The following is a 576,716-nucleotide window of genomic DNA, read 5'->3' as shown; positions in this document are numbered from 1 at the left end:
AGCCAGGAAGAAAAGTATCACGGCAGCAGGGTCCAGAGATGCAAGGAGAGGCGAGGCAAGGCAGGAACAGCAGGGTAAGCAGACAGGGCAGAAAGGAACCAAGAGGCAGGCAGCAGGCTAGGAACCACCAGGCAAGGCAGGAATAACAGGAGAGCACAACCAGCAAACCCTCACTGCTGAGGCAAAGGTCTGTAGGGAAAGCCTGCTCTCATATAGCCCAATTCTCAGATTCCACAGGTGGCGCTCCTGAGGAGCTAGGCAGCAGCTGCAGGGAAAGGACCTAGCCCTGCAGTCTCTAGAGCAGTTCTCCCCAGAGGGAAGGGGGCCAATCCTGCATGCACTAAGGTTGCATGGTTCCGGCACGGCCCCAGTCCTGACACTCTTCTATACTCTAGACCACTGGTTCTTAACCTTGGGTTACTCAGGAGTTTTGGACTGCAACTCCCAGAAGCCTTCACCACCAATTGTGCTGGTTGGGGTTTCTGGGAGTTGCAGTTCAAAAACATCCGAGTAACAAAGGTTAAGAACCACTACTCTAGACCAGTGGTCTCCAACCTTGGGCTTCCAGAGGTTCTTGGACTACAACTCCCAGAAGCCTTCACCACCACCTCTACAGGCCAGGATTTCTGGGAGTTGAAGTCCAAGAACATCTGGAGGCTCACGGTTGGGGACCACTGCTCTAGACAATCCTTCCCCATACACCACTGGTTCTTAACCTTTGTTACTGAGATGCTTTTGGACTGCAATTCCCAGAAGCCTTCACCATCAGCTGTGCTGGCTGGGGTTTCTGGGAGTTGCAGTTCAAAAACACCTGAGTAACAAAGGTTAAGAACACTACCATGTGTAATGAGCCTTAAAGGTCCTTATGACTCCCTGATCTAGAGGGTGAATTGTTTGGGGGCAAGTAGACCATGTTGACACCTTTGGTGTTGAACTCAGAGTTCTGGGTGGCTAGGGGCATAGTATTAATGGAATATTTGTTTGTTTGTTTATTGAACTATTTATTTATTGAAAAAAATCTGTGTGTAACCAAACCATGCTATTCAGACCCTTGTAACTCAAGGGAGAAGTGTACATGGTATGGAAATAGCATGAAGTATGTCTCTGAGACGCATAATATGTCTAGATTGATTGATAGTGCTGTCAGGGATATGAGGAATGTCATTGTCTTTATGTCTTCTTTGTGGTGAAAATAAACAAGTAGTATTAGGATCATTGCTATAATTAAGTTATGACTGATACCTTAGAGGGGGACCCCCCCCCCCAGTGTTTGTTGTGTTGTCTACTAACAAGTCTCAAAGCAAAGTTATTTCCCTGCACTCAACCATGCTTGCATAATAAGCCAACATTCAAGGCATTTGAGACTCAGATAAAAAAAATCTTCTTACCCAGTTGTGCTGGCATAACAGAAATGGTGTACCATTTGGAGGCGAATTGCTGGATTGTGTGACTTCAGTGTGCAACTAATAATGCCTGCAGGGATTTCATAACTTGGCAGTTTGCACCTTTAGTGTAGTTGTGGAAGAGGATTTTGACCAGCGTGATCTATCAGAGTTGTATACTCAGTTATCTGACTAATTAGTTGAAATATTGTACATTTTAATTATGTTTCAGTGCAGTATAAGTTGTTGGTCTCCTGACATCTTAGCCAGAAGAGTACTTGGCTTTCCAGTTCCCTTACATTTGTAAACCTCTCCCTTGAAACACCAGTACATAGCCTTTAATATTCCTAAATGACCTCCTTTGCTTTTCAGCCTTCTGTATTATATCATCTCCTTTGTTTCTTCTGCGTACCTTTCTGTTCCCCATTCTACCTGTTTTTCTACTTCCGTTTTCAGAAGAGTTCCTGTCCTTAAAATATAGCTGAGTCTGTAAATTAAACAATAAGAGCCAAAAATTATAAGCAAACCCTGTGTTTTCTGTCACATTGCAGTAATGCTTCTTCATACTAAGCTCTTGTACAACAGTTATGCCTGTGCATTCTAAACATCTTTATGAATTTCAGTGCACATGCTTATTTATGATTGCACATAGCTTGAAAGCTGGCAGCACTATGGGCTTTTATTATCAAAGTGATACAGCATATTTATGCAGAATGACTGGAAATAATCCTTTTCCCTTCAGGGAATAAATCTCAACGGGAGGAGCTGGACTCCATTCTCTTTCTTTTTGAAGTAAGTTACCATATTTCATTATATATTCACCAGTACAGTTTCTTCGTGTTAATAATGATCAAGTAATATTTATGGCAAACATGTCTTTCCCCACAAACAGTAAAATGGAACTGATGTTTAAATATTTGTCACTATTCTAAATAGTGTCGAGTGAGCTTCTAATTCCCACATTCAGTTTGTATGTGATTGTAAGTGATTTAAACATACAGTATTTGGCTCTGCAGCAAGAACTCTAATGCTTCCAGTGTGAATTGGGATTAGAAGCCTCCCTCTAGATTTTGAGCCTGTGCTACCACAGAGTGGATCCTCCTCATCCCCTCTTCATTTGTTTTATTTTCCAAGGATATTTATTAATTGGCACAAAGAGTCCTACCTACACCTCACAGGCCACAAGTGGGTGATACCACTGTGTCTCTGCAGCCTGGTCCATCTCAACAGTGTGTTTATTTGTAAATATATCTGTGATTTTACTTCTGTAACTACTGTTGCTTCTAGCATGATGTTTTTGCTTGTTTTAAGTTGTTGTTAAATGTTGTCAGTACAAGTAAAACTACATTTTTTTGCTATCCAAGGACTCTAATGGCTGAATTTTTTTTTGAAATGCTTTATTTCTTGGTTGTATTTCTTTCAACTTTTGCATTGTTTTACAGAACAACCCTATAATGGAGCAAAGAAAGACTCATTGTTGCAGGATGTAGTGTGGAGGACACATACCTTCTTTTCCAGGGGCATGTTAATCATGTCCTCCTCCCATTACTGTCAGTGGGAAGGAATTACTGCTAATAATCTTAGAGCTGTAGAAATGGGAGGGAGGGATCCTATGGACCATTGAGTCCAGTTTCTGTCAAGGAGGGACAGCTGGGAATCAAACTGGTTCTGCAGCCAGATACCTAAACCACTGAGCTATCCAGCAGATGCTGTGATAACTGTGTTAACTCCAGGGGTGGTCTAATTAAGTTCCTGTTTGTGGAGAGATGATAAGGAAGCTTACGATCTTATGGGACATGCCCTATTTTGGGGCATCTACCGCTGTAGAACTTTCCTTGGGAGTATTGGGGGCATTTTATGATATAAGAACCATCCTTGCTGGCAGAGTAGCACTTGCTCTGTGTTGAGTAGTATTTCTACTAGCCTTTGGCTATCTTTAAACTTGCTCTATTGTGCTTTTTAAAACAACAACAACGGGTACTATACAAATTATTGGTGTTGTTTAATAAAGAATAGTAATTTCTTGAAGATAAGGCCTAATGATTTCAAAGTCAAGTTAATGGTGACTGCATTAGTTTTAGTGGTTTTTATTCCTTTCAACAAGCTTCAGGGTAGGGTAACTATTGGTATAGTTATGCCACATCTGTTTTTTTTAAATTTTACTCATCAGTTATATCTGGAAAAATATTATGTATAACTTGAAAACTTATTTTTACCATTATTAAAAAATAACAATAATGAAAAGTGTTATCCTCTAATTAGTACCAGAATTGGCCTTTGGGAAAGAGCTGTTATAAACCAGACTAAGAGCCTTCACAGAAAATAAAGGACAGATAAACAGTGTAAATGTCATCTAGATTAAATACTTTATTGGCAAACCATAGGAGATTAAGTTAATTGGTTGTTTGGTTGGCATATTTTATCCTATATCAGCAGGAACAAAAGCTTCATCCATATTGTGTTCTAATTAGTTAAAAGTTAATTAGCACTATTAATGCTTGGCACCTGGAGTCAGAATTTAACTACAAGTGATGTTTTGAAAAACACATTTAAAAATGGATTTACATAATTATATAGCTTTTGGAATGCTTGTTTCCTTTTTGGGTAACATCCAACACAAACAAAACCTCAAAATGTAGTTGTAGTAGCTTAAGTTTCAAATATGAAGAATTCATCCCAGGGCCATAACCTACACATATTCCTTATTCACGGTTGCTTCAAGGGAAGAAATTGTCATAAAAAATTCTAGATGGAACAGAGGAGAAGGAACACTGAATAGCAATACATTTTCCCAAGGAAGCAAAAGTAGATGGTCTCACAGTATCCATATTCTGTGAAAATTATTATAGAATCGACACTGTCACCCACTATACATACTGAAGTTGATAAATATAAAAAGCCTATTAGAATATCATTTGAACTAATCCCACTGCATCTATACATATTTAGAGAATGAGATTCCAAATTATAAACAACATTAGTATATGTTTGCACATTTTAGTTGCCCCCCCACACATGTTAGGTGGCACATTTGGTTGCCGTCCATTTAGGTTTACACCTGAATTCATTCGGAGAACCCTCTTTAAACATCTGGTTTCCTTATAAAACATATTCAAGGTAGTTATTCTTAATAGTGAATGTATTCCTGAAGGACAGTAACAGGGTTATTGCAATTCTCCTCATCAAAACATCAGAAGGTGTCTGTAAATTATCTACAAAACCAAAGCACTATAATCTGTTAGGAAGTGAACATGTTCAAATTTTGTGAGCAAAAAAGTGGGGGGATATTTGCTTATTTCAAACATATAAAACAGCCTATAAGTCAAAGTTTATGTTGCAGAATTATTCTTAGTCATGTAGTAATCTGAAGAAAAATGGGTTATGGATAAAAGAAGTGACAGGTCCCGTGATGTGTTTATTGCATGTAATGCCTAATTTATATTTCAAGTGTGCTAATGGATTACCATATAAATGTAGTAAAGCATTAAATGGAATATTCTGCACTATGCCATTTCTTAAGTCTAAATAAAATGCTAGTAGCTGTGTGGATTTCACTTTTCATCCAAGTACAGAATGGGGAGAAGTCATTTCCTTTTGTTAGATGAAAGTGGTTCAGGCCTATATTGCCTTATGTCAGCTTGAGATGTGGGAAATTAAATGGTAAATATTTAGTTCCATGTTGTTAACTGTGTTATTTTGGAGCCCTTCAATGCAACAGCAACAAGATGAGGTTTTGTACAACTTGCACACTTCAAACTTTTAACGTGACATTGAGTCAAGATTTTGTAAAATCTGCCCTTTGTCCAAGGATGCATCTGGATAGGAGAGGAAGAAAGTTCATCATCAGTTTAAGTAGAGAGTGTTACTTCTTTGCTACCTCTGGTCTGAAACTGACAGCTCAATATAGTCTCCATTGAGAGAGAGACACATAGCATGGTGTTTTGTTTCATCATGACTAAAGGTCATACTACCTTTAGTAGAAAGAAGCATTCAGTGCAATTTATTGTTTGACTTGGTTTTCCTTTTGCAGCTTTCTTCAACAGACACAAACAGACTTTCATGGTCCACTGTAGGACATATATATTTGCTTATTTTGTTCCCATACATGAGAATGAACACTCACCTCCTCTGTAAGTTCCATTGATTCAAATAAGTCTACTCTAACTGAGATTTTAGCACAGTAGTGGGCCTACTCTAAGTCATAGTAAGAGAAGGCCCGTTTGAATCAATTAAACTTCCAGAGAAGTTGACTCATTCAGTCCCCCTGGATTGAATGGGCTGGTGTGATTTACTGCACTAAGATTTGGTCAGTAAGAGTTTTGGTCAGTGATAATGTTTCTAATAGACTTTATACTTTTGGTGAAAATATCCTTTCCAGGCCAATAGAAAAACGTAGCAATGGAAGAAATAATTTATTTGCTAATGTTTACAAACCCAACAAAAAATAACCTCCTGTCCAAACAGATGAAATAAGCTATATATTAAGAAGCCACTTTGTTATCAGTACAATTTAAAAATGTGGATAAACTTGTTTTCTGCAGAAAATATTGCAACTGCTGCCAGAAAGAATTTTCTATCGATGGCATTTCCACAGCATTGGTAAGTGTATGTCTGCCTTTGACTTCAGCTTTTTAGAGAGCTGTTCCACCAGCAACGATAGGGAAGTTTGAAATCAGACTAATCATCTCTTCCCTAATCACCTCAGCAAGATAACTAGGTTTGAATTGGATAGAACAACTGTTAGATGGATACACAGTTGGCTACAGAATTTTACTGAGAAGCTGATGATTAATGGCTGGGAGAAGGTAACAAGTGGGGTACCCCTGGGCCTTGTGCTCTTCAACATTTTTATTAATCACCTAGATTAGGGGGTGCAGGGAGTGCTAATCACATTTGCAGCTGACACAAAATTGGATGGAATAGCTAATACCCTGGAAGACAAACAAAATTCAGAACAATCTGAATCAAAAGGAGCTGAAAACAAGAGTGAAATTCAACAGGGATAAGTGCAAAGTAGTGCACCCAGGAAAAAGAAACCAAACACACAGTTACAAGATGGGAGATACCTGGCTTAGCACTACTACAAGTGAGAAGGTTTTTGGAATCGTCACAGATCGCAAGCTGAATATGAGCCAGCAGTGTGATGTGGCTACAAAAAAGGCAAATGCTATTTTAGGTTGCATTAATACAAATATAGTCTCCAAATCTCATGAGGTACTAGTTGCCCTCTATTTGGCATTGGTTAGGCCCCATCTAGAGTACTGTGTCCAGTTCTGGACACTACACTTAAGAAGGTGGCTGACAAATTGGAACATGTTCAGAGGAGGGCAACAAGGATGATCAGGGGGCTGGAAACCAAGCCCTATGAGGAAAGACTGAAAAAACTGGGCATGTTTAGCCTCGAGAAAAGAAGACTAAGCGGAGATAAGATAGCACTTTTCTAATACAAGTGGTGCCTCGCTTAACGAGTGCCTCGTTTAGCGATGAATTCGCATAACGATGTGTTTTTTTAGAAAATAATATGCACCGTATAACGATGTTTCCTATGGGTGATTTTCGCTTAGCGAAGTTTGGGACCATGCTTCGCATAACGAATGCAATTTTAGGTCCCCTGCTTCACTTAACGATGTTTCTTTTTTCAATTTAAAAAGTGTCTTAGAAGGGTCAAAAACGGTTCTAAATGCTTGGATTCGTTAGAGGACCCCCTAAGTCATGTGCAAACCTGATTTGGCTTTGATCTGACTTTTCATTAATTTATGGTGAATTTTTTTTCGGCCCATAGGAACCAATGGACCTGTCAAAATCTGACAGCTCCATGCTTTCCTATGGGGGAGAAAACAATTCACCATAAATTAACGAAAGTTCAGATCAAAGCCAAATCAGGTTTGCACACGATTTAGGGGGTTCTCTAACGAACCCAAGCATTTAGAACAGTTGCTGAGTCTTCGTTAATTTTTTGTGAATTTTTTCTTCCCCCATAGGAAACAATGGAGCTGTCAGATTTTGACAGCTGTCAAAAGTTGGGGGGAAAAAATTCAGAAAAAATTAACGAAAAGTCAGATCAAAGCCAAATTAACTTTTGCATCCATTTTAGAGGGTGCAGAAGCTAATCCAAGCATTTAAAACCATTTTTGACCCTTTTATGACACACTTAAATTTGCAAAAATTGACTTCGCAAAGCCATTGAAATGTATTGAGTCGGCTTCAATACATTCCAATGGAGGAAACATTGTATCATTTAACGATGTTTCCTATGGGTTTTTTTGCTTAAGGACGGCAATCCGTGCCTATTGGAACGGATTAACCGGTTTCCAATGCATTCCTATGGAAAATGGTGTTTCACATAACGATGTTTCACATAACGTGTTTTTTTTTGAACCAATTAAAATCGTTATGCGAGGCACCACTGTATGTGAAAGGTAGTCAGTCATACAGAGGAGGTGCAGGATCTGTTTTCGATCAACCCAGAGTGCAGGACATGCAACAGTGCACTCAAGTTACAGGAAGCCAGATTTTGATTGAATATCAGGAAAAACTTCCTAATTGTTAGAGCAGTGCAGCAATAGAACCAATTACCTCAAGAGGGGTGAGTGCTCCAACATTGGAGGCATTCCAAGGTAATCTGCCGCTTGTCAGATAACCTTTGATATATATTCCTGCATTGAGCAGGGGGTTGGACTTGGTGGCCTTATAGGTTCCTTCCAACTTCATGATTCTATGATTCTATCCCAATCCTGTCCATCTGCAGCTGACATAGTGAAAGAGACAAAGTGAAGGCCAGTATTGTCTTAGCTTCACTTCTGTTCTGGAATATTACCTAATTGGAACTATTCTCTTTCCAGTGCAAATGCAGCTGGAATGGATTTCCCTCATGTCACAGGGATGTCTGGAGACTGAGAGGGGTGTATGAGCTATCTGCTTTTTGTTTCACCTGAAATCAAAACTCTTGGCACTGGAGAGAAAAGTGTCTCAAAGGTTTCACCAAGAGTGGAAAGTGGGCTTCTGAAACTGAGTCTCATCTTTGCAAAGGGAATTCTTTCTGCCCTCCTAAGGACCATAACATTGCAACCTTACTTTATTCTATTATCACATTGGCACTTGGAAATATTGGTTTGGGATGTATCAGCTGTACCACAAATACTTGTTGACAGATAAGTTCTTAAACTATTCATGAGTTTCCTAACATGTTTTTCATTATTGCAGGATCAATCCTGAAGAAACTTTTGCACACTGCGAACTGTCTTAAGGTATTTTATGTCTTCTGTCGAATGCATTGTTTCTTCAAAGACACTGGCTGTTTCTGTTTACTAGATGCTTCTAGCCAAAGAATTGGCTGGTTAGTTCAGGTCATCATGTGCAACTTAGTCTTACCATCCCCGCTCCTTGTTTGAGTTGCCAGAGTTGATGGTTCTAGGTGTCACAACAGAGTCTTGCGGTACCTTAAAGACTAAAAAGTTTCAAGTGGCATAAATCTTCATGGACTGAAACCCACATCATAGGATGCATCTGACTGGGTGTGTTCCAATTCATGAAAACATACACCAAATAAAACTTATTAATCTTAGGTGTGCCATTAGATTCCTCAATATGTTTGCTGAAGCAGTCTAGCAGATCTACCACTTTCTTGGGTTTCTAGTTATAAGGGTCTTATGTCTCCATGTTGGGCAGTCTCCATAACAGTCTCTGTTACAGGCCCTTCCTGTTTTTAATACTGTGGGAGAATTCAGGACTCCCTGATTAGCCCCTGTTTGCCTACGTTCTCTCTGCCTTTTATTCCCAAGCCTCAGTCTTCACTTATTTCTCCTTTGGATTCATGTCTTTCAAGTCCATTTCCCATCTTTCAACTTCTCTTTAGCCTATTAATGCCTGGGTCCCTGACTCCTGGAATCTCTTCCCAGTTCTATGGCGCCTGTTCTCTGAGTTTTTCTTTCTGGCAAAACAAAAACTTTGGATTCTGCCACAGGAGCAGAACTGCAAACTACTTCATTTCCTATACCATCTCATCATATATTAGTCCAGCAAATAGTGCCAAAGGTTTTAACACTACAAGCCTAATTTAGTATAGATATTTATTTCACTAATGTCCTTAGCTGCAGAAAATTCCTGTAATCTGATTGAATTCAAAATTGTAATTAAACTCCTCTTTTTTATGGCTACCTCTTATTAGATTAATGTGCTAATAGTTATACATGAAATCAATATGTTTCTGAAGTGTGGCACTAAATGATAATGTCTTTAAGCTGCTAAACCTATTGTAGATGGACAGGAGCAAGGTGGGCAATTTATCCTTCCAATATTTATTTGCACATTTGGGTTATGCAGTCCCAGGATTTGCATGAGATTACTTTTGTTCTTCCTTAACTTTTGCTCTTCCTTGTTCTGCATTGCTAAAAAAAATAGATGGAAACAGTACCTAGCACCTTAAATGTAATTGGAAGATCTGTGATTATCTAGCTATAAATATTTTCACACATTTCTTTAGTATTTTAATGAGAAAATATTCAGGTAATGCCAGGCTTTCACACCCTGACTTCTATAGAACTGGATTCCTTGTTCTGGCTAAGCTGTGTGTTGCTGAGTCTCTGTAGCACTCCTTTCTTGCTATAGCCAACAGTTTTCCCTCCTGTTAAGTTCTTTGCATATTTATGAGATCTCTGATTAGCCAATTCTTTCATCAGTTCCCCGTAAGCATGTAAGTAAGTAAGTAAATAAGGAAAGTTTTATTATGCAGTCATAGACCCAATTATAGTTCCCTGTATCCATTGCTCCTCTCCTTGTTCTTGTTTCTGCTCAGGTCACTCCATTTCCCATTCCCTCTGCTTGCTGAACAGAAGACTCATTTAGATGTTCCATTACCCTTATTTCCATGTCCTCAAGCTTTGTACCTCCTAGTTGCCTTCCAATGACACATGTGAAACTTCGACATTTTCTCAATTTTATTGGAGCTATGATCTTTAATTCGGAAAGGTTTTTCTTTATACTTAGAGCACTTCCATCCTGTGAGATTATGGGGACCCATTTCTGTCACTTCTTCTATTAGCTTTCTGTATGTGATATACTCACTTAGTACTAGCAAAAGTGGGTATAATTGTGACTATTGTTCTTCATCTTAATTTCACAATTTTGTTATAGTAATTAAAATTATTGGCATATACACCCTGAACAGAGAGAAATATTTGAAAGATGATGGCAATGATAGGATACATTATTCTCCATTCAGCTCCTCACCAAAAAAATCCTCCAAGTACCCCAGCATAAAAGGTAGATTATAACTAAGTGAGTAAACAAACAAACAAACAAACAAACAAACAAACAAACAAACATAAATACGTACCTACCTACCTACCTACCTACCTACCTACCTACCTACCTACCTACCTACCTACCTACCTACCTACCTACCTACATACATACATACATACATACATACATACATACATAGGAATGGAGGAATCTGCCTTATAGTGAGTCAGACTGTTTGTTAATCTACCCCAGTTTATTTACTTGGTCTGGTAAAGCCTCTCTAGTTCAGATGTCCATCTTCTGCTACTGCAGCCTTTTAACAAGAGATTTCAGCAATTGAAGCTGTGCTGTGTCATTGCAATAGAGTTATTAAGGCAAGTAATGGTGAGTTTTCTATGCCATGAAAAAGTAGGACAAAGCTCCCTCAGAGCAATATGACACCACCTTGCATGCCAAACCTTTTACATGCTTACTGCTTGAATCAGTCTTTAGAGCTGATATTTCAGCACAGTTTATTCCTGTGCTATGGTAAGTATTATTGCCTAGGTTTGTCTTGCCGTTATTTCTGGTGGTGTTGGAACAAATCTTATTGAGGAATTTCACATTCAGTTTTGTGGATTGAACGTAGTGAGTAGTGGAATGTATGCTTTGAGTGCAAAGGATCCTAGGTTTAATCCTGGCATCAACAAGTTTGGTCTGGAAAGGGCTTTCATCTGAAACCTAAGATTGTTACTGCCTGTCAGTGTATTATAAGCACTATACTGGATAAATATTTTGATTCAGTGTATGTCAACTTCTGAGCAGTAAACCAGGTACTGTAATCTCCTTACTGTTCAGTTTTATCTATTTATGATTACCTGACTGCTTCTTTGGCTACCTGGAAATTAGTTTAGATCTCCTCCACTTTAGGTTGTTTGCTACATTATCCAAAAGAACATGAATACCTGGGAGAGGTTTTGGGTAATACACGTTAAAAAACTGGCTGCTGATTTGAAGAGAAATAAAACTCCATAGTGCCTTAAAACCACATTATTATCTGCATCCTTTAAGTTGCTGACAGTTTTAAAAAGTACAGTGCTTTCTAACGTATTGTCATTCAATAAATTGTGGGGATGAACCTGTCTGTCTTTCACGTTTTAACGGGTATATAGTGGACTGAACATCACACATTCATCCTTCTTGTAGTCACGTGTGTGTTTTCTTTTATTCATCTCTGCTTTGTGAAATCAAGAGACTGATCCTTGAGCTTATTATAGATCTGTCATGTCCTTTAATGCTGACAGTCTGTCCTGTAAAGGAGCTTTTCAATTACTGTGCCATAGAAACTACAGTACTTTTACATGCTATGGGTGCTTTTACATGCTATAAAGTAATGTAGGCACAGGGAAATGTTCTTTATGCAATCTTGGAATGCTTATTTCCCTATTGCAGAACTGGCACATAGCCCAGGCCTAAGCAGGAACTGGGCACAAAGACAGTGCAGCAGTAAATCAAGGTTAGTGGGGGGGAAACAAACCTCACAGAGTCTGTACAGTAGCAGGAGAAGTATAGTGGTTTGTTATATAAGCACCAAGGATGACTTAAAATGAAGCTCTGTGTAGTTTATTATTTGGCTCAGCAATTACATATGTTTAGTTCTTCTTCATTTTAGTGGTGTTTATACAATAGGTCCACCTGATCTCCTTGGAAAAATCTGAGTTTGGGCAGGATAAGAAAAAGACTAGTGTGGTGGCTGTGGTGGAGCTACTGCAATGCACATCTTCTGCCTTCAGTCCCACACTAGGCTGTTGTGTAAATAGTATGTGTTGTATTCTAAGATGCTTCTATAAAACTGATTGCAGATTTCCCCTAATCTGTTACCTGGATTTGTGTCCTTCACATCTATTTAAAATATGATAATGAATATGATATTTAAATAGTCTCCTGATTACTCTTTATTTTAAATAAATTGATAGGTAGATACAGTAGATAATATGCATATATGAGGGCTTTGCTGGAAACCTGCTGTTCAGTAAAATCTGCTGCCAGAATTTGGAGTTTCATCTCCAAATGAATAAACTGATGACAAACTACTTTGAAGGAAAATGCCTTGTTTAAATTTCCATAGAGCTTATCCCTCTTAGTCTATTGCAGCAAAATTTCCCCAACAAATACAGTGGTGCCTCGCACAACGATTGCTTCATACAATGATGAATTCACACAGTGATGGGTTTTTTTGAGGAATTTCCCCCATCGTTTAACGATGTTCTCTATGGGGGAATTTCACTTAACGTCTTAAAATGTTTGAAACCTGTTTTAAATGCTTGGATTCCATAGTGCACCTTGTGAAACATGTGCAAACTTAATTTGGTTTTGTTCTGAGTCTTCATAAATTTTTGGTGATTTTTTAATTTTCCCCATTTAAATCAATTGAATGGACAGTTCAATGCATTTAAATAGGGAAAACAAAAAATCACCAAAAATTAAGGACGACTCAGAACAACACCAAATTAAGTTTGCATAGGGTTCAGGAGGTGGGCTAACGATTGCAAGCATTTAAAACATGTTCCAAACATTGTAAGACACTTAAAAATGAGCGAAAAGGGACATCGGAAAGGACTTCAAAAGCACTGAAACCGGCTTCAGTGCTTTTGAAGCTCTTCCGTTTTCGCTCATTTTTAAGGGTCTTACAATGTTTGGAACATGTTTTAAATGCTTGCAATCGTTAGCACACCTCCTGAACCCTATGCAAACTTAATTTGGTGTTGTTCTGAGTCGTCTTTAATTTTTGGTGAGTTTTTGAATTTTCTCTCATTGGAATGCGTTGGACCTCAAAGGTAGCCCCACGTACAGCGCATTACAGTGGTCTAATCTTGAGATTATGAGCGCATGTACCAAGGTAGTGAGTGCCCCTGTGTCGAGGTAAGGTCGCAGCCGGGCAATGCGCCAAAGGTGGAAAAAGGCGGTGTGGACTACTGACGCCACCTGTGTTTCCATGGAGAGTGTCGGGTCCAAATGTATGCCCAAGCTGTGGACCCCACTCTTCGCGGCCAGAGTCACCCCCCCAAACGTGAGAGAGTCACCCAAGCCACTAGCCACAGGGCCACCCACCCTCAGAACCTCCGTCTTTTCCGGGTTCAACCTCAGCCCATTCTCCTGCATCCATTGCAGTATGGCCCCCAGGCAGCACTGAAGGGACAGGATGGCATCACCCGCAGTTGGTGAAAAGGAGATGTAGAGCTGGGTGTCATCAGCATATTGATGAAACGATGCCCCCCATTCCCTGATGACCCCTCCCAGTGGCCTCATATAGATGTTAAACAACATTGGGGAGATGATCGACCCCTGTGGAACCCCACAGTTGAGACTCCACGGGGCCGAGACACTCTCCACAAGCTGCACTCTCTGGGGACGATCCCCCAAGAAGGAACGGAGCCAGGCAAGTGCCAAGCCACCGATTCCCAACTCGGAGAGCCTCCCCAGGAGGATACCATGGTCGACGGTATCAAAGGCCGCCGAGATGTCGAGTAAGGCCAACAGAGACATTTTACCCCTGTCAGCCTCCCTCAGCAGGTCATCATACAGGGTGACCAATGCTGTTTCTGTACCGTGGCGTGGCCAGAAGCCCGACTGAAATGGATCCAGGGCATCTGTTTCATCCAAGTGGGCCTGAAGCTGATCAGCCACCACTCTCTCAACCACTTTGCTCATGAAAGAAACATTGGCGACAGGCCTGTAATTGCCAATTGCGTCCGCTGCCATATTAAGTTTCTTTCTTATGGGTCTAATGAGTGTCTCCTTAAGGGCAGATGGAAATCTGCCCTCAAGGAAAGACCCATTTATTATTGCTGTGGCCCATTCTGTTGTTATCGGCCTGGCTGCTTTGATTAGCCAGGCCGGGCAAGGTTCAAGGGAGGAGGTGGTGGCCCGGCAGCGATCAAGCACCTTATCCACAGTGTTGGGCGTCACAGGCTGAAAAGAGTCGAAAGTTGGAGCGCTGGACATCTCTGCTCGACTCACTGTATTCAAAAAAGAGAGAGCTCCCGGCGGATGGCCTCCACTTTAGATTTTAAAAAGGCTGCAATTATGATCTGTCGGGTTCTTCCTCCACCTATGCTCTAGCCTTCTCCTATATCGCTTCATCGCTCGAAGCTCCTGGTCAAACCAGGGTGCAGGCCAAGCTCTGCACTGGAGAGGGCGTTTAGGCACGATCATGTCTATAGCCCTAGTGGCAGAGATGGACCAGCTGTCAACCACAGCCTCGACAGGAGTGCCAGCCAGGTCAGCCGTAACACCTCTCATGGCCTTCTGGAATCCAACAGGATCCAGTAGCCTTCGAGGGCGGACCATAGAAATAGGTCCCTGCTCCCTGCGAGGGGGGAGTGCCACTGAGAGGTTACACTTTATTAGGTGGTGATCTGACCATGACAAGGGGACCGACACAAGGTCGGTCACCATCAGATCACTCTCGCTCCAATTAGTGGAAAAGACCAGGTCCAACGTATGGCCACCCACATGGGTGGGGCCAATGACATGTTGGGACATGTTCAAGGAAGCCATGGTTTCCAAGAACTCAAGACCTGACCCAGTGGTCTCTGCCCCCGTGTGCACGTTGAAGTCACCCAAGACCAGAAGCCTCGGGGACACCAACACTGCCGCGGAGACAAAGTTGGCCAGCTCCGGTAGAGAAGTGGCTGGGTCGCGGGGAGCGCGGTAACCCAGCAAAATCCCAATACCATCCCTAGCCCCAATTGACACATAGAGTGCCTCTAGACCTGGCTTTATCACCGAGGAGCACCTAGTAACCTCTAAGATGGATTTGTAAACAGTGGCTACTCCCCCCACGCCTCCTCTTCAGAGAATCCAAGTTTAGCAACTTGTTGCAGTACACAAAGTTTCCACGACCTAAAATTCATCTCCCCATATGCTATCAAAAATTCTGACTGGGTGATGAACAAAAAAGTAAAATTGAAATAACCCTTCCACCTACTCTTATGGGAAAGAAATGTAGTCCCGTTAACCTATCCACCATATCGTTGACATATAAGTTAAAGAGCAATGGAGCCAGGATGCAACCTTGGTGGACAACCTGAGATGTTTTAACTATATTGGACAGTTGGCCGGAAACGCCAACTCTGACATTTAGAGAAGAGTTGGTATGCAGATTCTTAATTCTTGCTAGCAATCTAGGATCTGTTCCAAGGTTTATAAGTTTTTCCCATAGTCGTCCTCTTGGAATGGAATCAAAAGCAGCTTTGAGATTGATAAAGGCCACATGTAATTGTCCAGAGGATACTATAGTATATTTGTTAATTAGATGATTTAATAAAAAAAAAAGATCTGATCTGCTAGCAGAAAATTGGATTTTATCTTACATAGGTGTTTAGGATAAATATCCACAGTGATATGTGTCCTCTCTCAGGCAAACCAGTAGTATGACTGATATGATGCTAAATCCTACATCCAAAGCATGGTTTGAAAGATAGTTATTTCCTGCAGACTCCAATGCCACTGTAGAATGTTCTTCTCTACAATATCCTTTCTTTTCTTTTCTTTTTTTCCTGATTTCCGATAACTATTTCTGGATTGTCTTAGTCAAGTAAATTGTGGCTGGTGCTCATCATCAAACTATAATTTGAAGTGGGTTTTCAGATCCAGGCTTTATACATTAGCACTGACTGTAGTTTGCTTGATTCAGAGAATGGAAGCCCAAGGAAGGAGAGGAACAATGTGAGCTCTCAGCCTAATCAATATCATGTTTGGGAAAGTTGTCAATGCTAAGATGAAGTATTTTAACTGTAATCAATGTGATGGTAATGTATAATGGATTTCTTAAGAATATGTAAGGATTTGTTCATATCAGTAGTATTGTGTGATTTTCCATCACAAAATGGATGTTTTTGTATGTTGGAGTCATAACCACCATGTCTGGCTGGGACTCCAACAGCCTTTCATTTAAGGAAATCAAGATAATGTATTTCAACAAATCACTAGTCAGTACCTTGATTTCTTAATGTTGTTTACATGTTTTTATTTTCAATACTGCTTTCTAAAAAAATCTTATTTTCTTTTTAGATAAGATGTGAAGGAATCCGGTTATTTCTTCTCTGGTTGCAAGCTCTCCAGACAAATTGTGCAGAAGAACAGCTGTTAACTTTTGCTTGTCTCGTGCCTGGCTTTCCTGCAGTGATGTCCTCAAGAGGTCCATGTACACTGGATACCATCATTAACCCTCCTTCCAGTTTTCCAGATGGTAAGTTCTTTACGCTTCTAGTTTTTCTCTCCCAATATCTTGATGAAGACTGTTTTATACTATTCCAGGTGCTCTGTCACTTGGTTAAAGAAATCTTCATTATCGTCATCATCTTAGCACTGGAAAGGACCCTATAGAATAGATCATCAAGCTCAGTGCCTGCCAAATAGGCACAGTGGGGAATCAAACATCTACCTGCTGCTTGCAGTTTTCATAAATAACATATATCATCATTACTCCCTTTGATAGTGATTTTGAGTCTTGGCAGAAGTGGAGCAAAGGTGCGGCCATGAAAACAAATGCATGGGAAAGTTTCATCATGGCTTTGGGAACTCTTGAGACAAAAATACAAGAGGCCTGCTTACCCATTCCCCACTCCTTTGACAGGTACACACACCAGTGAGAACTGAACAAGTTTATGAGCTATATAAAAAGGGGATTTAAAATTGAACAGCCAATATTATAATACTGTTGTACAAAATGCTGGTAAGGCCGCACCTGGAGTATTGCGTACACGTCTGGTTGCCGCACCTCAAAAAAGTCATAGTGGAACTGGAAAAGGAGCAGAAAAGAGTGACTAAAATGATGACTTGCCTGGGGCACCTCCCTTATGAGGAAAGGCTACAGCATTTGGGGCTCTTTAGTCTAGGGAAAAGGCGCCTGAGGGGGGCCATGATCGAGACATCTAAATTATGCAGGAGATGGATAAAGTGTATAGAAGGAAGCTCTTTTCCCTCTCAAGCAGTACCAGAACCAGGGGACATCCACTCCAATTGAGTGTTGTGAGAGTGAGAATAGACAAAAGAAAATATTTTTTACCCAGCGTGTGATTAGTCTGTGGAACTCTTTGCCACAGGATGTGGTGATGGCATCTGGCCTAGATCCCTTTAAAAGGGGATTAGATGGATTCCTAGAGGAAAAAATCTACCACAGGTTACAAGCCATGATCGGGATGTACAATCTTAGGCTTAAAAGCAAGGTACCTCCAAATGCCAGATGGAGGGGAGGGATATCAGGAGACAAGGATCTAGTTGTCCTGTATGCTCCCAGAGGCATCTGGTGGGGCCACTATAAAATACAGGAAGGTGGACTAGATGGGCTCTTGGCCTGATGCAGCAGAGCTTTTGTTATGTTCTTATATTAGGTTGTTTATTAGAACATTTAAAAAAAGACAACTATCCTGTGGGGGAGTGGAGTTGAATGTCTTGGAGGAGTCCATGCCAGGCTGCCTGGAATCTGCCACATCCTCTCTTTCAGTGAGAACTGGTACAAGCCAGTTGTTTTCATACTGCTGTCTATGGGGACCAGTTCCCTTCATTTGTTTCTTTTTACCTGAAACTGTAGTAATTCACTGGGGTGGTCCTTCCTCCCACTTAAATAATGTATCTTTTCCCCAACTTTATATCTGTCAGATGGCTGCAGCAATCAATTATTTAAGCTTCTGTCCCGAGGCATAAACTGTTCCATACAGGTAGACATGCATACACAATATTTAGGAGGACAAAATGTGGTATTGTAGCAGTGATGGACATAGTATGGTTTTGAGGTGGCATTTGATTACAGGCAGACAAGACAAAGCAAAACTTATTCATAGACAGAAGAAAGTTTGAAAAAAGATTAACGGATGATGTAGGGAAGAGACACTTCAGTGGTGGTGACCTGCAAAATGTGTGCAGTGTTTGTCTTTGTGCCTCAGAACAAAGCCGCCTAGAGTGGTTGAAATGACTAGATAGGCGGGGTATAAATACAATAAATAAATAAATAAACAACACAGCATGCACATGCAATAAGTGCAAACTTATTGGGGAAAATTGAGAGAACTGGAACAGTGAGTGGCTCTGCTTAAGGGTATAAGAGATGAAAACTGCATAGACCAAACTCGGCAGCAATTGAAGGAAGGAGGAAACACTATGGAGAAGAGTCATAGTTAGGAGCAAAAGAAGGAACTGCAAAACCACTTTCAGATTCTTGAAGAGGAGCCTGGCAGACAGCATGCAGAGGAGGACATACAGGAAACCTCGCAGGAGGAAATGAGAGAGGCTGAAGTTGAGTCAGATACAGTCACCCTACAAAAAGAAGACTAGTTGTGCTAGGAGACTCCCTACTGCATGGGACTGAAACTGAAATATGCCAGGAAGACCCATGGGCCTGCCTAGTAAGTTATCTCCCTGGAGGATGGATTAGAGATAGATTAAGAATTTTGGGACCACAGGCTACATTTCCTTGCAATTAATGAGTTGTACCTCGCAAAGACTAGAAATAATGTATTTGGCCACAACGTGAAGGGCTTTGTCAGGAAGGCTTTAAACTGAATTGGAAGGGGAAGAGAGATGCAAACTCAGAGGTAAAGATAGATGGAAGCTTATGCAGAATAAGAGGAATGGACTGAGCAGCTCTAATAGGATCCAATAAATGCCAGATGTATGGGAAACAAGAACTGGAAGAAGAAACAAGAAATCTTAGTCCAGGAGTGTAAATGCAACTTGATAGCAGTAACTGAAACATGGTAGCATTGTCAGGAAAAACTGATCTTTAAAATAATAAAGCATAATAAAGCCTTCAAACAGGGCAATTCTCCAAAACTGGCAGTAATTTATTTAACACTATGATCATGGAATGGCACATTGCCCCTCAAATCCAGTCTGGGCATCCCAAATCACATGTTTTATTCCCTTATTAGAACATGTGTCAATCACAGAAATCATTTCATGAACACATTACAGTTTGGGACTTTCCAATCTTAAGTTGCAACACATCTTAGACTGTCCATTTTGTACCTTGGGTTAGCTTCTGCTTAAGTTCCTCTTTTTAACATTTGTTGTAGTGGTTAATTTCTGTTTGCAATAAGTAGCACATAAGTAGGTTTTGTCTGTTACAAATCCTCTTTCTTTTGTATTCTGTATTTTCTATGTACTGTAGTTAAAGGAAAAATAATAAAATTAAAATTGCAAGTGATACTGGTAAAGAGCTAAGTAGCTGGAGTTTAGTACCAACCATTGAATCAAGCTATGGATAAAACCTTTGAAAAACAAATTGCAAAAACGTGAGATACTGTACTGCAAGATTAGCTGTCCTTAATGTGATTCTAACCAATAGAGATGATTAGGTGGAAGAAAAGGAGTAAGGGGAACTCTGGGAGAAACTGACCATGTTTTACTTGAGTTATTTATTTCAGAGGAAACAAAATCAGAATATAACCACACATATATGCTGGATTTCAAGAGAGCCGATTTTAATAAACTCAGAACAATAAATAAGGTCACATGGCAGGAGATCCTAATGGGAAAAGGAGTCCAAGATGCATGGGAGTTTCTCATAAAGGAAATTCTAAAGGCACAACTATGAACATTTTTAAGAAGAAAAAAAGATGGAAGACAGCAAGAGGGATCAATGTAGTTTCACAATGATGTCAGAGAGGTCCTGAAAATAAAACAGGACACATATTGGAAGTGGAAGGAAGGCCAGGCCACAAAGGAAGAATACAGACAAGTAGCAAAGGATTACAGAGATGGCATCAGGAAGGCAAAAGCTGAGAATGAGCTGAGGTTAGCAAGAGATGCTAAAAGTAACAAAAAGTTATTCTTCAGGTATGTGTGTGCCAAAAGACAGAGAAAAGAGTGGTTCAGCTGCTCCATATGAATGGAAAAATGAAAATGCTTGACAAAGAAAAGTCAGAAGTGCTAAATTCCCACTTTAGCCCAGTCTTTTCTCAGAAAACAGTCTATGACCCTCTGGAGGGGATAGGGGATAGTTTGAGACTGATAAACAAATAATCAATGTTTGTCAATATAGTCAATAATCAATAAGATATAAGAATATCTTATTACTTTGAGTAAGTACAGATCTCCAGGGCACAATGAACTGCATCCAGGAGTATTGAAGGGACTGTTCTGAAGAATTCTCAGAGCACTGGGCTGAAAACAACAGAATGAAATTTAACAGGGCTAAGTGCACAAATATAAGATGTGGGATACTTATATCAGTAATACTATGAGTGAGAAGGGTCTTGGAATTGTTGTAGATCAAAAGTTGAGTATGAGCCATCAGTGTGCCGTGGCTGCTGTAGAAAGCAAATGCATTTCAGGATGCATTAACAGAAATATAGTCTCCAAATCCCGTGACTTACTGATTCCTGTCCATTCAGCATTGGTTAGGCCTCATCTACAGTACTGTGTTCAATTCTGGACACCAGAGTTTAAGACGGATGCTAACAAACTGGAACAAGTTCAGAGGAGGGCTACGAAGATGAGGAAAGACTGAAAGAACCGGGCATGTTTAGCATTGAGAAAAGAAGAATGAGGGGAGATATGGTAGCACTTTTCAAATATTTGAAAGATAGTCAGTTATACAGAGGAAACCAATAAGATTAAATTTAACAGAGATGTGCAAAGTCTTATACCTGAGGATGAGGTGGGAACTACCCAAATGCAGTTACAGTGGTGCCTCGACTTACGAACTTAATTGGTCATAAGTCGAAATGGTCATAAGTCGAAGCACCATTTCCCATTGAAATGCATTGAAATGCAATTAATCCGTTCTGGCAGAAGAAAAAAAAATACCCAAAAACAAAATCAGTGCAAGACTCGTTAGAAACGCGATTAATCCCTTCTGGTTGAAGGGGGGGGGGAAACAACAATCAAGCATGCTAGACCCATTGGAAATGCACAGAAAACAAAGGGACTGGGTCCAAAATGCACAAAGAACAAAGGGAGCAGTTTGGAAATGCACAGAAGACAAAGGGACCAGGTCCAAAATGAACAGAAAGTACCCAGAACAAATTTTAAAAAGCAGAAAACAGCACCTTACCTTACCAGGCAGCCTGAAGCCTCCCTGCAAACACACACACACGCTCACTCAGAAGCAGAAACTAGGCAGTCCCAACCCTCCTCCAATCGCACACTCTCTAACTGCTGGGGCGAAAGAGCTACAAAGAAGCAGCCTCGTCGCCACCTACAGTTAGAAATTTGAATTTCCTGCCTTTTTCCCCTGCCCTTTTCTTTTCATAAGTGGAAGCTCTGGTCACAAGTAAAAACAAAATTTTGTGGCTGGAACTGGTCGTAACTTGAAATGGTCGTATGTAGGAATGTTCATAAGTCGAGGCACCACTGTATAAGATGAGAAATGCTTGGCTCAGTAGTACTATGAATGAGAAGGATCTTGGAATTGTTGTAGATCATAAGCTGAATATGAGCTAACAGTATGATGTGAGTGGGGAAAAGGCAAATTTATTTTATACGACCCTGTTTTGCACTGCATTAACAGAAGTATAGTCTCCAGATCCATGAAGTACTGGTTCCCTCTACTTTGGCTCTGTTTACACCTCATATATAGTACTATGTCCTGTTCTGGACACCACACTTTAAGAAAGATTTTGACAAACTGGAACATGTTCACAAGAGGGCAACAGGGATGTTCAGGGGACTGGAAAGAAATTCCTATGAGGAGAGATTGAAAGAATTTGGCATGTTTAGCCTTGAGAAAAGAAAACTGAGGAGAGACATGGCAGCACTTTTCAAATACATAAAAGGTAAATACAGAGGAGGGGCGGGATCTGCTCTTGATTATCTGAGAATGCAGGACAAATAATAATGGGCTCAAGTTACAGGAAGCCAGAATTGTTTGAATGTCAGCAAAAACTTCTATTAGAGCAATATGACAATGTTGGAGTAATATGAAAATTACCTTGGGAAGTGGTAAGCACTCCAACACTGGAGACATTCAAGAGAAAATTAGATATGCATCTGTCAGATATACTTTGATTTTAATTACTACATGGAGCAGATGGTTGGACTTGTTGGTCTTATAGGTTCCCTCCATTATGCTGTGATTCTGTGATAAGGCTATCAGTCCTCATGAACATAGCTGGTGTGAAGCCATGCTGGAGGTTGCAATCAAAGAACATTGGGCGACACACACTTTGTCCATCCTGTATTAGAGGTTTAGTTGTGAATTCCAGGGAAATAGATCTATGCACAACTATCTCTGGCAGTGGCCTAGCTTCTCGTCTAGTTACCTAGAGTCCAGGTGTTTATGCTATAATGTTCACGTCTTTTGAAAGATTGCTTTCTTTCCTATTTTCTGGTTCTGTTCCAGCAAAGATATATGCTGAAGAAATTACACCACTTTTACCTCATGCTTCTGGTGAAAAGGTTGCTGAAGACCCAACATGCTACTTCCTTCAGATACTGTTAAAATATATGGTCATCCAGGTGAGTACACATGTTGTAAATGTACTTTAGTAGTATAATTTTATTTGTTTTTGCATCTACTTGATCTTGCATTTCTATTTGATTCAAAAAATGTGTGTAGTAATATGATACATTTTTCTTAACTCTGGTCAAGGCTGCAAGCTTGGAATGGAAGAATAAGGAAAACTGTGATACTGGATTTAAGTTTCTTTTTGCCTTGTTCAGAAAATATTATCTTCCTCATTTATTTCCCAGTTTTACAAAACTAACTAACGTCTACAAACCTGTGCTTGGTAAGTAGCCATTTTATTTTAGTTTTTTCGAAAATTTGCTAGATTTTTTTAAATATCATTTTCCCACTATCAAGATTTGAATGTACTTCTCTATAGAAGTGAGAATACATTTTCTTCTTGTTAAGCCAAAAGACTGAGAATGAGAAAAAAAGACTTCCATTGAACAGCCTTTGCTGGTTTCAATTTTATAGCTCCCAATCTGCATTTTGGAAATAATATCATACTGATACATCTAATAGTATTTCCATAAGCATTTTATGGTTTTTAAAAAAACTAAGCACATTTCCTGTCAAGATTTATTAATATTAGGTTGCATATGGTTGTTTGCAAACAATGGATGGTTCAGTGAACCTTATTGCGAGGTAAATTTGTTTTAGGACTAAAGCTTTTATATCTAATTACAACAATGGTACAGTAAAAGCTGAAATTCTAAAGCTAAATAGAAAAAAACACAGTGTTTCATCTTTTGTATAATAGAGTTGAAGAAATGTTACAAATTTTACAGACTTGTTTTATATATGAGAGCTAATGCAATTGTGAAACTTTTCTCTCAGTTTATATTACCTTTGTGAAAAACAGTAACCCACTTTCTAAAGTTTCTGCTGCCTTTCTGCACAAATTATCTGGGGAAAGAAATAATCATCTATATTCATATGGACTGAGCTGTCCACATTGTTTTCACTAAGCGGGAAAGTTGTGTCAGGAACTTTTGTTCATGAAGACAGGATTTTAAAAAATAAAATAAAACAAATTCCCTGTTTGGTGTTTTACAGATATCCCTGGTCTGCGACCCAAGCCAACCTATGTTAATGTATCTTGTAATAGTGAAAATATTTATAGCACAAAAATACCGTACATGACTGCTCGTGTAGCTTTTATTAAATGGCTTGTAAACTTTTTTCTGGAAAAAAAGTACTTCACGGCAACACAGAATTTTAAAAATGGAGGGGATGTTTTGCCCAGGATTATTCAAGTATGTTTTATATTTTACTTCTGTTAATATTCATCCTTCAAGTCACACTGTAAACTTTGTTTTAACATTAAAGCTACTTTTGTTAAAATATTGTGTATTATACTGTGAACTGTAATTATGTAAGGCATTAAGAAATTTAGATTGTTAAGTAATGAAATGACATCCTTGTGACAAGGAGACATTATTAAATTGTACATTTTAAAGATTAGTTTCTTCAAATTTAGCTTAAATCAGAAAGAAGAAGAAAATGTACTTGAACATAACAGATAATTGTGATGTTCAAAGACTTGCCTATGACCTCAAGTGTCTCCTAGAATTTCTTTTTCTTTTGGCCTGCTCTTCTGAAATACGCTCTCAGAATGAACCAGGAGAGTATTCCTAGACTTTTAAACTCCTGTTTCTGAGACAGTAACTGTGGCCAGATGATGTATTTCAGTGATGTTAGTTACAAGGAATGATAAATCTGACTACATTTTCTTGTGCATGGTATATTCCTACATTGTAATCTACCTTCTCTTTCTACCTCTGATGTTTATTTAAGACTGTGAGTGGTACAGTGCAAGATAAAAATCCTGAAGCAGAGAATAGTATTCCATCAGACCAGGACAAAAATCATGCAAACAACAGCACATTGACTGAGAGAAGGCTTAGTGATTCCAGTTCTTGCAACATTGAGGAACAACACCGGGCAGTATATGAAATGGTGCAGCAGATTCTCTTGTCTACACGAGGTTATGTAAATTTTGTCCATGAAGTATTTCGCCAGGTTAGTGTCTGTAAACATCAGTATATTTGCTGTACATATATAAGTCATATGTAGGTAGTATGTGTTGGCCTTGTATCTAGATACCTCATTTAAATCCTTGATATTCACAGATGTCCTATGTCTATACCATTTCCCCTGGGATCTTGGGAAAATGTAAAATAAGAATAAATAATGAAAGTATTTTTTAAAATTATATAGTTTGGAAAATGAAAGCAAAAGAGAGCAGACGCATAGCCCAAATAGCTGGATTCTGAGCTTCATTGATTTCAGTGGGATTTGCCTCTAAATCACCAGGCTGAGAATTATACTCCTGATCTTTCTATGTATGGCACAGTAGTTTTTAGAAGCACTTGACTTCAAGTGAGAGCAATCTAAACAGTTACATATATTTTATTTGTATAAGCCTAGAGAGGATAAATTTAGGAATAAATAGATATGTTCAGTATACGAAAAACTTCTAAGTGAAGTTTGAAGGATCATATAAAGGGTGCACAAATGTGGCAGATATGGTGACTGGATTACCCACTGTGAAGAAATTGAAACTTGGGTTATATGAAATATGAAATTCAGTTGCTAGACTCTTCTATGTTTCTGTGAGCCTGGGAAGCTGACCTCCCAGGCAGAGGACAAAGTGGAAATGGACAGTTCACACCTGCAACTCATCTCTCGCTACTGAACACTGGAAAGGACAGAGTGAGCAAGAGAGCAGGCACTTCCATGCTTACCTTTATTAGAGGTAAAGCTGCCCCAAAAGGACACTAACACCATATCTGTAACCGTGACTTGAAAGGAGCAGGTCTGAGGCATTCCCAGAGAGTTTTCTAGGTTTGGATGATGGAAATGGCACCCAGTCAGGAAGCTGCCTTTTATCTTGATGGAACATGAAAAGAATTTAAGATTATGGGCAACAGGTAGCTAATTGCTCATTCACAGGTATAAAAAAGGATTATGGCTAGTTAGTGGGCTGGAATGTCTCAGAGGAGAATGATACCTTGCTCCCCTGCTGTTCAAAGGAACTTTGCCTGACCTGAGAAGACCTTAGTCTGTTTGCTGTCCTATGAAGCTTTGTTGAGGGATACACTCTGTTTATGCCCTCAGAACTATGCTTTCTCTGCTAAGGTATGTGTATCAGATAGGGTAGATTAGCTTTATAATTTTCTGGTGTGTTTTCTGCCTGAATGCTTGAAAGTGTCTAAACATTGCTGCTGTATTTTGAAAGGCTGTTTCTTGTAACTATTTGGAACTTTTATCCCTTCTGTCCATTTGAGTTTTTCTTTCTTTTTAATAAACTTCAAAAATCATTTCAGGCAATTTTCTGGATTTTGACTGAGAGGGTTGATCGTACTGAGACCAGTGCATGGTCCCTGTTTTGACAGAAATAGTTCAGTAATCTTACATTTGACTTTGTAGAATGACTGAGGTTCATTTGGAGATGAATTTGGTAAAATAAACTGTGCATAATCAGGCTGTGAACCTTTTTCATCTTAGTTTATTATCCTGCAACAGCTTCCTGCAACCTGAAGCCCATCAAATGAGTTGAAGTGCAACCTCCAGCATCCAATGTTGGGTGTTGATGATAAGAACTGTAATGCAACTCATCTGGAAGACACCTATTTTGGAGATGCTATCCTATAAAACAAAATAGAAAAAGACAAAAAGCCCCCATCTTATTAATATAATTCCCTTTTCAACATGGCTTCTCTTTATCATGAAGTTAATTTGTTTTACGATGTTGATATTATACTGCAACTTCTTCATAATTTATTTGTGTGCTGGCTGGACAAATTTAAGTGGTGTTGGCTTCTTTTGCTTTGATACGGAATGTTCATATCAATGATTTCAATGGTATGTCAGTAATGTGTATTATTCCCATTTTAGGCTTTTTTGCTGCCTTCATCAGAGATATCTTCAATTGAAAAAGTAGTGAAAGTATATAGAAAGTGGATACTGCAAGACAGGCCTGTGTTCATGGAAGAACCAGATATGAAAGAAGCAATTCAAGATGATGATGGCACTGCAAATCTTTCTACAACAGAATCAGATGGCAAACATGTATGCCTTTAGTTATTACTAAATAGTTGGATAGTTCATAATGTGTAGTTAACTGTAGTTAATGAATATATATGTGATATACAGTATAAAGATTGCTCAAGTTAACAGTAACAGAACATCGCCAACTTAGATTCTTTGATTTTCTTAGCCCTTTGATCTGCTGCTACATCATGCACTCATTCCTTATCTGTTCATTTCCCTGCTTGAGACTCAGTCGTATGTTTTACATAATATCTGTTAGAAACAATGTTGTCCATCACTTTAGGACTTAGTGATTGCAAAAAATTATCAGGATATGCTAACTTACGTATTTAGTTAGTTACTGTTTTCATGTCTACACTATTCTTCTGCCTGAGTTTACACAGAACAGCAAAGAACATGATTAAAATAATAAACCATAAAACAGACAAAGCAGGATCTATGAAGAGGTGAAGGCAACTAGATGTATGCTGGATCCTTGCCTTTCCTGGCTTATAAAAACAGCCAGAGGGAGACTGACAGAGTGAGTTAAAGGAATGGTGAATGATTCTTTGCAGCAAGGTAAAGTACCGGAATGTCTCAAGGAGGCTGTAGTAAGACTTCTTTTTAAAAACCTCCTTGAACCCCACTGTATTAGATAGTTATTGGCCAGTCTCTCATATTCCATTTTTGGTCAAGGTCTTGGGGTGTGCTGTAGCATCTGAGCTCCAGAGGTTCCTGGGTGAATTGGATTATTGAGATCCATTTCAGTCTGGCTCCAGGCCTGTTTACAGAACAGAGGCAGCTTTGGTAACCTTGGTTGCTTTTTATATATATCAAAATTCCAAATTATTCTTTTTACTATTTTCTGCCTTCCAGGTTTAAGTTCTCGTTTCAATATACACTCTTCATACTCTGCCTGTTGATTCAGTCCATTTGTAGAATAAGTCCCATCTTTCTGTTGCCTTTTGTAAAGGACAATCCTTCATCACTTCTGATAAAATGTCCATTTCCGCTGTTTCCCGTATCTTCTCTATAAGATCTTCTTGTTTCGGTACCATCGGACTTTTCCAATTTTTGGCATAGAGAATTCTGGCTGCAGTAACTATGTATATAACTATATATTCCTTTGTCTTATCTATGTTATCAGGTATCATACTCAATAAAAACAGTTCTGGAGTTAATGGCACCTTACAAAGCAATATTTGTTGCAACACAGCATGTACTCTTTTCCAATACTGTTTTGCTACTCTACATGACCACCACATATGATAATAGCTTCCCACTTGTGCTTCACATTTCCAACACACATTTGATCCATCTGTATACATCTTCGACAGTTTTTCCGGAGTCATATGCCACCTATAAAACATCTTGTATATATTCTTCTTAAAATTAACCAATCTTGTCAGCTTTATATTATTTTGCCATATTTTCAACCATTGATCAATATCAATATTATGCCCTATGTTTTGTGCCTACTTAATCATACATTCTTTAACCATTTCATCTTGCATTTTATTTTCTAACAGATAGTTATACATTTTCTTAACAATTTTATCTTTTGAACCTAATAAAAGCTTATCAAACATCGTTTGTTCTGAATAGAAACCTTTTATTTTGTCTTTTGTGTATCTAGATTCCAGCTGTACTCTGGACCACCAGTCTATATAGATATTCTGTGTCTCTAGCTCTTCTTTAGACCTTAGTTCACCATCCTTTTTAAAATAAATCTTGGAATCTTAAAAGTTTTGCTTTTGTCATGAAATTAGGTTGTGTAAAGGCCTCTGTAGGTGACACCCATACAGGTGTTTTTTGATAAATTTGTTGCATAATCTTTCTCCACATTCCCAATAAAGCTCTTCTTATCATATGTAAATTAAAATGCTTTTGCTCTTTATCCTTTTTATACCATAGATAAGCGTGCCAGCCTAACTGTAAATCGTGTCCTTCCAAGTTAAGTAATCTATCATTTTCCAAAGTTATCCATTCTTTTATCCAATCTAAAATACAGGATCTATAATACAGAACCCAATCTGGGAGACCAAAACCAGCCCTCTGTTTAGCAGGTAACCTTGGTTGCTGACCATGCTGGGAATTGGACAGGGGGAGTGTGTCCCTGTTGGCTGCATCTTTCAGCGGCTTTTGAGGCACCTTTCTGGGATGGGTCTTGCAGGGACTGTTTTACAGTGGTTCCAATCCCTCCTTGATGACTGAACTCAGAAGGTGGTATTGAGAGAATCCTATTCAACACCCTGGACATTGATCTGTGGTGTCCCTCAGGGCAGTCTTGTCCCGCATGTTATTTAACATCCTCATGAAACTACTGGGAGATGTTATCTGACATTTTGGGGTTTAGTGCCATCTGTACACTGATGACACCCAACTCTATCTCTCCTTCCCATCTGATTCCAAGGAAGCTGTTCCATGCTTAGCCCACTGTCTGTTGTCAATGATGGAATGAATTAAACCTGATCTGGACAAGACAGGTGCTCATGGTTAATCACAAGGCAAATCAGTAGATAGGGATTCAGTCTGTACAGGATGGGATTACAATCTCCCAAAAAAGTCAAGTTCTCAGCTTGGGTGTGCTCCTGGACTCACACTGAGCTTGGATTCACAGGTTTCAGTGGAGGCCAGGAGTGCATTTGGACAGTTAAAGCTGGTGTGCCCCTTGCTCCCATTCTTTGAGATATCAGATTTGGGCACAGTAACATGTGCCTTAATTATATCACACTTGTACTACTGCAACACACTCTATGTGGGGCTGCCTTTAGAGAGTGTTCAGAAACCTCAGGTGGTTCTAACTGCTGCAGCCAGACTCTTGACTGGTGGTGATTATAAAGGGCATGTAACTCCCTATTACAACTTCACTGACTGCCAGTGTGTTTTCAGGCCCAATTCAAAGTGCTAGTTATTACCTATAAAGCCCAATACTGCTTGGATCCAGGCTGTTCAAAGGATTGTATCTACCCATATGAGCCTTCTCTGCCTTTAAGATCTTCTGCGGAGGCGCTTCTCTCAAGTTTCACAACCTTCCTAAGTTCGTTTGGTGAGGATACAAGAGAGGGCCTTCTCAGTGGCTGCTCCCAGGCTTTGGAATGCACTGCCCCACCCCTCTTGTCCTTCCATTGTCAGGCAGAGACCTTCCCCTTCAGGCAGGCTTATAAGCAGTAAGTTAAGAATGCTGGTTTTAAAATATTTTTAATTGTTTTTATACTTGATTGGTTTTTACTTAATCGGTTTTTAAAATGTGATATTTATTCCCTGTTTCCCCGGAAATGAAACCTAACCTGAAAATGAGCCCTAGTATGATTTTTCAGATGCTTGTAATATAAGCCCTACCCCCAAAATAAGCCCCAGTTAAGTGAAACCCCGCTGTCCACCATTGTGCAGCAGCCAGAAGATGACATGACTATGTTTGAATAAATGTAGATTGTTGTACCTTGAAAACAAAAGTAAAACATCCTCTTTAAATGATCCCTAATATGCTTTTTGGAGCAAAAATTAATATAAGACCCTGTCTTATTTTCAGAGAAACACGATATACAGTTCTAAATTATCTTGTTTTACCTTTTGTGAGATTGCCTTAGGTTCTCTATAGGGAGAAAGGTGACATATAAATAATTTAAATAAACAAACAAACATACACCAAACATAAGAGTCTTTTAAAATGTGGTGAAATAACGATAAAATTAGAAGCACCCAAAAGCCTGCTAAAAACAGTTCTGCCTTGCTTCTTCTGTGTCCCTGCAGAGACATCGTATTTTACAGGGACTTAATTCTAGAGCATAGAGCAACAACAGGAAAAATATTTCTGCCTAAAGTATCCAAGCTTTGACAGTGGGCCCCTGTAAAAGGGCAGTCCTAGACAACCTCAGTTGATACAGGGGCTCATATGGGTAGAGGTGGTCTAACAGGTGTACAAGCTATATAGGGCCTAAAAAGTAATGACCAACATCTTGAGTTGAACTCAGAATACCAACTTAATGTGACAGAGAATATGTTTGGCAAAAAGAAAAATGTAATGAAGATGGCTGAAGGTTTTTTTTTGGCTCCCAACATAATAACCAGATTTTAAACTCCTTTTATGGTAGACATTCCTCACAGTTTTGTTCCTGAGGTTTTGTTTTAGTTTTTTCCACAAAAGTGGATTGCTGCCCTTTAGCAAGATAGGTTCCAAACCATTTTACAAAAATTCAGAACACAGCACCTGAATTTACAGTTCAGTAAGTGAAACATCAGTCCAACATCCCTCCACACACTCCCAAGATGAAAAGACACAGAAAAAAAAATTGATTTGCCTATAGATTCTGAGTGCTGTATGAAATGGATTTCACTTAATAGTAATATGCTCAGCTTATAGCAACATTAAATAACATACATTATTCATAAGTTTAACATATATCATATGCTTTTTCTTTTTAATTAAATTAACTTTTATTTGATGAAGGTTTGAAATATTAATAAAATACTAATCCTCCCAGTTGTTGAGAGGGTCCTTCATAGCTTTTTAAAAGTGCTAATGAAATAATTTAGCCACATACTGTATATAGTCAAGTTTCTCTTGCAGTATTCTTGATCTAACAGAGTTCAGATCTTGAAAAGGACCCTTTAGAACAGAAGGGGATGCCATTTTGGACTTCAAGGGAGAAGGGGATTGGCCTGAAAATTTCTCATTTGCTTTCTTGTGACTGAACCAATGATTTGTTTGTCAGGACAGGGACAAAAGTGGCATACAACTCAATATTTGAAAAGTTCTGTGTGCTTACTAGACTTGATCATGTTCTCTAGTTCATTTACATTTGCTTAGGAACTAGGAATCCTTCCTCCGATCCACCGTCTGTTTATGTGCATGTGAGGAGTCATTTTAATGTTGTCCCCTTCCCTCACAAAAGAGTTTTCCCTATAGTTATGCTTCAAATGAAAATGCAGTTGTGTAGAGCCTGTTCATGATAACATGACATACTTCTACCGTAGTAACAGCAGGGATATATATATAAACCTAAAGGTGAAGAGTGTGTTCTACATCAGTGAAACAGATCACTTGTCAGCATAGTTATATGGCACTGAGCAGAGATGGAGGGAGAAGACTTTATGCTTGGTGCTTCTAACTTTGGTGGACAGAGCTGTACTTGGGGGCCTGAATGATTCTTGATTCATAAATTAGTCGGTTATCTTGCATCACTTAGCCTTTTCACTTGTGCTCAGAACAGCTTACACAAAGAGACATGGAATGTCTTCTTGTGTAAGTGATCAGAAAGAACCAGAATTTAAGTAGCCATTTATTGCTATTGGATTTAAATACCCACTGGCAAAGATTATTGAAGCTATTAATTTTCTGTTAACAATTGGGCAAATTTGTCTGGAGATTAGATTCTGTGTAATTATGTATGAAATAGACCATCAGATTATTGGTGAGCCAGAGTGCCCAAACATCACGGGAGCTCCTGAAACACGTCCTCCTGTTTCTGCTTCATACACTCCATGTAATAATTTTATAAATAGGTATGTTATTCTACCATATTAGCATATATTGACTAATATATATATTTAAAGCTTACAGCCGGCCATTCAGGACATAAAAGATCCTCAAGTTGGGGAAGAACATACTCCTTCTCCAGTGCTGTTAATAGAGGATGTATATTAGAAGATGAAAACAAGAATATCAAAGCAGGTCTGCAAGCTACGTTACAGGTAAAGTATATATAAAGCAAAAGAGGTGGAAATGGCTTTTGAAATTGTTCCATCTGAAGATAAGTACAGTACTTTGGACAAAATTTGATACTGAGTGTACAATTTACTTTACTTCCTTCAATAGCACTAAACACAAAACACAAGTACTGTCCTGTAGTGTAGAGGTCCCCAACCTTTTTGGCCCCACGGACCAGCTGGGGAAGGCAGGGCACCTACCTGCAGGCATGCGCATGCGTGAAGCATGGCGTAGTGTTTGTGTGCGTGCGCATGTGCTCATGCACATGCACAAAGGGCAGGGCAGCACTCATGCGGGCGCTTGTACGCAGGCACAAATGGGCTGTGCGGGGTGGGGGGAGGTCTCTCTCCACGGCCCGGTCCGGCTCAGATGCTGTGAGGAAGATGGAGAAAACAACGAGTAAATCCTGATTTTCAGGCACCAACATTTTACTTCAATAGGAAGACAGGAGTGACTTGAGAACTTTTTTCTAAGAATGCCAGTTGATATCAGTTTTGCATTGGGGGCAGCAGTTATTCAAGGATACTTTGTTTGTTACATTGGCATATACTGTACCTCTTCTGCATGCATTCCTTCATGTTCCTCTTATCCCTGTGATTTGCTTCTATATAGTAAACCAAAATTCAGCAGATTGTATTCTGTGCCTTCATAACTTTATCAGCCCTGGTTTTCTATCTTCTTTATCTGACAAAGTGCCACTTTCTATGTCTCCTGGTGTAGACGTTCTCTCCTAATGCAATGACTGCATCCTCCACCATAACAGGACAAGACTAAACCTAATGTCATGGTAGTCTTGCTGTCATGGAAATTCCACAGTTCCTGCTAAACTTTAGGAGGTGTTTGATTAACAAATCTTGCATGAGAAAGAGGAATTTGTTTCACTAAATTGTGAACTGAAGTGTTTGACTTACATTAATTATTCTCTGTGTTTATGTTAATTGCTCTTGTGTATGTGTGTTCTGTGCAGTCAAGTCAGAACCAATTTATAGAAACTCTAACAGGGCTCTAATAAGTGAGATATTTAAGGAGTAATTTTACCAGTTTCACTCCCCCAGTGCGCTTCCGTGGCGAAGTGGGGATTCAGACCCTGTTTGCAGGAGTCCTAGTTTGTCACTGTATCTACTGTACCACATTGGGAATCTAATCTCCCTTGTACTGTTATAGATTAGGACAATGTGTTCTATTTTATGTTTTCATTTTGCAATGATTTCAGCTATCCTTGTGTATCTGATTGGTAGATCCCTCTTTTCATGTGTCCTAGAGATGATTTTTTCAGATCTCTTCATGGTTTGTCTTCTAATTACCTCTCAACTAGGAGAAGTCCTTCTGATCAGGTAGAACTATTTGCCAGAGATGAGAAGGTCACAGAATCCCACAGCTATCATATCCACTATGAATCATAGTTCAGAAAAGTCCATAAGTTGTAATACAAAAAAAGCAATTTTTTTTGCAGCTTAACTCTTTGTCTTCTCTCAATCTTGAGTTTCTCTCACCTTGCAGTACTGATGACAATTTCTTTTCTTTAAAAAAAATCAAGACAAGATAATACACCAACCAAATATTTCCTTTCCATCTAAAATTGTCTTGATATTTTTCCTATTTCCATTTTCCTTCTACCTAGGATGACAGAGAGCAGGGGATGTAATACCCTGGATGTGTAAAAAGTGTGGGTGTTTCATTTACACAGTGCCCAACATTTCTGCAGTGGTAGTGTTGTGCAGCGTTTGAAAACAATGTATGTGTGTGTGTGTGTGTGTGTGTGTGTGTGTGTGTGTGTGTGTGTGTGTGTGTGTGTGTGTGTGTGTGTGTGTGTATGTATGTAAATCCCACAGCTATCTCACTATACTGCTAATTATTAAATTCTGCTTTGTACTGTTTCCTCGATCATTACTTCAGAGAATAGATTCACACAGACCATGTTATCCATTGGCTAGAATCTGGTGTTCATTAGTGATTTTAAAGATATATTGAGGGATGTCTTCGTTGTTTTCCCAGTCACATATCTAATTGTGCAATGAAGATTCACCCTGGCACCTCAGTTAGCTATGCCAAGTTAGGCAAACTTCATGTGAACACCAGTTGGATTTCAGCCTCTGTTACCTACCTATGTAAAATGCTGTACTGCCACTTATTTTCTCAAGGTTGGGAAACATTTTGTTGCAGATGATCACTCAAGATTAGAGGCATGCAGCCTGTCTTTCCTTGGCTTTGGAGACACTGGGCAAAATCCTGTTTGCATAGTTACATAGGCATAAACCAGATAGTAAAAAATCACTACCAAGAGGATTGGGATTGCCTGTGGTGATCTGGCAATGATTTTGGATTCTTAAAGGCATCCTCTCCATCTGAAGGTTCCCAAAGGCTCCCCAGGACAAAAATGAGTCCTAAGGAACCCTGGAACTGAAAAGAGGAGGACAGAAAGTTTTTTTGTTTGTTTAAATTAATGAATTTCAGCACATGTATCCAGGTTATGCTGGTATGACTGCATAGATAGGATTTTACCCACTTATTCTGAAAGCCCTTTCAGCAAGGTTGCAACAATATTGACTTCTCTTGGTATTCTTTCATTATGAAGTGAGATAATTAATCTATACATTAGAAAAGGGGTTACCTAAGGTTAACCTCCCTCCCCCTGGACACAGATATTTAGAATATATATTTGCTTTAACTCCCTTGTACTGTAGTACAGTGATTGAACTTCAGTATTGTAGCCAAAACTCTGCTCACAACCTGGCTATAATCCCAAATAGCAGGCTTGAGGTTGACTCAGCTTTCCATCCTTCTGAGGTTGGTAAATTGTCTGCCCAGCTCATGGGGTGTTGCGGTGGTAAAGTGTAGCCTTCATAATTAAATTGTAAACTGCCCAGAGAGTGCTTTAAGTGCTATAAACAGCACACTTTGTTTTTCTTCGTGTGTTTTTTCTGCTTTGATTGCATATGTTTGTGGTGATCTCCCTTTCCCCATCTGACTTTTGTGTCTTTTTACCACTACGAAGTAATGAGAGGCTGTGCAGCAGTTTCAAATTAGCTAGAATTGAAATAGTCTTTACTACTCACCTGTTTGAAATAATACCCTGAAATCTGAAAATTGTTGAATACAGTGGTGCCTTGCATTACAAGCTCTCCGTTTGACGACAAAATCGCATCACAACAAAAGCGATCGCAAAACGATGTTCCCTATGGGGGAATTTTGCTTTGCGATGATCGGTCCCCTGTTTCGCTAACCGATTATTGCAAAGCAATGATTTTCGGCCAGGTGATCGGCAGTTTCAAAATGGCTGCCGGGTGAAAAGCATGTCCGCCTGCTGTTTTCTGGCACGGATTCCTCGCTGCACGGACAGCGAAAATGGCCGCGCTATGGAGAATCTTCGCTGGACTGTGAGTTTTAAGCCCCTAGGAATGCATTAATTGGGTTTTAATGTGTTTCTATGGGCTTTTTAAAATCGCATGACGACGTTTTTGTTTGACAGCGATTTTTTCGGAACGAATTAACGTCATGCGAGGCACCACTGTAGTCTTAATGAAAGTGTTACCATGTTGCAAGAAACAGCAAAAAGGAAGAATGTACTTTTACAGTGGTGCCTCTATTTATGAACTTAATCCATCCCAGAAGATGTTGTTAAGTCGAAATGTTCGTAAGTCAAATCAGCATTACCTGTAGGAATGCATTGAAAACTGATTAATCCGTTCCGGCTGTTTTTTGTTTGTATGTAGAGGCGCAGTTTGTAAGTTGAAGCATTAGTTCCCATAGGAACTAATGCAGAACCAGTTAATCTGTCCTCAGCCACTAGGGGGAGAATAATTTTTTAAAAAAATCTAGGATGACTTAGGTTAAAAAAAAAAGCAGGAAAGGAGGGAGGGAGGGAACAATGGGGAACAATTTTCCACCAATACATTTTAAACCAAACACCTTTTAAACCAAACCAATCAACTTTTAAATCAAACAACTTTTAAACCAAACCAATCACCTGGGGAGCAGAGAGAGAGGGAGAGAGAGAAGACAAGGGGGGGAGAGTTGAATCTAAACTCCATTTTAGAGCAACTCAGCCATTACAGACCCTTGCACAAAGGGTCCGCAAGACCATCAGAGCACAGAAACATAACCCCCCCATCCACCTAGCCCAAAACCAAACTGCAAGGGAAGCATGCAGGAATCATTGCAAATGCACAGAAAACAAACGGCAGATCAGAAATGCACAGAGAACGAAGGGACAAGGTCAGAAATGCACAGAAATCAAAGGAAAAAGCAAGGGGAGCATGCAGGAACCATTGCAAAAACAAATGGAGCAGATCAGGAATGCAAAGAGAACAAAGTAAAAAGCATGCAAGACACATCGAAAATGGGAGAAACCCCCCAAAAAGCAAACAAATCCCCCAAGACCCATCGGAAATGGGGGAAAACCAAAAAATAAATTCCCCAGGACCCATCAGAAATGGGGAAAAAAACACTCCAAAAAGCAACCATATCCCCCATCGGAAATGGTGGGAACAAAAAAACAACAATCCCCCAAGACCCAGCACAGCACAGAAACATAACCCCCCCCAGCCAAAAATCACCCTGCAAATATACCCAGAACAGTTTTTAAAAAGTATAATGCAGCACCTTACCTTAGCAGGCAGCCTCCTTGGATCCCACACTCTCTAACTGCCAGGGCGAAAGAGCTACAAAGAAGCAGCCTCATCGTCACTTACAGTTAGAAATTTGAATTTCCTTCCCTTTCCCCCTGCCTTTTTGTGTTCGTAACTGGAAGCTCCATTCACAAGTAGAAGCAAAATTTTGCGACCAGAGCTGTTCGGAAGTTGAAATGTTTGGATAACATAAGTAGAGGCACCACTGTATTGTTGGGGCAAAATATTATGGGACCCTTCAGTACTTAGAATAACTTCCTAATTTTCTCTAAGAACAGAAATAGCTCATGTAAAGATTTATGCCTCTCTTACAATAATGCCTCCTGACAAACCGTAGTAGTAAGTGATCTCAATTGTAAACGAATACAAATATCCCCATCTCAGCTGCACCTAATGAGGGTCCGGCCCCCAGAACCAGCCTGTCCACTCATGCGTCTCAGTGCCACAAAGGTCCTGCTCTTCCTGCCAATTGTGGCAGTAGCTCCTCCATCTCCCTGATCATCTAGCCACTCCAGGCAGGGGGCGGGAGGATGAGTCTCCCCACACGGTTGCTGAGTGGCCAGCTGAGCAGGGAGACAGAGGAGCTACTGCTGCAATTGGTGGGAAGAGTGGGGCTTTTGCAGCACCAGGACATGGGAGTGGATGGACCAGTTCCGGGGGGGGCAGGCCCTCATTAAATGCAGCTGGTATGGGAGTATTCATATTCCTTTACAAATACAAATATCCCCATTTCTAATCCCAGTACTACCTGAACTGTGATGTCATGTTTTCAGGTTTGTGTAGATAAATGGATGGATAGACAGACAACTTTTCAAATGACATCCTGTTTATGAAAATAAAGTTTTGGGATACTAAGTAATCTTAAGAAAATATCATTTGATGTATTAGAAAATAACCTTGAATATAATGTACTGGTTACAGTTGTTCTCCCTCTTCCTTCAAAATTCTTCAGGTGTTCTTAACGAGTTCTGCTAATGTATTTCTATTGGAACCGTGTAATGAAATACCTGCACTCTTGAAGGAGCAAATTGATGCATGCAGAGCAGTTTTGAGTATATTTAGACGCATGATCATGGAACTTGCAATGGATAAAAAGACCTGGTATGTTTTTAACTTCTCAATTCACCTGGGCAGTTAATCTGAAAAGGAGTCTGAAACATTCTGTATGCAAATCTATATATGTTTAACTGGAAACACTATTGAACATAATTTGTACTTCTGATGAGAGATGTATAGGGTAGTATTGTTTCTGTTTTACGTACCAATATTTTAAAACTCTGTTTCAGTTTTATAGAACTATAGACATTTAGTATGATGCAGCCATTGCAGTATTATTGTTATACCCTTATTGGAAGTGTATTACATAAACATGATTTCAGCTAAAGCTATTAGTTAATTTGTATTATCTGGAGGCCACATCTGTGCAGGAGTTTCCTTTTTTTCCTGTGTGAAGGAAACGATGCATGACTCCCTCCAATTGCATAACTTATATTTCCTTCCCGAAAGGACAGTAGGAAATTCTTGTGTGCATCTATATAGGTCTACAGAAGGAAAATTCTAGATTACAAATAATTTATGAGTATGGATTTGGAATTTCAAAATTCTCCAGATTGAGACTGATTTTTAAAAACTTGGCATATTGCACAATGTTCTACTATTACTGATATGGGGTGGATAGTCTATACATTGCAGATTGTGAGGGTGTGTGCCAAATAAAAGTTGTCAGTGTTGAATCTGCCACAAGATAGAATATAGAAAATGTGTAAGCTTGGGACTTGATTTTTGAGATCAGAAACATAAAATGGATGCTGTTGTTGATGATTATTGTGGAAAAACATATGTTTCAAGGCAAGATGGCTTCTCTTTCACCTTTCCTGTGCCTGAACAAAATGTTATAAATGAACAAAATGTTGTGAATTGAAGTTAGGGAATATGCTGCAAATATTCGTACAGTGGAGTCTCGACTTATGTGTGGCTCCACCTACGAACTTTTCGACCTACGGACTTCTCCGGCCACAAAGTTTCACTTCGACTTGCAGTCGGAGAATCGACCTATGGACCAGAATGGGGAGGCGGGGAAAGTGCCAAATTCAAATTTGGCGCTTTCCCCGCCTCCCCCTTCCAGTCCGTAGGCTGCAGGTCGTGCTGGCTGTCAGCTTTGAGCTTTCTAAGCCCACTGGGGACAGGAGGCAAGAAACCAGTGGGTCCAGCTTTCTAAGCCCCGAAAGCCCAAAACAGACAGCAGGCACAGAGCGGTTTTCGGCTTTCCGGCCTCCAAAGCTACAAGCCAAAAGCCGCTCTGCGCCCGCTGGACGAACTGGCCTCTTGCCTCCTGTCCCCAATGCCCTCTGCCTTCTGGCCCTGCGGGGATGGGAGGCAGAGGACAGTGGGGACAGAAGGCAGAGGGCAGTGGGTGCAGCTTTGGAAGCCCTGGGTTTTTTTTCTTTGGCTGGAACAAATTAAATGATTTTCAATGCATTCCTATGGGAAATGGACCTTCAACCTACGGAATTTTCGACCTGCGGCCACAGTTCCAGTACGGATTAATTCCGTAAATCGAGGGTCCACTGTACAATTTCCAAAAAATGAGAAAATTATATAAATCTAATGCTACAGACTATGCTTATTTTAAAAAGATAAATCAGTTGTTTGAATATTAAAAAATCTCAAATTCCTCAGCAATTATATGTTGTTATATAAAATGCATTTTCTTATTACATGATAGGTTAAAGTAACAAATAGTTAAAAACAATGGCTGAAATCCTGTTACTTATCGTAATAAGCCATAACTTATGGAGGAGCTGACTCATCAGTACCCCACTCTAGTTGCAACTGACTACACTGAGCAACAGGATTTCAGTCAATATACAATTAAAGGTAAAATGTTATATGACTGTTACAACAGTGACAGAGAATCATAGATGAATTTCATATTTTTCCTTTTATTATTTCTAATAGCTGTTTTTGATAACATTGAGCCAAAATTATAGCCATGTTTTAGCTTTATTTTCACTTCTGTTTATGTCAGAAACAGACTCATTTGCTGCCCATGTTTAGGATTTTAAATTTAGCTTGAAAATTACCATTGTTGCATGTTCAGTTTGTGATTCCTCAAAGGATATTGGAACAGTCCCTTTTAGTATACAGTACTGGCTGACAGATGGCAGTATCAGAATTGTTGTTAGGTTCTAAGCCAATGTAGAGATGGATTGTGTTTTATTTATTTTGTGTATTTCTCATTTTTAAAACTGAATTATTATTATTACTTCATCATTTCTAAATAGTATAGTGGTTTTTCCCCCAATTTTTTTCCATAGGGAACAGCTGTTGCAAATACTCCTCAGGATTACAGAAGCAGTCATGAGCAAGTCTAAAGAGAAACAAACAAAGGATGTGTTTGCTCAAAGTTTAGCAGGATTACTATTCCGGGTATGTCTTAATGTTTTGGATGTCATATCAAATAGAAACCATGTATTAAAACTTGTATTTCTTAATGTTTTCCAAAATAGTGAACAAAACAAATAAATAAACAAACAAATGGACTGGCAATATAAGATTTATTTTTTTCTACATTTTGCTAAATGACCTGAACAGGGTCTCTTGGATTTATACAGGTTCATTGTTCAATATGGCAAAAAATAGTTATTGACCTTAGACAATTTATGGACAAAATCTAGGCCATAGGGAGGAACCAATTTGGAGTACTGGATCCCAGGGATCCCCACCCCTTTGCCCACATCTGGGCCAGAAGAGATCCCAAGGATCCCCACCCCTTTGCCCACATCTGGGCCAGAAGATATAAACGGTCCCTGATGTTACAACTCTCCCTAACAACATAGACTACTACAACTTTTGCATGGGTTTGGGAAAGTCTCATTGCCATATGCATTCCTCTATCGGGAAAACATATGGGGCGGGTGAAGTCAATTCAGAGACCCCAGTGCTGGCTGCAGGAATGCTCTAGTGTATAGCATGAAATTCTGGAAAGCTTTGCCCATGTTGCCGTTTTTTCCTCCCATTGAGGGAACACACAGAATGGACAGTGCTTCTGAGACTCTGCTCAGGCTACATCCAGCGCTGTAGTCTTAGTAGCTTCTTCTCCCCTGCACTTATGTCATTGGGTTAAGCAAAGTTCCTTGCTTTTACCTTGATTTTGAGAATTGAGGTAAAGGGTTCTCCCATTTGTTCCTGGCCTTCCCATTTGTGAGGGCAAATGGCACAGGGTGGTGATTGGAATTCTTAATTTCTAAGGATGAGAGGAAGAAGGGAAAACACCCTGCTCTGTTTCAGGTCAGGATAATTGTGTGGGGGTGGGAGGGAAGAATCCCCAGGATGTGGGAAGGGGATATTTCTGATCTCCTGGATCCTAGTCCATCACTCTGTCCACATGCCAGATTATCGTTACACCTCTAGAAGATACTGTGTCTTATTTATCTTTCCAATGATTTTAATGTTTTCTGCATACTTTACTTATAGTGCTCTTTCTTCTGTTTGGACGTATATATATGATACCTATCTTCCTGATAGCCCAGCTTTTGAATACATCTGTCATACCGAATCAGATTAGTTTTTAATAATTAGAAGCCAAAATCCCATTCCCTCAATAGAGTAGCAACTACTCAATCTGAAGTCTCTCATATCTGGAAGGAACTGTGTTCACTGAAGTGGCTTGTGAATTGGGGGTGGTATCATTTTACACTAGAAATGTAATATATACCGTATTTTTCGCTCCATAAGACGCACCTCCAAATAAGACGCACCTCATTTTTAGGAGAGGAAAACTGGAAAAAAAATATTCTGGCAAATTCATAAGGCAGTAGCAATAGATAGATGTTGTCACATCAATTACCTCAAACTTCTTGCAGTGTACAACACAGGGAGAGCTTTTGAACAATTTGTAGTTGGCAAAGTTATTCCAATAGCCACAGACAACAACACTACAATGCTTTATATCAACCACCAAGGATGAACAAAATCCATGTCTTTCTTGCTACTAACAGTACCGTTTTGGGACTGGTGTATTCTCAAGCATGTCATTTCACAAGTCATACATGTACCAGAAGTGGAGAATCATGAAGCAGACTTCTACAGCAGGATGACACACAATGAGTGGGAATTACAGTACCATCTCAAGTTTTAACACTTATAATGAATTGTTATTGCACTGAAAGAGATGAATAAACAGATTGTTGCTGGGTAGTCAATAAGAGCTATGATGAAGAAATCACCACAAGCACAGGTGTAAGCAAACAGCAAAGCATGCCTCACTTCCACTCCCTCCCTCCCGTCCTTCCTCCCTCCCTTCCTTACAGCAAAATTTTTTTCTCTCTCCATCATTCAGTTCTTTACTTTGCAGCATGCAGCATGTCCACAGAAAGTGTGCTTACTTTTATCAGCTTTTTGCAGCTGATCCTCCTGTTTCCTCCACTCTCTAATCATTTTTTCAGATGAGGAGGCCCAAAATGTCTCTGCACTGTTCACTGTTTCCATACTCCTTAGCGTATTTTACTACCTCTAGTTTAAAAGGAATGCTATATACTAGCCTTTTCTGTTTTGCACTGGTAGAATGAGTTCCCATACTCTGCAAGAAAAATGTGCCCCTTATTCATCACCACATATACTGCTTCCTTTTACAAATATAATCTCAAAGCAGCACAGAATCATAGAATAATGGAGTTGGAAGGGGCCTATAAGGCCATCAATTCCAACCCCTGGTTCAATGCAGGAATCCAAATCAGAGCAGATCTGACAGATGGTTGTCCAATTTTAGAGACTACAATAGGATAAAATACAGTAGTTGGGAATCACAATGAAAAGATAAAATCTACCAGCAATATTGTAGAACAACAATGATTAAGAAAAACCAATAAAAACGGGGGGAGCGACACCATGCAGCTTTTGTTAACACAAAAATACTACTAAAATTTCTATTTCCAGTTGTGTGTGTGTACATGTGAAATGCTATTTATGAAATGTTGGGTTCTTAAACCGATTTTCAAGATTTCAAAGCCTTACTTGAACATATTCAGATCTGTGATTCAGATCTGCCCTCTGCAATTCAAATTGCCTTGCTCCATAAAAACTGGACTCAGCTAATGTGGCAAGCTAATACACCAAATAAAACCTGTAGCCCTAGTGGTAATATATTAAGGGAAGGAGTGTTAGGTCCCTTTTTGGTTTCCCTTTTGAACTTTATTCTGCATGTGCTCAGTGCCTTTTTAATCATTCTGTGCTTCAAAATGAAATTTGGCTAACAATAAACATTAGCCTCCCCCCCCCGGTCCCTTAATGTTTTAAATATCTGCAAAATTACTTCTATTTAGGCCTAATTTATGATGAAGTGATGCAGCTTCCTGCAAAGCTCTGAACTACAGAGAGCTATTCTAGCAGGCTCTCAGTAGTAACTTTATCTTCCACTCACCATTCTCAGGCCTGCTTAAGTTACTGCCAATTTTAGAAGCTTTTGTTTCTGTCCTCTCTCCCTCTCCCTCTCTCTCTCTGCTTCTCAAAATGCCTGGCTAGTCACATGGTCTAACTTCTCTGCAGAAGGTGAAGGGAAAGAGACTCCTCCTTCCTGCTTTGCTTCTCCAATAGAGAAGCCTACTGGGTGATGCAAGCAGGCAGATATGCTAATATCTGTGCACTGGAGGATTGTGGGAGGAACATCTAGCCCCTGATGGGGGTCCTGTGGGGCACCCCAAAACACTGAGTAGCTCTCCTGGCCTCTTTCAGGACTGGGGCACTGTTCTGATCAGGAGGTACAGCCGGCGGTCACCATGCCTTTGGGGGATAGTGCACACAAAGGGCCAGGAGGCTTAGGGGCCATTCAAACTCAGACATGGCAGGGGAGATACCATTGTTGTAAAAGTGGTTTCCCCAGGGTAAGGCTCATCTATTGCACTTTGGATGAGCTGACCCCTGTGATTTCCCCAAATGTGGGAAAATCAACTGCCTAAGTGGGAGATTGTGTTTGTGGTTTCCCTTGGTCTTTCTAGAACCACTCTTTGGTCCTTTGCTATTTTCACTGCTTGCTGCCATAGGCCTGTTTGCCTTGCTGGTTTTCCAGGTGGGCTGCAGGAGGCAGATCCTAGAAAGCTAGCACTGCAGAATGGTGAGGTCCAAACAGAAAGCAGTCTCTGCTGCCAGTTCAGAGGCCTCCCAACATGGCAGTGGGAGGCTTTTGGGTGGTGGTGGCTGAACTCTGGGTTACTGCATTCACTCCATAAGACGCATGTACTTTCCCTCCCACCTTTTTGGAGAGAAAAAGTGTGTCTTATGGAGCGAAAAATACGGTATATGGGGCTAGTTTTTTTAGATAGCAGGTTGAATGAGGAAATAACCAGTACAATATACTGAACACAGACTTTACTTTGGCTTATGTGCGCAGTTTGATCCACAAATGGCATAAAAAAATTGTAATCCTTTATTTCAGGTTTTTCCCTGTTAATTTAGTGTCTTCTCAGTTATACTTTCAGAAATTAATCAATTTGAGTCCTCCTTAGAATAAAAAAAAGACTGTGATGTTGTTTTCTTGGAAAAATAATATCCTGGTAAAATTGCCATTTGATTAGTATTTAGTACCCTGTTTCCCTGAAAATAAGACCTAACCTGAAAATAAGCCCTTGTGTGATTTTTAGGATGCTCGTAATATAAGCCCTAGCCCAAAAATAAGCCCCAGTTAAGTGAAACCCTGCCCTCCACCATTGTGCAGCAACTAGAAGAAGATGACATGACGGCATTTGAATAAATGTAGATTGTTGTACATTAAAAAAATTAAAGCATCCCCTTAAAATGACCCCTAATGGTTTTTTTGGAGCAAAAATGAATATAAGACCCTCTCTTATTTTCGGGGAAACACAGTAATTCAGTTACTTTACAAATTGCAACTGGAGTCTTGGTTTTAGAAACTGAAGTTTAAAACTGGTTTAAAAAACTATTTAAAGAATATTTCAATTTTTTTAGAAATCCATGTTTCTAATCTGTTCTTTAAACAATGGCCATAATCTTGTGGGCGTGAAAGCAATAAATAAGTGCTATAAATTAATTGATGATGCCAAAGAAAATGGAAAAATTATAACTTGCCTTGTTTGAATAAATTGTGTTCTGAATGTTTTACTATTGCAGAATTGCAAAAAATTGTTATGTTTGAAAAGGGAGAGGCAGGTTATGGTCAGGGTATGGATAAATAGCTCCAATGCATACTTTAAATTTCATTTCAGACATATTTGACCATAAAAATAGGCAACATAAAATGCTTTTAGGCTATGGAATATGCTACTACTTTTTCACTGATCACTTTCATGTTTACTTAAAGAAATATAATGCAGAACATGGATTGTGCAAGGTGCAGAATGCCCTGCCTAATTTGGTGTTTATGTGTATGTCTGTCCTTTTGTACAGAAATCTGTGTATTTAAAATTCTAGGTAATAATTCTTCTTCTTCTTCCCATCTTCTTGTCTCCCCACCACAGACTCTCATTGTGGCTTGGATCCGAGCTAATCTGAGTGTTTATATCTCTCGAGAGCTCTGGGATGAATTGCTGCGTGTATTGTCATCTCTTACAGACTGGGAAGAACTGATAACTGAATGGGCTAACATCATGGATTCCCTAACATCTGTTTTAGCAAGAACCGTGTATGGTGTTGAAATGAACAATTTGCCACTAGACAAACTAAGTGAGCAAAAAGAGAAAATACAAAGAGCAAAAGGTGAATCTTGATTTAAATTAAAATCCTCAGGGTACTGTGTCTTAAACTGTAAGGCATTTTAGGCTGAATGTTCATCAAGGCAAAGATATCAAGTCTAATGTTCATCAAGGCAAAGATATTAAGTTTGGACGTAAACAGAACAGGAGGTCGAGCAGTGGGATAAAAATGCTAAAGATCATGGTGATTGATTAGTGCTACAGTCATGAAGTAAAGGAACATCAAACATTAAAGATCATATGTATGTAATACCTATCTTCCTGATAGCCCAGCTTTTGAATACATCTGTCATACCAAAATTTCTCAGTGGCATATTATCAACATAGAAATAATGGGTACATAAAGAGGTCCATAAAAGCAGAACTATTTTTCTTTCTCTGGTATTTACAAGATTAGAAAACCACACTCCATATTAGAACATTTTCAGATGCCTTGAAATTGATCAAATGTAGTTTGTTCTTAAACTCAATATATCTTTATTTCGAGTGTAGCTCACAAGATCTCTGTTTAAAAATATTGGTATATACTCTGTCTTTTTTCCAAAAAATGTAACTCAAGACAGCTGACAATAAAATGAAAAAAAGGCAGACAAATTATGTGAGTTAGTTAAATTCAATAAATGTATTTTTAAAAGAGCATTTGAAAAACAATAACTTAGAGATTACATTTCCTTTTTATCATAAGTTTATCAGCAAAGGTCCTTGCCAGCAAAAACCCAACACAGACTCCCTTGGTTGGGACTTCCTAGACTTCCTTGACTGGGAGCAATCTCTGGGAAACTCCTCTCTAGCATCTCCACCAAAGATGCTTCTATTGGTAGTAGGACTAAGAGAAGGTCATCACCTGTAGACATAAAAGCTTGGGTGGGTTTGTGTGGGATAATCAGGTAGTCCGGACTTGTGTTGCATAGAACAATGTACTCGGCAGTTATTAGCAACTGAGGACTAGCGGTTTGATTTTAATGTTAAATTCCATGTCAATGAAGATGTTTAGATTAAGTACGCATAAGGAATAAATGGTAAAATTGGTCCCTTACTATACATAAAATTATAATTTTGTGGTACTCGTTTCCAGTTTTTCTAGTTCTTTGTGATGATCCTGATACTTGAGATATGTTACCTGGATTACCTTGAGTTAAGATGGATTCCCTTTACATTGCTGAAGCAGAAAGTGAAGCTCCAGTTTATCTATACTCACTTATGCAAAAACAAACAGCATTTGAGATGAGATTCACTGCAATGCATGAGCAGTTTCTTTTCTTGTGAAATGATGCATGTGGTTGTTGTTTTTTGTTTAGTCGTTAAGTCGTATCTGACTCTTTGTGACCCCATGGACCAGAGCACACCAGGCCCTCCTGTCTTCCACTGCCCCCCAGAGTTTTGTCAAATTCATGTTGGTAGCTTTAATGACACTGTCCATGAGTTTTCTCATGAGATGGCCAAAGTATTGGAGCCTCACCTTCAGGATCTGTCCTTCCAGTGAGCACTCAGGGTTGATTTCCTTTAGAATGGATAGGTTTGTTCTCCTTGCAGTCCAGGGGACTCTCAAGAGTCTCCTCCAGCATCACAGTTCAAAAGCATCAATTCTTTGGTGGTCAGCCTTCTTTATGGTCCAGCTCTCACTTCCATACATCACTACTGGAAAAACCATAGCTTTGACTATGTGGACCTTTGTTGGCAAGATGCTGTCTCTGCTTTTTAAGATGCTGTCTAGGTTTGTCATGGCTTTCTTCCAGGCATCTTTTGCAGTGGAGCTCAAGAAAGTAAAATCTGTCACTGCCTCCATGTCTTCCCCTTCTATTTGCCAGGAGGTGATGGGACCAGTGGCCATGACCTTATTTTTTTTTTTTTATGTTGAGCTTCAGACCATTTTTTGTGCTCTCCTCTTTCACCCTTATTAAGAGGTTCTTTAATTCCTCCTCACTTTCTGCCATCAGAGTAGTATCATCTGCATATCTGAGGTTGTTGATATTTCTTCCGGCAATCTTAATTCTGGCCTGGGATTCCTCCAGTCCTGCCTTACGCATGATGTATTCTGCATATAAGTTAAATAAGTTGGGGGACAATATACAGTCTTGTCATACTCCTTTCCCAATCTTGAACCAATCAGTGTTTCCATATCCAGTTTTAACTTTTGCTTCCTGTCCCACATACAGATTTCTTAGGAGATAGATAAGGTGGTCAGGCACTCCCATTTCTTTAATGACTCGACATAGTTTGTTGTGGTCCACACTGTCAAAGGCTTTTGCGTAGTCAATGAAGCAGAAGTAAATTTTTCCTGGAACTCTTTGGCTTTCTCCATAATCCAGCCCATGTTAGCAATTTGGTGTCTAGTTCCTCTGCCCCTTTGAAATCCAGCTTGTACTTCTGGTACAATGATGCATACTATGTGCCATTTTAATTCAAATTCCTCTAAAAGTCTAACTTCAGTTTATCCATCTTTGCCCTACCTTTTCTCAATACCTGTAGTTCTTGTGTGACACTTTGTTCTCATGAAGAAGTCCTAGAGTCTTCAAAGTGCTGATTTGAAATTTTTTACCATGCAAAAATATAGGACACCTTTTTTCACTAATGTGATGCACTTTCCAGAAGGACATTTGGAGCCTCACTTATTTGTTTAGTGTGTGTTATTGGCTTATGAAATTCCCAGTCTGTACAGTTGTGAATGTTCCTGCTTCATATCAGGGATTTCACAGGCTTGTGATATATATTTTGCTTTTAACTCAAACTCAGAGCTGAGGCAAAAGACAAGCACTTAGAATTAAAGAATTCTGAGTCCAGGGATTTGTCACAACTGAATGAAACTCAAAATCCTGGCACACAAAAATGCATTCCTGATTGTTCCCATCCCTATCTCAGCATTCCTTATTTCAGCAATGTGACTATAATTTCTGCTTTCGTGGTTGGGAGCTAAACTGTTAGGAATCAGAAATTCTTGCCAGTGTTCTTCAGATCATGTATAAATTATCAGTAGATCCCGTCCCTGCCCTGCTTGACTTGACATATGTGTTTGATACAAGTTTGTAATGCATCTTCCCACTGACTGCTCATTACAGGAGCACACGGTTTGAAAGCAGATTGTAGAATACAGTGGTGCCTCGCTTGACAAGGATAATCCGTTCCAGCGAAATCGCTGTAGAACAAAATCCTCGTCAAGCGAAATAAAAAAGCCCATTGAAATGCATTGAAAATCGGTTCAACGCGTTCCGATGGCCTAAATACCTCAGTATACAGCGACGATCCTCCATAGGGCAGCCATTTTTGGGTGCCTGTAAAGCGAAAATCTGTCCTAAAGCACAGCGGGCAGCCATTTTACACAGCGGGTGGCCATTTTGAAACCCGACAATCAGCTGTTTTGATCATCATAATGCGAAGAATCGGTTCCAAAAGCAGGGAACCGATTGTCAGGAAGCAAAAAAAGCCCTTTGAAACATCGTTTTGCGATCGCAAAAACCTCATCCTCAAGCGGATTCATAGTTTAACGAGGTAATCGTTAAGCGAGGCACCACTGTACATGTATGTAGTTCTCCAGCATGTCTCCATAGCTGGTCTCCTGCATTTTGAGACCCAGTGCTTGTTTCATACTTACTTTTTGTAAAAGTGTGAATGGCCATAATGGAGGCCTTGTTTGCAGAAAATTAGCATGTGGAAAAACTGAAGTGGGTTGTTCTCTCTTACATCTTGTACTAAAAAGTTTCATATTGTTCCTTCTTCCACAATGGCTGGGACAAAAATACACGCCCAGCAAAGTCTCATTTGTTTTATTGAGGGTGTCCAGTGAAGACTTTTTGTCTATGCAGAAAGAAAACTAAATGGCAGTGTAAACAGGTAATATTAAACAGTCATGTGTAGCTCCTATTCATGACACTGACAGATTGGAGTTTCCTAATATATTGTACTCATTGTTTTAATCGCTGGCTTGAAATGTATATACTCCTTCAAGAGTTATTCATGATGGTGGCACTAAAATCCTATTCCTTTAATTAAATGATGACACCAGTTAAAAATGATGACCATGTTTCAACTTCTATAAGAAAAATAAAACTTAAAACAAAGGTATTGTGACACCTTAGAGGTGAGCAGATTCATTTATTTCAATATGACCTTTTGCAGATAACAATGCATTTATATCTGAGGGATTGCACTGTAATCCATGAATACACACACTGAAATGTATCTGTTCATCTTTAAAGTGCCATAATGCTTTTTTGCTTTTATTTTTATTTTATTTGAGATTAGTCAATTTAGTAATGATTGGATCCATTACTCCTTCTAAAAGTTCTTCTGTTGGTTTGTTTCAATTTTTAATATGCTGAAGCTAAATTTCTTATGTCGTTCCCTGTCTAAAAGGTGGCATTTTGGAACCTCCGAAAGGAGCTGCAGTTGGAAGATCATTTTCTTTAAGCTGGAAAAATCATCCTGAAGTTGTGGAACCGATGAGGTTTAGGAGTGCTACTACCTCCGGAGTACCAGGAGTTGAGAAAGCAAGGAATGTAGTACGTCAGAGAGCAACAGGTTAGGCCCAGGCAACTTGATATCTTAATTGTCAGTCAGAAAATTTAAATATAAATATTAAATGATGTTATATTTTATTGCATTTGTGCCATTTGTATATGGGTCTGTATTTGGGTGTCTATGGTAGATGGCTTTGTACCCTCTTTGTTATTAAGTGGTGATGTCTGTGAACCAACAGATGAGTGGCTGGTTTTATTTTGGACCGGTTCTTTCTGCTGACTAATGTGTAAAGCATGACTCTTTGTTTTTTCATTTGGTTTTCTCCTTATTAATTTCTAGGCCCTATCAGTCAGATAGTAATTCAGTCTTTGCTGACTTAAATGTGGTGCCTTTATTAGACTGCTAAAAAGTTAGACATAAGGTAAATTTTCAAAGTTCAAAAACTCTTTGTCAGGTAAAAATAATATAAAATATGGGATTAAGGGGAAAAAACAGATAAAAATTGGGACAGATGTGGTGTCACTGTCTCATGAAGCCAGACTACAAAAAGAAGTAGTAATAACTTTATTACAGTCAAAGACTAATAAGACCAGAACAATATAAAATAAATACATATAATTGTAGTTTCATAAAATTAGGCAGAATTATAAATTTTCCATTAAAAACATGATAAAACAACCCCTTCTTTCCATTTAATAACATTATATATCTTTAAAATAAGTAAAACCTCAGCCAGTGTTATATTAAAAACGTTATATTATTCATCTAAAATCGCAACCCAAGCATCTGGTCATGAATAACTATTGCTTCAGCGCAGAATTTGACCACTTGTCTTGTAATATAAGGAGTATTGTCAGAGAGTAGCAACTGAACATAATCCTCTTCTGATCTCCCGGGAGATTTACAGATAACAGGAAGTAAAAGCTCCATACGTAAATCCCGATAGCAAGTATAATAAAGGAGAACATGACCAACTGATTCGACTTTGTCACTATTACAAGGGCAGAGACAATCTGATGGAGGCCAACCTTGAAATCTTCCCTCCAGAAGCTTAGAAGGTAATACATTGAGCCTAGATAGTGTAAAAGCCCTTGTGGCTTTAGATGACATAATACTGGCTAAATAAGAGGAGGTGATAAAAGGATATTTCTTAAGAAAGTTAGATTTCCCTAGCTGGTCAACATGGTTCTGTAGTTCAATATTCCAGACCCTTAACTTCACTGCTTTGATGGCATCAATGAGACCCATTGCTATAAGTGTACTGGGAGAAAAGCCAATTTTCGATATCTCTTCAGTTATATGCTTCTTCCACTCCGACTGGAAAGTATCTAGTAGCATCAGTGGGGCCAAGCCTTCCAATGAAAAATTAAGTTTAAGCCAGTGTTTTACCATAAAGACTTTAGCCCGTGTTTTAACGGATATTAACCTGACCTCTAAGCGAAGAACCACATTGGAAATACAAGGTGGAACTCCAAGAATGGCTCTTGCAAATTTGGTCTGAACAATCTCCAGAGGTCGTAAGTTAGCGTAGGCGAACAGTTGAGAACCATAAAGCTCCATAAGACGCACAGATTCCCCCCCACACATTTTTTTTTGCGGAAGTGCATCTTATGGAGCAAAAAATACGCTATTTGTCATGGAAATGGAAGATAACAGGGAAAAAGCAAGTTCAATAATTAATGTTTCTAGCAAGTAATCTACTTAATGCAATGTTTTTTTTTTTTTTTAAATCTAGAATAATCAAGCTGTGCACATTCTAAAGGAAGTCTTTCCATGCTCTAAGGGCCTTTTGGTAACAGGTTTAATAAATTGTCTATTTAGGAATTAATATCCTCAGTGAACAATTCTTAATCTTATGGGTTACACTCTATTGAATTTCTGATGAAGTGTTCATTTGAGCAGACAAAAATTATATGTGCCTTCAGTTTTTGCAAACTCTTCAATTACTATTTTCTTTTTCTTTTTTATGCCTATCTACTAAGCAAGATATTCCATTACTATTTTGACTTCTGTTAATTTATTTTTCCTTGGAAGCTAAGCGAAGCCAGTCTATCAACAACTGTGCTCATCTCTGTGAGTCTTTGCCAGTCACTAAAAGTGTACCTGTTCTCCTTCACACTGTGACCTCTCTCTTACCTGGTATCTCTTATTCTTCTTACTCTCACACTTTTTCAGGTATGATATTTAAAACTGTCTTTCTGAATATTCTGTATTCATGTTATCCTGTGTCTTATTTTCAACATTCTGCACACAGATGTTTTTGTAATAATGTATTTTTGTGAAAATGGCAATGTATTAGATTCTTACTTGAGAGGAAAGGTCTATCATGTACAGTTGCAAATCCTCTGAAGCAGCCTCGAAATTCTCAAGGTTCCTTGAGACTCAAAGCACATGGTTGTCCGACTTTTGAATGGTAGGAACTACACCAGCTTTATTCATACATTTGTACATGATGACAGACTCCAGCCACTCTGTCTCTAAAAGTGGATGGGTTTCCTACAGAAAGTGAGATTGTGTATAGTTTAGTGTAACATGGTGTCCACAATTTTTGACAGTTTGTGCAGTCTGTAATATTTTTTAACTGTTTAGGTCCAATAAACATCTACATCTATCCTTACTGCTATGCCTATGTATCCATGCATCACTGGATACATATGCTATATGCCCAGTCTATTGAACTAATAATGATCTTTGTTATCTCTATTGAGAATTAGCTAGGTTAATAGCACATATTATCTGATTCATTAGCTAGTTGAATGAAAGGAACATGAAATACTGTAACCTGGATATCAAAGGTTTGAGAAGTGAGAGAAGATACCTTCATTTGCTTAATGCAAGAATAGCAAAGGAAGATAATAAGAACATGTGTATGTTTTCCACACTGTGGAGGAATATGTCCAAGGGAAACAAAGAACCCTCCAAAGAATGTGTATAAGGATTGCTATTTGCTGAAAAACTACTCTTAGCCTACTTTTCTGCAAAAAACAAAACAAAACAAAAAAACCCCAAAACTTTTCAGGATAGCTTTCTTCTTATTATTTTTCTTCTCTAAACTTGGACAGCATCATGACTACTCTAGCTTTGAATAAGGTGACTCCAAATGATGATGAGGAAAAAGCCCTTGTGTTTGAGGCTGGCAATTTAAATTGTGTGATGCACAAGCAAAACGGGTTGGAAAAGAGGAAATGGGGGTACAGTACCATGAAGATGGCAACTGGTTTAGTTTGTCCTCTGTGGATAGAAATGGACTCAAAGCTTTTCAGTGTTGTTTTAATGTTTGCCTTTTTCTTATTTGTGAGCCATCTTCAGTCCTACTGCCAGAAAAACGGTGGCATGAAAGTACAATAAATAAATAAATAAATAAATAAATAAAGGTTTGCTCAGCATTTCAAAATCCCAAGTCCTTTAGATAGATGTTTTTCTAAAATCCCAGCTACTTTACAGCTTTCTTTTCCATGAGAAATCATGGGAAATAATCTGTTTTCAGGATACGAACAGAATTATGTTCTTTTAGGCCTATGTGTCTCTTCAGACCCTCAGGTCAAATTGCACCTGTTATTTTACAGTAGAGACGTAATGGCAAAGGTTCATGTCTAAGTGAATGTGAATATTTTATTTTGTTTTCTCTTGTTATCGATAATGTCTGTAAAATGCATTAATGATATGACTGTCATATACCGTTATTATAGTTAGGCATGGCAAGTAATGTTATGTGTTTGAAACATTTTTATATCAATTTCTACAGAGGCTGAAGAATATCAGCAGTCAGAAAATGGAACAGGAACAGAATATCATGAACCAGAAAATTTAGCCACAATAGAATGTAAAGGTCAATTTTCAGACCAGGAGCAATTAACTCGAAGCTGTAGTACCTCAGATATTAGAGACCAATGCAGTTCTGATTTTCAAGGTAATTTAGAAATAATAGGAGTTGCCTTTTTTCGAAAATACAGCTTTCATGTTTTCATATGAAATTCTTTTCATATAATAGCACTTATTGGTACATCACACATTAAATACAGTGTTCTTATACAGATTGTTACTTTTTTAAAATGATGCTTCTTACCTACATGCCATCCTATCACTTCAATTGAAGTTCAGAATTCTTTTCACCAGAATGTGAAATATGTAAATAAGTACGAATAAAGCAGTCTTCATTAGGCATAAGTGGTGGTTTAAAGTTTGGGAGCAGGGAAGGAATGAGAGTCCAAAAATGAAGGTCAGATGTGTTGTCCATTGTTTTTAAAAATGGGCTGATAGCAAGGTGCAATGGAGTTTGCAGATTTGGTGTAAAAGTGTCAAAGTGTCTTTTTGCCTTCCCTCTGTAGACAAAATGCTTGGCTGGGACCCCTTTAGATCTTTTGTTGCCTAAAGCAAAGCACACAGACCTTTCATGTTGGCTCAGAGCATTAAAAATAAGGACCGCAGTATTTGTGTCAAAAAAACAGAGGAAATGTATATGCCCACACTAAGATGAAAGTTAATTAACACCAAACTAGAATTATGCCTAGAGATTGGAGGAGATGACATGTGGGCATCCTTCAGTCTCGGGAGACTATGGTAACGTGCTCTGAATAGAGGAGAAGAACTTCTCAATGAAGTGCAGCATCATGCAAAAACAGCTTCCTGTGACAGTCTGAAGAAGCTCATCCAATAGCAAACTGGAAAAAGCTGCCATATAATCTATGTATAGAAATAAAATTCTGGCTTGAGTAGTAAATTTATTGGATTACCAGGAAGTAGCAAATTATAAAGTCCAACATGGCTTGGATTCAAGCTATACCATGTCTTCCTTTATGAGCCTGGTCAGATCTTAGGTTCATCAGGGGAAGCCTTTCTCTTGGACCCACTACCTTCATACTTTGGTGGGGACATGGGAGACAGCCTTGAGCCCTGTCACCACACCCAGACTCTGGAATTCCCTCCCACAGGAGGCCAGGCTGACCCCATCTTTGCTGTCCTTCCACAAGCAGACAGAGACTCACTGCTCTTCATCAGACTAGCTTTCCCTTAATGATTGGCTGTCTGGGAGGGATATCTAAATGGAGTGTTGTGCCTTGCTTCTTTTGAATGTGTTTTCGGTGTTGATTTTGTTTACCGTTTTTATTTGTTTGATTCTCTTTAAATATTTGTATACTTATTTATTTATTTACTTACTGTTTTTAGCTTTTAAATATTGCCTTTTAATGATGTAAGCTGCCTTTGGTCTTTTTAATGAGAAAAATATTTTAAATAAAAAAATTAATAAATACTTTTTCAGTACTCTTCATCAGGCATAAATGGTATAGTCATTTTAGTCAAATGTGTTTTAAAAGTAGAAATTGTATCCTTTAAGTTAACAAATATTTATGGCATTTTAAAGCATTGCAGTAGCACGTCACGTATTAAAGCCAACAATTTTCCTAAACATTTATTTAATCTAAAAAAACCCATGATAATTGCTCTTGACTTTACAGTTTGAAATTTAAGTAACCATACTGTAGCTTTTCATTTTTGTTTAATTTATTCCTTCTAATAATTTTATTTTTGTGTATATGTAATCTTATTAATCCAGATGTAAAAGCAGTGATAACTTTATTTAGACCACTAAAAAACCAAACATTCAGTTCAAGCTTTTGTGAATATAATTCACATCTTCAGGCATAGGGTAAAAGAAAAAGTATGTATGGAAGTCCCAAATGGTCATGGCAGAGATCCTCCAGGAATGTTGCTTAGGTGAGCTGAGAACTGTTTAAACCACTTTGGGGGTGAGTGTTTTTAAAGGCCTCACTCCTGGTGCCATTTGGTTGGAATTTTCCACAACCTCACTGAATGAACCCCCTCCTCCCATCATTTGAGAGAAACGTGCCAGTAGATCTAGCTCACAAAATTATGTGATTATTATTTGTATATAATAAAAATAAAGGTCAAAAGATCATTAATTTGTTAATATCTTGAACTGAACATTTTTGTATTTTTTTAAAAAATCACTTTGCACTTCACAGTTAGAAACACAGAAAGCTCACAGAACTTAACTTCAGATTCCAGCGCTGTTCAAGAAACTGTGGAGAATATGGATGAGCAAAGTACAGTCCAAGAAGTAAGTTAGATTAATGAAGATTACAGTGCATATCATCATAACATTGCCATATTAGTATGTTCCTAACATTTTTTTGAATGGAAAAATAGTATTCATTGATAAAAAGACTGTGAACTAAGTTGACATGTAGGGAAACAAATATTTCTTTTTTAAAATATTTCATTGCAAATTCATGCATAGTTCACAGTTAAATAAAATTTACTATGGTTTTTGCAAAAAATATTGTTATATTAAGTGCTGTGAGACTTCTTACTTACTGTCTTAAATCCTGTTGCTTAAGTTGCAACTAGAATAGGCCCATTTGAATCTATGGAACTTGTGAAGAAGTTTACTCACCAAATGTTCCTGATTCTGTGGGCCTACTCTGCTTTGACTAAATACGCGAAGCAACAGGATCTCAGCCACTGAATACTGCTACTTGACCTAAAGCTGTTTCTTTTATTAGGCATTTCTCTTGGTTTGTTCTAGGTTCTTAGGAATGTACACTGCAGGCCTTGCCTATTGTGCTTGTAGGTTTAAGTTTAACAGTTTAACAGATAATTATGGATGAGCAGGATACAATTTTGTTCTTGAAAGTACACATGTAGATTGGAATCACAGATCTATAAATCTCTGCTCACTTACTAAAGAGCACGGCCTACCACCTACCTGATAAGCTATACTTGCAAGGTTCCTGGCATTTTTAAAAACCATGCCCCTAGCCCTTCTAAAAACCAAGATACAAAGCAAAAGGAACAGCCACTATTCTGTCAGCTGTCAAGGTATAAGGTCTACCCCTGGAAAAACAACAGAGAATGAAGCTTAATATAAAGACTTCTCAGTGGCCAAGTATTTCTTTCTTAGTAGAACTGGTACCTGGACTACCCGTAGCTACCACAAATTTTGTACCTTTCCTCTCTCACTATCTGATATTTTTTCAGTCACAAAATGTATTGTTTCAAAAGGAGAGTGTATGCAGTTAAAACTTCAAATAATGAAAACATGGTTTTGTGGAAAGTAATCTGAAAAGACTTTGATAATAATGTAAGAAGTAAAATAAATTTCCTGTGTAAGCCCATGGTCACCACATTTTCTCCTGCCAGATCTCCACAGACTATTCTGATACTTGTTACAGAGTGTGCATCACTGATTCTTCTTCGTGGCCTCTATGAATCGCACCCTGGGTAATCCGTGCCTGCATGGAGCCTCGTCGGAAGATTCTAGAGCTTCTCCGGTAGCAAAAAAACACATTAGTGTAGACTCCTCCCCCTCCGCACATGTACCTTGGTGCCAGGGCTCTCCTTTCAGTTTCTTTCGACCACCACATTGAGAGCCTCGTGTTTCTTGCTTCTGTGAGTTTAAAAGTGAAAGAGAGTTCAATCTTGATTCCTTTTATTTTTCTTTAAACTTTTTTTAAAAATATCTCTTTTTGTTACAGCCTAAGAGCTGAAGCACACACACCCATTCTTACCTTCGTTTATTTGTATTTTTCACAGCCCCCTTGGGCCCATTTAAACATTACTTGGTCTGTGACAATAAAAATCCCACTTTTGGATGGCCACGCTGAATGTTTGTTCTTCTTCATGGTTTCTGTGAACACACACTAATGGGTTCATCTGCACTTTTGCAGAGGTTTCCAGAACCTTCTATAGCTTAACATTCGTTCGCCAAGAATGTTAGTACTCGAGGTTCACCTGTCCTGGCTCAGTTCCTTTTTGTTGCCGCTGAGGTTTCTTCTCTCAGATGAGCTGCATTCGCCTTTTTGGCTTTTCTGTGTTTAAAAAGCAATTCTTGTGAGATATCTTCTTGTGAGAGACTTTGTTGTTATTCCTTCCTTCTACCACCCCCCTTTCACCCCCATTTCCCTTTTTTTGTTTTTGCTTAATTTATGGCCTCTGGACCGTTTAAACGGTGCACTTTGTGCCCCAATAAAATCCCATTCATCAACGGCCATGACTCCTGCGTGTTCTGCCTGGCGAAGCACACCAGCCAGCTTCCTGGCCCTTTTGTAAGAAATTAATAAAGCAGGATCTTAAATTAAGGCAGCAACGCCTGCGTTCTTATTTGTGGGAACGTTCTCTTCATTCCATACCAACTATGGAACCTGTGCCACCTTACCAGATTCAGGCGGCTTCCCTGGGAGCCTCTGTTGCTTCTTCGGCAAAATCGAAATCTAAGACTATTACCAAATCTAAGACTGGTGGCTTGACACCAAAGTCCACACCGATACCGAAGTCTCCTCCGGTACTGGAGCAACAGTCCAAGCCTTAAAAAAAATCTAAGAAATCGTCTTCTGACTCCCGATCCTCCAAACACCAAAAGGATAAAACAACCTCTTCTGTGAGCAGCAAACTATTTGCTTGGATTCTGTTTCTGTTGAGGATGATGATTATCTGCCTCCACCGTCATGCCAGCCACCTTCACTTCTGCTTTCTCAGTCCCCATTGTGGGCTAATACCTCGGCTGAGGTTACAGTACTTCCCTGTTATGACCACTCGAGCCCTTCGGGTTGCTCTGTATCCGTGTGTCAGGTGGATTCAGCATCCATCCTGGCTAATCCGCAACCTCCACGTAAGCGAGCTTGAAAGACACATCATACACCAGAGACTGGTCCTTTTGATATTGATGCTCCACATCGACAGATGTCAATGGGGTTTCTTGCATCCCATGATTCACTTACGTGATACTGTCACCCCAAGTGGGTTACTCTCTACGAACCACCCACCTATTGCAAGATGCCACCACAATGGTACCGACACCGCGATACCGATACTGGTGCCCTGATACAGAGGTCTACATGGAACCTAACCACCCTCAGTACTCCTATTACTATTCCAACTCAGACTCTGAATCTCCCATTCTGTACTGCTCACAGCACTACAATCAATCCTCCTCTGCAGATGACTCTTCCATACCACTCCTGATACTGAAGAATCAGAAGTCTTCCTGAAAGAGGAAATATATCTCCTCGCATTGTCCGCCTTAGACACCGATACCGAAACATGGCCGGCCATCGTCCAGGCTCTTGATATCGCACATCGAACCCACCATGCATTCACAGACTCGTGCCTCATCAGTTCAAGTCACCACTACCTATACCGGTCCTTCACCAACAACCCATGAGATTAGTCAGACTCATCAGTCTGAGTTAAAACACGTAAGTCTGCCACTTGCGATCTAGCTATGAAACAAGATTCAACCAAACCAGCCATGACACCGGGCAATGCAATGGATGACCTGCCCTCTCCATATCAACCTTCTTCGTCACCATCACCAGATTCCAACACTTCTGAGTTAATGGTATTTAATTCACTTCTGAATTAAAGGATAGTCGTGGACATGAACCCTCCTTCCCCATCGGAGGGCTTTGCATCATATTCTCAACTAGTTCTGCGGATTGCTAGAGCGATGGATCTGGACGTACAACAGCCAGTACAGTCTGAATCTGACAAAGTTTATGAGGACATTAATGAAGACCACCACCCCCTCCATGTGGGCTAAACCATCTTCCGTGCCACAAATCTCAAGGAGAGTTGAAAATTTATATAAGACTCATGGTGACAATAGAGCTTTTCTCTCCAAGCATCCACCCCCAAACTCGGTTATAGTCGATGCAACTCAAAACGAGCCAAAAAATCGGTCTAACGCCACGCCAAATAACAAAGAAGGCAGGAAACTGAACATTATTGGTCGTAGGGTATATTCTCTAGCGTCCTTTACATTGCATACTGCAAACTACCTCACAGCTATGAGAGCATACCACTGATTCTTATGGAACAAAGCGCCTCCCTCCCTTCATTGTTGAAATGATCTCACCATCAGGATTGTCAAGGGCTACAGACTGCCTATCAGCCAGCACCTAAAAGACCCAGAGCAGCCAATCAATACGCTTCAGCTCATGGTGCATTTGCAGCGACAGTAAGCCAATATTTCCCAGCCCACCAAAAGATTGGGATCAATCATCCCGCTTGGCATCACCGGTGTCCATCTATTCCACAGCCATCCAGTGTGTTCCATTGAAGCTTTTATCACCTCAACAGCAGCCTCCATTTCATCAACACTAGGATACTGGCTCCAATATCGATGATCCTCGATATCGACCATTGACCAAGCTTCCACTTCATCACCATCAAGATACAGGCTCAGATATAGACGATCCTCAATATCGACCTCTGTCCATGGACATTCCATCAACATTGCTGCCCATGAATAATCTTCAATACCAACCAATGCCCTTGACATCGACATCTCGACATTGACATCAGTACTTTGAGCAGCAACCCCTCAACATCGATATTGATCGTCAATTCCAGACACAATGTTGATCATTCTGAACCAGGCTCCAGACCGCAGACACCATCTATTTTGCTGACTTCTGAATCTGATCTGGCAGATGCTGATCCTCCATCTCCAGAGGAGGATTTTCAAACATATGTACAAATAATGGTGCATATAGCCAAGTCCCTGGATCTCCAGATACATAGACCCACAACTGAGCCAGCGGATCATCTCTACGATCTGATCCCCAAAGACGCAACTACTCCACTTGACATTTCCATGTTGCCGTCCCTACTTAGCACTGTTCAGTGTTCCTGGACAAAACCAGCTTCATCACACTCCATGTCGAAGCGCATCGACAACCTTTACTGAGTCCATGATCCGAGAGTGGTTTTTCTCCAAAAACAACCAGCCCCAAACTCGATCTTTGTTGAAGCTTCCCAATCTTGATCTCAACATCATCAAATACTCTTACTGCCCAGTAAGGACAGCAGAAGAATTGACTCAATGGGTAGATGGCTTTATTCTTCAGCTGCCTTTATCATGAGAGTGGCTAACTACCAAGGAGCCATGGGCACCTATCAGCATATCCTCTGGGACAGTATGTCCACCTTCATTGAGGCACTTCCCGAGGACAAAAAGGGTTTGGCTCAAATGTTCCAATAAGAAGAACTTTCAGTTACCAACAACAAATGCTTTCAGCCAGACATACTGTACTGTTGATTCCACAGCCAAATCCATGGCTGCCTCTGTTGCTGTTTAGCATTTTTCCTGGTTGAGAACAGCTGGCCTCACTGAAGATGCAAGAGCACGCATTGAAGACCTCCCTTTTGATGGGACAGTTTTTTTTAATGCAGAGACAGATGACATTTGGGAAAATGTCCAGAAAAAGAGATCAGGCGCTAGACGTTGGGGAGTCTACCCTTCATAACAGCAACGTCCCCAACATACTCAATGGTGGCACCCCTACAACTCCTAGCAGAAGTTCCATCACGAACCTCAGAGGCAAACCTCTTATACACCCTACTTCAAACAACAACCTTACTGGGCCAAACCACGTCAACAAACCACAACTAGGCGCAGTGATTGTAAAGCTAAGCATCATGTTTGACGTCCAACAGGCCAAGATCGTAATGCATCACATTTCTCCTCCTGCCTTCTGGAAACACTTAACTACTTGGGAAGCCATCAACACGGATGCTTGGGTCTTCTCTGTTGTCCGAAGTGGGCACTGCATTCAATTTCATCACCTCCCTCCACCAGTGCACACTGTCACACCTCCATTGCAAACCCTGCAGGACAAAATACAGACTCTGCTTCTCAAGGATGCCATAGAACCAGTATATCAAACTGACAGCAGTTTTTTCTCTCTCATTATTTCACTGTCCCCAAAAGGGACGGAGGCCTTCATCCCATCCTTGACCTCAGAAATCTAAATCACTACATTGTTATTACCAAATTTTGCATGGTGACCTTCCAGTCTTTTCTTCCCCTGCTTTGGAAAAACGACTGATTCACAGCCATAGATTTAACAGATGCTTACTTCCATATATCTATCCACCCCTCTCACAGGCCTTACCTCCGCTTTCAGCTCAGAACCCAAGCCTACCAATTCAAAAGACTCCCCTTCAGACTTGCAACAGCCCCCAGAGTATTCACCAAATGCATGGCACCTGTGGCAGCTTACCTCAGACTTCACAAGATCCACATATTTCCGTACATCTATGACTGGCTCCTTGTAGCTCATTCCCATCACAGGGCACAACAAGACATTCACATTACACTGTCTCTTCTTCACAATCTCAGCCTTACTGTAAATTTACAAAAGTCCAAGCTACAGCCCACAAAGGTTGTTCAATACATAGGGGCACTCATGGACTCTACTCATGCTCAAGTATTCCTTCCAACAGACAGGAATTGCTTCGCACCTTCACCCCTCATGCATTTATACCTGCACTAACAGTTTGATGTGTCCTAGGCATCCATGATGTCTGTTGTGCAACACCTATGTCTCAAAATGAGATCACTCTAGGCATGATTCCTTGCCCTCTTCAACCCACTAACAGACTCTCCTCACACCCTATTAAGGGTCACTCCAGAACTCGCCGCTCAACTTTCTTGGTGGCGCTCTACCCAAAACATTACAATGGGACAACCTTTTCAACAACCATGTCCTCAAATAAGTCACTACCGACACCAGTGTCACAGGCTGGGTGCTCACTGTAAATCCCTAAAGATTCATGCCCTATGGTAAGAAAGTGATGTGATGTGATGTTCGCTGATGTGAAGCAGAGCTGTTAGCAGTGATAAAGGTGTGCAAGGCCTTCAGAGACCATCTTGCAGGCAAGATGGTGCAAATTGCTACCGACAACACTGCAGCATTGTATTATATCCTCAAGCAAGGAGGCACCCACTCTCGAAGTCTTCTGTATCTCACAATCGACCTCAGGGAATGGTGTCTGTCACATCACATCTGCCTCACAGCGTTACACATAGCCAGCCAAGACAACAATCTGGCAGATCTCCTCAGTTGCAAGGATTCCCAAGCTCACGAATGGGAATTAGACCAGCCTGTTTTTCTCCTTCTCTGCAAACGCTGGGGCATGCCCACCATCGACCTCTTTGCCTCCCAGACAAATCAGAAGTGCAAATGTTGCTACTCCCATGCAGGAGTCGGCAAGCATTCATGCGGAGACGCATTTGTAGGCTGTTGGCCCAGGACCCTTACTTACCTGTTCCCACCATTTCTACTCCTTCACAAAGTAGAAGTCTGGCTCCAGCAAGACAAACCCAACACTATTTTGATAGCTCCATGTTGGCCATGACAGCCCTGGTTCCCAGTTCTACATAATCTGTCATCAGACATTCATTATGTAGAACCGGGAACATCTAAAAATCACCTGCTCATGCAAAACAAAACTCAAATTCTCCACCCAGACCTCCCTACTCTGCACCTGGCAGTGTGGAGGATTCTGCCTCCCTGATGAATGTCCTCCATCAGGCGAAGAAACCCTCAACGAGGAGAGCTTACCTCTACAAGTGGAAGAAATTCCAGTCCTTTACTGAAGCCTCTACATTACCTTCAGTTAATCCCTCTCTCTCCACTATCCATTTTCTGCTTTATCTTAAAGCCAAGGGCCTCTCCCTTTCTTCCTTGAGAGTTTACCTTTCTGCAATCATTTCCTATCAACCACCAACCTCTCCAGCATCTCATTTCTTCAGACACCCTACTCTGAAGCGTTCCCTGAAGGGTTTTATCACGCATGTATCCAGATGTGCACCCACCTTCACTTCAATGGTCTTTAACAATAGTCTTGCAGCAGCTCATCAAATCATCATTTGAGTCCTTAGCTTCGGTTGATATTAGACTACTTACTTTTAAAACAGCGTTCCTCATTGCTAACACATACGCTTGTCATGCCAGTGAACTTGCAGCCTTGCATTATGATTATCCTTATCTCCAGTTTTATCCAGATAAGGTCAAGTTGTTTGTAGATATTTCCTTTCTCCCCAAGGTTTATTCCTAGTTTCATATGTCCCAAACATTGGTTTTTCCCTTCCTTTTTTCTATCTCCATCTACTGCTCATGAAAGAATCCACCATACTCTGGATCTCAGACAGGCTCTAGCATTTTATTTAGCCCACACACAACCCTTCTGACATTCAGCTCGACTTTTTGTCAGCTATCAACTCCCTATGAAGGGTCTCCAGGTGACATCACATAGAATCTCCAAGTGGGTTGCTTCTACCATCCACTTTTCGTACCAGCTTGCTCAAAGGCCAGCTCCTCAGGTGATTCGCCCTCACTCCACTAGGGAAGTGGCCATTTCCACAGCATTTCTTCATGGCGTTGCTCTTCCAGATGTATGCACCTCTGCCACCTGGTCACAGCCATAGATTGGATGTTTGCCAAAAATCTGATGCAGCCTTGGGACGTGCTGTGCTAGCTTCTACCCTGGCGTAACACCCTCCTCTGGGTAAGACAACTTGTTAGTCACCCAGGGTGTGCCACAAAGAAGAATGACAGGTTACTCACCTGTAATTGTAGTTCTTCCAGTGGACCTCTCTGATTCACACATTCTGACCCAGCCTCCCCACTGTCATGCCATGCAGCTCTAACATGTGGCGGTTGACCTAACTGGCACCAAGGTACATATACAGAGGGGGAGGGGTTTACACTAATGTAGTTTTTACTACCACAGAGGTTCTAGAATCTTCTGACGAGGCTCCACGCAGGCGCAGATTACCCAGGGTGTGAACCACAGAGATCCACTTGAAGAATGACAATTACAGGTGAGTAACCTGTCATTCTTTCTAGAAAAGTGATTCCCAACCTTAGGTCCCCAGATGTTCTTGAACTAAAACCCTCAAAAGCCTTCAACACTAGTTGTGCTGATCAGGATTTCTGGGAGTTGTAGTCCAAGAATATCTGGGACACGGTGTTGGGGAATCCCTTCTTCTAGAGCATCTTTTTCCCCCCCCTAAAACATACACATCATGTTAAGTTATTAATCTTCTTATGAGGCTGATGATAGAAGATGCCAGTTGTTTTCTTAAAGCTACTGTAGTGTGGTTGTTGGCCTCTGGATTTTTCCCCTCTTAATTTTTTTCACTCCAAATAATATGTTGCTGATATTCACAGTGCATTGGTAGAATATAATGCTGTTCTGCGTTGCAGTTGTCTAATTCCCAGGATTTCCTGCTACGTTGTGTAGACATCTAAATGGGATCAAATGTGAACCTAATGCATAAATTCCAAATGTGTGTTAATTTTAAAAAGTGCACAGGTGTTTTGTAGTAGCATATGATGCACATAAATTTTTATCACGTATCACTATGTAGTTTTCCTCAGAGTGCTCATTGTTTGACCCATATTTATTAAAGTTTATGGACATAAGAAGTACTTTAAGTACATACATACTTCTAGTGGGATTCAGCTTTTTCCCTTGAACAACAGAGTCCAAATTTCAAATCATAACTCAGTTTCTGACTTCATCAAGGGCCATGGTTAACTTTGGTTTATGAATCAGAAATTCAAAAATTCTTTGTACCTTGGTTTATATTTATGTGACAAAACAACAGTGCTTCATTTTCTTGAATGTGTTCCTGCAGGCTAGCAAAAATTCAACTGAATTTGATCTCCAAGAAGATGGGCAGCAGTCACATGGAAGCCACAGAGAAAGAGAAATGAGTGGGTATCAGTAAAACCAATTTTTATTTGCTTGTTTTACTGGAAATATTTGTGATAGAAGACACTGATAACAATTGCATCTATAATAAGTGTCATTTTACCATTTTGATAAATAAATCTTACTTCACCATTTTGTTCCTTACTTTCTGACTATGTAGGTGAAAGCAGTGACACCTCAATTGGATACAATAATGAAGTGGACATTTCTTTGGCTCCCTGCCAAACAAGTGAAGAAAACCATGATTCAGACCTTCCGACTGAGATTTCTGTTGATCCAGATGGATGTCACTGGTTGCATTTGAATCCTTCAGATGCTACCAATTTAACAGGTACCTGTGTTCAAGAAAGTGTTTTTCTTTATATACAAGCCTGCTCTTGCTCAGGCACGATTATAGAAGAGCTGGGAATTAGTAAAGTGTCATAAAACGTTGGCCAAAATGTTTTGTGTAGATATACTAGCAGAATGGCGTTAGCATAGCTCCGAGCAGCAAATTGCAGTCTCCTAATAAGAAATATCAGCCTTCTGTCAATTGAGAGGTTGGCTAGCTTGTTCCACAATTATTCTCAGTCAACTGAATCAAAAGCTCCCCTTACATCTAAAAAGGCTACGTATAGTTTAGATTTGGCCTGCTTTACATATTTATTTAGATGTGTTAAGGTGAAGCAGTGGTCAAGGGTGGACTTCCCTTTCCTAAATCCCACTTGTTCTGGTCTAATTATTGCCCTCTGCTCTTCCCAATCTGCCAGTTTATTTAAAGGATATTTATCATAAAGTTCTCCTATGATAGATAAAAGACTGATTGGTCTACCCTGTTTCCCCAAAAATAAGACCTAACCTGAAAATAAGCCCTAGTATGATTTTTCAGGATGCTCATAATATAAGCCCTACCCCAAAAATAAGCCCCAGTTAAGTGAAACCCCACCCTCCACCATTGTGCAGCATTGTGCAGCAACCAGAAGATGACATAACTATAAAATAAAACATCCCCTTAAAATAAGCCTAATGCGTTTTTTGGAACAAAAATTAATATAAGACCCTGTCCTATTTTTGGGGAAACATGGTATAATTACTAGGGTTTAGGGGGTGACCTGATTTCTAGATTGGAACTACTATTGGTACAGGCTTCTGGCAATAGGCCCACCTTGTCTACCATGATAAGAAGGGCAGTCAGTGGTGCCGTCCACCAATCCATATTGAATTTTAATAGGGATATTTTAATAGGGATATTATATTAGATCCTGGTGATTTTCCCAGTTTTAACTAAGAAATTAGTTCCTTTATATCTGTAGGGGTCACCAGAGGCCACCCTGCGAAATTCCTTAGGCAGGACTTCACCCTTAACACTGGTGAAGTTGTATTTATTGTAAAACAAGCTTGAGAAATATCTGGACCAAATATTTGGTTCGATGTTAGCTAGATCTGAGAAACTGCTTTTAGCTTCATTATTCACTATGCCCCCAAATAGTTTGGATTTTCTAAGGGATATTGTGCTGAGTGCTTGCTTCCATTGGTTATAAATAAAAGCTTGTCTTTTTTCCTTACACAATATCTGTATCTGCTTCTTTGGTTCGTAGAATTCGTGTGGCATGCTAGCTCCTGTTCCTTATGTTGTCTAAAAATCCTCTTTAGGAGACCTTTTCAGTTCTCCTAGTTTTTTTGTTTCCCAGAAGGTGCTCTGTGTGACGTTACTTCTGAGGTTTGTCTGATAAATACAACTTGTTTTGTTCCTTTCTAAATAACTGGCTGCTATTTTCAATTATAATTAATCATTGTGGTGAGGCTGTAAACACTCCAAATGCATTCTTTGAATATGTGAAGCATCAGCTTGCCTCCCACTGCTTTTGATGCTCATAGCATCCTTTGTCCCAGTATCCCTTCCCATGTGGAAGACTCCACTCACGTGTGTTTATATGCATATAAATGTGAAGGTGGTGGAGAAGGGTGCTTCGGAATGTTCCCCTCACTTATGTGTTTATGTGACATCTTCTGTTTGGGTACAGTATCATTTCCCATCTGTTCATATTCAGTTTTGTCCTGAGTAGTTCTAGACAGGCATCACATTCTTCCTTATGAAATGAATGAAAACCCACATGTGACTGGGACTAATGGGAAGCTAGGGGATTCCTTCACTCTTATTGCCTGTAATATAATAATATTGATATCATAATTCTTTTAGATATATTACCCTATAGCACTAGAGGGTGCTGAATATCTTTTGATCAGCTGCTGTACTGAACAGATTCTGTGACGAATGTGGGAAATGCACACATATTGTTCATTAATAGAAATACATGCTAGTCAAAATTTTCAAGTTCGCCTCTGTTCATTTTAAAGGGATGTGATGGCGCTGCGGGTTAAACTGCAGAAGCCTCTGTGCTGCAAGGTCAAAAGACCAGCAGTCGTAAGATCAAATCCACGCAACAGAGTGGCTCCTGTCACTTGTCATTTCATTTTAGTGTCTTGTTTATAGCATTGATCAAACTTATCCCCCTTTTTCATTCTTCTAATAGCTTGATCTGTTCGCCCTGACACTGATGGCTGAACAGTGGGCATAGAGCAGCATTGTGAATCAACTGGTCTCTTTTGAGATCACTGGCTCCCTTCTTCATTATTTTCCTTCCTGTCTCTGGCCTCTAGAATGGCATAGGGGTGTCGTTATTGGAAAAGAACCATGTGAAATATAGTTTACCAGAACTCTGAAGTCGGTACCATTATCTGAAATAAACTAAATTTCCCATGGTACCTTGTACAGTGGTGCCCCGCATAGCGAGGTTAATCCATTCTGGATTAACAATCGCTATTTGGAAACATCGCTAAACAGAATAGAAAAACCGATTGGAACGCATTAAACTTCGTTTAATGTGTTCCAATGGGCCCCAAACTCACCGTTCAGTGATGTTCCTCCATAGCGCAGGCATTTTCGCGCCCTCGGTAAGTGAGGGCAGGGCGCGAAAACGCTGTGCGTGACCATTTTGGGTCTTCCGGTGGCCATTTTGGAACCGCCGATCAGCTGTTCCCCTAACATCGCAATGCGAAGATCGGTAAGCGAAACACTTACCGATCGTCGCAATGCGAATTTTGCCCATTGGAACCATCGGTATGCGATCGCATTAGCGATCCCAAAAAACGGATTGCTATGCGAATTCGTCATTAAACGGTGCGCTCGTTATGCGAGGCACCACTGTACTTGGAACAAGTAGCAATTCAAAGTATTCAATTCCTTGTGGTCCAACAATGCAAATTCCTGGCCCCCTCCCCCAAGTTTTGTTGTGAGCAGTTTTTTTTTTTGTTTGTTTGTTTGTTTTTGTTTTTTGATGCTGTGGAGATACTCTGTGTTGCCATAATAGAAGCAGACTCCTCTCACTCATGTCTGGCTCCTCTGAGGAAGGACCCCGTCAGTATAAAGCTTTTGGGCCTGGTGAATTCTGTGGCCTGGTGATTTTATTTTCTCTTATAGTATTCCCAGGGTATTGCTGCTTATTCATTGCCTCACTGTGATAAGTTATAGTAATGAAAATAGGCAACCAGGATATCTGCTGTGTTATTATGATACAGGAAATTGCTATACAGGAAAGTAGCTGGCAATTCTTTGTGTAGGGCCCATCTATCTCACATTTTGCTCCAGAGGATTCTTATAGCAAGGCATTGGGAAAGTAGCTGTTCTGAAAAACTGTGCTGGATGCTTCCCTGTTGTGGCATTTGCTGTGGTAGGGGAGCAGATACTGATAATAGGGTCTCCTAGTGACAAGATGGTTTGCATTTTCCTTGTTCCTTCTGATTTACTCTTCCTCATGGGGTGGCATTATTATTAAACAGAGAAGTTAATTTGACCACATATAAGTGTCTAGAAAGCAAACAATGTGGCCACAGAAAAGGAAACTGTCTTGGATTGTTCTGCTGTTCTGTTTTGTTATTTTCTTCAAGTGCTCTGTTTGTTTTGCTAGTAAGTATAGCAATAAACCTAAACAGTGCTTGTGTGTGTTACGGTAGGGAGTGAAGGACACTCATCCATCATAAATATTCTAAGTAGAGACTCATCAGGGAGAGAGAATACATTAAGCTTGTGACTGTGTATGATATATATGTCTTTTACCTTTTAATCTTCACCACACAATTGAATGGTTGCCTTTCATTTCTACTGGAAAAAGAAAAGTGCTGCACTTAAGGGTTATTGTTGCATGGGCAAATCCTGTCTTCTGTATCTGACATTAGCTGGCCTGCCATCGGTGATAGATACTGTATGTTGGAGGAGGATGGTTTTTGCTCACAGCTCTCACTAGGATATAATATATTACTGATTGTGCTCCTATAATATGCAATTCTTTCCTTTTCACAGCTTTGGGCATTTTGTAATTAAGACAAATAATTTTATCTTTTTCAGACAGCAGTGAATTCCTTGCTGATGACTGCAGTATAATTGCTGGTGGGAATCTTATAGGCTGGCATCCTGACTCTGCTTCTGTGTTATGGCGGAGAATATTGGGGATTCTTGGAGATGTGAACAACATTGAGTCTCCTAGAATACATGCCAAGGTCTTTCAGTATCTCTTTGAGCTGTGGTACAAATTAGCTAAGGTCAGCTCAAGTCTAATTCATCTAAGATTAAATGTGTTATTAACTGTATAGTCTATCTGAAATCACTTGAATAAGTCTTTTTAAAGGGCTAAATGTGACTTTCAGTCTCAGCTAGAGTAGAATCAATAGGACTCGCATAAATATTACTTTAACAAATACCATTCATTCAAAATGTCTATTCTTGTTGGCACTAAGAATTTGATTTAGCCTTCTGTGTCTTGGTTTCTTCAATTACTCATTTTAATTATAGTTCAGATTTTAAACGTAACCCAAAGCAACTCTTTTCGAACAACTTGTATCCTAAATAAACCTTCCAGCTATTCTCCAACACTAACATGTAACACTTCTAATGCACATTAACTCTTCAGTTAGGAGGGAGAGTAGAAAATTTATTCAAATGATTTGGTTTACAGTAACCAATGACCTACCAATGAAAAACTGAAATTAGAATTTCCACAGTGGACTGTAATGTGTATCCTGTGGTGGTAACCTAATGGAAGTTGTTCCATAGGAGAGGAAAAAGGAATAGTGTTTATTTATTTATTTATATTTATTTATATGCCACCTTTTCCCCCATAAGGGATCCAAGGTGGTTGACAACCAAAACTATAGAACAGTCTATAATATCATATTAAAAATAATTAAAAATGTATTAATATTTTAAAAAATCAAGATTAAACACAATCTAAAAACATTTGAATATCTGTATAATTAAAAACATTGAGATTAAAAGTCTGTCTGGAGAGGAAGAACTTTGCCTGATGGTGGAAGGTCAAAAGGGAAGGGGGCCAACCTGGCTTCTCTGGGTAGTGCATTCCAAAGCCTGGTAGCAATAACAAAGAAGGCTGCCCTGTTCTGTCCTTGTCAAATGAGCTAGGGAAGGTGGTAGAACTAGAGAAGAGAGTGTTACTTTGGCATCCTCTGAGGTGAAGAAAAAAATTGGGTAGAGAATGGCTGGTACAGACTACCTCATCTGCAGAGACTCTGTCATCTTTAAACAAGAGTCCTGTACAATTTGTATCTTGCTCAAGCAAAAGCCAAAGGTTGAGATCCAATGACTTATACTGGAAAGGTAAAAAAGAAAATACTATTTGTTTTAGTTTTGACCTGTCATATATATTTTGTTGGTTTTTGTTCAGATAAGAGAAAATCTTGCTATCAGTTTGGATAATCAATCCACTCCTGCTCCTCCTGTTTTAATTCCACCACTCAGAATATTTGCATCATGGTTGTTCAAGGTAAGTTTTTTAAAAAATGCTACTGTGGTTCACTAGAAGCATTTTAGCTGCCTTGGGCTGGATCGGTATAACTTATTTTGCTTTTCTTTACCTTCAGTCTTACATTTAAAAAACTACCCTACTAATTTTTAAACACAAGAGTCAGATTGTCATACTGTGTAAATACTGCATTTATTTTGACTGTACCAATTTATTATTTAGTCAGTATTTTAAGCCTATGGTTTTCAGCCTGTGGTCTTCCAAATGCTCCAGGTTTCAATTCCCAGAATCCTTGTCCATTGGATATTCTGTCTAGACCTTTGGGGATTACGGTCCAAAATATCTAAAGACTCAAAAGTTGAGAATATATATTCAGTTTTGTTCTGCGTGTATATACAAAACATTTTATTTTTTTCTTGATTTTTGAACTAGCTATAATAAGTTTAGTATGACAAATGTGTCAGTTACCTATAATCACTCTGATTAGCCTTAAAGAGTGCACAAAGATCTCTCTGATCACAGTGTGGTGGGGCATAGGATTAGACCACTTACTTTCTTGTGCCTGCATCATGGCATGACAGCTGAATCAATATCTATTGACAGTATCTATCGACAAATAATAATTTGGTTAATGGTTTGAAACCTATATGGTGGTGTGTTCTTCCACTGCAAAGTAACAGATCAGTTAAGCATGAGGGCACGGAAGACCAAAGAATATTTTAAAGAGCACTCAAGATTTTGTCTACCATTTAAAAAATAACTAGATACTCCTATTGCATTATCAGCACATCTTCCTAAGTGCCTTTCTTACTGTTGGTATTTTAGTTAAGAAGTACAGTGGAGTCTTGACCTACGGACTTAATCCGTATTGGAATGGTGTCCGTAGGTCGAAAAGTCCGTAGGTCGAAAATGCATTCCCCATAGGAATGCATTGAAAACCCATTAATCCATTCCAGCCCTTTCTCCCCCACCAGGCAGCTTCTCTGCTGCTGAAAGCACAATCGGGGCAGCCCTTTGGGAGAAGCCGGGTGGCAGGGAAGAAAGGCAGGAGCCAATCTGGTCTTTCTCCCCCACCGCGAGGCTTCTCCGCTGCTGAAACCACCATCAGGCGCAGTGCTTTGAGAGAAGCCTCGCGGTGGGGCAGAAAGACCAGATCAGCTCCTGCCTTTCTTCCTCGCCACCTGGCTTCTCCCAAAGGGATGGCCCGATGGTGGTTTCAGCAGCGGAGGAGCTGCCCGATGGGAGAGAAAGGCCAGATTGGCTCATGCCTTTCTCCCCCCCCACCCGGCTCCCTCCCTTTTCCAAACTGTTGGGGCGAAAAAGCTAAAGAATCAACCTCTTCGCCACCAACGGTTTGAATTTCCTGCCCTTTTCCCCTGCCCTTTTTGTCTGTACATCGAAGCTCCGGCCGCAAGTCGATCCAAAATTTTGTGGCTGGAGCTGTACGTAGGTCAAAAAGTCCGTAAGTCGGGCCATTCGTAGGTCAAGATTCCACTGTAACTATACAGTGAGGAAAATGCGAAATCACCTGCTGTGGACACAGCTGCAGTCAAGTTCCCTGAGGTACATTCGTGTTAAATGGCCACACAAAGAGAGAGGAGGAAATTGACAAGCAGCCTTGTTTGCAGCTTCTTAATGTTCTCTTGTAGCCCTCTTGATTTGCAGAAGACATGGTTGCAAGAGAATTACCTTAATACACTATAAACAAGAACCATGTGGCAGCTTCCTTCTCTTATTCTCTCTCTCTTTCTCTCTCTAGTGTCTAGATCAGCATTCTCAACTTTTTTTTTTTTTTTTTTTTGGCCATAGCCCTAAACACAATGTGAAGGAAATATAGATCAAGTTGCATAATGAACCTTGTAAGGTGGTGTGTGATGAGTTGTTTCCAGTTTGTGGCCCCTTCAAATATTTCAGGGCCACCGAGGGGCCATATGGCCCCCATTGACAACGTATTATTTGCAAATATCCAACCTTCCGCTGTTTTAACACTGCCCTCCCCAGCGGCTGTGCACCATCATGCTAGCCACCACCAACCCTGCATATACTTTTTTTGCATCAGTTCAAATGATCACAATACCTGAACTGATGCTTATGAATCCAATCTTTGAAAAAGTAGAAGTAGCAAAGAAGGAAACTACAAATGCTCCTGCCTAATTCACATTGGCTTTTAAATCATATGATCAGTGGGAAAAATGTGAATCAGATTGTCCTAATCCTGAAGCATTTCCTACATTATGTGTCAATATAGTTGCACTCTTAGTTACTTATCAAACCCAATATTGGGTTATGTCTAATTGTGCCACAGAGAGAAAGTTTTTTTAAAGAGGACTGTGTGAACTATTCAGAATTTGGTTTAATATGTGTTCTCAGGACATAAGCAGAGTTAGGAGATATCAGGTTGCAAAGGCACTATAACACTGAGAGAGTAAAATGCCAACTTAGTCTATTAACATATATACAGAGAGAATAGACATTCATCTGGCAGTATAACATGACATGGTACAATACATAGCATAGAAAAAAAGTGATCTGATTTACAGCAGATAAAATGTCCCCTTTACACATGACTTATATACATTCTTGGGACCAATCATAAAATACATTACTTCATTTTCTACTTACATAAAGTTACATCATGTACAACAGCTGTACAACAGTCCTTAACCTTAGTACCCACACCATTTTACTTTATATTTAATACATTTTGAGATCAAAATCTCAACATGAACAGGGAGCCCACAGTAAGTAGAGAAGGATTTGTCAACATTTCTCTCTTCTCCCTGCAGTCAGCATGTCCCCTCCAATGTTGTTGTAGGGCATCTGGGATGTCTGCAAATGAAAACAAAGTGAATTGTCCCTCTCTTTCATTTGCAACTGCCCAAGCTGAATCAATGAATTTCCATATTTTATTTTAGGTTGCCAAATATTTGTATAAAGCTAAAGCCTGTTGGGATTTTATGTTGGTCTAGGGCAAATGCTGTAATTTTAGGAGGTACATTGCCTCAAATTAAGAAATCACCATGTACTGTACATTATCTGTTATGGTTGAGTCGCCTGACTTAATACACAAGAGATATTTATGGTTATTGCTTCTCAACGAACAGCGAACAGGATTTTGGTCATAGTTGTGAAGAGCATTGTACCCAAAATACATTGGAGAAACTGTTTAGCGTATTAGTTTTATCATTGTTATAATATTTTTGTGCTCTTATGAGCTAAAACGTGAAAATTACAGGGTCCGTCCAAACTTAAGCGCTTTAAATTAAAATCACTGAAATTTACTCTTGTTTATTTGACCACTTGCTCAGAGTGGTTGCATAGACCAGATGGGTGGGATACAAATCAAATCAATCAATCAATCAATCAATCAATCAATCAATCAATCAATCAATTTTAATATCAGCTGGAGCATGTTCCTATCAGAGAGTGTTTGATGTTATATCGTGGATCTGTTTTATTTTTTGTTAAGAATGTGCATACCTCAGACTTGTGGTATCTGTTATTTTCACTGAGACCCAGAGATCCACAACCAGAGGCTGCAACAAAAGGAAATTGTTTTGAGAATCAGAACTGAGTAGAGCTCAGATACGACAAAAATTTATCCTGCTTACCTCTAGAATTCTTCCCTTCAACAGTATAATTTAGGATGGGAAAGGGGTTTGTTTTTCTTGCTACAGTTCTCAAAGAGTTGTGAGTCAGAAATACATAGTACATCTACTGGTAGATCCCAGTTTACCTTCTACTCACCCCTTATTTAAGACACTGTGTTTTGATTAATTCCCAACTTGAAACTGCAACTGATTCTGTAGATTCTTGTAGTAGTGACATAATTTCATACAGTTTTTTAAAATAAGATATGAATTTTGCTTTTTTCATATTGTCTGGTTTCTGTCATCAAAGGAAAGGATAAAAAAACACACTCTATGGCTCATCTGTCAGATCAGAAAATCTAATGTTTGAACACCTCCCAAAGAGTCCTTTAGAACTTTATGAACCTTTAATTAAAACCAGAAGCCTGTATTTGTCACAACTGGCATTTATCCCTAAATATGATAAATTTAGTATGCAATATGAACCAAACAAATATTTTGCACTTTGTACAATTTACTCTTCTGCATATCTTTCAAGGTTTTTTTTTGCCCTATGTAAGATACATGAATTTAATGTCCAGAAAAATCTGTAGTTTTTCTTCTTTTTATTTAACAAGAACATGCTACCAGATTTATGTGTGGAAATTTTTTCTCTGTCTGTTGAATATCTGAAAGCTGTAGTTACAAAAACCTAATATGATGTATTAGGAATATAACCATGAAAACTTAATGAAATATTTAAGTACTATATATAAACTTAATGTGTTTCAGAATGGAATAATAAGAATTTAACTAAACTAAATCCTTAGTTCTTAGCACTTTTATTTGGTGTTGTCAGAATTAGTCTTGTACTTATATAATCCCCTTTCCCCTTACTTATTCAACTTCTTGGTTTGATTAAAAAACAGTTCTCTTGTTCTAATGTAAAGAAATAAAGGTTTGATCAAAAAGGATGTAGCTTATGTAGAATATGTAAGGGGAGCAGGAAGCAAATGTAAATATAGGTAGCATAGGATATATACTACCTTGAGCTCACTGGAGGAAAAGTGAGATATAAAAACCTTTTTTTAAAAAAAATTATTGTTCCATTAATCTAGATATTGCAGCTGCATTTCCGCACTTCTGTTTAAAATAGTTTGATTACTGGCTCCAGGGTTGATCACAAGGTATTGAACAGTTATATTATAAGCAAGTCTCCCAAAACATAGTATTTTTCATGCAGCAAAGAGTAATCAAGGAGACAACTATCTGAATTATATTTTAAAAGGTGTGAACTTTACTTGTGCTTTACACTTAACCAGCATCCACTGGAAGCATTTGCGTATTGGCATGTAATGAATGAAGTGGGGGGATGGCAACTCTCAGTGGGAGGTTCCATTATTAAATCTGAATGCTACGAAGTTTCTCTTCAATCATGGAAGGAATCCTTCTGATCCATGGAGGTGTCCACTAATGGAACACTAAGGGGTTGATTTTCATTTCCTCTTCTTACCCCCAGTGGTCCCCCCCCCCCATACTACAGTACCTTCCACATTGTTCCACAGCGGCATCCAACCCCCGGGAATAGATATAGCTGTTCACAATGGAAGAGTATGTAAAAAGCTCCTCATTGCCTTGTGATAACAGAGACCTATATTAAATCAAAAGCCCTTCTATTGATGAATTTCTTTTTCAGGAATGTTAAACATATAAGCCTGTTCTCACTGCATCAAAAGTATGTACAATTATCCTTTATCATCTTGTTGAGGGTATCTTGACCAGGTGTTTTGAATCAACTTATTTTAGTATCAACTTGTCTTTGGATTATTTGATATCTAGAGATGATTTATTAAGAACATAAATTCTGTTCTTTTAGGCTACATCTTTGCCGGATGAATATAAGGAAGGGAAGCTCCATGCATACAAATTGATATGTGCTATGATGACTAGGCGTCAAGATTTTGTGCCAAATCCTGACTACCTCGTGCATTTTTATCTTGTCATGCACATTGGATTAACTAGCAAAGATCAGGTACAAATTAAATTTCTGATTTTGAAAAGTGTTTTGCATTAATTTAGCAGATGTTCTAAAGTTTTCCTTCTGAGTTTCCCTCTGTTGTAGGAAGGACACACTTTTTAAGGTTTACCCTTCTGCTCATAGAAGGACTGGTGATTTGGTGGAGGATCTTCCTATTGGAGGATTTTCACTGTGCACCCCTTTCCTCCATTCCCTGCATGGTATTCAATAGAGTCCCTCAACTCTGTAGAACAATTGGGGGGAGTTGCAAGTACCTAAAGGGAGAAGGTGAAACCCTTGCACTGTCTTTTACCAGGGGAATTGTTCAATCCAGTTGACAGTAGGGAATCCAGATTACAATCCTATGTTTCTCCAGTGATTGATGGATATTGACTTATCAGACTTTTTCATGAAAAATGTGTATGTTTATTCTACTACTGCCATTGTTTTATTTTATCTGAGCCACAAAAGTGAGTTGTAAATTATGGAGATATACTGCAAAAAGTTGCATTGCAAACTATGATATGTAAAAGCTGTGACTATAGAAATTCAAGGAACACTTTCAGAAACAATTGAGTTTTGAGAAGGGGTTTGATGGAGTAAGAAAATGTGGCATGTTGAGCAGAGGAAATAGGCCAGTTTGGTATGTATAAAGATGAGCATTAAGGAGAAATAAAATGAGTTCCAAGCAGAAACGTTGGCTAAGAAAAATGGGAGATTATAAAGTTAGAAAGGGGAAGCGGACAAATCCCAAAGGTTGATGAAGACAGACTAGTTCTATAGAAAGGTATGTTTCACCCAGTTTAAGTAGTTAATAAGATTTATTTTAATATCTTTATTAGTAGACAGGGTAAGTAACAACGTCATGTTAGCATTTTTCACTTTTGATCAATACTGCCATGTCTTTCAAAAATGTTTTTCTCTTTTATACCTCTTGGTGGCAGTCTTAGCTTCAGGTTTTCTAGTGAGGTGATATTTTGAGACATAATGTTTAGATTTCAATTTGAAAACTCAGGGAGCACATACAGATTTGAAATATTTGTGTTTATCCAAATATGCAATCGATGAATCTGGTGGGGAGATGCAGCGCTATACTAGACCTAGGTAACAGTGTAAGTTCTTCCTGCACCCCCTCTCCCAGGAAATTATAAAAATGTTTTAAACTGTTCCTCTGGAGGGAGACTGGTTGTAATTAAGGCAGACCTAAAAAGTGGGAGGCCAACTTCCCAATGTTTGTCACAGAGAAAAAGGGCATCTTCCACCAACAATATATTGTAAATGATGTTTTAGGATTGCATTAGATAAAATGAAAGTGTTTGTCCATAAGATACTGACCTGAATGATATGTGTTTACCCTCACCTTCCATTCTGAAGGGAAAACCAACTCTTAACAAAAGGAATATGGAGAGAATGGTGCTAAAGTAATGGACTGTAGAAACAATAACTGTAAACAGGCATGAAAAGATGAGAATTTTCTTGTAGATTAGGTACTTATTTAGATATTTTTATGAGTTCTAGAGCACTGCTTTTGTTCTCTTTATATTCAGAACATTCAGTACAGCTCCAAGGTAAACTCTTGGAAGCTACATGCTGTTGAGGAGGAAGAATGCATGTTTTGTGTAGGTGACTACATGCCAACATATTTACCTACAGACATAAAATGTGACATGAACTGTCCAAAGAACGAGTGTCTATCAGTTAGTTGTAAGGAAAACAACGAATGAAAATCAAAATTTACTTGAGTAGCTTTTAAATCAGGAATGGAAACTCCCTGATATGGAGATCAACATTATTATTGTTGTTATGAGCCATCAAATTGCCCTCAACTTACATGGTCCTATGAATGAACATTCTCCAAAATATCATGTCCTCAAAAGCCCTGTTCAGCTCTTGCAAACTCAAGCCTATGGTTTCTTTAGGGAGCTAATCCCTCTTGTGTTTGATCGTCCTCTCTTTCTGCTGCCTTCCATCTTTCCCAGCATTATTGTTTTTTCCAGAGAATCCTGTCTTCTCATGATGTGCATAAAGTAGAACAATCTCAGTTTCAACATTTTTGCCTCCAGAGATAGTTTTAGCCTTGATTTGATGTAGGACCTACTTATTTGTCTTTCTGGCAATCCAAAAAGCTCTCCTCCAGCACCACATTTCAAACAAATCATTTTTTTCCTTTTCCTCTTTCTTTACTGTCCAGGTTTCATATACTTTAACCTGCTAGATTGTTCATTGGATCTGGAGAAACTCATTATTAATTAGGTATAAATGGAAACTAAAAGGAAGAAAGTAGCATCAAAGACCACAACACAAAATCACCCAGTATAGGCCCATTTCAGAACTGAAGGGTTACTGAAGAAATAAAGAAAACAAGTTCTGGTGTACATGGTTTGTATTATTGTCTAGAGACAAAACCTGTGGGTTCACACTGAATGTCAAAGTTAAGAACTCTTATATTCCCTTCTGTCTTCTCTGGTTTTTGGAAGTGGGATTTGCAACCTAATGAAAACTAATTGAAAGTCCTTAATTTATTTTATATGGGTTATGCTTCTGCCCTGGGTGTAAGGAGAAAAGGCATATAAGGAACCAGAACTGCAGCAGTCTGTAATTATATTTAATTACTCTGAGTCAATTGAGACATGGAATATTAGTTCCAGGGTAGATTTTACATTAACCACGTCATAAGAAAGCACGACACGATTTCTTTGTTTTTATTTAATAGCAAATGCATGGGAAGAGGAGGAATCATCCAGATCATAGCTAGAGAGAGGAGGGTTACACCTCTTCTACTTGAACAGCATAAATCACTTTCCACAACCCAACACTTTGATAGATTCATGATTTTAAGAGTTTTTATTCCACCATTTAATCTTAAGTGGCTGAAAGCTTGCTTCTTATCCAGCTTGTCTTCTCAACACTGGTCTTTTTCTCTAGTTTGGAAAAAAATACTGTTTTGGACTAAATAGAATGTCCAGTGACCATGCTGGATTATGGACTGAGAGTTTCAGTCCATAAAAAGTAAATTGCCAGGTTTGCTCTCACGTCAGAAGATTTTTCTAGTAAGCTCTTTCACAAAGAAAGAGGCATAATTCCTTGCACAGTTGACTTTTCTTTGAAGGATGAAGACTAGAACAACCTACCTCAGTAGAAGGGCACCCGAACAGAGGAAGAAGAACATGAAGAACATGAAGAACCAGCTAGTAGCCCCCTTTCAGAGATGCAGGAACATGTCTTGAGGGAGACAGTCCCTCCGAAATATGAGATCGGCTTGACAGGTGAACACTGCCCCGCCCCAGAGAATGCCCAGTACGCAGGATGTTGGACCAGAAAACACAATGCAAGTGAAGTTAACCATTTCGCTTGACATCTTGACTATTCTTTGCATGTACCATGAAACTGTGACTGTTCTGTGTTCAGAACCAAAGGGGCCTGCTATACTCCTGCCAGGTAACACTTGCTACCTTGAAATATGACATTTCACCTATGCTGTAGAAGTTTTGTCTGCTCATTTCTAATAAGCAAACTGTTGCCCAGGAGCAGAAAAGACAGGTTCATTCCCGGTCAATTGGCAACCCAATGGATTAATAAAAGCCTTTCTGTAACTGTTTCTGAGACTCTTCTCCAAGTCACCAGTTCCCTTTCTGCACTCTCTCTCTCTCTCTCATGATTCCCTCACATAATGGATATGTTGCATCCACTTCACTCTAAATACTGCATGAACACACATATTTTCAGGCAATTCTGTTTTTTCTTTGTTTCTGGTGCAGTTTAAACATGACAGTTTCTCTTCAGCCAATGTTTGCATGCATGGTGTTTCCAATGCAATAAATCCAGGCCCATTTGGACCAGGTTACTTGTCTAACTAGAGTAGGTGCCTGCTGGCCCAGGTGAATATCCTGCAGATAACACTGCCTCCTTTGCCTACCATCCCAGGCACAAATATATCATGGGCCCTCAAGAGACATTTGATGCATCTCCTGACTGGTTTGCTGCTTTCCTGGCACACTGCGAATTTTATGTGCAGCTCCAGTCTGAAGACTTCCCTGACAACATGTTTAAAATGGTCCTTGTGACTAGTCTGCTTATGGGCCAAATGGGCTATGCCCTTCCTGCTTCAAGTCATCTTACTTTTTCTTGGGTGCCTTGGCTTGTGGTCCAACTATGGGCCATACATGAGAGTCCTAAGAAGGCAGAGATAGCCATCTGTCAGATACTGTACTCTTTTCGGCAGCCAGCCCAGGGCCTGAACAGCAATAAAGCAGCTTTTATGGATGAATTCCAAGAGAGACTGGCTGATGAAGGGCACAGTGAATTAGCTCCAGTACATTCCACTCTGTCTCTAGATTGATGTTTGGTTGAAGAGCGGCTGGCATAGCTACAGTGGAGAAGATTGAGAAAAAGTCTCAAGCCCCGTTGGGCCTCCTAGCACTCCTGGATCTGTCCTGCAACTTGCCACTACTGGTTTAACAGCCCATAAAGTTGAATAGCACCAGGCCTCAACTGACCACTAAAGAGAGATAGGGATGCAGGTGCAGTTTCGTGGATATGACCAAGCTCTGTTTAGCATACTGGACACTCTCCAGTGTGCGCCTATAGATACTCACAAAGGGAATATGAAAGTGATGGCCACTCTCCATTGTTTTTAACCTCTGCATTTTGCTGTTCATCGTTGTTGCTGTGTTGCGGCATGGCAGGCTATTATGCCAGTGGGTATCATCCAAGATTTGCTGAACTGACCATTAAAAAAGATGCACTAGGCCTAGATGGGCTCCTAGATCTGGAGTAGAGGAAGTTGGCTCAGTCTCAAGCTCTTCATGGTTCCGTCTACAATCACTTATTTGTGATTGCAACTTTGGGTGTGTTTTTTTACTTTCAGATTCTGAGACCTGCAGCAGTTTTATAGAAATTAATTCTGTGGCCTGGCAGTACCTCCCCACTCAGCCTGTGGTGCCCCCATGGTCAAAACAATTCATGGCAGATTTCTGAGTGTAGTTACCCAAAATACTGACTCTCTAACACAGCAGATCGAGATAAACTGAACAGCTCCACTCCTACCTATCAGTTGCACCCCTCATCCTGCTGGTCCTGAGAATGTTCTGCCTCATCATTCATGATTATCAATTCTGTCCTCTGTTGGTCAGTTCTTTAAGCTCTTGCCATGATCATTCTTGGCTGGAATGGGTAAATGTTACCACCAAGCCCAATTACCCAGTGTTGCCAAATCCACAATAAGTACAATGATAAATAACCGGGTACTCCTGCACTGGCCCTATGTTTGTGCTGTTTAGATGACACCAGAGGCTCCTGTCAACTTGATAGATTTACTCCCTCTCCTAATCTGCGGTATTAACAGAGAGAAGAACTAGCAGAGGGGAGTCATCTGCCTATCCACCTCGCCCACAGGAAGAACTGTGTGAAGTTGCCACACTGCAATAACAACAATTTGTTTGTTTGTTTGTTTGTTTATTTATTTATTTATTCATTCATTCATTCATTCATTCATTCATTTGATTTGATTTGATTTGATTTGATTTGATTTGATTTGATTTATACCCCGTCCATCTGGTCTATAAGTCCACTCTAGGCGGCTCCCAATATAACATAAAACAATAAAATAACACAAAATATTACATAAATCATATAATAACAAATACAGTATGAAGACAGAATAAGAAATAAATAAAGGAAAAATAAAAGAAAAATCAGATATTAGCTGGAGGGAAGGCCTGAATATACAGCCATGTTTTTAATTCAGTTTTCAAGGTGCCCAGTGTTGGGGCCGTGCGAATCTCCGGAGGGAGGTTGTTCCAGAGGTGAGGAGCCACCGGCGAGAAGGCCCGATTTCGTGTCTTTTCCTTCCGGGCCTCTCTCAGCGTCAGGCTACTCAGCCTCACCTCCTGACTTGCACGGGTGATCCGGGTAGAGCTTGGTGGGAGTAGGCATTCCGCCAAATATTGAGGTCCTGAACCATTTAGGGCCTTATAAGTAAGCATTAAAACTTTGAAGTCAATGCGGAAATGAATGGGCAGCCAGTGCAACATGGCCAGAGTAGGAGAAATGTGCTGGTATTTTCTCACTCCACTAAGGAGTCTGGCCGCTGCATTCTGCACCACCGGAAGTTTCCGCATCAGCCTCAAAGGCAGCCCCACGTAGAGCGTGTTACAGTGGTCTAATCTTGAGATTACAAGTGCTTGGTGACTCTCTCATGTTTGGGGGCCCAGTGTCAGCCCAACAAGACATTGAATGTGATCCTTGTTTCACCGTGTATCCCCTGTCTGTCATCTCCCAGCTCCTGGGTTGTCTTTGCAAAGCCAACATTTTCTGTAAGCTGGACCTGAAGAGAGGAACCTGCTCTAATAATCATCCATGTTAGAAAGAAAAGGAAGACTGAGTTCCTACGTGATATAGACACTACAACTCATGTCTTGTACAGGAAACTTGGGTATGTTTCCCTGAAGGCTGAAGAACTGCAGATTACAAAACTCTCTCCCTGCAATTTCATGGCTGCAGTAATCACTCAGACCCTCACCAAGAACCCCTGGAAACAACAAAGTCTAAGACTCCTTCTTCAAGCTCACCACTGAAAACTCAGCACCTCTGGAGGGTCAGCAGATTGCCCTAATTGATACATGTAGGGTTTCTCTACCATAACCACACACATACCCCATCCAAGGTTGATGGTAGTTCTGAGACTTAGTGTTCAGAATTTATTATGACAGCCAGCAGGACATTTTGACCCTTACAATCCCCTCCATTTGATTACCAGGGAGTTTGGATAACTGAGCACAAGCCAATGAGAAAGGTTCTGTTGCCATGCTGACAGCCAACCTAGTAAACAAGCTGTCTTGTTGAAACCCCTACCAGTCCTTGTTAGCCCATGGAGTCTTGTTTCATGAGACTACATTATGGACCTGCCCCTATAAGAGAACCAGACAAAAATCTTAGTGATCCTGGCCATATTTTCTTTGTTTCTTCTGGTGCATAAGATACCCGCAGCCAAGGTATAGCATGCCTATTTCTGAATCGTATTTCATCTTTTCTGAATCTTAAATTTCAGCCCTACAATTTGCCTGAAGGGATTATGTTAGATCAAGGGTCCCAAAAACTGCCTGCTTCTTGTAGAACCTACTTGAACTGATGGACTTAAAGCATCTGTCGTCTGTGTACCTCTTGAGAATTCGATAACCAGACAGAGCAGACAGATGCTACCGTATATCAGTATCACCTTATATACTTCTAACGTGACGGCTGAGTTTAATCATGCCACTAACAAAGTTTGCATATAACAACTCCTTCCATTTTTCCACCTTGGAGATTTGCACCTTGCTGTCCTGAGGCCCCACTGGTGATGGACTCCTGCACAAGCTGCAGGCAGTCCATGAGCTCCTATAGGAGCAGTCAGGCCAAACCAAGCAGGCCTGCAGACACTTTGCAGATGCCAAGTGGCAGCCTGGACCCACTTGAAGATAGGAAATGAGGTCTTCCTCTCTCTCTCTCTTTTTTTTTTTTTTGTCTTCCTCTCCACACTGCTCCTCCCCAGTTGTCCTTCCAGTCAGAGTTTGTTCTTTCCCCATCACTGCCCAGATCAACGCTACCTTGTACCACCTACAACTTCCTGCAATTCTGTCCTTCTACCTTGTCATCCACCACTCTTTCCAATAAACCTGGACTGTCTGCTCAAAGTTCCCCTACCATGCCATCTACCGTACTTGTCTGTGGGGAAGAGGAGTATGAGAGGGTTGAAATGGAGTGGCAACCAGGAGTTCTTTCATTATGGAAAAAATCTTAAGCCAGTGAAAGCTTCCAGTTCTGTTTTGCACAAAATGCAATTTTCAGACCAACTGTAAAGGTGCCCGCATCTGCAGTGACTGTACTGATCCAATGTGGAAGATCTTTGAGCATGGGTGACTGTGGCCGATTAGTCTCCTCCCAGGAGACTCTGCAGTCAGTGTATTAGCCTTAACTGGTGAAAGATACCTTGAAGCCACATAAGCCTCTAGTGACAAGACTGGATTGATGAGCAGCATTCCAAAATTGTGTCAACTTGATCCTGGAAGAAATGTTAATTGGAGCCAAAATAAGTTGAACAATATTTTTCAGAATGGATGAAGACTCAAACACTAATAGTACCGTAGTTTTCTGTCTATAAGATGCTGCTTTCGGTAGAACCATCCTAAAAATTAAGTAAGCTGAGATAGCTGGAGAGAGAACAAAACGGCACATACCTTGCCTCTAAGCAGTCTTGCTTCAGCCATGAGGCTTTGTTTCCTACAGTCAGGAGACTTAGCTACCTCCAATCATGAGCCTTATGGAACTGACATTGGCTGACCCTGAACAAACCAATTGGAATACACCTCGTTGGAGGTGGAGCCTGTAGGCTCAAGGTTCAACAGAGACAAAATGTCCGACATTTTGAGCTTGGAGGCTGAATCCTCAAGCTAACTTTTCTTAATTTTGGGGTTAGAAAATTGGGGGTGTCTTATAAACGGGGGCATGTTATAAACGGAAAAATACGGTATTTCATCTTTTCACTTTTATGGAATTTGGATAACAGTGAATTTTACCATATCATAGATTTCTTCTAGAGACAGGTATGAACTGACAGTTCAGTGGTTTGTGTCAGTTCATTTAGCAGCTAAACAGGTGTTCAGCACTTGGGGGGCCCACTTCCTTCATCGGGTCCCCACTTGGAGGCAGACGCTAGGCTTCCCTTCCCCACCTCCTGCAGGCACTGCCTCTGAGTGGGCACCCACCGGAAGAGGCAAGGCTTTGAGTCACCGAACATCTGTTCCCCACTAAACAGACTTTCATGCCCATCTCTAATAGTTATACAGTGGTGCCTCGCTTAGCGAATGCTCTGTTTAGCGACGAAATCGCTTTGCGATGAACTTTTTGCGATCACAAAACCGATCGCTTTGCGATGTTCCCTATTGGGGAATTTCGCTTTGCAGTGATCGGTTCCCTGCTTCGGGAACCGATCATCGCAAAGCGATGATTTTCGGCCAGCTGATTGACAGTTTCAAAATGGCTGCAGGGTAAACAAAATGGCCGCCCGCTGTTTTCTGGGACGGATTCCTCGCTTAAAAGGCACCGAAAATGGCCGCGCTATGGAGGATCTTCGCTGAACGGTGAGTTTTAAGCCCCTAGGAACACATTAATCAGGTTTTAATGCATTTCTATGGGCTTTTTAGTATCGCATAGCGACGTTTTCGTTCAACAGCGATTTTTGCGGAACGAATTAACGTCGCAATGCGAGGCACCACTGTATTATGGAGCTCTTCTTACATACTGTTTGCAAGTTTTAAACTTCATAATTGCACACAATGATGTCCTCTTGGTGGGAAATGGTCAGTGAGAGCTTTTATTGACAGTTCTCTCTATCACATAATGGCTAAAATCCTGTGGTTTAATGTAGTGTAGTGTAGCCCTAAACAGTTTAGGACCTCAATATCTGGCAGAGCGCCTTCTCCCACCCAGTTCTGCCAGAGTCACTCATTCCAGCCAGGCCGAGTGGCTGAGGGGCCTAACACTGAGGGAGGTCCAGAGGGAAAGGACAAGGAATAGGGCCTTCCTGGCAGTGGCCCCTCGCCTTTGGAACAACTTGCCATTTGAGATCTGCCTGGCTCCCTCTCTGGGTGTTTTCAAGAACAGACTTAAAACCTGGCTATTTGGGCAGGCTTTCCCTCCTGCCATGTCTTAGTTTCTTATACTTAGCCATCTTGGACCTGTAATATATGTTTTTGGTTTTAATGTTTTTAAATTAGTAAGACCAGAGTAGACCTTTGGTCTAGATGGGTGGGATGGAAATCCAATGAATGAATGAATGAATGAATGAATGAATGAATGAATGAATAAATAAATAAATAAATAAATAAATAAATAAATAAATAAATAAATAAATAAATAAATAAATAAATAAATAAATAAATAGTAAGCCAGAACTACAGTAGGGCAGTTTAATCAGTGGAGATTTGATGAGTCAACTTATCTGTAAATGTCATTGATTAGTAGACCTACTATAGTTGTGACTTACTATGCTAAACGACAGGATTTCAGCCATAATATTGCAGCTTCTTGATGTTCATAGAGGAATCAAAACTGATTTTCATTTGTTTTGTTACTTCTTGCAGAGGTGTTCATGTTTTTTCCCCTTGGCTTATTGTAACCAGCAAGTTCCACAGTGAAGAGAGCTATCTTATGAAACCATTGCATCATTTCATTTTTTAATGAGAAGCTATACCATATTCATGTTGTTGAAAAATTATCAGATTGAAGGCCATGTAGTTTTATGATTTTAACAGCAAATTCTGATGCCTTGACATTTACATTATATAAACAGTGCAGTTTTATGTATTTACATATTCTGCATTAATTAAATCACTTTGTCACTAGAAACTCATTCATTAGAGTGTTCATGAAGCTCAAAACTTGTTTTTAATACTCAGGGAAAGAATTATATGGCAGACAGGTTTGGAAGATATCAGTTCTACTGTACAACATCATCATTCAGGTGTCTTAAAATACATGTGACATGAAACAACAGACAGCTGATAGAGGAATGATACAAACGAGGCACATCATGATACAAAATTTGCAGTTCAGGTGATGTATACAAAATGTCAGAGCTAAGTAGAAAACTGGAAGGCAGAGATAATAGTGAATTTTACATTGTAATCCTCAGAACAATGGCACCAGCTTGCAGCTGTCAGACAAATAGCTGAACTTCCCATACAAGCCAGATTACTTATCCACAATAATATTCATTTGTATATTTAAAATATACTAATTTGGCTTCCTGGTTAAGTTGTATTTTAACAGATTACTTGTTAGCCATCTTAAATGTTGGTGTCGCTTGACTAATGTTTCTAGCAGTGAGAATTGTTGGTGTTCAAGAATACCAACAAAATATTTATACAGTATGACTTGATCTTGAGTTAAGAAATTAGAAAACAGTGCTGAAAACCTCACTACATTACCACAGCTGCCACTTAATTTAAATGCCTCCCTTTTTAAAAGGGAAAAGATGCTAAGCTCTTCACTGGCGGAAATTTTGCCCTGTTCTACATAATTAAAGGCAGGACTTAATCTGTGAAAATACTAGCTTGTTTCTGGCGAGGAACAACTCAGTCTTTCTAAAGACAGATGGTTGGCTATCTAGTTACATATACAAATGGGAACAGTTTGAACAAGAATAGGGGAGGGGCAATTTCTATAACTGACCTTTCTGTGAACTTGAAACAAGTAAGACAAGGTTTTTAAATTATCTTTTAATATAATTTTATTTTCCCAGCAATATTTTGAAAATATAGGCATTCACAGAGTTATTTTATTGCAGCATAATCTGGAGATCTTTCTGCCTATTTCCGACACTATACAGTGCATCATTTTGAACTGCAACAGTTTGTAAGAGTTCATTCTCCCCTTTTACATAACAGCATTGGCACTAAATTATACTTCTGCAATTATGTAAACAATGGAAATGCTTCCAGAACAAATCTCTTATTTTAAATTTTCATTCTAGGTAATTGTTGGAACCATAATCAACCAGCATTATTTTAGACAGTTGTAGATCAATTATGAAAGAGAGGGAGGGGGAGGGGGACTTGTATAAATTGTAAGCCATTTTCTATTGCCATTGCCATGTACTTTTCTTACTGCTTATGGTTCCAGTTTCTGTGTACCTAGCATTCAATTAAAATGATTGATTTACTAGGCTGCAAGCTGCTGAATGTCATTTACATTTATAGAATTGCACTTTGAAGGGAAGGAAACAACCTGGTATGTTTGAGCTACCTGATTTTTTGCAAATCACTGACATAAAACAGATGTCCTCATGCTACTGCTTTCCCAGGGGACAAAATCTCCTTGTAAATGGCTCATTCACCCTATTGTTCCATAATGCGTATATTTTTATCATTAGGTAATTGAAATTTTTGGCAGAAAAAAAACTTGCAGAAATATTTTGTCACCTTGGATCAATTCAAGTCACTCACAGTATGGAGAAGGGTCCAGAGAATGGCTTACAGATATACACCCATTTGACCCCTGCAAATGTTTAGAATAAACCTTATTTTATCTATCGATCGATTGATTGATTTGATTTGATTTGATTTGTATCCCACCCATCTGGTCTATACAACCACTCTCGGCAGCTTCCAATATAACAGGGGTCAGAGAACTTTTTTACCTTTTACCCCCCCCCCAAAAAAATTTATATATGCCAACATTACCTCCTTGATTTGAAAGGAAGGATCTCAGTCATGTGCGGCCAGTCGAGCGCTGCCGGCGAAGCCTCGCTGCCCACACCCAGGCCTCCTCCTCCACCTATTCGCCAATCCAAAAAAAAAAAAGTCCAATATATCCAGTTTGTTCGATATATATTCAGTATATCTGAAGAAAATTACTCAAACATATACCTTCCGCATATTTATCAAGCAATTCTCTCTACACCCCCTGTTATTCTCTACTGCCCTCCAGTAGCTTTTGTTAGAACAAGTTGAAAAAACTTTCCGCATTACCGAATGGCAAGTGATGGTAAATATCCACTGTATGTTTATCTCAGGAATGACCTTGATGTTCTCTGAGAAGTTCTTTGGACGTTTACCGATAACCAAAAACCAAAGAATGTCTGGGTGATAAGAGCTTTGCCAAAATGGTTCATATGCTTTTTATGTAAGAGGAGCATCATGTTTAGATAAACACATCAGTCTTTCTAAAAAAAAAAGTTTCAAAGAAGTTCCGAAAAGCTCTCATCAAGCAGAATAAAAGGAAGACTTATATATAAGACTTATATATAAGTAATATATATTATTACTTATATGTATAAACTTGGTACTCTGATATATATTGCAGTCTTCCGGAGTCTACAGCTCTTCAGAAGGGATTCATTTAGCCCCTGCCCCTTCACCACTACAGGGTAGAAAGAGGCTACTGGGTCCGTCGCGAGTCACTGTCGCGCTTGCGATCTGGACCCAGAAATTGCACTTCCCCTTGAAGGACCCTCCAGGACCCCCCATGTCTACTATGGATTCCCCCTCACCGCTCGGAGCCCTGAACGGGAGCGGTATCGCTGCGACGAAACCGGAACTGGAACCCGACAACAGTGAAATCTTGTGCATGTTTATTCAGAATTACAGTGGTGCCTCACTTGATCATGTTAATTTGTTCCAGCGAAATTGCTGTAGAGCGAGAACAGCGTCAAGCAAAATTAAAAAGCCCATTGAAATGCATTGAAATCCGTTCAATGCATTCCATTTTCGGGTGCCTGTTAAGCGAAAAATGCCTCCTAAAAACAGTGAGGAGCCATTTTGAGCTGCCTGCAGCCATTTTGAAAACCCGACAATCAGCTGTTTTGATCGTCGTAATGCGAAGAATCGGTTCCCGAAGCAGGGAATCGATCGTCACAAAGCGGGGGGAAAAACACATTAAAACATCGCAGTTGTGATCGCAAAAACATCGTCGTGAAGCGGATTCGTTGTTATACGGGGTAATCGTTAAGCAGGGCACGACTGTAACTAATCCTGTGTTCAATTGGAATTACACATTAAAGTGTGTGTAGGCATAAAACAGGAGAAGATCATAGTATATAGAAAATGGTCTGTGTCCCTTTAATGTCACTTCTATTTCTTATAAAATTAAACACCTTCATAAGGACCTTGTGCAGCTCCTATCAGCATTTAGAAGATCAACAGTCATGGTGGTAGGACCCTGGTATATACAGTAAAAAGATAATGATTAAGGGTATTGAAAGTGACATTTTCAGAAAGACTGATAAATTCAAGTAGATTGACTAAAGGAGTAATGTGATCTATTTAGGGAAATGTAGTTTTCTCTCTTTTTCCCCCCCTTTCTTATATGTATATTTAATCTTTGAGCATTTATTAACCAGTGGGTCATTCTTCTTTTGGAAGGATGTAAATTGCAAGCAGAAGAAAAGGCATAGTAAAGAGTTTTAGTTACTTATGCTTACATATACCCAGTGGTTGTGTAGAGCAGGGTCTATGATGTCATCTGCCACACTCTCCAGGCTTCCCTTTTACCTCTGAGCTTTATTGCAGTCCTCCCAGTAGCTGAGATAGAATAGGTTTTCCCTGCTAACCCTGTTGGAATGCAGAGTATTTGTGGGTGGTCTGGGTTTCAGTGGGCAGCGAAGAGTCATTAGCTTTATAAAATACCTGTTTGTTTGCTGATATAGCTTGGTCCAGGTGCTTGTGTTTTTAGACTGCCTTGGTGGGAGTGAGGCTGAATATGAGGACCTTCACTTCTAGATTTACACTACGCCACTGAGTATGTCTAACTAAATAGATATATCAATGCATTTTTATTTTGTTTTCTCTTTTTAGTATATTATGCAGAAGTTGCTGTTCATTTTTGCAATAAATGTTTTATTTAAAAAGGAAAAAAATGTCTAATGTACAGTACTTGAGATTATTAAAATGTATCTTTCATTTTGCATTTACCCTATGTGCTACTGAGAGGCATCTCCTGTTCAGACCATGGCTGACAATATGCATTTGATAAACAATACATATTATTGTCAATTATAATTTTTTGTTTATAGAAAGTGATATGTGTATCTTCATGCATGCTTCTCCTTGCATGAGGAATAATGGGGAGTCCAAAGTAAGCTTCCCACAATTCATAAAGTACTATGGCTACCTAAGACATAAATGATTTCATTTTGTATTCTCAAATACAATATTTTGTTTTCAGCAACCTGCTTCATCAGAAGTTTTTGCTGAACACAATTCATATCCTCAAGGTCAGAGTAGTAAAGAAAAGCAGAAATTCTGAAGAGTAGTTTTAAGCACTATTAGTTGAGCGGCTTAATATATATCCCATGTTTCAGGCAGCTAACATAACTTACCTGGAATAATACAATTGCACTAAATTAACATGGAACTATAAAAGTAAAGATAAAAATAATCTGATTGAAAATAGGATGGGACCTCTTTGTTGCTGGTAATTAACAATATTGAGTAGTCGTGGCTCATATTATTAGGAGGATTATCCTGCCTTCAGCTGTAGAGCTAAGAAAACACAATACACCATGAGGTCTCTCTCATAACTTTTATTTATTTCATTGGGACTTCCACAGGAGAATGTCCTAGTGAAGTGTGCTCTTTGTTCCTTTACCACCCAGCTAACAAAGGCATCTGAAATTAGAGAAAAGGTTAGAACGCTTGAACACAAGCACTGTTTATTTTAAAAATGAAGCTACAAGACTTTTGATGCTTTTAGATGTATAGCTTCAGTCAGTCCTTTTGGAGATTATTCCAGAACTCTATTTTTTAATTCAGAAAAAGAACTGAAACTGCAGTCTTGTTCATATGAGCACATGGCCTTTTAAACATGTAGAGCAAGGTTAATAGTACTTATTAATCTTTAAAAATGCTGCCCCTGCTACCTTTCATGCCAAGATTCATGCGTCTTTTTATTGTGGCATATGTCAACAGAGACATAACCCCATCTGCTGCTGTATAGCTTGTTCAGACACTAGGCGTGCAGCACAATGCTTACCTCCCAGCAATTACAGGTGTGTTGTGAGGAGCCCAATGCATTAATCAGCCCCTTAATTATGGAAAAGGTGGGTCTTTTGTTGTGCCTTTAGAGCAAGAGTTTACCAGCCACTTCATGAGCTCCAGCATCCATCTGCTCATTCTTTTAGAATGTTTGCATTGACTGATATTGCCTTTAAAATGTATCACGGGAAGTGATTAAAACCAGTTTGAACATTAACCTGAGTAGATTTCAAAGGTGAAAACGCTGTCTGCTGTGATGCTAAAATCTATTTACTTTTTAAACAGCATTTGCGTAAAATACCCTGTCATGTTGGTGTACAGTCGCATAAGATGAGTTTTGCTGCATTCATGCTTCAGCTATATGGGACAATAATCCTGCAAAGTCTTTTACTATTCCTTGAATATCAAAGCTCATATGTAGAAAACAATCAGGCATTTACCAAGCGGTACTGGAACAACAAATGTACAGTAGAAGAATGGGATCGCTGTTCTAGATTTTGATTTTACTATCAAAATTGATAATTATATGAGGCTTTGATTTTCCGTTTGATTTTTTAAATGGTTTGTTATACTTTTTTCCCCTTTTGTGTATTATATTGATATGGTTCTTTAACATGAACACTGATATTCTTATTTGATGAGGGGGACGGTGCTGCAAAATTCTATTACTATTTTTATCCAAATGTTATCTATCACCCATCAGGGTTTTTTCCCCTTATACTGTTCCAAATACGTAAATAGTTTATAGGATTATCTTTTTTCACTCAGCTGCTTCCTCTGATATGGACAGGTCTCTGCTTTTGTACAGTAAGAGACAGAATCAAATCAGAGCTGCTGGAGGCAAAATTGCTACCCTCTCGTTCACCCTTTGCAGTTCAGAACCTAGTCTTGAGTAGAGGTGTGTGTAGGATATTGATGTTGCTGTCAACTGTGAGCTTTCCAAGTTTACACGATGAATCATCTTTAACACAATTAATATATGTAAGGATTAAAAAAACTGACTTTTTCTTATTTTCAGGATGTTTTAAATATTATTATAAGGCATTGCCCCCCTTGCTTTTTCTTCTTGGGCTTACCTGGCTTCACATTGCTAATAGGAGACTTCATAACAGCTGCAGCAAGGGTTCTGAGTACAAACATGCCGGAGGTACGTATGGCAACGTTCATTGTCCACGGACCTGTGAGAGAGTGCACAAATGTTAGTCTGGTTCAGATTTCTGTACTCTAACAAGTGTTGGCTCATTAGTGCAATGTGAAACTGGGCTCCTGGGGCAGAAACCATGGCTACTGATGTGTGAAATTGTAGGATAAGGTGACATTCTTGTACTGCGAAGGTGTTTCATCAAGAAGACAAAATGTGAGAAATCATATGCTCTCTAATGCTACTGCACATTGGCACTCTAAAAGCAAAGCCAAGTTTCAGAATATTATTACATCTTTTGCAATACATGAATATTGCAAATACCACCCCCCTACACATGAAATACTTTTTGTGCTGTAAAAGCTTGGACTGATGGCAAACAATATTTTTTTAATGTTGCTTAATATACTGTACAGTGCAGTAATGGTCTGGGCATAAAATGCATATTTAGGTGATAACTAGACATTTGAACAAGAGTTATCTTATAACTTATTAGTGTCCCATATAACCGTAGACTCTTCTGTGGTGCTGATTTATAGCACTATCTATTTGTCACCATCACTCTTCCTTCTATTTCATAGCCTGAGGTAAGTGACACCTTTTGTCAATGTGTTAGAAAAATAATCAGATTTGTCATTGGGCAAGAATATATGGTGACTAGTCATTATTGTTAAATTGAAAAACCTTGGCTTCCAAAATTTACCAGATGTATGTTACTATGTTATTTTTTTCTGGAAATAATTTTTCTTTGTCCATTTGTCTTTTTAATGGTATAATACATTCTTTCACTGGTGTGTGTGTGCGTGCACCAGTGAAAGAATGTATTATACCATTGGCTTTCAAGGTTCCATTGTGCTGTACCATGCCACAGTACGTTGATTAGGCTTTGAGCATCACACTGCTTTTTGTCACTCTTGTTACAACAGATAAAAGGTCTGCCCTTCTTGGCAACTGATATACAGAGCCAAACTGCTCTTGATTCTGAAGTTGATATATAACCAACCTAACTAATAGCCACTACAATTTTAAATAATATTAGCACAAGAGGGATATTTGCGTTGTCTTGGTATAATATTTTCTGTTACCTGACAAAATTGCATATTTATTTGTATTTTTTTTCCTTATAGGCTCCCCGCTTAGAAGCACATACTATTCTTGGTTCTCTGGTTTGCTTTCCTAATCTCTACCAAGAAATCTCATTGCTGCAACCTGTTTCTGAAGCAGAAATCATCACAGGAACTGCTGATGTCAAAGTAAATGTTATATCCCCTAGGTGATCCGTATGTTAACTATTTGAATGCTTACATTTTTCTTTATCTGAATTTTAATAAATAAGAAAATTAGACTTATCATGAATTTGTTGCCTGGATTATGATGCTAGTGGAAAGAAGACTTCTTTTCCTTAGAGGGGAAAAACATAATGTCAAAGCAGCTGTTGAAAGGACAGTGAACCAGCATGAAAAGGATATGATTTTGTGAGGTACTTCAGAGAAGACCTGGGGGAGGAGGAGAGGAAGGCTCATATAAAGTCATAAATGTTTGCAAATGAAACTGGCATGGCCCTAAATTTAATACTATTGTGCCTGCTTTCCATAATTATCTTGCTGATTTTGCCATCATGTTCTCACCTTGCATCCCCCATGCCATTTCTACATCCATTGTACTGGGGGAGGAAAGCGTATGAATAATGGATATGTTAGAGCAAGTCTAAAGTTGACAAAGCTTGATCAGTTGAGCATGAAAACAAATTTCTAAAAAAGATTTAAAACATTGCTCAGGCATGCTGTTTCAGGAGAAGGAATTACATATGTGCAGGAAATGAATATAGACTGTATGGTGAGGAAATAAACCGCAGTGAATATGTGCTGTGCTCAGAGATCTCAGTACCCTACCTCACCACATGATGTTGTATCATTCATGAAGATTTTGCAGAGATGGATGGTATCTGTATGAGAGAAACCCTCTGAAAAGCTGTGAGCTGCATTGTGCACATTAGGTTTTTACCTTCCAAGCACATGTATACTTATACTGGGTACCAAAGAAAACTTTTTCCAGATTTTACATGCTGTAAATTTTGAGGATGGTAGGTTGAACTAATCAAAGGAATTTCTCCAGAAGGATTTGCTAGGAGCAAATTAACTTCAAGAGTAGGGGAACACTTAACGGTAGATAAATGTGTGCCTGATTATATTTGCTCTGAGTAAGATTTGAGTCTGTCTTAGTCATTTTTAAGGCAGCATCTTTCAGAACTGGTAATGAATGATGTTGATATCAAAAAGTGCTTAACGATCTTCTGCAGATCAGTTGGGATCCAACATGTCTACTCCATCTTCCATGCTGAATGTTCTTAATCTTAGTGGATTGTGCAGACTCCCCTACAATATATTTGTGCAAAGGAGAATGTTTATTATATATATATTTTTTGTTCTTCTAGTGTTACCTCATAAACATTCTTTTGAAGAATGCCATAAATGAACCAACTGAAGCTTCAAGGTAAAATCAATAAAACAGAAAACATAATGGAATAAAAACTAAAGAATGTATCTTTTCAGTAGAAGGACTATCCTGTCTGATGTTCTGGTGAATAAATATTACTCAACAACTGAAGCAGTCTTATGTCTGGGAACACAACACAGATCTCTTTGGTCAATGTAATGGAGCAGAAAGAGATTGTGTCTCCCGTTATGTGGGGCACTGTAATGAATATGGCAAGGTTATTGGGAAATAGGCTTGAAATTTAGACCTTGCATAAAAGTATGGATGGTTTAAGGCTAAGGGCAACATAACTCTTGTGCCTATTTATAGTTCATTTGAAGATTTCTACAGAACTGAAAACTAGAAGAGATAATATTACTAAATGAATATCTCTCTCTTTCTCTCTTTGGAAGGTGTTTATCTCTTTGCTGTCTTGGGCTTTGGATATGTGAAGAACTAGTCCAATATACAAACCATCCTCAAGTAAAGGAAGCTATAAATGTTTTAGGTGTGACATTAAAGGTACTAGTATGGCATGGGTCTGTGTGACTTGATTGAATGCAGCAGTATGGTTAAACTGCCAGAAAACGTTTCAAATTCTTAAAATATTAAATTAATTCAGGAAAAAGGAAAGGAAATTTTGCCAGAATGTAACTTTGGGGGGATTCTGAGCAGCATATTTTTCCATGACCAATTATTTTCCTCTTTGCTTCCCTCTAGTTCAAAATGCAATGGGACATGTGGTGCAGGAGAAAGTGTAGTTGCTACACTTCCTGCTGTACAGCATCACATTCATTTGCAGTATTAATGGCGACAAAGGAAGCAAGGATGTAGGAGAGTGATCCCACACTGATCTGAGTAGTGCAGAACCCTTTCTTTAAAAGTAAGAATTTAAAAGAACCACACACTCCATCACTCTCAGTCATTTGTATATTGATAATTGTGAGTTTTTTTAAGTGACACTATCCACATCCCAAAAACAGTAATGACAGCACAACCTGTTATATTTGGTGGAAACATGTAGAGTTAAGTAATAAGCTGCTTCCCACACTAGCAAAACAAAATAATGTACCAAATTACTGAAGCAGTGTCCTGGTGTTCAAGCTCTTCCTGAGCTTCCACAGTAACTGAGCTTAAAACAGAAAAAATAAAATAATTACTTGCTTTTATTCTCTTTCCTGGAAAATCCTTGGGGAAGAAATGAAAGGCACTTGCCAAAACCTCACTATTTCAAGATATGTTTATGTTAGCTGTTCAGCCATTAAGTCATTTTGATCCTGATGAGGACTGGTGTATACTTATTAAGCTTGCCTTCACAGTTTTAGGGGCACAGCTCTCCATTGCATGGAAATGTGCAGGACAGAGGTCTAGAATTGTCAGAAGACATCATAAAACATAGTACATTTCTTGAGTGATGCATTGGTAGGAGGGCATGACACAAATCAGTGACTGTGTTTTCTGCTAACAGTAGTTGTTGACTTATCTTATATCTGACACTGCTGTTTTATATCCCAGATGTGGTTAGTACTTCCTCTAGCACTTAACGAGAAAAGGAGATTTGGGGTGCTTGTACATTCATGTTCTCAGAGTCGACAAGAGGAGGAAGTTGTCCCACCTGTACTTTCTGAATTGCCCACCTCAATTCTGTGATCCAGGATTCTGTTTTAAGTGCATGTGAAAACTGAAGGCATACATCTGTGATGCTTCTAATAATGGAAGCAAGCAAAGGGAGTTTGCTTGGCCTGGAACATCACTTGTGTTAGATGTCGCACTCAGTGAAGGCATACATAAATGATTTTAACATGGGCATAAGATATGTGCATGAAACCACTTCCCCTAATGTCCACAGCACCTTGCATTTGGAGATTTATATAAAGAGATGCTAATTGGGGAAAAAATAGTGTTTACAGTGGCAAAAATGTTTACAGTTTTGTCATGTGTTCTGTGGTTTTACTTTTATTTATTTTTCTCTCCTTTACAGTTTTCCAACAAGCAGGTAGCACAGGAAGCATGTGATGTTTTTCAGCTGCTGACATCTTACTGGGAAAAACTACAAAAATATGAGTCTTCTCTACCCAGAAAAATTATTGAAGTATGTCCATCTTCTAAAATATTTATATACTTCGCTCACTCTCGAACAACTTCTCAAAACATTCAGTCTCCAATAACTTCTCAACCCAGAGTAGGAAAGATTTTCATATTTTCCCAATATCATAGATTCCAGTTCAATACTTGACCGTACCAAGCACAATATTTTATTTTTATTTGCAAAATATACTATATTCCTGTATTTTTCTCTGTATAGGAAAAGAAAACCATTCCAGTGGACTTTAGGGGTTGGTTGGATAAATTTTACCATAAAGAATTAATAATTCTCTGAGTTGGTAACAATGCTAATTTGCAATTCTGATATCATATCTGTAGAGAACTCTTTTAAAGGTTATAGAACTATATTAGAATCCGTATTACTATTTATAGTGAGTTTCAGTTTCTGATTTGGTTTCTTTTCTGATAAGAATTTTGAATCTAACATAATAATTTTTATATTGGACTTTCTTTTTGAGCGTGATAGTCAGGAGAATATTTCCCCCCTTAAATTGAAGTCATTTTGAAATTAAATCTTCTATTTTCAGATAATTGGTTGCACATAATGCTGAACTAGGATTTAAAGGAGTATATTAGTACTGTAAATAGTAAATTCATTCTGTATAAAATGGTAGAGGAGGGTCAAGCTTCGTGAAAGAAAACTACGAGCATATTTAATATGTTACTTTATCACTCTTTATATTGGTATTTAGGAAAAGGTTTTGCTATAGGGAATAAATAAATAAATCTCTGTTTAAAATGTTAGTTTATTTAAATTTACATGTCTCTGTCTTCCTTTGGAAAAAATTTGGAAGGCCCTCTGCACGGCATTTTTCTGGTATTAGTGATGATAGGAATTGAGACACATTATTTTGGGGAAAATGTTCGTTACAAAGTAATGATTGAAATTTCACTGAAATGTTTGACACATATTCTATCTTTTGATTGATTTGAAGAAGGCATTTCTTTAAACTCATTGTTCTGAAATTGGTTTTACACAGATCCTTGTTGCGACTATCGCATTTCTGTTGCCTAGTGCAGAACACTCCTCTGTAGAAAATGATAAAAAGGTATGTAATGACAGACTCTTACAGATCTGATCCTGTTATTTAGGGTACCCTGATCCAGTGAAATAAGCATGGAAATGTATGCTATATATTTCCCAGGCTAAAAATTTTCCTGGCCAAAATATGAGAATGTGCAGCCAGACAACTTGACTTCAGTCAACCTGACTTGAAGAATTAATTATTGTTCAATGGGCAATGGAGGGCAGGCAAAAGCAGAAAGATATCTCGCTTCTCCTACAGACCACAAATAGATGATGAGTGGTACTCTGGAACAATTTTAGTGATGGTGATAGATTTTGCTTTCCACTCCAGCTTCATGAACTAACTTATCTCAAAAAATGTGTATATAGGACCAATTTGTATGTGTTTTCCCTTGTTGGATTAATATTTTCAGATGTTTTAATTAGAACTAACACCAGCAACTTTCTGTTTTAGTTTATAGTTTCATTATTACTTTGTTTGATGGACTGGTGCATGACATTACCAGTGAAAATGTTGTTGGAGCCGGTAGTCTCTTCTAGTCTCGAAGATCAACATTCTTGTAAAGCTCCATTGCTTGATTACATCTATAGGGTAAGTAGGATCATCTCTAAGTAATTCTCTTCCTTGATTGTTTGTTTTGAATGGAAGCATGATCAAACAGCATTTTTAAAACTTTCTAACAATGCGAACTACAAATGTTAGCAACTAGTATTGTAGCTTGTTAGTACATGTTGAATAATTGAACTCCTGTCTATAAAAGTATATTTTTCCATTAATTTGAATGAGAAGCATCCCTGAAACATCCTGAACAATTTCTTTTATGTATTGAGTTGTATCCAAGGTTACACAAGCAGAAAAAGAACAAGAGATGGCATTATTCTGCTTGTACTTGCATAGGATCTAGTGAATCCACTGTAACAATAAGCAGAGAAGCAATACCTGATCTAAGAAACACATGGGTTATAGCTTATGGAAAGGTTTCTGCATCAGCTTGTTAAATTGCTGGCTTAAAGTGTTGGTATTGACATCTGTGCAAGGACAAAAATAGGATTTCTGCTGCAGTAGAAGCTCTATTGGAATGAAACAATCCCTCATAATTAGCTGTTTGCGTATTTCCTGAGACAAAAAAACTTTCCGAAAATTATTTTTAACAAATGTTTATTCAGAAGAAAGTATGATCCTGTTCATAAGTATAGTCAAGCTACTATCACAATTTATTTTGTATTCTTTATTAGTAAACACATGATTTTCTAGCATGCAGTTTTTTCAGTAATATACAAATAGGATTCCACACAGTTTTAAAGAAATGTTTTTGTGCAACTGTTAACAATATTATTTCATGGTTCTGTGTCCTATATTTTTTTATCTGTTGGTGCGGTTCCAATCTCCTCTTCATTGTATCCCTCACCCACCCCACCCCTGCATACCAAAACCTGTTCTATAGGGCTGGGAAAAACTCTCCAAAGAGAGTTTTAAAGTATCTCTTAATGCCACAGGGAAAGGAAAGTTCTGTGATGTGTGTCAGCATCCCATTGTATCTAGGCCAGTGTTAGAAACTTGTCATGTCTTTTTCTTTTCAACATAGCATGGCTCCTGCATGGTCCATTTCAATATCTACCAAAGTTTTTGTCTCTCCCAAGCCCAAGTCCAGTGACTGAGCTTGACTTCTTAGGTTGGAAAACACGCTTTTAAGCTGGAATTTGGGTACAGCTGCTATAAGCTGTGCCCTGACAGCTGTCAGGTGTTCCCCTGAATTGGTGCTGAACACTGTTGCTGCCAGTTATCATCCTTGGATCCCAACAGGTATTCCATATGTTACATGTGCCTGAAAAACATATATTTGTCACATTTGTTCTTTAAATTTTTGGTGCACTTTATATGTGAAATAGAACCGGTGTGCTGGATCAAGATAGTAATTATTTCTCTCAATATTCTACAGTGCCAGCCAATTGATAATATGAGAAACAGATTGGGGTAAAACTCCAGGTTGATTCACATTTATTTGTATGTTATGTAGTCAACAGAAACCGATACAAATCTCCATTCCCGGTCCTGGAGCATTTTCTGCCTTATTTGCCAGTGTTGTTGCCCTCTAAGTTAGCTTGTATTCACCCATGTATATGATGCAGAGAGACTACAACAAAGGACATACTGCTAACCTGTAACTGGTTCTCTGAGTGGTCATCTGAGTATTTATATAACTTGTTCTGCACCCCAGCTGTAGGGGTTTGTCTCAGTTTTGGTCCAGTGCGTCGGTTTTCAGAACAAAGGTATCAATAGCAGGATGCCCAGACACATGCAGTGGATGGGTGAGATTCTTGCCAAAACACTAAACTTAGTACTTTTCTAAATGGGACTATGCACAAGTGTGCCACTCATATATGTGAATACAGGTGACCACTCCATAAATATATGAAACAAACAAACAAAACACAGTTACAAATAAGCAGCATGCTTTTACTCTTTATTTCTAATGTTATAAAGAGTCTCGTAGTGCCTTCGTTCGTTCGTTTAGTCGTTTAGTCATGTCCGACTCTTCGTGACCCCATGGACCAGAGCACGCCAGGCCCTCCTATCTTCCACTGCCTCCCGGAGTTGTGTCAAATTCATTCTGGTAGCTAAGATGACATTGTCCAACCATCTCATCCTCTGTCGTCCCCTTCTCCTCTTGCCTTCACACTTTCCTAACATCAAGGTCTTTTCCAAGGAGTCTTCTCTTCTGATGAGATGGCCAAAGTATTGGAGCCTCACCTTCAGGATCTGTCCTTCCAGTGAGCACTCAGGGTTGATTTCCTTTAGAATGGATAGGTTTGTTCTCCTTGCAGTCCAGGGGACTCTCAAGAGCCTCCTCCAACACCACAATTCAAAAGCATCAATTCTTCGGTGGTCAGCTTTCTTTGTGGTCCAGCTCTCACTTCCATACATCACTACAGGAAAAACCATAGCTTTGACTATGCGGACTTTTGTTGGCAAGGTGATGTCTCTACTTTTTAGGATGCTGTCAAGGTTTGTCATCGCTTTCCTCCCAAGAAGCAGGCATCTTTTAATTTCGTGGCTGCTGTCTCCATCTGCAATGATCATGGAGCCCAAGAAAGTAAAATTTGTCACTGCCTCCATGTCTTCCCCTTCTGTTTCTCAGGAGGTGATGGGACCAGTGGCCATGATCTTAGTTTTTCTGATGTTGAGCTTCAGACCGTTTTTTGCACTCTCCTCTTTCACCCTCATTACAAGGTTCCTTAATTCCTCCTCACTTTCTGCCATCAGAGTGGTATCATCTGCATATCGGAGGTTGTTGATATTTCTTCCAGCAATCTTGATTCCGGCTTGGGATTCCTCCAGTCCAGCCTTTCGCATGATGTATTCTGCATATAAGTTGAATAAGCAGGGGGACAATATACAGCCTTGTCGTACTCCTTTCCCAATTTTGAACCAATCAGTTGTGCCTTAAATACTATTAAGTTTAATTTGATAAAACCCTTTATGTCCATTTCATCAAATGCTCATATAGATTTTTGTTTTTCTTCCAGGTCCTACACAGTTGTGTTCATGGCTCTAACACTTATACACAGCAAAGCCATTATCTTTTAAGCCTCGCAGACCTCTCTAGTGATATCTATGATCCATTTTTGCCACTAGGAAATGTCAGGAATTCTGAACCCATTCAGTTTCAGTCTTCTGCAGAGCTGAATAATTTGCTCACTGTTGCTGAAGGTAATTTTATGCTTTGTAAAGGAAGAACATGCTTTAACTGTAATCTGCTAAAAGCTTTTTGTTTGATTAAAAAGTACATGTCTTGCAAGATATTTATCAAGGTTCAGTGCATATGCTATGAGATCTACACTGTGTACGTGGACTACAGAAACAAATACAGCTCCTTTCCTGAAGACCAGGAATCATTTCAGAGATTGTTTATAAGCTGGCTTGTGTTTTCAGAAGGTGTGAAAGAAATTATTTTAATAAATAAATATACAGTACAGTGGTGCCTCGCATAGCGAGGTTAATTGGTTAAAAAAAAAAAACATCGCTATGGGAAAACTTCGCTAAGTGAAACGCGTTTTGCCATAGAGATGCATTCAAAACCGGATAATCCATTCTAATAGGAACGGATTATCCGGTTTTCTCCCCTACCATCGGGCACAGTGCTTTGGGAGAAGCTGGGGGGGAGACGGGATCGGCTCCTGCTTCTCCCCCACCACCCGGCTTCTCCCAAAGGGCTGTCCCAATGGTGCTTGCAGCAGCGGAGGAGGTGCCCGGTGGAGGAGAAGGCAGGAGCCGATCTAGCCTTTCTCCTCCACCGGGCACCTCCTCCACTGCTGCAAGCACAGTCGGGGCAGCCCTTTGGGAGCAGCCGGGCTGCTCCGAAGAAAGGCAGAAGCCGATCCGATCTCCCCCCCCCCCACCGGGCGGCTTCCCATAGGCAACATCGGTATGCAAATTCGTTGTTAAACGGGGCACTCGTTATACAAGGCACCACTGTATATCACAGAAGTGAGTACACCCCCTCTCATTTCATAAATATTTTAGTATATCTTTTCATGTGACAACACTGAAGAAATGACATTTGGCTACAGTGTAAAGCAGTGAGCATACAGCTTGTGTAACAGTGTAAATGTGCTGTCCCCTCAAAATAACGCAACACACAGCCATTAATGCCTAAACCGCTGGCAACAAAAGTGAGTACACCCCTAAGTGACAATGTCCAAATTGGGCCCAAGTAGCCATTTTCCCTCCCTAGTGTCATGAGACCTGTTAGTGTCACAAGTCTCAGGTGTGAAGGGGGAGCCAGTGTTATCACTCTCATTCTCTCAGACTGGTCACTGGAAGTTCCACATGGCACCTCATGTAATGAACTATCTGAGGATCTGAAAAAACAAATTGTTGCTCTACATAAAGATGGCCTAAGCTATAAGAAGATTGCCAGAACCCTGAAACTGAGCTGCAGCATGGTGGTCATATTTATGAAATGTGAGGGGGTGTACTCACTTCTAAGGATGTGGTGGTGCTGTGGGTTAAACCACAAATCCTCTGGGCTGCAAGGTTGAAAGATCAGCACTTTGAATCCATGTGGCAGAGTGAGCTCCCGTTGCTTGTCCCAGCTCCTGCCACCCTAGCAGTTCGAAAGCATGTAAAAATGCAAGTAGATAAATAGGTACCACCACGATGGGAAGGTAATGGCATTCCATGTCTAGCCGCGCTGGCCACGTGACCATGAAAACTGTCTATGGACAAACGTTGGCTCTATGGCTTGGAAACGGGGATGAGCACTGCCCCCTAGAGTCGGACACGACTGGACAATTTGTCAAGGGGAACCTTTACGTTTACATATTGACTTCTGTGACATACTGTATGTTTAAGCAGAAACATTAAACTGTCTGAATGTTTTTACTTTGCTTCACAGCTAGTGTTACTGATGGAAATAGCAGGACTCTTTCTCAGCCAAGAGATTTCTTAGATCCTATTCTTGTGATTTCACAATGCAAACAAAAAAATGTGAAAAAATCAGTAGTAATGTAGTAATGTTGACTCCTCATTCAGGATAGCGTTTGAAGTCAGGATAGAATGTGTGCCACTTGTCTTCCATTTTTCAGAGTCAGCTAGAAACTGAGGGTATGTCTTGGCCCTGAAAAGCTTAATACAGTGAAATCTGGTACATGTGTTAAACAGCATATTTTGTTGATTTTATTTTGTTAATTTTTTTATAACTCTCTTTCAGAAAGGAGGAGGAGGAGTTTGGAGTTAATCCCCTTGACTGCACGGATGATTATGGCACATCTGGTGAACAATCTGGGCCATTATCCCTTGAGTGGAGGACCTGCTGTACTCCATAGTCTTATTAGTGAAAATCATGACAATTCCTATGTGGAGTCTTCTGAACTGTCTTCTGAAGTCTTCAGAAGTCCAAACTTACAGCTGTTTGTATTTAATGATAGTACTCTGATATCTTATCTTCAGATTCCCTCAGAGAGGTGTGAAGATAATGAGCCAAGAGGAACATTATCTGAAGTAAGAGTAATTGTTAGAGATATCTCAGGGAAGTATTCGTGGGATGGCAGACTGATGCACGGGCCATTAGCTGGTTGTCTGCCAAACCGAAACAGAAGAAAATCCACTGCAGTTTTTGACAATCATAAACTGAACTCTGAGTCTCCAATTAATTTCATTCAAATCTGTGAAGGAGAAGACGCTCTTGATAAATTGCTTGAAAGGATTGGAAGTACTAGTCCTGAGTGCCTTTTACGTCCACAATTAAAATTAAACGAGCCATCACCATCACCATGTGTCATGAGCCATGACCAGGAGAATGATATTCTACAGGCAATTATGCAACAGAGCTGCATAGAAGAGGAGTATGTACGTAGGTGCAGTTTGAATCCTAGCATGAAAGCTGAGAGTCAGAAGGCACCGAGACCTGCTCAGCTCCAAGCACCATTTCATATATGTAGGCTTTTGCTAAATGACTTAGGGATGAATTCTTGGGATAAAAGGTAAGGACTAAAAATCTTCTGATTTTGGCATTAAAAATAGGTCCACATGTTCCTTAAAGAATCCGGCTGGAACTCTACACCTTCTTACTAACTCCAAAGGGAAAGGTGCCCTTGTTTTCACAGATTAGTATCATTTGCTAAGAATGCAGGATTACTTGGAACTCTGTGGTATAAGATTTCTTCTTCTTCTGCATTGTCTTTGTTGTCTTCTTCCTGCTTCTCTTCCTCATCTTCTGTTTCTTTAGATAATTTGTTATAAGCTTTTTCCTCCCTTGCTAGTGAGGTACACTGGACACAAGCCTCACTGTCAGGAGGGGGGTATTGTTGTGATCCAACAGAGACAATTTCATCTAACCATCTGTCTAAAGAGTCTCCTCTTACCACCACAGACCACAATAGTTCTTCTGGATTTGTTTTGACAAAGTGGGACAAGCCAAAATCGATTAATTCTGTTTTTTTCCAAGACACTTGATAAGTAAAGAAACATTATCTCCTACTTGCCAAAAGAAAGGACTGCTGAAAATACCCTACTGAGTGTTTTAGCTTAGGTCACACATACAGATGCTAAAAGAAGATATCCAGGGCCTCAAAAGGTTTCCAGGATACCTGTGTTCTCGCAACTAAATTTTGCTATATTCTAGAGTTGCTGTATTAACTGTTACTAAGCTGTATGTTCCCTTTTGGATGCACATACTGTATGTGAGGGGGTTTGAGTATGTCAGAGAAGCTGAAAAATAACGTCAGGAGGCTAGATTCTGTAACAGGTCTAGACTCCTAATGGGATCAACCAAGGTGGAATAATCAAAGCTGAGACAATAGCTTTGTATCCATCCTCTTCAAGAGTAACAATCACATCAGCAGAAGACAGTTGGTACTTGGAAAGGAATTCCTGAAGGGCGCTGATGCAAAATAACTCTTGGTATTGTATAAAAGAAGGAGTTTTGAATATTTGCTACCTTGAACTCTATGAAGTAACTGGATTAATGCCAAAAAAGACTGTCTGATGTTGACAGAGGCAAAAGGAAAGTCCAGTGCCCCACAACAGATGTAATGAAGACATGGAATTTGAGAAGTGTAAATCAATGTACATTTGAACCCATAAAGCAAGAAAGAGAACATTAAAACAATATATTATGTGGTGTGAGTGAACTGAAGTGAACTGGACAATTTCAGACAATTACTCTAGTCAGGCAAGTATTTTATTCTAAAAATGGCAAGATCAGAAGAAATTGTAAAGTTCTAATACTAATAAACCCCTTCACCTATTGCTGCCTTGTTGTGACGAATGGGCTTGAGTAATTCAGAGAAGCTATGGGCTATGCTGTGCAGGGACATCCAAGACGGACAGGTTATAGTGGAGAGTTCTGACTAAACGCGATCCACCTGGATCAGGCATTGGCAAGCCACTCCAGTATCTTTGCCAAGAAAGCTCCATGACCAGAAACAAAAGGCTAAAAGATATGACGCTGGAAGATGGGCCCCTCAGGTCGGAAGGCGTCCAACATGCTTCTGAGGAAGAGCGGAGGACAAGTACAAGTAGTTTCAGAGCCAATGAAGTGGTTGGGCCAAAGCCGAAAGGATGCTCAGCTGTGGGTGCGCCTGGAAGTGAAAGGAAAGTCCAATGCTGCAAAGAAAAATACTGCATAGGAACCTGGAATGTAAGATATATGAACCTTGGTAAGCTGGATGTGGTCAAACAGGAGATGGCAAGAATAAACATTGACATCCTGGGCATCAGTGAACTAAAATGGACAGGAATGGGCGAATTCAATTCAGATGATTATCATATCTACTATTGTGAGCAAGAATCCCGTAGAAGAATCCCGTAGCCTTCATAGTCAACAAAAGAGTGGGAAAAGCTGTACTGGGATACAATCTGAAAAATGATAAAATGATTTCAGTAAGAATCCAAGGCAGACCTTTCAACATCACAGTAATCCATGTTTATGCACCAACCACCAATACTGAAAAGGCTGAAATTGACCAATTCTATGAAGACTTACAACACCTAGAACTGACAGCAAAGAAAGATGTTCTTGTCATTATAGGGGACTGGAATGCTAAAGTAGGGAGTCAAGAGATAAAAGGAACAGCAGGTAAGTTTGGCCTTGGAGTTCAAAGCAGAGCAGGGCAAAGGCTAATAGAGTTTTGTCAAGAGAACAAGTTGGTCATCACAAACACACTTTTCCAACAACACAAGAGGTGACTCTACACATGGACATCACCAGATGGGCAAAACCAAAATCAGATTGATTATATTCTCTGCAGCCAAAGATGGAGAAGCTCTATACAGTCAGCTAAAACAAGACCTGGAGCTGATTGTGGCTCTGAACATCGGCTTCTTATAGCAAAATTCAAGCTTAAACTGAAGAAAGTAGGAAAAACCACTGGGCTAGTCAGGTATAATCTAAACCAAATGCCTTATGAATACACAATGGAAGTAAAGAACAGATTTAAGGATCTAGATTTGGTGGACAGAGTGCCAGAAGAATTATGGATGGAGGCTCGTAATATTGTACAGGAGGCAACAACAAACATCATCCCATAGAAAGGAAATGCAAGAAAACAAAGTGGCTGTCCAACAAGGCCTTACAAAATAGCAGAGAAGAGAAGGGAAACAAAATGCAAGGGAGATAGTTAAAGTTACAGAAAACTGAACGCAGACATCCAAAGACTAGCAAGGAGAGACAAGAGGGCCTTCTTAAATGAACAGTGCAAAGAAATAGAGGAAAATAATCAGGGTAAGGGTAAAACCAGAGATCTGTTCAAGAAAATTGGAGATATTAAAGGAACATTTTGTGCAAAGATGGACATGATAAAGGACAGAAATAGGAGGGACCTCACAGATGCATAAGGCATCAAAAAGAGGTTGCAAGACTACACAGAGGAATTCTACCAGAAAGATCTGGAGGTCCCAGACAACCCAGATAGTATGGTTGCTGACCTTCAGCCAGACATCCTGGAGAGTGAAGTCAAGTGGGCCTTAGAAAGCATGGCAAACAACAAGGCCAGTGGAGGTGATGGCATTCCAGTCGAACTATTTAAAATCTTAAAAGATGACGCTGTGAAGGTGCTACACTCAATATGCCAGCAAGTTTGGAAACTCAGCAGTGGCCAGAGGATTGGAAAAGATCAGTGTACATCCCAATCCCAAAGAAGGGCAGTGCCAAAGAATGCTCCAACTACCATACAATTGCACTCATTTCACATGCTAGCAAGGTTATGCTCAAAATCCTACAAGGTAGGCTTCAGCAGTATGTGGACCGAGGACTCCTAGAAGTATAAGCTGGATTTCAAAGGGGCACAGGAACTAGAGACGAAATCGCCAACATGCACTGGAAGCCAGAGAATTCCAGAAAAACATCTACTTCTGCTTCATTGACTACGCAAAAGCCTCTGACTGTGTGGACCACAGCAAACAATGGCAAGTCCTTAAAGAAATGGGAGAGCCTGACCACCTTATATATCACTTGAGAAACCTATGTGTGGGACAGGAAGCAATAGTTAGAACTGGATATCAAACAACTGATTGGTTCAAAATTGGGAAAGGAGTACGACAAGGCTGTATTTTGTCTCCCTGCTTATTTAACTTATATGCAGAATACATCATGCGAAAGGCTGGACTGGAGGAATTCCAAACCGGAGAGTGCAAAAAACGGTCTGAAGCTCAACATCAAAAAAACTAAGATCATAGTCACAGGTCCCATCACCTCCAGGCAAATAGAAGGGGAAGACATGGAGGCAGTGACAGATTTTACTTTCATGAGCTCCATGATCACTGCAGATGGTGACAGCAGCCACGAAATTGAAGGACGCCTGCTTCTAGGGAGGAAAGCGATGACAAACCTAGACAGCATCTTAAAAAGCAGAAACATCACCTTGCCGACAAAGGTCGCCATAGTCAAAGCTATGCTTTTTCCAGTAGCAATGTATGGAAGTGAGAGCTGGACCTTAAAGAAGGCTGACTGCCAAAGAATGATGCTTTTGAATTGTGGTGCTGGAGGGGACTCTTGAGAGTCCCCTGGACTGCAAAAAGAACAAACCTATCCCTTTGGAAGGAAGTCAACCCTGAGTGCTCACTGGAAGGACAGATCCTGAAGCTGAGGCTGCAATACGTTGGCCATTTCATGAGAAGAGAAGACAACCTGGAAAAGACCCTGATGTTGTGAAAGTGTGAAGGCAAGAGGAGAAGGGGACGACAGAGGATGAGATGGTTGGACAGTGTCATCAAAGCTACGAACATGAATCTGACCAAACTCCGGGAGGCAGTGGAAGACCAGAGGGCCATGGGGTCACGAAGAGTCGGACACAACTAAACAACTAAACAACAACAATATTAAGGCAGGATGCAGCACAGGTAGTTAGAGGCTATAATGCAAAGTCTGGCTGAATAATATCAGTTAGACTTCTTATAGAATCTGTCAACACAGTCATCATTAAATTCCATTCAGTTTCAACTCTGAATGCTGAAGAGATGAAATGGAAAGCTTTTATGCAGGTCTCAAGGAAGAAATAGGTCATGCACAGGAACAAGATGTGCTGATGTTCATAAGTGGTTAGAATGGAAAACAAGAAACAAAATATTTGTGTAGAATTTCATCTAGGAGTCAGAAATGAAAGAGAATTTTGTGATGCCCATGATCACTTTATTGCATATGATTCAGGCAGCCAAACAGAGAATTGCATACATGAACATGTAGTACTTAACGTGAATTATTAATATGAAAGATTAGAGTAAAAGTGGAGAATGCTAAAAGAATCTTAGTGCCAATAAATATTTTAAATAATGTTTTGATGAATGTAAGGAATAGATTTGCATTACTAAACTCAGTTGAATGTGAATCCGAATGATTGTGGAAAGAATGGAAAAAGTCAATTCCTTTATTCAGAAGAAAAAAATGCATAAAATAGCTAAGGAGAGATGAGAAGTAGAAGTGTAAGGTGACAATAGGGTCAAGGTCACAAATGCAAATTTTCAACGACATGTGTATGAAGAGAAGAGAATTGCTACAGTAATCAGCTCAAAAATCTAGAAGAGCAAAAAAGGAAAAGCAAGAGGTTTGTTCCCTAAGAAAAAAAGTGAAATTTAAACAAAAATAAGACATACTGAAAGATCAACAGAGGAACAAATTATCTGACCAGGCCAAAATAAAGAAAAGATGGAAACAATTGGAAATAATACTGTATACAGAACCATGTAGAAAAGATTCAAGGATGACAGATTCCTTTGATGAAGAATCCTGTGATAAGGAACTTGCAATTTTAGAAAGCAAAGTGAAAGTCACTGTCAAAGCATTTGGAAGGAATACAAATACAAGCAGGCGTAGTCAAGGTGCAGACACTGATCCGAATCTGAACAAAAGTATTTCAACGAATATGAAAAGCACAATAAAGGCCCACAGGCTTGAAACATTGAATATATATTCCAGTCCCCAAGAAAGGTGACAACCTTGAGTTTGAAAGAGCAGAGGTGGGATATTAACCACAGGACCCTTTGAAGGTTACTAAAGGCTCAGTCAGATAGATATTTGTCCCACTGTTTGGTGGACTGCAGTGGGCAGGTTGGTTCGCCTTTTCCCCCCAGCAATCAGGACCTGATCACTAGAGTGAACCAATCCACCCCCAGAGTACCCTTACCTGCACTTTTTGAGCCCCTTTCATGGGCTTCTAGTTTTTTAGGTGCTGGTAGGTGTACTCTAGTTTGGTCTGTTTCCAACACATGTGATCTCTGAGACCAGCCAAAAATTGAGCCTTGCCAAGACTCCTTCTGCTGTCAGTTTCTAGTATCATGAAGTGGCTTAATAAGTGAACTACTTCAGGATGTCAGCAAATGAAACACTTCTCCTGCTCCTCTGTGGAGGGACATAGTAAGTGAAATAATAATAATAATAATAATAATAATAATAATAATAATAATAATAATAATAATAATAATAATAATAATAATAATAATAATAATATTATCAATATTAATATCAATATCAATATCAATATCAATATCAATATCAATATTAATTAATTAATTAATTAATTAATTAATTAATTAATTAATTAATTAATTAATTCTCTCTGCTAAACCATAGCTGATGCTCTGAATCACATTAATTTTTTTAATTATTTGCCTTTGTGTAAAGTGCTGATTGAAACTGCAGATGCAGGCAGTATCCCTACTAGCATTAAACACAAGGCAAAGAATTTTTTAAAAAATTGAATCTAAGTGATCCAGCACATTAATGATGATCTAGCAGAGGCAAATAATAATAACAATAATTTCATGTCCCCTGCCCCTCCACAGAGGAGCAGGGGAAGTGTTCAATTTGTTGATGTCCTGAAGTGGCTTGTTTATTAAATCACTTCATGGTACTGGAAATTGACAGTACAGGGGTCCAGAATAAACAGGGTCACTTGAGGTCAGTATGCCATTTGGTTATGAGGATCATACTAAATGGTATATCACTCCTATCCTGATCTCTGGTAACCCTGTTTAAACTGCCCCAGCCCACTCCAAAAGGGGCAGTGTGGTTGCAGCTTTAGCCAAAGGGTCTCCATATGTTGGAAGTGTCTGGGTAATATGTAACAACAACAGTAACAAACGTTTTGGAGCTGAGAGCAGGCTCTCTTTGGCTATATCTGTCTGCTCTGATGATACTGGAAGATTATTCGGTTCTCTAACACTTGCTGCCATTTAGACAGTATAGGAATGTAACAATCTCAAAAAGGCATAGCCATGTTGCAGTAGACAAGTACAATGAATCTTGTGATGCTAACCCATTTATTATGGTACAAGTTAATATGATTTGTTCTGTCTTGGCCTTCAGATACCAGTTCATTCAAATTACCTTATACAGTATTCATACTTTATGATACACACATACATACACATATGCATGTGTGTTTTAGTTAGAATTCATTGGATTCAAATTAGGATACCAGTCTGACAAGTGAAAGTTTAGTAGTTTTATTGTTTTGCATATGAATAGTTGGGAAACAAAAACATAACCAAGTGTCTTTCATTCTATCTATACTGTAGCTCTAGTTACTGTTGAATCAGGCAAACATGAGCAAGAGTTTAAGAAACAATGTTTCACTTGACTGTTTATGCCAGGCATTTTTAAGAGATGGTCCTAGAGTGAAGAATAGGTTTGGAGAGTTGAATTAGTAATAGACAGGGGAAGCCAAGAATAGACAAAGGAAGGCAGAATATAAACATCTTTTTGTTTGCTCCTTTGATCTTTTAGAAATTATGAAATGTCAGTGTGTTTTTTTTTGTACTTTTTCTGGTGCTCTTGGATGATTACAGTTAAAAATAATGCTTAAGCACTGAGGATTTCCCCCGTAATTTATAATATCTTGATGTTTAGGAAAAGTTTTCATCTGTTGAAGAAAAATTCTAAATTGTTAAGAGAGCTGAAAAATCTGGACTCAAGGCAATGGTGAGTAAAACTTTGCAACTGTAGCAGAGTTAATGCCGATAAATAACATTTACAGAAGATGGTGCCATTTATTATTTATGCTGCTGAAAAATCAAAAACCAGAATCTTATCTGTGTTCTTCCAAAGTTTCCATAACTTATTCTAAATGACTAATTGCTGTTGGGATATTAGCAATCTTGCATGCACCAGCAATGGATACCAGTGGGAGGGGTATTTACAGCCTTACGTGATTATCCTTTAAATTGATTAGTAAAGTTCTCTTCTCACCTCTGGCATTTGAGGCAAGCCTTGTCCCCTTTTCATGTTTGTTTGTTTGCTTGCTTCTATTGTCTTTGTTGTTGTTGTTGTTGTTGTTGTTTCTTATTTCTCTGACCTCTAACCAAGCAACAACCATGTGGTTTTACTTCTTTTTTTTCTTTCAGATCATAACTGCAAATAGTTACTTACAGTTTTTCTACATTTTTCTTTGTTAAATATTTCTAGTGTATTTTTTATCATGCAAAGCGCTAGTTTGTGTGCCAAAGCAACTCAAAGAAGGGTGGGGAGGAACAGATGAGACTGAGCTGATATTTTCATGTTGGTTTTTCTACCTCATACTCTGCCAACTAAGAGAAATGACCAAAAATTCTCAATATTGCCAAGGTGCTAGGGCACACCTGAGTTGTGCAGTTAGGCTGATGATTAAGAATCCGACCAATCATGCCTCAGCAACTTATCAGTTAGCCACAGTCAGCTGTGACAAATGATGCAAACCATACAAAAACATCAATATAATTCTGGCCATTATGTGTTTAAAACTTAATTACACTGCTTTGTTCTGGGTGTCCAGGAAATCTTGATGGTTTTTTTCTAATTGATTTTCTAGCACAGACTAACACTGCTAACTCTCCAAAACCTTTAAAACTAAATGTACCTTTCATTAACATCCCAGACATCAGTCTCTCTAATATATCATTGCGAACGTACTGTAGTCTTAAAGATAAAAATAAAGAACAATGTTACATAATGAAATTGCACTTTACATTCTGCTGCTCTGTCGGTTTTCATTGACCAAGCTGTAAAAAGCAAAGCAAAGTGTGCTGCTTATATACCACCCCAATAGCACTTCAAGCGCTCTCTGGGTGGTTTATAAGTTAATTATGCAGGCTACACATTGCCCCCCCCCGAAGCAAGCTGGGTACTCATTTTACCAACCTCAGAAGGATAGAAGGCTGAGTCAACCCTGAGCCACCTACCTGGGATTGAACCAGAGTGGCCTTGGCTGCCAGATGGGCGGTATATAAATCAAATAAATAAACCCCTAGTCATGAGCACAGTTTCGGCTGCAATACAGTAGTTTAATCACTGCAGCACAAGGCTATTAGTTAATTTTGTGGCTCTGGTTAATCAGGTGTTGTATCTTTTTCAGCCAAATTTTCCTGTGATGTTTTGTCAGTCAAAGTTCATTTGTCATCTCATTTGTCATTGACTGACAACCATTGTTTCAGATTAAGTGTATTGTTTTAATAATGGCTTATGTCAGGTACTGATAGCCAGCCTTTTTGTCTTGACCTGTATTATAATGACTGGTGAATCTTTTCTTTGGTTTCCTGAAATATTTTGTTCTGCCATTATCATTGTTTTATTTTCTTATTTGCTTTCAACAATAATGTTTCAAACAAAAAAGAGGCATTTCAGTGAGACATGACATTTTATTATCATGGCACAACCTACCATAGATAGTCTTAGTACTGACCTTTTTTTAGTTTCATCTTCAAGCAATTTATTACGGAAAAGTAGTTTTTGATTAGCAGTTGATGGGTTTGCTTGGCTATTATTATGCCTAGATATTTAAAGACAGAGAAGCAGAAGATAGAGTTTATTGTTTGATAGAGTTTGTGTTGTTGTTTTAGAGTACAGTATTATTAAGGCACAGCAATTTGAATTCATGATAGTTATTGTGGAAAGCAGTATATTGTTTAGAATAATCCTATACCTTTTTACCTTGTGAACAATGTAATTGCCTCTGATAGAAAAAGCAAGGTATTCCTATTAATAGGAATTCTAGCACTGTTGCAAAAACTGTCAGTGATAATGGGCATCTTTGAGTTGTGCCTCTTTCTGTCTGAAATACAGGTGACACAATAACATTAGTCCTCATAATAATCTTCAATCTATTGTATATAGCAGGGAAATGATTTTTTTTTGCATATCCTTGTTTTCTTAATAGGCTGGATAGATAACGCCATTCGATTCTGTCAAAAACCTTACACGTATCTAATTATAATTAAACTGGGTTAATAGATTGTGTTTAGTGGCCATCTAATTTAATCTGCTAATTGTTGAGCCCGACGCCAGTTCCACCTCATCAAAAAGAATTTTCGAAGCCATCTTCAAAGTAGAGCTCAACTCCCACCTCCAGAGTTCCGACCCGTTCTGACATCTAAAAATAAGGATAAAGTCAAGACAAAAAACCCAAAGAAAATGACAAAATCCATTCAATTTTAATCATCTCAACCAGTGATTCCATCACTCATTCTAGAAGAATCATCTCGAGAGGCCCCTGTTTCAACTTCAGACAGGGATGATCCTACTCTGACACTGGCCCAGACTTTAGCTTCTATTGCTAGTCTGTTGCCCAGTACAGGCCTATCGCCAGCCGATGTGCAATCCAGCCTGGCCTCAGCCCATTCAAGCCCTTGTTCATCAAGGCAGGCAATACCTGTTCAGCCTTTGGAATCAGAGTCGTCCCATCATTGCTCCGGGAGGAAAGACAACATGTCTCTCTGATCCAATATGCTCCTTCACATAGAGACATATATTATTACCCCGAACTGCTTCAATACCACACCAGAAGTGACTTTAGAGACAGGCATCATCATTATGATCCTTATGCAGAAGCATTTGCCGAACAGGCTTATTATGATGAGCCCAGGAGAGTTTGATATGCCTCCCCATCATGGTATTCACCGTCCGTGTCACCGTCAGCACCACAACATCAACACCGATCAGTTTCCACTTACTCAGTATCGACCCGTCAATCTTCAATGCCGCCAAATCTGTACTCAAAAGGTCTCTCCAGTTACCAGAAGTTCAGGTTCCAGCAAAACATACAAAACAGTCAAAACACCATACCTCCTTCCATGTTGCTACAAATTACAGGGGCCCTCCTCCTCCACCCTCTGATATAGAACAACAATTGGTACTGCCTTATGCAACTCACCAATCACTACCACCGACATCGATCACGAGATCACACCGATACCTTCTCGATCATCCACATTGTCTCAAGATTCGGCATCTACCTTATCTAATGAATCGCCATCCAACCTTCACACCTGTCACGTTCCACGTTCCCAGGGGTTACAACAGCAGCGTCCGATAAACCAGTCCTATGTCAGGAATTCAGGGAATGCAGAGCCAATATCCAAATACCAAAGCCAACTCACACAGGGTCCAGGGTCAGAGTCCAAAGCCAAGATGCACAACATAGTCCAGGGTCAGAGTCCAAAGCCAAGGGTGCTGGGACCAAGGTTCAAGGTTGTCAGGAGCGTGGATGCAAGCCAGAGATTTGACTTGTTGCTTCCATGGATTTTCAGCTGTCTCAGAGCTGTTTATATAATTAAAAAAAACCCTTGAACTGCTGGAAGCCTTTTCATCCTGTCAGAACTCAGGGCTAATTGATTGGATGTTTCTGCGGGCAGCCTTCAAGCGATCCTCTGACCTTTTTGTCCTAAGTCTTCCCCAAAGCCTGGCCCTCAGCCTGTCTACTGGGGGAGGAGATTCTGGAGGCGATTCAGGTGTTTGTATTTCTGATTGCTCAGCATTCTCCTCAGCTACAGTTAACCCTTCGGGTTCCAGATCTTCGGCTGCACTCATGACAACACCCCTCCATTGGACGTCAGAGAAAATCATCCTCCCTCACCATCAGAGGATGTCACATCTTATTCTCAGCTGATCCTCCGAATGGCTAAATCCTTATAGTTCGACATGGAGGAGCCACCTCCTCATATGTTTTTGATGACTTGAATCAGGACCAAACACCACTACTTAGCCTCAGTTTTATTCCTGCTATGTTTGAACTGATTAAGGAATCATGGGATAAACCTCCTTCCTCACTCCAAATCTCACACCATGTTGAAAACCATTATAAAACTCGTGGAACAGATACAGGCTTTCTTTCGAAACACCCAATGCCAAACTCCATCATAGTTGAATCTACCCAGTCTAGAGCGCACAATAAATCATCTGTCATGCCTACCAACAGAGAAGGCTGTAAAATTGACATTCTTGGCAGAAGACTATGTTAACTCACCTCTTTCATCATGAAGGTAGCTAATTATCAGGCTGTCATGGGCGCTTACCATCGCTATGGGACAAAATCTTGCTCATTATCCAATCAGCTTCAGAGGCTACCAGAACAGAAGCACTCAATATACACATTGAGGATTCTACCTTGGCCAGACAATAAAGAATAGCTGCACATTACACAGCAGAGGCAGCATCTAAAGCAATGTCCACTTCGATTGCCCTCAGATATCATGCCTGGTTACGGTCTGCAAACATCTTAGATAATACCAAGACATGGATAGAAGACCTCCCTTTTTGATGCCACCGGCCTCTTCAACGCTAAAACCGATGAACTCGTGGAAAACCTCCATAAGATCCACAAGACAGCACATTCTTACACTCCTCAGCAACCTTACCATCATCAGTGACCTCAAACCCACAAACAACCATTCTACCAACAACAATTCCAACCATATCAACAGCCATAATGATCATTCCAACCTCAAGCTCAGGAGAGATCTTACACAACACCATCTACATCTGCATTCCTGTCCTTTCGGCCCCAGCGATCACAGAACCGAAGACAGTCCTTTCAATGTCAACAGAAAAAGGGTAGGCAATACCCACAGATCTTCTTCATCTCCATTCCAAACCAGACTCCATCCTTTCATCTCTGCCTGGAAAAAAATCACTAATGACAATTGGGTTCTCTCCATTATCCAAAATGGCTATTTCATTGAATTTTACCATACCCCACCCTTTGGAATCATTCAGACTACTCCATATTTATTAGCCCTCTATGAAGAAGTCTCCCTCCTTTTACAAAAGCAAGCCATATTCATAGTCCCTTCCTCTTCATTGCATGAAGGATTCTATTCCAGATACTTTACAGTTCCCAAAAAGGATGGAAGACTTCATCCCATTCTCAATCTCAGGAGCCTCAACAAGTTTATTCAATCCTGACGCTTTCGAATGCTAATTCTCGAAACTGTCATCCTCCACCTTTCACAGGGAGACTGGTTTGTCGTTATTGACCTGCAAGATGCTTACTTCCATGTTTCTATCCATCTACTCCATCACAAATTTCTCCAATTCAGATTCAGCAATGTATCGTACCAATTCTGCTCCCTTTCCTTCAGACTTTCCACAGCACCAAATGTATGGCACCAGTCGCAGCTTACCTACACCTCCAAGGCATCACCATTTTCCTATATATAGACGACTGGTTAATAGTTGCTTCTTCTTACCACAATGCAATCAGAGCTACAGACTTAACCCTCGACACTCTTCAAAGTGTGGGTCTCAAAGTGAACACTGCCAAGTCTCACTTGGAACCCTTGCAGACCTGCATCGGTACATACTTCGACTCTCTCTGAGCCAGAGCCTTCCCTACCGCAAGAGAGGATCACCAAATTAAAACAAGCTATCCAGCCATTCCAACCCTTAGCGTCGGTATCGGCGCACCAAACTCAGCATCTCCTTGGGTTCATGGCATCTACTACTGCCATTGTTCAACACACTCAACTCAAAATGAGATCACTGCAAGTGTGGTTCCTGTCACTATTTGACTCCATGACAGATCAACAGTCCAAACGTCTCACAGTAACACCAGAACTGGCCAGTCAACTTACCTGGTGGACATTCCTCCCTCATTTGATAGTAGGTAGACCCTTCCAACCTCTGCAGCTATCCATACAAGTCACTGCCAGGCCATTGGGATGGGGAGCCCACTGTCGACATCACAGAATACACAGTCTGTGGATGAAACAAAAACAAAACCATCTGGAACTTTTGGCAGTCATCAAAGCCTTTCATGCCTTCCTACCACTCATTGCAGGACAAGCAGTACAGATAGCTACAGACAACACCACAGTGCTGTACTATGTCAACAAATAAGGAGGTACCCACTTCCTACCACTTCTATATCTTGTGATAGAACTTTGGGAATGGTGCTACCTCCACCACATTTTCCCAGTGGCCATCCATGTCTCAATAGACAACAACTGTCTCGCAGATCACCTGAGTCATCTTACCACAGGGACACACAAGTGGGCACTGAACGATGAAGTCTTAGATCTCCTCTGCCACTGTTGGGGACATCCGGCCATCAATCTCTTTGCCTCAGAGACCAACACCAAATGCAACCGGTATTGTTCTCAAGCTGGCATCAACCCAGAATCACTCAGTGATGTGTTTATATGGACTAGACTGGAGAACTACTCTGTCTGTTCCCGCCAGTCCCTTTCATTCAAAGATCAGTCATTCGACTACGACAATCCCAAGTCAATGCGATCCTCATCGCTCCATGGTGGCCACATCAACCGTGATTCACCCATCTGAGATCGATGTCCACCAACGAATTCCATCTGCCATCGATCCCCAACCTTCTCACACAGAGCAACGGGATGATCCTTCACCCTGACATCCACCCTCTGAACCTGACAGCCTGGAGAATATTCCCGTCATTCGAAGTGTCCTAGATCAGGCTCGAAAGCCATCTACCCAAAAGCTATATCAAAATAAATGGAAATCCTTCATCAGTATTATTGTTCAGAGTAGTATTGTTGTTCAGAGTTTGGGGGGAAGGTTAACCAGTAGAATTCCTTTCTTTTTCCCTCTGTTTCTCCGTTTTATTGGGTAGCTGTCATGGAACTTCTCTTGCTAGCTGCCATTTTTGTTCAGAATATTCCAAGTGAAGAATTGTTTCTGAATATTCCAATTAAAAAATTACACTGCCACTTTTCCTTAGAATGCTCCAGGATCATGCTGTGTTTAGGGCATTGGACTTGGGGGTGGCAACCACAGATAGGATTTCCACCAGTGGTAGAGATAAGCTTTCCCTCACCTGAAAAACGATTCAAATGTTCTCCTTTGTTTCACAGCCCACAAATGAGACAGTGGAATGGGAGTATTTTGGCTTGACTCTGCATTCTTAAGATTAGGGTACATATACACTACCACCATCAAAAAATTATGTTTGTTTTCATTTTGTTTTTCAATTGCAGCCGTGAAACTCACAAAATAGCAGTATTTTACATTGCTGAAGGACAAGAAGATAAGTGTTCAATATTGTCCAATATAAAAGGAAGCCAAGCATATGAAGACTTTGTTGCTGGACTAGGCTGGGAGGTAAATATTAGATTTAATATTAATTTTGAATTACAGTGGTGCCTTGCATAGCGATCACTCCATTGAGCGATGAAATCGCTTAGCGACAGAGTTTTTGCGATTGCAAAAGCAATCGCTTTGCGATGGTCCCTATGGGGTTTTTTTGCTTTGCGATGATCGCGGGGAAGCAATCATGGCAGAGCGACCCTTTTTTAACAGCTAATTGGCGGTTTCAAAATGGCCGCTGGGAAAACAAAATGGCTGCCTGCTGTTTTTCCTCGCTTAAGAGGCAGCGAAAATGGTGGCGCTATGGAGGATTTTCACTTAAAGGTGAGGTTTTAAGCCCATGGGAATGCATTAATCGCGTTTTAATGCGTTTCTACGGGCTTTTTAATTTCGCTTAGTGATGTTTTCGCTTAGCAACGTTTTTTCTGGAACGGATTAACATCGCTAAGCGAGGCACCACTGTACATTTTTTGCCCCATGTCCAGAATCCTATTGTGCCACACCATATGCTCAATGGTCCATTGCATACAGTGGGGGTTTTTCTGTGTTTGCGCAAAGAAGTGTATAGTGCACAACAGTACCCAGTAAGAATATGAAAATTTGCAATTAATTACCACCCCAACAGGTGTTCAGTGGTTCAGCACCCGATCCCCTTCCAGCAGGCAGCCAATCAGAGGCAGCATCCTAGCTTCCATGCCCCACTTCTCCAAAAGCTCACATTAAAATACTTCAGTTAGACTCTAAGGTGCCACAACATTTGTGTCTTTATTTTTTCCCTTTTCTTTTGTTTTTGCCTGACATGTATTAATAAAATGCAATTAAAATTGGAACACTCTAAACTCTTTTTAAATGCTAGTATTTTTAAATCCTTTTTTAAAAACCTTACTTGGTTTTAACTGCTATTTTTTTTTAACCAGACATGCTAGGACAGGCTAACATGACTTCCTCTTTAATAATTCAGTGGCTGAAATTGTGTTGCTTAACGAAAAACAAATTTTGGTCCATTCTATCCTGGTAAATAAAGTACCCTGACCACCATTCTCATGGGTGCATATATGTGCTGGCTTGGTGGACATTTATTCACCAGGGAGAAACTGACTAAAAGTTACAATTTAGCTTACACTAAGCAGCAAGATTTTGGCCAATTAATTTAATTGTCTTTTAATGGCCAAATTTCTGTGCCATAAGCTTACACTTTGAAGGACAGTGGTTCCCAACCTTGGACCCCCAGATATTCTTGAACTAAAACTCCCAGAAGCCTTCAACACTAGCAGTGCTGGCCAGGATTTATGGAGGTTGTCCAAGAACATTTGGGAACCACTAGTGTAGGACAAAAGACATTACCCTCAATTACACAACCCAAAATCCAAGTAGTTCCTGCTACAACCCGTTATTGTGTACAAGTATGGTCAGTTTGCTCAGAATTCCAGATTGAGAATGATATATTTACTTTTACTTATTTCAGGTTGATCTTTCAACTCATTGTGGATTTATGGGTGGTCTTCAGCGTAATGGCAGCACAGGCCAAACAGCGCCTTACTATGCTACCTCTACTGTGGAAGTAATTTTCCATGTGTCCACCCGCATGCCCTCTGATTCAGATGATTCACTAACCAAAAAGGTACAAATATAACTAAAGTTTAACCAAATGATGAATATTGTCCTCTTGAAATATCAAACATCATTTTGCATCATTCTGTGCAAAACATGAGTCACACAAATTTTATTATGAGGCACACTCTCCCTTGGGTGTGCATGAATGCAAGAGACAAGCACTTCACCCACAGTTCACAAAAGACTGCCCACCTGAAGAGTTACACTTAGGCCAAGTTACAAAGCCTGAAATGTTGTCAGATAGAGAGGGAAATGAAAAAATAAAGTGAGGAGATAGAAAAGAATGGAGGGATTCGGAAAAGAAAGAACATACAGAGACGTTAAACAGTTAAGGAATACTCTTAACTGGATATGTTTAGAATGGGAAAAAATATTTAAATAATTCTCACTTCCATCACAGAGAACCATCTGTGGTAAATCCAGTATTTTAATGTAGTGGGACTGTGCAGCAGTGTGTCTCCCAGCACCAAAAGAGAGCAGTGAATGAGAATTCAGTTCTTATTTAATGAGAAATGTATGACAAGTAGTTTGGTGATGGGAATTCTAAAGAAAATATAATTCATTGTCCCCATACTCTTAAGGGCTATGACATGGGGAAGTGGCTTAAGACATAGTAATTTGTATTGAATACTGCAGGCCAGGCTGTGTTGTCAGTGTTGTCCACTGGGCTGAAATTCATGTGATGTAGCTTACAGCCAGAGATAGGAAATGTTGCTCTTTTGAATGATAGCTCCCCAAATACCGAAGCTAGTACAGCCCCTGGTTGTAACAACCCTGAAGTTGTTTCCCCTGCCCCTCCCTGAAGATGGGCCTGAGAGTGCACTACAAGTACTCTGTACTGTAATTCACTGATGTAACCCTGTTGCAGGTTGGAGAGCTATGTTAAGAGAATATTGCTTACAATAGTTCACTTTTAATGCTGCAGGCCAAGAGTGGCATTGAAAATGGTCCTAGCAAAAATATATTGCAACTGTATGAATTAATCATCTTTAAAAAGTCCTGTAACTAACTGCCCTCCTCAGTTCTTACAAACAAAATGCTTCATTTTGTGTCGGTGCATGTCATGTTTCATCTTCCTCTTTTTGTACTGTCTTTCATTTTTCCTACCATTACTGTCTTTTCTGATGTATCTTGACTTTTCCGTGATACCTGCAAAGTATGATAACCTCAGTTTGCTCACTTTTACTTCTGATGAGAAGTGGGGTTTGGTTTAATCAAGAACAAACAAATTTTTCTTTCTTGTGATATGTAATACCTGTAAAATTCTCCTCCCTCCCAACATTTTGATTGAAACAGTTTTTTTCCTATCAGCTTTTTTCATTGTCCAGCTTTCACAGCCATTCATGGGAATGGAGAATACCATAGTATTCTCAGCTTTGGTCTCTAGTGACTTCATTCATTCATTCATTCATTCATTCATTCTAAATAAATAAATAAATAAATAGATAGATAAATAAATAGATAAATAAATAGATAAATAAATAAATAAATAATCGTGACACATCCTTACACTTGAAGATCTTTTCTACTTCCTTCACAGCTTTCCTTCCAAGCCTCAATCTTCTGATTTCTTGACTGCAGTCTCTGTTTTGACTGTATTTAGGAGACATTTCTCAGTATTGAATCACAGCAGAAGATATTTCTATGCTAAATAAAATACTTAGGCTTATCGGGGAGTCCCTAGTATAGACGATGAAACTGAATGTCACATGGCTGCTTGGGTGAGATGGATCTTCACCATGCTCAATAGCTAAATTACACCAACTGATGTGGACCTGGAATGTGCAGGAAAAAATACAGTGTTCCCAACACAGTTGAAAATCAGCTGCAATTCTACTTGCAGCTTGCAATGGGAAAGAAACAGTTTTTACCTCTAGGTGCTACCTGTCTTGAAACAGCCAGTATCTCTAAACCTCCAGTTGTCTAGTCCAAAATTTTCTGTTTTTTCCTCTGTCCTGTGTTATTTCCAAGCAGCAGTGGGATGTGCCCTGAGGCATCACTAGGAAGGGAAAATCTCTCCCATCTGCTGCAGAAAAAGCAGCCCTAAGTTGGAATTGTTTCAAAAAGATAGAGGCTCTCATATGTACAAATAAACGAGTTACATCTTCATCTACTGGGGTCCTCCCCCCCCCAACACCTTACATTGTTTTTTGGTTTCTTTAAAAACTGTTTGCTCTTTCAAACCACTCTAATCCTATTTTGCGTAGACTACAGATTACTGCAGTCAAGCCCTACTCATAACGTTAGCTGCTGAAATATTACAAAGGAAGCATTCTGCATGTTGCACATTTAGCAGACATTTGTACTGAAAGCTGCAGTATCTTCTCAACATTTAAAAAGTAGACAAAGTCATGGTCCTGTCATCCAAGGACAATGGCCTAAGCATCCCCATTCCTATTGCAGCATTACATATAGTTGAAGGTTCTTCTTTCCATGCTTCCCCAAACTCATTTAGTTTTCTGTCCAGGTAGAATATTCTGTCCTGACCTCTGTACTCAACACATAACTAACCTCTTCCAAAGTAATGTTAAATTTCACAATGAATCATGCTGTACATGTTATAAAATAGCTGCAGCTCAAATTCACCCCAATAATACTTACTGCCTAGACAGAGAAGGGCAGAAGTTTTTATGTGGATTCCAATATTATCATTTTTACAAAGCAAATTTGAAACAGTGATTTAACCAGAGTTCAAAATAGCAGGGATGGTTTCTACTTAATAGGGGGTGTTGTGGTAGATGATTCTTTATGTGAGCAGTGTAAGCCAAAAGTGGCATATCCTCTAATGTAAAACAGTTCTGAATACTCACACTCAAATATATGTGAAATTAGAAGCCACCATAAAGGGTTTTTAATTTTCTTCTTTAGTTTTAGCTACGGATATGCAGTATATATTATTCAAAGCTATTCAGATGATACTTGTGACCCTTCAATTTTATTTCCCATAGTGGGTTTTTCATCCCTTTGGCAGCTTCTAAGTGTAATAGGCAGAATGCTGAACAACTTGCTTAGCTGACAAACTCAATAGCATGACAGAAGGTCATACCACCTGCTGGCCAGAAAAGCTGCCTGTAAATGTGACCATTCTATGGTAGGCTGCATATTTCATGACTCACAGAATAAGACAGATGTCATAGTAATACTTAATTATTAGAGATTCTATTTTTACTTTGGAAAATGTATGTAATTGCACATGACTTCTGATATAAGTAAACTTCTAGCGGGGAATGCCAATAAATTGGAGTAGAATAAAATACTGAGGAATATGTTTTCTTAGTTGTCATGAGCAATGTAGTACTGTTGCACAACTGGTTATTTGTAACTCACCTTTTTGTACTTTTTAAGGGAATTGTACGGTGCAAATTGCTGTAAATTAGTGTCATTACTGAAATAATGCTTAAAAAAGGAGTTTGGTAGTCAAGTGTTAGATTTTTTTTTTTTTTAGAGCTCAAAGACTTTATCAGTAGTATTTTGTTTTCTGTCCAACAATCTTATAACCACAATGGTAACGAATAGTGGTAGCAACATCTTAATAGTGCCCTCTCAAAAGTATATGTAGCTTTATTTTTAGAAAAGATACCAATTAGCTGCAAAGAATATCTGAATTCAGGAACCAGGTTTCAACCCCCTACTGAACTCTTGGTCTTTTACTTGAGAAATTCATTAGTTATAGCTAGATTAGATTTTTAGCAGCTAATCTAACTGCTGTAGGGTTTGCAAAGTGGAGACAGAGTTGTGCTATTGGATTTGTTCAATTCATTTGACTCCAGGACTATAATTGCACTTATGTCTTACAAGGCTTTTTATAGCCTAAGGCTGGCTGGCAGCAGAAAACAAATTGGCAGTGAATACAGTAAGAGTGAAAGGGAATGAAAGGCGCACATTATCAGTCTCCAGGCAGCACTGTTCTGGCAGGAAGTTTCTTGGTTAATTTACAAATAAAACTTCGATTTTAGGATGGGCGCTCTGTCAGGCAGACAATGAGGATGTCAGGACTGGCCATTACTCAGTAGAAGTAGCAGCCATTCCTACCCCAAGCAGAAGTTCTTCAATCACACAGACAAGTTCTTTCTGGAGCCAGCTGGCTCTGTAATGCAATTAGTAGGAAAAGGAGGTCAGACTATTAGGTGTGTGTACCATGACCAGTGTCAGCGTTGGTGTGTTGCCTGGCAGGCAAAGAACAAAATAGCTAAAGCAGAATGCCTTTAACAATGTGTTATCGAGGAGTATACGCATGACACACAATTTTACTCCGAATGTGCAATTTATTTTATGTTCATCAATAGACGTGTTTTCTGACATACTGATGGTATTAAGATAACTAAGCCAGGACATGATTGACAAAAAACATTCAAATTAGGTTCTGGATTGATCTTTGCCAATTAAACCTTAACTTCTATCCTAATCCTGATAGAACAAAAAAAATATTTCTAGGATAGCATCATGAAAAAGGTTAACCTCTTTACTACTCTTAACTGCAATGTAAAAGTGTATACCACCTTATAAACATCTTATAAAAATCCATGCTACAAATGTCCTGTAAAAATAGTAAGAAGACTTAAGTACTTATTTTCCATCAGTACTTTCTTAATAAGTACTCTTACAGCAGAGTTCTTGATTTATTATTTTGTTCTTAGAAATTATTTGTTCATAAATATTCTTAAACACCATTTTGAGGCTTTTTTCAGTAACATTATTGCCTTTGTTTTAAATGTTAGTGTTTCTGATAGATTTCTCAAGAGTAACAGGGTTTTGTGTTTTTTAAATAAAAGCTGTGTTAACAAGCATCAGAATATTTTTGTATTGTGCTTAGAGTTAATGGATCATCAAATATGTTGGTCAGAATCCTGCTGGTGATTTACACTTGCATAAGTGAAAGCGTGCACCAGGAACACAGCTAGCAGCTCACTAGTTAGTGGCAGCTTCTCCCACAGTGTCTACAATTTCACCAACACAAGTGGTTGGATTCTAGTCATTGGTTAGTAGTATTGCAAGCTTCAAGTCACCGCTAGATGTTTGAAAATGTCATTTAATATCTCCTGTAGACAGGAATGCTATGTTTTCTAAGACAGGGATGGAACTGCAAAGGTTCCTGTTGCAGCCTCCCAGCATCTCATACAATTTTCTTTTCGAAAAACTACCCTCCATGCCATCAGAGGTAACAGGCACTTTTGTACGTTTTGGATTGCCCTGGCCTCTTTTGGTGGAATAGGGCTTGTTTCAAAACTGGAAGTGACTGTAAGCCAATTCAGGTTTTAAAGACAAGTCCCACAGGTCTAAAGTAGGACAGAGCAAAACTGTAGTGAAATTGCTGCTCCCCAGTCTCTGTGGGGCACCGAAGCATAGAGCTGTAGACCTGAAAGGTACCCCAAGGGTTGTTGAGTCCAGCTCCCTGCCAAAATAGGAAATCTACAGCTAAGCATCTTTGACAGGTGGCATCTAACTTCTGTTTTAAAGTCTCCAGTGAAATAAAGTCTATCACCAGTCCATTACACTATCAAACATTTCTTATTGTTAACACATTTTTTCCAATGTTTAGGTGAAATCTTCTTTTTTTGCAATTTGAATCCATTACTTTGGGTCCTGTCTTCTAGTGCTGCAGAAAACAAGCTTTATCTTCCATGTCAACACCTTTCACATATTTGAAAATGGTTATCATACTGCCTTTCAGTTTTCTCCAGGCCAAACATACCCAGGTCCCTCAGTGATTCCTTGTAGGGATTGGTTTCCAGAACTGCTACCATTTTCATTGCCTTCCTTTAGACAGATTCCAGCATGAGAGCTTTTTTAAAAAAGAAAAGAAAAGAAATTCAGGAGTTTTTGAGGGGGCACGATTTGTGGGGCCAAAAGGGATAATGTGTGGCCCCTAAGACTTTTAAAAGTTGTCCATTCCTATTCTAAGGCAGTGTTTTATATTTCTAGCTGTCATCGCCTAATCCAGTTTTCAGCTGCATTAGTACAGAATTGCATTCTGGGTATCCATGCGCATACACTTGTCTGTTTTCGTTTCTTCTTCCTCTTTATTCCTTTGTTCATCTTCATTCTTTCTGTATCCAATAAATTACCTAGCAAAAATAGGACACTAATTTGGTTTGTCATTAATTATCTAAATTAAATAAAAGCAAATATGAAAGTTAGATTTTTCATATCAACATTTATTAACATTGTGTTTCACATACTAGTGCTTGAATATAATTAGTTCAGTCTAGAATTAATCTTGCTAAGAGCAGACCCACTGAAAAGGAATGAGATGCAGGCTGTGACTATACTGACAAATAATGTAGGAAATATTCTGGGATTGGGATGGTATGATTCACATTATTTTCCATTGAGCACATGACATAAAAGTCAGTGCCCCTATCTGTATTTTTTTCCTTCATCACTGGGACTTCTGCTCCTTTGGAATCAAATGCCTTCTCATCAATTCAAGCAGTGTGATTGCTTAATCCTGTCTGTAGCACTTGTATGTATTTAAAGGCATTCCAGCTGGTTCTAGCAACAGTGGAACAGGTGGGGCAGTGGGAAAACTGGCTGCCATTTGAATCCTTTCCTCTCACTCCTGGTACTTGAGTCTGCTTTCTTCTTCCCTTTCCTTCCCATTCCTGTTTTAAGGCATGTCACGTCAGGAATTCTGACACCTGAAGCCTACAGATCTCTATAGAAAAATCAGAACCCTGTGCAGCTGGTATTTATCCCAATTAAGATTGGAAGATATTTCCTTGTGGAGCAGTAGGACCCCTGTATCCATGGGTCCCCACCACCGTGAATGTTGAAAATTGAGGTTAAGTAATATACATAGCATGGTTAAAAAAAACAACAACAGAAAACATATTTTTTTTCATGATGTATTGCCAGACCTGGCCACTAGAGGGAGACAGAGATCATGCAGTGTATTGTTCAGCAACAAGAATACATAACATGGTCTCTGGCTTCCTCTAATTTTCCTTTCTGGTAAATACATCGTGAACATAAATATTTCTAGTTTTCTTTTTCTTTTAATATTTTTAATATTTTCAGACTGCAGATACAGTGGTGCCTCGCTTAACGACATTAATTCGTTCCAGCGAAATCGCTGTAGAGCGAAAACGTCATCAAACTAAATAAAAAAACCCATTGAAACGCATTGAAAACCGTTCAATGTGTTCCAATGGGCTGAATACCTGCTCATCCAGTGAAGATCCTCCATACAGCAGCCATTTTCGGTGCCTGTAAAGCGAGGAATCCATCCTAGAAAACAGCGGGGGGGCCATTTGCTTCAGCTGGCGGCCATTTTGAAACTCAAGCAGGGAACCGATCATCGCATAGTGAAAAAACCCCATTTAAAACATGGTTTTGCAATCACAAAAGCGATCACAAAAACATTAACATAAAGTGGATTCGTCATAGAGCGGGGTAATCATCCAGCGGGGCACAACTGTAAGTGGAACCACAAATACTGATCCCATGGATATGTTGGTATGGGGCCAACTCCAGAGGCTTGATATGGCGTATTGCCTCTCCTGAAGCTTGGAGTCAGCTTCAGATAATGAAGCCTCCAAGAGCACTCTGTTAGGGAAAACAAACCTTGGAGCCCAAGATAACAAATTACACAGAGTCTCTTATCTGGTAGCTTCAAATCCTCCCTTTAATAAGCAGAATAAAGATCCGGACAAATGAGAAAATGCACAGAGAGAGTCCTAATAATACTTATAGCATAATATATTAGACTTAGTCAGACATACGTACATACATGGCAACATATACATTGGCATAGATATTTCAGTGCAACATAACATTCACATTCAAGCAAAGTAATGACTACCAGACTCACAATTGAGAGGCAAAGTGCTGCTCTCATACAGTTGCTTAAATAGTGAGAGCAGCCTATCACTGCAGACATGGCAGCTGAACATGTTTAACAAGCATTACCTAAGGTTGTCCCATCTGTATGCTATCAATCATCCATTGGCTTGACGTTACAGGCATGACTTTGCATTTTCACTACAATATTAAATTTAACCTCTTGTTCACTTGAAGGAACAAATCCTGACAGGATATGGGGGTCCTACTGTATTTGGAGGCTAAATACTGAATTGCTTACCTCAGAACTTAGAACATATTACCATGAGGTGATCTGGTCTTTTACCAAGTCCCAGAAATATTTTGAGTGCAAGAAATTATTTCACTGCTTTTCTTAATAAGAAAATAGCTGACATATGTAAAGTTTTCTTGTTGAAATTACATTTGCTATCAGTGCTATAAATCAATTCGTTCAACATAACTCCCCACACTGTTTTTGTCCTTCTGATTAATAGTTTGCGATTTGCTATTACAGCTTCGTCACTTGGGAAATGATGAAATTCATGTTGTCTGGTCTGAACACACCAGAAATTATCGCAGAGGCATTATACCAACAGATTTTGGAGATGTTTTAATTATTATTTATCCAATGAAGAATCACATGTTTTTCATAGAGATCATGAAGAAACCAGAGGTATGTTTTTGGTGCTTTTGTTGCACAGTATTTAGTACTGGGATTCTGCTGGTGGACTGGAGGAATCTTGTGGAAATGAGAGGAAGACCATTCACACTCCTCCACTGCAGTCTCCAATCTGCTGTGGAGGACAAAGGGAGGGAACAGAAAGAAGGTTAGGGCATTAAGTCCAACATGGACACTACTTATAGTGTTGTAGTATAGAGACCAAAGGATTGTCAGTTGTTAAAAAGAACTGCTTCCCCCTGACACACTCTAAATCAAACGGAAACATCTGATGCCAAGTATCTTTGAGAAATAGCATGTATGTTTAGATTTTTAAAAAATGTATTTATTATGCAAATACATTGACTGCTGAATTTGGACAAAAATATGAGAGAGGGTAAGATAAATAAACAAAATTGTTTTGGGTTTTTTTAAAATTTTCATTAAAAAAACACCAAAAACAATTTTGTTTATTTATCTTACCCTCTCTCATATTTTTTAAAAAATCTAAACGTATATGCTATTTCTCAAAGATCTAGTCAAACGGCACAAATTATGTATCTGTTAAGCATTTTAATCTCATTAAATTCTTCTTGCAATAGATACAAAGTGAAAATATTTGCAGGAGAATTATCATTAGAATCCAGTTGAAGCAAGAATGATGCAGAGGAACTTACAAAACTATGCAGAAAAAAAATCAAATCACAGTGATAACATGTTAGAAAATATAAAGATACATTTGTAAAATATAAAAGTAGAAAATTTGTGGTTTCACTTTATATCGCTCATTGCAATTGGGTATTAACTTTCATGTGGTCTCATGAGTTTCATATTACATTACTTTTTAACAACATGGATTTCTTCTTACTGTTCTTAAATTTTATTTGATTGATTGGTTGGTTGGTTGATTGATTGTGAAGAACTGGGTTAAAAAAACAAGAGAGAGATGTTGATGTTATGCTCTTTTCTTTCTCCCCTCAAACAGTTCCAAATAGGAAACAGCCCTTTCTCTGTTCAAGCCCTCTTTCCCCTTTCCTTCCTTAAACCCTCAAGGGAGTGGCAGGAAGGCTATCCCCTTCTGAGTAATTTATTCCTGTTGTTGTTGCTCCTCCTAATGCAATGTATCGATAACCATTTTTAAAAAACAAAAAATGTAAACGGTACAGGTGCAGTGGCCACACACTAGCCATGGCACCCAAAACCCCAACCTGTTTACAAAGTAAATAAATTGACAGCAACTTTCACATGTGTCAAAATAATAAAGATTGAAGCAATGCAAGATTAGTCCATTTTAAAAGAACAGTTCCAGTGAGGTGGGAGAAAACCAATTGGCTGGCCAGATGACTCAATGTTACCCATGCATCTTATGAAAGGAAATGTATAAAATGATTTAAATAATAACAGAATCAATATAACTGGGGTTCTTTTGGCATGTGTCATCGAGCCCTTATTCAGTTGCTCAAAACTCTGCAGTTCTCACTTTTTTGTAGCCTAGTTCTACTTGCTGGTTCCAACTAAAATAGGCCTCTTCGATCCATGGGATTTTTCTTTGAGTTACCATTCATTTGCCAGAATTATTGCCACCAGTCCCACCACTGGGATTGAGACCACTGGTTGAGATTAGAACTCATTCAAAATAATAAGATATTCCTTGACTACTTGGTTTATCAAGCTCAAGCTGTAGTCTTGTCCCTTCCACTTGTACTTCACATTTGCCTGGAGTGTCATAGACTGTCATTTGGGGGAAAACTGAGCCAAAGTAAGAATTGAGTTGTATTCTTGAAGGCTTTCATGGCCAGGATCCAATGGTTGTTGTAGGTTTTTCAGGCTGTTTGGCCGTATTCTGGAGGTTTTTTCTTCCTAACGTTTCACCAGTCTCTGTGGTCAGCATCTTCAGAGGACAGGAGTTAGAACTCTGTGTTCTCCAGAGTTCCAGACAGAGTTCTGTCCTTTGAAGATGCTGACCGCAGAGACTGGTGAAACGTTAGGAAGAAAAAAACCTCCAGAACACGGCCAAACAGCCTGAAAAACTTACAACAACCATAAGAACTGAGTTCTTTTGTCTTTTCTTTGTTGTCTGTTTCTGTTTTCCCAACCTCATTAAGTAGCTGCTTTATTTCTTTTCTCTGCTTTTTGATATGCACTTGGAAAATGTGGGCATTGATCCTGCTACTTCTCTCATGGTGAAAAATCCTTTCTTGTTGCTTTTAGTAACTCTTGCTAACCTCAGCTCATTCTCAGCTTTTGCTTTCCTAACGCCATCCCTGCAATTATTTGCTACCTGTCTTTACTCCTCCATTGTGACTTAGACTTAATTCCTCTTGCTATATGTGCCCTTTTTTATTTGCAGGTGCTCTCTCTCAACATTTTTAAAACCCATTAAAGTTTGGGGCTACCTGTCTTTTCATCAGGATTGTCGTAATAGATCTTATTCAATATTCTCTTGCAATCTGAGATCCTTTTGAGGATGGCCCCTGGCTTTGGAAAGAAAGTCTCATCTAGCATTCAGTCTTAAGCTTTTCTGACACATTTTTTGTGACTTTTTTGTTCTCTTTAAACATACAACCATGTCACAGCTACATACTGTCAAGTCGTGATATTTTTTGTTCATTGATGTCTTTAAAATTTATTCTAGAGAGCTCTAGCACACTCCCTGATCTGTAACGCTAGGGCTGTCTTACAGAGAATTCCGTGAACTGCACCAGACTACAAATCAGAGAAGTCCATAAAGCAAAGCCATTCTGGTTAGAGTAAAATTAACCTACTATTGCAGTGTACCTACTTCATGCTTTCTAAAGCTTATTTGGCTAAGATAAGAATAGTACTTAACCGGGCAACCAGTTCTGCATGATTCTGTTCCATGCAAAGATGGGACATGTACATACATGCTGAATGGAGGATAGAGATGGGCACGAAGCACTTTCCGCTGTGTCGTCTATCTTCTCAGCATGGCACCACAGGTAGTGCACGTTAAATTCCCCCCCCCAGCCAGCTCCCCCACTGACCTGCAAGCATGCACTGCTCCTTCCCTCCCCATTGCATGATCTTCCATTCCAGCAGAAGCACGGACTTCACTTTTCCACCTCCTCCAGCAGCTGCCCACCAAAAGGCTGCATTGCAGGAATGTTGCCCTGCCTCCTCATCTGAGTGGGCAAATGCTAGAGGAGACAGAGAAAAGTCCATGCTCCTGCCAGAATGGAAGATCGTACGATGGGGAGGGAAAGAGCAGCATGCATCGGCAGGTCATTGTGGGAGCCAGCTGGGGGGGGGGAGTGAATGTCGCACCAACAACTTAGACAACATGGCACACTTCATGCCCATCTTTAGTGATGGATAATGTGTAAAGCATGATAGTTAAAAGCTATAGCCTCATTCATGGCTGTCATTCTGGGATAGATATATTCTCACTTTGTCTTCCCATGGCTTGACTCCTTATGCTATTGATTGCTCCTTATAGTTTGAAAGGTAATGTAGATCCAGCCTACTTTCCAATTATCCAGTTATAGTAGTTTTTGTACACTTGACACAGATTTTTACTATGTATCAAAGTAGCTCAATGGCGCTGTTCATAATGGAGAAAAGATACAGCTGCCTAGTATATTTTATGGTAGACAGGCATTTTTCACTCAGACTTCCTGGGCCAGACCTTACTGTTACCATGAGGTATTGGGATGACACAGAAAAAGCAAAGGCAGTACAGATTCAGGAGCAATTGTTGTATAGAGTAGAAGGGCAAATACATATGAAGTAGTAAGACTCAGAAAAGCACAACAATTAAGTGTAAATTCATTACATTTTTATGAATTGCAGTTTGTTGAACAATATTTGCAAAAATCAACTTCAAATTTTCAGTGTTTTCCCTACAGTGAACATTTTTCTATAAAGAAAAAATTGCATCTATACAATCACAGATCTGTTTATGGACAGCGAATCATTTTGATTGATTTATGAATATAGAAAACTTCTTAGTCTTAAAAGCACGCACAAAAATGTAATGATACAAACAATAAAATATACAATAAAAATGTACAGTACCAGAATCATTAATGCTGATACAACTAAAAGCAGGACAATAAAAAGGTAATCACCTAGGGCCAAAATGAAAGTAGAGATGGCGCCGAACAAGCTTTCTTGAGGAGGAAATTTGATAAGAGGATGTACACAACTGAAGTATTGTGTAAATGCTTAACTGTACCCTCAAATGCTAGGTAAGATTTTTTTTTTTTGTAAAGATGTTATTTTGCTTATTTCAGAGGTATATATACACAAGAGAGCTAATAGGCTTGTGTAATGGTATAATTACTCCTATAAAATATATGACGGAAGGAGGATAGCCATGTTATTTCTCCAATAATTTATTTCACTGATGCATTGTGTGCAGAAAGAAGTCATACTGTGGAAAGAAAAATATCACATGGAGAAATTAGTGTTAGTGTTCCATTTGAAATATAACTATTACAGTGTAATAAAATAAATCTGCACATTTCCAGGGCAAATGTGACTGACCTTTTGTTCACCAACTACTGACCCTAGAATGAATGAAAGAGGCTTGCAGAGAGAAATGACTATCTGGCTGTAGTCCCTGGTATTTAAATTGCATTCCCTAATCAAATGAAAAAGCTGGCACTTCTCTGTCAGGTTTCAGGATCCATGGTAACATTTGGCCTTTTATAGACATAATGTTAGCCTTTTTGTTTTCATCTAAGTAGAGACACCTGGAGCAATGTTAAGCAATGTTAACATTAACTGATTTAGTATTAATAGCTTCATTATATAAGAATCTCTGATCCGATAGCTGTTACTTTTGTCATATTGCTACAGCTTGTATTGTGTTCATTTTTTATCCTCCTGCTTGGCAACCAGGCAATGATTTGCAAACTTTTTTGTCTTGATTAATTAACCAATATAATTATTGGGGACTGTGACGCAGTCTTTTGCTCAACAAAGCCTCTGAGAGAAAACAATAGTAAGTCTGTTAGTATGAATGCATTCCACGCATCACAGATGCATTAAGATATTCTAAACAATGAGACGAAAAGCTGCCTGCAAAAGTGGACAAAGAATGCCATGCAGGCTCTACACGCTGTGCATACCGCCAGGGACACACTGAGAGTTCCCTGGGACACAGATGCCTCCTTAGATTGCAGCTAGTCATCAGAGATTAATTCTCAGCCATTTGGTACAATAATACATCATTCACTACCTTTTAAACTATATTGCTTACTATAGAAAATAAGACTTCTCAAAAGAATTATTTGAAATTGACTGTATTTTGACTGAGAACAGTGGCACTAAAATTTTTACTGAATAATTAAAATAGAGCAGCATGGAAAACATTAAGGTGTGAGAATTTTTGAAGATCTGTAGGACACTGTCCTTTTCCCTCTGTGCATCTTATCACACTAGAATCCGAGTGAGCCTGTGAATTTAATTTGACCACCTATTTTTTCAAAAAGCAATCCTGTTTTGAACGTCCTAATTAATTTTAAGATTTGGAACAGTCATGAAGCAAGAGTTATTTAGAGCAAGAATATGCAACTTTGTTGGTTCCAAGAGTAAATTTTCTGGCCCTGCCCCCATATCCTTTCAGAACTTCACAGAATGCTGAAAATATGAAAAATTGTGGTTTTTAAATGCGTTAAACAACAGCATACAATCCAAAAGGTGGGTCACCACACCTGGAGGTTTTCAGAATTGATTTGCCATTACTGCTGGGGAATACAGTGGGGTCTTGACTTAAGAACGGCTTGAGTTAAGAACATTTTGACTTAAGAACCGCTCTCATAGGAAAATATTGACTTGACTTAAGTACTTAGATTTGAGTTAAGAACTGAAAAAAACCCACGTGGGAGGCAGGGAAAGTGCAAAAAGTGAACTTTCAGTTAACTGTTGGCCAGTGAAAAGGGTGCCTGTCTGCTTCCTCACTCCTCCCAACGTTTAGAGAGTGGATTGGGAGACAGTCTTCAGACTGCCTGGTACTGTCCTGCCTGGACTGTATTTTCCCTGCCTTCCCTGAACCTTTCTTGACCTAAGAAAAAAAGAAACAAAATATCCCCCTCTAGTGGTTGAAGGCGGAATAGCAGCTTCCCATTAGTTTCTATGGACGGAAAAGGGCAGATACGGATTAAATGGTTTTCAATGCATTCCTATGGGAAATGCAGATTTGACCTGAGAACTTTTTGACTTGAGAACCGCCTTCCAACACGGATTAAGTTCTCAAGTCAAGACCCCACTGTACTGTGTTTTTCCACAGGAATAGGGGAATCTGATGGGGTCAGGGCCCACAAAAAAGAGCAGTGGAGTGAATGCAGCCTTAGCGCATTGTTTTCAACATCCTTGATCTAGAGGCAGAACTATTGTACAAGGTAAAATATATACTGGTAAAATATTTTTAGGTACCACATATATTGAAGTAAAAACCCCAAAACTCATGGCAAATAGTTTTAAAAGAATATCAAAGCAGTCCATCTTATTGTGCAATTATAGATACCCACTGTAAATAAACAGAAATTATTGATTTATTACTTTTGATCTTTTAATTTTATAAATGCTAAAAACCTTATAAATATTCATTAATGTCTGCCTTGATCTTTTCTATACAGTTGGTGAGCAGCAATGTAGCACAGAATCAATCTGTAGCTGCCTCAGTTTAGAGTTACTATGTAGGAGAGATTGCTTTTATTCTGCTGTCTCGGGACCATTTCGAGTCAGGATTCCAAACTTTCAGTTTTCAGATAAAGCAGAGATATGGAATAAAACTTAATGATGATATTCTGTCAGGCATTCAGGCAGAAACAAACTTGTCCTGCCTCCCATTGATATTGCTTGTGAGTGGGTGGGGGCAGACTTGAGGTCACCTTTTGCTGAAAAAAGGCATAGAAATGTATTATATGAAAATCAAACTGAAGGTGAGTCAGGAATTGCATTCTTATACAGACTAATAAGCAAAATGATTTCAGCATTGCTGTATTGACGACTCTGGCCAAAAAAAGGAAAGAAAAGAAGGCACATGCCAACTTTTGAGTGTGATTGTGAAAGGCATGGTGTGATTTCAAAATGTGAGGCACAAAACAACTAATAAGTAATGTGTATTTTATATAGTCTCATGATAAAGTTGATTATTAGAATATACTCAAAATATAAGTATTGTATTGTTTTATTGTCTGTTGTTAATTGCCCAGAGAGTGATAACATTAATGTGACAATACAGATGTAGAAATTATAAATAAGTAAGTACATACTGTAATTCTAATGCAGTTACATATATGGGATTTAGAACTTCCTACTTAGAACTCCCATTGAGTTCAGTGTGACTTAGTGACAGGTAAATTGATACAGAATTGCAGTCTAAGTTATTAGAAGATAGCCACATGTCCATTTCATTATATAGTAACAGATAAAGAAGACATATTCTTGAATTTACTGGATGAAATCCTATCAACGTTACACAAGAAGTAGCTGTAATAGTACAAAGATAAAATCACCATTCACAAAGCACTTCTGGTGGTGTAACTGTGTGGGCAAGATGGTGTATCGGTATTGTTCAAAAAGAGGATCAAAGACCCAAAGAGATGGCATGGTGGGTGCCTAACTGGCATTTTCACAAGAGGGAAGGATTAAAGTTGATATGAAGGGCAGCAGAATCACTCATAAACAGTTGGGTATTGTGTAGGAAATTTGCTATATAAAACACATTTGTATACAAATTCAAAATGTCATGTCACTAGCTTATGATGAGCCATAAGAGTAAAAAGAAGCTGCATGTAGGATATCAAACATTCAGACCTTTTATTTTCTTATTAAACTAATAACATTATGACCTGGTCAGAGAATGGGTTTGTAACACTTCTCTAATTCCTTCCACTGGAGAAGGTGAGTGGCTATCATCTTCCATTGCCCTCCTCCAATTTTGATTCCTTTTGAGGGAGGCTAGGTAATAAAGACCCTTTGGTTGTCTAGGGCTGGGTAGCCCCTCAGCTGTGGAAGGGAGGGCTAGCCATCCTTGTGGTGCCTGGCTTCAAAGGACCAACAAGCTGGACTCAGATGGGCTTGCTCAGTGTGTAAAGTGTTTGTGTGTTTCCTTTTACTATATGGTATCATGGTGCATCCCTGTAAACATATACAGAGTGGTCTCCACTGTTGTTGTTGTCATGTTATGTCAAGTTAGAACAGACTTATAGTAAGCCTAATAGGGCTTTCAATGTGAGATATTTAAGGAATGGTTTTATCAATTCCATTCTCCCCAGTGAGCTTCCATGGCTGAATGAGGATTTGAACCCTTATCTCTAGAGTCCTAGTCACAATTCTATCCATTACTCTAGACTGGGTATCCCCTTCTCTAAGCTAGGGGCCATTTTACTTCTGGAAATAAAAGTTGTCATTGCCCTAATAAGCTGGGCAGTGGCAGGCTTTCTGAGTTGTGGTGGTAGACATCACATGAGGAAGCTTTAAAAGCCCAACTGAGGTTTCAGAGTACGGTGGTGCCTCGCATAGCGAGGTTAATCCGTTCCGGATTAACCTTCGCTATAGCGAAACATCGCTGAACGGATCAAAAAAACCCATTGGAACGCATTAAACATCATTTAATGCGTTCCGAATGGGCCGAAAACTCACCGTTCAGCGATGCTTCCTATGGCCGGCAGCCATTTTTGCACCCTCGTTAAGCGAGGGGAGGGCGCGAAAACACTGCGCGCGGCCATTTCGGGGCTTCCGGTGGCCATTTTGTCCGCCTAACAGCTGATCGTCGGGGCTTCGTTTTGCGAAGATCGGTAAGCGAAACGCTTGCCGATCTTCACAAAGCGAGTTTCGCCCTATCTAAACGACGTTGAGCGATCGCATTAGCGATCCCAAAAAAGGGATCGCTATGCGATTTTGTCGTTGTACGGTGCGCTCGTTAAGCGAGGCACCACTGTATATGAAACAAGCTTTAAAGTAATTACTGTATTATTATTATTATTATTATTATTATTATTATTATTATTATTATTATTATTATTATTATTATTATTTTTATTTTTATTTTTATTTTTATTTTTATTTTTATTTTTATTTTTATTTTTATTTTTATTTTTATTTATTTATTTATTTATTTATTTATCTATTTATCTATTTATCTATTTATTTATCTATTAATTGATTGATTTGATTTGATTTGATTTGATCTGATTTATACCCCACCTATCTGGGCGACTCCTTAATAGGCCCAACCATGTATCCAGAGCCCATTAGGTTATTGTGGTACAGTCCTTTCACAGCAAAGCTTCTGTTTAAGCATGGATTCTCTCCATCTGTGAAACCACAGCCTGCTTTTTCTTGCAATAGAGATAAGGAGTATTGCTTTTTTATAAATGCCCCCCCATGCTTCTCAGGATTTAGAGGCATCCAGCTGGGGGAAGCTTCCTCCAAGTCAACTCCTCAGAGGGTCTTAGGGCACTCAGCTGATCTTGGGGCATGCTATGAGTACTCTGTCCTCTCCTCAGCTCATCCCAGATCTCAGTAGGAATCAAGTGAGGAGTTCCCTCTTCCTGCTTTACACACTTGTTATTGAAAAGTCTAGCTTCTCCCTCTCTTCCTCATGAATGGTAACATCAAGCATTACTCTCTGCAAGCACATTAATTACAAACCTCCCAAACTCATATCTGCCTCAAACTATTCCAAAGATAATATTATAGTTATGTTTTGTTTTTTTCCACAAACCCTGACTTTTGCTGCATCACAGAAAACTGTGCACTGAAACCTCAGATGTGTGTGAGATGAAAACACATGTGCACATGCACACATACTCCAACATACAAACTGCATCTGAAGAAGTGGACCGCGGTCCATGAAAGCTTATACCAAATAAACTTGGCTAGTCTTTAAGGTGCCAGAAAACTGTTTGTTGAAAAACCCATATAGTATATGTGAATTAAGAACATAATATGAAACATAAACAAAATTGTCTTTGGAGATGTGGCTTTCCTGGTGCTGTATGTTCTTGGTTCTGTTGTATAACATGAGGTCATGCATTTTAATAAACAATGCCTAGAATTTCTTGGACCAAGGTGCAGTAAACGAAAAAAGTTCAGGAAAGAGAAGAAAACCATATGAAAAACTTTAGAATGATAATGATTTAGACACAACACATCATCACAGCCATATCCAGTGCCAGATTGACCATGATTATGTCCAACTTCAAGTGGGAGAAGAGGGAAAAGAAGGCAAGATTGTGTTTCATTGTGTAGCACTAACTGTAGAAATTGCTAGAAGCTATACCCAAGAGTGGTACCGTGTTTCCCTGAAAATAAGACAGGGTGTTATATTAATTTTTGCTCCAAAAATGCATTAGGGCTTATTTTCAGGGGATGTTTTATTTTTTTCATGTACAACAATCTACATTTATTCAAATACAGTAATGTCATCATCTTCTGGTTGCTGTACAATGGTGGAGGGTGGGGTTTCACTTAACTGGGGCTTATTTTCGGGGTAGGGCTTATATTACAAGCAGCCTGAAAAATCATACTAGGGCTTATTTTCAGGTTAGGTCTGTGTGAAGAATTATTTCCAGTTTCTGCCCCCCTTCAAATGTGCCAGTGGCCCCCCAGGGGGCCGTATGGCCCCCATAGAGAATGGCTGCTTTAAAGCACAGTAATGACAGAACTTGTCTGGGTGGTTTATAACTAATTTTTCTTCTTGCACTAAGTAGAACTTCCAACAACTAATGAAAAGAGACAGAAAGACGGACTGTATTGTTTCTAATGCTACTAGGCATTATACTACATTTAGTCTCTTGTACTTGTAGAAATATGTATAAAACTACTGCAAAACCTAACCTGATTGTGCCTGTAAAATAAAACAAAATGTCAGTAGAACATATAATTGGTGTAGGTTTGATGGGGAGAATTAAATAATTTTGGCTGTTGGTTTTTAATGTACTAACTATGACAAATATGTTTAGAGAAGCACATAACTGATTCAAGTGATTGTGTCATTGTCAACTGAGAAGTTATTACTGACTTCAAATATACAGTATTTTGTTGCTGTTATATGCCTGCAAACTGCATCTGGCTTAAAGTGACCCTAATAGACTCTTCAAGGTATATGAGTGGTTTTATCCGTGCAGTCTCCAGTGAATTTCCATGGCCCAGCAGGCTTTTGAACACAGGTCTTCTGAGTCTCACTTCATTTTTCTATCCAGACTGGCTCTCAGATACAGTATTATTTGCTGACAATCTAAATGGTCTGCAGAGGTTACTCAATGAAGAGAAAATCAGGAAAAGGCCGTATGTTCATTGAAACAATACCGTGCAGGAACAGGTGATACCTTTATTCAATCGTTAAGAATAAATTTTAAAAGAACTAACAAGCTTTTGGTGATAAATTATCTTCTTCAAGGCTGTGCATCAAGGTTCTTGTGAGTATTTCCAAAATTATATGCTGTTATTAATGTCCCAAATTCACGTGACTGTTGTATAGTGCAGTTATTTCCAACTAAGAAGCTAACCTGGCCTCAACATCAGCCATGTGAATTTGGGACATTAATAACAGCACATAATTTTGGAACTATTCACAAAAACTTGATGCGCAGCCTTGAAGAAGATGATTTATCATTGAAAGCTTGCTTTTTTGTTTGTTCGATTAATTTATATTCTTAATGGTCAAATAAAGTTATCATCTGTTCCTGCATCAATAAAGTAAGTGAAATAAGTAATGAATGTAGTTAAAAAAATGAGTATTAAGAAAACCAGTTTGACAAGATCCAGTAAACACAAATGCAGTAAAAATTCCAGAATGGAAAAAAAAATTCAGCATTCTTGAATTTCTAAAACTGCTAGACATCATACCATGTTTAGTCAACTATGTTAATGGATGCATGTATAAAACCAAGTCATAACCACCTTGGAATTTTGTTGAATGGGTTTATAGTCATGCAACAGAAGTCAAAATAAATATGGCAAGAAAAGCTTCACTAAGGTGAAGAAGAGAATATTCAAGAAAACTTTAATTTGATTTTAAGAATGTGCATTGTTGTCATGTGCTGTTTATTCAGTGTTCTATGTAGTATGGAATTGTTGACTTCAGTGCAGGCTGCTGTAAGAAAGAAGCACTACGAAGGTGTTTAATGAAAAGATACTAATGTGAATGAGTAAAGGCCAAGAAATCACAAAATATACAGTGCAGAAAGCTGGAGTACTTTGGTTACTTAATATGACACATAAAGTAGGGTTTATTAGAAGTAGTTATTCATGCTAAAAGAAATGGGGAAAATGCAGGAAGGAGAAGAATATCTTGGTTTAAGAACCTTAAATGAAGCATTTTAGAGCTACTGCATGAAAATCAGATTAGTCATAATGAAATCCAATCTCTGGTAAGAAAATAATGTGAAAAAGAAACATTCATCTTCTTGTGAGGTTTGATTGCACATGTTTTGCATGGCAGAAGAGTACCTGGGGTCTGCAAAACAAAATGAAACATAACTGGAATGAATCTTTGGCATAGAGTGGGGAGATAAACAACTTTGGTTTGTGTGTGCTTGCTCTGTGCTCTGCTATGCTGAGTCATAGGTATATACTAATATAATAACCATAACAGAATAATTCCTTGTTTATTTGCTTGCTTGCTTACAGGTGCCATTATTTGGTCCTTTGTTTGATGGAGCAATTGTGACTGCAGAACTGCTTCCAAATCTTATCCGAGCCACATGCATCAATGCCAGCAGAGCTGTGAAGTCCCTTATAACTCTGTATCAGAGCTTGTATCCTTTTCTGATAGTACTCAGATTTATTTCTTGTTCAGGATTTTGGGGTGACTTTAAGGTAAGAGTTTAATAGACTATTTGGTTTTGTGAATTGTTCTTTGGATTGAAAAAAACTCTTTACAAGAAGGATCAGTTTTAGATTGATGTGTAAAGGTGATGTAAGAACACAATAAAACATTCAGCATCACAGGATTTTCCTCTAAATTCAAAAGGCAATTTGCATAGTGATATTTAAATATTAGGAAGAGAAAACATTCTCAAAATGTCAGTGCCGGCTTCATGTTACTGTACTTGTCAATTTAATTATTGCTGTTATATTGACTATAATAATTCAAGTTACACATTGGGTTTTTTCCGATTTATTGCTGATACCCAGTGGCACACTAGTGTCACTAATTTAACAGGATTATTTTCCCATTATTTTCTGCTGCAACACTCCCTGTTCTATTCTGGGGGGGTCCCAGCTAGAAATGGGTGTATTTGTATATGACTGCCCCTGCACAGGTGGACATAACGAGGGTCCAGCTCCCCGGGGCTGGACTGTCCACTCACCTGCCCACTGTTACTGTGGCTCTGCACTCCCTTCTAATTGCTTCAGAGCTCACGGTCGACTAGCCACTATTCAGCCTGGCAGGGAGGCTCGTCTTCCCTCCTTCTGCCAGGAGTGGCTAGTCGATCGCAAGCTCCTGTGTGCTTGAAAGGGAGTACAGAGCCATGGCAGCAGTGGACGGGTGAGTGGACAGTCCAGCTCCAGGGGGCTGGACCCTCATTATGTCCACCTGTGCAGGGGTATTCATATTCATATACGAATACCCCCCTCATCTCTAGAACCCTTTAGGGAAGTTTTAGAGGATGCATGGGGAGAGGCTGCATGGTGGAGTCATCTCATCCAAGTTTTGCTGAGGGAAGCCATTCTATCGGTGGAAGAAAACAGCTGAATCTTTGCTTATATGTTTGATATTCACCAATCCACCAATGTAAGGCAAATACACTCAAAACACCACTGGGTATACTGCTTTGCCTTCTGTTTCCTTGTGTATTATTGCGTTTTCAGACATGCTGATTCAGGAAAATTCCCTGTTGTCCGGTCATTACTCGACATTTGCAAGTTTACAAATGATCTAAAAGAGACAAGCAAAACTTGTCATCAGTTGTGCTGCTTACCAGCCATGTATTGTTGCCTGAAAGGTGTTTGATAACCCTCCTGGCTTTTTGAAGTCCTAGCTATTTATTATTTGTTGTTTGTTTTAAGCCATTTTACATCACTCTCTAGGCCAACCCCAGAAAAGCCTTACAAAAAAAATGCAATTTATTTGACATATGTTACTTGATTTGATTTACACTTTTTTACTATGTGTAAATTTATAATTTGCCATTCATGGTTTCTAGTAATTCCAAGTAGAATTATTTGGCATGGTTTCATCTGGTACATTTACCTAAACCCAAAAGGAAGTAGTCTTTCAGAACAGTGGGACATTTGAATGAGAAAGGGTTATGAACATTATAATAAAAGATCTTGCATGAGAGAGTAATAACTAGAAGCCAACACAGATTTGTCAAGAACAAATCCTGCCAAACTAATTTAATCTCGTTTTTTGATCAGGTAACCTCCCTGATAGACAATGCTATAGATGTAGTACAGTATATCTTGACTTTGACAAAGTGCCCTATGATGTCCTGATTAACAAGCTAACTAGGTGTGGGCTGGATAGATCAAGTGTCAGGTGGATACACAATTGGCTACAGAATCATACTCAGAGGGTGATGATTAATAGGTTCTTCTCTAACTGGGGGGAGGTAACAAGTGGGGTACCCCAAGGCTCAGTCCTGGATCTGGTGTTCTGCAACATTTTTATTAATGACTTGGATGAGAGAGTACAGGGAATGCTTGTCAAATGTGCAGATGATACAAAATAGCTAATACCTGAGAAGACGGAAACAAAATTCAAAATTACCTTGATAGGATGGAGCACTGGGCCGAAAACAACAGAATGAAATTTCAGCAGGGATAAGTGCAAAGTACTGCACCTTGGAAAAAAGAAACCAATTGCACAGTTACCAGATGGGGGACACCTAGCTCAGCAAAACTACAAGGGAGAAAGATCTTGGGATTGTTGTAGATCACAAGCTAAATGTGAGCCAACAGTGTGCTGTGGCTACAAAAAAGGCAAATGCTATTTTAAGTTGCATTAATAGAAGTATAGTTTCCAAATCCCACAAGGTGCTAGTCCGCCTCTATTCAGAACTGGCTAGGCCTCACGTTTAGTATTGTGTCCAGTTTTGGACACCACACTTCAAGAGGGATGCTAACAAATTGGAACAATTTCAGTGGAGAGCGACATCAGGGGGCTGGAAACCAAGCCTTATGAGGAAAGGCTGAAAGAATTGGGAATGTTTAGCCTTGAGAAAAGAAGACTGAGGGGTGCTATGATAGCACTTTTGAAATATTTGGAAGGCTGTCATACAGAGGAGGGGCAGGATCTGTTCTCAATCATCCCAGAATGCAGGACACGCAACAATGGGCTCAAGTTAAAGGAAGCCAGATTTCGGTTGAATATCAGGAAAATCTTCCTAACTGTTAGAACAGTACGAGAGTGGAACCAGTTACCTCGGGAGTTGGTGAGTGCTCCAACGCTGGAGGCATTCAAGAAAAACATAGATAATCACCTGGCAGATATGCTTTGACTGTATTCCTGCATTGAGCAGGGGGTTGGACTTGATGCCCTTGTAGGCCTTTTCCAACTTCACTTCTCTATGATTCTATGATTCTGTGACAGGGAGAGTAAAACAATGATCATAATGGAGAGTGGTAATCACAAAAATTCCTAACAAAACACTTACTTGATAGAAAGGTAAACTGGATAGGCAAAGCAGTCTCCCCTCATGACCTGCTAATAGAAATACTGGTGCTTAACTGTTTAGGTCTGAGAATAGAACTACAATTTGGAAAAGGTCTTAGAATCCACATTCCACTGAAGAGTGATGTTGAAAAGATGGTGTAGGACTTGATATGATTCTAATCATTTTGGACACATCACTTCCACCCTACAGTTGCTACCAATTTGCTCTTTGTCCCCTCAACCCAAACCAGCTTTATTTAATTCCTTTTTCTCCTAAAAATGCTCCCAGCTGGTTTTAACTTCCAAGCAGAGACCAGTCCCTACACTGTTTGCAAGGCTTTGAGAAAAATGGTTACGTATTGAGAAATGTCATAAAGGAGTAAAATGTTCACAATAATCTTTTCCCGTGGGATTTATTAAATGTACAGTCTATCTCCTTTCCTACTAAAATTATCAGATCTGTCTTTGTTATGGGAGATAAAAGTATAATTTGCCATTCATGGTTTCTAGTAATTCTAGGTAGAAACTGCTACGCATTTTGGAACCAGAATAGAAATCAGAATGGTTGAGGTACAACCACACCAACCTGTGTAGTATCGTGAGTATGTCTAATAGGTGATATAAAAGTGTACTGACCTTTATTTTGAAGTGCAGTTTCCCTGCTGGAGTAGATCAATAGCTGAGCTGTCTGTCACTTCTTGTTGCCTTCCGTTCTCACAGCAAGAACATTCTCCAGGCAGCAATCAATAGCTGTAATCTGTTCCAGCCTGTAATGACATGTGAGGCTTTTAGGGTGGCATTAACATTGGATTTTTCTGTGCATGTGTCGTAGATTTGCTAAGAAATACGACATTTCATGGAAGTATGAAAGACTTAGCAGATCTCAGAGAAAGACAGACAATTGTATGCTTTGTAAGCTTCCTGATATTTGTTTAGGTGTTATTGTATTTCAGATTTTGGAATTTTAAGTGCCTTATAGACATAAGGCTTCAAACATTTGGTTTGTATTTCACACCTCCATCTTTTCCAGATCTTCTTGACAGATTTTTTTAAGTCATAAGATTCAACACCTTCTTTATGTTTACAGATCTACATTTGGAAAATGGATAAAAATAATAAAATAATGACTTCTAGCCATTTATGAAACTAGTAAAGTTTCATTAAAAAGTTATAGCTACATCATTATGTAACTATAACTTTTTTATGAAACTTTACTAGTTCCACTCCCCCCAGTGAGTTTTCAAGGCCATGTGGGGATTTGAACTGTCATTACTCTTATCCACTATACCACACTGGGTACCTGAAATCTTAAGCACTCTTCCATTAATAAATATAAGTCTTATATTCCATACATCAGCTACATACAAGTAAAATCTATTTTATTGTTTTACTAAAGCTTGTTCTCAAAATCACTACAGGTTTTGTATCATTGAAGTATCATAGCTAGCCTAGGTGTTAGTCCCAAATTTGTTGAGTTGAGGGGAACATGTTCCCTTGGGGGCAATCTCAGTTGTACAACAGGAGCTCAGAGATCTCAACAGTCTGTAACATTCTGCCAGAGTTGAACAACATTCTGGCCACACTGTGTAACCAGTTTTGAGGGCAGACTAACATTAAGACAAACATTTATTCCAATGTTTTTTTAAGTGTTTGTTGAAAAATTAAAAGAATCTGCTAATATTTATTTTAGGCAATAACACAAAACATGTACAGAATGTTGTTTTGTGAAATCAAATTGCTGGTTCCAGATAATTAATTGGCACATAATTTATAATTTGGTGTATAAATTAGCCTTCTTTAACATTGTGATGTTGAGGAAATTGAAATATAAGATCCAGAATGGCTGCAAGAATCACTATACATCTCAATGAGAATGGAAAGATATTTGTCTGTTAAAAGCATTTACACCCCACTCTTCATCCAGAAAGTTTCCCAGAGTACCTTACAGATAATATGGTGTCTCCTCCTCAGGTTCACATTTTGTAACAGTGGTGGGCAGGCATATATATATATATATAAATAAACAGGAAGTATCTGACTAGGGTTATTTTATGTTTGGGGGTATGGGGGCCTTATGGCACTTCCCTAAGGCCATTGAGTGAAAACAGCTGTTCCTAGATACATCCAGGAGCATAAAATCATGATTTTTTTGGTTCCAAAATGGGGGGTGCTTTTTATGGGGGCTCTTGACAGCCATGAAAACACTCTAGGGGGCTGCATTAAGCTCCTTAGCTGCACTTTGCCTATGCCAATATGAAAGGGCATAGAAAAAAATTGAAATAAATCAATAGTGTAAGTTGAAACAAAACAACAGTTGTGCATTTCCTTGAAGTTTGATAGAATCTAAATCTGCACAAAGACAAAGTTGGAAGTGCATTATGTGTTCATTAACAATGGTTGCAAACAAATGAAAAGTACATTGCAAAAGAAAATATTTAATATTTTAGCCTACTTTTTAAGATTTCCTGATCTTCAGTTTCACTGCCGGCACTCCCTTTCTTCCATGATAAGCCATTTTGTCTTCATTTTATTGTGTTTATAAAGTTCAGGATATCTTTCTTGCTTAACTAATTGCGAAAAGGAATTCAAAATTCCACACACTGGGAAATAATTGCTTATAGCCAATAATTTAAAAACATACAAATTGCTGTACTGAGAAACTGTCCTGGATAAACTAGCATTGTCTTTCTTTTCATGACTTTTATCAAGCAATAAATGTTGGAGTGATTTTGTGTACGTGTGAGTTTTTAAGCATTTATATCTCACCAGGGGAAACAAGTATTATGTATATGATTATTCACATCTTTCTTGGTGGACATGAAAAGTAACTGCTGAATGTGGTATTTCTTGTATTGCACCAATGTGTAGGAACATGGAAGTTGCCTTATACTGAGTCGGACCATTGATCAAACTACTTTAAAAGTTTTATTTTTCATGCACTTTGTGGAATCAACTAAATAATGGTGCAACTAAGTATTTTTACATTCTATAATTAAAAGTTATATTGGAGGAGCTTTGTGGTTAGTGATTTATTTCTTCCTGTTATTGTCAGAGCAGTTTTTGCTTTGCTTTCTAAAATTGCAAGTCCTTCATCCTAAGATTTTTCTTGAAAGGAATCTGTCACCCTCACATCTCCTTTGTATTTTTTAGTACATTTTCCCATTCTCTCTTTATTTTATCCTAATCAGATACTTGCTAGGAAAAACTGAAGGTGGCAGGAAAAGAGGAAGACCAGAAATGAGATTAATTGGCTCCATAAAGAAAGCCACAGTCTTTTGTCTGCAAGAGCTGAGCAGGGCTGTTAATGATGGGACATTTTGGAGGTCACTTATTCATAGGGTCACATAAGTCGCAAATTGACCACACATAGCAACAAAAACAACAGCAATCAGATAATATATTCCACTGTTATCTTTCAGTATCCCTAATCTAAATATAAAGTTCCCTTTGATTTATTTCACTTTACGTAAGAGATCTCTCTTTTTTTCTTCTTCTTTTTTGCACTGATTCTTGTAATAGTTCTCTTTGCCCCATATGACGCTTGCTGAAAAATTTATTTAAAATTCTGACCATATTTCTCTCATCCTTTGCTTTTGCTTCTTATTTCTTCATTATTTTAAGAGCTTCTTCAATAATCCATCAAGATTTTTCTTTGGACTCCAGGAGTAGTCTTTTCACATTCTTCTCCCATATTTGTGTTTTCAATCCACAGTTCTTCTGCCTTGCATTTAGTTTCAGTTTAGTAATGCAAATTTGTTCTTGATATGGACTTTAAATTTATCAGAAATATTATTTAAATTATATGTTGGCAGTACCGCTATTTCAGTGTTTTTCAGCATTTCTGTAATTTTTGATATTAGGAGCTGAAAATTTGTACTACAGTCTGCTCTTGAAGTTGTGGCAGAGAAAATAGAGCTTCATTTTCTACTTTTGATTATGTAGTCTGTTTGATATCTTTGTTGACCATCTTGTGATGCCAAGGTGTATGATCACCTCTTCAGTCTCCTGAAGTATTTGCAATAAACAAATTGTTAGCTTCACATAATTCTTTGGTGCTGTCCTACTCCATTTCTGATTCCAGGCTAGATTCTCTAACAGTGGATGGTCTGGCTTTATTTCCAGTCACCTATGGTTATTAGCACATCCCGTTTTGGTGCATAAACAGTTTTTTTATGGACACTTCCATAGAAGCTTTCTATTTCTCCTGCTTCAGCATCCTTAGTTGGAGCATGGGCAAGTAGTAGACAAAAATGGCAATTTAAACAGGTGTTGCCCAGTTTCTCTTTCCACCCAAAGTGGGATTTAAAATGCTGTCTCACCCACTGTCCCCTGAGTGCTAGTCCCCAACTAGCTTCCTTTACCTTGCCTCATAACTCTTTCCTCCTCAGTTAACAGTAGTAGCATTGGCGGGAGCACCTGTCCAGCCAGCCAGATGAGGGGAGGCAAGGGAGGCAGGGGAGCGTGGAAGGCACATCAATGTCACGTTCCCAGGGGGTTTCAACAGGCAAAAGTCCTATATTCCAGTCCAATATCAGAAGTCCAGAAGATGCAAAACAGATACCAAAATGCCAAAGCCAAAATACAAACCGTAGTCAGCAGTCAGAGTCCAAAGCCAAGGGTCCAGAGAACAAGGTCCAAGGTATGCAGGAGCATGGATGCAAGCCAGAGTGTTGACTTGTTACTTCCACAAGCTTCCAAGCCTCTGTGTGCAGATTTTGTAGCAGCAGCAGTCATCTAAACACGTCATCTTGCTAAGACTCAGGGCTGGTTGACCTGATGTTCCTATGGGAAGCATTCATGCGATCCTCTGCCCTTCGTGTCATGAGTCTTTGCCGAAGGTTAGCCCTCACCCTGGCTACTGGGGGAGGAGAATCTGGTGATGATTCAGTTGTCTGTGATTCTAATTGCCCAGCATTTTCCTCAGCTGTAATTAACCCCTCAGATTCCAGATCTTCTTCAGCTAACTCATGACAGTCAACAAAGTACAGGTGGGGGGGCGAAGTCTAATGTGAGGCAAAGAGTGAGAGGACACAATGGGTAAGAGGCATGATAGTGGGGTATGAGGTGCAAGAGAGAGGGGCACAGTGACATGACATGAACAAAGAGGAAAAGGGTGGGAGGTGTGACAGTGGGTACAAGAACACAAAGTGAGGTAATAGATACAAGAAAGAAGTAGCAGAGTGAATCAGTGGCCACAAGGTAAGGAAGAACAGGACTGGCAACATAGTGATGCCAGGTGGTTCAGGGGATGGAGAGGTGCCATTGGCTGCTCCTTTTGCTCCACCACTGAGGTGGCCACCACACTCTGTTCAATAGATGGGCCAGCAATCTCCCTCTGTGTATGTGCTTCTGCACGTAGACACATGAGAAGAAGAAGTCATACATGAGTACACATGTATGTTCCACCCTCCTCATCCACCATCTAGCATTATGTGCAGCCCCTGGAAATGAAAAAATGTCCGGTCTTGATATCAGGCTTATGTATGATATAATTGCTGCTTTTTCTTACTCTTCCCACCACACACTTTTAATATTTTTCAGCATAATTCTAAAGTTAAATTTGCTTAAGATTGCTTGTTTATATTCTTAATCTTGATATCTAGTAAAAGATTTTTCTTAGGCAGAACAGCTCAAACTCCACAGGGGCGGGAAATGTCAAGGTGGAGGTATTGCCAGATTCATTGCCTTGCTAGATTAGGTTTATGCACGTAGAACAGAAATGTGTGAGAAAAATAAGTACCGTGTTTCCCCAAAAATAAGACAGGGTCTTATATTAATTTTTGCTTCAAAAATGCATTAGGGCTTATTTTCAGGTGTTTTTTTATGTACAACCATCTACATTTATTCGAATACATTCATGTCATCTTCCTCTGGTTGCTGCATAATGGTGGAGGGCAAGGTTTCACTTAACTGGGGCTTATTTTGGGGATAGGGCTTATATTAAGAGCCTCCTGAAATATCGTACTAGGGCTTATTTTCAGGTTAGGTCACAGGGTATGTGATTCAAGGCTTGTTTACTTTCACTCTCAATTTGGTTCCATGCTGGAGCATATTAAGAGAAGCTTTCAGATCCAGCCTCCCATTTCACCCCGAAAATTCCCTTTTCATTCTACCTCTCTTTGAGTACCAGTTATGCAGCACTTGAGATCTCTGCTTAAAACAGGAAGCCTATAAAGTATATTTCTCTTTCTGTGGCATTCCACATCAATGAATGGGGATCTTACCAGAGTAATATTTTTCAGCAATGATTTTAAAGTAAAAGCTTCAAATGTGGCCCTACTAAATAAAATGCATTCACATTTGTCTAAAAGCAGATGATGCAAATGACATTTTAAACCCTTCTTCAACAAATATGTCATTTCTAAAGCAGCTGTAACAATTCACCTGGTAGCCCTAGGCAACAAAAAATTCCATGCAGGCTCCATTCTTTCTTCACCAGCCTATTTAGTCTCTGTGCCAGCTGACGAGGAACAAAAGCCCATTCCTCTGCAATGGGCACAGAAATATAACAGACACGTGGAGGAGTGGATCTCTCCAGTAGTCCTGGTGATAGAAAGTGGGGGGTGGGGTGGGGGGATCACTCACCTGCTAAGAGGCTGGCAACCTCTATTAGTCTGTTTAGTGAGCCAAATAAAATTTGTTGCAAGTTAATAATTTTCATGGACCCATTTACAAGAGTGTGTTGAAGAATTAGCCTTTCTAATTTTGTCTTGCTAAAACATCAAATACGTACATAAATAGTAGTGTGGTCTTTTAGTTATTTATTTCTGTTTATATTTGTAGTTTAGCCATTCATTTTTGTTTGCTGTTGCATACAAACTGTCTGGCCTCGTTCAAATAATTCCAATTGTTTAGTATTGGAGTGAGTGAGAGGTGCATCTGCTTCAGCCTAAATCTCGGGTAATGATGGACTGGTTCAAGAATGTACCATCTTATTTGTTAGGAAAGTGAAAGAAACAAAAGATAAAAGTGTCTTAAATGTAGTCAGAGACACAAATCCTGAGATTTTTGATCAAGTGTTTACAACTTTCTTAGCATCTCAAATAATCTTTTATTCTGAATCACTTTTTATTGTTTAAAGAAATAAACTCCAAATACTGGGCTGCATGAATTAATAAAATAAAATGAATTTGATTTCCTTCCTTTGAAGCTTGCATTGTGGTTTAGCTCATACATTCTCATTAACATTCTAGCTCTGTATTGCCATTGCTTCGTCCTAGCTTACCAGCTGTTCCTGCTGCTAGTTACAATGTCTGGTGTGTTCAGATCACTGGGTTCCTGTACTCACCACAGAGAAGAGACAGTCTTTCCATTGGGGATAGCCACGTGTCTGCCTGTCAGCAATGGCACGGAATAAAGTAATAGGTCCTCGCATGGCATATGGTGTCTGGGTTCATACAAGATGCAAAACTATTCTGCCACTAATGCACAATGACTCATAGCATTGCTAATTTTTCTAACAAAAGCCCACTTCCACACCCACACTTTTAACCCCTCAGGCTAAACAGCTCTGCTTCAGTCGCAGGTCTTTTCATTTCCAAAAAGGTAACCTCTTGGCCAGACCATGACTTAAAATATGTGTGAAAGATATTGCTATAACATTGATTAAGCGAAATTAATTCCAGAAGATACTTTAAAAAATTCTAAATAACACTTTCATATGAGACATTTATATTTAACTAATATTGTTAATTTCTGGTTAGCAGATATAGGTCAAGTTTCTTAACAGCTTTGGAAAATCACTTCCTCACAAAGCAATGAAGTATCTATAATTATTGGGTAAAAATTAAATTTTGCTTAAGTGAAACTTTCAGCTTGGTATGTAGGCTTATACTGAATAGCTTTTCTTTAATGGACAGCTTTGGATGCAGTTATACAAAGAGTGTTCATCACTGCAGCTAGAATTGCATCTCAATCAGAGGGAGAAACCTACTTGCCCTTAAAGTAGGGCCAATTCAAATATAACAACAAACTTCACAACTATTAGATGACAAAATTCCAGGGATGCCAAATTTCTGGGAGCACCTGCTTCAGTTCTATAAATGTCTTGAGAATATAAGAGCCAGTACATGTATTTTCAGGTACGTACAGTCAGCTTAACAATTGAGTACGTGCCTTGCAATTCTGGACTTCCAAAGAAGAAGTAGGGAAATGATGAGCTTTATATATTGTGATACCCAGCGTGATATAGTGGATAAAGTGACAGACTAGGACCTAGGAGACCTGAGTTTGGTTCCCTGCCCAGCCATGGAAACTCACTGGGGAGTGAACTTGTAAAACTACTGGGGGAATATCTTACTTACCTTAAAAGCCCTGAGAAGGTCACCATAAGTTGGTTCTGCATTGACAGCATAGAATGCACACATACATTATACTGGTGAAGTAGGTTTTCATTGTATTCGCGAAGGCTTTCATGGCTGGGATCTAATGGTTGTTGTGGGTTTTTCTGGCTCTCTGGCCGTGTTCTGAAGGTTGACCTGACAACAACCATTAGGTTTTCATTCTTTAGTGTTATTTTTTTATAACTCAGTGTTGTTAAGATTCATGAAGTTAGGAATGATGAAACTCTAATTCACCTAAGGCGGTAATTGTGGTTGTAGACTTTGTTATTTTTGTGAATTTTGATAATAACTTTGCTGATACTGGCTCTTATGACAGTTTTTTTGATGTAGGATAAAAGACTGTTTTTTGGTCCTGTGCTGTCTCTGGACAACATAATCTGAAAATTAACTTTGTAAAATTGGTTTCAGCTTATAATTCTAAGATAAGTTTCAGATCTTCAGAGGACATTGGGAGTATCATTGTACATTCAGCTTTGTATAATAGAGCTGAACTGAAACAAATGAATAGAATAAAGTCTGAGGAAGGAGAGAACAAACACTGACATCAGACTAAGCAAGAGGGAAAGGAGTGTTTGCAATCTAGGACTGAAACCTAGTACTTTGGTCCATTTTGATATTTTGTGGAGCTATGTGGCTGACCTTCACAGAAATTCACAGTAAAATGTACATAAAGGTAAAGGTTCCTCTTGACATTTAGTCCAGTCATGTCCGACTCTAGGGTGTGGTGCTCATCCCCGTTTCCAAGCCATAGAGCCAGCATTTCTCCAAAGAGTTTCCGTGGCCATGTGGACAGCGCGACTAGACACGAAACGCTGTTACCTTCCCACCGAGGTGGTACCTATTTATCTACTTGCATTTTAACATGCTTTCGAACTGCTAGGCTGGTAGGAGCTGGGACAAGTGACGGGAGCTCACTCCATTGCATGGATTCAATCTTACGACTGTTGGTCTGACCTTGCAGCACAGAGGTTTCTGCGGTTTAACCTGCAATATACACATATTGTATGTGCATGTCCTTGTACACATACAATATATCAAATGCAGTAGCACAGAAAGTATGAACAACAGCCTATTATGACTTTTGTAAATTTTGTAGGGGATGTGTTAAGATTACTTAGCTTTACATAAACTGCAAGAAGTTATACAAATACTTCTAGCTTTTCCTCCAGAGATTGGAGTTGTTTTATTTCTAATTAGGTTTTGCCATGCCTGTTGTTCTTTGCATTTCCATGCTTGACATGTTGCCATGATTATTCAGCCCATCTTATAGGTATTTCTAATTGTGATTGATGTGTAATCATTCATTTTATTGAGCTCATTAAGGACAGCAAACCTCTGTACAACTTACAGTAATTAGAACCCAGATAGCCCTTCCATCTGTTCCACAAGCACTGTTTAATTAATGAACTCTTAATGTGTTCTGCGCCCTATAAAAGGCATGTATTATTTTTCCAATTGTTGAACAGAACCTGCATGCCAACATTTGATGCAATTAAAGGAATATTCCTATAGTGGTATTTTCTCTTGTCTCTTACTCCCCCTTCCACACCCAAAGTGAACTTGTTGAGTCTAGGAAGTTACATAGCTAGTACTCTTGTAGCATGTATTGTATTTTTCACATTTTTTATTTTTCACCAGTACCTTTGTTGAGTGAGCTGTTCTTATTGATAGGAGAGGCAGGATAATGACACCAATTACTAAAATGTGTATTCATTTATTCTTCTAGCATGTGATTACTATGGTAAGGTAGCTCAGATCCATACTGAGATTTGAGGGATTTTTTATGTTCACATTTTCATTTGATGGTGCTTTTGTATTAAGAGAAAAGAGGTGCTGATCACCACAGCCTATTCAGCGGTACAACTCAGGACTGCCTCCTTAGCAAAAGCAGGTGACCTCTCTCCATGTCCACCAATGCTTGCTTGCTTGTCTGTATGTGAATCCATGTGACAGAGGGAATATATGAAATCTTCTAGGATTAGGAAAAGAGTTGCTTTTACGGTTGGGTGTTGTCAATGATGAAGAATCTAGTGAAGATGCCACATGCCCATGAGTAAGAAGTTGGGAGTGGTCCACATGAGCACATGCATGTGCACTTACCCCTTCCTTTCCATGTCAGTTCCCTCCACTACCCCATCACCCCTAGTAATCTTGGCCATGGTTATGGTTGCACCAATCTTAACCAGATTAATATTAACCGGGCTTCCTGAGCTAGATGCAGGCTTTGAAAAGTAGACATTATGCCAGTAACATTTAATTTTTTTTCTGCATTTACAACTATTGTTATGGGGTGATGTCATGTGCGAATTTGGGTATGGTACCATCCATGGAAACCCAGTTCTTTTTTCCATTTTATATAATTCAAGTGACACTGTGGAGGTGCTAAACTAGTGTCTGATTAATAATGGAATGCATATAGGCTGGTAAACTCAAGCTTATTTCTGATAAGACTGAGGTGTGGTCAGTAGGTTGTTTCTGTGAAATGGGAGATTGTATTTGAGTTGTTTTATATCAGATTGTACTTTCAAACAACAGATCCAGTCCCTCAGTGGGAGTACGAACTTTGGAGGTCCAATTTGTGACATGAAGCATGTTTTACCTGCTGAGGGTAGTATGCCAGCTGTAGTCTCACTGGGCAGATGGAGCCTACTTGTATTTATTCACACTTGGACAGTACCCCACAGTATATGGGGTTGTCCTTGAAAGCAATTCAGGAATTTCAGAACAGATTACGAACTATAACTGGTCATATGAAACATCTCACCTATCTTAAAACAAAAGCATTGACACCTGGTCTGTTTCTGAGCCAATTTTATGGCTGGCTTTTTTTTTCTTTTTATGGTAGGCATAGGAATGGGGGACAAGAGGTAATGGCATAAACAGGAGGTGCAAATCATCCAAAACATTTTAAAATATTCTTATCTGTTACATTTCAAAGATACATAGGTTCCTGGTATAACTTAATTACAGTGGTGCCTCGCTTAATGGGCGCCCCGTTTAACGACGAATCCACATAGCGATGAAGATTTTGGGATCGCTTTTGCGATCGCATTGCGATGTTCCCTATAGGGAAAAATCGCTTTGCGATGATGGCTTCCCCCCCATCATCGCAAATGCTCCATTTTTGCACAGCTTGCGATGAGGGTGGGAAGCGATCATTCCAGAAAAGAGCCCCGGGAGCCAGCTTCCCCACTCCAGCCCCTCCCCCTCCTCGCCTTACAGCTGATTGGCGGTGCTCTTAGAGGCTTCCCCAGCTTGTAAATAGGCAGTGGAAATGCACTGGGGAAGCCTCTGAAAGCGGTGCTTTGCTGGGGTGGGGGGGTGGCAGGCACAGGCCCGCCACCCCCCGCACCCCCCACCGCAAAGCGCCACTTTCAGAGGTGCATTTTCACTGCTGAAAAAGCCCCAGGAGGCTTCCAAAAGTGGCACGAGGGGTGGCAGGGTGGCGGGCCTGCCCCTACCACACCCCAACCCACCCCCAACCACCCCCACCCCGGCAAAGCGCCACTTTCAGAGGCTTCCCCAGTGCATTTCCACTGCCTATTTACCTGCTGGGAAAGCCTCTAAGAGCAGCGCCCATCAGCTGTAAGGCAGGGAGGGGGAGGGGCTGGAGCGGGGAAGATGGCAAAATGGCCGCCTGCTGTTTTCTGCCCGGATTCCTCGCTTACCGAGGCAGCGAAAATGGCCGCCCCTATGGAGAATCTTCGCTGAACGGTGAGTTTTTGCCCCATAGGAACGCATTAAACAGGGTTTAATGCGTTCCCATGGGGTTTTTTGTTCCATTTAGCGATGTTTCCAGATAGCGACGTTAATCCTGGAACGGATTAACGTCGCTATGCGGGGCACCACTGTATACACATTCTACTGTATTTTTCCATGTACACGACCCCCCCAATGTATACAACGACCCTCTAATTTTGTCCCTTGCCAGAGGTGGAGGAACAGTCAATGGGCCGCCACGAGGGATTGCCTCCTCCAGAGCGACTGCTGGGGCTTACCTCCAGCTCACATTGCCGCCTTGTTCCCTGCCTAAAGGGAGCCCACGATCCAGTGGCAGAGGCAGGAGGAGGAGGAGATGGAGGCAAAGGAGCAGCCACGCTTGGCCACCTCTTGCTGCTGCCCATTGACTGTGGCCGCCGCCGCCAAATCACCTCCTCCAGTGCCACTCGTTGGCTCCCTTCGGGCAGGGGACAAGGTGGCGACGTGAGCTGGAGGTAAGCCCCAGCAGTTGCACTGGAGGAGGCAATCAGACGGTGATGGCCGCAGTCAATGGGCAGCCAGGAGAGGCAGCCGAGCATGACTGCTCTTTTGCCTCTGCCTCCGGCTCCTTCTGTGTATAAAAATTTTCCTCTAATGATTTTAGGAAAAAGTGTTGTTTTATACATGGAAAAATGCATTATTTCTAAATTGATCATAGGCTTTCAATCTTCAAAATATTAATTTGCTTTTTTCCCCCTGGGTCTATTGTTTTGTTTTATTATTATATGGCTGTAGACCCGAAAATACAAAGATAAAAACATTATACTGTATAAGATATACAGAATAAGTAAGTTGTTAGAACATATCAGCAGTATAAAACTGGAATCATGTGGTTGTCTTAATATAACATTTTGCGAATTCTTATACTGAGAATAAAAACTTAGCTACCGACTGTTATTAATTGGTTCTCTCTGGACAGCAGAAACTTCAGGTAGTCTGTGGGAGGTATATTAGTACATTTACACATTATTGGGTAGAGGTAACGGATATGTTCAGACCTATATAAGCTACATTCTAGAATGGTGTGTGCCAAGGACTCAACTGTTTGTTCCTCACAGGGGCATATCCTTTCTCCATAAGGAATGTTATTAAACCACCCTTTTAACAAGGCTGAGGGAAAGCAATTAAACCTAGCCCTTGAGAAGACAAAACAATACCTTGGTGCTGTGATTCGATATAGATAATTCGCTAACTTGGAAAGTTAAAATTTAAACCTTGCTTGTTATCAGCTTATTTGATTATCAATGCCTATATTCCTCCATTGTCTTCCAAAAATCAAATAACTCAAATGTGGAACTAATTGGAACTTTATATTACAAACTTAGAATCCATAGCCCGCAATGCATGTGTGATACTTATGGGAGACCTGAATGCAAGAACTGGATCGAACAATGACATCCTTTACTCTTCCAATGTCTGGAGTAGAGACTCTATAGAGAACCACACCCAGATCAAAAGATCTGAAGATCAATTATAGTGGGATATGCCTGGCACTGATGGTAGAACGTCTTACTCTTTATATTGTAAATGGCAATGAACTGTTTGATGTGTCCAGAATTTACTATTGTATCAGGGAGGGGTAGCAGTGCGGTAGACAGTTAGGTTACCTACCTGTAATTTTGGTTCTATTAGTGGTACTCTGTGAATTCACACAAATGGGTTATCCTGCACCTGCGCAGGAACGTCCAGAAGATTCTAGAGCTTAAGAAAAAAGAGTCAATTAGCTCCCCCCCGCGGGGTATATAAGCCCGCCTACTCCATCTTCCTTTCAGTTCCTCTTTTTCCGCCATTCCTATAGGACATAGGAAGAGCAGAGCTATCGACTGTTAAGTACCTAGCTAGCTAGCTATCTCTTTTCCTGTTTAATTATTCTTTTATTTTACTTTAACGGTTATTTGACAGAACCTGCTATTCAAGTGCTTATTTTTCTCTGTTCTGTCGTGTTCCCCCTCCCGATCAATGGATCCCCCTTTCTTTTCTTTTGTTTATGGCCCCTCGGGGCTTCAAGCAGTGTGTCATCTGTTCCCAAGAAATTCCCCTATCAGATGGACACGTTAAATGCTTGTTTTGTCTTGGAGAATTACATCAAGATCACTCTTGCACTGCTTGCAAGGGTTTTTCAAAGCAAGCAATTAAGTTGAGGCGCCAAAGACTTTGAGCTTTCCTTTACGAAAAGACTCTGTCTCCATACATGGAAAGCGCCTCCCTCACAACACTGTCCCCACCGTGTGCTGAGGCTTCTAAACAAGACTCTTCGGCTGATCAACCGCTGCTTACCATCTCTGGGCCGGATAAGGCTAAGGTTGCTTCCAAACCACCAAAAGCCAAACCGCCTTCTCGCCCTGCGAAAAAGAAGGCTACCGATAAGCCTAAGTCGGTGAAAAAAACGGCTAAGTTGCCTGTTGTACCTCCTCCCGTTCCTTCCATATTGCTCGAGGAGTCTTCAAGGGAAGCAATTGGACTCTGATGCAGAGGAGCACATTCCTTAAGCCCAGACGGCTCAGGACAATATGTGCATGTTGCCAAACTCAAGCCGATTTGAGGCTGAGCCAGACGCCAGTCGGGCCGTTGCCCATCCAAGCCCTCGATACTCAGAGCGGGCTGATACCGAGTCTCCATCTGAACAGGAGTTTGATCATGAAATTCCTAGGAAGCGTACCGCAAAGCGCAAAAATATCGCTCCGTACCAGCCTCGGGATGGAGGCAATGGGTACTGTCCGCAAGGACTACCACAGTTTGGCCACTCTTGTTATGCTCCGTTCCAACCGTATCCGTACCAAGGCTACGCCTATCAGTAGGAGCCTCAGGCACCAGTACCGTGGCACCATACCGTGGCTCCCTCTATCCTGTGTCAGCCACATACTCTACCACCATCTCGCAAGGGACAATTACCTCCGGTACCTACAGCACTTCCCAAGCGTGCTAAGTACAGTGACGGACACTCTTCGGTTCGAGCTACGACACTCTACTCCAGTCCTGATGCCCACGATACTGTACCCTTCTCCCAGTCCACCCAATCGGACGTGGATATGGTACCAGAAGACGCAGTACCGAGGCGTTCTCCTTCGATCGCCTTACAGTCGTCTAATCCATCTACGGTGTCCAGTGACTCTGACGCCCCTGATACTGCCTCCCAAGGCTCGTCATCAGCCCTCGTCAGAGGACTTCTCATCCTATGCAGAGCTTGTTTTGCGGATGGTGAAAACTCTGCAGCTCGATGCACAGATCCCTCCACAAGAACAGAACCTTGTCTTCCATGATATGGAGCAGGACAAAACCTCTTCTCCTAGTCTCAGTCTCATTCCTGCCCTGTTTGAGCTGGTAAAATCTTCTTGGGACAAACCTCCTACACTGGTACAGGTGCCACGCAAGCTTGAGCACCACTATAAGACTCATGGTTCGGACTCTGACTTTCTGGCCAAGCATCCTTCACCCAATTCCATTGTGGTTGAATCTACTCAGTCCAAATCCCGTACCAGATCATCAGTTACACCTGTTGATAAAGACAGGAAGAAATCAGACACCTTTGGGAAAAAGCTGCATTCGTTTGCCGCAATGTTGACTAAAATTGCTAACTACCAGGACGCCATGGGTGCCTATCAGAAACACTTGTGGGACAAGATAGTTCCAGTACTGCAATCACTGCCTGACCCCACAAAAGCAGAAGCCCTTAACATTTATGAAGAGGCTAACACTCTTACCAGGCAACAGCGATTTGCTGCAAAACACACAGCTGACATCGCTTCTAAATCCAGACTGACTGCCATTGTTGTTAGATGCCACTCCTGGCTCAGAACAGCTAACATCCTTGAAGACACCAGAACCGAGATCGAGGAACTTCCCTTCGATGCTGCGGGACTGTTCAATTCTAAAACTGATGAGACTATGGACAATTTCCATAAGATGTGAAAGACAGTTAAATCTTACGTACCATACCAGCTATATAGGTACCACAAGTCTGCCTACAAAAAGCCACAGTACCAATTGTCTACTCAGTACCAGCCCTCTTGGTACAGTAAGCAACAGCAGAACCGCACTTACCAAGTTCAGCAGCCTCCTACGCCGCTGTTCAAGCAACAACTCTTTTGTAGCCCTAAGCAGTCCTTTCGCAAGACTCAGCATAGGGGTAAGCAATTCTCCCGATGGGTTTTTCTCACACTATTTTGCAGTCCTCAAGAATGATGGGGGCATAAGGCCCGTCATGGATTTAAGAGACCTCAACTGGTACTTACTTCACAATAAATTCCGTATGCTCACCCTTGACTCCATTCTTCCCCTCTTGTCTTGGGGAAACTGGTTCGTCACCATCGATCTGCAGGACGCATATTTCCATATCTCCATCCACCCGTCTCATCAAAAATTCCTCCGGTTCAGGTTCCATCATGATACCAATTCACTGCCTTACTGTTCGGGCTCTCAATGACCCCCAGGACATTCACAAAATGCATGGCACCAGTCGCTGCATACCTACGAACCCAAAAGATTTGTTTTGCCATTGAAAACATTGTTATGCGATCGCTTTTGCGATCGCAAAAACCTCATCACTATGCGGATTCGTCGTTAAACGAATCACTCGTTATGCAGGGCACCACTGTACTTACCTTTTTGCTGCATCTCTTCAATATGGGACTTGCTCACTCCAAGCTTAAAGTCTACATTTCAGCGATTGTAGCACACCAACCTCCTCGTTCATACTCTGTGAAGCTTTTTTCCGACCCTACACTTAAAAGATTTTTGGAAGGTCTCCAAAACATACAACCACCCTCCCAAACCATTGCACCCCAATGGTCCTTTCCGCTGGTCTTAGAGGCCATTACTAAACCTCCATTTGAGCCAATGGCTACGTGCTCTGAAAAACTTCTTTCCTTGAAGACAGCATTTCTAGTAGCCATTACTTCAGCCAGACGAGCAAGCGAGATTGCTGCCCGAAGGTCGGACCCTCTGTACCTACAGATGCATGCAGATAAAGTTACCTTATACATGGACATTTCCTTCCTCCCAAGAGCGGTGTCAGAATTTCATGTCAATCAGCCCATTGTGCTCCCAACCTTTTTCCCGTCTTCAACTACACCATTGGAGCGCAGACTTCATTCTCTTGACGTTAGAAGGGCCCTTGCCTTCTACCTGCACCGCACAAAGTCCATCCGACGTTCTCCGCGTCTCTTCTTATGTTACCACAGACCACGCAAAGGTGCCCCTGCTTCTTCTCAATCAGTATCACGGTGGATTGTTCATCCCATTCACCTGGCTTACCAGCTAGCCAAGAAACCTCTTCCAGAGGGCCTAAAGGCACATTCCACCAGAGCGGTTTCCACCTCGACAGCCCTATTCAAAGGTGTCCAACTGCAGAACATTTGCAAAGCAGCCACCTGGGCTACCCCTCTGACGTTTGCCAGACACTACCGACTGGACGTCAGAGCCAAAAATGATGCGGCGTTTGGATACTGTCATCTATGACACTGGTTCTTAACCTTTGTTATTCAGATGTTTTTGGACTGCAACTCCCAGAAGCCTTCACCATCAGCTCTGCTGGCTGATGTTTCTGGGAGTTGCAGTTCAAAAACATCTGAGTAACAAAGGTTAAGAACCACTGATCTATGATAACGTGATGGCCCTCCTGCCGGTGAGTACAGCTTGCTATTCACCCATTTCTGTGCATTCACAGAGACCACTATGAAGAAAGTTAGGTTACTTACCTGTAACTTTGGTTCTTCTAGTGGTACTCTGTGAATTCACACATCCCTCCCTTCCCTCCCTCTATCCGTCATGGTACTGTTCTATGATACCATGCCTATCTAGTTTACGGTAATGGCGGATTGTTCGATCCAGTTCTTGCATTCAGGGCTCCCATAAGTATCACACATGTATTGCGGGCTATGGATTCTAAGTTTGTAATATAAAGTTCCAATTAGTTCCACATTTGAGTTGAGTTTTGGAAGACAATGGAGGAATATAGGCATTGATAATCAAATAAGCGCTTGACCTGATAACAAGTAAGGCAGCCATAGCAATTTTGTCACAAGGTGGCAGCCATTTAACCCTAACTTCCAAAGCAGTAGAGAACATTAGAGCTTTTGGGCAACCCTAGGAACTGCATAGCTGTTAAGCACCAGATAGCCATTCAAATTAATATTATCAATGCTCCAGGTTTCCTGTGCTGCAATCATATCATGTAATCTTAAATAATTGAGTATTCCTGGATCACTCTGTCTGGAGGCCCAACCGGCTATGTTCCATGAAATGATTTTTAATAAGCAGGTCCTTGGAGTTGGGGCTGTCTTTTGGGCCTCAATCTTAACATCTGGGTATACGACAACATTTCCATGCAAGCTGAGGCATCCAGCTAGGTTTCATGGTGCTGGTGTTTAAGCACTCTGGCTCGTTGCAACGACTATTTGGTCAGTACATAAAGTTCCAGGCGGGTCTACCCTCATAGCTGCTATAATCCCACCGAAAATGGTTTAGATCTTTGTGCCTAGCCTGATTAGAATCAGCAAGTTGCAGATCCGCCGTAAGATTTGCTCTGTAGTTAGCAGAATAATTTGTATTTCCATACATATATGTGGGTCTCTTATAGATTCCCCTTCTTTTCTTAGCTGTTGCATATCTGTCTCGTGTCAGCACTGGGATTTGTCTGCTGTTGTTTCCTCCCACTTCATTGCTGTCCACTTTGGTTGTAATCATCTCTGAATTTCCGTTGAGTGGAGAGTGTGTATCTGACAATAGCATCTTTGAGGTCTGTTTGGTAGCTTGTCTCTTCTTCCGTGCAGGTGCTTCTCCTTTCTCTGCTGGTGGCTTTTCGGCTTTCTCCCCTGTTTTCAGTGTGTGCCATTGATTTCCTTCTTTTGCAGTCACTTCTCTTGCTTTTCCTTTTCCTTGCTCCAGAGTTATTTGGTCATCTTTGTTCCTTAGGTCATTTTGCATTACATCTAGCATATGAAATAAAGGTTTAAAATCCATCCTTCTCCCTTTTTTGGTAAGATGTATGAAACCTTTCTTGCCTTTGTGGTTTTTGTTAACCTTGCAATTTGGTTGTCTTGTGGAATTAGTTGATCTTTTCTTTTTTGAGGCTTTGTCTTTCTTTTCAACTTTGGACTTCACCTGTTTAAGCAGGAAAACAGAAATTATTTAAATAAACAAGTATTTTATTTAAAATATTAATAACCTGCCTTTCCATCTTCTTAGACTTCCAAAGCAACTATATTAGAACAGATCCCCCAATGTAACTAACTAGCATTACTGAAATATGAAATTAGTCAGTTAAACATAATAGTCAATGATAAATAATGCTTCTTACAATCTTAATCACAATAAATCAGAATAGTTTCAAATCAGGTATGTCAGAAATACTTGCACAATGTAGCTGACACTACTCAAAAAATCGCAATACAGCTTGATTCCAAATGAATTAGAAATGTTTCAGTTCTGTCAATATAGAAACAGAATGAAAATGTAAATATATAATCAAAGAAAAGACAAGAAATTCTCATATATATGAGCTGCCATAGCTGATTAGCAATACATCAAATGTAGACATTAGAACCAACATGAAAACACAAGTACAGATGGCAGTTAAATAATTAACTGTTTTTTCTTTAGACACATTACCCTAGACTGTACATATATTGTTTCCAGTCCAGTTGCCAAATCCGTATTTGAATATGGGGCTAGCTGTTGATTTTAAAGTGCTTGGATTTCATCTTAGATGTCTGTGACCTCACTTTGAGATTTGGTTGGTTGGAAACTCTCTAAAACAATAACTGGTATATCTATAGTTTTCAGTATCTACAAGGCCTTGGCTTTCTGGTCTAGTGAGAGCTGATCTGTTAGCAGGGAAGAGGTTCATGTCTACATATTCATCCTGGTTAAACTACAATAAGTTAATAAATTAAGTAACAAATAGTTAAGGAGAACCTGTATCCAACACCTTTGGTAACAATAAATAACATTTACTCTTAGATACTATAAAACAGAGGAAAGGTTCCTGCTCACCCCCTTCTTTACATTTTTTTAAAATTAGGGCCACTGAATGTAAAACAACATTTAATATGTAACCAGCAACTATTTGGGGTTTTTTTTTCATTATTATTATGAAAGCTGAAATTTCTGACACTCTGCCTTCAGTTTAAATGATTGCCAATTTGTTTGAGTAGTTGAAAGCCTGCAGTACCATATCTCCGCATGGTGCTTATTTTATTGTTGGCAAAGATGTCCTTGTACTGTGCATTCTCATTTGTGTCGGAAATGGAATTCAGTTCAGTTCATGAATAGATTGTCAAAAAGATTAAAGTGTGTACCATGCCATTTTTTTTACAGAGGAGTGCCTTTGATGTGCTAATGTTCATTTTCACTCTTTTCATTCAGAAGTGCTGGTCATTGTTTTGCTCTGAAGATTGTCTGCTTCATGTATGCACATTCTACTAGCTTTATAGTTGAATCTTGCTTCAGCTTGGAGGGCTATAAATAAATGCACCTGGTTAATCTTAGAATATGGTGACATTAAATAATAGCCAGATCAAAAGATGCATACAAAAAACAAAAATCTGATGATGTTAAATATTGGGAAGACTTCTGAGATATTGAAATGTCAAATTTGAAAATATTATACACTACACTGTAGCCTAGATTATTCAAGTATTATATATTCGCACCTAGATTAAGAATGCTGAATGACCAACACTTTTTCATCTCTTTAGTCTTGAAGCAGGTCGTGAGAGCTAGGAACAAGCAAATGCCCTCAATGGCCTCTAATGAGAAGATTGGGGGGGGGGGAGTGGTAGGACATTGATCATGAATTTCCCAGCACTGCAAAGGGATTTATCCCAGCTCTACAACAGTCTTGTCAATGTAATCACCATTATTCACTGATATTATGACTTTTCCAGTTTTGGAAATCATCAGCCATCATAAAACAATGCTTTGAAAAGCACTGCTGATGACTTCTGGGTTTCTACCATCATTTGAAGCAGCTAAGTGATAGAATTTGATACCTTTGCACCAGATGGCATTTGCCATTTGATTTTATTTCTTCTTCCACCCCCCTCTGAAGATAATAGGACATTGCAAAGGTGCAAAGAGAGATGAAAATCTCTAGCCCATTCGAGATATGGGGGACATGAACCTTACAAGAGTAAGAGGTTCCAAGATTTTTTTTATGACCACACTTTACAACATTCCTTGGCCTCTTTTGAAGAGAGATAGGTTTGTAAACACTGGCCTCAAGAATGCTTACTTGCATATCAGCAGTTGGCAGTACAGGAGATACCTCCAGTTATTTCAGTTTTGCATACTACCCTTTCAACTGGCCACAGTATCATGAGTCTTATTCATTGGCATAGAATTTTGTTCTGCATAAAGTTGGAGACACGTTCACTCCAGGTTATTCAGGACTAGGCATGAGCCATTCATTCATTCATTCATTCATTCATTCATTCATTCATTCATTCATTCATTCATTCATTCATTCATTACTCTGTTTTGGAACTTCCACCTGCTAGACCCACATCTAATTTGGAGGAAGGTGAGGATGAAGGTTTAAAGGCCTGGGACAGACTGGACTGCAGCCTAGCTGCCTGTTTGAAAAGAAAGTTACCTTGGACTCTAGGATATCTTGGGACAGCATGCAGTATTATCTTGAGATAGCAAGCCAGGAACTGCTGCTTGTAGTGGCATAACACTTGCTGAGACTAATGGCAGCTGGGATTTCTCAGACCATAATTAAATGTCCTCAGCTACAGGCTGATCTCATCTTGTACTTTACATTCTTTTGAGCTTATCGAGTTAGACAGTTGTATTTTACCTTCTTCGTTGCTCTTAAAATGCTGTTGACAAGTAATAACAGATGCAGCCAACAAAGGTTGGAACACCCGCTACAGAGGCCTCCATATGTTCTGGACATCCTCTTTGATCCACCTGTACATCAGTGCTTGGCATTATTAGTGGTATTCAAAAGTATGGCATAAATTCTCACTCTCTTGGGATTTCAGAAAATTATGTGTTTATTGTGCTGACATGTATGTGTTACTTGTCAGCTTGATAACTGATGATGTTAATGAACACAACATTTGTAAGGTTTCACATAAATTACAACCAATAATTTTTTTTTCAGCAAGGTGTTACCAAATAAAGAATTTGCTATGAAAAATCTTACTGTTGATAGTAGTGTGGGGGAAAAAGAAAGAACAGAAAATCTCCCCTGTGTTCCTTGCCCAAAAAGCTAGTCATGTGAACAGCAGTGTCCTTAGTATATATTTTAAAAAATAACATTTGCTGTACTGATTTATTGTTCCCTTATAAGATAATGAAATCACGACCAATACAAGCCTGTAAGACTGAAGATGGTGTAAATATTTCTAAAAAATTTTTACCTATGTGTTGCAATTATTTGTACACCACTTCTTAACAAAAAGAAAGAAACAAGAATGGCATATGCAAATACAAAAAGTATCCTTTTGTGTGGTGTCCTTTTGTGTGGCAGTGAACACTGCCTCTTTAGAAGCTGAAAAAACCCTGATGGTGTGAACTTTCTAAAAGAGGTCAATTCCTGATAACCCTGACTATGACTCTGGACTCAAACACAGTGTTGAGTCCATAAACATAGCCAGTTTGCATAGAACATTAGGACGGACAATCTCAGAAGCCCTTGCCACTATTAAAGGGCATCTGTCATCTCCACATCCAGTTGTAAAATCAGGCTGCGTAATACCTTTCATCACCTGTCTTAGTTGGTGGTTATTATAAAATGGCCAGGTATTGTCACTAAATATTCCATAGTCATATACATTGTTTTCATTGGAAAAAAGATTAAACATAAAATAAAATACTAAAATTCAGATTTAAACATGAGATTGTTTTGTAGGCTGAGGGTCAAGTTGAAAGATTCAGCTTAAAATAACTATAAGTATACCATTGCCAGTGTATGTTCTCAGCAGAAATGTGCTCAAATATATTTTTAAAATTCCATTCTCCACACTTTCTATGTGAGAGAATAGGGTTGGTTCATTTTTGGTTCTGTTGTAGAAGAGTACTAGTTTAACTCCTTAAGAAGTACGAATCCACAAAGTAGTATGAATATAGGTCATTTAAAATCAGACCACACTCTTTTTTTCTTTAAAGACAAAATGGAGAGTTGTTTCTCAACTTATTTATTCCAAATGTACTGAGAAATATAGCCATTCCTTACCGTGTTTCCCAGAAAATAAGACAGGGTCTTATATTAATTTTTGCTCCAAAAAACTGATTAGGGATCATTTTAAGGGGGTGTTTTATTTTACAGCTGCACAGTGGTGGAGGGCAGGGTTTCATTTAACTAGGGCTTATTTTGGGGGGCTTATACAGTGGGACCTTGACTTACGAACATTTTGATTTACAAATGGCTCCGTTCACAAAAATCTGTATCGACTTGCGAATGGAACCTTGACCTACAAACGAAAAAAAGGCAGGGGAAAAGGGCGGGAAATTCAAATTTCCCCTGCCTTTTTTTCATTCCATTCAAACCAGTGGTGGTGAAGAAGCTGCTCTTTTGTCCCAACAGTTAGGAAAAGGGACCCCCCCCAGGTGGTCTCCGATGGTGGAGGGGAAGCTCCCAGGGCTTCCCGGCAGCCATCGGAGACCTTCTGGAGGTCCCCTGCCACCATGATCAGTGCCTTTGAAAGTCTCCGGAGGCCTCCTGGGGAGTCCGATCATGGTGGCAGGGGACCCCCAGGAGGTCTCTGATGGCAGCGGAGGAGCTCTGACAGGTTTCCCAGGGCTTCCCGGCCGCCGTTGGAGACCTCCTGGGGGTCTGATTGCAGTGGTGGGGGAGCCCCAGGAGTTCTCTGATGGTGGTGGGGAAGCCCTGGGAGACCTCCTGGGAGTCCAATCGCGGCAGCAGAAAAGGGCGGGAAATTTAAAATGGCTCCCCCACCACCATGATCAGACCTCCAGGGGGTCTCCAATGGTGGCAGGAAGCCTTGGGAAACCTCCTGGGGGTTCCCCGCCACCGTGTTCGGAGGCAGCGGTCACCCGGCGCCGGAAGGCTTGAGCTGGCCAGGCACTTGGCCACTCGCCCCCAGCCGCTCGCCCCGGCAGCGGAGCACTAGGACGCTTCAGCTGGCTGGACGCTTAGCCACTCACCCCTAGCCATGGTGGAGGCAGTGGAGCACTGGGTGAGTTTGGACTGGTAAGTCCTTTTTAAAAAACTGTTCTGGGTGGGTTTTGGAGGGTGGGTTTGGACTGGGGGGTTATGTTTCTTTGCTGTGTTGTTTTGTTTTTGGATTTGTGGGGGGTTTGGGTTTGTTTGTTTGGCAGTCCCAGCGTGGGACTTGCTCTGTTTATTTTGTTTTTCTTTTTTTTTTCTTTTTTTTTTTTTTGAAATGCTGGAACAGATTAATCCCATTCCCATGCATTTCAATGCGAAATACTTCGAGTTAACGAATGTTTCGACTTACAAATGCCGTTGCAATACAGATTAAATTTATAAGTCGAGGTACCACTGTATTACGAGCATCCTGAAAAATCACACTAGAGCTTATTTTCAGGTTAGGTCTTATTTTCGGGGAAACAGGGTATATATAATGAAATAAAACCTGGATGTGGTAGGAATATCCATTTGTAAAGCATTCTTTTCAAAGTTGAACTATATCAGTATATGATTTGTTGTGAGATTTGTTCAAGAGCTGTCAGGAATCCTTTATAGAAACACTGCTTGCTTTAAATATCTTTTTTGAAAACATGGTGTTGAATCAAATGCTTCAGAACATTAATAATAGGTTGTAAACAGTGAGCAAATGATACTTTGATCTGCATTTTTACTTTCTCCAATCAACCTATTTGCAAGAAATATTTTAATGTAATGTGTTAAACGTGAGCAAAGGTGTACATCAGTTAACAAACTGTTATGTTGCATAAAAGATTTTCACGAAGTCCTTGTTAACTTCACCGTGACTTGTGAGTGGAATTGAAGTACATCCACCTGGTAGGGAGGTTCGTAGCTGGCTGCCAAAGAAGACACAGAGTCCAAGAGGACCAGGTGTTCCGTTAGGTTTTCTGATTGTTATAGTGGAGTGAACAGCATGACTTCACAGTATGGCTACAAAGCAAGTCACTGAAATGTTGCCTCTTTTCTTTTTTAATGTAGAAGTAACCATGCATCATGTATATACAATTTCCGATCCCAACCCTCTACTTATTTACACAACATAGAAGAAAGTAACTGAAAAGGTTACTGACTGAATATTGACTCAAACAAGTGAGGCAAATATTACAGAGTAGCAATCGGCAACTTCTGTATTCCTGTGAGCTCTTTTAATTTCAGTGGCAGACATGATGTAAGCGTCTCATTTACCTTTCCCTTCCCCTTCCAGATGAAATCAATTGCTTTATTTGTGAAATCTTTCCGTTTCACTGATCTATCAGCATTTATGAAATGGCTTTAAAAATGAAGGTTGGCCTATGAGTTGTCATTGTTGGTGAAAGGAAAAATTCAAGGTCTCGGGGAAATTCCTTCAAGGTCCTAAACATACTCAGTCAAATTCTAAATTTAAAAAATACAAACATCATCTGTTAAAAACCAATAAAGAGGGGAATGCCAATAGGCTTGGGAGAACTTCAACAACTGCAAAAGAACAAAACAGCTTTATGGGAGCTTTATGGATGGGAGAGCTATGAGACAGATATTGATGGAAAAAAACACTGAGGCAGAATTTAATGGAGTAACTGAGATCCTAAATAGCAGTCTAATAGCTTTAAAGTTCTTTACTTATCAAGAGGGCAGGTAGACATTCTTTCATCAATACTGATAACCAAGCTTGATCTTAGCAGTGTTTTCTACAAAGCTGATATTAACTTCCCTATGCATAATAACTTCTGATGATTAATGGACTTCAAAGCAGGCCTAATAACAGATAAGCAGCTTGCTAAAATCTGATGATACCAAGTTGGTATTAATTTAAATTTTGGGTGCTTTTTCTGCCACATATTCTAATGTGTAGTAAAAGTTAGCAAACATATTAGGTACTAAATCTTTCCCAGAGTTAATAATTGGTAAGTTGGCTGCTACTAGGTAAATGGCATATAAGTAGCAAGTCAGCAAGGAATTCCCCCGAGCTAGGAGCTCTTAGCTACAATTATGTTTTAAGTAAGACATAAGACATAAGACATAAGAAATTTATTTGTCATTGCACTCACAAGTTGGTGCAACGAAATGTGCTCTTCCCCAAAGTAAAACTGGACAACACCACTACAAAAAAAAGTTAAAATATACACAACACTCACCATGCAAATATAGATACCCCGTTTCTCCCAGCAATTAAAATTCCACCAAAAAACTTATGACCCCGCATTTAAACTCAGTACTGCACTTGGGTAGAAGCTGTTCTTGAATCTACTTGTCCTTGCTTTCAATACCCTGAATCTCCTTCTCAATGGTAATAATTTAAAGAGCTGATGTCCCGGATGAGAGGAGTCTTTCAGTATGTTAGATATCTTCCTCTTACATCTGTTCTGATACAATTCTTCCAAAGAGAGGAGTGAACAGCCAATGATGTTTTGGGCCGTCTTAATCACCCAAAAACTCATCTCTGTAGTCTTTTTCATAGTTTGAGGAATTTCAGATTTCTGTTATTCTTTATATATTTCAAGAGATCAGACATTTGCAATCAGGTAGATTTGGGTGTATATTGCTAGAAATATCTTTGCATGTATATAAAGGCCTAGAAAATAGGCTCTTTGTTATTAAAACCTTGGCACAACTAAAAGAAAGTGGGGAAGGTATCTAAAGATATATAACAGTCTCCTGTTCAATTTACTAGACATGCGATGGATACCCTAGAAAACAGAGAAATGTTCTTGTGTGGTTGCCATTTTTTAAATGATAAATTGAACATGATACTAGTTAGATGTTTGTTCAAGCCTATATTTATGGTAACATTTTAAACATAACCTCATAATGATCCAATTACTATAGTATCTGTGAGGTTTGAGATTATTTCTTTAAAGAAGAAACTACAGGCATATCTCTACAACTTGATAAGTATTTTGTATGATGATGTATGGTTTTGTATTTTGTATGGTTTATTTAAAGGTGTTATATTGTACACAGTATAAGGCTCCAGAGGTTTAAAAACAACATAATTATCTTATTTTCCTCAAAGAAGTTTTTTTTCCGCTCAGAGAAAGATAACAGGTCTAAAGATGGGGAAGTGTTGTAATAATAACTGCATTGCTAATATGAATAAAAATCTAAGATGATGAGAAAATGTTTGTTTACCTCTCTAAGCAAATTGCCAGGAAACCCGTGATGAAACACTGTAGTAGCACGTGGATAAATAGGTTTTCACTCCATGGCAACAGAGCAAGCCAGTAACTAGAGCTGGAGCAACAGAAGTTATAGAATCCTACAAAGCTTGTCCCCAGTGCTGTCTAACATCTATAGCAGCGTTTCCCAACCCAAATGGGTTGCAGAGGGTTTTATGGGGAGTCACAGATCACTTTATATGAGTTTTAGCTCTTATTAACATATTTCTTTCTTGACCTTTCAGAGCTGGATATTAAAGTTAGTGTGTATATATATGTATGAGAAACTGGTCCGGGGGGTGGGGGGGGAGAAACCTCTAGTTTCTGAGAAGGGATTACTTTACCCTATTAAAAATGTTTTTTATGCAGGGGTTCAGAGGTAACTTGGCTATTTTAAAAGGAGGTCACAGCTTAAAAAAACATTAGGAGCCACTGACGTACAGGAATCTTTTGAGTTAGTATCAGGGGTTTAGAGTGAGGAATAACAACTATGACATCAATACACACTTCTAGTTCTTCGTTATACTGGAATCTTAGTTTAAAAAAATCAGAAAAGAGCTGTGTGGCTTCCAAAACTATGCAAATACTAGAGCAGGTGATACCTTTATTAGACCTCTAAAAAAATCAAACGAACCACAAACAGCTAGCTTTCAATGATAACTCATCTTCTTCAGACTGTGCACCAAGTTCTTGTGCATAGTTCCAAAAATATATTCTTTTATTAAAGTCCCAAAGTTTCATGGCCATTGTTGGGGCTAGGTTAGAAAGCAAGGTTTTCCTCGCCAAATAAGAAATTATTTGAGTTTCAAAAAGAAGGGGAAGGGGAAGGGGAAGACGAAGGGGATGCAGAGTTTTTGGAGGCCTTTTGTTTAAAGAGTTGGATGAAAAATTCCAAACTGCTGGCTGAGGAGTGTTTGAAACCATACCCTCCATACCAAAGACTTTTGCAGATTGCATCTGTTTCCATCTAAAGAAGCTAACCTGATCCCAACAATGGCCTTGAGACTTTGGGAATTTAATAAAAGCATATAATTTATGGAACTACTCACAAGAACATGGTGCAGAGTCTGATGAATTATCATTGAAAGCTAGCTAGGTGTTTGTTGTTTGTTTGAACTTTTTTTATCCAATAAAGGTATCATCTGCTCCACCATTAATACTGGAATCTGTGGTTTCATAAGTTACAACTATCTAAAGAAAGTTGTTATCAATGGAACTTAACAAAGGAGATGACTCCCCAAATTCCCACTGATTCAGTGGGCCAAGTCTAGTGTGACCTACTATGCTAAGCAACAGGATTTCAGCCAGAGATTAAACTCATTAGATGAGTTTGGGCCTGTCACTCCCTCTCAGCTTCACATACCTCAAAGGGCTATTGTGATGATATGGGGGGAAGAAGAACACTACATAGACCACCTGAAATTTGTTGAATGAAAACAAGTGTATAAATGTAGTAAATAAGTAACAAATAATCAGGAGTAGTGGCCATGCATGACCTAGACCAGTGGTGGCAAACCTTTTTGGGCTCGTGTGCCCAAACTGGAAAACAAAACAAAACAAACAGGGGGTGGCGGAACCAGAAGTGGCAGTGGCAGAACTGTAAGTGACAGTGGAAGGAGGAATCCCAGGCACGGAGGTGCCTCAAGATCCCGCCGCCAGCACCAGCTGATCCGGATCCTGCCCCGGCGCCTGTCCGGACACCAGCACTGCGGTTGCAGCCGCCTGCTCAGGTTTGGCTGCGTGGGAGAGTAGCAATCTGGCGACCTATGGCTTGCGTGCTGGCAGAAAGGGCTCTGCATGCCAGCTCTGCCGCACATGCCGTAGGTTCGCCATCGCTGACCTAGACTGTCACCTGAACACAATGATAGGCTGGATGAGGGCCAGGTGAATCCTAATCCCAGGTGTGGTAATTAGTCTATCTGTAGATAAGATTACACTCTCCCTTAAAAAGTGAGTGTACATTTGGGGTTGATCTTAAACTAATCATTGTCATTAGAGTCCCAAATAGCCTGTCTGGCGTAGAACACTTTCTAACAATGGCACGCTCAGGGATCAGGATCAGAGGTAGCTTTACCACTGTAACCCATGCCTTGGTATCCTAAGGAGTGGACTATTATTGTAATGTTCTTGTGTGAAGTTGCCTTTGAAGCTGTTTCAAAAGCTGCAGCCAGTGCACGAGGCTGTAGAATGGACGTAATGCATGTTATGGCACCTGCTCTGGAAGAGCTGCACAAGCTGCCAGCTTGAGACCAAGAAGTTCAATACTCCTTGAGTTCAATGAGATATTATTATCATGGAAAGCCCTAAGAAGTTAAGACCTGAAAGATTATTAGCAAAGGGGGAGCAGGTTACCAGAAAGATTGTCTCTTGTACATATCAGTTAATCGACTGGGATTTTCAGGAAGGCCCTTGATGCCTGCACTATATATTGCAGAATTTTATGTGGCAGCAATATGACAAGGTGCATTCCCTGTGGAAGCAGGTCTCCTCAGAACTCACTTCCCCTATCCAGTATATCAGACATCAGCCTTTCTGCTTTCTACCTTTGTTTTATCTTGGCTTTTGCCGACCGTTAACCGATTAAATTGTTGTATTTCTGTAGTCTTTTATAATGTACTGTAAATTGCTTACAGATTCTTAAATTATAAGTGGTATTTCAATATTTTTGAAAAATTACTGTTTTAACTAAATACGTATTAGAGTGCAGCAAGTTGGCTGTTCACAACAAAGGAAATAGAAAAGATATACAGTGCAATCTATACCTGTTCTATGTATAGAAATCTAACTGGATGTACTTTGTAATAATTTTGTTTGCCAATAATTAAGCTCATGACAAGAAGTTCAAGAAAAATTAATTTTGTACTGGGGAAAATGGGCCTTGTGATATACCTGTCTATTCATAAATAAACCTTGTGAGTTCAGCAAGAGTTGCTTCGAAAGGGGAGCTTTACTCTCAAAACAATATTACTTTTCAATTTTATGCAGCTTTAAGCACTTAAATCTTGTGCATTAGAAATGAAATATATTTTCTTTTTCCATATCTCTTAAGAAAGAATCCTAGCTAGCACTCCACGAATTTTAAATAAGTAATTGCTTTAAATGTAACTACATTGTTAATGTTTGAAATAAAATGTTTTGCCAATATTTTAGACAAGGTTAACAGACCAAATCTCAGGATTATTTTATTTTTATTTTTCAAGGAGTAACAATTGGTTGCCACATTCTGTTTAATTTTCAGACCATAATCAGTTACTTTGATTGTTTGTTTTAACAAATGATATAATTTCAGGGCATTACCACCAGCAGCTGTATGTGAGCTGAATTATCTTCAGTTTGTTTTCCTTCTGGACATATGCCATGAAGTCGCTTATGGCCTCTTTATAACAATGGCATCCTTTCAGCCTTGCTTGGGAATCAACACCTGCTTTACACACAGGAAAAGATTACAGGTGCCAAGCTCCCTTAGTGATTCATATCTGTGAAGTTACCATGACAGGGACGGACTCTTGCTACCTAATTGAAAACTTGCACGTATGAACACTGTATAAGTATAAGCTATCTTGGAAAAACTGTGGTCCCTTTCTACATTGTTCTTGTAAGCGGCATCACAGTACAATTAATAAATATATTAGACAATTTTCTTCCAGTAGCAGGCATGATAAGGAGCATGTGGGGCAGCTGGCATCAAGTCTTTCGTGGTGCATGTTGAGGGGCATAGAATACTGTGGGAGAAGCCTTTAATAGTCAGCAATTGCTGCCAGATCACTTCTGACAATCCCTATCCCTGTTGACTATTGAAAGTTCTCCCTCCATGGTTTCAAGGGTCCCAAAGGCTTCGTTGTGGTGTGAAAACAGGGGGATAAGAATTTTTCAGTTAGTTTAAATTAAGTATTTCCAGTGCCAATCCAGTTTACACTGCCATAACTTTATACGAAACGATGTTGCCCAATATTTGAAATAACTGCAATAGTAAATAAAAAATTAAGAGCCTCGTGGCGCAGTGGTTAAAACGCTGTACTGCAGCTAAAACTGTGCTCACGACCTGGGGTTCAAATCCCAGGTAGCCGGCTCAAGGTTGACTCAGCCTTCCATCCTTCCGAGGTCGGTAAAATGAGTACCCAGCTTGCTGGGGGGGCAATGTGTAGCCTTTATAATTAAAATTGTAAACCGCCCGGAGAGTGCTTGTAGCGCTATGGGGCGGTATATAAGTCCAATAAATAAATAAATAAATAAATAAATAAATTCCTCTTCATGCAGAAATATTGAGCAGGCATTAGTACAAAAGTATACTGGAACATCCAATTCCTTAATGTGTGTTCTAAAAAATAAATAAGGGAAGTCCATACAAATCCTTCAGTAGGGCATTCTGCCCAGTGGTTGGGTCCATAAAAAGAGCTTGTATCTTCTGTTTGCCAGCTTCACAGATCTCACCAGTGGGTACACAGGTAACATCTTACAGTGATCACATAGGATTGTTTTTTTTTTTAAAGAAATGAAGATTATAGTACACAAGTCAGACCCAGGATCCATGATTCTAAAATGGGACAAGAGTCTTCCCTGATATCAGTTTAGAGGTTTGTTCCTTCAGATGAGAATGTAATAGTATGCCATCTACACTCTAGACTCTGACAGGGATATCATAGGTGATTATATCAAAGGCCACTAAAGAGTTAAGGAGACCTGAAAATGTTGCACACTTCCAACCCAGTCCCTAGTGTAAGTCATTTACTAGTCTGCTCAACAGCAGGTATGGCAGTCAGATTGCCTATTCTCATTTTGTGCAATTTCACAATTAGACATGTTTTCAGATACATATGAATAAATACATATACTGTATACATTATGTAGATATGTAAGAAAGCCAGTGTGTCATAGTGGAGAAAGTGATGGACTAGAACTTAGGTAACATGGATTTCAAATCCCTATTTGGCCCTGGAAAGTCACGGGGGTGGGGTGGCAGTGTTATAACCAGCCCTTAAATATTTCACTCACCTTGAAAACCCTGTTACTGGTCTATAAGTCAGATGTGATTGATTATACATAACAAAATAAGGATATGTATAGAAATCTAACTGGATGTACTTTGTAATACTATTGTTTGCCAATAATTAAGCTCATGACAAGAAGTTCAAGAAAGATTAATTTTGTACAGGGGAAACTGGGCCTTGTGATAAATGGGAAAAAATATGTATTACAGATCAATTCAACTTTCTGATATGCTATGCAATATGAATGTCTCTTTTTATAATAAAACCTATGAAAGAGATCTCTTCAAATTATATTCTGAGCATTATAGTCAAAAAACAAAGGCTGCACACCTCTGGTTCAATCCATCAGGAATGGGAAATATAGATGCCTGTGCTCTGCCAGTCCTCCCTTCTCCCAGCTGGAGCTGAGGGAAATGATTTGATTTAGAGAAAGCATTGAACATTTTCAACCAGAGTGCCTCTAACCCAGTCTTCAAAGACGCTAGGTGATGCCAATCATTTAAAACAAAGCACTTTGATCCTTGCCTACCCCCTCCACTTTCTTGCAAAGAGAGAAATTTTGGGTTAGAAAAGGGGGGGGTCTTATACATGGGGTGTCTTATACACAGAAAAATACGGTAATTTACCTGGACACTCTGAACAAGATCTGAAATTTGACATTCTGGACAAGAAAAATTGCAGAACAAGAATTCAGAGAGAGACAGCTGAGATAAAATATATAGAGAAGTTTAAAACCCATTACAGTGGACTCAATATAAGCCATGTTTTCTTATATCTGATATTTATATTTGATATTTGTATAATATAAAATATAATGTTGTATCTGCTGTATTCCCAACTAAATTTCATTTCTAACCAATGCCACCTCAAAGGCCCCATGGGTGATTAGAGATATTCATTTCCATGTTGTTCCTGCTCGTTATTATAGCCTGGGATTAATTTAGCCACTAGTCCTTGTCATTGTTTACAGAATAATGCTTCCTGAGAGGGAAACTAAATATCAGCAGGGGTTTTAAAGGTCATTGCCAAGTCAACAGTTTGTGCCCAAATTCAGTCTCTAGTTTGAGACTACGTATAAATGTAAAATTTTTGCCATGTAGTCCAACTCCTATGTTTGAGGAAGTGGACTTGTCCATGAAAGTTCACATTAAAATATAGCAGTTGGTTTCTAAGATGCTACAACATTTTTGTCTTCTTTATTTTTTACTTTTCTTTTGTTTGTGCCTAATACGCCAGCATAAACTAATATGGCAACTTTTTAAAAAATTGATTAAGCATGTAACTCAAAAGCAAAAAAAAGAGACGTTAAACATTGGGAAATTCATACAGTGAAACACGTTTTGAGAACATGATTGGATAAAGCAAGGGGGATGAAAGGAGAGTGAAATGAGCAAGGAGAACGCGGATAAGAGAAGATTTATCAGTGTTTGGAACAATTCAGGATGTGTGTGGACAGACGGTATCACAACAACCCAGTGCAATCCAGTACGTTCAAATTCTACATGTTTGGACACAACAAATACCCTCTCTGTTGTGATTGCAAATACCAAGATGATCCATTAAATCTACAGTAAGAAATACTGGAATGACCCAGAACAGCCTCAGGGCAACCTGGGATAATACCAGGCTGTGGATGAGCCCTAACAGAAACAGGGAGATTAGTGTTGAGAATATTCAGTTGATCTTACTGTGCAGGCAAATAAAGTCAACTGTCGATGAGAAAGAATATTAGTTGGCTTAGGGCAATCTAAAAAAAACTAGTTTGTGAGAGTGAGCAGAATTAAATCCGTTTATACAGAGGATATTTTGTCTGAAAACTGAGGACCCTGGTGGGTTGGTGGAAGATGATTGGTGAGAATGGCTGCTAACCCTCGGTGTCATCCCTGGTTTCTATTTCAGCAACATTGTGTGAGAGTGAACCTAAAGTGTGGCTGTAGTAAATATTTCTTAGAAAAACGTCTAGGCATTAAGGCTAGTACGCTACAATTTTTTGTACATTTACCAGAGAGTAAGGTTCCCTGAATTCAGTGGGTCTGACTTCTGAATAGATATGTCTAGGATTATAATACCACAGCAGTTAAAGCCTAGCTGATAACAAATCTAATACTATTCAAAGCAGTAGAGTGTTTTTAGTGTTAAAAATGGGACAGAATTAGTTCATTATATAAATAGAACAAATATCTGTAAAACAATATCTGATCGTACTTATCCCATGAACTTGCAAAATTCCCCCAACATTTCCCAGTTAAAATGACACAGTTGTGGATGCTTCTGAAGCATAACTGAAAAGATTCACTTGGCATTTGATGTGTTCACACCTTGCCTATAAGAAGGTTATTTTTAAGGTTTGATTCTGCTCAAAAATAGACTGTATATTTTTATTTGTATTTTAGTCTTAATATATATTATAATATTTGAATATCTCTGTTAGTCAGTGACCATAATAAAGTAGCACGAAGCAGCAGCCTGCCCTTCTACCTAATGGGAGCACCTACAGCAGGAGTAGGGGATCCTGGCAAGTGATACCTCTTTCCTTCCTCACCCTCACCCCCATATACACAGCGATGGAGGAGAGTAGCAGCTAAGCTCAGTGGCAGTCCCAAGGAAGAAATGAGGATGAGCAATGGTACAGTCCCTGCCCAGGGCAGTAGCATAGAAAAGGAGCAACCCCTGCAGGAGATGCCAATTAAGACCGTTCACCCCTGGATATTGATGGATCCAAGTGATTTCCTGAATGCTGGAGCTCTAGTCAATCCCTAGATTGAGGAGATGACCCAAGTGGTAGACATGATTGCTCCTGAGTATGAGGCTGTATTGTGAAATTCACTACTACAAGAGGTAGTGATGGATGCCAATTTGGGCAGCTTTAAAAGAAGATTGGGCAAATTTGTGAATGGTGAAACTATCAGTGGCTTCTTATCATGGATATATATTTCCTCCAGTACCAGAGACTGTATGTCTCTGTGTTGAAGCAACCCAGGCTCTCAAGCTTTGGGTCAGAAGCAGGCCCCATCATCACAGCTATCATCACAGCACTTCCCAAGCTTATAGAGGAAGGCATCATACACACACCCCTTTCCCTGCACCACTGCTGATGAAGGGGAAGTGCATAGTATAGTATGGAAATCTGCTTGAGTTACAAGCTGCTGAGTTATTAAAAAGGCCTGGCTCTGAGGGGTCCTTTCAGAGCCATGGCAGATGGCAGTGATGTCCACAGAAATTGCATTATATCATCACACAGGATTTCCCTCCCATTTGCCTTGGTTCCGAGAGGCCCTCTTGAAGTCATGCATTTTAATAAATTTAACAGCCTCTGACTCAAGCTGGTCACTGCACTGCACCACCTGCCTCTTCCTTCACTGGCAACAGCATGCATGGAAGGGTGTAGAAATGCCGTAGCCTTCCATGGAGAACGTTGATATTGGAGAGTTGCCCTCAGTGGCAGCTCTCTGAAACAGAGGGAGTTCTCATGGGGCAATAGTGACAGTAAAAGAGAGAAGCTCATTTGCAATCCCCAGCACTCCACCATCTAAGGCAACAGCCTCCATGCAGGGAATGTCAGGACTGGCTCTGCTATGTATATCAGTCACTGGGGCTTGAAAATCAAGATGGTGCAATCATATCTTACTGATGGGCTTCTCATTAAGCAACTGATTGGCCAATTCACAAACAACACTAAATTAAATAGCTTTTGTTTTGGTCTAGTGTTCTAATATTCTCTATAATTTAAAATACATACAATTAAAAGAGTCATGCCCTTTCTTTTTCTTCAGAGTTCTTGAGTAGTTCTGAAGTGAAAACAAGTTGAGTCACCTCATATTAGTCCTTAGTCAATTTGCCTTATCGTTATAGAAAGGACCTCAGAAATTAGCTGTATTTCTAGTGCTTACTCCAGTGAGCAGAATGAAACACTGAAGAAAATATGTAGTAGTAGTAGTAGTAGTAGTAGTAATAAATTCTCTAGTGAGTGACTATACTGTATGTGGTTTCTTCAGTCTTCTATATCTGCTGTATTCAGAGTCAAATGTCTGTATTAACAGTTCTTTAACATTTAATCTTTTTCTAAACATGAATTGTATAATAATAATAATAATAATAATAATAATAATAATAATAATAATAATAATAATAATAATAATAATAATAATAATAATAATAGATTTGAACTCTTTGGCTTTGTTTTTGTGGCATCAAGGCCCAAGCCTCTGGCTTTTGCATGTATGCAAAAGATTGGATTAATACTGCTTTTTTAATTCAGAATTTCTCCTACTTTATGTTTTTAGACATTGCGAAATATATTTGGATACTCATCAGATGTGTATTTGTTGATTTCCAAACTTTGATGGGAAGGCATATTGCTCCTCATCATTATTGTTTGGAGAGTTTGTCTTCTGAAGTAAGATCATTATTATTCATTTAATTGAATGCAGTTTGAACTAATTTGCCAGACTTTCCTATCTGAGTAAAATGTACATGGTATATTTTCTCAATTTATTACATTCTCTGCATATACCTTGGATGCTTTGGGGCATAGCATAAAAAGAAATTCTTGTTTATCTGCCTCAATTGAATGGAGCTTACAAGCAGACTGCAGAGCAAAAGAGCCAGAGAGGAATCGAGAGTGGATAGGAAGCCCACAGAGGTCCACAGGCTCAGGTGGCTTTCAGCTGCAAGTTTAGCTTAGCTCTTCCAGTAATTTGTCACGCCTTGGTCTTCTCCTGCTGCGCCAGCACGTGCCAGCTTAGTGTCAGAAAGTCTGTGCACCAGACGGCCACTCAGGCCCAACATCCTGCTGTTTAGGACCAGCGGCTTGCTGTGTCAGTGTGGAATAGAGAACCCTGGCAACAGCCAAGTGCTATGCGGAATAAGCATGTTCATAATGAGATGTGAATGGCATCAGTCAGTCCCTTTAGAATAGATTCTAGCCGTGTGCCTCCTCTCCTAGGAAGTTTGGCAGGCTATTCATTAACAAGAGTCATCAGGAGTTCAGCCTATAACAGTAAAGCAGCCCCAGATAAACTCGGGCCAGTACGTGCACAATCCCCCCAAACAGGAATTTGGAGGGATTGTGTTGCAAAACAAAAAAAGAAAATTGTGTGAAATGCCATGTTCATATTATTATTTCACAGTGATTATAGAGAAAAAGTATATGAACAGATGTGCTCGTTTTGGGATTCTTCTACAATAAACATTTGACTTGGACATTTTAAACTGAAAAAGTCCTGATTTGCCATCATTGAGATAGCTTTTGAATTATTTATTATCACCCTATCAAACCTTAGATTCATTTGAATTTATTACTAAGATCTGACACTTTTTTGTTCATATACTGTTACATAAACTGAACTATTTTCGCACATTAGTATGAGGAAATCTGAAATCCTATTTTTAAATAATTTCAGGAAATATTGTCATAGTGGCTATTGGAGTGTTTAATTCATAAATTCATATGTGAGAAAATTTAATCTGTTGTAGATTTGTTCAGAATGTGATGCTCTTATTTGAAGTGCATGATTCACCCTCAAAGAAAACAGAAGCTGCACACAAAGAGAGAGATTTGCTCCCTCCCCTATGAAAAGCTATCGCAAGCAGGGGTCCTATTAAGACAGCTGGAAAGTTGCTTCGGCTTGTTACGCTTGTAAGTTTTATTGGTGACTGGTTTTTGATTATGCATTTGAATGGTGTGTGTTCCAGGTTGCTGGGTTTTAATTAAAAGGCGATAGTGTTGGTTTTAGATGCTTTTGTTGTCAGCATAATTAAGACTGGAATGTACATGTGTTCAAATTTTTTAAAAAAACAAGGATATGTCAAGAAGTAAGCATTTCTGATACATCAAGAGAATCTTCCAAAACTTGAACTTTGTGACTTCAGCATATTTAAAAATCCTGATCAGTATATACTGTAGCTTACTTTTAAATGAAACAAGTATTTTTCTCATTTCTTTCCCCCCCTCCATAGCCCATATTACTTCAAAAGGATTTATTTATATGGAAAAATCTGTGGCACTTCTCTTTAGTGTTTTGTGTATATTGGCTATAACTCTTTATCTCATGCTTAGCTTGAGGTATCTTAAATTTGGTTGGGAAACCAGCCTTTTTAGCTTAGTATTGCAGTTGGAGAATACCTTGTTCATGCTAAGTTCTACATTTAGCTATCAGAAATATATTAATTATTGTAATTTTTTTTAATCCTGCAGCTCTAAGAAAACACTGTGGCAACTGTGGCATGATTTTCTTCAAAAATTCTGTGGGTTAAATACGTGTGTATGATTGGGACTATGTAATACTATGAACTTCCTTAACCTGCTTCTTACAGTTATGAGGAAAGAGCTCTGTATCTTGAAGCAATAATCCAGAATCACAAAGAAGTGATGACGTTTGAGGATTTTGCTACTCAGGTCTTCTCTCCCTCTCCCAGTTATTCCCTTAGTGGATGTGGTGAGTCTCAGCATGTTATGTTTTTTATTATTATTATTATTATTATTATTATTATTATTATTATTATTATTATTATTATTATTATTATTATTATTATTATTATTATTATTATTATTATTATTATTATTATTATTATTATTATTATTATTATTATTATTATTTTAACCACTGAGAAGCACTTGAGCGGCAGATGTACACCTGTTTTCCACTGATAAATGGTTGCAAATTTAAGAAGAGCATTCTCCCTCTGAATTAGCTAATGAATATCAAAAGAAGTGATGACATTCATTTTAATTTGTTTTGCATCAGAGCTGTTCACTCAGTTCCTTTCTTCAGCTATCCTGTTAACCCCTGAATCTAGCAAGGTTAATGAACTTTCTCTCACTAATGTGTTCTGATTCATTCAGGAGTGTAGGCTTCTTGCTGAGATGAGAATATGTTGTGCAAAAGCTGTTCGTGACTCAGTGCATACTTATCGAGAAATGGTTCCTCACAGTTGAAGCCACTGCTTCTAATGCTAAATGGGGATTATGTTTCTGTAGTACTAGAAGCAAGGATTAACGGGGGGGGGGGGAGTAAAGACCATGTTTTGTCAAGGAACTATTATATCAGTATTTGTGTGTTCTATATGTTTCAAGAGTTTATCATTGTTTTAATTGTATTTATATAGGTGTTTTTGAAAATACCTTTTGTTTTAGGGTCCATTTTATGACTCATTACTTTTCTCACAAAAGGGACATGAGGCAATCCAGACGGAGTTCTTAATGCAAATTCCTTTATTCTCTGCTTAGACCCATTTTGTGAAACTGATTCTTCCTAATTATATTACGATTCTGTGGTAGATTGTTGAACTGATGGATTATCTCAAACCCTGGTAAATGTTTGAGTGCATCTGTTTTCTTTCTCTTATTCCGGTTGACTATCATTGTATCTGAACTAAGAAATATAGCAGAAATTAAATTTACTGAAATGAATCACTTTATAAATAAAATCAGATGTGCATCACTGTTTAACATTACTGATTTCAGTCCTTGAGCTTTCCAAGCTTTGTTACGAGATAAGAGGTATATGCATGTACTTGTATTGGTCGCCAGTAGCAGCAGGCAGAAGGCTTTGGAGATAAGCAAGCTGGCAGGAATATAGAGGAACCAGTGCTATTTACATAATCGCACCTCTGCTTCCTGGAGAGGCGTCAAGAGACGGGAATGGCCTCTATTGATCTTTGTTGAACTGGAATACTAAACAACATTAGAAAAGCTTATAAGTAAAGCTTTGATTGATGTTTTCTCTGTTAAAAATGTAGAGCAGCTGTGAATTGAATTCTTTACAGATACTGCCAAAACTCTGAGACAAAATGCTATGGTTTATTATAGAAAGTATAGATTTTGTCCTAGTTTGGATATTATCAGTTAATTTAACTGATGAACATAAAACAAAATAGTAACAGAAAGATCTCCAGGAATATTTAAATCCCCATACTAATCCTTTTACCAGACATGCGTTTTTATTTGTATTCCTCCAATATATATAGAAGTTGGACATTGTGAAATAATAAAAGTACTGTAGATTGCCTGGGCTCAGTGAATTGACAGCCAGCTTTGCGTTCTGCTAAAATGTACTTATATGCTTTGCAATAAATGAATAAATAAATATTTCCCCTTTTATTCTCAAGATCAGGTATAAAATCCTTGTGGACTGGCCTCAGCAGTCTAAACTGTTTAGAAAATAAATGGCATAGAATTACATACTGCCATTCAAATTTGGGCATATCTTTAAAGTGCTGAAAATATTTTCTCTCACTGTCTAAATTAAAAACATAATTAGATTTTTATATAATGAAAAAGCTTAATTTTATGAAAAGACATGCATGGAAATCTGCCTTATACTGAGTCAGACTTATTGGCCATTATCCTGTTGCTTAATGTAGCATATTGCACTAGAGTAGACCCATTAAATCAACAGGAATTTGGTTTGTTGACTCCAATGAGCCTACTTTAACTGCAACTGAATAGGCCCATTCAAATGAATAGAGTTTATGTAGGAGTTGATTCACCCAAACCCAACTGATTTAGTGGGCCTACTCTAATGCAATTCACTATGCAAAGCAACAGGATTTTGGCAATAGAGCCTCGACTTACAACCATAATCTGTTCCAGAAGATGGACATAAGTCAAAATGGTCGTAAGTCGAAGCACCATTTCCCATTGAAATGCATGGGAACATCATTAATCCGTTCCAGCATTTTAAAAATAAATAAATAAAACACCACAAGCTTACCGTACCAGTCCAAAGCCTCCTCTGATCGCACTCACTCCCGGCGGGGTCGGCCATGGCGGAGGGCAAGGCTGGAGCGAGCGGCTGGAGCATCCCAGCCAGGCTCAGCCTCCTGGCGCTGGGCTGCCGCCGCTGTCGTAGAGACCCGTCGGGAGGCAAGTCACCCCCGCGGGGCCAAGCACTGCGTGTGGCCCCACCAGGAAGGAGGAGACGGCGGCGTAGGAGGACCCTTCCTCTGGGAGCCGGAATTGGGGGACCCTCCACCCCTGTGCCGAGGCTGAGGACCAGGATCTCACCATTACCAGATGCGGTAATGCCCCCCTGCCTCCCCCTGCCCCTGCATCCCTTTCCCTAATCGTTGAGGTGAAAGAGCTACAAAGAAGCAGCATCTTTGCCACCAACGGTTTGAACTTCCTGCCCTTTTCCCCTGCCTTTCCTGGTCACAAGTCAAAGCTCCGGTCGCAAGTTGAAGCAAATGGTTGTAAGTAGGGACGTATGTAATTTGAGGCACCACTGTAGTGAGTCAGATAGCTGATCTGTCTAGTCCTGTACTGTCAGCTCTGACTGGCAGCAGCTTTCCTACTCCTACCTGGAGATCACCAGTGTTCCTTGATTTGTTGCCATTGAAGTACTAACTGAACTTGATCTTGTTTGGTTTCTAAAATCAGCAAAGTTCAGTGTGTTCTGGGTGGTATGGTGTATTGGAGCCCACCAGGGACTTAAATGTATGGTTCCACAGACATTCTGGTGCATGTCCAGTGCCAGAACTCAAGACAACTAATTGTATTTCCTGGAAGGGCAACCCAAGAGCCATTGAATACAACAGATCTCCTCTTCAAGTGTAGGAAGGGAGATCCAATGCAGAAAGGCCCAGAGGTGTGGCCACTCCATTACTTGTTAAGGCAAAAGGGGGAGCACCATGGAGCAGATTTAGGAGAGACTTTCTGTGTCCCAGCTCTATTTCCCCCTCATTCCTTGCCTGAAAATTGCCTAAAACGATCGAGATGCCAGTGGACATGAGCTACCTCCCCGGTTGTTTTTCTGCTGACGGGGAACTCTGGGGAGAAAAATAATAATAAAAACTGGCAAAATAAGAAGGAAAAAAGTTTGAAATTATAAAATACGTTTCCTACCCAACAACTTGAGCTGTGGCCAGCAAACGGAGTTTCAGAAGTAACGTTTTCCCCTGCTACACAATGGAACTTACTTCTGAGCAGATAGATCTAGGACTGCAGAACAGCCACATGAGCTATTAGCAGCGCAGCATTAAACAGATATAAAACTATATGAGAAGATCTAGCCCTATAGCTCTAGAGGTGCTGGGCTGCAGCTCTGTTTAAACCAAACAAACACAATCAGTGGCTGAAATCTAGTAATAATAAATCACAACAAGAGTAGGCCCATTGAATCAGTGGGGATTTTGTGAATCACCTCCTGTGTAAAGTATCATTAACTCAGTGGGATTACTTTAGTTGTGACTTAAAACTAGATCTCAGTTAGTGGTGATGGATGATGGGAGGGTGAGAAATTGCTCACCCCAATTTAGACAAATGAAAAGTTTGCACTACTTACATTGCACTAGAAAAACACAAAAAGGTTGGGCTCCATGCAAGCCTTTCTGAGGGAAACAATGGACAGTCTTGTGGCAAGTTAAAATCTATACATTTATTATGACATAAACTTCCACTGGCTACAGCCTGCCTCAGAAGCCTATGCCATAATAAATGGGTTACTATTGAAGGTAGCACAAGACTCTTCATTGCATTTACTGCAACCGCATAATATATTCTTGCAGGGCATGTCATCGCTGAAATGTTCCCTTCCCACTTCCCATCCCTTTCCCTTCAAAGAGAGCAGAGAATAGAGAAGGGGCATAGAAATCATAATGAGCACAGTATTCAAGCAGCATTAGAGGGTTCTTTAGCTACCCAGGTTTTAAGCTGCATAGAGCTTCTAGGTTCTTACAGACTAAGCCTTCCAAAATTTAAGTGTTCTTAGATTCCAGCTAAGAAGCCATTTTATATCAAAGGGCTGCCTTTAATTCTTGTGCTGAACATGACTCAGCTAGGTGTAACAATGAGCTTCAGTTGGCTAGTAAAACTGTCCCCATAATATACAGTACTGACCTAAATGCGTGTGTGTTTTTACCTTCATATTTTGTTAGGGTATGTGAGCCTTCATGTGTATGTATGTCCCACTTGATGCTAAACAACGTACTAGAGGCTGTCTGTCAGAAGCAGAGCTTGGAATGTTACATTTCAAAATAAACTTGTTATGGTTCTTATTATTTCTTGGCAGACAGATTGCTTTTGTTATTGCTCCGGTCATGGAACAAGTGAGTTGCAGTCTGCATTACTATCACGTGCATAGTCATTGTGAAGAGAAAAAGAAAACAGAGAAATACTCTCTGGTTCTTCTTTGTGGCCTCTGTGAATGCACACAAGTGGGTTGATCTGCACCTGCGCAGGACGTTTCGGAACTTTCGAGAGCCTAAAATAAAAAATTGAGAATGAGACCTCCCCCCTTGGAGTGCAAGCTCTGCCCTCCAATCATCCCCTCAGTTCCTTTTTTTCCGCTGCGTTGGAAAGACATATAGGAACACACTAGAGCGAATAGCGAGTATTTCGTTATTAATAATATCCATTTCTCATTATCTGAACTCTTAGATTATACTATATTATTATTATTTACATCCCCCTGTGATTAGCGCCTATTTTCTCCCCACAATACAACCTTTGTCAGCTTCCTGCATTTTTTCTTCCCTCCCCTTAGAAGACATGCATGGCATAGATCATCCAATATTCTAGATGACACAAAAACAAGAATTGAAGATTTACCATTTGATGCCACAGGACTGTTCAATTCAAAAACAGATGAACTCATGGAAAATATACACAAACTAAGAAAGACTGCAAAATCATATACACCACAACAACCCTATCAATATCAGAAAACTCCATATCGAAGACAACCATACTATCAAGCAGCATTACTATCCTTACCAACAACCTTTTCACCCATATCAACCACAACCTCAAGACAGACCATACCATTTGAGATCAGCATCAACATCCCCGACATTTTGAAACCAACAATCTCAATCCAGGAAACAACCTTTTCGGAAACAACAAAGAAAGGGTAAGCAATATCCATAACCCTCTATAGCCAGCTTTCCACAGAAGACTCCACAACTTTCTACCAATGTGGAAAGAAATCACCAATGATAAAAGGGTTCATAATTGAAAGAGGCTACATTATCAAATATTTCAAGACCCCACCACCCAGTATTATCAGGACTACCCCTGTTTCTTTTGCCTTACAAGAAGAAATTTCGTCACTCCTACAAAAACAAGCCATAATTTTCGCCCCCTCATCTTCCTCTAAGGACGGGTTTTACTCACAATAGTTTACTGTCCCAAAAAAGGATGGGGGACTTCGCCCCATCCTTGATCTCAGGAAACATAACAAGTATATTCGACCCTGGAAATGCCATATGATAACTCCCAATAACATTATTCCCCTTCTTTCACAGGGAGACTGGCTCGTGGTTATCGATCTACAGAACGCCTATTTTATCAATTCACCCACTTCATCAAAAATTCCTTCGATTTTGATTCGATGGCATATCATACCAGTTCTGTGCCCTCCCCTTTAGTCTATCCACAACACCAAGGACATTTACAAATTCCATGGCACCGATTGCAGCTTACCTCTGGCTCCAGGGAATAACTATTTTCCCCTACATCAAATACTGATTGATTGTAGTGCCTTCATACCAAGATGCAATACAGGCCACAGATATAACCCTTACTACCTTACACAGATTAGTAAATTACACCAAATCTCACCTCGAGATGATCAGTTACATCGGAGCCTGCCTAGATTCCCTAAGTCCAAGAGCATACTTACCTCCAGAACAGATCATCAAACTAAACCAAGCCATCAACTTAATTCAACCTATGATATCGGTATCTGCACATGAAGCCCAGCATTTGCTCGGGCTCATTGCATCTACCATGGTCATAGTACAACACACAAGGCTCAAGATGAGGTCGTTACAAGCATGGTTTCTTACATTATTCGATCCCTGACAAACAATCTAAAGAACTCACTGTGACACCAGAACTTGCAAATCAACTTACCTGGTGGACATTCCTTCCACAGTTGTCGATACAGGTCACAGCCAATACCACTCTTTCGGGATGGGGAGCCCACTGCCAAGAACTCGAAATACATGGCCTATGGACAAGGAGAGAAAGATGATTACATATAAATCATCTTGAACTACTAGCAATAATAAAAGCTTTTTGAGCATTCTTACCACACATCGAGGGACAAGCAGTACAACTAGCCACAGACAACACCACAGCGATGTACTACATAAACAAACAAGGAAACATACATTCCCTCTCGCCCCTATACCTTACCATAGAGCTCTGGGAATGGTGTTACCACCATCACATTTTTCTAGTGGCCATTCACATCTCTACAGAAGAAAATTATATAGCAAATCATTTAAGTCAGCTCCCTACTCGGACACACGAATAGACTTTAGACAATCAAATTTTTCAGGACATTTGCTATCGATGGGGACACACATCCATAGACCTGGATAGAACTGGAAAGCAGAACTGCTATACATGTTTCCCCCACTACCTCTGATTCAGAAAACAGTCATCCAGATCAGACATTGCCAAGCAGATGCTATAATCAGAGCTCCATAGTGGTCGTGGCAACCATGGTTCACCCACATGAGATTGATGGTGGCAGACATACTTCACCTACCATTGATACCGAACCTGTTATCTCAGAACAATGGGTCAGTCCTTCATCCCGACATTCGATCCCTGAATCTGACAGTGTGGAGAATAATCCCACCTTCAAAAACATCTTCGATCAGGCTTGAAAACCATCCACGTAAAAGCTCTACAAAAATAAATGGAAATCTTTCATAAAATTTACCGAATCAAATAATTTGATTGTAATATCAGTTTCCTTTAAAACAATACTCACCTTCATTCTCCATCTCTTTAATTTGGGACTATCATATTCAACCATAAAAGTTTATGTATCAGCCATTGTAGCTCACCAACCTTCTCATTCGAAATCAACAAAAACTTTTTTCACTGTGAATTCACACAAGCCCTCCCTTCCTCCCCTCTGTCCATCACGTTGCCTTTTAATACATACTGCTTTGATAGCGGTGGACTATGGAAGGAACTGAGGGGACGACTGGAGGGCGGTGCTTGCACTCCAAGGGGGGAGGTCTCATTCTCAAATGTTTTTTAAGCTCTAGAAAGTTCCAAAATGTCCTGCACAGGCACAGAACCCACTTGTGTGAATTTACAGAGGTCCACTAGAAGAACCATGGTTATACTGTAGGTAGGTAACCTCTCTTTCCCTTTAGTGGCCAGTTCTGATATTGTGCCTTGGACATTTTTATTTAAAAAGACAGAAAGCAGATCTAGAGACTTACACTGTGTGTAAGTGTGTAAAAATGAACCATATTTCTGCATTTCCAAGGCAATCATACAGAAGAGCAAAGAGCCCAATGGCATTAATGGGAGGGGACAGTACGACGACAGATGCCTCATGTTAAATCTGGCATTCATGCAACACAACTAAAAGCAGGAAAAGAGAACAGAAAAACCTAGCATGGAAAAGTGAATCTTTACTTTAGAAACTAACCTTCCTTACCTTTCCTGCTGTGAAGTCACTGATTAAATCACCATAGTTTCGTGGCTGCAGGACCACTAATTTCAGGTCCACTGAATGGGAAGGCTGGAGGTAGACTGAGTGGGCAGAAAAAGTATAAAGAACAGGTTTCCTACGTTGCCCTCTAAAGAAGAAATATCAAAGAGAAACATGTCTGTTGCCCTTTTATACTCCCTTACTCATGACTATCTTGGGAGCTGCTATGGGCTTCCTTTTCGTAGCTGGAAAAAAGAAGCTGTTACTCATTGCACCTAAAAATTGTAATTAGCTGTATTATTACATGTCCCCAAAGTAGCAAGTAACTTCATTTCTTGTAATTACTTCCAAGCTCTGGTGAGAAAATATGGGAACATCAGAAATACGTATGCAACCCATTGTAATGCCCATTGTAATTGGGAATGCGTATAGGTGTGCGAACGCTTCTTTATAATATATATTTTAATGCTTTTATATTGGTACTGTTTCCAAATTAATTATATATACAGTATATATGTATTATATCATTATCTTTATATTCCTCTTTTCCTCTTTTCTATTCATATATTGGTTTCTCTTGTGCTCTCTATCTTGCTCTCGCTCTCATGTATGTGGTGTGTGTTTTAAATGATTTTTTTTGTTTGCTACCTTTAAGCTATAATTTTATACACACATTTTGGGGAGTAAGCCCTGCTGAAAGCAAGATTGTACTGTTAATGATCTAAGCAAATCAGAATTGAAATAGGAATTACGGTTTATAAAAAACTGAAATTGAACTGGACCGGTTTCTTTGCAACTACGAAAATAACCAGTTGCCAAACTGGAACAAAAGCTGAAGAACCTCAGCTTTGCTTAAACTCTTTCAAAATGAAATGAAATATATATATATTTAAAAATCACAAAACAAAGAGAAAGAAAACTGTGAGAGCCGTATCTGTGTGTCTTTCAATGATTAAATATCCAGGTGCATCTCATTTGCATTAGTGTGTGCATCAGAGAGAGGGATGAGGATGCTCATAAGATCACCTGTTTAGTAGTTCCTGAACTGTACACCACAGCACCCCAGAGCACGACCAAACCCAATCAAGGGTGCTGTGGAATAGTATTGAGATGGCTGGACAGTATCACTGAAGCTACCAACTTGAACTTGACCAAACTCCTGGAGGCAGTGGAAGATAGGAGGGCCTGGCGTGCTCTGGTCCATGGGGTCACAAAGAGTCAGACATGACTTGACAACTAAACAACAACATAGTATTGAACATTATACATTGCATTGTCTCTGGCTTCCTCTAGTGACCTGTTCTGGTAAGTACAACCTGAAAATATGTATACAGTGGTGCCCCACTTCACAACGACCCCGTTAGACGACAAAATCGCCTTACGATTGGTTTTTTGGGATCACTATACCGATCACAAAACGATGATTCAATGGGTTTTTTTCGCTTTACGTTGAATCAGTCCCTGCGTCAGGAACCAATTTTTCACTTCGCGACGATCAAAAACAGCTGATCGTTGAGTTTTCAAAATGGCCTCCCGCTGTTTTCCGGACCTATTTCCAGAAGACAGCGATCGAAATTGGCTTCCCCTATGGAGGACCTTTGCTTTACGATGAGGTATTTTGCCCATTGGAACGCATTAACCGGTTTTTAATGCATTCCAATGGTTTTTTTTTTACTTTCGCTTGATGACAGTATTGTTTAACAGCAATTTTAACGGAACGTATTATCGTCGTCAAGTGGGGCACCACTGTAAATACATATTTCTGGGACGTTTTATTTAGTATTTTCACACAGTAAATAAGTGAATCAGTGAATACTTACCCATTAGATAAGGGGGGGCTACTGTACTATTCAGGTCAGGCTTCCCTCCTCCTTTCTTTCCCCCACCCAAAGTATCATACTGGGAAGCCATGGCCAGCGGCCAGTAAGTCAACAGAGCCACAAGTTGAAAACATTTGGGAACCACTGACCATGTTTATATATTTTCTCTCTCAAGAGTATCACTACCTCCCACTGTTTCTGTATCCAGCCATATTTCAAGATTCTTAAAAGACATGGTCTACCCACCACCATAAATATAGTTCCCACAGTTTCTTTCCAAGGTTGCTCACTCCAGCTGTTAATTAACCAAAATTACACTGCTTTCTCTGACTTGCTGGCTCTTAATAATTTTTGTATTTGCATAAAGCAACATTATTTGATTCCAGTTATGGCAACCTTCAGCAACATCCCCATTATAAATAACTGGAATCAAATAATGTTGCTTTATGCAAATACAAAAATTTTACTGCCAGTTTTTTTAAACGTTGATTATTCTTCTATATACTGTACCTTACTTATCACTTTATCTGTGAACCCAATTAAATAAGCTAATTTCTTAAGATAGAGGCAAATAGAATCTAGAATGTACAATCTAGCACTAGAAAAGGTCATAGAAATGCAGGTATGATTGTTATTCTCTTTTGCATCAATAACATCCTGTAGGTACTTCTGAGATTACAGAGAAAGCAAATAATAATCCACGTTCATAAATTGTGACCCTTTCAGCAGTAAATGACTTAATGCTTGGACATCTTTGCCCTACTTGTCAAGTATGAGATGTTAACTCCAGCTAAGCGAATGTATGTTTAATACAATCAGGCTAATAAAATTGATTATCTATTTGTAGTTAATTTCCATAACATAAACTCCTCAATTCTTCAGTCCAAAACTCTGACAGCAGTTCTTCATGAGCTGAAATGCATAGCCAAATATTTGGACTTCCATATCTTTTCCCCTTCAGTTTTTCCCATCTACCTGATGAAGAGTATTAAAGATCTTGAAAGCTTTTTGTGTATTTACAGGGTAGCCCAATAAAAGTATCATCCATCTCTGATTTCATGCTGAAAAATGTAGTATTCTAGAAAAGTAAATCAGCATGTAGCTTTCAAATAAGTTAATTCAGAGCTTCAAAATAGATATGGTTTGATGTACGGGCATCCCAAAATACATTACGAAGACACATCTTTTACATATTTGAGCTCCTGTTGCTCCCTCAAAGGGTTAATGAAACAGCCATAGTTGACTGCTGAGAGGACTGATCTAATCACAGCCATGTTCAAGTGCATCTGTTCACCATGAGGTCATTCATGTGCATGCAAATGATTTGGAAAATAAAGAGTAATGTTGGGGGGGAAATTAAGCTAATGCAAGTTTATTCCTAGTTGCAGAGGAAGCAAAACATGTCATGATTACAAATGCATGCTTTTATATCCTTCATATCACTAAACTTAAGAAGAAATCAGAATCCGCTTTTATTTCTCAGTAAGATAACTGCTTTTATATTACAGGATAGTCAAACTGTGTAGCTGTTTCTGTAAAACAATGAGTGCTATGTCAAATTCCTTAGCAAAGAGAATTTCTACTTTGAAACATGTTACCATAAATTATCTTCTACATTTGTTCTTGTTGTTTAGCCATTAAGTCATGTCCGACTCTTTGTGACCCCATGGACCAGAGCAGGCCAAGCACTTCTGTCTTCCACTGCCTCCTGGAGTTGGGTCAAATTCATGTTGGTAGCATTAATGACACTGTCCAACCATCTCGTCCTCTGTCATCCCCTTCTCCTCTTGCCTTCACACTTTCCCAACATCAGGTCTTTTCCAGAGAGTCTTCTCTTCTCATGAGATGGCCAAATTATTGGAGTCTCGGCTTCAGGATCTGTCCTTCCAGTGAGCACTCAGGGTTGATTTCATTTAGAATGGATAGGTTTGTTCTCCTTGCAGTCCAGGGGACTCTCAAGAGTCTCCTCCAGCACCACAATTCAAAAGCATCAATTCTTCGGTGGTCTGCCTTCTTTATAGTCCAGCTCTCCTTTCCATACATCGCTACTGGAAAAATCATAGCTTTGACTATGCGGACCTTTGTCGGCAAGGTGATGTTTCTGCTTTTTAAGATGCTGTCTAGGTTTGTCATCACTTTCTTCCCAAGAAGCAGGCGTCTTTTACTGTCACTATCTGCAGTGATCATGGAGCAATTATTTCACCTTTTTGGCTTATCAAAAAAGAATTTGCAAACCAAATCCTCTTAAGATGAATATGCCATGCCACCAGCACTGCTAAATAATTAGGACTGGAAAAAACATCAGATTTTAAATGTCAAGATTGAATTTGAAAATATGTCTTTGACCTGATAGGCAGCCAATGCAGTGCCCTACAATGATGGGAACAACATGGAAAATTTAAAACCCCTTGCACTGCACTATTATGTACCAGGGTAAGGGGACTGAGTGAAGAAAAAGGAAACTCACCAAAAGGCTGTTACAGTAATCCAAATGTGAAACCACCAAGGAGCTTTGTAATCTCATGAGTCAGGAAGTGACGGATCTGGTGGATATTTGCAAAATGGAAATTGCATGCTTTGGCTGTTGTATTCACAAATGAATGGAATGACAGCTGATATGTATGGCACTTTACAGTGTTGTGTGTGGAGCTGAATGAACCTACCAATCACGGTGGCATATATGGCTCTCGGGGGCGGGACATCAGGCAGGCTTTGTCAGGTTTCTCAGCGGAAAAACATGATTTAGCAGAGTATTTGGCGGTTCAGGCAGTCCAGGAGTAATTCACACGCAGTCCAGCAGTATTTCTTTCAGCAAAGTGTATTTACATCAATATATACAGCAGTCTGGCAGCATAGCAGGCAGATGTGATCTTCAAGCAGGTGAAGATATAACCAACTGTACAGCCATACATATATACATACACAGGACCAATCAGGTTACACATTACCTCATCACATTACCTCATCCCATTACTTCATCTCTGGGTTGCGTCAGCCCTGGGTTACATCATCTCTGCTGAGTCATCCTGACTCAGTTTCAGCACACCTGATAGTTATGGCCTCTTAATTAAACCACTCCATTCTGTTAAGGCCTGAAGTTTTCCTTGACCGGCTTGATGCAAGCAGAGATACATTTCTCAGTGAGTGAAAGTTACAGCAGCATTTCCATAGAGTGTTTTCTTCCATGCCTGGCTGGCTGCCTCATTTGTATTGGGCACGCACGGACATTCATCCCAGCGTGCTGCATTCACAACACTTCAAAAAACGTCTCTCTCTGATAAAATAAATTGAAGTGATGTGTACGTGGCAGGATAGAAGAAAAGTAAGGAACTCAATGCAGCCTCCCCAGTAACCCAGACCAATTATAGGGTCACACCGTTATTTGTGGGTCATTGTTTTTTATTTGCATTGCGCTATTTGCATTGCCTCACACAATGAACATTACATATATTTCTATATGATGTAAAAGTCGTCAAAACAAATGACATCAACAATAGTACGGTGTCATTTCCGCTTCTTTTTCCTGTAACAACAGCTCGGTGGATAACAGTCCATGAGCAGTTGCCTTTTTTGCACTCGCTGTCCCAGTAAGGTAAAGGTAAAGGTAAAGGTAAAGGTAAAGGTTCCCCTTGACAATTTTTGTCTAGTCGTGTTTGACTCTAGGGGGCGGTGCTCATCCCCTTTCCAAGCCATAGAGCCAGCGTTTTGTCCGAAGACAATCTTCCGTGGTCACATGGCCAGTGCAACTTAGACACAGAACACTGTTACCTTCCCACCGAGGTGGTCCCTATTTATCTACTTGCATTTGCATGCTTTCAAACCGCTAGGTTGGCGGGAGCTGGGACAAGCAACGGGAGCTCACTCCGTCGCGTGGATTCAATCTTACGACTGCTGGTCTTCTGACCCTGCAGCACAGGCTTCTGCGACCCCACAGCGCCACCATGTCCCACCGCTATCCCGGTACTTTCTACCATCTACAAATGCCGTGGTGTTCATGACATCATGAAAGACATGAACATCGAGTGTAAAAACAAAGGAGACTGCTACTGGGCTTTTATCCGCCAACCACCGTGCTGTGGTTACAAGAAAAAGAAGCAGAAATGGCATTCTCCATGCATCGAAACGTTTGCCGTGCGTCAGCTAAACGCTTGATTGAAACTTCAGTGCGGCAGTGACACCAAGTGGAATTATATCTATTACACAGCCCCAAACATGTATTTTTCAAAGCCTGCAATGAAGAAAAAGTTTGATGATGAGTATAGACAATTTCAGGAAAAGTGGGAAATGCAATAATTCTTTGTTGAACACAAGGGCACCCCGACATGTCTTATTTGCACAGAGAAAGTTGCGGTGCACAAGGAATACAATTTGAAACGTCATTACACAACTAGACATGTTGAGGCGTATGCAAAATACCAGGGAGATGAAAGAGCCAACCGGGTTGCCAGTCTTAAAACATGTCTACTGAGGCAACAAGATTTCTTCAAGAAAGCAACCAAAAAAATAATAATAATGCAGCAGTCGAAGCTAGCTATGTGGTTAGTGAGATGATTGCTAAAGCAGGAAAGCCATTCACAGAAGGTGAATTTGTCAAAAAGTGCATATACTCTGTCTGGAATAAAGAAATGTCAGTTTAGCAACATCAGCCTTTCTGCCAACACTGTGGCAGAGTGCATTTCTGACCTGTCAAGTGACATTTATGACCAACTCTGTGAGAAAGCCAAATGTTTCAGTGTATGCTCAGTCACTCTTGATGAGACCACAGACATCACCGACACTGCTCAGCTCGCAATGTATGTCCGTGGTGTTGATGACAATTTTGAAGTGATGGAGGAGTAATTCCAATGCATGGCCAGACCACCACTCAGGAGATATTTCACCAGCTGTGTGATGCCATTGAGAATGCTGGTTTGCCATGGAAGAGGTTTGTTGGAATAACAACCGATGGAGCGCCATCAATGACAGGGAGGAAAAATGGACTGGTGGCACTTGTTCAAAAAAAAAAAACTGGAAGAGAAGGGTGTGGAGGAAGCCATTGCTCTGCCCTGCATTATCCTTCAGCAGGCCCTTTGCAGCAAATGCCTGAAGTTTGACAATGTGATGTCTGTTGTTGTGAAATGCATCAACCAAATCAGATCCAGGGGCTTAAAGCACCAAAGGTTTCATGCTTTTTTAGAAGAAATTGAGTCAGACTATGGGGATGTGCTCTACTTCACCAAGGTACATTGACTCAGCAGGGGAAACATATAGAAGAGATTTTTTTAGTTGAGAGCAGAAATGAAAGCCTTCATAGAGAAGGATGGTGTGGCTGTTCCTGTGCTAAGTGATCCCAAATGGCTCATGGACTTAGCTTTTCTTGTTGATATCACACATGAGCTTAATGTACTGATCAAGAAGTTACAAGGCCAGGGGCAACTTATCGGTTCTGCCCATGACAACATGAGAGCATTCTCCCCAAAACTTGTGTTATGGAAAGCCCAGCTCTCTCAAACAAACCTTTGCCATTTCCCAGCATGCAAGGCACTTGTGGATGCAAGCACACCATTCAGTGGTGAGAAGTATGTTGATGTCATTTTGAAGCTACAGGAGGAGTTTGATCACAGATTTGCAGACTTCAAGACGCACAGAACCACATTTTAAATTTTTGTGGACCCCTTCTCCTTTGATGTGCAAGATGCCCCTCCTGTGCTTCAAATAGAGCTCATTGACCTGCAGCGCAACTCTGAACTCAAAGCAAAGTTCAGGGAGGTGAGTGGAAAAGCAGACAAGCTTGGGCAATTTTTGAGAGAATTGACCACCAGCTTCCCTGAGCTTTCCTGAATGTTCAAGGGGACCATGTGCCTTTTTGGGAGCACATACTTGTGCGAAAAGCTCTTCTCCACCTTGAACTTCAATAAGTCCAAGTACAGGTCCAGACTTACTGATGATCATCTTCAAGCCATTCTGAGGGTCTCAACTGCTTCCTCCCTCAAGCCAAATGTGGCTCGACTATGCAAGAGGAAGCGCTGCCTGGTTTCTAGCAGCAAGGAGTAGGCAAGAGAAGCCGTGTTCAGAAGAGCAGTTCATGTTCTTCAATGTTCCATTTATGGTCAGGACAATTCATGTTTAGAAAAAGATTAAATGTTAAAGAACTGTTAATACAGACATTTGACTCTGAATACAGCAGATATAGAAGACTGAAGAAACCACATATAGTCGCTCACTAGAGAATTTATTATTGTTGTTGTTGTTGTTATTACTGCTACTAATACTACTACAGTGGTGCCCCGCTAGACGCTTACCCCGCAAGACGACGAAATCGCTTGACGATGACATTTTGCGATTGCGATCGCAAAACGATGTTTCCTATGGGGGATTTTCGTTTAATGACAATTAGGTCCATGCTTCGCGAACCAATTGTTTGCAAGACGACGTTTTAAAACAGCTGATCGGCGGTTCGCAAAATGGCTCCCCGCTGTTTTCCGCACCAATTTTCACAAGACAGCAATCGCAAAATGGCCGCCCTATGGACGATCTTCGCGGGACGAACAGGGGTTTCCCCCATTGGAATGCATTAACCAGTTTTCAATGCATTCCAATGGGGTGTTTTTTTCGCATGACAACGATTTCGCTGTACAGCGATTTTAACGGAATGGATTATCATTGTCATGTGGGGCACCACTGTATTATTATTATTATTATTATTATTATTATTATTATTATTATTATTATTATTATTATTATTATTATTATTATTATTATTACTGATTGATTGATTGATTTTCTTATTAATTCTTAATTTATTTTTTATCTTATTTTGTATTAAAAAATAAAAATAAAGAGATTTGAGAAGATAGGCATTTTTTTAAACAAAGCTTTTCTTGTGGAAAACCTGATGCGGCCCAGCCTCACCCAGACTCTGTCTCCAGCGGCTCCCAGGTAAATTGAGTTTGAGACCCCTGCACAAGAACATTATCTCATAAGAGAACATTCAGGTAAATGTATGTCCTATATGTCCAATCTGTAGTTAGGTAATGGGATTCCTGTTTTTCTGAGACAAGCCCTGATACTTTGGTGCCTGAGGCAGAAAATCCCAATGAATATTTCCCTCCATCTCACCCTTCAATTTAAACATGTGCATTTCCTCTTCATTTCAATGAGACTAATTTAGAAAGAGCAAATCACAGATTGTGACTAATGGCACTCAGACTCCATCATGTGAGACAGGCAGCTCATTTACACCAGATAGAACCATCTCTGCCAGAAATTTCCAGAGGTAAAACATTTGTGCTTTAAGGCAGCTCCAACTAAATTGCTGCCATATACAGTGCACAAGTCATGGCATCCCATCAGCAGTTCTGCCTTTCCAGTGGCAGAGTTCCTGTTCATCTTCCCTATGCTGAGGCGGGGGAAAGGATACAATTTTTTTCAACAGGAAAGGGTGTCAACCTGCTGGTTGTGCCACTAGCCATTCTTTTTGTTAGGCTCCTTGAGGCCCAGTAGCCAAAACTCTGCTCATGACCCGGATTCAATCTCAGGTAGCTGGCTCAAGGTTCACTCAGCCTTCCATCCTTCTGAGGTCAGTAAATGGAGTACCCAGCTGGGGAGGGGGTGACTCAGGGGCACAATGTGTAGCCTGCATAATTAAAATTGTAAACCGCTCAGAGAGTGCTTTAATCATTATGGGGAGGTATATAAACAGCAAGCTTTGCTTCTTATTCGTTCGCTTTGCAAATCAAGTCTACAGTATTGTTATAACTACTTGATACTTCAAATCTGAATTTTTGAGTCATACAACAGAGGTAGCAATACAATCCTCTGCATATTAACAGCAACCAAATTCTTCAGCTTTATCTGAAACCTTTTGGTCACATCATTTGAATTAGCAGGAACTAGTAATTCCAAATCTGCCAGAAATGCATGAGGATATATCTTGGCTATTGGGCAAACCAGAGCATATCTAGCACCGATGCAGCAGATATTTTCATTTGATCAGATGAAAGAGAGAGTCATATTCTTGCCTCGACTGAATTGCTTTTTAAGGATTGTTTAAACCAGATACTGTCACCTCTCCATAGTAGTTTGTATCCATCTTCTGGGTAGATAAAGGTGAATGTGTGCAATTCACATTCATTTCTATGGCAACAGACTGATACAAATAGAATTATGACTTCTCTAAAGGACCAAGCAGCAGCTGCTCAGAAAAGGAAAATATCTTGGGGTCATTCCAGGCAATAAAAAGCCAGTTCTTTTCTTGGTCCTTTATTCATCCTGGAGGCACTGCAGCATCAGTATCACTATTCTTGTCTATATATCATGGGTAGGTAGGCTTTCAGAAATCACTATATTCTTTTTTGCTACTTTTTATTAAAAAATAATAGGAAGAGGTACGCACTCCACTGTTGGCAAGGAAAAGTATGTAGCTTTTGAAGATTTAAAATCAATATGAGAATTTAAAATGAAGGATTATCATACAAATGCTACAAGTTTTTATTGTTGTTATGAGCTGTCTAATTGCTTCCAACATATTATGACCCTATAAATTCTGGCCCGCAAAATGTTCTGTAATTAACAGCCCTGCTCAGGTGCTGCAGACTACAGGAAATTGCTTCCTTTTTTTTTTTTTTTTTTTTTTTGAGTCAACCCATCTCATATTTGGTTTTGTCTTTTCCTGCTGCTTTCCAGTTTTGTCAAAATTATTGTCTTCTTGTTTCTATAGACAGTTTAGACTTGATTTGATCTAGAACCTGCTTACAGTATTGGTTTTTCTGGTGATCCATGATATCCATATTCTGAGCCTCAACAAGGTCCATGATCAAGGAAAAACACCTGTGCTTGATGGCAATCATGCAACACTTAATGGACATGGAACCCACCTTAAGGGACCACTGGTTCTTTCTGGTCTAGTCTACATCTTTCTTAGTGTCAAAGAAAAGTAATGAACATGCAGGCTATGTTAGGCCTGAAGTTTCTGGAAGTGCTTTCAGGATAGAAATGCTCAGATTGTGTTTTCATTGCAAATCAGGAGTTCTTAGCATCATTATACCTCTGCCTAACCCACATGACCATCCCTCAAAAAATACCTAACCCTTGCCTGTGAAATCAAGCATTTGCATTCCAGCACACAATTTTCCATTGGCCTTTCCAATGTTCACAAGGGTCCGGGTGATCTCAGTGGCTCAATTTGACCTGCAGTGGATATTTATTTATCCATGTCTCTATGATTTTGTAGTAAAGTCAAGCTCTTAACACAAGGGACCTTGGAATGTGCACTAAACTATATGCTATTTTGATTAATTAGAGAAGTTCTGACTCCACCGAACAAAAACTCTGAGAGCACCTAGACATGAGAGACTCCTGCTATCTGGCCAGACAGGGGAGAAGAGTGGTAAAAGGAAAAAACTGAGTGACGTAAAGGAAGAAAACAGTGAAAATAAAAAGAGGAGAGAGGGAAAGAGAAGAAACATCAGGTTCAGGGGGGAGAAAGATGACCTGGGTAGATGGGGGGGGGGGAGAGAAAGATGATCTAAGTGGGTGAGGGGAGAGAAGCAACACTGGATTGGATGCTAATAGCTTCTAAACTTTACCATGTCGAATATTTCTGCTACTGATAACTGTTACTTCTGCTGTCACTCCTTTTACTACCACTACGACCATGTCTACTGCAGCATCTATGTAGTCTGATATTTCCTTCCTTTTTATGCAAAGGTAAACATAATTGCAATTGGCAGCAGCTTGGTCAGCATATTGATAGTCAAAGACACACTGTGCTGATCTTGGTTTATACTCCGTCTTCTGGCTCAAACAGGTCCTCAGGGTATTTTACTATCATGTAGCATAAAGCAAATTAAAATCAAAATCAGCCAAATGCAACTGTAGCCAAAGTGGGTTTCTTTATCTTTCTATATTGATTTTGTTGAAAGCAAAAATCTCATCACGGTGAATTCGAAGCAAAACAAACAATGGGAAACAAAAGCCTTGGAATGTGTCAAAAACAGAAGAAATATATGATGTTTTAGAACCCTGGTGGTCTGTTCTCCTCAAAGATGAAAATCCTGGCTGCAATCAGCTATAACTTGCCATTCCCCTAGTCAGCAGTTCACCAAACAAATTCTTAATACAGGAAAGCACAAAATTCGACAATAAATCAAAATGTCCACCATTGTGCAGGTTGCATATTCTGATATATAAAGTACTTTTTGTACCAGTATTTGCACCCAAACCTCTAGTTACAATTTGGTTTTAAAAATCCATCTGTATTTGTAAGATACAGGGCATTTAGGGAGTGTTTTACTTTTAGCTCTCTGGGAAAGACTGTAAAGCATCAGCAATTTATAGGCATCTAATTGTGGAGGGTTTCGTCTACATGAAATGATGTTCTATTTCTCATAGGACTGTTCAAATAATGCATGTGCTGTATGGAAAGAGAATTACTATTCTAATTTTCCTATCATGTTTTCTACTTCTTGTTTTTAACCACCAACATGTGGGGGGGGTGGAGTGAGATACGTTGTGAAAGCAATTTACCACCTACATCTCACTCAGTAATGGCGCTAATGTTCATTAGTTCAATTTCCAGATGATAGGCTCTGAAAGTATAGTTCATGTTAACTCGCACAACTTGTGTTTTTTGCCCATTAATAACTCTGTGTAAGTAATGTGTACAAGGCTGTCATTAGAGCAGCAGGTGCGCTATTCCCGTATTTACATAATTTTGTGTTCTTTCCCTTTAGATTAAAATATGTAAAGATCTCATTACAGTAATTGAGAAAGGTAAGAGGTTGCTCACATGGCGTCATGCTCAATTTACTAACCAGATTCCTTCTGTTGCTTGCATAAAGCTGACACAGCCCTCATTTAATCTGGTTTGGTCTCTTCCGTTTCCACTGGGTGCTGCACTAGAAGCAAATACCCCTTGCTACGTCCACCCCCACTAAGCGGTAGTGCTAAGAATCCCAGTTGTTGGCTGCCTTTGCCCTTGCATGTCTAAGCTTCATTGGAAAGCACCCACTCACCCCCACCTTGCTTCTGCTCTTGTTTGCTTCAGGCGGAATCTGACACCAACACCTGCCATGGGGGGAAATGTCTTTGTTGCTTTGCACTTTTGTTTGAATTGCTGCAGGGGAGCCAATGGGAGTTAAGTCCATTTACTTTTTTTTTGTTGCCTAAGCACCATGGAATAGGATCTTGAGATGGTGCCGATAAGGAGCGGCACGTGCTGTGCTGGCCCTTTGAGTTAGCTCGGCTTAATAAGGGGCTCTTTTTCTGGGAAGGGCAGATTGCTGAGCTTGGGCCTATGAATGGAACAGCTGGGGGAGGAAAAAAGAAACAAAGGAGGGAAAACACAGGCTGCCCTGAACCTGGCAATTGGGGGTGCAGTTTCAGCGCTGGAGAGCAGGCTGGCCACACGCCAGGTGTGACCTTTGCAGTCTGCTTGGTTCTGCTTGTTTGGGTAATTTCCAGTGCAATGCTGAAAAGGAAGGAAGCTGCTGGGCAGAGAAGTATTGCTGCCTGGATGGGCCCATTGGCGGCTAGGTTACTGCAGCGCCGAATTAACTCTTAGGGAGCCGACTCACCGATAAATGGGAATGGAAAGAGTTTCAAGAGTAACCGATCAGGCAGGCGGCTCATCAGGCTGATGGATGATTCTTTTCTGCACCCATGCGTCAGTTGTAAAGTGCCCCTGTCTCGTTAGTTGGGTTTCAGGGTTGCATTGTCTTTTAGCAACCTTTTACAGTTAACTGAGATCCCCAAGAACATTTTGGAATCAAGGGATGCGTAGTATGTTCATAAATAATACCATTTTCACTCCCACAAATTCTGATCTTACAACTTGGAATTATATCAGGCAAAATCCAAATAAACAAAGCAAAACAAAAACATGTGGCACGTTAAAGACTACCATATTTTGTGACATGTCCTGAAAGCTTGTTTTTTGTCTTTGTCTCTTTTTTTTTTCCTGATATGCTTGCAAAGACTAGCAGGGCTACCTCTTTTAAAACTTGGAATTAGTTTTACTAAAGTGAGCAGAACTTTTTTTATTAGTAATTGGTTTAGAGCTGAGGTGTATGTTTTATTTCTCTGAGATAATGAACTGTGTTATGGAACAGCTTCCTGCCAATATGTTCTTTTTAGGCATTTCACATAGATTTAGATGCAGCTGATGGGTCCTCTCTGCTTGCTTCTAGATGCAGTCATAGTATAACCTTTGTATTTACACTCTTTATTTAATGAAAAGGTGTGGATACATTTCATTGTGATGTGAGGAAAATACAAATAACTCACATTTGTGCCAGATGGCCTGCAAGTGAAATTATTATAATATGTATATAAAAGACTTGTGCAGTTATTTGATAATTCTGCATCTGTTTTTCCTAGGTGACATTAGTTGAATTGTTAGCTAGGCAGAATAAAGTTTTGACTGATGATACGTTGTAGGAATTATTACAAAGGTCCAGTTGTATCTTTCCTTTCATGCATGTCCTTGCCTGTGTGTTGTGCAGTTTTTTGTATGCACGGGAGTGCCTCTTGCTGAGTGTTTAAATGGTGGTTTCTTGAGCTTGCTTGTTTTTTTAAGAAAATGTTTTATTTGCAACAACCTGCAGAAATGTAAAACACTGTCTTCCATATTTTGACATAGGTGAAAAGATCTTGTCAGTTTTATTAAGTGTAAACCTGTTTCACACACAAAAATAGTATTTGCATATGCCTTCTATATTTTGCTTGTTCTTAATTTATGTTCCTACTGCTGGTTAACAAATGTAAATACTGCTTTAAAAATTTAATCCCCATTCTTTCAGTAAGTTTCTAAAGAAATGAATGGAACACTTTTAATGAGGTATTAAAGTTACCTAAGCTACTTCAAAGTCATTGCTTTAAACCTTGTTTCTCAGAAGCAAAATGTCATGTCATTCAAATCCAATCATGCAAAATTTCTACTGACTTGTAATTCTTCCCTGCATAGACACATGATGAATAAATTATTGTGTGAGGACATAACTGAAGTAATTGATACATATAAGATAGTCTATATCAGTGATGGCGAACCTATGGCTCGCATGCCACAGCTGGCACACAGAGCCCTCTCTGCGGGCACGTGAGCCATAAGTCGCTGGATCGCTATCCCTGGCAGCCAAACCTGAGAAGGCAGCTGCAGCTGTGGTGCTAGTGCCCCAACCGGAGGCACACCAGGATCTGGAGCAGCTGGCGGTGACTGGGCACGACTGGAGGCGGATCTGGAGTGGGGTCTGGAGGCACCTCTGTGCCCGGAATTCCCACTTCTGCTGCCACTTCTGCTTCCGCTGCCACCACTACCCACCACCCGCTGGGTTAGTTGTGTTTTCTTTGCAGTTTGGGCACTCGGGCTCAAAAAGGTTCGCCATCACTGGTCTATATCATATGTCAGGTACAAACATGCTAATTGGTACAAAATACACTAAGAAGGATTTTGTGAGATACATTTGATATACCACCAGACAAGCCGCTCACATGAACATTCAGATAAGATGCCCTAGTTGGTGCTTTTTTACACTGTTAACTGTAAAAGTAATTCTTTTTTGTGGCCTCTATGAATCAGACCTTGGGTAATTGCGCATGTGTGGAGCCTCATCAGAAATTCTAGAGCTTCTGTGATAGCAAAAAGATACATTAGTGCAGACCCCTCCCCCTTGGTATATGTACCTTGGCGCCAAGGCTCTCACTTTCTTTCAACCACCGCATTGAGAGCCTCGATCGTTCCTTCTGCGAGAAACTGAAAGTGTAAGAAAAGGAAAGTTATTCAATTCTTTTCATTCAATCCCTAATTTAAACAATTATTATATAATGATATATTTGCAGAACTAGAAGTAATACACTCTGGCTGTAAGGCCGAAGTGATTCCTTCCTCCCCATACTCCTTAGACCAGTCTTCAGTTGATGGCCTATTCTGGTCCTTTTAAACGCTGCGTGTCCTGCAACAATAAGATTACACTCTCTGACAGTCATGCCGAATGCCTTTTTTTTTTTTTTTTTTTTGCCTTGGTGAGACTCATCAAACTAGCTGACAGTCTTTCCTGACAGCCCACAACAATCTTCAGGTTCGTTGAGCGTGTCCTCATCAGTTGCCCTACCATACACTGAAGCTCAACCAGACACTGTGCCTTACTCTGCCCCTGTAGGCCTACCACCTTGGCCTCCGGCACCTCAGCAAAGACATCAAGCCTCTAAGAGTGTCCAGAAATGGAGTACGCTCAGCACCATCATCAGGATGCACCTTGCCCTGATCGGTGCCCAACGAAAAAGCCTGCTAAACATCATCGACCAGCCGTTCTTCCTGGTCTTGAAGTGCAGCTAGAACATGCTGCCCCTCCTATGGAGGCTTTGGGGTCAAAGTGATCCTATTGTCATCGCTCTGAGATACTCAGCACCACGTATCCACCAGCACCAAAAAGGTCCAAGCAAGCCGACCAATATTCCTTGGCTCCTAGCATGTTTTCAGCATGGGCAAGTTACTGCTTCCCGGCTCATCAAGAAGACTGAGCATTCATCCCGCTCTGCATTCCCAGCATCTGTCTATTCCACTATGATACAGTGTGGTCCATCTACGCCTTTTCTATCTCAACAGCAATCTCGATATCGACAACAAACTCTATTCCAACACAAACTCAACACTGATTCCTTTGATGTCAACAATCCTTGACATCTAACTGTGTCCATGGATGCACCCATGGTCTCCACAACAGCTGAAGACCCTCAATATCACCCCTTGTCCACGGGTGTACCTTCAATGTCGATACCAGTTGAAGACCCTCGATATCAACAGCTATCCACAGACGCACCTTTGACATTGGCATCTCAAAGTTGATACCGATACTTCAAGGATCAGCCTCTCGATGTCAATGTCGATGAACAATCAGTAGATTCATGGCACGAGCGCGAACAATCTGAACTTGGTTGTAGACCACAAACGCCATCAGTATTACTAACTTTTCCAGACTCAGATCTGGCAGATACAGATCCTCCATCTCCAGCTGAGGATTTTAAACGTACGCCCAGTTTATGGTCCGTATGGCTAAATTCCTCAACCTCCAAATTTATAGACCCACGACTGAACCAGTGGATTATCTCTATGACCGCATCTCTAAGAACACTACAACACTGGTCCATATTTCCATGCTACCATCCCTTCTCAGCATAGTACACCACTCCTGGACCATGCCAGCATCCTCTCACTTGGTGTTGAAATGCATTGGCAACCTCTTTCGGGTGCAGGACTCAGGTGCTGTTTTCTTACAAAAACAGCCAGCACCTAACTATATTTGTCGAAGCGTCACAATCTTGCTCTCAACACAGGCAAATCCTGATACCACCCAATAAGGATAGCAGGCATATGGAATCTATGGGTAGATGGCTGTATACTCCTCTGCTGCCTTTACCATGAGGATTATCAATTATCAAGAAGCTATGGGTGCCTTTCGACACTTTCTCTTTTTTCTTTTTTTCAAATTGTATGAGATAAACTACAACATAAACATAAAATACATAAACCAAAATACAAATCAATTGTGTTCCCCTCCACCCTAATTGGGACCTCATGCAGTAATCTTCTTCTTCCATTATCTTTATTCTTCTTCTCTGTTTATTGTCCTCTTCTCCAGAACTGGATTGATTCCTGATTTGGAACTTTCCCTTTTCCTCTTGTTAGCACAAATCCAAGAAATCTGCCCCATGTCTCTTAAAAATTATTATTTTTCATCTCTTCTTTCTTAAACATTAATTTACAAGCAATTTTCCATATTTCATTATACCATTCTTCCATTTGAAATTCCAGTTTTGATTCCAAATTCCTAGCTATTATTAATCTGGCTGCTGTTTGTAGTTTGTTTGTTTGTTTGTTTGTTTGTTTGTTTGTTTGTTTGTTTGTTTGTTTGTTTGTTTGTTTGTTTGTTTGTTTGTTTGTTTTTGGGAGGCATCCTTCAGTTTCGAGAGACTATGGTAATGTGCTCTGTATGGAGGACTGGAGCAGCATCTAGTGTGGCTGAGAAGGCCAATTCGAGAGTGACAATCCCTTCCACACTGAAGACACATACAGTCTGTTCCCTGTCCAGCACCCTGATTTTGCTGCTTTCGGGACTGCCTCTTCACCTCGGGCTGCTGGACATCATGGCCTCTCTTCAAATTGGGGGAAGCCATGATGCACCGCCTGCCTCCAGGCTGAACTCTCAGATGTCAAGGTTTCCCATCTGTTGAGGTCCATTCCTAAGGCCTTCAGATCCCGCTTGCAGATATCCTTGTATCGCAGCTGTGGTCTCCCTCTGGGGCAATTTCCCTGCAATAATTCCCCATACAGGAGATATTTTGGAATGCGACCATCAGCCATTCTCACGACATGCCCAAGCCAGTGTAGACGTCGCTGTTTCAGTAATGTATTCGTGCTAAAAATTCCAGCTCGTTCTAGGACTACTCTGTTTGGAACTTTGTCCTGCCAGGTGATACCAAAAATGCTTAGGAGACAACACATAGGGAACGTGTTTAGTTTCCTCTCCTGCCATGCACAAAGGGTCCAAGACTCACTGCAGTACAGTGAGTGTGTTCAGGACACAGGTTCTATAGACCTGGATCTTGGTATATGCCATCAGCTTCTTATTAAGCCATACTCTCTTTGTGAGTCTAGAGAACATGGTAGCTGCTTTGCCAGTGCGTTTATCCAGCTCAACATCTTGGAAGAGAGTGTCAGAGATCATTCAGCCAAGGTACACAAAGTCATGAATAACCTCCAATTCTTGCTCGGAGATGGTAATAGAGATAATAGACGGTAATAGATGGTGAGTCCATGCACTGATTTGTGTTTTCTTCAGGCTGATTGTTAGTCCAGAGTCTTGGCAGGCCTTGCTAAAACTATTCCTGTGTTGTTGGAAGTCTTCAGCAGAGTGGGCAACAATGGCTCCATCATCGGCGAAGAGGAAGTCCCGCATGCATTTCAGTTGGACTTTGGTCCTTGCTCTCAGCCTAGAGAGATTAAAGAGCTTTCTAGCTGATCTAGTCCAGAGGTAGACACCTTCTGTTGCAGTTCCAAAAACATGCTTCAGTATGATAGCAAAAAAGATCCCAAACAGGGTCGACGCAAGGACACAGCCCTGTTTCACTCCAGTTGTCAAATGGATCTGATGTTTAGCCTTCAAAAACTACAGTGCCCTTTATTTCCTCATGAAAGGACCTGATGATGTTAAGGAGTTGAGGTGGACATCCAATCTTGGGAAGTATTTTAAAAAGGCCATCCCTGCTAACCAAATCAAAGGCCTTTGTGAGATCTATGAAGGCTACAAAGAGTGGCTATCGTTGTTCCCTACATTTCTCCTGCAACTGTCTGAGGGAGAATACCATGTCAGTGGTAGATCTATTAGCTCAAAATCCACACTGTGATCCTCCCAAACACAGCTCACCTCCTGCCTCAGCTTCCTCTTCAAGAAAAGGGCCTAGAGCTTCTGCCAGCCCACATTTAAAGCCAAAACCCCGCCCTCTCAGACCATGAGGTCGGGGAGAAAAAAAGTCAGCCTAGATGGCTGCTGTTAATATATTGGTAATCAACTCTCTACTCATAATATCGTATTTCACATTCTCAAATGTTGATAATAAAGCTATCTCAGGATTAAATTCTATATCTTTTTCACATACATCATTTAATTATTTAAAGATTAGTTTCCAAAATCTTTGTACTTTTTCACATTCCTACCACATATGAAAGTATGTACCAATTTCCTTCTCATATTTCCAACAGACATTCAGATAACTAGCCTTAATTTTATGCAATTTTATTGGTGTCAAATACCATCTTAAACCCTATTTGGAAAAAATTTTATTTTATTCTCACCAACATAAATTGTAAAACCCTTATTCTTCATCGTGGTCTTCTGTGAATGCACACAAAGGGTTAATACCAGCGCCAGCGTTGGGCCTCTCGGAACATTCTCTAGCTGCAAGAGAAAAGTAACAATGTTTAGGACTACCCCTACTGCGCACGCCCAGCCTAACCGTCCCTCAGTTCCATTTTTCCGCCTAGCGGTTTGGAGCCTCTCGTCTTAGCTGCGTCTATTGCGATCTGATTTGATTCCTTGGTTTTGACCTCGCTTAGCTCACGGACTACCCTAGCGCTTCTCCCTTCAACTAGACGACTCGGTTTATTCTATTCTCCTGGCTTTACTCGGACTGATTACGGACTGCTCTGCCTTCTCCCTTAAACTAGTCGTTTCGGTTTTCTTACTGCCCTATGTCCCCTTCCGGGCCATTCAGCAGGTGTGTGGTGTGCGACCGCAAGATTCCCCACCAGGACGGCCACGATACTTGTCTGTATTGTTTGGGGGAATCGCACAACTCCAAAACTTGCCCACACTGCAAAGCTTTCACTAAAGCCGCTCTTAAGGCTCGCCAGCAGCGCCTTAAACTCCATCTGTGGGAGTCAACGTTGTCTTCCACAGCGCCCTCGGAGGGGGAAATGGCTTCCACTTCTCGAGCAGCTCCTGTTCAATCGGTCGTCTCCAAAGTTTCGAAAATGTCGAAAAAGTCCGCGTCGTCGAAATCGGCCGCCCCTGCTTCGAATCCCGAGCCCCCGGCTCCAAAAGCTAAACCGTCGAAGACATCTAAAGCCAAGGCAGCCGCCCAGCTTAAAATGACATCCATTCGACTTTCTCCGAGCTCGGGCTCGATACCATCACTGATTCTCAAGGAGTTGTCGAGACGCTTCGAGACCTCGTCCGAGGCACCCGCTCCTCCTCCGGTTCGACGCACTGAAACTGTGCCACCATCGGGAATGTCTTCCCCGACGCCGAGCCAGTTAGTCGGTGTCACTACTGGTCTCACTTCTGCCCCACATAGCCCATTTCCTGCGGGCCAGGGGTCGCCTCCCGTGTCGATCTCGTCCGTGCACTCGGACTCGAGATCCCCTCGAGACAAGGTGCCTCGTTCACCTGTGCGTTCGAGGTCGAAATCTCCTCGAGGCAAACGTTCCCGCACGGAGAAGCATCGCTCCCCGAGTCAGTCCCCTTCCTCCGGCCGCTCGAGGTCAAAGTCTCCTCGACGGAAACGGTCGAAGAAGAGGCATCGGGCTTCCACCCAGTCCGACTCTTCCCATCGTTCGGACTCGAAATCTTCTAAGCGCAAACGCTCTAGGAAGAAGCGCCGCTCCCATCGGCGTCGTAGCAAACATCGACGTCGATCCTCTTCTTCCTGTTCGGCGGACTCCGACCGCCCCAAGCGTCGTAAGCGCCATCGACGTCGACGTGAGCGTTCGAGGTCCCTTTCCTCGTCTTCGACATCCGCATCTCGAGACCGGTACCATAAGAAGATCCGGTACATATACCTGTCTTCTTCCTCGGAGTCGACCCGTCCTCGACGTCGATGCCGAGCTATTCGAGTTGGAGAAAAGCCTCCTTCGCTACCTGTTGCCCCTCCACCGCAACCGGTCCCTTCCACCTCAGCGCCAACTGCGGTCCCGACTCGACCTCCGACAGCGCCGGTCGACATCGAGAAACCCCCTCCAAAAAAGAAGAGGGATGTCTTCTCCTCCGATCCAGATGAGGTGTCCACGGAGCAGTCTTCTGACTCTGATCAGGAACAACCCCCACCCCTGCCACCGCATGATTTACCTCCGGGTGATGTGGTGCTTTTGGATACAGGTGATCCTCACGCCCCTTCTCCATCTGAGGATTTTTCTTCCTACTCTCAGATGATGTCCAGACTTGCCAAGACACTGAAACTGGACTTGAATCTCCCTTCGCCTCCGGGTGAGGACTTGTTCTTCGGGGACATCAAGAAGGACAGTACCGCTCCCCCTAGTATAGCCTTTGTGCCTGTAGTTATGGAGGCCATTAAGGAGTTCTGGGCCCAGCCTGCGACTACCCCTAATGTCCCTCGCCGCACAGAACACTTCTACAAGATTCATGGGGCTGACACTCACTTTTTACTCAAGCATCCGATTCCAAACTCACTCATTGTTGAAACAAGCTGTTCACGGCCATCGGCCAAGGCTCACGTTACCCCCATTGACAAGGAGGGTAAAAAACTGGAAATCATCGGCAGGAAAATCTACTCCCTTGTCACCTTGTTACTTCGAGTCATAAATTATCAGACTGTTCTAGGGGCTTATCACAAACAGTTATGGCTTAAGCTTTTGCCAGGACTGAAATTGATACCTGAAGACACCCGGCAAGCTTTCCTAAACTCATATGAGGAAGCTCAGACGGTATCCAAGTATGAACGTCTTTCCATCAGGCATGCAGCAGAGATCTCTGCCAGAGTTCTCCTGTCTGCCATCTCTATTCGGCGCCACGCTTGGCTCCGTTCTGCAGACATAATGGAGGACGTCAAGTCAAAGGTTGAGAGTCTCGCTTTTGACGCTACCGGGCTGTTCAACGAAAAGACTGACTCCCATTTAGAAGACCTTCACAAGGCCAAGAGGACTGCCAAGTCCTACTCTGTTCAAACTCAATCTAGACAGCAACGACCCCAATGGCGTAAATCTTATGGTCAATATCAGCCCTCTCAACAGTACCGTCCTTACAAGCACCTACCTCAGCAGCGCTCTGGCCAGTCCTCTTCTTCTGTCCAGGGCTATCAGGGATACCGGCCTCGCCCGTCTCATCGCCGCCAATCCTTTAAACCACCTGGCAGAAAACAGAAACAGTATCTTTGACTTTCGGCCCCCCATTTTTACCCATTCACCGCCTACCACCCGTCTTCAACCGTTTCTTCACAACTGGTCTACCATCACAAACGACACTTGGGCTCTAAAAATTATTCAGCACGGTTACCAGCTGGAGTTTATAAGATCTCCTCCGCTAGGTTTCATAAATCATTCTCCATTCGACTCCTCGCTCGAGGAAGAAATATCATCTCTCTTGCAAAAGAGGCCATCTATACAGTACCACCCCGCGACATACAACGCGGTTTTTACTCCCGCTATTTTGCTGTCTCAAAAAGAGGAGGAGGCATAAGGCCCATCCTCGATCTAAGACTTCTAAACACTTACCTGCGACCCAGACGGTTTCGGATGCTCTCCTTAGAGTCCATCATGCACCTGCTGAAGAAAAACAACTGGTTCGTCCTCATAGATCTAAAGGACGCATACTTTCACGTCACTATCCACCCCGACCACCGCAAGTTCCTTCGGTTCATCTTTCAGGACACAATCTACGAATTCCAGGCCCTGCCATTCGGCCTGTCCACAGCTCCCCGGACCTTCACCAAGGTCATGGCCCCAGTGGCAGCTTACCTTCGTCTCAGGGGCATCCACGTTTACCCTTACCTGGACGATTGGCTCGTAGTCTCCACCTCATGAAGACAATCCCTGAAAGACACAAAATTCATCCTGTATCTTCTCTCCAATCTCGGTCTCACTGTCAACAAACAGAAGTCTCAACTCATCCCCTCCAAAACAGTTCAATACATAGGGGTCTGTTTGGACGCTGTAAAGGGTCGAGTCTTTCTTCCCCCAGAGAGGATACACAAGATTCAACGAGCCATCAGGAAATTTCACCCTCGTGCTCGGGTGACAGCCCATCACGCCCAACACCTTCTCGGCCTGATGTCTTCTACAACACCGGCGCTCGCTCACGCTCGCCTCAAGCTCCGGTCGCTCCAATCATGGTTCCTCACCCTTTTCGACCCTATGATGGACAGCCAGAGGAAGCGCCTTCGTGTCACCCCGGAGCTAGCCAGACAGCTCCAGTGGTGGATGTACACACCCCACCTCACGGTTGGCCGGCCCTTTCGTCCACTCCGTCTCACCGTTCAAGTCACAACGGACGCCAGTCCATCCGGCTGGGGGGCGCACTGCGGCCATCACACCATTCATGCCCTCTGGACCTCACAGGAAACCATGCTCCACATCAATCACCTGGAGCTACTTGCAGTTATCAAGGCCTTCAGGTCCTTCCTTCCTCTGCTACAGGGCCGCGGAGTTCAGCTGGTGACGGACAACATTACCACAATGCACTATGTCAACAAGCAGGGAGGAACCCGCTCTCACTCACTCCTGTACCTTTCCATCCTCCTCTGGGAGTGGTGTTACCGTCATCATATCTACCCGGTAGCCATCCATGTAGCCACAGAGGACAACACAGTTGCGGACACTCTGAGCAGGCTTCAACATCAGACACACGAATGGGAACTGAACTTTCGGGTCTTCCACGACCTTTGCTACCAATGGGGGACCCCAGTGCTGGATGTGTTCGCATCCCCTCACAATGCGAAATGTCCCCGGTACGCGTCTCGAGCAGGTCTCGGCCTACATTCGCTCGGCGACGCATTCATGATTCCATGGAACCAGGGTCTCTTGTACATATTTCCACCGATTCCGTTGATACAGAGGGCCCTAATCAAACTCCAACGTTCAATGACTCCGGCCATTTTCATTGCACCCTTTTGGCCTCGCCAAGTGTGGTTCCCCACCCTAGTCAGCATGGCTGTGGACTCCATGACCCTTCCGTTGTGGCCGGACCTGCTGACCCAGGAAGCAGGCAAAGTCCTTCACCCCGACCTCGACACGCTCCATCTGACGGCGTGGAGGATCGTCCCGAAATCCAAGAGGTCTTGACTAACGCCGTCAAGCCCTCCACGTCTCGCCTGTATACCTACAAGTGGAAAAGCTTTTTGAAATTTACCCAGCAGAGGGATCTTGTCCCCTCCCCTGTATCTCTTTCCACGCTTCTACAGTATCTCCGTTACCTGTTTGATTTCCACCTGTCCATATCTACTATCAAGGTGTACCTGGCTGCGGTTGTCTTCTTCCAACCCAGGGCTTCTCCCTCTTCCCGGCTCTTCTCTCACCCTACCGTCAGGATGTTCTTGAGGGGTCTCTCTAACCTCCGACCTCCCGTTCGTCCACCACTCCCACAGTGGTCCCTTCACTTGGTTCTACATGCTCTTTCCAGGCCTCCATTTGAACCTATGGCTACCTGTGACCTCAAGATGCTTTCTTTAAAAACGCTGTTCCTGGTGGCTATCACTTCTGCTCGGCGAGCTAGTGAGTTGGCAGCTCTCCGTTATGACCAACCCTTCCTTCAATTCTTTAAGGACAAGGTTATGCTTTACCTGGACATCTCTTTTCTCCCTAAGGTGGTCTCCGACTTCCATGTAAATCAACCACTAATTCTACCAACCTTGTTTCCGTCTCCGACTACTGATGTTGAACGCATGCTCCACATGCTCGATGTTCGACGGTCCTTGGCTTTTTATGTCTCCAGGACCAAGGACTTTCGACTGGCCAACAGACTGTTTCTCTGTTACTTTGGCCCAAAGAAGGGCTGTCTGGCCTCGCCGTCCACGCTCTCTAGGTGGCTCATATCTACCATCGCCCTTGCCTACGAGCTCCACCACAGAGATCCTCCAGAAGGACTTAAAGCCCACTCCACCAGGGCTGTTGCCTCATCAACTGCCTTACTCCGTGGCATCGACCTGCCCGACATCTGCCGGTCCGCTACCTGGTCCAATGCCTCTACCTTCATAACCCACTACAGATTGGACATGAGGGCAAGAGAGGAAACCAGATTCGGGAGGGCAGTGTTAGCATCGGCTCTTCAGTGACAGCCCACCATCCGGTTAGTAAGCATGCTAATCACCCTTTGTGTGCATTCACAGAAGACCACGATGAAGAAAGAAAGGTTACTTACCTGTAACGATGGTTCTTCAAGTGGTCATTCTGTGAATTCACACAATCCCGCCCGGCCTCCCCTCTGTCTGTCTGTCACTGGCATCTCTATGACTCGAGTGCCTATGGCGGACAAATGGAACTGAGGGACGGTTAGGCTGGGCGTGCGCAGTAGGGGTAGTCCTAAACATTGTTACTTTTCTCTTGCAGCTAGAGAATGTTCCGAGAGGCCCAACGCTGGCGCTGGTATTAACCCTTTGTGTGAATTCACAGAATGACCACTTGAAGAACCATCGTTACAGGTAAGTAACCTTTCTTTTTCTTCATCCATTCTTCACCATTTATTCTTTTTCCTAAATCCTGTTCCCACACTAGCTTCAATCCTTCATTCTCAGTTTCTTCTTTTAGATCAGTTGTCAGGAAACAGGGATAAATTACCCCAAATGGGGTAAAAATGAAAATCCTGGGGGTAATGAGCAGAGTGCTAAACCCCCATCCCCTGCAGCCGAACCTCAAACTGTAAGTCACCTATCCCTGCTACCTTCCTTGGTTGCAGCACTTGTAAATCCGTTCTTTTAGAGATCGGCAATAAGGCGGCTTCATTGTTTACGACTGTAAAACAGCCCGGGGCAGTCAATCCAGCTTGTGAATGATTACTTCTGCCAGAGGTGACTGCAAGCAGGAGGAAGGAAAGCTCCAATTAAGGCGGGAAGGAAGGTGCGAGAGAGGGATGGGTGGCTTCATCAGCTTGTTTAAATGCATGTAGAAAATTGAGGGAGGGAGGGACGATGTGTATATGAGAGAGAGAGAGACTGACTCAAAACTGAAAAAAGGAACTGATGCAAGGAGAAGGGAAAGTGTCAATTAAGACTGGAAGGAAGGTGCAAGAGAGGGACGGGTTGCTTCATCAAGCTTGTTTAAATGTAATGAGAGGAAATGGACATACTGAACTGAAGCAACTCATTGTTGAAAATTGAGGGAGGGAGGGTTTGTGTGTGAGAGAGAGACAAACACAGAGAGACTTGACTCTTTCATAAAACTATGACAAAAGGAACCTTCCAAAGTTAATCTCCACTGCATTTAGCTCTGCAGTTTCTACTGAGAACAGCAGAAGTCTGAAGTGTGTAGCAATCATTTTCTCTATTTCTCATCCCCAAAGCAGGCAAGAGTATCATAGTTTCTTCCCAAAATCTGAATCCCAGTCTTTCTGCTCCTGGTCCTACTTTGACTGCAGCACCAAACAAAAGACTGTGGGTTTCTTTATTGAGTCAATCCATTTCATGTGCACTCTTCCTCTTTTCCTACTGCATTGCATTTTTTCCTACATTACTGCCTTTTCCAGTGAGCTTGTCTTCTTATGATGCCACTCTCTTTGTGAGTCTAGTATCCTTTGTTTGGTTATTTTAGCTTCTAGGAAAAGTCCACACTTCATTTGCTTTACTTATGTTCCTGACAAGTCATGATATTGCTAAAACTCATTTCCAATATTAAATTTCAAATAAGTTAAATGTGTGTACACAGTGGAAGTAAAGAACAGATTTAAGGAACTCGATTTGGTGGACGGAGTGCCGGAAGAACTATGGATGAAGGCTCGTAACATTGTGCAGGAGGCAGCAACAAAAAACATCCCAAAGAAAAGGAAATGCAAGAAAGCAAAGTGTCAAACGAGGCCTTACAAAGAGCGGAGAAGAGAAACAAAATGCAAGGGATATAGGGAAAGTTACAGAAAGTTGAATGCAGACTTCCAAAGGATAGCAAGGAGAGACAAGAGGGCCTTCTTAAATGAACAGTGCAAAGAAATAGAGGGAAATAATAGAAAGGGAAAAACCAGAGATCTGCTCAAGAAAATTGGAGATATTAAAGGAACATTTTGTGCAAAGATGAACATGATAAGGGACAGGGACCTCACAGAAGCAGAAGACATAAAGAAGAGGTGGCAAAAACACACAGGAGAATTATACCAGAAAGATTGGGATGTCCCGGACAACGCAGATAGTGTGGTTGCTGACCTTGAGCCAGACATCCTGGAGAGTGAAGTCAAGTGGGCCTTAGAAAGTATGGCTAACAACAAAGCCAATGGAAGTGATGGCATTCCAGTTGAACTATTTAAAATCTTAAAAGATGATGCTGTTAAGATGCTACACTCAATATGCTTGCAAGTTTGGAAAACTCAGCAGTGGCCAGAGGATTGGAAAAGATCAGTCTACATCCCAATCCCAAAGAAGGGCAGTGCCAAAGGATGCTCCAACTACCGTACAGTTGCACTCATTTCACACCGTAGCAAAAATCCTACAAGGTAGGCTTCAGCAGTATGTGGACCGAGAACTCCCAGAAGTATAAGCTGGATTTCGAAGGGGCAGAGGAACTAGAGACCAAATTGCTAACATGCACTGGATTATGGAGAAAGCCAGAGAGTTCCATGGATCGCGTTTGGTGAGAACTCTCCACTATGACCTGTCCGTCTTGGGTGTCCCTACATGGCATAGCCCATAGCTTCTCTGAATTACTCAAGACCTTTCACCATGACAAGGCAGCAATCCATGAAGGGGATTTGATGGCATAGGCTTCTTTAATGCAGAGACGGATGATATTCTTGAAAACGTCCAAAAGAAAAGGACAGCAGCCAGATGCTGGGGCGTTTATCCTACATACCAACAGTGTCCTCAGCGTACTCAATGGCGGTGCCCTTACAATTTATACCAGAAGTTCCAACAGAAACCCCAAAGACAGACATCCTTCATTCTTTATTACAAACAGCAACTCTATTGAGCCAAACCACAGCAACAGACAGCAACCAGGTACAATGTCCAAAAACGCAAGCAGCATGTTTGACATCCAGCCAGCCAAGACTCCAGTACCATCTCAAAACAACCTCCCTCCTGCCCTGTAGAAGCATTTACCTAAGTGGGAAGACATCACCACAGACTCTTGGGTCCTGTCCATCATAAAGAGCAGGTACCACATAGAATTCCACCAGCTTCTTCCTCCGTCCTACATTACCACGCCTCCATCCCAAACTCTGCACAAAGAAATTTAGGCATTATTACTCAAAGACACAATAGAACCAATACCGTCACACCAAGCAAGCAAGGTTTTTTTTCTCTCACTATTTCGTCATCCCCAAAAGAACGGCAGTCTCCGGACCATTCTCTACCTCAGGGAGCTCAATCAATACATCACTACCATCAAGTTACATTTGGTTACTCTCAAGTCTTTCCTCCCTCTGCTACGCAGAAAGGACTAGCTCACAGTGATCTCAGAGACGCATATTTCGATGTTTCCATCCACCCTTCTCACAGGCCTTACCTCCGCTTCCAACCAGGAGCTCATGCTTTCCAATTCAAAAGACTTCCGTTCGGGCTTGCAACAGCCTATTGTGTCTTTACCAAATGCATGGCACTTGTGGCAGCATATCTCAGACTTCAGAATATCCATATCTTTCCGTAGATCAACAACTGACTCCTTGTGACTTGCTCATGTCGCAAAGTGCAACGCGACACCTCCTTCACCCTGTCCTTCCTCAGGGATCTCTGCCTGGCAGTAAACCTGCAAAAATCCAAATTACAGCCCACAAGGCTAACTCACTACATAGGAACAGTTCTGGATTCAAGACACACTTTGGCTTACCTTCCAGCAGACAAGCGTACCAACTTACTGAACTTACTCAGTGCATTTACTCCCCACACACTTGTATCTGCACTGATAGTCCAACATGTCCTGGGCACTATGTAGTCTCCTGGGCACTATGAGTGATCTCAGTAGTCCAACACGTTCGCCTCAAAATGAGGTCACTTCAAGCATGGTTCCTGGCTTCATTCAACCCCATGACAGACCCACCACATACATTGTTGCGAGTCACTCCAGAGCTTACTTCCCAGCTGACTTGGTGGCACTCTGCCCAAAATCTGATGATGGGACGGTCTTTTCAACAGTCACGGCCACAAATCCAAGTTACCACAAATGCCAGCCTCACTGGCTGGGGTGCTCACTGCCAATCCTTACAGACTCATGCACAATGGTCACAAAGAGAAAAGTTGCTCCACATCAATGAGCTGGAGTAATAAAAGCTTGCAAAGCCTTCAAAAATCTCCTTGCTGGCAAAATGGTTCAGATAGCCAGAGACAATATGACTACGATGTACTGTATCCTAAAACAAGGAGGCACCCTTTCACCAAGCCTCCTCTATCTGGCTGTGGACCTCTGGGAGTGGTGCCTAGCCCACCACATATGCCTCACGGCAATACATACAGCAGGTCAGGACAATGACCTTGCGGACTTGCTCAGTTGCAAGGAGTCCCAAGCCCATGAGTGGGAATTTGACCAATCAGTCTTTGTCTCGCTGTGCAAGCATTGGGGCACACTCACAATAGACCTCTTTGCTTCCAGGAACAACCAGAAGTGCAAACATTGTCATTCTCACACAGGCGTAGGAAAAAAACTTCTGCGGAGATGCATTTGTAGGCTGTTGGCCCAAGTCACTCCCTTACCTGTTTCCACCATTCCCGCTCCTACACAAAGTGGTGGTCCGTCTTCAACAGGATGAGCCCAACGCTATCCTCATAGCCCCAGGGTGGCCATGGCAGCCATGGTTCCTGGTCCTTCATCACCTGTTGCCTGATATATATCACCTGCCCTGTCTGCCACACCTGCTAACATAAAACAACAATCAAATCCTCCACCCAGATCTCCCCACCCTTCATCTAGCAGCATGAAGGATTCTGCCTCCCTAATGAATGTCATTCAGCAGGCAAATAAGCCTTCAACAAGAAAGGCATATATGTATAAATGAAAAAGAATTTCAATCCTTTACTGCTACAGCCTCGATTCCATCCACCAATCCTTTTCTTGCTACAGACCTTTATTTTCTCTTACAGCTGAAAATCAAAGGTCTCTCTCTTTCATCTCTCAAGGTTTATCTTTCCGCAATTGTTACTCATCAGCCACCAGCTTCCTCTGCAGCTGGATTCTTCAGACATCCTACTCTAAAGCATTTTCTTAAAGGACTGTCGCATATATATCCAGACGTGCATCCACCAGCACCCCAGTGGTCGCTAACGCTGCTCCGGCAAAAACTTACAAAGGCTCTGTTTGAGCCCCTTGAGTCGATCAACCTACTTTCTAAACAGCATTCCTCATAGCTATTACTTCAGCACAGCGTGCTTGCAAACTGGCAGCCTTGAGGTCTGACTACCCTTATCTCCAGTTCTACCCAGATAAGGTCAGACTGTTTTGTAGCTATTTCCTTTCTACCCAAAGTTGTCTCCCAGTTCCACCTCTCCCAACCATTGGTTCTCCCATCCTTTTTTCCATCTCCATCTACTTCACAAGAAAAGATCCTACACACCTTGGATGTGTGAAGGTCTCTTGCCTTTTATATAGCCTGTACTCAACCTTTCAGGGGCTCAGTTCAACTCTTTGTCAGCTATCAGCTTCCTGCTAAAGGCCTCCAGGTTACCTCACAAAGGATATCCAAGTGGGTTACTCCCACCATTCAACTTGCTGGAGTTCCAGTGCCACAAAGTATCCACCCTCATTCTACCAGGGCTTTGGTGACTTCTACGACACTCCTTAGAAGTGTTTCCCTACAGGACATCTGCGCCTCTGCCACCTGGTCACAGCCATCCACGTTCATCAACCACTACAGATTGGACGCTTGGCAGAAATCTGATGCTGCTTTTTGGTGTGCTGTATTGTCATCTACCCTGGCGTGACACCCTCCTTCAGGTAAGACAGCTTGCTAGTCACCCAGTGTGTGATTCACAGAGGCCACAAAGGAGGACACGTTACCTACCTGTAATTGTAGTTCTTCGAGTGGACCTCTGTGATTCACATATCCCGACCTGGCCTCCCCTCTGTCATGCCCTGTTCCTTGTATGCGGTGGTTGACATAGCTGAAGGGAGAGCCTTGGCGCCAAGGTACATATACCAAGGGGGAGGGGTCTGCACTAATGTATCTTTTTGCTATCGCACAAGCTCTAGAATTTCCGATGAGGCTCCATGCATGCGCAGATTACCCGGAGTGTGAATCACAGAGGTCCACTCCAAGAACTACAATTACATGCAGGTAACCTGTTGGTCCTTGTTTTCTGGGAGTCAGATAGGGCTGGCATGTAACATTTCTCATTTGGCTACTGTAAGGCCTCCATCAGAAACTACAATATACAGTGGTGCCTCGCTTAACGATTGCCTCGTTTAGCGATGAATTCGCATAACGATGTGTTTTTTTAGAAAATAATATGCACCGTATAACGATGTTTCCTATGGGCGATTTTCGCTTAGCGAAGTTTGGGACCATGCTTCGCATAACGAATGCGATTTTAGGTCCCCTGCTTCACTTAACGATGTTTCTTTTTTCAATTAAAAAAGTGTCTTAGAAGGGTCAAAAACGGTTCTAAATGCTTGGATTCATTAGAGGACCCCCTAAGTCATGTGCAAACCTGATTTGGCTTTGATCTGACTTTTTGTTAATTTATGGTTAATTTTTTTTTTTAGGCCCATAGGAACCAATGGACCTGTCAAAATCTGACAGTTCCATGCTTTCCTATGGGGGAGAAAACAATTAACCATAAATTAACGAAAGTTCAGATCAAAGCCAAATCAGGTTTGCACACGACTTAGGGGGTCCTCTAACGAATCCAAGCATTTAGAACAGTTGCTGAGTCTTCATTAAATTGTTGTGAATTTTTTCTTCCCCCATAGGAAATAATGGAGCTGTCAGATTTTGACAGCTGTCAAAAGTTGGGGGGAAAAAATTCACCATTAATTAACGAAAAGTCAGATCAAAGCCAAATTAACTTTTGCATCCGTTTTAGAGGGTGCAGAAGCTAATCCAAGCATTTAAAACCATTTTGACCCTTTTATGACACACTTAAATTTGCAAAAATTGACTTCGCAAAGCCATTGAAATGTATTGAGTCAGCTTCAATACATTCCAATGGAGGAAACATTGTATCGTTTAACGATGTTTCCTATGGGTTTTTTCGCTTAAGGACGGCAATCCGTGCCTATTGGAATGGATTAACCGGTTTCCAATGCATTCCTATGGAAAATGGTGTTTCGCATAACAATGTTTCACATAACGTGTTTTTTTAACCAATTAAAATCGTTATGCGAGGCACCACTGTATAATGATCTAACGTAGAAATAAACTAATAGTCGATAGTGAAAATAAATGCATTTACAGTGGTGCCTCGTATAACGAGTGCACCATTGAACGATGAATCCGCATTGCGATGCGGATTTCCCCATCGCTAATGCGAGGGCATACTCGCATTACGACTGGGGAACAGCTGTTCAGCAGTTCCAAAAAGGGGTGCTGGTACACCCAAGATGGCCGCCGGGACTCTCAAAATGGCCGCCGGTACAACCAAGATGGCTGCCGGAACACAAAAAATGGCTGCCGGTACATCCAAGATGGCCGCCGGAACACAAAAAATGGGCGCCAGTACACCCAAAATGGCCGCCGGGACGCTCAAAATGGCCACCGGTACAACCAAGATGGCTGCCGGAACAAGGGAAAACATCGGAGAACAGTGAGTTTTGGGCCCATTTGGAACGCATTAAACTTTGTTTAATGAGTTTCAATAGGTTTTTTGGATCCGTTTTACGATGTTTTCCCATAGCGAAGGTTAATCCGGAACGGATTAACCTCGCTATGCGGGGCACCACTGTATAACTAAACATAGACTTAATCTATAATTCATGCTGTGTCCTGAAAGTTTGTATGAGAGCCTGAGGGCTCCTTTACAGGAAGAAAAGCCACTTTCTATAGCAGCAAACAGAAACAGAAAGTGGGGAGAGCTGGTTTAACACTTCCCTGATTGTTCTTTCCTTTTTCAGATTGCCTCTTCCTCAGCAGTACTCCAACTTCCTTCAGTTTTAATGAGTCTTTTCCCACCTTTAAAGCCTGGGGAAAATTTCCTGGGAAGGCAGCAATTGGAATAGGAAAATAACAGTTCTTCATTCCAGATAGCTCTTCTCCTTTGTCTACACAAGTCATCAAGCTACTATGTTAATAAAAAACCCTAACATTCTGGATACCTCACAAAAATGTATAGTGCAAACCTGGTGTTTCATAGCAGTCCCCAAGTGATGTAACTGGTATATCAAATCGGAGGTTCCTACTTAACACCTGAAAATTTTGCAGCCCCCCATTGGTAAATCTGATATTCCCAGTGGATAGGCAACTGTTCTAGGAGCAAGTTGTTCTTCAAGGATTTTTTTAAAGTAAGTGATGCATCGATAAATAAATGTCTAAGAGAAGCCACCTAGTGTCATAATAGTTGCTAGAAGCCACACGGGAAACACCGGAGAGGTAGCCCCAGCCAGTTAATTATGAAATAATGAGAATAGAGGGGAAAGGCTTCCATCTTGTTTGTTTGTTTGTTTGTTTGTTTGTTTGTTTGTTTGACTTTTATACCACCCATCTGGCTGCCAAGGCCACTCTGGATGGTTTACTCGTTAAACAAATATAACATCAAATAACAATTTAAAACAATAAACAGAATAATTATAAAATCAAAATTAAACACATATACACCAACAAATTTAACTGAAAATAATTAAAATGAAATGGAGGCAAGGCGGTGGGAATGGTCACATAAACCACTGCATTAGGATGTTATAAGGTCCAGAGAGGCCTGTCTAAAAAAACATGTTTTTAGCGATTGTTTAAAAGTTCCCACTGAAAGGGCCAGGCAGATTTTGGGCAGGAAGTTGTTCCAGAGTTGGGGAGTGACTGCCAAGATGGCTGTTTCTAGTCTTCTCTTTCCGGGCCTCTCTCAGGGTCAATATTCTCAACCTCCTGGCCTGGGAAGATTGTATAGGATGAGCAGATCTCTTTGGGAGGGCACCAGGTATTGAGTTCTCAAACCATTTAGGGCTTTGTATATTAGCACCCTCATCTTGAGGCTGGCACAGAAACGAACAGGTAACCTTTGTGATGCTCCTGTCCTACGGGCCATCCTCCATGTCCAGGTGCAACTGCTCTCTGTCCACTTTGTGCTCACTGGTTTTCTGCTGCTCCACCAGCTCCTTCATCAGCAGAACGGAGAGAATGGGGTAGGTGGTTGTAATGCCAAACATATTGATGACATGACACAGTAATAAACATTTTAAGAAATAATTTTTTAAAAAAATAAAAGGAAAAACGGCAGTACCCCTGCCACCTAAAATCCACAGTGGTACAAATTAAAATGACAGGAGCATTCACATCAACAAAACCACTTTGAATTAAATCAAGAAGCAAGGTATTTCAGAAAGCCCCAACTGGCCCCTTTTGCAGCCCATATAAATTGATTTACTGTAACTCTTCTGTCGTGTGAACGATAAAATTTAGATTGATTGAAATGATGCTTAAATGCAGTTCTTATTGCCAGTGTGACTGCAGCCTTACAAACAAGTAAAGTTTCTGTCAGTAGCTATTTTAGTGTTTGGCCAGTGTACAAGTGTGCATGTATATGTGATTAATGTAGTTATATGGAAATGTGTATCAATGCATGCATTTCTGATCAATTTCCAGAATATTTATTAAATTCAAGTGATGTTAAATCAGTTTTCTGTAAATAAGTGCACCTCATTCAAATCACATTAAAAGCCTCCTCAGAAGTGGTGGAAATTTACATGGATCTCTGACACAGCAGAGAACAACAGTGACATGCCTGAGTGTCAGACTTTGTCCCCAAACATCATCCGTAAGTTGCAGCAGGCCTGGATATGCTGGAATATGTCCATAAATGAGCAGGAAAAGTCATAAACAGAAATGGCCCAATGACTACTTCTGGTTCTGATATTTGTGTGCTATTTTTGCCTTAGGGAGGTCCGGTAACATTTTGTAATACATTGTCCACCAGAGGCAAGAAAAAATGCTACCTTTCATATGGAAAAAAAAGGGGGTGGGGGGGAGAAATTGCATGGAGATTTATGGAACATTCTATGGGGGTTGTGAGCTGCAGGTGGCCCATGGGATCACACACTGGCCACCCTTAGTTTAACTGGCTGTCTAGGTATGGCTAAGTAAGTTACACTGCTGACCCACTGACCCCGGATAATATGCAGAAGTATTTGAAGGCATGCAGGTTTCTACACATGTAGCCATAACGTGTTTTCATGCTCAGTCTTAATATTTTTCTTCTTCTTTGTACCAAGCTAAAGTTTAACAACTGAAATTTAAAGATTAAGTGAAATAGAAGAAGTAGCGGAATGCACTTTTTGAGCACCAAACACAATTGATGCTTATATCATGCATAATCCGTTTTTTGTGTGGGGGTATGTACTACTACAAAATCAAGAAGTAAATTGCAGATGACATGACCAGTGCTAGTTTGGGGGATGGCTAGGAATATACCTTGTTCACGCTCTGGTTTGATTTTGTGTATATCTAAAAAATGGGGTATTTCTCCTTAAGGTTTTACGCTCACCCACGGGTGCGCACACACGCACACACACGCGTGCGCACATGCACATGCACGTGCACACGCACACAGACACACACACACACACACACTGAGAAGAGGTGGAAGTCTCATGAAACAGGTTTCCCAGCTGTGTGAGATTATAATGTAAAATGTCATTATTTCAAATACATTTTTAACTTGATTATTTTTTCATAATTGTACTGTATTTAGCTAGCGTCACATGTGGACCCACACAAGATGTAAGAAAACCTACTGGAACTTTGGCATAGCTTTTGCACTGCAAAACAATTGCAAAATTTGGCATAGTTCTGGTGTGAAAAGGGCAGTGTTAGTTTTGAGGTCCTCAGTAGACCACTCGCTGAATATGCCATTTTCACCATGGGGGAGGGGCACCACGGAACAGCTTTAGAACTTTTGTCATGGGTTTGAAGTGAAAAGGACAATGATGGGTTTTAGGATGGCAATTAGAAACTGCTAATTTTTAACCTGGCAGTTCTACCCCTGAGGGTGCTATAATGCAGTTACAAAACATGGGCATTCGCTTTAGAGGTCTTCCCGAATTTCAGGGTTCATAGTTAACAGAACTTCTGTAATGTTATTATTACACATAGGTGTCCGGGGCTGAGGTTACTATCCTGCCAACATGGTGTTTCATAAGTGCCTTTGACTATTGACTTTCCACCTTTTTCTGTTATAACGGTTTTTAATCCTTGGTTTCAGTGGTGCCATTCAGAACCTTGTCCTCCTTTTGTTACTACTTACTGTATTTACTGCATGCTCTTCCCTTTAGCTGAAAGATGACAACTTGTTGCCATCTAGGATACGGGAAAGGCTTATTGTCACATATTGTTTGTTTGTTTGTTGAAGCTCACACCAGCTGTAACTGGAAGATAATACTTCTGGAACAGTTTGAGTATGCTCAGAACTTGCAGCAGAAATGAAAGTATTGACACCCCCTTCTAAATCATACTGGCACAAACATGCAGTGTAAACACATTGCTCCAGTATCAGAACCAGCAAGAGTCATACAGTATATGGTTGTTTCCTATGGCAGAGTTAGCTACCCAGGAGGGGGAATTTCAGCCAGCGTCTCACAATATGTAATCGGTACCTAGCAGTGCTTCCTGTGGAGTCTGGCAGTTAGGTTGATTCTGTTTATGTTTGTTTGTATTTCTTCCATACAATAAATTACTGGTGCTATAGCTGTTGTCTAGTTACATGACATCATTATGGCAGACTCACTTTCCAAAGATTTTTCTGTTATCCAAGCCCAAGTTGTCTCCTGCTAAATTGGCACAATAACAAGGCACATAGTATATGATGTCACACAAATATTTCATATGGGATGTCATGGATTATTATTCCATTAGGATTAAGATCTGTAAATGGATGAAGCATTCATTTTTAATTTTGATAAAACCATATTCAGCTGTTTATTTATAAAGGAATGAGGAGGTGCGAAGGAATACACAGTGAGAGCTTTTAGAGATGAAGAGTATGTATCAAAGTTTTATTCTGTTGATGGACTTTTTCCAGTTCCCATTTTATTCTTCCATGAATTTATATGCAGACAATTCATTCAGTAATAATAAATAATATGCCTGTGTGATAGAGTTCCAAGACATGGGGAACTTTGTTCAAAAGCTCCTTTACTAAGGGGTGGCTGATGAAATGGCCTTTACATTTGCAGAAGTCTCCAAGGATGCATCAAACCACAGTAGCAATAACTGTGCTTGATTGCAGCATGCCTTTTTCTGTTCCTTGGAGCATTGATTATAATTGTTCTGGATAATTAACTGTAGGTGTTAACATCCTCACACTTTTTCATATGTACACACATGTACTCTATACATCTGTGCTTCAGGTTTTGAGCTATGCAATTGTTTTTATCAGTATTGAAAGGAAACAAGACATTAGATGCAATCCTAAACTCACATTAAATCCTCCTACTGAAAACAAAAGGATTTACTTTTGAGTTAGTAGACATAGACAATGTACCGCAAGTTCCAAATACTGGCCACAAACTAGTACTTGGAGGATGTGTGTAACTGACTTTCTAAAAAAAAGTTACATTTAAGCAGTCATTGCCTTTTCTCTTTTCAGGGAATTAGTCTTATTTTGCATTAAGTTCTTTAATGAACCATGGAAAACAAATCCACAGAGGGATTCTTAGTTAAATTCTCTAAATAGGCACATGATATAATTGTCATTTCAAAACATTTGTAGTTCATAGTAGTGAGGACAACTGCAAGCCCACTAATATAAAGTAAAACAACCACTTGCCTCCAAGATGACAGGCTGCCACTGTCTCCCAACTTGAATATGTATACATGGTGAGTAAAAAGAAGTAGAAAGACTTTGGTTCGCATTCAGCTAAAATGACCTTGTGAACTAATCACGGGACATCCTGTGTATTTAATGTTGTAGTACAAATGAAAGCCCTGTTGTAGATATCTCCAGAGAGGACGGAAAGAACAGTACTTTCAGGACAGGTGCTGATGTTGGTGGTACTATACTTCCTTGTACATTTCCATGAATATCAGCTAGCCAGGGAATCTCTTTCAAGGACACATGCTAGGAATTGACATCATCTTACTCCTACAGTGAACACAAACACGCTTGTGCAGATATAAACAGCAACATGTTCATGGCTAACCCTTTCTCAGGTATTTCACCAGTGATGCTGCCTTTGCTGCATGAGTACGTATGGGTTGTTCTTGTAGGAATTGCATCATGCAGCAGCAGCAGCTACATTTTCCTCCTCCTGAATGTTCTGCATATTATGCTGACATAATACGCAATACTGTCTGATACACCACTTTTAGACTTGGTTTTTGTTGTAAAGGGGGCATCTATAGCCAAACAGTTACAATTGGTATATTTATTCCATGTGCCAATGTGTCATGCAGACAGGAAGTTGCTTGAGCCCCTACTTAGGCCTTTTAGAGGCTACTCCCTATACCTGTCAGCAGCCTGAAGCAGACAAGTTGTTTGAAGCTCCTTCTGCCTTTTCTTTTCAACTCCTTGAAAATGGGGGAAATCGAAACACAGAGATAAAGGAACATAATTAATAGTTTAGTCTGCACAAGGGCCCCAACACAACATCACAACCAAATTTAAGGCTTTCCTTTAAGCATGTGTGGATTCCCCACCTCCAAACCAGCTCATGCCTCAATCAAGGGCATCCAGATCAGGGCTGACTTCTGCAAATCCTTTGGGGGGCCATTCTGATCCTTGTCTGGGTCAGTGATGTTTGTGCATATCTGTATCTCAGCAGGGGCAGGGGGGACATTCCTGAAAATAGGAAAATGCAAATGCCTGTGACATAGTGTGATGTGGAAGTGGTGCAATGCCATCAAATTTGGGGCATAGTAGTCCTTAAATACTGGGTTTATTGTGCTGTATTACAACTATGTATATTCTCAGGGTCCAAGTACCTGCGAAGTAACATTTTTGTTTGGACTAGAAAAGGAAGAATGAATGTCTTTACTCTCTTGCTTCTTCCATTCCCATGATCCTGTGTAGATAGAGGCTCTAGCCTCTAAGGTCACTGACCTCCCCTTACCACCAAAGAGGCAGTGACTCCTTCACTGGTTTCCATGCCTAACTGGCATATGTCACTCCACTGCAAGGAAGGCTGCTTCTAAGACCAGTTCCCCCATCCCCCGGTATCTGAGCACTGTTGCCCACTGAATCCACATGCCCCTGGATTTAGTATAGGCAGAATCTTTCTCCTAGGAAGAAGGTCACACAATTCATTTGCCCCCAGGGGGAGGGCACTTGCTCTCTGGCTCCATTATATGCTTGTATCAAGAAGGTAAGGTTTAATGAGCTTGTGTAGTGCTGTTCTAGTTGCAGCAAGACTGTTGTGACAGAGAGAGGGCAACAGAGTAACTTGGTCAGGTAAAGTGAGAAAGGCAGTGGCCCTTGACTGGTAGCCAACCAGCCCAGAAGAGCAGCAGACAGTAGGCAGAATTGCTTGTGTAGCAGTCTATGAGTGGTAGAAAGCAGTTGCAATAAAAGGACATCCAGTAGATGACTTGGTGCATTGCAAAAGAGAAGAGACGGTAGCCTTCTGCTTGTAGCCCAAAAATCCAGAAGAGCAGCAGACAGGTTGGCTTATGTCTAAAGCAAATAAAGGAAGGTGCTGAAGAGGAAAGAGTGGTTTATTTGGTAGAACCAGAGGCAGTAGGATTTCACTTATATCCACCTAGGCCACAGAGAGCAGTGGGCAGCTGAGGCAGGGTACTGGCTTGTACTGTGCGTAGTGTAAAACAAGAGGGATGGAAAATACTTCCTAAAGTGTTGAGACATATAGTAGGATCCATATGTGTCAAGTGGAAGGCACCCTAACCTGTAACACAAAGACCCATGGATTGAAGTGGGCTGGGAGGTAGAGGAAAGTTGACTTCCAGCACCCTATAGCACAAAAGCCAGTGGTATTTGCAACAAAAAGAAGGAGAAGGAAAAACAGCTATCTAAATTGAAACCTGTGAATGCCAGGTGGAATGCAAAGAATCCTTTGAGGGGTTGTTCTGCACCAGGGGTAACCAAAAGTTCTTTGTTCCATCCCATGATTGCCCCCAAATCACACAAGAACTCTTTTGTTGGAGCACTTCGGCACATTTGTCTGAAGAGAGTGAATGTCCTTACTTGAAATGGTTTGTAGCCAAGAACCCTTATTTAATTTTTATCTAGTATAAGATTTCTAAACTACATTTTAAGCTGTAAGGAAATGCACAGTTCATCCATTTGTGCAATTTTGACACATGAACAGCCCTTTAGCAACAATAATAACATTAAATCATTTCTTAAAACCATGAATGGGATTGAAGCTACTGTACAAGCCCAGCCCCAAGCCTGACATGAAAGGCTACCAAGATTATAATACTTTCCCAGTAGGTCCCCAACTGTACTCAGAGGTGTTACACTCCAAGGAAAACTGTGTGTGATATTTCTGAATATGCTTTTTAGTTTAGTCCAGAAATCATAAATACTGTAGTATATTTCATAAATTTAAAGATATCCTCAGCACACATGTACTTATTACTTGGGGATGGGGCATGACTGTATTTCATTGACCAGCTTTGTACTGAGTTCATTTGATACACAGACACAACCATGATCAATGACAGTTTTCCATAAGCCTTCAAGAGCCTGCCAAAACCAGAAGCTAGAAGTGCCAGTATGGAAGCAGAGAAAAATATCCACCTGGTAGAAGGAATGGCTGTGAAGACTTGTCTTGTCTCCCATCCTGTATTCAGGGCAAGTCTTTTGCATCATCTTATAAAGAAAGAAGCTAGAAGCAAGAATGCAGGAAAAACCTATTGAGAAAAGCTTGTGGGTTTCTAGTCTTACGTGGCTTCTACCTGATTGCCCTGGAATTGTCCCAAGGATTTTGTGTGCAAAATTGCTATTAAGTAGTGATGATGTAGGTGCACATTTTCATTGTTCTTCAAACTTTTTTCATTCTAATAAGATCTTATTTATTTTTAGGCTGCCTCACTACAAGTCTGAGTGCTGACCTTGCCGCATCCGTGGGGGCAGAGTCAGTGGAGCAGACATCAGCAATTCTAACAAGTGGCACAAGAAACAAGTTCTCTGGGAAGCTGCGCCGATCAGCCAGTGCTCTCAGCAAATCTTCAAACTGAAGCACTTTCTAAGTTGAGGACAATTTAAGGAACATCATTTAAACTCTCTTCTCATGTTAAATCATTTACTATATCAGCAGAACTGGTCTTTTTTAGAGACTCCATAATGAAGTAATTTTTGCTATAAAATCATAGTTACTGAAGCTTAAGATCTTCAAATTGATCACCTGAATTATGCAACATACCTCCCACTTGATCATTTCTGCCACTGGAGTAATGTAAACAAGATGTATTTTTGCAAGGTTGTGTAACTGTGATAAGTTCCTTATTTTCTTATTGTACTGTAGCGATTATCACACATTAATGGACAAAGATGGAAAACAATAACTGAAAACCAACTAATTTCCTCACTGAATGTGACTTCTATAATTTAAATATAATTTAAAGTTTAGGATATGGAATCTTTTCTCAGTTTAGTTATTAAGCCCAAGAGAGGCACTTTTGAATCCCACTGATGCCAGCTCAATTATGCCTACACTACTTAAAATATGGGTGAATTGTGCTTTTTTATTATGCTTTTTTATCACCTCTCCAAATATTTTATTTCTGTTATTTATTTTCAAAATCATTCTGTGTGCATTTAACTAAGAAGGCTTTACTCTTCTGATGTGCTTATAGAAGAAAAGTCCTGTTAGATAAATCAAATGGCAAAGACTTATTGTAAACTGCTTAGTTAAATTTTTATTTCGTATACAAAGCATTATATTACTACCGTCTTTAAACCTTACTCTGTGTAACTTAAAAATGGCACATGCCAACTCAGAGTTCTTATTTCTTGATTTCCTTTGTGATAAAACTGGACCAAAATTACTTCATGATTGACTATATGATGTGGTTTGATTATGTTCAGAAGCACTTGCTATTTGATTAATATAGCATGTCTGTTCAGTTGACTATCTGGGGAGACAGAGATCAACATAATGAGTGACATAAAATCAATCCATAACACCTATGCACATAGCATAAATATAATGCTGGTTAACGGTCCTGGCATGTATTTTATATGTGCAGCAGGGTATAGAAGCCACGTTCACACTCACATCATTTCAGTGTGGTCTAGAACCAGTAGGCCTTGCCTAATCAGTTAAGATTTGTCTCTGGTTTTTTGCAATACATTAAAAGATGACACATGAGCCTGCTGAATGTATGAAATACTTATCAGTATGAATTACATGCCACAGTGGACCACCTGTCTTCATAAGCTGTGGAATAGCCTGACACTGTGAGAAGGAAACCAGTCACACTCATCCTTCCCACTCACTTGTGGCTCAGCCAATTAAGCTGAAAAGGTACATGCAGTTGTCCTCACCCACATTGCCCAGGTTTTCAAAGATTATTAAAATGGCTTAAAAGGCTCCCTTATCATTACAGTAACAAATTAAGATGCCCTTTGTTTTCAGGCATATTTATCTGAATATAGGTATTGTCTGTTCCTTAAAGGTTAGATGTTGCCATGTATGATTAGATGTGGATTGTTTAATTTTCACCAGCTGTTTTACTGGCCATTGATTTCATTTTGCTGCCCTTAGTTTGGTTTGGGGAAATGTTACTGTAGATTCTGCTTATAATTATTGTTGCTGATAGCCAATCTCTTTTTGTATGGGTGTAGAGGAAAAATCTAAAACATACTGTGATTTAAATGAGATAAGGCAACATGACACATTGCCCCAACTCTACTTTCTAGGTATGCATATAGCCATGTTTTCAACTGAATCTATTGTTGAAGAATTTGGAAACTATGTTATCTTACCTTTGGGGATATAGGGTTATGTTTCAAATGGGTCTGCTGCAATCATTGGAACTATGTTTATTGTGACGGACAAAATCCTATTACTTATGCCTGGTAGCATAAGTAAATTTCAGCAGTGAATTGCTGCTACTTACATCTATGCTTGCATTTATTGTAACACACCAGTCACATGACTGGGTGAATAACAAGAAGTACAAACTTCATCTTCTTCCATGGCAGCAATTTGCCATTAAAATTTATGCCATTGGACTTATGCCTTAAATAAGTAATAGGATTCTGGCAGATCAACCTAAATCCTGTTGATTTTAATGGGCCTCCTCCGAGTGTGACAGAAACTTGATCCAATCCATTAAGCACTAATCTAAATGTCTTGCACAACCAAAACGACTTGGTGATTAAGATGAATCAAGAGGAATGCATTTGAAAAAAAATACTCCCCAAATAAATACAATGGGTTGGAATGTAGACTAACTTATTTTTTCCAGGCTGTCAAAGCACATTAATGCTACTGTAAAACTAATGTCATTGTTACAGACTGTGTTTTGTGTGTGTGAAAATCTTGGTCATGTTAAACCAAGATTCCAAGCCAGTAGGACTCTGGTGCCTCTTACAGTGATTGCAGAGCTGTTCTTGATACTGAATGAATACAACCTCCAAAATTCATACAAGTAAGATGTAGCATTTGAGAGTCTCAGAGCTTGAATTGGACCAAGGCTCTGTTATGTAGGTGGCCAATCAACTACTTCTTGTTTATTAAGATCCTTGGGTCTTTGCAATTATGTTAAGAGTTTTGAGATATGTTATTTGCTTGGGGTATTGGTTTGCCTGGGAAGTGAAGATGAGCTTGCACACAGTCAGAGTAAACCTTTTCTTTCATGTCATGAGCTGAAATTAAATTGCTTGTGTCTGATGTGGAATTTGTTGATTTTTCTGTCAAATGCAGTCTTTAATAGCTTGAAGGAAATTGGCTGATTCTTCTTTGTGGCCTCTGTGAATGCACACAATTAGGTTGTTCTGCGCCTGTGCAAGACGTCTCAGAAGTTTCTAGAGCTTAAAGACATGTGATTAGTAGGACGTTCCCCTGTGGAGCGCATGCTCCGCCCTCCCAAAGTCCCCTCAGTTCCTTTTTGCTGCTGCTTCAGTTGGAACACTAGAGCGAGTACTGAGATCAATTAGCTAATTCAATCATTTCTTTTATATTTTCAACCATCTCTTTCATTGGACGTTCCCCTGTAAGTTATCTATTTCCTTTTTCTATCTCCCCCATTTGTTTTTTCTTCTCTACCTGCGTTTTTTCTTTCTCCCATCACCATTTTTCCCTTCCCTTTTCCCCTACTTTTATGGCCCCCCCAGGGCCCTTCAAGCAGTGCGTGAACAAGATCCCGCTTACCAACGGTCACGGCCGCTGCCTCTTCTGCTTAGGGGAACAACACCAAATGCACTCCTGCCCCAAGTGCAAAAAGCTTTCTAAGCCTGCTTTGAAACTACACCTGCAAAGACTTCACTCTTACCTTTGGGAAAGGTCCAATCCGGCCTCTATGGATCCAACAACTTCTCCAACTCTGCATTCCAAATGTCAAGAGCCCTCTTGCCCAATACCGAGCCCGGCGATTCCATCACCTCGACAAAAGGACCCTTCGAAGTCCACTTTGAAGTCGACCTCGACTTCCACGTGGAAAGCTCCAACCCGTCCAGGTGACTCGTCTAAGAAAAAGAATGACAAAACTAAACTGAAGAAAACTAAAAAGCCTACAAAATCAACCCAAATAGATCCACCTCAAATGGTGATCCCATCACCCATCCTCAAGGAGTCATCCAAAACACCCCGGCTCAATCTCGGATAGAGATAACCCAACTCTAACACCAGCTCAGGCTGCAGCCTCCATTTCTAGCCTCTCGCCAGCTACCAGCCTACCTCCGGCTGATGTTCACTCCAGCCTGGCCTCGGCCCATTCAAGCCCTGGATCATCAGGGTGGGCAGTACCTATTCAGGTTTCTGGCTCAAAGTCATGTCATCACTCTTCCCATAAACACCAAACAAAGAGACAACACCTTTCTCCAATTCAGTATGCCCCCTCACACAGGGAATTGTACTATTATCCCGAACCATCTCAGTATCCGACCAGAGATGACTATGAGGAACGGTATCATCCTAAGACCCTTACTATTGTGAAGACCTCACTGAACAGGCCTATTACAATGAACCAAGGAGAGTAAGATACGCTTCTTCACACCAATATTCATTCTCCATATCACCTTCACCACCCAACATTGACATCATTCAACTTCAGCTTACCCAACATCGACTCACCATATGTTGATCCCTACAAAATTGGCCCTTAAACATACTCTTCCAGTACCAGAATCTCAACCACAACCCAAGAGAGCCAAGTACTCTCGACATCATACCTGTCTCCACGTTACCACTACCTGCAGAGGGCCTCCCCCCCCCAACATTGAACATTGTCCAGTATCAATACCTCCGACACATCAACTACCTCCACCATCACTACCAGCGACATTGGCAACCAAACGAAACCATCCTCACAATCATCCCTTTCCTCTCAAGTTTCTACATCCGGTATGTCACATGTTGTTGTTTAGTCGTTAAGTCATTTCCGACTCTTCGTGACCCAATGTACCAGAGCATGCCAGGCCCTCCTGTTTTCCACTGCTTCCCGGAGTTGGGTCAAATTCATGTTGGTAACACTGTCCAACCATCTTGTCCTCTGTCGTCCCCTTCTCCTCTTGCCTTCACACTTTCCCAACATCAGGGTGTTTTCCAGGGACTCTTCTCATGAGATGGCCAAAGTATTGGAGCCTCAGCTTCAGGATCTGTCCTTCCAGTGAGCACTCTGGGTTGATTTCCTTCAAAATGGATAGGTTTGTTCTCCTTGCAGTCCAGGGGACTCTCAAGAGTCTCCTCCAGCACCACAATTCAAAAGCATCAATTCTTCGGCGGTCAGCCTTCTCTATGGTTCAGCTCTCACTTCCATACATCACTACTGGAAAAACCATAGCTTTGACTATGCGGACCTTTGTCGGCAAGGTGATGTCTCTGCTTTTTAAGATGCTGTCTAGGTTTGTCATGGCTTTCCTCCCAAGAAGCAGGCATCTTTTAATTTCGTGGCTGCTGTCACCATCTGCAGTGATCATGGAGCCCAAGAAAGTAAAATCTGTCACTGCCTCCATATCTTTCCCTTCTATTTGCCAACAGGTGATGGGAAGATGCCTACTCCACCTTCTGATGTTGGCGAGAACGACCCTCCATCCCATTAGAAGATTTTACATCTTATTCTCAACTGACTGTGTGAATGGCAAAATCTTTACAGCTCGACATCGAAGAACCACCACCTCAGAAAAAGGATCTGGTCTTTGATGACCTGAATCAAGATAAAACACCACCTCTTAGTTTGAGTTTTATTCCAGCTATGCTTGATTTGGTCAAGTAATCATGGGACAAACCTCACTCTTCACTTCAAATTTCATGACAAGTAGAAAATCATTATAAGACTCATGGTCCAGACACAGCTTTCCTCTCTAAACATCCCACATCAAACTCTATCATTGTAGAACCCTATCAATCAAGAGCACGCAACAAATCATCTGTGGCCCCTACCAACCAAGAAGGAAGGAAACTTGACATTCTCGCAACACGGCTCTATTCCCTTACATCATTTATTATGAGAGTTGCTAATTATCAAGCCGCTATGGGCACATATCTCTGCCAGCTATGGAATAGGATTCTACCAATCATTCAAGTGACTACAGACACTACCAAAATAGAAGCTCTGAATATCCATGCTGAGTCTTCAACCTTGGCTAAGCAGCAAAGAACCACTGCCTCTAAGGCTATGTCCACTTCTAGCCTTGAGGCATCATGCCTGGCTCAGATCTGCAGGCCTTTCAGACGATATTAGAATAAGGATAGAAGATCTTTCTTTTGATGGTGTTGGCCTTTTCAATGCCAAAATGGACAAGGTCATGAACAATCTCCATAAAATCTGCAAAGTAGCATGATCCACCCAGCAACCTTAAAGGTATCAGCATCCTCAATTCCGAAGACAACCCTTCTTTCAACAGCAGTTTCAATCATATCAGCAACCATATTGAGCATTCACACCACATTTATCTGACAGATCCTACCCAGCCCCATCGACATCTACCGTACCTTCCTTTCAACCTCAACAGCCACAACTATGTCAACAGCCTTTTCAACACAAAAGAAGGTTCTTCTTCCTGGGCTCTGTGAATGCACACAAATGGGTTTTACTGTGCCTGCACAGGACTCCTCAGAATATTCTAGAGCTTTAAAACACATGATTAGTAGGATGTTGCCCCGTGGCGCACATGCTCCGCCCACCCGTAATACCTCGGTTCCTTTTAGTTGCCGCTGGTAAGCAGTATCCATAGACCCCTTCTTTCTACATTTCAAACCAGACTCCATCCCTTCATCTCGGCTTGGCGCCGAATAACTAATGATCAGTAGGTTCTTTCTATTGTCCAAAATGGCTGTCATTGAATTTCAATGTACCCCACCCTCTGGCACCATTAGGATCACTCCATTCTCATTAGCTCTCTGCGAAGAAGTGTCCCTTCTTCTCCAAAAAGAAGCCATACTCATAGTCTCTTCCCCTACATTGCATGAGGGGTTTTACTCCAGGTATTTTACAGCCCCCAAAGAGGATGGAGGACTCCACCCTATTCTCAATCTCAGAAGCGTTAATAAATTCATTCAACCCAGACATTTTTGAATGCGGACCCTCGACACTATCATCCCTCTCCTTTCACAGGGAGACTGGTTTGTTGTCATCAACCTTCAAGACATCTCTATCTTGGAGGAATGGTATAGAGAATTATGGGCCATGGCAATTAACGATAAACTGACATGTGATATGAAAATAAGTAGAGGACAAATGAAAAATAACGATTTTAAGAAAATATGGAATGTATTTTTGGAACATGTATTTCGGAGAGGGAGGGGGTTTACACCAAGGGAAGAAACAATGAAATTTTGGAGGGAAAATTAATGGAATGAAGTGTAATGCTAGTCCTGAAGGTGATGGGTGCACATGGGTAATTGTATTTCATTGTATTGTATTGTTTTGTATTTTATATAGGTTTTTTTTGTGTAGTAGTAGGTTTATTTTGTATTAAAAAATAATAATAAAAAAAGAATCACAAGACATCTCCATCCATCCACTTCACCACAAATTTCTGTGATTCCCATTTGGCAACATTTCATACCTATTTTGCTCTCTCCCGTTTGGACTTTCCATGGCACCGAGAACCTTTACAAAATGTATGGCACCAGTCGCAGCCTACCTCTGACTATGAGGTATCACCATATTCCTGTACATAGACAACTGGTTAATAGTTGCTACTTCTTATCATGATGCAATCAGAGCTACCCAACTAACTCTTGATACTCTTCAAGATCTAGAACTCAAAGTAAACCTTGCCAAATCCCACCTTGAGCCTGCACAAACCGCCACCTACATTGGGGCGTATTTCAACTCCCTTCAAGCCAGAGCTTTTCTCCCCCAAGAGAGAATCATCAAATTAAAATGAGCCATCCGACCCTTTCGACTTCTAGCTTCCATATTGGCACATCAAGCCCAACACCTCCTTGGGTTCATGGCTTCTACCACAGCTGTTATCCAGCACGCAAGGCTCAAAATGAGGTCCCTGCAATCATGGCACCTATTACTATTCGATCCCATAACAGACCATCCTTCCAAACATCTCATAGTAACATCAGAACTAACCAGTCAACTCACCTGGTGGACATTCCTTCCCCATTTGATGTTAGGCAGACCCTTCCAACCTCTACAGCTCTCCATACAGGTTACCACCGATGCCAGCCTGTTGGGATGGGGAGCTCACTGTCGACATCACAAGATACGTGGTCTTTGGGCAAAACAAGAAGAATTATTACACATCAGCCATCTCGAACTCTTAGCAATTATCAGGGCTTTCCATGCCTTCTTACCTCTCATTGCAGGACGAGCAGTACAACTAGCTACAGACAATACCACAGCACTGTACTATATAAACAAGTAGAGAGGTACCCACTCCCTCTTACTCCTTTATTTGGCGGTCATACTTTGGGAATGGTGCTCCCTACACCACATCTTCCCCATAGCAGTCCATGTCACCACACACGACAACCTTCTCACAGACCACCTCAGTCGTCTTACCACAAGGACACACGAATGGACACTGAACAACAAAGTTTTCTATCTCCTCTGTCACCGATGGGGTGTTCCGTCCATCAATCTCTTTGCATCCGAGATCAACACCAAGTGCCGACAGTATTGCTCCTGAGCCGGTGTCGACACGAACTCACTCGGAGATGCCTTTATGATAGACTGGGTCAGAGGCCTACTTTACCTATTCCCTCCGATTCCACTCATACAACGAACCATCATTCAACTTCAACAATTCCACTTGAATGCCATCCTCCTCACCCCATGATGGCCACATCAAACGTGATTCACCCACCTGGGAGCGATATCAAACAATGTGTTCCATTTCCCGTCTATCCCCAACCTTCTGACCCAAGACAACGGGATGATTTACCACCCCAACATACTCTCTGAACCTGACAGCATGGAGAATATTCCCGCCATATGAAACGTACTAGACCAAGCTCGAAAGCCATCGACCCTAAAATTATACCAAAATAAATGGAAATCTTTCAAATTACTTTCTCTAAAGACATCTATTCTTGCAGCAATAACATCAGCCAAACGTGCCAGCCAACTTGTGGCCCTCAGATCAGATCCACCTTTCCTTCAGTTTCATCCAGATAAGGTTACCCTCTATTTTGATGTATCATTTTTACCCAAAATCATATCTGAATTTCACCTCAGTCAACCATTGATTTTACCAACTTTATTTCCATCTCCTTCTACACCACTCGAGCACATGCTCCATATGCTTGATATAAGACAGTCTTTGCCTTCTACATTGATAGAACTAAAAGTCTCCAAGGCTTTTCTTATGTTTTCAAGGCTCTCATAAGGGTGCCCGAGCTTCACCTCAAACTATATCTCGCTGGATTGTTGAAACTATCTCATTGGCCTATGAGCTCACAGGCAAGACACCTCCTGAACATTTAAGAGCCCATTCTACCAGAGCACTGTCAACCTCTACTGCTTTCCACCATGGAATAGAGCTTCCGCACATCTGCCGTGCAGCTACATGGTCTAATCCACCGACCTCTGTGAGGCACTATTGTCTTGATGTCCAAGCAAAGAATGATGCTGCTTTTGGCAGAGCAGTCTTGACATCTCTTCTACCGTGACATCCCACCATCTGGTAAGTGAGCTTGTCAGTCACCCAATTGTGTGCATTCACGGAGGCTACAAAGAAGAAAGAGAGGTTACCTACTTATAACCACGGTTCTTCTAGTGGTCCTCTGTGAATCCACACATCCTGCCCATCCTCCCCTCTGTCCATCATGTTGTCTTTATATAAGCCTCTGACAGCGGCAGACTCTCACAGGAACTGAGGGGACTTTGGGAGGGTGGAGCATGCACTCCATGGGGGAACATCCTACTAATCACATGTCTTTAAACTCTAGAAACTTCTGAGACATCCTGCGCAGGCACAGGACAATTGTGTGGATGCACAGAGGACCACTAGAAGAACTATGGTTACAGGTAGGTAACCTCTCTATTTAATGATAAATGAAATCTGACACACACCAGACACAAGAGCTCAGAAATCATTTATCTGAAAATAAATTATTTTCTTCTGTATAATAGAATATACTTATAAGAATTAAGGGACATGGTGGCGCTGCGGGTTAAACCACAGAAGCCTCTGTGCTGCAAGGTCAGATGACCAGCAGTCGTAAGATCAAATCCATGCAATGGAGTGAGCCCCCGTCGCTTCTCCCAGCTCCTGCCAACCTAGCAGTTCGAAAGCATGCAAATGTGAGTAGATAAATAGGTACCACCACGATGGGAAGGTAACAGTGTTCCATGTCTAATCATGCTGGCCATGTGACCACAGAAACTGTCTTCGGACAAATGCTGGCTCTATAGCTTGGAAACGGGGATGAGCACCGCGCCCTAGAGTCAGACAAAACTGGAGAAATTGTCAAGGGGAACCTTTACCTTATAAAAATTAAAAATTATTAAGGATGCATTAGCCTTAATTACAAGCCCAAGTCCTCAAGAGGAGTGTAATACCATCAACACAAGCTGGATCCCTATTCCTTGATTTGCCTTTGAACTAACCAGGGCCACCTCTGTTTTGAGTTATTAAAATTCAGTTTGTTTGCCTTCATCTAATCAGTTACCAACATCAAGCACTGATTTAGCACCAAAACAACCTTCTTAGATATAGTTGGAAAAGATAAGAGTTGGGTGTCTTTCATCAAAACCTCCCAGTGGTTTCATGTGTATGTTAAATGAGTAATTCAATGCACGGACACAAAAACATGTTCATGCATTATGAATATGCAAGCAGAGGTTAGAATAAGGTTACATTGCTAATACCTCTGTTAACTATAGCATCCATGTAAGAACAACCCAAAGTGATTTAACTGTTACATATGATGCAAGCTGGTCACAAAAATCTGTACTTTCTTCTCTTGCGCCAGAATATAATGGGTCTTTAGCCACTTTATCCAAAGGGAATAGACTAAAGAGGAAGGATATGTGAATGATATGTATATATGCAAGAAAATCCATCAATTGGAGCATGGGAAGCTAGTGAAAGGACTGAGTAGAAATTGATGCAGTGACAAAGACTAGTGACACACCTGGGGCAAGGCTTCTATAGACTTCCAAATCATATGGAAGGCTTAAATGGTGATTTCTTAGATCAGATTACCAAATAGGAGAAATAAAGTAGTAATGACAAACTTCAACTAACCTGATACCTGGAAATAGAACTCAGCCAAAAATGTAAAGTTTAACAAATATTTCATTCACTTTGTTGACAATTTAATCTTCCAGAATGTGGAAGAAGCAACAAATTGATGAGCTCTCCTGGAAATGTTTGTCACCAACATGGAGGAACCAGTCAAAAGATGGAATTAGTAAGAGCTTTCAGTAAAAGTTGTCACATCCGCTGGAGATTCATTCTACTGAGGAAAGGGAAAGCTTAATGAAGATGAACACTCTCTTGGCTTAGAAAGAAGATTTCAGTAGGCTTAAGAAGTATTATATGAGACATATATATAGGAGAAATACTGAAAGAGAAGGGAGTCCATGATAGATGGGAGTTTCTTAAAAGTGAGATGTTGAAAGCACGATCACCAACAATTTCCATGTGAAAGAACAATGGGAGACGTCTAAAGAAACCACTAAGGAGCCTTCTGATGAGCTGAAATTTTAAAAAGGGCATGTGTAAAGGCTTTTCCTTTGGTCTGCTCCTTGGCAGGTAGATGGAGGACCTTACTTGGTAGGAAAACTACCACCAGTATTGTTTCCCCATTTCCATGCAACAGACAGCAGAGGCGTACCTGTGGTGATACTGTTTCCCTCCTTGTATCTGGGAGACTGAATAATTTCAAGAACAAGAAAAGAAAAAGAACAAGTGCTGGAGTCTGGCCTTTCTCTTTGACTAACTAGGGGAAAGTGTCAGATGTGCATGAAGAGCAAACAAGGTAGTAAGCAGGCAGGATTATATGTAAGAAGCAATGAAGCATTGTTACACATTAAAAAGGGAAAAAAGATAACATCACAGTGAAAAAAAGTTGAATGCAAATGTCAAAGTTTATCACAAAGCTTCTTCCAACTTGTGGTCCCTGGCTTTCAACCATGTTGTTTTCCTCTGTCATCCAACTTCGTCCCTTTCTGCTTCATGGTCAAAGAAGAATGGGCAAGGACCCAGAAAAGTGAAAGTGAACAAATATTGTACCATTTCACTCAACGTGGTGGCCATTAGTTATTTTCTGCGTTTTCCTTTATTCAAAACCATCATAGAGCTGCTCATGGGGGGGGGGGAAGCAAATGTATATGTTTCCCAGATGTTGATACTAGTCTTGATTTGCATTTCCCAAATAAGACAGGCTTAGGCAGTTGACATAACCTAGCCACATAACACATTGGCCACAGTCCTCTTGCATGGTGTATACTGGTGTTAAGGGAAATTACATCAGCTGCAGCAATGCAACCCAGAACGCAAGTATGGACTCTTTAATTAGCAGCTGCTAATTAGGGACCCCGCTCCTGCCAACCTAGCAGTTTGAAAGCATGTAAAAATGTGAGTAGATAAATAGGTTCCACCTTGGTGAGAAGGTAACGGCATTCCGTGTCTAGTCGTGCTGGCCACGTGACCACGGAAACTCTTTGGACAAACACTGGCTCTATGGCTTGGAAACCGGGATGAGCACCGTGCCATAGAGTCGGACACAACTGTCAAGGGGAACCTTTGCCTTTCACTGCACATGCCACTGTTTCTCTTGCACTAATATAAGTTATGCTTTTATTTAGAAGGATGAAACAAGATAATAAGGTATACTCAGAGCTCCACATAGTACCTTTAGGTACTGTTATATTTGTATCAGCTTTAAACTGTCCCCAAACTCTTTTCACAGCTTCTTTCACCTTTATACCACAGACTAATTCATACATCCTTATCTCACTATTACAACAAACTCTCTCAAACATACCTCTTTGTCTGAACCTATATTTGAACTTACTCTGCTGTCTACTCTTCAACACCTCATGCCATTCAGAAGGCTGTGATTTGCTGAGCTGGAGAGGTGCAGAAATTGAAGTTCTCCATTACACACACACCCTTTTAAAATTCATTCCTGTGGTTGAGGCCTCAAATAGGTTTCAGCGTGGAGCAATAAGATTCTTTAAATTTATAACCAATGATCTATTATGACATCCATGTTTAGGACATTTACTCTTGTAATTGTCACATAGCAAGACTTTTACAAACATTTTGTGCATGACAACATACCGTACTTGCATGTTCTTCCCTACATTAAAGAACAACAGACACTAATAACTTTGTGCATTTATTCAGAGTGATTACTGATACCCACTACAATATGTTGAACCCGCTTGCTTCCTGGCCATACATTTATTAAATCACCCCTACATTTAATTCTTTCTCCATTACTTTTATGTCTGCATCCATCTGAAAAGGCATCAACTTGTGTCATGTAAGTGATCAATACAGAAACAAAAAGTGTTATCAGGTTTTTGTGTTCATGCTACTAATGATGCCCAGGGGCTTTCCAGTGGTATTACGACCCTAATTTTAACATTTCAAGGACGTGGTGGTGCTCCGGGTTAAACTTGGTTAGATCAGAAGACCAGCAGTTGTAAGATCGAATCCATGCAACGGAGTGAGCTTCTGTCGCTTGTCCCGCCAACCTAGCGGTTTGAAAGGATGTAAAAATGTGAGTAGATAAATAGGTACCACCTCGGTAGAAAGGTAACAGCGTTCTGTGTCTAGTCGCGCTGGCCACATGACCACAGAAACTGTCTTCGGACAAATGCTGGCTCTATGGCTTTGAAACAGGGATGAGCACCGCGCCCTCGAGTCAGACACAAGTGGACTAAATGTCAAGGGGAACCTTTACCTTTACTGGTGAGATGGGTTTGCCTTGGAATGTCTGAAAATACTTTCTTTTAGGAATTCAGCAAGATCTCAATTTGCTCAACTTGCTCACTAGTTAAGATTTCCATGAGTTTGTTGTTTTAGTATTATTGTCCTCATATTGCAAGCAGGATGATGAAGCTACAGTGACTTCTCTAGGGTCACCCGCTAAGTTAATGACAGAGGCAAGACTTAATCTTCAAACATGTGGTCCACAGTACTGTCACTTTCTGGGTGTGTCAAGAACTGCCCCAGTTCAGGCAGAGCTGAATTTGGAATTCCTTTAGTAGTGGACTATTGCCTTCTTAAGATATTTAATTACTAGATTAAGTTAGTGCAAATGAGCAATACCAGACTCCCTAAGGCATGTTTAGATGAACAAATGATTGCAACCTCTAAAAAAATCTTAGTTTTTAAATCTTTTAAAAACATTTACAAAATACAGTTTTAGTGTTGAAATGGTCAGCCCATTTGCTTGTAATATAAAAGTTGTTTTTAAACGAAGAATTTTAGATATTAGAGTTCAGTTAGGTTTAGCAGACTTGCTCTCAATGCTATGAAATGGCTGGCGAGATCCACGGTTCAGTTCCAGGAAGAAAAACATCTGTCTTTTAAAATGAAAAGGGTCCTCCATCTGGCCTTTACTCATCTCTGCTTTGAACAAATGGATACAACAATTCAACAGGGCCGATTTTGGATATCCCTATCGAAAATAGACTCTGACCATGTGGAAAAGACAACATTGAAGATCTTGTCTATTATTTGTTGCACTCTCAGCTATATGACAGCATTAGAGAACATCACCTTGCTCCTTTTCTTAAGAGTATGAGAACATGGGATAATGAGAGGAAACTGGACCTTTCATTCAGTGGATCTAACTTATACATGACACAGAGGGTCGCCCTTTTCACTGTTAAGACAACCTCCCTTAGGAAGAAAGAAGAAGAAAAGGAATGTATGTCAGAGACATAATTGGATGTCTATTTCAGAATGAGGGTTTGATTGATGTAATCGTATGTACCTAATTTAGTAACTTTGAAATCTGTCCATGGGCTGGGAGTCTCTGGGTTTTTTGTATATTGTGTACGGTGTATTTGAAATGGTCTGAAGACCTCTTCAATAAAAGTTACTCTATTCATACTGTCACTTAGTCTGATATAGGAGATTCATAAATAGGAACTCCTGTAGTTTTTTTTTAACTATTAATGCAAGCTTCTGGGGAGTATAACTGAGAACAAAATTGTGGAGTTGGGAAGTGGGAGATACGTAACTCTTTCCCCAAAATTATTTCTTCAACTCAAATTCTGCCCACCCTCCAACCAGGAAGCTACCTCATGGGGTAAAAACATAATACCTGTTCGTGTTGCCTTATAGGATAAAGAACAGCTGGTGGGGGTTAATGGAAAATATGCAAAACCATTTATCCCAGGAACATCAGGTCAAACCAGACTGAGGGAGATGAGACAGCTATCAACATTTTCAAGTTATAGAGGATCATATTTATTGGTGTCCTGAATCATGTCTAGTGTGAAACAGAACCACAATAGTATTTCCTCATATATTCACTATGCCTCTCACCTTATGTAAAATTATTATTTGCTGTTACATTTCTGTTTATACTATCAAATACAAAAGTGTTAAAACGAAGGCCATGTGAATTTATCCTGCAAGAGTGGAATGTAGCGGACAATTTTAATGCCACCTTGTATTAACATTGTGTATCACATAGTACAGTCTCCATTTTTCAGTGTTGTGATTGTGAAATAGCCCCCAAAATGGATCAGTGTTTGGGAAATGGGAATTTTTCCTGATTCTCATATTTTAGTGTCAGTCCATTGGTTACACCACCTGCATTCTCAATAGATGCAAGAACAGCTATTGTAGCTATTAAAGTTCTCTATATTTCTGGCACCAGCGAAGACTGAAAATTCCCTTCATATAGCAGACAGGATTATGGCATCACCATCAGGTTCCTCTAACTCTTGTTAATCATTGTTTAAGCTGGTTCTCATCCCCCACCCCCACCCCTCTGGTGGGATATATTCCCTATTGCCAGTCAAGTCCCCAAATCCTGTCTGTTGAACAAGTTGGAAGTCTTTTAGGTGAACAAAAGATGCTCTGTGTATTGTTACAGAAAGTATTAACAGCTAGATGGGAAATCCCATCCCCAATAGCTCTTAACTGCTGACAACGCAATGACTTCTGAAATTTATGAGATATTCTCAGGAGGTTTGGACACGTTTTAAAGGCATGGCTTCCTGTCATTTTTTAATGTAAATACTAGGGTTGTACAGTATATTTGGCCAAAATACAGTGGACCCTCTACTTACAGAATTAATCCATATTGGAACGGTGGCTGCAGGTCGAAACGTCTGTAGGTTGAGTCTCCATTGACCTACAATGCATTGAAAACTGATTAATCCCGTAACCAGCCGTTTTTGTTCCATTTTTGTTCCATTTTGGTTTTTTTCTGGTCTGTAGTTCGATTCTCCAGATGCAAGTTGAACCTAAATTTTGCGGCCAGAGAAGTCTGTAGCTCGAAAAGTCTGTAAGTCGAGCCGTCTGTAAGTCGAGGGTCCGCTGTAGTGACCAAATCTGGGCTATTTGTGTATTTTCTTGACAACCGGAGTGGACAAAAAAGCTAAGCAGGACTTCCCCACACTGATCTTTTTCATTAAATCCAGTATTTCATGGGTTAAAAATATTTTGAAAGATGTTATTTGATTATAAGAGAGAAGGAGGCAATGCTAAGTATCAATACTTTCTAAGAGAGCTGGTGCCAATGGAGAGCCCAGAACGTTTTCTACACATTCCAGTTGCTGAGAAACTGAAGAGAGTGAGGACACTGAGCATTGAACTCCCTTGATGCTCTTTTCAGTGGCATTTGGCTTGGCTGCAATGTAGAGTTGATTTGCATCACTCTGTCATATGCAGCCTAGGACTTGCATTGTTGAATGTTTTTCATCTTTTTAACTTTGTTTTCATAACAGAACACTTGGAGTGTGTGTGTGTGCAAAAGAGAGAGAGAGATTGTCAGTCTGCCTGTCTTTCTGCTTGTGCTCTTGTATGGATTTTGAGTGATTAGGTCAGAATGTCATTTTCGTGTGTTAGGATGTCCCTCCCCCCCCCCCCATTTATCTTGTGATGATGGTAGAGTCATCACCAAAGTTCATAACAGCAGTCTCCGGTTTCTTTTTTTTCTTGCATTCTCCAGGCCTGAAGTGAGCAAATAATTTTGCTAAATTTAATTTCATGTATGATTAAATTTAACTCGCCAAAGAGAACTTATCTACTTTGACATAAGGCCATGGGAAAGATGCTGAGTGATTGGCAGCTCTTTCTCAATGAGATAGAGGAAGAGAATTAAATCTACATCCCCTGAGATTAAACTCATACCTCAAGCTGATTCTTAAAGGTTAAACCCTCAATCTTGGCACATACTTTTAACAAGAGAGCCTGACCTCAGTGTTTAGCCAAGATTATTTTGGAAACTTTTCTGCTTTCCCCACCAGCTATTTAGTGCCAAACTCAATGAAGAGTTCTGCAGGATTCAAAACCTAGCCTGTATTTTAGAATGTAGTGGCCTAAGAGTGGTATAATCTACTTTATTTTGAATTTTGCAGGAGGACAACATGGCTTTTCTTCCCCTGCTATCACATTTGAAATAAATGATAGAGGCATCAGACCTATGTCAGAAGCTGCATTTCAAGATGCATTTTTATTAGCCCACATTCAGTGTTCAATATGAACACTAAAGACAATAAAAACAAAGACATCAAATTCTTTCTGTTATTTTGTGAAAACTGTTTGAACAAAACAACATGAACTTTGAGACAACAGAGTCATGCATAAATATGGTTCCATCTCTTAGTTTTTGTTCTGTCTTCAAGGCTTTTTACTGGAATTATTATACTTTTGTGGCTTGGCAGGTAAAATGCAAGCTGAAAGATTATACTGTCACAAAAGATGGTTTTATAGCTGGCTAATAGGACCTAGCCAGAGAGTAGCTCTTCTCCGTCCTGTAGAGAAGTGACCAATGAGTACTGGAGAGTATTGGCCCCAGTGGCTGTTCAATATCTTTATAAATGATTTTGGTGAAAAAGTAGAGGTGGTACTCATCAAATTTTATGATTATACCAAAGTCAGAAAGTGTAATAGTTCAAAAGCCAGAATCTGCATATACTTTAATAAATTGGTAATAATACCTTAATAAATTAAAAGTCTAAGCCAAAACAAACATAAAGAAATTGAACAGGAAAAAAAAATGTAAGATTCCAAATATAGGCCAGAAAAACCAAGTTTACAAACACGGTATGAGTCATGCCTGGCTTGGAAATAGTGCATGTTAAAAGGATCTGGAAGTCTTTGTAAACCACAAACTAAATATGACTCAGTAGTGTGATACGGCAGCTTTTTAAAAAGAAAAGAAAGCACTAATGCAGTACTAGGCTACATCAACAGAATTTCAGTATCCAAATCAAGAGAAATAATAGTGCCCCTCTATTCTGCTTTGGTTAGACTTTATCTGGAATGCTACATCCCATTCTGGATACATTTTAAGAAACTTATTAACAAGAAGGAACATGTCTGAAGGAGGCTTATAAAGAACAGTGGAGGGAGGTATGTGTATTTTTTCTGGAGGAGGAAAGAGAGGTGATACATATATGTCAACCAACTTCATTCAGATATTTGAAGGGCTGTCAGATGAAAGATGAAGCAGGTTTGTGTTTTGCACTCCAGAAAATGAGATCCAAACAAGTAGATTCAAATTAGATTCAAGGTGATTTTGACTGAATATTAGGAAGAACCTGACAGTAAAAATTTATTCAAGTGTGAAATGAACTACCTCTGAAAGTGATGGACTCTCCTTCATTTGAGGTTTTGTAACCAAGGTTGGATGGCCATCTGTCAGGGATGCTTTTACTTTCAATATCCTCATTGGTAGGGGGGTTAGACCTGATGACCCCTTAGGTTCCATTCAGCACACAGTTCAGTTTTTATGACACTCTCAAAAATATTTATTGATTGATTGATTTAAATTTGTATGCTGCTCCCATTAGTGTTGAGGCACTACTCTGGGTGGGTAACAAGACATGTAAAAGAAAACAAAAACAGAAACATTAAAAGCAGCAGCTACAATGCTAAAAAACAGATGGCACCGACTAATCATAGGAGCCCAGAGCAGATGGAGGAAAAGTGGGGAGGGGGGGAGAAGAGGACCAGGGTAAGTACCCAGCTGGGCTCAGTGTGGAAAGCCTCCCTGAAAAGGAACATCTTTAATTGCTTCCTACATGTCAGCAGGGAAGGGCTAGATGGAGATCATCCAGAAGCTGGTTCCATAAAGTTGAAGCCACTGCGAAAAAGGCCCTACCCCTTGTAGAGGATTTGTGGCTTTGTATGTGAGTGTCAGAACCTTGAGCCTGATCTGAGATGCCACAAGCAACCAGTGGAGGCAAACCAGAACCGGAGTGAGGTCACGTTTATTTGCACCCACCACAAGTCTGGCTACCTCATTCTGGACCCACTGAAGTCTTCAGATCAGGCTCAAGGAAAACCCCAATTACTAACTAAACATCAACATATGCTTCACAAACACATGGCAACCATTTCAGCACTAAGATAAAGATAAAGAGGTTAGATGGATAGTGCAGTTTTGCTTGTGAAATAATGATCATGCATCACTAGAAAATCAAAGCTTTCACTTGACATGGACTCTTGTGGCTTAAAAATAAATGAAATGAAATCATTTTCTTCCACAGATATATGTCCCAAAAGTTTCAGTCCATATCACCTTTGCTTGAATTATTTGATATTACAGTTCTTGTATGGCCTAAGCTAAAAAGTACTTTGAAATGTTGAAGATTTCAGATGTCTTTTCTGCATAATTCTAGCAGATGTCTTTTCTAGCATAATTCATCCAGAATAATTTTATTTATTCATTCAATATATTTTTATACCACCGCACTTTGTGTGAATCCACTATTTTGGGTGGTCATTCAAACCAAACAAACAACAAACAACAGGTAAAAACTGAAAAGCAAACCCACACAACCCTCCCTCTCCAAACAAAAAAGGGAAATAAATAATGAACCCCAAAAAACCTAAATAACTAAATAGGTAATGGTGACTCCCCTTGGTGATAAAATGAAGCCATAGGTCCCAAACTGCTACCTGATTTCATTTTGCTCGCTTGCTCTTAAATTCGATACAATTGGAATTTGGATGCAGAAAAATGAAGGGATTTATTTGGAATTGCACAATGTTGTTTGATTATTCTGTTTTGTTTTGGGAAAAAAATAAAACTTAAATAATAACATTGACAAACAGATTTAATCTGAACATATCAATTTTACCACTTCTGTTTAAGCAGGGCTGTGAACTGGGTTTCAAGTAGTACCTGCGTCTAAAAAAATCTAAATCTTTCAATCCACTCATACATAAACCAGAAGGATTAGAAAATTGCCTTGAATGTTTAATTTAATCGTGGTGTTCTGAATTAACTGTGAAGTATATGCCAGAAATGAAAACCAGTGAGCAGGTGTATAGACTAGCATCTACCATAGTAAATCAAGGTTTTAGCCAAAAGTATGGAAAAGCAGGAAATGACAAGAGTTATGTGTGGGAGGGAAAGGATAATAATTTCCCCATTATTGTTTTTATGAGTGCTTTGAAAGCTGTTACAAAGAATGGCTTTGAACAGGTTCACCCTTCTATGACTATCAGAGATGTAGACATTTTCGTCTGACGTAGCACATGAGCAACATTAAATGTGGAAAAGGAAAAGATTTTTTTTGGGGGGGTGGAATATTCTGGCTAGGGGACACATCAAGCCGATTCTATTTAAATTACATTGGCTACCAGTTGCTGCCTGGGTCCAATTCAAAGTGCTTGTTTTGACATATAAAGCCCTAAACGGCTTGGGCCCTGGATACCTGAAGGACCGCCTCCTTCCATATGAGCCTACCCGGCAGTTAAGATCTAGCCAGGGGGCCCTTTTGAAAGAGCTGTCCCTCAAGGAGGTAAGAGGGACGGCTTGTAGACAAAGGGCCTTTTCGGCAGCTGCCCCCAGACTATGGAACTCCATCCCAATTGAGATCCGTCTGGCGCTGATGCTGATGACATTTTGGCACCAGGTCAAAACATTCCTGTTCCAGAAGGCTTTTAATTGAAATAATATCAACTGTGGGTCCTGATGGCAACTTTTAGAGTATATATTTTAATTGTATTTTATTTTTTTAATTTTTTTTTACTGTAGTTAAATTGCTGTAAGCCACCCAGAGACCTTTGGGTAGTGTGGGCAGCATATAAGTTAAATAAATAAATAAATAAATAAATAAATAAATAAATAAATAAATAAATAAATAAATAAATAAATAAATAAATAAACGAACAAACGAACAAACGAACAAACGAACAAATGAACAAATGAATAAACAAACAAACAAACAAACAAACAAACAAACAAATAAATAAATAAATAAATAAATAAATTTCTGTGTGAGCTTTTGTATCCTAAGTGGATTGTGCTCTATGAGAGCTCATACTGAAATACATTGGTTAGTTTTCAAAGCGATGCAATATTTAACCTTTTCACTTTTTCCCTTTTCCCCTTCTAAGTTTGTCTTAGCATGACATGTCTTAGCATTGACAGTTCACAGCTTAATTTGTGATCTGACTCCATAGGAAAACACTGTGTTGGAGGTGACATGAAAATTGTCTCTGTGATACTGAAGAAAAGGGCATATCAGAAAAGGTCAACAGGTGCATTATTGGCAAGCTAGGAAATAACCCTAGGGAAAATTGTTCTAAAGTTAAGCTTTTTTTCTTGTACCTGATCCCAGTGTTTGATTGCAAGTAGGCTGTAAGATGTGCTGAGCAGGAAGCTGTCCAGGCTGGCAAAATAATAATACTCAGGTTTAAATGGCAAAGGACGATTGAAGAATATTCAGCTCCAGACGCAGCTTCCACTCATTTCAGATAAGCTAATTGTTCCTATTGTATTTGTTCCTAAGGTTTAGGAGAAGGAGCTACCCCTGAAAAAACGATGCCATTCCCTTCCCTCTTCATTTTACACCAGGGTTAGACCACACATACTTCCAGTTATAAGCAATATTTAAAAATTAATCAAAATATATGCTCAGTTGAAATATATCTGACAGAAGATCTTAAACTCTTGCTACGAATCATCCTCACTAAAATGGAACTCCTGGAGGCCTCATTGTGATTGTGTTCTCTTTTGAGTTGCTACTACCAAAATCACTGGTTCTTTTCCCTTACCTGTGGCTAGGAATGAAACAACATCACCTAAACTTTGACTAGAGGGAGGGCAGCCATCCCATCGACAGCAGCACTGGTCTCCGTAGCTGGCCTCTCCTGTCAGGACTAGCCTCCTTCACTTATCTGAGCTTATTCCAGCCCACCTTTTGAAGGAATGGAAACATGATGAGGCCATCACATGGAATTAATTACCTGTGTCTTTCCCTGTGGAACAAATGGCAACCTTGGGAGAGACTATGGAAGTAGGCTTCAGTCTCACCACCTCCACGGTCTGTTATTCATCTTAGGCCAGTCACCCAGAAGCTCTAGGGGAGTGGCCAACAGATTTTGTTGTTGTTGTTGTTGTTTAACAGCCCTCCCTCCAGCTACATGCTGTGTTTTCTTCTCACAGGCTTCCCTGTCTTTTTTCATTTGGTGTTTTGCCCTGCCTGTATGGTCTTATACAGGGAAGACCTACAAAGTGTAGAATAGCTGAAGCAGAAGATAATAGGTATGGGCTACCAAGCAGGGCAAGGGAGTGAAATGCTGGTGAAAAATGGGTGGCCTTGGTTCAAAGTGGACATGATGTTGGGTGTATTTTCTCACTGAAAAATTTTTTGAAACTTTTAATAATTTAAAAAAAAAACCAGCAGTTTTGAGGATCAATTTTAATGGGGAAAGGAGAATCATTTTAAACTTTTAAAAAATGGTGGAAGGGGTGTTTGTGTGTGGTCCTCACTATACCTCCCTTCGGGTGCATTGTGAGAAGGAGGAAGCCTCGCCTGAAGAAAGGGAAGGGGCTCCTCACAGAATGAGACAGACAGAAGTTCTCCCTCCTGAAGGCGTGAGGGGTTGTCCTTTCAGAGTGTGTGTGTGGGGGGGAGGGGGTTCCTCCGGGGAAACTCCAAGGTGGTGCTTTTATCTGCTTCGAAGCCTTTCATTTCCCAGCACCGTGGCTCCAAAATGTAAGCAAATCCCCCCTCCTCCTCCTCCTCCTCCTCTTCCTCCTCCTCGTGGCTCGCTTCCTACTGAGTGAGGCACACCTAGCCGCCCAAGGGGCAGCAGCCCTTGTAATGCCCGGCGAGGAAGGTAGTGCTCGACGTCCGGGCGCCGAGAGGGCTGCTTGGCGGCCCGTCTTTCCTGCGTGTGAGTTTTAAGCCTCTTTTGATAACCTCCACTGACGTTTGGAAGGAAACTTCTCCCTCGCCCCGGGGAAGCGACAAAAATGGAGGGAACCACCGCCAAGAGCGGCGGCGGCGGCGGCGGCGGCGGGGGGAGGGTAGGTGGGGGACGCTTTGAGGACTGCGCCTCCGGCTGAGTAGCCGCCCCCTCTGCGCTTCGGCCTCCCTATCATTCCTCGACGGGGGCAGCCCAGGGGCGCCCTCCTATAAGGCCAGGAAAGCTGCTACCAAGCAAGACTTCCTACCAGACTCCTTATCATCCGAGCAGCCACCCCAAGGCCTTTGCCCTGAAGGGCCTGGAGAGGACGGCGGCCTTCCTCGGAAAGGCCCCTGGAAAAGGCCAGAGTGGATTGGGAATGGGCGTCGCTTCCACGGGAGAAGGCCCGCAGCCGGGCTCCCGTTTCTCCTCTGCACTGATAAGCCCTAGGACAGGACAGTTTACGAATAAACAAGAGTTAGTGTTGGGCTGTAAGTGTATTCAAGCCCCCCTCCCCGTCCTTAATACGTTTTACTTTCGAGTAAACATGGTAGATTCCATACTCACCTAGCTTGGGGATGTTTTCGTCCCTTGGCCTAGGCAGGTTCTTTCCCACAACACTTGTGTGTGTGGGGGGGGGGGACGGGCGCGGTCCTATTCACTCCCCAGGAGCCCGCCAGATGTGTTTTAAGCGTTTCAGAGGACAGAGCGGGCTCAGTGGTAAGCCAACAGTAAGGTCAATGGAACTGAATCAATGGGCATACTCTATACTTGAGATCATAACCACCCTCGGAAAGGCCCCTGCAAAAAAAGTGGGCCCTAAACTCCGTGCAGGCCTAACAAAGCTCCGGAAAGACTTGTTCCCTCTGTTGGACTCTTGGTAAATTCGTGGCACGGTCCTCTCTCTCTCTCTCTCAGGAAGGAGAAAGCAAAAGGAAGAAGCCGCTGCCTAGGCGAACAGAAACTTGTAATATTAAAATAATAATAAAGTTGAAGGAAAGGTAGCCGAGACCTGGAGATGCTGAGCAGGAGTTAAAATGGCGATCCCCACACCCAAAGATCGCTCTCTAAGCCGCTTGCACAAAGTGTGCCGTGAGCTGAGCTTTAATTGCTAGGAGCTCTCCCTTGTCTGGAAGCGGCCCGGAGACCTCTCGGGGGAGAGACCGGCCCTCTGCTGCGGCGACGAGAGAGAGGAGAGAGAGAGGAAAAGGCCCTCGGCGCTTTCAGCTCCTGTTTTTTGTTTGCTAGTACTGAGCCCTGACGATGTCTCGGGCTAAGACCTTATGAGCCTGGAATCCCTTATTAAGCCCTCTGTGGCCTTTAGGTAAAAGATACGAACCTCTAAATGCCTCTAAAGAAGTAAGAATGACCGAAGCTGTTCGGGTCTACCGGAATTAAGATTATTAGAGTGTACCGACCTGTCCATTAAATTAACGCGCGCGCACGCACGATGCACGCACACACACATACACACACGCAAAATTAGGAAACTAGGAATTTAATAGCAGCTAAAGCTGTGATTAAACCAACCAGATTTAAATCAAAATTAATATGGGTTGAATCGCTGCAACTTGATGGCAAGGTAAAACATGAAAGAATGTGTATTTGAATTTGAAAATATTTTTATTTGAATAGCAAATAGTTATACAGTTAAAACAGTTCTATCGAAGCATTCTATAAATAGCTAACAGTTAAGAAAATAATGTGTTTAGAAAAGAGATTGCATCTAAAAGTAAGCTGAGTTGTCCGAGAGCTTCGAAGCAAGAATAAAAGGGTTGCAATTGAATGCTTATTTTAGGTATAAAAGTTAAACCCTTTTCCAACAGATCTCTTTAAAAAAAATAAGACTACTTGTGCGATCCTATGCCTGTCTACTCAGAAGTGAGTCCTCTTGAGTTCAGTGGGACTGACTCCCAGGTAAGTGTGCATAGGATTCAGCCTTAAAAAGCACAGTGAAATGGTAGGAGAAAGGCGTTGGAGGAGGTGCAGAGAAAGGCAACGCACATCGAAAATGATATAAACACCTTAATTGATAATAAATAACCAATAAATATAACAATTATGCATAAATCAACATATACACAGAGCATCAACGTATGGATCTACTGTACTTTGGAAAGGAACAAAAGCAAAACGATTGGCATGTCATAGCATTTAAGGCAGCTTCTACAACATTTTTTTTTTCTGGAGACCAACAACAATCAAGTCAAGGCATTTGTGGCTAAACTAACCAAAGTTATATCTTTAAGCGGTTGATTTTGTTCACATACAAAATAAAAGAAAACAGGTAAAAGGTAAAGCCAGATCCCAGCGATTCACAAGCCATAATAAAGCTAATCAAACGGGTGAAGGTTCAGTTCATAGCCTGTGAAATGTAAAGGCATCCATCATGATTCTCAAGATTGACTTTGGGGGGCTGAGAGAGAGAGAGAGAGAGAGAGAAGGGAGTCTTGTTTAAACCAACCCTAAGACCCTGGACCCCCGAGCAGCCCCCAGAGTGCAGTTGTGTGTGGGGGAGACTGCTCCAGAGCCAGCGCCGTCTTGGGGAGGAGAGGGGGGGCCTTATACACCATTGGGAGATGGGCCAGGGCGACAAGCTGCGTGCCTTATAGGCGACAGCTGCCGGCGCTGGAAAAGATGGTTGGTTGGGGAGTAGACCCCAGTAGTTAAGGAGGCGAGGCTGGTGGCGAAGTCCAGGGCTTCCCCTCCACCCCGAACATGGCGCGCGCGGGGTGGGGGTGGGGGTGCCGGCAGCGATGGTACTGGAGGCGAAGGCACAAGTGGGCTCCCTCTAGCAGGCTGGGCGCACAGGCACCTGGAGCAAGATGACTTGCCGGTTCTCCGACGGGTGGCACTTGTTGATGTGCCGGGTGAGGCCCGGCGAACTGTAGAAGGTGGCCGGGCAGTACTTGCAAGGAAAGGCCTGGGCGGCGTGAAGCAGGCGGAGGTGGCGCTCCTGGCCGCTCTTGCTAGAGAAGGTCTCGCCGCACACGGGGCAGGGGTGGCATTCCCCTGGCAAGGCCGGAGGGCTGTGGCTCGCCGCCGCCGCCTCCTCCGGGCAGGGCTCGGGATGCTGGCGCGCCTGGGCTAGCCCGTCCAGGGGGGACTCCTGGTGGATGGGCAGGTGCTTGCGCAGGGCGCTCTGGCGCCGGAAGCGCTTGGCGCAGCGCGGGCAGGGGAACTCCTCGCCTCCGGCCTCCGGCTCGGCTCCGCTGCTGCCGCCCCCGCTGCTGCCACTCCCGGGGCTCGGCGTGTCCCGCTCGCTGCCGCTGCCGCTGCCGCCCCCGACGCCCCCTCCCGCTCCCTTGGCAGGCTCTTCCGAGACGACTTTGGCCTTGGCGGCGGGGCCGCTGGGGGGCCGGGGTTTGTGCCAGCGGCGATGCGAAGCCAGGTTGGCCGGGCAGCTGAAGAGCTTGTCGCACTCCGGGCAGCGGTACTCGACGCGGACAATGCGCGAGCACTTGTGCTGAGCCAGCGCCAGCGGGTCCGGGTAGGGCTCCTTGCAGAGCTGGCAAATAAACTCGCCCAAAGGCTGGGCGCCTCCCGTCCGGGGACCTCCAGCCGAGCCCGCCTGCTGATGCTGCTGATGTTGCTGCGCCGCCGTCGTGGTCGTCGTCGTGGTCCCTGTAGTGGTCGAGGCAGGTTCTGGGGGTCCTTCTTTGATGCGCAGCCCCAGCACAGGCGACGTCGTCACCTCATCCTCGAAGTGGAGCTTGCGGGCCGCTTTGGCCTTTCTGCCTTGCGGCCGCTTGGAGACGCCCTGGCTTGACCCGTGGCTGCGCTGGGGGACCGGCGGCGGCTGAGGCGGCGGCGGCGGCACCGGGCCAGTCGCGATGGCGGCGGCGACTGCCCAGAGCTTGAGCTCCCCCCCGGGCCCCAAGAGCAGTGGCTCCGGCGCCGGAAAGGACTCCGCCGAGACCGGTGAGCCCAGGTGGAGGCTGCGCTCCTCGCTGACGGCCCGCGCAGGACTGTGCAGGGGCGCCGGAGAAGAAGAGGGAGCCTCTGGCGTTCCGAACTGAGGCACGGCCGGCACGGGCAGGGACACCCCCTCGGGGGGCTCCGAGGCAAAGCCCGACCTGGGTGGCTCAGGAGGAGGAGGAGGAGGCGGCGGGGGCACCACCAGCAGCACCGGATCGCCTCCCTGCGCCACCGCCGTTGGGTAGCAGCAGCGCGTCCTGTAAGAGATGGGCGTCGGTCGGCGGCTCCTCTTCACCAGGAAACCCCGAGGCATCCTCGGGCGGATCCGGGCAGTGCCAAGGCGCCTGCCTGCCTGCCTCAGCCTCGGAGCCGCGGCGACGGCTCCAAGACCAAGCGCTCTTCTTTCCTTCTGTCTCGTCTCCCGTCAGTTCGTCTTTCCCTGGTCAGTCTCGGCTAGCTTCGGCTTGGCCACGGAGAGACGAAACGGGAGCGCGATGGGGAGAGAGAGAGAGGGGCCTTGCTCTTGCTCTCGCCTCGCCTCCTCACTTCGCGCGCTCGCTCGCTCGCCCGCTCGCTCTGTGCGGCCGGCTCCCTGGGCGCCAGCGCGCCTCCGCCTCCTCGTGGTGTCGCCCCCCCCCAGACGCCCAGCCTCGCCGCCCGCTTTTTAAGGGGGGAGGACAGCATTGTTCGTGCCTCCTGCTCCTCCCGGAGCCAATCAGCGCTTCCCGCGGCTGCTCCCTGGGCTTTGAGGCGGGCGGGAAAGGGGGCAGGCGCGCGCCAGGCGGGTGGCTCGGCTCTACCTAGAGCGCGGCAGATGTACCTGAGGGCCTGGGCGCGTCCCTTTTCTTTATCTTCCCTCGCCCCCCTCCGCACCCCGCTCTTTTCTTTCCCCTTCTCCCTCCTCGCGCGCGCCCCCCCCTTCGCACTCCCGGTCCCTTCCAAAGGCACACGCCCGGCTCCGCCTCCTTTCACGGTCTGCTGCTTTTCTATGAGAAGGCGCACGTGCCTCGCCTTTGTGTCGCTCCTCCAGGGGGGCACAAGAGCTGCCAAATCGAAATATCCATCAGCATGACAATAAAAGACCGGGAGGAAGGGAAGAGAGAAACCCGAGTGCATTGGCGCGGGGGCGGCGGGGGGGGGGGCGAGAGCAGGGAGAGAGAATTACCCGCAGCTCCAGGGGGAAAATAGCAACAAAGGCGAAGAACGGGCCCGAAATATGTCAAGGAGAATGTTCAAAATGCAAAACAGGGCGAGGGGGAAAGCGGAGACAAGAGAGACTTCGAAAACTGAGGAGGGGCTGGGGAAGAGGGCGCGCCAGTTGTTGAAAAGCACTAACAGGGCGCGGGGGATCCTGAGCGAAGGCGCGCAAACAGGAGCCCCGAGGCGGGCGGGCGGGCAGTGGCGGAACAGAAGCAGCCCCCCCCCCGGCACGCGCGAGACGGAGCGCGGGGAGGGCGAGAGGCGGGGCCGCGCCCGGGAGCGCCTCCAACCCCTTGTTACGTTCGCAAAGGCAAGAGGCTTGCTCCGCGGTGCCGTGCCCTGTCCGAGGACTCTTTGTCCGCAGAAACCAGGTCATGGCCGCGGTGGGCCTTCCCGTAGATCTAGCCCCTTTCTCTGTTCTTCCTCTCTCCGAGTTAGAGGCGCAATCGTTCCCGCTCGGCCAGTCTGCTCCCAAGGAGCGGCGCACAGGGGGTTCCCTCTCGGCATTGCAATCTCTCTCTGGTCGGCGAAGGCCAAGATTGCGGGTAGCGGTGGCGGAGGGAGTTGGCGAAATGGCAAGGAGCAGGCCATTCCTCTGCCGGATCTAGGTCGGGCTCGAACGCGACGAGCCGCAAACAGCAAACTCCAGAGCAGCCATTGTCAGCCTTTTCTTTTTGGCCACGGCCCTTAGAGGAGCCCCTTTCAGGTTGCAGGGCCCCCATCCAGCAGGGAAAGCCTTGGGCTGTTGGGCAAACAAGGGGATAACGCGAACAGATGAATCGGTGCCCCCGTTCAAAAGCTCCAGGGGGCCCCAGGAGGCCATAAGGCCCCGGTGAAAATAGCTGCTCTAGAGACCTGTGGCTCTTTCAGACCTTGGCCAAGATATCCTTAGTCCACCTCGTCCGATACGTGTTTGTCTGACTGATTCACATAAGTCCCAAGCACTTGTTTGCCACATTCACAGCTTTACACGTTAGAAGCCCTAATTTTGAGCTCATTGTCCAGGGAGCCATCTGGCTTCAGCCCAAGACTGCGCTGTGGCAGCTCACATAAACATCTTTAAGAAAGGCCTATACCTGAAAATCATCCTCTACTTCTGTTTTTGTTTTTTTGTGCTAGAAATGCGTGTGGAGGGTCATTTCCCTTCATTGCCTTTCTGCTTTTGGCTGAGGTTACCCAGCGCTGAGGGAAAGCTCAAACGTTTTTGAGCATCCAGCACCGACTGCAGACGTCTCTCCGGATCGAAATTTACCGTGCAGCTGGTCTGTCAGCAACGAGTCCCCTCAGGACTTCCACCCTTCACGGGTCAGGATGTGCTTTCCATTCTGCGCAGTTGGGGATGGAGGATCCCCATCGCCCCATCAGGCAAGGATGCCTCCTGGGACAGCCCCACCGGTGCCATGATATCTTCTGGGCCGTCGGGCATTGCTTAAGTCTGCTTAACTACAATACTACTGTATATCGTTTGCTCGCCGCGCACCTGAACGTAAGCTGCATCAGTAACGCCGGAGTCGATTTATTCCAGTGCCCTTCGTCTCAACGGGAGTACGGTATTTCCTTTCTGGCACTTTATAGGCGTGATCCCGGAGGGAGGGAGGGAAGTTCTCCTGCACAAACTTCTTTGGAACGTCTTCAGCTTCACAGAGGAGCTTGCGCAGGAGATTCCCCTTCCTGTCTCCCAGTGGACAGAAGCTGAAGGTACCAGCTGGTTTAGACCCCCAGCTCATCGGCTTCAAGTGGGCGGATGGTGGATAGGCCATTCTGATACACAGGCTCTTTCAAGCCGGGGAAAATACCCGTGGCAGGTCCAGGGGGAGAAAGAGCCGGGCCTGACCGCGGGGAGTGGGGGGGGGGGCTCATGCATTTTAATCCAGTCCTCGCACGTTGCTGTTTGACATCTGATGCTAAATCAGGGGTCTCAATCAAGCAGCCCAAGTGCCGGGGAGCAGGGCGAGGGAGCCAGTGAAAAGGGTCTGTCTGCCCGCTGGAGTCGCCTGGGGTCTCCCATCCCCCCCCTTCTCTGTCACCTTTGTCAAGGAAATTAACCTCTTGTTATTGAAAACGAACCGCGGCCAATCTGGAGGAGAAAGAGGCACGTGCTGCGGCGGTGGGGGGGACCACCATACGCGAGGCGGGGTGAAGGGGCAGAGGGGCCCGTCCCCTTCCCGGCTAGACAAGGCAGCGGCTGCAGGGACTTTCTCGATAATATCCCTTCCTGCCTTAAAGCTCCGGCGAAAGTCACCGCTGAGCCTGCGGAGCTGCGGGGGAGGGGTGAGGTGGGGGACAGGCGACTCTGATCCGCAGTCCGCGAAGGCAACTCCACTGGAGGCCTTAAAGGACGGAAGAACCAACTTCCTCCGGCTTCCCCCAAACGCATTCCTGAAAAGCTGCCCCTCCGCTAACCTAGAAAAGGAAAGAGGAACGACACAGGACTCAGCCGCTGTCCTCGCTCTCCTCTCAGGCACCAAGTCCCTTAGAGCTGTTTTTCTGCCTGGTGCTGAAGTGAGCAAGAAACTCCCAAACGCCGCCAAGCCGAGGAGAAAGGGCGGCCTTCCGAGAGACTCAGGGGACGCAGCAACAACCCCTGGGCACCTTCCGGATGGAGGCTCTTTCTTTTTCTTACTCCTCCCCCAATGGGCAACCTCAGGAAAAGCAACAGAATAAAACAAAAATAAAATAAAATAAACCTGTAGTAGTAGAAGGAGATTCTTACCGCGAGAAACGGAATATTCTGCAGGGCATTCTTGCCAGGCTTGTGCAGAAAATACTGGCGCTGGATTTGTGCCTCTGCTTCTAAACTGACAAGAAGAAGTAGAGGGGAGGGGACGAGTAAGTGAAACTTTGAGCAAGAAATAAATGACGCGGAATCCAAACCTTCTGTTAAATCGCAATGCTGTCTTCAAGATTGGAAATAATAATTTCGAGGCGGATTCCTTGTAAAACGGCCAAAGGGAGGATATCACAATGTCCCCCTAAAAACTCGCACTTTCCCCCCCCTTTCCCTAAATTCAGCCTATGAATTCAAAGGCAACAGACGCTGGTGGCCTGGCCCTTCAATTCAAGATTATACTTGGATTTTCCACGCACTAGCTGTATCATATTTCTCCCCTTAGCTAGACCCAGTTATGATTTTATGTTCTTGTTCTTTTTCACGTTTTGGCTGAATTTCAAAGAAAACGAAAATTTTTTTAAAAAAAAAAAAAACCCTCGTGTGATCAAGATCAAGGATGGCAGATTTCAGATTAGCCCGCCTAAAATGGCTTTTTCCTAGAAGCCCACCAACAGGAGGCGAGTAGAAAAGGCGCGCGCGCGCACACACACAACACACTTGGGACTAAAGCCTGCTGAGCCCAGGAATTTGTCTGGAGAACTGAATGGAGCTCTTGGGTCTTTCCAGACACCCCCCCCCAAAAAATGCACAACTTGCTATGCCATACGCCTTTCGCTGCAGTAACGTTTTGTTGCTGTCGCCGTTAGCCTAGCGGGAACTGTCACGGCACTTAGTCACTTTTTAGATTCTGCCTCCACACCCCCGGCTTGGTCTTCTGAAGCCGGCCCAGAGCTACGGCCTCCAGCCCACTCGCGACCTAGACCGCACCAAAGGACGAACAGAGTTGGGACGTTCCTTTCCCTCTTTGTCTTTGCAACGTGCTCTGAATGAGGAAAAAAGAAAGAGGGAAAGGCAAAAGCCCCCCCCCGTCCCCCGCCCTTCTAACAACGCACCCACACTAGGAAGGAAGTTCTCCTTGAGAGGCAGCGGACTCAAAGAGCGCTTTGCCTTAACCAAAGGGAATCTATTGAAACGCTTTCAAAGGATCCGTTTCTTTTCATTGTCCTTGCAGATTCTCTGCGCAGCTCTCCGCAGCCCAGTGAAAGGAGAGGCGCGGGTGGGAGGGTGGCTGCTTTCAGCCACACGCTGCCCAGGTGCTTTGCGCCTTGAAAGGTACAAGGGAGGCTAAACTAATTTTCGCAACAAGAGCGCAGAGGAGAGGCGAAGAGAGAACCCTCAACAAGGACTCCCTCGCCGAGCAGGTGCAGACAGACGCGGCGGCGGCGGCGAAGGGGTGCAGCTCTAGCGAGGAACTGGGTGTGTGTATGTGTGTGTGTGGGGGGGGGTGTCCGGACTTCTTCGGCGTCTGCGGAAGGCCGAGTCCCTCTTTCGGAGGCCGCTGACCGGGAAGCGAACTGACCCAGAGGATGAGCCCCATATCTGCGCTTCTGAAGCGGCGGATTGTTGAATGGAGTAGGGCAGTGGGAAGAGGCGGGCCGAAGGCCAAGGAGACCAACGTTTCTGAGGCTCAGCTTAAGGCGAGGATAGCTTCTTCCTCCCTCCTTCCAACACAAAAGATCCCGGAAGACATAAGACAGAAAGATCTCCCCTTGTGAAAAGGCAAAGAAGAGAAGGTCTTTTGGGGCGAATCTTCCGAGATCTTTGGGGTTTCTATACTCCGGTCTCAAGTAAACAGCTCTGCTTCCACGCAACCTGCTGCAGCTTCATACCCTCCGGAGGTTTTGGATCACAACTCCAAGCACCCGGAGCCCCCAGGTGCCCCCGACCTATCTGGAGGGCGCCAGGCTAAAGGAAGGGCGGCCTAACGCGCGGTTGACAAACCGCAGAAGCCGCAGAAACTTTAGAGCTTCGATTCCAGAAGGAGAGCTTCGGCACGTTCATAATTCTCGCCATTGAAATGAATCGAACTTTTAACTGTGCAAACCCATGTGTATCTAATGGTTCCATGTGTATCTACTCCGAAGTAAGCACCAGTGAGTTCCCAAGTAAATGAGAATAGGACTGGATCCTGAAGCGCTTACAGTATGAGGACGGGTCCATCAAGTATCCGGTCGGTGTAAAGCAACAATCTGGCGGGGAAACACTCCGTGAAGAGCACAGGTCGCAGTCCCACTGAAGTTAATAGGGTCAACTTTGATTAAACGGGTTGTGGCCGCAATTAATTTGAGTCAAACTATTCGCTGGTTTCGTTGTTCGCTTTGTAGTTTCCTTTCGGAAAACGCAGACTAGATTCATCTGGGAAAGTCCCCGAACTTTATTGGCTCGTTTCGTGTGTGTTTTCTGTCCCCTCAAGTCGGAACCAACTTATAGCGATCTTGACGGGGCTGTCAAGATAACTGAGACCATTAAAGAGCGGTCTGACCAATTCCACTCCCCCAGTGAGCTTCTATGGCCAAGTCGGGATTCAAACCCTGTTCTCCAACAGTCCTAGTCCCTCGCTCTATCCGGCTACACCACACTGGGAACGTTCGACGCTACCGATCCCTAAAGCAGGAAGACACAGAGACACACAGAGAAAGGGTACCTTTGGGCATAAAGAATCATTGACGTGCCAGGAAGACGCCTTTTCTTTCATCCCTGACGTAACTCCTCCCCCCCCCACAGACTTTATGGGGCGGGGCATAGACAAGATTTTTCTCCCCTTCACAGTTAAGTCTAATTGGTCCTAATTGTGAGGGTCAAATCTCTCTTCTAGAAACACGGATCTGTTCGACTCCCTAGCCCCTACCCAAGAAGGGCTTTCACGTAAGAACGAAAGCGGTTCTTAAAGAGAGTCACGGCTGCAATCACAGCAGAGACCCTTTAAAAGGTTTTTCAGCGCGTATAAGATCACTGGGAAGTGGTGCCCTGGCCGTTTCACTTGGGCAGCCATCCGAGCAAGGATCGCGGGGCAATATTCTAGGCCAGGGCACAGCTAGGGGGAGGGCCAGTAGCGCTGCTCTTGCCTCCCATTGTTCTGGCCCAAAGGCGGGGGACGGGTGAGGAACAGCGCCGGCACCAAGGCAGAGGACTTCTATTTTTGAAAGGTGATAAAGTTATACTGTAACTAAGCAGTCCCGCGCCATGTCTCCCTAGAAGGAGCTCTCCAGGCCCGCCGAGGAATGGTTCCCTGGGAAGCCCAATAAGCAGATGGAAGGGCACGCGATTAAACCTTCAGACGGCTGCAGAATACTTTCAACCCCCCAAGAGGTTCTAAGCCTACTGCGCCGATCCCCCCCCCTTTTTTTACGTTCTTCGCAGTCTACCTCCTGGGTCTGCTCCCCACACAATTTCTCTAGTCCATGTTCCTGGCCGTGGCAGGTACCCATCAGCCGAGGAACATTCGCACCACAAAATGCTCTTCCTCCCCCTGACATTCACAAAAACGTGAAAGGCTCGAAGGCGATTGAATGAGGCAGCTGTCAAAGGGACGCTCCATTCCTTTTTCAGTATCCTGGCCCTTACTTCAAATCTTCAGCTAATGACGGAGGGGGGGGAGAGGGGGGGAGGGAATACAGGCTCAGATCAGAGCCTGTGAAGATGGTTTACCGTGGTTTCTGTCATTCAATTTTAACTCTTTTTGTTTATTACTCCCCATGAAGAATTTTCAGGACTTAACTTTTCACCACCACCCCGGGGGGGAAGGCGCTTGCTTAGTTAGATGTTTGCTCAGAGGGTAAGGCCCCTCCTGGCGTAAAAGGCAAGGCATCGTTCGTGCGGGGAAGGGCACACACGACAGAGACCGAGATGCCACTGGCGTTAACTGCTTGCCCGGATCCAGTTTTTGGGGAAAAGAGGTTCCTTTCCCCTCAGTTTGGAACCCATCTTAGCCGAGAATATAGTTTCGAAAGAGGACGAATGCCCTGTTCAGACACGCTTCTCCGCACGTAATGTTTGGAAACCTCAGAGGTCTGCACCGCCTCCACTCAAGAGCGGAGTTAAGAAGTGGACTCAACACTTGAGTTCAAGGCTGAAATCCGGAGCTCCCGGAAAGAAAAGCGGGATGCACATAAAACAACTGTTGTCTCTGCTGGGTTACCTACAAATTGGGCTCAGGGAGGGTTTCCTTATAACGCAAACCGGAGGCTGGGAGAGCCAAGGGTCAAAACGATCCGCGTCAGTCCGACGCTTGTTCCTTAGGTTTAAAAAGCCGTTCACGTCGGGAAGGGCCGCAGCGCGTGAACGGCCTCCCGCCGAGAGCAGCGCCTCGGGCTGGGCCAAGGAGGAGCCCACAGGGCCCCTGATCGCAGCCACCTGAAGAGTTAGCGCAGACGCTTGGTTTTAAAAGAGAGCGATCCCGCTTCACATTCTTAGACTACACTTAAGAAAACACAGGAATCCCGAAGGTGTGAAGCGACTTGTGCTCTGCATGTCTGGGGTGGGAAAAGAGCCTAGGCGCCCGGGGTGGACCCGCTGAAAACCCCACCAGCCGCGGCCTACGCGAAAGAGACTTGGTCGAGTTGGCGACCCGCTCCCCTCTCCTCCTTGATCCGGGAGGCCTTCCTCGTCTTCCTCCTCCACCCCTTATCCTCCTCCCTCCCGCTTCGACCCCCCCTTCCCCGCCAGGCGCGCTCCTTTCTGGGCTTTGGGACCGCCGCTCTTGTTGCCTGCGCGGCGGAAACAATGGGCGCCTTGCTCGGTGGTGGTTGACCCGGGCCGAGCAGGGCCTCGGGAGAGAGGCCTTTGTGCTCGCAGGAATTAGCGATTGTTGTGTCTGCCCGAGGGACACGCGAGAGACACGCGAACGCCCTCCGCCCCCGCCCCCGCCCCCGGGCGCCCGGCTTCTGCCTCTATTCACCTTCCAGGCTGCGCGGTCCCCCCCCCCGTTCCCGCCCGCACCCCGCTTTGTTCTACTGTATTAGCATAAAGCTGCCATGGATCTCCCGTTTAAATAATTACACACAAAAGAATGAGGGGGGGGCATGGAAGAGTGAAAACAAGAAAAAACAAAAGCCACGGAGCAGGAAAGGAGGACCAAGTACTCTTGCTCGTTGTTTTCAAGCTCTTTCTCTCCCTTCCCCGCTCCGCGTACTCGGTACACGGGCAGACCTGGGTCCCAGTGAAGAAGCGTGTCCGTGGGAAGGGCTTTGTTTTTTTTTTAATTTTGCATTTGTAGGCCTTTCTCTGGACGGCCGTTTGATGCTCGTGGACATTCATTTCTAGAACCAACTTGAAAAATAAAACTATCTTATAGAAGTTACCGGTTTCTCAGTCAAGCGGGGGGGGGGGGGGGGAAGGAGGTGTCTGAAGAGAAAATGTATCACCCCAGCGGCAGTGGAAGGTCAGGACTCGCCTTAACAGGACTGAGCCACACATTCCGACGCGACTTTCTGCACGGTCCGCCTTTTCCTCAAGGCCTCCGCTCTTGACTGCCCCATCCTTTTCACAAACGCAGGCTCGGGGGCGCCCATGGCCCAAGGAAAAGCCGACTCCCTAACTTAGTCAGTTAATCCCCGCACCCACGCACCCCCTTTGCCAGACCTTGGAGACGGACACGCCAGCCAACCTGAAGGGCGGCCCGGGCAGGCGTGGGCTGAGCAGGGCAGGGCCCCGCTGGAGGTGAGGCGTCACCTGCCGCCCCCGCCATCCCGCCCCGCCGCCTCCAGGCGCCCCTCTCCTCCGCGGGGGCCTTTGTCCTCGGCGCCCGGGCCGCGTGTGCGTGCGGCGTGTGGGGCGTCGTCGAGGGCGCGCGTGTTTCATTTGTCCAGCCCGAGTGTATTTGCTCAGCGATGTGTGCCTTCCCGGCCTGCCCTGCCGCTTAATGAGGGAGGCCGTCGCTTCGCCCCTATTAGCATACAGCTGCTTAGGCCGCCTCCGCCTCGCTCAACCGGCAAGGCACACTTTATCCCAACCTTATCATCTCTTCTCTCAACTAGAACAATCAACAGCTTCGCACTCATGAGCGGGCCCACTGGCGACTCTGCCCTACTCCTCCCCCCCCCCTTTTCTGGCACACGCGGACGTCTGAATATTGATACACATGACTTACATCCTCGCCTGTGCCTTCCTTATTAGCTGCACAGAGCAGGAGAAGAAGAAGAGGAGGAGGAGGAGGACGGTTAGTGAAGGGTCCAGACACCCCCGGCTATGGATTGAATCGTCTTGTTTAAAAAAAAAAACAACTTCCCTTGCCAGGGCCTGGTCTCAGGAGCAGACATTATCATCACCCTGGATCAGGGGAAGGTAGAACATTTTCTCTTCTGTTTTGCTGAGGTAACTGTCTCCTGGAAAACAGGTCGGGACCGTCGGAATTTGCTAGAGATTATACCTGGATTTTACTCTAGGCTGGCACAGGCTCTGCTGGATTCACCCTTGCTGGTTGTGCTAAGAACAGCAAGAACAGCAAGCTGCTCAGCAGCCAGAGAGGTGGCTCCTGTTCTGGCTCCTGTTCACAGCTAGGAACTATCATGCTTAGGTTGCACTCTCCTCCACAAGGACCGTGGCACTGCTTTTAAGCCAAGGTGGTGGAGGAAACTTGGGCTGTCTTTCCTGCCTGAGGCCCTCCTGCCCAGGTCACTGCACACAATACCCAAGGCCAGATAGCTTATGTCACCCACGAACAGGTGTCACTTTGAGAGGAAAAATTAAATAATAAATCCCAATGTGCTGCCCTTCGTTGATATTCCAGATCTACTGTCTGAGTTCACTTTTTGCAAGGAAATGTTATTAGGATTGCGGTGTAGAATAAATAGTCCAACCCAGCCAACCAACACACTCACTGACTCTGAGTCACTCTTGGGCTTGACCAGTCACATACAGCAGTTTCTATAGAGCCTTTGGTTCACAACCTTGCTGCAGCAGCAGAATAACTTAATCTATTACTAAAATGCAGAGATAAATGAGGATTCTTATGTAGCCAATATGGAACCATAGACTCCAGAGAGAAAGGTAGTGGGTGTGGGAACCCAACCCAAGTTTGCAGAGGTTTTTTAAAAAGGTTTTTTAGAGTAAGGAAAAAAAACACACAATGCAAGAATGTGGAGAGAAACCAAAACAGTGATGAAGCCTGAGTGTGCTCAGTGGTCATAGAATGCTGACAGTTGTTTAAACAAATGTAGAAAAATCCCCCACCCCACCCAGAAAGCTGAATGAAACAGTGCATCCTGCTGTGTAGCTTGCTGACTAGAACACTGAACAGAAGCAACTCCACACTGCAAAATTTTGCTACAGGTTCCACTGGTATATTCTAATAGCAAATTCAACTCTCCAAGCATCCTCTGAGTGCACAGAAAACCAGGCAGTAGAGTAGAATGGTGTGAGCTAGAAATCTGAACCATTTCTTGTAAGAAGTTTTGCCTATACCTCCTACTGGTGGCCAGTTGTTCCAGCCAGTTGTTCATCAGAGTACTCTACACGTTCTGCACTTTGATTAGCAGACTCCACAAAAGGTGAAAAGGGAAGAAGAGAGATTAAAACAGGCTGGATCTGAGTCAATGTCAAATGAACTTAAGCTTTCATTTCATGTGGGGATGAGGTGGGTTAAGATTCCATGGACAAAACATGTTTGGAGGGAAAGGTGAACAAGAGAGATTTCATGACATAGATGCAAATTACTTACAGGTCACCCTAAGTAAGAATTGATTTGATGGCATGCATGCACACACACCCCAGATACTGCTGACTTACAGTTTCCATCATTCCTATTACCCATGTGGGTTGGGGCTCACGAGATTTAGAGTCCAACATCTGGAGGGACACGATGGTGTTATGTCAACATATTTTGCAAGACTGCTCTGAATTATAATGGAGATAGCTGTTTATCATGCATACTGACCAACAGCATATAAACATACAGGGAAAATAAGCCACAGAAGTGGGTGCAGGGACAGAAAAAGGTTTTCCATCAGTATGGACATTTTCTACACATTTGATTTGTGACCCTGTATGCAATCCAATTTGTCTGAAGAATTTAAACTTGAGAAAAATATAGAAATCCTTGATGGAACTGTTTCCACGTAGATGTATTTAGATGTATTTAATGTATTTAGAACTGACCTTAATCCAACTGCATCAGATTAAACCTAGATATCTGTGTTAAGTGAACTATAGCTTGAACTGTATGTGTTCTAGAGACAGTGGCCACCATTGAGCAAGAATTAGGTGCAAATAAGCCCAATGATTTATGTGGTTTAAGCACACCCAATAATGTGATGGACTGTGATCACTGCCATTTATCTATTCCAGTCTGAAATGCTGGCAATATTTATAGCTTGGTTTGCTATTAACCCAGAACTTCACAGCACCTTTGCAGAAGACACAGAACACATTGAAACCATGTACCCTCCAGCTAATCCTGGAGTCAGACTGTAGTTATGTTACAGCACACACATTTAAATAAAAATGTGGGCACATAACCTCTTGTCTTTTTAAAAAAATAAAATAAAATAAAGATCTGTATTCAAAAAAGCTTTCTGTTTTACTCAAAGCCTTGCTGATCATAGCAATATAAAAAGGTTGGGCTTTTATATACTGTATCTTTCTTTTCAATTTTCACTTAGTCTTCTTGCATAATAAATGCACATGTAGGAGAACCAGTACAGTTTACTGAAAGCAATTCAAAAAGCATTAAGGCTACAACCTTATACCTGTGCCCCACAACCCTGCATCTTGGAGCAAGCCCTGTTAGAGTCAGCAAAATTTATTTCTAAGTAGACATGTACAGACTAGTCTTCCTTGGCAGAACAGAAGGGTAAAGAAAATGGGAGTGGGAGATGGGGAAATGCCTTTACTGCTACTCTTGGGCTTGTGGCTCCTACCCCATTTCCACCTCTGCCATCTTCTTTTAATGTAACCAATGTAATGTAGGAATCTTTACGATGTAAAACAGTTATTGAAAAGCTTTTAGTTTATGGTGGCACTTTTGTGCTCTTGGTAAATCTTGTGTCATTACTGTGTACATAACCATACCTCACTTGGAATGAATGGAAATTGCCACAATTTCATTCACCCACTTACTTTATTTGCTTTACTTTCCCGCCCTGAGTGATTTTATTTTCTTATTGGTTGAGCCCGTAGCAAACAGACCAAGCTGCAGTTGGTCAATGAGTTGCTGAGATGCCTCTGGAAAGGGAGTTAACCCCGCAGCTGCTGGGTCACTAGCCAGCACATTAGAGAATTGACCTCCCTCCCACTACAATGTACCTTCTGTCCAGGAAGACAGAAAGATACAAAGTTCGCATTTGGAATGAACAATTAAAAAGCTAAAATGCAATATGCAAATCTCACCAGCCATCTGTCAGGTTCTGCTTGGGAGGGAGTCTGCAGCACAGAGGAGCCCAGGCGGCCACATGGTTTAAAGACAGCAGAAGTAAGAAGCTGAAGCAGGGCAATGAAATGGAATTGCTTTAATAGTAACTTAGTCACCAGAATTGAAATAAAAGTCTCAGATCAGAACTTTGAAGGTGTCAGATCAAATAACTAAAGTTTACACCACCATTTTACAAGTGCATCTTTAGCAGTCACTTTTTAGAACACTTAGTGCTCAGTAAGAATTGTTCTCTGCATTTGTGTAGCTGCATGGCTTTCAAATCTGTCTTGCTGAATTACAAAGTCAGTATTATGCTCCACCTGCTGGGGTATTTAAATAAGACAGATTTCGTCATTCATTGGACTGCCATTTTTTAAAAAGGAACTAAATGACATACCACCAGCAATTAATAATTTAGACTCTGGTCTAGTTTTCAAGGAGGAAAAAAGATTCATATTTATTTAGTGAGCTCTACCTAAACTATTCCTGGCCAGGCAAACATTGGCAGGTGATAATTGTTATAGCTCAGATAATTGAGAATGCTTTTCTCCAGCAGGTCTTTGTAGACAGTTTGCTTGAAGGCCCTTTTGAGGTAGCTTTTTGGTCTCTCGTGTAAAGTAAGTTCTCCCTCCACTACTTGGCGAACAATTTCTTGCATTGGAGGAACATCTTCTTCCTGTCAGCAACAAACAACCGAAAAGAGAGAGAGAGAGAGAGAGAGAGAAGTGAGAAAAGGAAAGCACCCCATCATCTGCGACTTCAATAAAAATAAGTTGGCAATATTAAATGGGAACATGCTAGCATGCTGAGACAAACACAACTACTTCTCTGGAAATTTCAATAAAATTAATGCACAAAGGATTTTAGAGTAACCCTCATATAAATATATCTAGCCCATGCTGTAGGTAAAATGCTGCAGCAGAAAGAGGATTCCGGTCTAAGGCAAAAGTCAAACTGGGATTTATTGCTTTGTGTCTTTAGCCAGAGGCTATCTGTTAAGCCTCCCTTTCACCTTCTCTGATCCCCAAGGCCCTGACAGCTAACACAGCAAGGCAGCTGCTCACCACATTCCCTGGAAGGCAGGGAGGCTGATCCTCCAAATGCTGTACTAATACCTGCTCTCCTAATGTCAATGGGGTTTGCATTGGCAGAGCACATTTACTAGCAAAGTTTAAGGAAGTCCAGTACAAAGAGAAGCAGAAAAGGTATTGCACAGAGCCTTTAACAATAGTGGAAAGGGGAAACTTTTTCGGAAGAGTCATTTCTCAAACAAAACTTAGGCCAGATTACGAAGTAAATGTCTTTCCCTTTGTTTCCTCCTGCCATTTTCTTTGTTCTCTTCTCCAGTAAATTTTAATTGCTTGACCTATTTTTATATTAGTTTGTAAAATATCTTTAAATCAGTAGTGCTAAAGCCAACATTATTTTCCTTTTTCAGTGTTAACAACACCACAGCAACTCAGCTCTGTTTGGAGTTCTTTCTTCTGCAGGATCATATCTCAGGTTTCTTTTTTTTAAAATGTGTTTTCAGCCATGTATTTTACAAATGTTGTAAGACATCCAGGCAAGTGATTAACTATGGGGAGGGAAGGGTTTGATCCAAAGGGGCCCCTGTCACTGCTCAGTCACCTTATGTTGGGCAGCTGGCTGGTTCTGCCGTGTTTGCCACTAAAATCTTAAATCTGCTAGACTAAACTAGGACACAGTATTCTGTCTGGAGATGCCCGCTAAGCCCTCAGGTTCATGCTAGACTAGTGCACAGACTATGCACAGCAGAATGGGGTTGTTTCTCTGAAATTACTCACAGAGCAGAATATGACCCCAAGCAGCATCTTCGTATCAGGTCCTTTAGACCTGATTCAAAGAGATGTGGTACTTTTGCAAGAGGTTATCATATGAAACCATATGCTTTTACCACAGATGCTGATCAATTAACATGGGGATGGCAGGCTGGGAACAACAGGAGTGCTAAATGTCACATGAGATTTTACACTGATATCATGTTTTTACAAAACGGTACTCCAGTATAATGCTTATTCTCTTTAACTCAGAGGCTACAAGACTATTGCTGCCTAATTATTTTGATGCTATCTTAAAACAAGGATGGATAGTTATTTATGTGAGTATATAACTATGACAACCATACCGCATAGTTTTACAATGTTATGGCCATTGTAAAACTATGGGGATTTTACTCTGGAGTAGGTGAAATAGTGTTAAACTGCAGTAATAAATTGCAACTAATAAACAAGGTCCTGGGATTGCATGCTAGGTCACATGCCTAGTGGCATGATTAGTACACAACCAGGCATGCCACTGACACCTCATTACTTAGCTGCAATTTGCTTCACAATTTACGTGATTTCACTCAACTTGGAGGAAACTCCCAATAGGATTTTGGTTTATAAGACTGGAAATGAACAAAATAAGCTTACTGCATTTATAAACTGCAAGTAAACTTAAGGATTTAAATAGAGAGTAACATTAGTTGGAGATTCAGACATATTTAATAGAAGATAACGTGCTGAGCTATCACTAGCATTGAGCACAAAGGTTATGCAGGATTTAAAGAAAGGAATTAAAATAGGTAGTTTGGTCTTTTGGTAGCTAAAATACTGCAGCCTCTGATTTTGTGCCGCATGCCTCACAAGAAACTTTAGGAAATCAAAATTAAGAATAAGCTAGACGAAAGAATTAGGTAAGTGTGGAGGTAACTGAAAAGCCAGTTACAGAAGGCCTGATCTACATGCAGTGACTTCTCATGCATTATATATGCAAGAACTTTAGTCTGCCTTCACAAATTCTGTTAAGTGCAAAGGCTACTTGATTCCATTCATTAATGAGGCAGGGTAGCATTCATATTGCAAGTGTGAATAGTGGGGACATACCCATCCCACAAGTATCTTGCCATACTTCTCATACAGAAGCTTTTCTTTCTCCATCCATTAAGCCATCCATCTCCTCCATTAAGGCTCTTCTGAAAATTCAGTTTCTCGTTAACTTTTCTTTTCCCCATGGCCTTGGCACTTCTGCTTTGCTTGTTAACTCTCACTACTCCTTCATTAAGCCCTTGAGTGTCTCTTTCGTAGCCTGTACGGCTGGTGTGAAATAATTCCTTGATGATTTCAAGGAAGGACTTGCACATGTGAATTAGACTGAATAATCCAAATGTCCCAAAGAGATCTATCTCCCATCACCTTAGATAAACATTTTTCAATGAAAACAGCTTATATACATTTAATTAAATGTATAGTTCTAGTTGCGCCAAAGGAAGGGGCTGAAAATGATGATGAAAAGAACAACCAGAACCATCTAGAAGAAGGAGCAAATTCTCTGCAAGGAAAGATTACATCTGGGGCTCTTTAATTATGGCTGGCAGGGGAGGGCAATTAAGGGAAGGTTTATAAAATGTTGCATGATGTTGAGAAAGTAGAGAGAGAGAAGCAGTCGGTTCATCAAAGGAAGTTGAATGCCAGTAGATTCAGGGCAAATTAACAAACAAAAATGTAAAAAAAATTACGGAGATGACCACTAGCTTAGCACCAAGAGATAAATGAGTATAATTCTGTCTCTGTACCTAAAAAACAGCAATTATGTGGTAGGTAGGGGGCTGTAGCTTAGCAGGTGGATTAACTTAATGTAACAGCTAAGTCGGTGGCTTTGATGTCAGTGTGGCAGTGAATCTGCCTTCGGTTTTAGTCCAAGGCCGGAGGAGCTATCTAAGGTGCCAAACTCTCTACTGAAAATAGGACAGATGCCTTCTAACCAAAACCTGGAGCAGATTTACCAGCATTCCACTGACTCCAGAAGCCCCCATTAGCTCTAAGGAACCTCTGGAAGGCATGTAGCCACACTGGCTGAAGCATTCTGGAAATTGTAGTCCAAAAAGGTGACATTTTCAAACTCCCATGCTTCTTACTGCTGCTTCTGTCACTTTCTTTACACCCTCCCTCCATACTCCACAAATCATTTAAGGGGAGGAAATACTGCAAAGCCACACAAAGAGGGCTGGAAATATGAATCTCACTGACCTTTGGTCTCATAAAGAACCAGAATGTAGAAAAACATCTTTTCTTCTGATTTCTCTTTTATTTACTTTAGATATTTTTCCTGAGAAACCTCATGGGAAATGTGTCCTAGTTTCATGTCTTGTTACAAGCTTCCTGGAAGTATTATAGTGGCCAGGCCTTTAGTTTAATCCAGAAGGATTCCTTTTATATTCTTAGATAGTTACTTGAGTAAATGTAGGCAGAAATTTGAAGCATGTGTGGGAAACAAGTATCCCTCCAGATAGACTGCAACTTTAATCAGTCCTATCCAGAACAACCTCTACTTAGAGATGATGAGAGCTGCAGTCCTGTCACATCTGCAGGGCTACTCATGCCTCATAACTGTATTGTATATTAGTGATGGGTAGCACTTGGAAACATCAGCATTAACACGAAAGGCATAACTTCAGGAGGTGAATTGCTCTTTGTTATGGAATCACTGTATCTATCAGACTCTGAGTTTTGTGACTCCGTGTGCAACCTATAATGCACATGGTGATTTCTTAACTTGGGACAATTTACTTCCAAACCTCACATAAAAACATTTTGGCCATTAATTTTTGGACTATAGCTCCCAGAAGCTCCAGCCATGGGATTCTGCTAGTTGTAGCTCAGAAAGGTTGTATTTCCAAGTTCTATGTACAAAAATTAAAGCATGAGTACTGGAGGCAACAGCAGTCCAAAAAGCCGGTGTAAAATAAATATAATATCCGTCTCAGTGTTTACCATTAATGCTCTGGACCCTTAGAGCTGGACAAAGTACAAACAGAAAGAAGAAAAACTGGAAGATTAAAGCAAAAATCTACAATGACCAGTAACATTTGGCAGCCCCTTTTTTACCTGGGCAGACACTAGGATCTGGCGCAGTTCCTTCTGTAGATCGATAAAGCGATCATGATAGATGGCCAAGGCCCAAGGTTCCTTCAAGTAGCTGGTTAAAAAAGAGGAAACTTCGTTACCTAGTGAGCTTCTCATTAGCCACTAATAAAGTGTTTACCTGCTTTTTTGCTTTTATAAATTACAGTTCTGGACCCATCAGGATAGTTTGTTCATAAAATGCCTCCCATAACAACATGGTCAATCAATTCTTTTAATGGATGTTCCTGATGTACAGCCAGCTTCAGTAATTACATTTAAAGTGGCTTAATTCAGAGCTGTGGCAAGAGCCAGTGAAGAATCCTGATTTTATCAGAATTTAAAAGCCTGAAGACCTGTGAGGAACTGTGTCTCCATTATCTGTCCTCATTTGAGAAAAGCAGATGGCAGGATTAACTGAACTCCTGCATAAACAAATTACATTTGTGTAGACAATGACACAAGTGTTGTTCATCATTAAGGTTTCTGGATTAATAAAGGCCAGAAAAACAGGCCACAACAGTGTTGCAATATGTTCCTTGCACTAGTGCATTGAAGCTAAATTGAATTTGTCTTACAAGGAAATCCTCAGCGTTTATATTCTCTTACAATAAAGAACAGGATGTATGGAAACCTATGTTCTGTGTAAATAAATATTTATGCAAGTCACCCAGGCCTTTGAGGGCAGACCAGGAGAAAAAAAAATTAAATCCATTCTAAAAACAACATGTAATCAGATGTACTAAACATACATTCAGCAACCACTTAATATACAACTAGTTACTGTAAGGTAAAGGACAGCTGAGTTACTGATGAAGGTACTGCTACTAGTTTTCACAGCCCTTTTTATTTATGACTGGACAATGTTTCCCAGATAATCTTATGACAAATGAGTTGTCTGGATCATACACCAGAACTAAAAGCTGTAATTTTAAGACACCACTGAAACTTTGTGACATAAGAAAGGAGAATGCAAAAATTTAGATTTTGTTCAAGGGAAATGATTTAGAGGATTTGTAGACAATAAATGTGGCAAGTATGGTGGTTGGACATAGCGGGGATGGGGGAAGGCAGAGTTAGTCATGTGAATCAGCCTTATTAGATTCTCTTTGTTGTTCAATATTTTGTAATTTATGGGATGTATATGCCCTAGATATAATGGGGGAGGAGCAAGGCTTAGGCTTCCATGCTTATTTCCGCCCTTTTGTGTAAGCCATTCTGCAGACATTTACATAAGACTAACTTTAATTGCAGACTGATACTAGTTTGTACTCTGAGGACTAGGACCCACACAATACTATTTTTGCTAATTGTGCCACAGTTTCAGTTTGATGGACAATAGAAACTTCATACTCAGAAACACGGGATGGACAAAAATCACATCCTTTTCTGGTTATTTTACTGAGCTCAAATTAGATTCTCAGAAAGTCAGTGTACATTTTTTTTGCTGAATATGGTTATAGCTCCTTTGCAGCCCTTCTGTTTGTACATGGCATTGGGAGTAGAAAGGGCTAAACTGAAGCATGACATGTCCAGCTCCCCTTATGTGCCTGCAAATAATAAAGACATAACATCAGTATCCTGTAAGGATGGAACGTAAGGTCTCTGTGCTTACAGCTCTCCATGTTTGCCATGGTGACCTCTAGTATGCAATTATGAGGATTTACACTTGTGTAAGTTGTTAGTGGACTTCCCATTTCATGCACAGTGAATCATGTGCAGAATGGACCTTCCAGGCATCATTTACAAGAAACAAGATGCTGCACACAAAGTCATGCTATAACTTAAAATTAATGTCATTTCTTACGGTATAGCTCTGCAAAAGCAGCTCCATTTCTCTTTGGTAGCGTTCTGGCTATTGATCTGGTCATATTTCAACTTGACCATCATAGTGTTCTTCTGCTTGGCTTCTCTACTCCTTTATCAGATATCAGCTCTCTATGTCCAACCCTCTTCCAAACCATGGAACTACTTGTTAAAACATGATTTGGTATTTGGGAGCAATTTTGTGAACTCGTCTCTCTTGCCTTTCTTTACACTTCAGAATGTCATGATCCATTTCTCTTCTTTTTGGCGAAGATAACCATAGTGTGCTGTGACCTCACCATCTGACAAACTATGGTTATGAACAACCATTGATTGCTTCCTAACCACTGGCAGAATGTAACATTGATTTTCAGTTCTCAGTTGGAAACAAAGTAGGGTTAATGGTGGTTAGTTTGACTAATTCAGAGGCCATAGATTGGAACTCTTAAGGACAGTCTGAATCTGTAAGAGAGCTCCCAATTAACAAATTGTGTTCTAGCAAGCACTCTGTATGTGAAAAAAATGTGTCAAGCATGACCCTCAAACAATATCTTCAGAGCACTACAGAACTTGATAACATCCTTGGTAGTTTGAGTCTATGGTTGGTCATAGCCAACATTTACCCCTGAAAAGGTTAAATACCAGTGTGAATCAAATAATCAAGACAATCATATCAAAGTTAATCTGGGATCGAGCTATATATCATTTACTTGCTCCTGCCTGGTTCACCAGGAACTTAAAGCAGTAATTAATAAATCTGATAATTTTGGTTGGCTTGCCAAATATGCAGCTTTCAATCATGATCCATCTCTCTTCAAAGGATGAGAATAATGCTACTTCAAAAACAATACAGTGATGAACGAAGCTGTAGGTATATATGCTTAAAATACAGTGGTGCCTTGCTTAACGAGCGCACCGTACAACGATGAAATCGCATAGCGATCCCTTGTTTGGGATCACTAATGCAATCGCTCAACGTTGTTTAGATAGGGCGAAACTCGCTTTGCGAAGATCGGCAAGCGTTTCGCTTACCGATCTTCGCAAAACGAAGCCTCAACGATCAGCCGTTAGGCAGACAAAATGGCCACTGGAAGCCCCGAAATGGCCGCACGCAGCGTTTTCGTGCCCTCCCCTTGCTTAACGAGGGCGCGAAAATGGCTGCCGGCCATAGGAAGCATCGCTGAACGGTGAGTTTTCGGCCCATTTGGAACGCATTAAACGATGTTTAATGCATTCCAATGGGGTTTTTTTGATCCGTTCAGCGATGTTTCGCTATAGCGAAGGTTAATCCGGAACGGATTAACCTCGCTATGCGAGGCATCACTGTATATGAAGACTGAACTTAAGTTGTAGGCAAATACCTAAGTCAGACAAATATATTTTAATTGTATGTTTTTAGCTAAAGAAGTTACAAACAAGAACTTAAATCTCATCTCAATCCAAAAATACAAAAGCTTATAGCTTTAAAAAGTATATCTCTTTAAAAAGCTTAGTATAAGTGTAAGTATGTTGGGTTGGTTTTTTTAGCCTTTTAGCATATTTGAACACACACATGGAAAAATACTAAATTGTCTATATGCTCATCCAGCCATCTGCCAGTTACAATCTATGGAGGAAAAACCATGATTTCTATGTGTTACCTCTGCAGTTGTCATTATCTTTTTCCTCTCCCTAGCTTCTTGGTTCTATTGTGGATCAGCTGACTTACTTGACTGCTGGTTGGTACCGTATAATGGTTACATTTTACCAGCCCTTTCATAGCATGGTTGTTTATATTTCCTTATCTATTGTTTATATTTCCTTGCCAAACTTGAAGATTGCACTAGTAGAAGGCTAATACAAATCTCATAGACTTCACTTTTGTAGCCAGTAACAGGCTAATTATTTTGTTCTAAGCTAGCAAACTCAATGCAGAATCTCACTATGTCCACTTCTGTAGAGACTCTCATTTGTTTAACATTGCTCTTCACACGAGAAGCAAACCTCATACAGAATTAATGGGTCTCCTCTGCTATTCACGCAGATAACATGGGGTTAGATAGGATTTTGTTTTTAACTCTGCAATAACCTCTAATTTAGCATATTGCTGTTTAAACTGTTATTTCTCTCTCTCTTTTTCTATTCTCAAGGTTGCATCTCTGTCCTAAAGTAACCTCTGCCAGCAGTTCATTACTGTTCAAAGTTCAAACCTTCATAATATAATTACATTTCACATTTCCAGGGTTACAATTCTTCTACACTTGCTCAAGTAATGCTGTATACAAATTTTCAAACTGGGACAGTTTGCTCTGCCAACAGGTGAGTGTGGGGAAGTCTTGTTTGCAGATTGCCTCTGTTGTTCCATAGTCCAATTTGGGCATATTGAATTTGGCTATAAATAAAGGGTGTTCAAAGGCCATTAATTCTGACTAGTTTTTTTATGAAGTGTCAATTTCACATACATTCAATTGCTTCCTTTACAAATCAGTTCACGTGTGATCGTGTTGTATATTTTAAACATGCGTTGGGGCTCCCATTCTCCCTAGTTCTATTCATTTAGTTTGAACCAGCATGCATCAGTAAGCCTTCAAGAACTGAATGCTCTTCAGACCTTCAAGAATGCTGCCATGCCAGGGAAGAAGCAAGGGAGAAGTGATTTTTGTTGTAAATCAGAGTGATCTGTTGTTCTCTGGCTCCTTTTCTGGTATGGGGAGTAGAATAAGAAGACTGCTAAGGCCCGTCTCGAGGATTTGAGAGACTGAGTTTAGCCCACTGAAATAGGGATATTGTGTACTTCTAACCCAAAACAGGTGAAAGAGAGGGCCTGATTGATGTCAGCCCAAAGAATATTCCATAGCCATGGTACTACCATACAAAATCACCAGTGTCTTGTGCTTGTCTCATTAACATTTTGGAACATCACCTAGAGCAGGGACTCAGAGGCTGATCTTGACACCTAACAAGTACAAGCAAACCTCCACAGGAATAGGTGGTCTTTGTGGTAAGGGGGTTTCTGTCACAGAACATAGCTGGTTTTCACATCAAGACTTGAGTAGGATGGTGGAGTCATTTGTTAGTTTGCTAGAGGAAGCAAAATGGCTACTCTAAATTTATGCATAATGCTCCAGAAAGTGGAAGTGTTTCCCCATTCAGATAGACAGGGTGTATCTTTGTCATCTGACACTTCTACATGCATTAATGCTTCAGTTTACTGAAATGTGCATGCTTTATTCTGCATACTCAAGATGCCAAAGGGATTTGGGAAGCTCCTGTCTGAATAAGAATCCCATAGTTCACTTTATATTTGTTTCCACTGTTTTATGTGAATCTGTGTATCATATCACTTTGTGAAGATAGGTCTCACAAGATTCATATCACTTTGTGAAGATAGGTCTCACAAGATTCATATCACTTTGTGAAGATAGGTCTCACAAGATTCATATCACTTTGTGAAGATAGGTCGCACAAGATTCAAAATGTCATTGCTATTCCACGAGAAGTGTTATGCTTATAAACATTCATGGCGATGGACTTTTTTCCTTCCAACTTTCACTTTTCCAAACTTGTTGAGAGTGACTGTAGTTTACTAGCTAAGCATGCAAATTGTGAACTGGAAAGTCTATGGTTTATGCCTCATCTTAACTACCAACACAGTGGTCACTACTCTCTTTACATGTAATAACTGTCAGTCAGTCTCCCGGTTGCATTATATGTGGATCTAGCATGTCTTGCAGGAATATTTTGAAAATTACTGAGAATAATGCATGTAAAGTATTCTGAACATTCTGAAACTAAATGTTAGAGTTATTTCTTAATTTGTTTTTGGACATAGTTTGCATTTGACATTTGAAATGGGCAAAAATATGAATGATCTGACCTTAGTGACTGAGCATGTAATCAAAGCCAAGTTTGTGGCTACTAAATTCTGTTCTCTTTTATTCTATTCTGGTATGTTGTGTATGTGCAGATGTACCTCATCTAATATGCCTTTTAGGAATGCAATTTAATTAATAATTGTCAATAGGAGATAAACAAATGTTTAATCTTAAACATTTCCTACTTTATAAAAATAGCATTGTGATTATCCTAAGAAAACACTATTTTATACATTTAATTACATTTCTAAGATTAACAAAAATCACATTTAGTAAGTACACATACAGTAACATAGAGCCACAGAAAATACAATTAAAGGTGCATTAATAATCTGCCTTTTTGAAGTTTCTGGGGACTTGCCAATGAAGGACGGAAATGAAAAATGGAGGCTATCAGGCATTCAACAATTCCTTAGTTATCTGGAGAAAAAAAAAATTTTGTATATGCATTCATACCATTGTAAATGTTTCAGAGCCCAGTGACCTGACCAGACTTCCTTTGGAATGTTTACTATGGATCACTAGTCAATAGAAAGGACACAAACAGAAGGCGTTTGTGGCACATCTGAGCAGGGTGGTAAATTCCAAAGCCTCAGCCAAAAAATGGCACACAATGGAGACAGGGCTACACTCTTGCCCATTACATGGACAATGGCTCAGTAGACTAAAGGCAAAAATCATTCCAGGGCATGAGATGACTTGTATATTTTACTCATTTAAATATTCTAAAGCTGCTACGATAGCCCAACCTATTTTGGTTCTCCTCCTATTGGAGGCTGGGTATCATCGTGGCTATTCCGATTTTGAATGTAAAGCTCTAAAAATTGTCTTGTCATCTGGTATGTAGAGGAAGCAGGAGCAGTTAGCAACACACAGGAGAGGAGAATGCTATCACATCACTTCTACCCAATCCACTCCTTAGTGCGGCTGTGCAGTCTGCCAATAGGAAGTGTCTGGTTTCCTGCTATGAAGAAAGCAGGTTGTATGTGAAACTGTATATTTGTATTTCAAGTTGAAATCAGAGCTTGGGGAGGTTTCTTTTTTTAGCTACCTGAATCTCCTAGCCAGCAGGTGTATTCTGAAAGAATACCTTTCCAAAATCTATATTAAATATATATTTCTAACTGAAATGGATTCAAAAGGCCCAGGAATGTGACATGGGGGGTTACAATCTACAATACTAGAGCCATTTGGAAAGTTTTAATAGATTAGCCTGATTTTGATAACGAATTAATGTAACAGCATTGTCTGTGTGCTTCTGTTGACATGGTTGCTATTGCTCTTGAATCTGAAAGACCATTAAGAGTGCTAGTTTGCTCTCTGTGCTCATGTACACATGGGCATGCCCTGGGGTTAAAGGACAAGCCTTGTGCTTTTATAGCCCTCCACATAAAATGCTCAATTTATGTCTGAGGTAGTCTGTTGTCTGTATTATTATATAATATATATTTAATTTGTTGTACATTGCTCAGCAGTATATAAATTGAACGAATGAATGAATGAATGACTTTTGTTCAGACTACCATTTTTAGTTGGCTTTGATGAATAAACAGTGTATACCAATTTGGAGTAACCACACTTAAACAGCAATATCTCTATTGAGCCAATAAAACATTAAGGCAATTATGCCATCTTATTCTATACACCAGTTAGTAAGATTTTAATTCTCACTTCTCACTTATTTTTCTTTCTCAACTGGCAAGACAATCCTTCATTTTTCTCTATATGAATAGAGACTGGAAAGTTAAGTTTTTTTCTGCACTCATCTTGTGATTGATTAAAAAATTACCCTGCTTTCAACAACAAAATCTACTCAAACATTATTTTTCTTTCTTTTCTTTCTATCTATCTTTTCTTACTTGGCGGGCAGTAATAGCAGAGCACTAATAGCACAGCAGCAACAGCACACAAGGTAAGAGGACTTCTCAATTTTCCTGGCAGGTATCATAGGAGCATGCCAAAAGAGAGGCCTGGGCACTGTTTCTTTCTACACATTTCCTATTGGCAAACTGCTAAGCAGTTAGTCCATTAACAATGTTATGCAGAGACAGGCAGCAAAATCAAAAGGCATTTTTTCCAGAAGGACAGAGTTCCTTTCCTGTGGGACACCATGCTAGACCCTAAACAACAGTTCAGATTTTTGAATTAACTGAATAGTGCCACAAAAGTTTAGCTCAGCTCCACAAAGATCAAGTAATAGGGTCAAAGTCTTTCACTAAGAGACACCTTGGTGGGTACTGGATGGGAACAGAAGAGGCAGGAATGATTGGCAGAGGAGAGGATGCAAAGAAGTCGATCAGTGCAGAGCACAAGGTAGTTAAAGAAGGCTAGCAAAAACACATTTCAAGGCTGGCATATTCCCTCCCCGCAAGTTTTGACGACTCCCTGAGAGTACCCCCAAGGTTCAGAGCTGACATACTGCAATGAAAAGCACAGAAAATACTACCAGGTCATTCAGTGCTACAGTCCCACCAAGGCATTTGCTGATCTGCATTGGCACTGAACATGTCCTTCTTATGGCCCTCTACTTCCCACACCTCATCACTCCATTACTTCCTGCCCTAACATGTTGCATGGGGGCAAGCAGAGCTGTTGCCAGGAGATCTGATCAGTGACTTAAAAAAAAATTCAGCAGGACTTCCCCTTGCTTCCAGGCTGGGAATTTACTGCCTCCATTCTGAGCAAGGTGTTTGGTGCTGTAATGCCCTACCAATTTGTCCCTGCAGAAGGCAGACAGCAGTCTTCGGATCCTCTTCCACTTCAGTGTAGTCCTGGACAGTGCTCTGCCTTTACTCTGATGGTGAACCAGACTGCTTATCATTTTTCTTAGGCTGCACATTTCAGGATGCCTACTTCCTAATGCCTCCTGCCCATCTCCCATCTTGAGCCTCAAACACTGCCACTGTCACCTTGGAGTGAAGGCAAACCAATCTCTGTCCCTCTACCTATGGGATCCCATGTATGCTTGTGTTACTGCTATAGAGATCCAGTTATATTAACGTAATTGATTAAGTTGATTTAATGGTCTGATATAATGTAAATATTGAATTGAAGTACAGTAGTAATGAGTACATTGGAAATGCTATGGTTGAAATAATGAGATATAATGGGCTGGAAATTAACTGCTGTTCTTTGACTCAAACAAATATGAATGACTCAGGCAATAAAAATTAAAAATAATACTGCTTCTTGTGTGATAGGTGTGATTCATGTTCACAGTGTAAAATAAACATGCAATAGATGTATTAACACCTTAATGTATGTGCTTTGTGAATAAAATAAATATGCATCCTGGCAGAAGTCAGAGGAATATACAGTTCTACACACACACATACACACACAGAAAAAAATAAACAGAAATTGATAGATAATAATTTTAAATGAACTACACAGGTCCAGATACACTGAAGAAATGTTCATTAGGCGGGGACCTAGTGAGACAGAAGACAGAGGGTGACACTAACACTGTTCTTGGGCTCCTGAAGTGACTTGGTTTAAACCAAGCAGGGGTGTAGCTATGACAGGCTGCCTCATCTGTGTCTTCTGGACACACTTCAAAGATGTGTCCATGTAGAATGCATTCTGTGAAGCCAACCCAGTTGTAATTTATGTACTATTGAAGATCTTGTAGATGTACTGTAGTGTACACTATTTCTTTAAGGACCTTTCCTTCTGCTTTTCTGTTCTTGAGCATTACCCCTTCTAACATCAAAGAAGTATCAAAATAATATTATCACAACCAACTTCACAAAGAGAAAATAGGAGATAAACCACATGCATCCTTTCATGCTTGTTTCCCGCATCTCAAGGGCTTCTAAATTTAAAAAAATGCTACTGCTTACCTAGCCAGATAAGCTTTATAGAGGCATAAACCAGATTTTTAAGACCCTGTAGTTAATCTACATTTTTACATGAGGCAACACTAGAAGATATTTCTAACAGCTAATTTTAAGTACCTGGCATATATATTAGGAGGTGCAGCAAAATCAAATGCTTCTATAAAAACCAAAAAAAAAAAAAATGTTTATGTAGTACAATATTGGTTGGGATCCGGGCCGAGTTAGTTGGGTTTTAGTCCACTGAAATCAGTGGGATGTTAATGATTAATTTAAGTCTGATTCACTTCAGTGGGACTAAAAGATGACTGGCCCATAGCTTTTCTCTGTCTAAGATAAGGAACAAGATGGCTTCCCCCTTTCCATTCCATGTACAATAGCTGACTAGGCTGGCTGGAGAACCTTTCTTCCACACTGACAAAGTGTCCCCCACCACACCGGAAGGTAACACACAGTTCTCTGTCCCAACTTCTTGCTGTCATCTCCATGAGAGACAACTTTCTCTCTGTGAGTCACACCACAGTGGCCTTACTTTCTTAGCCTGGATCCATTCTAATTTTTTTCATACTCATTGATCATGACAGATGTTCAAATCTTAATAATTTAAAATAATATATTAATCTATTAATCTATTTTTAGCCCAAGGAAGGCACAGACCTGCTTTTTCACTTCAAATTCTAATCCCCAAATTTCTTAGTTGCCTAGTGCTCATTAGAAGTACAGTTATTCATTAAAAACCTTATAATGTGATATATAAAATAAATATCTAATACTGCTCAGTACTACTTAGGTATTTATATAGATCTAAGCATGGTTTTAAAAATATGATTCAAGGTTAACATTTAATTATAGCAGAAAAGGGAGGCTGTTAGGGCTTTCATTTATTCCTTCTCCTTTATTCTGGTTCTCTTCTTCAAAAATGCGCACTTATTTGCCTCTAATTAGAATGCAAAAACTACTGAGTAGCTTTAGGCACATTCAGCTCTTTTTTTTGTCAGTAAGGAAAATTGATGGCAACCTTCAGGAATCCTGAGGGTGAGCTGGAGTTTTAAGGTGGAACCTGTTTCAATACAAATATGCCTCTATAATCCCCTGTAAATTTCCACACAGCTACACACTGTGTTCTGATTTTGAGTAAACAATGACCTTGACGTTTTGAACATCTGCTTTACATCTAATCATCATATTCAGCATCCATCCAGGGTTTAATATAATCCCTGAATTACAATAAGGACCCTGTCTGCAGGCCCTTTTAATGCATATATTTGATCTGTACTTAGAAAATAAAATGACAGCTACTCTGTCCACCCGCTCCCTAGCACTGGGTAGTTCTGTAGTAACTACCCAATGTAGTAATTGTAACTAGTAATTGTAATGTTCTGTAACATTAAAATTATATCTTTGACAATTCAATGGCTATCAGTTACACTGGACTATCTAAAAAGTAGTGTAAAAGGGAAGCATCATGTTTTTGATGATCATCTGTTCTTCATAGTTAGAGCTGAGATACCCCAGGCATGAGCTGTCCATGGTTGGGGTATTACTGGCACAATATCTGAAGAATAACTTTTAAGCCTGGACAAGTGTGAAGAAAATTATGACAGAATGGTTAATGAATAAATGAATATGTTTTATACATCTGTCAAATGGATCTATATGTTCTACTGATTCTTTTTGTCTGACATAGGTTCCTTTCATTTGAATATATAAGTATATAGGACAAGAAGTGTTTGTTATGATTTTCTAACACCTTGAATGTATTTTCATTGGAAATATTGTATTTTGTGGGATTGGTGGATTAACTACACTCTTAACATTTGTATTAAAATGTACTAGATAGGCAAAGCAATCTTAGTCCTTTTAGATGGCCATCTCACTTGGGATAGAATGGGACAGAAGTGATTCTCTGTCAGGAGACATCTGCTGGCAGGACAACATAAGCATCCATGAGGCTCCCAGAAAGCTTTGCAAGCAGAGCGGTGTCAACCCTTGAGTGAGATGTTTTGGGAGTGGCCTGAATCTGCTTGCTCCAGTCAGGTCTATCAAATATACCAGTCTGGTGCTGACACACTGAACTTTCCCTCCTCCCCCTTGAAATCAACAGGAGAGGATTTTTAAAAGTCAGAGGACTCAAAGATTCCCCCATTCTGTATGCACCCACTTACTGTCTAGCAGCAGGGCTTTGGAACTGGTTGATAAGCTATCTCACCACATTACCTCTTCCACTTAGGACCGGCTGGTAATTCAATCTTTCTGTTCCCTCTCCCCTCTGCTTCCCTTTTAATTTAATAACATTTAATTTTTAAAGAAAGTGGTTGGGGGGGGAGTTAAGAAAATCCTTTAACAAGCTTTCTGGGCATTTCCAATTACATGTTTTTCACAGTTCAGTGCAATAATTATACACTGTTGGAATGCACCTGTAAATATCAAACAGTGTATTCTGTCTACCAAGGGTGTCCAACATAGCTTTTTTCTGCATGGAAGACAAGGCTGCATAAAGTTATGTTAGCATAATTCGTGCCTGTAACATGTGCCACTACAACAGAGTGCATCTATCTGTATACATTAAGATAATGAATAAATTAGGATTCTAGGGCAGGGGATAGCATCTTCTCATGCTCACTAGATACCTATGATGTCTGCCAGTAGTCAGTGGCTTTCTCATACAATAGAGGCCAGCAAATGGTTACTTATTGATTTATTATATTTTTACTGACAATGAAAAACGAAAAGAGCTTGCAGGATTTTCAGTCTGAAAGAATAAAAAAACTCGATCCTGGATTCACAAATACATGTTTGCATTCTCTTGAGTGGTGAGGTGCACTGTTGACAGTGCCAGCTGCAAGAGATCTCAAAAGAGAAACTACTGTTACTTAAAAAAGCTCCATCAGAATGCTACAAGCCAATGATCTGCCATACAAAAGACATGTAAGTAATGAGGTCTCCCTTATACCATCAAAGTAAAAAAATGTTGAGTAAGGTCCATCTTTGCATTCTAACTTTCGGAGTACAGTAAAGAAATGAAATTAGAATGTTTCAGAATGGACTATCAGGATTGCCAAACAAAGGCTACTTAAGGGATACTGAAATAACTGCAATGATTCAAGTCTCTGCTGTAGCTAATATAGGTTAATTAAACAGGGTTATAACAGGCTAGCCTATGTAAGAAGCACAAGACTGGTCACATTTTAAGAACTAGGCAAAAGTATATTTGTGGTCCAGTTGACACATATGGCACTACAGTGTTAAAGTCTTCAACCTGATGACTGCCAAACCACGAGAAAATTTATGGCTAGATGTGGCCTCTAATTTAAAAGATAATTTGCATGTCACAAAGAGGCAAATTAACTCTCAGGTGACAGCTGTTTGACTGAGTTCATTCCTGGCAATGAATATCGTGCTGAGGAAAAACTAATCCAGTTACAAAATGATTAAAATAGCATGCTTTTGCTTTAGAGTGAAGAACTTACAAAAAAAACTAGTAAATCACAAGAAGTGTGCACTGCAAATGTAACTGTACTACAGGCAAATTCACTTTGTTTATTTGAGTTACATAGATCCTTTGATTCATACACAATAAAGTTATTGCATCTATGTATTACATTACCTATTCTACCTCAAGCCTGTGGAAATGCATGTGACAAACCCAGACCTACTGGGATATGCCACACGTTAACTAAGCTGCTGTGACAAACCCAGACCTACTGGGATCTGCCACACGTTAACTAAGCTGCCACCAACCATTCCCTATAAGAAGTCACACAGACCAGGGATGGATTTTCAACAAATAAAAGAACAAGGTTTATTTAAATCACACACAGGGAAAATAAAATGATCAGGTGAATAAGATATAGTAACGTGGCTTAGTTTCACTCATACATACACACAGTTTGGTTCACACAGAACCCTTAACTTGAAGCACAGACCCTGAACCTATCAGTTCTGGCTAACCAACAGACACCTGAACCTATCAGGTTGGTACTCTGACACACAGTAGTACCCTGTCTGACACACAGACTCCCACACCAGCTTCTTCTTCCCAGCTGCTGCTTCGTCACATCCCAGCGTCTAAACTTCTCCACACACGCATCACATATATATACAGTACAGCCCCTCCTCCTGATGTCCCGCCTTCCACTCCCCATAGGATGGAACTTTCCCTCCAAACCCATGACAGACAGGTAACATCAGTGCTGTATGTAACACCTCCCCTCTTTATAAGTTGTTTTGTAGGGGGAAAGCTAAGGTGCTTTTTCCCAAAAAACAACCTGGATAAAACACACAACAACAGTTATACATACCATATCATACTTACTTATACTTACATTCTAAGTTAACCATAGCAATTAGGCATTTAAACATTTACCATATACATTACATCAATTTACCTTTATTCATACAAACCAAGTTCAAAAAACAGTTACATTTAACTTTTTGTCATCAATATATATATATAGTCCATGTTTCTTTCGCCGTCTTCATTCTTCAGGTCTTCTTGACAAGGCGTCAGCAACACAGTTCACTGACCCTCTAACCACCTTCACTTCAAAGTCATAGTCCTGTAGGTTTAAAGCCCACCTCATAAGTTTGCTATTGTGGGTTTTCATTGTCTTTAACCATTGCAGTGGTGAATGGTCAGTGCACAGAACAAAATGTCTTCCCCAGATGTAAGGCTTGGCCTTCTGGATCGCGTAGACTATTGCCAAACACTCCTTCTCCACGGTTGCCAAATGTCTCTCACCTTTTTGAAGTTTCCTACTCAGGTAGGACACTGAATGCTGGTCACCATTCTCATCCTCCTGGCACAGAACTGCTCCTACCCCGCTGTTAGACGCATCGGTGTAGATGATGAACTCCCGGTCGAAGTCTGGAGCCCGCAGCACTGGATAGTTGATGAGCGCCTGCTTCAACCTCTGGAACGCCTCCTCACAGTCGCTGGTCCACGGGATGCGGTCATCAGCCTTCTTCCTCGTCAGATCGGTCAGCGGAGCCGCAATCTCGCTAAACCTCGGGATGAACTTTCTGTAGTAGCCCACCAACCCAAGAAATGATTTGACTTTTTTCTTGGTGTTGGGTCTGGGCCAATCACGAACAGCTTCTATTTTGGCCTCCAGGGGTTTTATCACTCCTCCCCCTACCATGTGACCCAAATATTTTGTTTCTGGGATACCCAGCTGCAGCTTGTTCCCTCTGCAAGGCCTAGGCCAAAGCACTTCCTCCCCTGGGTTTAAGTGCCTCTCCCTGCCTTCCTGGTCATCCCAAGCTTTCTTTCTGACCTTTTGAGCTTGCAGGGTCCCTGCTGCTAGCTCTAGGTTTCTCTTTAGGTCATTCCTTAACGAGTCTATGTATGTCACAACGTCTTGTGGGTCATCCTGGGTGATCTGCTCCCAATTTTGTTTGATCAAATCAAGGGGCCCTTTCACCCTTCTCCCAAATAAAAGTTCAAATGGACTGAACCCGGTACTGGCTTGTGGCACTGATCGATAAGCAAACAAAAGGGATTGCAGCTTCTGGTCCCAATTGTTTGGATTCTCTGCCAAGTAAGCCCTAATCATGCGCATTAGAGTCCCATTGAACTTCTCAGTTAACCCATTACTTTCAGGATGATAGGCAGTGGTTTCCTTGTGCTTAATTCCACAGATTTGCCATAACCGTTTCATGAGCTTTGATGTGAACGATGCGCCCAAATCTGTGATTATTTCTGAGGCAAATCCCATCCTGGACATATACCCCACCAAGGCATCTGCCACTGTGTTAGTTTCAATGTTAGTCAAGGGTATGGCTTCAGGGTACCTCGTGGCATGGTCCACAATGGTGAGAATGAACCTGTTCCCCCTCTTTGTGGCCTTGGGCAAAGGTCCCACTATATCCACCCCTATGCATTTGAACGGAGTGTCAATCACAGGCAAAGGGCACAACTTTGCTTTGGTCCTGTCGCGGCTATTCCCCTGCCTTTGACACACATCACATTGTTTACAGAACTCCCTGATCTGCTTCCCTATGTCAGGCCAGTAAAAATTCTGTGTGATTCTCTGCTGTGTTTTGTTCACCCCTAAGTGTGCAGCAAACATGTCAGAGTGCCCCCTTTGTAAGATCATGGGGCGATACTTTTCAGGTACCACTAGCTGACTTCTGATCCCATCTCCCCCTTTTGAGATATTCCTCAGGGTCTCTCTATACAAAATCCCCTTTTTCTCTAGAAATCTCACTGGGGTTTCAGGTGTTAGCTGGGCGTCAGTCACCTGTTCAAAACACTTTTGGAGAGTGGCGTCTGCCTTTTGCTCTTGTCCAAACCTGCTGTCTGTGGTTAAGGTTTCCACCACAGCTTCTGAACTCCCCCCACCTGCTTCCGTCTCTGGCTCATCATTACCCCCCTGAACTGTCCCCGTGGTGGCTTGTGAGCGTGTAATCACTAGCACCCGTTTCACATGTTCAGCCAGGTCATTTCCCACGAGCACGGCTGCTGGCAGAGTCGATGAAATCGCTAGCCGCCAAACTCCCCTCCAGCCTTGAAAGTTGACAGGTACCTCCGCGACTGGCAGTGAGATTACCTGCCCCTCAATCCCTGCCACCTTCATGCTCTCATTTGGGATTACATACTCCCTAGGAATAATATCTGGATGGCACAGGGTCACCTGGGAACAAGTGTCCTGCAGCCCCCTATACTGATGGTCAAGTATTCCTACGTCCACCCCTGCTGTCTCAAACAACTGAGAATCTGTTCTCACCAGTAGGCAGCGCCTGACCTCTACAAGAGGACCATTTTCCTCAGCCTGATCAGCAGATGTAGCTGTTCCAGATTGAGTAGTCATGGCAACAGGCTCCCTCAGTGACAATGAGCCTTGCTCTTTCTGGACACAGAACACAGCTTTTGGCTTGTTTCCACTCGAATCCTGAGGCACAATTCCTTTTAGCTGCTTTAATTTCTCACACTCTGAGATTAGGTGGCCCTTTCCCTGACAGAAATAACATTTTCTGGTGTATTTTGAGTCTTTCTCATCTTGTTTTGGTTTTCCCTCCAAAATCTGAGGTCTTAGTTTCATGTCTGAGGGCTTCCCTTCACCATGGGCCCCTCCCCCTTGCTGGCTTTTCCCTGGTCCCTGAGAGTACTTGCTGTAGGTTTCTTTAGGTTTCCCCATCGCTTTCCCCTCACCCAAGGGCTTTCTTATTTGGGAAATAAAATCTGCAATCTCGGCGGCTTCTGCCACAGATTTTGGTTTCCTTTCCCTCACCTGGAATTTCAGTTCCCCATGCAGGACTGAATAGAACTGTTCCAGCGCTATCAAGTCTTTGAGCTGCTGAAAGGTCTCTGTCCCCTCCTGAGATAGCCACTTCTCTAGCAGCCTCACCAATTGAGCCCCCACTTGGGTAAAAGTCTGCTCTGGTTTCTTTGTGAGGGACCTGAATCTTTGCCTCAGCTGTTCCGCATTTATCCCATGTCTTGCAAACACCAGTTTTTTAAACTCTGCAAAATCTCTCATCAGTTCCTGTGGCATCTCTGAATAAACCTCAGCCAGGCTACCACTGATTAAAGATCGCATGATGGTCATCTTCTCAGTTTCCCTCACTGAGAAGTCCACAAACGCTCTTTCCACTAAGGAAAAGAACACCTCAGGACAATCTCCCTTGTGGTACACAGGGAATTTCTTCAGGTCAGCTTTAGACAACTGGCCTCCCTCAGAATCCCTATTGTTATTATTGTTCTGGTTCATCATTTCCAATTTTCTTAATTCAAACGCCATCCTTTCTTTTTCCAGAGCAATTATCTCTCTCTCTAACCTTTCCTCCTTTTCCATTCTCTCTCTCTCTAATCTTTCCTCCACTTCAAATTGCCTCATCCTCAGTTCATGCTGTTGGGCTAGGAGCAATTTTCTGAGTTCTGGGTTTTGTTCTCCCGTGCTGTCACCCTGCACTGAGCCAAATTCATCCTCAGAACCTTGGTCAACCTGGGGGTCTTTCACTTCACCCATTTCTGCCATCTGGCTTCGAGTCAAGGGCATAATCCCCCCCCCAGAACAGGCTGCTTTAAAAAGTCAAGCCTCAAAATAAAACGACCACTTTTTTTTTCTTTTGCCTCAGAACCAGCTTTCCCTATAGATTGCTGCTGTCCTTTCAGCACTAACTTGCAACAGTTGCGAGCTAGAGTCTACCCCCCTCTGCTGGGCCTCTCAGCAGACAGGCTAGATCACTGTTACTTTACAGTTTTGCCTCAGCGTTTTTCCCGCCAAAACCAGGTTACCTCAGAGCTCCCTAATCTAGCCCCCAATCTGAGGTTACACGTTCTTCTACTAGTGCACCCCCCCGTGAGGTACACCTAGAAGATTACCTACGTGCTCTCAGATTGTCCCTGACTAGACCCCCCTTGCTCTGGGCACACTTGCCAAGGCTTTGCTTTACCACTGGACAACTGGACCAGTCGTATCCCACACGCTGGACACCAATCAATGTGACAAACCCAGACCTACTGGGATCTGCCACACGTTAACTAAGCTGCCACCAACCATTCCCTATAAGAAGTCACACAGACCAGGGATGGATTTTCAACAAATAAAAGAACAAGGTTTATTTAAATCACACACAGGGAAAATAAAATGATCAGGTGAATAAGATATAGTAACGTGGCTTAGTTTCACTCATACATACACACAGTTTGGTTCACACAGAACACTTAACTTGAAGCACAGACCCTGAACCTATCAGTTCTGGCTAACCAACAGACACCTGAACCTATCAGGTTGGTACTCTGACACACAGTAGTACCCTGTCTGACACACAGACTCCCACACCAGCTTCTTCTTCCCAGCTGCTGCTTCGTCACATCCCAGCGTCTAAACTTCTCCACACACGCATCACATATATATACAGTACAGCCCCTCCTCCTGATGTCCCGCCTTCCACTCCCCATAGGATGGAACTTTCCCTCCAAACCCATGACAGACAGGTAACATCAGTGCTGTATGTAACAGCTGCCACCAACCATTCCCTATAAGAAGTCACACAGACCAGGGATGGATTTTCAACAAATAAAAGAATAAGGTTTATTTAAAACAACACACAGGGAAAAATAAAATGATCAGGTGAATAAGATATAGTAACGTGGCTTAGTCTCATTCATACATGCACACAGTTTGGTTCACACAGAACACTTAACTTGAAGCACAGACCCTGAACCTATCAGTTCTGGCTAACCAACAGACACCTGAACCTATCAGGTTGGTACTGACTGACACACAGTAGTACCCTGTCTGACACACAGACTCCCACACCAGCTTCTTCTTCCCAGCTGCTGCTTCTTCTCCTAACTTCTCCACACACGCTCCACATATATATACAGTACAGCCCCTCCTCCTGATGTCCCGCCTTCCACTCCCCATAGGATGGAACTTTCCCTCCAAACCCATGACAGACAGGTAACATCAGTGCTGTATGTAACACCTCCCCTCTTTATAAGTTGTTTTGTAGGGGGAAAGCTAAGGTGCTTTTCACCAAAAAACAACCTGGATAAAACACACAAAAACAGTTATACATACAATATCATACTTACTTATACTTACATTCTAAGTTAACCATATCAATTTAGGCATTTAAACATTTACCATATACATTACATCAAGTTACCTTTATTCATACAAACCAAGTTCAAAAAACAGGTACATTTAACCTTTGGTCACCAACATATATACATAGTCCATGTTTCTTTCGCCGTCTTCATTCTTCAGGTCTTCTTGACAAGGCGTCAGCAACACAGTTCACTGACCCTCTGACCACCTTCACTTCAAAGTCATAGTCTTGCAGGTTTAAAGCCCACCTCATAAGTTTACTATTGTGGGTTTTCATTGTCTTTAACCATTGCAGTGGTGAATGGTCAGTGCACAGAATAAAATGTCTTCCCCAGATGTAAGGCTTGGCCTTCTGGATCGCGTAGACTATGGCCAGGCACTCCTTTTCCACGGTTGCCAAATGTCTCTCACCTTTCTGGAGTTTCCTACTCAGGTAGGACACTGGATGCTGGTCACCATTCTCATCCTCCTGGCAAAGAACTGCTCCTACCCCGCTGTTAGACGCATCGGTGTAGATGATGAACTCCCGGTCGAAGTCTGGAGCACGCAGCACTGGATAGTTGATGAGCGCCTGCTTCAACCTCTGGAACGCCTCCTCACAGTCGCTGGTCCACGGGATGCGGTCATCAGTCTTCTTCCTCGTCAGATCGGTCAGCGGAGCCGCAATCTCGCTAAACCTCGGGATGAACTTTCTGTAGTAGCCCACCAACCCAAGAAATGATTTGACTTTTTTCTTGGTGTTGGGTCTGGGCCAATCACGAACAGCTTCTATTTTGGCCTCCAGGGGTTTTATCACTCCTCCCCCTACTATGTGACCCAAGTATTTTATTTCTGGGCTACCCAGCTGCAGTTTGTTCTCTTTGCAGGGCCTAGGCCAAAGCACTTCCTCCCCTGGGTCAAAGTGCCTCTCCCTGCCTTCCTGGTCATCCCTAGTTTTCTTTCTGACCTTTTGAGCTTGCAGGGTCTCTGCTGCTAGCTCTAGGTTTCTCTTTAGGTCATTCCTTAACGAGTCTATGTATGTCACAACGTCTTGTGGGTCATCCTGGGTGATCTGCTCCCAATTTTGTTTGATCAAATCAAGGGGCCCTTTCACCCTTCTCCCAAATAAAAGTTCAAATGGACTGAACCCGGTACTGGCTTGTGGCACTGATCGATAAGCAAACAAAAGGGATTGCAGCTTCTGGTCCCAATTGTTTGGATTCTCTGCCAAGTAAGCCCTAATCATGCGCATTAGAGTCCCATTGAACTTCTCAGTTAACCCATTACTTTCAGGGTGATAGGCAGTGGTTTCCTTGTGCTTAATTCCACAGATTTGCCATAACCGTTTCATGAGCTTCGATGTGAACGATGCTCCCAAATCTGTGATTATTTCTGAGGCAAATCCCATCCTGGACATATACCCCACCAAGGCATCTGCCACTGTGTTAGTTTCAATGTTAGTCAAGGGTATGGCTTCAGGGTACCTCGTGGCATGGTCCACAATGGTGAGAATGAACCTGTTCCCCCTCTTTGTGGCCTTGGGCAAAGGTCCCACAATATCCACCCCTATGCATTTGAACGGAGTGTCAATCACAGGCAAAGGGCACAACTTTGCTTTGGTCCTGTCGCGGCTATTCCCCTGCCTTTGACACACATCACATTGTTTACAGAACTCCCTGATCTGCTTCCCTATGTCAGGCCAGTAAAAATTCTGTGTGATTCTCTGCTGTGTTTTGTTCACCCCTAAGTGTGCAGCAAACATGTCAGAGTGCCCCCTTTGTAAGATCATGGGGCGATACTTTTCAGGTACCACTAGCTGACTTCTGATCCCATCTCCCCCTTTTGAGATATTCCTCAGGGTCTCTCTATACAAAATCCCCTTTTTCTCTAGAAATCTCACTGGGGTTTCAGGTGCTAGCTGGGCGTCAGTCACCTGTTCAAAACACTTTTGGAGAGTGGCGTCTGCCTTTTGCTCTTGGCCAAATCGGCTGTCTGTGGTTAAGGTTTCCACCACAGCTTCTGAACTCCCCTCTGCTTCCGTCTCCGGCTCATCATTACCCCCCTGAACTGTCCCCGTGGTGGCTTGTGAACGTGTAATCACTAGCACCCGTTTCACATGTTCAGCCAGGTAATTTCCCACGAGCACGGCTGCTGGCAGAGTCGATGAAATCGCTAGCCGCCAAACTCCCCTCCAGCCTTGAAAGTTCACAGGTACCTCCGCGACTGGCAGTGAGATCACCTGCCCCTCAATCCCTGCCACCTTCATGCTCTCATTTGGGATTATATATTCCCTAGGAATAATATCTGGATGGCACAGGGTCACCTGGGAACAAGTGTCCCGCAGCCCCCGATACTGACGGTCAAGTATTCCTACGTCCACCCCTGCTGTTTCAAACAACTGAGAATCTGTTCTCACGAGCAAGCATCGCTTGACCTCCACAAGAGGACCATTTTCCTCAGCCTGATCAGCAGATGTAGCTGTTCCAGATTGAGTAGTCATGGCAACAGGCTCCCTCAGTGACAATGAGCCTTGCTCTTTCTGGACACAGAACACAGCTTTTGGCTTGTTTCCACTCGAATCCTGAGGCACAATTCCTTTTAGCTGCTTTAATTTCTCACACTCTGAGATTAGATGGCCCTTTCCCTGACAGAAATAACATTTTCTGCTATATTTTGAGTCTCTCTCATCTTGTTTTGGTTTTCCCTCCAAAATCTGAGGTCTTGGTTTCATGTCTGAGGGCTTCCCTTCACCATGGGCCCCTCCCCCTTGCTGGCTTTTCCCTGGTCCCTGAGAGTACTTGCTGTAGGTTTCTTTAGGTTTATCTACAGATTTCCACTCAGCACCTAAGGGTTTTCTTATTTGATAAATAAAATCTGCAATCTCTGCCGCTTCGGCCACAGATCGAGGTTTCCTTTCCCTCACCTGGAATTTCAGTTCCCCATGCAGGACTGAATAGAACTGTTCCAGCGCTATCAAGTCTTTGAGCTGCTGAAAGGTCTCTGTCCCCTCCTGAGATAGCCATTTCTCTAGCAGCCTCACCAATTGGGCCCCCACTTGGGTAAAAGTCTGCTCTGGTTTCTTGGTGATTGACCTGAATCTTTGCCTCAGCTGTTCCGCATTTATCCCATGTCTTGCAAACACCAGTTTTTTAAACTCTGCAAAATCCTTCATCAGTTCCTCTGGCATCTCTGAATAAACTTCAGCAAGGCTGCCACTGATTAAAGATCGCATGATGGTCATCTTCTCAGTTTCCCTTACTGAGAAGTCCACAAACGCTCTTTCCACTAGGGAAAAGAACACTTCAGGACAATCTCCCTTGTGGTACACAGGGAATTTCTTCAGGTCAGCTTTAGACAATTGGCCTCCCTCAGAATCCCTATTGTTATTATTGTTTTGATTCATCAGTTCCAGTTTTCTTAACTCAAACGCCATTCTTTCTTTTTCCAGAGCAATTTTCTCTCTCTCCCTCTCCATTTCCATTCTCTGTCTCTCTAATCTTTCTTCTTTTTCCATTTCCCTCACCCTCAGTTCATGCTGTTGGGCTAGGAGTATTTTCCTGAGTTCTGGGTTCTGTTCTCCTGTGCTGTCACCTTGCACTGAGCCAAATTCATCCTCAGAACCTTGGTCTACCTGGGGGTCTTTCACTTCACCCATTTCTGCCATTTGGCTTCGAGTCAAGGGCATAATCCCCCCCCCCCAGAACAGGCTGCTTTCAAAAGTCAAGCCTCAAAATAAAACGACCACTTTTTTTTTTTTTGCCTCAGAACCAGCTTTCTCTATAGATTGCTGCTGTTCTTCAGCACTAACTTGCAACTGTAGCCAGCCGGAGTCCACCCCCCTCTGCTAGGCCTCTCAGCAGACAAGCTAGCTCACTTCTATTTCACAGTTTTGCCTCAGCTTTTTTCCCGCCAAAACCAGGTTGCCTCAGAGCTCCCTAATCTAGCCCCCAATCTGAGGTTACACGTTCTTCTACTAGTGCACCTCCCCGTGAGGCACACCTAGAAGATTACCTACGCGCTCTCAGATTGTCCCTGACTAGACCCCCCTTGCTCTGGGCACACTTGCCAAGGCTTTGCTGGACCACTGGACAACTGGACCAGTCGTATCCCACACGCTGGACACCAATCAATGTGACAAACCCAGACCTACTGGGATATGCCACACGTTAACTAAGCTGCCACCAACCATTCCCTATAAGAAGTCACACAGACCAGGGATGGATTTTCAACAAATAAAAGAATAAGGTTTATTTAAAACAACACACAGGGAAAAATAAAATGATCAGGTGAATAAGATATAGTAACGTGGCTTAGTCTCATTCATACATGCACAGAGTTTGGTTCACACAGAACACTTAACTTGAAGCACAGACCCTGAACCTATCAGTTCTGGCTAACCAACAGACACCTGAACCTATCAGGTTGGTACTGACTGACACACAGTAGTACCCTGTCTGACACACAGACTCCCACACCAGCTTCTTCTTCCCAGCTGCTGCTTCTTCTCCTAACTTCTCCACACACGCTCCACATATATATACAGTACAGCCCCTCCTCCTGATGTCCCGCCTTCCACTCCCCATAGGATGGAACTTTCCCTCCAAACCCATGACAGACAGGTAACATCAGTGCTGTATGTAACAATGCATACAATAAAAATTAACCTAATTGGCGAAATATAACAACTTATCCAAGAATAAGCCCTACTGAAATCTGAGACTTATTTCAGAGTATATGTATTTAGAATTGGACAGGAAAGAAATCAATATAGTTTCCTCCATATTTCTTAATTTAAAAAGCTATATAGTGAGATAAACCAAAATTCTATTTGTAAGAGAAGAGCAAAATAATGTGATTTCCCTGTAAAATAGACAGCAAAGGAAACTGGTTATTTTGAAAAGTTTATTTGCATTACTGACACTAACAGCAGTACTAGGCATATATAAGCATTTCTGAAGGCTTATGTATAGCTTTCTAAATTAAGAAATATAGAGGAAACTATATCAAATATTACGTGTCACCAAATGGATTCATACTCATGGCCATCCTATGAATTAATAACCCCCCAAAGGTCCTGTCATCAATTTATGTTGCCTATCTATAAAATCTATCAAGCACAATAGATCATTAATGTATCAACTACCACCATTGGATAAATAGGACTTTGGCATCATGTAACATAGTGTTGATAGTGTTTTATGTAAATATGAGTAGTTGCTAGTGGAGATGTTACTTCTACACTTACAGTTCCATACCTCTCATGAATGGTAAGCATATAGAATGCAATCAATGTGAAGATACTACAGTATATTGATGAGCAAACAGTTAAAATTAGAACAGATTAACTGCATGGTTTCATTGTATCTTGAGCTCTTGTATTTTGTAAGGCATCTGTACTATGTAAATCCAAGGTTTGACTCTGTCTACCCTAAATGGTGGCATATTCAGATTCCACTATAGAGCAACATTATTCTCAGGTTATACCTAGTGGTAACCCAAAACATTTTGCATGTCTGTGTGATGGTGCCTGTTTCCTGCTAGGCTCAACACAAACTAAAACTTGCGGCAATGTTCAAATACTAGTTCCTGGTTCCTTCTGTTTCATCTCTTCAAGTGCTACCACAAGCAAGTCATGTTACTTGGCTGAATGTAAAGTGAGCCTCTGATGACATGATTTAGTTAACTATGATTGTTTTTTCCCCAAAATACAGTTAAATGTTGAATAGGAAATTATTGGCACACCCTCTACCTAAAAAGTCTAGGCATTATTTTTGAAAATAACAAAAATCATTTAAAGGGAACACTCAATACAGTACTTATGTTGTCTTCAAGTATATAAGAGAAGTTTTCTTTCCAACCATACACAACAGAATACAAAACAAAGAACAGAATACAAATTATAAATAATGGGATACTATTTGACATTCTTGGATGCACATCTTAACATGGTGAAGGATGTCTCAGATTTCAGGCTGCACATGACTCTGATTGCACTCAGGTTGCACATGATCAAAGATTCAAGGAGGAACTCTTTAATTACTGGCAGCCTGCTACTTTTGGTGATGCCACTGCCTGTGAAACTATGCAAGAGGACACTGGTCAAGGAGTTCTGAGTTTCCAGAATAGAATTACATGCAATACTGCTGTCTCATGATATTTTGCACCCATCTTCTGTCTCTTCACTTTTAACTTTAATTTCATGTTTCCAAAGTGAGAGCTGAACCCACAGAGGTCTGGGAACTGGATAGGTTTTACATATATAGGATGAATATGGGAATCAGATTTCTTCAGATCAACCATTCTTTAAAGTTTCATTGTGACCCGTGTCTGGTTAAATTAATCATTCAAAAGAGACTATTCTCCATTTCATACCAATTCATTTAGCTGCATCTGAAGTAGATTGCTGTTCATTAGAAGCTAAAATTGTCCTGTTAAGACCCACTAACTCACTGATACTCTGATGTATTTTTAGCAGCAAATTGTGAAAACCTAAAAAGAAGACTGCCCCAATAAAATCATATTAGAAAATTTCATATAGAAAACATAACTCACCGTACCTATAGAGATTCGTGATCAGTCCCTCCCTCCAGCGAGAACAAAGATTGTTAAGAAGACGCTCATGCTGTCCAAATAAACAGATGTAATTGGAGGCAGGAACTGGCTCTTTTGAAAAGCAGGTAATGGTTTCTACCATACTGTACTGGTTGACATGTATTCTGAAGTAATTCCCTTTTACTGCATCTCCTGTTGTAACTGCCATCCCCTATAACAAATTAAAACAACTATCGTAACAGCCGACAGGAAAAAAAAGTGAGATAACATATCAACAGAAAAATTAGGTAGTACTAAGATGTTTTGTACCAACACTGATGGACATCTAGGAAGCAATTCATGCATCCGTTACACACAAAGACTAAAATGTAGAGGTCTTGTTATTAAATGCAAGACAAGTTCTAATAAAATGTTGAGTGTCTGTGCATTCACTCAGGAGGACATAAAAACAGGGAAATAGAGGGCCTTGAGTACAATTACCACTTCTTCCTTAGTAACTTGCAGTATACCACCAAAAACAACAAACAAACAAACAAAAACCCAGTGCCTGTTGCATTACCGCCTTTTATTACAGGTGTTAGTTTTGCAAAACCTTTTTAGAAAAAAGGAGGCAACCTGAACATTTTGATCTGATATTCAAAAGTTAGAAACAATGTTTATATACCCAAGTTAGGGCTACACTGCAAATGTAGGTGATATGTTATCTCATCTGCCTAATCGATGTGATGTTTGCTCTCTATATATGTATACAAAGGGAGGAAATATTTACTGATCTTTACAAATACGTAGGAAGGACTCCCTATAACTCAATGACTCTGTCCAAACCAGTTTGCCCTAGACCAGTGATGGTGAACCTATGGCATGCGTGTCACAGCTGGCACACGGCGCTCTTTCTGCCGGCATGCGAGTCACAAGTCACCAGATCACTACTCCCCCCTACCCCCGCAGCCAAATGTGAGCAGGTGGCTGCGGGGGGGGGGGGGAGGCAACCCATGCTTGTGCCCAGACAAGCGGCGGGTCAGAATCCAGAGCGGCTGGTGCTGGCAGCGGATCTGGAGTGGGGTCTCTAGGCACCTTCGTGCCCAGGATTCCCCCTTCCGACACCACTTCCGGTTCCGCTGCCACCACTTCCGGTTCCGCCACCGCGGCACACTGCCCTGTTTTTTTTTCCAGTTTGGGCACGTGAGCCCAAAAAGGTTCACCACCACTGCCCTGGATGATCCAATGGCTCAAAGGATAACTATAAAAATGCTGCATTTGATTCTCCCCATATTTTACAACCTGTACACAATTATTTGTTGTACACTTTTTAACTTACATCTTGTATATTTTAACCATATAATATGTTTTATGAACTGTCCGTACACTTTTTAAATTGCATTTTGTATATTTTAACCACATAATATGTTTTATGAACTGATTGTACATTTTTAAACTGCATTTTGTATATTTTAGCCACATAATATGCTTTATGAGCTTGTCACCTGACCATAATAAATTCATTATGTACGTATATGTTTACTGCCCAACAGAAAATTGTAGTACCTCCAACTCTAACATAAAATCAGAAAGTACAGCTTTCTGTCATACATAAGTTTTTAACACTTACATAATTAGGTTGTGTTTCTTGTACATCCAAGCGAGCAGGGATTCCAGGTTTAAAAATGTGCACATAATTGTATCTTCCAGGTAGAATACCACCTGTCAAAAGCCAAGAGGAGCACTGTGAAGATGCATTACCTGTAGCTAGAATACATGACAGCTAGCTAAAGAAATGATACCCTTCAAGCCTTTTGTTATTTTTAATGCAATTCCATGCTGACTGGAAGAACAAGACATAGCACCTGGCTGCTGCTAGATTTTATAGGTTCAAGCCACTGATTTTACTAAGCTGAAGCAGTTTTACTTGATTGAATTCATGAAGACCTGTGAGAGCAAGACAGAAAGCATGGAAATTACTCTGCTTTCTGTAAACACTCAAAGTAGGAAAGTCACGACAGAACGAGAAACAGCAATTAAGTATTTTCCAGTGAAAGTGCTCTTCATTTCTTGATGAGAAGGAGAGATTCCTTGGTTTCCTTTATGCATGACATTTCCCCACACAGCTGACCACTCTTGCTGGCGCAGTTGAGCCAAGGCTCTTGGGATCAAGTGCTGGAATGATGACACACCCCTGCTCACAACACCATCAGTTATCCCATATCCCCAGGCTTCCCACTTCCTCTAGGCTTAGCTGGGATCGTCAGAGAGGGTGGGAAGAAAATGGGTAAAGGTAAAAGTAAAGGTTCCCCTTGACAATTTTTGTCCAGTCGTGTTCGACTCTAGGGGGGGCGGTGCTCATCCCCATTTCCAAGCCATAGAGCCAGCGTTTTGTCCGAAGACAATCTTCCGTGGTCACATGGCTGGTGCGACTTAGACACAGAATGCTGTTACCTTCCCACCGAGGTGGTCCCTATTGATCTACTTGCATTTGCATGCTTTCGAACCGCTAGGCTGGCGGGAGCTGGGACAAGCGACGGGAGCTCACTCCTTTGTGTGGATTTGATCTTACGACTGCTGGTCTTCTGACCCTGCAGCACAGGCTTCTGCGGTCTAGCCCACCAAAATCAATTTATTGCTCTTAGCTATCCTTCTTGCAATGCAGAATGTTTTGGGAGAGCATGGTATCAAATAGGTAATTAAGAATCAGTGGTTTTACAGAAAATGTATGCCCAGAGAAAATGACAATCAGTAGAATTTGTTTGTTGATATGGAGTAATGAACATTTCCTACTGTTAACTTTTCTATGTGGCTGCAGTTGTTGGGATTATCATAGCTAATACCTGCGCTTCAAAGTTTACCATTATCACAGGAAAAAGAAATGGAATTTGTTAACCCTTCTACTTCATCAGGGGTGAAAATCACACAAGAATACATGTGTCCTTCTACATATGATATAGTTGCATGTATTGCTGAAATAGAAACACTTGAATCTTAAAAAAGAAGGGCAGGCATGATGGTTCATTGGTCAGCCCCCCTCCCAGCCACTCTGCCACACTATCCCCTTGCCTATCCTGGGGTAGGTGAGCCCAGGGAGGAGTCAGATGTGGTGAATGATATGAAAATTGTCTGTGACCATATCTCTCCCAAGCATAGTGTTTTACTTAGATTTGGCAGTACTTCCAGGGAGTTCAAAACAAATCCACAAGGCTTGGTACTTGGAACACGTACCAGCCTTGAAAGGTAGCTGCCACCACACCCACACAAACACCAAAATACCCAGTGGCTGATCAAGGCAAGATATGGTTCTAGTACCACAGACCCACTGAGCCAAAAATCCAGACAGTTGCTTGAAGGAGTGCTTGCATTTTATTAAAGGCGGGGAAGGGAGGACAAAAAGCAAATGTTACAAAAAGTTACAAAAATGTTTCCCAAAATACTGGAGAAAATACAAAGGCAGTCTTAAGACTATTCAAGAGAAACTCAAGAGGGGAGAAGGCAGTTTGTGTGAGTACCCAGATGACCACATGAAGAAGGACAGTGAGAACTGCAACCCATCATCTTTCTTTGAGGTCTCTGTGCATCACATAAATAGGAGACTGGTAAGATTTGTTACTGGAGTCAAGGGTATCACTGCAGGAAAAAGAAAGAGAACTTCTCATCCAAACAAAGCCTCTGCTTCTGCCCAGACATCTAGATGGTGTTGATGTATGAATATTGACAGCTGGGACCATGTGGCAATGATACAAATGTGTGGAAAGGAGACAGCTCTTAGGGCAGTGGCAGATGAGGAAATAGATTTGGTAGGGTGGTCTTTCACTCCAGCTGGGAAAAGCTACCGGCCATTTGATAAGCCAGTGCAATACAGTTCATGATCCTGTGGGCAAACCTTTGAGAAGATACTACCGTGTTTCTCCGAAAATAAAACATTTTTGCCCCCAAAACACATTAGGGCTTATTTTCAGGGGATGTTTTATTTTTTGCATGTACAACAATCTACATTTATTCAAATACAGTCATGTCATCTTCTTCTGTTTGCTGCACAATGGTGGAGGGCAGGGTTTCACTTAACTGGGGCTTATTTTGGGGGGTAGGGTTTATATTACGAGTATCCTGAAAAATCATACTAGGGCTTATTTTCAGCTTAGGTCTTATTTTCAGAGAAACAGGGTAGCTGTCCCTTCTTGCAATCATACAAAGAATCTTGGAACATACAAAGAGTCATGCAGAGGATTCTACTGACCTCCAAAGTATGTAGTACTCTTTCCAAAGGGGAACTGAGGTTCAGAAAGAAGACCAGCAGAACCAAATTTAGATTAATCAAGGAAACTTAAAATAAAAAGTCTATGCTTGGATTTAGAACCATCTTATCTGAACAAAAAGAGAGTAAATGAGGGTCCAGCTGAAAGGTACATAGTTCTGATCCTCTTTGAACTTGAGCTGGGTTCATGAACTAAGAAATCATGAGGGAAAGAGACAAGGAGGGAGCTGGAGAACAAATAGGTGGAATTAAATGCAGGAGGCTCTTATTTCTTAACAAAAGACTCAACAAATAGCAAATGTGGAATGGTATGCTGAAGTAGCTGCCAAAGAAACCTTAATAAATGAAAAATACAAGAATTTGTAATGAAGTGAGAAACTCCTGTACAATGGGAATACTGCAAGACTATGGAAGAACACCTTTTTCTGTGGTAAAGAGTTCAGATTCCTTTCTTCTACAGCTATATGAGGCAAGTGTGGAGGGATTACAAGCAGCATCTAATACAGTACCGAAGGAGGTATGGCCCCAGGGACCAATACTTCAATTATATAAGATATAGTAAATGAAGGTGTGGCTCTCTCATCTGGCCACTGGATTGTGAAATCAGATCTGGTTGGTCTGGTAACCTAAAGTGCAAATGTTGGGAGAGGTGTAGGAGAGTTGTGAACCCCAATTGTTGTGGTCACCAAGTTGCTGTTCTCTGAGACACAGAATGACCCTTGCTAACAGGGGAAAAGGGAAAAGATAATGTCCTTTCGTCCATAGGAGAAAAAGTGTCTCCCTCTGAGCCTCATCCAATGCCTGGTGTTCCAGTATGAGGGGCATTTCTTCTTTATTGTGAAGCAAAAAGCTCTATGCAGCTCCACTGACTGTTTATTGCATGAAAAATATCATGCATCACAGAAACCTATCTGTGCAGAACATTTTTGACAACTTTGAAGTGTTCTACTATGTTGCCGAATACACCATTGCCCCAGATGAAGAATGACGCAGAAAAATATCTACCACCTTGCTTGTTAATTTAATACATGCTGGTTGTGTTGGCTGTTACTACTTTGATCACTTTGTGATGTGGCGCACAATCTCAACAGCTTGAAGAGAGAAGTGCTTTAGAAAGGGAAAGTGTAGTGGGAGGAATGTGTGATGCTTTTCCTGCCTGTCTTCTTTTTCCACTGCAATTCCTCTCCACCTCTACAGGCCTATTTTCTCCATGCAAGATTGCATATTCACTGATACAAACACACAGCTGAATGTAAGGAAAACAGTAAGTGAAGGCAGGAGGAGAAAAAGTTAACCTCCTTTTAAACAAAATCAACTGCCAAAGTTTTACAAATTATAACACATTAGTTAGAATCCTAATGGTATTTCCAATTTGAGTAAACCCATTGGCCAGAATTCTATCAGTTATTTATGCTAGTATACATGTAATGGCATAAACTGTAGGCATCCTTCAGTCTCAAGAGATTATGGCAACGTGCTCTGAATAGAGGAACAGCATCTAGTGTGGCTCAGAAGGCCAATTCGAGAGTGACAATCCCTTCCACACTGAAGACAAATACAATCTGTCCCCTGTCCAGCTCCCTGATTTTTCTGGCTTTGAGACTGCAATTTTGCCTCGGCCTGCTGAACAAGGGTCTCTTTAAAATGGGAGAGGCCATGCTGTGCCGCCTGCCTCCAGGCTGAACGCTCAGATGTCAAGGTTTCCCATCTGTTGAGGTCCATTCCTAAGGCCTTCAGATCCCGCTTGCAGATATCCTTGTATCACAGCTGTGGGCTCCCTCTGGGGCACTTTCCCTGCACTAATTTTCCATACAGGAGATATTTTGGAGTCCGACAGTCAGCCATTCTCATGACATGCCCAAGCCAATGTAGACGTCACTGTTTCAGTAATGTATACATGCTAAAAATTCCAGCTTGTTCTAGGACTACACTGTTTGGAACTTTGTCCTGCCAGGTACTGCCAAAAATGCGCCAAAGACAACACATATGGAATGTGTTCACCTTCCTCTCCTGCCGTGCACAAAGGATCCAGGACTCACTGCAGTACATGAGTGTACTCAGGACACAGGCTCTATAGACCTGGATCTCGGTATATGCTGTCAGCTTCTTGTTAAGCCATACTCTCTTTGTGAGTGTAGATATCATGGTAGCTGGTTGGCCAATGCATTAATCCAGCATGACATCTAGAGACAGAGTGTCAGAGATTGTTGATCCAAAGTACACAAAGTAATGAACAACCTCCAATTCTTATGTAGAGATGGTAATAGAAGGAAGTGAGTCCAAGCCGTGGGCCATGACTTGTGTTTTCTTCAGGCTGCTTGTTAGTCCAAAATCCTGGCAGGGCTTCCTAAAACGATTCATAATTTCTTGAAGGTCTTCAGTTTATAGGGAAATATATTGAGAAAGATCAAAATGGTTTTATACAAGGTAGACAGATGTAAGATACAACGAGGAAGGGGTTTAACTTGATGTATTTAGCCAAAGAATCAAAATGTAAGGCAGGTGTAATATCCCTAGATATTTTCAAAGCTTTTGATTTGGTTGAATGGGATGCATTAAAAATATTGCTTAAATAGATAGGAATCGGTACCCAATTTAGACAAATAATCCATCAATTATATTCACAGAACTGTGCAAAAATAATAATAAATGATGGCATAACAGAATCAATATGCTTAGGCTGAGGAATGAAACAAGGGTCCCCTTATCTCCAACTTTATTTATATTGATAATAGAAGTGGTGGCACATGTTACCACAAATGATAGTTTAATTAAAGGTGTATATGCTAGAGAGGAGGATAAAATAAATCTTTTTGCGGATGACACACTATTAATAATTAAAAACCCAAAAGAAACATTGCAGATTATTAGAACACATTTGAATCATTTTGAAGAAATAATGGGTTTGAAAGTAAACTAGTTGAAATCGAAATGTATTTTATTAAACCATTCAGAAGTAGAAGAGAAAGAAATGAAAAAAGAATTTAAGAGAAGAATTGAAAGTATAATTAAATACTTAGGTATTTATATTACACGGAATACACGAGAAATTATTAAAGTAAATATGGATAAATTGAAGAAAGAAACTAATGAACAGATAATCAATACAAAAAAAGTAAAATTATCATGGTTTGGAAGAATAGCATTAACTAAAATGAAGATCATCTCTAAACTTAATTTTATATTTTTGATGTTTCCAATAAAATTTGGAGAAATATATCTGAAATATATCTTCTATTATCAAGACTGATAGAACTTGATAAATAGTTTTTGTAATGGAAATAAAAGAATAAGAATTAAAAAGAAACTATGGTATATTCCACAAAAAGAAGGAGGGCTTAGATTACCAAATGTTAAAACATATTACACTGCAAAACAGCTTAGACATATTCCAGATATTATTGTATATAACAGAAACTTAATTTGGAGGGAACTGGAAATGTTATAACATTTTAATAGACTGGAGAATATCCTCCTTAAAGAAAAAATAGCAGAAGAAATAAAGAGAATACTAATCCTTTTTGAAGAACATGTTAGAATTCTGGAAAGAATATAGACATATATTTAGTCCTCTTATCTCACCATTACAACAAGTAGTGGAGGCTCGGAACTTACCCCAAATCCTAAAAACTAAACTTAAAGAAGTATTAGTAGAGAAAGGGTTAAATACAATAAGGGCTTGGATTAAAAAAAAAGAAAGATAAAAATACTACAAAGGAAATTTTGGGAGAGGAATAGGGGCCAATCTTGGATAAATATCTTGGATAAATATACTCCAAATGGAAAGCTGGACAAGAGAGTGGACCAGAAAAGTAGGAGAAATTTAAGAACTGTCTAAATTTGAGGAGATTATAGAGGAAAGACAAGATCAAGAGGAAATATTTTCTTATCTGGTCCCAAGGGTGATGATGGCACAGGGGGGAAGTTTTTGTATTAGTGCAGGTATGTATACACATTTTATGTTAGTATTGTACTTATTGTTTTTCTTTAATTAAACATTTTTTGTTAACTAATAGCAATTCAATGCTTACATTTGCACCTTTTGCACTTGTGCTGGTATAACTAACCCATAGGATTCTGGCCACTGAATAGTAACTTGGCACTTATGTAAATCTCACCAGTTCAGTGAGTCTATTCTCTTAGAGCTATCAATAAGATTCTGGCCAGTATATTTAACATATAATTTGACCCTCTGTCTATAATGGTGGTGGTGGGGAAACAACCATATGGGCCATGGCCCCTATGTTTCTAGACCTTATTAGAGATATGTAAGTAACCATTGCATCTCTAGGAACATCTGGATGGTTTGTGTGCACAGCATAAAAATGCATTACATTGTTTTTTTTGTAGTCTCATTCCATTCAGGGCACCTTTTAATTAGATCAAGATTCCAAAATAGTAATTATGCACTGAAGAATAAAACAAGACCATCAAAAATGATCAAAATAAAAAATGTTGGCTTTAATATCTAATATCATCATCATCAATAGCAAGAGCATGGGCAACTGTGACTAGGCTATCAATATTGAGTGCAGCTAACTAAACATCCTTAATTGAGAAGAGACACTCTAAAGCACTGACTTCGCTTGAACCACTAGCAACCATGGAGAATCCAAGACTAAACACCCCTTATTGCACACTTGATTCATTCAGAGAAATGAAACCTAATACAGGACAAATCTCAGAAAGCAGAAAGACAGGAAGTATCATATAACAGTGTCAATAATTCCAAAAAAATTGCATTTATGGGGTACAGAGGTGTCCTAAAAATGAAAAACAATTTTTAAAAGGTGCTTTGGTGTTGCATCAAAAGTGAAAATACAATTAAAAAACTATAGTTCAGGAGATAGTTTACAAAATAACTACAGTTTGTTTTGGAACAAAGCTACTGATAAGATAATAAGGTAGAAGCAACTCATTAAGTTACATGCCAGTTTTAGCAAGAAAGAGTACACAATGACACATTGATATTATGTGAAAAAGAAAACAAGAGAAAAAAATGAAGTGTGCTTGAAAATGCTGCTTGTGTTGTGTTTTACTGGTAACGTTAATTAAAGGGATACCACATAATAGATGTAGAAACCTGTTTTAAACAAATGAGAGTAATAATATATTGTACAGTAGAAGTTTTTATAGAATATTATAAAAGGAGAAAAAAGATGAATGTTATTTTAACTATTTGTTTAATAGTAAGCAAATTGAGAAGAGAAAAAAGGTGTTTTATAAGTAAGTCTTTAGCCTCATAATTAATAATAATTAACTGTTATGAAAACTATGTGATTTGTTTGTTTGTTCCAGATATACCCTACTTTTTTCAGTGACCTCAAGGTGGCATACTGTACAAGGCCCTTCTCCTGACCATTTTATCTTCACAATAATCATGAGTTACAGTAAAAGATTCTATTTTCTATGTATATGGCTATGCTGATATTTCAACTAGAATTTGCAAATGACATCTATGAGATGTCTCTGAAAGAAAACTGAATAGCACAGTTAAAAATGACATTTTCTCTTGTACTAAACTCCAGGGATAGCTAAATCCAATTGTTAGGTACAAGTAGAATAGTCTCAACAAAGTTACAAGTACAGACGTCTCTATGAATCAATTGGACTTACCTTAAATGTTGACTTAAGAAGTCTCATTCATTCTGTTGGGATTAATTATTGGATTTTGCACCCGGTATTTCTAAAAATTAATATTTAATACCCATAAAATAGTTGATTTGTCTCACGTTATGATAATTCTACAGCAAGATCAACAATATCTAAAATAATGAAGAAGCAATATTTTTGGCCCACCTTGAACTTTGCATCCCTTGTATATTGGAATGAGCCTATCCACATCTTCTGTAGGTTCAAATACTGGCTCCAGAGTTGGATCAAAAAGATTGAGCATGGTTGCAGCAAGCTGGAATCCAACCTCCTTTGAGCTGAAATTACTGTGTGTCCATTCATTGGCATAATATATATTGGAGAATTTGGTTAAGGGACCTGCAGCTCTGATGGATATATCATTGGTATGGAAGTTGGCATCAATCACAAGTCTTCCATCAAAAACGAGACATGCATCATTAACTGCCTTGAAGGTATCATAATCCACACTTTTGTTGGTGAAGTTAAAAAATGCCTTTAAAAAAAGAGTAAGTCTTGAAATCCTATAAACAACATACCATTTGTTTGGTTCAACTGTCAGATTTACTCTATTTGCAAACGAAAATAGGAATCTTAGGGAAATCTAGCACAAACAGCAAAGGTTTATTTCAGTACCACAAAAAAGAATACCCTTCTGCTAACCCAGGGGCTCCCAAACTGGGGTCACCAAATGTTATTGGATGAAAACTCGCAGAAGCCTTTACCACTAGCTATACTGGCCAAGGTTTCTGTGAATTTTAATTTGGGGATCCAAGTTTGGGCACAACTGTGTTAGACAACTTTACCCCAATAGCTGTTTATAATTAAACCAGAGTACTATACCTTTTGTATGGTAACTAGTAATGAATGCATATTATGATATCAATTTTCTAGATTAATTTGGAAACACCTGGAAAAAGAGCTGTAGTACTGAAAGAGATTTTCTACAACATTGTTTTACTAATAAAACTATAATCAAAGGTTGTAAAACATCATGTTGTCTGTCTCCCCAGTTTGAAATGTTACTAAGCATGTCATGGTCTTTGTTCAATGGCAATAGCCAGGACTGACTTGGTCCACATGTACTCTAAAACCATTTCACTCCATCTCCCTCTTCCCACCCCAAATTGTGCTACCAATTGCATAATGCTTCCACTTTTGAAAGGCAGTATCATGGGCCAAATTAGATAATCCCTTATCAAAAGAAAGTTATGGCTGGTTAGCAAAAACCCACAAAACAGAGTATCAGTGACCAACTTTCTCTTCATGGAGCTACTGTGCTTTCTTTCTTTTTTCTATATTGACATTTATTCAGGTAGATGTTGTCTAGAACATTAGGAACCTGTGAATGAGACTATGTGATAGTAGTAAAGTTTATGATCCAGCCAAAGTTCAGGAACTGGAGTCAGCACTGACTCCAATATGGAAGGATTAAGAAATTTCTTGAACCTAATAAGCAATGGACAGAAACCTCTTGAGTAAACAAAGAGGTCATATACATAACTGGAGTGCTTTGTGTGATCTTCAGATGGAAGTTGCACCAGCCAGAGACCACCCTATTTAAACAAATAGGGTTTCCACACCAACAAGGGAGTAGTTGATTTCTCCTTGCACAAACAGTAAGAAAAACACACACATGAAATACAAGAAAAACAAAGACAATTCTGCCCAATGAGATTTATGTTGGTTTCACTATGACTTGATCTCTTCCACCTTTATTTAGGTCTGGAACTGAAACAATGAATGTAGAAAAAAAATATGCAGCCATTTTTAAACCATAGTAAACAGAACAATGAGTAGTACAGAACAATGAGTAATACCAGAAGTACAAGCTGGATTTCGAAGGGGCAGAGGAACTAGAGACCAAATTGCTAACATGGGCTGGATTATGGAGAAAGCCAGAGAGTACAAGAAAAACATCTACTTCTGCTTCATTGACTACGCAAAAGCCTGTGACTGTGTGGACCACAGCAAACTATGGCAAGTTCTTAGAGAAATGGGAGTGCCTGACCACCTTATCTATCTCCTGAGAAACCTATATGGATATGGAACAACTGATTGGTTCAAAATGGGGAAAGCAGTACAACAAGGCTGTATATTGTCTCCCTGCTTATTTAACTTATGTGCAGAATACATCATGTGAAAGGCCAGACTGGAGGAATCCCAAACTGGAATTAAGATTGCCAGAAGAAATATCAACAACCTCAGATATGCAGATGATACCACTCTGATGGCAGAAAGTGACGAGGAATTAAAGAACCTCTTAATGAGGGTGAAAGAGGAGAGTGCAAAAAATGGTCTGAAGCTCAACATCAAAAAAACAAAAAAACAAAACAAAAAACCCCTAAGATTATGGCCACTGGTCTCATCACCTCCTGGCAAATAGAAGGGGAAGACATGGAGGTAGCAACAGATTTTACTTTCTTGGGCTCCATGATCACTGCAGATGGTGACAGCAGCCACGAAATTAAAAGATTTCTGCTTCTTGGGAAGAAAGCAATGAGAAACCTAGACAGCATCTTATAAAGCAAAGACATCACCTTGCTGACAAAGGTCCATATAGTCAAAACTATGGTTTTTCCAGTAGCAATGTATGGAAGTGAGAGCTGGACCATAAAGAAGGCTGACCGCTGAAGAATTGATGCTTTTGAATTGTGGTGCTCGAGGAGACTCTTGAGAGTCCCCTAGACTGCAAAGAGAACAAGCATATCCATTTTGAAGGAAATCAACCCTGAGTGCTCTCTGGAAGGACAGATCCTGAAGGTGAGCCTCCAATACTTTGGCCACCTCATGAGAAGATTCCCTGGAAAAGACCCTGATGTTGGGAAAGTGTGAAGGCAAGAGGAGAAGGGGACGACAGAGGACGAGATGGTTGGACAGTGTCATTGAAGCAACCAACATGAATTTGACCCAACTCCGGGAGGCAGTGGAAGAAAGGAGGGCCTGGTGTGCTCTGGTCCATGGGGTCACGAAGTCTCGGACATGACTTAACGACTAAACAACAACAACAAAAACAGAACAATATAGAAATTAATGTTTCTGAGGATGCTGAGAGTAATGATCTAATTTTTTGTACATCTCTTTTTCCCTCCATGTCTCTCTTCCCCTCCCCTCTTTTTCTTGTAACTTGTCTGGCAAAACAACACTGTTATACCTCTGAGATCTGTGCAACAACAAAGTCCAGTGCCTCTTCTGCACCTTAGATGCCTTGATAAGCACTCTCCATTGACTTCACAACTCAAGAGTTTGGTTGACTCTCCTTTCATTTCCTATACTCCAATTAATATCCATTTTCTTCTCTATCTTCAATATCCTGAAGTATGTTGCTTAGTTCTGTGGTCTTGACTTTTCTTCCTCTAATTCTGTTTTTTGACACACTCCAATGCTGTTCACCACTTAAAGTGCTCAATCACAAACAATCTCCTCATTGCCCAATCTGAAAGGTTTCATTAATCTTCACCTCACTAGCTTTTTGAAACAGTTAATCACTCTCCTTCTTGACTGCTTACATACCCCAGTTCTCACTCTCAGGTAATTTTTGTTTACTTGCCAAAGTATCATTTCAGTCACCTAGTTTGGATTTATGAATCTGAGCCTAGGTCCTGAATGCTCTGTCTTCCTGCCACCCCTTCCCTACCAGTTTCCCATCACACAATGCTCAACCCACGAAGTCTTAAGCCCAATTTCCAGTTACATCCAAACCAGAAAAATGTGGTTCCTACAAACAGAACATGATATTAGAGCACAATGTTTAGACTTATTCCAATCATAATCGATTTCCTGGTTTAGATATATGAAGATGATCTGTGTTTAGAGTTTGTGGGATAATTCAAACACCCCAATAAGAAGGGGTAAAGGTGAAGCAATATGACAATATTCCATTTGGAAAAGGTCTGTATCCCTTTTTTTACAATGTGCTGTCTACAGGAACAATTACTTTCCCTTTACACGCTATTTCTCAGTGATCTCATCAAATCCCACACTTTTCAATACCATTCTCTTTTTCTCTCTCATTTTCTTTCTGAATGCCCAAAGCACCTTCTTCCATGCAATCCTGCATCTCTCCCTGCCAGTCTAATATTTCTGCCTATTTACTTATCCATTTTCTCAAGCTCAAAACATGTAGGATCAAAAATTTCATCTTTCCTCCCACATCCTCCTTTTTTTGTATGTCCTTTGTATCTGTTGACATCATTACCTTATTGAACAGGTATGAAGTATTTGATTTCCCCCATTTTTGCCTGTTCCTCTTCATTTTAACCCATTGCCAAGTCTTGCTGCTTTTCAGTTTTGAATACAGTGGTGCCTCGCTTGACGATGTTAATTCATTCCAGCGAAATCGCTGTAGAGCGAAAACATCGTCAAACGAAATAAAGAAGCCCATTGAAATGCATTAAAACCCGGTTAAGGCATTCCAATGGGCTGAAAACTCACCGTCCAGTGAAGATCCTCCATAGGGGCAGCCATTTTCCATGCCTGTACAGCAAGGAATCCGTCCCTAAGCACAGCAGGGGGGGCATTTTCTTCAGCCGGCAGCCATTTTGAAACCAATATCAGCTGTTTTTTATTGTCGTAAAGCAAAAATTGGTTCCCAAGCAGGAACAAATCATTGCTAAGTGAAATGCCCCCATTTAGACCATCGTTTTGCGATTGCAAAAACCTCATTGTGAAGCGATTTCCTCATTAAGCAAGGCAATCGTTAAGCGGGGCATGACTGTATTGCATTTTTTTAAAAATGCTTCTTGCATCCATCCCCTCACTAAAAATTTAGGTTCATGCCCTGATTGTTATTCACCTCAATTAGTGCGGTCTTCATTTCCCTAACTTTATGTTTTCTTTTCTTTGCCCTCACCCATTGTGAAATGACCCCAGCAGAGAGCAAAGTTTAATCACATTTACTGGAATCCTTTAAAAGTCTAAATAAAAAAACCAAATCTACAGAAAATTTTAAAATGTTGGTCTTCATTTCAGTAATAAAGAGATGAAGATGTACTTGCACAGATCCTGTTCATTTCCGTGTTCTGGTGTAGGAGAACATCCCTCTTACATAAAACATTGTGCCAGCATCCCTACCAAACATTGTATTTCTACAGCTCAAAACAGCAGCCTTTGTCTGCAAGATGCACAGATGTAACACAGCAAAGGTAAGTACTTACAGCACATTGCAATTTAAATGGCTTTGTGTTAGTAGTGAAAGATGCTACGGTGATAGGGTCTGGGTGCCCGCCATCATTCCACTGAGCCAGCAGACTATCATGGTATACAGTCACACCAGCCCTGGACAAAGCTTTCTGGACAGCCTTCTCTATTGCATTATTATTAAGGGAAGTAACATTGGAGCGTGATGGAGGATGAACAAGGTATATACGTGAGCCAGTGATTCCTAATGATAAGAGGGATTCTATCGTGGTATAAGTGTCAATTGTATTCCCATAGACAATAACATTCTCTGGGGAGAGAGAAAGAAAAAAGAAAAACAGAGGGGAAAATTAAGACATATAATAAGACCTTATTAGTGTAATTCAGATGATAATAATACTGAACTGATCTGTGACCCTCTTGTTGCTCTGATGCTATGAAGCAAACAATGTTACCTAGCAACAGTAACTAAGATAATTTAGTGAAGAATCTACAGAATACATCCTGTAAAGTAGCAAGCACTTAACACAGAAGTAGGACATTTATTATGTCCTGGATTTTGAAACCTTTTGGCTTGAGAACCTCTAGGCAGCGAGAACTCTTTTATTATGTCCCTTACCCAGCTGCCCCCTCCTTTTTATTTGATTTGAGCACTTTCAAATTTAAAAAAAATTACACCATGGCAGAGAGATCAGGGAAGAATAATGTGGGGGACAGGAAAAGGAGTATAGCCACCAAAGTGCATTTACAGAGTTTTGTTCTCATAATTCCACAGCCAGGAAAGAATGTGTGTCCTTTACATATCTGTCCCCTCCCCTCCGCCGGGGACAACACAATCCACAACAGATAGAGTTCAAAGCATAAGGAGTGTGAGAATCCCAAGAAAACTGACAACTCTGTCAAATTAACATACAAAGGGCTCATTACAGCTACAGTAAGTTTGAAGTATCAATTGACCAGTAACATGGACTGCACAGACAAAATTACTAGTATAGTTATTGGCAATCTCTGGGTGGCTGCAGCTATCAAGTACACACCCAGTAGCAAATCCAGGTTCGCTTCTGTACAATACATGAAATAGTCCTTAAGTTTACCTGGCTTTTAATCTGAACATTTATTTATTTATTTAAAAAACATACATCTGGCCTTTTTTGCAGGGAAAACTCAAGAGAATTAGCAATATATAGAGATAACACACACAAATATTAAGTATTCTATAATTAAATAGCCTAATTAGTACTGTAAAAATTCTTAACATTGATGCATGCCCCAAGAGGCCAGTAACCTGAGGGACAAAATTTCAGACCGTCATCACATCGTTCATTTGGCAAATCAGTTTTAGTAGATAAATCAGTTAGTATGAGTACAACATTTCTAAAGGAACAAAGCACATCTCTTGTTTTTAGGGGATGCAAGCCTGGCTGTACATAAGGTGTGAGGGATTCAAAGGGTTCAACCCCCATTGGTTTAACAGAACTTATTTTAAAAAATCACATAATTTAAAAAATCTTTGTTGAAATAAAAGAGACAACATACATTGCTTTTGTGTTTCCAGGATGAATCTGTTGCAGTCATTTGGCTGTCTCAAAACATTGGTTTGAACAACTACTCACTGATGTTGTTATAAGAGTTAAATGACTTCTTCATCACTATTTGCAAAGCCCACAGGCTCTGCTGTCCTGATAATGTGATGAACGGTCCTTCTATTCCCTCATCCACATCTTGCTGAGTGGTACCAGGTCCAGGACAGACCCACATGACACTCCACTTAATTCTCTCCGGGAAGATGAGGAACAACTGGTAAGTACTCTTTGGGTATAGCACCCATCAATTTACAAAACCACCTAATAGTTGCATCTCTTAACCTACATTATATCAGCTTAATTTTATCAGATGTGGAATTTTTTTTATCACATTTTACCAGTCTTCAAGAATAACATGAAGGAACTTGGCAGCACTTTACTGAAATCAAGATCTGCTATGTCTACATAATTCCCAATTGTCTGAGGAAGTGGACTTGTCCACAAAGGTTCACATAAAAATATAGCAGCTAGTCTTTAAGTGCCACAATGTTTTTCTCTTCCTGATTTTTTATTTTTCTTTTCTTTTACATGATATATCATTTTCCCCAATCTACCAAATTTGCAGCACTATTTAAACAACGTGTGAGATTAATTTGGCATGATTTGTTTTTCAGAAACCAGTACCAACTCTATTAATTATATGTTCTTTTCAAGTACCTAGAAAAGACTGACTGTTGAATAATCTGTTCTAGAACCTGTCATGTATGTAAGTCAGGCTGAGCACTCAGCAATTCCGAGCTCCTCTTTTTTCCTCTTGTTGACGCCAGGGACATTTGCCAATCTCTAGAGACCTCATCTGTTTTTTAAGAATTTCCAAATGTTAGTTTAGATCTTGAAGACTGTCAGACCTCCTTAGAAAATCAAACCCTGATTAAGTTCATTACTGGATGATTTATTATCTGGGGCACCGTCTCAACATGCATCTACCTCTGTGGAACAAGAGAAAATGAAATGTAAATGCAATTTCAAATAGAAGATTTTTTCCCCTTTTCCACTTGTATTTGAAAATAATTCAAAAAATTTGAAGCCAGTTCAGTGATTAGGCTTTCATATTGTGAACTCAATAAGAAGTCATTAAAGCAATTATTTCAGTTGTTATTTGCTTATGTATAAATCTCATGTAAAAATCTCAGTTCCACCCCAGATTGGGTCCCCAAAGCAGTTTGCAACAAAATAAACAATAAAATAATGAATAAAACAGGACAACAAATACAGCTGCAGTATACAAAAATGCCAACAGCAGCTATCATTACATGTCGACTATCTAAAAAAAGAGAACTTATATACAACCATCTTCATTTGCATCCTGAATGTATTCAACAAGGTGGATAACACAACCTTTCTAGCAGCCAAATTTTAAAGTCCGAGCACTGCAACAGGAAAGCTCTATTATAATTATTTATATATTTTTTAAAAAATATTTCATTCAGTTTCTTGTACAAGGGATACATAAGGGGAAAGGGAGTTCAAATAGGAGCAAACCTGTTTTACAGATCCTGCAAATTAATAACAATGGGAACTTCCCATTGTTTCTCAGTTTATTAATTATTCCTTCTATAGTAAATACTTCAAAGTCAATATTTGCTACACCAAAATTAGTCCACACTGAGGATTATAGGAGTCTTCTCATTTATGTCCATGTTTCTAAGGTTCAGAACCATATACCATTAGCTCATTTCCCCCCTTATTTAACAAAAATTCCAGTAGGTAATTATGTACCACTTCTAACCATCAGTGCCTTCTATCCGTAGCCTTTTTGAACTGTTGTACCTGCACATCCTTTGTTTTTGAAGGCAGATTTCAATGTATTTTTACTCAACAATATTTAATGAAAGTTTTAGATTAAGATAAATAGTGTTCTCTTTGTGACCTAAAGAAATCATATTTTCAATATTTCAACAAGAAGCACAAAACAAAAACAAAAGCAAAAAAAAGACATGGCACTATAAAGACTAACTGCTATATTTTAATGTATGTTTTTATGGAACATGGTCCACTTCTTCAGACATATGAGTAGAATAAAGAGACTAATATATGAGATAATTTTTTTCAATATATTATCAGCATTGTTATATATGCCATCTATGTTGTGATTACAGAATAAACTAGATCAACCCAATACATTCCAAATAATTCCCAGAAACGATATACCTACATGAAGATATTATTTGTGTGAAACATATTATTCTGAGAAGTTCATGGCAACCATAAGTCAAATCTATTATAGTGGATTTATCCTTTAATACTAGATGTTCACATCCTAATTCTGACAATACTAATTCATTTCCTACAATAGGAAATACAAAATTTTCATGACCTTCGTACGACCTGGATTCTTAGCCTTGCAATAATCACATTAAAAAGAAAGCACATTAGATGGAGTGACAGAAGCTCTGTTTCATGATTTGTGCACTGCAATTCCAATGCTTAACATTCCTGAAAGATTGCTTTTACTATGGCCTCAAACTGTTTGGGTAACAAAATGAATAAAAGTGATCTTCTTTGATGCTGAAGCAGTTTTGCTCCTTACATCCAACTACCATTAGGCTTTATTGAAAAAGAATGATAGCTCATAAAATATAATTAGAAAAACTATTTTAAAGTCTAGGAGGGAATGAAGTATAAAGGGTCCAGTGGTCTGATTCCAGAATTGTAAGCAACACACTTCACCATTGTGTTACTGTTGATAGTCAATGGTGTGAATTCTAACACCCAGGAGTTACTGGTATCAGGCAATTTGGTATCGCAAATATAAAAGTTTGTATCCAAAGTGCAATTTACATGAGTGAAAACTACTTCCACTTGTCAATGCTAGGGATTACTCCTTTCTAATGATTTCCTCCGTCTTGTTTCAGAGTTTCTCATCACATACACATTACATTGGAGGGCTCCCTGAGGCTCAGCAATGGCTTTCTGAGAAATCCAAAGGAATTCAGAGGGACAGGCTGGGAAAACCTTGAGGCAGGAGTTTTTTTTTAAATCATAACATGCTATCCATGTTTGTAGCAGATGTCCATTCGTGTAACGGGATGGATCTTCTTTCCCACTGTCTCCCTTGTAGTCTTTGGTACTGTTCAAAAGCCTGCTCTCCAGGAATTTGTAGCTTCCCAATGCACTTTTTGAGGGCACATGGCCAGCTATAGGAGGAGAAGATTGCCCTTGTCCGCACCCACCAAACCAACAGTGGGATCTCATTTCCCAGGTACAGAATTCTGGAAGCTGAGCTTGCTTTTTGAACTATCCTGTGTACATGGTTAATGAAGAAATCCCCTGTGGACTAAGCAGCAACACAATTGGATGTGGGAACAATCTTTCTAAAGCAGATATGTGCTATCTTGAGAAAACAAGAGATATCATTGAGATATCAGTCATGATATCAGTCATACATAGCACCCTTTGTTTTTTGTAAGTCTTTTGTCTACACTTTCCAAATAAGCTTTTAAACATTTTGCTGTGCTTCATGTCTTATTTTCTTTTCACTGTTCTTAAATTTGAAATTCTTGTTTATGGCTGTGGAACACATTTACCAATGGAAGTGAATCTAATTTGTTAATTAATGGATAAATAGAGACTCTGCTGCCATTTCATGCACTAAAATAATTATGGATAATTCTTATTTTCAGCCTTTATTTGAAGCAAAAAATATGATGGTCTTCAAAATTGACAATAAATTGCAAATTAATTCATAAAACAAATCATGGAAGATGAAACATTTTGCAAGGATTAATTAGGTTATAATTATGACTAGAAATGGAGATACATTGTGCCAAGAAATGCATCAACCTCTGCACCTCGTCCTAATATAGTGGTATTAAAATTCTTACCTGAAGAATTAATGATTTTTTCTTTTAACCACTTAATTGCCATTAAGGCATCTTCATCATCACAAATAACAAAAAGATTGGAAGGCACTATTCCTGTGTATTTTTGCTTATAGTCTTTTGGGACCTCTCTGTTAGTGAACAGCTTTTTGATATCTAAACCAGTAGGACATGGGATCTGTAGGAATAGACAGTACAAAGATAGGTATAATGTGGTAGCCTACAAATTCAATTAAATCAATTTTCTCACTGACATTACTATTTCTATTGAATAAATATTTTCCATATCTAGCAGCTCACATTATTTGTTAAAAAGCAGCAGGTAAAAACTAACAACGAAGATGGTAATGATGAAAGTAGGCCCTTCACAAAAGAAAGAGTAAGAGATATTAAAGACCTAAGTAAACGATAATGCTTACAAGATGGGTACCTGACAAATGAAGTTGAGGAGAAAGCTCTAAAGTTTGGCTGCCACTATAGATGCCATCACTGTGGCCAGCTACCTCAGCTCCAAAGGTAGAGACGTATAGAGAAAGGTGATCATGGAAGATCTTAATGTATGGTACGGATCACATTGGAACAAGGAGTAGGCAGTACTTAAAGACATTCCACTCTTAGATCATGTTTAATAGTCAAAAGAGTAATTTGAACTAAGACTGGGAAGGAAAATTGTTACCTGGTGCAATTTTTTTTTTTTTTTTTTACAATTCAGTATATTTTAGGCCCTAGTAGGTAGCAACAGGCAGCAACTGTATTTTCTACCAACTGAAGGTTAAGGACAAGGATAAATGCATCCCTTAGAGTAATGGTTTCCAATCTTTTTCACTTGAGTACCCCTTGGCACCCCATTTCCATAAGCTATACCCTTAAAATTAACAAAATGTTTATATTTAATATGGCTACAGTTGTTTCAAATGTTGTAACTGTAAATAAATATTCCAAGACTGGGATTAAAAAGCAATGAAATAATAAAATTAACAGACAGTACATATACATTTACATTCAACTGTGCCAGTTTTCAACTATTGATCCATATCTGAAAATATACAAATTGAAAAATTAATTTAAAACTGAAAAAAATTACAAAGAGAAGATACATAGAGAAGACTCAGAAGAACTCACTCATTGAACATTGCTCACAGGACCAACTAAGGTATCTGCTTATATATACACTAGAGATGGGGGTATTCATATTTGTATACGAATATCGCCGCACAACTGGAGTTAACAAGAGTCCAACCCCTGGGGCTTGACCGTCCACTCACATGTCCACTGGTGGTGGCAGCCCCACTCATCCTTCCAATCGCTCCCGAGTGCCGTTCTCTTCCTGGTCGGCTAGCCACTCCTGGCAGAGGGAGGGAGGGAGTGTCCCTGAAAGTCTGCCAAGGAAGAGAGGGGCCACAGCCGGACGTGTGAGTGGATGGTCCAGCCCCAGGAGCAGGACCCTTGTTAACTCTACCTGTGTGGGGATATTCGTATTCATATATATGAATACCGCCATCTCTAATATACACCAGCCCAGCATGGCAGCACTTGAATGTTTGCGAAATGGAAGAGAGTGAAAGTTGAGCCTGTGAGTGGTGCGCCGCTGATCATGTACACTGTAGTGGTGTGTTCAGAACACTTTCTTTAGGGAGAGCCTCTCCACAATTTGTCAAATAACAAAGGAAGGGAATAGGGCTTTTCTTGAGGTTTGAAGAGTGAAGAAAACCCACTCTGCTAATCATCATAACATCCAACTAATTTCATAACTTTTGATTTGCATCTTGTCTTACACTATTGATAGAGATGCCTTTTTCTGCCATTATTCAATTTTTCTGCATAACCCTAAATGTCCTGGTTTGTACCCTTGGGGGTGCATGCATCCCAGGTTGGAAACTGCTATATTAAAGCAGTGGTCCCTAACCTTTTTAACACCACGGACTAGTTGGGGAAGGTGGGGCACCCCTGTGCTTGCGAAGGAGTGCGGGTGCTCATGTGGGTGTGCGCACATTCGCGTGCATGTGCAAAGGGCACTCAGGGGCATGCACGAATGGGAGGAGCGCTTACGCACTTGTGCACAGGCGCAAAGGGGCTGTGCAGGGGGAGAGTGCGTGGGTGGGTGGGTTGGTAGGGTGGGAGATCTGTCTCTACGGCCTGGTCTAGCCCAGGCCAGGGACCGGCACCGGGCCACAGACCAGGGGTTGGGGACCCTTGTCTTAGAGGTTGTATAGTTCCATCCAAAGATTGAAAACCAAAGGGCTGATCAAAATTACCACTTACTAAGAGACCTTCCACCTTATCTGAATTAAGTTTTATCTGTTATTTATTTATTTATTTATTTATTGGATTTCTATCCCGCCCATCTAGATGAAAGGTCTACTCTGGGTGGTTTACAAATTTAAAAACAATAAAACAAAACATATATTATAGATCCAAGGTGGCGAAAGCATAAGAAATTAAGATACAGCAGGAGGAAAAGCCTGCCCAAATAGCCAGGTTTCAAGTTTGTTCCTGAAAAAACCCAGAGAGGGCGCCAGGCAGATCTCCACTGGCCAGTTGTTCCAAAGGCGAAGGGCCACTGCCGAGAAGGCCCTATTCCTCATTCCTTCCAGACCTCCCTCAGCATTGGGCCCTTCAGCCACCCAGCCTGGCTGGAACAAGTGACTCTGGCAGAATTGGGTGGGAGAAGGTGCTCTGCCAGATATTGAGGTCCTAAACCATTTAGGCTTTTGTATGTAATTGTAAGAACACAATGAAATATCCTCTAGTTGTGACTTACTACACTAAAGTAAGTCACAACTAGAGTAAGCCCATTTGAATCAATAGAACTTGCAGAGGAATTGACTCACTGAAAGCCCTGCTGAATCAATGGATCTACTGTAGTGTAACTTACTAAGTTAAGCAACAGGTTTTCAGCCAGTGAACTCAATACCTTTACAATGTTTGTTCTTAGGACTACAACCTCAGCATTTAATATTCATCTCCTTTTTAAGTAAAATTATTTATTAATTACATTTGGTGCATTAAAGGATAGCAAATGTTACGCTGTGGCAAAGAATTCACTCAAACTTACTTTTCCTTTGTGTTCTTTAATAGTCCAAAAGTTAAGTACACTAATGGTTTTACACTAGTCTTCGTTTATTCACTTTCCAGACTCACCTGGTATTGTTGACCAGTGCAGAGAATGAGATGGTCATACAGCACTTTTCTCCTCTTAGAAACTATGACATGCTTTGCAGATCTGTCTATGCCAGTCACTTTTCCAACGACAACATTGATCCATGAAGCAAGTGACATCAATGCATGTTCATCCTCATTAAAACAGTGGCTGTGGAGAAAGGGGCAAGTGCCATTTCAGAGTGAAAACAATATTCATTCATTCATTCATTCATTCATTCATTCATTCATTCATTCATTCATTCATTCATTCATTCATTCATTTATACCCCACCTTTCTCCTTGAAAAGAACACAAGGTGGCTTACATCATTAGAAGGCAATATTTAAATCTGAAAATAATGAATATACAAAGGTGGTTTACATTATTAAAAGGCAATATTAAAAACAATAACACAAGAATTAAAAAGGAAAAAAACAGATGCCACTCTGAGAAATGGAAAATACAAAACCCAGTCAAAGCAGTAATGCAAAAGAAAAATCGCATTCAGGTAGCCAATTGCTGAGGGAAGGCTTGCCTCAAGAGAAAGATAGCTTGGACCAAGGCCACTTAGGGCCTTATAGGTTAAAACCAGCACTTTGAATTGTGCTCGGAAACTCAGCAGCAGCCAGTGGAGCTGATGTAAAGGGTGTGTGTGTATATTTGGCTGCTGCATTTTGGACCTGCTGAAGTTTCCTGACACTTTCCATTGGCAGCCCCACATAGAGTGTGTTACAGCAGTCCAGTTGGGAAGTAACTAGGATGTGTATCATAGTGACCAGATCAGATCTCTCAAGAAACAGACACAGCTGGCACATCAGTTTTTGTTGTGCAAATGTGCTCCTGGCTGCCATTGAAACCTGGGCATCCAGGCTCAGAGATGAATCTGGGAGCATCCCTAAACTGCACACCTGTGTCTTCAGGGGGAGTGTAACCACATCCAGTACAGGCTGCATCCCTATTCCTTGACCTTCCTTCCAGCTGACCAGAAGCACCTCTGTTTTGTCTGCATTTAGTTTCAGTTTATCAACCCTCATCCAGTCCATTACTGATACCAAACACTAACTTAGAGCCAAAACAGCTTCCTTGGATTTCAGTGGAAAACTGAGGTAAAGTTGGGTGTTATTGGCATACTGGTGACACCAAAACTCCAAACTATCTCTCGCAGTAGTTTCATGTAGATGTTAAATAACATAGGAGACAAAACAGAGTCCTGACAGACCCCACAGGCTAGGGTGTCAAACAGCAATCTCCCAGCACAACCTTCTGAGTTCTCTCCTCCGGGAAGGATTGGAGCCACAGGAAAACAGTGCCTCCAAGTTCCATTTCAGAGAGACATGTCAGGAGGATACTATGATTGATAGTATCGAAAGACACTGAGAGGTCCAACAAAACCATCAGGGACATAGACCCCTATCCAGTTCCCAGCATAGGTCATCCACCACAGCAACCAAAGCAGTCTCTCAGTAGGTCTGGATCTAGATAATTTGTTTCATCCAGGAACCTCTGGATCTGAGAGACCGCAAGCTGCTCTAGCACCTTCCTGAAGAATGGAATATTGGATACTGGTTGGTAACTACCCAAAGAGGGCTTTTTAAACAATGGTCTTGCTATTGCCTCCTTTAAGCATGATGGGACCCTACCTTGTTGCAAGGAGGCATTCACCACTTCTACCCAATCAACCAGACTCTTTTTCACAGCTTTTATGAGCCAGGAAGGGCAAGGATCCAGCAAACATGTTGTAGCCCTCACCTCCTCAAGGGTCCTGATGACATCCCCAGGCTGCAGAAACTGAAACTCATCCATCAACACAGGGCAAACAGGGGCCATAGATACATTCATGGGACCTGAATCAACTATAGCATCCAAGTCAGAGTGGATCTGAGCAAATTTGCCTGAAAAGTGTTGTGCAAATTCTTCACAAAGATCTGCATTATATTCCTGGAGGCCAACATTTATTTTTATTTTATTTTTATTTTATTTATTTATTGTATTTATACCCCGCCTATCTAGTCATTTCAACCACTCTAGGCGGCTACATGTAACAGGCCCTTGGCTATTTGAAAAAGCTTCACTGGGTGATCCACCCTGCAATGGTGGCAGGAAAGAATGACACATTTAATCACAACCAACTCCTTGGTAAACCAGGTAGCCAGTTTGGCTCTACTTTGTGGGAGGAGACATTTGGGAGTAATCATGTCACTGGCTTTTGCCATTTCTCCATTTCAGAGATGAACCAGGTAATCAACAGAATCACCTACCAAGGTGACAAGAAACTCCCCAAGGCCAACCAGGAAACCAATTAGATCCATCAACCTTCTTGGGTGGATTGCCTTAATCTGACCCCCATCCCTGCAAAGGCTCTGCATTCCAGTGAGTTCAAATTGCATCAGATAATGGTCTGTCCATGACAATGGAACTACAGAAAACTCCTCCACACCCAGGCCACCAACATCTATGCCGGTACAGAAGACCAGGTCTAAAGTGTGGCCTGCAGCATGATTGGCGGTAGATACCATTTGAAACAGACCCATGGTCATCATGGAGGTCATGAAATCTTGTGACACCCCTGATAGAGCTGCCTTGGCATGGATGTTGAAAACCATGACAAGCCAAGGTGACTCAAACACCACCCTTGATATCAGCTCAATTAGATGAACTGGCAGAAGTTCCATAATGCAGTGGTCCCCACCTTTTTGGGGCCACGGACCAGCTGGGGAGAGCAAGCTCCATGCGCGGGGGGTGGGGCGGGGGTCACCCCTGCTGTGAGTGCTACATGCCTGCTGCGAGCGTGACACATCCCTGCACGAGTGTGACATGTCCCCCCACGGGTGCAACACCCACCCACTGCATGCACGACATGCCCCCACTGTGGGTGCGACACACCACCTGTGAGTGCAACATGCCACCCATGGACGAGACATGCACCCCACATGAGCATTACATGCCCATCACACGTGCCTGTGGGGGGTGGAGATCCATATCCGTGGCCCAGTTCCGGCAAGCCCATGGACTGACACCAGGCCACAGACCGGGGGTTGACAATCTCTGCCATAATGGACCAAATTCTTGCTATTTTACTGCAAGTAGTATACTGAAATCCTGGAAGACAGGAGGGCCTGGCGTGTACTGGTCCATGGGGTCCAGAGAGTCAGACACGACTAAACAACTAAACAACAACAATACTGAAATCCAGGTTAAAAGATTATTAAGTATTACATCTGAAAAGAAACAGTGTTCCTTAAAAGGAAAAAACATTTAGTTTAAAGCAAAAAGTTTAAAGCAGATTTATCCCCAACAGCAAGGAAATTCAGACCACAGATCAACTTCCACACCTTCTCGCAAATCATGGGCCCAGTGATGGACCCTTTTTGTAAATTAGTTTCCATCCCATGTAAACACAAACGACCCAACTAACCACACACTCTCTATATACTAGTACTAATGGTATGGAATAGCTGACCTGAAACACGAAGTACTGTATAGTGTCAACATATACAAACAGCAGATGAGCAACACAGTCATTGTCATCATGATATAATATTTATTAGTCTAGTTGCTTTTTAGGGAGAGAAGTACAGTGGTGCCTCGCTTAAAAATGTTAATTGGTTCCCAAAAAACCATGCTATGAGAAAACATCTCTAAGCAAAACACCATTTCCCATAGGTATGCATTGATAACCGGATAATCCGTTCCAATGGGAACGGATTACCGTCCTTAAGCGAAAATTGCCATAGGAAACATCGCTAAGAGAAACACGGTTCCCCCATTGGAATGCATTGAATAGGTTTCAATGCATTTCAATGGTTTTGACAGGTCCATTTTCGCTATTTTTAGTGTCTTAAAATGTTCAAAAACTGTTTTAAATGCTTGGGATTGTTAGTGCACCTTGTAAAACCTTTGCAAACTTAATTTGGCTTTGTTCTGAGTCTTCGTTAATTTTTGGTGAATTCCCTCCCCCCATTGGAATGCACTGAACTGTAGATTTGACAGCTTCTCAATGAATGTGAATGATTCATTTATCAAAGGGGAATAAATGAAATTTCTTATTTTGTTTATGTTCGTTCTTTCATGTATCTCTTTAGTGTCCTTTGATCCCCTGATAGTCAAACTACCTGAGAAATTTTTAATTCAATAGCATTGCAGGGGCTGTCAGGAGTCAGTCAGAATGTCTTGGGGGTGGGTGGGAATTTTAAATCTGTAAGAGAGCCTGGAACCTAGTGAGGAGGGCTCTTAGCTTGAGTTGGTTCTTGTGAGATTACTGAGAGCTGAGCTCCTGATGTCTTCCCTCTTGGATTGCTGTGTGCCTCCCTGTCTGCTTCCTATGCCTCCTTCTGAGATCCTTTCCTGTTCTTGTATTTTCTCTCTCTCTCTTTCTTTTGCCTGATGATGATCATGGTGACAACAATGATGATATGATGTGGTAATACATAAAGCAGTGCCTGCACAGGTCCTATGACAATTTTTCTTTCTTACATCCTGTTGCCTGCTTTTGTAGTAGATTGATCTTTTATTGTCTTACCTCTGCTTCCTTAGAGTAGTTTTTAATGGTTCCTTAGGTTTTTAGAATGCTAAAAAACATGGAGAAACACATATGGGAAAACCAAAGAGAACCTCCCTTTCATTTAAAACAAAAGAATGGGTACACAAAAAATACAAAATACCCCTCCCTGCAAGAACCCAGAATGAAAAATATATGAAAATCTTTGCTGTGTGTATGCCTATAGGCAATAAAGGTCACAAATTAAAACAAACTATGAAAGATCCTCATCTCATTGAGACACTCTGATTCAAAATCCTATTATAATTAAGACAATTAGGGCCAATCATATTTTTAGATCAAAAGCAAAGTGGTAAACAATATTTCTTCACTTAACTTAAAATAAGATAAAAAAACACTGCAGAGGTTGTGTCACTAATTTTTCAGCAGCAGATTGAGTTGTTGAATTTTTGTTAGCTTTTGGGGGGGGGGAGTTAGGGTACTAGGCCAAATGAAAAACTGGCCCTAGGTCCAACTGAAATCACTTATCCTTGCTTCAGGGTCTTGCTTTAGCATAGTTGCATGTGAGTTCAATACCTGAAAAGAACATCCTATCACTTCCTCTTTTGAAAAGTAAAGTGAATATTTTGCATGTATGGAGAGGTGTAGGTGGGTCAGGGGAGCACCAAAGTTGCCTACCCCTTCCACAGAGGAAACTAAGTGGAATAGTGAATATTTGTGACAGCCATTCCAGACCACCTCTGCAATCTTTAAGGAAGTGTCTACAAAGACAGTACTATTATTAAATAAAATTGTATTGTACAAAAATCTCTTTCTTCTTACACTGTTGCAGAGGATATAACTCAGTATATGAATGCATGTGTAGTATGATGGCCCCTGGTCAATTTTATCTGGAATTATATCAAATGTTCCTTCACAAAATGTCATCTTTGACCCACTGCCAAGGGCATTTAATAAAGAATAAAGACAGGTATTTTCTAGAAACTTGTCAAGTTTTATGCTGGCAGCAGATTGAAGATATCTCACTACTGGAAACATAAGAAACCTTTGTATTGATGCAACAATAAAATGTGAGAGAAAGAGAAAGAATTAATCATTTGGTTTGGTTTGGTTCAGTTTTGTTTAATCTAGAACAGAAAGCCCCCAAACTGGAAAAATTCTTCTTATAAATAATGGAAGTTCAGGAAGAATAGTTTTCAAACAATTGACACTGAAGTCAGATACAGACATTATAGATGCCCCTGACAGGCAAATTCCAAACAAATGAAGGCATCTAAGTATCACAGCATAAGATTCTCTCACTTTTAGGATGTAAACACGGGATCCCCTTTTGTCTGATTTCTCCAATACAGAGAAACTGCCACAGCAGTCTCTCTCCAAAGTTAGTACGTATGTTATCAGCTCTAATTATGATCCATCTCTAACATCTATTTCTGACCTAAACAGGCTTGCAGAAGAGGGGTGCTTGCACCTAACAACTTAAAGCAAAAAAGAGAACTGCTGTTACTTATGTCTTGCTTTATCATTTATTTGATTGCTTCTTTAACAGATATCTTCTGTCTGACAAAAAGTATTAAATGCAGCTGATTCCCTAAACAATGACAAAGAATGTTTAGGCACCTTTCAGCCCAGGCCTTAGATGCTGGTGCTGCATCATTGTTGACAGTGTTTCCAACTGCTGTTTTTTGATGGCTCTAGGTGGTCAAAGAGAAGAATAGGTGCTTCTCTGTAGGAGAGCTACCTAGTAATCTGACCTGTAATCTGACCTCCCAGATGTTTCGGATGAGAGTTCTCATAAACCCTTACTGCTGTTCATAATGGAACAGGGTTCTGGGATTCTGGAGGACCAGATGTTCCCTATCCCTGCTATTGATAATAACATTTAGTAAGAACATTTAGACTAGCAACAGATCTTAGCCTGTTGAAAACTGCTGTCTTCTAGCCATGACTTGGTAGGAAGTAACAGCAATATATCATATGTTTCAGAGATATAAAGAGGGACACTTCTGTGTTCCTGTAATACCCTTAGTCTCACAGCACCAGATGTGTTCCTGAAGAATATTCTTTGCCTACTGTGGACGAGACTCTTTTACTCAGCAATTTTGTGCCCTGCATTATCTTGAAAGCAGGGAGCATTACTTCTGTTGGCTGTAAATTACCGCCCACAAGTGATACTATAATATGTTATCAATAGCTCAGAATTAACCCCACCAGCTGCTGCTTGTGAAATGGCAAATTATCCACTCTTTATTTTATTTACTTATCAAAATATCTCTACCCCATCCGATCTAACACAGTTTCACTATTTTGAAAAAAACACACACAATAAAAATCTTAAAACAATTTAACAATTAAAGCAAAATCAAAACTGAAGAACAGAAGACCAACTGTTGATAGGGTAATAAAGAATAACTTGCATGGGTGGTAATATGTTCATTAAAATGCCCATGTACCTGAGGCAAGGAATATGTACCTGATCTTGCCTCAGAGTGCTCTGGACTCATAGTAAAAATGCAGTTGAAAGTAAAATATAAATAGTGATTTGGTTGGATGAAATACCAGAAAAATGGACTAATAGGAAGTAGAGACTATATGCACACATGCATAAGAGTCAAAATATGACAACTATTCCAATTACCCCCCCTTCACAGATTGCTGCCTTGTCATGGCGAAGGGGTATGCGTAATTCAGAGAAGCTATGGGCTATGCCATGCAGGGACACCCAAGATGGACAGGTCATAGTGGAGAGTTCTGACTAAACACGATCCGTCTGGAGCAGGAACTGGCAAGCCACTCCAGTAACTTTGCCAAGAAAACTCCATGGATAGAAACAAAAGGCTAAAAGATATGACACTGGAAGATGAGCCCCTCAGGTCAGAAGGCGTCCAACATGCTACTAAGGAAGAGTGGAGGACAAGTACAAGTAGCTCCAGAGCTAATGAAGTGGTTGGGCCAAAGCTGAAAGGATGCCCAGTTGCGGAATGCCTGGAAGTGAAGTGAAAGTCCAATGCTGCAAAGAAAAATACTGCATAGGAACCTGGAATGTAAGATCTATGAAAATGGTAAGCTGGATGTGATCAAACAGGAGATGACAAGAATAAACATTGACATCCTGGGCGTCAGCGAACTAAAATGGATGGTAATGGGTGAATTCAATTCAGACAATTATCATATCTACTATTGTGGGCAACATCCCATAGAAGGAATGGAGTAGCCTCATAGTCAACAAAAGAGTGGGAAAAGCTGTAATGGGATACAACCTCAAAAATGATAGAATGATTTCAATACAAATCCAAAGCAGACCTTTCAACATCACAGTCATCCAAGTTTATGCACCAACCACCAATGCTGATAAGACTGAAACTGACCAATTTTATGAAGGCTTACTACATCTCCTAGAACTAACACCAAAGAAAAATGTTCTTCTCATTATAGGGGACTGGAATGCTAAAGTAGGGAGTCAAGAAATAAAAAGAACAACAAGTAAATTTGGCCTTGGAGTTAAAAATGAAGCAGGGCAAAGGCTAATAGAGTTTTGTCAAGAGAACAAGCTGGTCATCACAAACACTCTTTTCCAACAACACAAGAGGCGACTCTACACATGGACATCACCAGATGGGCAAAACCAAAATCAGATTGATTACATTCTCTGCAGCCAAAGATGGAGAAGCTCTATACAGTCAGCAAAAACAAGACCTGGAGCTGATTGTGGCTCCGATCATCAGCTTCTTATACCAAAGTTCAAGCTTAAACTGAAGAAAGTAGGAATAACCACTGGGCTACTCAGGTATAATCTAAACCAAATCCCTTATGAATACACAGTGGAAGTGAAGAACAGATTTAAGGAACCAAATTTGGTGGACAGAGTGCCTGAAGAACTATGAATGGAGGCTCGTAACATTGTATAGGAGGCAGCAACAGAAACCATCCCAAAGAAAAGATATAGAAGAAAATTATATAAATGGAAAAACCGGTATATATTCAGGAAAATGGGAGATATTACAGGAACATTTTGTGCAAAGATGGACATAATAAAGGACAAAAATGGTAGGGACCTAACAGAAGCAGAAGACATCAAGAAGAGGTGGCAAGAATACACAGAGGAATTATACCAGAAAGATCTGGATGCCCTAGACAACCCAGTGTGGTTGCTGACCTTGAGCCAGACATCCTGGAGTGTGAAGTCAGGTTTGCCTTAGAAATCATGGCTAATAACAAGGCCAGTGGAGGTGATGGCATTCCAGTTGAACTATTTAAAATCTTAAAAGATGACACTGTTTAGGTGCTACACTCAATATGCTAGCAAGTTAGGAAAACACAGCAGCGGCCAGAGGACTGGAAAAGAGCAGTCTACATCTCAATCCCATAGAAGGGCAGTGCCAAAGAATGCTCCAACTACCATACAATTGCACTCATTTCACACGCTAGCAAGGTTATGATCAAAATCCTACAAGGCAGGCTTCAGCAGTATGTGGATTGAGAACTCCCAGAAGTACAAGCTGGATTCCAAAGGAGCAGAGGAACTAGAGACCAAATTGCTAACATGCGCTGGATTATGGAGAAAGCCAGAATGTTCCAGAAAAAAACATCTACTTCTGCTTCATTGACTATGCAAAAGTCTTTGACTGTATGGACCACAGAAACCTATGGCAAGTTCTTAAAGAAATGGGAGTGCCTGACCACCTTATCTATCTCCTGAGGAACCTATACGTGGGACAGGAAGCAACAGTTAGAATTGGATATGGAACACCTGATTGGTTCAAAATTGGGAAAGGAGTACAACAAGGCTGTATATTGTCTCCCTGCTTATTTAACTTATATGCAGAATACATCATGCGGAAGGCAGGAATGTAGGAATCACAAGCCAGAATTAAGATTGCCTGAAGAAATATCAACAATATCAGATATGCAAATGATACCACTCTGATGGCAGAAAGTGAGGAGGAATTAAAGAACCTCTTAATGAGGGTGAAAGAGGAGAGTGCAAAAAATGGTCTGAAGCTCAACATAGAAAAAAACTAAGATCATGGCCACTGGTCCCATTACCTCCTGGCAAACAGAAGGGTAAGATATGAAGGCAGTGACAGATTTTACTTTCTTGGGCTCCATGATCACTGCAGATGTTGACAGCAGTCACGAAATTAAAAGACACCTGCTTCTTTTAATTTCACGAAGAGTTGGACACGACATAACGACTAAACAACAACAACAATTCCAATTACCTATCAGGGATGTTGGCAAGTCTTTGGGCCTGAGTCCAAGTCTCTGGTACAAAGTCCCAAGTCCCAAACCCCAAGTCTGAGTCCCTATTAAAAATGAACTTTTTTCCAGAGAAAAATGGAAGGGTTGTGTTGATTCCAAGTCACAAGTCAAGTCTGAGTCATTGGGGGGGGGGAACCTGAGTCACGTTGTTGATGTGACTTAAATCTTACTTAACAGTGAGTCCCGCAGCTCATGTCCCCATCTTTGTCACCTGTTACACAGTGGCATCGCACATCCTGTACTTCAAGGGATCAGTTATATTCTAGTTTTTCTGACAGTACTGAAAATGCTTAAAAACAAACCTGTTTATTAAAAAACGTCTATGTAGATTGTTTGACACAGCTTTTCCTGGAAGTCCATGCGTTGAAATCAAGGTAAGGTTGTTGAATTTCAGGTGGGGACTAGAGGAGGAAAAATAAAAATATTTTAATATCTTAAGCAAAGTCAGAATACATTCTTGGGTGAATATGATGGCTTTCTCCTGCCTTCTTTTTCTTTTTTAGATTCTTCTTATTACCATTCCTCCAACTATATAGTAACAAATAAAGTAAGTTTGTTCTCTATAAAAAATATTTGTTTAGATGTGCCCAATATCTACACACAAACAAAATTCAATGGTTAAGGTATAGGATAAGCCACATGTACAAACACACTTCGATGCATTTCAACTTAGGCAATTAACAACATTGGGAGATTGACAAATATAATACTTCTCTATCTTGGGTACTGATGCAAATGGTGTGTTTTTAAGCTTCTCTCACCTATGCTTTTCCATTCCTGCACTCCATTCAGAGGTCATGGAATTGGATACAGAATCCCTTTATCAAAGGCTTAAAAAAACTAGAGACACAAATTCCTCTTCTTATACCCTTGCCATACCATCCTGAAATTTGATGATAAAGAGTCCCTTTCTGTAATTGTGTTCAAAACAGGTTTGTTTCTGTTGAAGTACCTCTATTTAAAGAGTGTCTCTCTCTCACCAATTCTCAGCAGGCAAAATGAAATACAATATACAAAATTGGTTAAGAATCTATCAGCTGATCCAGTTTATTTCATCTCCTACAATATTCAGGCTACTCAATTTTTGTGTCCCTTGGGACGTATTTTAACACTACCAGTATCGTGCTGAATACTGTACAAGGTTTCATGGATATATTCAGTTGTACTATATGTAATGTTTTCCCCATTCACTGCTTTGAAAATTGTTTGGGAATAAGATATAGAAAAAGAAATTAATGAAGCCAGTTGGCAGAGAAATTGGTTTACAATACCTTCTTCTGTGTCTGCAACTATCAGAGGGAATTAATTGAAACATACTCATAGGAGGTTTTATACATCCATTACATTGGTATATAATCTTTATAGGTGTGTATGTATTTCTGTATGTTTGTATGTTATTCATATGCTACCTTTCTCCTCAAAGGGGACCCATGGTGGTTCACAACAATTAAAACAATACAATAAACACAGATTTACAATGTTGCATAAAAACCATAATTAAATAATCAAGCCACAATTAAAAACAAAATGTAAAACATTTTTAAAACATGTAGTCTCTCTAAATTCAATAAACACACCACATTCCTGAGCTCCCCACGTATTGCTTAAAAGCCTGTTTGAAAAGGAAGGTCTTTGCTTGAAAATGGAAAGACAAGAGGGTGGGGGTCATCTTAACATCCCGGGGCAGCATTTGGTATTATGTGTAATTGAATATGTAATTTTTTTCTTTTTATGAGTCACAATTAAAGTCATTTCTGTTCAAAAAACTGTAAAAAGATGACTTCAGATAACAGTTTTCATACTGTACAGGATCAATTTCTCTCAAGATCAAGATCTCCCAAGTTGATATTGACCATAGATGTCAACTCTCTCTGAGAATTATGTGAGCCTATGCCATGCCAAATTGGAGTATTAGCCTGCTTTGAGGGGCACATGTCACATTCAGTAGTGATGAACCATTAAGTTTTCTCTCAAAGTAGGAAACAATGCAGAGCACTTCAGAAGACAATGGCCTGTGCAACAGATGATCCCATTGCTCTTCCTTCCTTCCTTCAGTTTCTTTGGTGCTTCAGAAGCATTGCATGTTCTTCTTCCCAAAGACATCTTAGTGTCTTTTGTTTGTAATGCTGAAGCAGTACTAAAATCAATGTCAAGATGTCTGATACCGAAGCTTCCAAAAAGTTTACTAAGGATGTATCTTGTGAAGATTGTTTGAGAGTAGAACCAGAGTTTAACATGGACATCATAGTATTTCCATATCACTATAAACAAACAGAGGCAGAAAATGTGTGCAGTGGCTTGTTTTGTCAAGTGAGGTCAATGGTCTGAGGAGATTTCTACAGACTTGATGTTTTAGCTTCAATTCTCTATTTCATAGACTGATTTCAGCAAAATTTCAAGAGATGGAACACTCCACCATTTTCTGAGGCAGAATACGACCATCTTGTGTCTGATTTACAGGGCCATTTCCCTTTCCCTTCCCCACCAAAGATGACAAACGCCTTGAAGTGGGCTACAGAGGCTTAAAAATGGGGGAGGGGTGGAGATGGGATTCACTCTAGTTTCACTTTTTTTCACAAGAAGAAAGAGTAATTTGATAAAGAGGAACTTGATAAATAATTTTTTCAAGAAGAAAAACATATTGAAATACTCCTTTTGGTACAGATTGCTCAGAGGATGAAAGAGAACTCAGGGAAAACTGTTTGGACTTACTGTATATGATCACGGTTGATGGGGAGACAGCGTTCCAATCAAAAATTATTAAGCTTTAGAAGGTTCGGAACAGACCTCTTAACAGGGAAAAGATCCGTATGTGTGAGTCACAGAAACCACAGAGAACTAATCATTCTATACAACTAGAGGGAATGCTGGCTTCTGCTCTATGAAAGAATGACATGTCAAGTAATTGTACTGATGGAGTTGCTTGAAATTTGGCCATGAGAAATAATCAATCTATCACCCCACTGGACATTTCTCTATTTCTTGAGGCACGTTAGCAGTTCTTTTCCAGGACATAGTAAAGGAAGAATTGCACCAATAATTTTGACTTGAAACTTTAACGTGTTTGATTGACAAATCCTGTATTTAGTTTCACAACCTTCAGAACATGGCCAAAGAGCCCGAAAAACCCACAACAACCATTAGATTCTGGCCATGAAAGCCTTCGTGAATACATATATTTAGTTTCTTTAAAAGCCATCTCTCTCTCTCTCTCTCTCTCTCTCTCTCTGAAAAACAACAACAAAAACAACCCCCCTGCATTTTTCTAAGTATTACGTAAAAGGAGGAAAAGTGCTAAAATGAGATACTGTATATCAGCTTTGGCTTTGAATGAATATAAAGAATGCTAAATGCCATATGCTATACAAGCATAGAGCACCTTTTGGATTGAAAAAAAGGCTTCAAGTTGAGAGCTTAGCCCAATCAAGCATTAAACAAGTGCACCTGCATTATCGAAGCAAATAATTCCAGCAGGGATTCATGTTGCTGTGGATACAAAAGGGAAAGAACAGCTCAAAGATACTTGTAAAGCAGGAGGGATTAGAGTATCTAGGGAAATAAGTAAAAGGTATTTAGTTTCATTGCCTGGTTTAAGAGAGCAGCTACAAAAGGAGCCTCAACATCCTTGGCTTTAAAATAAAAAGGGTTCATGTTGCCAATTTATCTGAGCCATGATAAAGTTAGCAAAAGGGAACTCTACAAAAAGTATTATTTCCTAGTTTTTTGGATTTCATTCTTGGCAAATCAGTGGTTGTTTTATTTATTCTTGTGCATGGAATTAAATAGAAAGATGAATCAGCTACAAAAATACAATAGCCACTTTTTCCTGAAGTAGAAAAACTTTTTTTGAGTAGAAGTCATTTTCAAAGAGGCAGCCATCTTAGTCTTTCTCAGCATTAACAAAAAACAAAAACAAAAAAAACCCAGATTATTTTAGTATGCACTTTCATAGATTACAATTAATTTCCTCAAACAGTATCTGAGATCACTTGGGAATCCTGGTAAGCTGCTAACATTGTATGCATGAAAGCAGCATGCAAATGTCAGAAAGACTCTTGATCTCAAAATTGAGGGTCCACCTTCTCCTGCCAAGCTGTGACAACGTCTAGTGGGAAATGGTCACCCCAACAAGCCACACACGATACATTTTTCTATATGTGCAATCCTCAGAGTGTGGACACAAATGAAAAAAGTATAGTCAATTAGGATCCAAGGATATTTGAGGCTTTCTTTCCCATATGGAAATCTTTGCACACCTCCCTCATTGACTTGTATACAAATAAAACTGAATGAAGCCAAAATTACTGGATTCATTTCCGATCTCCCTGTGGGCCCATAATGTATGTGTAATGCAACTTCTTATACTATAGGCTTCCCATTCACTTCAGTGACAAGGCAGCTCTCTGCATGCTAGGTTTTCCTCATAGTCCTACGAGGAACTGCCCCTCTACTGAAGTACAAAGGGATGCAGAATGGAGACTGTGTGATAAATAAAAAACAAACAATATACAAAAACATCAGAATGATTCACTATTAAATATTAAATTTTAAAGCTAATTCTTACCCATTTAAAACCTGACATTGCTCAGTATGTTACAATACCATAGTATTAGTCCCTGTAAAACAACTGCTATAAAGAATATACTTTGAGGCACTACTGTATCTTTCACCTCTGGTTATGTACCGTATTTTTCGCTCCATAAGACGCACCTTTCCATAAGATGCACCAATTTTTTAGGAGAAAACAGGAAAATATACAGTAATGTTTTATTTGCTCCATAAGACGCACAGACTTTCCACCCCCCTGTTTTGTGGGAAAAAAGTGTGTCTTATGGTGTGAAAAATACGGTATGTCTCACAGATACGTTCCTATTGTAACTATGATTTCATAACAACTCAAGATAGGACATGCCCTATTTTTCTCCATCTGAACATTGATCTTCTCCATTTCCTCTAACTGATGCAAGGAGACACTGTCTGAATGCTGTCGCTTCAGTAATATCCAGCACGTGATAAATGGCTACATTGTTTTGCCTTCATATTATTTCCCCTTGGCATAGTAAAAGAAACAATAGGAAAAGGGCACGTATTTCAGCCAATTCATGTGGCATAAGGAAGATAGGATAAAACAATAACAATTACTAAAACATTCATTACATGTTAGCCCTGTGATCAGCAAGCAAGCACTAACTATTTAATTAGTCAACTAATTAGTGGCAGGCAACATGGAAGGCTCCTGACATTCTCAGACAAATGTAAAGATAAAAGCCTAATTAAACTGCAAGCATTATGCTAGCCACTGCCAAACAAGGCAGCTGTTCAGGATATTGTGTAATACTGGGCTACCAGATAACAGGACTTGTAACTATTCTGTCACAAGTAGGGCTTTAGAAGGATGCATTTTCAAAGCCATTTCAGATGACTAAATAGGCCAAAAGGAATTAAGAAACTACTAACCTGAGAAAATCAGAGTTTAAAAGAAATATGTTGGCAAGAAAACTGCTGTTCATGAATAATGCAGGCACATTTAAATGGACATGTTTTTCTACCACCGACAGCTAAGTGACTGCATGGTATATTTGCCCTAACTTCTCTGAGAGATGAGAAGGCTGACCCCTTATTTACACTTGGTTTCTTCTGGAAAAAGGTTCACTGAAGGTTTATGACATTTCATAACATTTGAACTTATTTATAGATATAAAGCATAAGCAAAGGCACAACATTCCAAACACAAAGAAAAAACCCAAACCACTGCTTCAGATCTGATATTCCAACAGCCGTAATATTATTTAGTCTATCAAGCTCCGAGAACATAGTTCTCTCTTTCTAAAACTACACTTGAATATAGGAGACCTAGATTGTATTATCCTTATTGTGGGGTGGGACAGAAGCTCCTCTAAACAACTTTTCTGCCTCAAAGATTCCAGTGATCCTGTAACAAGCTGCAGTTTTTTAACAGTTGGCTCCCATGGAAATACAACAATGGACTATCACAGGCAGCTAACACTTGTTTGGTTTGTCTGAGAATGTTGTGCCATTTTGGATGCTATTTTTCAGGTCCCATCTTAACCTAATGCAAGATAGATGGGGTCCCTTGGTCGAGAGAAAAGTAGAATAAAAATAAGATGAATAATAAATAAATGTCTTGGAAGCATCCTTTTGGTTGTTAACACCCAAGATGTAGAACGGCCTCAACAAGCGAGGCATATCTGACCCCTCACCATCTGCTTTTTGGAGGGCTATGAAGGCTTATTTAAGTAAAGCTTTTCAGAATATTGGGCTAGACTGTATATTCTGATGCAATTTAAAAGTGTTGCACGTTTAACTTCTATTTAGATTTGTAAATTGGTTCCTCTGGTTTTAAGTTGTATTTTTGTCTTAACTTGTATTAAAGCGCACAACAACAAAAAAAACCCAACTAAATGCACAATACATACACAACCACCTGACTATACATAAATATACATAAGATCCTCAGTGCAAGTTGAGTTTCATGTAACAGGACAGAGAATATATAAATGGAGAGAGAGAATTAAATATGTGCAAGACAATGAAGGAAATATGAACTATATAATTATGGAAAAATCTTGACCTTCATGAATAATATTCTGCAGCTTAAATCACATATATAGATAGGATATGCAAAGTTTAGCATTTCTTTCCCTGACTTATTTCGAGGCACAGATCTCTTCTGATTTTATTCATAATTAGATGGCTTTAATATTGTTTGGTATTTTTAGCAGCTTTACACTGACCTTTAGCAACAATAGTTATGAAAATATAGACCCACGGAAAGCTTTTTTTGGCAATTGCTTTCATTTTTAAAAAATGATTTTTAAAAATATGGAACATTCAAGATCTTGAGATGTGAAAGGGAGAAAGTACTTTTTAAATTCCTGAAACTGCAAGTGTGACTTTTTCACCCTGATTTATTTATTAGTGTCCCTGGGGGTACTACAAGTACATAGAGAGCTCAAAGCAGGAACTGATCATGAAATACGTAGATCAAAGGAGAGAGAAATATGTGGCAAAATCATGACAATAGAAGATATTGCCATTGTTTAAATTGAAACACAGTGGACCTAGGATATAATAAATATTTTTAAAGGCTTAAATATATGACACAGAACAAATTGGCTGTTGGTTCTTCATGTATCTGTCCCTCTGAAACAGTACCAGCACTCCTGCTAAAAGTAATACATTGCCCACACTGCAGTTGCTTGCAGTACTTATTACTGGTCTGCTACCTACACAGCACATTGAGTTACCATGAACAATGTGATAGCTAGGTAGGGGTCTGGGTTCTATGTGCCTTTCCATTCATGAAAGAGACATATCTGTAACTTAGAAAGGCTGTGGGATAAAACAATGAATTTACACAGTAGTCAGTTTACCTTGTAGTGAAGAACTTACCAAAAAATCAGTGTCTCCAGGAAGGAGATTCCAACATTTGATGCACCAACTACTACTATTCTAGCGTTGATAGATACCTTTGGTTCCAGGGATAACTTCCGATTAAAGTGGTTCAATGCATATTTTAACTGTAAGAGGAATTAAAAGCAAAAAAGTCATGCCAAAACATTGAGAACTTTTCAACAGATTCCTGAAAGTGTTACAAATGTGGGCATACACACTGAAAGTAGTATCCACCACACACAACCTGTGCAGGGATAAACACCTTGATCTTTTTTATGGCAGGGATGCACTGTTTTAGACACTCCTGGCATTCTTTAGACTCTTACTTTATGGTTTACTTTTGTTAAACCATTCATACTGCCCCTTGTTACTTATCGCCTCTCTGCCACAGCCTGGCTGTAAACTCCCTATCATATCTGCTTAAAGGTCACATTCAAACCTTCCTTACAAGCTGCTTCAGCTCTGCAGAAAATGTTTTTTGTGGGATGCGCTTCAAGGGTTGATTAAGATATGTTCTCTCCACCAAAGATGCTGTGGGAAGAGGTGCACTTTCCTATACATTTTCCTCTTGGTAAGAAACAGGTATGTTTCTGTAATGGAAACCCCCATACCTAACAATAGCTAAGGGATGTGGAAAATGTGGTTAATTGCCAGAACTCAAGACATGCTGTTTGTATTGGTTTCATTTCTTCTTATGCTTCACTTCAGTATTTGCTAACTGGAAATCCCCCAATGTATTTCTAAGTAGTTGTTTCACTTTTTTGCTCAAGTAAAATCAACAAGTGTTTGTGGTTTACTTATGTATAAATGAAATAATATTATTTATGATTTCTTTATTTATATTTATTTAAAATATTTTTGCCCCACATTTTTCTTTAAAAAGGGCCAAAGGTGGTTTACCTAATTAAAATACAACATTTAAAGCTAACAACAGCAAGTCTACAAACACTAAAAAGGATCAAACAAATGCCACAATAAAAATGGTAAACAAAATCAACACCAAAAACACATTCAAAGCAACAAGGCACAACACTCCATTCAAAAACCTGTCTTAGACAACCAGTCATTAAGGAAAAACCTATCTGAAGAGAAAGGTCTAATTTTTAAAGTTTAATTCTTTAAAAATATTTCTATATATGCTATTTTATCTTTTAAATATTGTCTTTTAATGACAAAGTTATTTCTAAGAAGGAAGATGGAGTAAAATATTTTAAACAACCAACCAAACAGGCTCTCCAGTATATCTGTACCTGCTTGGATCCACAAGATGCAAACTCAAAATGCATCAAGTTTTTCTTAGATAATAACACCCACCAAACGAAGTGGAAAAAATGACAAAAGAACATTGGTACTCAGGAATAATCTACTAGAAGACAACCAAAAATGAGAAAAAGAGAACAACATTGCTGGTCTCCTATGGGTCTCAGATAAGACTGCAAACATATATCATTGACAAGCTACAACCTGCTCTGGGTAAGAAAATATGCTTTCCCCAAACTTCAGGTAACAAGTATGTTCTTACTTAGAGACAGCCCCGCCCCCTTGTGAGCTATTGACTGGTCACATAACATGAATAGAGACAGGAATAGGACCCTGCAACAAATCTAGATACCAGCTGTGCCCCTGCATTTCCTTTGGCAGCATTACCATAGGTTTCAACAGTGTTATCCACAACATCATTGTTCATTAGCTAATGTGTTCTGTGCCATCCTTTGCTAGCATTCCTCTGCATTGTATATGCAACAGATGGAACAGTCTCTGTGGACTGTAAGAGAATAAATGTATGCAAATCTGATAACAGAAATGGTAACAGTCAGCCAGTTATAGAATGCCTACAATTCACAGGACATTCTATTACTAATCTTATAATTTCTACTGTAGAAAATTATAAATGGAGATTTGAGAGTGAGACAGTCAAAGCGTGTTATACCCATGAGTACCAGGTGTATCTAAAAAAATTAAATAGAAACCACGTTTTTTTAGTTCATTATGACTGATTCCTATTGCTTTCTGTAGTATATTGCAACCAGAATAGTTGCAACTAGAGTAGCAACTAGAGTATAATCAACAGAACTAATGGAAGAGCTGACTCACCAAATCCCCACTGATTCAAGAGGTCTACTCTGGTTGAGATTTACTTCTCTAAGCAATAGGATTTCAGCCACTGTAAATTAATAAGAATAGGCTGATGTTCAAGTCATCGTCTCTGATCTACTGACCATTAATTGAAGAGAATCTGGGCCTGGATGAAGAATCTGACCCTATTGTATGGATAGCCAAACCAGAGTTATTAGCAGCCTGAACAAAACTGTGTGGAATAGGTAAAGAAGAGTGGCAAATCATGGACCCTGGAACCACTAAGTTATTAACATTGCACTGCATTATTCATGTGAAATTTGATTACCTTGGTCAGGAAGGGAAATGGTCAGCAGACATAAAAAGCTACTTCTCCCAAAGCAGAAACACTGACTAAGGGCTGTTGCACACACTAATGCTATATCCTTGGCATTTTGATTTAGGATATGTTGCAAATACTGTATGTCAGTTGCAGAATGACCCCATCAACAAACTAATAAGGCTGCATCTGACAGCTCCTATTTATGCTAGCCTTGTTTTTATTTGCATAAAGAATCTGGAAGAATATCCATGAACCTTGCCACATGAACCGCTATTGATAGAATGTCCTGCTGAACATATCAATTCACAATCAAGAACCTAATTGAAGTTGCTCTGGAGAATGCATACCACCTAGTTTATTTACATAGAACATGTTGTCTGTTGCTACCTGGACAACCATCTCTTGTACCAGTGGTTTAAATGCACAAAAGACAAATATCACTCCAAGTAGCTGTAACATTTTCTGCAAAGATTTGCTTATCTCAGAGATCAATAGGCATGAAAGATAAGATCTGGACCACTGATTCCCAGCCTGGGGTCTCCAGGTGTTCTTGGGACTACAACTCCCAGAAATCCTGGCCAGCACAGGTAATGGTGAAAGCTTCTGGGAGTTTTAGTCCAAGAACATCTGAGGACCCAAGGGTGGGAACTTCTGGTTTAGACAATGCCCCCCATCATGTTAGAGAAACATACATCATGACCATCATGGGGAATTTGGGAAGTGGCATGTGGTACATTTAATTAAAAAAAATCTGAAGGTAAGTTCACCACAGAAAGGTATGATGCATTTTGAGAGTGGCAGGATAAGTCACCTGTGCCATAAATTTAAAGTACTTTCAAATGTTATAGAAACCAAGGGTGGAGAGGTCAAAGGTAGAGCTTTGAAAACCAAGAGGCTGCCAAAGTTGCCAATGTCAATCCAAGTTATTTTAAAACATCTTTTATTTTGTAGGAATGTTTGTGGATTAAAGACAATGCTGTATTGAGCAACAGAAGAGCCCTCATCCTATCATTCAATTCAAGAAGACGCTTATGAACTGGATAAAATCTGTAGGTTGAAGGTGGCATTTTTGCTGATTGAACTCAAAACCCAAGTCCTTTAGCAGAGATAAAATGTAGTCCAGGTTATTCTGAAGACATATTCACATTCTTGTCACGAAGAGCCAGTCATCGATGTATGGAATAATGTTCACTTCCTTGCTAGGAAGTGAACATTATGTGACAACCAAGACCATTGTACATTTTGTAAATATCCTTAGAGTTATGACAAGTCTCACAAGTAGACCTTTGAATTGGAATAAACGATTTATCAGGCAGAGTGAAGAAAACATGGCAATATAAAAATAGATATCTTTCGGACACAAACCAATCCCTGTGCCTTAGAGGAAGAAGCATAGACATAAGAGTAACTAAAGCTGAACTTCTTCAGACATTTTTGTCTGCATGTCTTGGATATCTAGAATAGGGCAAAATAATTGTAACAATAAAATAGTGAGAGGGGAAATTGTGTCTCCCCCCCCAGGAAACTGGGTTGTGCTCTACAGCAGTGGTCCCCAACCTTTTCCAAACCGCAGACCGGTTGGGGGACAGGGTCCATGTGCTGGGAGGCACCACCCTGCTTGTGGGTGGGCATGGCACGCTCACAGGTGGACATGGTGTGCTTCAGCGCATGCATGGGTGAGCGGGGTGCTCTCGTGGGTGAGTGTGGCACACTCACATGCATTGGCGTGGCGTGCTCGTGAGTGGGGTGCACTTGTGTGCATGAGCGTGCTCGTGAGTGGGCATGGTGCATTCGCGTGCAAGTGCTGATGGGTGTGGCATGCTCGTGGGTGAGCAGAGCACGCTCACGTGCACGTGTGGGTGAGCAGGGAACCCCTGTGTGTGGATGGGTGTGCTGTGCATGCATGTGGGTATGCATGTGGGGGAGTGCATGCGGGGGACATTTGTCTCTGCAGCCCAGTCCTGCGAAGGCCATGGACCAGCAGAAGGCCGCAGGCTGGGGCTGGGGACCCCTGCTGTACAGCATACTTGTTAAACAGGATCAAGGTCTCTTTCTGAAGCATCTTTGAAGATCTGGTAGAATTAAAAACTTGCATTGGTGGGATGGAAAAAAATGTAGGATTTAGCCATGCCATATGATTTCAACACCCATCAGTCAGTAGTGATGTTGCAACAAATGTTATAATAGCATGCTTGACACCTAATCTGCAAATCATCATCAATGAAGGATGAAGTAGCTAGGCTGAAAATATCAGTGGTTTGGCAATGAAGTTAACATGGGAAATAAATCATCTCATAGAAAATGAACACTGACCAATTGTTCTGGATTGTTTTTTCTGTTGCGATTGAGTGGCAGTGAATGAGTCCTACAAAAGCCTGATGGAGACCAACACTTGGAGTACAATGAAGACAATGGACACTCATTTAGACTTGAATTTCTTGGGAGCTTGCTATTATGAAGCAGCTCTCTTCCTTTTCTTCGTCTTCTACAGTTGCCCATGTTTTAACTCAATATTCATCTTATCCATTCTCAGACTAAAGGAACCTCCATCACAAGCCATTTTGTGCAACCAGAGACTACTGCATCATCAAGAATGACAGCTCCAGCCATAATTTTGGCAGCACAAACAGCTAAATGCCTTATTGCATTATTCTGTAAATGCGCCAAATTACGGCCTTCTTTCAAAAGCTAATTTCCAATAGTCATCATGTAAATGGCAACTAAGGCATCCATATTTTTCCACACAGGAATCACTTATATTTCATCATAATCCTTTGTTAGTTGTTTATGTGACTGGCTGAAGCAGCGGGAGAGTAAAAACGACTACCTAGCATGTTGAGTCACACCACTCTTCAACAGATGCAGAATGTTACTTCTATTTACCCTTAGTTTTTGTGGCTTCTGCAATTACCAAGGTTTGTATTGGGTGTCAGAATAGAAAAACAACTCCATCTTCCTGCACCACTACTCTTTCTGTACAAGTTTCAGATACAACAAGAAGTTGGAACAATTGACAATGGTTTATTCCAGGATTGTTGCACAAAATGAGGTAACAGTAGATGCAATGGCATTGTAACATTTACTGCAGTATTGCTTACAAACCAATTAAACACTAGACCTTGTATAAACATAAGTGGAACCTTAACTTCTATTCCCGAGAACTGCTGTCATAAATTGATTGGCATATGACCGTAAATCTTCATAAAGAAAATTTGGCCCCAACAAATGGGTCAGACAACAATACCAGTGGGGTGGGTGAGGGACGTGAAAACATTTTAATCTAGGTTTCTCATCCATTGAATCACCTTATTTGCAATTGGTTCAGCAGAAGGTAGTAGAAGCATTTGGCACCAAAGAAAAAGAATGAGGAGTGTTTGATACCAAAAGTTGCCCTGATATTGAACTCAATGAGGAGACAGCAAAGATGCAAGCTCAGACTGAAGAGGAAGGAGTGCAGATAGTAATGAAGCTGTACTATCCGTTGACAGAGAGATAACTAATAAACTGCAAAAGCTGGAACAAAGTCTTGAAAAACTATAGATGGACTGTACTGTAAGCAAACATGCCATCACTACTGAAGCCAGAACCAAAGAGTAGTGTATAAACCAGCAAGCGCTGATATTAGAACAAGTTTGGCAAAAAGAACAAAAATACGGCAGACTGGTTCGAAGCCCATTCAGAGGAGCTGAAGCCAGCCATCAAGGATAAGAGGAGAGCTCTAGCAGCATACAAAGCCTGTCCTAGTGAGTACAACTTGAAGGCTCTTTGAGCTGCTCGTAGCCAAGTCCAACAGGAGGCCAGGAGATGTTCCAATGATTATTGGCTCCAGCTCTGCTCTCAGATACAGATAGCAGCAGACACAGGTAACACCAAGGGAATGTATGACGGTATCAAGCAGGCTTTAGGTCCTATACACACGAAATCTGCTCCCCTGAAGTCTGCTACAGGTGTGATCATCCAGGAACGAGCACAGCAGATGGAACTTGGGTGCAGCACTACTCTGAGCTATATTCCAGAGAGAATGTAGTAACTGAAGAAGCACTGAATAACATTGAGTATTTGCCTGTCTTGGAAGAGTTGGTCAGCAAACCAACTTCAGCAGAAATAAAAGCGGCCTTGGATTCCCTCACCCCCGGCACGGCACCTGGAAAGGATAACATCCCTGTTGAAGTGCTGAAGTGCTGTAAAGAGATAGTCACCACCGAACTGTATGAAGTCCTTCGTCTTTGCTGGAGGGAAGGTGGAGTACCACAGGACATGAAGGATGCAAACATTGTCACATTGTATTAGAAAGGAGACAGGGGCAACTGCAATAACCACCGTGGCATCTCTCTTCTCAGCGTTGTAAGGAAGCTGCTTGCCTGTGTTGTACTGAAGAGACTCCAGGTGCTTGCAGACAGAGTCTATCCAGAATCACAGTGTGGATTACGAGCTAATAGATCCACCACTGACATGGTATTCTCCCAACAGTTGCAGGAGAAATGTAGGGAACAACAACAGCCACTCTTTGTGGCCTTCATAGATCTCACAAAGGCCTTTGATCTGGTTAGAAGGGATGGCCTTTTTAAAATCCTTCCCAAGACTGGATATCTGCCTTGACTCCTTAACATCATCAGGTCCTTTCATGAGGGAATGAAGGGCACTGTAGTTTTTGATGGCTCAATATCAGATCCCTTTGACATCCGAAGTGGAGTGAAACAGGACTGTGTCCTCGCGCCGACTGTGTTTGCGATCTTTTTTGCTGTCATGCTGAAGCATGCCTTTGGAACTGCAACAGAAGGTGTCTATCTCCGGACTAAATCAGATGGAAAGCTCTTTAATCTCTCTAGACTGAGAGCAAAGACCAAAGTCCAACTGAAATGCATGCGGGACTTCTTCTTCGCCAATGATGCAGCTATTGTTGCCCACTCTGCTCAAGACCTCCAACAACTCATGAATCATTTTAGCAAGGCCTGCCAAGACTTTGGACTAACAATCAGCCTGAAGAAAACACAAGTCATGGGCCAGGTCGTGGACTCACCTCCCTCTATTACCATCTCCACGCAAGAATTGGAGGTTGTTCATGACTTTGTGTACCTTGGCTCAACGATCTCTGACACACTGTCTCTAGTTATCAAGCTGGATAAATGCATTGGCAAAGCAGCTACCATGTTTTGTAGACTCACAGAGAGATTATGGCTCAATAAAAAGCTGACGGCATATACCAAGATCCAGGTCTATATAGCCTGTGTCCTGAGCACACTCCTGTACTGCAGTGAGTCCTGGACCCTTTGTGCATGGCAGGAGAGGAAGCTGAACAAATTCCATATGCATTGGCTCCAACGCATTTTTGGTATCACCTGGCAGGACAAAGTTACAAATAGAGTAGTCCTAGATCGAGCTGGAATTTTCAGCATGTATACATTATTGAAACAGTGACGCCTATATTGGCTTGGGCATGTCGTGAGAGTGGTGGATGGTTGGATTCCAAAAGATCTCTTGTATGGAGAATTAGTGCAGGGAAACTGCCCCAGAGGGAGGCCACAGCTGCGATACAAGGACATCTGCAAGCAGGATCTGAAGGCCTTAGGAATAGACCTCGACAGATGGGAAACCTTGACATCTGACCATTCAGCCTGGAGGTATGTGGTGCATCATGCCCTTTCCCAATTTGAAGAGGCCCTTATCCAGCAGGCCGAGGCAAAGAGGCAGTCCTGGAAGGAGCAAAATCAGGGAGCTGGACAGGGGACAGATTGTATTTGTCTTCAGTGTGGAAGGGATTGTCACTCTCGAATTGGCCTTTTCAGCCACACTAGACACTGTTCCACGTCCTTGATACAGAGCACATTACCATAGTCTCTCGAGACTGAAGGGTGCCTAAGAAGAAGATATTAGAACAGCTAACATGGAGCAATCTTCTTGGGTAGATATCAAAAGCTGATTCTTGGAGCATGTTAGATGACGATGGCTGATTTTGAGTGTGATGCAGTGATCAAAATCAATTCTGGTGCCGGACTGAGTTTCCTGAACTCATTATGGGTGAAGAGTTGCCAGATCCACTGAGTCTTGGAACATCTGAGATTGAGGAAGCCCGATGCCCAGATGACATTAGACTTTTGTAGGGCAAGACGTCTGAATCCCTAGATGATGGTGGCTGAGGATCAGAGTCAAAGGAGGTTAAACTCCCTTCCCTGTATCTTCATGGAAGAAAATGGGTTTTTTTTTTTGGTTCCTGATCCTGCTTGCCTTGTATTCTGACCTTGCTGCTGACTCCTTGCCATGTGAGACCTTTTAGACCACCTGACTATGTGTTTGTACTTTATTCTGTTTGATTGTATGATTTTTGGCCTGGCCTGACTTGGACTATTCTGGATTTCCTGCACCTACTTTACCTTACACCCCAAATAAACTTCTGTTTACTGGAAAAGATGACATGTGATAAGGGACATATAATGCAGTAATCAAATCAAATCAACAAAACAACTTTGAAAAGTCTTTCTTGCTTTCTTTCTTATGAAGGAAATAAGAAATATAACAAGGAACAATTGAAAAACTGCATATAGAAAGGCTACTGTGTGAGAAAATATGCTAAAGAAGGAATGTTCTCAAAACATTACTGTTCATACAGCAAACAAAAAAGAAACTGAGGTAATTGGAGTAAGGTGTACTGTAGCATTTGTATTTCAGAGATGGGGGCAGGGCTCCTGCAAAAATCTGTTAAGTTGGGATGTTTCAGATGTGTCTTTGCATAGACGCAAGACAATACGGTACATGTGAGTAACAGAAATCACAAAGAAGCAACTGATTTTCTTTACAATATTGTATGTGGGCAAAAGTTATTTCCTTTGAGAAAACTGTGGACTCATAATTAGAAGCTTACCCAGAAGAACCAGACACTTCTGAAACAAAATTTCTTGTACATACTTTGAAGATAGATCCACACATAGCTGGTAAGAGATTACCTTCTATCCACCTAGTGAATTTTACAGGCCAGGACTGTAGGAGCATTTTCTCAGAATACTGTCAGCAATACTACAGTTACAGCCATGTTTCCTGAAGTCTTTGTAAATATACTGGTGATCTTCCAAGATGCATGCATATACATGTGTCATGCACATATTTTACATGCTTGCTGTGAGAAATGCCACAACATCTTATTGGCAACAGGAGTGCTATTGCACAGAGATGGTGAAGTTTTCGGAATAGAAAGTTGATTCTGCGAAGAAGAGTTATTTGCTGAATTATTTCACGGAATACTTTAAAACTGTATTACAGTATTATACCGAATCCAAATGGACCACATTCCTGAAGAAAGAAGTATGAACAAATTGCATTCACATTTTGGTGAATGAATGAATTAAACTTATTATGGTCAAAGACTGGTACCAGCAAATTGTAGGGTACACAAGAAAACATTCTGGTTAAGATACCTGCTTCATTGATTTTTTCCTAATATCCAGATGTATATTCTTCCTCTGATCATATTTTGCAGTGCAATCACGACATCCAGTGGCCAATGTCTGTTAAAATTATACTATTTGAGTGATTTTAAATGTTTATTGATCAATCAATCATAAAGAATACACTCACTCAGACAACAAAACAAAAAGTATCATTATGTAATCAAACAGTCCATACACTGAATCTCTTTGAGCATCTTTCGTTTAATGTGAATAAGACTATTTAAAAATTTAAGCAGAATTTACAACAAAAAGACTATTCCCATACTGACATATTTTCAGAAGGTCTACTTTGGATATACTAGGAAACTGTACCACAATCAGGTGCAATATTCTATCCCTTGTAAAAATTTCAGCATGGACATAATCTTTTGTCATGAGTTGTATCTTGGAAGCACCCTTCCATTAGCACAGCAGTAACCCTTACAAAGAAAAAAAATGCTTTCTTGTACTTACAGACTTGCATTTTATTTAAATAAGAAGCACATTTGTTGCTATAAGAACATTTAACCACAACGCTTTATGGGACCAGGATGTATTGGACAGAGCTAGCAAATTCTGCCTGTTGATCATCTGCTTTGTCAGCAATTCACTACTGAAATTTATAATGATAGACTTACACCAGTGAAATTCTTCCATTGGATTCTGGCCAATGAAATTTACTTCAATATAGACATGGACAGGATTCCAAGGCAGCCCCCCCAAAAAACTTTCTGAGGGATGCGAGAAAAAGAGAGAGAAATCTTTAAATTTGTGGCTTCAGTACAAGTGTTTCTTTGCATATGTGTGAATTTTAAGCTTAGAGTCAGAATTAAGGAGCCTCTGAACTTGAGGTGTGTGAGTGAACTTCATGCAATGAAATTGAATACAAATTCCTCTTCTTACATTATTCTGCAAAGCATCTGGAAATGGAAAGGAATATAGTTTTTCTTTCTTATTCTTCAGAAACCTGTTCTCCATTATATAGCAATAAAGCCATCCCAAACCTGAGTCATCCAGTGATGGCATCAGTGAATGGAAGGAAAATTTGGACCTGGGCTGGCCTACGTAATTTCTTCACAGCTGATTAATAACCTGGAGAGAAACTTCAGGTTGTGGATGCAAGCACCATGAAGTTAACAAATTTCCATATATCAGGAGGTCAGGAAAAGACAGAAGAAAAGGGCAACTCCCCCCTTTCTTATCTTCTCTAGGTGTACTCCATCTTCAGTAAAGCACCCGGGAGCACATTGTGGGAGACAGTTGTGGGGCTCAAAATGGGAAAGCTGATAAGAACAGATACTACACTTGATGTTAGCCAAAAGGCTGAGAAACAAGAATGTTTTATGATTGAGCCCAGAAATGGATATGAGTAGAGAATGTATTAGAGATTACTATATCACAATCATGAAGTCAAGAGCTTTTTAGTTATTACATGAAAGCAAATATCCCCGTCTATGTGTTTTTGTTTTGTTTTGCCGTTAATCCCTTTCCCCCCTTTCCTGTTGTTATATAGTTGTTTTGTGATGGTTAATAATAATAATAAAGATTTTTAAAAATGGGAAAGATAAAAATTGCCTCTTTCTCCTTTCCTTAAACCCTACAAAATGACCCCTGAAAGCTTCTTTTCTTAGGGTATCTCAAATGTACAACTGGAAATCCTAAAATGCACATTACAACATCATGTAATTTAATGGAAAATAATTACATAATCTACCAAATGCACCAATCACATCCTATATAAAAATGCACAAAGCATCAGATGAGCAGGATTTAATTCTGTTTATTCATCATAAAATGGATGCAATACTGACAGCTCTCATGCTCCAGAAAATTAATTTTCCAACGGTACAATAACAAGTCAGAAGGAGCTTAAAAATTATATAGCATGCACCATAATGCTGCTTTAGTTTCACAAAATAATCAGGACAAATGTCTACATATGTTCCCTCAAATAAATCAGACATCACAACTTGGTAGTCAATAATGAGTCTCAGATTGTTGATTTGCTCTCACTGTTGAATAAAACAGTAATCATTAACCAATATGAAACCGAGTAAGATTTATTATCCTTGATTACTGGTACTGTACCTTGTGCTGAGCTGAGCCATTCCTACTGTGGCCAGCTGTCACACTGCTTCCATTTGGTAGGGCAGAGTGCCTTTCTGTTACTTCTTTTACTCTTGCTGGCAACAGGGATGTGAAAGGCAAAGGGTTGCTTTCACACGTGGTCAGTCAATTTCATCAATTTATACAATTATCTTCTCTGCTCCTGAAAATGCTTGCAGATACTTAGGATATACATTTTTAGAAGAGGTAGCCATGTTAGTCTGTGCAAGCATATCAGCCAAAATCCAAAGAAACAAAACAAAACAAAAATACATGCCATCTTAAAGACTAACTAGTATATTCTAATGTGAACTCTAAGTCCACTTTGTCACACATATGGAATATTTATTTATTTACAATCTTTTTACCCCACCTTTCTCCTCAGAAAAATGACCCAAGGCCGCTCACATCATTGAAAGACAATGAAATACTGGATGAAATACAGTATTTCATTGTACAGTATTTCGTATGTTTTACGGTTACACAAGTAAAACATACGAAATATTCATTGGCTCTGTCTTTGGTATTTGGTTACATCTCACATGCAGTGATTTATGGCCTATGTTTGGTGTTAGGTTGTAAAAAATTCCTTCAGGAGTAAAAAAACAGATGACAGGTATGAACAAATGAAAGTGAGAAGAGGTAAGGGGTTGAAGACTGTTAAAAACTCAAGGCGGAAGAGGGAAGAGTATATATGAATCACGTGAGTTAATGTAGGGAATATTGACAATTTTTACCTTTAAGCCTTGTGATGAGAGATGAGCCAGGTAGTTATGAAGAAAATAACAGTAGCAGTAGATAACAGCATAGGTATTATATTTGGTAATGACTTAAGAAACCTAGGTTTATATTCAGTCCATTTATATGGGTATCCATCATGTGTACACATTTTATCTCAGCTGTCCCTCTGTATTCTTGATTTGTAATGATTCTGTTCTAAAACAGTGACTTTCAAGTCCTCTGAAGTGTCCTGGTAAGTTGAAATGGTTGGAGATCGATTTCTGTGTATTGTGGTTTCTGATGTCAGATTTGTGATCATTGATTCGTTTGCACAGATATTGTCCTGTTTATCCAATGCAAAGAAGCACTGATGGCAAATGATAGCATAGATCACATTAGCTGAGGAGCAAGTGAAGATGCCTTTGATATTGTGTGTGACACTGTTAGGTCCTGTAATGGTGTTGCCAGAGTAGATTTGTGGGCAGAGTTGGCATCTGGGTCTGTGGCAGAGTTTAATCCCCCTGTCTGTGTTGCTGTTTTGTGGACCACTGTGTGTTAGTATTTGCTTGAGGTTGGAGGGGTTGTCTGTAGGCAAGAATGGGTCTCCCACCAGGTGTACATTATTCCACAAATTCAGGGATATACTGAAAAATGTACCTCACAAGTTCACAAACCTTATATCTCCAGTACTCAACTTTGTCCTTTTTCTATTATGAACAGCAATTTTAAAAACATATATTTGCTTGGTTTTTTTTACTTGTATACTAAATCCATGTTTTCAACCTGCTGTAAAGCAAGTGCGAGAAAGGTACATACAAACACTTGTATCTGTCGTCATCTCTGTCAGAAGAGTAAGAATGAGATACAACTTCTGCACAGAGCTATGAAATGAAAGGGAGAAGCATAAAAACACAGCAACATGCTTCCACAGAACTTCCACAGGAGGGACATGCTTCCACAACAGAATTGTAGTTCAATGTAAGATGAGAAAAGGTGGAATTGTTAGTGAGCTGTGCTAATATTACACCCTTCAAGCAGAAGCAATTGGAAGTGACATCCCTGTGGAGAATTTTCCTTCTCCCTGACATAAGGTCTAGGAGTTCTCATAAGGCACATACTACTACTGGTAGCAATCAATGATTTTCGCTGTCACCCACCTCCAAGTTGGCCAGCATGATTTAAATAATAACAACTCTCATGAGAAACCGCATTGATGTCATATGTCAAAAAGTCCTAGGCCATATGGCATGGATTCTTTCTGTGGCATCCCCAATGGTGAGCATAACATACAGCCTGGCAAGGAAAGAGGCAAACAATGTTTCCAACTGAAGAAACATAGGGCAGAGAGAGGAGAGGACTGAATTACTCAAGGATTACTCAAGCCAGTTCTGAGTTTCATCTAATGCAATGTTCACTTACTCTAAGTAAATTCCCTCTGCAATTCTGCACACAGCTGGATATGCACTTACGTGGCCAAATCCAAGGCTGGTATGCATGTACTGCAATGAAAGTATGCATTTATTATTAAATTAAGGCTATAATTTTATTTGAAAAATTAGTGTACTATTTCAATTGGGGTAGGTAAATTCAGAGGGTCCAGTGACCACTTTTGCCCTCTCTGGACCTCAATAGGCTACCCCTCCATATGTTGGAAAAATTGTTATAATATGGCCACATGTGCTTCTAGAACTGGAGCAGAAGTGGCCAAGACTGCAGGACATGTTAATGGCTATGGGGTGAGAGAAAGCTATGCATGTTTTATGCCTGCAACAGCTTTTAAAAAAAAAAAAAACAAGAAATGATTGCCATTGACTATTTTTCTACTAAAATTAAAAGGCAGTTGAAAGAGCTGAGGGGCCCACATTAGGGATCTGGGGACCATATGGGAAATAGGCTAAATTTTACTTATTTATATTTAAATAATTTTTAAAATGTAAATAATTATTTCATTTTGTTCCTCTAAATCAGATGGGCAACTATATCCCTCCAAATATTTTTGAACTGCAACTCTTATAATCCATTGCCACTTGTTACAGTAGCTATGGCTGATAGTGAAAGCAGCTGTTTACCTCAATCTAAAAAGTAATACACAGATGAATTGATTACTTAAACAATAATAATACCAAATAATGGCATACCAATCAGCCATTTTAAAGGTATGTGTCAAGTATTGACTTTGTGCTGATAGAATAAGGTGCTTGAATAAAGTGAAACACAATTTCTGCTGATTCCCACTCTTCTGCTAGGAATGCTGCAAAAGCTGCTCCTTAGAGTTAGTGGGACTTTGAAACAGTGCAAGATATGACACAAAGGACTGCTGATGGTAGGGGAAGTTGATGAAAATAGGGTGCCCCATATTGAGTGAACAGGGGTGCATGCCATCAGCACAAAGTAATACCTGAATACAACCCATTGTATCAAACTTGAACACTGGTTATTCCAAGCTGAATCAACTGGACTCTAAAATATTATACACTGACACTTGCAATAAATTAATGAAGGATGAATGTATTTATTTATTTAAAATATTTTTATCCCACCTTTCTCCTTAAAAGGAATTCTTTAAAATGTCTTCTAGGTGACAGACCTTGTTAAATCTGTGCTCTTTTAGGCCAGCTGGCTTCAAAATGGCAGCAGGAGGTCAGTCTGCTGAAAACCAAGCTATGCTGTAGCTATGGAAACCATACAACTGAGTCACTTCACAGGTCTCTTTGGATTATCAAACTGAAGAGTGGCAGTGTATTACTATAGAACAGTGGTTCCCAACCTTGGGAAACTCAGGCTTTCTTGGACTGCACAGCTGATAGTGAAGGCTTCTGGAAACTGCAGTTCAAGAGTACCAAGGTGACCCAATATTGTGAACCACTGCTGTAGAATTATCTTCAACAAATACATTTGCTGCTAGCTATCTCTTTGCTGTACAGCTTTTCATCAGTTACTACTACAGTACCTACTTAATGTTGACCAATTATTTTCATATGCTTTTTTTCTCCCAGACACCCTAATTCCTCCAGGTTGTTCCAGTTTCCTCCACTTCCCTGAGATTTCTAGTGTTTTTGCTGGTTTTATTCATTTATATTCTTTTAAAAGAAATTTTATCCTATCTTTCTCTTCAGGAGACTCTTCCCATATTTTTTCCTTCTACCCTTTCTTTTTTCGGTCTGTTCATCTCTATACTTCCTTTTCCAGGCCAACTGTTCATCCTTTCCTTGAGTCTACTACATTCTCCACATATCCTTTGCATTTTGGTGCATCCCCGATTATTTACTTCCTCAGACTCCAGAGATCTACTACTGTGCTATTTTTAAGACTAAAACTAATGGCAGCTAAACTAATGGCAGCCAAGGAGCCATAGCCACCAGTGCAATATAATATAAATTTTAAGAGCAACAGGAACAGCAGCAGAAAAATCCTGTATTCATTGTATTCAGCAGAAATGTTTAACAATAGTTACAAACTGGGATGCAGCAAACATTTGAAGGATGTTTCTTGACTATGTGAACGCTCCTGATTGAATTACAATGAGCAAAATCAAGATAGGCATACAACCCACTTCAAGCACATCTGTTACCATATCCTGCTTGCACTTATTGTCTTCCTATCTCCAGTGCCTATTCCCTCGTACCGCCTCACGGCTGGAAGAATCTTCCAGAACATCACCTCTTTTTGTACCTCTTCCCAGGGATTTTCTGGAAGTAAAATTTGGCTGTAATTATTTCTTTCACTAGCTACCTCTCTTCAACACTCCAAAAGACTTAAAGATTTACCACTTTCCATCTCATCTTCTCAGCCCTTTCTAACTTTCAATGTGTTACTATCTCTTTCTTGAGAATGGGCTAAACTCCTCCTCTCTGAGCCACGTGCCCAGGGCTTGAGACATGGTTTTCTACTGAGAAATTTTTCTATAGGCTTTCCTATCAAATATTTTCCTAACTAAACACAGTAATCTTTGTTTAGGTTTAACTTTTTCTTCATTTATTGCTCCAGAAAACAGAACAATAATGTGAGAATTTGTTATTTCTTATATTGAGCCTTTGTTTCTGCTGTTTTCAAAATATTCTCCATTTTCATTGCCTTAAGTAATTTTTCTCTACTTTTACTGATATAATCATTTAGGCCAGTGGTTCTTAACCTTTATTACTCGGATGCTTTTGAACTGCAACTCCCAGAAACCCCAGTCAGGACAGCTGGTGGTGAAGGCTTCTGGGAGTTGCAGTCCAAAACTCCTGAGTAACCCAAGGTTAAGAACCAGTGATTTAGGCTTCTCCCCCCTCCCCCACTACCTGCTGTATTTGCAGTAATCAATGGCCTCCAATTTTTTGTGCTAAATATAATTTGTCCACAACACTTTTTGAATAAAGTGTGTGATGCATATTCTTTAATTTTTGTCTTTTTTGATCCAATTTTTCTAATTCATTTTGGGTCCAAACTATTATTCCAGCTGGGTATGTAATTATTGCCCATCTGTGGCTTTGATTGCATTTCCACCATTTAATTTGGTTTTAAGATTTTCTGCAGTCTTTTAATATATTTCTGTCAGTTCTTTTAACTTGTGTGCAGTATGTTATCTGTTTCTAGTATTCCAAGGTGGTGGTGGTGATGTGAGAGAGGGTGGGGGAAGGTTGTTGTTGCTTTTTCGGGCTTTTTGGCTGTGTTCTGAAGCTTGTTCTTCCTAACGTTTCACCAATCTCTGTGGCCGGCATCTTCAGAGGATAGCACTCTGTGCTCTGGTGTAGTTGGCTTGGGAGTGCAGTATTTACGGCTGTGAGATAGGCTTTTGTCTGGCTGTTAATATTCCAGGGAACAGACTTATGTTCTCCAAGTGCACCAGACAGGAATCTTCTATTCCCATATCCCCCTGAAAAGTCTCACCATGGCATGCCAGATCATTGCTGACCAAAGTGATAGGGACCTTAACTTAATGCAGAAAATGTCTAAAAGTATTAATTTTTCTGTACAACACCACCTATCTGAATTAGTGTCACATTCATTCCAGTATGAAATTCCCTTTAAAGATAATTTCACGTTATTAGGTTTTAAAAATTGGGGGGGGGGGAGGAATCCTTTTTGTACCAAAAGGTTAGTTTAAACAACTTCCCTTCAATGTTGCCAATATACTCAACCCACATCTAACACTTTGATGCACAAAGCTATTAGTATTTTGCTTTATAGTGTCAGGCATTTACACCTAATAAACATTCACGCTGGAAGAGCTTCTGTTCAGAAACTGACCCAGGAAAAGCTTTTCAGTTGAATCCCAGGAAATACTTGTTGGGATTTAATGTGTAGGCTGCCTGGCATGTCTCAAGCCAGCTCTACTTCCATTAGGTTATCTTATAGCTCCTCTAGGCCTCTGTAGCACAGCCATTCTACCATATGTTCAAGGAAGGACTGAAACACCAGCCTAGATAAAGAGATTTTGTTGACAGTACCTGCTCTGGAAATATATACACATGGCAACAACACAAACATTACAAATACAAAAGCATCAACCATAACTGACTTAAAACAACTTTTAATATTCAGTCTGGGGATGCTCCAGAGCACTTGGATTTTATACTGAAAATAATCATTGCAGCATTGCTGAACAGCAACAATGAGACACGAGGGACCATCTGAGACTTATTTGTGGCAACATTCTTGGGGTAATAAATAATAGTATTTGAGGAATAATATTGACCTTTCCTTTTCAAACAGCTCTGGCATTCAGCAGGATATCAACCAGTTCAATTTTGTGTTAAAGGTTTAACGGGGGGGGGGGGGGGGAAGCTCTGCAGGCCAGAATGAACATTCCAGTTTTCAGCTAAAAAACATTAACACCTGTATACCACTGACATCATGCTTTCACAGTGAAGATAGGTCACCTTACTTTTAATTTCACACATGCACGTAAGTGGTAAACATTCAGAGCATTCTTGTTAATGATGCCATCTGGTGCTTCCTCATAATTGGGTAACGCTCAGACTTCCAAACAAAATGTAATGGCAATAGCACACAAAACCCACTGACATTTACAGTGAGGAAATTTATGGTCGGCCATCAGCTCAGAACAAATGTGTCTGCGTGTTAGTATTATAAAATCATCAGCGACATGTGACAAGAGATGGTAGAATAAATAATGGGTTTTCATCCATGCATGTTCTACACAAATCATTAACAATTTATTAGCTGTGCACAATAGAATCTTGAGCAACAGCTGTTTCTTGGAAAATCTATCTCTACTTCTTTGTTAAATTAAAGCCATGGGCAGAATCCAATGTTGGACCTCTGCTAATAGAAAAACACAATCCTGCAAAAATAGAATTGGATGGTCTCTGTGCAGTGTAGCCTCCATACACTCCAAACACCTGCTCCAGAACTGGGACTTCCCCACGCCCACCCTGAGCAATGTTTTTGAAGCTCAGAGGGCTACCACAGGAAGGAGAAGGGAAGGAAATTCTGTTATACTACCAGCACCATGTTAGATTTAGGTCGTAAAATTAAACTATACTTATTTCTACATGATAGCATATAAAATTCTACATTATTTTTGGGAGTAAGACAAAATAGGGGATGTGGTGGCACTGTGCATTAAACTGCAGAAGCCTCTGTGCTGCAAGGTCAGAAGACCAGCAGTCGTAAGATCAAATCCTTGTGACAGAGGGAGCTCCCGTTACCTGTCCCAGCTCCTGCCAACCTAGCAGTTTGAAAGCATGTAAAAATGCAAGTAGATAAATAGGTACCACCTCGGTGGGAAGGTAACAGTGTTCCGTGTCCAGTCACGCTGGCCACGTGACCACGGAAACTGGCTTCGGACAAATGCTGGCTCTATGGCTTGGAAATGGGGATGAGCACCGTGCCCTAGAGTCGGACACAACTGGACTAAATGTCAAGGGGAACCTTTACTTTTACCTAAGACAAATTTAACTCATGGGGTGCATAGGATTTCTAAAAATTTGCAGATCTGTCTTTCTGGATGACAATTTTCATAATTCTCCAGGAAGCATTGTCCATGCTGCTTGGGGAATAATGGAAATCATAATCCAGAAACATCAATCTGCACAGCCTTAATGCTATACGGTTGAACTGAAAACTACCCTGGTTCAGCTTTCTTTTTACAAGTCTTGGAAATCACCTTCCTTTTCTGGTAATTTCTGACACTCTTTGCTAACCCATTTGTGGTATTTCATTGCTAGTATTTGTGCAATACCTCTTCATTTGCAGATTCATTTGCCTCCCAGCTGCTTAGAGTGATTGATCACCACTAATCTCTGTTAGTTTCAGAATGATCTACAACTGACACAATGATGTCACGGATGTCATAAACAAAATCACTTGATATCAGTACGGGAAAATTTAGCTGCAAGTATCTAGTGTAGTATAGTGGATATAGTTACGGACTAGAACAATATTCTGAGTTTGAGTCCCTGCTTGTCCATGGAAATTCATTGGCGGGGGCAGCACTGGAGAATATCTCATTTACCCTAAAATCCTGTAAGATGGACGTGATTTCATAGCAAATAATGAATATGGAAAAATAAAGCCAAAGACATTGAGGGAAAAGAAGGCGAGTGCTGGAAAACAGCACTCTGAAAAATAAAAATGGCTTTAAACAATATTGAAACAACACGATTAGTATTCTACCCTCTCACACTCAAGTAGTTTGGTTGCACTGAAGGTAGCAACTCTAAAATCAGGATTGACATTACAGAATATTTTCCTCAGCCCTTCATATAATTCCAACATTTAAGAAATAGGAAAATCCCATTAAGATGGTGCTGGACTCATCAACATGCTTAAAGGACAATCCCCCTACACTGTAACTTTATTCATATGAGAAATAATAAATTTGAAGAGGTTCATGTTTACATGTATGTATTACAAATAAGCAAGAATTCTGGGAAATCTGGCTTCTTGCCCACATACAGTGCCTATGCTAAAGCAGGAACTTTATCCTTTTCAGATTTCTTATTGCACAGTGAAAACAGAAAGTATAGGGTTAGACATGTTTATAAAAAAAATGTGGATGAAACCAGCGGTTCTGATGCCTGAATATGGCTATTTCTATATAGTTACAGGAGACATACACACCCTAACCCAGTCATACATTTGGGAGGGAAGAGTATCAAAACCAGGGTCATTTGAGAAATTTGATCTCCATGAAATTTGATATTAATCGGCTTAATCTACTCCTCTCACAGCAATACAGTGGGGTCTCTACTTAAGAACTTAATCCGTATTGGAAGGTGGTTCTCAAGTTGAAAAGTTCTTATGTTGAATCTGCATTTTCCATAGGAATGCATTGAAAACCATTTAATCCGTATCTGCTCTTTTCCGTCCATAGAAACTACAGTGGAACCTCTACTTAAGAACTTAATCCGTTTTGGAATGGTGTTCTTAAGTTGAAACGTTCTTAAGTTGAAGCAAAATTTCCCATAGGAATGGACTGAAAACCAATTAATCCGTTCTGGCTGTTTTTTGTTATGTAGAGGTACGTTCGTACATTGAAGCATTAGTTCCCATAGGAACTAATGCAAAGCTGGTTAATACGTACTCTACCACTAGGGGGAGAATTTTTTTTAACCTAAGATGACCTAAGGTTAAAAAAAGAGCAGGAAAGGTTTTTTTCCTGTTCTTATCTTGGATTTCTGTTCTCAAGTAGAAGCAAAATTTAGCAAATGGAGCTGTTCTTAAGTTGGATTGTTCTTAAGTAGGGACGTTCTTAAGTAGAGACCCCTCTGTACTTCCCAGTCTCAATACACTTTGGGATTAATTTACTTTTGGGTGTGTGTGTGGGGGAAACCCTTCATGTCTCCTCCTCCAAAAAACCCTTCCATGAAGAGTCCCTTCTCATGGACCCTGCCCTGTACCCCACCCCCTCACCAGTTCTACTTCCTCACGTTTTTGATCCTCTTGCCTTCCATGACTCAGGTTGGGCTTGGAGACATCTTCCTGACTAGGTCCCCTCCCCCTTCACTGCACTACTATCACCACACCAGAAGTGTGGGAGACTCAGGTGGAGTGTAAGATGCTACTGCTGCAACAGCAACAACTTTTCAAGCCTGCTGCCATCTTGGGCATCAGCATCCACATGTGCTCACCTCCTTCAAAAGTCTTTGAGCTGGGCTGACACTGAGGTCCAAAGGGCTGACATCAATCTTCCAAAGATGGATGAGGAAGAGCAGAGAGAAACAAATGGGAGTGGCTCTTTCAGAGAGGTAGGAGTGATGTGCATGTACAAAAGGAAAATCCACCCAAAGGGATACAGAAATAATTCAGAACTCTAGGTTGCTTGTAATTCTGGTTCAGATTAAAATTATCTATCTGCCGATCAGGAGGATTAAAATAAAACAGCAGTATTTAGTATAAAAAAATATAAAAATAATTGCAACCAAAAATAACTGTTGTGACCTCTCAGAAAATATTTTCTGACCCTCTTGAGAGTTCATGGCCACCAACTTGGGAAACAATGTCTTAAATGTGTGAATTGGAACCATGTTTTCCACCGGATCTTACCTTTCCCAAACATTCTAATGCAGTTCTTAGAGCCAAAAACATATGAAAATATGTCTGAAAATGTACATTTTGAGACAAAATGTGTTTTGGAACATATGTTTTTGGTTTTTAATTTTTTTAATGTAGGTTAAATAAACTAGCAGATGAATGTGAAGATGAGGTAGTACACACTGTGTCTATGAGGAAAGTGATTAGGGTCTGAAATAGAAGAAGACTCAGCACTACCCACTCTTCCGATTGCTTCCACCCATCTTCATACTGTTAATATGCTTCTTTGAAATGGCCATAAATAGCTTGCCTCCTGCTTGCTGCCCATTGTCCTGTTCCTGCCACCTTCTACCTAGTCTATCACTCCATACTTTTATCTCCTGGGAAGAGCTAAGCTGTAGGGCTGCTGCTGGTAGTTTGAATTCAGATTTACTGGGAGAAGGCGCCTGCACAGACCTACTCTCATACTGAGTAGACAAATAATGAAAACAGACAGGCAAATGGGCTCATATTGGCAGCCCCAAGCTCCATGTGGATACCAGCACTCTTGCTAATCCTGAGTCCTGTGTGGCTTGACTTGGCAAATTCAATCTGCATTAGCTCATGCCTGCAAGAGCCACTTTTATCACAGAGTGGCCACAAGTACACCATGGGCCAGCTTGTATGCGGATTAGTGGACTGCAACCAACATTCTGCTTGCCCTTGGACTAGAAAATGCAAACATGTCCTTCATGAAGCATTACTAAGCTGAGAAGCTTTCTTCAGCAATAATCACCATTGATTCTGCAGTCTTTTTGTAAGTGGTAAAAAACCCAACAACCCTGAAGTAATAAAATCTGACCATCTGAGTACAACCAAGAAATAATAACGCATGAATGACGGATGGTCAGACACAAGGAGTAATTTAACAGACATATTGTATTTTTAGTATGCATCATGAAAGTTATTTTTGTTAATCATATCACCTATTCTAGGCTTACATTCATAATTACATAATTACACTAAACAGATGGATTGCAGAATGCTCCCAGATGGTGAGAAAGTAAACAAGTTAATAATATATAAGTGTTTAAAATATAATTATAAAAACAATTACAGTTTCCTGCTCTCAGGGGAATTACTCACAGTGCATAAAAATAACTGAAAGAGGTACTGCTTAAACTACATTTTTCCCATACTGCATATTTCAGATATAAAAATAGGTGTCCACAACAGGATGGCTCCTGCTTGAAAAGCAGTTATCTCTATGAGGGACTATTGTTAAGACTACCTTTTTACTGAAGGGCTTACCGGCACGCCCACTTCAAAGGGGCTTTATTTATAAAAACTAAACTTCATTTTTTAATGTAAATAACATAACGTTTTTTTTCTTTCTGGTCTCATCAAAGGTTCTGTCTGACTGTGACAAGCCCATAATCCTGATAAAAGAAGGAACCACTAATAATTCATTAGTCAGTTGACTAGTATCCTAGAAACACCTCTTCAGTTTTACCAAATACCTATTGTTTTCATTTTTGAGACTGAACATCAGACATTTGGGATGCTTATCTGCAACTGTTCTACAGGTTCCCAAATATGGAAGGGAATTAAATAAAAAAGTAGTGAAGTCTGTAATTAAGCCAATTGCACAGATGGAGGAAACATGAACAAAAAGCTGGTGCAACGTGCAATAACGATCTAGTCAGGATTTGAAGGAGTTACAGTTATGAAAAGTATGTGCTTTTACATCCAATGGCATTTTTTAACATTTGTCAAAATCCATACTAAAAATTAATAGAATTAATATTGTAATTAATTAATAAAATTAATAGGGGAAAGATTTCCTATTAATTTTATTTGTATAATTACAAGATTCATACCTGTTCTCTGAAAATATGTATATACACTTTTGTGGATAAATGTTTTAAACATGCAGTATACTTTTTGGCTACAAAATATTCATAAAAGTAATTACAGTGATTTTGCAAATATACTCTATCTGGAACTTCCAAGTATATAAACCCAATTATTTGTGTCAAAGAGAAATTAATGCCATTTTACTAATGATACAGAAATATTGGAATAGGCATAGTATAACAATAATTTAAATCAGATTTATTGTCAAAAGACATTATTTCTTTCCCAAAAAAAAGAGAATTGTATGTCAAAAATAGCAACGCAATGAATGCAGCAAGCACAAGGCAAGAATCTTATGCCTGTGATATCCTGTATACCTCAGATAACACAGGAAAAGAGAACCAAGAAAGAGATGGAGCATATTATATTATTATAAAATAAGCAACTACAGGGGTGAATTTCCTATAAAATAGGCAATAGACTTAGTGAACAGACAAAAAGTCCCAAGAGAAAAGCAGGGAAATTTTAAAACGCAATCCATATGGTCAAGGCAAGCTCTCAACCCATTTAGTTGCTTGAGATATGTAAAGCCATGACTACAAAACAACTTTGATAGGGAAAATATTCAATTAAGTATAGAACAAATGCAGCATTCACTATGTATGTTTCACCAACCAATTGGAAAGTAGATATACATAGATTTAATTGTTAGCAATTGGATATATCTTGGCATGTTTGTTTCTCGTTATTAACATCACACAGAAATGCAGGCACGCACACACACACACATACACACACACACACACACAAACCTTGCTTATTTTTTAAAAACCCAGCAAATCTCATTGGCATTAGTAATATATTTGATATCTTAATAAATACACCAGATGAAGTATAAATAAGATTGCTGTAGTTGCTCCTGAGTGTATAATATATGGCTCCCTTCCCGTGAAAAGAGAATCAGAGTGCAGAAAATTTGCTCCTTTCCAAACACAGACGGCGCTATGAGAGCACAAAATGTTCCCTATACAATCATGTAAAGACCCTAATTTAGGAATCCAAATACTGTACAAAGCAACAGGTGGCACACTTATTATATGCATTCTGCATCACTAGCTTCAAAGCATACATATAAGTGACCTGATCTGTCTCACCCCACCTACTGTGATGGCAGGATTAAGAAATTAAATAAATTCAGGGAGGTCTACCAAGGGCTATTAAACTGTGACAGCTACAGGGAACCTTAAAGATAGTATGGTTCTAAATATTACTCACTGTTAATATTACTGTTAATAGTGAGGGAGTACTGTGGGCTTCATATAAGCAATTAGCTGTTCGCTGTGGGAAACAAGATGCTGGATTAGAGGACCCTGTGCTTTGAGTCAACCTTTGTTTGTTGACCACAATCCAGACTTTGCCCACCTTTTTTTCCTATAGTGGAAATGTGTTTATCAAAACAGCAGAAGGGAGGGGATTTCCATCACAAGCACAGAACTAGACACTTTGCTTTGCTGTAAATGATCAAATAGTTAAAATATTCATACAGCAAATCTGTTTCTTTTAAATTCAGATCTTATTATCTATTAAATTCTAAATAATTTAAAGGCTGCTGGTTGTAGTCCTCATTTTGAAATGAATCCTTAGAAAATGATACTGCTGAGCATGACATTGTAAGGGCATGAATATCAGGTTCAAGGTAATTAAGAAGCAGCTCACCAACATTAAGACAGTAATGTCATCCCATCTGCCAAATCCTACATTTAGCTGGAGCTATGCCTTTTGCTTGCTGCTGCTTCTGTTACCCACCTGATCCTCAGAGACCTCTTTTGATGGAGCATTTATGCCAAGTTTTTCCAGAGGATAGACAATCTGTCGTCTTGGTCGCACGGGAACCATGTAATGAAGGGCAGATGTCAGCGAATGGGCACAAGGATTCTGGAACTGAAGGACACGCTGTATTTTAGCACAGAGAATGTCAGAATAGAACAGCACAGATGTTCTTAGTAGTGGTTTGTAAATATAAGAATTCTTTATCCCCTTGATTAAATCTGAGAGAAATATCACCCCCCAAAATGAATAAACACTCTCAAAGCAGAGGAATGGATTGCAGCTAATTCCCAACACTAATGAAGATAATTATGAGAGTAATTATATTACTATCTCAGTGGGAATGACAGATAAACAAGTGGTTTGGTTTATAGGATTTTGCAGTACAAGTAGCTTCCCCAGGAGGATATTCTCCGCCACCACAATCATAAATCATCTTCATCTACCCTCATTAAGCAGAGTTGCATGATCACTGTTCATCTCTGGTAGTCTGGCAAAAGAAGTGTTAAACGTGTAGCTAGAAAATGCAGTTGGAATAAAATGAAACTTTTCCCCAAATGAAAACTGTTAATAAAAAGGTATAAACAAGGAGAAAAACATCCTCATCTTTTAATAAACACAAAATATAAAGAAAAATACCACAACAAATTTAATTATAATCCATATATAAATAGATGGAGAGCAATGAAAGATACATAAAAATAATGCAAGACAAAGGCTGAAATCTTATTGCCATTAAGATATGTGACAGATAGTGTCAGCAGCAGCAGCCATTTTTTAGGCAAACATTTCTGACTTCTCTTCTTGAGGTCCTGAGGCTCTCTGATACAATCACTTTCAACGTCAGGAAACTGTTGGGAACTGAGATGGGAGGGAGAAGTATTTATTTACTGAAAATTTTCACTGCCAATAATGTCAAATAGTTTGCAAGGGTCAACAGCACTGACAGCAATAAAGAAGCAAATAACATGCTCCATCACCTTTTTGCCTCTCTTTCCCTCTAAAATCTGCTAAAGTGATCCTGGAGTGGTAAATTAGGCAATTAAAGACTTCTCTCTCCTTCTCCATGCCCACCCACCAGCTTCCTGCTGATGAAAGCAATTATATCCGGAGTCTTGGGACCTTCGGGAAACAAGTTAGAAATGTGTACTTTCTGAGAAATCACCATTGCTGATAAACGTCGTCGTCAGCTTTACTTGGTAAAACTTATGCAGCAGGATTCCAGCCAAAAATATATTGAAATAGTGCCTATGTGGCGTTATAAATAAAAAAGAATCCCAACTTTTGTTGAAAGAGAAATAACATGACATAAAATGAACAAAATAGTTTTATTTTAAGCCTAGAAGGAAACTATTTCTAATAATTTTTGACATACTGTTCCCAATTTCGCCTGCATCACAATGAATATTGCCAGAGGATATTTACATTGATGAAATAAAAACATTCACTTGTAACAGGTTATTTTACAAGTCTATGAATATTATCATATAGTGTAGGATCTGAACGGCCATGTGCAATATTCTATTTATCATCTAGGGCTTTTCTGGATCTCAAAGCTCCTCTTAAGGACTGGAGAACTTAGAGCTTCAAGAAATGAAATATGGTTTAAATGTAAATTAGTTTGACTATAGTTTGTAATGCAGATTGAACCAAGAAACCATGGTTCATTAGTGCCCAAAAGAGAGGGAGTAAAGTAAGTGCCACGGAAATCCTAAATGTATTTTTTAATCTAAATGTATACAGATAGACACACTTTGTTGTAGTGATGCACACGATGTATGCAAACTATGCAAATCAGCACCCTAGAAAATATATGTGAATCCACTTGCTGCTAGTTTCAATGCAAGGCAACTGCAAACTATCAGTTTGTTTAAAACAACTGTCTTGTTTAAATTGAACATAATGAAGAGTAAATACAGTTCTAGGTCTGAAATGAGGCAGGTTGTGGTTAATGACTTGCAGAAACAAGAGTTTCAGAACTCTTCGTCCTGGCCTTATGGAAGGAGGAAAGGGAAGGGGGGCATATGAGGGTCTTTTATGGGCAGGCAGCCATTTGGGGTTATGCCTTGAGGCACCAGTGATTCCAGGTCACAGTTTTGACTGCTCTGTTTTGGCATTATTTTTAACCCTGTACCATAAAGAAGGCTGACCGCCAAAGAATTGATGCTTTTGAATTGTGGTGCTGGAGGAGACTCTTGAGAGTCCCCTGGACTGCAAAGAGAACAAACCTATCCATTTTGAAGGAAATCAACCCTAAGTGCTCACTGGAAGGACAGATCCTGAAGCTTTGTCCATCTCATGAGAAGAGAAGACTCCCTGGAAAAGACCCTGATGTTGGGAAAGTGTGAAGGCAAGAAGAGAAGGGGACGACAGAGGATGAGATGGCTGGACAGTGTCATCGAAGTTACCAACATGAATTTGACCCAACTCCGGGAGGCAGTGGAAGACAGGAGGGCCTGGTGTGCTCTGGTCCATGGGGTCACGAAGAGTCAGATATGACTTAACGACTCAACAACAACAACAACATTAACCCTGTAATTTCTCTGACTCTCTGCATCCCACTGAGAAATCAGAGGTTAACCAAATGCAGCACAGCTTAGTTGCTTTTCTGATAATATATACATATATTCCAATGCATACATACAGTACTGTAAAATGTATATTTCTTCTTAAAAAAGCTCTTACATAGTTATTTTATCCATTTTACATTACTACAGAAATGTATGCAAGCCTATGAAGAAACTCTCACTGAGAACAATTTTCAGCATGGTTGTCAGAGTTTTTAAAATGTTGAACTACAAGTAATCTGTGGCACAAAAACTAACCTTTGCTGACTTCTAAAGTGGTTTGACCTTATCCTTTACAATACCACCCTTTGCAATTATATTCTCCTTTGCAGCACATCCTTTAAATTGAGAACTGGCCAATTCAGCCTACTTTGGGAAGCAGTAGGATTTTTTACTCTTTTTTATGTTGTATGGCTTTCTGAAGTCCTCTGTGCAAACTGGTTCATAATAAAGATTTCAGGGAAGAGGGTGGTTAATCAGTTGCTCTGTATGTTTTTATATACTGGCTGAAATCCTGTTGCTTAGTGTAGTAAGTCGCACAAGAATAGGCCCATTGAATCAGTGGGGATTTGCTGAGATAACTCCACCATAGGTTCCATTCATTCAAGTGGGCCTAATCTAGTTTCCACTTACTGTGCTAAAGTAAGTTACAACTGGAGAAGGTACATATGAATGAATGGAACTTATGGAGAAGTTGACTCCCTGAGCTATGCAAAGCAACAGGATTTCATCCACTTATGTTATAAACTGAATTTATGCAGATTCTTTTAGCACTCCACAGATGTCCACCCTTCCACATTTAAGTCTGAATCATTCTGAATATTTACATTATAGCAATTGGAAAACTCTACATTAGAAACTTTTTGCTCTGACCCATACTTTATGATAGATGATACAAAAAAAGTAACATGGCTCATAGTTTACCTTGCCTTCCTCAGGCTGTGGATAAATAGGGTAGTAAAGACAAGATTTGTGGGCTAGCCGGAGTATTTCCTTCATAAAATGTTTGGCATAGTGATGGAATATTGGATTCAGAGCAAAATGGTAAAGGTGGCCATGTTCTTCATATTGGTGATGACTGAAATAAATGAAGTCTTCAATGTTGTAGTGTGATTGAATATATTCAATATCCTAGAAAATATGTTAGGTGAATACATTAATTAAAAACGAGCTGTGTTTCCGTGCTGTATTGTATTTCTTTTGCTTTCAAGAAAAGGTAGACCAACACAATGAGGCACCCACTAGGAAACTCTTGCACAAGCCCATTTCAGTAGGTGAATGTGTCCTGATACAGTACTATGTGGGTAGTGATTAAAAAGGAAATCATACCAGTAAATTCTTTATCAATATTTCATTTACTCATATAATTTTAAAAATGTGTAGCTGTTTTGTTATTATAAGTTACAGCTCCATCTTCATTACTAATGGAAACCCCTAAGATTATTGGAAGCCATGAATAACTCCTTTACTATATCTATTAGAACACAGCAGAAAGGAGCAAATAATTCTGTAATTTCAAAACAGGGTTTTGAGCCTATACTAGAAAGGAGAGTACAGATATACTACATGTATTTCTGATGTCTTATTTTTAACTTAGCTTCATTTTGAAAAACTGTAAAAAAACCTTCCTAAATTGTTAAATATACAAAGCTAACCCATTTACGGTAATTTTCTTTACTCCTTTGACAATTGTTTATTCAATATACCCTCTTTTTGCTGTCCCACACTCAACATTTTGTCTTATACACAAATAAGGTATATTTATCTTGTCTTCTCTCCCCATCTCCCATTGTAGTGAAGCAAGAATGTCCAGACTGGAATGTCCTCATATTTATTTTAGCCAGACATTGAAATGCTACTTTTTAAAAGCAATTGTGCCAATTGTGTTATTAACTGTGCTGGCATAAGTCAAACAGAACAAATCACAGCATCAAATGGCTGCTATTTAAGAAGTTGGTGTATGTACTCCTCACTGTGTGCCACTCATGTGACTTGGCACACAGTGAGAAATACATGTGTCGGATTCTTAAGGAGTAGCGATTCACCACTGAAGTTATACTGTTTGACATATGCAAGTAACAGTATTCTGACCCATAGATATGTAGCTTGTTTGCAAGCCTTCCTCTAGTAAATTCTTATATTAACACTGTACTGTTTTAGAAAGTGGCTAAGTAATTGGTTAATTTTCCAATACCGGTACTTTGTTTCTTATTTTGAAAAAAACCTTAAAATTTTGAAAAACACACACCGAATGCCAAGAAAGCATTTTAACCCCATAAAGACTTTAAAATTATTGTTATTTGTAACATTTACAAAATGAATATGTACACATAATGTAAATGTACACATAAATGTAATTTTTACTCATTACACAAGAAAAAAATTATGCTGGCTGCAACTTTTCCAGAACAAGAATGTGTTACACTTTTATTGCACTCCAAAGCAATGTGTTACAGGTAATGCTATTTGTAACCTATTATTTCCAAACTTGGATTTGGACACAGAAGTGTTTTTGTCTTTGGGAGTGTATGTTAATTTAACATGGCACTCTCCAACCAAATAAGGAAAGAAGAACTGTAATAATAAGCACCTACCATTTCATTTCTTATAACTGATATTCCAACTACTTGATTCAAAACGTCTGCTACAAATGCCTGTACTGGTGTCCCGTCCTAATAAACAAAGGAAAATAATTGGTGTACATTTTGATAATCCAGTGATTTAATTGATATTCTGTATGGTAATTTCCATTTCCCTTCTCTCTCCATATACACTCTCAGATAAAAGGTGAAAAGAACATTTTAGTTTTTTGCAGGAGAAATTAAATATCTGAGATCCAGACCTTTCCATGTATGTAAAAACAAAAGAGTTCACATTTATACAGTCTCAATATATACACTGTAAAAATGGTCAGAATCTTATTCTGGATCTACACTGATGTAATTATAATGGTATAAATCACAATGCCACTGAGCTTGGCTGTTAATTTTTCTAATTGCAGTCCCAGACATGTGACTGGCACACAACTAGAACCTCATGAATTAGTTGCATCTCACAATCATAGTTTATACCATTCAAGTTAACCAGCATAAATCTATAGTAGAATTCTGGCCAATAAGTTCAAATACAGTATAAGCTCAAAGAAGCAACATGAATTAATGTAACATCTTACTGAATCTCTTCGTGCTGATATGTACTTCTCTAAATCATCTAACATACTTCTGTTCAATTCCAGGGTTTTGATCAGTGCTTCAATGGCAGGGACATCATCCGATTTTGCTGGTCTTACAAGAAATGATCTGTCAGAGAAATAAACCCATATTTTGAATGTGTGTTGAACACCAACATAAAGATTTCAGACTTACAAACACAAGAATAAGCTATTGTGGTGTCCGCCCAGTTCATGAATAGTAATAAGCTATTTGCATGTACCAATGAGAGTGCCAGAGAGGTGGAGTCACCAGATATAAGAGTCTCTGCAGGAGGGGGAGGGGGGAAGTTGAGATGAGAGATTGGTGATTTTGGAGTTTGGAGTTGAGAGAGAGTTTGGGAATGCAGTAGAGAGTAGAAAGGAAGGTGGTTTTGTTAAGAGTTAGCGACATTGATTCATCACCTGTAACAATAAACAACTTCTATTTGGTTCTTTTGAAAATGACGCATTCCCTGGACTTCTGTGATTTATAATAAACAATTTTGATGTAATCAACTGGTGGCAGTGACACGACACGTAGCTTGTGCCCTTTGATTGGTGAAACAACCAAGGGATGGCGGGAACGTGACAGCCATAAACAAGCAAACAAAAATAATTTATATTTTGCATTCATGGAACTTAGCACTATTATCTCCTAAGAAATTTCAGTTTCAGTACAGCATTTTAAAATCACACAGAATTACTGAGCTCAAACTTTAGCTGATGTCACCAAAGGGCATACCTATACTATAAGTTTAAATAGAAGCTTGGTATCAATAACTGGGATGGTTTCTTATTTTAGGAGTTGCAGGCCAGTATCCTGTTGTATACTCTGCCTGTGAAATAGGACTGACATCATTGGCTACAACCTGAAACTGAAAAAGGAAACCTCCATCATCCCAGCTAGCGGCCAATGGCAAGCAATCCTGAAGTTGTAGGAGAAGGACACACACTTAAAGGAAACTATCCTGGAATGTCTTCTGCTAAGTAACTGACACATCACTGCTCCTTTTTAGGGCAATAGCAGAGGCAAACAGTTGAATAAAAGTAGAGGTGTTAATCAACTATCATTGGGAATGTTATCAAGAGATTCAGTACACAAGGATTTGCAGCAGGCATGGATCCATTAGTGAACTGAAGATCTGTTTGCACCATCAACCTTTTCTCAGCAATAACAAACACAGCTGTGCTCACTACACACTCTTCTAGAGTTACCAATACCAAATAATGGATCATTGTCATCATCATCATCTTAGAACTGCAGAGCCGGAGGAGAACCTATGAATCATTGAGCCAGCCCCTGTTAAGGAGGCACAGAGGGGAATTGAACTCTGAACCTCTGGTTCCACAGCCAGATCCCTAAGCCACTGAGCTATGCAGCATATCACACATTTGTGTTTCGCAGTTGTTAACCGTTGCCTATCATGAATGAGCCATCAGAGTTAACTAATAAAACCAGAACCTTTTGCAAAGTGATGTCTAAGCAAATGGTTCAAGATATTAGTATGTACACTGGATTCTATTCCTACATACAAAGACAAGAAAAAGGAGGTTACCTACCTGTAACCATAGTTCTTTGAGTGATTCTCTGTGAATTCACACAAATGGGTTGTTCGGCGCCTGCGCTGAACATCTCGGAAGATTCTTGAGCTTAAAGATATATTATTAGTGGGACGTTCCCCTGTGGAGCACATGCTCCGCCCACCCAAGATTCACCTCAGTTCCTGATAACTGTCCCCCAGGTAAAAGAGTTACTGTATTTAAGATAAACCGTGACGGACAGAGGGGAGGATGGGTGGGATGTGTGAATTCACAGAGGACCACTCAAAGAACTATGGTTACAGGTAGGCAACCTCCTTTTCTTCTTCGTGGTCTCTGTGAATGCACACAAATGGGTGACTAGCAAGCTTCACTTACCAGATGGTGGGACGTCACGGTAGGAAGGATGGCAAAACAGCTCTGCCAAATCCAGCATCACTCTGTGCTCTGATATCTAGACAGTACTGTTTAACAAAGGTTGATGGAGTAGATGCGTGGTCTGTCATTGGGTTGAATAGTGACAGGTACCACGACTGGAGCGACCTCATCTTGAGTTGGGCATGCTGAATCACCGAGGTTTGTTTGTTTGTTTGTTAGATTTATATCCCGCCCTTCTAGACAATGTCTACTCAGGGTGGCTTACAATAGAACATATCATAAAACGACACTGATGACATTTCGGCGCCAGGTCAAAACCTTCTGTCAGAGTATAGAAATTTTATAAGCCTGAACCTGTATATGTGTTTCATTAACGAGCTGCCATTGTGCACAGATGTGAGAGTGCTGAATCACTCTGGACATGATGTAATGACTTGAAACCAGGAGAAGACCAGGTGCAAAGCATGAAGTCATCTGTTTTCTGATTGGACAAAATATGCCATGTACATGTATGTAAGTGGACTGTGTCTTTGCTTCTCTCTCTTCCACCACTATCACTTGCTGCCATGCATGCTGCCAGATTGTATAAAGAGTTCCTGCTGTGCTGTTAAGGTACCTGCCTGTATATAACTGTAAATACGTGTAAATACAACTGTCTTGCAACACAAGAAGAACTGGTAAAGTGTCTTCAATAACTCTGCGTATTCTACTGTAGCCAAAACCCTAACAGAGGCCATGGGCCCAGCAACGTGTGCTGCGCAAGCCAGATAAAGTCACGTGAGTAACGTGGGTGAAGTATATAAATGAAAGAAGAGAGAGAAAGTGCGAGTAGGAGGTTAAATCTTCAGACAGGGATGGAGGGTGGTTTTCGTTAACCTCAGAAGTGGGTGTGGGAAGGTTAGATGGCGATTCCTGTGACAATTCTGATTCTAGTTCTTGAACAGAAGATGGTGAGGTGGATGGTGATTGGTTCCTGGGCCTTAGTAAGGAAGGTATTGCAGGTGGAGGCTGGAGGTGAAGTGAAGAACGTGATGAGCGTCTTTCTGGTTCAGCTGAGGGATAAAGACCTGTGTATGTAGTAGTAACCTGGACTGATGATTGGTGTTTGGAAGATTGTTTCGACCGTTTGGAGTGGGATGGTTGGGCTGTCGATATTGAACGCTTCAAGGTCGGTTTGGTTGGAATCAAAGGTGCTAGAAAACCATGCATTGACTGCCGTGATTGGTGTCATTGTGGTGGAGAAGGAGATGGTGATGGAGAATATCTTGGTTGGTATGGTAATGTATATCTCACTCATTTCGGTTAGTCATAATAGAAATATTCCTGAAGATTAAGTACGTATCAAAATACCTGATGTAGGGCTAGAATGGGCCAAGGCCTGGCTGGATGGTACGTCAGCTGTAGAGAGGCCAGTATGAGGTGATAAGCTACCGGTCAAGACTGGAGCTTGTGCAGATGGTAACTGTGGCTGTTCCCTTTCTGATGTGGAGCCCGGAGCATCTCTTGAAGACTCCTCCATAATAGGCAATGGTAACGTTGGTTGCGGAGGGTCAATGTGTACGGATTTGACCCATTTCATCTTTTTAGAAGTTGATTTGTCTTTTTTCTTTTTAGGCAATTCCAGGGCTCGAGCTGAAGTCATTGGCATCAATGTCGACTTTGGTTTTGACGTCAATGCCAACTTGGATTTTTCAGGCTTCTTCTTAGGACAAGGAGAATGAGTCACAGAGCTGGGAGAAGGCTGATTTTGAGTTTGCCGCTCTACCGAAGGATCTGGGGATCTTGCCGTCTCCATCAAAGCAGAAGGAGGATTGAGAGACTTCTACCAGAGGTACAATCTAAGTCTCTGAAGCCTAGGTTTGAGTGCTGGCTTTGTTAGTTTTTTGCATGCCGCACAAGAGTGGGTGGGATGTTGTTCACCCAAACAAAATAAGCAACGGTCGTACCCATCTGTTAACGGTATTTTATTCAAACAGACAACACACCGCTTAAACGGGCCTGGCAAGGCCATAAAGTGTGAGGAAAAAGAGGGAGAAGCAGTTGGAGGGCGGGAAACCAAAACGCGGATAGTACAAAAATAGAACAAACTCACAAGGGAACGCTGATTTGATGTTTGGAAAAGAAAAACGGTAAATTTGAAATGCTGACTGGAATATAGTCTCTAAAGCTCAGTCAAAACGAAGGACATCTAAATGACATGGCAGAAATAAGGAACTAAGGGGAATCTAGGTGGGCGGAGCATATGATCCACCGAGGAACATCCCATTAATCATGTATCTTTAAGCTCTAGAATCTTCTGAGACATTCAGTGCAGGAACAGAACAACCCATTTGTGTGCATTCACAGAGACCACGAAGAAGCAGCTTAAATACTGGACAAAAGAAAAGAAAAATACAAAACCAGAATCTTGTTATGTTTTTAACACAAGCAGAAAAAGAACTGTGAAAACCAATGTAGTGCAGTGAACTGATGAGGTTTTGGTTGTATACCTGGCTCATCCTTGGTCTTGCATCTAGCTTCATGCCTGGCACATCCCTAGCACCTTACCAATTAGCCACAGTTCACTGTGGCACTTTCCATAATCCTCTTCCATAGAAATGGAACAGGATTCTGGTTAAACAGATTAATTTTAAATAGGTACTCAAGATGTTTTGAACTTTCGGTGTGTCTAAAAGATACGAACACAACAGAAAGTTCAGCACATGGATTATTTTCTACAATGAAACTAGGCTTTGTTATTAATATATTGCATGACACAAATGATCCCAGCCTGTTTCTCTGGATATCAAACATTACAATGCGTATGTCTACCTCCCTGGCACATATCCATGAAACACAGAGAGCCTCTGTAGATGCAATTACTGCCAAGAAGTAATGAAATACAACCTGAAAGTAGTAGTAGCCCCTTTTAAAAAAATAAGACCCATTATGAGAATGATAGAGTAGGAGAAAAGTACCCTCAGCCTATGTATATTCACTGTGCCTTCAGTAAGGAATTAACTGTTTCTAGGAGTCCAGTTTATTTGACCATCCAGAAGTAAAGGCATCATCATTATTAGGGGGTTACAGTCAAAATTGAAGAGAAGTATCCATTAAACATTTCAACCTACATCTGGTCATTTTATTATTATATATCCCTCCTTGTTAAGTAGCAGACCTAGAGCTGCATTTGCAGTTCTTTGGCTTTTGTGTAAGGACTTTCCCTTTTTGCAACACCTTTGCTAATCAGTTCTTCATTTAGTGCCTTTTCCTTTATCTTTCAGATTTTGCACTTTCATATCTCTTCCATCCCTCTCTGCTCACTTCTGATGGGTTTGCTTTTCATTCATTTTCAGCACCTCACTTCCTATTCACATGTCTTTTAAAACCTCATAGTGCAAAAACAGTGCATTGATCTTTGCTTTTTATATTTTTTTCCTCATCAGGAGGGGATTATTAAGGTCTTGACATTAGCTTTTATGTTTCTCTGATTTTTTTTCCATTACTGGTTACTTTTCAGCTCATGTTCACATTTTCCTGAGAATCTATACTTTAACTTAAGAGTCTTCAGATGAAAACATGTGGTCTGCTCCTTCACACCCTTAGCAACCCCTGGCTATCATGCCTACATCTTTGTTCTTTCATGAGAATATGTAACTTGCTTAGAGCATGTAACCCTTCTGTGAAAGGTGATGTGGTCTGCAATCTATGAATAGGAATAGGTATCCTGAGATTTTGCAAGTATGGAAGATATAGGAAAAAAATTATGTTTGGAAGGAACACAGAGACATTAGGCAGGATGCTATGGTCAGTCTGAATTAGAACAGACAGATTGCCTAAATGGAATGTATACAGGTGTTGATTTATCTGTAAGTAACTGCTTCAATGTGTGTAGTCTATGTTGAGATTAGCAATAAGATACTGACCATTAAAGCTGAATGGAGTAGTCTTCAAGTGAGAACTTCTTGTAGGAATGGCCTTTACAACCTGTGGTCTATCAAGCCTAATTCAAGCCACTTGATCCTTTATCCCCCAACAGTGAAGACTGAAATAGGTTGTTCCTTAATTGCAATTGGCAGCTTGTCTGCCTCTCTTGTTTAACCTGATCACAATCAAGCTGGAACACTGCGAAGTCAGTAGTGGCACAGGAGGAGTCCCTTTTGACAAGAGAGAACTATCAAATCCAACCAACTAGCGAGGAAAAAAGTATTTACAAAAATGCTAAAGATATCAATTTAACATAGCAATTAACTAGTAAGTGCCATGGAAATAAATCAGCTAGTGAAATAAAATTTAAATGTTATTTTATTTGAATTTTATCAGAAAAAGGCAATGCCACAATGTTGCTGCTTGCTAATGAGGGATGAATGGTCTTTTCCAGTAAAGGAAGCCCTTCAGCACTGGATTTCATTCAAGAAGCAAAGACTATCTCACTCTTGAATTGCTGGAGAACGAGTGAATGCTCACCTTGCAGATCTACTGAAGCTTAGAATAATTTGAAAATAGAATGATGACAACTACCTAGGTATTCACATAGTTCCAAAAGTGGGAGAAAACACTTAGGCTTAAAGGGAAAACTATGGTAGTAGCTATATTGATTGATTGATTGATTTGATTTGATTTGATTTGATTTGATTTGATTTGATTTGTACCCCACCCATCTGGTCTATAAGACCACTCTAGGCGGCTTCCAATATAACATAAAACAATAAAATAATACAAAATATTACATAGATCATACAATAACAGATATAATACAAAGACAGAAGAAATAAATAAAGGAAAAAGAAAAAGAAAAATCAGATATCAGCTGGAGGAAAGGCCTGAATATACAGCCATGTTTTTAATTGACTTTTAAAGGTGCCCAGCATGGGGGCCGCGTGAATCTCCGGAGGGAGGTTGTTTCAGAGGCGAGAAGCCACCGCCGAGAAGGCCTGGTTTCATGTCTTCTCCTCCCGGGCCTCTCTTGGTGTCAGGCTCCTCAGCCTCACCTCCTGACTCACACAGGTGATCCGGGTAGATCTTGGTGGGAGCAGGCGTTTCGCCATGCCAAATATCGAGGTCCTAAACCGTTTAGGGCCTTATATGTAAGCATTAAAACTTTGAAGTCAATGCGGAAATGGATGGGCAGCCAATGCAGCATGGCCAGAGTAGGAGAAATTGCTGGTATTTTCTCACTCCACTAAGGAGCCTGGCCGCTGCATTCTGCACCACCTGAAGTTTCCGCATCAGCCTCAAAGGCAGCCCCACATAGAGCGTGTTACAGTGGTCTAATCTTGAGATTACGAGCACATGCACCAAGGTAGTGAGCACCCCCTGTGTCGAGATAGGGCCGCAGCTGGGCAATCCACCAAAGGTGGAAAAAGGCAGTGCGGACTACCGACGCCACCTGCGTTTCCATGTGAGCATCGGGTCCAGGTGTACCCCCAAGCTGCGGACCCTGCTCTTCACGGCCAGGGTCACCCCCCCCCAAATGTGAGAGAGTCACCCAAGCCGCCCACCATGGGGCCGCCCACCCTCAGAACTTCCGTCTTGTCCAGATTCAGCCTCCGCCCATTTTCCTGCATCCATTGCAGTACAGCCTCCAGGCAGCGTTGGAGGGACAGGACAGCATCACCTGCAGTTGGTGAAAAGGAGATGTAGAGCTGGGTGTCATCAGCATATTGATGACACGATGCCCCACACCCCCTGATGACCTCACCCAGCAGCCTCATATAGATGTTATACTGCCCAAAGCAAAGTTATATAGATTACAATTAATGCTGTCCCCTCTTTATTCATACTAATACACCTTTTTTGTACTTTAACTTTTATTCCAAGTAAATATGAGCTTGGAATAAATATGAACATATTTCCACTACCTACACCTCCTCCCTATACAGGGCATCAATACTGATGTGAAAGAGCTGAGACAAAAGCAGTCTGAGAGTCAGTAACTATAGACAACACATTTCTAGTAGAGTTCTATCTACACTTACATTCACTAATCTAGCCCAGCCCATATTTGGGAGAAGGATATCTTAATGGACAGTCATAGTTCCTTCTTTATTAGTGTTAGAATTAATAGAATGCAAGTTTCCTGTTTTTAGGGAATCAAAGGCTGAAATTCTGTTGCATAGCACAGTAAGTCACAAGTAGAGGAAGCCCACTGAATCAATGGAACTTACGGAAGAGCTGACTCACCAAATTCCCACTGATTCTACAGGCCTACTCTAGTCGCAACTTAGACTACTAAGCAACAGATTTCAGTTAAAGGGTAAAACTCCTCTGATGCATTTGCTTGAGATGGGCATTAAAGTACAAAAAAGATTCAGTGATGCACCCATGTTTTGATGAAGAAGGATATGAGCTTGACTTGTCAGGATTTCTCTGTTTTGAAGGTACAGTTTCTACCATAGCTTTTTCCTTTAACTCAGGGGTTCCCAACCTTGGATAGGCCAAGTGTTCTTGGACTGCAACTTCCAGAACCCCTGGCCAGCACTGCTGGTGGTGAAGGCTTCTGGGAATTTGAGTCCAAGAACATCTGGGTTACCCAAGGTTCAGACCCACTATTGTAAACCAAAGTCCCCTCCCCAGCTTTTGGAATTTTCTTGGTTTTTGCTTGCTTGTTTGTTTGCTTTTTGGGGGGTTGGTAATATTGGGACACCTAGTTATTGATGTTGGGAATGCAAAGGCTCCCTACTGAATAACAAAAAACAAGAGAAAACTAAAGAAAAGGGTGCTGAATAAATAAACAAAAGATTTAATAGTAACATAAAGCCTCAGACTCAGTATGGAAAGTACAACAGCCTCTCCATCCAGTTCTAGCTTGACCCCTATGAAAACCAAACCCAGTCACAAAGAAAATGGACTCCCCAGTCTGTTTAAGAAACAGGCTATGCACACTTTAAGGCATTCCTCATAAATCTGTCCTCATAAGGTGTTGATGTGCCAGTCACGGTTTTTCCTTTAAAGAAAAAAGTTATGGTAGAAACTCTACCTTCCAAGCAGAGAAATCCTGACAAGTCAAGCTCATCTCCTTGTTAATCATTACAGAATAAAATGTATCCCTCCAAATTCTAGCCCTGTCCAAATGGAGGGATTGCAAAACCTCCATTTGTATCATATAATTGCTATTCTACATAGTTCTCTTCAGTAAAAGGAACTTGTAGAGACCCCAGGCTTCACAACACGGTGGAACAGAGACATAGAACTGCATCTACAATTAATAATAGCTCCAATTAAAAAACAAAACACATTTTAAAAAACCCACCATAGTCTCCACTATTCATTTCTTGAAGGAAATAACATAGACACCAGTCATCAACCATAAAGATTCTATGACTACAGTCAACATACATTTTCCAACTTGACATGCATAAAAGTGGGATCAAAGACCATTCCACTCCTGACTTTTATGAAGGTTCAGCATTAACCTAAAAGGAGTATTGTACCAGTATCAACAACCCTTCTAATTTTCCAGTGAGCCGGGCAGGATCCCCGCCCTGTGCGCATGGGTTTCCGGCCATGAATGGAAGCAAATGAGAATCAACATTGTCTCAGCTGCACACTCTGATCCAGCACTGCATGACCACACACCTGTGCAGCTTAGAGAGAACGTTAACCAGTATCCATATATATTAGAATTAGACAGCAAGATATGTCTGCATATGTTAATATAGTTAAGTAAACTTGTACAATTTTCTTCAAGTAGGCAATTGAGTATCTCTGTGTTGACCATTATAAGCTTCCTCTGGTGGCTGAAATTATTAGCAAGTAGGGAACAGTTGTAAACAACAGAAATTTTCCTAACATAGGAAATTCTTTAAACTTTAAGCTTTCCAATATTGGGCAGATTTCTGTTGTTTACAACTATAGTGGTGCCTCGCTTAACGATGATAATTGGTTCCTAAAAAATCACTGTTAAGCAATTTCATAGCTAAGCGAAACACGGTTTCCCATAGAAATGCATTGAAAACCGGATAATCCATTCCAATGGGAACGGATTGCCGTCCTTAAGCGAAAATCGCCATAGGAAACATCGCTAAGCGAAACACGGTTCCCCAATTGAAATGCATTGAAACCTATTCAATGCATCTCAATGGGGGGGAAAATTACAACAAATTTAAAAAGAGTCGGAACAAAGTCAAATTAGTTTAACAAAGGGTTTATTAAGTGCACTTATGATTTCAAGCGTTCTAAACATTTTTAAACATTTTTAAACATTTAAAAAACAGCCAACATGAGGCTGTCAAAACCATTGTTAAGCGAAACAGGGGGACCCAAACTGTCATCGCTATGCACAGCATGGTCCCAAACATCACTATGCGAAAATAGCCCATAGGAACCATTGTTAAATGGAGCGCAAGATCGCTCCGAAAAAGTCATTGCTAAGTGATTTCATCGTTAAATGAAGCAATCGCTAAGCGAGGCACCACTGTATTCCTGCCACCCACCAATAATGAACCTTACATTCTTCACTTGCCCCCTAAATTGCTCAAAAGTTTGAGTAAGTAGCAAGGGTTTAGCACTATCCACGTATAAATGAAAACCAGTGTTTGTCGCAGTGTTTTAAACAGTAAAAGCAAATATTGCAAACAGTGTTCACATTCTAATTTTTCTCATTCTATGGAAAATATCTTCCCACAATAAAGCCTTGTATTTGTTGTATTTACATGTAGACTGGACAGTTGCAAAATTCAATTTACCTTTTACAAGACACCCATTTTACATTTCTGTGCCACATATGATATTTCCACTTCATCAGTCCTCTACTGGTGATTACTTCTCTTGCTTTACTATTGCTATAACATTTTATAAAATAAAAGGGTACTTAAAAAGCTAAGAGTCCAGGAGAAGAAAAGCCAATGCTCTCAGTGTGGAATGGGAAGGGAAGGAGAATACTTTATTTAAAAAATAAGGAGGGAAAAGGATTCTATAATACATGGAGCTTGTGGGGTGTGTGTGAAGAACCATTCAAACTAGAAAGCAACATAGCATGTTCTCTAATGTCTGTTAAACTCTCTACTTTACTTTTCATCAACATCTTCAAACACCCATTGTAAAGATCTACCTTTCATGCTACTTCTTTTCTCCATCACAGGTGCAGATTTGTCCAAAGTTGGAGTACAAGGGAATCTTCCAAGTTACAGTTATTGTGTACATATATACATAGGTACAGCACAGTAATTTTTCATTTGGGTGGTTTTGTTTATGTCTAACTAATTTAACCACCACATTTGTTTTAGCTCCATAATTTGATGATTTGGTTATTTTTGTTGCTTAGCATAATAAATTGCACAATAGGCCCACTGTGTCAATGGGAAGTTGATGAATCAACTCCTTCATGAATCCAATTGATTCAAATAGGCCTACTCTAAGTACAATTTACTTTAACAAAGTCACATTTAAAGTAGGCCCTACTGATGTAGTGGGCCTACTTTAGTGCAATTTATTATGCTAAGAAACTGGGTTTTGGCCATTGCTGCACGAACCAATAAAATTTCCTCTAACAAATTAAAAAAAATAAAACTCCATTTTAAATTTTTTTTAAATTTTAAATTACTGACTTTAATTCCTGTTTAAGACAATTTTTGTGGTGCCAGCACCTTACAATGAGTAATTTAAAGTTAAAATGTTAATTCTAATATGTTTCTCCCAAGCTTTGATAGACAATGTTACAAGAAACTCCCGGGGTGTTGCAGAGCTTTTAGGGGATCTTCAAAAGTTCCTCATTTTTTTGTTTAAGTTTATAGAAATGCATACAGAAGCTTGTTTGATAAATATGCAGGAAACCAAAGGTTTCCTCTTCACATTTAAAATTGTCTCCTAATAGGTACATTAATTATAGTTACAGATGGGGCATTGTATTCATATACGAATATGAAACCTGCCAGTAAAGGTTGCAAGCCCGATTAACACCCCCCCCCAAACTCGATGGACCACTTACTGTGCAGCCCGCATCGCACATGGCTGGCATAAGCTTCAGTGAACCAATCTTGGCAGTTGCTCAGCTACCACAGCCCCACGTGCTTCCCTGCTTGCCCAGCCACTCCATGGCTGAGAAGGGAGGCTCGTCCTCCTGCCCCTTTGCCAGAATGGCCAGGCAAGCAGGGAGGCAGGGCTGCCACACACTGCATAGTAAGTGGTCTGGCAGGTTCTGGGAGTGAGTATTAAACAGGCTGGCCACCTGTGCTGGCAGGCTTCAGATTTGTATATGAATGCGAAACCCCCATCTTATTATAATTAATGAGTAGTTAATTATAAATAAAAACAAATAACTGAACTAGAAAAATTCTTTAAACATATTTGTTGCCATGACAAAATGTGTACTAACTTGAGCAATCCTGAACGGTGAAATACGTAGAGCTCATGATCCAGTGTACAGTTGCTAAATGGAATAATCCGGACAAAATTCTGGATCAGATGAAATTCAGGCACCAAATGTGGCACTGAGATAATGCAGAAGTCTCTGTCCTGAAATAAAGAAAAATTATCTCTTCATAAAAATCGTATATAATCGCTGCAAATTACTAAAAAAAAGAGAAAAGACAGACATAGGAAAAGAATATGTTACATGCAAAATATAGGATGGGATCAAAATAAGTATTAGGTTTTTCCTGTCTCCTGTCATTCCCTAGAATTCCTGAAGATATGACAGCACTCCAGGATGGTACTGCAGGAAACTGAAATGCTCAGGAGCGATACAAGGAAATCAGAGGCTACTTTTGTTGTTTAGTCATTAAGTCATGTCCAACTCTTTGTGACCCCATGGACCAGTGAGCACTCAGGGTTGATTTCCTTCAAAATGGATAGGGTTGCTCTCCTTGCAGTCCAGGGGACTCTCAAGAATCTCTTCCAGCACCACAATTCAAAAGCATCATTTCTTCCACGGTCAGCCTTCTTTATGGTCCAGCTCTCACTTCCACACATTGCTACTGGAAAAACCATCACTTGGACTATGCGAACCTTTGTTGGCAAGGTGATGTCTCTGCTTTTTAAGATGCTATTGAGGTTTGTCATCACTTTCCTCCCAAAAAGCAGGTGTCTTTTAATTTTGTGGCTGCTGTCACCATCTGCAGTGATCATGGAGCCCAAGAAAGTAAAACCTGTCACTTGGGATTCTTCCAGTCCAGCCTTTCGCATGATGTAGTCTGCATATAAATTAAATAAGCAGGGAGACAATATACAGCCTTGTCGTACTCCTTTCCCAATTTTGAACCAGTCAGGTGTACCATATCCAGTTCTAGCTGTTGCTTCCTGTCCAACATATAGATTTCTCAGGAGATAGATAAGGTGGTCAGGCACTCCCATTTCTTTAAGAACTTGCCATAGTTTGTTGTGGTCCACACAGTCAAAGGCTTTTGCATAATCAATGAAGCAGAAGTAGATGTTTTTCTGGAACTCTCTGGCTTTCCCATAATCCACCACATGTTAGCAATTTGGCCTCTAGTTCCTATGCCCCTTTGAAATCTAGCTTGTACTAATGGGAGTTCTCAGTCCACTTACTGAAGCTTACCTTGTAGGATTTTGAGCATAACCTTGCTAGCGTGTGAAATGAGTGCAATTGTGCGGTAGTTGGAGCATTCTTTGGCACTGCCCTTCTTTGGGATTGGGATGTAGACTGATCTTTTCCAATCCTCTGGCCACTGCTGAGTTTTTCAAACTTGCTGGCATATTGAATGTAGCACCTTAACAGCATCATCTTTTTAAGATTTTTAATAGTTCCACTGGAATGTCATCCCCTCCACTGGCCTTGTTGTTAGCCATGCTTTCTAAGGCCCACTTGTCTTCACTCTCCAGAATGTCTGACTCAAGGTCAGCAATCACACTATCTGCATTGTCTGGGACATCCAGATCTTTCTGGTATAATTCTTTGTGTATTTTTGCCACCTCTTCTTGATGTCGTCTGCTTCTGTTATGTCCCTACCATTTTTGTCCTTTATCATGTCCATCTTTGCACAAAAAGTTCCTTTAATATCTTCAATTTTCTTGAACAGATCTCTGGTTTTAACCTTTTTATTATTTTCCTCTATTTCTTTGCACTGTTCATTTAAGAAGGCCCTCTTGTCTCTCCTTGCTCTTCTTTGGAAGTCAGCATTCAATTTTCTGTATCTTTCCCTATCTCCCTTGCATTTTGTTTCCCTTCTCTTCTCGGTTTTTTGTAAGGCCTCATTGGACAGCCGCTTTGCTTTCTTGCATTTCCTTTTCTTTGGGATGGTTTTTGTTGCTGCCTCCTATACAATGTCACAAGCCTCCATCCATAGTTCTTCAGGCGCTCTGTCTGCCAAATCGAGTTCCTTAAATCTGTTCTTCACTTCCACTGTGTATTCATAAGGGATTTGGTTTAGATTATACCTGACTAGTCCAGTGGTTTTTTCCTACTCTCTTCAGTTTAAGCTTGAATTTTGCTATGAGAAGCTGATGATCAGAGCTGGAATCAGCTCCAGGTCTTGTTTTTGCTGACTGTATAGAGCTTCTCCATCTTTGGCTGCAGAGAATATAATCAATCTGATTTCGGTATTGCCCATCTGGTGATTTCCATGTATAGAGTTGCCTCTTGTGTTGTTGGAAAAGAGTGTTTGTGATGACTAGTTTGTTCTCGTGACAAAACTCTATTAACCTTTGCCCTGCTTTGTTTTGAACCCCAAGGCCAAACTTACCTGTTGTTCCTTTTATCTCTTGATTCCCCACTTTAGCATTCCAGTTCCTTATTATGAGAAGAACATCTTTCTTTGGTGTCAGTTCTAGAAGGTTTTGCAAGTTTTCTTAGAAATGGTCCATTTCAGCCTCTTCAGCATCGGTGGTTGGTGCATAATCTTGGATGACTGTGATGTTGAAAGGTCTGCGGAGGCTACTATCCACTTATAAAAGCAGCTGTGGTTCCAAACTTTCTTTTCAATGTTTATCAATCATTTCATTTTTGTTTCTTTTATTCAAAGAAGTAATTTTGTAACCAGCTGTGGCATGACCAGCTCAGTCAGGCCTTCAGCATTAAGCTGGATCTCCTTTGGAGACGTGTTTATGGGACAGTCCATGCTAGTCATCCCGGGTTCATCTACATAGCAGATGAAGGGTTGAGCTTTTCCTCCAAATAGTATCCCCCCCACCCCAAAGATTGTACACAGAAGACTGGAGCCAGTAATTCTTTTCAGTTTGGGGCAAATCTTCTGAACTGTTTTGGGTGCAACAGGAATTTGTCACCATCACATCAGTAGCCCCTTAGATGTGGTAGGAAGATGTCTGAAGGCAGAATTGTTTAGGTCTGTACTTTGTCAGAACTTTTTACAGTGTTATGTTAGAGAAAGTAACTTAGAGTGGGCAACTGGTTTCCTCCTGGGAGTCTTATATTCTTCCTAGAAGCTCTGAGAAGTTCCACAGACTGTCAACAATTCGAAATGAAGGCCTTTGAGCACAAGGCAGAAGGGTGATAACAGAATTATGGCCATCAAATCAACCAGTAAATAAAATTAAATGCCTTCTTTGTTGAGGCCACCTACAATCCAACTCCGCCTAAACCCCTCCCCCAGAAAATCCTTACAATTACCTCAAAAGTATCTGACCATTTTTCTGGAAAACAAATTCGACTGAAACTGAGCAAGAACAATTTTTTCCAAAATGCTTTCTACTCATTAATTACATTGCACATACTTACAGGGAAAAGGTTGAATACAAAATTCAAGAAATCCAATGACCTGCAGATAAAAATCAAATACTTTTTAACAAAACAAACAAAAACAAAACCAGAATTTACAGTTTGTAGCATTTATGTTAGCTACATCATTTCTTCCTTTTCCTCAAAAGCTAATCAAACCAGCAATCAAACCAACAAACAGCATTATTAATCAAAGGCAAATATATAAATTCACTATGCAGGAGAATTTGTCTTTCTTGAGTGCAGCACAATGCAACACATACCAAGTCAGATGTACCCTTTCAAATTCCATATTCACTATACATTATGTGTATCAGGACCTCTGTCCTTCTTCACCCTCACACAGACTTAGAAATTGCCAAAGAAATGGCTCTGAAGAGTTACTTTAGGAACAGGTTTTAGGATGCCTTGGAATGAGGCTGCAATGGGAAGAAGATGCCTCTTTTCACTGGATGCTCTTGTTCCAGAGTTTGATTCTGCCAGGAGTATATGAACATTTGTTTTGTTTTAGAAAACTGATTAAGTTTTGGGTAGATGTAACATATTTTGAAATAGGTTTCTGAGGCAAATTGGTGTATGTGTGTGTGAACCCTGCCGTTTCCCATCAGATTGAATGGGTTTGACAGACAAAGGAGGTTGTCCCCATCATAAGGCCAGTGTTGCATCTACTTCCGAGCAAATGTGTACAAAATCCCTTTTCTTCCAATATCACATGCAATCTTTTCAGCTGTTGAATGCTATATGAGTGTAATTGTCTAATAGCATTCAAACACTGTAAACTTACAGTTTATTATGGATGATTTTTTGTGTACATGATTTTTATACACAACAGAATTCAGTGATTTAATAATATCAGTTGTATGCTTTTTAGCACTTCTTGAATCATTTTGACTTGTAATAGTGTTTTCTTCCAAAAACTCTCCTATATATCTACAGATTATGTATATTTTTGATTCCCCCATTAGAGGGAAAATAATCACTGAGGTTGGGAACCTGGCATTCTCTCTAATGGCCCTACACCAATTAACCTCTTACATAGGGAGTCCTGATTTCTAGACATCATTTGAAAAACATTTCAAACAGAAAAAGCTTTTGAGCTGTCCCTCTTTCTGTAGCTGATTTCAATGACATTATGACAACTTGGTATTTTAATATTTAAGAAAATATATTTAATGTAACTTATCCAAAAGATTATGAGAAATTGGGCATATTTACATGTCAAATTAAGCCAGAATTCAAAAGAATTTCATCTTATTATGAATAAACTAGAATGATGTGTGCTGCTGGACCATTGGTTCTTCCTATAAGTAGCTGGGGTTGAAAAAAATCCTTGCCCTTCCATCCACAGTCACTCTGGCTTGTCTCTCCTTCAGTAAGGCAGAGTCTGAAACCATGAGTTCCCAGTATGCACAGCATTATGTCAAACCACAGGTGACAGGTCTGTTTCTGACAGCTACCCCCACTTGCAGGAAGAACCAAGTGGGAACAATCAAACAATTTGCCCCAGAATATTGGCTCACTTATAAATCATATTTTTTTTAGAAGTATGGCTTATGGTGATATTAAAACACGTTAATCTCATACTTTCTTGATATAAGTATTTCAAATAAATGAATAAATAATCTGATATATACTAAGGGACCAGAAAACTAAGAACATAGCTGCATTGCTACATTTAGATTGATACAAAATCAGCTAATTCAATTCTCTGCTGTACTTGCCTAGTTTCATGTTTCTCATCAATACAAAAGAGCTGAATACAAAAAGCATTTACTGCTCCTCTGTACACAGGATGGAAAGCTTCTCTCTCAAGCCCAACAGTGGATGGTGTCTCAGTGGTTTTCAAATCTTTGCTTTTGTCTAATGGCAGTTCTAATGAAGACTGAGCAATCAATCCCTCTTTCTGCAATTAAGAAACAGCAAGCAAGAAAGAAATGCATAAATCCTACTAAACCTAATCTCATTGTATAATAGTGTTTGACATCAACATAAAGAGCGGCGGGGGGGGGGGGGGAAGAAATGTTAATACAGCAAGATGGTACAGCAATGTTAATACTTTCCAAACATGGTAAACCAGTCTAATGTATTTTGGGGCTCTTCTATTCATTGTGCTGAATGGGTGTCTCTGCTCCAAAGTCCTACCTTGATGGCATGAGTACACTGAAACATTATGAATACAAGTATAGTACTTCTTTGATTTAAACATTTGCAGCCACGCTAGGTGCAGAAAATGTGGAATTTACTATCTATTATGCAAGTTCTTTAAAATTCTTCCCTTACAGAAAGCAAATGTTTCAGGGTGTCTGAAGCAAAGGAAAACACTGGGGTAGAAATGCTGGGGGTGGGGGAAAGAAAGAGTAAGCCAAGACTGCATAATTAACAGAGCCAGGGAAAGAACTTGTAGCCCCATCACCACCAAAGAAGATGAGTGAATAAAGGTTTGGTTTCTCATTAGGTGGAAATTCAGAAGGTGACTAGTAGTAATTTGCAAGCTAATCAAGCAAGTTCACCCACCCTCTTCATTTATTAATCATATACAAAAGATAATGCATGGAGTGAGTGGAGTGAGAGTAATAGTTGAGTATTGCAGGTGCAAATAGAAATACACTGTCCAAACAACAAGCTTGCTAACTGAGAAAGAACAGAGGAGAAGTTTAGTATAAATTCTCAGAGGTCAAGCCTATATGTCTTGGTAGACAGAGTGATCACATTCATTTTCTGAGAAACAGAAAGTGCAGTACGAAAAGAATATTTGTACAGTAAAAAATTCATACCATGCTGATGTTCTTTTGTGACAGCTCACATTAAAAGTTGCTGATAAAAATGTGAAAACTAACAAATAGTCCAGGCTCCTCTAGAACCTGAGTGTAGCCATTTTTCACCTTTTTTTAAAGATACCTCTGTTACCTGCACAACGGACATAGATGCAATGGGACAGAAGTTTCCTATTCTATGTCTGGTGCTAGTAGGAAGTTACACTTGTCAGGAGTGTATGATGGTACAGGATAAACATCATTATATTTTTTTCCTTCTGCTGCTAATATCTCACTCATGTCTTTACCCTTTATCAGCAGCTCTAAAGCAAAAAAAAAGTGTGCTGCTTATATACCGCCCCATAGTGCTTCAAGCACTCTCTGGGCGGTTTACAAGTTAATTATGCAGGCTGCACATTGCCCCCCCCCAGCGAGCTGGGTACTCATTTTACCGACCCTGGAAGGATAGATGGCTGAGTCAACCTTGAGCCGGCTACCTGGGATTGAACCCCAGGTCGTGAGCACAGTTTTGGCTGCAGTACAGCGGTTTAACCACTGCGCCACGAGGCTCTACTGTAGCATTTGAGATATTCTGTCAGTATATTTGTCACAGTGTTGGCCTATCTGCCTATCAGTATTGACATAACTTCTACCAACTTTGCAGGACAACACTCAAACCTATATCCACTCAGTTGGCAGACTTTCAGTGTTGGATTGCAAGTATTATATTTTTGGGAAGCAGTATCTTCAGAAAGTACATTCAAATTCTTCCAAGTCATGCCACTGATGATCAGGTAAAAAACTAAAATATAAAGGAAAAAAACTCCATGCTGTTTGGGTTAAAAATAACAGATGCATTATCTACTTTAGAAGTGAGCCATGGAATGAAATTTGAAGAGAGAGGGCAAGAGGGAGAGAGCTTTATGTGACGAATTTGAAGTACGTAACATCTGTTTGAACACAAAATGTGAGGACATTACATCAGGCTAGAACACTTACATTAACACTACACAAATTGAAGAGATTAGTAAGAAATCTCTTGGATGGGGATGGGAAAAAGAATTAAGTGATAATGAATACAGAATCCTGGCACTAAAAAAAAAGATATCAAACATAGTCACAGCAGCAAATTGGCGCTACATTTGAAGGAAAGCCAGTCTTTTCTGGAGTTTAATCTGATTATCTTCCCATATACTCAAGGCAATATTCAGAAACAATTCCAGTGGAATCAAAATACTATAAAATGTAAAGACTATATTGAGAAGAACAGTCACATTACAAATTATATATAAAAACACAACATATAACCTGATATGAAAATACGACGACACAATACACATGGAAAAAAACAAGTATGTTGGTACAAAGAGCTCACTTGCAGATGGTACAAACTGAATTCATGAAGCTATGAAGTCTTCATCACTCAAGTGAAAAGATATGAAAAAAGAGGAAAAATGAAGGAACTGTGAAAGACAGGAACCAACAAACAAGGAGAAAAGAATACATAATAAAACTATGTAGAAAATGACAGCTTCTTGAAAGTAGTTGTCTTTAAAGGAACATGGAACAGTATAAAAGGGGGATTTAAAAACAGCAGCTGTTGGACCTGACAGCCAAATGGTACTACAAACATTAAGAACATCTGAAGTGCCAAGACCGCTGTCAGAAATGCGATGCTCTGTGTTTTCAGATGTACTTTGTAGAATCAGTGATGGAGATATGCGGTGGACAAATGAGAATTCATCTTCCCTTTGACATGCAAAGCAGCAGAAAGAGAGAAAAAACTGGATAAACAAAACTGGGAAGAATACTGAGAATATTGTGAAGGGGATAAAAGAATAAGGATATTTAGAGATCCAATATTTTTTACTTCTGCCAAGGCACTTTGTGGAGGCCAAGCAATCCCTTATCCTCCTCACAACCTCAGAGACAAAAAAATAAAATACCGGTAGTAATAATAATAATAATAATAATAATAATAATAATAATAATAATAATAATAATAATAATAATAATAATAATAATAATAATAATAATAATAATAATAATAATAATAATAATAATAATAATAAAAACCCTGCGGAACACTGTGCAACCCCTGGGACAACTCTGCATTCCCAAGACTGGTAGAAAGGCTGGGGATTTTCTCATTTACCACAGCAGTTCACAGGTGTAAACCTCAATTCACTGGATATGAACAGATTGGTCTACATATAGAAGGCATCACAGAAAATACAATATTGTGACGAGCGCTCAAGCACTAATGAAGCAAGAAGTTTTGTTTTAACATCTGGTCAAGTAATATATATTTTTCCAGATGGAGAAAGAAACCATGGGATTGTTCGATGTGGATGATAAATACAATCAGAGGCAACATTTTATGTTGGACAAGTTTTTAAAACAGACTTAACTATGAAACAGAAATACACCTAAGAATGATGGAAATCGTGACCATCAAGAAACATAGAAATATCTCTTCTTTGTGAGTATCAAAATGACTGCAGAGTTGTTCTGAGTGCAATAAAAGTTTTCTGGTATCAGAGTGCTTGAATCTGTGTTATTCATCAACATGGGCTCATTTAAGCAAAGTGGCTCTGTGAATCCAAAGGTAAAAAGTTAGGCTGGTCTGAGGCTTACTAGGACAAAAGATTTTCAGCCTCTTTTTAAAAAAATCCAGTCTGCTTTACTGAAGCACCAGTACATCAAATGCATGTTCTACAGCACTGCAATCTGATATAATCAATGGCAATGGCAATTAATACCAATAGAAAGCAGATAGTCCATCTGTGCCACCAGCTTCATATTGTTCTTCTCTTTTTTGCTGATCACCACTGAAACATCTCTCCTTACTGTAAATTTAGAAGTCCAACGGCAGCAAGAAAATGCTAAAAATAAAATATTATTTTCAATGACCTACCTCAGATATTTCATGTTTAATGCTTTCTTTTGGAGACACAACTGAAGCTTCAGAAATGTTGCTTCCAATTTTGTTAACTCCCTATGGAAATATAAGTAAAACAATATAAATCTTTCTGATAGGCAGCGCCTGTACACCCGTTATGTCTCGGAGCAACCAGCAACAAGTGTCAAACAATAAGCTGACAGCAGCGTCAATAAATCAGTATAAATATTGATCTGCATCATAAGATCCCCTAGAAGGCTATCAAGAAGGAAAAACAGTCCTCTGGCGTAAAACAATTCTCTGCTCCTGAGGAGGTTTACATGTTGGTCAATAATTTTTTTAAGTCACTAACTATTCCTCAGGTAAGCCAATTTTCTTTCCAATCCAGTGAATTTGTTTCCATATTTACCTGCATATCTGCATCCTGGCTGTCAGAACCTTCTTCCTTTTGATCTGTGAAGCTGGTGGTGGATTCTTCACCTGAACAGAGAAAGAGGCAGTTGTGATAAGAATAAAATGAAGGCATCAGCAATGGAGTCAATAATGAAAACTGGGTTCAGATTTTTCTCACAGCTTGAAGATCGACAGGTTCACCACCTGTAATTGTAGTTCTTCGAGTGGACCTCTCTGTGATTCACACCCTGGGTGATCTGCACCTGCGCGGAGCCTCATTGGAAAGTTCTAGAGCTTCTGCAGTATCAAAAAACACATTAGAATAAGCCCCCTCCCCCCTTGTATAAGTACCTTGGTGCCAAGGCTCCCCTTTCAGTTGTGTCAACCACCGCTACATGGTGTGACAGTGGGGAGGATGGGTGGGATGAGTGAATCACAGAGGTCCACTCGAAGGACTACAATTACAAGTGGGTAACCTGTCTTTCTTCTTCATGGCCTCTGTAAATCACACCCTGGGTGACTAAAAATCTGTCTTACCTGGAGGCAGGGTGTCACGCCAAAGTAGAGGCTAAAACAGCATGTCCAAAGGCTGCATCAGACTTCTGCCAGAGATCAAGTCTATAATGCTGGATGAAAGTGGATGGCTGTGCCCAGGTGGCAGAAGCGCAGACATCTGGAAGAGGTACGCCGCATAGGAGTGACGTAGAGGTCGCCACTGTACTGCTGGAGTGAGGGCGAATCAGCTTCGGGACTGATTTGCGTGCCAGCTGATACGCGAGGTGAATGGTTGAAGCAACCCATCTAGATATAGTTTGAGATGTCACCTGGTGACTTTTAGTAGGTGGTTGGTGACTTATGAAAAGTCAAGGTGAACACCTGAAAGGTTGGGTGCATTGGACATAAAAGGCAAGGGCTCGCCTAACATTTAAATTATGGAGGAGTCTTTACTGAGTTGTGGACAGTGACGGGAAGAAGGAAGGAAGGATAAATGGCTGAGAGAGATGGAATTGAGATACGACTTTGGGAAGGAAAGAAATATCTATGGATAGTTTGACTTGGTCCAGAAAAAAATGGAAATAGGGATAGTCGTGACATAAGGCCGCTAAATCATTAGCTCATCGAGCTGAGGTGATGGCGACGAGGAAAACATTTTTTAAAGGTAAGTAGCCGTAAATCAGTTTAAGCTAAAGGTTCAAAAGGAGCATTAGTAAGTTGCTGCAGTACTAGTGTTAGTGACCATTGCAGGGAAGGCGGGCGGGTATCTGGGTAGATATGAGACAGACCTTTAAGAAAATGTTTCAGTGTTGGATGCTTGAAGAAATCAGCTGCCACAGAGTTAGGGGGCTGATAAGAAACTATGGCAGAGAGGTAAACTCTCAAGGAAGAGAGGGAAAGGTCGCTAGACTTGAGATGAAGCAAAAAAACGTAGAACAGTAGCAAGTGATGAGTTGATAGAAGGCAATGAAGAAGTTTCAGTGAAAGATTTAAATCTGTTCCATTTATACAGGTAAGCCTTTCTAGTGGAGTGCTTCTTTGATAGACAGAGGATGTTCATTAGCGAGGCGGAATTCTCCACACTGCCAGGTGCAGAATAGGTAAGTCTGGGTGGAGTACTTGGGCGTTGTTCTGCGTGAGGAGGTAGGGCAGGTGAGGGATGTGGTGAATATCTGATGAGAGATTGTGAAGGATGGAAACCAGCGTTGTCTTGGCCACCAAAAGGCTATAATGATACCATTGGGTTTGTCTTGTTGTAGCCGAACCACGACCTTGTGGAGAAGCAATAACAGCAGAAAAAGATAAGTGAGAGTCTTGGGCCATCGGCCAACAAATGCATCTGCTTGGGAGTGTTTGCCAATGCCAGCTCAGGAGCTGTAACGTTTGTACTTCCAATTCACATGGGAGGAAAAGAGATTGAGAGTTCGTTTGCCCCATCGTTCACATAGGCAAAGAAAAACTGATTGGTCTAACTCCCATTCATGAGCTTGAGAGTTTGTGCAGCTGAGTAGATTGACCAAGTCGTTGTCGTGGCCAGCAATGTGTAGAGATGTGAGGCAGATGTGATGTGCTAGGCACCACTCCCAGAGGTCGACTGCTAAATAGAGGAGTACATCGCCATGGTGTTGTTGGTGGCAATTTGTACCATCTTGCCAGCAAGGAGATTTCTGGAAGCTTTGCAAGCTTTTATAACTGCCAACAGCTCTAATTCATTGATGTGAAGCAATTTCTGTGTGGAAGACTACTTGGCGTGGATTTTGAGAGATTTGCAGTGAGCTCACCAGCCTGTGAGGCTGGTGTCGGTGGTGACCTGTATTTGTGGTCATGGTTGTCGGAACAGCCGCCCAACGGATAGGCTGGGATGAAAACGCCACCAATGAAGTAGGGAGGTGAGTTCTGGGGTGACTCTTAAAAGAGTGTGAGGAGAGTTTTTGAGCAGGTCGAAGAGGGCGAGAAACCACAACTGAAGAGTTCTCATCTTAAGACGTACATGCCACTGTACATTTGAAGTCATAGAGGCCATGGTGCCTAGTACACATTGCACAGTCAAGGTGGGTACCATAGCATGAGGGGTGAAAACTTGAAGTAATGCGATGAAATTTTCTCTCTTGTCCGGAGGAAGAAAGGCACAAGTTTGTGTGGAATCTATGCATGGGCCTATATAATGAATAATCTTCATAGGTTTCAAATTTGATTTTTGTTCATTAACTGAGATTGCGAAGGAGGGTAAGGGTGAAGTGAGTGTCTCATTGGACTTTGCGCCGGGAATGAGCTACGAGGAGCATTTTTTGCAACCTGAGATAAGCAGCTACTGGTGCCATGCACTTGGTGAATACTCTTGGAGCTGTTGCAAGACCAAAAGGAAGCCTTGTGATCCTAGCTGAAATTGAAGGAATTTTCTGTGTGAGGGATGTATGGAAATATGGACGTATGTATCTTTGAGATCTATGACAGTGAACCAGTCGATTTTGGAGAGTAAAGGGAGAACTGATTCAAGGGTAACCATATGGAACATTGTGGTAATGATGTATTTGTTTAACTCTTGTAGGTCTAAGATAGGGCAAAGACCTCAGTCCTTTTTCGGTATGGTGAAATAGCGAGAGAGAAAAACTTTGTTCTGTTGTGAGACGGGTTGTATGACATCTTTGAGGAGTAAATTTTTTATTTCCTCTTGTAGGGTTGGAGATGGTGGAGTGATGATGTATGTTGCCGGAGGAAGGTGGAAGAAATGGATGTGGTAGCCATCGCAGATGATAGACAGTACCCAGGCATCTGTAGTGATGGATTCCCAAACAAGTAGGTGTTTCCAGAGGGCAGGATGGGTGGAGTGGTGTGTGATCTCGGTCATGGGATTGTCAAACGTGATGTTTGGGCTTGCAGTCATTGAGCCTAGTAATGGGTTGTTGGGGTTTATTTCTTTGATTTCATTGTATGGGTATACTGTGTATATACTTACAATGACAATAAATAAATAAATAAAAATAGGGTGTATAAGATGTTTGTTTTGGAGGATCATGCTGGAATTTTTGACATGAGTTGTATGGTCGTCTCCATTGATTTTATTTGGGACGTTGTAGGTAAGATGGATAAACTCCCCAACGTCTAGCACACAGGTGTCAAAAGCAAGGCCCGCGGGCCATATCCGGCCCCCCAGAACTCGTCTGATGGCCCGCGGAGCCATCTGTTTGCACACCATCCCCAACCCCGGAAAACGTGAGGTCCACCCAGAGCTTGGCGGGCGGAGGGCGTGGTGGACTGCGGTTCTTCGGCGCTCCCAGTTGCAGCGGAATTAGCATGCCTCGGACTCCAACTTCCCCCCGCCCCGTGGTCCTGCCGTGTCGCGATTGGCCGAAAGGAGAAGGCGCGCGTGGGACGGAGGGAAAAAGAAGAGGCCCATATCTGGCGAGCACGCCCCCCTCCTCGAGCTGCTCGAGCTGCTGCGCGAGGAGGAGTTCACGCTGCGCCCCGGTTGCATTGCACGGGTAAGGGAGCCCGCCTGCTTGCCTCCCCTTTGCTGGTGGGGAGCAAGGGGCCCGGGAAGGAGGGGGGGAATGGGGCGGTGGCGGCAAGAGGGGCGGGCAGGTAGGTAAGGAGGCGGCTTGGCCCGGGCGGGAGCAAGGGTGGGCGGGAAGAGAGAAAGCCGGACTCTGCTGAGGTGGGGGGGAGAGGTCTTCGGCGATCGGGGTGCGCGGAGGGGTGTGTGTGTGTGTGTGTGTGTGTGTGGACTGGAAAGGAAGGCTTGCAAGGCTCGGGCCAGGCGAGCCACCCACCCTCCCCCTCCGTCCATCCATCCCACCCTCCTCAAGGAAAGGGTGTGGGGCCCTTGCGGTGGGATCCAGCAGAAGGGATCATCAGACCGCCTCCCCAACACCAGATCCCGTTCCCCTAACGGGCGGGGGCGAGGGTGGGCGGGAAGAGAGAAAGCCGGACTCTGCTGAGGTGGGAAGAAAGCAAAGGGCCTGGAGGGGGAAGGGAGGGAGGGGAACGGAAATAAGGGGCGCTGGAGTGGGGGAGGAGGAAGAAGGTTGAAGGTTTGGGGGGGTCCCCTCAGGGAGGTGTTGAGCCTGATGGGGTTGTGGTGCAAGCAGGCGGGTGACGTGGGGCCGGGCTGGAAGGGGGGTGGACATGGTCAATTATGGCTGGGCACTATAAAAGGGGGCAGATTGCTGGGCACATATAAGGCAGGTGGAGCGGTAAACTTTGGATATACTTACCACTTCCATGTCACTTTACAGTGGTATAAGGACCATAAACTACAATCAAATACCCCTGAAATGTCCAAGAAAAGAAAAGTTGATGCAGAGGGAAGGCAATTTCAGGAGAGATGGGAAAGTGAATACATGTTTGCGATTACTAGAGACAAGCCGGTATGTCTTATTTGCTATGAGGCAGTGGCAGTGATGAAGGAATACAATTTACGCCAGCACTTTGAGACCAAACATGGAGCCCAATTTGCTAACTTTAGCCACCAGGAAAAGCAACAAAAGGTCAAAGAATTAAAAGGTAGCCTGCATTCTCAACTGAATATTTTTTCAAAAATGACAGCAAAAAATGATGCAGCAGTGAAAGCCAGCTATCTTGTGGCTGAAGAAATTGCGCGAGCTTCAAAGTGCTTTTCAGAAGGTGCATTTGTAAAGACGTGTATGCTGAAGGTGTGTGAACAGGTGTGCCCTGAGCAGAGACAGGCTTTTTACAATGTCAGTTTGTCAAGAAACACCATCACAGACCGAGTCAGGGACCTAGCCTGTAATCTTAAAACAAAGTTGGCTGAAGAGGCATGCAGTTATGTGGCATTTTCATTAGCTGTTGATGAAAGCACTGACAATACTGATACAGCTCATCTAGCTATTTTTGTAAGAGGTGTGAAGGAAGACTTGTCTGTCAGTGAGGAGCTCTTGGATGTTGTCGCCATGTATGGGACAACAACTGGGAGGGACATCTTCAATGCAGTGGAGGAATCCGTAAATAAAATGAAATTACCTTGGGAAAAGTTGGTGGGACTAACTACTGATGGCGCACCAGCAATGTGTGGAATGAGAAATGGCTTGGTAGGACTGTTAAAAGAGAAAATGGAAAAAAGTAATTGCCACACGCCGCTGATAACTTATCACTGCATTATCCACCAAGAAGTTCTTTGTGGCAAGGTTCTGCAACTGGATCACATAATGTCCACAGTCACGAAAACAGTGAATTTTCTGCGTGCACGGGGTCTGAATCATCGTCAGTTCCAACAATTTTTGAAGGAGGTGAGCATGGAACATACAGATGTGCCATACCATACAGAAGTAAGGTGGCTGAATAGGAGCACTGTTCTCAAGAGATTTTTTGAGCTTTTGGAAGAAATTAATCTTTTTATGCAAAGTAAAGGGAAGCCCTTGTCAGAACTGTCAGATCCAAACTGGCTGTGCGATTTTGCCATGTTGTGTGACATAACAGAGCATCTCACCCAACTGAATCTGAGGCTGCAAGGCCGCAAACAAGTCATAACCTCAATGTATGATGCAATAACAGCTTTCCAGAAGAAACTGCGCCTATGGAAGTCACAGCTTGAAAAAAAAAGTCTTGCCCACTTTCCTATCTGCCAGAGCATTTCAACCTCATTCCCAGGTACTTTTTCATGTGCTCGATTGGGTACCAAAGTGAATCGGCTGATTGACGAATTCAATCAACGCTTTTCTGATTTTAAAGAACAAAACTTAACCTTTACCAGCTTTGCCAATCCCTTCAACATCGATGTTGACAGTGCACCACATCACCTTCAAATGGAATTAATAGAACTTCAGTCCAACAGCAGCCTGAAAGCGAAGTTCCAGGATGCGACAGTCGATGACTTTTACCGTCTCCTCCCCCCTGCTTTGATGCCACAGCTCCGACTTCAAGCTGCACGTGTTCTGTCCATGTTTGGGAGCACTTATCTATGTGAACAGATGTTTTCAGTCATGAATCTGAACAAGACCAAGCTCAGATCACGCATCACTGATGATAACCTCCATGCTGTTTTGCGGATTGCTACAGCACAAGACCTAACGCCAGACATCGATGGACTGACCTTAGGAAATTGATGGCAGCGATCTAGTAAGAAATGTTAAAAAAGTCAGAAAAGTTTAAAAAGTTAAAAAAAAAGTTAATGCCTTGTGATTTCCATATGTTTAATAAACAGTGTTTGGCAATATTTGTATACGTACATTATTACAAAAACCAGTAATAATTGAATGCAGTGACATTAATTTATAATAGTAAAGAGTGGACACATACACCTACAGATACAACCGGCCCTTTGATGGGGACCAAACTGCTGATGCGGCCCCCGATGAATTTGAGTTTGACACCCCTGGTCTAGCAGATGATCTTTTCTTTTGCATTTTTTCCAAAATATCATCCGGTTGAGCATTAAAGAGGCCTGCCCCGTCGAATGGAAGGTCTTCAATACATGTGCGGGCATCCTCAGCCAAGCCAGCTCTCCTTAGCTAAGAAAAACGTCACAAGGCTACTGAAGTGGCCATTGACTTTGCTGTGGCATCTACTGTGTGTCTAGCAGAAAGCACCTGTTGTTTGGCAACGGAAAGACCTTCTTGAAAGGTATGGGCAAGTACTTTTTTATCTTCTGCTAAAGATTTGACAAAGGTTGACATATTGTCTCAAAAGAAATGCTGATATGCACCCATGGCTCCCTTGTAGTTAGCGACACGCATGGTGAATGCAGCTGATGGATAAAGCCATCTTCCCATTGAGTAATCCTTCTACTGTCTTTATTTGGTGGTATGAGGGTTTGTCCATGTTGCGATGTGGACTGTGAGGCTTTGACAAAAATAGAGTTTAGAGCTGGTTGTTTTTGAAGAAATAGAGCTCCAGGATCATGGACTCTGTAGAGGTTATCGATTTGTTTAGACATGGTATGGAAAAAGGCTGGTTTTGTCCAGAATTGTTGAGTGGTGCTGAGTAGAGACAGAAGCATTGAGATGTGTACTGGAGTAGTTGTATCTTTAGAGATTGGGTCGCATAGATAATCGTCTGGTTCTGTCGAAGGACAGTAGATTTGGAGATTGAGAGACATAGCCATCATAAGTTGGGCGTAAATTTGGAAGTCTTCTGCCTGTGATGGTGGATCAGCATTGACAAGGTCGTATTCCGGTGAGGTAAATAATACTGACGGTGTCTGATGTCTGGATCCATGATCAGAATAATCAGGATCATGTTGGGAATTGATGGATTGTCGATCAACTTTGGTGTCGATAGGCTGAGTGTCATAGTATTGACATTTGTGGCTTGATGTCGATGAAGCCGCCATGTCCATGGGCATTTGTCGGTGTTGAGGATTTTTGATACTGAGAGACATCATCCAAGTGTCCATGGACGTTGTTTGCCATGGTTGCACGTCAGTGTCGAACTCGGGTCATAGTGATGTCGAGTTTGATGGCTTGCTTCTATCGGGTGACAGAAATTGTGCATTGACAGAGGGACAGAACAAGTGTCCATGGATCAGAATGGATATCGAGGATCATCAATATCAGAGCCTGTGTCTCAGTGATGTTGAAACGGAGGTTGTTGACAAGCTGGTAAAGAAGTGGAGTATATAGACGCTGGAGATGCCAAGTGAGAGGAATGATTTCTCTTGTCTGGATTAGGATCAGGAGGCTGGAGCTGTAAAAGCCTTGCATGTAAAAGAAAATTGCTTGACACAACATACAGAAACCTTTATTGGCATTACAGGGTACAGGGAGTACACAGGATAGTTACATTCCAATACCGGGTGGGGGGAAGGGGTGAGGTTGGGATTGTAGTAGGCTAGGTTCAAAGAGATTTATAGAGGGTTTAGGGTAGGGGGAGGGGGAGGGGAGGTCTTCATAACAGTTAGGAGAAAGTCAGCAACTTGACTGGTGATAAAAGGCGAGAAATCGCTCAGGAGTATGGGGGTAAGGTCGAGGAAGAAAGGGGAGAGGGAAGAGAGGAGTGGGCCTAGTAGCCGCTTACGGGGGATGTTGTGGAATGGGCACCGGAGTAAGATGTGGTCCAGGGAGTCGGGTTCGGATGCACAAGAATGACACAATCTGTTGGGGCGGGGGATTCGAGTGAATCTCCCAAAGTGGGCTGCTGATGGAAAGATATTCAGCCTAGCGAGCATAAAAGCTCGTCTTTTTTGAGGGTTGGACAATTGGTTAAAATAATTGGAGGGGCGGCCAAGGGAGGGGGATAGGCCAAAAGCAAGAGGGGAGCAGGTGGGGTTCAATTGGGAGAATAGGGTTGCATATTCAAGGTCATAGAGACTGGATCTAATGATTTGATATGCTGAGTTGATATGCTTGACCATCCTGGGTCTTTTAGGTGCCAGGTAGGGAGCAGGTTGGAGTCCATGTGGGTCATGGTGATATGGCCATTTTGACACCTACAGCTGTTGAGATCGAGGCCTGCCATGAGAAGGTATGGCCGAGCTGGATAGAGCAACTGGCTAATTGGTGGTTGTGATTTGTCCAGTCGAGCACTGGACGGGGCAAATGTTTAACTCGATGAGACTGCTGAACGCGGATCTGAGCCACACGTGATGAAATAGATGGCTCCAGGGACTGTTGGGGCCAATGTCTCTGAGGCGGTCGTGGTGGACAATCAAATGTTACCAAATAAGGTATAGTCTCTAATGGTTGACCCTGTCAGGTGAAGCAACTATGGAAGGATTGCTCGAAAGATCAGAGTGTTGAGGACTGGGAGGAGAAGATGTTAATTGACTGACTCTGTCATCCCATTCCAGTGATTGGGAGCAGGGTTGATGAGAGGGGATTCCGTCATCGTCAGAAGGTGAACCAATAGAGATTGATTCAGCAGTTTGTTGAGGCTGTTGAAAGATGACTGCAGCTTTAGATTTATGTTGTTTAGGTCTTTTAGGCAGAGAAGGCTCCGGAACCAACGAGGCTTCAGTGGATTTGATGTTTAGTGGAGAACTTCGATATCGAGGATTTTGGTATTGAGTGCTTCAATTTATGAGCTTTTGAAGTTTTAGATGAAGTGGATGGAGCATCAGAATGGGATGGTGTGATTGATGGACGTTGTTTTGAGGCTTCAGAAAGAGCCTTCTCCATTGCTTTGGTTTGTAAGGTGGCCTTACGAGGAGGTTAGGTCAATTTGGTTGGTTGAAGGGATTGTTCCCAAAGATGGAGTTTTAATCTGGATAAGCGAGAAAGGAGGATTCCGCGCTTGAAGTTCTTACAATGCTGGCAGGAGGACGTCTGGTGTGCCTCTCCCAAGCAAAAAAGACACTTGGCGTGGCCGTTGGAGAGTGGTATTTTGTTATCACAGATGGTGCAATGTTTAAATAGGCCCAAAAGGGCCATAAATAAGAGAAAATAATTTGAGGAGAAAAAACGATAATTGGGGGGGGGGCGCTGCGGGCAGAGGCTGAGAGAAGCAGAAAGGAAAAAAATCTCTGATAATAATGAACTTGTATCTAAAAGTTTAAAAGAAAAAAGATTGATAACAGGAAAGAATCAAGAATAAACTCTCTTTCTCTTTTACTCACAGAAGCAGAACTATGAGGCTCTCAACACGGTGGTTGAAAGAAACTGAAAGGGGACCCTTGGTCCCAAGGTACTTATACGAGAGGGGAGGGGCCTTATTCTAATGTGTTTTTTTTTTGCTACTGCAGAAGCTCAAGAACTTTCTGATGAGGCTCTGCGCAGGCGCGGATCACCCAGGGTATGATTCACAGAGGCCACAAAGAAGAATTTAGTTTTCATACTGAGGTGCCTATATTTTCCAAAATTTCATCAGGACTGCTTATTCGATGCTGATGATACCTTAATAACTGCACATAGAGGCTTTCAGACTCTATAAAATATTTAATTTTTTATGTAAACTACATCATTTGGGGTAATTTCAGCTGTCGTTGAAAGTATCTGACAATACTTGAATCAACACACCTAACTCAATCTTGCAAAATCTTGCATTTTTTACCTGCATCATTTGACACTTGTGGAGGTTTAAGAATGTCATCTGGATGTGGCTTACACAGTCCGTGGAAGGGGCCCAGGTCAAAGCATTCATGAAGCAACTGTATATTCACTTCAGAACATACACTCATGAAGCCCACTGCTACACCATCATCCTGAAACATAAAAAATGCTATAAATTTCTTAAAGCAACAATAAACACAATCCCATCTAGCTCAATGTGTTCTATAGCATGCTGTACCATGAATCTGCCCTGTCAACATTTTGTGTTTTATCTCCTAATAATCCAAGATCTGTTATGATTGAAACAAACCTCCAACTTTTTTCAAGAGCAGCATCTATATGTTTATATGCATTTTAACAATTAATTATATCATTTACAATATATGGTGAGCCAGAGAACTGGAGGTTTAGGAGAAACAGTGAGTATCCAGAGTTAGTGCCCATACATCAAAAGGTTGCAGACAGATAACTCATGGCAGATAGGGTCAACAGAAGATGGCATACCACATTTGAAGAACAAAATAGCATTGAGTTACAGTACTGCCTATAAAAAAATCAATACACCACCTGAACTGTTTATCTATCCCTCCATATCATGTATTTATATATCATTGACCATATCTGGCCTGCCTTGCTGTTTTATCCGGCCCTTTCCTTTCAGCCAATGCGCATGAGGGGGGCAAGGATGTGTGTGTGCAGGCATCCATGCATGTGCATGGAAGGGTGCGTCCAGGTGGGCGGGCGTCCAGGCGAGCAGGATGTGTGTGCATGTGCATGTTTCTTTGGCCCTCAAAAATGTTGACAATATACAATGTGGCCCTCATGCTCAAAAGTTTGGAGACCCCTGACTTAGTGCAAAGCACTACTCTAAGCGGTTTACAGCAACACAATGTGACCCAACCACCCAACATTAAATGTGGGAGCTGATTCCATAAGCAGTTTACGTACCATTGGTTGAGAACTATTGCCATGTATAATATATCTGAAGTTTCTCTGTGAGCGTAATTACCACATTAAAAAAACCAGGAAGAGGAAAACAGATCACCACAGTCACCACAGTGGCTGAAATCCAGTAGTAAGTTGTAACTGGTGTCAGATGGTTGAATCAATGGAATTTATAGAGTTGACTCACCAACTCTCTACTGATTCAATCAACCTACTCTAGTTGCAACTTATAAGGGACTGTCCTTGACACCGTGCAGAGGCATAACACAAGATTAAGGACCAAATGTACAATCTTCTGTATGTCTTCTACCAAGTAAATCTTAAGAATTAATTTGGTTTGAATACCAAATACCAAATCATGGCAAACAAACAAATGAAGAAAAACAGGTGAAATGTTCCAAGCAGCTCCTCCCCACCCCACTGCTTCCCAGCCCCCTCCAGTTATGAGTTTTCCCTTTAAAACAAAGTACATTCTCTAGCTGCCCTACCCTCTTCCTTTCTTTTTCTGATAAGAACCCTGGGCAAATGTTAAATTAGTTAAAAAAAAAAACAAGAACATAAATGGGAGGATCATGGTCCCAATATGTACAAACAGAGGCATCTTGGGTGTCACAGCTATCTGTGAAGATTGTGATGGCCAATGTGGATCTAACAAATGGAGAAGATTTTGGTGAGAAATTTGAAATATAAACTTGTAATTGTTAATGTATATAAAGATCTTATAGAGAGAAATGAAAGGGGGGAAAGAGGAGTGATGAGATCATCATACTTTCAAATAAAAGGTTAATCTGACTTTAAAAAAATGAGAACTGCTTGAGCAGAATTTTTGGTTTTAGAGAATCTGAAGGGCTCCTCACAGAAAAGATAGCATGAGAGAATGCAGACCATGTTTATTCAACTGAATGATGTAGTTCGAAAACAGGCAAAGGTCTAAGGAGCTTCTGCACTTCTTTACAGTAATTTGAGATCACTGAAATGTGGGCACCTTCCTTTGGTGAGTTTCATGTAAATTAATGGCAGAAGACATTCTACGGCATTTTTTAATGCATGTGATACAAGTAGAACTTTCCTTCAACGTACAGTTGCACCTTCAGTTCAGTGAACTGGGTTGTTGTAAAAAAGACTTCCTAGCAGAGCTTAACATTGAGACACTCCAGATGATGCAGTTGGTCAGTTTGTCTTTTAATATTTAACTTATTGTGTTTTTGTGTGAATTTTAATGTTGTGAGCCGCTTTGGGTCCCTTTGTTGGGAGAAATGCAGCATATAACTAAAACTAAAACCACTACTACTACTACTACTACTACTACTACTACTACTACTACTACAAATACTACAAATACTACAAATACTACTACTACTACTACTACTACTACTACTAATAATAATAATAATAAGTTCCAAGTTTAAGTTTATTGTATTAGCTAAAAGCCGTCACAATTGTTTAAAATACAAGTATAATCGAATAAAATCAAAATAAAAACACAGAGATATCAAAATAAAAACACAGAGATAACGTGTGTCAATAATAATAATAATAATAATAATAATAATAATAATAATAATAATAATAATAATAATAATAATAATAATAATAATAATAATAATAATAATAGAAATTGGGGGTTGTATGTTTGTTTTGCAGATATCAAGGCCAAAAAAATCCCTATAGCCAACCTTTCTTCAATTATTCTTCTGTTACAAAACTCTTGAACACTGCATAGCATTATGTAGCTTGCAACACAACACACAGTCTATGTTGACCACTGGCCAATCCACTGTTTAATATAACTTAATGTAACTTATACACAAGCCTGTGTCTGCACACTGCAGGGGAGGTTTGGCCTCCCTAACAGACTTCCAAAGTTACTCAGAATAAGTATGAAATAAGTTTTTTCAAAACATCTTTGACACAGGAGCATAGTCAAAGACTGTACTAAGTCAAACTGTGTAGCTCTTTTTGCTTACACTGACAGGGAGTGGCTCCCTGGGGTTTCCAGCAAGAATCTTTCCAATCCTAACTAAAAATACCATATGTAAAAACTGGGATCTCATGTGTGAAGCATATGTTCTGCTTCTGGGCTGTGGTCTCCCCAATACTACATATTCAACCCTGGGTGAATAATTCTTATTCATACAAATACTGTTTTTACTCTGGTTTTATTCTGATGGAAAATAAAAAAGGCTTTTCCATCTGTGAATATCTTTTCATTTCACACAGAGAAGACAAATGCCAACTCAGGAAGTAAAGATGATTCCCCTTTCCTTTAACATCAACAGACTGTGAATTGATTTTGCCACCTGGAAGCATCCTGAAATAGGCAGATTCAGTAAGCAAAAATAAAGTAGACTCTGTATAAGACTGCCTGCCTGTGACCCATGAAATTTCATAGCCAATAATTTGCAGCTGAGCACTGGTCTACATGATGTTGATAACACTAGAGTTGATTTAACTACAGTTTTCAGCTGAATAATGTAATTACAACCAATCTTGTAATTACCTCCCCTTCACCTGTGGATTACTGTATTTTTCTGTGTATGAGACGCCCCCATGCATAAGACACCCCCCCACTTTTCTAACCCAAAATTTAAAAATCTAAGTGGGGCTTAGCAAATGTAGGGTTAAAAGGATCAAAGTGTTACAGGATGGCTTTGATCCCGGCTTTCTCCCTTTGTGCTAAGCCCCACATGGCTTAGCAAAAAGAAGGGGAAAGGGATCAAAGCAATTAGATGACTGCACAATCATTTTGATCCCTTTCCCTGTTATACAGCCACAGGATTATACAGCCACAGGATTACTTTGATCCTTCCCCCCTCCTTTTGCTAAACCCCATGGGACTTAGCAAGCAGAGGGGAAAGCAGGGATCAAAGCAATCCCGCAGCACTTTGATCCCTGATTTCCTTTTGCTAAGGTTTAGCAAGTGGAGGGGAAAGCAGGGATCAAAATCCTACAGGATCACTTTGATCCCTTGCTTTACCCTCCACTTGTTTTTTCCTCCTCAGCTTACTTCTATATTTTTAATCTAAAGATTTTAGACAAAAGTATAGTCTTATACACAGAAAAATACAGTAACTTGGTCCATTACTATGTTGCAACCCTTATTTATTATTTATGTTGGAGTTATTTCAACTTTGTATGCTGTTTTATTAGCTTTGGTTGGGACGGGCCTTTCTGAGCTGGAGTGACTGTCAATCAGTCCAGCAGTAACCAATTGTTCCTTCCCTGCCTGATTCTAAGAGCCACGCCTCTCTGCTTAAGTGTCTTTTCCTCCTCTCTTTTAGACTGCTGGCAGTTAGTGTACAGTTAGAATGTAGTTGGCAGTGGTTTACTGCAAGCAGGCTGTGAGTTTGTTGATGCCTGTTGCTCTAAGCCATAGGTTGGGGAACAGGGGTAATTACCCCAAACTGGGTAAAAGTGAAAATCCTGGGGGTAATGAGCAGAGTGCTAGAGGAACTAGAGACGAAATTGCTAACATGCGCTGGATTATGGAGAAAGCCAGAGAGTTCCAGAAAAATATCTACTTCTGCTTCATTGACTACGCAAAAGCATGGCAGAAAGTGAGGAGGAATTAAAGAACCTCTTAATGAGGGTGAAAGAGGAGAGTGCAAAAAACGGTCTGAAGCTCAATATCAAAAAAACTAAGATCATGGCCACTGGCCCCATCATATCCTGGCAAACAGAAGGGGAAGATATGGAGGCAGTGACAGATTTTACTTTCTTGGGCTCCATGATCACTGCAGACAGTGACAGCAGCCACAAAATTAAAAGACACCTGCTTCTTGGGAGGAAAGTGATGACAAACCTCGACACCCTCTTAAAAAGCAGAGACATCACCTTGCCAACAAAAGTCTGCATAGTCAAAGCTATGGTTTTTCCTGTAGTGGTGTATGGAAGTGAGAGCTGGACCATAAAGAAAGCTGACCACCAAAGAATTGATGCTTTTGAATTGTGGTGCTGGAGGAGACTCTTGAGAGTTCCCTGGACTGGAAGCAGAAAAAAAAACTATCCATTTTGAAGGAAATCAATCCTGAGAGCTCACTGGAAGGACAGATCCTGAACCTGAAGCTCCAATACTTTGGCCATCTCATGAGAAGAGAAGACTCCCTGGAAAAGACCCTGATGTTAGGAAAGCGTGAAGGCAAGAGGAGAAGGGGACGACAGAGGATGAGATGGTTGGACAGTGTCACCGAAGCTACCAACATGAATTTGACCCAACTTCGGGAGGCAGTGGAAGACAGGAGGGCCTGTCGTGCTCTGGTCCATGGGGTAACGAAGAGTCAGACATGACTAAAGAACAACAATATGAATATTGCTTAACTATGGCCTACGCAAAGTACATGTAATTGGATAGTATTACCAATCCGCCTAGTTCATAGACACTGAAGTTCGGAAACAGTCTCCAACTAGTCCATGTTCTATGATTTAAATTTCTATGCCTAGTAACTCCTTTCACAAATAATGATGCATCCCTCTCAATATCAGTGTTTATCACAAGATTTATTAGTTACCTTTCTACCTCATCTTTCTTCCAGGGGGATCAAGTATGTCAGAGTATTAAAAAATTTACAGGCCTGAACAGAATAGAACAGAAGCATTAATGAGCTGCCATGATATCCAGGTGTGTAAAGTGCTGAGTCACAGTGACTCTGGAGAGGTGGTGCCTGGATGATGCAACATCTGCTCTGATTGGGCAAGGGCAGATGCTTGAGTGTATATATTTGAACTGTGCCGATGAGATGTACCTTCCTTCTTCTACTGATGATTCCATGCTGTCGTGTTGCCGCTCTGTATATATGTACATATGCTGTAAATACATGTGTCACGCTGGAAGAAGCTGAACGTGTCTGTGTGAGTTATTTTTGCCATCAGGACCTGAAAAAGCACTCTGCTAAATTGTCGCATGTTCACGCTTTAACAAAGTATGTCTTCCTTCCCCTATTTACAAGAAAAGTTAATATGTTGGTATGTTTCACATTAGAACCTTCCTAAAATCAATTTACAAGCAAGTGTAGCACAGATATTCTGAATGTGATTCTCAGAATTTTTATTCAAGGGGACCCCCCAAATGAGCAGGCTTCCCTTAACATTAATGTGTTTTAGATTTACAGATTAATGTGTTCAACATCAGGATTAACATTCACTTAAAGAAAAACTAGACATGGCGTTTCAGTTTGCAAGTATACCAATTTCTAAAAATCAGAGCAAAATTTGAGTGGCTATTTTTTGCTGGAATTGCTGCATGTATTTCCCCCACTTCTCCTCCATGCCTAAATTGCTGTGGTCCCATTTGCTAGTGCTGTTAATTATAATTATTCTTACTGTTATTTTAACTTACAATTCCACCTTTGCATCACATTTTTGACCCATAGTGTACACAAAAATCATAGCAAGAGGGAGAAAACTCCTTGTTTCAACATCACACAAACTGTATTGACAAATAGTATTAGAGAAAAATAGCTTTCCAAGTATTAAAGTTTTCCTCTTCGTGCTAGAACAATATTTGTTCTAAAGAACTGGGTTGACACACTTGGCATCAACACTTCAATAAAAACAAAAACACATATAGTGCTTGTGGAGGTTTTTTTGGGGGAGGGGAGGTTGCCCCCTAGTCATTTGTTTGCTTAGCTGAACAAAGCTGGAGTCCGCAGTTGCCTGGCTCCTATGTAATTTTAGGCCCAAGGCTCAGCAGAAGCTGATTAAACAATCCATCTGCCATATGTCCAAAATGAAGTTGCCAGCTTCGTTCTTTGCAGGGCAAACTGACATCTCTCTTGGCTCACATGGCAGTGCTTTCCCAGTCTACCACTCTGCTGAAACCTAGGAAGAACTGAAACGAATTTTCTTGGGTTTACGCTAGCTATTGTCAGACAGAAATATGTCATTTTTTAAAAAAAGCATTTGAACCAGTGATTTATTGCACTAAATGACAGAATGATATCAAATTGCAAGGAAACTAGAATGATGTCATTTAAACAAAGGAGGTTTTTCCAAACACTCTCTATCAATTTCTCTCAAGCTTTTTTGGACCACAGATCCTTCTTTGAATTTTATTTCAATATATTGTGGCCCTTGTAACCTATTCGTCAAATCACAGTGACTCATTTGCCTTAAGTAGCATGTAATTCATGAATTTAAACATCCATAGAGTAATTGATAAAATCTATGCAAGTATTTAATTTGCAATCTTGTTGACCTTTTACACTAACTGTCTTCATGGATGGGCTATGTCAATTCTTTGTTAATACAGTAGTAGAAATACCAGCTTCACATAAGTTAGAGGTTCCTTATTCCCTTCCTCTGGTACTTTCTGTTTCCCCCCTGCTCTTACTTTCCCCTCTTGCTGTTTTTCTCTCTCTACACCTTGCCCTAAGCACTCCCTTTAACTCTCCATGTTTGAACTTGTGCTCTCGGTTTCTCCAGAAATATTGTCAACCCCCTCAAATACCCTGAATCTTCCTCGTCATCGTTTAGTTGTTTAGTCGTGTCCGACTCTTCGTGACCCCATGGACCAAAGCACGCCAGGCCCTCCTATCTTCCACTGCCTCCTGGAGTTGGGTCAAATTCATTCTGGTAGCTTCGATGACATTGTCCAACCATCTCATCCTCTGTTGTCCCCTTCTCCTCTTGCCTTCACACTTTCCTAACATCAGGGTCTTTTCCAAGGAGTCTTCTCTTCTCATGAGATGGCTAAAGTATTGGAGCCTCAGCTTCAGGATCTGTCCTTCCTGTGAGTACTCAGGATTGATTTCCTTTAGAATTGATAGGTTAGTTCTCCTTGCAGTCCAGGGGACTCTCAAGAGCCTCCTCCAACACCACAATTCAAAAGCATCAATTCTTCGGTGGTCAGCTTTCTTTATGGTCCAGCTCTCACTTCCATACATCACTACAGGAAAAACCATAGCTTTGACTATGCGGACTTTCGTTGGCAAGGTGATGTCTCTGCTTTTTAGGATGCTGTCAAGGTTTTTCATCGCTTTCCTCCCAAGAAGCAGGTGTCTTTTAATTTTGTGGCGGCTGTCTCCATCTTCCTATCGCACCTTATCTTCACTACCACTGTGATTTTTTTCCTGGCATATATTTCACACTTTTCTGTTCTCAGGGCTAACATAAATATGGTATCTTAATTTTGTGTATTGTGTTTTTTCCGTGTTTTATTATTATGAGGCTTGTAACAAAGCAGTTTACAAATCAATAAAGCAATCACATGTAAAATGGTTCTTAGAAAATAAATGATGGAGGTCCAACCATTAAAAAACTGTTGCTTTCTTGCAGCTCCAATAACTAAAGCAATACATGTACATTCCAGATAAACTGATGAGACCTACATTCCCGTTATTGCTTGCAAAGCTACAATGCTTTCCTGCTTGATTTTACAGGGTTATGTTTTACCTGCAAACATAACCAGTGCTCATGCAATCGTCTCTTCTCTTCACTCTCCATCACCATTACTAGTCATCAAAAGTTTCTGTTCCTTTCTCTCCCTCCTTTTCTCTCCCTGTCTTAACAAAGAGTTAAAGGGTCCTACAGAGGAAACAAGAACACTGAACTAGGTGCCCTATGAAGAAATGAATATCTCTAGCCTCCAATTTTGGAAATCCTGGTCAATACTAGTAGTCAAAGCTTCTGGGAGTTTCAGTCCAAGAATATTTGGGGACCCAAGGTTGGGAACCACTATCCAAATGCAATGGAAGCTAGAACATGGGTAGTTTCAAATAAACAGATAAATAAACAAATGCTGTTAAAATAACACTATGGTAATATACTACTTTTCATATGAACAGTATCAAGTGCGAGTCATCAATTTATCTTTCTCCTTTACTTGACAAAAATAATTTGCCAGTAATTTGCTAAGTATTGACTTTGTTCCTGATAGTTAGGTCGCCCCATGCTCTGCTCTCTTCATGCCCTGTCCTAGCCTGCTATCCCTGTCTCTGATGATGGGTATCTTTTAAATCAAATATTAGCAATACTAGTTTCAGGCAATGTTGAAGACCCATAGCACCCAAAGATTGTCCAGGCTTCACCTCTTTCTCTACTACCTCTGCTCAGTTCCTGAACACATATCTTTTTTTTAATGTTGCAAAGATATTTCAAATGCATGTCCTGTAATAGTAAATAAGAAGGAAACATTTCAGTCTGAATACTAAATTAATCCCTTTTAATTTATTTATGACTAAACATCTCAAGAGAAGAGAAGACTCCCTGGAAAAGACCCTGATGTTGGGAAAGTGTGAAGGCAAGAGGAGAAGGGGATGACAGAGGATGAGATGGTTGGACAGTGTCATCGAAGCAACCAACATGAATCTGACCAAACTCCGGGAGGAAGTGAAGGATAGCAGGGTCTGGCGTGCTCTGGTCCATGGGGTCACAAAGAGTCGGAGACGACTGAACGACTGAACAATGAGAAAACCAAATTTGAGATTGAACTGCAGAGAATGCAAGGTACACCAAAACCTGATGATCTTGAGCAAAATGGGAGCTACTTAACCTTTCCTTTACAATTCTTTTCAAGATCAGATTGGGACAGTGTAAGTCTAAGGTCTAGGAGCAGAGCTTAATGCCTCTTTACCAGAGGCATAGACTTCTATTACAGGCAGTTCTCATTAGCTAAGCACTACTTCCCATATTCAACAAATGAAGTGGAAACAAGGTGCTCCCTAACCCCCTGCAAAACTGTTGATTTCTGCAGTTAGCATTTCCAGAGGTGTATGGAACGATTCCAGACTGTATTCCTCTTAGCCCATACTTCTTTGTTGTTTAGTTGTTAAGTCATAAGCACGCCAGGCCCTCCTGTCTGACACTGTCCAAACATCTCATCCTCTGTCGTCCCCTTCTACCTTCATACTTTCCCAACATCAGGGTCTTTTCTAGGGAGTCTTCTCTTCTCATGAGATGGCCAAAGTATTGGAGCCTCAGCTTTAGGGTCTGTCTTTCCAGTGAGCACTCAGGGTTGATTTCCTTCAAAATGGATAGGTTTGTTCTCTTTGCAGTCCAGGGGACTCTCAAGAGTTTCCTCCATACCACAATTCAAAAGCATCAATTCTTCGGCGGTCAGGTTTCTTTATGGTCCAGCTCTCACTTCCATACATCGCTACTGGAAATACCATAGCTTGGACTATGTGGACCTTTGTCAGCAAGGTGATGTCTCTGCTTTTTAAGATGCTGTCTAGGTTTATCATGGCTTTCCTCCCAAGAAGCAGGCATCTTTTAATTTCATGGCTGCTGTCTCCATCTGCAGTGATCATGGAGCCCAAGAAAGTAAAACCGGTCACTTGGGATTCATCCAGTCCTGCCTTTCGCATGATGTACTCTGCATATGTTAAATAGGCAGGGAGACAATATACAGCCTTGTTGTACTCCTTTCTCACTTTCTATTATTTTCCTCTATTTCTTTGCACTGTTTGTTTAAGAAGGTCCTCTTGTCTCTTCTTGCTATTCTTTGGAAGTCTGCATTCAATGTTCTGTAACCTTCCCTATCTTCCTTGCATTTTGTTTCCTTTCTCTTCTCTGCTATTTGTAAGGCCTTGTTGGACAGCCACTTTGCTTTCTTGCATTTCCTTTTCTTTGGGATGGTTTTTGTTGCTGCCTCCTGTATAATGTTACGAGCCTCCATCCATAGTTCTTCAGGCACTCTGTCCACCAAATCTAGTTCCTTAAATCTGTTCTTCACTTCCACTGTGTATTCATAAGGGATTTGGTTTAGATTATACCTGATTAGCCCAGTGGTTTTTCCTACTTTCTTCAATTTAAGCATGAATTTTGCTATGAGAAGCTGATGAACAGAGCCACAATCAGCTCCAGGTCTTGTTTGTGCTGACTGTATAGAGCTTCTCCATCTTTGGCTGCAGAGAACATAATCAATCTGATTTTGGTATTGCCCATCTGGTGATGTCCATGTGTAGATTCGCCTCTTGTGTTGTTGGAAAAGAATGTTTGTGATGACCAGCTTGTTCTCTTGACAAAAGTATTAGCCTTTACCCTGCTTTGTTTTGAACTCAAAGGCCAAACTTTCCTGTTGTTCCTTTTATTTCTTGACTCCCTACAAGAGACTCCTCTTGAGTCCCTTGATTCCCTACAAGAGACTCCTCTTAAGTCCCCTATAATGAGAATAACATCTTTCTTTGGTGTCAGGTCTTCATACAATTGGTCAATTTCAGCCTCTTCAGTAAACTTTCATTACTGTGATGTTGAAAGGACTACCTTGAGTCCGTATTGAAATCATTCTCTCATTTTTGAAATTGTATCCCAGTACAGCTTTTCCCTCTCTTTTGTTGATTATGAGGGCTACTCCATTTCTTCTACGGGATTCTTGCCCACAATAGTAGATATGGTAATCGTCTGAATTAAATTGAATTAGCCCATACAGTGCCCATCAAAAACATCAGAACAGCAGGCAAAATCCAAAGAAACAAAACAAAACAGGACAAAAACACGTGGAAGCAGTTATTCTGTTGATAGCATATGCAAAGGCTCACCTCACAAACCACAGCAAGATTGTCTTCATCTTGTGCTTCTATTAGTTCAGCAAGGAAATACTCTCCATAGGTTTCCCTCAGCATATCATTGTGGCATGCAAAGAGAGGTGTGAGATCATCGTGGTCCTCTACCCTAAAAATTTTAATGGATTTACTTTAGTGGACAATAACAATTGCATTTAGAGATTTAAAAATAACATTTTGGAATGAACATATTGAAAATTTTCTATCAAAGGGTTTCTGCCCTTTATCAGTGGTTGGTAGAGCTGTTATTTGTTTTCTATGTAACAACCAAGTGCTGAGCCCCACAGCCAACATACAGTGTGATGATCTATTGGGTTGAGGAGTATAAAATAGTTCCACATACCAACTAGTGCTTTCTGAGGTGTCTGGGATGAATTCACACCACATTCCTCTCAGCAAGCAAAGTACAGCAAGGGCTCTGGATCCTTTATCATGTCACTGCTCTTGCAAAATGGTTTCACTAGAGTCAGAATTCATAATGGGTCGAATCTCAAAATAAATTTTCTATCCAGAACGCCACACAAAATTGTGCTCAGCTATACTATATAAAATTACTCTGAGCACATACAAAATGCCTTTTTCTCAACAATGACCAGCTAATATTAGCCATTTCCAACCCTATCACTTGCCGTACACATACAAAGGATACATGAGCTTTCAGTTCAGATGGAGTCTTCTAAGAACATTAACTTGTCTTATAAATCTACAATGTTTTTTCCTGTCTTCTTTTTCTCTTACATATCAGACAAATGGAAATCAAATTTGAAACTTTATTTATTTTTGAAATGTATTAATGGAAATAAAATTCAAAACCCATATAAACTAATTTTTAAAGGCTTGAAACTGTATGTTAAAAGAAGAATAAATTAAAACATCAGAGAAGAAAACAGGCATCTAGAGCTCTAAAAATATCACAAAGGCTGAAGTACTTAAAACTGTAATATTCCAGAAATAATATGCAAAGGATTAAAAAGCTTGAGGATATTCCCATTTTCATAGGGTAAGAAGGTTTTCAATTTTCCTTCCTGCAGAAAAATTCATATTAGCTACTCTACAAGCTATCATGTTAATATTGAAAGCTATCATAGAAAGAAGCTCGGACTTCGCTATTCCTGTAAGTAGCAACATTGCTAGAAGTCAGAAATATTGTACATTTGCTATGATAAATGAAGGTCTGAGAATGCGGCCTGCTTACATATAATTGTTTATACATATAACTATCTATATACTGGATGTTGTAATCAACATAAAAGAATGCAGAATTTCAGCAGATAACCAATCTAGGACAGTGCTACAGATTTTGAACAGGTAGGTTGGATCAAATATTTTCTTGGACTAGATATAAACACAAGTACATCACCCATAACGCAAGCTTCACCCATAACACTATGATGGATGGATTTCTAAATTAACAGGCTATTCAAAAATTTTCATCCACATCTTAAGTGTTTATCAAATCATCTTTAAAATGTCTTAATTACTTGAAACAAATAGCTCATAGATGCTATCAAATGACGAAGTTGGAACTAATATAACAGAAACTATTTACTGGTGTTACTTCTCTGACCAGGAAAAGCAGGGACTTTTTGAATATATAACAAAATGTATATGCTATGGGGAAGTTGAGGTTTGTTTTTTTACACTCCTGCTGACATGGTCAATTCTGACTGCAGCCTACGTTAATTATTGTATAGTGCAATTACATATTAGTGGTGAGAGTAGATACTTGTTATTTCAGGAAAGATTTATCTGCTCTGATTGCACCACAGACAGAGGATTCTTTCCATCCAAGATAACTGGTGATATCAGTGTTGCAGTCAAGGATTCTAAAACAGTCCTTGAAGCTTTTCCAGCTCATTATGAACTGCTGTTCTGTGACAATAAAAGAGTGTAGAAAGCACCACAAATTCTTATGTGAGGAAGAAGGCTTCAATATATTTGCTGGAACTATATTGTGCAGGCCATAGAGGTCCCAAATTAAAAATTAATATCAGCTTTTTTCAACATATGCCCACATTTCTGTTTCATTTCTGTCAATATGTACAGGAATACGTACAAGCAACATATATTATATAAAATGTTTGTGCATATACACATTAAACTTTGTTTTAAAAAATCCCATCATATGACTGTTCAAAGCTATCATGGTACTGTACTTTTAATGACCATATGAAACTCAAGTTATATCCTGTTTCTTATATAAATCACTTTATTGACATTGATTCTATTAGTTGTGCCTGTGCACATATCTCAAATAATAGTTTTCAGTTTCTGAAAAGAAGAACCACTGATAGTGTAAGTTTGGTACTTTTCTGAAAAAGTGTATGATTGAATGGCTATGCTCTTACACTAAATATAATCTGCTTTATCTATCAATAACTATTATTTTAATTATTTTTAAAGTGCTGTTATTATTGCATATGTTTGAACACACAATAAATAATTCCTCTCACAACTAATATGCAAATCCCCACTGATTCAATGGGCCTATTCTAGTGTGACTTGTTGGGCTAAGCAATAGACTTTCAGCCATTGTTTACATAAATTTTGCACCATTATGGTGCTGGATGGTCAGAATGATGACATTTGGATTGTCCACATGTCAGGAATGATAAGCCTTACAAAATGGTTTCTCTTGATTTCACAACGGGCTGTCTCTCAATTCAGAGTGCCTAAGCCCAGGACAGAATGCTCCAAAATAAAATTTATTTGGTATAAATTGAAGTAACCTGAAAACTAGGTTGGTATCAAACTAGCCAGTCCTAAACATACAGTCAGATTTATTTGTCTTGATCCATTGTAGAAACAAACCTGTAAACAAGCAATATACAGTACCTGTGTAATTCTGACATAGTTTGTGTGGCATGTGGGGAGAGAAAATGTTTGTCTTTCTTTTTAAAAAAAAAAAATCTATGGCTATTGGAACACCTGACGACAAAGGTCATTTTGCTTTCCTGTGTCTTTTCTCTTTTTGCTGCTCCAAGATAACATTGTTATAAGGCTTATGGTGACCTCTAGTGGTCATGTAATCATTTTACTTCCAAACTGTTTCCAGTTTGTCAGTATCTGAAAGCAATGTTGGAAGGACAGATCCTGAAGCTGAGGCTCCAGTACTTTGGCCATCTCATGAGAAGAGAAGACTCCCTGGAAAAGACCTTGATGTTAGGAAAGTGTGATGGCAAGAGGAGAAGGGGACGACCGAGGATGAGATGGCTGGACAGTGTCATTGAAGCTACCAACATGAAATTGACACAACTACGGGAAGCAGTGGAAGATGGGAGGGCCTGGCGTGCTCTGGTCCATGGGGTCATGAAGAGTCGGACACGACTAAACGACAATGACGAAAAGCAATGTAATTCAAAAATCAGAGTCTGCTCTCCCCTTAAACAGGATGGTGTAGCTGCCTAAGACAAGCAGATTCAAAGGGTTATCAAAGGCCAGAAAACTGTTTATTATCCAATGTGCTGTTATTGTATTTTCATCTGTTTTATTCAACATGTTGCTGTTATTATAATTATAATTATACATTATTATATTTTTTACTTTCAGGAGAGCAGAGAGGTGCTTGTGAGATTTTCTATCTCATGTGTCATAATAATTTAGCCAGCCTTGAATACTATTCAATTCTTCAAAAAATTCTAGTTTATTAATACGGGATATTATGCTTCTGTATCCACAATTCAAAACTCCAGGAAATGGCCTGATATTTCTGCACACTATCACGCCTGTTTTTCCAGCAGGAAAAAATATGCTGAACTTTACATAGCCAAGGGCAGCCTGAATGTTGAAAACACTGATGGGAGTGGTCAAGATGGTCTACCACAGAATACCTACCCTCTTGTGCTTGCTCTATTCACAAAGTGACACCAAGCAAGGAAAAACCTATAAACTGGCTTATTGTTTCATCTGTGAACTACTTCTCACTCAAATACAAAGCAATTGTTAGGGCTATTTTTTGACAAATGTGAATGGTTAAAAAATTCTCTACCTGAAAATCAGCTAATTGGGTCCTGACTGACAGGGTTAAAAATTTAGATTGCTCCATACCTGGAGCTGATTTATTTGAAGACTTGTGTCAAAAGCATGGTCTCTGGAATCCTGAAACAATGTTTACTGAAAACACTCAGAGCTGGGACAAACACAACTATTCTATCTTTTGTAATGCAGAAATAGTTTGAATGTGCCTTAAAACTGTATGCTAATTCCCTAGAGATACATGGCAAAATGTCCCTTTTTGGAGGATTGTCACTCAATTCTTTAAAGCAGGGGTGTCCAACCTTTCACCTTCCCTGGGCCACATTAGAAGATGAAAATTTGGTTTGGGCTGCACATAAATTCAGTTTGGGCCACTTGGGAGGGCAGCCCTAGCCGTCCTCCGCAGCCCTGCTCCAAGCGCGCTTACCGGCAGCTGCAATCTCAGACAGCAGAGGCTGCCAGCTTCAACTCCGGTGGCTTTATGGGGCGGGACGGGGTCCACCTATTGACGGGGATGGCGCAATGCAGTCATGCAGCTCCCCTCTCCCCTCCCCTCCTGTTTCTTCCTTCCTTTCCTCTCTTCCCCCCCCCACCGTTGTAACGTGCCCCAGCCTCATTCCGGCCGCAAGCACCGACAGTGTAACTTGAAACTTTGGAATTTCTTTAAAAATAAAAAATTGCACTGGGCCGCATTATGAGCCAACCTGGGCCGCATCCGGCCCTTGGGCCGCAGGTTGGACAAGCCTGCTTTAAAGAAAGCCTTTTTAAAAAGACTCTGAAAAAAACCCTGTATTTTGACTGATTCTGTGACCTTTAATTGCCCTACAAATATCTCCCTTCCTGGGCAACAAAGCTGCAACAACATATCTAGTTTGGAATGCTCTTATTGATACGCCTGTCCCAGGCATACTCAGTTTTAACAAAATAATTGTTTTGCCCTTTTGAAAAATCTTTTTTGAGGATCAGTATTTCAACCCCCACATTCTGGATTCTTTCCAAAGTGAAAAAAAAGTGAGTGGAATTAATTACTGTATTCTCTTTAAAGATAAGCAAGATTGGTCTTTTCGATCTGTATGAGCTATATTAAATCTGGGGACATTTTGAGTCACTTTCTTCTGCATGGGGGGCAGTTTTACTTTTAAAAATTCATAACTCGAAAACCATTTGCCCAAGCTATCCCAAATATGGCAGAGAGCAAGAGTGAACTGTCTGCTACATCTGTGCCAAACTTGATCCAGTTTCAAAGCTACAATTTCTCCTTGTGGCTGCCCCCATTTTTCGAATTGCCTTGTAGAATGCTGATTTGCCCTGCTGCTCTGAATGGGTGAAGGATGCCATTTACATATTTCCACCACACAGTGAAATGTTCTGAGATGAATCTATCAACAAATTAACTATTTTAAAAGCCACAGAAATGTGCAAAGGTTATAGCCTTCAAAACAGGCTCCCTATTATGAAAACATCCAATAAAGACTTTTTTGTTTCCAAAATGAAATGTTTGGAATTGAGAAATGAAAGAAAAATTGTCCCTTCAGTTAACAGAGATTTAGTTGCTACAGAGGCAGTATACTGCTATTTGGACTGAGTCAGTTCAAATTATATGATTAACTGTTCTCCATATATATAAAAACATACATTCAGGGAGATTTTTTTCCTTTACACCTACTGTTCTATGTAGAAAGATTTCTCTCCCACTGGAGCATTCAGGTTTGTGTGCCTGAACTTGAAATTTAAAGTGATTAAACCCCCCAGATATGTGATTATTTCCTCAGAGACTATCAATGTTCCTGTTGTTTGACTGGAGAGGGTTACAGTTTCAGGTTTCGGATCAGGAGCTGGTCCATTGCATTTTCATTGCCCCAGCACTCATCTATTGTTTTCAAAACCAGAAATGACCAGTGGGTCACTTTCGGTTTTGGGGAAAAAAGATTTTAAATTTAAAACCAATTTTAGGAGGAATGCTTTTTAAAATGCAAATTGCTCCCCTTGGAGACTTTGAGGAAAAACTGACCATTTAAATTAAGTTGTTTTTTCTTTTCCAAGTGTAGTGGGAAACCAGAGGAACTGTGGATGGGGAGGACCTTTTAAACGCTGCATGAGAATTGGTAACTCTGAAATACTTGCAGTTTCTTTACTCATCTATTTCTATATAAAATCACAGTTAGTTGTATCTGACAGTGACTGAACATCAGGAAACATTTGCCTTTAAATAACTAGCCAGCTAATTAGCATTCTTGACAAAATGAAACAATAGCAACTGCACCTTGGAAAGAAAGAAAACATGGATAGAAAAAAGGTAGGAATTGCTGAACTAGAAATAGTGAAGGCTGCTAATAAGGCAGAAAAGGGAAACTGTTTAACATTTACAAAAATCACGGAAGATACAGAAAACTTACCTGGCATAACGGACATGTAGCTGGGGACAATATTGGTGCCTATGTGACACATATAGCATATAGTCTATATTTAGAATCGAACCTGGTACACTCTTCATTGGTACAAAAGCAGCTGATAAGTCTGTACCTAAAGACAGAAAAAGTATACAGAAAATAACCTTACATTTTGCATTGAATATCTTCAGCAGGTACCAAACAGGTTTCAATAAACACTGAATTTGATTTCTAACACAAATCCTACTGTTAGCTGAACATTCTGATAAAGGATACCATATATTAGAGAAATTTAAAGGGCATAAACCAATGATTCACAGTACTCTACTACTACTATACCTTCAGTTTTATTCATTGTTAGATGAAATAAAAAACCACATAATAAACAACTAACAATAATAGTTTTTCACTCTAACCCATGCTAAAAAACTAAGTCAACAATTTAATTGCTATACTAACGTATATCATTTGAAGAGGCTAAACAATGATTCTTGTTTTAAATAACACACCAACAGGTTTCAGTTTCTATTATATACTCTATCTGTTACTGTTGTTTAACTAAATATTTTTCCTCATGTCCTCATTATAACAGTATTTTAATCCTTTTATTTTCCTCAAGTTTTATATTTAGATTAATAAAGTTTGGTATTATCAGCCTGATGTTAGGATAAATATCTGTGATTCTGTTCTAAAACAGTGACTTTTAAATCTTCCATAGAGTGACCTGGTAGACTGAAATGGTTGGAGACAGGTTTCTGTGTACTGTGGTTTCTGATGTCAGATTTCTGGCCATTGATCCATTTTCGTAGAGAAACTGATCATTAGGGACTTAATGAGGATCTCTTGCACACATCCTAGAGCAATAGTAGGCCTGCTCTGGAGGTCAACAACCAAGTTTCACTTGCTAGCAGCATTGAAGGGTTGCACTAGCCTCAAGAAACAAATCAAAAGAAGCTGAAAGTCCACCTCTAGTTCTGTAAAACCTCTGGAAGGGGTATCCAAAACAAAATCTGGGGGAGGGGTATGTCTTGTTTAAAGGCATAATTGCCACCATGGAGGCTCCTGACGAGTATGTTTAAAAAAAAAGCAAGGGAACCCTCTTACCTCACAACTCACTACAGCTAAATCTGTGAAAATTGAAGTATTCCATGGATACTTTTCCTCAAAGAATCCTGCAATATGAGAGTACCCCCTAAGGCACAACTACTACAGAGGAACATTAGTACCAGCACACACCCCAAACCAGAAAAAAATTTAAATGCTTACTTAATTCCTCTTGAGTTGGTACAAAAAGAAGTATAAAATGCAGCTCTGGTACAGTTTTAAAGACAGTCCTGGAGGAGGAAATTAGATATAAGTACAGTTTTCCATTTTAGTTTCCAAAATACTAAAGTCTATACCCTGTCTTATTTATCAGAGTTGACTCTTCCATGTCAAAGTAACATACACAACATGATATGAGAAAACAGGAAAACATGCTCTGTTTATGCTATACTACACTTTATGTTTTGAAAAAAGAAAGGCTACAAATATAATAGAATTATGAGATTGAATAGAGTTTTTTTTTAAATCAGATAAAGGGGTCAAATGGTGCCATGAGGTCTTACAGAAAACAAATGGGGTATCTTGCTGAGGTGACTTGACATACATATTACACATTTAATCATTTCTGCCAGACCTACTGTTTTCTTAAAGTATGGGATGAGCTGTAGAAAGCAGAACAGATATTAAATGACTCCTATTCTGGTTCTTGGTCATGTTCACCTGACTAGCTGAATATAAAGCAGTATTATCAAGTATGTGATTAACCCTGTTAAATCTAGAAGTGTGCAGGGTTGCAAGAGTTAACATAATGCCAAACACAATTTACTTGATTTATAAAAGGTGTACCACATTATGGAGAAGAGCATTTTTACGACAAGCACTTCTAGTTATACTATTAAATACTTCCAAAGCTGACATGACACTATTTCCCAAGACTGACTTTCTTCATTTAGAGAATGCACGCATGTGACACACCTGCTGCAAGCGCAACACGCCCCCTGCGAGCGTGACACACCCACTACGGGTACGACATCCCCCCCACGCAAGCGTGACACGGCCACTGCACATGCATGTGGGGGGCTGAGATCGATATCAGTGGCCCACTTCCAGCAAGCCCATGGACTGGCACCGGGCTGCGGACCGGGGGGGTTGATAACCTCTGCTTTAATGCATGTATTTGCAAGGCTGAACTGCTAAACAAATGTTGGTTTTTAAATTTAAAATACCAAATCCTATGCTAAATATGATCTCTAGACACTTCCCTATATGTGTCCTTATGTTTTAACTTACTTCATAATTTCATGGCAACAATCAGTTGCATATTCATCAGTTGTCACAAACAGATGCATGAACAGTGTATTTAAAGGCTGTGAAGATAAAGCATAACTATGTTCAATACAACACAATTTCACTTAGCTGTAATACAACAACATGGACTAAATATTGTACAAATATGCATAAAACTTTGAAACAAAGTGGTTTTATTTCCATGGAATTAATCCCCTAAAGAAAATTACTCACATTCTACAGTAAAACACCATGGTAAACACCACAATACTACTGGAAGTGAATGAAAGATGAATAGCAAAAGACTAAATTTCTACAAGAGTCTCAAAAAAAAAAAATATATATATATATATAAGCTCCTGAGAAAGCATGCAAGGGCTTACTTTTCAGCACTCAGGACAGCTCACAGTCACAAAGAGTTACCAGATAAGAGCAAGATTAATGGTGGAACTAACTTTTGATAATAAATTTCCAGTTCTGAATTGTCTGGTAAAGTGATGGCAGGCATTTTAAACAGAGAAAAAGCAGGTAACTGGAATTTTTTAAAGAACATTTATTTATCAAACATAAATATTATACCCCAACACAAGAATCATTTTTAATATAAATTAAGACAAAATGTATTAATGAAGATATAAATAAATAGATAAACCCAAAGGTAGTAGGTTACACTGCACATTTGAGTTATGATTTTATTTCTCATTTATATTTTTGTTATTTATTGTTTGTTGTATTTTATTTAAAATATTAAAAAAATTAAATTAGAGAGAGAGAGAAGGAGGTGAAAACTTAATCTTTCCCTTAACTGCTACTTTTGATCTAGACCCCTCCTTAGCAATTTATTTGTCCAAAGCACATTTCCAAGACCATAATTCCAAACAATATAGAGGAAAGAAGACTAAGGAAGATATTTTAAAGGACAGGTTATGTATCTCTTCCCCTCCGTTTCTACATGCTGGAGGCAACCTAAACATCTAGTTTCTGACCAAATGTATCATTCTACCACTGTTATGTGCTGTCAAGTTGTTTCCAACTTGTAGCGACTCTGAATGAATGATCTCCAAAATATCCTGTCAGGCATTTTTCATTTTATATAAGGTAAAAGCCTTTGTTGCAACACATTGAACACTACCTTGTTTGCATTGGAAATTAAAGCAATGGTCCTAGAATTACCACACTCCTTGGCATCAGTCTTGGTGACTGACATATATTTCCCATATTCTACCCTGACAGCAGGCTCTTGTCCAGAGATAGGTTATACATCGGGTCAATTAAATGTTGTGACTTTTTAAAATAATTCAATTCTTCAAAAAAAACCTCTAGTTTATGAATGTGGGATATTGTCCCCAAATTTGGTACAGAGTAAGAGCAGACTTTCTGCTGCATCTGTCCAAGTTTGGTGCTGGTTTGCAGTCTATTTTCATAGTTATACTTTTTTGTTTGGGGCACCCCTCTATTTTCCTTTTGCTTGCAGAATCCTAATTATTGTGCTTATGCAAAATATATGGCACAACTACCGTGGTGGCATAATAATCCATAGCATATCATGATCCATGCAGTTAAAAGCTTTACTGTAATCTACAAAGCACAGATTTTCTTCTGAAAGTTGTTGGTTGTTGATCTATATTTGCAGTACAAAATCTAATGCCATTTGGATTCCTCTTGTGCAAGACATTGTGCTAAATACACTCCACTAACTGTTTCAAAAGTAACTTCAGAAGACATTTGAAAAAGAATTACACAACTCACACACTAACCTTCTTATTGTAGGTTTTGCTTCCATTAGTTGTTCTTCCAGAACATTGCTAAATCTACAATGCAGCCCAATGCATGAAAAAAGCTCTGACCAAATTTTCAACCCAAATTTTCTTAAGTATTCTCAAAGAGACTTCAGAATTTTTAATACTGACAAGCTGTTTCATAGATAGCTTGTTTCTATTAGATGAATTTAATGAGAACTATATTCTTAATCCTATACTTTGCAGATTTTGGTCTAAGACAAAGAAAATTTCCTTCCACCTGCCTTCAAATCAGATTACTGAGCACAGGCACCGTCCTATCCATCAAAACTAACATCATTCAAGAGGGCAGTGGCAAGAAGTTAATGCAACAGGAACAAAATGCCTATTGGAAAGCAAATTGCTCCATAATCTTCTTGTACAAGGCAACATTAAAGAATGAAAGAGGGCCATTCATAGCTATAAAATACATCTTAAATTAGCTTTATGTATATGTCCTGAAATGAATGAAGACATACAATACTGAAATCCCTCATAATTACATTTTCTAAGGAGAAATTACACCTACTTACTGTACACTTGGTCTGAATGTAGCTTTGTTCTATGTACATTTCCCAATGTGCCTGATCAACAATATCCCAGTTTGGATAGTCCACAAATGCAGCATGGGCAACAGGTACATTACTTTGATTAATTATAGTTATTGCAAGATTTGCTTTTTCTCTGTAAAACAAATGTTTAGCTTTTGTAAATAACACAAGTAAAAGAAAAAGTCAGATCTCAAGTCTCAACCCCGTAACCACCGGTGAATAAATTTGATTTTCAGAACACCAGCAAGGAAAAACATCTAAAATAGATATATGATTTATTAACATGATTCATGGAAAGGCTCTTGATATTAAAAAAAAGAAATATGTTTAGGTGTAACATAATTAGTTACTTACAAAAGATAAATAACATTGATTCTCCCAAACAGTCTTTCAGTATCATACTTCATGTGACCAACAATATTAGGGATATCATGGGATTCTGTTCTTCTAGCGCTGAGTATGATAGAAGATGGTACAGATGATGCTACTGTAGACGATAGCGAAGACATTGTATACACTGGAGCAAATCCAGAAAAAAATAATCCTAAACTTTAAACAGAAGAGTTATAGTCAAAGCCATTGCAGAAATTTAAAACATTTTAAAATCACAATAATTCTTACAGCTTGATCCTAATCAGGTTTACAGTGGTGCCTCGCTTGACGATTACTTCGTTAGATGAGGAAATCGCTTGACAATTAGTTTTTTGCGATTGCTATTGTGATTGCTAAACGATGACTGAATGGGCTTTTTTCGCTTAACGCTGATCAGTTCCCTGCTTCAGGAACCGATTTTTTACTTAACGATGATCAAAATCAGCTGATCGTCGGGTTTCAAAATGGCCGCCCGCTGTGCAAAATGGCTCCCTGCTGTGCTTTAGGACTGATTCCTCGCATTACAGGCACCGGAAAATGGCCACCCTATGGAGGATCTTCACTGGATGCTGAGGTATTTCGTCCATTGGAACGCATTGAACCGGTTTTCAATGCATTTCAATGGGCTTTTTCATTTCGCTTGACAAGATTTCGCTTAACAGCAATTTGAATGGAACGAATTAACCTCATCAAGTGAGGCACCACTGTACTTGGAAACAAGCATGACTCATCTAAATCACATTAACTTTTAAAGAAGCACAGTTATGACTCCCTGCAGGTAAAAGCTTGAAACTTACTGGTTAGAATCAGAAGATGCTTAATTTATAGCTTAAATTGCTCAATGGATTAGGTGTTAGTGAATTTCTACGGTCTGCTCCTTTCTTCCTGAAAGTAGATCCTCAATACAAACAAGAGTAACATTTTGTGAACCATCATGAGAGCTGCAGTTTTATAAAAACAAACAAACAAAAAAGTTGAGGCCAGGCTATTATGAATAACAAATGTAAGAATCTTTGTGTGTAGGAGAGTCTTTGATTAGGAAATGCACCTAAATATTCTCTGTCATTTCTCAAACATAATGAGTGGTGTGGGCAGGTTATATTTACCATGAAAAATTGGAGGCCATGTAGTGAAGCAAAAAACTATTGTATACTAAAACATGATTGCTTACAGAAAATTCTACTATGTAATATTCTATTGAAACCAGAATTATTCTTATTAAATGTTACCAGAAAGTTCAGATAGGTGAGAGAGCCATTTAGTAACACATATAATAACTGCAGCCACAATACTATATGCATGGAAATGGAAGAAAACTGAAATACCAAATCGTGAAGAAGTAGTGGAAAATATTATGTAAGTGGTAGAGATGGACATATTAAGAGAAGCTTTTAGAGACAATTCAATCCAAGACGCATCTGAAAAATGGGACCCTAATATATAACTCGATCCATTCTATAACTTGAAAGTCAAATGTGAAAATTTTAATACAAAATAGTCAAATAACTCTAGTTGAAATTATATAGGCAACTAACAGACACAAAAGTCTTTTATGTAATTTTATGTTTAAGTACAGATAATATCTGATAGTGCACAGCATGATATATTCTCTGTTATCCCAAGTTATTCCCCTTTACCCTTGAAATAAAAAAATAGAAATAAAAAAATTGGAGGCCATGAATTACTGCAAATACAGCAGGAAGTAGAGGTATAGGTATAAGTACAAGTAGAGAAACATTACTTAAAGAGGTGAAAATGGAGAGTACAGTGGTGCCTCGTTTAACGAGCGCCCCGTTTAACAACGAAACCGCTTAGCGACGAAGAATTAGTGATCGAAAAAGCGATTACATTGCGATGTTTTAAATAGGAAAAATCGCTTTGCGATGATCGGTAAACTGTTTTGCTTCCTAATTCTCGCATAGTGATGTTTTTCCTACAGCTGATCGGCGGTTCCAAAATGGCCTCCGGGAAAAAAATGGCCACCTGCTGTGTTTTGGGACGGATTCCTCGCATACCTGGCAGTGAAAATGACCGCCGTATGGAGGATTTTCGCTTAAAGGTGAGTTTTTTGCCCATAGGAACGCACTGAAGGGGTTTCAATGCATTCCTATGGGCTTTTAAAAATCGCTTAGCGATGTTTTCGGTTAGCGGTGATTTTTGCTGCACCAGTTAACATCGCTAAGCGAGGCACCACTGTATTTTGAAAACAAGAGAAACAAGGGCTCAATATAAGAAACAACAATTTGAAAATAAATTAAACAGTTGGAAAAAGAAACCACTACATCGACAACACCTGAGAAATACTGATGGAAAGCATAATAATTCAACATTGGCATGGCTAAAACTGGGGACCATTAACAGAAGGCTTGTTTTTTGTCTTTAATTCTTGCTGGAAAAATTGAAATTACAAGGACATAAAACCATTAATATGACATATCTATACAAAATGTCACATGAAAATGAAAATTAGAAAATGACATGAATATAATCTATACAAAATTGTACCTCATTAAACACAAGATAAGTAGGGGGAAAGGGAACATATTATGTTTTTATAATTATAATTAATGGGAAAGCTGGTGCTGAATTTCACTTACAAGTCTTGTTTTATTTATTTATTTATTTATTTATTTATTTATTTATTTATTTATTTATTTATTTATTTATTTATTTATTTGATTTATACCCCACCCGTCTGTCCTATAAGACCACTCTAGGCAGCTTGTTAGGTAAAAGTAAAGGTTCCCCTTGACAATTTTTGTCCAGTCGTGTTCGACTCTAGGGGGCGGTGTTCATCCCCGTTTCCAAGCCATAGAGCCAGCGTTTGTCCGAAGACAATCTTCCGTGGTCACATGGCCAGTGCGACCTAGACACAGAACGCTGTTACCTTCCCACCGAAGTGGTCCCTATTGATCTACTTGCATTTGCATGCTTTCGAACCGCTGGCTTGGCGGGAGCTGGGACAAGTGACGGGCGCTCACTCCGTCGTGTGGATTCGATCTTACAACTGCTTGGTCTTCTGACCCTGCAGCACAGGCTTCTGCGGTTTAGCCCGCAGCGCCACCACGTCCCTTTTAAGTGGCTTGTTATATATCTTGTAGATCTTAATACCTGAAACTTGTATTCTGAGTTCTGACTCTGTTTTTCAAATGGTTTCTATACTTATTTTTAAGATAAACAAGAGCAGAGACTGATTTTTGAACAAGTATGTTGTTACAAAAGGCATCAATATTTTCATAGCCCTCTTCCATAGTTCTGAAAAATCTGCGTGTAGGTGAGCCTGAAAATCTGGAAGGGACTGTTCCTTAAGCTGCAGTTTCAGAGCACCCTCTGTGGATATTTCTATGCGCTTGTCTTCCTCTGCTGCTGTGGGCAGTTCACACACATTAACTAAAAAATGGATTTCTAATCCAATTTTTGCTTGCATCAGGAACAGGAAAATATTTACAAACTATGCTGCAAATCTTCCAAATGCTGTGCGATTACGTGTCCTGCTCAGACAACTCTTCAGCGGTGGAACCAAGAAAATTTGTGAGGTTTAGAAATGTCTCATAGTTTTGGTTTGATAGGAGATCATGCCACAATTCCAGCTTTTTGATCATTGCTTCAATCTTGTCTTCAGCTTGAAAAGCAATAGCCTTTTTTTTCTTGAAGATTTAAGTTGAGCATATATAAATATGTGAATAAATATCTGACAGATATGCTAATTTATCTGTCAAAAGATTGTTGATGTGAAATTGCTTCTCTATAAGGAATAATCTGATCTTGTCTCGGCTCCCAAAAATGAGGCAAAACTTTACCTTGTGATACCCAATGAACTTCAAAGTACAGTGGTACCTCGACTTACGAACATCTCCACTTACGAACATTTCAAGTTACGAACGGCTCCATTCGCAAAATGTTGCTTCGACTTGCGAACGGAGCCTCGACTTACGAACGAAAAAAAACTTTCCTGCCCTTTTTTAAAAAAAAAACACCTAACTTCATCTTGGGTCAAAGGAAGAAAACAATTTTAAAAATTCTCCCCCTAGTGGTAGAGTACGGATTAACCGGCTTTGCATTAGTTCCTATGGGACTATGCATTCCTATGCATTAGTTCCCTATCCTTTGGGAACTAATGCCTCTATTTGCGAACAGTGCCTCAACATAGGAATGAAAAACAGCCGGAACAGATTAAATGGTTTTCAGTGCATTCCTTTGGGAAATTTTGCCTCGACTTATGAACTTTTCAAAATACGGACACCGTTCCAATGTGGATTAGGTTCGTAAATCGAGGTACCACTGTATAGCAAAAGTTGGTGGTGTTCACTGTCCATAGCTTTGCAAAGCTGTTCAAAAAGTCTTGAATTCAGTGATTTGCTTGTTATAAAATTGACAATTTCGACTGATTCATTTAATATGTACTTTAGTTTTTCTGGTACCTTCATAGCAACTAGAGCTTCTCTATGTATGCAGGAGTGGTACAAAGTCACAGGCGGTATGATTTCCTTAATCTGTGCTACAAGTCCAGTATGCTTTCCAGACACTTCTAATTCCCTGTCTGTGCTAATTCCAAAGCATTTCAACCAATCCATGTCATGAGGTCTTTTAAACTCATTTAAGCTGTTATAGATTTCTTCAGCTGTAGTTTGTACCAACAGTGAGATGAACAGTATGTCTTTGAAAAAATTTCTCTTGTACTCATATCTAACATAGCACAGTCAGGTCTATGCTTTCGTCCTATTGCAGTGCAAAGTAGGGGGACATGAGAATTCTTTCAAATAATTGTTCCTTGATATTGGCTTGATATTGAAAAAGCAGCAAAATCAGGGAGCTACATGGGGTACAGATTGTATTTGTCTTCAGTATGGAAGGGATTGTTACTCTCAAATTGGCCTTCTCAGCCACACTAGGCGCTGTTCCAAGTCGTCCATACAGAGCACGTTACCATCGTCTCTCGAGACTGAAGGATGTCTAATCTAATTGATATTGGTTGACAAACCATCACTTGGCTTCTTAACTGTGTCATTTGACAAAGATATTTAGGAAAGGCCCTTGGCACCTTTGTTCTTAATCAATGCAGAAACCATGGTTTTTGCAGAAGATAATATAATTTTTTCAGCTACTGTGTGTGGTTTTCTGATTTTTGCTATTAGTTGAGAAATTTCAAATGAAGCTCCCATTGCATTTTCATTGTTACAACCAGATGCAGTCTTTTTTACCATTTTCTTACTTTCCTGAAGTTCATGCTCCTTACTTTTGAAAAAAAAAATTGATGCTCTTTGTGGCCTTTTCTTTATTGTTTACTATAGAGATGTCTTCACAATTTTGACAGTTTCTTGGGCAATATCTCGTAACAACACACACCATGGTAGTTGCTTGTCTTCAGGACCTGTACAACTGAAGTCAATCAACAGATATTCTTGCTATAATGGTGACACTTGTTAACTGGAAGAAGCTTCATTTTGCTTTGGAGAGATGCACCCTCATCAACATCATCAATTTTTTTTATGTTTCAGATTCAGCCAGTGATCCATTCGGAGGCTCAGCCAAAATGTATTGTTACGAAATTCACTGCAATAATACTGAAAAGTCACTTTACCCAAAAATGACCAAAAGGTTTTATTAGGAGAAATCGATGAAGAAAAACAATCATGAAGTCTTTCTGAACACTCACTCTGACACTGACTCCAACTCTCTCTTCCTGCAGCTTGGCTGCGCAGTAGCAAGAAATGTCATGTGGTGTATCTCAGCCACTCAGCATCACTCACTTGCATGTTTTCACAGTGTGCAGAAACATCAAACAATTATTTGCTTTCAAACAATTATTTTCATAACCAATGTTTACTTTTGTTTGTTTGTAATGAGGCAGCAGGTTAGGAAAGCCAAGTTTTACATAAACAAGGGAAATAAAGATTTTGTTCTGTTTCTTTTTCCTTTTCTTTCCTTCTATTTTAACAACAAAAGATCATAACATTTCTTCAATCCTTCAAGAACCTCCTGTGATGATATCACAGCCCCCCAGGGGTCCGTGGACCATAGGTTAAGCACATAGGGTTTATTGCAAGAAAAGAAGCCAACAACACACAGAGATATAACTGCTCAAGAATAGCAGAAAGGACTTGGCATGACATTCTCTTCTTGTATGTGAGACCACTCCCCTAGGACAATACATTTGTTTGTATAATTAATTACATTTATATACTGTACTACCCATATAGAGTAGTGGCAAGCCACTACTCTAGGCAGTTTACAACAAATTAAAACACACCCTCCCACCATACCCAGCGTTCTGCAAGCCAGCTGTCTGCCACTGTGTGTTGGATCACCTGGTACTTGACTCATCACATGCCCTTCATCTCTTTATAATTAAGAAAACAAGCAACATTAATAGGTAAAAGCAAAATGGAAATAAAAAGTTAAAAAAGACAAAAATGTGGTGGCACCTTAAAGACGAACTTTTATATTTTGTAATACAAGCTTTTGTGGACAAATCCACCATCATATCTGTGTGTTCAGGCCAGTTGATTTGCACTTCCCCTTTCTCCCAATAATGAGACCCAAGGCAAGCACCTAGTCCCAGTCCTTGTGCCACATGATGAGTTATGTTGTATTTCCAATTAAATTATAGTGACAATATTTAATAATGATGATATTGGCAAATATTAAACTAGCATATGCAAATATAATGCAAGTGTCCGTTTTTTGTTAAAAAAAACGGACATCCTTTCTGGCGATCCTTGTTCTTCATCTACACCTTCTTGGGTCTGTCCTCCTTTTTGGTGATGGAGCAATGGTCACCCTGTCTTCATGAAAAGTCGTCGTTTAGTCGTGTCCGACTCTTCGTGACCCCATGGACCAGAGCACGCCAGGCCCTCCTGTCTTCCACTGCCTCCCGGAGTTGGGTCAAATTCATTCTGATAGCTTCGATGACATTGTCCAACCATCTCATCCTCTGTCATGAAAAGTAACTAGAGGCATATCACATGTCTTAATACTTTTCGAAGGAAACACGACAAATCATACAAGCAGGCTCATGTATATACACGTCCTCCACTTGGACGGTGCTTTCTTTACAGAGGGCCAGAGCAGAAAAGTGAGATTCCCAGAAATCCCCTCTGAAGTCCTACCGTGCGGTCTAGGGTAGGACTCTTATCAACCGGGAGTAAAAAAAAATTCCGTTTAGGATCCCGAAAGAGGCAGTGGGGTCTTGCAGCACTCACCTTCCCGGCGTCGCCCTTCAGCATCGGGCACGGGAGACTTCGCCCACTACTCGCACCCGCTTCTGAGCCCCACTTCCTGGGGACCGCAGCGCTTGGCTGTTGCTGAGGCAACGAAGAAGCTCGCCTTCTGAGCCGCGCTGCATGCTGGGAGGTCAAAGATCAAGTTGGAGCAGAGGAGGCGGAGCTCTTGTACCGTGAGTTAGAACGGCGGGGAAAATGGCGTCTACGGCGGCTGGGAAGCAGCGAATACCGAAAGTAGCAAAGGTAGGGAAGGGGGAATCGCGAAGCACTCGGGGCGGCGGGGGAACGTCCGGGCTCGTCAGGGTTTCGCTTCGGAACAGAAGGGGAGAAATTTCGGGCTGGAAGTGATGTGGCCGAGAGAGTCTGCGGGAATGGGGTTCGGGTGGAGAGAGGTGGCGGCGCTCCGAATACGCAGGAAGTATGGGGAAAGTCTCTCGTCGTGTGGAGGAGGTCAGCAGAAGGAAGATGTCGGGGTGACACGATCCCAGGGAGTGTGTTTCTGTGATCGAGGAGGCCTGTGCCTTTGTTATTTGCAACCGACCGCCACTGAATTCGCCCTACAGAAACGTTCCTAAGACTGTAGGCATCCTTCCGTCTCGAGAGACTGTGGTAATGTGCTTTGACAAGAGAGAGGTCTTAAGTTCTTAAGACCACAACCGCCCTTACGACTAGAGTTCGCTTTTGGGTGAACATGCTCAGAATTGGCCCGAAATCCTGTGTATACTTGATTGAATGAAAGCCTACTTACTTCAGAGGAAACATGAGTGAGATTAAACTGATCAGGTAGTATTTGAGCAAGCTTGTTGTGCAGAAGTTGAAAAAAAAAGTTGTGCTTAAGGTTGTGCATCTTAAAAACCATTTGCTAAATCAGTGTTTTTGTGCTAGTGAACAGTTCGATAACAATGTCAACGCAGTGTGCCGTGACAGTGAAGAAGGCCAATTCCATGCTAGGTACCATTAAAAAGGGATTGAAAACAAAATAGCCAACACTGTAATGCCATTGTACAAAACTCTGGTAAGGCTGCACGTGAAGTATTGCATACAGTTCTGGTTACCGCACCCCCAAAAAGACATAGTGGAACTGGAAAAGGTGCAAAAGAGAGCGACTAAAATGACATGAATGCGGCACCTCCCTTATGAGGAAAGGCTACAGCGCTTGGGGCTCTTCAGTCTAGAGCAGGGGTCTCCAAACTTTTCACATGGAGGGCCACATAATGTATTTTCGAGTGCTGAAGGAATCTGTGCGTATGGACTCCCATCCACTTGCACGCCCCTGAGAAAAGGCCCCTGAGGGGGGGGGTCATGATTGAGATATATAAAATTATACAGGGGATGGATGAAGTGGATAGAAGCATCTTCAGAGGACAGGAGTAGCACTACTGCTACTCCTGTCCTCTGAAGATACTGGCCACAGAGACTGGCGAAACATTAGGAAGAACAACCTTCAGAACATGGCCAAAGAGCCCCAAAAAGCCCCCACAACAACCATTACATCACAGCCATGAAAGCCTTCGCAAATACATTTTGAGGTATCTTCCTTTGAAGCTGGGAGGTTATATATTTTCACCATGGCTTGGACTTTCTCTAGAAATCTGTCCAATTCCCTTTTAAAGACATCTAGGCGACACATTGGGAAGAACAACCTTCAGAACATGGCCAAAGAGCCTGAAGAACCCACAACAACCAATACCTCAAAATGCCAGATGCAGGGGAGTAGTATCAAGAGACAGGTATCTAGTTGTCTCGTGTGCTCCCAGGGGCATCTGGTGGGACCATGGTGAAATGCGGGAAGCTGGACTAGATGGGCCCTTGGCCTGATCCAGCGGGGCGCTTCTTATGTTCTTATGAGGAGTGCCGTGGCCTGTAGTTCTTGGTGTCCAGTTACCTGTCTTGGAAAGGGAAAATCAAAATAATTATTTGGGTTCCTAATTCATTGGGAATCTGGTTACCACCTTTTAAATTTAATTGTAGACAATATTCAGCTATTGATTATCCTAACACTGGAAATTAAATAGCATTGTGAGAGTTGTACAGTATTTTGAGCAGAAATAAAACTGTATGTGTTCTCAGTCACATACCCACTGTGACCTTTTTATAGCAATGCAAACAATACAAATTTATTCTACAGCCAAAGGCCTGATAAAAACTTTCTTATAGCTACTAAATGATGAGGAGAAGCTTCCCATTCTGTCTGTAGAATAGCATACATGATTTGCATCCTCACAACAGACTGGTAGATAAAGATGAGCATAAGCTCAGCTGTTGAGTTATATGGTTAAGTAGCAGCAGGAATCTAGATTTCCAGTACCTTAGTCCTTTACTCTTACCACTATACTACACTTGCATTTTGGTGCAGGTGTAACAAGGGTTTTCCACAACTCTATTTGGATTTTTAAATTTTGCTTAATATACTGTGTATCTCAGTGTGCTGCCATAATACTGCATTAAACATAGGTTTGCTTGACTCCAGCATTGTATAGCTCACTGTATCTTTACAGTCTAGTACTTGAAGATTTTTTTTAATTTACAGTCCTCTCACGTTACTTATCAGCCATGTATTTCATGGCAACCATAACAAAGCAACTTAAATTATACAGTGGGGTCTTGACTTAAGAACGGCTTGAGTTAAGAACATTTTGACTTAAGAACCACTCTCTCAGGAAAATATTGACTTGACTTACATACTTAGATTTGAGTTAAGAACTGAAAAAAACCACGTGGGAGGCAGGGAAAGTGCAAAATTTGAACTTTCAGTTAACTGTTGGCCAGTGAAAAGGGTGCCTGTCTGCTTCCTCACTCCCAGCGTTTAGAGAGTGGATTGGGAGACAGTCTTCGGACTGCCTGGTACTGGACTGCCTGGACTGTATTTTCCCTGCCTTCCCTGAACCTTTCTTGACCTAAGAAATAAAGAAACAAAATATCCCCCTCTAGTGGTCGAAGGCAGAATAGCAGCTTCCCATTAGTTTCTATGGACAGAAAAGAGCAGATACGGATCAAATGGTTTTCAATGCATTCCTATGGGAAATGCAGATTTGACCTGAGAACTTTTTGACTTGAGAACCGCCTTCCAATACGGATTAAGTTCTCAAGTCAAGACCCCACTGTAATACAAAACAGTCACCTTGCTTATACAATATTTTATCACTTTATAATCATTTATACACCTGCTAGTTTCATATCCTAACATACTTAAATTCATTCAAAATATTACAAACCAACAATTCAAATTATTTCCCATAGTCCTCCTATCTTGACTTAGTACCATATGTTAATAAAGATTGCCAGATTTCCATAAATTTATTGTGTTTTATTTCCCCTCTATTTATTCTGACCTGTTTGGTCAATTTTTCCATCAAAACCATTTGCCAGATTCTGTTCATAAATTTTTGTAATGAGAGATCTTAAGTATTTCTCCAATTTTGTGCACTTTCACATCTTGCTGCTCCAATAAAGATTCATAATTAACTTTTTATTAGACAGTTTCTCATTTCCCTCAGTGAATAGTGAGAAGAATAAAGTTTCATTTATGATTATCCTTTCATTTGTCAGAGTTTCTATCCAGTTAAATACTTGAAGAAAATGAGGTTCTTTTTTGTACATTGTACCATATGATTTGTAATTCATTTCAGTATATAATATGACTGATCTTCAAGTTTATCTCCTTTAGATGACTTGATCAACTTTCTTTCCACTTCTCTATTGTTAGAATGATTTTTAAAGTACTTCCCACTTTCTTAGGTGAAAAACAAAGCCCCAGCAGAAGTACAGATCACAGCAGAGCAACTCTTAAGAGAAGCGAAGGAGAGAGAACTTGAACTTCTCCCCCCACCTCCTCAGCAGAAGATCACAGATGAAGAAGAGCTAAATGATTACAAGCTTCGGAAAAGAAAAGTAAGTAAATGTAATGCTCCACTAGTACTAGGTATTTGGTATTGTTTATATGGAGCTCATATCTCAAAGGTCCAGCATATATAACTTCTTGGGATATACATTAACCTATAGGGAGAAAACCCTCAAATTTCCCCCTTATTTGCTTCTCTAGAGCAGCGGTTCCTAACCTTTGGTTCCCAGGTGTGCTGGCCAGGATTTCTGGGAATTTTAATCCAAGAACATCTGGAGACCCAAGGTTGAGAAGCACTGGTCTAAAAGTTGTTAGGCAAACTTCCTAAAAGAGCTCCACTTGTGGCTCTTCAGACCCTCTTAAAAAAAGAGTTTCATACATGAAGAAAAGCTTTTTTGGACATTCACTAGTTATAAGAGAAAAATTTTGCATGCTGGTGCTTCTTGGATTTTCTGGAGTTGAATATAAGGAAAGTAACAGTATACAGTGGTGCCTCGCACAACAATTGCTTCATACAACGATGAATTCACACAGTGATGGGTTTCTTTGAGGAATTTCCCCCATCGTTTAACGATGTTCTCTATGGGGGAATTTCACTTAACGATGTCCCTTTTTCGCTCCTGTAAAAGTGTCTTAAACTGTTAGAAACCTGTTTTAAATGCTTGCAATCGTTAGCCCACCTCCTGAATCCTATGCAAACTTAATTTGGTGTTGTTCTGAGTCGTTGTTAATTTTTGGTGATTTTTTAAATTCTCCATTGAAAGCCTTTGAATGGTAACCAATTAACATTGTTAAGTGAGGCACCACTGTATGTTCTGAGCACCTTTCAGAAGTAGTTTTTAGCAGATAGTATGATTGAGATGTTTTGAGCCATGTCACTCTGTACGTATAGGTCGATTGTTCTAATATTTTTCATGTGGAGTAAATACTGTATATAGGTATCAAATTCTGTGTATGTTTCTTTTTGCTTGTATAGTAGAGTCACTCTCTTTATATCTTTAAAATAAGACCAACTATCTCTGTAGACATTTGAAGATAACATAAGAAAAAATCGGACAGTTATCAGCAACTGGATCAAGTACGCACAATGGGAGGAAAGCCTCAAAGAAGTACAGAGGTAAATATTACCCTTTGAGCACCCCTTGCAGTATGAATAAATAATAGTGCTCATTCCCCATGTTTTGAATTAATTCCAACAATGTTTTCCTATCAGGGCTCGTTCCATCTACGAACGTGCTCTAGATGTGGACTACCGAAATGTCACCCTTTGGCTGAAATATGCAGAAATGGAAATGAAGAACCGGCAGGTCAATCATGCTCGAAATATCTGGGACCGCGCTGTCACAACTCTACCAAGAGTCAACCAGTTCTGGTAAGCTGTTTGGCTCCTTTTCAAAGATGATGAGGTCAGTCTATTTTTCCATCCTCTTGAGCGGCTAAGCCTCTGTTTCAGATTTCAAAATGTTGCAATTTTTTAAAAAAAAATGAAAATATGTGGGTCCGGTACCATTTTGAAGAAGCACAATTTTCTCAGGACAGGTAATCCTTTCACTACTGCAGATCACTTTCACACCATTCTTAGATCCATAGTTACTCTGGCCAGTTTATCACTTTGTGGGCAGTCTTCTAGAGATGCACCTCTCCATTCTTAAGGAGGCTGGTCCTAGAGCAGTAGATATTCAATCCATCTCCAGCAGTACTGTTCTTGAACACTTGCCCGCTTGGTAGAACTCACCAGACTTTGTGCTTCTCTGGTATGCCTTTTGAATGTCTGAGGTCATCTTGATACCCCAGTAAGTTTGTGGAAAAGGGTTTTGCAGAGTGGAAGAGAGTATAGATTGCTTTAGAAAGAGTTACACATGTATGTCTTTTGCTTTTTCCTGCACTAGATGATTACTAGGATTTAAAAAGGAGTCAGGTTTTTGTGTATAGTACACCAAAAGTTTTTGTGTATAGTACACCAAACATTCTAGATTTGTGCACTGCAATTTTTTAAAAACTAAAGCAGTCTTTTGTTTATTTCATTTCCATGCTGCCTTTCTCCCAATGTAGAAGGTCAGCACAATTTACAAATAATTAAAAAAAAACTAAACAACTGAAAAACATAATTACAGTAGTTGCAACACTGGGAAAAATTAAACATGGGGTAACATTTCGAAGTCTAATGAGGCAAAAACAGTTTTAAAATGTATTTAAAACACACATAAATAAACAACAAAATGTCCACTATCCTGTAGTAAAGTTCCTTCCACAGTTGTCTGGTTCAGTTGTTAACAGGTGACCCCCCCCCAAAAGGTCTTTGGTCCCCACCTTCTGTCTTTCCAGTAGCAGGGTGTGTGCCCTCCTGAGGGAGGGTGTTCCACAATGTGGAAACAGCCATGGAAGAGACTGACTCTCATATACTGACTAAACCTGGCCGTGAGGCTGGTGGGATTAAAGGAAGACCCTTCCTTGAAGATTTTAAAAACTGGGGAAGTCCATAAAGGGAGATATGGTTCTTCAGATAACTTTGACCTTTATGTGCTATTGTAGCAGGGGAATTAGTGGCTCCATGTAACTGGCTCAAGTAAGCATTCTGGACCAGCTGAAATTTCTGAACTCTCTTTAAAGGCAGTCCCACATAGACTGTAATCCAAGTAGGATAAACTAATAACACATGTCATATTAGTTAGATTGGACTCCTCAAGGAATGAGTGCTGGTGCAGCCAGTGTGAACTGTGCAGATGTTTTCTTGGCCACTTTTGAACACTCTATTCAGGCTCAAGATTGGATCCAGAAGTACATCCAGGCTGTGAACTTGACTTTTCAGGAGAGTGTAAACATATCCAGTACATGCCGAATGCCTGTTTACTAATCTGTATTTTGACTGAGCAAGGGCACCACCATCTTGTCTGGATGAGACTGCAGTTTGTTCACCCTCCTGCAACCTGTTACTCATACTATATATTGGTTTAGGACCAAAACAGTTTCTTTGAAATTGTATGGAAAGGAAAGATAGAGTTGGGTGTTGTGTGCCTGCAGGTGGCACCACATCCTAAAATCCCAGATAACCTTTCACAGCCATTTCCTGTGCAAGTTAAATAGCATGAGGGAGGGGGAGGACCAGAACTGACTCCTGACAGACCCACATCACCTCTTTCTGAGCTTGCTCTCTAGGAGGAACTGAAACCAATATCCATGCAAATCCCATTCCAGAAAGATGGTAAGGACAGATGGCATGGTTGATGATATCAAAAGCCATACAGTGGCCCAGTAGAACCAACACAGACACACTGCCCTTTCTGGTTCTTACCATAGATCATCCACAGAAGCAGTCACAAATGTCTGTCCCATAACCAGGCCTGAAGCCAGACTGAATTTATTTATTTATTTATTGGATTTCTGTCCCACCCATCTAGACCAAGGTCTACTCTGGGTGGCTTACAAATTTAAAAACAATAAAACCAAAAACATATAGGTCCAGGATGGTGAAGTATATGAAATTAAGATATGGCAGGAGGGAAAGCCTGCCCAAATAGCCAGGTTTTAAGTTTATTCCTGAAAACACCCAGAGAGGGAGCCAGACGGATCTCCACTGGCAGGTTGTTCCAATGTATGTTTGTATCTGAATAGTCCTTGTCCAGGAACCCTTGCAGCTGAGAAGCCACCACATAGTCTCATAACCTTGACCAAGAATTGAATATTAGAGACTGATTGGTATTTATTTAGCACAGTGGGATTCAGGGAGGGCTTTTTTAAATCAGTGGTCGTAGCAGTGCTGGTTTGTACTGGAATCCTGCCTTGCTGTAAGGAGACATTCACCATGTGTCTACTTTGCCAGTCTCCATTTTCTGGCTTCTTTGAGCCAGAAAGGATGGTAGATGTTGTCTCTCGAATGATCCTTACATCCTTAGATTGCAAAAATCTAAATGTGCCCGCTATCACAGGATAGGAACCGGTCAAAGTTATATTCACAGGGCACATGTAGCCAACTAAAGCATCCAGGCTAGAATGCACCCAAGTGAGTTTGCCTACCAAATGTTCAGGTTCTTCACAATGGATTGCTGAGTGTTCTCTGCCCTGTTCTTGCAGGCAGCAAGCCTTAGATCACTTAAAATATCTCCTCTGGTCAACTCTGTTGCTGCTACCGCTACAGGTTTTCCAGTGAGCTTGGTTGATTTGTACATATGAAGAATGGATATTATTTGCTGCAAAAAAATCCATTACTTGCTGGTCTAAATCAGTGGTCCCCAACCTTTTTAACCCCATGGACTGGCTGGGGAAGGAGGGGCACCCCCGTGCTCATGTGCATGTGCGAAGGGGCAGGTGCGCTCTCACGCAGGTGCATAGGTGCTTGTGCGCATGTGCGAAGGGGTGGGGGAGCGCACGCAGGCACAAAGAAGCTGTGGGATGTGTGTGCGGGGGTGGTGGTAGGTCTGTCTCCGCGGCCCAGTCTGGCTCAGGCCACGGACTGGCACCGGGCTGCAGACTGGGGGTTGGGGACCTCTGGTCTAGATGACAGAGCTAATTTTTATATATCTATATTTTAAAGGTACAAATATACTTACATGGAAGAGATGCTGGGGAATGTTGCTGGAGCCCGCCAGGTGTTTGAGCGCTGGATGGAATGGCAGCCGGAGGAACAGTCCTGGCATTCCTACATTAACTTTGAGTTGAGATATAAGGAGGTGGACAGAGCCCGCTCTATTTATGAGAGATATATCCTTTCAAGATCATTTCAGTGTAATTCTCATGGTTACGTTCTGTTTTGCAGGATTGTTCTTATTTTGCTTAATTTTACTTTTATGTTGAACAATTTTATTGATAATTAATCAGTCATTTGAGCACCCACTGTGCTGGTGGCACACAGCTCATCATTCCTGCTTACAGTAGGAGCAGCTAGACAAACCATGGGGCTTTCCTTTGTGGCTTGTTTGTTGTGTGGTCCAAATGAGGCTGCAGCCAGCCAGCAACCTTGGCTTCTTTCTTTATCTGACATTCTGGGGAGGAAGCAAGCTAGAGTGGCAGCTGCACCTGTATTCGGTCAACATAGTGAACCATGGAGCAAAACTTTCTGGTTTGATTGGCAGCTCCCAGTGTAACAGATGCAGCTAAGCAGCATACTTGAGCACCACCACCTGTATTAAGCTAGGGGTTTTCTTACTTACGTTGCTTGTCACGTCCTCTGACCTGACCTAGAGTTTTTGTCTTCTTGGAGTGCAATTTTACTGTTCTTATGTTATATTAGCTGGATGGATAACTCATTGGTTTAGATATCTGGCTGTAGAGCCGGCCTCTGTGGTTTTGGGGAAGCTGCACAGTACCAGGGCACCCCCAGAAGAAGGAAATGTTGAACTACTTCTGAGTATTGTGTACCTAGGAAACTCTGAAGAGGGTCACCATAAGTTAGAATTGACTTGCTGGCATGTTGTTGTTGTTAATTCCATATATTTGTTGGTGTTCTTAAAAGAAGCATGTTGAAATGAAAATTTTAATTAGGAATTCCTTAATGCCTTCCACTTGTTATTGTGCATCCTGATGTTAAGAACTGGATCAAGTATGCTCGTTTTGAAGAAAAGCATGGCTATTTTGCCCATGCCAGGAAAGTCTTTGAGAGGGCAGTGGAGTTCTTTGGAGAAGAGCATATGAATGAACATCTGTATGTGGCTTTTGCCAAATTTGAAGAGAACCAGAAAGAGGTAAGATCTTTTATTAAATTTAGTTACAGTTTGCAAACAAAAGTATGTTCTTGATTGCTACTACGATTTTTTTTTTTCTTCAGGACTGATTTGGGACTCTCTCAACCTAAATAATCCAGTCTGTCTGTGCCTGAGCTTGGTCTGTTTTAAATGTCTTAACTTCTGTTGTGAGATAGACTTGATCGCCTGACTCTTAAGGAGAGGTTGGAAGGTCTCATCCCCCCCCCCCCCCGATTTTTCTAGTTATCCAGACTGTGCATCTGGACTAAATCTCACTCTTTTTTCTCTTGTCAGCATGCTTTAACAATAGTTTTTATTTGCAAGAATATATGAGAGAATTATTTCTTTGTTCCCCAGTATCTCAAGAACAAAAACAAGTGTTTGAAGGTTGTGAGGATAATAGAGAGAGGCAAAATATGAAAACAGGGCATTCAATTAAAACAATATTTGGAATGAATTGTTTATTTAAACCATGCTGAAGTCTCTTTTTAAGACTATTCTCACCAAATGTTGTACAGTTAAGAGGAAAGGGAAGAAGAAAGTTAAAAATTGAAATAAGAGCAAACATACATGAAGTGTACAAGATACATTAAGAAGCTACTGCCAGCTATGTAAAACAATCATAATGTGATTTTAAATGCAGCAGTGAAGAGGATGGTCTTCATTGTTGAACTAAATATTTGTGCAAATGGCATAGGGCATAAGGGACCTCTACATTTTTGGAGCCACAGCTAAGAAGGTTGTGTACACCAACCGAACAGATCTTAATCTATGGACTGGATTAAGGAGTTAAAAGCCTTTCTTCAAATCATTTAGTTGTAAGTGAATTTGAACTTCAGTGATTGAACCCCCTAACGTGAATTGGCCGTAGAAAAGCGAAGTTCTTTTTCAGTCTCTGTCACCTGTCCTTTAAGTAAAAGTCTCATTCCTAGAAAAGTGGCTATATCTACCTCCACCCAAATGTATAGAAAATGTTGGAAGTAGATTTCCTTTAATTTTGATTATTTTGTTTCTTTCCATCCAGTTTGAACGAGTAAGAGTAGTCTACAAGTATGCTCTGGACAGAATCCCAAAGCATGAGGCTCAGGAACTCTTCAAAAATTACACCATTTTTGAGAAGAAGTTTGGGGACCGGAGAGGAATTGAGGATATCATTGTCAGCAAGAGGCGATTCCAGTATGAAGAAGAAGTAAAAGTGAGTGGCTGAACTGCTGGGGACAAGAAGGGGCCTGGCCTTTCTACCTTCTCTGGTTGCTCCCTAAGCTACTGTTTTTAGAATGCTAAAGGGATGAAGGACATGTTAAATTGACAGGACTAATGGGGCAGGGGCTTAGGATTCCTTAGCATCCTTCTCCTCCCGCCCCCAAGATATGAGCACAGGGTGAAAATTATAATCAGGACTATATGTAGGTTGGAATTCCACAGAAGTGGAAAATTTTCGTTTTTGCAACATTTTAAACCAAGTTCCAGATTAACAGAAGAGGTGGTTCTAATGCTGACTGGCAAGGGATGAATTCTGAAACCCACATACAAATTTGGTCAGTTTCTCTTTTTTTTTTCTATACCTTTTTGGTTTACAGTCCTTGCCTTGTCAATTTCCCCCCTGCTTCTTATAGTTGTGAGGAGGAATTGAGAACTACACAAGATGGAGAAATCCTGTTGAGCACTATCCTCACCATCAGAACTATCACAAAGCATGGTCTATACCCTTAGATATGTAATTTGCCACTGTGCAGGGGGGGGGGGAAGTTTTATATTCTCTTTAAGATTTTAGGAGCTGCCTATGTATTCCCGGCAATTCCCACACTAATAGTGAAGTGCTAATGGATTTCTTGGTCGAACTGATAGCATTTGGCTGTAGCACTGCTAGTTATGTACAGTGAAGTGTGCTAGAATACAAAAACAAACTCAGCCTGAGAACCCTGGTTTTTACTATCTTTTGCGTAGCATTAAATAGAAGCAGGAGGATTTGTATTCTGTCTGCACTTCTGTAGCTGTTCTCTGTCTTTTGAAAGGCTAATCCGCATAATTATGATGCCTGGTTTGACTACCTGCGGCTTGTGGAAAGTGATGCAGATCCTGATGCTGTGCGTGAAGTTTACGAAAGAGCCATTGCCAATGTTCCACCAATTCAAGAAAAGAGGCACTGGAAAAGATATATCTATTTGTGGATCAATTATGCACTCTATGAAGAGCTAGAGGCAAAGGTAAAAATAATGAACGCCTTTATTTGGTTATCTGGGTAACAAAGTGGGATTTTGATCTTAGAAAAGTTGTCATTCAAACATTCTCACTTTATAAATAGTGATTAAACTTTGCCTTTCTTTGCAACTGCGTGCTGTAAAGAATACAACCTCTGACAATGTGTGTCTTCCCTAAATCTGCCTGACCTGGCTAGATTATTGATAGTGCTTTCCCCACATGCATGTGGCATATTTCTTACATACCTCTCTTCAGTGAAAAATAAAGGGGGTGCACTATCAATAAAGGGCAATAACCATCAAGATAACAAAACTAGAGAACAGTGGTTGAATACTGCATTAAAAATACACACATCAGTAATTTGAAAGATTGAGTGGGAGGAAAAGCTTCTGTCTGGTGCAAGAGTAGGAGTGAGGAGAGAAGCAGCCCATGTACAGTCTGCAGGCTCTTCCTAGCTAGCTTGCATTCCCTCCCTACAGCAGTGATTACATGTGGAGAAGATCCATATGTGTGTGAATAGGGATATGTATGGCTGGATATGGATCGGTGGGGTGTATAGCTGCATGCCGCATATACTGCCGAGATGAAAGCAAGGAGAGAGTCTCATAAATGTAAGAACTAAGTTTCTGCAGCAGGAAGGGAAGTGCAAGTAGTATAACTGACATAGAAAGCAAGTGTGAGGAGGAGGATAAAGAACCAGCAAAGAGGGAGCCGTCCCCTCACATAATTGAGGCAGAATCAGAGATATCAATGAAACCCGAGGCAAAGAGACAAACAGAAGAGATAAAGGAAGGTCACGCGGTGAAAGTAGAGAGAGCTCGAGAGGAAAGAGCGTGCGCAAAAGAGAGGCAGTTGAGACCGTTAGAAGGACCAGACAGGAGAGCAGTGTATCATGAAAGGGAGAAAATAGATATATTTTTGACTACTGAGGAAGGAGTCATTTCTAGAGAAATGGAGAAGGTGTCTGTCTTTAGAGAGAGCGTGTCGGGTGAAACAGAAAGAGATGCACAGGTCTTTTCGGTTCCTGTCAAAAGACCGGCAGCAAACCCAATAATCGAAGACGAAAGCCATGCCAACACTAAAATAAGACCCATTATCCCTGGTTTAAGTCGCGAAGAATGGACCATATTAGTGTACCCGAAGAATCAAGGTCCTGCACATCTGGTGCACCACATCCTGCCAGAGATAGAGAAAGAAGTCTTGAGAGAGGGATATTGGGCCCGCCACCCATGTTGCGGGACTTCGTTTGCGGTCCGCAACAACTTCCTGAGACAACCGACAGAGGAAGAGGAAAAAGCAAAAACCTATTATTGAAAGATTTAAATGAAGAAAAATCCCTGTTATGGTTTTGGGAGAGTTCCCCTCCCCAGTTATCTGTTCAAAGTTCTGTTGTTCGCAACCAAGAAGATTTAAATACATCTGTTAATAAAAATTCTTTATTTGGTAATTCTGACTCCTCATTTGTTTCGCCCGAAAGAGAAATACCTAAAGATAACAGAGAACCCACTCACAACAAGTTAGAATTTTTTTCCTAGTGGCATTGCAATTGCTTGGAAGCCTTTGTTTCAGCTCTATAACTACATCTTCTTTCTTAGGATCCTGAGCGAACAAGACAAGTGTATCAAGCATGTATTGAACTCATTCCTCACAAAAAGGTATTAAATTGTGTTTTATACCTAGTTCAGTAGTTAATGAGTGTTAGCCATTATAATACAGTGGTGCCCCACTTAACGATCACCATGTTTAACGATGAAATCACTTCATGATGTGTTTTTTGTGATCGCTATTGTGATCGCAAAACGATGATTGAATGGGGAAAATCCGCTTCATGTTGATCGGTTCCCTGCTTCGGGAACTGATTTTTTTTATTTATGACGATCAGAAAACAGCTGATCAGCGGGTTTCAAAATGGCTGCCCGCTGTTCAAAATGGCTCTGAGCTGTGCTTAGGACAGATTCCTCGCATTACAGGCACCAGAAAATGGCCGCCCTATGGAGGATCTTCGCTGGACGCTGAGGTATTTCGCCCATTGGAACACATTGAGCGGTTTTCAATGCGTTTCAATGAGCTTTTTAATTTCGCTTGACGATGATTTCGTTCTACAATGATTTTGCTGGAATGGATTATCGTCAAGCGAGACACCACTGTAAACCAGGAAGGATATAAGAAACAGTTGCCCTGCTTGTGGCCAGCCATTACAGCTGTTAACACAATGCAGAATGTGTTTGAGGCTTGATATTTATGCTGTAAATATGTTGCACTGAAATATTTATCCTTATATTTATAGATAGGAGTGGACAAAGTATAGCCTTCCAAATATTACTGGCTCAGGTCTTAGCATTCCTTATTGTTGTCTGTGCTGGTTAGATCCAGCCTGAATCATACTTTGACGAGCTATGCTTAAATCAGTGAGATGTAAGTTAATTGCAAGTTTAATCTGCTCTAAGTACAACTAAGACTACATCCAACACAGTTTATATTGAGGCTTCACAGAATTTTGCTGCATAAGTTCAGCTCCATTTGGTAGGGCTTATTTAGAAGATGAAAGGCACCTTTCAGTACAAAGTCAGTCTGCACAGCCTGTGTGAATGTGAAATTAAAATGAGTTACACAAGAGCACAGCAACACTTTTGCAGTGCACATTTTTGTATCAGGAATTTGCCTCTAGATGGTACCTTAAGTTTAATAGACTTGTAGCAAATAATTTATATTATGTTTCATATTTGAAAGTTCCATTGGACTATAGATTTGGACTGGAAGCATTCTTCTTAAAATTCAACAGGCTAAATTCTTATCTCAAAATGTTTATATTCCTTTTCAGTTCACATTTGCCAAAATATGGCTGTTGTATGCCCAATTTGAAATAAGGCAGAAGAGTCTACAGCTTGCCAGACGAGCACTGGTAAGGAAAAAAAAGTGATTATCAAAGTTAAAATTGGTCTTTTGGTGGAGAAAATGTAATCAAACTCATTTTCATCTGATTTCTGTTGCAATATGTACGTATTTAAGATGCCTACTCATTTATATTTATATTTGAAGAAACTGAAATGGTAAAAGTCAGTTTTGGTTTTATACAATTACTCAACTATTTGTGATTCCGATGTGCATAATTTTAAAAAAAGTTTTCTCAGAGGTCAGTGTTAGAATGTTGCTGCTAGGTTAGCTATCATTCTACCAGTGATCATTTATATTTGTTTTTAGGGAATTGCTGATCGATATCTGATTCTTGTTCTGAATGGTAGGTTTCAATTCCTTCCTTCCAGACAAATTGATTTAGTCAGTGGGAATGCTCCATCCTTTAGTTAGTTTCTTAACCAGATCCTAGTAGAGAAAGAAACACATCCCAGTGAGATACAAGTGGTGATGTGATACAGCGGCTGCTTCCAAAACTGGATTTTTTCGGATAGTGCCTACCTTTTGTTCTTGAAACATTTATTTCTCTCCTATTCTTTGCGGCACATTTTAATGTCTTGGTCTGGCATAACTTTTTTGTAGCTTTTACAGTATATGCCCAACCAGCTCAGCATTCCTGCACAATCTACTCATGATAATCAGAAGAGCAGATTCATAGGACATGGTAATCTAAGGTATTACAGGGCCACTGAGTCACATGAAAATCTGAATGAAAAAAAAAATTAAGAATGAGAAGTGGATCTTTGAAGACAGGTGTGACAGTTGCCCCATATCACTCCTGTCACTCACAGTCTCATTTGCATAAGCCTATGAGAGGAGTGGAGGGGTGGAGTCAGCAGGGAGAGGAAGGTTTGGCAGAAGAGGAGAAGAAAGAGCTTGCAGAGAGAGATAGAGATAGATCGTTAGAGAGATAGTGAGAAGAGATAATAATAAAGGCTGGTCAAGACAGCAGGTGGTGAATGTGGCAAGATATATGATATTTGAATGATTATATGCAATTAATAAATAACATCGGTAATTCTGATTAAAGTTAATACACTACAATAAATAAGTTCTGTTGGCAGCAACCTGACAAGTGTCTGACTAAAGTGCATTATTTATTATGGATAAAGGAAATCCACTGGTGGCAGTGAGAAAAAAGGGGGAACATTCTAATCTGCTGGTAAGAAGACATAGCGCGAGCCCTTTGTTTGGGGAAACAAGCAGGGGTTACGTGATAAATGTCACAACAGGTCATTGCAATTTTTAGATACTCCTTAAAAAAGCCTGTTTCTGCTTTTGTCTGCATACACTTAGCACTTTTTCTCACAAGCTCTGAGAGAATTTTCGATTCTTTCTTTACAGGGAAGTTCCATAGGCAAATGTCCAAAGAACAAATTATTTAAAGGCTACATTGAACTGGAGTTGCAGTTGCGAGAGTTTGATCGTTGTCGGAAATTGTATGAAAAGTTTCTGGAGTTTGCACCTGAAAACTGCACATCGTGGATCAAATTTGCTGAGTTAGAAACTATTCTTGGTGATGTTGACAGGGCTAGAGCTATATATGAATTGGCTATTGGCCAGCCACGATTAGATATGCCAGAGGTAAGATGTTCTGGGATCCTTTTTTTTTCTTTTTTAACATGTAACAAATACTTTGAATGGGAGCAACACAAGAGGTTCAACACTGAATGCAAGATATAGCAACTGGCCCCTGGGTACAGCTACATCACTGTAAAGAAACATGGTTTGTTTTCTTTTTCCCCATTTTGTCTTTGCTCGACTAGTTCATTTCTGGTTAAGCAAGCAGACATTTTGCTTACACAACAGAGCTAAATATAAACAGAAATGAGAAAAAATAGTAAATCAGCCAATCTGAAGCTGAAAAACCTGTCCCAATTATCAGGGACAAGTTTCTCGAAGTCTCAAGATCTCAGATCACAATCTAAAAAATGCTGTAGAAGATCTTCTGATATCCAGCTGGGCAATGCCTGTCAACTCCATGCTGGTCATAGTATTTTTCCTTCATGCCCACCAACTGTAGATAATTTCATTTATATTGAGTTAAACAAACCCTTAGTGTCCCATATGGGCAAATAAAGGAGATATATTACGATGATGCACCAAAGAGGACAGTAACAGTAAAATAATTTCCCCCCAAATATTAGAATGACACGGGTACAATTGCCAAGTATCCAAAAAAATCACTAGAAGTCATATGGCTTGTAGCTTTCTCCCGAGCATCAGAAAATCCCTTTGAGATCAAATAATTTAGTAAAAAACTCCAGTTGAAAATAATTTTCCTTATGTCATTCACTTTTAAAAATACATCTAAAAACCATTGTATTCAGCAGCTCTTGTTAAAGATTTAAGTTTGGTTTAACCTGTTAACTTATTTTCACCACTTTGCCTGCTTCAAATAAACCATGTCACTCTATTGTTAAATATATATGCATATGGGGAGCTCCAGCCGCAGAAGGTGCTGTGGCATTATCTTCATTTATGCTTGCTGGTTATGCAAACTGTTCTTGAATCATAAAAACAGGTTCTTTGGAAGTCTTACATTGATTTTGAAATTGAACAAGAAGAATATGAGAACACAAGAAATCTTTATCGACGACTGCTTCAGCGAACACAGCATGTCAAGGTTTGTAGCTGGGTTGGGCAAACTTAGATTGCACTGCACTTTTAGAAATTTCTATGTGCATTGCTCTAAAGTTTAAATAGACCCAAAGGTGAAAGCAACAAAATTGTGATATAGGTTGTCATAGCAGAGCTTGTCACTGAATTCAGATTTGCTGAGTGGATGAATGGGTTTATTAAAGAGAAACGGCCTTTAAAATTGTTACAAAACGTTAACACTATGAACACTGTCGTCTAGGCATGTGAAATGTAAGGGGAGATCATTGGTGTTCTGTGAGAGTAAACAGTATGGCCACAGCACCTCATCATGCTTCATTAAAATTGATTGGGAATTAGTTGCACAAAAGAGACAGTTAATTCCCAGTCAGTAACACAAAATCGATGGCTGTGGGTTTTTGCGGTTTTGTGTGTGGTGTTTTTTTTGGGGGGCACACTGTGGGTGGAATCTTACATGGGTGTGTGAGTGAAAAGGTGGGGGATTCAGCTTTCCATCTTTTCCATGTGTCTAGTATGGGAATGTTCTCCAAAATCACCTTGATGTCTTATCTGTCCAGGTGCTCACTACCTGATGCCTTTGCTCAAGCTACTGGCCAGTGCAGGTTTTACTACAACAGGCCCGTTTCTTTGGACTTCCTCCTCTATACTTATGCCTTTAAAATGGATCTGAAAACTGTTGCATTCACAGCAATGGAAAAAAACACATTAACAATCTAAATTTTGCTTTCCTTGTTAATACATTTCATTTCTTTAATTGCTTTAAATAAATAATCCCAGTGTGCTGTTCAGTATGTATACACATGCAGAATTCTCATCACAGAAGCTGCCATGGTGATCTGATGAGGTGCCAACTGGATGTGTCCAGGAACATGACCAGCACTTTATCAGATTGCTGTGGCAGCTTCCACAGTTGGAGTTCAATGTGTGTAAATACTGAACAAGGATACTGGCTGACATATATTATAAAGTGTATGTTTCTATAGATGGTCATTTAATAATTTTATTCAGGGCTTTTTTTCAGCGGGTCCTGAAAGTAAACCTGAAGCTTAACTACAGTTTGAGCATCGCCTAGATGCTTGCTTGGGTCCATAGTACTCAAGGATAGAGAGAGATTTGGTGTCAATCTGCTCTGTACTCTTCTTTCAGCTGTACTAAAGGGGCTATATACATGGAGGGGTGGAAAAGGAAATATTAACAGAAAAATTGTTCTAAACACCTGAAAAATCATGACAGGTAAAATGGGAAGAGAAGGGAAAATATAGCAAAGCAATAATAAATAATTGGACATGCTTCCCTCCAAATGGATGTCCAACATTAAAAGTGGCCCTTCATGCATATATTTGTTTTTTTAATTGCTGTGAAAATTTAGTATATGTAGCTTCAGGACAGTTAACATATATCCAACATGTATGTCATCTGAGAAAGTGGTCTTAGAACTTTGACCTACTTCCAGTGATTTACCAGATATCATAATATGAATGTTGTACTTTGGTTATAGGTATGGATCAGTTTTGCCCAGTTTGAGCTCTCAGCAGGAAAGGATGACAGTTTATCACGTTGTCGGCAAGTGTATGAAGAAGCTAATAAGACAATGAGAAATTGTGAGGAAAAAGAGGAGAGGCTTATGCTTCTGGAATCCTGGAGAAACTTTGAAGAGGAATTTGGAACAGAAGCCAGCAAAGAAAGAGTAGACAAACTCATGCCAGAAAAAGTGAAGAAGAGGAGAAAACTGCAAGCTGAAGATGGGGTAAGTGTGTAAGCCAGAGACCTGGCTCAATGTGGTTCATCTTGCCTTTCTGCTAGTACTTTAATGCAGCATTGTGAAATATTAACCAATGTCTTGACAGTAACTGGGACATAACAGAAAATGAACTTTCCCACTAGTTCTCTTCGTAATATAGGCATGCAAGTTGTGCCTCTGCGTAAGACTTGAGGAATGTTTATACTGGGGTACATGGGGGGGGGCACACGGGTCCATCTGTGGACAGCTGCTCCTGTGACTCCCACCTCCAAACATTGTCATTTCATTTTTTTTAACTAAGTCCCCTAGTACCCCCCCCCAATAACTGATTAATACAGATATTAAAATTAAATAATTTGGGAGGGTCTCAAAATATGTCAGAATTGCCCACTCAAGCTTCCTAGGGGGATTTAGAAATGGTGGGGGCCTGTGGGAAGGGATGCATGTTGCCCACCCCTGCTTCATACAGCAGATTTTAAGAGTAAAGCTTCTTGTGGGAGTTACAGGTATGGACATGAGTTATGTGTTAGAGTTGCAATTATCTCTTCACAGAGTAACTACTACCAGTGCTCTTAAAATAATAATTAGTGGGAGTGGTTCTTCCTATAATTAACACAGTAATACACAGGCTCTTCAGAGGGAACAGATAGATCCTATATTTTTAATGGGCAGCTTCTTCTAGAAGGGAACATTTAAACAAGTGGTTTCCTCATCTGCAGTATATACTGCTATTTCAGAATGTCCCCTAAACTTTAAATCTCATGTGGAAACAATAAATGTTATAAAGTAGGGAAAAGCACAATATTATGTCTCATGTTTTTTTTTTTCTCCAGTCTGATGCTGGTTGGGAAGAATATTATGATTACATCTTCCCTGAGGATGCTGCTAATCAACCCAACCTCAAATTGCTTGCAATGGCTAAGCTCTGGAAGAAGCAACAACAGGACGATGATCCAGGGAAAGATCCAGACAAAGAAGTTGATGAAAGCAGTCCCTAATATTCCTGTTGTAAATCACTGTTCATTTTGTATAGAATTTTTACGGTAAATACAATAAATATTTCAAAAATAAAAAACCCAAATACCAGTAACATCTCATGTAGGAGAAATATTACCATAAATTATTAGTATAGATTATAGCATCCCTTTTGCTTTTAGCCATTTCAAAGGAATTGACAAACCATATGAAAAAATTGTCCCATTTCAGTCCGTAAATGAACTTTTTAAAAAAAAATGTATTTTTTTTGCCCTGCCTGATCCTATTCTGCTTCTGTAAGTCAGAGCAATGTGATGTTTTACTACAACCCTACTACTGAGAATGTTCAGGCCATCAGAACCTGTACCCTTATGATACTACTTGTTAATGGAAACAGGGAAACTATTCATCAGTGCATTTGAAATTAGTGACATGAAATTTGCTTTAAATATATACATGATGTCCATTTTCCATATCCAAATATAAGACAGATGGGTTGTATCTTTATGTCTCCCCAAGGGGAAAATACATAGGAAGTGTTAAGATTTCAGTAATGTAGATAGTTAACATATGTTGCACCAAAAGTTACAGTGGTCCTAATAGGGTTTTTAGAGTATTTGAGATCTTTAAGGATTGCTTCTACTGTTACTACCCTGCAGTGAATTTCCGTGGCTGAGGAGGGATTTCAGCCCAGGCCTCCTGAGACCTAGTTTACTGCTCTATTCACTACACAACACAACTAATTAACATACAGGACAACTATGTTTACCTCCCCTTATTGATTTTATTTATAAAATTAAATGCATAAATGGCATTGACAATATTGATCCAACAACCAACCAAAATAAGTGAAATTTTCTTTGCTGCATGTCTAGAAATATTTATATACAGGCAAGGGACTAATGGTTTATGGTTTAAAAATGAAACCATGAGCTTAAAAGAACTGCAGCTACAATTTTGTTTTGCTTCCAGAACATTAGACTTAAGGTACCCTTCATATACTCTTCTTCCCCAGTTCCAAGGCTTCCAAATTACATTCATAATATATGCTGCAATGTCCTTTGAAAATGTTGCCAGCTGTCTACATATGTTGTTTTCAGTATTCTGTACAGATAATAGTATCATAAGCCTATTCAATGTCTTCTGGTCTGACAGGATGTGGTAGTGGTATAATTGATTTCTTCTCTGTATCTCTGGACAAAGCTTTCCTCATATCTGTGAAAAACGAGCACAACATATTACATAATAGCTTCTTAAGAGGAATAAAATATAAATGTCAGTGAAATACTGTGAAAAGACAGGTGAAAATAAGAAATCAATATCAAATGTCTTGTGGCTGATGCATTTCACAGAAAACAGCATTTTCACTTGGTCACGTGCAAGAAAACCAGATTCCAAGCCTCACAGGTGTTACACAAGGACTCCCAAACAAATTGAAGATACTAATGGTGGTACAATGGATAGATGAAGTAGCTGACAGTCTACTTTCCATTGAACTAGTAACCACAGGTTCAGACCAGAAATTCAAAAAAGATAGCCACTCACTGTAATGATGGACTATAGTTTTTATATGCTTCTCGCCAATACCCTGCTGGACTTCTGTTTTATTAACAAAGCCTTTGTTTTACCATTGGAAAAACAACCTCTTAATCTGCTCTAGTCAGCACAAGTATCCATATAAAATTCCATGCATTCTTTAATAGAATTAAGAAAATTACTCTGTTGAACTTTACTATTTTCAAAAGTGACATTTTACTGTTTTTCTCTCTCACCACAATATGTATCATTGATGCTATCCTTGCATTCTTGGGAATTCCCTCTTTTCAACTCTATCCTCTACTCATACATGGAAGAAATCTTAAGTTAATAGCAACATGAGAAGATAACCATTATGGCTATGTGCTCCAAGAGGAGCATTCAACTTGCTGTGGGTGTCATTCCTAGTTGTCATGTCCCTTAAATTGGATGACATTCTTTTATCTTTTGTCACAATAGTTAAATACTCATTACTACCATCTGGAAACTTAGAGAAAAGACCTTTTGATTTCTTTAAATTCAGTGGGAGATAGTCACTACTTCTCTGACTGGTTGTTCCCTTACCTTCAACTCATCAGTGAAGGTGGTAAAAATTTACATAGACATTTACAACTCATTAAAAAATCCTGCTGCATAGGTAATTTATTCCAGTGTCTAAAAATCTTCTCTATTTTTATAAATCTAAACACTTACCATATGCATCTTCATCAGGCTCCCCATTGCTGGCAGAGTAGTACTCCAGAACTGTTCTGTACACACTGTAGCCTAGTTGTTTGTACATGTTCACTGCAACCTGATTTGACACTCTCACAAAGAGATCCACAAAAAATCCACCCTTTCTTTATTAAGAAAAAAGAAGAAATAATGAGACAAACGAGGTAGTACATGATGTTCCATATTATACTTCTAAGAGGCTACATAAAAATGAAAGTATTAAGTAATGGAAAGCAAAAAACAGGCAAACTCAAGTTTAGTTTTGACACTACAAACCATGTGTTCAGGAATGTTAATGTTTTTCTGGATTGAAAAATCCAGATTTACAATTGGCTTGCAAGCATGCCTGAAACAGGAAAGAGAGTTTAATGCAATGTATCTACTAGTGTGCTAGTGTGTATAAATTAGTTTTAACTAATATTGTAGTTGTGAACACTGAACCATCTGAAAGTGCTGTAGGGCTAAGACTACAACACTAAGCAGAGGTCAGCTATTGCTAGTTATTATTACAGGAGGATTGCTGTATCTGCAGGATCACTACCTGCAGTTCCACGTACCCGCTACCTAAAAATATTAAATAAGAAAACCCCAGAAATATGTGTTTTCAAGGTGTATTACCAAAACTCGACATAAGGGGAAACCAGAGAGTAGAGGGTTTGCTATATAGTCAATCCTCGACTTACAAACTTCCTTCCGGAATGGATTAACTTTGTAAGTCGAAAAGTTTGTAACTCGAATCAGCATTTCACACAGGAATGCACTGAAAACCAATTAATCCGTTCCAGCTGTTTTTGGTTCTTGGGTCGAGGGGCGGTTTGTAACTCAAATCATTAGTTCCCACATGAACTAATGCAAAGCCGGTTAATCTGTTCCTACCACTAGGGGCAGATTTTTTTTCCTTTTTCCTTTTAATCTAAAATGACTTAGGTTAAAAAAAAAAGAAAAGAGGGAGGGAAGGAGGGAGCACCTTTTCAACAGAACACCTTAAAAAGCACCTTTTCAGCCAAGACAAGCACCTTCTGGGAAAAACCAAGCATCTTTCAGACAACAGATCACCTTGAAAAGCACCTTTTCAATCAAGACAAGCCAGTATAAGCACCTTTTGGGACAAAGGGGCGCAGCAAAGGGGGCACCTTTTAAAAATAAAATAATCAACAAAATTTTAAAAGCCAAAAAATAAAAACACAGTCCGTACAGCACTGTATCGGGCAGTACCAGGCAGTCTGAAGACTGTCTCCAAATCCACTCTCAAAACGCTGGGAAGAGCGAGGAAGCAGACAGGCACCCTCTTCACCGGCCAACGGTTAACTGAAAGTTCAAATTCCATGTTTTCCCCACCTCCTGCACGTTTTTTTTCGGTTCGTAACTCGAATGTAAGTTTGCAAGTCGAGTCAATACTTTTCAGAGTGGTTTGTAAGTCAAAATGTTTGTAACTAGGGCCATTTGTAAGTCGAGGGTTGACTGTATATGGGTTTTCGCCATCTGTGAGTGTGCTTGGAACTGAACCCCAACAGATACCGTGGTCCCATTGTAATGTGGAGTCATTTCTTTTTAGCTAAAATGAGGTCTGAATCTGAGGTCAAAGACATACCAATCCTTTATATTTCATGGTCTTTGGGCCCTGCTATTTATAATTTATTTCATGGGTAACCAATTTTTCTGTATCTCAAGCTTTACAAATATGAAAAAAGCTTCTATTGAAAGACTCCTGCCTTTATCCATTCTTCCCGAGTTCCCTTTCTCATAATAATCCAAACACATTGCCATACTGTATGCCACAACATCCCACTACTGTTGCTGTGAAAACAAGGAATGTGTCAGCAAACATCACTAAGAATGACACAGATATTCTTCCTTATAATACCATGATCAAAATTCTAGGCTTAATAAAGATGACTCACCTTTCTGATATTTCTTCAAGCAGCTCCATTAGTTTAGCAGCCAAACCCAGCCGGCGAAATTCAGGTGCAACAGAAAGTGCAGTAACATGGCCATGCCACTCCTCTCTTGCTACAGAACCTTCCGCCTTCCCCATGACTGCAGAGATAACAACAGCAAAACAATGCTTTTGGACTGGATCATGCTCATCTCACAGAACCTTTCCTAGTGACCGAATCAGACCAAGCTATTGACTATTCTGGGTATTTGTTTAGAAATTAACAATTAGAGCCTTTGGAATGTCTGATTTTTTTTAAATGCTTCACTGCTGAAGTAGATTGATTATACTGTTTTATTATTTTATTTATAAGCTGTCTTTCCCCCAATATGGGGATCCAAGGTGGCTTATAATATTAAAAGAATAGAATTAAAAACAAATTTTAAAATTTAAAAAGAAACAAACTACACTAATTCAAATACAACTAAATAATTAAAAGCAGGTAAACATTAAAAACTGCCGTGCTTCCCTGAAAATAAGTCAGGTCTTATATTGATTTTTGCTCCAAAATATGCAGTAGGGCTTATTTTCAGGGGATGTTTTATTTTACAGTTATGTCATTTTCTGGTTGCCGCACAATGGTGGAGAGCGGAGTTTCACTTAACTAGGGCTTATTTTGGGGGTAGGGCTTATATTATGAGCATCCTGAAAAATAGTACTAGGGCTTATTTTCAGGTTAGGTCTTTTTTTCGGGGAAACAGGGTATCATACAGCTAGGGAGCAAGACTTCAGTTCTGTATCCTGACAGATTTTCTTTGCCATCTCCCCAATACCGTTACTCCAAAATGGATATATCTTACTCCAGGACCAAGAAAAAGATGAAAGACTAGGACTCAAATGTGTCCAAGAAAATACCTAATGTAAGTAGTGCTAATGAAGACAAACAATATAAACCAGGGGTCATCAACCCCCGGTCCGCGGCCCAGTGCCGGTCCATGGGCTTCCCGTAACTGGGCCACAGACATGGATCTTCGGGGGGGCGCACAGACGAGTGTGTGTGTCACGCTTGTGGAGAGGCATGTCACACTTGCTTGTGCTAATAGTCAGTGTAACAATGTGCTAACCATTCCACCAGCGCCCCTTGCAGGAGAGCAGTGCCCCTTCCCTGCAGGGAAACCGCCACATGGCAGCCCACCTGGGAAGTGTCAACAGCTCGGCGCCACCCCACCCAGGGTGAGCGGGCAGGCGGGAGCCCAATCGTGCTGCTTCCTGCCCGGCCGACTCTTCCTGAGCAGGAAAGGTGAGCCGGGCCAGGCTGCATAGGGTGCTGCTGCTTGTCCGTGGAACTTCCAAGGTTCCGGAAGGGCGGCTTCCCCGCTGCTGCCGCCCCTGAGTGTGGCTCGCCTCCTGGGGCCTCCCATTAGAACCTCGCTCCCACCCTTCCAGCGGCAGCTCCGTCACTCATGGCGGCCCTTCCCGGCAGCCCTCGCCTCCTCCTTCACTGGTAGGGGAAGCATCCCCTGCCACCAGAGCCCCACTTCCCTCGCCGACAGTCCATTTGGGCAGCTGGCGTAAAGGAAGCAGAGTGACTCTGGCTCCAACAGCGCCGCAGCCATCCCTTCAAGGGCCGTCACTGGCCCCGTCTCTGCCGGGGACCACATGGCGGGAGCAGCATCTGCTGCTGTTTGCCGGGTCGGTCAGTTTGGAAAGAGCTGCTGCTTCCTTCATGCCAGCCGCCCGAATGGACCCCCACCCCCAGTCAAGGCGCTCCTTCCCCACGGGGGATTTGCTTGCCTCTCAGGTGAGTGAACCGTTCCTCTCCCTCGTCTTGGCGCGTGCCTCTCCCTTCAGCCATGAGCGCTGCCTCGCTTACATCCCTCCCCTGCTTCCATCGCTTGCTCATCCTCTCTGTCCTCTCTCACACCTCCTGGAATTGCGCTCCGGGCGGTGCAATTCCCACGAAGCGGGCAGGTTCTCGTAGGAACCCGCTCCACAGAATTCTTCGAAGTGAGCATGGAGGAGAGATCTCGCATTTCTCCCAGGCTACTGCTCCAACCGGGTTCAGAGCACTCTCAGTGCATTGAGAAAAGCAACCCACCCGCTTCTCACTGATGCTATCAGCTGAGTTTTCCTCCCTTCGGGAGAATTCTAGTCCACGTCCAAGGGCCGGGTCCCCAAGATCTCTCTCAGTCCTATCAGCCAGTTTAAAACAGGGCTCCCCAGATGGGCAGCCATGGCATCCTTCCCTTCCTCTGCATTTCTCCAAGCAGTATACCTGGAGTTCTTCAGTGTGGGAGTGAGCCTGGTGGAACTCGCTGCATCTTAGTTTTAAGTAAAGCTGGGCAAGTTTTCTGGAAAGTTTAGGATTGAGACACTCTGATGCACTGCACTTACTCCCAAGTAAGCAAGCACAGGCAGGCAGGCAGCCAGACCTACTGAAATGGGTGGCACTTTTTTTACAGTGAGGTTTCCATTGCCTGTGTAGTGGGATCACAAGACTCTCTCCCTTTCTGGCGACCTTAGTCTAGCGCCATCACCTTGTGAGGCGTCTCCCAAGCCCCCCCCCCGCCCCAGGTGTGAGCTTCTCCAAAGCGAACCTCTCAACAACAGATGCCGCCTGGCCGGTGCTCGCTTCCCTTTTCCTCTCGCAGGAAGAGTCAACTGGGCAGGAAGCACCAGGGTCACGCGTGCGCTCTTGCCCAGTGGCCAGCCGACAGCGCTTCCCAGGCGGGCTGCCCCGCAGCAGCTTCCCCGCAGGGAAGGGGCGTTGCTCTCCTGCAAGGGGTGCTGGAGAAATGGTTAGTAGCACACTGTTACACCGACTATTAGCACGAGCAAGCGTGACACAGCCACCCGTGAGCGCAGGGGTGCCCCACCCCCAACCAGTCTGTGCACTGAGGTCACAGACCCCAAACGGGCCGCAGACCGAAAATGATTGATGACCTCTGATCTAAACCATATCCTCTTTGAAGACCTGCGGTCAATGAGGTTTGCTTTCAAGCATTTATGTAACTCAGCTTAATCTATCTCTGACCATTTGAATTGATAAACACATATATGGTTACCTATTTAACAGGTACAAATTTACATCTGGATACCAAATAGTATATATGGGTACTATAAATTTGCATCTGAATATTTCTGAAGCAAGAGTACTATGTTTCACGAAGACATATGCATTTGTATCCAGCACTGTTTTCAAAGAGGCATTCTGGTTTTGCAAATATGATCTTGTACAAAAAATATATCTTAGAACAAAGTGCTTGCTATCTTCAGTTTTTTCCAGACATACGCACGCTCGCACGCACACACTTATGAAAAGTATCAGTTATACTTTTTTTAAAATCACATTTTTAAAAGCTTCTGCCCAGATAAGCTCTTTCACATTTAGGGGGGAATATTTTAAAATACACTGAACACTGCAACAATTTATCAGAGAGACAGCTTTATTAAACACTGCAGTCCTACTGCCAGCTAATTAGAGCAGAAAACAAATGTTAACACTCAAAACAAGGAAGTCTGTTCTACTTACTATAGCCCATCAATTCTCCTCCAGGTGCTTCTGCAACAATAAAATATTCTGGCCAATGAGCCAAGTACTGCAAGTAAAAGGGAATTCCATACTATAGAGTATTCTGTGTTAAGAAAAGTTCACTACAATAAGTAAAGCACACGTTCAATACTTCAAGTTGGCTTAATTTTCATGATATTATGACACCAATATGATGAAATAATTATTAGCACTAACTGTGAAGTTTGGTGCAACTGTATGAAGGGAAGAAAGAATATAAATAAGATCAAAAAAGTTTACCTAACTGAATTTCAAAATATAAAATAATTAAAAGTGAAAATTAGTTTGGAAGCTGTGTTATACACTTCTATTCTCTATCAAAATAAGATTTTCCATCAGATGTATCTCCAAGCTCTTTTACGATGACATTTTATGGACCACCCATAAAACAATATGTGATTTTCTACAAACTGCATTTTGCAAGTATTTATGAGACTGGTATAGTTGCAGAATACTTTGTGATTGGCTGCAACTCCCTAAAATTGTTGTGTGGCAAACATAAAATTTGCTGCAGTGCATACTATAATGTATACAATGTTCTACTATCGCTGTACTGTAGTTATTCTTCAGAACTAAAAGGATACAGTCTCTGTGAGAGGATCCAAGTTGCTGTGGGACACAAGAATAGCTGGTTAAACACTGAAGGAAGGTCAAGGGAGGAACTTTGAAGTGAAAATGGCTCTTAGGAACAGCTGGAGAAAGGAAAATCCTTCTACCTTCTCTCTCCCCACATTGCAATTCCTAATAATCTCCAAGTTAACTAGTCTAGCAATGCTACAAGACACTTTCTGGCATTCCTCATCATTCCAAGATATCCTGGAATATTTTGCCACCGATACATCTGAGAGGCTGAGGGCCTGAAGAGGCTAAATGAGAATTAGTAATATTCAACCGATTGCTACAGCTGTGCCTTGAACAGTAGTTTAACAAATCCCTGTCTGTGCATGGTACATGTCTGGCTGGATAGCTCAGTGATGTAGGTATCTGTCTGCAGAGCCAGAGGTTGGGAATTCAATTCCCTGCTGTGCCTCCTGAGAGAAAAGCCAGCCTGTATGACCTTGGGCAAGCTGTACAGTCCTTAGGGCACACACACCCCATCAAAGAAGAGAAGAGTAAACCTATTCTGTGTATTATTCCCTACCTAGAAAACTCTGGAAAAGGTCACCATAAATTGAAATCGACTTGATGGCATGCATAAAGACACAAAGACCAAACACAAGCTGAACTGACTGCCTAAAGCTCTTGAGTTTGCAACAGCTGAGCTAAGCCACAGGATATTCTGGAGCGTGCTCATTCATAGGGCCACCATAAATTGTGGGCAGTTTGACAGCACATCACAACAACAGGGTACAGTGCGAAAGTACGGAAAGACCAGCTAGCAAAAGGTTAAGGCTTTATCTGGCTGTGCCTTTTATCACTAATTTAAGATTAGGCCTGCCACAGGACCGAGACAGAGGATGTGGGGAATGGATGAGGCTGCGGTTAAAGAGGCACTGGAGCAGGGCTGCTCTACCCCCTTTCTTTTCTCAAGCCGCAAGGCTACCGTCGCCAGTCTGTTAAGTCCCAGCAAGTGAAAGAGCCAAGGGCTTTACCGGCCAGAAGCAGGAACACTGCTTTAGGAAATCCGAAGGGGGAAAGGGTAGACGTCTGAGATATGGAAATAGTACGAACAACCCCTATTAACGGGGTACACTCACGATTTCCCTCTTTCTATATGTATATCTATATCTACCCCATTGAAAGAAAAGGTCTAGGTTTGTGAATGATGCAACGGACGCGGGGGGGGGGGAATAGGGGCCATTGCTGGTAAACAGCCAAGGATGAGCCCCTCTCTCTGCATACGAGGAGGGAGGGAGGCAGCGTAGCCAGCGAAGGGCGCCAGAAACTGCCCAAAGCAGTTCCTGCCGCCTTTGGTCCGCCACAAAAACTCACGATCCGCCACCCGCCTCGTCCCGCCCTTTCCCTTTTCTCACATATTGTTGAAGCGGAAGAGATCGTTGCAGGTGAAAGCACGCAGAGAAGTCATGATTTTCCCCACTGGGATAAGCCACACAGAAGCTGACCCGGAACTAGTTTTCTCCGGTTCCGCCTAGAGAGAGAGATCGTTAGTTCCGTTTCGGCGGCGGCTTTGAAGCAGGGGCGGAGCGACGCGCGAGCCACTGAAGGCCCGCCCCTTTGCGTCACAACGCTCCGCAAAGTGCGGATACACATAGAGATAAGACAACAGTTGGAGGGGGTAGAGGTGGTGTGTTCATATTTATCCCCTTCCGTTCCTCGTTCCCGTGCGAGTTAGGATGGAAGCGGGGAGGAAATCACCCGAAATGTGTACCACTAACTTCATGGCTCTGGCTGAGCAATTTATAGGACCTGCTTTTTAGTCCGAGTCCTGGAAGTTCCACCGTTTGCCTCTGAAGTGGCTGGATTCCCCCTCCCCAAGCGTGCAAAATGGAGTGTAGGTGCAGTGAGCCACTCTAACTGGTTGTTGTGGATGTGTCTGTGGCTAGCCTTCCCTTTGGCTGCTTAATAAAGTTTGGGCCCCCAAACTGTTCCAACTGGTCCTCTGCCAACATCCTCCTGAGAGACCTTTGTGTGTGCCTCTTTCTTCCTTTTGTGTATTATTATGATCTAACATGGTGTATGTGAGGAGCAATAGTGGATACAAGCTGCCATCCACAGATAGCAGGTTGTTGACTGAAACTGGTGGAGTGGTGGCACTGAGACATAATCTTACATGTGGTTTTGAAGCGGGGTCTACTGGTCCCTTAGTTCATTGTAACTAAATCATAAAAAGTCTGTGTTGCACCTTAGAGAGTGAGATAATTATTATAAGATGTTTCTGTGGGCAGATATATGTAGTCTCCTAGTTCAATAGGGAGAGGTATGTATAGCTATGTGTCACAGACATGCAATTACACACGTAAAATATAGGCACATGGTAAGAACATGGGAATGACATGCCAAAAATACACAGTAAAAAACTGATGTAAAATGGTTGCCAAGTCTTTAAGATGCCATAAATATAGCTTTTATTTCAAAAGACTAACGCAGTTGCCCTCTCAAAATAGTTGGTCTTGTTTCAGAATCTTCACTCTATATTTGTTAATGGGTGGGGCTTTTAGTTTCATAGGGAGAGAAAAAAATGTGGCATGTAGAATAACTTTCTGTCTCATATAATCATTCTTAGCTGAAAGGAAACCCTGCTTTCTTCAGTGGGTTAGTCCCAAGTAAATATAAACAGGACTAATTTACTACATGTTTCTTCTGAGGTTAAATGCCACTGACTGAGCTAAGTAAAATTCTCCAAATGATCATAGCTTTTCAGGCTGCACAGAGAAATGCATTTTGTAAAGAGCGTCCTCTTACTCCTAGCTAGCTGAGCAGACATCCCACTTCGCCTACACTTGAACACTTAACATATTTGTGCCTCCCAAAGCTAATCCTGAATTTTGGCAGTCATTAGTTCAAGCTGGCAACTTGACCTACATATGGTAGTAATTTTAAGTGTGTAAAAATAAGTTGCAGAAAATATTACATGAGATAATAACATCTGCTCAGAAAAGGAACAGATTTTTTAAACAGGAAGCAAATGACCAAATAAAATGCACTGTATATTCAGACAAAAGTTTTCTCCCTCCTTATCCGAAAACCGGAGCTTGAAAGTAACTAGGCAGAAGAAATCTTGTTACTCATGATTTTTGGGTAACAAATAATATTACTAGTCTTTACAAAATTGGCCAGGTGATCAATTCATAGAAACTATTTGAGATTAGGCTATGCTTTTATTGGATCAGTAAAAAGTGAGAAAACGAACTCCTTAGTTCTCCAAAACTCTGCATCTGCTTGGGATGGGTTCCAAAATAGGGCCAGATCTGGCTAAAAAACCCTAAATTACCAACAAGACAAAATAGAGGATCAAGTCCACATGAGGCAGAGGGGAGAGAGGTACCATTTTGTAGCTTTTTCCCCAGGAGGGCTTTTTTCCCTCCCTTATCTCTTTTGCCGGCTTTCTTCATTTTGCCTTGTTGACTGAGTAACTTCATGACACATGGGAAGAACAACTGGTCCAATTTTTGAAATAATGACCTTCACCCCAAGTTTTTTTATCATCTTTATTTGATGAAGAGTTTGGCAGTTCATTTTTCGGCTCAACAGGTGTTCGGTGCTTCACAGCCCTGCCTCCTCCCGTTGATATCCACTCAGAGGCGATACCTTGGCTTCCCTGCCCTGTTTCCTCCGGATGCTATCTCTGAGTGGGCCCCTGTCAAAGGAAGCAGAGCTGGGAAATGCCACATACCTGTTTGGCTGAAAAACAACCCAGCACAAACCGCCAAAGCAGCAGTCCATGCCTGTCTCCAGTATTTTGTGATCTCTGTGACTCATCCACTACGGGAGATTAGTGAGCCTATAATTGGAAGAAGGGTAGATATCACTGGTGAATTGTGAACAGTGCTGCCAAAATTATATCACATCAGTATTCTATAAATTAGGCAATTGGGACTATGCAGCAGCCCTACAGATAGCCTGGTAGCATGGCTTCCTTTAGAAAGGCAGTGGATGCTGTCATGGCCTGGATTGAGTGAGGTGAACTGGGGGTCCATCAAGTTCGCAGCACATTTTAAGACTGGAATTGCTTCACTTTGACAGTCTTTGGATACATATTGGATGGCCTAGGGGCCCATAGCAGACAGATAAATGTTTAGTTTGAAGAAATGTCGCCGTTCACGAGATGTAAAAGGAAAGTGCCTGTCATACAACTAGAGTGTAAAGAGTCCTCTCTAAGGTAGTCGTTGGGTTGGGATAGAAGGTCGGGAAGATCAGGTCTTGAGGCAGATTAAAAGAATATGCCACCTTCTACAAGAAAGTGAGGTTCAGACAAAGAACAACCTTGTATTTGTGAATCAATTGGACGGTTGTATGTGGTGGAAGGGGTTTTCTGTCAGATTTTGCCCACAGCAGTAGAGCATGGCTTCTGGAGAGATGTGTGTGGTCAATATGCTTCAACCAATGGATTTTAATCCTCAAGCAACTGGGAATGGGCCAAGATGGCCTCTTTCAAGGAAGCAGGGGGTGCTTAATGTTAGGCTTGGTAGGAGAAGAGGAAGACATTCTTCACCAGTGGAACCGCAAAACCACTTCCAGACTCTTGGAAGAGGAGTCCAGCAGACAGCATGCTCATCTAGAGTACTGTGTCCAGTTCTGTACACCACACTTTAAGAAGGATGCTGGCAAACTGGAACAAGTTCACAGGAGGGCAACAAAGTTGATCAGAGGACTGGAAACCACACCCTCTGAGGAAAGACTGAAGGAATTGGGCATATTTAGCCTGGAAAAAGACGACTGAGGGGAGATATGGTAGCACTCTTCAAATACTAAGATCGTCATACAGAGGAGGGGCAGGATCTGTTTTCAGTCGTCCCAGAGTGCCGGACACATAACAATGGGCTCAAGTTACAGGAAGCCAGATTTTGTTTGAATATTAGAGATGGGCATGAATCAGAAAAATTGTTATTTTGATTCATGATTCATCAAGGCTGATGAATCACAAATTAAGAATTTCCTATTTTTTCCTGATGAATTTACTTTTAAAGCCTATAAAATACCCCCCAAACACCTAGAAACATCAAATTCACAGGGAAGCATCTCTATAAGCCCTGCACATTTGGTGAAGTTTGGGTTTCAGACATCTGAGTTATACACCTACAAGAGGGGCCCCCAGGGACCTAGAGACACCAAAATCACAGAGAAGCTTGTACTGACTCTCGTCTACAATCCCACCAAGGTTGGTAAATATTAGGTTTGAAACATCCAAGTTATACACTGACAAAGTGGTTCCCCCTTTAGCAGCAGGCTTAGGGGAAACCTAATCTTCATCAAACTTGGAGGGATTGTAGAAGAGTCAGTACAAGCTTCTCTGTTATTTTGGTCTCTAGGTGCTGGGGGACACTTTCTTGGGGGGCTCTTTGAGGGTGCATAACTCGACGTCTGAAACTCAGTCTTCACCAAATATGGAGGAATTGTAGAGGAATGTCAGAGGAAGCTTCCCTGGAATTTTGGTTTCTCTAGGTGCTGGTGTGTGTTTTATATTTTATAACCAAACGAATACAAAATCACTAAAAATTTGTTGATTTGTATTCATTGGGGCATTGACATGTATGAATATGAATGAACAAATTGGTGGTTTTTGAATGAATTTGGTGATTATTTATTTAATTCATGCCCATCTCTAGTGAATATCAGGAAAAACGTCCTAACTGCTAGAGCAGTACTATAATGGAACTAGTTACCTCAGGAGGTAGTGAGTGCAGCAATGCTGAAGGCATTAAAGAGGTCATTAGACAACCATCTGTCAGATATACATTGATGTGGATTCCTGCATTGAGCATAGGGTTAGACCTGATGGCCTTATAGATCCCTTCCAATTCCATTATTCTATGATTCATTTACTGTTATGCAGGAATTTCAAAATCTGTCATTTGTTTCTTAGGACAGAGAGAAATAAAATATATTAAAAAATTTAAAATAGCAAAAAAAAAGATAGTGCATTTTTTAAAAAGGTACAACTACGAACCTTTTGTGAGTTTCAATTTAATTCTTACTTTGTCAACTTCTGCTTGCTGTTCAACAGTTTAAACTCAACTATCTTTTAGTTTTTTCACTGTAATGTAGTTGCCCATTGAAATTGACTGAGAATTAGCAGGAATTTAAAGCATAACAATTACAGCTATGCAGCAGAGTTACCAAGCAAGGCACTTCTAATCCATTAAGTAAGTTTCTTTAAGGAAAAAAAGATATAAAGAATAATTAAGTGTTGGTTCTTAGGCAATGACAAGAAATACTAGTTGTTTTGATCTCTGCATGAGAGGGGAAGGAGTAGGTAGCACACACAGCAAAGCACATGGGATTGTTATAAATAAGCATTGGTTCAAAGTCAAGTTGACTCTGGTAGAGGAAGCAAAGCAAAAACCACTTTTAAAAAAAATCAGCTTGAATTTGTGCTCAGTCTATCCAGGCTCTCGGCTCACAATTTCATATAAGCAGATTTCCACCACTACATAAATGAAAAATATCAAACAAGTTAATCTGTTTTCTATGTACTTTTCCACACAGTATGATATAGATTTTCAAAACCTGCATCCATAATATGATTTGCTAACTGAAACTTACTAGCCATGTCTGGCACATGGATATAAGATGTAACTGGCTGGATAGCTTGTTGTACTAGGTACACTTCTGTAGAGCCAAGAGGGAGAAGAATAAATCTGTGTAAACTTGGGTAAGCTGCACAAACCTTCAGTGCCCATAGAAGAATAGAATAGTATTTTCCAAGTATTTTATACCTAGAAAATCCTGGAAAGGGTTGCCATAAGTCGTGATTGACTTGTTGACATACCTCACATCCCCAAAAATGATATGTGTTATCAAGTAACTTAGAACAAATGGTGGCCCCATGAAATAATGACTAAGACTAGGACTGAGAAAACCCACAAAGCCATGATAACTTACTAGAATGGCAATGGTAAAACCAGCCAATAGCTCCCAGGGGAGGAGTTTGAAACCACACCCCTAATGGTGTTTGCAGCCTGGATTTTGGAAATCACCTTTAAGAAGCTGACCTGGCACAGGACACCTGCCAAGAATTCTGGGGACTCTCCTAGCATTAAGATATGGTTGCTCAATATTACAGTTCCAAGGTCTACAGATAAAGAACTCCTTCTTGTGAAATAATTCTTTCTTGTCCTTTGCCACCATTTTTGAAGCAGTTAGTCTACACATTCAGTTGCCAGTTAGTAATTCCAGAAAAATTAAGGATGGGTTTTCCCTATCTAGATAGGTTCGCTATCTAAACCTCCATTCAAAACAGCTAATTCTTTAAATCCGTGTAGCTGATAATGAAGAATTAAATTCAGAATGTCCTCTTCCACACATAAATATATACACACATACATATATATTATGGTAAAGTACTACAAAGTATTATGTGCAAAACTACTGCTTTATCATTTACAAAATGAAATACAACATAAACACATGTCAGTGTAACAGATGTGTGACAAAATCAATGTACAAAGCATATAGATTTTTATGTACTGGGGACAGACACCAACATTCTTTTAAACTTCATAACCAATGAAGAGTTTGGCAAAGGAGAGCAGTCAAGTGGCTTTGAAGACACCCTCACTACCCAGACAGACAACATTCTTGAAAATTCTGGATTTGGGTAAGTTCATTACATTATGATCCAGGATTTTCAAGAACACATTATACATATCTGTGGATTTGATTATGCTTATTATAGAGGTGCTGTTTATTCTACAAATCTAGTGTTACCCATTTTCCCAGATTAAATGGTGATCGTAATGGAAAATTTAAGTTGCTAATTTGTGAACTAGTGAAGTCTAGGAACATTCCTAACTCCGGTGCAATATCCTGAATTTTGCCCATTTCTGCTAGTCTGCAGTAACTGCCACAACAGAGCACATTAATGTTTGGATTTCATACAATGTTACATAATTACCATATTTAAGGCTGGAATGTAGTTTCTCCCACATCAGTGGAACTAACCATGTTTTTGGCTCCATGGTTCTATATGTGATGAAGAAAATTCGTAAGTTTTGCTGTACATAATAGCAGTGGTTCTCAACTCTTTAGAGACTCCACCAATTACTCTGTTAAATAGCTTGGGTATCACCATGAGAGAAACAAAAACCTATCTTCTTCTGAGGAGAAAACTTCAATAGTTATAGGCATTTTGCTATTACATTTACAATTTAAGGCAAGCTGGTGTGCAGAGGTAATGGGGTAGGGGAAACACACGAGTGTCCAAGATTACTATTGCCTGTAACCAAAAGATCACAGATGAGCAGTCAACTGCAGCTGGGGATGGTAGGAAACAGCATGTCCCACCTGCAAGAGATCAGGGAAACTGAGGGAGTGTTAAATTCTAGTTGTTATGAAAAGCCAGCATCCCAACTAAACTGCTTCTGTGTCTCATCAGTGGTAACATGTACCGTTGGTTGAGCAACACTGCAGTAAAAAAGATGGAGTGGCACATTCAGTTTCAGCGTTACCTTTCCATTGCCAGCAACCCAATCTAGCCACTTTTATTAGAAAAACACTGCTATGGCATTCAATGGAACATATTCCCAATCATCAAAGACAGGATTGTTAGCTAAAGTCTAATCTTAACTAGCAAGTGAATCAGGTTTTTGATTAAGCAAATAGACTCAGCTATACCAGGTTACTTATAGGTGATACCATTTTCAGACACTTTCGCTACATTTTTTTTTAAAAAAAACTGCAAGTTAAAAGGGAGGGGGGAATCTCTAACACAATGGTGGAGAAAAGTAAAGAAAGAAAATTCACTCCCACATCATTCAGCTGCATGTGTAGACTAAGCCCAATGAGTCGTTTTCCTGTTACCTTTAGACAGAAACTTACAACTTGTATCTCAGTACCTACTGAAACCAACATTTATCTGTTCAGCCACAGTCTAATGTATGTTACTAATTTCAGTGTGTATAAAACAGTTAAATGCTTCAATTCATCTTGCTGCTGTTTCTGACACAACAGATGTCAAGTCAGTATTTGCACACCTACAATATTTTAAAACAGTTTCTTTTCCCAGTCTCCTTCAACCATATTCTGAAAATAGCCTGAACCAGCAGACTAGTTTTCTTCACAATGTCACTGTATTTATTTGAGTAACTATAACCCGCTTTTACCCTTAGCAATGTCCATCAGGAAGCAGAATCAGCATCCCACGATCATACACTGAACCACAAGAGGATAAAAAACCCATCCCAGTTACCCTTGTTCTTTGTCTTCAGCTCTGCACTACAACACTCGTTAATGTGTATTAAGGAGCATCTAATAGTATTAAGTGATTCTGAACACGTCCCTTGACACTTTTCATTCCTAAAGCAGGCTTCCTACCTCCTTACACTACCCTGCTCTTTATATTCACACATTTCAAATCCCTCATATCTCAATCTTCTTCCTGTCCGCTCAAGATTGTAGTATACAAATAATAATTCATAAATTGGTAAATCAGGTTTTGAAGGCTTTGGCAGCCAATGTCAAAAATTCAAATTGTTTACAGAATCATATCAATTTTTTAAAAAATTGATGTTTGATACTTAAAAGAAGCCCTTAAATCAGGGTATAAAAAGACAAAAAATATCACAAAAATATTCATTGTAATACTCTAAAACCAGCAAGAGATTTATTTTGTATATTAAGTGTTAAAAATCACATGCATAATTATAGAATATTTCATAGTTTAAAAAAATATTTTAAAACTAACCATGACAGTTAACCTGCAACTGCTATAAAATTTCTGTGAAATATATAAAATCATGTCGCCTTCTGTAAAGTAATAATAATAATGAAACAACTATTTTACAAGAAGGCTATTACCATCCATGTAACAGAGATTACTGATGCCCTGCATCGGATAGTATTGCTGAGATGGACAGTCTACCAGCTACTTTACAAAAGGTCTGTCCATCAGAATATTTAAATGAAAATAGTGCTTGAACTAAGGATATGAATAAAATACAGTACAGATTTGCAGATGGATATACTGCACTGTATTTGAGAAGACCAAGATCCATGAAGGTCAGCTCCAGTGACAGTACACTGTTGTGTTGCTGTTCTACAGTGTACAACTTCCTAATTGTTCTGTTTATGCTTATTTACAGCAGGGAGGGGTAGCTTTGGAGGGGCCAGAGGGTCAGTATTAAAGCCACAATTACTGGAGGCTACACCAGCAGCCCTAACAATGAGCAAAAAGTACAAAAATATCAAAACTGAGTGTTGTCAGAATTTCATTTCCAGATTCATTTTTGTGGATTTGTTTGGGTAATGAGCCCTGCTCCCACCTTATTGCAAAACAACCACTCCTAAAGGCTTCCAGAAGTGAGAAAACACATTTTTCCCCCTTTTTGCATTGACACATGGGGCTTCATTTTGCCCACCTGATTTATAGTCAGTGAGAAGAGTTGTTCATATACTTACTGGGCATTTAGTTCAGGAACCTGAACAACACTTACTGTCAAAACCAATTCACTCAGTGCATAAAGGATTTTTTTCAGCACTTAAAATACAGCAAAGAGAAGTGTCAACTTTATGAAGTGTGGTCGCTGTTGTCATTTGGAAAAATGGCCCCATAGGGGTCACTGCCGATGCGCTTATAAACAAAATGGAAGACCTGGGGCTGTGGCCGACTGTGCAGTTCAGCTTTGATTTTCTGAGGATAGGTGTCTTCTGTCAGCTGCTGCCAGGTGTCATCGATGAAAAGAAACAGGCTGTAATCATCAGGATTGTCCACTTTAAACTTCTCAGCACAGAGCTGACACACATCTTCTGTTGTAATATACGGTCGAACTAGCAAGGTTTTTCCTGTGCACCCACTGTTTACTTCCTGGAACGCAACCCGTAGGTAGTTCTGTGAAACAGAAAAATAGAGGCAAGAATTTTAAATCCAAGGCCTGATAAAAACATCTTCCACACTTGCATCTGTTTTCCTGCACTCTGCAAACTGAAATGCAGCTTCTCTTGTTATTTAGTCAGAGGTGTCCAAAATGTGTTGCAGGCAGAGCTAAAATACCCACTAAGACTGCCAGACTCTGCCAGCCAGTGAAAAATCATGTTTCCAAGCTCTCCTTCCAAGTAATCTTTGAGTCCCCTAGAACAGTGGTCCCCAACTTTTTCTGAACTGTGGACCGGTTTGGGGGGCAGGGGTCTGTGCTTGCAGGTGGGGGTGTGTTTGCAGATGGGTGGGCTGTGCTCACATGCATGCGCAGATGGGCAGGGCATGCTCACACACATGTGCAGATAGGTGAGGTGTGCGAGTGAAGGGGCAGGGCAGGGCAGGGCACGCTTGCACGCATGCTTGGATTGGCGAGGTGCATTTGTGGGTGGGTGAGGCACCCATGCATATGGGTGGGCAAGTTGTCTGTACGTGTTGGGTGCGTGGGGGCGGGAGAGCTGTCTCCATGGCCCAGTCCTGCCATGATGTTGGACCAGCACTGGGCCGCGGACCAGGGGTTGGGGGCTCCTGCCCTAGAAGATCATCCAGTTTTCTCAGTGAAGTCTGAAATCACGGAAGAAAAACATCCCAAACCGACAGCTTTTCTACCCCTAACTGCAGATTTAAGTGTGGAGAAGCATGTTCTGTGTTCTGGAATGCGCACACACCAAGACAGTGAGGCTTAGTAAGCCTGGCTTGCGTGACTCAATAGTACATCCCACAACACATCCCAGAATCCTCTACAACAGGGGTCCCCAACCCCCCCCCCCCCCATTCGTGGCCTGCTGCTGGTCCCTGGGCTTGCTGGATCTGGGCCATGGAGACGGATCTACCCCCCCACCTGCCCACATGGTGGGTGTCTTGAGCTCGCAGAGGGGCATGCCATGCTCACACACATGCTGCACTCCTGCGCATGTGGGCAAGTGCAACACACACACCATGAGTGCCGGGGAGCCCCCCCCCACGCACAGGGCCCAGCCCCCCCAACCGGTCTGCGGTCCCAAAAAGTTTGGGAACCACTGCTCTACAACATGCAAGAATTCACCAGCAAAACAAAAACAACAATCTTGATATAGTAAATGTTCCCTGAAGACAGAAAGCAAGTAGCTCCAGGGTCAGTTTTTATTCCATTATTTCTGTACGTCAGTATGTTATTTATATGCCACCTTTCTTCTCCAAGGGGACCCAAGGGGCTCACAATTAAAAGAATACAATCATCACAGAGTTTAAATGCTGTGAAAAAAAACATTAAATTGGAAAAACAATTTAAAACAATTTAAAACATATTTAAAATATCTATATTCAATAAATATATCATATTCAATAAATATACCACAAGAAGGCTCCTTTGAGGTGATATGGTCCTTCAGATAACCTGAATCCAAGTCTATTCATGTAAGCAAATAAATTATCTAATGGCTCTGACACTTCCTTGGTTTGGTATGTCCCAAAGTTTTCAAACCCTTAATTGAACTGACTCTCAGCTATATGCAGAAGGTTGATGAATTATTCCTAAGGCTTTTTGAAGAGCAGTCGTTGTGCTAAGAAACCCCTAATATTGAAGCCACTATGCAGCTGAGTTTAGGAATCAAAATAGGACCCTAGATCTAACAAGGAGAATTTAGGAATTTGCCGTCTATATTCACAATTCTTCGAGCTACGAATGACAGGCTTTCTCTGCTAGTGGCCTGGACAGATGACTACACCTTCTTTGCAGACACTGGGGTTTCATCTGCTTCACTGGCATTGATAATTAACAACATGTCCTGTAGAACACAAATGCTTCTAAAGGTTTGCTTCTTGGCATCACCTTAAAGAAGGAAATTGCTTCAGTGAGATATTTCTTTCTGTGATTAGAAAGATCACTTTGGGAGGCGCTCTCTGAGATGATTTAGAAGTGAATTTTTTCAGAGCTGAACTTGAGCATCAGTGCAAACTATGCTAATTCTACACAATACTGTGGGAGCTTCCTTGTCAAGCTACTGCCATTTTACGTGTTATTGTTTTGGAATATGTTTCTATATGTAATACATTCACAGATGTTATTAAGCAGATGTTTCTTGTTATTCGCATGCCAATGTTATTCTCAAGTTTCTTATATTTTTGTTATATGGAAGTGTTTCTCCCTCTTGACTTTATGTGCCTGTGCAATGCACATTTTAATGTTTTTATATACTTTTTTATAAAGTCATTTGTGCTTGGTCCTAAAAGGAATCCCAAAATCAGCTCGCAAAAAGCCAATAAAAATACACTGAAACTAAGTGTAGAATAAAGCCATGAAGATGTAACCCATGGAGAAGACAGAAAAAAAATGGTTACATTTCTTCCTTCTAAACTGAAAAAATATAGATATACTGACTGGGAGGAGAGACTAGACTGCAGTCTATGAGGGAAGATATATACATGAAGGGAAAGGATTAGAGAAAGCAGAAAGAGGGGAGAGAAAATAGAGACTGAAAAAAGTAGAAATGAGGAAGGAAAGGGAAAAGAGCTGAGTATGCATATTGGAACATTGTTTGTCCAAAGACTGCATTAAATGAGTCAGTTGAGGAAGAGACTCGATCAAATTTAGGTTAAAATGTGCATTCAGGATGTAACAATGTAGGCTTTTGTTACTAAGGTGAAAAAACACTTGGTATGTTTACTTTTCCTTAGATGTCCTCCCATATGTTTCCAAGGTTTGCAGCCTAAATGCTGGAGGCTGCTGGCCAAGAATAAAATGCAGGCAGTAAGACACAACTTTAGCTTTCTTTAAAAACACTGTTGAATTTCTGCAAAGCTAAACCGAAATACAATCTGGATCACTATTATTAACAGAATAATATACCAAAATGGCAACAGCTTTGAAGGAAATGTTGTCACAGAACGGATGGTTTGAGAGCAGAATATTATAACTGAATATAGTGGATACAAGGCATCATGTTCTTCCTTGAGCTTCATGGCTGAGGAGGAAGCCTGAACATCACCCAGGGCAGTCTAAAGCCATCACTTGTTATACCCTGTTACTCACTATAACCAAGCACACTGTGCCCAGCCACATACAGATCACAGCTGCATCAGCAGGGGGAGGGGTGAACTGTACCTGAAAATCGTCAACAGAGGGAATTGTTCTGTTTGTTGTCCTCCGCTTATGCCATTGTCTAAGGGTGTTTCGGGCCTCTGAACACAACAGTCTTGCTGCTTGTTCTTCTTGAAAATTCTTGATTAAAGAAAGTGCTCCATATGCACTTGTCAAGTAGTAGCCCCCTGTGAAGATGTTACAGGAAGAGAGTTTCAAAATTAATCATTACCACCAGCTTGGGTACTATGGATCTAAGATTCTGTAATTCTTTTGTAGTTCACACAAGGCAATGATAAAGCTTAAGAATTCAGGCTGACATAGTATGTTAATTTAACATCTTTCATAACGTCCCCCAAAATGATAATCAGAAGGCAGCCATTTTATGGAAAAAAATGCTTAAGTAGAATGGTTTCTCTGTAAACAGAAATGTCAATGAGCATTATGATAAAATTAGAGCAATGCTGTTTGAATAGATTCTCAGTATCATATACTATGGCAAGCATGGCAGAAAGGCCTGCAGCATCACAGTAACAGACCTTGGGTAATTATCGCCTGCTCTGATGTTTTGTATACTTTTCTCAGTCCCACCATCTTCAATGGTCTTCCAATTGAATTCTGCCTGCCCACCCCAGCCAAGAATTTCTGGAAATCACAAATGTGTTTGCAACAATCTGTATACACACATGGAAGTTTGAGACAGTCTGAAGGCCAAGGAAGTATCAGCATCCAGCCACTTGGCAGGAAGCTTGGCTCCATTTGTTTTTGTTTTGCTCTTGGAAGGAGAATTTCCTTGCCAGATTTAACTGCGTCAGCATTCTTTTGCTTTCAGCTGTCCCAAGATGGGAGAGGCTGCTGGAAGCCTTCCCTGTTCCATGCTTGAAGTAAGACAAATAACTACATATGTGGGACAAACTTCAGAGAAATGCTACTGAACTCTTTAGAATAGAAGATGAATTTCCAGCTCCTTTTTAATTCCACCCAAAATGATTACAAACCACTCATTCCAAGTTATCAAGTGAGGAAGTAATGAAGAACTCCTTTAAATACAGAAAGATTTCCCATGCTTTTTGTCCTCAAGTTTAGCCTATGTGAAAAGTAGGAAAAGTACTTGTAACTGCAAAAACATACTGAAATGTGTGTCAGAAAAAATAGTATTTGAAGCAACCATAAGAAGGTTACAGCATGTACTAATACAGCACAATGATTAGAAAACTAAACTACAGATAAGGAAGTTCTCAGTTAGAATTCTGCCTCTGCCATGTTTTCATGCTCATCCACTTTCTCCATCTGCGAGACAGGGATAAAGACACTGTGAAGTATACACAAGACGTCGCACAATTTCAGTGTAAGTAGCATGATGTAATACATCAGCTCACTGTACTAAACTGCTCTATGGTGTAGAATATTCTATTACACACATGCACACACAGAGCTACTCCTATCTGCAAAACAACAACAAACAAACAGCAAACACCATCAAAAACGCCTTTCTTCTGAACGAACTGTAGGAGGTAGGCTGGCTAAGATTCTGAAATAGCATGCTATGAAACATCCATATGAAACTGAAGGAAGACTCCTGGCCACCTCTGGATGTCAGGTCTATAAAGCAAATGAGTTATTTGTTATGAAAGCTCACCAAAGTAAAAGAACAGCTTTTCATATTACAGAATACAACTGTTTATAACACAATTATTTTCATAGCTCTTTCCAGATCTTGCAGCAGCCTATGCAGTCTGATCCACACTTCCAAACACAACAAGATAAGTACGTCACACTCAATAAAGGCACAGAAACACTATCGGTTACATGGAAATATACTGTTTACATGGAAACCTATCCTTAGAGCAAAGCTTCCTCCTCCAACTCTCTACACCAGAGGTGAGCAACTTCAACAATGCAAATGGGCTGTGTTCAGATTGGCTGACTATGCAAAGGCTACATTCCAAAGGGGACATAGCAGTTTTTTTTTCCTTTGGGTTGGTAATGTTCTTTTAAACATTTCTTTTTGTTCATTAACTATTCTTCCTTAAATAAATTTAATATCCTTTTCCAATGTACAAGACTCTCCTCATGAAATAATAGGCACTAAACCTTACTAGACATATAATTATATTTATAGATCTGTTAAACAGATTTAACAAGGCAGCACTGAACAGCAGAAGAGAGCATCAAAACTTTGTTGTTCTTAGATGTCAAAAGAGTTCCTCACAAGAGACTTGCAGCTACAAGAACAATCTGTTTCTAAGCGAGTTGATCAACAAATTGGGAAATCAGATTCCCAGAAATATAATTTAATAGAGAACAGCACAATGAAGACTTCTGAAGTTAAGATTTTTTTAAAAAAAAAAACACACACACACACACACACAAACCTAATAATTTCTAATAGCCTGATTAAAATGCTAATCACCCCAAAGGAAAACTCAAGTACATGCGGACTCACAGACTGCGGCTAATTTGTGGCAGAAAGACTTTGCCATGGGGGCAGGGAGGGTGGAGAAGCTGTGACATGAGCAACACCAGATGCAGGGAGCACTGCATGAGAAGGAGCGGCAGAGCAGCCATTGTCACCCAGAATAGTGCTCCTGTTTTTCCATTTCTGCCCCACACATTGTCAAACCTAAGCTGGGCAAATGCCCTCCCCACAAAAGCCCTTCCACCCACCTTGTGACACAACTAGGGGAAGTGACCAAGATTGCTTCAGGTGATAGAGGCTTTCTTTCTGTTTTCATGAGGCATGTGGTTTGCCAGAAATGTTTGGCAGCGGATCATGCCTCTGATGTTTGGCAGCAGTAACTTTTTATTTTTAACCAAATATTTCTGGGAGTGCTGGGAGTCCACAAAAATGGACTTGTCTACAAGCTGCACTTTTCCCACCCCTGTTCTTCACTAACAGGAACACACAATCTAGCTTGGTGGGGTTATCTCTCTGTTTTGTTTATAAAGAACTACCTGATAAGCTCTTCACAATAGCCTGAGGCTTGGGATTCTTTTAAAGACTTCAGGGGTGTTATCGGTACTCAGATTCCTGATGGAAAGCATCATCCTCGGGGGTTTCAAGGATCTTTACCTTCTCCATGCAGCAAGGATGGGTCCAGCAGCTCCATCATATACTCAATTTCAGCATCTAATTCCAGCATGTCACACTGAGCAACAACATAGGTCAGCACAGGCAGGAAGTCATCAGCGCCATACATTCTCCCTTGGTGGAGGACAGGGAAGAGTGGGAGAAAAAAAACAAGCATTATCACAACTCACTGTCAAATCTTTCTGTGGCTTCCCATTGTAAAAAAAATTATCTTCTGCATAACTGAAAGCAATATTGAATTAACCCTATAATGAACAAATGTTGTTATTTATTTATTTATTTATTTATTTATTTATTTATTTATTTATTTAATATCCCGCCTATCTGGTCAACTAAGGACCACTCTAGGCAGCTAACAGACAAAGAATAATAAAAATATACATGTTTCACCACATATTGTACCACTACTGGATCCCCTGCTGTAAAATTACTCAATAGTTTGTAAAGGATCCAGAGATGGTTACGACCGCAAACCAGATAGACCTTTTTATTTAAAAGAGCATGCATCAATATGTATTTTGCATACTTTCACTATCTACTTTACAGTCTGGGGACACTGAGATCTTTAAGAGTGGAATATTGGTGTAGTGTGTCTCCAAAGTGAGTCAGCGGACAGAGCAATGAACTAGAACTCAGAAGAGCTGGCTTCAAATCCCTGATTAATCATGGAAACTCACATGTGTATATGTGTGTGTTGAACTGGTAAAACTACTCCTTAAAAATCTTCTTAAATACCTTGAAAACCCTGTTAGGGTCACTATAAGTCTGATGTTACATGTTGTTGTTGTTTAGTCATTTAGTTGTGTCCGACTCTTCGTGACCCCATGGACCAGAGCACGCCAGGCCCAATGGTGGACAATTAACTATGGCTGAGGCAAAGTTAAGAACTGAAAACAAAGTGAGTCAAGCATTAAACTCAGATGCTTTTTGAGCAATAGAAGCAGGACCTGTCTGTCTGGAAACACCTTAGAAGGCTGGATTAGAGCCAAACGTTTCTAATAGAGATGAGTGCAGCCCATTAATATCCTGACATCTTCAAAGGCTTTCAACAACAAATATGATAGAGGGCACAATTACACTATTGAAATAAATAAGGAGCTGGATCAGGGGTTTTGAAGTCAATTTAAAGTCATGTGGCAGTCACACAGTTTTTGGGTCGATGTATACAGTACATGCTCTTTTACTCTGTTTTTAAGCAGTGTTGTATATTGGTTGAAGGGGCTACACGGGCTTTTAAAATCATTGCATTTGAGACTTTGTCCTGTGTCTGTCTACCCTCACACTGGCATGTTTGATTGACTCTACAGGGTTTGTCAAGTAATGGATGCCAGGATCATGGGTTTCAGACTATAGGGAAACCTTGCAGTCCGATCTGTTATTTTTCTTTTTCTGTCTGTAATACTGAAATAGCTATCTCAGTTGGAAAAAACTGGGGGGGGGGACAAATATTAAAAACAACACTGGCAGCAATTACAACAAGTGGCTGTGAGAGGCAGCCAATGCAAGGGCAGGCAGGTGAGTGAAGGAAAAAGCCTCAAATGCAGTGAGTTTGCAGTGCACACCCACTCTCACTCTGCTTCTCACAATCACTCACTGCTGCCATCACCAGTGTTACTTTTTATTTTAATTTATTTCAAACTGGGATAGCTATTTCAGTATTACAGATAGGAAAAATATAACAGATTGGACTGCAAGATTTCCAGGCAGTCCAAAATCCGTGATCCTGGCATCTACTACTTGACAAACCCTGCACACAATATACTCTGACACAGGTGAGCACACATGCCAAAGTGATTCAAAAGAAATCACATCCACAACTGAGTTAAAATAAACAGACCCCTTGTGTCTGTTTAAAAGTACCTCGGTTTCTGAACAACAACAGAAAAGCCTAACAACCAAAAATATGCACTCATCTGTACATTGTATAAGCAGATATCTTAAAATTAATTTCATGCATGCTAAATCTAGTACAAACCCAGGAGTTTTTTGTTTTTTTTAAGTGTACCTGCACCTAGAGTTCCATTACAGAATTCTCACAGTAATCAGAGCATAAACATCAAGTTTTAAGCCCATCAGTTATATGGATGCTACAACATTTGGCTAAGTCAGTCAGTTTATGATATATATTACATACAAGTATCTGAGCACCTCCATAGCCCTTCACATCTACTATGTACTCTCTCTTCCATCAAGTCCCAGTATTCTGGATTGTTACACAATATGAGCTGCAGTTATTGCATGAATACTGCGACAAGCTAAGTGTAGTTCTCCACATCATTGTTATGCTGGCTATGACTAATGGTGGTTGTAATATAACAACATCCGAAGGGCAGCACTTCACCCATTCCTCGTCTTAGTTTCCATGTAATAAACACGGAATGCTTGTGCTGGAATGTGATTACATGATGATTACTTCCAGGGAAATCTGGCAATATAAATATCTGTGTATACCATGTGGAACTACAGTATAATGATCTATACAGCCTACAATGTTTTATTTATTTTTTCTATGCTACTACTACACTGTTTGTGTTCCTTTAATTAAATATTCAGAAAAACTGGCCTAAGGTTCATTTGTGGGTCGCTAGATTATCCACTGCTTTTTCCAAAGTGTTCAATGTGTCTAGCCCAATTCTTCTAGCTATAAGTCATAACACTGGTCAAATAGCAAAACTCTGGAGATAAATGGAGTCACCACCAGTTCACCAAGCATTAAGAAGTAGGTTTTCTGAAGAGGAACACATCACATTACAAAACCCAAGAGATAAATTAATAAAAAGTGCAATAGGAAACTCTGGCAGGAGATGAAGCGTTTACTCATGGCTTTTCTCACCCCCCCACCCCCAGATACACTTCTCAGTAGCTCAAAAACTTCTGACCAAGAGGCAGCATTTACCTGAATTGTTCTCCATGACTGTGTAAATCAGTTTACACACTCTGAGTAGCAGCATGACTTTCTTTTCAGGAGAGTACATCTTCTGCATGGTCATGAACTTGACCTTAATCTTTTCAACATCTACAAAGTCTGGCGTTGGGACAAACACCCCCAGCTCCTGAGGATTCCGCTGCCGGACAAGCTGGAGGTTCTCCTTTAGCTGCTTCCAGGAGCCGTCGGCCATATGGAAATCTTTCAACATTGCTTCAACATGGCCCTTGAGGGGCTTCAGGATGCACTTATGCATGGCTTTCTCTAACACCACATCTGCAAAGAGACAGGCAAGCTCAGTTTACTATCTGGCAAAGAAAAGTGGTTTTTGTTCTCCCAAAGGAGAGAAAGAATAGAAACTATTTAGTGAAACTGGGATAATTATTCATTCAGGTTTCCAAAGGAATCTTAATGGAAAAACCAGATATCCAGATGCACCTTTAATGGGACTTTCCTCCTCCAAATCAATAATTTACCCTTCAACTTTTCTTATGCTAATTTTGGAAAGGAGTACCTGCACCATAAAAATCAGCTATGCAAAGATTACTCCAGTTCTAGAAATTTAGCAAATAAATCTGCTTGAATATTCACTTGGAAAACATTTAGTATATGTTTAGTTCATGTTTTCCATAAGAAGTCACAAATCAGTCTGTACAAGACATTAATGGCCTAAACCAGGTCTACATATACTCTTAATGTAATAGGCCTTTATTTTGCCAAGAGAGATACTTGCACTTGAACAGAAGGAATGCTTATCTATTGATGACAACAAGAAACAAACAAATGCAACTAGGAGGATGGAAGAAGGAATGGAAATACAGAAAACTATGAAGTGGCCTAAAATGGACTGAGAAGAGGCCTATGGGCACATTTGATAAGTTGATAAGACAATGGTGCACATCACCAGAAAACATCATGTGGACTGCCTGATGGCAAAAGTCCAGTAAAACTTGCAGAAGAAGTGAAGCAAAATGCAGAGGATAGATTTAGGGTCTAAATACAGAACAACATATTTGACCCCATACAGCACAGTTTCACAGGAAAGAAACTAGCAATGCTCAGAAACAGACCCCCACTATGGATGTTCAGGGAAACAAAACTACAGAGAATGGGGAACAAAAAAACAGCATAGGCAAAACACCCCAGGTCATTCCACATACCTACAAACTTAGTACACAGTAGAAGGTTCCATTTTTTAAAATATACACACACACCCTAAACTAAAGCACTTATTTCCAGCTGACTCACATACATCCTTTAATTAAAAAAAATGTCCATGTGAGGTACTGAGTCATTCTGGGGAAACAAAAGAAGGTAGAACAGGAGAGACCACAACTTAAATGTCTAGCTATCCATTTGTTATTGTTCTTCAATTAAATATTTGAGAAAGGTGGGGGAGGCTAGGGACCCAAAGGCTGTCAACCAGCAGCCCAAATCACAGCTGTTTGTTTAAAATATTTTTACCCCACTTTTTGCTACAACCCGTGAGACTGAGTTTTGCCTGGCCTTAAACTCTATGGCAGACCATTGTAAGCAATATAGCCATGCTACCAGACACAACATATCTGGGATTTGGTAAGACTTCTGTTTCTGAGGAGTAAATACTCAAATGGCCACAGTACACAGATGGGCAATCATATTTGGTTTAACAGGCCACAAGTTTTAGAGATCTCTTCTTCTCAGGCATACAATGTTCAGCTGGTTAAAAACAAAGACCAAATTTCCATGATTACCAGTTATTTTTTGTCAGATCCATTTGCCAGCTACAAATCCCAAAACAGCCCAAGTTCTATAGATACCATTCAAGTGCTATAGCATCCTGCAAGAACTCCAGTGATTCCTCAGAAATCCACCGCTTAATTTGACCAGATAAATAATATTTGAAGTGGGTTGTGTGTTTTTCCTTTCTTCTCTTTTCATTGCAGTAATTATATGTATACTTTTGCATATACATATATACCCTGTTTCTCTGAAAATAAGACAGGGTCTTATATTAATTTTTGCTCCAAAATTAGGGCTTATTTTCAGGGGATGTTTTATTTTTTTTCATGGACAATAATCTACATTTATTCAAATACAGTCATGTCATCTTCTGGTTGCTGCACAATGGTGGAAGGCGGGGTTTCACTTAACTAGCGCTTATTTTTAGGGTAGGGCTTATATTATGAGCATCCTGAAAAATCATACTAGGGCTTATTTTTGGGGAAACAAGATACACATATGTATACGTATACACACACACATACACACACATACATACATATACATATATATACATATACATATATGTGTGTGTGTGTGTATGTATATGTATGTACACACACATATGTATATGTATATATGCACACAGACAGACAGACAGACAGACAGACAGACAGACAGACACACACACACACACACACACACATAGGGAGACTCTCCAAGCAATTGGGAACCCTGATTTTTGGGTTCTGCGATCATTTAGACAGGCTTGATGTATACCAGTGCCCTTCTTCTTCAGACAGTGTTGCAGAAAAAGCAACAAATAGGCTAGAACTTTCTCCCTGTTCAAACATTCAGATTAATCCTTTTCTAACAGCTGAATTTGTCTCCACATTTTCTGTAGTCCTACAGCTGGTGTGACAGGAATGCATTTCCCCCTTCACCATATAAAGTTATGGTTCTCTGCCATGACATTCTGCATTTCATTACACTTCTTTAATTAATTCCTGTTTGTTTTCTACCTGAAAGTGAGGTTGTCTTGGAATCGCCATGCACGAATATTGGCTTTCCACCACCTCTTTCATTCTGGTAGATACTCATGGTGATGGAAATGTCTCCATCTCAACTTCCTGCTCCACCTTCAAGAGTTCTTTCCTCTCCCTCTAGTTCAGAGGCATCAACTGCAAGTGTTCATTCTAAGAGGTTTACGACAGTTTAGAGGCCTATACTGTCAACACAGACTTCTCTCCACATTCTCTGAATGTGTGTATGCTTCTTTTCTTCTCCACTGCCACAGCTATCACCTAAAATAGTCACTGATGTGTATAGAATAACACAGAATAACATGAACAATGGTAGCCCTCCAGGTATTGTATGACAGCGCCTATACATTGGTACATTGGATATGCTGGCCAGGACTCGTAGGAGGTGTCATCTGACAACAAACTGCCCAGCTGAGACATGAAGAATGATGGAATTATAGTTCTTACTGCATTTCACTTAATGCGCAGAAGAGGACGACTTACAATATTCGAGCAGTTCTTAAAAAATAAGCATTCCACACTATCCACAATACTAACCCTCGTGTCATCCTGATTACCTGGTGCCAGAACTATTAAACACATGCGTATGTATTTCTGGCAAATTCTTTCTGTTGGGAGATTTCAGGGTTAGCAAAACTTGTCTGTTTGCTGCTTCTGTTGATACGAAGTTGAAAATTTTGTATTTATTCTAGGAAGGTGTTAAGTATTGCACACCATTCACAGAAATAATTAAAGTATAACATGTTTGCTGCACAGCTCTTCCTTTCAATAAACTACAGTAATGTGTGAGTAATAAATATTCATTAACAGCAGATATAAAATAGATATGCAAGCCACAGCACATCTCTTTGGCACTGAAGGGTAAAGGAAGCTACTCCATTGCAGGAACGACGGCACAAGACAAAAAGGCTGCAAAGCTGAGGTTACAAATTGTTGTTATTACATGTTATCAAGTTGCTCTGAACATATGCTGACCTAGCAGGATTTTCCAGGCATGTGAGATGTTCAAGGAGTGGTTTGCCTTTGCATCTCCCAGCGAATTTCTATGGATGGCTGAGGATTTGAAGCCAGGTCTCCTGGATCTTAATCCAACAGTGTGTTCAGGGTTACAAAACAGTAGGGATGAGAATACTAATATTAAAGAAAATGTATGTCTACATTTACCCAAAAATAAATCTAAGTAACCCACAAAGTAACAACAAACACTTTAAAAAGTGTTTGGGTGGCAGAGTGGTATTCTCTAAGAAGGAACCGTTGTAAACAGCTCCCTTTGTTATGACTTGGTAGCAATAAAAATTAATCCACCCACCCACCCATCCATCCATCTATCCTTCCTTCCTTCCCTCCCACACACAAACTCCCCACTGCAGCTGAAGTCTGGAAACAAAACGCAACAATGTTTCATGGCTAGCTGCTCTGTGCAAAAACACAGTCAATATTTGTAACCTTGAATGAATATTTGCATACCTACAGCACTGTAGCAGCTGCACATAACTTGGCTCCCTCTAGGTTACATTTCTCCAAAATTCTTGACATTGTTGTCTCCCAGATTCAAGGCCCTTAAACTTCACCTCTGATTCATTCTGTGAGAAGGTGAGAAGCAGTAAGGCAGAAGGGCACAATTGTTCACCACTTCGCCTCCTCTATGTATTGTTGGGTCTAGATTCGAATGAAGTATCTTATTTTTGTCTTGATCTGTTCCAAAAAATCTGGTGGACCCAGAGTGGACTTTTCACTGATGTTACAAATACCCCCTTCCTCTTCCGCTTCTATTAGCATCCTTGAGTAATATTGAGGAGTACTGTATCTTAGGACCTAGTGCAAAAATTAAAAAGGGAAAGCCGGTATGGTGCAGCACGTAGGAAGAGCCACATTGAAATCCCCATTTAGTTATGAAGGTCACTTGGGAAAGTCACAGTCTCTCAACCTAAATGGGTGTCAACCTAACTTATGATTGTTGGGAAGTTAAAAACAAAGAGAATCATATACACTACTTTGAACTCCTGCAGGGGTGGCGAACCTTAGGCAATGCAGATGTTTTGGATCACAACTCCCCAAGTCCTTTATCACTGGCAACACAGGCTGGAAATTCTGAGAAATGTAGTCAAAAACATCTGAAGTGCCAAAGGTTCATCACCCCTGCAGAGGAAACGGAGGGAGGTAATGAACACAACACTACAATGTAGAAGATATCTTGTTAAACAACTTAGGAGTAGAGATGGACATGAAGTGCTTCATAGTGCACAGGTATTGCACATTCCATCCCTCCTGGCTGGCTGTCCCGCTCACAATCCTTCATGCACCATGTGGGTTGTCCTCAATCACCAGCTTCCAGTCCAAGCAAGAGCCTGCGTTGGCCTTCATTGCCTCCTCTGACAGCCAACCACTCACCAGCTGTGCAGGGAGAAGGTCCATCCCACCTCGTCTGAGTGGTTGGCTGCTGGAGGAGGCAGGGAAGGGAAGCTTGGACTGGACTGGAAGCCAGTAACTGAGGATCTGGGTGAGACACCAAGACTTGTGAGTGGGGCAGCCAGCTGGAGGGGAGGGAACACGTGGCACCTGTGGTGCCACACGTACAAATTGGGACGAACCGCTTTCACTACTCAGGAGAACTGGCTATGGTGCTATCAAGTTCAAGAGATGCTTGTGGAAAGCTGCAGAGGAAACCCAACATGTATCTTACCTAATGTTTTAAAGTTTATGTTAATGAGACAATTAATGTAATTAAAGGATAGATGGAATTAGGAAAAACAAACTGCCAAATGGCCTGAAAATATTTATCTTAAAATACTCAAACAGAAGATCAACATGATTTGCAAACAGTCATGGAAGTTTATAAAATACAAATACATCAAAACAACAGCCAGAATCCAATTGAAAAATTACACTGCCATAAACCCTCTGGTGAAAATTTTAGCTGCAACCTGCTACACGTCACAAAGTCAGCACAGGCATTTAGTTCTGTGCACCAAGTTATGAGACTGACATTCAACAGCAAATGCCTACGCCAGCTTCTAAACTTGCAGGACTTAATTATACCACCAAGTATAACTACCCGTATTTTTCTGTTTATAAGATGACCCAATGTATAAGATGACCCCCCCCCTTTCTAATCCCAAATTAGAAAATTTGATCCCTGATTTTCCCTTCCTTTTGCTAAGGTACAGAGCTTAGCAAAAGGAAGGGAACAGCAGTGATCAAAGGGCTCCCTTTGACCACTACTTTTCCTTGCCTTTTGCGAAGCCACACGGGGCTTAGGAAGTGGGTAAAGCTGCCATGAAAGGGTTTCAGGATCAAAGGGCTGCAATTGTGCAGCCCTTTCATCGCTGCTTTACCCAAAGGGAGCCTTCCCTTCCTTTTTACTAAGCCCCGTGGCTTCACAAAAGGCAGGGAAAAGTGGTCATTTTTCCGTATAAAACGACCCTCAATTTTTTGTCTAGTTATTTAAGGTAAAAGTGTTATTTTATACATGGAAACATACGGTAATAAGATTTTGGCCAGCAATGTATTTAAATGTATCAGAGAGGATATCAGGTGGGGGGTGGGGATGGAACATGAGATGACCAGAGGGGTACAAGAATTATAGAAAGCAAATAGAGTGAATAAAATTGGCCAGATAATAAGAACAGATAGGTTTTCATTAAGCTACTTAATAGTGCTACAGAGAGCTTTAATTTACTTCTGGGAAGTGGAAAGCGGAAGTTCTTTTAAGAGAGCAAGGAGTTTCCCAATGACTTCTGGAATGACCATCTGCATCCTGCCCTGAAATGCTCTTTCATAATCTTTTGAAGCAGCAGACGTCTGAATAAGAGGTAAATTCCTCAGTGACCTTCTGTCATTAAAAAGGCCTCAAGTTTTACTTTATCTACTGAAAACCATTTACATATCAGTCCTCACAATATATAGGAATAGCAGGTTAAGAGCCTTTTTTTTTTCATTTTCTTTATCTCCCAGTACTCAAGATGATTCCTTTCTGATGACAGGCACTTGTGCAGCTAGTAATATTGGCATTCTGAGCCACTACTACTATAATCCCATCTAACAATTGGGCTTCATTGTTAATATAATCATCGTCATGTGACCTCAAGTCCCTTCTGAATTATGCTGGTGGTTTTCAGGGGTTCCCAGGTAAAGAGTATTCAGAAGTGGTTTAAGGCTCCTTTCTTCTGGGGCCATCCTGGGGCTGTGCAGCTTGCCCAAAGCCACACAGGCTGGCCCTACTCCTAGGAGACACAGTGGGGGCATCAAATTCTCAACCTTAACTCACGGAGCCAGCCAGCCAGCTACATTTTCAATAGAATCAGAATCCTAGTTTTATTAGGAGATCAGGAAGTCTGAAGGAAAAAGGAAAGTTTGTGGTTAGGGCTTCCAGGTCAGCAGCATCCCATTCTCTGAGATTCAGGGCCCTGAAGCCAAGGGGTGGACCCCTGTGGTGTCACAGATGTGGGCCCTTGTGATCTTAGGCAGAGCAGGAAAAGGTTGCGAGGGACAGGATTTTTTCCAGGCTTCCCTGGATAATTCTCCATACTATCCAGTCAGGAGTCAAAGGCAATGCCTTCCTCCTCTAAGGAGCAGCCACCTCTTACTCACTCACTTGCACTCAATGGCCAACTACATTACTTCCCATGTTATAAAGCAAAAAAAAAAAAGTTAATGCACCCAGTGAAACAGACAGATCAGCGAAGGAAAAAAGGAAGCACTTCTTTAAACAAGACATAAATAATTTTGGACCATTGCTGCAAAATGGAGCAATAACAATAGGATTTGGTGTTTTTAAAAAGAAGGGCAGACACTTGATGGAGAACTGGATGGATTAAAAGCACTCTTTGCCAAGACAACTGAGTAGAATCTCCAAACTTACAGCAGTACATCTCAGAGTACAAGGAGACAATCTGAGAACAAACTGGCAAACATGCTTACTTTTTTAAAAATTTAAATCTAAAGCATGGGTTGGAGGATTATTTGGGTGAATATTTAAATGTATTTTTGTAAATAACAATAGTAGCAACTACAGTGGGGTCTTGACTTGAGAACTTAATCCGTATTGGAAGGCGGTTCTCAAGTCAAAAAGTTCTCAGGTCAAATCTGCATTTCCCATAGGAAGGCATTGAAAACCATTTGATCCGTATCTGCTCTTTTCCGTCCATAGAAACTAATGGGAAGCTGCTATTCCGCCTTCTACCACTAGAGGGGGGATATTTTGTTTCTTTTTTTCTTAGGTCAAGAAAGGTTCAGGGAAGGCAGGGAAAATACAGTCCAGGCAGTCCAGTACCAGGCAGTCTGAAGACTGTCTCCCAATCCACTCTCTAAACGCTGGGAGGAGTGAGGAAGCAGACAGGCACCCTTTTCACTGGCCAACAGTTAACTGAAAGTTCACATTTTGCACTTTCCCTGCCTCCCACGTGGGTTTTTTTCAGTTCTTAACTCAAATCTAAGTATGTAAGTCAAGTCAATATTTTCCTATGAGACCGGTTCTTAAGTCAAAATGTTCTTAACTCAAGCCGTTCTTAAGTCAAGACCCCACTGTATAATGAAGTAACAAAAAAAGTGCCATGTTAGTGGTGCTTCATAAACACAGTACTCTGAAAGTAATTTGTACTAACGAACATGCTACTTTTGGTAAGTAACGAGGAATACCTAAATAATTTTTTGAAAAAGATGACATTCCAAGCTCTGTGTGAGAAGAAAATAGAATATTATTTTCATGCTCCATGACAGGTTGTTGATCAGAACCTTTCCATTTTATTTCATTCAAAGAGGTTTCCCCACATTACCAGGGAATAATTAGTTGGAGATTATTTTAATCTGGAGATGCCATAAACAAAGTTGAGGAGGCATTAATGAAGTCCCACAATTTAATATGGAAATAACAGCATTTGGCTATTTCTTTAGCTCTGATTTCCCCACTCACCCCTCACTTTTTTTTCCACAGAGAGACTGAAAATGGCAAAAATAAAATGTGGAGTAAATGGATTACGCTGGCCATTGTTCTACTGTTCACAATGACTCAATCCATCTGCCACATAGCTCTGCGCTTAAATCAGCAACATCTAATGTTTCTGCTGTGCTGTGTGGTTACTTGCAAACCTCAGGACTGGTGAAGGCAGCAAAATTGCTCAAAAGCAAAGTTTCTGCTTGCTTGAACTGCCTGCCTACATAATGAGATTGCTCACAGGCCATCAATTGCTCAACTAAGCTCACCCACTCAAAATACAATACTTTACACAAGCAGTTATTAACATATGAAAAAAGTTATCAATATAGCAATCCTCCACAGTTTCAAAACACACCCTTGTAGAAAAAGAGCAAAGCCAAAAACATGCACAAACCACAAGAGAATTTAAACGTGCACACTGCCAAAACACAAGGGTGAAGTTTCACAGCACTGTACATTCTCCACATACTGTTCTGTCTTTCATACAAAGGCAGTAAACTATCTAGGATTTAGAGGGGGAGAAATGAGATGATGTTGTTTCATTAGCTTTGTATTCCTGTAAAACGGAATCAACAATGAGCATGCAAACACAAATAGCTACTATATTCAGGACTTGACAAAGTTTCAGTAAAAGAACACTTAACCATTCCCTAAGGAAGTACATTATCAGTTTGCCTTATATAATAATCCCTATGCTGGACAGCCAACAAACTCTGAGAACACCAAATCAACGGTGAAAGAAACAGCTCAGTGAAATGAGCTCATGAGGAAACTATTTTGTCAGGAGTGAAGTTTATCTGGGGCCCAGTGTTCACAACTCTTTCCGCTTTCTGTTAAAGTGATGCTTAAAACATGTGAACGCAGGCAGAGATTATAGCTCAGGGAGCTAATCTGTATTTTCATATACATCCTTCTAACACAAGGGCAAAATGCTCATGTATATAACACAAAAGCAGGCAAGAACTGAGCTAACTTCTTGCCTCCTTCCTTAAACTAGAAGCCTCAAATGACCTTCTGAATCTACCTGCCCAACGTTTATGTTGTGAATCTGAGGTCGTCCTTCTGGGGAAGAATGGGAAAGGGGCCTTTTTTGATGGTGGCATTTCATCTGTGAAATGCCCTTGTTATCATACAGGATATGATTTTAGTACCATTTACCACACTTTGATGAAAAAGTAGGATTTCAAGGTTACAGTTAGAATACATTAGAGAACTTTACTACTACTGCTACTGTATTTTAATTTTAATTGATAATTGTTTAGATTCTGATTTTAATCTTATTTTTTTAACAGTCTTCATTTTTCTGTTGGTGTTACTGTTGAGATGTTGGATTTTATACAGTACACACATGCAGAGACACTTAGAAAAGCAACTGTAAACACATAAGCATAAATACATTACAAGCCTATATTTCAAGCCAGCAATATAGAAAGAACATAAGACATTACCTTAAAAAAACATTCAATGTATGTCTCATGGCTGCAAAATATGATTAAACATAGCTCCTGCATAGTCCAGCAGTCGCCTTTATCGATATTGACTCAGAAATCATATTGATTTAGTGACACTTCCTTTCTAGTATACATAGGATTGCATACATAGGAATGTAATTCGGCAGTGCAATCTTTTGAAGCCACACACTCCTCTGTTTTCTTTGAAGTTAAGTAGGAAGTAAGAATAGGATTGTAGGCTTAAGTCTTAAAACCCTCCCTCAACTTTAGAATTTTGGCATATTGTGCTTTCATTAAAAAAACAAAGAAATAAATTATACTCAGCTATCTAGAAATGTAATAATCCTCTGACCCCTTGCCTCACATCACCACCATTTCATCATCTGTAGACTGTACAGATGAGGGCAGCCCCTCCTTTTTTGCTTCGGCTACTTTATAAAATAGTACATCTATATGACACACACCAGTTTTACGTAAACCTACTTCAGTTTTACATAAAGCCTACTGGTCTTTTTGTTGTTGTTGTTGTTACTCAGCTATACTACATTTAAAGCAAGAAGAGGGAGTTGCTACTTTGGTTATTTACAGACAAGCACTGCCACTACAAGGACAGTACCTTTTCCCTTTTGGGCAGATGCTGCAAGGCAAACAAGCCACACCACTTCCTTACCTATTTGGTCTTCTGGGATGAGAGATTCAATGGGAGGATCTAGTTCAGAGCTCTGAGACAAGTAGCTCTTGACTTGGGTCATAAACTGCCGGATGGTCTGAAGCATATCTGTGCTGGAAACATGGCACTCCTTGTTCTCCAGCAGGAAGCTTACGTAGTCCTGGACCAGGCAACCGAAATAGGTCCGCTTGTCGCGAGACATCTCTGCGATTTTCTTGATCATCCTCTTCTCTGGGGTCATGAAAGAGCTGAAGACACCACTCACTTTTCGAAGCTGGGATTTAACAATTTTGGGGAGGACAAAGGAGCCAGTCCTTTTCTTTTTGGGCTTCAGAGGTGGTGCCATGCTCTCCTGGTCGCTTTCCCCCTCATACTCTTCCAGGCTGCTGTTAGTATCCCCATCATAAGCAAAGAGTGGCATGCTCCTATCAAAATCCAGCGAGTCAGAGGAAGAGGTGGACAGGCTCATGTCGCTCAGTCTCTGCCGGCCTCCATTCCACTGCACTTGTGACTCACAGTGTGCAGCTAAGCTCTTTTTGCTCTCTGCTAAGTTTTGCTGAGGCGGGGCTCCACCTGGAATGCTAGCAGCCTCTGAGCCATGCACTGAGTTACGGCTTGGTCCAATTACAGCTGAGCTGTTTGCAGTGCTCCCTGCTTCTAAAGAGAGTGCCTTCTTCTTCAGGCGAGGCGGTGGGATAGGGGTTGGCCTCTTCTGTAGCCCATCCACGTTCCGTTCTCTGCTGTGGTTGACAGTTTCTGGCAGACTTGCCTGGTTTACAGTCCTGGACAGCTGAGGACTTGCAAGGAGGCTATGAATAGAAGGTGGGGGAGGTCTGGGTGGGGGAGAACGGGACCTCTCTGGGCCATTCACATCTTGAGTTCTTGGGCACTGCCTTTTCAGATTTCCACTGACGTCCTGGCTATGCACTTTCAAGAACAGTGGATTAATAAAACACAAGGCTCCATTGGTTTGGCTGCACTCCAGCTCTGAAGGCGTCCTCGTTCTTATAGAATGAACTCCATTTATAAGGCAGAGCTGCTGGGAGTCTTTATAAATGCTCTCTGAAGGCAGAGGCTTCTGGAGAGGTGATGGATTTTGCAGTCTGTTGTTGTTAGCTGGAGAACTCCAGAAATCTGAAAGTCATTATTTGGTTAGTGAAAGAATGCAAATATTATGCAGCTAGCGCTCTGAATACTCTACGCAAGAACATCTGCTTTCAGACAAAAAGTTCTTTAACTTTACTTACAAGGCCAACTCAACATGTTTTGGTCCTTGAAGTGGAAAACCCTGAAGGCATTTAATGCCCCATAACCCACACAAACAAACATGGGGCACAGTTCAAGAGAAAGCCTTCCTATAAAAGCCTCCATTGATTTCGACCAATCTTTCTAAGAATGACTTTCTTCTGGACTGCGCTCCTACCAATGTTCATATCTGGCCATTTCTGACCAACAAAACTGGCTCCTGAAGCCACACCCCTGGACACCGCAGAACTGCCTGCTTCGTGGTAGAGTTGCCTGCTTCCCAAAACTAAACCTGAAGAGCAGAGGGGAGGGGCAAAAGGCCTCTTTAAGGAGTTATATAGTCCTGTTACCTGCACACCCTGAGAGCTTGCCTGGAATGCAACATGTTGGACCTTGAAAGGTGCATAGACTCTCACTGCCTGCAGCAACCATCATGACACTGCTATGAAGGCACTCTTTTAACCCAGTTCCTTTGGAGCTTTTCCTCCATGTTTTAATTCAGACAACAGGCCAAACCCTGGTCTGAAAAGTGTCATGCCTGCTGCTTTCACTTCCTGCCTGTTAGGAAAATCAGCAGGTAGGTACAGTGAACTCCAGAGATGAAACTGCAACCAAGCCCACAGGTTGTCTATTCACACCAAACAATAAACTTCCATGTCAACAGTCTAGTGCCTTGCCTGGACTAAGCATTAAACTATGTATGTTGTGGGTCAAATCTGTAATTTCTCCAATTTGGTGCCCTCTAGATGTGTGGGAATGCAACTTGTATCAGTCTCACCATTATGGCCACTGAGCAGGAAAGTGGGGCTGATAGGAGTTGTACTCCAACATATCTGGAGGGTGTCTGGTTGAGGCCATTTTTCTTAAACGTTTGTTTATTTGAAATCTATTCATCCCTAGGGATCAAAACAGATATCAGATTGGAAGATCTGTAACCAATTGTCTCATTAAAAAAAATGCAAATGCAATCCTGAAAGCTCCAAGACCAGTTCAGAGGCCCTACAGAAGTAGGAAGAATCAATTTATTCCCATACAGTTGTCTAGATTAATAAATGTCTGAGTATGGGGGGGTATTTTTGTTTTTTTGTTTTCGTTTGGAGAAAAAAAAACCCACAAATAAAACAGTGGTAGTGGAAGTGGGGGGATTCAAGTCATACAGTGGGGTCTTGACTTAAGAACGGCTTGAGTTAAGAACATTTTGACTTAAGAACCACTCTCATAGGAAAATATTGACTTGACTTAAGTACTTAGATTTGAGTTAAGAACTGAAAAAAAACCACGTGGGAGGCAGGGAAAGTGCAAAATTTGAACTTTCAATTAACTGTTGGCCAGTGAAAAGGGTGCCTGTCTGCTTCCTCACTCCTCCCAGCGTTTAGAGAGTGGATTGGGAGACAGTCTTCGGACTGCCTGGTACTGTCCTGCCTGGACTGTCTTCCCTGAACCTTTCTTGACCTAAGAAAAAAAGAAACAAAATAGTGGTTGAAGGCAGAATAGCAGCTTCCCATTAGTTTCTATGGACGGAAAAGAGCCGATACGGATCAAATGGTTTTCAATGCATTCCTATGGGAAATGCAGATTTGACTTGAGAACATTTTGACTTGAGAACCGCCTTCCAATACGGATTAAGTTCTCAAGTCAAGACCCCACTGTAATAATGCCATGGAAAGGGAAGTGTCCCTTCCCCTTATTTCAGCCCCATACAGATCCTTCTCAGTTCTCAAACTTCAGTTGTCTTTCCCAAATAACAACTCCCCTAATTTCCCATCTAGCCTGGAACCAAGGCAGAAATAAAATTCAGGGCAATACATAAATCATACAACTTTTCCACTGAGTTTTTTTTTTTTTTTTTTACATTCATCATCATTGATTTAAAAAGAGTATTAAAACCATGTAGTCCTTTCACACAACCTAAAGACAATGGTGGGTGATACCTTTGTGGGACCACTAAAATCTCACAAACAGAGGTTACATTTTGACTCCATGTGGCCTTTTGATTTCTTGTTGGACTATGGAAGACGCCCCAAATAGCTGGGCACTACAATATAACAAGGAAGGACATTTAACACCACCAAAACAGGACAGCAAACTGGGGACATTTTCCTCCAGTCACTAGGCAACACATTTAATTTGGCTGCAATTGGCTTACCTAGTGTAAACTCAATGTAATTTAAACTTCTCTGATATAGGGTTTGTGTGTCCCGACACCCAGCCAAACACCAATGATGTGGTTCAACGTTAGGCATTGTGTCAGGTACATGTGAATGAGAGCTACTTAGTGACTGATAGATCCTTGTCTTATAATCTTGGGCATTCGCACCCACATTGTCAGAAGTTCGAATTTCAAACCTACCATCTCTGCAGCCCCCATTTTAGAACTTGCTTTAGACAAGGAACCCGGGTCCTTACACCCAGCCATGGATTTCTGAATATCTGTTTTGCCCCCTCCCCCGTACCAGCTCTGTAATGCCCAGCCTGGTGAAGATCTGTGTGGAGTCAAAAGCTAGCGTCTATGTGTGTTTAGTGGTCAAATACAGGAATCACCCACCTTTGTCTTCCTATCATCAGTCATGTTGCTGAGACCCCAAATTTGGAAGGCCCTGTAAAAAGGACTCCAGACACAGAATGGAAAGAAGGAACAATATCTGTTTGCCAATAAAGCCTTTACCCCAGCTAGTTATATTTGCAAAATACACTGAAAAGCAAACTTGTAACTCAACAAAGCTGTATGCAAAAGGCATTAATAGTCAATGTATTCTAAATAAAACCAGATGTCCTGGCTTGATAAATAATAGTCCACATTCCTAGGTAGAGTAAATCACTAAAGTACTATCCCAATTAAGATTCTAAGAGCTCTATGATTTTCATCCAAGTTAACGTTATTCCATTTTTTCCATTTTCTACTTAGAATTATTATTATTATTATTTGAGAGGAGGGAATAACTTAGCAACAGAGCACATGAAAAAAGTTCCAGGTTCAGCTTGAAAGAGCAGAATCATAAAATTCTGTCTGAGAGAACCTGGACGTATGCTGCCATCAGGCAATAATGAGCTGCAACAACAATGAAGTGGACTTCATAAAAGGCATATTTCAAATGTGTTTTTTTTAATGCACTTTTTTCTGCCTCTGGCATTCAGAAATGTTTCAGTTTTCAGAGGGCTTGGAGGATGAGATTAATTCTGCAGGACCAGCCTGAAATTCCATTTAGCCAATCATCTTTATTTCCTACAGTGGACTTGTGAACACCCCTGAAACCAGTAAGTCTGTTTGCTGCCTAGGGGAGCTTCCCCACAAATGGTCTGTAAAAGAACAGGGACTGAACAGGAAGATTCTATTTAGTCACTGAAACCCCCATTTTCCATGAAACCATTTAGTTCCCTTTTAAAATCATTTGAGCCACCAGCATACATTGTGGCAGTAAATTCCATATATTAGATATTGTGTGCTATCTTTGGTTAGTTCTGGGCTGACTACTCCTAAACTATTTATTCATGTGTCACCAAGTTCAAATGCTAGATATGAAATAATAATTTCTTTCCAGTCACTGTGTTCATACCATGAATTTGTTTATACCTCCCTCATGTCACTCCTCTTGCATATACAATTTCAATATAATAGCAAAGCACACACCATGCATCATACACACAGTATGCTTTACACATACCTGTTCAGTTGCATGTCTAGCACCCTATAGCATTTATAGGCACCTATATATCATGCAGATCATTTAGACTGCACACTAGCCATGCACAGGAATTCACAGTGACTCCTATTTAAGGGTCTGTTCCACCTAGTCTGGATAGTTAAAGCTGGACTGTTTTAGGTGGAAGGAAGATGGACAGCAAGAACTTCATTTTCATTTTAGAGCAAAAGAAAAAAAAGTGTCTTGAGAGCAGAGGTCTGAATAATCTCTTACCTAATCCAATGAATAATATTAATTTCCCTGTCAATCATCACTGAGCATAACCTTATTTTAGCTATTAAAACTGAATATATATGTAACCCTGGACATAACAAGGAGAGAGGAGTGCTACATGTATAAATTGTCATCATACTTGCAAATTAAATCCATTAATAAGAAAAGCTGCATGAATGCCGCAGCTGCTTCAACAAAGACTCAAAGGGGACAAACTCCTTCCTTCATCCATCAGTTAGCAAAAAAGAACAACTCAAACCTGTCCTCAAATGAGGTAATCACTCATTTATTTGGGTACTGGACAGCTAAGAGTTCTCATTCTCTATGTGATAGTTGTTTTAAACTCTGACTGAATTCCATTTTTATTTAGTTTCTATAAGTTGCCTCTTTGGCTAGTAGACACACTTTGCTAACTAAACTTATTAACATGAAAATAGTTCCTTCCTGTAATAATAATAATAAGGGACTATTTATTGGAAGATGCTTGGTAACTTGTCATTGCTTTAAAAAAAACTTTCTGTGTTCTTTGTATTGTGTGCAAGTTGGCCGATGTGTATTGAACTGTCATAGGACCATAATAAAGTTATCAAAGCAGGAAAATGGATAACTGATCACCATTTACAGTATAAGTATTGTTCAGGTCAACATTCTTCCTCTTGAGGAACACAGCAGCAAAGGAAGCAGATCACTGGAACTCGGCCCAAAAGTTTATTTGCCCAAATGACTCTAGATGATGTCTCTTGATAAAGAACTCAGAATACAACCTGTTACTTTGAGTGGCCATCACTTTTGTGCATGCAGCTTGTGGTGAATACTACAGCACAGGTGAAACTTAATAAATGTGGACTTGATCAAAGGCAAGATGAAATAAAATAATTGTCTTTACCATTTTGGCTCCCCTGCATGCTGACCACTTTGAGCTTTGCAAACAAGTGTGGACATAAATAAAAATATAAAATCAACACATTTGCCAGAATTTTCCCTAGTTAAAAACACATTTTCATAAATTGGTTACATTGGTACATTTACTAATTTGCAATAGCTAGAATGGTAAAATGGACAAAACGTTGAACCTGAACTGCACAGACCCAAAATGGAATCTGTGCTAAGTTGTGAAGCTCACTGGGTGAACTCCCATCTAGCCCCTGTTATCACCCTACTTCACTGAGGTGTTTAGTGAAATGAATGAATCAAATGTGATAATCCCAGCTAGTTCTGTAGATCAGGCAATGAAAAATAAATGCATTACTCTCCCATTGGCTGTGGACTGACTTGGAGCACTGCACACAAGTTAGCAATAGGAATGTGGGGCAGTCTTCTGTACCTCCTAGGATACAGGATGGGTACTGGAGACCTTTAAAGATTGTGACCAACCTTCCAGTCAATTTAAGACAAAAAAAAGTATGGTGAAAATGGAATGAGTGAAATGAGAATGCTGGTAGATCTCTGGAAGCTGAATTGCTAGTGCCACTACTCCTGGCTTACTTCCTGAATGACCTTTCCAGGGATATTAACCATGGCAGCATCCTAGGATAGGCATACCAGCTCAGCAGCACTGTCTATGCCTTTCCACGGCAGTCCCTTCCTCTGAAGGTAATACACTACAGCACCAGCTTCATGCTGATTAATGCAACAGTGTTGACACTCAACATGCTTATCATTTTTACTGTTGATCACTGAAGGAAGCTAGAATGAATTAAACTAAAACAAGAAGTGTACTTACTTAGTCCCATCTGAGCCACTTCTTCAAGCTGTGCCTCTGTTGTTGCTGTTGCAATAGCATGAGGTAATTTCAAGGTGAACGGCAAGACATCCCTTGTTTGGAAATTTTAAAAATTAACAATTTGTTTTTGGCTTTTACATTTCTTGTTTAAACATATGCAACAATCTCAGATAAGTGTTCTTCCTTTAAACTACTACTTTGGGGAAAAACACTAGAAAATTATACTTAAAAAGAGAAACAGCTGAGATAAAGTATGGTGAAGACCCACTTGAAAGGGCTGAATATCAGTGAAGACTTTTTAAGTAATTACCAAATGTGAAATGCTACATTGATTCACAGTTTGCCACTTGCGTCAACTATGCTAATGTTATCTTTTAGACTAATAACTGAGATTATTCCCAGCCTGATAGCCTATCTTGTTACTAACGATCCATTATCACTTTGTCCATAATCTGTTTTCCCAGATGGCCATGGGGCCATGTATATATATTACAGTCAGGTAGCCTCACTCTTAAGCCTGAAGAAGTGGACTTAATCCATAAACGCTTAATCCATAAATTAAAATATAGCAGTTAGTCTTTAAAGTGCCACAAAATTTTTCTTTCCTGTTTTTTTTAAATCTGCTTTCCTAGAGGAACATTTTCTTCCACTATTTCTTCTTCATTCACCACCAACTGCTTTATTGAAGTTTAGAACAATGGTGAGAAAATTTTAGCCCTCCAGGAGTTTTGGACTACAACTCCCATAACTATTGTCCATACTGCATGAGGCTGACAGCAGCCCTAACCAAATATTAACACAAAAGGGCCAAGGTAATGGTCATTATGAAAAGAAGCTTTTGCTTATTGAAGTGGACTTTCACAATATGTCTTAAGAAGGACCTTGCAGTCTTTTAAATTATATTTGAGTTGAGTTTTGAGTGCACACATTCCCTAAGTGCAGACCACACAAAATGGATTATGGCAAATTGCATGAGAAGCTCAGCAGGTCCTTGGAAGGCAAATTATCTTACATGCAACCAACAGGCTCAGTAAAGTAACATGCACTTTGCCTCCACAAAATCTTTAGTTCAATCTGCATTATCTCCTAAATAAAAGTCTGCAGCCTGAAAATCTGAGAAAGATTCTACCAGGCAGTACACCCTTGGGGGGGGGGGGCGCAATGGTCTAACATTCTATAAGGCAGCTACATGTGTCCGCATTTTTATGAAGCAAGACAAAGCAGCACACATTTTGGGCAGGGTTTCTTGAAGAAGGACACACCACATGTTGGGCAGGTTCTGCAGATGGGAGCTCTGCTTGATGCTGGGTATCATAAACAACCACTCCTCCATTTATGGAGAATTTAAAGTGCTCTTTCTTGCAAAACACATCATGAAATCTGCACTGAGACACCCATAAGATGCAGCTATCAATGTCTAGAAAGCCCAGCATCCTTAGCCCTAAGAGAAACAGAGTGTGTGTGTGTAGAGACCATGCATGGGGAACACTCCAATATTTATATTCACATATTTATCTGTTATACTTATATCTCATGCTTCTGCCAAGGACTTCAGCCTCATGGGTTTACCCATGATATGCTCTTCTGTAAAACAGGTCAAGTGGAAAACCATGACTGGCCCATGGACACCCCATGAATTTCATAGCTCACCACAGGATGTAAACCCAGCCTTCCTAGTCTATCTGTAACAGTCCCCCTACCAGTCCACACCCCATGCCTTAGGAAGGAAATGTGATAAAGAATTTGCATGTATACTCCTGAAGTACTGCTGTTGTTTTTTCTGGCATAGTTTTCTCCAGTACGTTTTGTCCAGGCTGCAACAGGTGAAAGGGAAGGTAAGATTGTGTTGGTAACAGATTTAAACTGCATCAAGGAACAAAGTGGCCTTTTTCCAAGATAGATCTATTGTATTCCAAGATAGAATGCCCTCTCCACCGCAGAGCCCGACCGGTGCCTTGGTTTATCCAGCAGCTGAAGGCTATGAAGCGGAATAGAGAAGGCTAGAGAGTGTCTGGAGGCGAAACCTGACAGAAAATAACTCAAAAGCTGCTAAGGTCGCGTCTAGAAATAAATAGGCTGCTAGAAAACCGTACTTCGCTGTCTGGATAAGCGAAGCATCCAATCAGCAGGCGAAACTTTTCCGTATAGTATGCGACCTATCTGGAATTGGCCACAATGACTGGCCTCCATCTAGCATTTCTTGTGACCAATTTGCAGCATTTTAAAAATCAAAAGTGGAGGCCATCTGCTAGGATCTTGCAATCTATTTGAAAACAGAGGATTGAGCTGAGACATCCAGCGCAGTGCCTTGTCCATTGAGAATTATTCAGTTTCAACCTGTGACATCCGCAGAAGTGGACAAGTTCCTTGATCGCTGTCGAGCCATCATCTCCTCCCTTGACCCTTGCCAGGGCTGGCTAATCAAAGCCGCCAGGCCAGTGATAACTGAATGGGCCACCAAAATAATAAATGGGTCTCTTCTTGAGAGCAAGGTTACCCCTGCTCTTAAAGAAAGAGGAACCTTGGACAGGCTCTCTGAGTTGGGGATTGGTGGCCTTGCTTTCGCTTGGCTCCGGTCTTTCTTGGAGGGCCATCCTCAGAGAGTTCAGCTTGGGGAGAATGTATCGGCCTCGTGGTCCCTCAGTTGTGGGGTCCCGCAGGGTTCGATCATGCTGTTTAACATCTATATGAGACCGTGGGGAGAGGTCATCTGGATATGTGGAGATTCGAGTCACCAATATGCTGATGACACTCAGCTGTACATCTCTTTTTTTTCCATCTGCAGCAGATGCCGTTCCATCCCTTGGGTGCTGCCTGGAGGCTGTTCTGCAATGGATGCAGTCAAAGGGACTAAGGTTGAACCTGGACAAGATGGGTGGGTGTCCCCGATGTCAGTGGTTTGGGGAACTGCCTCTCTTTTGGGGGGTGACTTTCACCACGAAGAATTCGGTTTGCAGTCTGGGGGTCCATCTTGACAAGGCGCTTACCATGGAGACCCAGGTAGCGTCCGTGGTTGGGTCTGCCCACTTACATTCTTGGCGGATTGCCCAGCTGTGTCCCTATCTAGATGCAGGTGCACTCACCATGCTGATCCATGTCCTCGTAGTCTCAAGGATAGACTACTGTAATACTCTCTGCGTGGGGCTTCCCTTGAGACCAGTGCAGAAGCTCCAGATGGTCCAGATCACAGTGGACAGGCTATTAACAAGGGTGAAAAGATTTCACCATATTTCCCCCACCTTGGCCACCTTACACTGGCTACCTATCCACTTCCCTACAGCCATTACCTAGCCTATCTCCCACTTTCTTTTTCTCTCTCTCTCTCTCTCTTCTTTTTTCCTTCCCCCATCTTGGATTTTGTGATCAATTTGGATTTTACCTTAGTTTATTTGTATGTTATATGTAAACCACCCAGAGTAGACATGCTCTAGATGGCTGGTATAGAAATCTAATAATAAATAAATAAATAAATAAATAAATAAATAAATAAATAAATAAATAAATAAATAAATAAATAAATAAATCTATATGTGTTTAAATGGAAGAATGGAAGGCCTTTAAATGTGGAAAAAATAAAGTGCTGCTCAAGGACTAAAATAAGCATGAACATGTCTGAATGATTACAATTCAATAGACACAATATAAAAGCAATGCCAAAAAGAAAAGAAAAATAGGTAAATTCCATATTCACTTTTTTTACAAAAATGGGTGGTGTCATCTATGATGGGATCTGCTTTGGGAAGGAGAAGTGATGAACGACAGTGGCACCCAGGCAGCCTAATAAGGCCAACAAAGTAGTCTCTCTCTGTGCCCTATCACCCTTTCCGTAGGCAAGAGCCTTAACATTTGAATCCAGAAATTTTAATTGTAAAGTCAGTCACAATTTCAGTTTAGAGCTAATCTAAGACGTATCATCCCTTACCTGCTAATACAGTAGAAAGCTATAAGCCTGAACAAATCAGCAAAACTTATTCCAGAGCCTTCCAAGGAAAAGGCTGAAAAGTAAAAGAAACTCAGTTACTCAATAAATATTGTTAAACACACCTTCTATGCAATACTGAATCTGCAGCACAAAAATGATCATTTGTACTAAAAATGTGATCTAAGCCAACCGCCTGGAAAGTCAGTGTGAACTTCCTGTGGCAATAGGCTAATGCTTGATCAATGTCCTGAAGTTTACTTAAATGGATCACAAAAGCTGTATTGCACAACAGCAATTGCCCCTGTTTCACAACTTCAGGATGGCACATATCAGCAAATACGATTTATTCTGCTAAAATTCTTTATCCTTGTATCATAGACCCCAGAAACTCATTCAGAGTCACAGGAATGAACCACATTTTATACACATATTCTCTAATGAATAATAATAGATTTTTGGCATACCCCCAAAAAATTCTGCATGCAAAAGTTTCACAATTTTACAAACCCTAAAAAAATTAAGCAGGGTTTATGAGAAGAGATACTGTTCTGGCAACCTGCAAAATAAAAAGCCTAAGCACTTTAATTCAATGCAAATCAATCTTGCTGTGTTTATAGCATGGATAGGAAACACACAGCCCCAAGGGTCATTTTTGTGCCCCCTAAACCTCTCAAATTAAAATAAAAATGCTCAAAAATGCCTTTGTACCCTTTGGGGGTAGAGGGAGTAATTCTGCCATGTTTTGAGGGAATCCCCAACATCTCCTGGGCCCCAATGACCGTGCAATTTTTAAAAATTAAATTATATTCTTCAGTCATACGTGGGTCCAAGAGGGCTTTTTTCAGTTCAAAGTACATTCTAGTTACATCTGCTATTCAGTCAACACCTACTGTAGCAACCTTTAGAGAACATGACCACTAATTTATATTTTTTTAAAAATATATTAATAAACATACCAATTAGGACTTTTAGTTCTGCCCCCTTAGAAGTGTAGCCCTTGGGCTGCTGGCAAATTTGGGCTGTGATCACCCAGAGAATATTACTGTATGACTGACACATGAGAAATGGCAGTCACTCTATAAAGGTATTTTTCTAGTTGTGACAGTGCAGCAAGCAAAAGATAAATATAATAACACTCTACTTACTATATGTGCTTTCTTTTATTGCAAACTCTTTCAGGCACAATCCACATTCATTTGGTAGGCGTAGAGATATGACTTTCTTTTGCATTTTTGTGGATTTCCTAACAAGGAAGGTCTATTAAAATAAAGATGACCAGGAAAAAAGAAAGAAAGAAAGAAAAAGCAAGGGCGTAAATAGATATATTTTTAAGAAATATCCATTTTGTCCTCTATTTTAGCAGTCACACAGAACATCTAACAGACAAACCAGTTATTTATAAATCTATCACTTCCTTGGATAAGGTATTCAGAATTTAAGTAGTTTATTAGCATTGTTCCAAATTCTATCTTCACCTTCTGCTTAGTCATCCTTCTGAAATGTAGGCATGAATTTAAAACAAAGAATTTTACTGGGCCAGTCTTTCAGCTGCACATTAACACTGGCCCTTTTGACTCACATGTACATTCTGTGACAGCCACATCTTGCCTGTGGTATCCCATGCGACTGTGGCATAATATATAGCCACAGCAATCACTGCGAACAGAACTGTCCTCTTCCTCTGTGAAGCAGGGCTCAGAGGCAGAGCACACTTCTACAGAGATTCTCAGGTTCAGACACCAGTTAAAATCCCTTCCACAGACATACATTGCTGGTCTAAATAGATAGGATCAGGCTTGATGACCAATTGTCTGCCACAAATGTGCAACACAAGGGAATATCAGAACTCATGGACAAGGATAGTCACAACTACTGATGATCAAGAAGTTCTCTCTCTTCTTACCTGCATCCTGCTAATAAGGAGAAACATACAAACACATCTTGCAAAAAGGATTCTTATGCCACTTCTGATATATTTGAATGTGTGACACATTCTTTCACCATGTTTGAAACTGAAGCAATTCTGGGCAACCATCAAGTAGAAATACCCCAAATATGTATTGCTACTGTTTTAAAGGTTAAACAAGAGGTCTTTCTTACTCCAGAGGGTTGTGACTGTAGAACTTCCACTGCTTCTGCATCACTCAGGCCAAGCTGTAACCAGATAGGGTGAGTATGAAGAAGCTTATCTAGTATGCTGAGTTTATTCGGCAGGCTGTCATATCCAGAATCTCGAATTATATTTCTAAAATCTTTTTGATCTGGACGCACATCACCTGTATCTTTCTCTAGGCTATAAATAAGAGAAACAAGAACAGGCATTGAACGTTTGAATTTAAATTACTACAGAAACTATCAAAAACTTTTGAACACATAATATAAAGCAAGAGCAAGATGTTTTTGTGCCAAAATCCTGTGGTGCAAGTTACACCTGTGAAAGAGTGATGATGTTATAGATTGGCAAAAGGAAAAGAAACAGGTCCCCCCCCAAAAAAAAACACACCTCTTATCTGCTTCTCAAATAATCTACAGTCATGGCCAAAAATATTGGCACCCTTGCAATTCTGTCAGAAAATGCAGCTTGCCACGAAGCAGACACATGAATTCCTCAGTTGCAGTGCTTATCTATGCTTTTGATAAAATAAATTGCAACTAAGGAAAATATGATAGATATTTCCCTATGACCCAGAGGCACAATTGTACGACATAACAGTGCTTGTGTATTCATTACTCATACATTCATTACTCATGGCTAAGCCACTCTTCCGCAGAGTCAAGATTCTTATTTCCTCTTGCAGACTAGCCACTGGGAAAGGATTCATCAGATTCTTCTCCCATGTTTCTGTTCTTTCCAGTTTATTGTAATACAGTGGTGCCTCGCAAGACAATTTTAATTCGCTCCGCGAAAATCATTGTCCTGTGAAAAAATCATCTTGGGAGGTCCCCTATGCATCGGTCTCAAAAAAAAGAAGTCTTGAGAAGCATCGGTCTAAAAAAAAAATCTTGTGAAGCATCGGTCTCCAAAAATAAATAAATAAATAAAAACCTCTTGCAAAGCACAGTCATAGAAAAAAACACGTCTTGTGAGGTACCATAGTGATCGCAAAAACCAATTGTCTTGCGGATTTTTACTTCTGCGAGGCAATTGTCTAGCGAGGCACCACTGTATATAGCAACCCTGAGTCTCTTTCCACTTTTAATTTCCCTCCAATGAACTGCAGTTGCCAAGAGAAAATGATTTTATCTTTTGGAATTCCTTTTTCTGCCCAAATATGAGGGATTTTGGGGTTCTTTCTTTCTTTCTTTCTTTCTTTCTTTCTTTCTCTCTCTCTCTCTCTCTCTCTCTCTCTCTCTCTCTCTTTCTTTCTCTGTTTATTTTATTTATTTATTTATTTTATTAGATTTATACCCTGCCCATCTACACAGATAGTCTACTCTTAATGTATTGTCAATGATCAATAACATGAAATAGTTTTGGTTACTGAAGATTCTGCCCCATCTTTTATATCTCTGGAAAGATTTCTCTTTATCTTGATGCCGAAGTTCATAAATGAGAATGAATTAACAGTAAGTCCATATCAGTTATGGATGCAATTGTGTTGAGCAGGGGCTGCCTACACGTTGGGAGTGATGTGAGCAAAAGCAGGACAATTGCCACTAATTAAAGTCTTCCTTTGCAATTTTGGGGTGCATCTAACTTCACTGCATTGTGTGCATGCTATGTGCACCCCAAAATCACAGTAGCAATCTTAATCTGTAGCAATCTATGGCTATTAATGACACAATTCCTGTTATACAGGTATACCCCAGCACATTCCACCCAGCATTTTAATTTTAACAAGAAGAAACAGTCCCTAACTTTTCTGTCGTGCTAGTTCACTTCCTATCTGACAGAAAAAGCCACTGAAACAAAAGAGCATGACAATGAATGAGAAAGTTCAAGGCCTCCCCAGCCAGCACACTACCTTTTCATATTAAAATTAGGCTCCCTGCCCTTTTGTCTGTGTATAAATGAGAAATATAAAAACATGTGGCTACCCCTGAAATCTCAGGTTTGTACTTCCCATTGTAGGGCACTGCAGGGCAAATAGCTGTAGAGTGTGTGAATACAGACTACAAAAGGTGCAAAAGAACCCTCACTAATATGTAAAAGGGGGGCAACAAAGCAGGAATTATTAGAGGTATCATTATAAGACTGTGTACCTCTGTGTATCTTCATCTATGAATGCTCTTACATTCACATTTTCCTAAGCTCTCACAATATTGAAAATCTGACAATCAACAGATAACATTTTAGCAAAATTGCTTGTAATGTGAAATTCAAACCCATTTTAGTTATAGAACTAACATGTATCCATTTATATTTGTGACAGATGAGGAGGCTAAAGTGAATTAATAAAAAAGCTTTATATTATTTCAACCTTCTCTGATCTGATTACCTCCCTCCCTCCTGATGTTTTGGACTGCAACTTTCACCAAGCATATCAAAATAGCAAATCATTTTGAGGCATCATAAGAACCGCAGGATACCTGCTTTGAAAAGTTTTTTTAAAAAATATAATCTATTGTCAAGACTATAGCACTCTTTGACCTATGAAACAACAACAAAAATGGAAACATTGAGAAAATCTAAACAATTATTTTTAAAACCTAACTTTTAAAAAATGCTTTTTTAAAAAAGGACATGTGAATAGCACATGTCATACGTGTTTACAATGAAAAGCCAGGAAAAGTTGATGAGGTTTTGAAACCTCCTTAAGAGCACCCAGACCTAGATAGCCAAAGGTATTGACAGCTCCTGGGAAGAAGTTCTGAGTAGAAACTACCACTGAAAATGCCCTATCTCTACTATCTACCATCCTGACTGATGTTGATGAAAGATCAGTAGACAAGGCTGAATAAATTATCTTAAGACATGGAGAGATACATATGAACATTAGGAGAAGTTATAACAAAATAAAATGGGTATACTTCAAGTTGAGATCTTTAAAACTATTTTTTCAAGGCAGTAAAATCTTACAGTACAATCTGAAATCACCAGCACTTAAGCAGAAATTATATTGCAGTGCTGGCTTAAACTGAAAATAAATTATACTTATTGTGGGTCCCCCAGCCCCATCTACAACAAAATAATATGCCATTCTTCACTGTCTTCAGTATATTTAATAAACTGAACACTATTTGCTTCCTCAAGTTTCATAGTTTAGTACCATGCTTAAGTTGAAATCCTTCAGTAACAAAATCCACAACCTCAATTAATTTCTGCATTCTGTACCTACATATTTCACATGTTGTTAGAGATACTTTTTTTCATTAGGCAGCTATATTTTAGGAATCTTTCATTCTTATAGGAAGCTGGGAGTACACACACACACAAAAGGAAATGGAAATCACACACACACATGCAATTTCACACAAGCACAAACGGCCTTAACATTTTTTCAAAGGATGGAACATTACTTCATAACTCTCAAACTAAAAACCAATCAACATGGTAGTACTAGTAAGGAATATTGTCGGAGCTAACACAGCACCCCCACCCCCAAAACATTTACCATACAACGCTACCTAGTGCTAACATGAACAACTGTAATTCACCTTTGTAACTTGGAGAGTCCATCTTCCAGCACCAGATCTGTTTGTACCATTTCTTGTTTCAGTTCTCCGATCTCTGAAGCAATTGTGTCAATTAGCTAGAAGGGCAAAGTTATTATGACGTCAAGTAAGTACAAGAGGCGTGGAAATAAATGGACAGACAATATGAATCACTCATGATAACAACCTGTTTCCCCTCTTTCGGTTTTGACTTCCCTTTCCTGAGAAGAGAACAGGACAAGGAGAAGACTTAACTAACTCCCAAAGGCAGAAAAAACAATGCAGGCAACTCCAGGAAATTCCACCTTATTTATAAAATTTACATTTACAAATATTTATGATACTTATAAATATATGTAACATTTATAATATTTATAAAAATAATAATGTATAATATTTCGGTGCCTTCCCAACTAAAAAAACAAACACAAAATCTTAACACGTAAGCTTTAAAATGCCTAGAATACAATCCGTCTTTCAGTCGCAGAGTGAGATGGGCAAAATGGGCTCTTCACATGTTGTTGGACTGCAATTTCCAGCACTCTTCTTGTGTTAGTTGAAGCTGCCTTGCAGTCCAGCAACATCTGAAAGAACACACTTTCCACAGCCCTGTTGCAGAGGATTGGGCATATGCTTAAACTGCTTTCTTAAAGATACACAATCTTCTATGGTGTGTCAAATATTTGATTCAATTTAATACATTAACCCAGTAGTTCCCACCCTTGAGTCCCCAGATGTTTTTGAACTGCAACTCCCAGAAATCCTGGCCAGCACAGCTAGTAGTGAAGGCTTCTGGGAACTTTAGTCCAAGAACCTCTGAGGACCCAAGGTTGGGAGCCACTGCATTTATGCAGCAATCCCTGCAGGAACCCTCCAAGCTAAGGTAAGTCATTTAATTATTCACAGACACGTTGCTGGCTATGACTGAGAACCACAAGGCCACCCGTGGAGATCAGGGCTGTAATGAAACTGGTCCAGGACCTTGTTGTCTCTTTGCCCCTTTGCTTTACTGGTTGAGACCCTCGGTATGATGAAGAAAGCAAATCTTGGCGTATTCCATCACATTCAATGCAGCCTATTATCACTAAACCAAGGCCTTCTTTTTTCCCCAATATCTCATAGTAGTAAGGCTAAATTTCTCCTACAGTCCTGGTAAAGAAAAATATGTGAGTACCTAGTTACTGATTAAACCCACTCAATGGATATTTTTCTAGTAATGGCCTACTTTAATGACAAATCCAGGGACATTCTATCAAGTTGTCGGTTTTAAAAAAAGTAACAGTCTCAGGGTATGGACTGTCACCAGCACCATACTCAATCCTATTAAAAATGCCACACATAAAGAGCAATTCGCCTTAGGAGGAAAAAGGTCCCACTGACACCAGAGGAAGTCATGAGGCTCCCTCTACAGTGGGGTCTTGACTTAAGAACGGCTCGAGTTAAGAACATTTTGACTTAAGAACCGCTCTCATAGGAAAATATTGACTTGACTTACATACTTAGATTTGAGTTAAGAACTGAAAAAAAACCACGTGGGAGGCAGGGAAAGTGCAAAATGTGAACTTTCAGTTAACTGTTGGCCAGTGAAAAGGGTGCCTGTCTGCTTCCTCACTCCTCCCAGCATTTAGAGAGTGGATTGGGAGACAGTCTTCGGACTGCCTGGTACTGTACTGCCTGGACTGTATTTTCCCTGCCTTCCCTGAACCTTTCTTGGCCTAAGAAAAAAAGAAACAAAATATCCCCCTCTAGTGGTTGAAGGCGGAATAGCAGCTTCCCATTAGTTTCTATGGACGGAAAAGAGCAGATACGGATCAAATGGTTTTCAATGCATTCCTATGGGAAATGCAGATTTGACCTGAGAACTTTTTGACTTGAGAACCGCCTTCCAATACAGATTAAGTTCTCAAGTCAAGACCCCACTGTGTAAGAAAAGAAACTCAAATCTGACAGAGCTCGGCAAGTTACATTTTTGAAGGATGACTCCCAGAATCCCCCAGCCAGCTGATCATGCTGACTCTGGGTTTCTAGCAATTGCAGTCCAAAAGAGTAACTCTCCCAATCTCTGGGGAAGAGATGTTCAGATAACATATTGATGAGAACATAACATCTTTATGAGAACTCACTATGTCACAAAACAATGAGAAAATTTCCAGCTTCCCTTTAACTTGCTACAGTATTTTGTGACTTCCTGGTTAAGTATCATTAAAAGTATTACCTAACTATGGACCCATTAAAACTGATTTTGATTTTCCCTCCGATCCTGAGGGCACATTGAGTCTACTTCTCCCTTCTAACTGGCTTGATATTTTGAACAGAAGAGATGGAAAGAATGGAGGTAGGTCATGAATCATGGGCCAGTTTTTGGTGATCACCTAGTCCCTGCTGGGATTTCACAAGAAATGCTGGACTGGGTGAACTTCCATCTAATGGAGGAAGGCACTTCCAAAGTTCTTTAAGCAAGAATGTGTTCCCAAGATTCCAGAGAATGGATTAGGAAAGTCACAGGAAACCTTTACCCTTTACATGTAAAACTTGCTGTTGAGTCTTAGGGATTTAAGAGGAACAGCAGAAAGACTGAGCCCATAGGTGGTCAAGATTGTAAGGAAGAGGCACAACTGTGGTTTTTTTTTTTTAAAGCTACACAATAGTGTTTGTGTATGAACTGACTTTATGCATAATGTCTCATAGCAACACATCACTTATCAAGGAAATGGACAATACAGCTAGGGAGCAGATGTCAAGGAAGTCTCCCTCCCTGTTTCCCAGAAAAAGAAGGGTCTCGCTGGAAGAAAAGAGGGCAGCTTCTTCACTACTGCTGTGCCACATCTTACTGCTGTGTTCAAGAGTGTCAGGGACCAATCCGAAGGCAATGGTTCTGTGAGTGCCAGGTATGCTCAGGGCTGCTGCAGTTTTGGCACTCCAGATGTTTTGGACTACAACTCTGATAGCCCGTTATCACTGACTATGCAGGCTGGAGATTCTAGGAGCTGAAGCCCAAGATATCTGGACTGTCAAAAGTTCACCATCTTGTATACAATACGTTCATGGTCTTTGTTAGTGATTTTCTTCACTGTTGCATTCAGTGTTCATATGCCCCCTGCTGGACATAAGGGCACACTGCGCTACAAGTTTGACATTGTTCAATAACAGAAATAACAAATCAGTGAAATGCCCCGTGTGTGTGTGTGTGTGTGTGTGTGTGTGTGTGCATTGTGCATATGCACATGCACTCACATGCCCATGTGTATAATGAGAGTTTTTATAATGGAGAAGGTTCCAGTGAGCCTAAACAAACACTGTGCTTCTCATGGATTTCCAGCCAAGGTATATACTCTATAAGGTATTAGCTGACTTGCCCCCCTACTGTCAAATGTTCTTCAATGTCATGATTACCATCCCCCCCAAAAAAAAACACTAAATGGTAACCACTTGCTGACATGGAAGTTAGTACAAAGGTGCCCTTTTATTTCCAGGATGAACTCAACATGCCATGGCCTGTAATGAACCTGATGCCTGCAGACGAGGGATAAGGTTTGGTGCCTCTCTACTGTCCTCTGGACTACAGGCAGCTGAGCATTGAGTAAAAACCATACAATTCAGTGGGAGTGATACAGAACTGAGTAATGTACACTCTGGCTCCTGTTTCTCAGTGTGACACTTTTCAGACCTTCTCTTTTGGTGTTTTGTCCACCAGAGGGCTCCATACCACACATTCTAAACACAGATGATCAATAACTATGATCATCATCAGTATGCAGTATAGTCCAGTCTTCACTCAGCAGTTCACACAAACAAAATATTTTGTCATCTGTTTATATCTGACTTTCCTGTGCACTTAGCACCAACATGAAGTTTGCCAGGTATACAATGAGTGTGGGTGGCTGAAGCTTCCCCCCACCAAGTAACAGACACAACCCAACATCTATGAGCCAGACACATTTGTTAGAAGTACTCACCACATACCAAATTACCTATCTGTGTTGGAAACATGTGCAACAAAACATGCTGTATTTCCATTTCTGCAGGGAACACTCCCTGCTTCCCTTCACTTGTAAAACTGGCAGTTTGAGCATATCTGAACAGATGAAAGTAAAGCCTATCAACCAGTAGCTTCAAATATTCTATGAAAACACAACGAACAGTTGCCAACTTAGAAGGGGAAGGGCATTTGTTTTTCAGTGCGTCACCCAAAAGTACCGCAATTTGGAGGTTGAGAAGAGAGGAGGGCCTCAGTCAGAGGGTGAATAGTAGGAAGATTCCAAGCTCTTTTCTAAAAAGATTTTAAAAATCTTTTTAGAAAACCCATTAGTCATTTTGTTAGAAGTAAAATTTGATAGAATATTTTGTTCAAGTAGTTTCTGACTGGTAAACTTGCTTCTCCCTTCCATCAAGTACAAAAACCGTAGACCAAACTAAGAAATAGCAGGTGCTTTACATTTAACAGTGGTGCCTCCCTTAACGGGCGCCCCGATGAGGATTTTGCAATTGCTTTTGCGATCGCATTGCGATATTCCCTATGGGGGGAAATCGCTTTGCGATGATTGCGGGAAGATATCATCGCAAATGCCCCATTTTTGCCCAGCTGATCGGTGGGGCTTCGGGATGATCGGGAGGGGAAGCGCTGTGTTGCCTCCCGAAGCCCTGCTGATCAGCTGGGCGAAAATGCCGGCTTTGGAATGATGGGGGGAAGCCATCCCCCGCTGTCCTCCTGAAGGCCCCATTTCCCCCAGCTGATCAATGGGGACTTTGGGAGGACTGCGGGGGAGGGCTCCCCGCTGTCCTCCCGAAGGCCCCATTTTCCCCCAGCTGATCGGCGGGGACTTTGGGAGGACCGCGGGGGAGGGCTCCCCACTGTCCTCCCAAAGGCCCCATTTTCGCACAGCTGATTGGCAGTTTCAAAATGGCTGCCCGCTGTGTTGCCGCACTTTAGAGGCACCAAAAATGGCCGCCCCTATGGAGGATTTTCACATAAGGTGCGTTTTTAAGCCCATAGGAATGTATTAAACATATTTTAATCCATTTCTATGGGCTTTTTAAACTCGCTTAGCGATGAAATCGCTTAGCGACTTTTTTCCTGCACGGATTAACGTCGCTAAGTGAGGCACCACTGTATATAATTACAACTGTATTGAATAATTATACCTACATTTGTCAAACCTATATATATGCTCTGGCTGAGCTGTAATGATTCCTTACTGCATTCTTCCCCACAGCAGTTTCTATACACCAGTCAGGACAGAAAATGAACTAATGCAGGACAGATCCGGATAAACAAAATGGTGCTGTGCTGCAAGTTAGATAAAAGCTCTGTGAAATCTGTGAGATAATTAAAAACTATAGGATAGGGTATATTTTCCCTTAGGAGGGAAAAGTCAAGAATAGCACACCAAATTCATACTTTGATTCTTAATAGACATGTAACGTAAAAGAGAGATGCAACTTTTAAGCTATCTCTTACAAATTATAGAAACAATTATGTTTTTCTGCAACACTACAAACTGGCAGGGGGATTTCACAGCTAGAAGGGTTTTACTGAACTTATGTCACACTTATGTCACACCATCGCAAGGAAAACAAAAAGTTGTAATGGCATCCAGTGTTCCATGCTGCTGAACAGTGTATCTCTGGAGGTGTGTGTGTGTGGGGAAATACCCCTTCCCAGGGGGTATACTCACCATACTCTCTAAGGAGTAATGCACAAGGGACAACATGCCAAGAGTGAGAAGAACCAGTCTTGAATGGCCATGATGACTCCACACACTTATCCTCCCCCATGCATTCCTTCTCTCTAATATACACTATTAATTTAAGCATGCACTACTCCCCTTTCACTTCAATTTTCTTTATGACACTGTCTTCCATTTGATTCAACATGAGTTCCTTCCAATGCCAATTACAGGAGTTGGAGTCCCTATTTAGACTGGGTTTCTGTTTTTGGGAGGGAGCACTTTAATCTTCTATTGTGGTCTCAAGTGGGATTACTCAAAATTTACACAGAACAGCCATATTTCCTTGGAGCGAAAGGGGGCCGGTGGCAACTTTCAATGCCAGAATTCTGATCTTGATTGGGAGCCCATCTCCTGCGGTGCAGCTCCTCTTCTGTGCTGGATAGGAAGGAAGAAAAACATCTCTCCCCAACACCAGCACAAAGCACACAAGAAGGACTTCTGAGAGTTCAGCATATTCTTGTGGCATATTAGCTATTTCCTTCTTATGTCAACTAGTAAAGCTTGTTTCAGGCCTTGATAAACAGCCAACAAAAGCAGCATAGCTGTGTTTTTAGATGTCAGTTTCACTTTGCACATTTTCAGTATCAGGGGATTTTTAATATTGCAACAATGGGCCATTTGATGCCATAATTCAGGAATTTACTCTCATCGTTCTATCTCAGATATTTATTTATTTATTTATTTAATTTATTTAACTTACATACCGGCCACTCTACCCAAAGGTCTCTGGGTGGCTTACAACAGTTATAATACAATAAAAAAGATAAAGCAATTAAAATACAAATAAAACAGTTGATATTATTTCAATTAAAAGCCTTCTGGGACAGGAAGGTTTTGACCTGGTGCCGAAATGTCATCAACATCGGCACAAGACAAATCTCAATTCGGATGGAGTTCCATAGTCTGGGGGCAGCTGCTGAAAAGGCCTTTTGTCTACAAACCATCCCTTTTACCCCCTTGAGGGACGGCTCTTTCAAAAAGGCCCCCTAGCTAGATCTTAACTGCTGGGTAGGCTCATATGGAAGGAGGTGGTCCTTCAGGTATCCAGGGCCCAAGCAGTTTAGGGCTTTGTATGTCAAAACAAGCACTTTGAATTGGGCCCGGACAGGAACTGGTAGCCAATGTAATTTAAACAGAATCGGCTTGATATGTCCCCTAGCGGCCCCACCACTAGATTCTGGACCAGTTGCAGTTGCCGGACTGTCTTCAAAGGCAGCTCCACATGGAGCGTATTGCAGTAATCTATCTGAGATGTTACCAGTGCATGTGTAACTGTCATGAGACTCCACTCATCCAGGTAGGGCCATAGCTGGTATAATTTCCGCAGCTGAAGGAAGGCACCCCTGGCCACCGAGTCTACCTGGGCTTCCAGAGTTAGATTGGGATACAGGAGCACCCCCAGGCTGTGGACCCTGTCCCTTAAGGGGAGTGTAACCCCATTCAGGGCAGGGAAATGGCCCTCCAACCTGTCCGGCGAAGCACCCACTAATAGTACTTCCATCTTGTCTGGATTGAGTTTCAATTTATTAACCCTCATCCAGTCCATTATCAGGTCCAGACACGAGTTCAGCACAGAAACCGCCTCACCTGGATTGGTGGAAAATGAGAGGTAGAGCTGAGAATCGTCAGCATATTGCTGACTCCTCAGCCCAAACCTCCCGATGACCTCTCCCAGCAGTTTCATGTAGATGTTAAACAGCATGGGGGACAGTATCAAGCCCTGAGGAACCCCCTGACATAAACGCCATGGGGACAGAGCAACTGTCCCCAAGCACCACCCTCTGGATGCTGTCAGCTAGGAAGGAGTGGAACCACTGTAAAGTGGTGCCCCCAACTCCCAACCCAGCCAGCCTATCCAGAAGGACACCATGGTTGATGGTGTTGAAAGCCACTGAGAGGTCCACGAGTATCAACAGGGACCTGTTGATCACACTGCCCCTGTCTCTCTCCCGGCAAAAGTCATCATACAGGGCGACCAAGGCAGTCTCCGTACCACAACCCGGCCTGAAACCCAATTGAAATGGATCCAGAAAATCCGTTTCATTCAGCAGCCCCTGGAGTTGCCCGGCCACAACCCGCTCCATCACTTTGCCCAAATAAGGGAGGTTTGCCACTGGTTGGTAGTTAACCACCAGGCTTGGGTCCAGATTAGGCTTTTTAAGGAGTGGCCGAATTACTGCCTCTTTCAAGGTGGTAGGGACCACTCCCTTTCTCAAAGAGGCATTCACGGCTCCTGGACCCAAGTGCGAACCCCCCTGGCAGATCTTCCAATTAGCCAAGATGGGCAAGGGTCGAGCAGAGTGGTGATAGAACGGACAGATCCAAGCACCCTGTCCACGTCCTCCAGTCTCAACAATTGAAACTCATCCATTAATATTTGACCTAAGCACCACACACTGGACATATTCTCTGATTCTGCAGTAATGGTGTAGTTCAACCCACTGCGAATCTGAGTGATTTTTCCTTCAAAATGAATGGCAAACTCATCACAGCGAGCTGATGAGCAGTCCGGGACCTCCACCAGATTTCCCGGTTGAAGAAGATCCCAGTCCACTGAAAACAGCTCTGCTGGACGACATTCTGAGGAAGCAATACGGCTGGAAAAATATTGCCGTTTCGCCAGCCGTATTGCCATAAAATAAGCCCAATAATGGGCTCTAAGTCGTGTTAAATCGGACTCCCAGTGGGATTTCCTCCACCTGCACTCCAGCCGTCTCCCCTCTCGCTTCACCACCCGCAGTTCAGAAGTATGCCAAGGAGCTGTCTGGGCTCTGCGTGCAGAGAGAGGGTGCTTAGGTGCAATCATGTGAACCGCTTAGGTCATCTCCCTATTCCATAGGGAGACCTGAGCTTTGACAGGAGCGCCAACCATATCAGACAGATAATCCCCCAGAGCATTCAGGAGACCATCTGGATCCATTAGTCTCCGAGGGCAGATCATCTTAATAGATCCCCCACCCTTGCAGAGGAGAGAAGAAGCTAATAGACTAAACTTGACCAGGAAGTGGTCTAACCATGACAGTGGGGTCACGACCAGCTACTCCACGTCCAAACCACCACCTTCCAGTCCCATTGAGAAAACCAGGTCCAAAGTATGGCCCTTCTCATGCATCATGCCGATGACACCTTGAGACAGCCCCATGGTTGTCATGGCGGCCATGAAGTCCTGAGCCACCCCAGTCAAGGCAGCCTCAGCATGGATGTTGAGGTCCCCCAGCATCAACAGCCTGGGAGTCCTCAACACCTCCTCAACACCAGATCCCAGCTCAGGCAGGGAGACTGTTGGTACGCAACAGGGTGGACAGTACACCAACAGAATCCTTAATCTGTCTCACAAGCCCAATACACAATACAGGCCCTCAAGACCTCCTCTCAAAGGGAAAGGAAGCCTGGTCAAGGAGATGGAACTCCTATAGACTAGAGCAACTCCCCCTCCCCAACCCTCTGAGCGACATTGGTGCTGGACCGAGTACCCAGGCAGACACAGCTGGGAAAGGTGGACACCACCCTCCTCTCCCACCCAGGTCTCAGCAACGCACGCCAGGTCAGCACCCTCATCCAGAATTGCATCATGGATGAGCGCAGTCTTATTTTGTACTGACCTGGCGTTCATATATAATGCAGGAAAATGTTAACAGGAAAACAGGCAGAGTAAAAAAGCAAGTGTGGGTGAGGCGGCAATAAGAGATGATTTTGGGAAAGACCAGGAAAACCTGCTGAAATTTAAATAGACAAGTGGGAAAAGAACAAAGCCTGGGTGTGATGTTTTATAAGATGCCAAAGTGCTGTAAACAGCTGAAGCTTCCAGATCCAGTTGCAGACATAGTGAAAATGGAGGCAGGGGTGAGACATATAATTAAAATAAGGACAACAGCTGATACAGCACTCTCAAAGTGCACTGCCATTCTATTACGCATAAACAGACTACAAAGGTTTGAAAGCTAGACCATTTCTAGATTATATGATTGCTACATCTACATCTATGTTACCTCACCATGTCCTCCTCCAGCAAACCCTCTAGGATGGGAGGTGTATGCTGTGCTTAAATAATGTCTTGGGATTTTGGTCCAGTCCAAATTCGCTGGCTCAACCAGATGTGAGGACACTTACACACAGCACATTTACATGACAATAATTGTGTCAATGGTCTCTGTCTCTCTGTACATGTTAGAATAAATATCACCTCTAATCCAGACTCTACTAAGGAAAGAAGGCAGGCTTTTAAACATTTGTTGAGCTGCAATTTGGACTAGGGGTTCCATGCCTCTAAAGGGAAAGACACCACTGGCACCAAAGAAGGTTTTCCTCACAGCACAAGGAACAAGTGAGGGTTGACAGATCCAGACTAAGATCTCACTGGGTAGCAAGGAATAAAGAATTCTCATTCAGATTAGCATCCTCCCAACTACAGTGGGGTCTCTACTTAAGAACGTCTCTACTTAAGAACAATCCAACTTAAGAACAGCTCCATTTGCTAAATTTTGCTTCTACTTGAGAACAGAAATCCAAGATAAGAACAGGGAAAAAAAACTTTCCTGCTCTTTTTTTAACCTTAGGTCATCTTAGGTTAAAAAAAATTCTCCCCCTAGTAGTAGAGTACGTATTAACCAGCTTTGCATTAGTTCCTATGGGAACTAATGCTTCAGTGTACGAACGCACACTCTACATAACAAAAAAACAGCCAGAACGGATTAATTGGTTTTCAGTCCATTCCTATGGGAAATTTTGCTTCAACTTAACAACGTTTCAACTTAAGAACACCATTCCAAAACGGATTAAGTTCTTAAGTAGAGGTTCCACTGTACTGTTTTCTTCTAAAAACAAAAGAAAAAAAAATCAAGAGATGGAGATGAAATTGCCTCAGGTCTAAAGGAGAGCCAAGCCTCAAAAGGAAATGATAGCAATATACTGTAGACAACCCCCATCAAAATTACATCAGACATGAATGCCTCTGGCCAAAGAGTCATTTCACAAAATAGCTCTCCTTTAGAGAGAGGCCAGATAAACTTAATCATGTTTTGTTGTTATGCTAAACAGATTGTCTCAAGGTCTGAGAAAGCAAGACTATCCTAGAATGGTTGGCCTATCATCTTCTTCCTGTATAGTAAATGGCCCATTCCATGCCAATTGTCTCTGGATTAGCCATGTGGGAAAACAATGGACAAGACAAGGCAAAACACAAGATCACTAGGTCTGCTTGGCCAAAAACCTATAAAAGACATACAGCAACCAAATTAGTTGTTCAGGCTCATTTCAAGTTCAGATTCAGGATCCAGTTCTTGCTGCTTAAGCCCCTCCAGCTGAGCTGGACTCCCAGTGCTCCCCAATTCCAGAACAGTCTAAGGAGAGGTCATCTTTGTCACAAGTAATTTGTCTTCTGGAAGTATATTCCCTCTACGTTGGTGGCTCCCCAGCATATATATATATATATGTGTATGTGTGTGTGTGTGTGTGTGTGTGTGTGTGTGTGTGTGTGTGTGTGTGTGTGTGTGTGTGTGTGTGTGTGTGTGTGTGTGTGTGTGAGATTTAAGGAAAGTTCTTTCCTTTGAACCATCTTGGCTATGCACATTTGCTTCTTTTGAGCCTATTATTTCCCCATATTAGTTATATAGTTAGTTGTAAATCTGCTTTATTTTAATTCTTTTGTGTTCAATAAAATTCACCCTATGAATAGCTCTGTGTGAGTGTGATATAGGGAGTAAACTGTGCAAGAGAGATGACTGTCTTCATGTTGTTACTCTTGAAAATAACATGTACACTGACTGTATTACAAAAGTATAAACAGTAAAAGCAACCACATCATCCTAGAATTGTAGTGGTAGCTTTCATAAGCAACATAATGAGTCTAAGGGAACTTTCTGGAGTCCCAGATGATACTTCTTATTCTTGCAAGGGCTTGATCCATGGGTCCAATATTTCACTGCCAAAAGAGAGAAGCCTAAATGTTTACCTGTGGCTAGCATTGTAACAACAGAGAGTATCCATTACCCACCAATTCTTGCAAGGGGAGTGAGGACAAGAAGAAAACTCAGATACAGCCAAGAATCCTTCTTGTTTTTGTAGTCTGCAGCCTAATTTTTTCCCCTGAATGAGGGAGATGGTTTAAATGCCTGGACAGCCCTGCTTCACTTGCCAAGCACAGGAACTGACTTCAATCAAAATAAAGCCACTATTTCCACAGCTGAGGTGGATGTTTAAAATTAGACTGTAAGTAGAAGTTGTTATTGTCATATTTTAAGGGACATTTTCAAATCATCCATCTCAGAACAAAATTTGCAGCAGCTAGCAGCTCATTTATGGCAAAGAAGTAAAATCATAAATGCTCTTTATCTGAAAGATTTCAACAAATGGATAGTTTTTTGTCTCCTGTTATCTGAGCTTGAAACTACAGCTATCGTGTCTGCATGTGTGTATGTCTGCATATATTCTATACCACAAGCTGACAAGAACAGCATAAAATCCATCTGCCTGTATTTATTTTAAAAACCCACATAATTGTTTAAATAAAAACATAACATTATGTAGATTTCACTTGAATCCAAAATTAAACCAGCTGAATGAAAAGCAATAGCAGTATGTTTACAGCAGTATGCCCAGCCAGCTCCCTTAACGCATGTCTGCAGCTTAATGCAGTTTCCCATCCATAGAAAGCATATGTTATTCTTTATGTTGTTCTGATTGAAAAAACCTGACCCATCAAAACAAAGAGTTCACTGCCCCGAAAGCCAGGTTTCCTTACTCCAACTCTGTCCAAATTCTGTGGCTGAACATAATTAGCAGTGTAACAGAGAAGCATCTTACAGTTCAAAGCAAAGTATGCTGCCTCCTTACTGAAAGAAAGGATCAACTTTTTACTTACTTTAAAAAAGCTCCCTCTCTCACCGAGACACTGGGCTTCCATTTTTGAAGCTGACATTTTCTCTGGGAAAGCTGCACTGAGCTCCTCCTAGAAGCGGAGACATTTTTAATGGTTAGTCCAGTCTGTAGGAAATTCCTTTCAAAGCCACAGGAACAGTCACAACAACAGTTTTGCCAAGATCTTTTCCCCGTCAACAACACAGTGCCATTTATTTCCTACCAGAGGCTTTAACATATTCTTTTGGCCTATCATTGTGAGCTGCCCTTCAAAGAAAACTACTGGCATTTCCCCCTCCTCACTAAGGATCCCACAAGTTGCTTTGGGTGGATTTTAAAAGGCTCATTAAAGAAGAATGCAAAAGCATAATGCCTGCTTTGTTTACTTGACCTCAACCTGAAGTGCACATTGAGCAAATACTAGAGGGTCACTGCAATCCTAAGATTATACTGTAGCTCTAATGTGCTAGCAAACAGGTCTGCAGCAGGATCTTTTTTTAAAGAGATTGCTTGCAACAACTTACTGACTGATAAAACCCACTAATAATTTTCACTGACAGAACTGAGCATAAAATCTTTAAAGATGAATGCCTCTGAACACATACAGAGTGTATCAGTTACTGCCAAGAAATCTGGGGTTACAATAGTTATGACTAGAAGCTTTCACTCCTGCTCTCAGATTAAAGAACTACAGAGTTCTGCGTCTTAGTAGCCCAGTTTCTCTATCTCTGGTGCTATTCTCCTACACCCAAAAGTAAGTGTCATAGATACAGCTGAGTTTAACTTCCCAGTGACTTACATAAAATAATAACTACAGGAGGCTATCAATTTGATTGTATAAGCAACTGAAAACCAGGGGCGGAGCTTTTCCTTGTGGTTTATTTCCTACCCTTCTCCATCAAGGAATGCCAGAGGACAGGCATAAGTACCTGGACCTTTTCTTACTGGATAGAAACAGAAACAGCAGGAAAGGAAAAATATTAAACTCCTCCCTTACAATCATCCTCTTCCTCCTGCTGTCTGTAAAAACAATCCAAAACAAAACAAAACCAAAATCTTCAGAAGATGCCCCAGCATGTAACATAGTTTGTGCCTCAAAATTCACCCAACTAGGATACAACCTGGAGCTGCAGGTAGAAAATTCATGTTAAATAATATGCCTATTTAAATAACTGCCTTCATTCCAGTATTCTGCTTTAAACCTTTTATCACTTGTCTTACAGATAAAGATGAATTTGTTTGGTTGTAGGTTTTTCCGGCTGTTTGGCCATGTTCTTTGTGGGATAGTTGACTATCTGCAGTATCACAAACTGCACCAGAGCACAGACAGAGTTCTGACTCCTGTCCTCTAAAGATGCTAGCCACAGAGACTGGCGAAACGTTTGGAAGAAAAACCTTAAGAACATGGCCAAAGAGCCCAAAAAAACGCACAACAACCATTAGATCCCGGACATGAAATCCTTCAAGAATACATGAGTTTGTTTACCAGTGCAACTAGTGCTGGGTGGTTTGGTGCCCCACCTCCTCCAACAGGCGCCCCCTCAGAAGCAGCACACAGAGGAGGCAGGGCAGGGAAGCCAGAACACTGCTTCTGAGTGGGTGCCCACATGAGCGGGCATGGTGCCAAACCACTGAACACCTATTGCGGCAGCAAACGTACCGGCATTTCATGCCCATCTCTACTTACAGACATTAACTGCACTAGCTAAACAATCTTCTTTCAAATAGAAGGTTCATTTCTGATTCACTCATGAAAATATAATTCCCTGTTCCTCAATGCTTTTTCCAATATTCTTATTCACAATCACACTTCATCTCTTTTAGACACACCATTTGCATCTAAGTAACTTTCATGGACCTAGTAATTGACAAAATACAATCAATTTAGTACCTTGAGGCCAATTGTTTTACTTTAAATATTCTTGGAGTTGTCCTGTACTTGGCAATTAAATTTGAACAATAGGCATGATGATACATTCTTCAGAATGCATATGAAAGAGGTGCAGGTTGTGTTGTACAGAATGGTTGTAGTGTGAAGGGAATTAGTCTAGCTGTAACTGGTACTATTTCCTGCATTTTCCCATCAGGTTCAGATCTGAAGGGAAACTCCTAGATCTGGCATTGCTTCTAAAAAAGATTACAGTTGCTGTCAAGAATCCCTTTTTCATCTTCGGCTAATTAAGACACCTTTTCAAGATGCATCAGACCTTGCCATGAAGACTCATGCTTCTCAACTTCCATGTTTCCTTTCCTTTCCTCCCTTTGAAGCTTATGAAAAACTCTTGAACAACAAAAACAAAACAACCCCTTCCCCAAATATTTAAATAGCATAAGGTGATTCAATTATCTTGGAGAACTGAGCAGCAAAAAAATAAAAATAAAAATAAAAAATAGCAGCTACTGAATAGAAATAATAGTTGCTAAACTTGCTGCTGTTCAGTCCTCCAACATAATTGAACTACCTTATGTTATTTAGATATTTTGGTTTTTGCTGCTCAAGGCGTTTTCATGAGCTTCTAAGGGAGGAAAGGAAAGGACTTGGGGGCTCACCAACAACAACAAATGTAGCAACTACACAGAGAAGTAATTGGCTGGATAGCTCCGTGATTTAGGTATCTGGCTAGGGGGCCAAAGGTTCAGAGTTAGATTCCCCATTGTGCCTCCTGCAAATAAAACCAGCCTGTGTGAATTTGGGAAAGCTAAACAGTCCCAGGGCACCCCAGAACAAGGGAATAGTAAACTACTTCTCAGTACTCTGTACTTAGAAAACCCTGAAAAGGGTCGCCATAAGTCAGAATTAACTTGATGACACATAATGATAATTATAGAGAAATAAGGCCTTTTATCTTGTGATAGTGTGGGAACAAGGTCTTCCGGGAATGCTATTTCCAATATATCAAATAAAGATTTAGTAAAATGCTCTCTTGCAGTTGGATACAAAGGGCAAGAACACAGCATATGTGAAAAAGTATCTAGCCTAGTGCTGCCACATGAACACTTTTTTTTGGAATAAGATTGTCCTTACAATCTTCCTTGCAACCTTATACACAATCTTGATTATCTTTTGCCCATATTCCTTATTAATTTTAGGATAAACCCAGGACTTCAAGCTTGCTATCTACTCATTTCTGCCAGGAATCTTCCTGTAGTTGGGCAAGAAAAGAGGCCTTCTCAACCTCTGGGCATTCCTTCAGTCAGTCTAGTAGGCTGTGAGCATAGTTTACCTAAAGAACAGAAGAGTCTAATTCATCAATAACACTCAGGACTGGATCTCTAACTTTTTAAAAAATATCAGTACAATTATGGCACATTTCCATATATCCAGGATAGACCCTGTATCACTGAGCCAGATGAATGCTGGGCTAAGACTGATGACCACCACCAAGATTTAATTTCTGCAATATGCTTAATACAAGGTTGCCCTTCCAGGTGATTCAGAAATATCAACTGCTTCATGTCTGCATGCTTTCCAAGCACAAAAAAGTAAATATTTTAAATTCTCCCCCACATCAAAAGTTCCTTGGATGTAGCAAGTCAACAAATCAAAGAAAGGGCCATTTTATTGTTCCCTCCATAATGTGTTAATTTACATAATGAGACAGACATTCAGTATGTTCACAGGGGAAACAAAGTTCCAAAACAGCGGTGAGGTACAATCATCCATGGACAGAGGCAAGAGAAACTAGCAACATAATGTTATACATTTCCCCCCTTCCCTCCTCCTCTAATGCAAATTACAGAAGGGTCTGGTGGGACTTTGCCATACCATGTATTTGCCCTTGAAGGTCAGAGAGGTGCAGTGTAGTGTTAGTGAGACAGGCAATCAATGGTGCAGACAGTGTTCCACATCACATCAGGGGAACATCCACCCGTAAAAACTATGGGTGGAGATCAAACTGTTTCTAACACTGAAACGCTACCTTCAAATGCTTTCAGCCACTTCTACTGCACACCCTTTGGCAAACAGAGGAATCTTCCACTCTGATGTTAAAGGGGGGCATTCAGAAATCCAAACAGCATGCGTATCTCTGCAAACATCTGAGTGCTTCAGGAGAATGAAAAGACCCCTAGGATGTCAATAATAACCAACACAGAGGCAGAAACTCAAGCATGGGACAAATCTTTGACCATTCTTCTGTCGTCATGCAAAGATACCAGTACGATTCTCATACTTGTATTTTACTTGCAACTTTTCTGTTTAGCCAAACTTACGTTTCAGCATCAGTCCCTCTAAAGCTGATACAACATGATAGATAAGATCATGAGTTTACAGCTGTCAAATCTCTTGTCAATCACAAACTCTCCTTCTCTGAAATTCAGAGGTAAGAATACTAGCTCAGCTTACAAATAAACTGTGAAAATTACTGAGAGAATGTTAATGAGTAATTTAAGAGAGATAAAATTATTTTTATTTATTGCAAAACAAGGTTTAACGAGTCAGTTCTACCCCTATTACTATATATTTTTAAAATACTTCACAGGTGTAGTTTTTACTGATTCAATTGCTCTGCTCTGTCAAAAGACTGCTTTTTTATCCAGCCTATAAAACCCTGGGTCATTTAAAATAGTGTACTTTTATGATGACACAGGCAAATTTAACTTCTTTTGAAATCAGTTCCTGCACAGTGGTTGGCTGAGAGCCTAGCTCAAGCAGCCCTCTGGTATAGCTACACACACAGGATTGCATTGACATCCAGGAGCCAGTATTACATTGCCAGTACTCAACAGACCTCTTAATTCAAAAGTTGCATTGTGTTAGTCCAGCTGTAACTGTAAACAAAGTATGGGATCCGTGGGGGTGGGGAGAAGTCCCCCACTTCCGTAAACAGTCAGAAAGAGATTTTGTTCATTCTTACAGAGTGAAACAGAACAGTACGTACAAACTTGCTAGAGGCAAAGCACAGCACAAAGAAAGACAACACGAACTCACAGCACACGTACACAGCTTTATGGATACTGCTTGGATTCCTCCACAAACAGATTTGAGAAAATAACTCCAATACAGAGAAGTATGACAGATGTACACCTGATCACACCATGTTTGGTCTTTATTACCCTGGTCAGCTTCCCACACTGCACTGCATTGCATGTGAGAAGGCTCAGAACATGGCAACCTGTCTTTAAACCAGACATGAAAGTCTGCGTAACTAGCTATCTTAAATTAATAAATATATGCAGCTTTGCAAGGAAAGGGTTATTCAGTAAAAGGCAATGTTGGGTTTGCAGAATTTAAATATACTCTTTACATCTGCCTGACAAAGCAACAGGCAACCTATGAGTGTCCTGTAATAGTGGGTTTCCTGGGTTGGACTAGATCAACTTTGACGTACCTTGTAATTCTATGACCGCATAAGAAACTCTGCCTGAAATAAGAAAATAGGCTTTTGAAAAAGGTGGTAAAGAATCAGTGGCTGACCAAAATGATTTGGTGAGTCAGAAAATCAAAATGGTGATCCATCTTGCCACGGACATCTCCCTTCCCAAAATGGCTCCTGTATGGGAGATGACAGTCAACACTAAAGGCACATACTGTAGAAGGACTGGCAATCAGATGACATTCTGAGGAGGAAGTTCTCCACAGGGGGAGGGGGGAAGATGCTTATGGAAATTCAAATCAGGGCCACAAAACCAGTTAGGGATGTAAACCTCTTCCTCATGCCATTTTTCTGATTAAAATTGCCTCAAACCACTATGAACATATGGCAGAAACATACAACAACCATAGAATATTTTTGCTTTTGCTACTCACTTCCTGTGAAGCTCTTAAGAATAGTGAAATCATGCCCATTTTACAGTACAATATGTCATCCCAGACATACACACTCCAAATTGTTTTGGGGCCTTTGCCTTCCTATCATATTTTCAGAGGCCTCAAATTATTCAAATGGCTGAAGAAACAATCTTGACTGAGCACTGGCCAAAGGAATTCCATTCCCTCTATCATGATGATAGATTAACCACACATTACCACTTCGCATTTACTCTGTTCCATCTTCCTCCTAGAAAATTGTGTCTTTGGTCCTCTTGTGGTTATTAAGTAGTTTGTACTTTGTACCATCTTTTTACATGTTCTGTCAACTGATGAAATCTTAAATTCCCACACAATCCCTCTCTCCAACTGTTTAAGCCTATAAATGTTTTAAGAACATCCGGTCCAACAGTAAATAAGGCTTACAATTGCAAGTAGATTAATAATATTCTTCTTCTTCTTCATGCTTACTGCCCATTTCAGCAGAAACTGAAACAAATTCCAACATTTCATTCACCTGACTCAGTATGTATTCAGCAAGTTAATTCCTTTGGAAAGTTTTCATAACATAGATGGTTCGTGTCTAGGGAAGTGCTGTACAGAATTTGTGAAGAAGACACCCCCCCCTTTGCTAAGCCCACAAACTAGCTATGTTTGACACATACTCTGTTAGCCACACTGTACAGATAGTGGCTGCATTCACAACACATAACAAGCCACAGATGTGTGTGAACACTGGCTTGTCATGAGTAATTAGAATACTGGTATTTGTAATCTATTGCTCTTTCTTTCAGTGTAAGCAGCTAAACACATCACGGAGTTGACTGGCAATGGTCAGCTTCCCTTTGTTGGTTTGTTTTCTCCCAACAAGCTGTAGAAGGAAAGTAAGAACAAACCCTGGATTTTCTCTCTCTCTCTCATCTGTTGGGAAGGAATTCATCAGAAAGAGAATGCTACCCTCTGACAGATGACTTAACAAAACAGCAGAGTGGTTCATTTAGGTGCTTCCAATGCATGCAGAAGCAACCGAGTATAGCATATCAGCACACTATTCATTCAGCCGCACACTACTCACACACAACACATGAATCTCTTACAAATCCCTGGCTTAATGTATTATAGAAACATAGCAAGTGACTCATTAACAGTAGCAAAAAGGCAAAAGTAGTAAATCTGTTTAAAAAGCACCACCTCACATTTATCAGCCAATTCCCTTTCCCCAAAAACCTGAAAATAAAAAAGATCTCTTCCTTATCCCTGTTTTCTGCCTGATTTTATAAAGGCATTGAGTTTGCAGTGCAAATTCCTTTTGGCATAAGGCAATGCAAATTTTTAAATCATAATCAGATTAATTCCAGATTCGTATACAATACAATCTAATTCACGGAGAAAACTAGAAAGAAAAGTTGGTGCAATTTAAAATTGAATGTTTATGTTTCTATCCACTACAGCAGATGGCATGACACTAAACAGTCATCACTTCAAGACAAATTAGCATTGTTTCAGAGAAGCTGGTATACACACACCAAATATGACAGAGAGGATATGATCTGACAGAACAGGAAGTCACTTCCTTAAAGACATTGAAACAAGCACAGGAGAAGCTTCATGAATACAACTCTCTGTACTAAGCATCTGTCTAGAGCCTATGGTGTTATTGGGATGGGTTTCCCACTCTTAAGATTCCAATAAAACAATCCTGCTGCTCTTGGCTTGCATAAAAGATCTTGCAATTATATCAGCACATGTTGTTTTAGACTAATTCTAAACCTGATGCTTCAAACCATAGTTTAGAGTCATGTGAATGAGTTGGAGGATCACATGTGATTTTCTTTCTCTCTGAGGTTGGTTCCTCCACCTCTGAATTATCACCATCCACAATTTACAGAGCAAACTGGCAAAGTATACATAACACAGCATCTAGAATACCATTTGCAAAGCTTCCAAACTTCAGTTTCAAAGAGTGACAAATCAGTGTTTGACTCAAGAAATAAAGAAACAATCTGCATGCAAGGGTAAGTAGGTAGTCTATGCTCAGGCCTCCAAAATCTTCAATGCCAAATACTTTATTATCATGCTTTTAGTCTAAGCCTTTTTCTAATTCAATGTATTTTAATTGTATTTTAATCATTTTACCTCTTATTGTATTGTATTTTAATTGTTGTAAGCCGCCCAGAGACCTCTGGGTAGAGTGGGCGGCATATTAATTAATTAATTAATTAATTAATTAATTAATTAATTAAATAAATAAATAAATAAATAAATAAATAAATAAATAAATGTTGGTCAGATAGGCCCCACGCTGGTTTTGTGCACACCCATCCCTTCTGTTGCTGAGTTTGCCATCATGGCAGCAGCTATTGGAGGGGGGGCCTGTTTTGCACCTTTCGAACAAGGCATGTGCTAACCATGCACACTAGTACTAATTAGAGGTAGAATACCTCCCCCCTTTACATGTGCTTTGTGAGTAAGACAGTTTCTTGGATGCTTTAAAAAAAGATTAAAGAGGAAGTGTGCCCTTTTTAATTCCAAAGGGGGGGGGGGAAGGAGTGGAAAGGTCTTTAACAGTGACCAGAACAAAAAGCAAAGATTCCTCCCTGTTATATAGCAACACATTCAGCTGCAACCATGGGATGGGGGTGTGGGACAGGAAACCCACAGCAAACTCATCACCCACTGCAGAATAAAGATGTATATTTGTATCTTCTCTCCCTGCTCTGGTCCCTTCCACTAGGCAGCTGGACCAGATGGAATCACGGGACGAGTTGTTAGGGGCTGCACTGCAGAATTAGCTGGAGTTTTTACGGATATTTTCAATCTATTCTTGTTGCAGTGTTCTGTCCCCACTTGCCTGAAGACATCTATTATAGTGCCAGTCCCCAAGCAGTCAGCTGTGGCATCTCTCAATGACTATAGACCAGTAGCTTTAACATCTGTTATTATGAAATGTTTTGAGAGATTGGTGCTGGATTACATTAATGGCAATTTGCATAAGGAGAAATAGATCTACTGATGATGCTGTCTCCATTGTACAGTGGACCCTTGACTTACAGACGGCTTGACTTACAGACTTTTTGAGTTACAGACTTCTCTGGCCTGAGAATTGACTTACAGACCAGAAAAAAACCAAAATGGAACAAAAACGGCCTGTTACGGGATTAATCGGTTTTCAATGCACTGTAGGTCAATGGAGACTTGACCTACAGACTTTTTGACTTGAGAACCGCCTTCCAATATGGATTAAGTTCTCAAGTCAAGACCCCACTGTACTCCATACTGTATTGAGCCACTTAGAACAACAGGGAACTTATGCGAGGCTGTTGTTTGTGGATTATAGCTCTGCTTTTAATACCATTCTACCAAATAGGTTGTTTTTTAAAATGATCAACCTGGGATTACCTCAGAAGATCTGCGTGTGGATAAAGGACTTTCTGACAGATAGGCCACAGTCAGTAAGGATGGGATCTCACCATTCTTCTACCCTGTTACTAAGTACAGGAGCTCCCCAGGGCTGTGTGCTAAGTCCCTTCCTCTATTCCCTGTACACACATGATTGCACCCCACTGTATAACACCAACACAATTATTAAATTTGTGGATGATACAACAGTGGTGGGGCTCATAAATAAGAACAATGAGTCTGCTTATAGAAAGGAAGTACAAGGGTTGATACTTTGGTGTAAAGAAAATCATCTCACATTTAACATCAAAAAAACTAAAGAACTCATAATTGATTTTAGGAGGAAGAGAAGTGTACATTTACCACTGTATATAAATGGTGAGGAAGTGGAGAGAGTTGGTAGTTTTAAATTTCTGGGCACTTACATCTCAAGAGGACCTCCCATGGAATATAAATGCCAACATGCTAGTGAAGAAGGCACAGAAGAGGCTGTATTTCCTGAGAATGCTTGGCAAGTTAAATTTATCTCAGCATTTACTTCTGTCATACTATTGTAGCACCATTGAGAGTGTCCTAACCTATGGCATTCTGGCAAGGTTTGGGAGTAGCTCTGTAGCGGACAAAAAAGTTCTACAGAGAACCATTAAAATTGCCCAGAATATCATCGGGCTCCAGCTACCAACCCTGGATGACATCTTCACATCCCGCTGTCTGAGGAAGTCACACAGCATCCTGAGAGATTCTTCCCATCCTGCTTATAACTTTTTTGGACTGTTGCCATCTGGCAGGAGATATAGAACAATTAAGACTCGGACCACACGTTTTCTGAATAGTTTTTATCCCAGAGCTATAATTGCACTTAATAATGAGCTTAAAGACCACCAGTAGTGAATAGTTAGTTGGACTGTGTTACTTGGCCTGTGGTGTAGATATTTTTATTTTTAGTGGGGACTTTTAGTGGGTGGGGAGTGTTGGGGGATTTTTTAGTGGTTGGGGAGTGTTTGGGGGAATTTTATGTGTGTGCATGTGTCTGGTCTCTGGGTGTCTGTGAATTTCATTGTATGGGTATACTGTGTATATACTTACAATGACAATAAATAAATAAATAAATAAATAAATAAATAAATAAATAAATAAATAAATAAATAAATAAACAAACAAACAAACAAACAAACAAACAAATAAATAAATAAAATATGGGAAGAAAAAGCTGCAGATCACTTTTACAGGAAAAAAATTTGAGGCAAGATGGTTTCTGGAACTCATTTGTTGCCAGTCCATAGAAATATGTAAAACCCACTTCTCATGGTTAGTTCTTAATATAAATAAAAAAGCAAGTTCTTTTCTTACTGTTCACATTTTTGTTTTACACATTTTATCAGTTAATGGGGTAAATTTTAGATGATTATTTTAATTCTAATCAATTGTTGGATTGCATTAACCACTTTTAGCACTTCCACAACCAATGAGAAAGGGATATAATTTATGCAGACCATGTCAGTTACAGAACCTCAAATATAGAATTTAAGATTCCTGTTTGTGCCAGCTGTAGGAGAAAGATGGAGACACACAAATATTAGGAGTTCAATCCTATCTGTACTTATTTCTGTTCAATCTCACTTTCATCCTAACCTTATTCAACTACAAATTGCAGACAGAAGACATCTTGATTGCAAAGAGTCTCATGGTATGTAAACAGTACATTCATACTAAATGCTTTCAGTTGTATGAACAAGTTAAAAATATCTCCCAAAATAGGCCAGTCTTGACCATCTAAGTTTGAGTGTTCCCATCTTTATGAGGTAAGGTTTCCTCTATTTAAGGAAACTGGAGAAGAGCAAAAGCTGGCCACTTGAATCAACAAGCAGAGAAGCACTCTTCCAGATGTTAGTGACATAGCTGGTCAATCAGCAAATTATTTAGTGGATGTTTTGACCTTTTTCATGATTCTTGACTGGCATTACAAAAGGGCTAAACAGTTTAGATTAACTGGAGCATAGTAAAAAGAGAGAGAAAGAGAAGAATGAGCACGTATGTATGCATGTATGCATGTATGCACGCATGCACGCATGTATGTATGTATCTCTCTCTCCTTTCTCCTGAAAGTATGATTCATCCCTAGTTTTTTTTGCTAACATCTAGTCCCACAAACACATAGCCATCTTTCCCCTCCTGAAGGGCTAGATCTTGTTCGGCAGTAACAACTCTAAAGCACTGTATCTCATGTATAGGCTCACATCTCTGGAGGAAAACACAAAGGGTACGCATAACAATCTATGTGTAGATGCCTAGAGCTGTCTGTAAATGCACAAACATTAAGTGCACATATGCATGCATATACTTAGAGAAACACAGACAAATTGGTACAATGTATGGTCAGGAACAGCTGGAGTCTGAGAGGGAACTTTTATGACATTAACCTAAGGGTTCAGCTTTACCACTTGCTCATGTGGAAAAACTACGGTCATAACTTGGAAAAAAATTAACTATGGAACAAAATTAAGAAGAGCATCCAAGGACTCCAGTTGGATAAATGTGCAACTAAGTCCCAAATACTGAGTCAAGCCTGCTCCTACCTATACAGACGACTCTTACCCATTGCTTTCTTAACTGTCACAAAAGAATGTGACAAACCTTTTGGAACTGACTTTTAAATAGAACAATATGTTTATAGACTACAGACTGATGTCCTAATTCATCTCGCCTTCAAACATTTGCTCAGTAACAGTCACTTGGATTAGTATCAGCCCACAAAATACCAGTTGCCAGGTTACCTCAGGTTGCCACAAATCCTACCTGACTCTCCACATTTTTCTTTATTCACTTTGACTTCAGTGAACAGGTGTGTCTACGAAGGTTCACAGGCTCAAAAAAGTTCATCCATGTGAACAATGGAACTGCAGGTCTGTTGGTTACCATGTAAAGAAAAATAATGAAAGGCAAATCATGTAGTCACTGTGGAACAGCTACCTGTGAGCACCTTTTGTAGACAATTCTGGACATTTTTGAAACCACAGCAGAATTCTAAAGCCATGTTGCTCATTTACAATGTCATCCACAAACCAGTGTGACTTGAAACACAAGCCAATCTATCTACAGTATACTGTTTTACAGCAGGGACAGGGATTATGTGGAAACTACTGTGATTCCCAAGCACTGGCTACATTGGGCTTTGGAGTCCAACTATGTCTGCAGGACAATATGCAAAAGTTGGAAACAGTGCATCCATTTGATCTGTTATATTGCATTTAGAACTGTTACTTTCACATTAAATGCAGGGGAAAGCCAACTGAAGCATCTAGAGATTTACATTTTAAAAGTAACACTTTTAATGCTAACGTTTTGCTTTCAAATGCTACTTAAGATTAGGCACACTGCCCATTCAATTTTTACCCTATTTGCTAAATGTTAATGGTTTTACGGGGATGGGTGGGGTGGGATGGTGGGGTGGGGGAGTGTTCATATGATTTTATTATTTATTGCCCAGAATCCTGTTGGTGTAAATTTACATGGATGGAAGAAGATATTATCATCAGTTGTTGCCACTAAAATTTAATCTAATTCAATTAAAAGTTCCCTAACCTCCCATTTTAGGTTAGGGGGTTCCATGTTGTTTTTATTGTTTAGTCATGTCCAACTCTTCTTGACCCCATGGACCAGAGCACACCAGACCCTCCTGTCTTCCACTGCCTCCTGGAGTTGGGTCAAATTCATGTTGGTTGCTTCGATGACACTGTCCAACCATCTCATCCTCTGTCTTCCCCTTCTCTTCTTGGGGTTCCATAGACCTCCCTTAATTGCCAAAAATTGCTGCTGGATTGCCAACAGTGGTCCTAATCCCAGGGACTGTAACTGAGTAGCAATATTTGATGACCTCAAGGCTCCCCCACTAAGAAGTTTGTAAGCCACCTTAAATGCTGTCTTCAAGTGGAAGGCTTCCTTTCCCACAGTTTCAGGTTATGAGCCTCCCTGGGGCTCCCTTTTGCTCTGGTAAAGCTTTTGGGAGCCTTGGTACAGAGAGAGGGAGCCTTGAGGTCACCAAAAATCACTACTGGATGGCTGCCCCTGGAATTAGAACCACTACTGCCACCCAGAGTGGTCGAACAGACCAGATGGGTGGGATATAAATCAAATCAAATCAAATCAAATCAAATCAAATCAAATCAAATCAAATCAAATAAATAAATAAATAAATAAATAAATAAATAAATAAATAAATAAATAAATAAATACTGGAGATCCAATGGCAAGTGTTGGCAGCTAAAGGCTCTTAAGGTTCCAGAGGTGTCTCCAGGGCAAAAAGAGAGCCCTAGGGAGGCTTGGAACCTAAAATGGGAAAAAAGGAATCTTTTGATCAATTTAAATTAAATGTTACCAGTGCCGGCTAAGGGCATCATCATCAACTTCTGCCAGCGTAAAATTGCACAAGAGGATATTGCCTTTCATTATTATTTTTTAAATTGGCTAGATATTTTTATTTTGTTTTTAGTCTTTTAAGAAGTTTGTATGACACCTTGAGTGCCATCTTTTAGTGGAAAGAGTATAAATGTAATAAATAAATAATGTAGATGGAAAAGTGTTAAGGTTAACATGTTATTTCCACATTTGCCAACCTTGGTTTTAAAGCTTTCTGATTCCTTCCAATATAAAAATGTGCGGAAATGTCATTTAAATGAGGATAAGATGTGCAATCAATGAGTGACTGATGTCATAAGTTTTAAAATAAACAGCAATAAACAACAGACTCAAGAGCAGCCATTCTGAAATCAATGAAACCAATAATTGTGAAACTGATTTTGGGATTCATTTTTATGTTATTTATATACTTTTTTATCCTGCCTTTTCACTAAAATACTGCTAAAATACCTGCTATAGTGTAGGAACAACAGTCTCTGACATCCTGCCTAGTTCCATATGAATGGCTCCTAATTCTATCAAAACACACTGTGTAGCTGTTCTTCCTTTTCCTCTTCAATTTATTATTTGAAAAATGAAAAACAAAACAAAAAAACCTAAACAAAACCTGGGAAAGAGTAAGATGAGTAAGATGTTTACTCATAAACATTTTGGATAGTTTGGAGCCCTCCCAAATGTCTATGAATAAGACAGTGCGACTGCTCTGCTGAATTCAAACCTCCCGCCCATTTTCACAAATGGTAAATGTTAAGAGTTGCTCATTAACAGAGCAGACAAGACAGGGGTTTAGTAAACAAGGGAAAGGTAGAGGAGAAAGGCTAAGTGCAAAGAATAGCTTTAAAGGAAAAGATCTACATTTAACAAAAAACAAACAAGCATATCAGGCGGTTGATGAACTGAGGACAAAAGCCATGAAAGATAAACTTTACCTCAGAAAACACCAGGCTCCATGTTCAATTTTGTCAAATGATAAAAGATGAAGAGAGAGAGACTGCATTGTTATTACTAGCACAGACCTCAATGTGGTTCGAGACAAGATTTTCATCAAATTACAGCTCTGCCTCATTCAGTGAATTTTATGAGAACTTCACACATCCTCCACTTCTGTTCCTCTCCCTTGTTTTTCCACTTCTTCCATGTTATTTCTGGTCAGGGAAAAATCCATTAAAGAGAAAAAGATGGAACAGCTGCAGAGTGCCATTTTTTGCTAGCATGAAGAGCCAGGTGTCAGCATGGAAATTCCCCCAAAAGTAGTTTACTTCAGATAGTATTTGTGGTATTAGACCAGCCAGCCTCAATTATGGCTTGGCCATAAGGAGCTGTAATCTGTAGTCACCATTCAACCCCTCCATTTCCCAAGCTCTCTGTGCATACCCAAGAAGTTGCTTCTGCCAAAGCCACAGCACACAAGCATGACGAGAAATGCCACTTCCCCTTTGCCACAACTGGATGGGAAATATGGGGCCGATGCACATAATGTGTTGGGTTTTGGAAGCACCAACAGCCCCTCTGCTTGTGCCAAAATTCAGCAAGTCCAACCTGATGCATTTGTATTTTGCTGCAAGTTTAAGCATGATATAATACTCTGCTGTCTGCAAGTTCTACAAATCTTAAAGAAGCAAAGAGTTCTTGGAAGAAAGCCATCCCATCAAGTATTACCAAACCGCTGTTTAATGAACCAAAGTCAGTAAGGGCTTTAAAAAAAACAAACAGCTTTCTAGATTTCATGCTGCTATCCAAAGATCAGGAATATTTTTCTGTCCAGATTAAAAACATACACAAACACAAAATTGTATCATTGGACATAAGATCAAACAAAGCCAGCATGATAACTTCTTACTATAGAACACTACAAAAGGCAGGAATTTGCTCATGTTGAGCAAAGCAAGCATATTTCTACTTTTGCTCTTAATATTGGAAATTTTTTGATTACTTTCTTTGCTCTTTTTTCTGTGTTTAGCCACCAACAATTTCCATATTGTTTATTAATTATTTGTACCTCATTAACAAATGCAATTTAAAACTACCTATATTCCCTGTTTCCCCCAGTGAGTTCAAAGTCGCATACAAGGCTCTCCTCCCTATTTCATCCTCACAAAAATCCTGTCAGGCCAAAGGACACTGGCCCATCTCACCCAGAGACTTTCATGTTTGAGAGGAACATGAATGTGGATATCCCAGCTCACTGCCCATTCATCAGCCTCTCCTTAGTGACAAGACCTGTAGGCTAGGAGACAGTTTTCAGAAAACAATGTACATATCTATCCCTGCAATAATAATTTCTTATGATTGCAGTCTTCCTGATTAAACTGTTTGAAAATATGTAACTGAAGAACTACTTTTTCTGCCAAGGCATTTACTCTTCTTTCACATCCTGTCAGTGTGACAGAAGACAATTGGCATAGATAATTTAACACTTTAGTTTATATGCAAATGGAGATGTGCCAGAGAATTCCATTTTCAATCATATTTTGTTTTCAAAAAAAGGAAATTTCTCAAATGACAGAGCTGATACAAAGGAAATTGAAATGAAAATTGGAGAGGCTCAAATCTTTCTAAAGTATTTGGAGCTTACTCAAAACCACAATAACAGAGGCTCAGTTAGGAGATATACCACAGCTAATGAAAAGTAGTACAACATTCAAATGCTCACCAGGAAATTTAACTAGCAGTGCCAAAGGAGCTGTTAAATCAGGGTGGGGTGGGAAGGTCTTTCACAAACTGGAGATCTTGTCTGAAAAACGAAATCAAAAGAAACACAAGCTTTTACAAAACAGACGAGGGATGGGGACAGGGAAAGATTTGGTGAAGTGTACAGATAACAGCACTAAAATCATCATCAGCAAAAAAATAATGTCTAAAATACAGCAGGAAGAAACTGGCAACCTGAATCCAGATGATAGCCATTCTCAAATGTGAACCTGCTAACAAAAATACATAATATATTCCTAAAATCAGCCTTTGTATCAGAAGACTGCACTGGCTGGATAGCTCAGTAACTTAGATATCTGAGTGTGGATTCAATGATTGGGAGCTCAGTTCCTCACTGTGCCTCCCAGAAGAGCCAGCCTGTGTGGCCTTGGGCAAACTGCACAGTCTCAGGATGCCTCCAGAAGAAGGGTTTGACTACTCTCTACCTCAAAACTCCTGAAAAGGGTTGCCGTAAGTGCCAGCCAAGAGTCCTCTTTCTGAGTGGGAAGCATGGGCAGAACTAAGCCTAACTCAACCTCAAGGCCTTCCAATTTGGGCCATTTTCCCAGGTGTGTCACATTTAGTTTTTGTAAGGTGTCCGTAAGGTAAGCATAACTCTCAGAATGAAGAATCATTGTATTTGCAGTCCATAAAATCCCATATCTATATCAGTTGTTCAGGACCACAAGCAGCAAGTAGTTTTTTGCATTAAACACTTGTTTATGGGGTTGAGCTGGGTTGGGCAATGTATGAAGAGAATGCTGGCATAGATAAGCATGCTCTTCTTCTGTTCTGCATGTGAATGCATACCCATTTTGGCAGAGTCATGCACTTCTTCAACCTCCCTCTTGCAAGCAAATTCTCACCTTCTTTTTCAGAGATCATCTCAATGCAGTATCCATTCATGTATATCAAATTTAGCTTCATGGCTAAAAATTAGAAAGCCACTTCTAACCATGGCTACTAACTTGCAAACACTGGAGAGAAGTAAACTATGGTTACAATGAACAATGCTACACAGTAATTTCAAAAGGGAAGGAAGGAAATAATTTGGGGGAGGCATTGAAAAGCCACAGTATGATGTTTGCAGTCTCGCAGCTACTCACAAGAGAATAACAGGCCTACCGTGTTCCATAAAAAAGATTAAGAAACAATCTGTAATTCTTTGGAAAATATCACAAATTGCAGATCCAGTGGTCAAATGCATCATGATTCTCTAACAAACACAATATCACTTCCCCCCTTGGAATTTGTATGATGAAAAAATTATCAATGTTTTGCACTGGATGCTAGAACAGAAAATCATCCCAATGTTACACTAGATGCATTGATAAAGGTATTACTGCTATGTTTCTCTAGGCTCTCTCTGTCTCTACAGTTAATTTATCTGATCTCTTTCATCTGCCCTGGTCTAAATGCATGCAGTGTTTTCAGGCATTGGCAAGCACCCTCAGATTGGTGTGTTAACTGTGTGTGAACATTCCACACACTTAGCCCACAAGTGCACAGCAGAAACATGTGAACATTGCTCCCTGACATATACAGTGAACATAAATACAAGGAAGGGTTTTAAGCAGTCACCGCACATGAGAGGCTCATTTTATGGTTGTTTAAAGCCCAGTTGAAACATTGTTAGCAGCCAATGAGCAAATAAAATCCAGTCATAATCAGCACACAAAACAAAACTTTCTTACGTACATTCTACACCACATAATCTGGATATTCTCACTAACTTATTACATTTTGGTCCTTCACTGGGTAGACACTGTGAAACCTATTACTGATCCAAAAACTTGGGGCAGATTGTTGAAGCTATTTGGTGACCTATGCTTGCATAAAAAGAGCCTAACAAGAAGAAGAGAAAAACCTGCAAGGTTTAAAAAAAAAAAAAAACAGTCCTCTTCATGTTGATGGAACAAAATTCATTTCCAGGCATTTTAATTTCTTTACTGATTCATCCAAAAGGGATTGTCAAAACACAGCACAACATTTTGGTATGATCAGCTATACCACCTCCCAGGCAGAAAGCAGCAGAAGCAGCATGACTAAAGTGGTCATTTGTTGTAGAATTGTTCCCCCCCCCCCAAGGAGATCTGAGCTTAGTAACTTAAGAAGGAAGGAAGGAGAAGGAAGAGAAGAAACACTGTTTAAGAGACCCAAGGGTACAGACCCACCAATAAATCGTACTTTCTGAAGTGGCCTCCCTGATCCCAGGGAGTAGAATTCTTACACTGGAGAAGAAAAGACACTCTTAATACACTCCAACATTTCCCCTTCTTTATCTTTTCACACATTCCAGAACTAAACTCTAGGCCAATCTGAATTTTGCTACACTAGAGGAGGAGCTACATCACACATTCATCACCACTACAGATGGGGCCATGTTGCTTATTTGCCTCATCCCTGCTACACACACACCCTAACTGAGAAATCCTCCTCCTTAGTGTCCCACATCTAACTAAAACAGCAAGAACCTATAGCTTTGTCCCCTGATCTTTCAGCATTGAGATCACCCTTTTCGATTTGCTTCAGGTGGAGGCTTGGTGGAGAATGACAGTTTGGAAAACCCACTTCATCAAGATACTACCTTAGGCAAGTCCTTTTGAAACAAATTAACTGGCTCAGAAACAACCTAAAGTCAACTCAAGGAAAGCTCAGGTGTAATATAGACGTGGAGGAGCCAAGAATGGTAAGGGTGCTCTACATTTGCTATATGACAAATTCTAATTGAAAATTTCCTGTCCTCCTCCCCTTTCAGGTTCTGAGGGTCCCTAGGCTCCCTTCTGCCTTGGGAAAACATTTGAGAGCCGCTGGACATTGCAAATAGTCAAATATTGCTGCCAGCTTACTACCACTTCATTTACATTATTTCCAGTGCTGGGTCTAGGTTATACTGGCATAACTGCATGCAGATTCTGTACAATGGCCCTAAGAGTGCCTTCTCCTGCAATCTGTAAGATATTCTAATATGTACAGGGTCAAAATCAGTATATCTACACATATAGATGTGCACTTGCTTTGGATGGAACAAACTGATGTTTGCAAAAAAAACAAACAAACATGTGTCACGAAAGCAAATCTGTCAGGGAGCATAGGTGAAAGTTCACTTGTTAAGGGGCAGAACTACAGCCCAGCAACAAAGCAGGTATTTTCCATGCAGAAAATATCAAATTAAAACATTAGATGGAAAATATGTGAAAGGCCTCTCCTGGAGACACTGCAGTGCCACTTCCATGCACAGTAAGCCATACTGAACTAGACAGACGGCGGCCTGATCTGGCTTAACACGGGAGACACACGTGTTTGTTTATGTAGCCGATTGCTTGCAAGCGCCTTCTTCTCTAAGGATCAAACCTGTGATAAACAAATGTTTCGCAATCCTTGATCACCTCCTTTCTTCCTATCTAATCATAAACATGACTGAGTGTGCTTCTTATAAAAATTCAACCTTTCACCGGAGGCTGTGAAAATTTTAAAATTTAAAAGTTGGGAGTCGGTGGGAAACGAGCTGCGTTCTCCGCAGGCTTCTTTCGAAAGGAGAAGCTGGGCAGGTTTCTGTGGAATTTTGCAGGTCTTGAGGGAAAACGCCTCGGCAGCAAGTCTAGGAGGCCGGCAAACTCCCCGGCCCGACCGACCCCCCCCCCTCCCTCCGCCAGGGGCGATGGGAAAAGATAGCCGTAGCATTCCCAACGTGACCAAATTCTCTGACAGAGTGATGTCTTCATTAGGCTAGCATTTTTTTTTTTTTTAGTTAAAGCGGAGCAGAATCAGCGGAGAGGTTCTCTCCCAGAAAAACCGACGCTCCGATAGTTTTTCACCTCACTTGAGGATGGCACTCTTTCTTCTCTGAAGTTAACCTCCGGGCGCCAAAGTGCCCCAGGGAAAGGGGTAAGCAAGACCCCAACCCAGCAGTCTCCACAGAGTCTCCCCAACCCAGCACCCCTCTTCCACAGAGTCTCCCCCACACAGGGGGAGTGGGTCCCTGCGGGGTCCCTGGAAAAAGCGCGCCCGCCCCGGGCCAGACCAGATTCTGCTGGCTTTCCCTTCTCATTTCCGGGATCGGCCACCCGCCTTCCCGACACCCCCACCCCCACCGCCCCCTCATAAACCTCCTTCAGTTTCCTCACTCAGCTCCGCACCTTACCGTTCAGGGCTGTAGATGAACCTCTCCGGGGCGCGCAGCCGCCGCCGCCAGAGGAGCTCGCGGTGGCTCGAAAGCGCGCTTCAGGAGGAAGAGGCAGCCGGGCTTTGTCTCGGAGTCAGCCGCTCGCTCGCTCGCTCGCCCACCCCGGCTCCGTCCCGCGGGAGCAGCGGCGCTTCGGCAGACGATGAGCCCCCCCCCCGCCGCCGCCGCCCCCGCTTGGGCCCGAGTGCCGGCCTCCGTCTCAGCCACGTTATTCCCGCCGCCCCCCTTCCCCCTGCAGCGGGCAGCAGTCCTGCCCCAAACCCGAACGGGCAAGGGGAGCTTCAGGAAGGAACAGGAAGTCGGGCTCGGGCCGAAGACTGGGAGCAACAGGAGGAGGGGAGGGGAGGGGAGGGGGAGGGAAGCGAGGGAGGGAGGGAGGAGGAAAGGCGGGAGGCCAGGCAGGCAGGCCGGCCGGCGGCGGGGGCGGGCGGTAGCCAGGTTGGCACCTCAGGAATTCGGCGCGGGCCCAGTTAGGGCTGGCGGCAGAGGGAGAAGGGCAGGTGCCCTGATGTTCGGCTACAGGCTGAGCGCCCAGCCTTCAGCCCCAAGCTGGGAATCCATGCCAGCTCGGCAGCTGGGCAAGGTGGCCAAGAATGTCTCTGAGGATGTCCAGAGTCTTTTTTCGCCTCGTTACAAGACGCCCACCTCCCATATTTGGGATACGGCTTGTTGCGGAGCAGCCGTAGGAAAAGCCGCAGGGTTGGGGGGAAAAATCTCGGATTCCCAAGCCGGTGCAACCTCGAGGCAACGCCGAGAACGCCTCAGGAGAGCGGACGGAAAGAACTTCTCCTCTTCACCGGGCAGGAGCCTCTGGTTCTCCCGCAGAAGGAGAACTTCTGAGCGAGCGCCGAGCTCTGGTGGCGCAAAGGCGCGACTTTACTCGGGGTGTAATAAGCAAAGCCAATCGCTTCGCCCTACTTTGCTTCTTCTCAACAGCCTGTAGCAGTTTTGTCTCTAGTTTCGGCTCTCTCATCCTTGCCGAACAGCTGCTCGGTGGGGAGAACATAGGAAACATGAAAGGGAAACGCGAGAACTTAACTGCTTAGCCCACAAGCGAGGGCGAGTTCCCTAAAAGGGGGAGAAAGGGGGAGGAGGAGCTGCCGGGTTACCCGCTTCCCATGTAGGTCTGGCCGACAATGAAAGCAGAAGTGACAGAAAGGACCTCTGTGTCCTTTGCGATGCTTTTTAACTCTGTATTCGCTCAACTTTAGTTGAATCTGCTAATCATAAGGACATCGGTTTTAATGCATCCTTTTGCACTTCCTTTTGATATTAACATTCAAAATACTGTACAGAATACTGGTCCTTAATACTACAGTTGTTTAAAACTCTCCCAATATTATTTAAGCCATATGTTAAAGTAAGTACAGCCTTTGTGCACAGCCTAAGTGCCTTTGCTGAGGACTGAGTAAGGCCCACCAAATTCAATGGGAATTATTTCTAAGTGAGCATGTGTAGGATGGAGCTATTCAAGTATCCCATATGCTACCAGCCACTTTCATATTTACTGTTTTCCAAACTTGTATAGAACACAAAGTTGCTAAGTCAGCATTTAATGTGTTGAATTAAATTACTGGACTGAAAGAAGGGGGGAAAGAGAAAAAAGGTTAACAGGTTTATATGATGCGTGTCTCCTGTTTATCACAGGATGGGCAAGAGTAGTCTTAACCTTGTCACAAATAGGTTGCAACTACACCAGCAGAATATCTGCACCATGCATACCTGGCTGACATTTTATGGAGGAAAATGTGGAGGCAGGGGGGAGCAGCAGTGCACAAAAGGAAAGCAAAGTGGCAAACAAGACTTGTGACTTAATCTACATAAGAAGCGAAGATGGACAGAGCCCACAACAATGCCATCACAATATGTGGAGATGCATGCAGCCAGTGGAGTCACTACACTAGTAGATTTTCTGCTTCTGCCAGGAGTTGGGTTCATTGACCCTTGGGGGTCCCTTCTAGCTCTACAGTTCTATTATTCTACACTGGCATCAGTTTCTCAACATACACACATATCAGACCACAGCTTAACCAGCAGCAACTACACTGCTGTACTTCTGAACTCTAGAGACATCCAGTTGCGAAGACAGAAAGAGTAGAGGAAAGGATGACAAATGCTCTCCCATATCATTTTCACACCTAATGGTGAGACAAAACCATGGACAGCAGAGAGAACGTACTCCTAGAATTCAAATCATCTTTATGCAGCAGCTAGTTTCTTGTTGCAGTCAACCAATATTGCACAAGTGCTTACACTGTTTGTCAATGTGTCTTATTCTGTTGGCACAACCAATTACACAGCTGGCCACACAGCTAGTCACACATTAGACTCCTTGACAAATTGTGCTCTGCTTGCACAATGCTAGTTGCATGTGCAGAAGTCCTGAAAATTATATTGGCCATGGTATCCAAAAGCAATCTGTGCTTTCCAAGCAAAGGCTCTCTGTATCAAACCCCTGGGAGAATTTCAAATAAGGGGAGACCCACCCCACACATCCAGATACAGCACACCTAAACCAAACAGAAGGTATGCTGCCTGGAACAACAGCCCGGCTTCTGCATGACTAGCTGGACTGTTTGGACAGCCATCCACACATCCTACAGCAAGATGCAGCAGCCCACCCAAGAGAGTGATCCCACGGAGGGACCCTAAGAATGCTGCTCCCCACTCCACTCCACTCTCCCCCCACACACACACACACTGAAGGAATGAGGGAGTGGTATCACTGCAGTGTTCACATTTCTGCCACCGGAAGGGGGAATGAGACCACGCTGAGTGTTCTGTGCTGTCCAGTCAAACATGACTTACAATGACCTAAATAGGGTTTTAAAGGTAAGCGAAGTATTTAAGGAGTGGCTTTCAATTTCACACCCCTCCATGACAGAGTCTGGGAACTGAACCCAGGTTTCCTGAGCCCTAGTCTATTACCCTACCCACCACACCACATTGGGTATCCTGTCCACACTAAGTAGGCTCATCATTATGCCTCTTGGGGTTAGGTGGGGGCTGTTTGTTGTGGTGTCAACATCTCTGCCCTGCACTTGATATTGTGGTTCCTGTCAAATGAAAAACACTTCTTCATGTACCAATAGTTGGAGCTCAACCCCTGGCTTGCATTGCCAGAAATTTTAGCTGTGTGTAAAGGGTACTGCTCCCTATTCCAGGGAGGGACAAATATTAGCAAATGACAGCTTCAGTGAGCCAGAGTGTACAGTTCTCACAAAACGGACAAATAGTATTTGGTGTGCATGCTCATTTGTGGAGTTCTGAGGCAATGTGTTAACTATTTATTTATTTGTTCATTTATTTATTTATTTGTGATCAAGTTTCCATATGTGCTCAAATATCTACTTTTTAAAAGTTTCCCCCTTGTAATATTAATTCAGCCTTAATTACTGTGCACATTTTCAGTTCACAGTTCACAATAACTTTGGTGTAAGGTTTCTCAGTAATATCCTTTTGCCTGTTCTCCCTTTTGAGGCTGACAGAGCATCATGTGACATACCCTGCCATCTGCTTTTTTAGGATCTAAGTGCTGCTGCTGATACATTGTACACAGGTGCTGAGTTACATTTTATCCTGAAATCTGTCGTTCTGAAGTGGGTGGGGTGGGAGGTGGCGCTGAGACAGTTTTTCTAAGGATTTTGCTGCACCCTTTAGTTGAAAGGAAAGTACAGTACACCAGTTCTTAACCTAGTATAAAGTTCACGAGCCATAAAAATGACAGGGCTTTGGATGATGCCTGTCTACATCAACCAGGAAACAGCTACACCCTCATCCTCATTTTAATGATCTGATAGCAGAGTGCTTGCAAAGTTCTAATGATGCAGAACAGCCAGAATACTGTTGGTAATGTATGCATATGAAGGTCAGACTGCGAAACTCACAGCAGCAAATTAATGCTAACTAACAAGACACTGGCACATTATGATTCCACAACAAGCACATGCTTAACCAATGTGACCATCACCAACACAGGGTAAGAAAAAGAGATACACTTATCTCTGTGGCTCCCTGGGGTTTCCCTTCAATGGAGAGTGTGTGGAGAAATCAATTTTTGCAGGAATATTGTATAAATTTCTATGTTCCTCCAAATCTAACTCACTAACAAACCTTAGGGACCCTGGCTCTCCTTCAGAGTCAGTCCACTTCAGAGAAAAAGCACTTTAATTTGGACATCTCTGGGGTTTCTCCAAGGCAGTCTTTTCTTTTCTTTTTAGTATGTCACCAAATCTGAAAAGTTCACCTCTCATTGCAATTTAACATAAATGTCAAAAAAAGTTGCCCTTCTGAGCAACTTCACAGCCATAAAAGGGATATTATCAGCCTGTAGAGCCCCAACTTTTCCATATTAAATCAGATTGGTTTGCATGCCCATCTAAAAGTGTGCAAGAGATTTCAGTATTAAAGGGACAGATTAAATGTTGTTGAGCAGCATGTGCTTCCTATGCCAAAATTAGGAGTCATAGTTCTGGGGCATAGCCAAGTTGATGTAATAAGAGTTTATCATATAAAAAGAATATGTCTGATTAAAATTTAACAAATTACCAGGTCCTCAAAATACCTAACTGAAAAAACTATGAAATTGGTGTACATCTAAAATTTTTTTTGGTAAACCATCCTTAAGATAAGCTTTTAGTAGTTTTTATTTCACAAAAATCCAGTGTAACACTTTAAAAAAAACGACAAAAATACAGTTGAATAGAAGCTGACTAGCTTAATGTCTCTCCCAGATAAAATGATGGAAAACATAAATGAAGATAACAAAATAAGGCATATACATAGAAGAATAAGCTTAGATGAAGAACATGTCTTTCTAAAACTAACCTTCTTGATACGAGATAATTCAGGACATATTGGCTGAAATTCAGTAGTAAGTCACAACTAGAGTAGGCCCATTTGAATCAGCAGAACTTATAGAGGAGTTAACTCACCAAGTCCCCACCAGTCCAATAGACTTGCTTCCTACTGGATTTCAGCCATTGCGTACTTTGCTATTATGTGCCATCAACTCACTTCAACTCATGGAGACCCTATGAATGAGTGATCTCCAAAATGTTCGGTCCTCAACTGATTTGCTCAACTCTTGAAAGCTCAAGCCATTGACTTCCTATGTGGAGTGAGTCCTTCTTGTATTTGGTCTTCTTTGTCTGCTGCCTTCAATCTTTCCCAGCATTATTGTCTTTTCCAGAGAATCCTGCCTTCTCATGATGTGCCCAAATTAAGACAGCCTCAGCTTCCACATTTTGGCCTCCAGAGATAGTTCAGGCTTGATTTGATCTAGGATCCTTTTGTTTGTCTTTCTGTTAGTCTAGTATTATCTTTCACACCCATACATGGTGATTGGAAATACAAGGATGTGGTTGATGTTGGTGTTGGTCTCCAGTGACACATCCTTACGCTTAATGATCTTTTCTACTTGGCCATCCAAAATTTTTCTTACAATGCCCTTCATCAAAGGCTCCTGAGTAAACTTTGTAGTCATAAGAGAAATCCACTCATGACAAGGGTTTGCAAAGTGTGGCCTGTGGACTGCATGTGGTCTTTCCATTCCCACAGCTTCTACAGAGCTCTCCCAGGCTGCTTGTGCAAATACGTTTTTTTTATTTTTTATCATTTTTACCATAAAAGGGGGTTCCGGGAGCTGCAGTTTTTCTAATGGGGGTACAGCCTCCCCAAGCCCTCCCAAATTGAAGCTGGTTACCTGGTTACACTGGCACCCCCCCACCTCTGTTTTTAAGCATTTCAGGTCCTGGTGCAACCCTGAACAGATGCCATAGGTGAAAAATGTGTGTCTCTTAACTCTTAAAAAAAATACCAATTATGCTTTGCTCTCCTCTCTCTCTCTCTCTCTCTCTCTCTCTGTGTGTGTGTGTGTGTGTGTGTAGAGGTTTAATGATTTGTTGCTAAAATACAAGACAAACGTACCTTTCAAAGTGGCCAGAATTTTTCTTCTTCTTACAGCCATTGGGAGCACACCACCAAATTCTCTTGCAAACAATCTTTTTACACATGGTATGTTTCTTAATTCTTCTTAACACCTGTAGTTTATTCTTAGTCTAATTCATTTGTGAGTCACTTTGGGTCCTTCCCCCTCTTGGGAGAAAGGCAGAACAGAAATAAAACAAATGCAATAAAATAAATAAGAAAATAATACTGTTTTTTTAAAAGTATTTTGCTATGCTGCCTCCATCACTCCTGGAAACCTTTCTTGGCAACTGTGAGATTTCTCTACCCTCACACTATTATTTTGAAGTGTATATTTAAGCCCAAAGTTTTAAAATTTCCTTACAAGAAGCTGATGATTTGGAAGCAGCTTTATGTGTTCACTTTGTGTAGCCCAGCATAGGCAAACCATGATGTCTCTGTGTACCATAGTCAGTCATAACAATAGTTTCCTTTGGAGTTATGATTTTAAGCACATTTATTACCCACTGGTCTCCCCTAACATGAGATGGGCTTACCCTCCTAAAGGTATCAGAGGTACTCCTTCTCCCAGGGAGCACCCGTACTAATGGGCTCAAGTTACAGAAAGCCAGATTTTGGCTGAATATCAGGAAAAAACTTCTTAACTATTAGAGCAGTACAACAATGGGATCAGTTACCTCACGAGGTCACACTGGAGGCATTTAAGAAAAAAATGGACAACCACCTGTCTTGATTTGTATTCCTGCACTGAGCAGGGAGATGGACTCAGTGGTGTTATAGGGTCCTTAACTTCATTATTTTGTGATTCTATGCATTACTGAGAGGTTCATAGCATTGGGTTTGTCACAAATATTTTAATGCTGCTTTTAGTTTGCTTTGTTCTCCTTCAGTGATTTTATTTTCAGCAGAGAAGGCCAGTTCACAGAAGAAGGATGTGCTTTCCCCCACTTCTGAATGCTAACTTTGTCCCACTGCTAGCAGCTGGAAAGGAAATGGGACCGAGAACTTGCCGTTCTGAAAGGAATGATTACCCGTTGCTTCAGCAATAGCCAAGAGGAAAACATATTCAATGCTGTTCCAGTAGTTTGTTGTAAGTACTGTATATGTTTCCTTCATGCTGTGTTTATGGAATGCATTTGTTTTCCTGGTGCCGTTGTGGACATACTGGTTAGACCCACGATCAAATGCCTCCGTGCCACAAAGTGTGCTAGGAAACCTTGGGCTACTCATTCCTTGTCAGCCTAACCCACCTGCAGAAGTTTTAAGTGTTTTTGTGTATTGTGTATGTTTCTATCCCAGCTTTCTCCATGATGTATGTTCAAGGCAGATGAAAGTAAAACAATAAATGCATTATTGTGAGGAGGCCAACTCCAACACCTCTGCCCTCACCTCCCATCCCCTGGAGGACCCTTCTTAGGTAGCAGTCTGGGGTGGAGAGAAGGAGAGGCTGACAGAACCCCCCCTGTGTGGGGAGGTGTGACTGGGGCTGAGCAAGCAATTGGCAGGAATAAAGGAAGGAGAGATGGAGGTAGAAGGGGAGGCCATGGTAAGGAGGAAGTAGACACCAGATAATACAGAGGAGGATACTGAGCTCGGTGGTCCAGAGACCACCAAGTTGAAGGGGGAGGGAACTTGGGGTGACACTGGAGAGAAACCAGAGCTGGCCAGCTATGTGGATGAGGTATTCAATTGTGCTTATGTGGAGTCCCTCTGAATGAGAAACGTTGTGCAGATTCACTTGCCCCATGGAAGGGGTTGCGGCAGGGGTTTCAAATTGATCCCATCAGCTGCCACTGTGACCTGCACACCCCCCCCCCCCCGGAATCTTTGGTGACTGGCAGGGCACCAACCCAGAGGTGGTTCTGCAGGTGCAACTGGCAAAGGGAGCAGCAGCAGTACCTTCAGGAGGAGGAAGGGTTGGCCCTCCCCAGGGTCATGACCCCAGCCTGTGTATACAAGCCGTCCTTGTGAGGCGCTGCCTGGCCTGGATGGACAGTCAAACCATGCCAGGCATTAGTGCTGAACTGACCATCCCCAGTTAAGGTAACTGGAGGACCAGGATGGCCAGGATTCACAATTATATATAACAAACGCAAATCTAAAAACGTATGTGGCTGGGCTAACAGATATATTTCAGTATGAACTTTTGTGAGCTGATCCTATTTCTGGAGATAAGTGGAATAAAATATTTAACCACAGGTTTATAGACATTGTAGGGCAGGGAACCTAGTAGGGAAAAACCCAGAAAACAAAATTTCAAAGTGACAATCACATTTATCTATTTAAGTAATTAAGTAAAATAAATACAGTATATCTATTTATCTAAACAAATGAACAGAATGATAAAAAATAGAATGAATTTAAACCGTTAACCACAAAGGCTAAATTAACCTCCATGCACAAAGACTGAAAACTAAGTACACCGTGTTTGTGGTGGGGTATTTCCTTGGTCTAATACAAATTTTGTTGTTTTTCAGGGTTTAAAAATGCCTTGTCTCCAAAAGAGTATTTGTGCATGGAGTGTCCCACCTAAGCCCAAAGAACTGGAGTGGAATAAAAATAAAATGAAATGAGTTAAATAAAACCTAGATCACTACTGCTGTGGGATATTTCCCAACTGCAATTAATTCCAATGCCTCCTTAATGGGAGATTTAGATTTCGCCTGAATGGGCCCCACTTACTGAAAACCTGGACTCTTTAAGGTTGAACAACAGCAGTCATTTTAACAGACCACTGCCCTTAATTGCTGGCTCTCCTGCTTCATAAGCAAAAGTGCAATAAATAAATAAAAGTGAATTATTAATGGGGAAATTCCTGAGTTGGAGGCTCTCCAAAGCCCAAGACAGTAGGTTTTTGCAAAGAGGTCTATGATATTTTGTTCAACTTAATTGTCTAAAGAAAGGGAAGGATATTTAATGTGAAATGGTGCAAAAGAGACAAATATCTTTGTCCCTCCAAATATACCTTTAAAATAGAATATATGTATTTAAATAAGTTATACAAATACAGGGAGAGCTCTGCCCAAACCTATTGATGTTTGCTTTGGGAGTGGGTAAAGTAACAAACCTACTCACCAAAGCATACTCCATCATTCTTGAGTCCTGTTTCCTTTTTTAAAAATAAATTTTTATTTTTTTGGCATAAGGGTTGACAAGGGAAAAGGGGATTTGGGATTTATGGGGAAGAGGGTAGACAATTACATACTAATATCCAATCTGTACCTATTGCCATGTCAAATTTTAAGTCATTCTATTTACTCTTTTCTGCCTTGTATATACAGTTCTCATTTCCATATATATTGTTCAGCTACTGCCTGTTGATTTAGTCCATTTGTTGAATAAGTCCTATCTTTCTGTTGCCTTTTGCAAAGGTTGATCCTTTATAACTTCTGATAGGATATCCATTTCGGCTATTTCCCATATCTTTTCAATAAGGTCTTCTTGATTCGGTACCGTCGAACTTTTCCAATTTCTAGCATACATAATTCTGGCTGCCGTAATAATGTATATAACTATGCGCTCCTTTGACTTATCTATATTATCGGGTATCATCCTTAATGGAAACAATTCTGGGATTAACGGCACCTTACAGAGCAAAATTTGTTGTAACATAGCGTGTACTCTTTTCCAATATTTTTTCTCTACTCCACATGACCAACACATATGATAATAACTTCCCATTTGTGTTTCACATTTCCAACATTTATTTGATACATCAGTATACATCTTTGACAAATTTTCTGGGGGCATATGCCACCTATAGAACATCTTATATATATTCTCTTTAAAATTAACCAATCGTGTAAGCTTTATGTTATTTTGCCATATTTTCAGCCATTGATCGATATCAATGTTATGCCTTATGTTTTGTGTCCACTTAATCATAAATTCTGTTACGCTTCTGGCGCAGAGTAAATGAAGACACTTTACCAACTCTTCTTTGACGGTTATATTTACATATATGTACACTTATATACAGGCAGGTCTCTACAGCACATCTAGAAGTCTTCACACAGTCCGACAGCATGCATGGCAGAAAATCACATCAGAAGAAGAGAACATATCACAGACACAGTCCATATTTATACATAATCTTGTCTCTGTCCAGTCCAATCGGGTTCCAGGTGACCTCATCTCTGCACCTGGGCTCTTTCTGGTTTCACCTCATTGCATCAGCTTAGGATGATTCAGCTTTTCTCTCATCTGCACATAATGGCAGCTCGTTAATGAAACATATATGGGTTCAGGCCTATAAAATTCTATACCCTGACACCCCTCCTAATTTTTATGCCTGAACACAGCATAATCCCAACACATTTACACATTATTTTTTAACTTTTAATTTTAACACATACTTGTTACCTGTAACCTCTGTGTGTTCTGTATGCACCTTTGCATCTGTGAACACCTTACATTTCTTCATGGATTTCATTTCCTCATCCATGGCCTCTAACCATTTTCTTTTTTTCAAAAGCAGGAAGTTCTAAAACTTCTTTGTAATTTTTGGTTCTATATAAACATGACACACTCTCACACCACCCATTCCAAACCTTTTGGGTGGTATACCCTTGTTTGTCCTTTGGGACCTTCTGGGACCTTGTGTTTCTGTCTGTGCCTCTGTCTCACTAACCTTGCTAGCATGTGTTTCTTCGTGTTCTTCAATAACTTCTCCATCTTCATCTTCTCCATCTTCATCAGCAGAGAACCTCGTGTCTTGCTCATGTGTTTCTTTCTGTCTAAATTGACCTCTTCTTTTTTCACTCAGTGGAATGTATAATTGTGAATTTGCGTGTACTTTGTCCCAGTTCTCCCCCTCATTGAAACTGGCAGACCTAGAAATTACAGCGCTTCTATCACCATCTAGAAATCTATACGCCTTTGAGCTAGGCTCATCACGCAGGAACCTCATTTTCTTTGTTTTCGCTTGACCTTTTCTCCTGAGTTGCTTTGGCACATGTACCCAAGCGGTACACCCAAACACTCTTAAATACTTCAAACAAGGTTTCTTACCAAACAGTAAATAATATGGGGTTTGATCTATCGAGGATGACCAAATTCTGTTAATTAAAAAATTCACAGTTTTCAAAGCTTCTGCCCAAAGCGCATGATGCAACCCTGCGTCAGCCAGCAGTGCATCTTTCATGTTCTGGAGCACCCCATTCCTTCACTCCGCCACTCCATTCTGGAATGGACTATAAGGGCTTGTTTTTCTATGTCTGATTCCTGTGGATTCTAACCACCTCTGGAATTGTGTATTTGTAAACTCTGTACCTCGGTCAGTCTGCAATTGCGCCACCTGATGGCCAAAGCGCCGCTCAATTGATCTAAGCCAATTCTTAAATGTTTGAAAAACTTCTGTTTTGGATTTCAGTGTGAAACAAAATGAAAATTGTGTATAATCATCCACAATTGCCAATGCAAATTTTGCCTTTCCTAATGAAGGTGGAAATGGCCCTATTAGATCAGCATGTACCAATTCAAATGGTCTATTTGTCTCTCTGGTACTCTGTCTCCCTTTTGGGGCAACTTGTGTTTTGCTTTGCTTACAAATTTGACAGTCCAGGTAATTCTTACAGTCTCTTATGTTCACATCTCTAGCCATATTTTCCATTTTTTGCACTGTCTTAAAGTTTACATGACCCAGTCTTTTATGTAGTAAGTGTATACAATTGTCATGTTGGGGTTCATTTCTGTGTACCATGTGTGTGTCTCCGTGTGTTTGGCCTTTTAATATGTATAAATTGCCCTCTTGCTTCGCTCTGGCCACTGCTTTGTTATTTTCTTAATTATACATTCTCCTTTTTCAAACATTACACAAAACCCCTGTTTATCGAGTGCTGACACACTTAGAATATTATAATCAATTGTGGGTGTAAGTAACACGTTACTTATCTCCAACTTCAGACTGGGAACAAACACTCTCCCTTCTCCTGTTACGTCTGCTTTTTGTCCATTTGCCAGCGTCACGTTCTTCAGCTCCGTCTTTCCTAGAAAACAAAACATCTCTACATTGTTAGTCAAATGATTTATGGCCCCCGAGTCAATTAGCCATTCAGCTGCGTGGGTGTCCTTGAAGTTATCTCTTGTTTTTCTGCTGACAAGAGAGACCGATCTCTTGCTGCTGCTCTCTGCAGAGCGTTTGTAAACTGCTGCTTCGGAATCCTTTCTGTTTGGAAACGTCTCTCCTCTCAAACAATCTTTTTGCAAATGATTTCTGGACCCACACTGGTAACAGGCTTTGATCATCATGGCACGCCCACGCTGCTCTCTGTTCGTCTCTGGCTTTCATCTTCGGGACACGCTGCCGTCTGGACTCCGTCTCCGTCTCTCCCGGTCAGCTCCCACGTGGCTTTCTTCTGCAGCTTAGAATCTCTCTTTCCAGTGTTCCTCCTCCTGCAAGATTCTGCTTGTTACATATTCAAGAGTTAGTTGTGTATCGGAAAGGCTTTCTAAGCTTGTAATAAGCATGTTAAATTCTGAACTTAAACTACTCAAAATCAGGTAAACCTTCTGCTCCTCAGGGAAAACAACATTCATTAACTGCAGTTCATTGAACAGTCCCTTCATGGTTTGTAAGTGCTTTGAGGCACTTTCCCCAGACCTCATTTGGCATTTATAAAGCCTCCTGGTTAGGGAAATCGTTGTGCCTGTTGTTTCTCTCAGATAGATGCCTCTCAGTTTGTCCCAGACTGCCTTGGCTGTGTTCAGTCCTTGTATATGCACTAATTCTTCATCTTCTAGGGACAAAATAATAGTACTCAGAGCTCTCTCATGCTCTTCCTCTTGCTCTTCTGTTAACTGGGCTGGAGGACGGCTCACATAAGACCACAGGCTCTCTCTTCGTAATAACATTTCTGCTTTGACTGCCCATGTCCTGTAAGTTTTACCATTCAGTCTATTTATGGCCAAGCCTCCCACGCCTCCCGTGCTGTATGCCATCCTGCCTTCTCTCGCAGTTCTCTGTTTCCTTTCCCCTCCTGCGCTAACAGACGAACCGTCTTCTCCCAAGTCTTCTACTTCACTGCCACTGTCACTTTTGCTCTCTTCCTTCATTTATTTACAGTACTTCACCCACGTTTACTCACCACCGTCTGTCTTGCGCAGCGGAAGCGTGCTGGGCCCATAACCTCTGTTACGCTTCTGGCGCAGAGTAAATGAAGACACTTTACCAGCTCTTCTTTGACGGTTATATTTACATATATGTACACTTATATACAGGCAGGTCTCTACAGCACATCTAGAAGTCTTCACACAGTCCGACAGCATGCGTGGCAGAAAATCACATCAGAAGAAGAGAACATTTTACAGACACAGTCCATATTTATACATAATCTTGTCTCTGTCCAGTCCAATCGGGTTCCAGGTGACCTCATCTCTGCACCTGGGCTCTTTCTGGTTTCACCTCATTGCATCAGCTTAGGATGATTCAGCTTTTCTCTCATCTGCACATAATGGCAGCTCGTTAATGAAACATATATGGGTTCAGGCCTATAAAATTCTATACCCTGACAGATTCTTTAACCGTTTCATCTTGCATTTTTATTTCCAGCATATAATTATACATTTTCTTAACAATTTGTTCTTTTGAACCCAATAAAAGTTTATCAAAGATCGTTTGCTCTGAGTAGAAACCCTCTATTTTATCTTTTGTATATCTAGATTCTAGCTGTATTCTAGGCCACCAGTCTAGATATACATTCTGCGACTCTAGTTCCTCTTTAGACCTTAATTCACCATCCTTTTTAAAATAAATCTTGATATCTTAAAAGGTTTGCTTTTGTCATAAGATTGGATTGTGTAAAGGCCTCTATCGGTGACACCCTTACAGGTATTTTGTAATAAACTTGTTGTACAATCTTTCTCCACATTCCCAGTAAAGCTTTCCTTATCATATGTGAGTTAAAATTCTTTTGTTCCTTGTCCTTTTAATACCATAAATATGCATGCCAACCTAATTGCAAATTGTGTCCTTCCAAGATAAGTAATCTATCATTTTCTAGAGTTATCCATTCTTTTATCCAATCTAAAATACAAGCTCTATAATACAGAACCCAATCTGGGAGACCAAAGCCACCCCTCTGCTTAGCATCTTGCATTGCCTTAATTTTAATTCTTGGTTTTTTACCTTGCCATATAAATCTCATGATTATCTTATTAAATTCTTTTAAAAAGGACTGTTTTAGTATTATAGGGATTGACTGATATAAAAATACATTTTTTGGCAAGATAGTCATTTTAATAGCCGCAATTCTTCCCAGCAGCGATAGTTGTAATTTGTCCCATTTCTCCAAATTGTTCTGTATCTCCTTCATTAATTTCATGTAGTTATCTTTAAATAATGTGCTTGTCTTCTTTGTAATTTGTATTCCTAAATATCGAATTTTCTTCTCCTCTTGGAAGTTTGTCTTCCTTTTAACTCTTGTCTTTCCTGTTTTCTCATTTTTTTGGTAAGTATTTTTAGTCTTCTTTTGGTTTATTCTCATTCCTGCCATGTCACCAAAGTTTTTTAACGTTGCCATCAGGCCTTCTATTGAATCCAATGGTTCTTCCAGTATAATAACTAAATCATCCGCAAAGGCCTGAAGTTTGTAGGCTTGATCTTTCACTTTTAATCCTTTCAGTTCCTTTTTCTTTCTAATTTGTTCGTTTAGTATTTCCAAAGTCAAGATAAATAGGAGTGGGGAGAGTGGGCACCCCTGTCTAGTACCTTTCTGTATTTGGATTTCTTTTAATAGTTCACCATTAAGTCGTACTTTCGCCTTTTGCTCAGTATATATTGCTTTGATTAGCTTCATAAACCTTTCTCCAGCCTGGAGTGTTTCCAACGTATGTATCATAAAATTCCAGTCAAGATTGTCAAAAGCTTTCTCCACATCCAGAAATATCATGGCCATCTGTTTCTCCAGGTGTGCTTCATAGTATTCCAGGGTGTTTAAGACTATCCTTATATTATTCTTCATCTGTCTTTTGGGTAGGAACCCAGACTGATCTTGGTGTATCAAATGAGTTAAAATTCTTTTCATTCTAGTTGCCAAAATGGTTGCATATATTTTGTAGTCCACATTCAACAGTGAAATCGGTCTATAATTTTGTATTTCTTTGCCTTCCGTGTTTTCTTTATGTATAAGGGAGATTATCGCTTCAGTCCATGTTGCTGGAATTTTCCCTTCCTCCTCAACACAGCTTCTTAAATGGCTGAAGTAGCACCTCTTCGAATTCTTTATAATATTCTGCTGGTAGGCCGTCTGGGCCTGGTGCTTTCTCATTTTTTTTTGTTTTTTAAGGGCTTCTATAATTTCAGCATACGTTATGGGTTCATTTAAGGATTGAATTTGTTCTTTAGTCAATTTCATATTGTTGTGCTTCAGTATATATTCTTCCTGGGTTCCTCTATCTACTTCTTTTTTCTCATATAGCTTTTGATAAAATTCTTCAGCGATTTTTTTTATTTCTTCCTGTTTGAATTTATCTATTCCCTTTTCATCTTTCAACGTTCGGATTATTGTCTTCTCCTTCTCTTTCCTTAATTTGTATGCCAACCATCTTCCTGGTTTGTTTACATTCTCAAAAAAATTTTGCTTTGCATATTTACACTTCTTTGCGGTTTCTTCAGTGAGCAATATATTTATCTGGTGTTGTATATATCTTCTCTGGCAAATCTTTATTTGTTGGATTTTGTTTTAACTGCCTCTCTTCTAAAGCTAGACTGCTTTCTAGAATCTCATATCTTTTCCATCTTTCTCTTTTTAATTTTGCTCCAAATCTTATGGCAATTCCTTTAAAAAAGCCTTACTTGCCTCCCAGACCGTACGCATTGAGATATCTGGTCTTATATTCTGTTTAAAAAAGAAGTCCATTTCTTCTTTTGCTTGTTTCTTGAATTCTTCATTTTTTAAATGTAATATATTAAGTTTCCAGTTGAATTCTCTTGGTCACTGCCTATTTGTAACAGAACTGGGTTATGATCTGCAAATGTACTGGGCAGAATATCTATTTGTTCCAATTCTCTCATCGAATTTGTTGACATCCAGCATGCATCAATCTTTGACCATGATTTATGCCTATTAGAATAAAAGGTGTAGTCACTTGTCTTTCGATTACATTTCCTCCATGCATCCACCATACTTAGTTCTTCTGCTAGTTGTAAAAAATTTATTGGGATGATATTTCTCTTCTTTTTACTTATTTTTCCTGATTTTGTGTCTAGTTCTCTGTCAAAGACGGCATTAAAATCTCCGATTACACAGTAATGGTCACAGTCTTTGTTTGCCAATTCTCTTTGCAGTTGTTTATAAAATTTTTCCTGATTTCCATTTGTTTCCTCACCAGGATAGAGGAGGGCATTCTAGTTCCACTGCCTGTGTTTCCAGTGTGATTGCTCTCCTGCACATGGAGAGTGATGAGTCTCAAAAGTAGTGTATCCACTACTGTACAGACTTTTCATATAAGCTGGGATGATGATTTTCCAGGGTCCTGATTCACATGCCGATCCCCCATGAATAGTCCCTTTAGATCTATTGTCTCCTACTTGCAGGAGGACATCATAATATGGAGCATAGGCTCTCCCTTCTTTCCAGGGTACATAAACATAATCTCCGAAAGACTCAATCTGTCTCAGATGCCTTTGATTCATGAGGACACAAGGCTGTGGCCACCTGGACAAAGCTAATGTTACGGCTTCCAGTCCACTCAGTTGGTAATTCGGTTCCTATTAGAAATCAATTTCTGTCAAGAAATCTAAATTGACTTCCTCTTCTCTGCTTTGTATTTTGGAATCCACATGCTCTTCCCTTTTGGAAAGTCACCTTAATGAAAACATGAAAAGCATCTTGGTGGTTGACTGCTGTCATTTTTATATGTCTGTGCTCCCAACTTGATAAGTAGAGAAGAATATTTACATTCATCTGTGCAATGTTTTTCTCAGATACATCCCTAAAACGAAGTGATGGAACACTAAGAACAAGTTATACTGTTTTTTCTGATACAGTGGTGCCTCGCACAGCGAGGGTTAATCCGTTCCGGATTAACCCTCGCTGTGTGAAACATCGCTCAATGGAAAGTAAAAAGCCATTCGAACGCATTAAACAGCAATTCGGCCAAATACTCACCGTTGTGCGATGTTCCTGGATTGCCGGCAGCCATTTTCACGCCCTCCCCTCGCTGAACGAGGGCGCGAAAACACTGCGCGCGGCCATTTTGGGGTGCGCGGCAGCCATTTTGGACCCACCTAACAGCTGATGGGCAGGTCGCAAAGCGAAGGTCGGTAAGTGAACCGCTTACCGACCTTCGCTCTGTGATTTTCCCCCTATCTAGGTACCGTTTTGCGATCGCATTTGCGATCGCGAAAACGGCATCCTTGCGCGGATTCGTCACTCTACGGAGCAACCGTTGCGCGAGGCACCATTGTATGTTCAGTTACAATAATGCGGTGAACCACTGATTATTATAACGCTTTTCAAAATACTAGTATACAGACTTGTAGTTCCATGTTATGAAAGATGTGTGTTGTCCTGTAAAACATGAAAATTACACAAGTGGAACAATTGCACAGATGTGAAACACCTTACAATGAGCTGTAAAAAAGATATACAGAACAAATTCCAGAACCTAAAAGTATTTGACAAGTACAACAAAATTACTTAGACATGTTTTTAAAAATTATTAAATATTAAAAAACTATTAAATATCTACATGCTGAATGATGCAAAACCATTTTATATTCTGTGCAGTCTTCAGTGTTGTTGTAAGAGAAGGCTAAGCTAAAACAAACCCTTCTTGTTTTAAGATGATCCCACGGACGACATTATCAATTGCTTTACTCTACATACTTTGCAGTGTTTGGCAAGAAATAAAATGCTCTTCAAAACCAAAGTAAGAAAGGCTTCCAAGAAAGTAGGAAGATTGATCTGTTTATTAGTCACCATTGTACTGTTGGAATTGGTGCAGCTCACTAAGAGCTTGTCCTGGGCAAATCCTATTAAAGGAAAGTCGTCTGCATAAAATGACACAGCAGTGCTTTAAGGCAGCCCCCCATTCAGTTCAGGAACCTTGAGAAGGAGAACATCTCACGGGATTGTGTGTCCTCATACTTGATTCATCGTCCCTCTTTAATGCATAATTACATTTTTAAAAGTATTACAGAAACCCTTAATTCACAAGTGCAGAAGATTATAAAGTAAATATTGCATGAACCCATTGTTATTTCAGGCACATCTCTGCAAAGCTTCAATTTCCAGAATGGAGGCGTTTCTGATACTCATCATGAATCATCCTTTCAGTAAATACTGTCAGCTGCATTTGCTTTCCACTTGTGTTGTCAAATGTAGATTCTCCCCCACATCTTTTCCATGTAACAAAATGGTGATCCAAAGCTTTATTCGCATTGAGAAGGACAGAGGTCCAACATACAGTACATAAAAACCCTTCCCCATTCACTTTAAGGCAAGTCTTTAGACTGATGTTTGCAGTGCTGATCCTTTGTTTTAGGTGAAAGGGAAAACATTGTATGTGCATGGAATATGTACAAAAGTGGGACAAACCCAAGGTGATGTCTTAATTTTCTCAGTAGGGTGGGCACGCAGGACACAAACATGTAGAGCTGTGGGACAAAGTGTTTGCTTGCCTATCCTTTTCGGATGACTGGAAAAGCAACAAGGCAACTGCCACTGCTCTGTTAGTACCCAGACTATTAGGAGGCATTTGTGAGGGTGAAAGAATGCCCTACGAGCAGCCCTAAACCAACACAACTACCCACCATACTCAGATAGCAGCTGCAGGAGAATTGACTATAGACTCTGGCCATCAGCAGATCTTAAGGCCCTTCCATTTGTTTTGGTTTAAAATTGTACCATCTGCAATTTCTGAACATGTAAGGAGACTTGCAATTTGTGTTTAGAGTATAAGGGGAAATGTATTGATGGCTATTTAAAACATTCATATGGAAGAAATATCCTCTTCTGCATTTCCATATACAGCAAACAAAACAGTTTTCAAGGAGGTAGTCATGCTATTCTATTTTCACCTATACTACCAAAACCAAAATCCACAAAACTCCACACCAAAATAGTCTTTAGTATACCACAATACCTTTATTTTCATTTTGGTTTTGTTGTACATACTAGAAAAAAATCCATATTTAAGGTAATTCAAAGAGATCTTTCCTACCCTAATCCTCTGGATAAACTTAAAGGTGAGTTGCAAGTGGTTTGCTTTATTTCACTTTATTTTATTTTTGATTTAAGAAAACACAGGCAAGTAACTTGTCTGGAAATTGTTTCTTTTATTTTTCCACCTTTATTGAAACACCAGGGATTACAAGAAAGGGTTTATGGGATTGGAGACAGATGACCCTTTGGTGCCTTGTATAAACACATGCATGCACACACAATAGTACTAGCAAAACCTGAGCCATCTCTACTTTGTGCTGCTTATTTTCTTAAGCTAACGAACAATCTGTATGCATCACAGAGGTGTATCAGCTTTAGACTTTGTATGTATCTTTCTATGTTCATGAAGTAGTATATGAGAGTAGATATGACACCATTTTAGACTATTTTTGACTAGCTCAGAAATCACACCACTGATGCTAAAGGGCACCATCCACCAGGAAATTCTCCTGCACAGCATCTATTGGAACAAACTCTTGCTTACTTTGCATTCATTTAAGTAGTTCTTGTGCAGGTGGGCTTTCTGGAACATCCTGCCCAAAGTACTGAAACTGCTCCGGTCTGGGGCTTTGGTATAGGAATGCACAAATGCTTTGGAGAGCTGCTGTTACAGAACTAAATCATATGCCCAGGTTTAATTATCAATTTACATATCCTTCCAGAATAAGGATTCCTTCCCTGATACAAAACCTACATTCCCAATGAAAAATAAATAAAATAAATATATGGATAAATATCCAGACCACTGCACACAAATTAAAATTTTCCTTATATTCAAAGAAAGACATTTCAATTCAGCAATAACACTAATGATACAATGCTACAAAAGTTACAAAGATAATATATGTCCAATTAGATCTGATAATTATACACATGACGGGTGTGTTATGTTACCATTGACTTCCTGATACAAATATGAAAAACTAGCGATCGTCATCTTTTATGCTTATAAATATGAGCAATAAACTTTTAAATTGTTGGCAGCAGTTATCAGCTTAGCAGCAGCCATAACTAGCTTGTTCTCTGAATGGCAGCCAGCTACCATAGGGTAGGGAGGTGGTGGTGGGGCTTCATAGAATACAAAGTACATAAGGTACAAACCTGAATATAAATCTATGCTTTTTAATTTTAAAAAAATAAGGACAAAATATGTCCAGCTATCTATACGCACAACCAATTTGCTTCAAATATTATCAGTTAGTTTAGGATGTCCATTCTCCAATAACATTTTAAGTATTTATGGAATGCAATCATCCAGCTGGGTTAGCAATAATCAGTGTACAGTCTTCTACCACAACTTTTTCTAAAAGGACAGGCACTCCTTATTTCACATAGCAAATGTGGATATGATACAATTTCTATAAATAAATATAATTCATTTTATCAGCGTCCAGGACAAACGCCACTTTAAAAATGTTGTTTTCTCCACTGGAAAACTTAATGTTATAAAATACACTGTTACTTAGCTTCTGGTAACAATTGACTATGTGATGTATTATTAGAATGGAAGAAACAAATGGACTAATTCCACTTGTCCTGCACTTTCTGGTACATTCTAAAGCTACATCGTAACATGCAATTACAGTGCAAGACAATGTAGTTTGTAGACATGGAGGAAGACCTGACAGAAAGGAACAGATTGTGGCAGCAAATGCTAAATGCTAAAACTACAGCACAACACTTCAACCTACAAGCAAAAGGCCAAGCTCTAAAACACATCTGTGGAAGGACACCACTCTCAACATAATTTGGACTATATACAAGTAGGGACTGCCTACAAGACCCTGTAGTAGTACGACACAAGGACAGAATAAGGCCTTGCTCCCTTTCCTACCCCGATGCTTTACTCTGCATTCCTGTCAAGAGTGGATCAGAGAGAAGGCTCCACCTTTCTCATCTTTCTCAGCTGACCTTCACCATCAAACCCAAAGAGGAAATTATACCAAAAATTTTATTAAATGCATTCATCACCAACAGAACACAAACCAGAGATAGGTTGAGTCCAACTAATTTAAATGGGACTTAATTGGGACTCATCTTCAAATACAGTTTAGACCACAGATGGAGAATGCTCTCCTGAGTAAATTCACACACACACACACACACACACACACACACACACACAAATCAGGCATATCTGCAACAGAAAGTGATTCCACCATATCAGGAACTGACTACCTCAATCTGTTTTGTGTGTTAACTGAACCTCAGTGATATCTAACTTTTTCTGAACTGTGTCTGTGCAACAATCTGAAGCTTTTTATATGTTAAGTGGCACTCATGAATTTAGGCTTTCCCGTTCACTGCTGTGACTAGGGTACGTGGACGGGCAGAGAGTTTCACATATACATTCCTTTGCAACGGTGAAGTTCTGTGAAAATTAATAGGGAGCTCTGTATACGCGACATACTGTTTGATTAGCCCAGCACAAGAACATTATTGCTTAGTACCACATTTCACATTATTTCTCAGTTAAAACATAGAACATTTAGAAAACTGTTTTACCTCACCCGTGAACAATAAGGACTTCCTTGGCTGAATTCAGCTTATTCATAGGGATAGGGCTTTATATCCAACAGAGTTACCTGAAGTGAAGTGGGCTTATGCCAATGTGCCAGCTATTGACCATGTTTTAGCTGTGCTAGCCATTCTGCCACATTCTAGAAGGAAAGTACAATTTTTATACAGAAAAACCCTGAAGGGTATAGATCTAGTTCCTGAGACTGGCATAGGCAGACACCTTCTGCATTTATTTTTATACCTAAAGATTTGCAACTACTTTCTAGGTTATTTTCAAAAGCATGGGGATTCCCTTCAGAATCACAAGCTTGTTCATGAAAATGATGTCACAAAGCTAGGGTATGCAATATATTGTATTTTACACCTACACTTACAAATTCTTAGATACTTTAAAAACATAGTTGAATATGTCTTTAAAAACCACTGCAAAGGACAGGCCTAAATGACAGCATGTGCTACTATGACTCGCATGTTGCAACAGGAATCAAAACTCTTTACAGCAAATACAGCTCTCTTACAGGATAGGAATGAAACATATAAGATCTGCAGGGACATGAAGCATCACTTTACAATAAGCTTTAGCATACGGCCATATAGGTATTCAAATGTACCCCTGAGAAGAAAATAGGGGACCTCAGCACCATATTGCACTCTTTGCGTGGAGAAGGAACTCCATATATTCTTGCCAAGCAGAGAGTATTTGGCGTATAGGCCACATCGTCCTGTTTTCTCATAAAACCACACAAAGAGCAAAAAATGACTGTACCAGAGGCCTATCTCCTACAACGTTCGGTTCATATAGTAGCTAAACAAGTTGCCAATGGGAAGTTCACAAGCAGAACATAAGCATAAGAGCAGAATTTCAGCTGTGCTCTGTAGCCACGGATATACAGAAGCATACTGGCTCTGAGGCTAGGGGACCTGTATCTCCAATACCCACTGACAGCCTCATGTTCCTCCATGAATTTGTCCAATCCCCCTTTCTAAAACAGATGGCTGTCACTACATCCCATGATGGCTTAAGAGCTCCTCTCCCAGCTCCAAGATAGATCATTTTTGTTGCCCAGAATCAAGTTTTGTTGCAGAAACCACACAGAACTAGACCCACGATATGGGCACCATGGCACTGCCACCTTCTGCTTACCACATACAATAGTTTTAAGAAAAACAAAACAAAAGCCAGGTGAGACTATTGGGTCTTGCAATAGAAGTATTTTTTGTTTTTGTTGCTTCAACCAGTGTGACACAAAGGAACAAATAATGTCCTTTGATATTTTCTGACAAATCACGATGCAGAAACCCAGAAGTGACATATTCTGGATTTCAACAGATTGGCCTCATTTGGGGTAAGAATCTCACTGGATTCAGAGATTATAAGAAGTGAACATGAAATCATAATCCTGACCCTAATTACAACCCTCACAAATCCTAACCCTAATGATAACTCTCAATACATTGAATTTTCATAGGTGTGGCAAAATTCCCCAATCTAACAAAATAAAACAACACAAAACACTGATGCATGAGGGCTGAGAGCCAATGTAGTATAGTAGATAGAGAGGCAGAATAGGGCTCAAGAGACTGCTCAGCCATGGAAACTCACTGGGTGCACTCCATAAATATCTCACATACCTTGAAACCCCTATTAGAAACACCATAAGTCACATCTAGATTGACAGCACACAACAGCAGCAACACATGCACTATGTTCTGAAATTTTCCTATATATCCTTCCCTTACTCTTGCTCTGTTACACACTGGCCAAAAACCTGTTGCTCAGTGTAGTGAATAGCAGTAGAGTAGGATCACTGAATAAATGAGGCTTTACTGAGTCAATTCCTCCATAAGTTCCATTTATTCAAATTGGCTTATTCTAATAAATTGGCTTATTCTACAGTATGCTAAAGTAAGTTGCAGTTATAGTAGGCCCATTTGAGTCAATGGAACTTACAGAGGAGTTGACTCACCAAGTCCCCATTGATTCATTGGACCTTCTCCAGTACAAATTGTTTTGTTAAGCATCAGGATTTTGATAAATCACACAATTTGGGGTTCCCACAGGCATTTTTCCAGATTCTCAAGAATGTCAATTCTGTACAGTATTTGAAAGTATAGGCCAGTAAGTGACCTGTAAACAAAATTCCTGTGCTAATGGGTTAGGATCCAACCCTTCGCCCGTGCCCCACACAATGAAACCACCTCTTGATATTCAGGAAATTAGTGAAAACAGAACTATATAAAGCTGCCTTCAATAACTTATCCCCTGGAACACATATTATTATTTTTTCTTTTTTTAAACTTGTTTTTACATTTTCCTTCTGTATGAATTTAGATCTATATCAGTGAACTGCCATATTAATTGTACAGTATCACTATTGAGGCTATGTGGGGTTCTGAGTTTGTAATGTGTAAACCACCCAGAGTAGTGCTTCCACTAAAGTGGCAATATATAAATCAAATAAATACATAAATACATCAATCCTTCATCCCAAAAGGACTTTAGGCTTTCTTTTCTTGAACAATATCCCCCTCACATACCTACCATGTCACACACAGGAAAAGAGCTTTTAAAGCTGAGAAGGTTTTCATAAACAGCTTCTGAGGGATTAACAATGATGATAGTGAAACTAAAGGCCTTCTCTGCACTACTTCAAATCCCTTTGCTCAGGGCCAAATTAGCCATGTTCGTTGTTTACAATTCTCCCTTAATCAAGTAAAAAGTAGCCAACAGCGGGACATTATTTTAACATGAACAGGGAGTACACTGTTTTGTTAAGAGGCCTCAAATCTTTTGCCACCTAACTTTAGCTGGTGCCTAAAGCTCTTTTCTTCCAGTTCCACTCACTTCCGATAGCAAGCTGGGAATGAGGGAAAGTACTGTACATTGAGTTACAGAACATGATGAAGTAAAGATTCAGTCCTCAATCTCTTTATCTACATAGATGTTTTTGCTGTAAAAGTTGTATGTGTGAATCGTGCCAACTGATGAATCAACAAAGGTCAAGTCTGACTTTCAGGAGCAGCCACTGTTGGACTGCACTCTGCCTCTTGTGCAAGACAACATGCTGATTTTCCCTTTTATTTTGTTTTTGTCTTTCCCTCTGATGGATTTGTCCTGTTTGTAGAAAGCAATATGAAGAAAGATTACCCATACAGCCACTTGGTCAGCAGTCTCAGCACAGGAGATACCATATGTCTCTCACATAGGCTAAAAGCAAAGATTTTTGACCTTGCATAACCTCAGCTTTGGTTCTGACCTATTCTGGCAGCCCAAAGTTTGTTCCTTGTTTCATCTCTGTAGACAACTAATATTACTGGCATGTGCAGGGATGCAAAGTCATCTGCCCTCCTAAACCACAATTATTTAGAAGAAGAAGAAACCTGAGCTATAAACAGCCCATAGTCCCAAGCAGAAGAGCTGTATAGGCTGAGAGAGTGCCTGAAGAGCAGCACATGATAAGGTAACTGCAGGTCAAACGAAGCCACAAAGAACTGAAAAGGAGACTGTGGGTGCACATACAGCCCATGTTTCCTTCAGTTTTCTGTACAGTGGGGTCTTGACTTAAGAACGGCTCGAGTTAAGAACATTTTGACTTAAGAATCACTCTCATAGGAAAATATTGACTTGACTTACATACTTAGATTTGAGTTAAGAACTGAAAAAAACCCATGTGGGAGGCAGGGAAAGTGCAAAATGTGAACTTTCAGTTAACTGTTGGCCAGTGAAAAGGGTGCCTGTCTGCTTCCTCACTCCTCCCGGCGTTTAGAGAGTGGACTGGGAGTCAGTCTTCAGACTGCCTGGTACTGCCTGGACTGTATTTTCCCTGCCTTCCCTGAACCTTTCTTGACCTAAGAAAAAAAAGAAACAAAATATCCCCATCTAGTGGTCGAAGGCAGAATAGCAGCTTCCCATTAGTTTCTATGGACGGAAAAGAGCCGATACGGATCAAATGGTTTTCAATGCATTCCTATGGGAAATGCAGATTTGACCTGAGAACTTTTTGACTTGAGAACCGCCTTCCAATACGGATTAAGTTCTCAAGTCAAGACCCCACTGTATCCTTGTCATCCCAAAGCTCAGCAGTATTGTACTTTTCACATTCTAACAGGATTTCAGCCATAGAAAAGTAAATAGATAAGCAAATGGTTGAAACCTTGTTGCTTAGTATAATAAGCCACACTAGAGAAAACCAATTGTATCAATGAAATTTATGGAGGAGCTGATTCTTCAAATCCACACTAATTCGGTGGGACAATTTTAGCGCAACTACTATGTTAAGCAACATTTCAGTAGTTTCTTGACTTCACAGTTTATGACCAAATTCATATGGACCTTAGCACACCATAACCTCTGGGCACCTGAAATTGAAAACACACACAGCTCCCAAGTTCCACTTTTTTCTTTTGGCTGCAATGGTATAGGAAGTCCTCTTCCTCATCTCAATGAGGTTTCCACAAAACTGCTCAGAGCGTTACATCTTGTGGATCTGACCTTTACGTCCACCACTGAGTCACTTGTCATGATGCAGAAATGTGTGGCCTGAGGTGAAATTGCATCTTGCCTGCTTCATAATAGGGCTATCTCTAAGCACCCCAGCATTGTTTATATCTCACAGAGAATGAAATCAGGACAGAGTGACACCGGATGAGGTGGCTGAATCTTGTGGGGGACTTTTTTGAGTCACACTGCAGATCACTGTAGCTAACATACTGTTCTGTATTTTGGATTTTGTACTCTCTTTTTCCATAGTGAATGCAGCTCAAAGCGGTTCCCATAAATACCCAATAAATATGAAGAAACAATTGAAAAGCATCCAGTTAACTTTTAATTGCAAGATGCTGGTGTCTTGTGCTGCCAACGACAATCTATGCCAAGAGAGCATTAGTGGCAGAAGCAGTAAGGCATGCCAGCCTAATTGCTCAGTGCCCATTTTAAATGCACACACGCAGATGAGAGAACCCATAGTGTTCAAATGTGGGTGCTCTGACTGCAAATGGTACCATTTTTAAAGTTCCTACACATAAATCCTGAACAAGATAAACCTGGCACATCAGACAGAGAGATACCAAGCCAGTATGTATTACTGAGGAGATAAAAGGTTCCCCTTGATATTTTTTGTCCAGTCATGTCCCACTCTAGGGGGCGGTGCTGATCCCATTTTTCAAGCCGTAGAGCCAGCGCTTGTCCGAAGACAGTTTCCATTGTCACGTTGCCAGCGTGACTAGGGAACACTGTTTTACCTTCCCACCGAGGTGGTACCTATTTATCTACTCACATTTGCATGCTTTCGAACTGCTAGGTTGGCGAGGAGCTGGGACAAAGTGATGGGAGCTCTCTCTGTCACCTGGATTCGATTTTATGACTGCTGGTCTTCTGACCCTGTAGCACAGGCTTCTGCAGTTTAGCCCGCAGCACCACCACGTCCCTGGGCACTGAGGAGATACATGCCTGTAATAAACATGGACATTTGCGGGTATGACTGTGTCTGTGCCAGGAGTGAAGTTCAGGTGCCTTTTCACCTATGCTACCATTGTGGCACTACTTGAACTTCTGTCTTCAGTAACAGGTAAGTACACTGGAGCTCTGTAGAAAAAATTCTCAGTACCCCACCAAACTGCAAATGCAAGGATTATATGGGACAGAACTATGATGGTTAAAGTAGTACCAAGGTGCTAAAACTTTGCAATAGTGCAGAGGCTCCTTTAAGAAGGAACAATTCTTTCAAATGTCTTCATGCATTGACTGAATGCATGGATAGAAGTCACAGGGATGTGCTCCATAGGCCCTTCCCTATAATGGCTCTAGCCACTTTTTCTGTCACCCACACATTTGGCAGTCATGCAAAGAGGCACTCTATGTGAAGGGATTTCCCAGGTCAATCAGGATCAAGACTCATAGCCAGCTCTTTACCAGTCCTTGGACTCCTGACCTCTCCTGGAGTCTGAAGGTTCTTTCCTGCCTTCCTAAGAAAACAACAATATCCTTGTTTCACTCTTTTTTGTGTGTGTGTGTGTGTTACATGTATACTCACAGGCTAAATTAAAATCGCATGTTTATCTCAAGTATGTACTAATAAAGAAGTAAAAAAAGAAGAAAAATAAAAAAATCTGGCTTTTAAGAAACAAAAAATATTTGTGTGTGTTCTGTGCCGTCAAGTCAGAACTGACTTACAGCAACAATCACTGGGCTTTCAAGGTAAGTGAGATATTTAAGGAGTGGCTTTACTGTTCAACTCCCCCAGTGAGTTTCCATGGCCAAGGGGGGGGGGGGAATTCAAACTGTATTCTCCAGAGTCTTCGTCCATCACTCTATCCACTACACAACACTGGGAATCCCCACTTTTTAACACATTGAATGCATTTAATACAGTTTAAATCCTGTTTTTAATATATAGTAAAAATGATTTACGATGTCTTAAAACCACTTTGCTGTCTAAGACTAATGATAAAATCACAGCTGCCATCACTGCAGACACAGATGCTGCCTTGAGTGAAAGTTGAATCTACTCCCATGCTGGCACTGGGACTTTGTTGGCTGCCACACCTGATGATAGCAAGATAGCTTAGGGGCTGCAAGGCACACTGTGCAGTAACAGTAACTCTGCCACAGTCCCTTACTGGTACCCCATCACCTTGACCACACGAGGCAGTTGCCTTCCTTTGCCTCACAGTAGAGCTTGCCCTATCAATAGTACATGTTTCTGTAACGAACACTGCAGATTCGGCTGATGGGTTTTTGCCTGCAGTGCCATGGTTTTCTGTGGCTAAAGCAAACCATCAGAACGACCTGGAAAAGAAAATATTGAGCTTGACTAAATGTGCTACTCACAGTTTGAAAAGCTATTAGTCTAAAAGAGCAGTTTCTTACAGAGTTACCTGGAAGTAAGTTGCTTTGAACTGCACAGTACTTTTGTGTAACAATGGAGAGG

General features: G+C 40.6%; 6 protein-coding genes and 2 pseudogenes across 15 annotated transcripts in view; 3 read left to right on the top strand and 5 right to left on the bottom strand.

Moving 5' to 3' along the window:
- The window catches only part of RALGAPA2 (Ral GTPase activating protein catalytic subunit alpha 2), a 255,925-nt gene extending 18,310 nt beyond the window's left edge, over nucleotides 1-237,615 (top strand). The window contains exons 3-41 of one of the 3 annotated variants that reach the window (XM_072998431.2): nucleotides 2,125-2,174; nucleotides 5,924-5,981; nucleotides 8,586-8,629; nucleotides 16,680-16,857; nucleotides 22,951-23,066; nucleotides 23,200-23,338; nucleotides 24,112-24,311; nucleotides 24,853-25,077; nucleotides 26,956-27,129; nucleotides 32,647-32,784; nucleotides 38,381-38,529; nucleotides 40,746-40,857; nucleotides 45,900-46,137; nucleotides 50,484-50,648; nucleotides 52,623-52,763; nucleotides 54,334-54,498; nucleotides 56,573-56,667; nucleotides 66,037-66,115; nucleotides 66,274-66,444; nucleotides 70,498-70,691; nucleotides 71,831-71,929; nucleotides 77,354-77,509; nucleotides 94,025-94,153; nucleotides 95,275-95,400; nucleotides 96,582-96,640; nucleotides 97,036-97,144; nucleotides 98,604-98,714; nucleotides 99,709-99,777; nucleotides 100,210-100,347; nucleotides 103,284-103,467; nucleotides 105,470-106,241; nucleotides 113,603-113,674; nucleotides 120,949-121,072; nucleotides 122,523-122,678; nucleotides 130,986-131,144; nucleotides 143,736-143,863; nucleotides 185,384-185,505; nucleotides 206,003-206,042; nucleotides 234,801-235,780. In XM_072998431.2, coding sequence (XP_072854532.2) covers nucleotides 2,125-2,174; nucleotides 5,924-5,981; nucleotides 8,586-8,629; nucleotides 16,680-16,857; nucleotides 22,951-23,066; nucleotides 23,200-23,338; nucleotides 24,112-24,311; nucleotides 24,853-25,077; nucleotides 26,956-27,129; nucleotides 32,647-32,784; nucleotides 38,381-38,529; nucleotides 40,746-40,857; nucleotides 45,900-46,137; nucleotides 50,484-50,648; nucleotides 52,623-52,763; nucleotides 54,334-54,498; nucleotides 56,573-56,667; nucleotides 66,037-66,115; nucleotides 66,274-66,444; nucleotides 70,498-70,691; nucleotides 71,831-71,929; nucleotides 77,354-77,509; nucleotides 94,025-94,153; nucleotides 95,275-95,400; nucleotides 96,582-96,640; nucleotides 97,036-97,144; nucleotides 98,604-98,714; nucleotides 99,709-99,777; nucleotides 100,210-100,347; nucleotides 103,284-103,467; nucleotides 105,470-106,241; nucleotides 113,603-113,674; nucleotides 120,949-121,072; nucleotides 122,523-122,678; nucleotides 130,986-131,144; nucleotides 143,736-143,863; nucleotides 185,384-185,505; nucleotides 206,003-206,007 — 5,549 coding nt within the window. In that variant the 3' untranslated portion in view covers nucleotides 206,008-206,042; nucleotides 234,801-235,780. Of the gene's footprint in view, nucleotides 1-2,124; nucleotides 2,175-5,923; nucleotides 5,982-8,585; nucleotides 8,630-16,679; nucleotides 16,858-22,950; nucleotides 23,067-23,199; nucleotides 23,339-24,111; nucleotides 24,312-24,852; nucleotides 25,078-26,955; nucleotides 27,130-32,646; nucleotides 32,785-38,380; nucleotides 38,530-40,745; nucleotides 40,858-45,899; nucleotides 46,138-50,483; nucleotides 50,649-52,622; nucleotides 52,764-54,333; nucleotides 54,499-56,572; nucleotides 56,668-66,036; nucleotides 66,116-66,273; nucleotides 66,445-70,497; nucleotides 70,692-71,830; nucleotides 71,930-77,353; nucleotides 77,510-94,024; nucleotides 94,154-95,274; nucleotides 95,401-96,581; nucleotides 96,641-97,035; nucleotides 97,145-98,603; nucleotides 98,715-99,708; nucleotides 99,778-100,209; nucleotides 100,348-103,283; nucleotides 103,468-105,469; nucleotides 106,242-113,602; nucleotides 113,675-120,948; nucleotides 121,073-122,522; nucleotides 122,679-130,985; nucleotides 131,145-143,735; nucleotides 143,864-185,383; nucleotides 185,506-206,002; nucleotides 206,043-234,800 lie in introns of all 3 variants that reach the window. The other 2 variants (XM_072998429.2, XM_072998430.2) reach the window with 2 other exon arrangements.
- LOC144589363 (U1 spliceosomal RNA) lies at nucleotides 44,259-44,411 on the top strand (annotated as a pseudogene).
- Nucleotides 237,616-260,337: 22,722 nt separating the features above from the next.
- INSM1 (INSM transcriptional repressor 1) lies at nucleotides 260,338-262,055 on the bottom strand. The gene has a single exon (XM_072998428.2). The coding sequence runs from the start codon at nucleotides 261,925-261,927 to the stop codon at nucleotides 260,488-260,490; it is 1,440 nt and encodes a 479-aa protein (XP_072854529.2). The 5' UTR covers nucleotides 261,928-262,055; the 3' UTR covers nucleotides 260,338-260,487.
- Nucleotides 262,056-274,913: 12,858 nt separating this feature from the next.
- CFAP61 (cilia and flagella associated protein 61) lies at nucleotides 274,914-439,786 on the bottom strand. Of its 6 annotated transcripts, none has more exons than XR_013544719.1 (27): nucleotides 439,658-439,785; nucleotides 432,438-432,632; nucleotides 432,066-432,216; nucleotides 429,758-429,834; nucleotides 428,690-428,757; nucleotides 427,430-427,556; nucleotides 421,035-421,167; nucleotides 409,616-409,766; nucleotides 399,195-399,265; nucleotides 398,801-398,881; nucleotides 394,852-395,033; nucleotides 393,131-393,170; nucleotides 389,813-389,952; nucleotides 377,584-377,710; nucleotides 377,006-377,083; nucleotides 375,336-375,542; nucleotides 371,824-371,958; nucleotides 346,051-346,178; nucleotides 338,940-339,038; nucleotides 328,878-329,046; nucleotides 325,740-325,914; nucleotides 320,350-320,642; nucleotides 315,362-315,689; nucleotides 306,932-307,023; nucleotides 305,323-305,533; nucleotides 279,721-279,811; nucleotides 274,914-275,507 (listed from the first exon to the last, which is right to left on the bottom strand). XR_013544719.1 is itself a non-coding variant. In XM_078392555.1 (27 exons), the coding sequence occupies exons 2-27, from the start codon at nucleotides 432,590-432,592 to the stop codon at nucleotides 275,307-275,309; spliced, it is 3,705 nt and encodes a 1,234-aa protein (XP_078248681.1). In that variant the 5' UTR covers nucleotides 432,593-432,627; nucleotides 439,658-439,786; the 3' UTR covers nucleotides 274,914-275,306. The 6 variants fall into 6 exon arrangements, 4 of the variants coding, with proteins under 4 accessions (XP_078248681.1, XP_020646231.3, XP_078248682.1 ...); XM_078392555.1 differs by having other exon boundaries at nucleotides 305,328-305,533; nucleotides 432,438-432,627; nucleotides 439,658-439,786; XM_020790572.3 differs by having other exon boundaries at nucleotides 305,328-305,533.
- On the bottom strand, nucleotides 356,984-357,207 carry LOC140707201 (U2 spliceosomal RNA; annotated as a pseudogene).
- A 12-nt stretch (nucleotides 439,787-439,798) lies between the features above and the next one.
- CRNKL1 (crooked neck pre-mRNA splicing factor 1) lies at nucleotides 439,799-459,747 on the top strand. Its single transcript, XM_020790581.3, has 14 exons — nucleotides 439,799-439,921; nucleotides 443,417-443,569; nucleotides 444,545-444,636; nucleotides 444,733-444,891; nucleotides 448,051-448,217; nucleotides 449,019-449,197; nucleotides 450,222-450,392; nucleotides 451,213-451,404; nucleotides 452,995-453,054; nucleotides 454,221-454,301; nucleotides 455,657-455,896; nucleotides 456,837-456,938; nucleotides 458,430-458,678; nucleotides 459,506-459,747. Exons 1-14 carry the CDS (start codon nucleotides 439,874-439,876, stop codon nucleotides 459,668-459,670), a joined length of 2,058 nt encoding a protein of 685 aa, XP_020646240.3. The 5' UTR covers nucleotides 439,799-439,873; the 3' UTR covers nucleotides 459,671-459,747.
- Nucleotides 459,748-460,411: 664 nt separating this feature from the next.
- NAA20 (N-alpha-acetyltransferase 20, NatB catalytic subunit) lies at nucleotides 460,412-469,513 on the bottom strand. The gene is made up of 6 exons (XM_020790582.3): nucleotides 469,318-469,513; nucleotides 467,929-467,953; nucleotides 467,306-467,396; nucleotides 463,799-463,934; nucleotides 461,877-462,022; nucleotides 460,412-460,862 (listed from the first exon to the last, which is right to left on the bottom strand). The coding sequence occupies exons 1-6, from the start codon at nucleotides 469,368-469,370 to the stop codon at nucleotides 460,777-460,779; spliced, it is 537 nt and encodes a 178-aa protein (XP_020646241.1). The 5' UTR covers nucleotides 469,371-469,513; the 3' UTR covers nucleotides 460,412-460,776.
- Nucleotides 469,514-475,318: 5,805 nt separating this feature from the next.
- Nucleotides 475,319-548,386, bottom strand: RIN2 (Ras and Rab interactor 2). 3 transcript variants are annotated; one of them, XM_020790517.3, is made up of 14 exons: nucleotides 548,132-548,262; nucleotides 543,950-544,030; nucleotides 539,677-539,785; nucleotides 527,737-527,823; nucleotides 515,152-515,246; nucleotides 511,654-511,846; nucleotides 510,699-510,810; nucleotides 509,554-509,626; nucleotides 505,632-505,723; nucleotides 498,750-499,883; nucleotides 487,920-488,225; nucleotides 485,006-485,137; nucleotides 481,957-482,120; nucleotides 475,319-478,790 (listed from the first exon to the last, which is right to left on the bottom strand). In XM_020790517.3, the coding sequence occupies exons 4-14, from the start codon at nucleotides 527,791-527,793 to the stop codon at nucleotides 478,470-478,472; spliced, it is 2,679 nt and encodes an 892-aa protein (XP_020646176.3). In that variant the 5' UTR covers nucleotides 527,794-527,823; nucleotides 539,677-539,785; nucleotides 543,950-544,030; nucleotides 548,132-548,262; the 3' UTR covers nucleotides 475,319-478,469. The 3 variants fall into 3 exon arrangements, with proteins under 3 accessions (XP_020646176.3, XP_020646177.3, XP_020646178.3); XM_020790518.3 differs by lacking the exon at nucleotides 539,677-539,785 and having other exon boundaries at nucleotides 548,132-548,386; XM_020790519.3 differs by lacking the exons at nucleotides 539,677-539,785; nucleotides 543,950-544,030.
- Between the last annotated feature and the right edge of the window lie 28,330 nt (nucleotides 548,387-576,716).

Source organism: Pogona vitticeps, chromosome 4, assembly GCF_051106095.1.
Source record: "Pogona vitticeps strain Pit_001003342236 chromosome 4, PviZW2.1, whole genome shotgun sequence".
Lineage (NCBI taxonomy): Eukaryota > Metazoa > Chordata > Lepidosauria > Squamata > Agamidae > Pogona > Pogona vitticeps.
Note: the sequence above shows the minus strand (reverse complement) of the source record. Positions and strands in the feature narration are given on the sequence as shown.

Bases quoted from the DNA above. Each gene is read 5' to 3' on its own strand.
- INSM1 (XM_072998428.2), bottom strand. From the start codon at position 261,927: ATGCCTCGGGGTTTCCTGGTGAAGAGGAGCCGCCGACCGACGCCCATC.
- CFAP61 (XM_078392555.1), bottom strand. From the start codon at position 432,592: ATGTCTTCGCTATCGTCTACAGTAGCATCATCTGTACCATCTTCTATC. The intron at 377,084-377,583 runs GTAAGATGTTAC...TTTGTTTATTAG, and splicing joins TATCAGCACGAAGAGATTCA to GACGGGACACCAGTACAGGC. The intron at 320,643-325,739 runs GTAAGAATTTTA...CTCTCTCCCCAG, and splicing joins AAAAATCATTAATTCTTCAG to AGAATGTTATTGTCTATGGG.
- CRNKL1 (XM_020790581.3), top strand. From the start codon at position 439,874: ATGGCGTCTACGGCGGCTGGGAAGCAGCGAATACCGAAAGTAGCAAAG. The intron at 444,637-444,732 runs GTAAATATTACC...TTTTCCTATCAG, and splicing joins AGCCTCAAAGAAGTACAGAG to GGCTCGTTCCATCTACGAAC. The intron at 449,198-450,221 runs GTAAGATCTTTT...CTTTCCATCCAG, and splicing joins TTGAAGAGAACCAGAAAGAG to TTTGAACGAGTAAGAGTAGT.
- NAA20 (XM_020790582.3), bottom strand. From the start codon at position 469,370: ATGACTTCTCTGCGTGCTTTCACCTGCAACGATCTCTTCCGCTTCAAC. The intron at 467,954-469,317 runs GTGAGAAAAGGG...TGTGTCCCACAG, and splicing joins CTCTTCCGCTTCAACAATAT to CAACTTGGATCCTCTCACAG. The intron at 460,863-461,876 runs GTAAGTGTTTAG...CGTTTTTCACAG, and splicing joins GCCTGATGAAGATGCATATG to ATATGAGGAAAGCTTTGTCC.
- RIN2 (XM_020790518.3), bottom strand. From the start codon at position 527,793: ATGTCAGCTTCAAAAATGGAAGCCCAGTGTCTCGGTGAGAGAGGGAGC. The intron at 509,627-510,698 runs GTAAGTAGAGTG...TTTACTTTTCAG, and splicing joins AATAAAAGAAAGCACATATA to CCTTTTCCTTGGAAGGCTCT. The intron at 482,121-485,005 runs GTAAAGATCCTT...ACATCTTCACAG, and splicing joins ATCCTTGCTGCATGGAGAAG to GGGGCTACTACTTGACAAGT.